General features: G+C 39.9%; 6 protein-coding genes, 1 long non-coding RNA gene and 1 other non-coding gene across 45 annotated transcripts; 4 read left to right on the forward strand and 4 right to left on the reverse strand.

The window, feature by feature from the left end:
• Positions 1–12725: 12725 nt before the first annotated feature.
• TLR6 (toll like receptor 6) lies at positions 12726–42135 on the reverse strand. Of its 9 annotated transcripts, XM_065544868.1 has the most exons (6): positions 42030–42135; positions 40840–40961; positions 40140–40596; positions 35899–36016; positions 35330–35413; positions 12726–15643 (listed from the first exon to the last, which is right to left on the reverse strand). In XM_065544868.1, exon 6 carries the CDS (start codon positions 15577–15579, stop codon positions 13189–13191), a length of 2391 nt encoding a protein of 796 aa, XP_065400940.1. In that variant the 5' UTR covers positions 15580–15643; positions 35330–35413; positions 35899–36016; positions 40140–40596; positions 40840–40961; positions 42030–42135; the 3' UTR covers positions 12726–13188. The 9 variants fall into 9 exon arrangements, 8 of the variants coding, with proteins under 8 accessions (XP_065400940.1, XP_073895654.1, XP_073895652.1 ...); XM_074039553.1 differs by lacking the exon at positions 40840–40961; XM_074039551.1 differs by lacking the exons at positions 40140–40596; positions 40840–40961.
• Positions 42136–42269: 134 nt separating this feature from the next.
• FAM114A1 (family with sequence similarity 114 member A1) lies at positions 42270–118764 on the forward strand. 2 transcript variants are annotated; one of them, XM_005554685.5, is made up of 14 exons: positions 42270–42326; positions 52488–52843; positions 65259–65346; positions 78961–79074; positions 79194–79300; positions 81985–82119; positions 88421–88573; positions 96561–96684; positions 103119–103210; positions 105497–105658; positions 106727–106866; positions 110405–110477; positions 115686–115739; positions 118163–118764. In XM_005554685.5, the coding sequence occupies exons 2-14, from the start codon at positions 52496–52498 to the stop codon at positions 118262–118264; spliced, it is 1692 nt and encodes a 563-aa protein (XP_005554742.3). In that variant the 5' UTR covers positions 42270–42326; positions 52488–52495; the 3' UTR covers positions 118265–118764. The 2 variants fall into 2 exon arrangements, with proteins under 2 accessions (XP_005554742.3, XP_045248185.2); XM_045392250.3 differs by lacking the exon at positions 52488–52843.
• A 23101-nt stretch (positions 118765–141865) lies between these two features.
• TMEM156 (transmembrane protein 156) lies at positions 141866–204255 on the reverse strand. Of its 13 annotated transcripts, XR_012434784.1 has the most exons (10): positions 204071–204255; positions 175759–175849; positions 174455–174483; positions 174214–174317; positions 169253–169513; positions 164327–164446; positions 161850–161933; positions 155113–155283; positions 146150–146255; positions 141866–142764 (listed from the first exon to the last, which is right to left on the reverse strand). XR_012434784.1 is itself a non-coding variant. In XM_074039561.1 (9 exons), exons 4-8 carry the CDS (start codon positions 174284–174286, stop codon positions 146188–146190), a joined length of 606 nt encoding a protein of 201 aa, XP_073895662.1. In that variant the 5' UTR covers positions 174287–174317; positions 174455–174483; positions 175759–175849; positions 204071–204255; the 3' UTR covers positions 141866–142764; positions 146150–146187. The 13 variants fall into 13 exon arrangements, 9 of the variants coding, with proteins under 9 accessions (XP_073895662.1, XP_073895661.1, XP_073895664.1 ...); XR_012434783.1 differs by lacking the exon at positions 175759–175849 and adding an exon at positions 180691–180836 and having other exon boundaries at positions 174214–174483; XM_074039561.1 differs by lacking the exon at positions 155113–155283.
• A 17236-nt stretch (positions 204256–221491) lies between these two features.
• Positions 221492–299676, forward strand: KLHL5 (kelch like family member 5). 11 transcript variants are annotated; one of them, XR_006698176.2, is made up of 14 exons: positions 221492–221803; positions 231363–231509; positions 239387–239863; positions 253133–253315; positions 257852–257988; positions 258721–258917; positions 263295–263507; positions 274260–274446; positions 281094–281318; positions 285372–285534; positions 290763–290975; positions 292949–293120; positions 293700–293806; positions 298479–299676. XR_006698176.2 is itself a non-coding variant. In XM_005554689.4 (13 exons), the coding sequence occupies exons 3-13, from the start codon at positions 239481–239483 to the stop codon at positions 298533–298535; spliced, it is 2130 nt and encodes a 709-aa protein (XP_005554746.1). In that variant the 5' UTR covers positions 221492–221803; positions 231363–231509; positions 239387–239480; the 3' UTR covers positions 298536–299676. The 11 variants fall into 11 exon arrangements, 7 of the variants coding, with proteins under 7 accessions (XP_005554746.1, XP_045248187.1, XP_015305732.1 ...); XR_012434788.1 differs by lacking the exon at positions 239387–239863; XR_012434786.1 differs by lacking the exon at positions 231363–231509.
• Positions 289438–353448, reverse strand: LOC102143403 (uncharacterized). Its single transcript, XR_006698177.3, has 2 exons — positions 353240–353448; positions 289438–290996 (listed from the first exon to the last, which is right to left on the reverse strand). It is a non-coding gene; the product is annotated as an uncharacterized lncRNA (long non-coding RNA).
• A 251-nt stretch (positions 353449–353699) lies between these two features.
• WDR19 (WD repeat domain 19) lies at positions 353700–447628 on the forward strand. 4 transcript variants are annotated; one of them, XM_005554696.5, is made up of 37 exons: positions 353700–353734; positions 357184–357275; positions 357978–358043; positions 360633–360758; positions 365542–365657; positions 370134–370249; positions 374284–374364; positions 375828–375940; positions 376236–376409; positions 384560–384630; positions 385796–385968; positions 386051–386165; positions 387088–387194; positions 387936–388058; positions 392564–392713; positions 395917–396064; positions 396195–396399; positions 399492–399651; positions 399863–399973; positions 402478–402587; positions 408342–408399; positions 411837–411977; positions 412059–412141; positions 412942–413025; positions 414567–414713; positions 415327–415451; positions 417259–417371; positions 418874–418942; positions 427517–427594; positions 429457–429553; positions 431744–431868; positions 434415–434496; positions 436301–436451; positions 438488–438611; positions 439597–439673; positions 439985–440109; positions 447295–447628. In XM_005554696.5, exons 1-36 carry the CDS (start codon positions 353729–353731, stop codon positions 440094–440096), a joined length of 4029 nt encoding a protein of 1342 aa, XP_005554753.1. In that variant the 5' UTR covers positions 353700–353728; the 3' UTR covers positions 440097–440109; positions 447295–447628. The 4 variants fall into 4 exon arrangements, 2 of the variants coding, with proteins under 2 accessions (XP_005554753.1, XP_005554754.1); XR_012434785.1 differs by lacking the exon at positions 431744–431868; XM_005554697.5 differs by lacking the exon at positions 427517–427594.
• A 7661-nt stretch (positions 447629–455289) lies between these two features.
• Positions 455290–533367, reverse strand: RFC1 (replication factor C subunit 1). 4 transcript variants are annotated; one of them, XM_005554695.4, is made up of 25 exons: positions 533222–533367; positions 517737–517865; positions 511216–511291; positions 508198–508320; positions 492179–492411; positions 491211–491288; positions 488058–488135; positions 485953–486040; positions 485050–485336; positions 481906–482013; positions 477766–477945; positions 476462–476566; positions 473643–474039; positions 471353–471462; positions 469576–469690; positions 467818–467909; positions 467501–467638; positions 467267–467362; positions 467045–467143; positions 465038–465192; positions 464812–464929; positions 462120–462265; positions 459499–459712; positions 457700–457891; positions 455290–456685 (listed from the first exon to the last, which is right to left on the reverse strand). In XM_005554695.4, exons 1-25 carry the CDS (start codon positions 533222–533224, stop codon positions 456602–456604), a joined length of 3444 nt encoding a protein of 1147 aa, XP_005554752.3. In that variant the 5' UTR covers positions 533225–533367; the 3' UTR covers positions 455290–456601. The 4 variants fall into 4 exon arrangements, with proteins under 4 accessions (XP_005554752.3, XP_005554751.3, XP_073895667.1 ...); XM_005554694.4 differs by having other exon boundaries at positions 471353–471465; XM_074039566.1 differs by lacking the exon at positions 491211–491288.
• Positions 533368–567363: 33996 nt separating this feature from the next.
• Positions 567364–567470, forward strand: LOC123573702 (U6 spliceosomal RNA). The gene has a single exon (XR_006698445.1). It is a non-coding gene; the product is annotated as a U6 spliceosomal RNA (small nuclear RNA).
• The last annotated feature ends 5805 nt before the right edge of the window (positions 567471–573275 follow it).

Below are 573275 nucleotides of genomic sequence, written 5' to 3' on the forward strand. Positions count from 1 at the left end.
TTAATAAATTCTCCCTTAATGACCTAAAGTTTTCCAGCCAAATGTTTAAAATTGCCACTGATATATCAGTACCTGAGTAAATCTTAGCTCATGACCAGTCATCCTCAGCTCTGTCTGAGGGGAGATTTGCCCTTTCCATTTCACAAAATGTTATAAGCACCTTTGTACACAATCTTGGTCTGAATCTTTTACTATTGCTTTAGGATAAATTTCTGGGAAAGAATAACTAGGTTGAAGAACATGAGCATTGTTATGCTACATACCACCAAATGCTCTCCATAAAGTTTGTTCCACTTTACCTGCCCTCCAAGAGTGTGCTGGGGTAGACATTCTATGCATCCTCCACAAAAATAACACTTTAGAGATCTGTTAATTTGATAGATGTAGAGTGACATCTCATTATTGTTTTATTTTTATTTTCTTCTTTTATTGGCAATATTTATCTTTTTTGTGAATTACCTGTTCATGTCATTTACCTATTTTTCTTTCAGGGTTCTGTTTTTTACTGTTTAATTGTGTAACAGTCCATTCTTGCACTGCTGAAAAAATCACCTGAGACTAGGCAATTTATAAAGGAATGAGGTTTAATTGGCTCACAGTTCTGCAGGCTGTACAGGAAACACAGTGGCTTCTGATTCTGGAGAGGTCTCAGGAAACTTACAATCATGGTGAAAAGTGAACGAGAGAGCAGGAACATGGCCAGAGCAGGAATGAGAGAGAGAGAGAGAGAGAGAGGAAGTGCTACATGCTTTTAAACAACCAGATCTCATAATATGATAACTCACTTACTCACTATCATGAGAACAGCACCAAGAAGGTAATACTAACAGATTCTTGAGAACTCTACCCCCATCCAATCACCTCCCACTTGGACCCACCTCCAACATGGGGGATTACAATTGGACATGAGATTTAGTGGGGACAGAGATCCAAAGTATATCATTCCACCCCCAGCATCTCCAAATTTCATGTCCTTATCATATTGCAAAATACAATCATCCCTTCTCAACAGTCCCCCAAAGTCTTATCTCATTCCAGCATTAACTCAAAAGAAGTCCAAAGTCTCATCTGAGACAAGGCAAGTCCCTTCCACCTATGAGCCTATAAAACCATAAGCAAGTTAGTTACTCCCAAACGGTGAGGGTACAGGCACTGGGTAAGTACAACTGTTCCAAAAGAGAGAAACCAGCCAAAGGAAGGGGCTACAGGCCCCATGCTATTCTGAAACCCAACAGGGCAGTCATTACATCTTAAAGCTCCAAAATGATCTCCCTTGACTCCATGCCTCACATCCAGGGTACACTGGTGCAAGAGGTGGGCTCCCAAAGCATTGGGCGTCTCCTCCCCCGTGGCTTTGCAGAGTTCAGTCTCCACAGTTTCTCTCACAAGCTGGTGTTGACTGCCTGGAGCTTTGCCAGGCACAAGGTGCAAGTTGCCAGTGGATCTACCATTCTGGGGTCTGGAGAACAGTGGCCTTCTTCTCACAGCTCGTCTAGGCAGTGCCCCAGTGGGGACTCTGTGTTGGGGCTCCAACCCCACATTTCCCCTCCACACTGCTCTAGTAGAGGTTCTCCATGAAGGCTCCAGCCCTACAGCAGGCTTCTGCCTGGACATCCAGGCTTTTACATACTTCTTCTGAAATCTAGGTGGAGGTTTCCAAGCCTCAACTCTTGCACTCTGCACACCTGCAGGCTTAACACCACGTGGAAGCTGCCAAGGCTTATAGCTTACATTCTCTGAAGCAGTGGCCTGACCTGTACCTGGACCACTTTGAGCCATTGTTGGAGCTAGAGTGGCTGGGATGTGAGGAGCAGTGTCCCTGGGTCTGGCCCAGGAAACCATTCTTCCCTCCTAAGCCTCCTTAGGCTTGTGATGGAAGTGGCTGCCTCTAAGGTCTCTGAAATGCCTTCGAAGCCACCTCCCCATTGTCTTGGCTATCAGCATTTGCCTTTCTTTTAGTTATGAAAATTTCTGCAACCTACTTAATTCCTCTCCTGAAAGTGGGCTTTTCTTTTCTACCATATGGCCAGGATACAAATTTTCCAAACCTTTACACTCTGCTTTCCTTTTAAATATGAGTTCAAGTTTCAGGTCATTTCTTTGCTCACACGTATGAGCATAGGTTGTTAGAAGTTGCCAGACCACATGTTGAACACTTTAAAACTTAGAAATTTATTCTGCCAGATATCCTAAATGATCTCTCTCAAGTTCCAAGTTCCACATATTCCTAGGGTAGGGACACAATGTTTCCAAGTCCTTTGCTAACACTTAACAAAAGTGATCTTTGTTCCAGTTCCTAATAAGTTCCTCATTTCTGTATGAGACCTCCTCAGCCTGGACTTCATTATCCCTATCACTATCAGCATTTTGGTCAAAACAATTTAACAAGTCTCCAGGAATTTCCAAATTTTCCCTCATCTTCCTGTCTATTTCTGAGCCCTCCACACTCTTTTAACCTCTGCCTGTTACCCAATTCCAAGGCTGCTTCCACATTTTCAGGCATTTTTATAGCAATGCCCCACTCCTCAGTACCAATTTTCTGTTTTAGTCCGTTCTTGCACTGCTATAAAGAAATACCTGAGACTAACTAATTTATAAAGAAAAGGGATTTAATTGGCTCACAGTTCCACAGGCTGTACAGAAAGCATAGTGGCTTCTGTTTCTGGGGAGGCCTCACAGAGCTTTCAATCATGGTGGAAGGCAAAGGGGGAGCATGGCGTCTTCCATAACAGGAACAGGAGCAAGAGTGAGTGTGGGGAGGTGCTACATACTTTTAAACAACCAGATCTTACAATAACTCACTCACTATCACAAGAATAGCACTAAGGCAATGATGTCAACCCATTCATGAGAACTCCTCCCCCATGATCTAATCACTTGCCACTAGGCCCCACATTTAATTTTTACATAAGCAAGTAAGTTCCCCTTTTCTTTGCTATCACTGTCATTCAGATGTGTGCTGGTAAAGCAGGTTCAAAAGAAAAGTCTGATCTGTAGCATTTGCTGATATCTGCAGTATCAATATTCCCACTATTGCTGAGGGCTAGCTACCAATTAATTTTTTGGCAAAATTCCTGAATATTTTATTTTTATTTATATATTTATTTATATTTGATTTTATTTTTTGAAACGGAGTTTCGCTCTTGTTGCCCAGGCTGGAGTGCAATGTCATGATCGCGGTTCACCACAACCTCTGCCTCCCAGGTTCAAGTGATTTTCCTGCCTCAACCTCCCTAGTAGCTGGGATTACAGGCATGTGCCCCCACGCCTGACTAATTTTGTATTTTTAGTAGAGATGGGGTTTCACCATGTTGGTCAGGCTAGTCTCAAACTCTTGACCTCAAGTGATCCACCCGCCTTAGCCTCCCAAAGTGCTGGGATTACAAGCGTAAGCCACCGTGCCTGGCCCTGAATATTGTAGAATCAGATTTAACAAATCTGTACAAGCAAGCTCCAGTACACCATGGCTACCCAGCTTTTAGATTTAGAAAGTTTTTCTCCATAACAAGATAAGATAGATATATGCGTATGTGTTCTTCTCAAATGTATTTTTTTAGTATTTTAATTTTCAATTATCCAAGTAATAAATGTTTACTGAAGAAAAATCAGGAAATATAAATAAATGTTAAAATATTTAAATAAATAGTAATCTCACCAAATAGAATCACACCAATATCATTTTTAGAGCAACCATGCAGTCATTTTTCTCTATATATTAACATTCTTTAGATTCTTGGCTCCTACTGCAAATTGTGGTTCAGAAAGTTTATAACAATTTATCTACTTACACATGCCCAAGTGCATGCACACACACATAGCATCATACTATGTATACTGTTTGTAATATGCTTGTCTTAATCTATAATCTATCATAAATATTTTTTCATGCCAGTAATTATTCATCTACAATTTCATGATTATTGGCTGGATAATATAACATTTTATTTATAATGCAATTTTTAATATTTTCATTTATAATGTATTTTACCAATCTTCTGTTGTTGGATATTTAAATTACTTCCAATTTTCACAATTAGAAATAATTCTGCAATAAGCAGCAATATTGCCTTGGGATGTGTATGAACAATTATTTTCTTTTCTTGTTTTTGAGACAGAGTTTTGCTCTTGCTGCCCAGGCTTGAGTGCAATGGCACTATCTCGGCTCACCACAACCTCCACCTCCAGGGTTCAAGCGATTCTCCTGCCTCAGCCTCCTGAATAGCTGGGATTACAGGCATGCACCACCACGCCCGGCTTATTTTGTATTTTTAGTAGAGACAGGGTTTCTCCATGTGGGTCGGGCTGGTCTCGAACTCCCAACCTCAGGTGATCCACCCACCTTGGCCTCCCAAAGTGCTGGGATTACAGGCATAAGCCACTGCACCTGGTTGAACAATTTTTTAAAATATATATTTTATAAAGTGGACTTTTTGAACCAATAGACATAAACCAATACCATTATTCTTTGCCTTTTTTTCTATTACTACACACGAAAAGTCTTTTTTATTAATTACTTAACCCAAATTTAGGATACTTTTTTTAGATTGCTCATCTGCCATATAATTCATAGCCTACCAACAATTTTGGTTTCTCTTCTCATCTGTTGGTCATACTGATTACACAATAAGGTGTTGACTGGAACTTTTCCTATGACTTGTGTCCAAAACTGAAGACAAAGAAGTATTATGTACCACATTCTATAAAAGCTGCTAACAACTGGAGCATGTCCCCCAGGGCATTCTAAGAAACAGTTGAACCAGATAGCACTGTCCACAGCATCGCCTCACCCTACCTCCCTCATTCACCTGAGAATGCTGGGGAGGGTGGCAGGAGAGTCAGCAGCACCAGGAGATGAGGGTTTATGATGTAAGCCGGCAAGCTCTTCTCCCTGTGCAAGAGATGACATCTCTTTCTCAAGCCAAGTGAAGGGGGAATAACAGTAAAATTACTCACAGACACCGAACAGGCAAATCAGGCATTTCTTTACTCAAGAGGATGCTTGTTTTGATGCAGCAATGTTCAGGATCACCCTCTGAGGTTGATCCCCCCTGCCCCTCTGAGCAGTCTTAGAGAACATGACACGTGCTCCCTGGGGGTTCAGGAGTGTAAGTTAGTAGAGGGACTGGTGTCTACTCTGTTGGAGATTTCCATTGGACCAACCCTTGCCAACTGGCAATTAGAGACTGCGGTATCAGGTACCTGGGAAAGGGGGTGTATCTCCATCTCAGCATCCCTTGGGCCACACACACACAAAAAGGCACAGGAAGGCTTCATCAGCTCCTGTGGCTCCATGCAAGGGAGAATGGAGGCCATAGGATAAGACCAGAGCTATAGGAAAGAGAGCCATCTGGTCATCCTGAGCCCTTGAATGACTTTGTGGAATAGACACAGCTTACCTATTCTAGACCTCTTAGCTATACTTTTTCTATTATATGAGAAAGAAATAAACCTCAATCTTATTTAAGCCTCTGTATTTGAGGTCTCCCTGTCCTGCAGCTTAGCCTATACCTTAATCAACACAATTACAGAAAAGGATATCCTCCTTCTTACCACTTATCCCTGGTCTCCACATCAGAAAAGCTAGATCTGGGAGAGGGAGGGGCAAGAAGAGTGTATCTCAGATAAACCATGCCTACCTCCAAAATATATGCCAAGGTTGAGCTACAGACCTAGCCTGTGATATGCAGAAAGAAGGTGAGCTTTAGATGGAGATGGAGATTTAGAATTTTAAACTAGATTGCAGTATCAATATCTCAAAAGGACTGGAGAAGTATTAAATCTGCTCAAGATATCACTAAGGAGTGACAAGGGGAGAATTTCAGAATCCAGTTGATGGAATGACTGAGAAAAATAAAAACTACTCCATATTTGGACTAGATGATGTTGAGATTCCTCATAAACTAACTGTAATTGAAACTCTCAGAAAGTCCCTGTGGTTTTAGAAATCCCCTCAGGTCTTTTACTCCCTGTAGTTTAGTCTCATTCCTTTCTAATCAAATCAGTCTCCAGAAACCTAGGCAGAAATACTTCCTCCTTTCCCCATATTTGTGGCCTCACTCTCTTTAAAACTCACACACTCTCACCATTTCTATCCCAGGTCTCTATCCACTGTCTCTTTCCTATGCTCTTACATCCATCCACCCTATTCTCTTTGCCTATTACTCCTTTCTTTGTACCTCTGACTTTCCAAGTAGCTTCTTTCAGAGTCTTCACTCTTTCCAGGATAGCATTTCTTTTCTGCTGCCACACTCAGAACTGAGTCTCCAGGGCATCAGAGATGGTCATGCCAACCCCAGAGGACTGGGTTGAATAGTGTCCTCCATCCACCCTCCGAGCATTTATGTCCATTTATTTCAGATTTATTCTGAAATCTCAGAATGTGACCTCATTGAAAAAAGAGTCTTTGTAGATCTAATTAAGTTAAGGACCAAGATGTGATGGCATCAGATTAAGATGGCCCCTAAATCCAACTAGAGTGTCCTTGTAAGAGACAGGAAAAAAAAAGACAGAGGCTTGGAGGAGAACACCATGTGAAGACACAGGCACAAATTATTGATTATTTAACCCAAATTTAGGATGCCTTTTTTTTTTTTTTTTTTTTTAGATTGCATATCTGCCATGTAATTCAATAGCCTACCAATATTTTTTGTTTCTCTTCTCATCTGTTGGTTCTACTGATTACGTAACAGGGTGTTGACTGGAACTTTTCTTATGACTTGGGTCCAAAACTAAAGACAAAGAAGTACTATGTGCCACATTCTATAGAAAGCTGCTAACAATTGGGGCATGTCCCCCAGGGCGTTCTAAGAAGCAGCTGATGCATCAGCAAACCAAGGGACGCCAAGGTTTGCCAGCAACTACCAGAAGCTAGGAGAGAGGAAAGGGATGATTTCTCCCTGTCAGCCTCTGGAAGGAACCAACCCTGCCAACCTTGATTTCTGACTTCTGCCTTCCTGAAATGGGAGAAATACATTTCTGTTGTTTTAAGCCCCCCTGTTCATGGTAATTTTTTTGGTAGCCACAGGAAACTAACACATCCAACAACACTGCCAATTTGATGTTTTCTTTGCTTATGGTGTTCTTTCACTTCCAACTTTGCACCCACTGTGCCCTCCCCTTTGAAGGGTCTTCCCAGCCACATGCCCAGGACCCTTTCCAGCCACATGCCCAGGACCCCTCTGATGAAAGACCTTTCATCAAGGCTCATCCTAGCAGCCCTCCCTGGTCACTAACCTAGGTTTGTCTTCCCTTTTGCTATGGTCTGGATGTTTGTGTTCCCCCAAAATTCATATGGTGAAATCCTAGCCCCTAAAGGGATAATGTAGTCAGCCCTTCATATCCATGGGTTTCACATCCATAGATTCAAACAACCATGGATTGAAAATATTCAATAAATGAATAAATAAATAATAACAATACAATAATACAAAATAATAAAAATAAAATACCATATAGTATAACAACTACATAACATTTGCATATATTGTATTAGGTATTGTAAGAAATCTAGAAATGACCTAAGCATATGGGAGGATGTACATAGGTTATATGTAAATAGTACACTTTTTTTTTCAGAGTCAGTGTCTTGCTCTGTTGCCCAGGCTACAGTGCAATGGCATGATCATAGCTCACTGCAGCCTGGAATTCCTGGGCTCAAGCAATCCTCCCACCTCAGCCTCTTGAGTAGTTGGGACTACAGGCATGTGCCACCATGCCCATCTAATTTTTGTATTTTTTTTTTTGAGGAGGTGGAGTCTCACTATGATGCCCAGGCTGGAAGTATGCCATTTTATATATGGACTTGAGCATTCACAGACTTTGGGATCTACAGGGCTCCTGGAACCAATCCCCTGTGGATATGGAGGAACAGCTGTATTAAGAGTTGGGGATGTTGGGAGGCAATTAGGTCATGAATGTGGAGCCTTCATGAATGGGATGAGTGCCCTCCCCCATGTGAGGATACAGTGAAAAGACAAGCCATCTATGAACCAGGAAGTGGGGCCCTCGCCAGGCACCAAATCTGTCAGCAGCTTGACCTTGGACTTTACAGCCTCCAGAACTATAAGCCATATATTTCCATTGTTTATAAGCTACTCAATTTGTGGTACAGTCATGCACTGCATAACAATATTTCACTCAGCAGCCATGGCCCTATAAGATAATAATGAAGATAAAAAATTCCTATGGCCTAGTAACATTGCAGTGCAATGTATTACTCACGTGTTTGTGGTGATGCTGCTGTAAACAAACATACTACACTGACAGTCATATAAAAGCATAGCACATACAATTACATACAGCTCATAATACTTGATAATGATAATAAGCAACTATGTTACTGGTTTCTGTATCTAGTAGACTATAATTTTAATCATTATTTTAGAGTGTACTCCTACTTGTTTTTTAAAAGCTAACTATAAAAAAGCCTCAAGCAGGTCCTTCAGGAGGTTTTCCAGAAGAAGGCATTGTTGTTATCGGAGACGATGGCTCCATGCATGTTATTGCCCCTGAAGACCTTCCAAAGGAACAAGAGGTAGAGGTAGAAGACAATGATATTGATATTGACCCTATGTAGACCTGGGCTAATGTGTGTCTGTGTGTGTGTGGGTCTCAGTTTTTAATAGAAAAGTTTAAAAAGTGAAAAATAAAAATAAAAAAATTTAAAATAGAAAAAACATAAAATAAAGATATAAAGAAGGAAAATATTTTTATATAGCTGTAGAATGTGTTTGTGTTTTGAGCTAAGTGTTATTACTAAAGAGCCAAAAAAAATTTTAAAGCAAAAAGTTGATAAAGTGAAAACATTACAATAAGCTAAGGTTAACTTCTTACTAAAGAAAGAAAAAAATTTTAATAAATTTTGTGTGGCCTATATGTACAGTGTTTATAAAGTCCACAGTGGGATATGGTAATGTCCTAGGCCTTCACATTCACTCACCACTCCCTCACTGACTCACCCAAAGCAACTTCCAGTCCTGCAAGCTCTATTCATGGTAAGTGCCTGTATTCGTTCATTTTCACGCTGCTGATAAAGACATATCTGAGACTGGGCAATTTACAAAAGAAAGAGATTTATTGGACTTACAGTTCCGTGGAGCTGAGGAAGCCTCACAATCGTGGCAGAAGGCAAGGAGGAGCAAGTCACATCTTACATGGCAGCAGGGAAGAGAGAGAACTTGTGCAGGAAAACTCCCCCTTAAAGAACCATCAGATCTCATGAGACCCATTGGCTATCACAAGAACAGCACAGGAAAAGATCGGCCCCCATGATTCAATCACCTCCCACTGGGTCCCTCCCACAACACGTGGAGATTCAAGATGAGATTTGGGTGGGGACACAGCCAACCCACATCAGTGCCCTCTACAGGTGTACCAATTTTTATCTTTTTTACCATATTTTTACCATACCCTTCCTATGTTTAGGTATGTTTGGATACACAAATACTTAGCATCGTGTTACAATCACCTAGAAGCAACAGGCTAAACAATAAGCTTAGGTGGGTAGTAAGCTATGCCATCTATGTCTGTGTGAGTGCACTCTATGATGTTCAACCAAAGGCAAAATTACCTAACAACACACATCTCAGAACACAGGTAGTAGAGCAGCCCAAACGGCCTGACACCTTTTCTCATCCAAGCCCATCTTTGCCACGCCCCATTCCTTTTAACAGGTCATCTTACTACGGGATCTACTGTTTATTTTTATCCCAGTGTTAAGAACTGAAAACGTACTGAGGCAAACTTAACAAATTGTGGCATTGGATGGGGGAATGAGAAGGAACAGCGCAAACATGGATAGAGGAGATACTTTATATGTATGGATTTTTGTTTTGTTTTGCCTCCTTTTTGCTTTTTGTTTTGTTTTGTATTTTGTTTTAGGTATTTCTGGATCAATTTTTCAACCTCCCAAAAACGATGGCAGGGAAGATGCATGACCCTCAAAACAAAAGCGCGCGTCCTACCGGGCAATGGGTCCCGTGGGACAAGCTGCAGGGCCGCTGTGGGGCGGGCAGGTGAGGAACAGGGAAGGGCTCACCCAGCCTCGGAAAGGCAGTCGTTCCCTTCTCTCAGTGTCCTGCTAAACCTGGAGCCGCGTCACCCCAGCGTCTTCCAGTGGCGGATGGGGAGGACACCGCGAAGGTGTCCATGGCCAACGTCAGGCACTCGGGCAGCCCAGGCACTGCGGCGGGGACGAGCGGCCAGGGGGCAGCTCAGGGTGGAACTGTAGCCCCGCCACCCCTGCCCCCACCTGCCTGGGATTTTTGGATAAAATCCAGGACTTCATGGACATTTCCTGCATGGGACCGTTTCAGAGTCATTTGCTCATCCCACGAGTTTTTACTGCGCATCTACAGTGGGGTGCGCAGGGTCCCCTCGGCACTGGGGAGGGGCAGGGAACAGGTGGAGAAGGCTCCCGTTCTCCTGGAGCTTATACTTTAGAGGAGAGAAAGAGAAAACGAGTAAACAATGAAGCAAACAGGATAATTTTAGACAGTTATGTGTGCTGCGAAGAAAAGAAACGGGAGGAATGTGACAGAGAAAGACTGTGAGGACCCTACTTTCCACTAGGATGAAGGGACGCCCCTCCGCTGAGGGGATGTAGGTTTAAAAAAAAGAATTAATGCTAAAATTCTGTATTTTCAATGTCAACAATATTTTGCGGGAAACATTGATACCATTTAAAAATACTTGATTATTTAGAATCTGTGGCAATTTTTGTTGTTGTTGTCGTTGTGGTTGTTTATTGTTTTTATTGTTTTTAGGCAACAGTTCAACAAATCTGTTCAACAGGGGTTGTGGAAGAATGTGCCATTTGGGATAGAGCCTACGGAGGAAAACAAATGTTGTTCTCCTGAAGAGAAAGGAAGGGCTAATGCAGACAGAAGATGACGCTAATAAAATGTCATTAAGGCTTATTTTGTTACAGCTATTATGAAAACAGCTTTTTCTTTTAACTTTTTTGAGATGGAGTCTTGCTCTGTTGCCCAGCTCACTACAGCCTCTGTCTCCCAGGTTCAAGTGATTCTTCTGCCTCAGCCTCCCGAGTAGCTGAGACTACAGGTGTGCACCACCACACCCAGCTAATTTTTGTATTTTTAATACAGACGGGGTTTCACCACGTTGGCCAGGCTGGTCTTGAACTCCTGACCTCAAGTGATCCGCCTGCCTCATCCTCCCACAGTACTGGGATTACAGATGTGAGCTACCGTGCCTGGCTGAAACCAGTTTATTGAATGAGCTAAGTCCAGAAAGCAAGGGCTTCGTTTGTCTCTAACCATTGCCTTACAACAAAGTTCTGTTGGATCTCCTTCAATCATCACTCCTGAATCTTGGGCAGATACCATAAAGTTTAGTGACAAATCTCATTTTAGTCCTTGCACCTCTATATAAGGGATTAAAATGTCCAGGCCAGTCCAATTTAACAGCAATCTCACACCTCATTCAAAATTCTGCTTGGCCTTCCTTGCAGTGAAATGAAGAACGAATACAGTCAGTTTACTCTTCCTCCATTGTCTCTGTCTTCTCTATATTCTAGATGTCCCCACGCCATTGCAAGGGAAGAGGGCATTACACAAAGAGGAGCAGATCTTCCTGTAGTTAACTATTGAATAAGACAGACAGGCCAACATGCTCCTGCCAGTTACTATGGCAGAGTCCAAATGCTGGCTTTTTCACAGGGCACATCTGTGAGTTATTGGAGGGCCTTGAGTGTACCCCACATTGCACAGTTCCATGATGCAGGGGCACATTATCTGGCTGACCTCTTGCAGCAACCTCCACCCCAAACCCCTCTTCTGCCTAACCCCATGTCCTCTTACTGCTATAGTCTCTTTGCACAACAGGCTACCCTATTGACTGATATCCCATCATGACAACGCAAGCCCAGCTACTCTTCCATAGTCAAAGCCATGTGAAGAAATTCATATCCTTTTACCATGCCAATAATGGAAGGGCAGGTTGCTATCACTGCTTCTCTTCCCTCATCCTGCCATTTTGGGTTGCTCAAGCCAACTTTCACCTTCTGAATTCCCCAGGTGGGAAGAACTCATCTATTCATTCAACTAATATTTATCAAGCACTTGTATTTGCTAAGCACTATTTACCAGTCTCTGTGTTCCCAGTGCCCACCCTCATCCCAAACTCCAGCAAACACTCATCAAGCTCTTCCAAGAGTTCTCAAGCCACACCACATTTGCTGCACTGAACCCGTGTGCTCCTGTTACTCTGCAAGCTTTCAGTCTTGGAGTGGGATGCCAGGCTACTTTCTACTGTGCTTAGAGTCCCTCACATTTGTCTGCAAGAAATTCAAAGCAACCTCCCTATGGTCTAGAACCTCCGCTTAATGACTCTTTAATCATGCTTTTGACTCTAGTCTCTAGAGATGGATAATACAGACAGGGAGTCATTGGTCTCTCTCTGCTCTTTTGATAAGTCCAGGCTGGCTGTGTCTAGTATCATGTGGGTGCAGTTACTGTCTTGTTAGCTTTGAGGCTTTAGCCAGAATTCTAAGACAACCAGAAAAGTCCCATTCAATACCCAGTTACAAATAAATTTGGCCCTGAGTTTTCTTGGAAAGCAGGTAAATCCACGTCTTTTACCTTAACAGTTTATGACTAAGTCCATATTTCCCTTTACATACATACACTATTACGTCATGAGTCCTCATTGGTTAATTACATATTTGTATAGCAGGATAAAAAAATAAATAAGTTATTACACATATGTGAAACAAAAGACTTTTTTATATGCCGTAGCTGATCTAATTTTTTCCCCAAGCCCCAAACTTGAAGAGAATGATGACGCTGACCCAGAAACCAATAGGATTCACAGAGCACTCTGAGGACCAGTGCATGTGACGCTGAGATTGACTGTTTCCTTGCTGCCATGAAGCCATATAAACTCTTGGTCACACAGAATCCATTTGGGAAAGCAGAGTGGAGAGGGGCTGAAAAACTGAGAATTCACTCAAAAGAGACTGTTTCAATTTGAGACATAATGACTAAACCAGAAGACACTGGGCTGTCTCTAACTGGAAAGTTGAGTACCACCTCACCGCCTAGCCCAATTCCCCAGATGAAACGTTGTTTTTGTTAAGTCTTTCCCAAAGGCATGAGGATAATGGAGGTTACTTAGAACTGTACTGTTCACCATCATCCAAGTAAATATGGTTTCTTAAGTTGAGTTTTTTTAAGATTTCACATCATTGTTTTCAGTGACTAGTGTTAATTTCACATTAAAAGTGGCTCTAATGTTAGCCCAAAAGAGCCCACGTTTGCTTTTCTCCTTGGGCCATTGCAAATAAGTCCTCTGAGTCATCAGAGCCCTCAGCTTGTGGTACTTGTTGGGAATGCTATTCTGTGGAATGGGTTCCAGTAAGATGAGGATTAGGTTATTAGATCCTTCATGAAAGAGATTGTGATGGGCAAAGTAGAGTTCATAATGGCACCACTCACTCTGGACAAAGTTGGGAGACAAAACAAAGATGGACTTGTAACTCTTCTCAATGCAGTTGATGATATTTTCCACAATGCTCTTACCAGGAACAAAGTTTCTCTCATGAAGGCAAACCTGCATACCTTCTTTCTCTAGGTAAGGTACCAATTCATTTTTCACCCAGGCAGAATCATGTTCACTATATGAAATAAATGCATGAAACTGGAGATTTCTTTGGAGTTCTTCTAAGGGTACATTCCTGGCCCTGCGCCGGGTCTGGGTCCACTGGCACATCATCCTGAGATACCAGGGCAGATCCAAGTAGATGCAGAGGAAGGTCACAGTCACAGCCAACACCAGCATGGTGGCACCGATGGTGACGATCAGCAGAGTTATGTTGCAGGATAATTCAGACATGTGAAAGTCCTTTAGTGGGGTTCCTCTATAACTTTCTGGGTAGTCACACTTATAAGAATCAGGCCAGCCCTCTACCACTTCACTTGAGACTTGCTCTATATTTTTGACAAATTCTCTTAGCTCACAGGTACACTGGAATGGATTGTTCCCTGCTTTTATTGACCTCATCTTCTGGCAGCTCTGGAAGAAATCAGCTGATGGGTGGGAAACTGAATTGTGATCAATGATCAATACAGAAAGGCTGCTAAAGCTGCCACATCCAGGAAGGTCAGTTAAAGAATTGAAAGCAACATTGAGTTCTTGCAAAGCTTCCAGTTTTATGACTTGTTTAGGAATGCTCTTTATTTTATTGTTGTGAAGATCAAGTACCTTGATCCTGGGAGGTAAACATCTGAAAACAGAGTCAGTAAGTATATTTGAAGACAAATTTAACACCACTATACTCTCAACCCAAGTGCAGTTTTCCTTATGTCTACCAGATTCCAAAGAATTCCAGCTAACATCCAGTATTTCCAAAGATGGCATATCCTTAGTCATGAGACCTACTTTGAAAAGGTCTTTTAATCCATTCTTTTGTAAGATAAGTGTCTCCAATTTAACTAACATGGAACATTTTTCAAAAATACTATCTGTGAAAACATTCTGGGTAAAGTTCAAAAACTTGAATGTGCTTGGTGCATGAGGACACAGCATGTGTATAAAAGGTGTATCTGAAATGGTTAACATCATAATGTTCATCTCAGAAAACACGGTGTACAATGCTGTCTGCGAAAAGATAAAAACTTGGTTTGTGATATGTTCTATTTTCAATGCTTTCAATGTCGTTTTAGAGTAAGTAAAATCTTCTTCATGAATGCTTTCAATTATTGTTAAATTGTAAATATTGAGATATTCCACAGGTTTGGGCCAAAGAAATTGAAAGACTCTCACCAGGCATTTCCAAGTTGTTTCTATGTGATTGAGGGTAAAATTCAGTAAGGTTGGACCTCTAGTGAGTTCTAATAAAAATTTAATGAAAACTTGACAGTTGTCATCATTCAATTTAATATTAGTCAGTTGTAAGCACCCTAAAGTATTAACTGATATGTTCACTTGGATAGAGAATAAACTAGTTGGGTGAAAAACAAGGTGAAGTGTTTTTGCATTCAGAATTTGTAGACGTTCTGTCTCATTTTCTTTTATATAATAATTTCTTAAATCCAGAAGGATGTAACTTAGATGCAAGTGAGCAATTGGCAGTAAATCTAATTTTTGTAACTTCATAGCACTCAACCCCAAGAAATTCAGTTGTGACAAGTTGCCAAATTGCTTACAGATGGGCAGGGCCTTGAAGTCATTGAATGAGAGATCTAAATGCCTGAAACTCATAATAGGATGGCAGGATATCTTTTGCAACTGATTATGAGATAAATCCAAATATTCCAAGTCCTGGTTGAACTTGAAAACACTTAAATCAAGTAGCTGGATTTTGTTATGGGAAAGTCTCAAAACTTTCAACTCTGACAGAAAGCTTATGTCAGAGACCTGAAGCTCAGCTATGTAGTTGTGAGACATATCTAAGACTTTGGTTTTCGGCGGTAGGTCTTTTGGAACATGAGTAAGACCTCTTTTTGACTTGTCTACTGCAAATTCACTTCCGTCGGAGAACTGGATTCTGGTTCCAACTATTATAATCATAAGGCAAACAAAATGGAAGCTTTTAACAACAGGTTCTTTGTCTTTGGTCATGATTTTGCAGTGGCTATCCTAAAGGGTTGTTGTTCTTCAGAGCATCTTGATATGAGTCCAAATTCTAGAAATATAATACACACTAAGATTAATAAAGATCGGATGGTTACTCTCAAACCTCCACTTACTAACCATAAAATCTAAACGATTTCTTCATTCACTAGTAGAGTCGTTTCTGTTCCCATAATTTAATATGATACTTTTTATAACCAGTTATATAGCTTGCTCACGCCAGAAGGGGCAATATAGGTCTTGTTATCAAAGAATTGTGGTTGTGTGTTTTGACCTGTCTGGTTGCTGCCTAAGGGATTCACACTCAGGGGCTTGCCTTTGTTTTGTACACCTTAGAACTTTCTCAGGTCTGGAGCAGCCTTCTGGGTGGTGTTTGCTGTAAACATTTAAAAAGGCAAATATACTAGCTGCAGCCACCTGAGCAAGGGCTAACAGAGGGGGCAAGCAGCAGACACATCAAAAAGCCTGGGAAATACGCAAAGATATACAGAAAAACATACGTGGGAGAAAAAAGGCTTTGGAAATCTCTGTATGTACCAAGTAGTCTAGAAGTCCACTCATGTGCCCAAGGCTGGACACATGTTCAGAGGAGACCTGAGAAAATCCTAAACTTCACCTCTGGCTCATCTTCAGCTTCCATGCATGCAGGAAGTGAAGGCTAAGGTAGAGCTGTGAATAAACTGGCTAAGCATTGAGAAAGTAATCCAACACAGCCAATCTGCAAAGATCAGGGGAGTTTTTGTTTTTGCTCCTGGTATTTTGTTTTGTTTTGTTTTTGTTTTTGCTCCAGATGTTTAAAGAAATCTCAAGTCACTGGCTGACCACTAAGCTAACTGGACAGAAAATGTAATAGCCACACATGATAAAGAATAGTCTTTATAAAAAATATTTAGCGAAGTCATTAAACAAGCAACTATAAGCCACAAAAAAGCAGCAACACACTCTGGGAAAGGGAGGCCAGCCACAGTGGCTCAAGTTCTGTAATCCCAGAACTTGGGGAGGGCAAAGCAGGGGGATCACTTGAGTCCAGGAGTTCAAAGCCAGCCTGCACAACATGGTGAAACTCCATCTTTACAAAAAATACAAGAATTAGCTGGGCATGGTGGCATGTGCCTATAGTCCCAGCTACTTGGGAGGCTGAGGTGGGAGGACTATTTGGGCCTGGGGAAGTCGAGGCTCCAATAAGCCTGCACTCCAGCCTGGATGACAGAATGAGACTCTGGCCAAAAAAAAAAAAGCTCTGGGAAAGGGGGACAGAATTTGATTTTTAGAGTTACCTCATTACAGTGTTTTAAATGTCTGATTTTAAAAAATAAAAATCAAAACAAAATAATCACTAGCCCCCAGATTTGCCAGTGGACTTGCTCCGGGTTTTGCCCTGAAATAACACAAACCTTGCAAAAAGCAAATGGAAAGAGATTGTTGTCTTTTTGATTGTGTAACTTGGCCTTAAAGGAATCTCTAATTTATTTGTTTAAAAAAATTAGCCATGCAAAGAAACAAGAAAGTATTGTTTATTCACAGGAAAAGAAATTAAAAGAACAAAGTCAGATAACTGACACCATCTAACATTGAGGCTGGCTACAAAGCTACAGCAATCAAGGCAGTGTGGTTTTGGTGAAAGAATAGACAAATAGATCAACTGGCCAGAATACAGAGCTTAGAAATAGACCCACACAAAAATAATCAACTGCTGTTTGACAAAGGAGCAAAGGCAACTCAGTGGAGAATGGATAGTCTTTTCAACAAATGGTGCTGGAACAATTAGACCTCCACATGCAAAAAAAAGAAGAAGAAGAAGAAGAAGAAGAAGAAGAAGAAGAAGAAGAAGAAGAAGAAGAAGAAGAAGAAGAAGAAGAAGAAGAAGAAGAAGAAAGAAGTTAGACACAGACCTTACAGTTTTCACAAAAATTAGCTCAAAATTAAGCATAGACCTAAATGTATAATGCAAAACTATAAAACTTCCAGAAGATAACACAGGAGAAAATAATCTAGGTGACTTTGGATTTGGTGATGATTTTTTAGATACCACATCAAAAACATAATCCAAGAAAGAAAACACTGTTAAGTTGGACCTCATTAAAATTAAAATTTTTGCTTTGCAAAAGACACTACAAGAGAGTGAAAAAGACAAACCATAGATTGAGAGAAGATATTTGCAAAACTCATATATGATAGGGACTTGTATCCAAAATATGCAAAGAACTCTTAAGCTCCACAATAAGAAAACAAGCAACCTAGTTTTTAAATGGGCACAAAAATCTAAACAGACACCTCACCAAAGAAGATCTATAAAGAGCAAATACACATATAAATAGTTATTCGACATCATATTTCATCATGGTTTTGCAGATGAATACAGCAATGAAATTACACTACACTTATGAGAATGGGTAAAATCCAAAAACAACATCAAATGTTGGTGAGGATGTGGAGCAACAAGAACTCTCTTTCACTGTTGGTGGGAATGCAAAATGGTGCAGCCACTAGGGAGGGCAGTTTCTTATAAAACTAAGCATAGTCTTATAAGATCCAGCAAATCACATTCCTGGGTATTTAACCAAAAGAACCTAAAATTTATGTCCATATAAAAGACTCCATGTGGATGTTTATAGAAGCTTTATTCGTAACTGCCAAACATTGGAAGCAACAAGATATCCCTCAACAGGTAAAAAGATTAACAAACTGGTACATTCACACAATAAAATACTATTCAACAATTTAAAAATGAGCTGGAGAAGCATTAAAATGGTTGAATAGAGGCACCTAGCACTCACCCCCTCTGCAAAGAAGGACCAGAACAGTGAGCAGATAATCACACATTGAATGAGCATCTAAGAGAGAACACTGGAATTCAGCATAGAAGTGACAGTGCACCTCTGAGGCATGGGAGAAGAGGGAAGTGAAGCAGCCAGCCCAGCTGGGACTAGCTCAGAACCAGGAGGAACTTCCCATTCCAGGGAAAGGATAACTGAGAGATCTTCAGAGGTCCACATTTCCACTATGGACTCCTGTAATTCTGGCCATGAGCTAGCTCCTTGGCCCCCACACGCCCTGAGGCTGTCTGGAACCTATGCAGTGGCATTGTTTCACAATGGGACTTCACATTGGGTCCCACATACCCCATACCCTGAGACCCAAACAGCTTCAGCATAAGGCTCTTTTAAGAGCCCAGCCCTCACCATACACATCTTGTTCTGGGGCCCAACAACCCTGAATCTCCATACCCCTGAAGCCCCACTGATATTCTCCTACATCCACCTAGAGGGCTACAGCATTGATGCCAGCTAAGATCAGCAGTGCAGCTAGGTCCTCAGCACTCTAGCCCATGCAATGCCCTACATCCCAGGAAACAGGAAGCACAGTGCACCTAATGGCTCTCCCTGGGACAAAGGGAGTCAATGTGTGCATTCCCCAGAGCCTAAGAGCTACCTGCCCAGGGCCACCACCACTTACAGCAACCCCACCTTCTCTAGCAGCAGGACTACCACACATCTACACATGCCTCCAAGCGGCCTGAGGACAGGTCCACCATGCCCTCCGCTACTAGTGCCTGCCTGCCACTGCCATGGCCAACATTCATCCACACATGCCACATGGGGTCCTGGGGACTGGCTTGCCCAGCTTGCTGCTGCCACTGCTGCTGCCTGTGCATACCACTTGGGGGCCAGAGGGTTGGCCCACTTTTGCTACCTCCATAGTTGATGCTACGCAAATTGTACAGGGGCCCAAGAACCTACCCTCCCACTTGGTCCATTACTGCCACTGCACACATCCAACTAAATCTCCTGTAGGCTCAAGGACCCATCACCACCAGTGCCCACATACATCACGTGGGGGCCTGACAACCGGCAAGCCTAGGCGACTGCTGCCACCACTGGTGCCTGAGAAGAGGCCTGCCTGGTTTCCCCATTCCCAGCAAAGCTTTGCCATAGCATCTGCTAACAACTGCAACCTAAGCCACTGAGGAACCCCAAATGCCAGCGATACTGATGACAGCTGAAGAAATCATACAGAAACTACACTGCTGTGCCCACTCAGAATCAAAGCCAAAGCACCCTATACTCAACTAACACTATAAAAACACCTAGAGGCAAAAGTCTTTCCCTGTGAAAGTCAATCCATAAAATTGGAAGCAGCAGCTATTACATCAGATGCATAGATATCAACATAAGGACACAAGAGATACAAAAGTGCAAGGAAACATGAAACCTCCAAAGGACACAATAATTGTCTAATAACAGATCCCAACAAAAAGAAAATCTATAAAATGCCTGAAAAATAATTCAAAATAATGATACTAAAGAAACTTAGTGAGTTACAAGAGAGCATAGATAAATAATACAAAGAAATCAGAAAAACAATTTATGATCTGAGTCAGAAATTCAACAAAGAAATTATATTAAAAGTAGAACCAAATAGAAATTTTGGAACTACAGAAGTCAATAAATGAAATAAAAAAATATAATCAAGAGCTTGTACAAACAATAGACTAGGCCAGTTGCAGTGGCTCACCTCTGTAACCCCAGCACTTTGGGAGGCTGAGGTGGGTGGATCACCTGAGTTCAGGAGTTCAAGACGAGCCTGGCCAAAATGGTGAAACTCTATCTCTACTAAAAAAAAAAAAAAAAAAGAAAAAATACAAAAATTAGCTGGGCATGGTGGCGGGCACCTATAATCCCAGCTACTTGGGGGGCTGAGGCACAAGAATCACTTGAACCTGGGAGGCAGAGGTTGCAGTGAGCCGAGATCGTGCCATTATGCTCCAGCCTGGGTGACAAGAGCAAAACTCCATCTCAAAAAAAAAAAAAATATATATATATATATTTAAAAAACAAGAAACAATAGACTAGATTGAGCAAAAGAAAGAATTTCTGAACTGAAAGGTCTTTTGAAATAACCCAGTGAGGCAAAAAAAAAAAAAAAAAAAAGGAATAAAAAAGAATAAGGAAAGCCTATGGGACACCATTAAGCAAACAAAATTCACATTTTGGGAGTTCCAGAAGGAGAAGAGATGAGCAAAGGGATAGAAAGCCTAATTAATGAAATAATAGCTAAAAACTTCCCAGGTCTTGAAAGAAGTATAGACATCCAGATACAAGAAGCTCAAAAATTCCCAAATAGATTTAATTCAAAAATGTTCTCTCTGAGGAAGATCACAGTCAAACTCTCAAAAGTTGAAGACAAAAAGAGAATCCTAAAAACAGCAAGGAATAAAAAAGTCAAGTCATATATAAGAGTCTCCCCATCAGACTAAGATTTTTCAGCATAAACTATAGGCCAGGAGAGAATGGGATAATATATTCAAAGTGCTGAAAGAAGAAACTGTCAGCCAAGAAGACTATACCCATCAAAGCTATCCTTCCATAATGAAGGAGAAATATTCTTTCCCAGACAAGTGACAACTAAGGGAATTCATCACCACTAGACAAGCCCTACAAGAAAAGCTTAAGAGAGTAGAACATCTGGAAGTGAAAAGATTATATCTACCACTATTAAAACATATGAAAGTATAAAACTCACTAGTAGAGCAAATACATAAATGAAAGAGAGAAAAGAGTTGAAGTTACTACTACAGAAAACCACCAAAGTTCAATGATAAACAACGAGAGGAAGAAAGGAACAAAAGATATACAAAACAACTGGAAAACAATGAGCCAACTGACAGAAATAAGTCCTTGCCTATCAGTGATAACCTTGAATGTAAAAAGATTAACTTCCTCACTTAAAAGATATAAACTAGCTGAATAGATTTTTTTTACTTATCCAACTATATGCTGCTTACAAGACACTCACTTCACCTTCAAAGACACACATAGACTGAAATTGAAGGAAAGGAAAAAGATATTCCCTGCCAATGGAAACCAAAAGCAAGCAAGAATAGCTATACTTATCAGATAAAACAGACTTTAAGTATAAAACTATTAAAAAAAGACAAAAAAGCCATTATATAATGCTAAAGGGATCAATTCAGCAAAAGGATGTAACAATTCTAAGTATATACGTGTCCCACACAGGAACACCCAGATGTATAAAGCAAATATTATTAGATCAAAAGAGAGAGATAGACTCCAATACAGTAATAGTTGGGAACTTCAACATCCCACTCTCAGCACTGAACACATCATTTAGACAGAATATCAGCAAAGAAACATTGGATTTAAACTGCACTTTAGACCAAATGGACCTAACTGATATTTATAGAACATTTCATCTGATAGCTGCAGAGTACACATTTTTCTCATCAGTGCATGGAACATTGTCCAGAATAGACCGTATCTTAGGACACAAAACAAGTTTCAACAAAGTTTTAAAAATCAAATCATATCAAGTATTTTCTCAGGTCACAATGGAATAAAACTACAAATCAATAACAAGATGAACTTTGGAAACTGTATAAATACATGGCAATTAAGCAACATGCTCCTGAACAACCATTCGGTGAATGAAAAAATTAAATAGGAGGTAAAAAAATTTCTTGAAAAAAATTAAAATGCAAACACAGCACACCAAAGCCTGGGAGATAAAGCAAAAACAGTGCTAAGATGGAAATTCATAGCAATAAATGCCTCCATCAAAAAAAGTAGAAGGATTTGAAATAAACAACCTAACAACGAACCTCAAGGAAGCAAGAACAAATAGAAAAGCAAGAACAAACACTTCCTAATATTAGTAGAAGGAAATAAATACTAAAGCTCAGAGAACTAAACAAAAGAGATATTTAAAAATAGAAAAGATCAATAAAACAAAAAATTGGTTTTTTAAAAAGATAAACAAAATCGATAAACCTTTAGCTAACCTTAATAAACCAATGTCCAATAAACCTTAGACTAACCAAGACAAGAAAAGAAAGAAGACCAAAATAAATAAAATCAGAAATGAAAAAGGAGACATTACAACTGATACCACAGAAATACAAAAGATTGTTAGAGACTATTATGAACACCTATATGTTAACGAATTGGAAACCCTACAGGAAATGTGTAAATTTCTGGGTACATACAACCTACCAAGTTTGAGCCTGGAAGAAATAGAAAAATATGAACAGACCAATAATAAGTAATAAGTTTGAATCAGTAATAAAACATTTCCCAACAAAGAAAATCTCAGGACTGGATGACTTTACTGCTGAATTATGCAAAACTTTTAACAAATAATTAATACAAAATTTTCTCAAACTATTCAAAAAAATTGAAGATGAAGGTATTCCTCCTAACTCATTCTACAAAGCCAGCATTTTCCTGATACCAAAACCAGACAAGGGTTGTGTGTCATGACTCACATCTGTAATCCCAGAACTCTGGGAGGCTGAGGCAGGCAGATCACCTGAGGTCAGGAGTTCAAGACCAGCCTGGCCAACATGGTGAAACCTTATCTCTACTAAAAATACAAAAAATTACCCAGGTGTGTTGGCGGACACCTGGCATCCTAGCTACTCAGGAGGCTGAGGCATGAGAATCACTTGAACCCGGGAGGCAGATGTTGCAGTGAGCTGAGATTGTGCCACTGCACTCCACACTGGGTGACAGAGTGAGACTCAGTCTCAAAAAAAAAAAGAAAAGAAATCAAGAAAGTAATCCTATTTGCATAGTTACAAGACAATTACAATACCTAGGAATAAACTTAATCAAGAAGGCAAAAGGCCCCTACAAAAAGACTACAAAATACTGATGACAGAAATTGAGAACACAAAAAATGGAAAGACATCCCATGTTCATGGATTGGAAGAATTAATATTGTTAAAATGACCACACTACTCAAAGCAATCTACAGATCCAATGCAATCCCTATCAAAATACCAATGATATTATTTACAGAAATATAAAAAATAATCTCAAAATTCATATGGAATGAGAAAACACCCCAAATAGCCAAATCAATACTGAGGAAAAAGGACAAAACTGAAGGGATCATACTACTTGACTTCAAAAGATACTACAAAGCAAAAGTAGCATGGTATTAGTACAAAAACAGATACATAGACCAACAGAACAGAATATAGAACCCAGAAATTAATCCACATATTTACAGTCAATCAATTTTCAACAAAAGTGCCAACAACACACATTGGGGAAAGGCCACTCTTCATATTCAGTCATATGTATAAGAATGAAACTAGACCCCTATCTCTCACCAAAGAATGAAACTAGACCCCTATCTCTCACCAAAGAATGAAACTAGACCCCTATCTCTCACCATATGCAAAAATCAATTCAAAACGGATTAAAGACTTAAATGTAAGACTTGAAAGTATAAAACTACTAAGAGAAAACAGAACAAATGCTTCAGGACATTGGTCTAGGTAAAGATTTTATGGCTAAGATTTCAAAAGTACAGGCAATGAAAACATAAATAGACAAATGGGACTATATTGAACTAAATTCTTCTACACAGCACAGGAAACAATCAACAGGGTAAAGAGATAATAGGGTTAAATGGGCAAAAATATTTGCAAACTATTCATCCAATAAAGACTAATAACCACAATATACAAAGAACTTAAACAACTCAACAGCAATAATAATAATAATCCTATGTAAAAGAAGGCAAAGGATTTGAATCGACGTTTCTCAAAAGAAGATACACAAATGGCCAACTGGTATATGAAAAAAATGCTTACCATGAATCATCAGGAAAGTGCAAATCAAAACCACAATGAGATATCATCTCATTCTAATTTAAATGGCTATCATCAAAAAGATGATAAATAGCAAATGCTGGTGAAAGTGCAGAGAAAAGGGAACTCTTATACACTGTTGGCGGGAATGTAAATTAGTACAGCCATTATGGAGAACAGTATGGAGGTGTCTCAAAAACCTAAGAATAGAACTAACATACAATCCAGCAACCCCACTTCTGGATGTTTATCTAAAAGAACAGAAATCAGTGTATCAAAGGGATACCTGCACCTCCATGCTGATTGCAGCACTATCCACAATAGCCAAAATATGGAATCAACCTAAGTGTCCATCAACAGATGAATGGATAAAGAAAATGTGATATATATACACAATGGAATACCATTCAGTCACTAAAAATAATTAAATCCTGTCATTTGCAGCAATATGGATGGACCTGGAGGTCATTATGTTAGCAAAATAAGCCAGGCACAGAAAGACAAATATTATGTGTTCTTATTCATCTGTGGGAGCTAAAATACTCATCTCAGCAAGGTAGAGAGTAGAACAATAGTTACCAGAGACTAAGAGGTGAGTTGGGGAATGAAGAGAGGTTGGTTAAAGGATAAAAACATACATTTAGATAAAAAGAACAAGTTCTAGTGTTCAGTAACATAGTAGGGTGACTATAGCTAACAATAATTTATTGTATATTTCAAAACAGCTAGAAGAGAAGATCTGAAATGTTCCCCCACCCACATACAAAATTATAAATGTTTGAGATGGTGGGTATCCTAAATACCCTGATTTGACACACTGTATGCATGTGTCAAAATATTATAGCTACCCCATAAATATGTATAATTATTTTGTGGGGAAGGAAAGAAGAAAGAAAGAGAAAAAGAGAAGGAAGGAAGGAAGGAAGGAAGGAAGGAAGGAAGGAAGGAAGGAAGGAAGGAAGGAAGGAAGGAAGGAAGGAAGGAAGGAAGGAAGGAAGGGAGGGAGGGAGGGAGGGGAGGAAGGAAAGAAGGAAGGAAGGAAGGAAGGAAGGAAGGGAGGAAGAAAGGAGAAGGAAGGAAGAAAGAAAGAGGAGGGAAGGAAGGAAAGAAAGGAGGGAGAGAGGAAGACAGAGAGAAAGAAAGTTAAAGAGAGAGAAAGTAAAAAAGAGAAAGAAACAGAGAGAAAGAGGAAGGAAGGAAGGAAGGAAGGAAGGAAGGAAGGAAGGAAGGAAGGAAGGAAGGAAGGAAGGAAGGAAGGAAGGAAGGGAGGGAGGGAGGGAGGAAGGGAGGGAGGGATGGATGATCCCTAAATCCATTTTGTTAGGTGAAAGAAGTAGAAGATGGCTTGGGCCCAGGAGGCAGAGGTGGTTGCAGTGAGCAGAGATTAAAAGGAGAGAGAGAGAGAAAAAAAAAAATGGAGACTTTTTCAATAAATGAAGAGAAGTCCTTTTTGTCCATCTGCATTCATGAAAGATAAAATTTCTCAAGCTCTCAGCTCTCTGGGCAACTATATATGTGGTGGTGACCCGTCACAGTTTTTGATCAATCACATCAAAGGACTTAGGTTGCCCATCATGGTTTGACAGTGTGGATGGCAGCAGCAGTTATATAAGCCATTTATTTGTGAGCACAGTTCATCTGTTCATGAGTGTTTATGCATGCAACTGCCCTTAGCATATCTGAGTGTTCATGCTTGCAAAAATATGTATGTCACTATTATCTATTTTATTGCGTAAAGTGACTTATAAAATATTGTAATGTTTTCATATGTTTCTCAAATAAATCTCCTTTCAAAAATGTAAATGAATGTCTTTTAAAGAATGTTTAAAAATGTTTTTCAGAATTATATTTTCAGGATTTTGATATTCCAGGATTTCAGCATTCAGGATTATGGCACTTGGGATTGTGTCTTTCAGGATTCTGACCCAAACCCAACTTTCTGATCCCCAACCCAATTTGGCCAAGGTGACATCAAAAGAAAAGGAAGGGGAGGAAGGTGGTTGGCAGGACATTGAGGGCTGGCTAGGAGGTGGATCTGCCTGCAACGTGATGGTCAAAGCCCTGTGGAGGACAAGAGGGATCAATCCTTTTGGGAGGGCAGATGAGGACTGGAATGAGGCTACATTTATATCTTAAGGGGAACTACCTACTTCCTCTACCTTCATGAACTGGACCTGACCAAAACTAGCTATAAGTGGCCTGGCAGAAATAATATCACCATTCATGGAGCCAGTGAGAAAATGCAACTAACCCAGGCCAAACTGGGCATTTGTGCCTTGCTGGGGGCTGGTAGCAGGCACACAAGCCCACAGATCCCATGTTTGTGACTGGGAAAAAGCGGTGGGACTAGAATTATTCTAAAGGGAAAGCGAGGAGCCAGTCTCAGAAACTCATATATATGCTTAGGAGTCTATTCCCCTTAGGCTCTGATCTGCACAGAAAAGCATCTGTGAGCCCCCATGGAGGGCAAAAGCCAGCATGCCTCTGTGTGCCAGCACACAAGGCCAGACAAGTCTCCACGGCCACCCAGCTCCCACAGGGGCATCCTGGCTGCCTGTCCTCATGAACTAATCACCTTCCAGAGGACCACACAACTAATACCATCATGTTGGTAATTAGGCTTCAGCATATGAATTTCGGAGAGACACAAACATTTAGGCCATAGCAAGGGCACATATACTGTGCTCTTTTTAATCCCAGGAGTGTTTTAGTTACAGAATCTCATTGTTGACACAATTCCCATTACAATGGGTATTTTTCCAACCTAGATTAGACTGCAAGCCACAAACTTAGAGAGACAGGATTCAGCACATGATAATCTGAAAACACCAAGTTCCAACAGCTAACACACTGACAAAATGAAAAAGTTTGTCAGGCTAAAGCTGCTGTAGGGAAGAGATAACTACTTTCTCAGGGCCCGGAAAGCCTCATTGCATTACAACAGATTACAGATGTTGATGTTCGTGACAATGATGCTGAGCGAACAAGAAAAGGTTACCTGGCTGAGGCACGGAGGCAGGTGCGTGAGCCCACACACCCCATGTTCATGATTGAAACAAAGGATTGGAACTGCCAGACTGGCTCAGAACCTTTTCAGGCCCTGTTCTACGTAGGAAAGCGTCTGTGAGCTTCTGGGGGACAAAAGCAGTCACCAATATTTTTAAAGTAGGGCTCTGTGTTGCAGAAATAATTAAGAGCAGATTACCAAAATGAGCACCGCTCACTGCTCAGTTTTATTTACAAAGGACCCACTTTTCACCATCAGGGGATATACTGGAACTAGTAAAGCACTCAAGAGATGAGTCCTTTATTTACAAAGGATCCACTTTTCATCATCAGGGGATATATTGGAAATAGTAAATCAGGCAAGAGATGAGTAGAGTTTCAACCAACCATTCTTTGGAAGAGTGAAAACTGAGTTGGGGAACTTTTGTTACAGAATGGCATATGGTTAAAAGCTCTTCACTGATCCATATAATTTCTCCCAACCGCCCATCAGAACACCCACAGAGACACACATATGTTTGAAAATCCACTTTGCCACTGAAAACAAGGAAGCACAGAAATGTAATGGCAGGATCCAGGAGCATCTTCATTGTGAGCAAAAGTATTTAGCATATTTCTCTGGGTCACTGTTAGATCAAGTAGCAAAAAATAAACCTATATGGACATTTGAATAAGATCATTAATAAAGGATTTAATAGACACATAAATTGTACCCTACAAAAAGAGAACATCATATGTCTAAGTCTCTAGAGTTCACGGAGCATTTACTAAAATCAATGATTTTTTAGGTCAAATACATATATCTTAAGTATCCCAAAACATAAATTATAAAAGTCATATTTCTGACTATAAAAGAAACTTTTAAAATCACATTTTAAAATGTTCTAAGAGGCCTGGCGTGGTGGCTCAGACCTGTAATCCCAGCACTTTGGGAGGCTGAGGTGGGTGGATCTCCTGAGGTGAGGAGTTTGAGACCAGCCTTGCCAACAAGGTGAAACCCTGTCTCTACTAAACAAATAAAAAAAAATTAGCCAGGTGCAGTGGTGCACACCTGTAGTCCCAGCCACTTGGGAGGCTAAAACAGGAGAACTGCTTGAACCCGGGAGGTGGAGGTTGCAGTGAACCAAGATTGTGCCACTGCACTCCAGCCTGGGTGACAAAATCACATTTTCAAATACAAACATTACAAATTATGATAGTCAAAAAGGTGGTCTGTATATGTTCCAGCTTCCTCTTCTTGCCTTTTAATTCCTGAAATGACCTAATATTTTTTAAAATATTAAGTTATATCTATATCTATCTATTAAAGTTTTATCTATATCAAGGGATCAATAGATAGATCCATAACACACTAAAAGGCAAGTAGACCCTTAGGGGACTGAAACCAAGAAGTCTCTGAAATCTGGAAAGGGACTCACCTATGATAGAATACTGGCCTCCCAAAGATGTCTACTTCTAATCCTCAGATTGGTGAACACGGTATGTCGCATGGCAAAGGAAAATTAATGTTGCCAATGAAATTATAGTTGCTAATCAGCTGATCTTAAAATAGGAAGATTATCTTGAATTATTTGGGTGGCCCCAGTGTAATCACAAGCATCCTTAAAAGTGGAAGAGGAAGGCAGAGAGGATGCCAGGGTGACGCGATATGAGAAGAACTTGGCCCAACCTTGCTGGCCCTGAAGATAAAGGAAGGGGACCATGAGTCAAGAAATGTCAGCAGCCTCTAGAAGTTTGAAAAGGCAAGTACCTGGATTCCCTCCTAGAGCCTCCAGAAAGAATGCAGCCTTGCCAGTCCCTTGATTTTAGCCCAAAAAGACCTGTATCAGACTCCTATCCTACAGAACTGTAAGATAATAAATGAATATTGTTTTAAGCCACAAAGTTTGTGGTAATTTCTTACAGCAACAGTGGAAAATTACTAGAGACGGGGGCCGGGCATGGTGGCTCACCTCTGTAATCCCAGCACTTTGGAAGGTCAAGGTGGATGGATCACCTCAGGTCAGGAGTTCAAGACCAGCCCAGCCAACATGGTGAAACCCTGTCTCCACCAAAAATACAAAAATTAGCCAGGCGTGGCGGTGGATGCCTGTAGTCCCAGCTACTCAGGAGGCTGAGGCAGGAAAATCACATGAACCCGGGAGGTGGAGGTTGCAGTGAGCTGAGATTGTGCCGCTGTACTCCAGGCTGGGCCACAGAGTGAGACGTCTCAGGAGAGAGAGAGAGAGAGAGAGAGAGAGAGAGAGAGAGAGAGAGAGAGAGAGAGAGAGAAAATTAGTAGAGACTGGTTTGATCTAGCATCCCAACAAGCAGGCTATGAAAATAGATCAACAAGCACTTTCATAAGAAGCCCTAAATACAGTTGCACAATCAAGAAGCATGACACTGCAGAAAGCAAACACCATAATAGAAAGGAGCCAAACTCAAGATATGAAAGAAGTTATTATCCAACAAAACGGAAATAAAAGAGCAGAATAGGCATTTGTAATAGATATCCTCAGAAAGAGCCAAGATTCTTTTAAAAATAGAGTAAAAATAATGGAAACTAAAGACAATTATTGAAACAAAAAACTCATTGGATGAGTTAAGTTGCAAATAGCACCTCTAATGAGAAAATCAATGATAGAGAAGACCAAGGAGAATTTTCCCAAAACTCAGCACAGGAGGCTAAAGAGATAGAAAATACACTAAAATGCTAAAAGACATGGAAGACAGATCCATATCTGAATTCACAGAGGATGGAGAGTTTAAAAAGAAATTGACTCCAAAATAATAAAATACAAGAAGGATTATTTAGCAAAGAAAAGTAGTAAAATTGAGTGCTAAGTACCAAAAAGCATTGATGACAAAAATCTTAATAAAAATCTCAAGCTAAAAACTGCCAATGATAAGAAGGGAGTTGGCTGAAGGTGGGGTAGGGAGGGAGAGAGTGCACTAAAACCATGTAAGGTACTTGTCTGATTGAAAGGAAGCTATAGATGCCAATTAACTCCTGATGTTGTTAGAAAAACATTTGTAAGTATATATATTATAAAATTAAGAGTAATTATGAGAAAACACACATGAAAGGGATAAATTTCAGTCATTTGTGGGGAAGGGATAGAGCTCAGAATGAAGAAACTCCAATCAATCTAGCTGTGTCCTGAAGAAATAACACAATGAGTAATTAGGATGTTTCTGGGATTGTAGAAATGGTCTATCATTAACAAGTCTGCAACAATAATTCACATGAGTAGGTCAAACAAGAAAAATAGGTGAGCATCTCTTAAAGGTGAAAAATTCACTTGATAAAATTCAGTTCTCATCTTTGATTAAAAATACAACTTTAAATATTTAAAAGACACTTTGAAAACTTGATAAAAAATACCTCAAAAATACAACTTTAGATATTTAAAAGATACTTTGAAAACTTGATAAAGAATACCTCAAATATCTAACTTTAATCAAAATCCCACCCCGAGGCATTCCTGTTAAAGTCAACATCAAGAGTGCACACATTGTTCTTTCTGGAAGTTTTAACCACTGTAATAAAGGAAAAAAAATGACAGGAAGAAATACTGAAATTAAGAAAGAAAATCATTATTATTTTTAGATTATAAGACTGTCAATGTGGAAAACCAAAGAGAAGTCATTGAAAAAATGTTAGCACCAATAAAAGAATACAGTGCCCGGCACAAAATAAATTATTATCATTACTATTTTCTTAAATACTTTCTTTTTAAGAGATAAGGTTTTGTTCCACTGCCCAGGCTGGAGTGTAGTGGCACAATCATAGCTTAAGATCCTGGGCTTATGCCAGCCTCTCACAGAGCTGGAGTTACAGGTACAAGCCACTCCTTCTGGCAAAAATAAATTATATTTTGAAAAAAATCCCTCAATTATCCAAAAATAGCAGGTTGTCAAATAGATTTTAGTATCTCTGTATAATTAAATAGTACTATGTACCCTTTACAAATAATAAAAATCAAATTGCATAAAAATATTTCCCTATATGTGACAAAATGCAGTTTATTTAAAAAGTACCAAAGTAAATATGTACCTATGCAAGTAGAAAAATTAATAAGATACATATCAAGATATGAACAGTGATTATCCTTGCACAGTAAGATTATAATGGAATTTTATTTTCCTCTTAGTTTTTATCTATATTTTTCAAACTTTTAACATTCAAAATTAAGTTTACTGTACTATTTACTGAATAATTTGCCAAAAATCAATTGCAAATAATATGAATAACGTCCAATCTCACAAAAAATAAAACTGCATGTTAAATCAAAAAAGCACATAACATCTAGATGAAACTCATGATCTTGAATTAGATCTCAGTTAAGACAGACTTGCTACAAAACATATTCAGTAACAAGAGAAGGGGCAGGTTCTATGATGGACCAGCTATTAGACGCTATTAAGAAATACATTTTAATTTTTTATAATGTTATTTGGCTATTTTAGGAAAATGTAATTTTTTTAGAGATAGACAATAAAGCATTTAGAAATAGGTTACCAGAAGCTTGTTATTTTTACTATAAGATATTTAAGCATAAAAAGATAAAGGGGGTCAAAGGAGGATTCTTGTTTCTTAAAAGATTTTTTAAAAGGCAAGATTTTTTTTTCACCTATCAAATAGGGAAAATTTAAAAATATAATATCTGGGTTGGTAGGTGGGAACTAAAATAAGAACCCTCATTTACCACTTAGGCAGGAATGAAAAATTAGTACAACCTTTCTAAAGGGCAATTTGGTAATTTATATACATTTCTTAAAAATATACCTCCCTTTATTTTAGCAATTCCACTACAAGGAATTTTCTAAAGAAATAGTCAAAAATAACACACAAAAGGTATGACTATAAGGATACTCATGACATAATGAAATACTGAAAAAATCAAAATGTCTAATATAGAAAATGGTTAAATCAGTTATATATAATTAAATAATATGCAGCCTCACATACTGTACTTTGAAAAAATGATAATGTTAAATGAATACAGTAATAGAAAATTATGGCCAGGCGTGGTGGCTCACGCTTATAATCCCAGCACTTTGGGAGATTGAGGTGGGTGGATCACGAGGTCAGGAGATCGAGACCATCCTGGCTAACATGGTGAAATCCTGTCTCTACTAAAAAATACAAAAAAAAATTAGCCGGGCGTGGTGACGGGTGCCTGTAGTCCCAGCTACTCGGGAGGCTGAGGCAGGAGAATGGCGTGAACCCGGGAGGCAGAGCTTGCAGTGAGCCGAGATTGCGCCACTGCATTCCAGCCTGGGTGACAGAGTGAGACCCTGTCTCAAAAAAAAAAAAAAAAAAAAAAATGTGTGTAGTAGGACTCTAATTTTGGAAAATATGATTAAAACCTGACATATACATAAAAGCTAGAGGACAAAAAATGTGATGAAATATACCAAATACTAATAATAATGGTTCTCTGAATCTCTGAATTATAGATGAATTTAATTTTCTTTCTTATACTTCCAGATATCCCTAAAATGTCTCATTTTGAGCACCCTTTATAATCCAAAAAAGTTATCATAAGACAATTTAAGAGTTGTCTTTATAGTTGTGTAAAAATATTTTATATTTAAAGAAACATGCTTGTTTTATTTGCAATACTAAAATATAAAGATGGAGAACTTTCAGATAATAGTAGATAACTGACATTCATAGATGAGGACCCACCCTACAGGTCCCTAGCAACCAGACCCATGGTGTCTGGGTTCATGAGACTGAAAATCAGCCACCAGATGGGAAAGCTGGTCAGTTGTCCTTATAGTATCCTGCCACAAAAACGCAATACTCCTCCAGAGGCATTCATACCCTGAGGCAGTTCCTAGGGTATACACTAAACGAACAAGATAGTAACTTTTATATTTATTGGGGAAAAAGGAGGGAAAAATGGGAAGATGAGAGTGGAAGATTAGAGAGTTCAGTTTTTTAAAGAAAGTAAAAATAAATAAACAGGTAAAAGCTCTTGATTTTTAAAATGCATCAAATAAGAAGGGTGAGGAAATAGATGAAATAAGCTATATTTCAGAAAAAAAGGGTAGACAAGACCTATGAAAATTAAAACTACAAGGAAGAATAGACCAGAAAAAAAAAAAAAAACAAACCATTAAGTGAGATAAGTGGAGGAAAGATCACATAATCAAGTCAACAAATAGGCAAGAAAAACATTGCTTCATTTGTCAAACTGAAGGTGGAGGGACCTGGAGGAAGGCAATTGCTAGACTGTGCCAGATTCAAGGTTGTGAAGGGCTTGGTCCCGGCCACTTCCTCCATTTAATAAATGTTTATTCAGAGTCTATTTTTCTGCCAGTGCCATGCTACACACTAGGCACCAGGGATATAAATATGAATCAGACTGACATAATTCCTGCTTTCAAAAAGCTTATGAATCAGGGACAGACACAGACTAGCAAACTATTATAGTACCAAACGACAAGGGAGATCAAACACATGTCTGCTGTAAAAACGTATAATACATAGGTGCCATATCAGTGGTATATATAAATTACTGTTAAATGTTACTGAAAACAATAAACTAGAGAAAGATGAAAAGAGAAAATTCACCAGGTCAAAGCAGAAGAAATAAATAACATTAGTTTTTTTCCTCATCACCGCAAGTGCTAGTTGTTTTCCATCTTTTCAAGACAGCTGTAAAGACACTGCTTTTTATCCTGCTTGTGAAATTCAAAGGACATTTGCAACATTTACAAAAAAAAACACTTCAAATCATTTTGCAAAAATTTTAAGGAAACGACCTATTTCCTGTATAATGAATGGTTAGCAAACTTGCTTACTTGAAGCACCTGTGCCATAATGTGAAAAAGTCACAGAAGTCTTTTTACTTACCAAGATCTCTTTTTCAGAAGAAGAGAAAATAACTTGTAAATGAACGGAAATACGATTGTAAATGCTTGACAGACACAAGTTCCTAGTTTAAAATTGAGTAAAGCGATACCTTAGAAACAGATTGGTGCCATCTGTTGGCGCATACTGGAATTACTCCTACGTATATACTTCCCTTTGAAAGGTCAGGAGGTATGTGAGTTAGCAGGCTTTTCTGGGCTACAGACTAAACCAGTAATCAAATTTTCTAATTCGTGTGAGGAAGCAACTTACAAACATTTCAATGTGAAGAAAAATATTTTTCTAAGGTAATACTTCTCTGTAAGAGTTTATAGCCTGGATATTACATTTGTCACCCAAGTGGAAAGTTATTTTAAACAGCCTGTTTTCTATTATCATCATATTTAACATTTCAAGAATAATTGCAGTTTCCCTTACAAAGTGATTTTGAGCATTATTTTAGCTGGATGAGATACTATAAAATAAAATAAGTATAGTTCCACGATTTGGGGTTTTTAAAAATCAACTTCTAAGGAAAGTTTACTGGTTGATACACATTTATGATGACATATTTAGCCACATCTAGAAGGACTCATACCCACATTCTGATCAACATTTGGTGTTATTAAATGGTTTAGATTTTAATTTAGGAATAATAAGTAACACTGAAATCCTACAGGACTCATTTACAAATCAATTTTCTAAAGACCATTTAGAAGAATTTCAGAATGACATCAACAAAGGCTGATTACCAGAAGTCTCTGGTTAAGCAGAGACTTCCGGTGGACTGTAAACCCTTTTCCCCAGACTTCTCACTTAACTGAGTTCTGAAAAGAACAGAAAGCATGAGTAAAACAATCATTCCATAATTTATCTCAATGTCTGGCACGATCTCATCTTTATTTAAAAAAAAAAAAAAGACAACAAGGTAAGACCTTACAATTCGGCTAATGACAAAGTTGGACACCTCGGTAAGAATCATTTCTGCTTTCAGGAGGAAGAGAAAGGCTGACTTCTTACCATTCATCCTTACTCATCAAACATAACAGGAAGTCTCTGGGGAGGCTCAGTAAGAAGTGGATGGATCTCTGCTCCACTGACAAAAGGAGACAGCCAGAAAGCAGCAGGTATCTGTGACCCTGGGAAACCAGATTTGTGAAACAAGCCAACAGAAAGGGCTGGCTGTGGCTTTGAGGGAATTTCAAGTAACCATGGACTAACGTCTTAAGAAAACACACAACCATCACTGCAGATCTGGGCACATTGACATGTCATTAGGAGATTGCATCACATCACCAACGTTCAGGAACAAGGAGACCATTCTTGTCGAGGCTGTCATAACTCAGAAACGTCTGCAAGGGGATGACAAAAACACAAAAATCAAGTAATAGCGAAGACAGCAATGACAGTTAAGCAAACAAAGAAACAGACAGTACTGGGCCGAACTCCCCACTTGGCCACTTACTGTGAGGCTTGGGACAAGTTCCTCAACCTCCATTTATTCATCCACAAAATGGGAGTACTTTTAGGAAAGATACTGAATTTAAAGTGGCTGGAATAGTGCCTGACCTAGAAGAGAAGTCATAATAGTAAGGAGTTTGGTGTAAATCATATGGTTTTTTGTACGCTGAGGGGTAAAGATTTCAGGATATACTATGAAGTGAAGAAAATCAAGGTGCAGGCTGGGCACAGTGGCTCATGCCTGTAATCTCAGCACTTTGGGAGGCTGAGGTGGGTAGACTGCCAGAGGCCAGGAATTCAAGACTGGCTTGGCCAACATGGTGAAACCCCGTCTCTACTAAAAACACAAAAATTAGCTGGGTATAGTGGCAGGTACCTGTACTCCCAGCTACTCGGGAAAATGAGGCAGAAGAATCACTGGAACCCGGAAGGCGCAGGTTGCAGTGAGCCGAGATTGCCCCACTGCACTCCAGCCTGGGCAGAAGAGTGAGACTCTGGTTCAAAAGAAAAAAAAAGAAAGAAAGAAAATCAAGGTGCAGAACCGTAAGAAGAGTATGACATCAATTGTATAAAATCTAGCCTATTATACATTTACACAGGTTATCTTCTTGCCAGGCATTGCTGTGACTACTTTCCAAGTATGAACGTATTAAGGTGCTGTGAGATAAGTACTGTTACATCATCTCCACTTAGCACCCGGGCAGGAGCAGCTGAGTAATGTTTCCGGCTTGCGCTGCTGGTCAGTGGTGGGACTGGGGTTCGAACCCAAGCAGTTTGGCCCCAGTGCCTATGCACTTCAGCATTACACCATGCACGCTGCTTTAAAAGACACCCTGTGTCCTCATGAAACACACAGAGAAGAGAGACACAGAGAAGCGGAGCATTTGCAAACAGAGGCAGAGACTGCGGTATTGCAGTCACAAGGCAAGGGATGCCTGGAGCCGCCAGAGGCTGGAGAGAGCATCACCCTATGAACACCTTGATTTTGAACTTCTGGCCTCCAGAACGCTGAGGGAATAAATTTTTGTTGTTTTAAGCCACACAGTCTGTGGTGATTTGTCATGGTAGCCACAGGAAACTTAATACAAGGGTCTACATACGTATGTTGATAGAGGCATATGAATCTTTTTTTCTCAAAGGATACATAAGAAATGTTCACCTTTGAGCAGAAGAACTAAGAGAAATAGATTATTGGCCTTTTTTTTTTTTTTTTTTTTTTTGAGACAGGGTTTCCCAGGGTGGAGTGCAGTGGCATGATCATAGCTCATTGCAGCCTTGACTTTCTCTGCTCAGGTAATCCTCCCACCTCAGTCTCCCAAGGATCTGAGACCACAGGCATCCACCAAAATGCACAGCTAATTTTTATATTTTTTTGCAGAGACAGGGTTTTGCCATGTTGCTCAGGCTGGTCTGGAATTCCTGGGCTCAAACAATCCACCCACCTCAGCCTCCTAAAGTGCTGGAATTACAGGCTTGAGCCACCCCACCTGGCCTCTTCACCATTTTATGCTTTTTGTCCTGTTTGGATTCTTCACTATATATATGTATATATATCTCAATTTTTTAAAAAATAGTGTCACACTGGGATAAGTATTATAAATATAATCTGAGGCCACCAAATATACTGTCCCAATACAGACACAGGCAAAACATTATTTTGATGATTTTTACTTTTTAAAAAATGTTCTTTGCCTTTCTCCAGATAATAAATAAATAAATATTAGTGTCTACCAACAGCTTTAAAGTAAGTTCTGTGACAGTTATCAATATCATAAGATACACATACGACAGAGATAAGATTGATAATTTTGGCTGGGTGCAGTGGCCCACACCTGTAATCTCAGCACTTCGGCAGACCGAGGCAGGCAGATCACCTGAGGTCAGGAGTTCAAAACCAGCCTGGTCAACCTGGTGAAACCCTGTCTCTACTAAAAATACAAAAATTAGCTGGATGTGGTGGCTGGCTCCTGTAGTTCCAGCTACTCAGGAGCCTGAGGCACGAGAATCACTTGAACCCAGGACGGGGAGGTTGCAGCGAGCTGAGATCGCACCACTGCACTCCAGCCTGGGCAACAGAACGAGACTCCATCCCCAAACACACACACAAAAATTTGATAATTTATATATTAAGTATTGGCAGTAAACCTAAACTTCTCTGCTGAATTAAAAAAAAAAAAAAAAAAAAAAAAGACAAGCCACAGTCTGGGAGAAGGTATCTGCAACACATGTAATCACAAAAGGGTTAATATACAAAATATATAAAGATTTCCTACAAATCAATTTTAAAATGACTAACGACCCCAATGGGGGGAAATGAGCAAAGGAGATCAGCAGATGGATAACAGAAAAGGAAACAGAAGTAGCTCAAACACATGGGAAGGTACGCATCCTCTTTAGAACATGGGAAAATACAAATTAAGACAACCAGGAGACACTATTGCACACCCCTAAGGTGGACAAAATTTAAAACATCTCGTAATACCAAACGGTGGCCAGAACGTGAAGAAATAGAAGCACACATACATGTCCAGAGATTCTGATGTAAGTGGTCTGGGAGGAGCCAGGCATACGTTTTATTTCGAAAGCTCTTTAGGTGAGTAGATTTCATTCTAACCCCATGAAGATCAGGGGACTGAGACCTACACACTGGCCTGAGCACAACGCCCTCTAGTGGTCTATATTTTCTCGGGCACACCCTTTACATCCCAGGGCCTGGGAGGTGGTGCAGGCCCTCACTGCTACTTCCAGATCACTTTCCTTCCTCCAAACCCACCCCTTCTCGTTGCAGTCATCTACTGAGCCCCATCGCTTCATCAAGTATTCTAGCACTACTCACTATTTCATTCCGATACCACCCTTTTCATAATTTTAGTGATTTCCATAGCTACATAGAGACTCTTCCATTCACCTGGCCTCTGAGTTCTTGGAAATTCTCTCTTCTAATAATCTTGTCCTGCACCCTACCTCAGTCATGCATTCCCTTATGATATCCTAGATATCATCATTATCAGTGGCTGCACCCCCTCCATAATCTCAGCTGCCTGAATCCCACTTTCCATCTGTCACCTCCAACTCTTCCTCTGATGCCAGTGATTCCCCAGCCCCACTGCACTGGATTGAAAGATCATGCTCCATCCTCTTCCTTATTCTTCTGTAGCTACCTACTCCTCTTTCCTCAACCCAGTTTAAATCCAACTCTCCATTAGACTACACTGAGCTTGAGTGGCTGAATACACACCCATACTGACTGGCTTACTTGAAATTTATGACTAGGTTCCAGCCTCAAGAGAGAGCAGTGATCCTCCTACCCTCCTTACTACCCTTCCCTAGCCCCTTCACTCTCCTACTCTCCTCTCTCACACCTCCTCTTGTCTCTTACACTTCCAAAATCTCCTTCTTGTGTCTACGTCCTCTTTATCTCTTTGTTATGGAATACCCAAGGCTCAGTTTTGGACCACTTCTCTTCTAAATCCATGCATTCTCATCCGGGTCCATGGCTTCAAAACCATCTGCTTACTGATGTCTCCTCAATTACCAGCTCCAACCCAGACTTCCCTGAACTCCAGACTCTCACATTCAACAGCCTACTAAATAGTTGCTAAAACATTCTTGTTGAAAACCAACATTCTCATGCAATGATGCTTCATTTTCACAATGAAAATAGATGCTACCAGAGGAGCATTTCCACATCTTCCCCTGAAATTCTACAAGTCTCCCCTGCACGAGTTCTACATGAACTCTCCCTGTCCTTTGGAATGAACTCTGTGCCAAGAGCCATCCCCTTCCCACTGAGCACTGGGTCCCCCTCCTGCTCATCTACTCAAGGAAGTCACTCTTGCAATGATCTTCTCTCTACTGCATCAACATTTTTCTGCTCTGATGTATTATTCCAATCATCTTTTTTTTCTTTTCTTTTAGATAAGGTTTCACTCCCATCACCCAGGCTGGAATGCAGTGGCACGATCTTTGGCTCACTGCAACCGTCACCTCCCAGGTTCAAGGAATTCTCATGCCTCAGCCTTCTGAGTAGCCTGGATTACAGGTGTATGCCACCACTCCCAGAGAGGGAATGGATGGGGTTTCAAACATATCTAGCATTTTTTTCTTTGCAAAGAAAATTCTAAAATACTGCAAAAAATCTGTTAAATCTAGATATTATCGTATTCCCTACATTTTTTACACAAATAAGTATTTGTCATATTATTATTTTCTTTTCTATATGTTTTAACTATTCCAGAAAAATTTTAAATGAACTTAAAATGTTTTACAATACAAATAAAATAACTGAAATAAAATCTGGTAGTCCTGGAAGCAGCTACATGAGTAAAAGGGCGAAATCTGCAGTTGGTTAAACAAAAAACAAACTTGTTGCCAGGATAGTTTGGTTTATTTTCTTCATCGAATAGGTGTGGTTTGGGTCAAAGGAGAAGATGAACTCAGCCCTCTAAAAAGAGAAGATCTGATGGGGCTGTTACAGCTCAGCAGGGCAGGGAAGGCAGGTTAGCAAAGGTGCTTGCTGTCTCTGGGCGGGAGCAGAAGTGCCAGTCACAGACGTTTGTGTATATGCTACACCAAAACACACCTGTTGCAAGTGGAACGTAATTTGATAATACTCACAAAACCAGAACTGGAAGGGATGGTGTAGAGCAATGCTATTGATTGTAGAGGTGGAAAAACTGAGTTACAGAAGCCAAGTGTTAACGTTCAAAGTCTTGCTCAATTCAAAAAGGCTATTGATCTCAATTTAAAGCAGTTTCCACCCACTCTCACATTAAGACAACTTTCTAGTTTTTCTGTGAATTTAAAAATAACAGGCTGGGCATGGTGGCTCACGGCTGTAATCCCAACACTTTGGGAGGCCGAGGTGGGCAGATCACTTGAGGTCAGGAGCTCGAGACCAGCCTTGCCAACATGGCAAAACCCAGTCTCTACTGAAAACACGAAAATTAGCCAGGCATGGTGGCAGGTGCCTGTAATCTCAGCTACTCGGGAGGCAGAAGAATCGCTTGAACCCGGGAGATGGAGATGGTGCCTCTGAAGTGCAGCCTAGGCCACAAATCAAGACTCTGTCACCCTAAAAAACATAATAAAATAAATATTCAGTAGCTTAAAAAATTATTAATATGAAAATATTTAATGAAAAATTAAAGAAAAAATATAATTGGGCGCGGTGGCTCATGCCTGTAATCCCAGCACTTTGGGAGGCTGAGGTGGGTGGATCACCTGAGGTTAGGAGTTCGAGACCAGCCTGGCCAACATGGTGAAACTCCGTTTCTACTAAAAAATACAAAAATTAGCCGGGTGTGGTGGCACGCACCTGTAATCCCAGCAACTTGGGAGGCTGAGGCAGAAGAATTGCTTGAACCCGGGAGGCAGAGGCTGCAGTGAGCTGATATCATGTCACTGCATTCCCGCCTGGATGACAGAGCAAGATTCCGTCTCAAAAAAAATAAAGTAATAAATTAATTAATGTATATGGAAGAAACTGGAATATAAGTAACAACCTAATTGTCTGTCAAAAAGAGAATGATTGAATGAAATATAGTTACAAACATATAACAATATGTAAGACAAATCTTAGAAGAGTGGTTTTGGTTGATATGTATTGACCAAGAAAGATGATTATAATATGTAATAGGGGAAAATTTACAAAATATGTCAACATCTCACCATTTTTATAAAAAAGCAAACAAAAAGCTGTTTATGCACACTTGTGTTTATATACGCTTAGAAAAGCTATGGTAGGATCCACACACTATAAGAAATGGTAGTGATATTGAAGAAGAGAGGGTGAGGCTATATTTTCTTTAACTTTGAATTTATAATTTTTTAAAAATAAGAGGGTATGGAGTGGGAGAAAGAAGAGAAAATCTGCCTTAAACACATCGCTCACAAAGAATCACTGTTTTTAAATTGTCTTTCCCCTGACTTTTATATAAAACACAAAATTGTTTACAAAACTAGTTAATACTGTAAACACTGCACTTCCTCTGCATCTGAGTTCATATTAAGCCATATTTGAGGAAGGCCTTACTATGTGGCCTTCCTTCCATGTCAACGAATTCTCATTTTTAAGGGCTACAACATATTCGATGTCTGAAGCTACTGTAGCTTACTTCACCAGTCTTACTGGGGGACATTTAGATTGTCTCCAGCTTCCCCCCACAGAAGCAACTACAATAAACATCCTTGTACATACATGTTTGCCCATTTGACTGCCTACTTAGGACAAATTAGCAAATGTGGAATTCCTAGGCCAAAGCTAATACATCGGAATTTTGACCCACAGCTCCAAACTGGCCTTCTGGAAAGTGGGTTTTCGCTGTTTGTTTGGGGTTTGTTTGTTTTAAATCTATCACACTCCCACGGACAGGGCAAGGGAGTGCTGCTTAACGCAGAATCAGGAGCTCAAACTTTATCTGAACTTGCGCGACCTCTTCCCAGTGACACGGCGGGGGTTTTCCAAGCGCTTTTAAGGAAAGGGATCTGGCGAACCCCAAGACTCACCCGCCCTCGGTTGGACAGGGGGCGCGCTCTGGTTCTCTGGGCTGGCACAGGGGTGGGACAAACCAAGTTTCCAGGAGGCTCGCCCAGCGCGGGCCCTGCCCCTCGCAGCGTGGGGGTGGCCGGGCGTCCCCGCGGCGCTCCCCGTGGGGCGGGGCGCAGGCGGGGCGGGGCCCCCTCTCCAGCCGCCCGCCCCCTGCCCGCTCCCCGCCCGCCCTCCGGCCGCGTCCCCGCCGGCCCTGCAGACGTGGCGGGGCGGGACCCACCGGGCACTCCCGCGCGTACTCGGCCGCCTGAGCGGTAAGAGCCCCGGGCAACCTGTCCCCATCCCCTTCCCCGGGGGGCGGGCGAGCGCGGGGGCGGCCGCCCCGGGGTGGTGGGAACACCATACTGTGGCGCCTCGTCTGGGACCCACGAATCCTGCCCTCTGCGTTAGTGAGAAGCCGCGGTCAGGGAGGACCTGGCTCTGGGGTGAGGGTCCGGGGTGGCGCGGCCGAGGGCCCTGCGTGGGTGCGGGCGTGTGAGTGTGTGTGTGTGAGTGTGTGTCGCTCCGGGTCCACGCTCATGCACACACCCACACGCCCACACTCAGGGTCTGCCCCCTCGGCCGGCGTGAACCTCCACGGAGCCTGCCTGGATCTCCCAAACTATCCAGTCCTGGCACCAAGCAAGTCTGGAAAAGTGCCTCAGTGGCTCAGGGCCAAGTCAGAGGCGGGCTGCAGGGCCCCCCAGCCCGGGCACGGAGGGAGCAGGTCCCTGTAAGACTGAGGCCTCTTCCCAGGGTGCGCCTGCCCTCGGCCTTGGCACAGGGAGCTCAGGCCTTGACCTCCCCGCTCCCTCGCCTTACCCCTCCTCCAGCAGCCGACCCACGCCCTGCCTGCTCTTCCAGTCCAGCCAACACTCTAAACAGGCACCGCCTCCATTCGCAGCCCCCGGGATGAGTCCCACTCCCTACCCCAGCTCCCCAGGCCCCCTCCAACCAGTCAGCTAGCCCTCGCCCCTGCCATCCGGTGAGTATTTCCAGGCACCTCAGACCAGGCGCCTCAATGTCACTGCCCTTTCCTAAGTAGGAAGACATCTATCCACGGGCTGAGAGCATTAGCTATGCCCTGCTGACCCCATCCGTTCCCGTCCTAAACATCTTGAAGGACACAAGCAGGTGGCTTTTTAAATCAGTGTCCTCTGAACTCCCTGTGACCTCAGCCAACCTGTGACAACTGAGAATGAGACAGCCTCTATCCTCGGAGCCTCTTTTGCCCTCTCTGCAGCCCAGTGGCTGCTTCTCTACCTCACTCCTATGCCTGTGTCCCCTCCCTCCGTTCTTCCATCAAGCCTGAGCTTGGGAAATAATCTGATAAACTTCTTACATTGTAACCTTTAAGTGAAGGAATGAGACTTTAGGGATGGATTTGAGGCACAAGTGAGCCAATGCAGAAGGAATTTGAGGGTGGGAGGGGGCCTTCTTGAATCTGAGCGATTCAGACCATAAAAGTAAACTTGTCTTTCTTTATTTGACCAGGCTTATCTCAAACTTGGTTTCTCTTTTATTAATATCGAACACAATATATTTCAATCCAGTAAATATCTGAGGGACAGAAACGAACCTAGATGCTGTTGGTCATAGTCTTGGAGGACAGAATGGCAGAAGTAAATACTCCATAAATACATGCAATAGAAATCTGTGCAAAGTGCCAAAAACGTAGAAGAGGGAGCAGTTATTTCACTGGAAGGAGTGGGGCAGATTAAGGAAAAATTCACAATGAAAGAGAACATTAGACATTGGGTATCTAGAGGAATAGGAGTTTGCCAGGCAGCTGGAGGAAGGGCAGCACCAGGGCAGAGGAACCAACATAAGCAAAGGCAGGGAGATGTGAAGAGTTACGGGGAATGGAGAAAAGACTGGTGAGGCAGGAGTGGAGGGCACTGAGAGTTGCAAGAGGTGGAGAGAGATTGGAGCTGGATTATGATGGGAAGTGCGAAGATATTTACACCTAATGGTTTTTAAACAGGGGAGGAAGTAGGTCCAAAAATGCCTGGCAGTCACACAGAGAATAGGCTGAAGCCTGGGTACATAGACTTGTCAAGCCTTATACAAACTCACACAAACTGTTACAACCTGATTAAGAGCCTCTCATACAGAGATTTTATTCCTGGTCCTTCGCTGACCAACACTTTTTTTTTTTTTAAACTGGGGGAGATGACCTCACACAGGATATCATGCTAACCAAATTTTTATGCTGCCAACTGAGGCCATTTTTTTAAAAAAATCCATCTACTGTCACTACTATTTCATAAAATGAAAGGCATTTCAATACCAAGAAAAAGCACAAAGGCTAAACTTGCAAGATGAAGGCAGTCTTTTACATTTAATAAATTTAGATTTATGAAAAACTTGCGATCTTGTCCTCATTTTTCTCTATCATCACAGACTTGCCCCAGTCCTGCAGGTGGGGTTTGGAAAAAAAGCATCCAAATCAGTTTGTCCATCCTAGCTTTACAGAGGAGCAGGTGTAAGCGCAGTGAGGATGAGTAAGTTCTGTGCCCACAAAAGGATGCTGGGACCACAGGCCACATCTCTTAACGCCTGCAGGGCACAACTCTTCCCACCTCTGAATACCATTGCTCTCACCTCTCATTATTCCCCACACAGCCTCGTGTCCTGGCCTCTCAGACACCTGTCCTGAATCGCTAGAGTCCATCCCTAATGCTTGGACATTTGCACATGCTCTCATCCCACCAGGCTTGAATTACCACTTCAAAGACACTTTCAAGGTTCTCCTTTGCACAGGGTCAGTCTAGTTCAGGCACATCTGTCCTTGATTTGCTGTGCTGTTTTGCATCACTTTTTAACTGTTTTGTGTTAACTCCTCAAACAGATGATTCATTTCTGAAGGATAGTGACCATACTTTTTTTATACTTATTTTTCGAGCTGGGATGTTGCTGCTTCAATACCTCGCATAGTACTGGGAGCATTTTCGGTGATGAATGAATTTACTCATGAAAAACTAACTTATTCCCAGCCCACAAAGGCTTCTTTATATGTGACCCTTCCTCTCCTTAGAGTTTCCTGAAGCAGCCTCCTTGTTGCTGTGGGTTGAGTCTCCTTAGCCTCCAGGCCACGAGACATGGCTACAGTGATCAATCTTCCTAACCATAAATCAGGAAAGGTTTCTAAGTCTGGCTTATGGAACACCCAGATGGAGATGGAAAGTGTCCCAGGAAACACAGTGCTTGTCACGACTGTAATCCTGGTGGACTCCAGCAGCCCCTGCTCAGAAACAGTTGTGTATTTCAAACACGCAGTTTCTAGTGGTTTCATACAAAAGGGTACAGACTGAAAAATGATTACATTTCCCCCATCATGATAGCATCCACAGTCGATAAAGGTCTACCAGAACAACCAAACAAAAAATGAGAAATTGAAATAGGGCTGATCTTGCATGACCCTTTCTTTTTTTTTTTTTTTTTTTACAATTAGAAATTGAATTAGGGCTTTTTTTTTTTTTTTTTTTTTTGAGTCGGGGTCTTACTGTGTCACCCAGGCTGGAGTGCAGTGGCACGATCTTGGCTCACTGCAGCTTCTGCCCCCCAGGTTCAAGCAATTCTTATGCCTCAGCCTGCAGAGTAGCTGGGATTACAGGCACATGCCACCATGCCCAGCTAATTTTTTTTGTATTTTTGGTAGAGACAGGATTTCACTCTGCTGGCCAGGCTGGTCTGGAACTCTGGCCTCAAGTGATCCGCTTACCTTGGCCTCCCAAAGTGCTGGGATGTGAGCCACTGTGCCTGACCGATGACCATTTTTAAATTTAACAGATATAAAGATCTAGAATTTCTAAAATTTATAAATTATCCATAAATATTTTAAACAATAATCCATAAATATTTTAAATAATAATCCATAAATATTTTTTAACAATGCCTGTTTAACATCTTACAGCTGAGTTTCTGGGGTATTTCTGAAGGGATGGTTTGTGTTGGTTGAATGTAGAGCAGCCACAGAGAAGAGTTTTATTGCAGCACTTTTTCTACATTTGGGATAAACTGACCTAAGGCAATTTGGCCATCAGACATAGGTAAGGGCTATAGATTTCCTCCTCTGCAACTTCCCTACCAAGAGCTAAATTCCCAGGAATCCAAGTTCACTGATGGAATTCTGCCATAAACCCACACATGTATTAGCAAACAGGCTTAGTTAACCAGTCTGTTCTTATAAGCTCAAGGAAGTCCTAGCTCACTGTCCTTTTAGGCCTGTGTTCTAGAGGCAGGACTCAGCTAAGCTTCTAGTCACCTTCAGGTTTGGAGTCCTGCATTCAGCTAGAGGCCCTAGAAGAACCCTACTCCAAAGGGTAAGTCAGCTGCTGGATTCAGTGCAATCTCATATCTTAGCTGTAGAAGCAGAGAAGGCACCTATACGCTATTTCTTGCCGATCCACATATCTGAGGCATCTTTCATGTCACCGGTGAAAAATTATTTCTCATATCCTTTATGCTAATTAGCATACCCTGAGGTGCCCATCAGAGAAGACGGTAGTTGAACCCTCTAAAAAGAGGTGGACACCTCATTACAGATTTTTAAGGGCTTACTAAAGACCCCTGGATAGTATATTCCTGAATAAGGCACTTCAGATGTCATCCATCCACCCTTAGGGCATAAATTAAAACTAAGTTAACATGCACGTGTCACATAGTATATGCTAAACTATTGTAGGACACTTCATGAACAAGATAACAACACTTGAGGACAAGGCTTGTACATTCAGGTATTCATAATGGTTTTTATTTACCCATAAGTGTTTATCCCAGCCAGATTTATTCTGATGTTCCTGCTTATAGAAAAGTGAAATAGTTTGGGACTTCTTAATAATCCAGATTAATAATAAGAATTTTCAAATCACCTTACAAAGAAATAAAAAGATCAGACAATGTCTACCATCTACTGATTTGAAAAATGAGAATAAAAGTGATGGCAAGGTATCATTTATCCATGAACCCACTCTCCTCATTCTTGTGTCACTAGGACTCATGTGAGGATAATAAAGACAGGGAAATCTTTAGGCCATGGCAATCAAGCGAAGTCCTAGGCCATGGGTAAGCAAACATTTTCGGAAACAGGCCAAATAGTACATATTTTAGGCTTTTTGACTTTGCAGGCCATATGGCCTGTGCTGCAACGACTCAACTCCGCTATTGTAGTGCCAGAGAAACCACCACGGTCCCATATGTAAACAAAGGGTGTATATCTGGTCCAATAAAACTGTTTACAAAAACAGGCAGAGGACAAAATTTGGCCAGCAGACTGTGGTTTGCCAACACCTTGTCCTAGGCTAGCCCTGATTCAGAGAGAAGTTTTCACAAAGATTTTATAAACTTCCAAATGACAACAGCCTTTTTAGCAGCCCCCATCAATTCTACTCACCTCCCATAAACCACCCACAATACTACCCCTTCTCTATGCAGTGGGTTTCTATCATTGTTTGCTATTTCAGTTAGGCTTGAACCTGGCTCCTTGACAGCCCACGGGCAACCTTGAATATCCTAAACTTTGTATACCAGCTCGAGGGAAGTTTGCATTCTTTGCCATTCTTACATGTAGACTTGTTTACAGGAATGTTATCACTGAATTCAAGGTCTGGCAGATATTTTTTGCTTATACAAATACATTGTAACTCAATTAACTGGGAGGTGAAGGGAAAAAAGAAAGACAATACGGAAATGTCAAGTCATTTGGAACCATCTGCTGTAAGAAAGCTCCTGAGTGTCTTTACACAAATATTAATATAACTCAACAGGCATATTTGTTGAGCTTCCTACTATGCACAGGAAGCTATGCCAAGTACTATGTAGAATATGAATACAAAACAAGGAAGGTCTTTGTCTTTATAGAATTTACAAATCATAGGAAAAACTGAAGCAACTCTAATCAAAGAGGACTTTAATTGTCTAAAGTAAGATAAACACAAAATACCCTCAGAAGGGTTCAGGAGGAAAATGTTCAACCTGGAGGAACAAAGAATGGAGAAGGCGGTTTTTAACTGAGCCTTCAGTGTGCAAAAGAACAACATATGGAACCAACAGCCCCCTGAGTGTCTCTTGTGGATGTGCCAGGCATTGCACAGGTATTTACACTGTCTCATTTAAGGTTTTCTAGGAAAATGTGGGAGGTAAACCTGGTGGGATCAGAGCACAGAGGTCCCTGGATACCAGCTGAAGCATGTGGCCTCATTTCAGGAGGGAGAGGAAGGGGGAGCTCCTGAGGATGTGTGAGCAGGAGAGCCATGTAATTAGAGCCGTGAGGTGAAGGATGGAAAGTAAGGGGAAGAGCTACAGTGAACAAGGGAACCCAATACTCAAATAGTCATCATGAACCATAATGAGGACCTTGCCGTGAGAATAGGAGTAAAAGAATGCAGATGGATTCTCAATAAAGAGCCTCTAGGATTTGGCCACTGACTGAATGTAAGAACAGAGGCGGATGGCATTGCTGATAGGGCTCTGATGTGGTTCAGTCTCAAAGTCAGACATGGGCTCAAATTTCAAATGTATGATTTACTAAAAGTGTGACTTCTGAGCTTCAGTGTCCTTGTCTGTAAAAGGGAGCTGATAACATTCAACTCACAGGAGATAATACATTTTAAAAGCATGGATACAGTAAGCACTCAATAAATGATAGCTGTTGATAATATATATTCTTGAGAGGGTGAAAGTGTGGTCAATGACAGCTCTGAGTTATTGGGAAAATCTGTGTGTGAGATGGTATCTCATTATGGTTTTTATTTGCATTTCTCTAATGATTAGTGGTGTTACACATTTTTTCATGTGTTTGTTGGCCACCTATGTGTTTTCTTTTGAGAAGTACCTGTTTATGTCATTTGCCCATTTTTTCATGGTTTTTATTTTGTTTTTTTTGTTTTGTTTTTTTTTTTGCTTGTTGATTTAAGTTCCTTACGGATTCTGGATATTAGACCTTTGTCACATGCATAGCTGCAAATATTTTCTGCCATTATGTAGGTCGTCCATTTACTCTGTTGATAGTTTCTTTTGCTGTGTAGAAGCTCTTTTGTTTAATTAGCTCCCACTTGTCAATTTTTGGTCTTGTTGCAATTGCTTTTGGAGTCTTTGTCATGAACTCTTTGCCAGGGCCGATATCCAGGCTATAGTATTTCCTAGGTTCCTAGGTTTTCTTCCAGAGTTTTTGTAGGTTTTGGTTTTACATTTAAGTCTTTAGTCCATCTTGAGTTGATTTTTGTATATGGTGTAAGGAAGGGGTCCAGTTTCAATCTTCTGCATACGGCTGGCCAGTTATCCCAGCACCATTTATTGAATAGGGAGTCCTTTCCCCATTGTTTGTTATTGTTGGCTTTGCCAAAGATCAGATGGTTGAGGTGTGTGGCTTTATTTCAGAGTTCTCTATTCTGTTCTATTGGCTTATGTGTTTTGTTTTTGTGCCAGTACCATGGTATTTTGGTTACTATAACCTTGTAGCGTAGTTTGAAGTTGGGTGGTGTGATGCCTCCAGCTTTGTCCTTTTTGCTTAGGAATGCGTTAGCTATTTGGGCTATTTTTTGGTTCCACATGAATTTTAGAATATTTTTTTCTAATTCTGTGAAAAGCATCATTGGTAGTTTGATAAGAATAGCATTGAATCTGTACATTGCTTTGGGTTTTAACAATAATGATTCTTCCTATCCATGAGCATGGAAAGTTTTTTCATTTGTGTCATCTCTGATTTCTTTGAGCAGCGTTTTGTAATTATCGTTGTGGAGCTCTTTCATCTCCCTGATTAGCTGTATTCCTATGTATTTTATTCTATTTGTGGCTATTGTGAATGGAATTGCATTCTTGATTTGGCCCTCAGCTTGGACGTTATTGGTGTATAGAAATGCTACTGATTTTTGTACATTGATTTTGTATCTTGAAAGTTTGCTGAAGCTGTTTATCAGATCTAGGAGCTTTTGGGCAGAGACTATGGGATTTTCTAGGTGTAGAATCATATCACCTGCAAAGATAGTTTGTCTTCCTCTCTTCCTATTTTATTTCTTTCTCTTGCCTGATTGCTCTGTCTAGGACTTCCACCGTTGTGTTGAATAGAAGTGGTGAGAGTGGGTATCCTCATCTTGTTCTGGTTCCTAAGGGGAATGCTTCCAGCTTTTGTCCCTTCAGTATGATGGTAGCTGTGGGTTTGTCATAAAAGTCTCTTATTACTTTATTACTTTGAAATATGTCCCTTCAATGCTTAGTTTGTTGAGACAGAACATTTTTATTACCACTGACAGTTCCATTGAATAGTGCTGCTCGACATGGTATCAATAATTTGTAAGCTTCAAAATGTAGCTTTAATGGCTACATTCCTTATATGGTTTCTACCTCACTTCTTACCCTTCAAGTTTATCCTTGACTATCCATTGTCTAGGCCTTCATCAGCTGGTCCCCAGTAAGGCATACTGTGTGTATACAGGTCTCTTTCTCACTGTGAATTTCTGACAAAGACGTTGCAAAACTAAATGGCAAGTCGTTTTTTGATAAGTGCTCAGGTATTTTCTAGACTTTTTTTTTTTTTTTTTTTTTTTTGGAGACAGAGTCTCACTCTGTCACCCAGGCTGGAGTGCAGTGACATGATCTCAGCTCACTACAGCCTCCCCCCACTAGGTTCAAGCCATTATTGTGCCTCAGCCTCCTAAGTAGCTGGGACTACAGGTGCGTGCCACCACGGCCAGCTTATGTTTGTATTTTTAGTAGAGACAGAGTTTCACCGTGTTGGCCTTGGCTGGTCTTGAACTCCTGGCCTCATGTGATCCACCCACCTCAGCCTATCAAAGTGCTGGGATTACAGGTGTGAGCCATTACGCCCTGCTTTCTTATGCTTATTCTCATTATTGCTACAAATATAATTAATAAAGCCAGATTCAATAATTTTAAAGATACAGGTAATACTCTTAGTTCCCATCGGCATAGTCCTTCATGCCAAGTAAGAGCTCCAGGAAAGTTTAAAGATAGCACTGTAGGTTTGTGTTAGCTTCCTATTGCTGCTGTGACAAATTACAACTAACTTTGTGGCATTTGCCAACACAGACTTATTCTCTTGGAGTTCTGGAGGTCAGAAGTCTGAAATCAGTGTCTATGGGCTAAAGTCAAGTTGCTGGCAGCCTGGTTCCTTCTAGAGTCTCTGAGGGGAGGATGGTTTCCTTTTCCTTTCTAGTTTCTGGTGGCCACCCATATTCCTTGGCTTTGGGGCCCCTTCCTTCATCTTCGAAGTGTGTCACTCCAGCTTCTGCTTCTGTCAACACATCACCTTTTCCTCTTTGTAGTCAAGTCTCCCTCTGCCTCCGTATAATAAGGACACTTGCAATTACATTTAAGGCCAACTCAGATAATCTAAAATAATCCCCTCGTCTCCAGATCCTTAACTTACTCACATCTGCAGGATCCCTTTTGTTATGTAAGGTAACACACGTTCCAGGAATTGGGATATGGTTATCTTGGGGGCCATTCATTATTCCAATAGTCCCCAACCTTTTTGGCACCAGGAACTAGTTTTGTGGAAGACAGTTTTCCCACAGATCAGTGGAAAGGGTGTGGGGGGAGATGGTTTCGGGATGATTCAAGCACTTTACATTTATCATGTACTTTATTTCTGTTATTATTACATTGTAATATATAATGAAATAATTATACAACTCACCAAAAGGTGGAATCAGTGGGAGCCCTGAGCTTGTTTCCCTGCAACTAGATGCTCACATCTGGGGGTGATGGGAGACAGATCATCAGGCATTAGATTCTCATAAGAGTGCACAGCCTAGATCCCTCAAACGTGCAGTTCACAATAGGGTTCATGCTCCTATGAGAATCTAATACCACCACTGATCTGACAGGAGGCGGAGTTCAGGTGATAATGCGAGCGATGGGGAGCAGCTGTAAATACAGAGGAAGCTGTGCTCACTCACCCGCTACTCACCCTCTGCTTGGTTCCTAACAGGCCATGGACTGATACGGGGAATAATGCAGGGTTGGGGACCCCTGCATTATTTGGTCTCCCACAAGGTTACATAGAGTATTGGTTAAAAAAAAGTTTGCCCCAGTCAGGCGCAGTGGCTCATGCCTGTAATCCTAGCACTTTGGGAAGATGAGGCAGGTGGATCACCTGAGGTCAGGAGTTTGAGACCAGCCTGACCAACATGGAAAACCCCGTTTCTACTAAAAACACAAAATAAGCCAGGTGTGGGGGCACATGCCTGTAATCCCAGCTACTTGGGAGGCTGAGGCAGGAGAATCGCTTGAACCCGGGAGGCGGAGGTTGCAGTGAGCCGAGATCGTGCCATTGCACTCCAGCCTGGGCAGCAAGAGTGAAACTCCATCTCAAAAAAAAAAAAGTTTGCCCCTACCAGATTTTTTATCCAGGGCTTTGAATTGAAGCTTAACAATCCGATGAAAGCATGAGGTGTTTGTAATTGTGTTGACAGATATTAAAATGTCTGATGATGCTGGCGACACCTTAGCCACTGGAGACAAAGCGGAAGTTACTGAGATGCCTAATAGTGATTCTTTACCTGAAGATGCAGAAGTGCATTGTGATTCAGCTGCAATTTCACATGAGCCAACACCAGCTGACCCCAGAGGGGAGGGGCATGAAAAGGCAGCTGTGCAGGGTGCAGGGGCTGCCACCATTGGGCCCCCTGTGCAGCCTCAAGATGCCAACACCATGGAGCCCCCTCTCAATGGAGAAGTGACTGAGGATACACTTGCTGAGTGTATTGATTCCGTCAGCCTTGAGGCAGAACCCAGATCCGAAATACCCCTGCAAGAACAGAATTATCCGGTAAGAATGGGTCATTCAGTTCACTTCGGCCTAAGTTCTTGCTTATATCTACCATGTGCAGAGCTAGCAGCAAGCTCTGCAGGTGGGAATTGGGAGTTCAAAATGTACTGTGACATCCCCTCTGTCATCAGAAATGTGCTGTGTAGTGAGATTAAACATATACGAAAATAATTTGTCATAATATTTGCATTTTGATAAATATATTATTAACAGTAACAGCCACCAATTATCAGACGCAAGCTGTGTGCCAGGCACTCTGCTAGGCACTTTATCTGTTATGTAATTCACTCCACCAGCAGTTCAAACCTGGGTATTACTAACTCCAGCTTATACATGTGGCAACCGGGCTTAGAGATGGTAGCTTGTCCTGGGCTACTTGGTTGTAAATAGAAGATATTGTAATATCAGACATCATGTCTCCAGATAATTAACAAGCCTGATTCCACCCTAAGCAAGTCAATGTTTCTTTAAGATCACTTAAAATCTGATGTGTACTTACAAATCCATGGTGGAGATCTTCAGCCTTCAGATCACTGTTTTATCATCACACAACACCTTCCAGGGGAACAGAGGCAGAATGCACTCATCACCCCTTCCCTTTCAGTGCCTGCACCTGTCTCTCAGGGTATGAGATAAGCCAGATCTCTCTGTTGGCACCTGGGCCACCAAGAAGACTATCCCAGCAAGGTTTTCCTGGAGTCTTCACCTCCAGCCATGTGGGGCCAGGCAGGGGTGGGAGACGCCCCACATGAAAGGAGGAGACAGGCCGCTCTCCTCATCCTGTCTGGGATGAACTGCCTTCTAGAAAGCGGGTGCAGGAGGGCAGAATTGGGGTCTTCCCTCAGCCAGGCCCAGCCCTGTTCATCCTGAAGTGTGCCACGACAGATCGCCCCCTTGAGGTGACTCTTGCGCATGACGTGAGGGACAGGAACTAAACAGGGAACCAGGGGCCCTGGGCTTTCACCCTCCCATCTATCATTAACTCCATGAGTTTGGGCCAGACACCCTAATGTCTCTGCGCTTCAGGTTCTTCCTCTACGAAGTGAAGAATTCTCACATGAAGACCTTGATGCATCCTTCTGACTGATGTTTTATGACTCGTGTATTCAAGATTGGGCTTCCCTCACACCCACTTTCCTCAAGGGGTTTGACCCTCAGAACTGTCTGCGATGGGCTTTCTCAGGGGCAAGGTATTTATTTCCCTTCACTGGAAATGTTTAACCAAAAGCCAAACAGTCATTTTGTAGAGATGTTATGGAAGCAATTTGAGGACCAGCTGGGAGTTTGGATCAGATAGGGTAAACATACACAAAATTTTGTTTATGAGTTTCAGGAGGTCACTGACCCTTTGAAGCCATCTATAGATGCCCTAAATAATTAAGAGCCCCTAGATCAGAAGTTCTCAACTTTAGCTGAATGTTACCAACCACTGGGGGAGATTTAAAATATATTGAAGCCTGGGCAACATGGTGAACCCTGTCTCTATGAAAAATACGAAAAATTAGCTGTCATGGTGGCATGTACCTGTAGTCCTTGCTACTCAGGAAGAGGCAGGAAGATCACCGGAACCCAAGTGGTCAAGGCTGCAGTGAGCTGAGATCACACCATTGCACTCCAGCCTGGGCAACAAGAGGGAGACTCCATCTCAAAAAATAAATAAATAAAATAAAGTAGAGTATAATGGAATAGAATAGAATAGAAAATATTGATGCTAGGGTCCCAACCCCAAGGATTCTGATTCAGGAATGGGGCTTGGACATCAGCAATTTTTTAAAGTACCCCAAGTGGGTCTAATGTTTGGCCAGGATTGAGAATAATTACTTTAGGATAAAGAATTTTCAAGGTCCTTTTTATGATTCTTTGAGTAGGTGATCTTCAGTATCATTCCAGCTCTAAAATGCTGTAGTGCTACAATAACACTTCAAAAGTATTTGGAGACAGGCCCTTTCATTCTTTTGGCTACTAGGACACTTTTTCATCCGTTAATCTTAGAACAACAAATAGCAATAACAGCCACAAAACGCACAGGAAGTAAAAGTGGGATATTAATAAGCTGCAGGCTTGGCAGTTTGCATGGTATTGGTGAAGAAATGGACCACTAGATTATGTCAAGAATCAGCCCAAATAGGAAATAGCCGAGTGAGGACCTGACTCCAGAGCCTGCTTTGCCTCCACACTGTCTTTCTTGTGTAGGGGGCTATGGTTCCCAATTTTTGTCCTAAGTGTTACTGTTAACAAATACCTTGGTACAGTAAGAAAAATATAACTTAGCCACAGCATTCTTACCTAAAATGACTTATACTATACAAGCTCTACTAATTCAAAATCCACATGCTGTTGATAGATTATACGTTCCAATTTCAGACATAATAATTATAACAGGATTGTTCATGAAGATAGCACAGTAAGGCCGGGCGCAGTGGCTCACTACTGTAATCCTAGCACTTTGGGAAGACAAGGCAGGTGGATCACTTGAGGTCAGGAGTTCGAGACCAGCCTGGCCAACATGGTGAAACCCCGTCTCTACTAAAAACACAAAAATTAGCCAGGTGTGGTGGCACATGCCTACCAGGAAAGGGGATTCTACTATCTCTCTTAGTAGTTTATCCTTTTATTAGAAGTCAATTTTATACCTAGTCTTTGATTATTGTTCATTTTTTTCTATTTTATTTGCCTCTTGCTGCATACTCATAAGGACTCATTTTGCATTGATGAAGACAATTCTTTCCCTGTTGCTCCAGAGCAGAGTGAATTATACAAAACAAATTCTTGAATCTAAAGTTCATTACAAGGTGGTTGTTTGGATTGAACACAGGCCGCCCCTGAGGAATGGCAGGTTCTGCAGGAAAATAACCAAGTGCAAAAGCCTATTTGACCCCACGTTCATCTACACCTGATAAATTCTCATCACCCCTTTAAAAAAGTTTCTGGCCGGGCACGGTGGCTCACACCTGTAATTCCAGCACTTTGGGAGGCCGAGGTGGCCAGATCACCTGAGGTCAGGAGTTCGAGACCAGCCTGACTAACACGGAGAAACCCCATCTCTGCTAAAAATACAAAATCAGCTGGGCGTGGTAGCATGCCTGTAATCCCAGCTACTCGGGAGGCTGAGGCAGGAGAATCACTTGAACCCGGGAGGCAGAGGTTGTGGTGAGTCGAGATTGCGCCATTGCGCTCCAGCCTGGGCAACAAGAGCGAAACTTCGTCTCAAAAAAAAAAAGTTTCTGTGAGAGAATGCTTGCTTTACTAAAAAAAGAAAACTGGCAGAATAGACTTTGAGGACGTACTTCTAGGACACATTAGATTTTGTGATACTGTGCATAAATGTGTGTGCGTGTGTGTGTGTGTGCACGCACGCATATATATTTGTAAGTACCTGAGTCTGGGTCCCCTTAAAATCCACATGGTTAGGCTCACATTTGCCTCAGGCAGCATGGCCACCATAACTTGGCAGGTAGGGTATTGCGACTAGCAGGTGGCCAGAGTCAAGGATGAGGCCATCTTTCTGGCTGGCACCTCTGCTTTGAAGGACCACACCATTTATGCACTCAGATAAACTATCTCTATCTTTAGGGCTTCTTCTCTTTCTTGGCCTTTTTGACATACAGACTCAGAAGCCACTGAATTTAGCCTTCTCCTGTAGGAACCCACTCTACAACCTCCATGAGAAATTGTCCTCAGCATTGGAGGTTGGACCAGATTCTCTAAGGCCTCTACCAGCATCATGATGCAACGCATTATGCCCAGAAACCTGGGTGGTGTAACTATCTTCAGGATGCCGACAGTCTAGTTGAGAAGGCAGTGTTGTATGAAAGCAATGATTACGTGTCCTCTAGTACTAGATAGGACAGGCACAAGGGAGCCTTTAGATGGAGCATTTAAATTCATCCGAAAGAGTCAGAGGAGTCTTCAGCCTCAATTCAAAGATGTTTGTCTTGAGTACTGGTTGGGAGTGACATTTGTTCCCAGAGCTCTTGTGGGACCTTATTATATACTAGCCAGTCAACCCTTAAAAGACCCAATCTAGATCAAATTCCTCTAAATTCTTAACGCCAAGAAAGGTTACCCAGAAGTTTTAAAATGTCATCCCTACTGCTCAACACCAACGCATAAGGCCAATTATGCAGAAGGTGATGAATCCCAATGTTAACGCTGTGAGTACTCTCACGGGAAAACATGGGCGTGTGGACCACCATGGATAGTTCTCTCCCTAAAAAAGGAAAAGCAGAATGTTTAAATGCCATAAAGTTGCGGTCAAGAGAGACAAGGAGTAGGGGACACAGGCTGAGACATGACAGCATTTAGCCTCCTAAACCAGATGAGTAGAGTTTTCTCCAGTTCTGTTTGAGTATTTCTCCTTTTAGGCCTGCTGTAAAAGGACAGTGTTCCCTACTGCCTACGTTCCCTATTCTGTGTTCCCTAAACAGTGACACCCAGTTTTGGCTTGGACAGCCAGGTGGATGAAGGTGCCATTCCGCCATAGAGAGCAGTGCTTCCCAGATCTGGTGGTGTATTGGAATCATGTGGGGAGCCTGTTAAAAATTCAGATTCCTGGTTTCCACCCTGAGAGATTCTTAGGCACAAGATCATAGTGGAAGCTGAGACTCTATTTTTAATGAATTCCCCTAGGTGACACTCTTGCAGTCAGTCTATGGACTAGAGTTTGGGAATCACTAACACTAGGACGCAGAAAGAGCTAGTTGGGGTATGGGGAAGAATGAATCGAGAAGATAGTGAGTTCAGTTGGTCTTTGGTTTTTGGTAGAGACGGGGTCTCCCTGTGTTGCCGAGGCCAGTCTGAAACTCCTAGGCTCAAAATCTTCTCTCACCTCAGCCTCCCAAAGTGCTGGGATTATAGGCATGAACCACCGCACCAGCCTGAGTTCAGTATTAAATTATGCCATAGGACATCCAAGTGAAGATTTTTTGTGGACAGTTGGTTAAAATGATCTGGAGAGACAGGTGATTCAGAGGCTATCAGCACCTATGTGGTTATTTCAGTAATGGAAGTGGGTAAGATGGACGAGGTGTTAATATATAAATAACAACAGAGGCCAAGCCCTCAGCCCTGGAAGGTTTCTGTCTCTAAGCCAATTTGGTTCGGCACAGCTCTTAGGGTTTTGTTTTGTTTTTTTAAATAGCTTATGGTAGCTAGCAAAGAAGTTGTAGTACAGTCTCAGCACTACCATATTCTATAAGTGAAATCAAGTCTCAGATCACATTGCACCACACTGACATTTTTAAATGAAATGGTGATTAACAAGCGAGTTGAAAATGGTGTATGAGAACTCTTTCTCATGTAGGCTTGAGAATATCCCATTGTTTAGGTGCTTTGATCACCATCTTGAATGAAAGGTTTACTCAAGGCAACTGCCTGGATTTCAGAGCTAAGGTTTCTTCCCTGATCGCTGGCATCAAGTCACCAGAATTCCCCAGAGTTGAAAGATGGATGGAAGACTATTTACACCGGGCAAAATCCTTTGTAACACCCTATTCATATAAAACTAGAAGGAACAGAAAATATACTTATTTACAAATCTTGCATACTTTTTAAAATTTTTATTTACATTTATTTATTTATTTGAGATAGGATCTCCCTCTATCGCCCAGGCTGGAGTGCAGGGGCGTGATCTCGTCTCACTGCAACCTCTGCCTCCCAGATTCAAGCGATTCTCCTGCCTCAGCCTCCAGAGTAGCTGGGACTACTGGCATCTGCCACCATGCCAAGCTAATTTTTGTATTTTAAGTAGAGATGGGGTTTCACTGTGTTAACCAGGCTGGTCTTGAACTCCTGACCTCAGATGATCTACCCACCACGGCCTCCCAAGGTGCTGGGATTACAGACATGAGCCACAAAGCCTGGCCCCGCACTTTTTTAAAAAAAAAATAGAGTCTCTCTCTCTCTCTGTTGCCCAGGCTGGCGTGAAGTAGCAAGATCATAGCTCACTGCAGTCTTGAACTCTTGCATTCAAGTGATCCTCTTCCCTCAACCTACCAAGTAGATAGGACTACATATGCACACCATCACGCCTGGTAAATTTTTAAATTTTTCTGTAGATACCAGGTCTTGCCATGTTGCCCAGGCTGGTCTTGAACTCCTGGCCTCAAGTGATCCTCCTGCTTTAGCCTCCCAAAGTGCTGAGATTATAGGAGTGAGCCACCGAAGCCAGTTCCTTGAATACTTTTATTTTTACCATCTAGAACCCCTTTCAGATACTGAGAATGCTAGAAATAGTCCACCATGTTTACCAATTAAAACCCATTTTTGCAATTCAGTGTGGTAATTGGCAAAGCATCAGATGTTACTAGAGATACAGATAATAGAATCTCTATAAATAGCTGCCTCAAAGTATGGCTTTCCTGATTAGAATGCTGGCTAACCACCCTGGACTCTGCATATTTTATTGGCATGCTGACAGCACTTGGATTGTAGGTTAATCTAAGAAGCACCCATAATGTCACAATATGCATGTAGAAGCATTCTAATGTAAATAACTGAAATCATAATACTAAAAGATGGTGAAAAAGAAAAAAAGTGAGAGTCAGAAGATAGGCCCTCAGAATAGAACACGCTAAGGCAGATGGAAAAGTGGATGAGGTTTGGATGCTACCGAGAGGTCAAGTGAATAATAAAAAGACTAAAATGAGTCCACGGCTTTGACAACAGGAAGCCACTTGACCTTGATGAGAATGATTTCCTGAAGTAGCGACACAGGAGTCTTGCTGTGGAGGGAGGAGAGACAAGGGAGGTGAGATAAGCACCTTTTTTTTTTTTGAGACAGAGTCTCACTCTGCCTCCCAGGCTGGAGTGCAATGGCACAATCTCGGCACGCTACAACCTCCACCTCCCGGGTTCAAGTGATTCTCCTGCCTCATCCTCCCGAGTAGCTGGGATTACAGCATGCACCACCACACCCGGCTAATTTTTGTATTTTTAGTAGAGACGGGGTTTCACCTTGTTGGCCAGGCTGGTCTTGAACTCCCAACCTCAGGTGATCCACCCGCCTTGGCCTACCAAAGTGCTGGGATTACAGGCATGAGCCACAGTGCCTGGCCACTATAAGCACCTTTTTTTAAGAGACAAAGAAGAAAGATGTGAAGCAGACACCAGATAAGTTTGAAAGAAACATTTTGTTCATGTTGTGATTTTCATTTGTTGGCTTCAAGATAGAGGAATCGTGTGCATGATTAAATGTAACCTATATAGAAAGCATGTATAGAAATGTAGCCTGGGCCAGGCACAGTGGCTCACACCTGTCATCCCAGCACTTTGGGGGGCCAAGATAGGCAGATCACCTGAGGTCAGGAGTTCCAGACCAGCCTGGCCAACAAGGTGAAACCCCGTCTCCACTAAAAATACAAAAATTAGCCGTCCATGGTGGTGGGCACCTGTAATCCCAGCTACTCAGGAGGCTGAGGCAGCAGAATCGCTTGAACCCAGGAGGCGGAGGCTGCAGTGAAACAAGATCACGCCACTGCACTCCAGCCTGGGAGACAAAGCAAGACTCCATCTCAAAAAAAAAAAAGAAATGTAGCCTGTACAGAGAAGCCGCTTGTATAGAAAAAGGCTGAAAAACCAGAAAAGCCAGGAGAGAGTAAAACCAACCTACCCAGGCCAGGAGACATTTAGGTGGAGGTGCTATGGTACCTAAGAGGAAGGTGCATTTCCATAATAATGAAAGGGAGGAGGTAATTGTGAATCGCAGGGTAGTGTACTTAGATTTGTGTTTAGATGGGGTTTTGGTGTAGGCCAGTGTATATTTTGTGCATAAGAAGAACTACTCAAACGTTTAATTGGGTTTAAACAATTAGTGTTCCATCTATGAAGATGACAAACTCAAAAACCCAATCCTTAGGCTTCACGTGAATCTCACAAATCTCACTGTTTAGAAGTCTAGCAAAATCGAACAGTCACTTTTAAGATACTTTTGGTTAATGTTTGGTTTGGTCCTTTTTACCAACTTAAACGCATTTAAATATTTTAAACTGCATTTATAATATATTCTACTTCCTTTGTGAGTACCTGAGTTATCTACTTATACAAAACCTTGCTAAGTACTTAATAATTGTTATAAAGCTACTAAAATACATTTCTAGAGTTACTTAAAGACCTCTTAATAATGTGCAGAAACTTGGCATGATTTCAGCTTAAAATCAGAAGTCTAATAATTCAATTATTCATTCTTGATTGATTTTCAAAAACTGTCACTTTAATAGGTCAGATTCCTTCAATATTAGTAGTACAGAAAAGACCAAATATGCACAAAAATATGAATAGCATATCTTCAATGCTTTCAACTTTTCTATATTTAATTTTTAAATCTTCCCAAAGTTGAATGATGCATACTTACCAAGGAAGAAAATTGGCTGGAAATAACTGAGGCCATTTTCAATCAGATATTTTGACACAGTCTCAGGCTGCAGAGCAATTTTCATCCTCCCAGCTGTCATACTGACCCCCTTTTTAGAGTAGTTATGTCATGAGTTACAAAAATTAAAAAGCGTAGATCACCCTATGAGTTATAAACCCATACGTTTCATTGCCCACATCCCTGGATGCAAGTTATACACAGCACCTGATTCTCGATCTGCTCAAGGAAATAGAACAACCACGCTGCTCCTTCATCTCTAAGATAGGTACATATGTTTTCCATCTAAATGTTAAAGGCCTTTGAATTTGATGGAGTTCTGGGATTTAATTTTTTTCTATCTAATACCTTTAAACTCGATAGCCTAAAATAAATCCTTTTCTATTTAATGATAAAGACATTTAAATGGGATACTAGATATGAAAATGTCTTTCCTATTTAAAGAACATTGAACTTGGGCCAGGTGCAGTCACCTGTAATCCTAGCACTTCGGGAGGCCAAGAGAGAAGGATCACTTGAGGCCATGAGTTCAAGACCAGCCTGGGCAACGTAGTGAGATCCTGTCTCTACAAAAAATCATTTTTAAAAATTAGTTAAGTGTGGTGGTGCACACCTGTAATCTCAGTTACTTGGAGGCTGAGACAGGAAGATCACTTGAGCCCAGGAGTTGGAGGATGCAGTGAGCTGTTATCATACTACACACTCCAGCTTGGGCAACAGAGTGAGACTCTGTCTCCTAAAAAGAAAAAAGAACTGTGAACTTGATAGAATCCTACATTCTTTCTTAGGACCACACAAAGGTTTAGATGTTTAAATGATCTCCAGTTGAGTTTCGAATATCCCTCTTGATCAAGCCAAATCTAATTTGCTGTTATAAGAGTTATGGGGAGCAGGCAGGAAGTTGAGAGAGTTCTCATCTGATGATTTTCTTTCCTCTGTGTAGTAGGATGTGAAGTTGCCTATTGAAGGAGGTGGAAGTTATGGGGGGAGGGTGAGAAAAAAGTTTTAAAATCGGTAATAAGCAATCTGAGCAGCTCCATGCTGCCTGTTGTAGCGTCTCCTAATTGTGTGACATTAAGTCCATTTGAAGTGGAGACCATATTCATGATGAGATATATTTATAATTCATGCTTAACATTTAGTCCATATGTTTTTATATTGAATATGTGTATTTAGTCATTCAAGTATTTGCCATTTGATAACAAATATTCTTTATAGCTGATCAAGAAGTCACAGCTCAATGTCAAAGGACTTTATTAATAAAGCAATTGAAGTAGTCACTTATTATACAGCAAAAAGTTCTAGACTCATTTAACATTTATTTCCATTTGCTAGTCAATTACCAGCTGTCAGAGCATAATAAATATTATAAATTTGAGTCAGAAGCTGTCACCTCTAATTGTATTAACTCTTCCTAATCATAGGTAGTGATTTGTCCTGTGAAAGAGTGATATTAATCACTGACTTCCATCTGTCTTCATAATGGTGTAAAATTGCCACTGGATTCCATTGCTGAAGTGAAGTAAATCAACGTAGACACCAAAAATGAAAGGAGGCAGTGATGAGTCATGAATATTTCCATTCATGTTAACAAGCTTCTCATTGTTTCCAGACAGAGAGAAAAAAATGACAGCTGGCTTTCAAAGCTTTTTGCTTCTTAGTCTTAAAAGTGTAGTTTCTTCTTATCATTATTTCTATATGCCAGGCACTAAGAAGAGTACTTCTTATATGCCAGGCACTAAGCTCACAACATTATATGAAGTATTTCTTTTAATCTTCACAACCACCAATGAAGTTATTGGTTCTTATACTTATGGCACTTATGCTACTGTTCTTTGCATTTTATAATGAGGAAATGAAGGCTTAAAATAACTTGAGTAATTTGTTGTCCAAAACAGCAGAGCCTGGAGTCAAACCCAAGCAATTTAACTTCCATAACTTAGTCTCAACCAGTACTCTACACTGATGGGTGATGTTTGAATCAGTTAGGAATGCTTTTGAGTTGAAGTAACTAAAATCCAACATATAGTAGTTCACAAAATAGTGATTTTTTTTTTTGCTCTCACTTAATAGAAAGAATGGAGATAGACAGCTACTTATGTTGGTTTAGTAGCTCAGCGGAGCCAGGACCAGTGACTGTGACTCCTTGGCCTTTCCCTTGTGACAGAAAAATGACTGCTTCAATTTCAAGCTTCATGTCCACATTCAGGGCAGGAAAAAAGAGAAGGGGAAAGAGTGGGCACTTGCTGTAACTATAATGTATCATGAAAGCAAAAACTATACCATTTATATATCTCATTAGTTGAAAACTGTTTCATATGGCCATCCTTATCTGCAAGGGTAGAAAACAGAAAGGGAGGCTGGGCATGGTGGCTCATGCCTATAATCCCAGCACTTTGGGAGGCCAAGGTGGGCGGATCATGAGGTCAAGAGATCGAGACCATCCTGGCCAACATGGTGAAACCTTGTCTCTACTAAAAATACAAAAAATCAGCCAGGCGTGGTGGTGCGCGACTGTAGTCCCAGCTACTGGGGAGGCTGACGCAGGGGAATCGGGAAATCGCTTGAACCCAGGAGGCGGAAATTGCAGTGAGCTGAGATCGCGCCACTGCACTCCAGCCTGGTGACAGAGCAAGACTCCGTCTCAAAAAACCAAAACGAAACAAAACAACAAAAACCAGCAAAGAAGTCGGGAGTTAGGGATGACTAATGGACCAGCTGTGAGTCAAAAGTTATGGAATCTACAAACGCTGTAGGAATTTTCCACTGCCTCCTTACTTTCTTTCTGCCCTTCCTCCCTCCCTCCCTCCCTCTCTCCCTCCTTTCCTTCCTTCCTTCTTTCCTTCCTTCTTTCCTTTTGAGTACAAAAGAGCTATGATTCTCCATATAGATAACTCATAGAATATTTATTCTTGCCTTGTTTTCTAGAGTGTGTTCCCAAATAGAAAGAGAAAGCTGTGGTTCCACTACCTGAGTCAGGACTCATTGGTTGCAAGTAACAGAAATATGCACACCTCACTGAGAAAGTGGATGCATTTCAGCCATTTATTTAACAAATATTTATTAAGCACTCATTATATTCCAAGCACTCTTCTAGGCTCTGGAAGTATATCAGTGAACAAAAAATTAAAAAAACAAAAAAAGAATGAATAAGAATATGAGAGAATCTCATAGAACCCAAAGATCAGAAAGCAGCAGGGCCTTCGGAGGGACAGAAACCAGGGACTAAGAAGCTGTCAGGAATCCAAACAGCAACTCTAAGCCAATCTCCATTCTGCTCACTCTGCCTTCTCTTAATTCTTAGTCTGTGTGGTGGGTATAACATGGTCACCCACGTAACCTGAGTTTTCAACTTCTGTTCATGCACACAGTTCACACTGAACCACAGTCTCTCAGTTCCAATTCCAAAAACCTAGGCAAACGAATTGGAATCCACTGAGGTCAGGGACAGTCTTATCCCTGTGTTATAGGAGTCACTGTGAGTGAAGCGGGGCACCTTGAATCAAAGGTTTCTACCTTGCAAGCCTTCCTGTCACTGCTGCCCATCCGTCTCCAAGCATGTTGATGCTTTTTAGACACTTTGCCCGTCATCCACACCAAAGCACCTGCCTGCTGCACCAGAGGTTTAAAAGTTAACTCTACCTTGAAGAGCACATTTTTTAAAGCCCTGTAAGAATTAACAGGGTCCAGGTCATTTTGAACTTTTTCAGATCACTCTTGTGCCCTCATGTGTATCTTTTTCCCATATAGCCTTTTCCTTGTCTTCTGGATAATACGAGAGAATCGAGGCTCAGTTAACATCAAAGTCCCTTCTCACTTCAAACCAAGCCTTCAGAAGCCAAGATCAGCACTAATCAATTTGGTTCCAAAGTACACATTGCAGTGTGGGTCGGGATATTCTTTTATGACCCTTATAAACTATACACCAATGAGATACGGTTGTTGGTGATTCTTTTCCAAACCTCCTCTTTGTTTCAAACCAATAGGTGTTTTTCCATTCAGGGATATACTGAATTGCTGACCTGCGGCTAATCTGTTTTTCTCCAGGCTGTGGATTCCCCTCCAAGTGGAGGAGGATGGGCAGGCTGGGGATCCTGGGGCAAATCTCTGCTGTCATCTGCATCTGCCACCGTAGGTAAGCATTGTATGTTGCATTGGAATAGACAAAGTCCCGAAGCCTAATAGGATAGGACGTTTTGATCGTACCGTATACTAATAAAGTTTAACATTAGTCCATGAGCAAACCATGTTTAGTGCTTACTATTCTAAGTGCTTCATTTATTCCTCCAATACATTTATTCCTCAGAATAACCCTGTATGGAGGAACTGTCGTTTGCTGCACTTTACAGATAAGAAAGCTAATCAGAGAGAGACTAAGACCTTGACCAAAGTCAGGAATGTCTGGGTTGCAATTTAAAAACCAAGTAGTATGGCTTTTAGCCACTATATTATACGGTCTTTTAAAGTATAATATATTCTTAAAGCTTTGTGTTTATCATTCCACTTGAATTTTTTGTAATGCACAACTCATCTACTCCCAAAAAAGATTTGAGATATCTTGATAAAAGGTATTTCATTAGCAGGATATTAAAATATAAGTAGAAAACAACGTGCTGGTAGGGAGGATATATATTTTATATATTCCACGGCTAATAGAGTTTTTGTAATTGAGTATTGACCTCAACTCTGAGCTGCTTGGCTGCCAGTACATTATTTATTTTTCTTTGAAAACAAAATTTTAATTTAAATAAATCTATTTTTCTGGTTTAACGTTTTTAAATACATTTCCTGTGTTTGTTCTTATACAAAGAGAAAATATGATGGACAGCGTAGTGTCTTCCTGAGTGCAAATTTTTCAGGATATTCTTCATGTTACTATTTCTTATATTCTGTCTTCATGAAAACTGAAGGTATAACATCAATATGTCTAAGATAATTTAGCAAAGGCATTTCATCTTGAAGGTGGAAGGTAAGGAGAAGACAGGGGAAGCCACAGGTAACAGTTTTCACATCATGCACTTCAGGTATTCTAAGGTGCAGTCCATGGCCATGAGGATCTTGTGATGGGCCGTGAATTGGTCCACTTCACTGTTACTCCTAAAACCAGAAGGTCTTAAAGCCTTTTGCCCCACCTCAGTGGACCATAACCACAGTGTTAAGGGCCAGATATCTAACGTTATAGAGCTTAGGCTGCCTGAAAAGAACGGATAGATTGCATTCCTCTAATTCCATCTCTGTCAAATATCAGTTTGCTCAGGAAGGCTCTGGGAAGAAGTAGCAGTGGCCAAATAAATGTTGATCTCTCTGGTAAGAGCCTGGAGAGCGGATTTTCTCTATTGCTTATTGAAGGGGACGGATATGCCTTGAGTACCACATATGCAGATGACAAAATTAACTAAATTCAAGTAGAGGCACCTGTTTTGTTTTCTGAACAGGACAGTGTCTCTTCACAAGGGTGAGGACAAGCACCTGCAGGCATCCTCTGTCCTTGGAAAAACGTTTGAACTTTTAGTGGCTATCAAAAGGATCTTGCCGCTGGTGGCACTTAGTCAGAAGTGGCATGCTTTCTAAGCCAAAAGCTAAAAAGGGGGTTCTAAAAAATTGTTTTAATTGGAATAAGTCATGAAAAAGTAAACGATATGGTCACTAAAATTAGACAGCTCTTCTCGTGGTTTATATCATAAAATAGTTATGTGTCCTGGATGTTTCCAGTTTTAACAGCATCCAAACCACTCTGGTTTATAATGAATTTGGTGCTTCGAGGGTTATAATAGATGGAGGATTTATTCTTTCATTAAACTTTTAAATATAAGTTCCTGCCACAGTAAATACAGAAATCATCTGCCCTGTGGTAGCAGCTACAGGTGCTCTTTGTGCACACTTAAAGGTGCAGCTCCCTGTAACTGCTCTAGCCCTCATTGGTCAGACCATTTACTGTTGTTTCTCATTCAGTGTCTGCACCTCATTTGACTTTGGGCTTTGTTGGACCCTCCCAGGATTTCCTGTCCATGGACTGACAGCTCACCCATTGAATTTACTATCCAGCACCTTCTTCGGTGTCTTGCTGTAATCTGACCTTTGCACACATGCAGCTTTGGTTCCAGTGGGCTATGCGCCAAGGCCTCTGGGTTTTGTTACCTGGGTCACATGTAACCAGTAGATAGTGCTGACTTTACTGCTTAAAAAGTGGAGTGTGGCCAGGCCCGGTGTCTCACGCCTGTAATCCTACTTTGGGAGGCCCAGGTGAATGGATCACTTGAGGTCAGGAGTTCGAGACCAGCCTGGCCAACTTGGTGAAAACCTGTCTCTACTAAAAATACAAAAGTTACCTGGGCGTGGTGGTGGGCGCCTTGTAGTCCCAGCTGCATGGGAAGCTGAGGCAGGAGAATTGCTTGAACCCAGGAGGTGGAGGTTGCAGTGAGCAGAGATTGCACCCCTGCACTCCAGCCTGGGCAACAGAACGAGAGTCTGTCTCAAAAAAAAAAAAAGCGAGATGTGATTTTCTATGGCAGGTCCCTTTTGACTTGATCTGACGTCATTGTCTTAATCTGCAGCCTGTGCTATGTTTGGGGTTGCTCTTAAAGTTTCTCTGTATCTGAGCCACCATGCAGATGATCAATACTGCATCTTGTTATCCTCATGACAATTTATAAATTCTAGTGGTTCTCATCTGACTCTGAGTAGTAATTGATCCAGAAGAGCCTAGAGAGGTAATTTCCTGTAGGCCATCATGATCATTGTGCCAGTCATATTTTTCATGGCACGTGATCCCTGTGCCATGAGAAATCATATCCCGCTTTTAAAGTAGTAATGTCAGAACCATCTACTGGTAATATTTGAACGAAGTAACAAAACCTAGAAACCTTGGCGCACAGTCCACTGGAACCAAAACTGCACATATGCAAAGATCAGATTATAGTAGGACACCTAAGAAGATGCTGGATAGTAAATTCAATGGGCGAGCTGTCAGTCCATGGATGGAAAAACTTGCCACTTCTCCTCTAGGGTGAGTAAACACGTGGTTTCTCTGAGAATGTATGACATTTGCACATTCCTCATGCAATATCAGAAGGAAGTTCAGTATACCCTCTTGTATTAGTTTCTGTCGCTGTGTGAGGAATTACCACAAAGTTAGAGGCTGAAAACAACATGCATTCGTTATTTTACAGTTTCTGTGGGCCAAGAGTTCAGGTAGGGGACAGCTGCTCGGCGTCTCACGAGGCTGAAATCAGGGTGGCAGCCAGCTGTATTCTCATCTAAGGCTCACGTTTGCCTGAGGCAGCATGGCCCCGGGGTTGACACTATACTTGTATATAATGGAAGTTGTGCCTTGCTTGCCTCTCTCAATCCCAAGAGAGTGGCTCAACCTAGACCACAGATCAGGAAGGCACCCATAACTGTGAAGTCTCTGGAGGATAGGGTGGTGCCGCTAGAAGGGGGCCTGGAGTCGAGGATGAGGCCAGTGGCTCTGCCAACTGCTCAACTGGCACCTCTGCTTTGAAGATGCCATCTTTTCGGGTCATTCACGTTGTTGGCAGAATTCAGTTTTTGAAGTTGTAGGACTGAGGTCCCTGTTTCCTGCTGGTTATTGACCAGGGGTCACTTTCAGCTCTTAGGGGCTGCCCTCAGGTCCTCCTTCAAAGCCAGCAGGAAAATCTCTCTCACGCTTCAAATCGCCACCTTCAGGAAGGGCCCCTTTGTTTTAAAGACGTTCCTGATTAGTGCAGGCGCGTTGAGGATGATCTCTCTTGTGAGTCACTGAAATTCAGCTGATCAAGGACCTTAATTACATCTGAAAATTCTCCTCATCTTTGCCAGATGGAGTAACCTAATCACAGGAGTGAAATCCCATCCTGTTTACACTCCGGCTCACACTCCAAAGGGAAGGGATCACATAGGGTGTATACATCTGGGGACAAGACCCTTGGGGCCATCTCTCAATATGGTCATGCTTCACTTAACAATGGGAATGCCTTCTGAGAAATGGGTCGTTAGATGATTTAATCATTGTGCAAACCTCACGGAGTATACACAAACCTACACAGCTAGGCTATGTGGTAGAGCCTATTGCTCCGAGGCTGCAAACACAGGACAGCTTATTACTGTACTGAATATTGTAGGCAATTGTAATACAATAATTAATAAGTATTTGTGTATTTCACACATCTAAACATAGAAAAGGCACAGGAAAAATACAGTTATAATCTTATGAGACCACTGTCGTAGATGTGGCCCATCGATGACCAAAAGTTTGTCATTTGGTGCATCCCGCCTACCTTAATTTTCTTCTCATCTCTGTTTGAGATCTTTATCAGTTATACCACCAATTCCAGAACCTTAGTATTTTTTATGGCTCTGGCTATGTGCTGGAATTTTGAAAAGCTAGCGAATCTTGGCATTTTTCTCTTGTTTGCATACGAAATGGCAAAGGGTACATGAGGAAGGTCATTAAAATTTTGAAATATTGATGCTCATTCTAAAAGTCCCTTTGGAGAAATTTTAGAGCTATCTTTAGAAAAGCAGGTACTAAAATTGTCTATCACCACTGATCATCACTACCCACCTCCCCCCCAAAATGAGTGCAATAGAAATATGACTGAAAACCCTGCCTAAATTGCTCTGACTGCATATTTTGGAGATTTCTGATCAGGACATGCTATGACTTTATGTAGCAATAGTAGCTAAAATAAGAGCAATATATATTTCAAAACTGGATAAGTGTCTTTGTAGACGTGTACAGAGCTGAAACATGTAGCCTAACAGGAGGCTGAAGTCATGGGTTCCCAGGCTGGAAACAAGCACTGGTGGTTGGGAGTTTGACTCCTGAAAGGTAACAGGGATCATAAGCAGCCCATACATGGTGCCAGGCTCAGAGCCTGAAACAGGTTGGAATGGAGTTCAAAGATCTCTGTGAACAGAGAATTTAAGGTTATGGGTGCCTTCCTGATCTGTGGTCTATGTTGAGCCACTATCTTGCGATTGAGAGAGGCAAGCGAGGCACACCTTCCTCTATGGACAGGCATAATGTCAACCCCACTGCTTTACAGCATTTGCAGTTTATTATCAACAGGCAAGAAACTTATTGGAAAACAGATCACTCAGAGTAGTAGACAAGCTTTGAAGATTTATAAATTGCCTGTGGAAAGTAAAGAAATAACCACATGCTCAATTGCAATTGATTTCCACTCAGAAACCTTGTGTATACCCCCAGGGTAATTCCAGCTGCAGACAGCGGTGCAAAACATATAGTCCTTCACAAAACACAGAGCTGTTAATTGAGCACTAGAAATGGAAACCATTACTTCTTACAGTTGTTGAAAAACTGCAGTTAGAATAGTTAGAACTGTTGAGAGTTGGTAGGAGAGTAATAGGAGAATAGAAACAATTGAAAAATGGTACTCTCTTGGAATGAGCACTGTACCACGAGTCATAAGACCTGGGACCCGGTCCTGGGTGCTACTAACTTGTGATCACAAGGCACTGTTACTAACTAGCTACACCATGCCCTTAACCTAAGACTCAGGTTCTTTGTATGGAAAAGTGTGCGTGGAAAAACTTGAGAAATTCTAAGGTCTCGTCCAACTTCCATAATATGATGATACCATATTCTGTGTCTATGCATAGAAGGAGAAAGATATTTGTGCCCACTGTGCTAAGTGAAAAAATACAAAAAATTAATTGAAATTATTTGTACTCTTTATTTTTATATTTTATCTTTTGCCTCATTTCTTTGACTCTGAGGTTAAGGGAAATGAGAAAAAGTGACCTTCCCAATGCATATACAAAGTCAAACGTTTTTCAGCATATAATTATTTTTGGAGAGGCCTTAACTCTTGTATTAGGCTCAACTACAGCTACACTGTTATCACATTCTTAGAAGATTTGGTCACCTGTCACCCATGCCTTTGGACAAGTTCGTAAAATGAAATAAGCATGGTTATCATTTCCAGGCAGAAATAAGAGTGGAAAACATTTTAGAAAAGAGGGTTTTTTTGGAAGCTGAGGCAGGTGAATCACTTGAGGTCAAGAGTTCAAGACCAGCCTGGCCAACGTGGCAAAACCCCGTCTCTACTAAAAAAATACAAAAATTAGCTGGGTGTGGTGACACGCCCCTGTAGTACCAGCTACTTGGAGGCTGCAACAGAAGAATCACTTGATCCTGGGAGACGGAGGTTGCGGTGAGCCAATATTGCACCACTGCACTCCAGCCTGGGCGACAGAGCAAGACTCTGTCTCCAAAAAAAAGGAAAAAAGAAAAGAGGGTTTTGATAGTAGTTCCAAATCCCACAGCATCTTATAGACCTGACTTGTTCCTAAAATGTATTACTAGGCTAAGAGTAATAGACCATTAGTCAAAATGAAAGTCAGCAATGCTAAAACATATGTAAGTATACAAAAGGAAGAGCTCTATAGTAGGATGAGTCATTTATTTCTAGATACCACCAAAGGCTTAAATGTTTATTTGAAATTCTAGTTTTGACAGTTTTATGAGTTTAAGCATCTTATGCGAGAGTACCTGAGGTTGGGGGTTGGTGTGTACGGAATGTACCTGATCTGTATATTTACTTTTGTTCCCCTTCCTCATCCTCTCCCAAGGTACATAGTTTTTTCCTTCTGCACATTTTAATGAAACTCTTCTACCAGCCCTGTCAGAAATGACAGTGTTTATTACAGAGAATGGCAAACTTGTCAAAATGGTACTAGAATGAGAAATCGTCACTGTGTAAATCACTGTCAATAGGGCATGAATTCACTTTTGAAGGTAACATTGCTGATGATATGAAATTTCTCAAAGATAATTGAGACAAAGAGAATAGGATTAATGCTTAGAGTTTATCCACCATCCTTTAGATTCTATGAATAAAACACAGGGGTTAATGAGTTTCTGTTGGACTTCTGGGCAAATATCATCAGTTCAGTAACACTTCTTTTCTATTTTGAGCCTAAAGGGAAGTAAGCATCTGATTACAAAGTGGACATCAACCATCATATGGAAAGGAAAGACTATTACAAAGGAAGGTTGATTGGCTCCCTTTTTGCTGCACTATAGTTCGCTTTGGTTGAGCATGGTAATATCAACTTGTGCTTTTCTGAACAATTACTCTTCACAACTTTTTATAATATCTTGAATTCATTGATAAAAGAGTCTGAAACACAGTCAGTGTATATATATGTATACATAGACAGATACAGATATATCTACCTCCATTCAGCGGGATACTATGCAGTCATTAAAAAGACCAAGGTAGATCAGTGTTCTAGGTTGGATGCCCAGCAGAGGGATGAGGCAGAAATTGTGTGCTGGAGTTTTACTGTGAAGGGCTTTCTGGAACAAGCTTTGCAAGACAGCAAAGGATTGGGAAGCAAAACTGAGCCAAGGGAGAAGTTGAACTGCAGTGTCGTTACAGCAGAGGTCTTAGCCTATCCCATAGGGAGCTTGGGGTTTGGGATGAGTCTTAGGAGATGTCTTCCCTTAATCCGCCGGGCTGGGCCTTTATATCAACAGCTCCCTCATTGACCAGTCACTGTAGTATAGTCTTGGTGGAACCAACTCCCTTTGGTCAAAGGCAATTCAAAGGGCGGCATTTACTTAGTTGAGCACTGTCAACAGACAACACTCCCAGAATCAAGGAGAATGAACACTGTGATTCCAGACAGCACACAGCACCCAGCACTATCTCTATGTGCTGAGACTTCAACTGTGAACTGCCAAATGGAAAAGCCAGGTCCAGAAGACTTATATGTAGGCAAATTTGCTTTTACATTCTTGAAAAGAATCACAAGAAATAATTAGAATTATTATCTTTAGAAGGAAGGGGTTGAGGGGAGAGAAAGGGCTACCTTAAGTCTTTCAAAAGCTCCAAGCATTGCTTCTTTTAGAAGTCACTCCTGTATCAGAGCAAATGCATTAGAATGTACCCACATTTCTCATTAAATTTACTACACACACACACACACACACATATATATATCTCAACTATGTAGGAGTTGAATTTATTTGAATGATATTGACCAACTGATCCAATATTACATTTTGAATACATTTAAGTAAATATTAATTACTATCTAATTTGTAATTTTATTTTTTTCTTTTAAAGCCAACAGCTTTTGCAGGCCTTAATTATTTCCACAGGCCCTTATAAGCTCATACACTCTATTGCTTATTAGTTACTGGAATCTAAGCAGAAAGAGGCTGGTCCACCTTCTGTTATCTATGTTTCCATACTCTTTGGACTTGCTAATATTATGAACATTTTTATTTTTTAAATCTGCACATGAAAACATGCTCAACACCACTAATCGTTAGGGAAATGCTAATCAGAACTACGATGAGATACTACCTCACGCCCATTAGAATGACTTTTTGAAAAATTTTTTACCACTAATATTTCAGTATAAGAATGACTATTATTTTTTAAAAAAACAGAAAATAAGTGTTGGTGAGGATGTGGAGAAATTGGAACCCTTGTGTGCTCTTGCTGGGGTTATAAAATGGTACAGCTGCTGTGGAAGACAGTATGACAGTTCCTCAAAAAACGAAAAACAGAATTACCATATGATCCACCAATTCCACTTTTGATTATATTTCCAAAAGAATTAAAGGCAGGGTCCCAAGGAGGTATTTGTATACCCACGATCATAGCAGCGTTATTCACAATAGCTAAAGCACAGAAGCAACCCAAGTGTCTGTGAACAGATGAATGGAAAAGCCAAATGTGGTCTCTACATACAAGGGAATATTATTCAGCTTTTAAAACGAAGGAAATTCTGACATATGTTACAACATGGATGAACCTTGAGGACATTATGCTAAGTGAAATGAGCCAGTCACAAAAAGATAAGTACTGTGTGATTCCACTTCTGTGAGGCAGTTAGAAATAGTCAAAATCATAGAGATTTGAGAACGTTCTGACTAGTGGAATGTAGAATGATGGTTTCCAGGGGCTGGTAAAAGAGGGGTGTGGGGAGTTATTGTTTAATGGGTATAGAGTTTCAGTTTTATACAAGAGAGTGAGTTCTGGAGATGGATAGTGGTGATGGTTGCACAATATTGTGAATGTATTTGGTACCTCTGAACTATTCAGGTCGGAAAAGTTGAGATGGTAAAATGTATGTCATGTGCATTTTACCGCAAAAAAAATTGGAGTAAAATTCAACCAGATATATCAGAGATGTGATATTATGGGATTTTTTTAAGTTTCTTTTTAATATATTCATTTTTTGAAAAAGAAGAATAAAAGGAAAGTTAAAAAAAGAAAAAGAAGGAAATATTGTATTAAAAAATAAAACAAGCTAAAAGGGAGGAACCTTCCTAATGAGTTAGCGTGTGCCCTTGTGATCCTTTAGCATATGGGACCAATAGGAAGTACCCATTGAGCTACCCAGTCATCCGAGGTGCTGCAGAGAACTGCTGCTGCTTCCCTGAGTTACCACTTGGTCAGACAGAACTTCCCAGCATATTCTTTTTTTTTTTTTTTTTTTTTTTTGAGCTGGAGTCGGAGTCTGGCTCTGTCACCCAGGCTGGAGCGCAATGGTACAAACTCAGCTCACTGCACCTCTGCCTCCTGGGTTCAAGCGATTCTCCCGCCTCAGTCTCCCAAGTAGCTGGGATTACAGGCGCCCACCACCACACCCGGCTAATTTTTGTATTTTTAGTAGAGATGGAGTTTCACCATGGTGGCCAGGATGGCTCGAACTCCTGATCTCAGGTGATCCGCCTGCCTCGGCCTCCCAAAGTGCTGGGATTACAGGCGCGAGCCACCTTGCCTGCCCAGCATATTCTTTTTGCAAATTATTTCATCTTGATTATTTCAGATAACCAGCAAATTATTTCATCTATCCAGAAAGAGGAGAGACTTCCCTTTGATGGCTTTTTGATCTTGGTGGAATTCACAAGAAGAGGTCTTCATAAGATCACAGTGCTTTTGGGGAAGAAAAAAATCAAAGTGGATCTATAAGATAGCCCTACACAGTGTCTTGAGAATGCAGCCTGCACAGCACAGGGCTGATCCTAAAAACACTAAGCTATGGCATCACTCGACACAGTTGACAGGGAGAGGGTTAGAGTCAGGTTTCACTGCGGAGGTGACCTTCACCTTGTTCTTTGGTCATGGTAAGGTAAGTCAAGTGCATTTTAGAATAAAACAATGTTTTAAAAAGTAGGAAGCTCCAAACTAAGGATCTGATTTCCAAGGAGTTATAGAAATGGGATTAAAATGACATTTATTCAACTATAAATGGCAATAAAACTTTCTTGACGTAACATAGTGATTACACATGTGGGTTCTAGAGTCAGAAGGACTGAGTTGGAATCCCGCCTTTGTCACTGATTGGCTTTAGGACCTTGGGAAAGTGATTTCACCTCACCAGGTCTCAGTTTTCTCAGTTGTGAAATGAGTATACTAATATCCTAAGGGACCTCATAAGGTCGTTGAGAAGATTAAATGAGATAATGTACTGTACTAAAAGTATTTAATACAGTGTTAGGACATAGTAAGTGCTCAATAAATGTTGGCCTTAGCAGAGGCTTCACATGTTTCTTCTCAATAATCTCGCAAAACTCTGAGAGGTAATCCTTCTGTCAGAGAATGCATAGCAACAGACATTCAGTGAGGTTAAGCAGCTCACCAGTATTACACAGCTAATACATGACAGGAGCAGAAATCCTCCACAAGGCTCCTGACTCCTAAGTTTAAGGTGTTTTCCATTCTAGTAGAGGTAGTAAATTAAATACCAGCCAATCATTCGGCATTTATTTTAAAATGATACATTATCACAGCATTTGTACGACGTTCTCATCTTCTTTGCAGCACTCACCTTGCAGTGAGCCAAAGAGTAGAGGATATTCCATCTTTAGAATCATGGAATTTAGAGGGGTTTCAGATTTTGAGGATGCTTGGGGTTTGGGATGACACATGAAGAAATTAATCCGTGTATACTGTACCCTATGGTATTATTCATATTTATTGTTTTTCTCTTATTGGTAGGTCCCAGTCAGTACCTCTGGAGATGACTCCCAATCAAAAGGCAACAGGGGCTTCATATCACTGTTTTCTTGTTCTGGACACTAGATGTCACACTAAGTAAAGTTTTAGAGGTTACTCTCTAGAGTAAGGCGTGGCACAGTGTCTAAACCTTAGCTATGAAAAATTATAGCTCATACATAAATATAAAGCTGAACTTTACATTTATTTTGTGTTTCTTTTTTTTGTAAAGCTGAACTTTATATTTCTAGTAGAATGCAGTAAAAAGGTACTTTCCCTAACAAAACATTCAGAAAAAGAATTGTTAATAAGAAAATGTAGTTGGAATAGCAGCCTATTTTCATTGTTAAACAGATAGATCCCATTTATATGCACATAAAATCGTATTTCCTTCCGGAAACAAAGTGATTTTTCTAGAGGCAGCTCATGTATACATATCTGTAATCATTTATGTTCTGAGATGGGGAGAAGCCGTTCTTCCTGCAAAAAGAACCAGACATTATCCTAACCTGCAAGGGATGGAGAAGGTGAAAGTAGAGATACTGAATATGAGATTCATTATCTCCTGAAACGGTCTCACGAAAGGGTGTGTGATCATCTTTCTTGCATGGCTTAAGCAAAGAAGATGGAGAAGATGGTGCCTCCCAGCCTCCTTGACCTCATTTTTTTCCTTGATTTTGGCTCTCAGAAATCTAGATGAAAATCATAGGTTGAGATTTGGAGACACATTATTTCCTTTTGGAAAATGCATATTATATGTATTTTTAATGGCAGGGAAGTTGGATGCAGTATGTAAAAGAGTTAGATATTCTATCCTCTAACTTAAATATGTTATTGAAACTTCAATAAGTTTCTACTAGATATATTTCTACTAGAAATATAAAGTTCAGCTTTACAAAAAAAAAGAAACAATGCTTGAAATTCATTGGAAGCTAGAGACAATTAATTCAAGCATTATCAGTCACAGTACACCTTTATTTTTTCAAGTAACTCAGCAATTAATTTGAACTGTGTCTAATCTGCACATGAATAGAAACACATATTTCTATATGTAATTACAGTTGTAAATAATGTTTAACTTTCAGGGTTTTCTAGGTAGTGTATTTCCATTGGACATAATCCCTTCTATATTTGTCAAATATCAGTGCCTTGTTTATGTTAAGATCACTAGGATAAATAAGGTTACAACTGCTAAAATGCTACTCTTTAGGTTTGGGAGTCATCCATGTCTTCCCCTTTCTTATTCAGGAAATGGACAACTGGTTATTTTAACAGTGCCTTCTAAGACTAGGTGGTTCTAGTTAGCTCTTACATTCTGTTGGGACTTGGGAAGTTTTTCCTCATGTTACTGCCTTGTGTTTTAGCAACCAGAGGTTACCCAGGTCCCGAGAGAAATCTTTCATTTTCTCTGTGAGTGCTCAGGATGATGGCAGCCTGTGCTGTTTCTCCTTCAAGAAGTCAGACAGCCACTTCGGACCATCTGTAGGCTATTCATTCCTCCAGTGGTTTGACGATTCAGAAAAGCTATAACTCATCGTGAAGGCCTCAAAGGGAGGAAAATCTCTCTAGAATAAAATGTAGACAAGACCATGTCCCTGTCAGGTCGAAGGTTGGGGTTTTTCCACATGGGTAGGAAGGTCAGCTCTGTATTTACCAAATAGTTATTGAATAACCATTGTGCCAGGCTCTAGGGAATGTGGGTATTGTCCTTGCTCAGATGGAGTAAAACCTGTGCCCTTCGCCTGCCTGACTACTGTTAAAGCTGATCTATATCATTATTGTTTAAGACAACTGTCAGGGCATTATTGTTTAAGACAGCCGTCAGGGCTGTTGGGTGGCCTTCCTGGTTTCTCCACTGACTTGCCTTTTGATTTTGGGATGTCGGCTCCAGAACCTTCAGTCTCCATGCCTAAAGGAAAGCCTAATGCTTTAAAGAAACACTCTGAGGCTCAGCTGATTTCAATCCAACCAATATTAATTGATCATCTTCCACGTGCTAAGCCTGCAAGGAATCAAAAAAATGAATGAAGAGTATCTTCCATAAGGAACTTACAAAAGAGCAAAGAGGATGAGACAGGTACACTATACAAAGACAGTGTGTTGAGCTTAGAATTCCAGGTTGATGATTGGGTGGTGTGAGAAGCAAAAGCAAACAGTGAAGCATCTGGGAGCACTTTACCTACGTGTATCTCATTTGCACGTCACAATAACTCAATGAGGAAACTGAGTCACAGAGAGGCTGGGTAACTTCTCCAAGGTCATTCAACAAGGCAGGGGTGAAACTGAGCTCCTATTGGAACCCACATCTCAGGGAGCAGGGATTCTTCTTTCTTTCAATCAGGATGTACTTTTACAGACCAGGTGCGATGGCTCACGCCTGTAATCCCAGCACTTTGGGAGGCCGAGGTGGGTCGATCTCCCGAAGTCAGGAGTTTAAGACAAGCCTGGCCAATATTTAGTGAAACCCGGTCTTCACTAAAGGCACAAAAATTAGCCGGGCGTGGTGGCGTGCATCTGTAATCCCAGCTACTCGGGAGGCTGAGACGGGAGAACCACTTGAACCCAGGAGGCGGAGCTTGCAGTGAGCTGAGATTGCACCACTGCACTCCAGTCTGGGTGACAGAGCGAGCCTCTGTCTTAAAACAAACAAACAAACAAAACACTATGTATTTCTGCAACTTAAAACAGCTTTGTAAGATTAGGTGGCAGACTTGCAGACCGTGGATTTCTAACGTATCCATGAACCATATTTTTATGTCCAACAGGTCATGGATTGACGGCAGTCAAGGAAAAAGCAGGGGCCACTCTACGGATTCATGGTGTAAATTCTGGATCTTCTGAAGGGGCCCAACCAGACACTGAAAACGGAGTCCCTGCAAGTGAGTGATACATCTCCTCTGGGTGTTCCTGGACTTTATTACACCATGTGCATAATCAGAGGGTTTCCAAGTTCAGATCAGCAACATGAACTCTTAAAGGATTTCTTTCTTCTCTTTAGTAACAGATGCAGCCACAGATCAGGGCCCTGCAGAAAGCCCACCCACCTCCCCTTCATCGGCCTCTCGGGGTATGCTGTCTGCCATCACCAACGTGGTTCAAAACACAGTGAGTCGCTGGCTGCTTCCTGTCTTTCCCCTGTATTTCCCAGGGCCTTCTTTTGATATTTCCATTTACCAGTGACCTAGATACATCAGAGAAACGATGGCCTTGCTCAGAACTTTGGATTATGGTTGTTTTTTTTTTATGTTTTCTGCTACAAAGCAGACGTAACCTTGGATTCAAAATAATAAGGGCAAAATGAAATATATTTTATGTTTAAAAGAAAGGAGCTGTTTAGAAGGAACATTTTTCAGTCTGATTTAACAGAGTCCTTTCCAGCTGCAGCAAGGACAGCCTCTGGTTGAGGGGAGAGAGAACTCTTTGTCAGAGCTGGGACAACTGTTTTTCCTAAATGCTCTGCTTATCTTATCCCTAAATTTGAAAAAGCTTTAAACCGTTTAAATAAAAAGTACCAGTTACAAGACAGGAAAAACAGCCCAAATATGTTTCTGAAGTGTTTCCGGAGACCAGCGTTCTTCCCCCATCCCTACCTCTTCATTCCCACCCTTCCTCTTCCCTACATCACCCTAAGTGTACCCCCCCAGATCCCTGCCTACCTCTTAAAAGAAGCTCAATATTAGCAGCTAAACATTGGTGAATATTGAAAAAAGGGAGGCATCTCAACTGAGGTAAGGCAGCTAGCTGGTCCTCAGGGTCGGGGAGAAAGATTTTTTTCTTTCTTTCTTTCTTTCTTTTTTTTTTTTTGAGATGGAGTCTCACTCTGTCACCCAGGCTGGAGTGCAGTGGTGCGTTCTCGGCTCACTGCAACCTCTGCATCCCTGGTTCAAGCGATTCTCCCACCTCAACTTCCCAAGTAGCTGGGATTACAGGTGCCTACCACCACACCCAGCTAATTTTGGTGTTTTTAGTAGAGACGGGGTTTCACCATGTTGGCCAGGCTTGTCTTGGACTCTAGACCTCAGGTGATCCTCCCGCCTTGGCCTCCCAAAGTGCTGGGATTACACATGTGAAGGTTTATTTCTTGCTATGTAAACTAACTAGTTTTTCTAAAAATATGGCTCGTGTCCCATTTATTCATTCATTCATTCATTAAAAGAAAAACAACAACAGAAACATGATTAGCCCTGACTATGTTCCAAGATCTGTGCTGGATCTTGGATATATGCTGGCAAACAAGAGGGCACAATATCCTGGAGGACTGAGGCGACTGAACAGATAAACACAATGTGATTCGGGAAGAGGTGAGGGCTGCAGTCAAACATGAGAGTATCTCACCCAGACCTTAGGGTCAGGATGTGCCAGAAATATAGAAAATGACCAGTCTTCTCCTTGCTATTTGAGGGCCTCTAGACTGGGGTGGGGTGAAGGAGGAGTAGCAAATCTGTCTTAGGAGTCAAATAGCAATACAAGTCAGCCGCCCCTGTGGGGGGTTTGTGGGATGGGAAATGAATGGAGCTCTGTCAATATCTCTGGTATAAGAAATGAATTCACGGCCTATCTGGGCTACCAAGAGGGCACTCTTGAGTTTGTCTTCAGCAGCCTCACATTCCTTTCTTGGTTCTCTCCAACCTTCTTGACCCCTCTTTCCCAAGTTCCAGACACTACCCCTCCAGGTCTATCCTTAACACAAATCCCTATGTCCTTTCTTCCACCATTTTATTCTCAATAAGATAATTTTTTCGTAGGATGTTAGCAGGCACTAAGTCAAATTACACAGAAGTGTGAATTGCTACTGTCCCATCATCCCCCTGAAGCGTGTGCACTGAAAAATCTGATTTATAGCAAGATTACTGGTTGGCTCCCAAATCTAAAAACAGTCTAAATGCCCAAGATGAAAATAAAGTATATTAATTCTATGAAATTCAGTATTTCTATTTAAATGATAATTATGAAGATTGGAAAATGCATATCAGTAATAATATCATAATAAAATAAAATTTATATCATTTTTATGTATGGTGGGAAAAAACAGATGTATGCATATTATAATTGCAGTTATACAGTTGGAGTGTATGTATGAAAGAGTTGCAAAGAAATGTACACAGTTCTGTTCACTTGAATAGTTTAGTGAGTAAGTCTGGGTTCTTTCAATCTTTTAAAAAAGGCAACGATGACTGACAAAGGGATTTGCAGAAGGATAACTATATAATACACCAGTTTCTAAAGCCAGAAGTACAAGGAAATCAACGTGTCTTATTTCATGGATATACTAATTATAGGCAGTTATTGCTAGTTTCTGAGAGTATGCAAGAACCGTCTAAAACGGCCTGAAGGTCTTACCCTCCAGGGCCCTAGATTAAAGAAGTCCCTAAATTAGCAGGACTACTTGACATTTTAATAGGCTGCTCCAAGCAACTCTGTTACTTGGGTTAAAATTTTTTTAAACAGAAAACAGCAATTGGGTCACCTGTTAATATTATGTCTTAGATACACATCTATTCATACACAGAGAGCCAGTAAAATTAAAAAGGGATTAATTTTATTTTATATGCTTTTTTTTTCTAAGCATCATTTTTGATAACGTTGTATATCCTACAAATTATATAACATATGTTTTTCCAAGGAAAAGAAAATAGGGTTAAATGGATGATAAATCTCCTGATGAGAAAAAATTGTGACTTTATATTAATTTTAATATTTGAAGATAGTGCCAGTTACCTAGGAGTTGCTGACCGCTGCGAAACAGCAAAACCTAAAAATCTAATCTCATGCAGTTATCTCATCTGCAGGGTAAAAGCGTCTTAACTGGAGGCCTTGATGCGTTGGAATTCATCGGCAAGAAAACCATGAATGTCCTTGCAGAAAGTGACCCGGGCTTTAAGCGGACCAAGACGCTCATGGAGAGAACTGTTTCCTTGTCTCAGGTTGGATTATATACTTTTGCAATTTTTTCTTTCAGTCAATAAAATAAATAAGTTTTTATTTATCTTTTTGAATAGCTAATTTAAAGCATGTGATTCAAATCAAATGGCGTGAAAGAGCAGAGAGAGAAAATTGAGCTTCTACTACCTCCGTTTCCTCAGTCATTTAATTCCTCAGAGGAGACAACCACTTTTAACAGTTTCTTAAGGATTCTATCAGAGAATCCTGGTATAAGAAATGAATTCACAGCCTATCTGAGCTACCAAGAGGGCACAGCATGTAGATATGGATATAGATCTATAGATGCAGCTATATATAAATATACAGATGTATAAGTATATGTGTATGCACGTGGATAGACATGTACATAAATACACACATACTTTTTCAACCCAATGATAGCATACTAAACACACTCTTGTTCCTTGCTTAATTCACTTGATATTATTTCTTGAAGATGATCCATTTATGTCATGGTGTGCATCCCATCTCTACCACTTAGTAGCTGTGTGACCTTGGGCAAGTTACTTAGCCCCTCTGTGCCTCAGCTTACACATCTGTACACCGGGGATAATTTACATACCTACCAATAACTTTGCTCTGAGGCTAAGCTGAGTTGGAACAGAACCCAGCTCTTAGTAAGCACTCAGAAATGTTAGTTGTCGTCATTGTCGTTATTACATGTCAGTATAATAGGTGGAAATGGTATCTCACTGGAATTTTATATTCTATTTCTCTTGATATGTGCAAGGATGGTCTTCTGTCACACTTGCAGCACTAAAGTTTTCCAGCCCTTCTTGCAAAACATAATACAAAGAATTCAATCTATCTTTGCTTACTTACAATAGTTAAGAAAATTGGAAATAATATTTGTCTTATTTTCCAAATAATGACTCACTCTTCCAGCTGAAACATGCCTAACTTACCGCACAGTCCAGGCATGCCCCAGTCCACCTCCTCCATGAGAGACTGATACACCAGGTCTCTGTGCTTTCCTGAAATCAGAGGCAGCTGATGCAGCAGTGGATTTTGTAAACGTCACAGGCAGGACTTAGTACTAGGAACCCATGAAGGTTGCCTTCATGAACAGCTATCACTGAGAATATGTTCATGGCAACCCCTAGAAGCTTTTGTTTGAGGCTATTTCTTCTTGCCTCTTCTGGAATAACCCAAGTATGAGCACTCTCATGTTATAGTCCAGGGAGGGACTTTGCAGGATCATCTAGACCATCACCCTCCTGCTCCTTGAAAAATAAAATAGATGACTGGGCACGGTGGCTCACATCCATAATCCGAGCACTTTGGGAGGCCGAGGCAGGCAGATCACCTGAGGTCAGGAGTTCAAGACCAGTCTGGCCAAGATGATGAAACCCTGTCTTTACTTAAAAAAAAAAAAAAATTAGCTGGATGTGGTGGCGAGCACCTGTAATCCCAGGTACTCAGGAGGCTGAGGCAGGGGAATTGCTTGAACCAGGGAGGTGGCAGTTGCAGTGAGCTGAGATTGTGCCACTGCACTCCAGCCTGGGCAACAGAGTGGGACTGCATCTCAAAAAAAAAAGAAGAAGAGGAAGAGGAAGGAAGAAGAAGGAGAAGGAGAAGGAGGAGAAGGAGAAGGAGGAGAAGGAGAAGAAGAAGGAGTAGGAGGAGGAGGAGGAGGAGAATAGATTAGTATTAGTTAGGTAATTCGCACTAGATGTCATAAAAGAACAACCACCCCCAAGTATCAGTATGACTTAGAACAAAAAGGTTTGCCTTTCGTTCTCACAAAGTGCAGCATGAACATTCTGCTCACACAGGAGACTCATCCCAGGGGGCTCTCATGGGTAGCACACTTCTGAGCCCACATCTTCTGGCCCCATCATCTTGAAATGCCTTACTTCCAGCCTCATGGAGAGGGGATGTGGAAGGCAATATCTGGTATTTCAGAAAGTGACAAGTGCCATGGGGAAAAAGACAAAGTAGAACAGGAAGAGGTGATCAGGAATCAGGAGTATGGGTGTGAGGGGCAGGCTGAGTGTTAAGTAGGATAGTGATTGGGCAGATGATGACATGTGAGCAAATCCTTGAAGGAGATGAGAGCATTGACCATGCAGGAACCTGAGTAAAGCTCATTCCAGGCCAAAGGAGAACGCATGCAAAGGCCCTGAAGCAGGAGTGTCTGGTATGAACGCAGAACAGCAGGATGCCCGTGATGGAGAGGAGTGAGCTCCGGGTGAGGGTTGTTGAAGAGGACACCAGAGTGGTGATGGGGAGTGACAGACGTTCGTAAGGACCTTGGGTCTGACTGTTAGTGAAATGGGGAAACCATTGCAGCATTTTGAGAAAAGAAGTGACAGAATCTGATCTGTGCTTTAATAGGACCCCTCTAGTTCCTGGGTAGAAAATTGGCTGGGAGGACCAAGGGCAGGGAGACTGGTTAGAATGAGCATCAGTCTGTGCCCTCCCAGAAACAGACACCAAGATGGGCTTACATAGGCTTAAATGTGCAAGGATTTCATTAGGGGAAGTGTGTGTGAGAGAGAAAATGGTGAGGGAGCCCAGGAAGGCTGGGAGAACCATTAGACCAAGATGCCGGTCCCATCCCAGTGAAGGAAAGAGGGAGAGAAAAATGAGTGGAAGTGTCCTAGACTGCAGTGTGGCCTGGGAAAGGCTGGGCGAAGCCATGGGAAAGCCCTTCAGCCAAAGGCTGCTGACAAAGGAGACCTCATCTTCCAGGAACAGGTCTGCCTTAGTGCCCTGCTGCACCAGTGATTGGCAGGGAGGAGCTGTGGGAGGCTGAAGGCTGGATTTCAAAATCTGGCATGTATGCTCCCAGGAGTAGGAGGGAGGTCTGCAGGTTGCACTGCCACATCCTCCGCTGCAGGCAATTGCACTGTCTAAACAAGAGATAACCGTGGCCCCGTGCAGCATGGAGGCCTTGTAGGTAGTGAGGAATGGCTGATTCTGGGTGTAATTTGAAGATAGATCCAGATCACTTGTTGGAATGAATGTGAGCTGTGAGATAGAAGGAGTTGTCAGGGATGGCTCCAAGGTCTTTTGGACAACTGGAAAGATGAAGCTCACATCAGCTGACACAGGGGAGTCTGTTATATTTTTCCTTTATACACTTAAAGAAATATATAACTATAGAAACTAGAAGCATGCATGCATGCACTAACTACATTTCTCCCGTATTTTTATCCCAGTGGCACAGGGAATACTCTTTCTTTTTCTTTCTTTCTTTCTTTTTTTTTTTTGAGACAGAGCCTCACTCTGTCACCCAGGATGGAGTGCAGTCTCAGGTCACTGCAACCTCCACCTCCTGGGTTCAAGCAATTCTCCTGCCTCAGCCTCCTGAGTAGCTGGAATTACAGGTGTGCACCACCACACCCGGCTAATTTTTGTATTTTTAGCAGAGACGGGGTTTCACCATGTTGGCCAGGCTGGTCCCGAACTCCTGACCTCAGATGATCCACCCAGTTCAGCCTCCCAAAGTGCTGGGATTACAGGCGTGAGCCACCGCGCCCAGCCAAGCACGGGGAATACTCTTTAAATAACATGGGGACGGGGGGTCCTTGGATTCCACACATGTAAGTCTCCATAGCTTCTCTGTGTCAGAAATTCTTCCAGGCCAGGATCATTCCCTGCTATTGAAACCAACTTCCCTTTCTTTTCCAGTGGGAAAATAGAACCAGCATCCCTTGTCAAGCTGGTTATCCCTTAGGCAGCTTTAATTTCACTCCCCAGTTTGTTTGTTTGTTTGTTTGTTTGTTTGTTTGTGATGGAGTCTCACTCTGTCACCCAGGCTGGAGTGCAATGGCGCAATCTCGGCTCACGGCAACCTCTCTCTCCCAGGTTCAAATGATTCTCCTGCCTCCCTCTTGAATAGCTGGGATTACAGGTGCCCACCATCACGCCCGGCTAATATTTTGAATTTTTAGTAGAGACAGGGTTTCACCATATTGACCAGGCTGGTCTTGAACTCCTGACCTAGTGATCAGCCCACCTCAGCCTCCCAAAGTGCTGGGATTACAGGCATGAGCCACCATAATCCTACTGGCCTACTCCCCAGTTTTGAGTGAGTCCACATCATTCCAGAGTGACCCTTTCCCTTTCTCTTCAATTTCAACCCTTCTTTCTTCTATCCCAAAGCCCAGATTCACAGGTGGAAGCTGGTGTAGAGAAGGGAAGTGATTTCAGTGTCACTTTGTTATTTTATTTTACCACCACCAACCCCCGAGATCAGTGGGGGTAGTTAGTTTTTATTGCCAGTGTTAAAATTTTCCAGTGATGGTTTCATTGGGTTGATTGAAAAACTTTAAAATTCAGAGTCTGTGCTAATTTAGTCTTAAAGACAGACAGGAGAGAGAATTCTCTTTGCGGCCCTGTGGGTTCTTGGCAGACAACCTCAAGAACCCGAAAGGAAATGAGGCTGATTGTTTCACTGGCACACAATAAAAACCAAAGTCTCTTCTTTAGTTCTCTTCCCCTGTGACCTTCTGGTGGTGGCCAGTGTCTTTACAGAGCTCTCCACAGAAATTAAAGAACCCCATAAATGTAATGCCTCAGTAAACTTAATGAGGAATCACATAAAAGATGCTTAGAATCAAAGAACGCAAGTGCAGAAAATCGAGAGTGACTGATGGGCTTGTGTTTATTTGTTGTCTTTTTGTTTAACCAACAAATAACAGGAGAAAAGTTATTAATGGGGGGAGGAAACTTGGTTCACAGTCATATTTCTGGAAACCAGCCTTAAGAATCTACAAGCTAATATTCTTTTTTGTTTTTTTCGTTTTGAGACCAAGTCTCGCTCTGTTGCCCAGGCTGGAGTGCAGTGGTGCAATCTCGGCTCACTGCGCCTCCGGGTTCAACCTCTGCCTCTCCTGCCTCAGCCTCCTGAGTAGCTGGAATTACAGGCATGCACCACCATGCCCAGCTAATTTTTGTATTTTTGGTAGATACGTGGTTTCACCATGTTGGCCAAGCTAGTCTCGAACTCCTGACCTGAAGTGATCTGCCCACCTAGGCCTCCCAAAGTACTGGAATTACAGGTGTAAGCCACTGCACCTGGCCCTAAGTTAATATTCTTAATTGCATTAAGTATATGATGACAAATACATTATGAGTTTATATTTATTTATTTTTAAATTGAGGAAATTTAATAACCACACACAAAAAATTTAAAATATTTTAAAACTCAGCCAGGTGTGGTGGCTCACACCTGTAATCCTGGCACTTTGGGAGGCCGAGCCAGGCGGATCACCTGGGGTTAGGAGTTCGAGACCAGCCTGGCCAACATGGTGAAACCCCATCTCTACTAAAAATACAAAAACATTAGCTGGGTGTGGTGGTGGGTGCCTATAATCCCAGCTACTCGAGAGGCTGAGGCAGGAGAATCACTTAAACCCGGGAGGCGGAGGTTGCAATGAGCTGAGATAGCGCCATTGCACTCCAGCCTGGGCAACAGGAGCTAAACTCCATCTCAAAACAAAGATAAATAAATAAAAAATTATAACTTAGAAAAAATCAGACCAGCTTATTTCTGCTTTGACATCTGTGTAGGTGCAGGACTTAAAGTTAATCCTGTCATAAGAGATTCAACTTTTCAAGCATACATAAAACTCGCTCATTATAGAAAATATGGGGACTTTAGAAAATAAGAAAATTGGCTGGGTGCGGTGGCTCGCACCTGTAATCCCAGCACGTTGAGAGGCTGAGGGAGGGGGATCACTTGAGGTCAGGAGTTTGAGACCAGTCTGGCCAACACAGTGAAACCCTGTCTCTACCAAAAAATACAAAAATCAGCCGGGCATAGTGGCAAGGGTCTTTAGTCGCAGCTCCTCAGGAGGCTGAGGCAGGAGAATCGCTTGAACCCGTGAGGCAGAGGTTGCAGTGAGCCGAGATTGTGCCACTGTACTCCAGCCTGAGCAACAGAGTGAGACTCCATCTCAAACTAAATAAAATAAACTAAAATAAAATAAAATAAGAATAAGAAAATAAGAAAGTTAATCACACATGTGGGAAACACCTTAATGGAAAGCGCTGTTAAAGCTTTTGGTGTGTTTCTTACCAGTTTATTCCCAGACATGGAATTTTTGCTTTGTTTTGCCTTTCACATAATGAAAGTGTAAAATGCGAAGTAGGATATGATGCAAAAGTTATCAATAGCATCAATCAAAAAAATCATTTTTTAGAAATTCTAAAGTGACCAGAATCTCCCCCTCTCCAATACAAAGTCAGTCCTCCCCACCTCCCCCATGTCTTACACAGGAAATGATGCTTTTAAATATACATCCAGAGTACAAACATTGTGTATTTCTGCAGATGTTAAGGGAAGCTAAGGAGAAGGAGAAGCAGAGACTGGCACAGCAGCTCACAATGGAGAGAACTGCACACTATGGGATGCTGTTTGATGAATATCAAGGCTTGTCACACCTGGAAGCCCTGGAAATTCTGTCCAATGAAAGCGAGAGCAAGGTACTTCTGCACTACTCATTTGAAATGGCATGCTTAGTCATGTGTTACTTGAACATGAAAGAAACTGGAAAATCTGCCTTTAAAAGATCTCATTTTTAGAGCCTCATTATTATTGTGCTAAGGTCACAAATACTGTACAATGTGAGCTTCATATCATCTCTTCTCTGTCTGTGCCAAGCTCTTACCCCACCCCAGCTCCAAGAAGGCTGGCACAGTAAGAGCCACCACTATCCACCCATCTCAGGGTGCAAAAGGCTGCTCAGAAATGTGGTTGTCCGGCTTCTGGCCCTCTGCCTCCCTTTGGTAACGAAGTGCCCAGGTCAGAGATGCCCTGCCAGCCCACATCTTCATTCCTACCCAATGAAAACAAAGCACTTGATGTTTCTTTTAGACTGCAGGGTTTTAATATATTTTTCTTCTGGGTTATATAGTTATTTATTCAGCCATCTTGTTAGGACTCCTGGGCCACAGAGGGCAGGATTATCCCACTGAAAATTAAGGTTCTGTTAGGGAATACTCCCGTACAGACACCTGGGAAACCCAGCCTACCCAATGACCCTGCACATTCATGCTCCCCACTTGGTCCCAGGAAAACAAAAGATGAATAGCAAAAAATCAGCAGGATTTGGCGAGTTTTTTTTTCCCTTAAAGTATCTATAGTGGGGTGTGTGTATGTGTGTTTATTTAGCAAGCACTTGCATGGCACTTATATAGCCACCATTCCAAATGCCATGAAACTGTTAACTTATTTAACTGTATATATATGGCTGTGTTGTGGATGTCAAGCTGACTGTGCTCCGGAGTGGTTTCCTAGTGGAGGCCACCAGGCAGTACCCTCCGGGCCTCAGGAGAGGGAGGGGCCATGGTGACATTCACTGAGGACAGGCAGGTGCCCAGACAAGAAGCTCAATTTGGCAGTGAGCCTTAGAATGGAGAAGTAGTTTTTGACTCCCCCTAGACCTTATCCTCTTATGTTTGGACTTTGAGCCATCCTTGATGCCTGTCTAATCAGAGAAAGACAACATCTGCCACATAACAGGCAACCAAGAACCAAATAGGACGGAGACACTGTCCCCTGCCCCAGATGATGGAGCTACACGTTACTCTGTTCACTTCCTTCTTTGTTATCCGTGAGCCTTCAGGGAAAGTCTTGTGGTTAAAACTGTTCAAGAATAATTTTCAAAAAAAAGCACAATTGGGACTCTCATACAGATACAAAATGACCCATGTCAAAGAACTTATTTAGCTCATTAATTAATTCAGGGAACCAGGCAGATGTTATAAATGATTCAAAGAAAAAGCCAAAGAAGCACAAATGTGTATGGAGTAGTATGTATGTGGCTATACACCATGGAATACTATGCAGCCATAAAAAAGAATGAGTTCATGTCCTTTGCAGGGACATGGATGAAGCTGGAAACCATCATTCTCAGCAAACTAACACAGGAACAGAAAACCAAACACCACCTGTTCTCATTCATAAGTGAAGTTGAACAATGAGAACACACGGACACAGGGAGGGGAACATCACACACCAGGGCCTGTCGGGGGTTGGAGGGATAGGGGAGGGATAGCATTAGGAGAAATACCTAATGTAGATGATGGGTTGATGGGTGCAGCAAGCCACCATGGCACATGTATACCTATGTAACAAACCTGCACATTCTACACATGTATCCCAGAACTTAAGTATAATAATTTAAAAATATATGAATGTGCCAATAGACACAAACCTGCTTTTCCACATTGGGGAGGTTGTCCTCCCACTGCACAGAATTCATTCACATGACTATTGACAAGAATGACTTTGCATTGTTATCAGCCCTTTACAATTTACAGAGTCATAAAATTGCTCCCATAAATTCAGAATCCAATAGCCCAATAAGATGTGCTCTAGAAAATGCAGTTCTTAGCCAGGCGCAGTGACTCATGCCTTAATCTCAGCACTTTGGGAGGCCGAGGTGGGCAGATCACCTGACGTCAGTTCAAGACCAGCCTGGCCAATATGGTGAAACGCCATCTCTACTAAAAATACAAAAAAAAAAAGCTGGGCATGGTGGTGGGTGCCTGTAATACCAGCTACTCAGGAGGCTAAGGCAGGAGAATCGCCTGAACCTGGGAGACAGATGTTGCAGTGAGCCGAGATCATGCCATTGCACTCCAGCCTGGGTGACAGAGCAAGACACTATCTCAAAAAAAAAAAAAAAAAAAAAAAAAAAGCAAGGTCTGGAGTCAGGCATTATTTAATTACACACCACGCAGAAGCTGTATGATTTTGGACCCCTCTTACCTCAATCTCCTTATCTATGAAATGGGCATAATAAAACCTACCTCACAGAATTATTAACAGAATTAAATGAGATAATCCACGGAAAGGAATTAGGCACTCAATAATGTACACATGTTGATGACAATTGATTTTTATATGCATTTTTATGTCATAGACATTTGTTGTTATTGTTAAAAATATCACAGGGGAGCATGGCCCTGCTGTAAAAAACACATTACAAGATATCATGGTGGTGGAGAATGATTCCATTGTGGTGACTTCCATCACAGCTCTCAGCTGTGAAACAGCCCCAGGCCCCTGCAAAAGAGCCCCAAAGGACTTAGTTTCTAGGAAGAAGTTTTGGCCTTTGGAGGGGCACAGTTTGCCCATTGCCTCCACAAGCTCTGCTTTCTTTCCCTAGCCTGGAGATTTTTGTGATATTCATAGTAAGGAAAATAAATTTTTGTCTTGACTTAGTAATGATAGTTACTGGGTACTATAATAAACAGTCGTACAGGCCGGGCGCAGTGGCTCACACCTGTAATCCCAGCACTTTGGGAAGCCGAGGCAGGCAGATCACCTAAGGTCGGGAGTTCGAGACCAGCCTGGCCAACATGATGAAACTCCGTCTCTACTGAAAAAAAATACAAAATTAGCTGGACATGGTGACGCATGCCTGTAATCCCAGCTACTCGGGAGGCTGAGGCAGGAGAATCACTTGAACCCGGGAGGCAGAGGTTGTGGTGAGCCGAGATTGCACCATTGCACTCCAGCCTGGGCAACAAGAGCGAAACCCTGTCTCAAAATAATAATAATAAATAAATAAATAAACAGTCCTATTAATGTATGGGTCAAAACCAGTAAGAGTTATTCTTCACTCCTGTAATAGTCCAAGATAGGAGTGCCTGGTCAGCAGGCAGCATTCCTGCCTTTAGGGTTTTAAGAACAGGCCGTGTCCATCTTGTGGCTCCGCCAGACCTGGTTCAAGGTGCACAGGCCTCCAGCAAGAAGACAAATGGGGCCTTAGACTGAGGTTGACAGACGTAGCGAATAAAAATACAGGATGACTAGTTAAATTTTAACTTTAGATGAACAATGAATACTTTTTCAGTACAAATAAGTCCCATGTAATATTTGGGACACACAATTATATGAAGAAAATATTCACTGTTTATCTGAAATTCAAGCTTAGCTAGGCATCCTGTATTTTATCTGGCAACCCTACACATACCACGTATTTAAAAGTTAAATAATTTTTGGGCCAGGCACGGTGGCTCACACCCGTAATCCCAGCACTTTGGGAGGCTGAGGCGGATGGATCACTTGAGGCCAGGAGTTCGAGACCAGCCTGACCAACATGGCAAAACCCTGTCTCAACTAAAAATACAAAAATTAGAGCCAAGCATGGTGGTGCTGCCTGTGGTCTAAGGTAGATGTAAAACTGGGTGAGCTGGCTGGGCACAGCGGCTCACGGCTGTAATCCCAGCACTTTGGAAGGCTGAGGCAGGTGGATCACCTGAGGGCCGGGAGTTTAAGACCAGCCAGGCCAACATGGCAAAACCCCATCTCTACTAAAAATCCAAAAATTAGTGGGGTGTGATGGCACATCCCTGTAGTCTCAGCTACTCGGGAGGCTGAGGCAGGAGAATCGCTTGAACCTGGGAGGCGGAGGTTGTAGTGAGCTGAGATCGCACCACTGCACTGCAGCCTAGGCGACAGAGTAAGACTCTGTCTCCAAAATAATAAAAATTTAAAAGTTAAAGAACTTTAGAAACAAACTGTTAAAGAAAATGTATTATGTCCTCCTACCTTGACAAACACTGGCACAATGACCTGGAAGGCCTAGTTCCCATTTGAATTCCCAGACTCCTCAAATTTCTACACTCCGCTTCAGCCTACCTGCCTCCTATCTGCAGCTCTGTATCTCACCCCAGGAAACGTCATGTAGCTGTGGAAGGAGGCCCTAGTTCAAGCTCCACCCACACCCCCTGTAAGCAGCCACCTCTTAGCCGTCCCTTGGGCCGAGGGATACACAGCCAGTGGCACCGTCCCACTGTCAGGAGCACAGCCTAGGGAAGAGTTCCATGCAGGCTGTGAGAGGGAACCTTTGGTGACCTGGAGAGTGTTCTAGAACGGAGATGTGGGCTCTGATGGGACCATTTCTTGGGCCTGCGGACTCCCCTGTGTTGAAGCCTAAAGGCAGTGTCGGATTTCCCTGCCCTCTGAGGCCTTATTGTCTTCTGAGTCGCACCAGCGTAAGGACAGAGTGTAGAGAGGACACTCCCATGTTTTAAAAGCCTTGCCCAGAAATGATGCACATCATCTCTGCTGACAGTCCTCGACTGAAACTCAGACCCCACCATGGAAATATAAGGAATTATTATTGTTACTATTTTACTAGATTGATTCTAGGATGGCAACAGGCATGGCGATGTGGTGTTTGATAAAGGTTAAAGAAAAACTAATCATTTTCGGCTGAGTGCAATGGCTCACGCCTGTAATCCCAGCACTTTGGGAGGCCAAGGTAGGTGGATCACTTGAGGTCAGGAGTTTGAGACCAGCCTGGCCAACACGGCGAAACCCCATCTCTACAAAAAATACAAAAATTAGCCGGGTGTGGTGGCGTGTACCTGTAATCCCAGCTACTCAGGAGACTGAGGCAGGAGAATTGCTTGAACCCGGGAGGCGGAGGTTCCAGTGAGCCAAGATTGTACCACTGCACTCCAGCCTGAGTGGCTGAATGAGACCCGTCTCAAAAAAAAAAAAAAAAAAAAAACAAAAAAAAAAAAAACAAAACAGGAACACTAATCATTTTCATCACCATTATACTCCATAGTTAGAAATAGCAAACAAATATCTTTACAATGGCAGCACACACCTTCTTTCAAGGAAAAGATTTATGAGACAGCCTCTCTACCCTGTGTCCTGAACAACCCTCAGCACGGTGCCAAGCATATAGTCAGCGTTCCACAAATATTTATGGACGAGTGTGCGATTATGTCTTATTTATTATTGGATTGGACTAAAGACTCAATGCACATAGCCTTGGCATAATGCAGTGAGCTGGGAGAAAGCAGGAGCGATGCTGTAGTGGAAAGATGCTGACGAAAGAGTGTTCGCTAAACAGAACCTTTCCCAGGGGTGCCCCAAACGGAAAACCCCAATGCTTCCCCTTTCGGATGATTGCCATCCGCCAGAAGACATGGACAAATGCAGATGTTCCACAGGTCTGCATACATTTTCACTAAGCATGGTGTTCAAACACATTTATTCAATAGTTAATGTTAGAAAACTGCTGTTTAGAAAGTAGATCCGAAGCCCAAGAATACGCTGATGCGCATCTGGGGCCCTGACCCCTACACATGAGTGTGTGAGCTGAAATGAAGAGTCTGAGAAGGTCAGGGCGGAACGGAGTGGCGTGCAGCCATCAGGCTGGGCATGTTTACTTCCACCAGCTGAACTCCACGCTAATGGGTTTTGTGTCGATGACTTCCTGCAGAGCTTCCTCCCAGAGCCTCGGCGCTGGCTACATGATGCCCTGGCAATGTGCTGTAGCAACTTTTAGGAAAATGGTGTCCTGGTATTCCAGATGCCCTCTCTCCCTCTCTCACTTATCCTGATGTGCTCATCTATTAACATAGTGAATATTAAAACCTATTCCAAAGAGGACTGCGGCTCCACTGCTATCTCTCTCTCCAGAGCAAGAGTTTGACCTGCAGAATGAAAAAAGTAAAACTTTACTACTTTATACTTATATTTAATACTTTATAAGGTACCTTCCCTGCACCCTTTTACCATTTTGGAAATTCAAATCAATCTTGAGAGAATGAGTGGCCATCTGTACAAATAATTCTTTATTATTATTTTTTTTGAGACAGGATCTTGCTGGAGTGCAGTGGCACAATCATGGTTCACTGCAGCCTCAAACTCCTGGGCTCAAGCAATCCTCTTACCTCAGCCTCTTGAGCAACTGAGACCACAGGTGTGCACCAGCATGCCTGGCTGATTTTCTTAAATTTTTCTTTTTTTTTTTTTTGAGACGGAGTCTCGCTCTGTCACCCAGGCTGGAGTGCAGTGGCGCGATCTCAGCTCACTGCAAGCTCCGCCTCCAGGGTTCACACCATTCTCCTGTCTCAGCCTCCCGAGTAGCTGGGACTACAGGCACCCGCCACCATGCCCAGCTAATTTTTTGTATTTTTAGTAGAGACGGGGTTTCACTGTATTAGCCAGGATGGTCTCGATCTCCTGACCTGATCTACGTGCCTCGGCCTCCCAAAGTGCTGGGATTACAGGTGTGAGCCACCGTGCCCAGGCTTAAAATTTTTTATAGAGATGGGGTCTCACTGTGTTGATCACCTGAGCCCTCAAACTCCTAGGCTCAAGTGATCCTCCCGCCTCAGCCTCCGAAAGTGCTGGGATTGCAGGGGTGAGCCACCGCGCCTGGCCTGTGCAAATAATGTTTAACTGTGTACGGAGGATAGTTTCAAAAGAGGGGCTCTAAAGACAGGGAGCAGGGATGACGTCAGTCCCAGCATCACCTCCTCTGTGAAGTCCTCCCTGTGTGTACCCTCTCAGTTCCCCAAGGGGGAAGGACAGCGCCCTTCCTAGTGCCTCCCTCCACTGTACCCTCCTCTCATGCCTGTCATGATCGTTCTTAATTGATACAGCCTCACTCCTTTAGACTGCAAGATGTTGGAGAAGAAAAATGTGTCTTGTGCATTTTTGTAACCCCAGTGTGATAACCGACATCTAGCAAGTATATATGTGCATCGATAGAATGCTTATTTATTTAAGTTTACATGTGGATGCATGTTTGTTTATTTATTTATTCATTCATTCATTTATTTTTTGAGACGGAGTGTCGCTCTTGCTAGGCTGGAGTACAGTGGTGCGATCTCGGTTCACTGCAAACTCTGGCTCCCTGGTTCAAGGGATTCTCCTGCCTCAGCCTCCTGAGTAGCTGGGATTACAGGCACGTGCCACCACACCCAGCTGATTTTTGTATTTTTAATAGAGATGGGGTTTCACCATGTCGGCCAGGATGGTCTTGATGTCCTGACCTCGTGATCTGCCTGCCTTGGCCTCCCAAAGTGCTGGGATTACAGGCATGAGCCACCGCACCCGGCCGTATACATGTGTATTTATAAGTATTGAGCATCACTCAATACTTATAAAAGTATTTTATAAGTATTAAGTACTTTATAAGTATTTTATAAGTACTTAAAAGTATTTTAAGTAGTTTACTTCATTTAATCCTCAGAACAACCTTATAAGGTAGGTGCAATTAGTTTCCATTTTACAGATAAGGAAGCTGAGGCATTAAAAGGTTAAGTAAGTGACCGAAGGTCATAGTAAGTGAGGAGCTGATATTCGACTGCAGGGTTGATGTCGAACTGCATTTTTAACCACTGTGATAGAAGAGCTACCACCACCATTTACGTAGCACCTACTGTGTACAGTTGTGCAATGTATTTCACATTTTTTATCTCATTTGCTCCACAAGGAATCTCCCTTTAAAAATGAGAAAACTGAGACCCAGAGGGTTTATCTAACTTGCCCAAAGTTGCACAGTTAATATGCATCAAGCCAACATTCAACCCAACGATACCTCCCATGCCATGAAGCACTTTGGTCCTGGGAAAACTGGGGACTGCTGTATGTAAACGTTATTAATGAGAATAAAAGATGACAGTTGTGCTGACCTATTTCTTTTTTCAGGTTCAGTCATTTTTAGCATCACTTGATGGAGAGAAGCTGGAACTCTTAAAAAATGACCTAATTTCCATTAAAGACATCTTTGCAGCCAAAGAATTAGAGAATGAAGAAAGTCAAGAAGAACAAGGTAAAGGAAAATAAATAGCAAGACAAACTGTTTGGTATAATCCTTATGAAACTGCTGTTAATGAACACAGCCCTTTGAATTATTTAATTCAAGTGCTTCTCCTCCATGCTTTCAAAATACACTGTGCATCTCTTGTTACAGGAGCGAGTCACATTGATTTATATGACTTTCTTTCACTGGGTGGGAACTCCTGTTGTTCCTCTGGTGTTCGGCACAATCCCTGGCACTTTACGGGCGTACAATAAATGCAAATGCATATGGTCAGATGAAGGAAGACTGCAATGTGCTAAACAGAGCTCTGATGACTAGAGTTTATGCTGCCACTTTTTGTTGTTGTTGTTGTTGTTGTTGTTGTTTAGACGGAGTCTCACTCTGTCGCCCAGGCTGGAGTGCAGTGGCGCGATCTCGACTCACTGCAACCTCCGCCTCCCAGGTTCAAGTGATTCTTCTGCCTCAGCCTCCCGAGTAGCTGGGACTACAGGTGCCTGCCACCATGTCCAGCTAATTTTTGTATTTTTAGTAGAGGCGGGGATTCACTATGTTGGTCAGGATGGTCTTGATCTCTCAACCTCATGATCCGCCCGCCTCAGCCTCCCAAAGTGCTGGGATTACAGGCATGAGCCACCGCGCCCAGCCTATGCTGCCACTTATAATTTTTATCTGCATGTGAAAGTTATTTAGTGTGATTAATGTTAATGGTGGGCACATCTTTCCCTGAATTTTTTTGTATATTTTTCTTATTCCTTTTAATTTATAGGTGTAAGAGTTCGGGTATATTTGCAGGTGTCCTATCCTCTACCTAAAAAGTTCAGTTCTGACAAAGGCTGTACCGTTTTCTGACCGTGCACCAGAGCGTGCTACGTCAGGTTGGCAATCACACTTCCCAGTAATCTTCCACCCAGATAATAACTTGACCCCAAGGAGGTTAGAACTTATTTTATGAGAAGCAAGGCTTCCTTAAGAGGGCAAAACTTATTCTCAGGGTTGGGCATGGTTAATGATTCCTTTAGGTTTGTCCATTTGGGAGCAGAAGAGAGTAAAACATTTGCTGTGTACATGAAGAGTGATTTCTTAGGACGTAATAACCACCACTCCACAACTGTTTTGTGTAGGTTACGCTGAAAGGTCAGACAACCTCAGAGACAGGTCTGGCTTCTCCTAGGACCTTTGGAAGGGTCCCATTTGAAACATTTTCACCACTTTCTTGCTATATGGCCTTAAACAAGTTATATAACCTTTCTGAAATGCAGTATCTTCACTTATAAAATGGACACAATGATATGTGTGTATATATGTGTGTGTGTGTGTGTGTGTGTGTGTGTGTGTAGATATCAGGTTCAAGAGCTGTTGTAAGGGTCATATTAGATAATATATGTAAAAACATATATTAGAGTGCCTGGCACACAGAACTGCTCAAAAATGTTAGCTGTGCTTATTACTTAAAGTGCTAACGCAATGCCAGGAAAAAGTAAAGGTGCAATAAAGTATAACTTTCATGTATTATGCTTGCTGTTATTACCCGGCATGCAAAGTAATGAGAATGTGCATTCTCAAATCGCTGGCAGTGTTTTGTGCCCAGACGTGTTTTGATTCCTTTAATCAAAACTCTGACACGAGAGCTCAAATGCTTGAGCCTTGACGTTCAGTGCAAAATTATTCTAAGCATTCAGAAACTGTCATTTAGACACCCTTTCCCTCTTTAGCCCCACACACTGACCTTACATGCCTTCAGCTTAATGAGATTTATGCTCATTGCATCAAAATAAAAGAATCAATTATACTGAAGCATAGAAAGAGGCCGTATCAGAGACAGTTGGGAATCATGTTTTTGAGCATTAGTATGTTCCTCCCAGAGTCACAAAGGATGACAGCCTTGTCTTTGTTTTTCTAATGAAGAAACTAAAACACTAGCTGTTAAAGGTCATGTAGCTCCCCTTGTGGACCCAAGGTGAACTAACAGATGCCCCTTTCTAGCAATCACCAAAAAGAATCAAGCTATTTCTCTTCAAGAGTCATGATGTCTGAGGTAGACCTTGGCCCTATTAAGGGTGTCATTTAGAAAGGACAAAAAGAGAATCCCAGATTCCCCCTAACATCAAGGAGACATTGTTGCCAGTGTAATTAAAGAAGTATTACATCCCCAATTGGTGCTATTTCTTGGAGGGGAAACCTAATTTCAACTTAAATAGAAAATGTTGCTATAAGTGATGTGTTCTAGTCTAGTGTAGACCTTCAATAAATTTGGTTTCTTTAGATACCACACATGCACACATACACACAGAAAAACCCTGAAGTGCTGAACAGCATGCTTTAGCAATGGGAGGTTTGCCTCGCCTTAATTGACAAAACCCTGTTATCTCCCATAATATATCAATTTTCCCAAGAGGGCATCTCCAGATTATCAAAACACTATTAATGTTAATTAACTTAATTTAATAAATAAATGTCATTCAGAAACTTAATGAAGAACTGGGAGAGAAGAATAGAGACGTTGTCATTAAATCAATCCAATTATCAAGTGTCACAACTCCAGAAAGGTTCTGGGATTATGCAAAAGCTATAGAAAGGAATCTTTGCAGTGGGGGAAATCCAGGAGCAATCCAGCAGAAAATCCAGGAGCAAAATTCTGAAGGAAAACCGAGCATTTTCATCCATTTTTTTCCTTGTAAGCATTACATTCCTAAAAGCCTCCTAACAACTAAATAATTTATTTGGTACTCTCAGAAAATGTAATAAACCATCATTTTTAAATGAATTTAATATCGGTCTCCTCTGCATGTAATAATGTTAGCTAATGATTTGCATGTTTGTTTTTCCAGCAGAGTGTAATTTTATCACACTGCCATAGATCCCTTAATTTGATTTATCATGGCTGAGAAGAGATTTTAAAAGGCCATTTTCTATTTTTATTGCTCTGGTGAAGATTTTCTCAGTCATGTATACAGACCAAGAATTGTAGTAATAGGTATTGTTTGTTGCAACATTTATTATCATCTGTTTTTATCAACCTCCATTTTTCTCTATGATTTTTTTTTTCTAAAATCGCTTCTAAAAGTTGTTGGTGTATGTTTTACAGAATTAATACACCTTTAAAAGCTGGAGCTCTGCAAAGTGCTTGTATCTTAATTTAGTGTTGATTCCTCCCAAATATTTTTAATCTCCCTATGTTTGTATCAGCGTAGCACATAATTATTTGTTTACATAAAACTTCGTGTTTACGAAACACTTTCACGTTTGTTGTAGTATTTGGTCCTTATAACAGCTGTAAAGAGGAGATGGGTGGGTTTTATTGTCCTCAGTTTTCAGAGGAGGCAGTGGAAGCTGAGGAAGCTCTGTGACTGGCCCCAGGCCACAGAACCAGCAGATGCAGGAGCTGGGTAGGACCTATGCCTTCCAAATCCCAGCCCAGGACTCTCTGTGCTCTGCAGCACTGCCTCATACAGGGTGGGGGGCAGGCAGTTTGGGAAGGAGACCTTGTCGATGCTGCCCAGGTGTGCCCAGCCCCTCTCACTGTCCCTCCCTGGGGAAGACTAGACCAAGACCTCTGCCCAGCAGAGAGAATATCAGCTTCTGATGGAATCAATCTAGCTCTCTAGCTCTGTCTCTCTCTCCCCCTCCTTTTTTTTTCAAGATAGAGTCTCATTCTGTTGCCCAGGCTGGAGTACAGTGGTGCAATCTCAGCTCACTGCAACCTCCACCCTCCTGGGTTCAAGCGATTATCCTGCCTCAGCCTCCCAAGTAGCTGGGATTACAGGCACGTGCCAACATGCCTGGCAAATTTTTGTACTTTTAGTAGAGATGGGGTTTCACCATGTTGGCCAGGCTGGTCTCCATCTCCTGACCTCAAGTGATCCAACTACATCGGCCTCCTAACATGCTGGGATTACAGGTGTGAGCCACTGTGCCTGGCCCTCTCTATCTCTATCTCTGTCTCTGTCTCTCTGTCTCTGAGACTGTCTAGCCCTCCAACTCTCCCTTTGTGTGATTAATGCATTCTCATTCTTGAAAGCTCTGTTCAGGCATCACCTCCTCCAGGAACCCTGCTTCACACCCCTCTGAAAACTGGATTATATGCTGCAAAAGTCCCCTTAGAGCACTTACCTCTTTGGGTTAAAATGGTTTGCTTGTTGTGGCTTCATCATGAGCAAAGACAGCCGTCTCTTCCTCCTGCCTGCACACACCCCCCTCACTTAGCTGCAGCCACGCTGACACCCTTGCCGCTCCTGTGGACGAACCAGGCACACACCCTCTTGGACTCTACTCTTGCTGCACTGCTGCTGGAAGACTCTTCCCCTGACATCTTGTGGCTGGCTCATTGCTCTCCTCCTCTAGCACATTACTCAAATGTCACCTTTGTTAGCTTCCCTCCTGTCTTAGTTCCTCCAGGCTGCTATATCAAAATACCATAGACTGTGTGGCTTATAAACAACAGAAATCTATTTCTCACAGTTTTGGAGACTGTAAAATCGAAGCTCAAATTGCTGGCAGATTCTGTGTCTAATGAGGGCTCCTGATCTCTGGTTCACAGATGGTGCCTTCTAGCTTGTCCTTACATGGTGGAAGGGATCAGCTAGCTCCCTGGGGCCTCTTTTGTTAGGGCACTAATCCCGTTCATGGGGGCTCCCCATTTCATGATCTAATCACACCCCTGAAGCCTCACCTCTTATTATCATCACATTGGTATTAGGTTTCAAAATATGAATTTGGAGGGGACAGGGACATTCAGACCACAGCACCTCCTATTTAAAACTCCTAAACCCCAGCTAGCCCTGTTTATACTTCTCCATAAAACTTATCCCTTGACATCAATGTTTTACTTATCTGTTTTTTTTGTTCTGTTTTTTGGGACGGAGTCTTGCTCTTTCACCCGACTAGAGTGCAGTGGCGCGATCTCAGCTCACTGCAACCTCCACCTCCCGGCAGTTCTCCTGCTTCAGCATCCTGAGTAGCTGGGATTAGAGGCACCCGCCACTGTGCCCAGCTAATTTTTGTATTTTGAGTAGAGATGGGGTTTCACCATCTTGGCCTGGCTGGTCTCAAACTCCTGACCTCATGATCCACCCACCTCGGCCTCCCAAAGTGCTGGGATTACAGGTGTGAACCACGGTGCCTGGTCTGCTTATCTGTTTTGATTATCTGTTTCCCTCATGAGAATATATGAGTTATATGTGTGAGTTACATGAGTTCCCGTATCTGATTATCTGTTTCCCTCATGAGAATGTATGAGTTATAGGTAATAATAAACAAATCTAAGCCAAATGTTTTGAATAAATACCTACAAGCTACGCCAGGCTATCTTCATGGGCTGCAGATTAACGATTTTGTCCATAAAACAGAAAATAGCATCTCCAGACGAGGGCTGGATGCAGTGTTTCTCAAATGGCTTAGTCTCCCCTCAAGGCTCTGCCTTCCCACACTGGCATACGCCACAGTATTTTCTTCTTAGAGAGGTCTGAGAGCATGTAGTCAGGTGAGATAAATGATTCTTTTATTCTCCCCCAAAGTGGTAATAAACCCATGTGGAATCAATTCTTTGGCACCTTTCAGAAACGTTAAAAATGGCATGGCCTTGCAGATACTTCAAAAGAGAAAAGTAAGATTGTAACCTTTAACAATCTCTTTATTGCCCACAATGATCCTAATTGTTTTATTTTATGATATATGATATTTTAATATGTATACTATCTGTTATATATAGTAATATATCATATTATATATTAGGCACTGTATTAATAAATTATTCTGTAAATACTCATTTTAGCGCCTGTTGTACGTGAGGTATTGTGTTAGATGCTCTGGATTCAAGAGTGAGTGGAAGAAATACTGTCTCTGTCCCTCAGTAGCTTCCAGGGTGAAAGGAAGACAGATCGTTAAGAAATATTGTAGGACCAGCCAGGTATCCTAGGGAACCTTGGGAAATTTCTCCGGAGAAATGGTTGAGACTAATTCAGCTTGTTTAGTACTGTGGCTCTGTGAACATAAAAGGGCACCTGGATATCATTAGGGTCGCAGTGCTAAGCATAACAATATCAAAGTCATAAATATGGTGTTGTCCCAGGTCCCTTAGGCCTGAGAAAGGTCATGCCTTTGTTCATCCAGTCCTTCTTTCAGCAAATAGCTGCTGACCACCTGTAGCTGTGAACAAGACAGGGGAGGTCCCTCCTTGCCCTCTTGTTGCCTTTGGGTTGGCCTGGGGGTGTCCCTGCAGTAGCTGCCAAGCAACAAGACTTCAGCGGCCCTGCACCTGGATGCATCTGCTGCCTCACTGCCGTGCTCATGAATGGAAGACATTCATCTTTGCCCGGCGGCTGGCGGGCAGGCTGCTACAACCTCCACTTAGTCTACCCCAACTGCAGATTGTAACTTTGGGGGAGCTGCCACATCCTGAAGGATGAAAAATAAATCACGCTTCTTCCGTCGTGTTCTATTTCTAGGCTTAGAAGAAAAGGGAGAAGAATTTGCTCGCATGCTTACAGAACTTCTCTTTGAATTACATGTGGCGGCCACACCTGACAAACTCAATAAGGTCAGCACTGTCTGATTTATAGTTTCTGGTTAAAAAAAAAAAAAAATGCAGGGAAGAGTCTCTGTTGTAAAGTTCCAGAGATGCATCTGAAATGGAAAACCCCCAAATCTTATAAGGCATAGTGCCGGGAGAGGAGTTTGAGGTCTGTAACTCAGATTTGAGGAGGGGATGGGCGCGGTGGCTCATGCCTGTAATCCCAGCACTTTGGGAGGCCGAGGTGGGTGGATCACCTGAGGTCAGGAGTTTGAGACCAGCCTGGTCAACGTGGTGAAACCCCGTCTCTACTAAAATACAAAAATTAGCTGGGTGTGGTGACACACACCTGTAATCCCAGCTACTCGGAAGACTGAGGCAAGAGAATTGCATGAACCCAGGAGGCCGAGGTTGCGGTGAGCTGAGATTGTGCCACAGCACTCCAGCCTAGATGATAGAGTGAGACTCCATCTCAAATTTTAAAAAAGGGGAAAAGCCTGTAATCCCAGCACTTTGGGAGGCCGAGACGGGCGATCACGAGGTCAGGAGATCGAGACCATCCTGGCTAACATGGTGAAACCCCGTCTCTACTAAAAATACAAAACACTAGCTGGGCGAGGTGGCGGGCTCCTGTAGTCCCAGCTACTCGGGAGGCTGAGGCAGGAGAATGGCGTAGACCCGGGAGGCGAAGCTTGCAGTGAGCTGAGATCCGGCCACTACACTCCAGCCTGGGCGACAGAGCAAGACTCTGTCTCAAAAAAAAAAAAAAAGGGGGGGGGGGAAATGAAAATATTTGAGGAGGCAACATAATGGAATGTGGTGGTGGAGAACATGCTAGACTGTGTCATGAGATCTGCATTTTAGTTGTAATTTTACTAGTAACTACCTTGTGACCTTGAAGAAGTCACTTACCTTTTCATGGCAAAATAGAATGTTATATCGGAGCAGTAGTTATCATCCGATTAGGGGAGGGGGAAAGGGTACAGAATCACCAAGAGGCTTTTTCAAATTTCACCCCTGACCCCTGTAAAGAAACATGCCAGAATTCGGTAGAGAGAGGCACCTCAGCCAGGTGAACCCCATAGTTCCTCCACCTGGAGCACAGGGGCTTCGTCATGTCTAAGACCATTCCAGCTTTAACAATCTGGGTTCCTCTAACAATACCACGGTGTGTTTTGCAAGTCAGTACAAGGTCTTGCTGTGAAGTTTCTTTAGAGGCCATGATCATTAATTACTTAAAACCACGTGATGTTTTTCCATTCTCTCTCTCTCTTTCTTTCTTCTTTTTAGCAAGCAGTGGTTTACATAGGTACTCACTTATCCGGGTGGGTGAGGAAAAGGGCAGAATGAGGAGGTGAGATGAGTAATTTCTTTATCTCTGATGGGGTCACTGATTCTGACAGGTCAGTGACTTGAACACAGTGGGAAATTGCCTCATTCATCTCCGTGCAGCACCTGCCACCGCTCAGAGGGGGCATGTGGTGGCTCTGAGATTCCACTGGCTTATTTGCTTAGGTTTAAGTCTTTGTCTCTAATAGGGGACACACTAAGGCCAGTTTTGTTGGGTTTTCTCTCCCCAGATCTTCTTGCTGTTAACTTACCATTCAACACTCTGATATTTTTAACTTTGGCGTGTAAGATTTAAGGTGGGAAGTAGGTTTAGTCTAAGCCCCAAAACAACTTTTACTTAAGCAAACAGCTTAAACTATAATGATAAAATTGGAGTGAGTCTGCCCTTTCGTTCTAAATTCAGGGAATAACAGGTAGGGGAGGAGGTTTCTGATTAATTGAACCATGATTTTGTAGGGCACAGAGTGCGTAAACTGCACTCGTGTGAAATTAGACACAGAGCAGCACCAGACCTTTCCAGCAGCCCTTCTCTTCTCCCCCTTGAGGGTGGAAGACCTGTCATGAATCAAGAAACGCAGAGCCTTTCTAACATATATTTTTAAAAGTACTATTATTCTTTTATAGATGGTCATGAAAAGTGAAAAATATACTATAGATTTTTCAATGTGACTGTCATTTTTATTCTTATCTGAATATCATTTTTAAATGCTTTTTAAAGAGTCCTCAGGCCTGCATTGTTCTTTCCATACTTTCTGTTCTGTCCCTTTTTTCTACTTTATATTTGCCAGAAAGCAACAACAAGGTTATCTTTTTAGGGGGTTGAGAAATTGCCCCGTCATCCTCCAAACATACGGAGATCCATTCCTGAAGGCTTAGAGACACTTGATTCTTGTCTTGGGGTTGGAATGACTTAGGTTCCATATTTGCACCATAAAAGGGTTGTTTGGTTGGGGACCTTTGCAGGCCATGAAGAAGGCTCATGACTGGGTGGAAGAGGATCAGACCGTGGTGTCAGTAGATGTGGCAAAAGAGTCCGAGGAGGAAACAAAGAAGAAAGAAAAGGAAGAGAAACCTCAAGACCCTCAAGAAGACAAAAAGGAGGAAAAGAGAACTAAGACCATAGAGGTAAATTTATTCTAGAGTGTCCACCTACAAGGTAATAAGAGTGTGTTCATTTTATTAGCAGCTTAATTTTAATTGAAGAGAGGCCATTTGTTTTTCATTTGTTCCATATTGTAGAAATATAAGTAGGAATGCAATAAACACTGAAATTTCTCTATGCCAAGATAATTCATGGTTTAACACAGATTTTGTCACTTTTCTCCATAGCTTTACAATTATAATTTAAAGGGACAAAAATCTTTAGGAACATAGTTGATTTATCTTTAGAGTAGAATTTCATCTTATATGCAAATGTGTTACTATAAAATGTCTTTATGCCCTGTAACTAATGAGGTAATTGAAGCCTTTAAAAAAATTCATTGCCATAGCTTTTATTCTGTAATTTAATAAATTTATGTGTGCATAATTTATTTCCTGCCTATGTTCAATAAAGGAGTTTGTAGTAACTTCATCTTACATTGAGTTTTAATTTTGAAGAAAGTAACTTTTTGGCTGAGTGCGGTCACTCGAGCCTGTAATCCCAGCACTTTGGGAGGCCAAGGCAGGTGGATCACCTGAGGTCAGGAGTTCAAGACCAGCCTGGACAACATGGTGAAACCCCGTCTGTACTAAATATACAAAATACTAAAAATAATTAGCAGGACATGGTGGTGTGTGCCTCTACTCTCAGCTACTTGGGAGAGTGAGTTATCAGAATCACTTAAACCCGGGAGGTAGAGGTTGCAGTGATTAGATCACTGTAAAGAAAAATATCCATTGAGCTCTGTTCATTCAGCCAGCCTTCCACACACCGTCTTTAGCACCTGCCTGTTTTGTACCCAGCATTGCTGTAAGCCCTGGGGATGCAGCTGTGAACAGACTTGCCACATCCCTGGGGGCCCTGACGGCACCTCCATTTTCTGGCAGCATTACACTTAAAGTCTTAGATATGCTCGTAGTCTTCAGGTTAACAATTTCATGTTATGTTTGTGGTATTTTTGAAAGAATTATATCACTTCTAATGTCACAGCATTTTTTAAAAAAAAACATCTGCTCAGTAAAAAATTTCTTCCTTGTGTTTATCTATTTCAGGAAGTATACATGTTGTCCATTGAAAGTCTGGCAGAGGTAACAGCGCGCTGTATTGAGCAGCTTCATAAAGTAGCAGAATTAATTCTTCATGGACAAGAAGAGGAAAAACCAGCTCAGGACCAAGCAAAAGTTCTAATAAAGTAAATAAATGTTACTTTAAATTATTATTTTCCCAGTTCTATATATAGGTACCGTTCAGAAACACACATACACACCCACACCCTCTAAGCCACTAAAAGGTTCAGATTTCTTTTTGTTTGCTTTTGTTTTTTGTTTTGTTGAGATGGGATCTTGCTCTATCACCCAGGCTGGAGTGCAATGGCATGATCATGATTCACTGCAGCCCCAAACTCTTGGGCTCACGCCACCCTCCCGCCTCAGCCTTCCCAGGAATTGGGACCACAGGTGCACACCACCACATCCAGCTAATTTTTTAATTAATTACAGAGACAAAGCCTAGCCGTGTTGCCCAGGCTGGTCTCGAACTCCTGAGCTCAAGCAATCTTCCTGGCTCAGCCTCCTAAAGTTCTATGATTACAGGCATGAGCAACCATACCTGACCAAATATTCAAATTTCAAGTGAACCAATTCCATTGTTCTATGGTCATCTTAAGAAATAAGGATTTCTTTTTTTTTTTTTTTTTTTTTTTTTTTTTGAGACAGAGTCTTGCTCTGTCACCAGGTTGGAGTGCAGTGCCACAATCTCAACTCTCTGCAACCTCAGCATCCCAGGTTCAAGCGATCTTCTGCCTCAGCCTCCTGAGTAGCTGGGATTCCAGGCGCACACCACCACACCCAGCTCATTTTTGTATTTTTAGTAGAGATGGGTTTTCACCATGTTGGCCAGGATGGTCTCCATCTCTTGACCTCATGATCTGCCCGCCTCAGCTTCCCAAAGTGCTGGGATTACAGGCATGAGCCACCATGCCCAGCCGGAAATAAGGATTTATTTAACAAATGCATTATGTTAGCAAGAAGAAGAAGACTTAACTAGCCATCCTAGGAATTATTTATGAAGAGATTTAAGGGAAAACACACTAAATCATTCAGAGGCATGAAAGTGCTTATTTAATAGATCAGAGTCTTAGAAGTAAAACCTTTTGAGGGTAATTACTTTTCCAACATATATATGAATAGAGAAAGGACACTTTAATGTAACTTCTAGCTAGAGTCACAAAATAGGCAAATATACTCCACTGATCCTGGGGACTTATACCAGCTCTCCATGTTCCGAACTCTGGTGATGATGGTCGCTAATATTAACCAGTTCACTTTTGGGTGGTATGTGTGCACATATGTGTTGTCCTGTATCATGTTCTTCAATAAATAATAGCTATTGTCATTAGTTTATTAAGTAAAATGCAAATATATATATATACGTAACACATGTGAATATGCAATCTAGTGAATATACATGAAAATAGTTGATATGGAGTATTCATGAAAATAGTTGGTATGGAGCTGAAAAATAAGCCTTTACCTTTTATGCACATGACTGTATACTGTGATATGGAAAATTAACGTAGGCCTAAGTACCCTCATGTTATTAGACAGACACAGGAGCCAAAATAGAGCCCCTGAAAATACTCAGGGATGGACACACACAGGTCTCAGCACACTCAGTTTGCTAGCTAACTAGTCTTTGCTTATTACCGCTTTGGTATTGTAGGTTGGGGAGTAAGTTTATAGTGGAAAGATCTTCCAAAAAGTCAGCATGAGTGTCTTTGTACTGGCGGCATTTTTCCTCACTTGTAAAGATCTGTCATCTAGTCTAGATTTCCATATCTAAGAATATAAAAATCGAAGTTATTATGAGAACCACATAATCCGCACCTTAATATTCCTAGAAAGAATATGCACTTGCCTAAACATTTAGAAGGAAGAGGAAAGAACAAAGTCAGAGAAGTTGAAAATGCTGAGGACAATCTGTAGGTACTGGTTTATCTTTGCAGTACTAATTGGAAAGAAGAGGGCCAAAGTTCAGAAGCCCCTAGGTATGGAAAATGACCTTACTCTTCACTCCTTTCTGATTCCCAACCCTGATTGTCCTGACCTTACCAAGCTGCACCCAGTCTCTGACTTGTCTGTACAATAAGTGCCTCCCCACCCACCTGCCCAAGAACATAGACTGAATGGCTCTGGGATATCTCCTGGCTTTACTCTTGACCCTTTCTGCAGACAAGTTTTGGATAGATGGGTGGGTAGGTGGATGGATGGATGGATGGATGGATGGATGGATGGATGGGTGGGTGGATATAGCTCATAAAAATCTGTATATATTAGATAAGGCCTCTTTTATCAAAGCAAAACTTACCTCTACTGACTTTACTAGATCTTTTAACATGTAAGATTCTTAACTTGGGGTTATTTTTCTTCCCATAGCATTTTAATCACTATTCAAGAGAGCTGTATGCACTAACTGATAGAAAACTATCAGACATTACCTACATTATTACGTAATTAGATTGTTGTCCATTTTTGTCGTCATCCATAGTGTTAGGATAAATGTTGTTTTCATTAAATATTTGTGTGTATCTTGCGTTATTTTCTTGGGATAAAGTTCTAGAAGTGGAGTGCCTAGCATAAATTCAGAATTTTGGTATCAGTATTAAAAACATATTCTACGGGATCTTTATTCTGAATCATATAATCAAAACATAATCAAAGTATCCAGAGTCACCTGAGTTTGAATCCCTCCTCTCCTGCATGTCCTAAGCAGGTTACCTAACTTTCTTTCTTTCCTTCCTTCCTTCCTTCCTTCCTTCCTTCCTTCCTTCCTTCCCTCCGTCCCTCCCTCCCTCCCTTCTTTCTTTTTCTTTTCTTTCTTTCTTTCTTTCTTTCTTTCTTTCTTTCTTTCTTTCTTTCTTTCTTTCTTTCTCTTTCTTTCCTTCTTTCACAGAGTTTTGCTCTTGTTGCCCAGTCTGGAGTGCAATGGTGCGATCTTGGCTCACTGCAACCTCTACCTCCTGGCTTCAAGTGATTCTCCTGCCTCAGCCTCCCAAGTAGCTGAGATTACAGGCACCTGCCACCATGCCCAGCTAACTTTTTTGTATTTTTAGTACAGACAGGGTTTCACCATGTTGGTCAGACTGGTCTTGAACTCCTGACCTCCAGTGATCCACCCACCTCGGCCTCCCAAAGCGCTGAGATTACAGGCATGAGCCACTGTGTCTAACCACCTATTTCTTAAATGTCCAATTTTCCATCTATATAAAATGGAAATAATAATATAAGCCATAAGGTCACTCTGAGGATTAAATATGATCAGGCACACAAAAGTGTTTAACATAGTGCCTCAGTGAATGTTCCTGATTATTTTGAAATGACCAAAAAGCTGGAAACCAGCCATCTGGCAAGCGTGTGTACCTCTACACATGTGGAGCTCAAGCCTGGTATTTTCCTGCACATGGTTTTCATTCTAAAAGAGGTCAAATGAGTTGGATGATTATTCTTTAATTAAGCATGGAAAGAAAACCGGGATTAGATTAAACTGTGATTGCGAATCATGGAAGATGATTAAGGAAAACCGTCTGACTGCACATTTCTGTAGAACATCTTGAAGCGTGTGTGGCATTCTTTTAAATGTCATGATGAATTAGTATCAGAAATGGTCATGACAGTTAAATTATTTTACCTTATTGAAAACATCCAAGCCTCATTTTTTTTTTCTTCTTTCAGATTAACTACTGCAATGTGCAATGAAGTGGCCTCCTTATCAAAGAAGTTTACCACTTCTTTAACCACTGCTGGGGTAAGATTACAGTCTTGATTTTTTTTTCACCTTTTTTAAGGGAAGTCTGTCTGTGAGGGGCTGTGAGGAAATGTGGAGTTGCAGCGCCTTCTTTAGTAGCTCCATAAAACCGAAGCTGTGCCATGATGTAAGCTAAAGTCAGGCCAAGAGCAGCTTCTCTAAGGACAGGCAGCTTAGGACTCTCCTGACTGGGTTCCAGTCTTGAATCTGCCATTTCAGACATACAAGATGTTGGGTGAGTAAGTTTTCAAACCTCTATGAACCTCATTTTCTTTGTTTGTTTGTTTGTTTGTTTGTTTGTTTGTTTTGGTGTGTGTGTGTATGTGTGTGTGTGTTTGGAGACGGAGTTTCGCTGTTGCCCAGGCTGGCATACACTGGTGTGATCTCCCCTCGCTGCAAGCTCCGCCTCCCGTGCTCATGCCATTCTCCTGCCTCAGCCTCCCAAGTAGCTGGGACTACAGGCGCCCAGCTAATTCTTTTGTATTTTTAGTAGAGACGGGGTTTCACCGTGTTAGCCAGGATGGTCTCGATCTCCTGACCTCATGATCCACCTGCCTCGGCCCGGCAAAGTGCTGGGATTATAGGCATGAGCCACCACGCCCAGCCTGTTTGTTTTTTTTTTAAAGTGTCAGATGAAAGGTTCCTTTTATTACTTAATATCTGTGATATATGTAATTCAGAATCTCTGTTAAAATGATTAATTTTGAATATTCTCATTCACTGTTGGCCTCAGAGCCTACTTTATAAACCATGCAAGATAAGAGTATTCTTTTTTTCTATTTCTGTCTCATCCTGTTGCCCAGGCTGGAGTGCAGTGACACAATCTTGGCTTGCTGCAGCCTCCACCTCCTGGGCTGAAGCGATTCTCCTGCCTCAGCCTTCTGAGTAGCTGGGATTACAGGCACATGCCACCACACCCAGCTAATTTTTGTATTTTTAGTAGAGATGGGGTTTCACCATGTTGGCCAGGCTGGTCTTAAACTCCTGACCTAGTGATTCACCTGCCTCGGCCTCCCAAAGTGCGGGATTACAGACATGAGCCACCACACCCAGCCGAGATAAGAGTTTTCTTTGCTTCATTGTAGCACTTGACTTTGACCAAAAGAAAAAAAATGTTACTGATTGGCTCAAGTGTTTCTATTCTCAGGGTAACAAGTCTGAAAGGCTCAGCATTCACTTGGGGGTGTGGCCTCTGGTTGTTTTCTTTGGCAATCAGTCATGTTATATAGCTTCACCTTAGTGAGCCTAGAGAAAAGTGGAAAATATTCCCTTTCACCTTCCTGTTTTTCCCCTTTAAAACTGTGGATGCAAAGTCTAATGATGTTCTCCATGAGAAACAGCAGTTTTACTTCCTATTCTAATTAGGTTGTTTTTTTTTTTTGTTTCAAGTATATTAGTTTCCTAGGGCTGCTATGACAAAGTACCATAAACTGGGTTATTTTCTCATAGTTCTGAAAGCAAGGTGGTTTCGGGGTCTTGATCTCTCCAGAGCCTCTAGGATTCTTCCTTGCTTATTCCAGCTTCTGGTAGCCCCAGGTGTTCCTTGACTTGTGGTTGCAAAACTCCAGTCTCTCTCTGTGTGTCTTGACATGGCTGCTTTCTCCCTGTGTCTCCACATCACCTTCCCTCCATGCGTGTCTGTGTCCAGATTTAACTCTGCTTATAAGGACACCAGGCCTATTGGGTTAGAGCATAACCAGTATGACCTCATCCTAACTTATCACACCAGCAACAACCCTATCTCCAAACAAGGTCACAGTCTGAGGTGCTGGGGGTTAGGACTTCAATATGTCTTTTTGCAGGGGATACAATTCAAACCATACCAGAAAGCAACAGAAACATGTTCCAAAAAATTTAGACAGAAAGGAGGCTTTATGAAAGGCAGTGGGGGAAATGAACCGCTGTGGGGACCCAGCCCCAGAGCTCATGCACACTCTTTTTTTGTTTTTTGAAACTGTGTCTCGCTCTGTCATCCAGGCTGGAGTGCAGTGGCGCAATCTCAGCTCACTGCAGCCTCTGCCTCCGAAGTACAAGCGATTCTCATGCCTCAGCGTCCTGAGTAGCTGGGATTACAGGCGTGGGCCACCACTCTCAGTTAATTTTTGTATTTTTAGTAGAGATGGGGTTTCACCATGTTGGCCAGGCTGGTCTCAAACTCCTGACCTCAAGTGCTCCACCTGCCTCGGCCTCCCAAAGTGCTGGGATTACAGGTGTGAGCCACTGTGCCCGGCCTACACATACTCTTTCTAAAGTGCTGCTATGAATGTGACTCAGTGACAGCAGCAGTTCCTAACCCTGTGTCGTTCCATTCAAAATCCTGGTTCCTGGGTAAAAAGGTTTGAATAGCTCATCAGCATGGGTCACAGGTCCACCTTGGCTTCACTCAGCAGCAACTGGGGTCAGTGTCTCATTGTGCAGACCTACCTGGCTTCTGGGGCACGCCCCCTCCTCCTCCTCAGGCCGAGAGCATTTCTCAAAAGAAATGAGAGATGACCATGGACCTGGCTGTCACCCAAAAAGACACCTGTCCCCCATACTTCTGTCAATGACCCTGTGAAGAAGGGGTGAGCTACGCACTGCCTATTCATTCTGCTGTCAAGAAATCTGACCTGCTTCTCCTGTTTTGTAAAACAGCACCTTTTATGTTGGTCTGATTTCAGGCCTTCAGCCTTGTATACAAGCAGAATGACAAGGGAGGTGGAAGCTCATTGATATGATAGGCTGGATAAAATGCATTTGCACCCTCGGTGTGGTCCAAGTTACCTGATGTCCATGGACTTTGATATAAACACTAGGCTTGCAGAGTGGTGTGAGGTCTTAAACCTCCATAAACATGGACTTTGATATAAACACTAGGTTTGCAGAGAGGTGTGAGGTCTTAATCAAGATGGAATAGCTTGGTGACTCCAGTTCCTAAGGTTCTATTGTACCTCTTGTCCCCCTTTTCACAGTTTACTAGGTGAGGAAACTGAGGCACGGAGGGGTGAATTGATTCTCCCAAGCATCTCAGTAGATCTCCTAATTCCCAGTTGGTTATCCACCAGATACATCAAACAGAGACCAACTCTTTGGTTCTCCATGTTCGTTTAGGCTTGAGAGTATGAATGTCTGTGTGCATGTTTGTATTATTCTATTTTGCATAATATGTGTTAAACATTAATTTATCTACACGAGTGGGTAGTATTCATGATATTGCTTTTCATTCCTTTTCACATATTGTATCCCAGCACAGTGCTTCTCAAAGCTTAAGGTGCACATGAGTCACCTGGAGATGTTGTTAAAATGAAGATTGTTGTTCAGTAGGTCTGGGATGAGGATGAGATTCTGTACTTCTAGTAAGCAGTCAGGTGATGACAATGTTCCTGATCCATGGTCCATATTTTATGTAGCAAGGCTGTAGCAGATGGCTGTGCACTTGAACTTACATATATTTATATATACACACACATGTACAAGTGTTTGCATGAACAAAATTGGGACTACACAGTTTATCATTATGGGGAAGAAAAACCTGAATCTAAAATAGAATTTAGAAAGGCCGTCTCACCACAACAGTACCTCCGATCTTGTGCTGTGATGAATCATTTACATCAAGTCAGTGTTTCTGTTCTCTAAAGCAGTCATTATTCATAACTTGAAGTTAATGAGTGTATATTGCTCTCTAGACTCTATTTAAATTGCTTGCACACCTCATTGATTCTGAAAACCATTGTCATCTTATTGCCCTCATTTGATTATATTTTAGAGGTTTATTGATAATCAAATAAACATGAAAGCAAATACCATAATGGATTTTCTGGTTACTTACTAAAATGACTAGGTTTTTAAACCTAGTCATTTTAAAGAGGTTTCTCCCAAGACTCCATTATGATTTCCCCAGGAAGACATTACTTCACCGTCAGTAGAGTAACATCAATGAAAGTGGGCTGCTCTGGGAAGATATATTTAATTTATGTATTTTTGTTTACTCTGAACTCTTCCAGGTACTGTAAGAGAAGCTAACTTATAAGATTGCCCTCTCTCTCTCCAATCCCTTTAATGGTTTATGGTCTAAGAATAGATTGAACTCTTAGATAGAGAAGACTATTGATTGATAGACCAATAGCATAAGCAAAGATAATGATATCAACTCTGCCTTTCACTTTCATTTTTTCTTTTTAGACGGAGTCTCGCTCTGTCACCCAGGCTGGAGTGCAGTGGCGCGATCTCGGCTCACTGGAACCTCCACCTCCCGGGTTCAAGCAATTCTCCTGCCTCAGCCTCCCGAGTAGCTGGGATTACAGGCGCCCACCACCACGCTCAGCTAATTTTTTTGTATTTTTAGTAGAGACAGGGTTTCACCATGTTGGCCAGGCTGGTCTCAAACTCCTGACCTCAGGTGATCCACCCACCTCGGCCTCTCAAAGTGCTGGGATTGCAGGCTTGAGCCACCGCACATGGCCTGCCTTTCACTTTTTGAGCCCCTGCTTTATACCAGGCACTGCACTCTGTGCTTTACATATATTTGCGTTTTTCAAATGTAGAGCTGCAGACCTGTTTTCAAGTTGCATTTAAGAATGTCTTAATTTTGCTGCTCTTCGGGGAGATGCCCTATAACCAAGTTTCTATGTTTATATTTAAAAGAAGAAAGAAAGAAAAAGAAGAGTAAACCAGGGCTTAGACTAGGTTAGGTGAGTGGGGGACTTAGCTGCAAAATGGAAGGGAGCCCAAAAAAGAAACAGAAAAAAACCTCAGGAATCTAGATAGATATTTTAATGAAATATATTTTAAAATAACAATGCCAAAATATTATGATCATCAAAATATCAAAATTTTAAGTAAAGACAGCATCCAACCCTCTGCCTACACAACTCAGCCTCCCTCGCTTCACTCTTATCCCAGACCTGCTATAGAATTTACATCGTGAAAAAGGTCTCGGTTTCAATTTCTAGCTATGTGACCTTAAACAAGTTACTCAGCCTTTCTGATCCCTATTTTCTCCTCTTTAAATTGGGGTTATCATGATACCTGCCTACTTCCTAGGATTTCTATTGCAACTAAATAATACTAAAAGGGTGCAGCAGCAGGTATGAAGCCTGGTCTGTAGGAAACATTCTACTTCCTCTCCTCTTCCTCCGTAGAGGATCCCTCAACAAAGCCAGTGTATTACATTTTACGTGCCTGTGGTACGAGCACTAATCTGTCAATTTCATACTTCTGATTCCACAGAGCAACAAGAAGGCCGAGGTCCTCAACCCCATGCTCAGTAGCGTATTGTTAGAGGTAAGTGGTCTCTGGAGAGAAAGTGCTCCTGAATCAAAGTAAATGTTAGAACTGCTGCTTCTTTTTTTTTTTTTTCTTTTGTCTTTCTCCCCCACAGCAAATGTTATTGCAATTCTGAATCTCATCATCAAGTCTTTTTTGAGTATATTTGTGTAGCTCAACCAGCTGTAAACCCTCTGATGAAGCAACAATACCTAATTTTCAAGAATTCCTGATTATAAAAAGAAATGCTAAGCTTGCACGTTATTTCCATCACTGTTTGCTCCAGCAGAAGCAGATTTCTGCTGCCAAATTTGACACTAGATTTAACACTGTGATTATTGGCTGCAATGAGGGGTTATTGCTCATCGGTGATTTTCATAAAAATGGGCACTTCCTTCGATTTAGAATAACCTTTGGTTTAGCTGGGTCTAATCTCCAAGCTGGCAACAATGACCAGGAGAATGTTTAGCCTATGCCCTGTCAGTGACAAGGGCACCATCCTCTGTGCCTTCTCACTCTGCGGACTGCCCGCTCACTAGGACTTTGCAGCATCAGCTGTGTTGATGTAAAGCTGCCCCAACCAACACTGCTGTGTCTTTGCCAGAAACAGTCGCCTAAGAGAGAAGAAAAGAGGTCCAGGAAGAATCCTCATTCTTGAATCATAGGCACTGTGTTCTACTTGTAGAGGAAAGGTAGAAGATTGGTAGAGGAAAATCTTCTGTTAGGGGCTAAACTATAAGTGCCCAGGGCACCTAGCTGAAGGCACAAGGTGTTAACAAGCTAAGTTTGAACATGGGCGATGCATATATCATAGGATTTTGCTCCCTGAGGTGGCTGTCCATTGCAGAATTTGGAAATTACAAAAGTTCAGGAGGGCTATTGTATTAGTCCATTTTCACACTGCTGATAAAGACATACCCGAGACTGGGCAATTTACAAAAGAAAGAAATTTAATGAACTCACAATTCCACGTGGCTGGGGAGGCCTCATAGTCATGGCGGTAGGTGAAAGGCACGTCTCACGTGGCTGCAGACAAGAGAGCTTGTGCAGAGAAACTCCCCTTTATAAAACCATCAGATCTCATGAGACTTACTATCACAAGAATAGCATGGGAAAGACCTGCCCCCATGAATCAATTTCCTCCCACCAGGTCCCTCCCACAACATGTGGAAATTGTGGGAAATTCAAGATGAGATTTGGGTGGTGATACAGCCAAACCATATCAGCTACCTATATATTTATAGCATTGTTTGGGGGACTTGCACCTTACTGTTAAGGAAAACGACAAAGGTACAGAAATAACTAAGTGATGGCACTGAATATTATTGTTTAGGATGCAGCTGCGCAGTAGGATGGCATCAGCCAGAAGGAATAGGGCTGTAGGGGCAGGTCTTGGAGGGACAGACACAGCTAAGAGAAAACCCTGGCAGTCAGAGGCAGAGTGTGGTACAAGAAAAATCTCTCCCTTGGCCACCCAGAAGGCATAAAATTAACTTACCATGTCAGGTATGAGGAATATGAGGTCAAATGTATTTTCTGTTTCCCCAGTAGATGTTTTCACATGTTTTAGTTACCCTAGCCTTTAAAAGGCCTCTCCATCCAATACTGTGTGTTAGTGCACCACAAAACAGGAATAATAATGTCAGCTATGCCAACCAAGCAGGAAGTACCATGCATAGGAGGATAACAGTGTTCAAGTTTGCTGTGAATAACTGCCCAATAATATCTCCAGTTAGCTTTATGTTGACGATTCTTATTTATCGATCTGTAGGGTAGGACAAACTGACCACCTTCATACTGTGTTTTTGTGTTATTTCAGGGCAGTAGGGTTGATCTGGGAAAGGGATAGATAAGACAGGAAATACCCTGGGCCAAAAATGTACACACACTGATGGATCTTAAAAGTCCACAGAAGTGGCTCACGCCTGTAATCCAGGACTTTGGGAGGCCAAGGCAGGCGGATGACGAATTCAGGAGATCAAGACCATCCTGGCCAACATGGTGAAACCCTGTCTCTACTAAAATACAAAGAAATTAGCTGGGCGTGGTGGCACGCGCCTGTAGTCCTAGCTACTCGGGAGGCTGAAGCAGGGGAATCGCTTGAACCTGGGAGGCGGAAGTTGCAGTGAACCAAGATCGTGCCTCTACACTCCAGCCTGGTGACAGAGCAAGACTCCATCTCAAAAAAAAAAAAAAAATCCATGAAAATGATTTGCCTTATCTCGAGTGAATTATTCTCTCTGTTAGTATAGATAATTGAGAGCTGGACATGCCCCATCCAAAAGCATGTGTTTACGCTTGCTTTAAGCACCAACATTGCAAGATAAATACAATCCAGTATTGGGGAGTGGGTTGAAGAGTGGGGACATTATCCAGTTGGAAGAATTGTCAAGGTTAAACTATGAAAATAACCCTTTAATCTCATTTTTCTCCTCTCACAGGGCTGCAACAGCACGACGTACATACAGGATGCCTTCCAGCTGCTGCTGCCTGTTCTGCAGGTCTCACATATCCAGACCAGTTGTTTGAAAGCACAGCCATGACCTGGCCAGACTCCATCCAGTTAAAGGAGACAGCTGGCCGCCTTGCCTCAATATGTACCATTTAAGGGGATGTTCTCTGTGCACCTGGCCACAGACACCCATTTGAGGACACTACAAGCAATTTTGCACAGACAATATTGAGAATGCAAATTTAGAGAGAGTTATCATTTCTCTCAGTGTGTATAATTATTTTTACAAAGAATTGTGTTTTCTTTAAGTTAATTTAAACTTACACGGCTTATATTGAATATTTCCTTTATCTGAAATTTTTTTACAAATATTCATGTTGATTTTCCTGGTTAAGCATGCTGTATTTAGAAATTCATGGGCAGACCTTAGACGTTTTTTTTTAATCCTTTAAATTTCAACCTTTAAATGTTCCATTCTTATAGTATTACTTTAAATCAATTCTAAAACTGAACTTTGTTTTGTTACATAAATGTCGCAGGCAAAAATAACACTACTTATAGATTTTACCTATTATGGTAAAAAAAGGAAAATATGGTCATTCTTTTTTTTTTTTTTTTTTTTTTTTTTGAGATGGAGTCTCGCTCTATCACCAGGCTGGAGTGCGTTGGCACAATCTCGGCTCACTGCAGCCTCCTCCTCCTGGGTTCAAGTGATTCTCCTGCCTCAGCCTCCTGAGTAGCTGGGACTACAGGCTTGCGGCCACCACGCCCAGCCAATTTTTTTGTGTATTTTTAGTAGAGACGGGGTTTCACTATGTTGGCCAGGATGGTCTCGATTTCCTGACCTCATGGTCCCCCGCCTCGGCCTCCCAAAGTGCTGGGATTACAGGCATGAGCCACTGCGCCCAGCCAGTCATTCATTCTTGCAACAAGCGTTTATTGAGCACCTACTGTGTGCTCACAGTAAAGAAACCTGATCTTATCCCAGTAGAGGTAGATATTCTGAAAGAGAATAATTCTTAAACTGCTTAAAGAAGTCCCTACCCCTGGCCGGGCGCGGTGGCTCACGCCTGTAATCCCAGCACTTTGGGAGGCCGAGGCGGGCGGATCACAAGGTCAGGAGATCGAGACCACAGTGAAACCCCGTCTCTACTAAAAATACAAAAAAATTAGCCGGGCGCGGTGGCGGGCGCCTGTAGTCCCAGCTACTCAGGAGGCTGAGGCAGGAGAATGGCGTGAACCCAGGAGGCGGAGCTTGCAGTGAGCCGAGATCGCGCCACCGCACTCCAGCCTGGGCAACAGCGTGAGACTCCGTCTCAAAAAAAAAAAAAAAAAAAAAAAAAAGAAGTCCCTACCCCTAGGCCACAGACCAGTACCAGTCCATGGTCTGTTAGGAACCAGGCCGCACAGCAGGGGGTGAGCGGTGGGTGAGTGAGCACAGCTTCATCTGTATTTACAGCTGCTCCCCATAGCTTGCATTACCACCTGAGCTCCGCCTCCTGTCAGATCAGCAGCAGCGACATTAGAGTCTCATAGGAGTGTGAACCCTGTTGTGAACTGCACATGCGAGCGATCTAGGTTGTGTGCTCCTTGTGAGAATCTAATGCCTGATGAATCTGAACCTAATACCTGATGATCTGAGGTTTGAACAGTTTCATGCCGAAACCATCCCCCACCCCCATCCTGCTACCCCCAGTCCGTGAAAAAATTGTCTTCCATGAAACTGGTCCCTGGTACCAAAAAGGTTGGGGACCACTGGCTTAAAATACCAATAAATTTTTAAACCCTAAAAACTTTGAAGAACAAGGTAAATTCGTGGGGTTTTTTTAATGTCCTACCCTTTAATTTGTTGTATTTTCCTATACTCTTTACACTATTTTATCCCGAACTATATATATGAGGTGAAAATATATATGAAAAGGGATACTGAAGAGTATTTAGTTTAAAATTAATTTCTTATGATCACAAGCACATGATGGCATAATTACAAAGCTTGGAAGTATTCAGATAGAAAATCAAAGGTGTTTCAATACAGTAGAATCCCAGGACTGCATTTTAAAATCGCTTCACAGATCACACTCGCTGGTGGCAAACATCGTCATTGTTGCCAAAGGACAGAAGATACTGATGTGTGTTTTCACTAACCGGTATATTGATCCATGAGAGGCTGCACAGAAGACCATGCAGCCAGGAGGTGCACTGTCAGTGGCTGCTTCTCCTGAACTCCACACCTTCGTTGCAGCTGCGTGTTCTATAGAACACACCTGCTTCACAGTCCCATGGACATCCCTACAGGCACTGTCATGTGAAGCCTTGCCTAGTAGCTCCCTCCAGGGCAAATGAAGCTGATAGTTTTGCAAGGGGGAAACCTCTTGTTCACATTTGCTTTGATTCCCCTGATGGAATAGACTGCCTTTGTTCCATACAGGCAAAGTAGGGATATTTTAATATCATCCTACTTCTTATTAGCATTTCATTTGTCTATGTACTGTATTTCATTTGTATGTCTCCTGAAACATCCAAATGGAAAACATAAGAACATTTTATGTACAATCTGGAAAAAAATTACCTGAGAAATGAATTAAAGATTTTTCCCCTTTTCTGATTGCCAGAAATGCTTTTGTTACTAAGTCTAGAGAATGATTAACTGATGAAAATGTTGCATTTACCTCTTCATCAATTTTAGACTTTTTATGTGTAGAGCAGAGGAAAGATTTAGCTTTACAATTTCTTCACGTTGGTTTTTTGTTGTCGTTTTGTTTTTTGCATCAGATGGGTTTAGACATTAACTGGAAATGTAAAAGAGAAACAAGTGGTGGGGCACAGTGGCTCACACCTATAATCCCAGCACTTTGGGAGGCTGAGGTGTGCGGATTACCTGAGGTCAGGAGTTCGAGACCAGCCTGGCCGACATGGTAAAACCCTGTCTCTGCTAAAAATACAAAAAAAAAAAAAAAAAAATAGCCGGATGTGGTGGTTCGCGCCTGTAATCCCATCTACTCAGGAGGCTGAGGCACGAGAATCGTTTGAGCCCGGGTGGCAGAGGTTGCAGTGAGCCATGATGCACCACTGCACTCCAGTCTGGACGGCAGAGGGAGATGCAGTCTCAATTAAAAAAATAAAAAGAGAGAAAAAAAGGGAAACAAGTATTTTTGAAGGAGCTAGAATCCCAGACTTAGACTTTAAGCCTAATGGCACCTGTGTAGTGCATCCATAGCAAAAACTTTAATGATAAAATGAAATATAAATGTTTAAAAGAATAAGAGATAATTATTGAAAAAGAAGTAGTTGGTGTCATTGGCATTGCACTTACCTTCTAATGCTGGAATGTCTAAGGTTGCCAGGTGAACACAGGCTGAGAGAGGATTCCCTGGGCCTAGTTACATAGTCTGCGAATTACATTATATAAGAGAGAATAATCACTTAAAATAGATCCACCCTCCAGAATTTCTTTCAATACTGTTTTTCACCATCACTTTTAAATAATTGCTTCTTTGCTTTGCTTTAAAACCTGGCAAAGCGCAGGATCCAGATCTGTGCAAATGTCAGTTAGTTACTAAATGAATGATTTAACAGGCTTACCTTGGAAGTTTTTTATTCCTTCAATAATCCTTTACATAAATTGGGTTCATTTCATTCTATGCAATTACCCTGAACAAGCAAGCCAGCTTTTTCTTCACATCAAGTGCAAAATAAGTTCTAGTCTAAATAATGAATGTAGGCCTGTGCCTGTGTCTTATTAAATAAGAAGCATCAAAAGCGGGTCTCAAATTCAAAGTAAAATGAGTTCGAGAAAAACTGCTTTCAGGTATTGATACAGACAGATCGAAAGGGCAAAATGGAGTCCCAAATCTTAAAGCCTAGGCCTTAGCTTAAATATTGTACCCCACCGAGAAGAGAAGGCTCTGTTTTCTCCGTGTGTCACCCTGGGCTGCACATCAAACTCATAGCTAAATGAGCAGTGCAATGAGCTGAGGCCCTGGCAGGGGTGAGTGAGGATGTGCTACAGCCTCAGCAGTACCAGCTAAGGAACTATGGAGCTCAGCTGAGGGCTCAGAGGGGATGAAGGAAGTTCCAGCCTTGGGCAGGCTGAAGGAAAGTGCTGAATACAAGGAAGAGGCCTGAATAGGGAAATAAGAGCGTTCCTCAGTGGTTTGTAGAGATCAGCTTCCCCAAGGTGCTCAGATACCTGGAAAGTCACCTTCTGCACAGGCAGGCCATGCTGTTTTCATGTTAGAAATAAAGGCAGACAGATTCCAATCACAGCCATCCCGGAGGTCCAGGATATAACATCTCAGGGAAGCAATTCAGCAAAAATTTGAAATGAACATTAATTTCTCATCTTTCCTAAAAACGTGTGTGTGTGTTCGCGCGCGCGCGTGTGTGTGTGTGTTGAACAGATGGGGTTGATCATAACGCATGACTTCAAATGATATTTAATGTTTTATAAAAGCAATTATTTTTCAGGGTCAAGCTGGTTTTTCTATAATGTAAAAATTGCCCTCTGATCTTCCTCCTAAGTAAGCGTGCCCTACATTTTGATATGCAGATCCAGGCTTCAACTTGGTGTCTTAAATTACTGTGTTTGTAAAGGCTCATCAGAAGAGATCATACTGGAAATCCATTTTAGAGCTTCAATTTCGCTCTGGTTTTGTAGTTGATTAGAATTCATAATAACATAGGAGTGTATTCAGACCAGCCATTCTTCCCATAAAAAAAAAATACAGTTAACCATGTGTTTTATCTAGATTATCTCATCACTTATGCAAGTTTATGTTCATTTGCTGTATGTCCATCCATACTGGATGCTGCACTAGAATGTCTACTGCTATCCAATTCTGAGGAAAGACACCATTCTCTCTCTCTCTTTTTCTTTCTTCCTTCCTTCTTTCTTTCTTTCTTTCTCTTTCTTTCTCTCTCTCTCTTTCTTTCTCTTCTTTCTTTCTTCTTTCTTTTCTTTTTTCTTTCTTTTTTTTTTGAGACACACTGTCACTCTGTCCCTCAGGCTGGAGTGTAGTAGTGCAATCTCAGCTCGCTGCAACCTCCGCCTCCCGGGTTCAAGCCATTCTGCCTCAGCCTCCCGAGTAGCTGGGATTACAGGTGCCCACCACCACACCCAGCTTATTTTTGTATTTGTTTAGTAGAGACAGGGTTTCACCATGTTGGCCAGGCTGGTCTCGAACTCCTGAGCTCATGTGATCCATCCGCTTCAGCCTCCCAAAGTCCTGGGATTACAGGCGTGAGCCACTGCACCCGGCCTTTTTTTTTTCTTAGACCCTGAAAATAATCTGAATTATTCTACCCTTTGAGCATTTTACCTTTAGCAATGATTAAATCATTACACCCCAAACAGTAGGAAATGTATTAATGGTATTTCTGCTATTTCTAGTGTCTGGGGTCATCATAGACCAGGAATAGAAGCTGATTATGAATTTTGTGTTGGGATTTAAACTACATTTGCCTTTGGATCAGAGTGAATTTTTCTCCGCCTGAGCTGTCAGCCAAAAAGCAATTGGATTATATCAGCCTGTGGTCACTGCTGACTCACTTGACAGGATTGTCTCTTGTATTAGTCTCAAAGGAATTCTATATTGCAAAAGAAGAATATGTTTATTTCTTAAATGCCTTCACTGAGTGCAGAAGTTTAGGGTGATCCAGAGATGTTCTATCTCCCTGCCCTGGGTTTCACCACGAAGCTTGGAAGCTGCCACTTGGAAGGAAAAGCAAGCGTAGAAGCCAAGGCCAGATGGATGAAACCTGGGCAAAAAACAAGGCTGAGCTTCTGCCTCTGAGTCTCTGCCATCTTTATCCTTTTTCTCTCTTAGGATTTTTTTTTTTTTTTGACAGTCACCAAGTACCTGTCTTCCAGGATCAGCTTTTAACATCCTGCCCCTCTTTTCCATATCTCTTATTTCCTTTCTCTTCCTCTACATTTTTTTTTTGGTCTTATTTCCCCATTAACCAGAAAACAATTGGTACAAAAGATTCAGTCATAATCACTAACATGCATTTACTGTGTCCTGGGCATTGTGCTGAGGATTTTATTTGCATTATCCCACTTCATCTCCATAATCACCCCATTAGGTAGATATTATTATCATCTCCCTGCACAAATGAGAACATTGAGACCCAGAGACATTATCTACCTCATCCAGAATTACACAACTAGCAAAAAAAAAGAGCCAGGATTCAAACCCAGCTCCGTTCAGCCTGACTAGCTAGTGTTTTTAAACTATTAGAGCCTCCCAACAAAACAGAAATGTAACATGGTTATTTTTAGAGACACCTGAATGCTTAGATTAGTTCTAAGGTAGATTTGAGTTGTGAGGTAGATTTGTAGCTGAAAGGTTTGGTTGTCGGCTTTGGTTGTTTCCATGCAACTGAGAACAAACTGAGACTAAAGAGACACAGAATGAAGCCACGCGAGGTTATTTGGCCCCTGGGTGGTCCTCACCACAGGCCTCTTCATCATTTCACAGACACTTACATCAAGCAGTTTCCCGGTCATCATCAACACAGCATCCTGTCTCACAGGTGACTTTGATATCACAAAAACATCTCCATTTCCTTCTCGCTTCCCCTTTTCCGGTGCCAAGGAAGCCCATTTGTACATTACCACCTTCCTGAAAATCCTTAACCCTCTACTACCTTCCCGAAGCGTGTAGTTTTTTACTTATCTAGACAGACTTTAAGCTGAATCTTCGGTACCAAGCCCTGTGAGATACTGATGGATGTTTAAAGAAGTACTGAATAATGCCTTTCTACCCCTGAACTTGTTTCCTGCTAAGCCCAGGAACGCATGATTGCGGTGGTGGTGATAGTGATGTGATGATGGTGGCATACTTACTGATTATTTGCTGTGTTTCAGACACGAAGTATAGCACCTCTACCTCTACAATCTCATTTAATCCTCCATATCAACCTTCGGAGATAGCTACTATTATTATCATTTCCATTTTACAGACGGCAAATGAAGCTCAGAGAGATTGAGTGATCTGCCTATGTTTATCTGACTAAGAATTAGAAAAGCTGGGATTTATATCCAAGCAGTATATAGTATTCTAGACATAGCCATGGAGAAGCAGACACCTGGTCATAAAGAAGAAAATTTACTCATTTTTTCCTGGGGCTGAGTTCCCCTCTTTCAGCTAATATCTGGGCTCCCCCTCCCCACTCTCTATCCTGTGGCTTCAGGCGGAGACAGATTACTCCACACATCTCTCTGTCAGAGAGCCAGCCACGTTTCTCCTGCCAGCACCCCTGATCCCAGGAGAAAATGAGTGCCCTATATCCCCTGGTATCCCTCGTGTTATAAACTTTGTATGTTGAGGGATTCATTTCTCCTTGAAAAATATGATCGCCTTTTGACATTTCTGCAGGAGAGTTCTAGTCAACTCTCCTTGGGAAAAAAAAATTCCACTGGTGGGAAGCGATAAAGGACAAGAACCCAAATGATGAACTGCAGGACAGAAAGACTCCGGTCTTTTCTCTGTCAGAAAAAATCATTTGTACCCACAGGGTATCTTAGTTAGGAAGGCTTTTCCTCCAGACATCCGATCGGCTTCTTCCCTCGCTTCTTGAAGGTGTTTATTCAAAAACCACCTTTTGAATAAAGCACCTGTCCCGCCTTCGTGTTTTTTCTCTTTGGGACATACCACTGTCTAACATCCTTTATATCCCACTGATTTGTCTGTTACGTGCCTTGCACAAGGATGTAGATTCCAGGAGAGGAGGGATTTTTCTGTGTTTTGTTCTTTACCATATTCCCAGCACCCACAGCCGTGCTTGGCAAATAGTCGGTGCTTGATAATTATTTGTTGAATTAACCAAATAGGTCAAAGTCTTCTGTGTGTGATTTGTAAATGCTGAATGAGAGAATGGAAGTAGCTGTAGTATAGGGTAATTCATGGGAAAATATCTGGTTGGGTTACATTAGGAAATGTTAACTATGAAGTAATGGTGCTCATTTTAATGGTATTTGGTGGTAGAGCATAAATGGGTATGATTGGGGAGCTTAGAAACGAGTAAGATTTTTCCCAATAAAATTAATACAATGTACTCTTTTTTACTTTGAAGAATTCGCTGTTTGAGGGGTCTTTCAAGATTCTTCAGGGTTAGGTAGACTGCAGTGAAAATTCAGAAGCCCTAAAGAAGTTAACGGTGGTGCACCAATACTCTGGAATATTATGCAACAGTAAAAACAAATAAAAAGAATGGAATAGATCCCTGTAGTGACAGCTCCAAGATGTGTAACTGAGTGAAAAAAAAAGAAGCTGTAGTATATTTGTCTACAATAACATATTTTTACACACATGAATACTACATACACACACACACACACACGCACCCCGCTAAAAGATCTGGAAGGATACACATGAAACTGTTAACATGGCTTATAACCAGAAGTGAAAGGGGGTTCCATATGTGGTGGAAAACATCAGAATTTCACAATAATCAAAAGGGACTGCAATGTTATTTGCAATACTTATGTTTGTATAATGAAACGTATTAATGGATGACTTACATAACTAAATTTTTAAAAATTAAAACAGGAAGCAAAAGATATTGCTTCTGATCAGGGAGGTAAAAGGATAGGGCCCTGCCCTGCCAGAGGCAGAAAGTGTAAAAATACACAGATTGTTTTTCACTAGAAGAGCCAGAAGTGTCCATGAGAGTGTCTAAATGATTTGAATTTATTTGTCATCAACGTGCCTGTAAATCTCTAACATAAAGTTGATGACTCTACAAATCTCTCCTTGCTTTCCTCAGAAAAGCCCAAACCATGTATTTCAAATGCATAATTTGTAAAGATTGTGATGATGTGCACAGAAAAATTTGTCATTTCCATCTCATTGAAAAAGGCTTCTCACTTCCTTAGCCAGATCGTCTCTCTAATCCTCAGACTAAACCTGAACAGCTCTGGGATACATAATGACTACAGAAGCAATTTCAGAAACTTCTGGAGGGAAGTATCACACGAATGATTCTGTGGTTCGAATTATTAGCTTGATGCCCAGATGCATATCATATTTGCAAGAGGCAGTTTACAATCTGCTCATCTTGACAAATGCAGCACAAGGGGATCTAACTCCCTGCATTTGCAATTTCTGTCTCTCCCTCTCCAAATTTATAGTGAAATTGTAGACACCAGTAATGTGTCAGGGTTGAGTGAACTGAGGTCTCTGCTGTGCTCTCACAGCTCCATTTCACTCAAAGGAGAGTAATAAATGGAAAGCAACAAAAAAGTCTCAGCAGATAATGAATCTGCGTCCTAATGACCTTCCCAAACTACAAAATGGATTTGTGATTTACTTGCTATTGCCCAAACCATTTGGTGCCTGTAGTGAGGTGTTAAAAGATTTTGGACATTTTAGACCACAAATGTGCATTTTAAGCAGTTCCTCAAAGATTCAAGAAGGCTCCGAAATACCTTTTCCTGTCAAGGTAAAATTCTCCATCAATGACAGTGGAAGACATGTTTCCACTTCCCTGTTTACTGCCTTGATAATGATGTGATTGATTACTAAGGAGTCTTGGTCTGTTCTGCAGACCCTGGGACTACAGTGTGGCCAATTATATAAGATATGGATGTTACAAGCCAATGTGTGGTATCACACATCTGTCTTTATCTTAAAACCACTTGGTCTCTGGCAAGGATTGTAGAGTGGAGGCTCACATTTATTCAAGGGAAGTCATGTGCAAAATAACATGTTTGTTTGCTGAACAGGTCTGTCACTTGCTGGTCATCTCCATCTGGGTTTGCTGCAAAGGAAGCAGTTGATCGGTCGCTACTAGGGCATCAATACCAAATAGGAATAATACATATGAAATGGTCTGAAATTAGTAGGCTTTAGAAATGAAAAGCAGCTAGGCATGGTGGCTCATGCCTGTAACCCCAACACTGTGGGAGGCTGAGGTGAGAGGATTGCTTGAGCCCAGCAGTTCGAGGCTACAGTAAGCTACAATTGTACCACTGAACTCCAGCCTGGAACACAGAGGGAAACCCTGTTTCTAAAATTAAAAAAAAAAAAAAAAAAAGGCTCATTGATTTTTAAAGATCTCTACGTATTACAACCAAATGTTGCCTTTTTTTCATGCCAGAGCTAAAATGGAAATAAGTCATGAGATAAAGTAAAAGAGAACATCTATTGATTTTCATGAACTCATACTTTTTATTCATTTAATCACCTCTCTATCCATATGTTCATCCAGTCAGTCCACAAACATTTATTACAACTGTTGTACACTTTCCTAAGTAAAATAAAGTTCAGTTTGAAATTCACTTTGCACTTCTTTCATCCAAAATTATATATTAGCTTGAGCAAAGCAATCCACTGGCTATATCTAGGGCTTCTGCAACCACCCACTGTGTGCTGATGACATTCAAATTTCTACATGGAGCCCAGATATCACTCTTGAATTCCAGCTTTATCGTCAACTTCCTACCAGACCCTGGTTCATCAGTGTTTAAGTGTCCCACTAAACTTAATCGAAACCCATCCAAATGGAATTCACCCTCTTTCCCTCTCCTCTTATTCTCTATCTGAGCTGGATGGATAGTGTGGCCTCTGCCAGAAGCTCAGCTATAGCCATAGATAGTTGCTTTTCCTCACCCTCAACACACAGTCAGTTTCCAAGTGCTATTAACTACTCCTTTGTGTATCTTCCTACGTCCCATTGCCTCGGTCTTGCTTCACTTTCTTCTCACCCTTCCCACAAACTAGCATGATAGATACCAGCCTGGTCTCAGCACAGGTCTCAGTTCCCTTCCGAACCATCCATGACAGCAGTGTCAGCAGAGTCTCTCAGCAACTGCAGATCTGGTTATTCCTCTGTTTCAGACCTTCACTGGCTCACCCCAGCATTCAGGAAGATGCCCAAACCAGGCCCTTTACGGCCCGGCCCCTGGTTATCTTTTCAGGCACCTCCCACAAGACTCCAGTGTAAAATCCTCAGAAATCCTTGTGAGTTATCCCTTGCACCATGAGCCCTCTCACCTCGATAGAGTGGCAATTTAACTCATGCAGCTACAACTATGCATTGATTAGAGACCCTGAGGGACTCAGATGAATTGAAAGATTCAATAGTATTGATGTCATAGACCAATGCATTCATAAAATCAGCATAGCATCATTAGCACAAATGAAACTGGCTTTAATGGAATTTATCCTGGACTGGATTGTTTTTTAATTTGGCTGGGGTACCACCCCAAAAGAGTAAATGAAATTCCACATGTCAGCCAGGCGTGGTGGCTCACGCCTATAATCCCAGCATTTTGGGAGGCCGAGGCAGGCGGATCACAAGGTCAGGAGTTCAAGAGCAGCCTGGCCATATGATGAAACCCCCATCTCTACCAAAAATGTAAAAAATTAGCCGGGTGTGCTGGCGCGCACCTGTAATCCCAGCTACTCGGAGGCTGAGGCAGGAGAATTGCTCAAACTTGGTTGGTGGAGGTTGCAGTGAGCCGCACCACTGCACTCCAGCCTGGGCAACAGAGCAAGACTCCGTCTCAAAAAAAAAAAAAAAAAAAAAAAAGAAATTCCACGTGTCCTCCTCTGTCTCAGTATTCTTACAGTGGTGATTCAAGAACTGCTTTTTAGGGAAAACTGGAAAGAAAACACAATGGATTTTTCTAGAAAATGTGTTTGCTTAGCCATTAATAAACTTGTTGTTCCTTAACCATCAGGACTTAGTTTGTTATTATGCATTGGAACTCTCCAAGAGAGGGATTTAAGGAGCAGCTTTTCTCCAGGTTGAACAGGGAAGCCGGGTTTCAGAGCACTGATTAATAGCTCCCCATAGTGATTTTCTTTGAATGCAATCTGGCTTCCCTGTATTCCAAAGTAATAAATCATTCTTTCAGCTGTGCAGTAGCAGTTAAGGACTACCTGCTTAATCTTTAATTGGTTAAGTAGTTACAAGCTCAAATTATATGGTATAAAAATATTGCAATAGATCACAGTATTGTCGGTTTTCTCCTACAGAACTCTGACATTCTCAAACGTAACAAAGCTCACCTCTCTCACATTAATGACTGAAATGTCCTTGGAATAGAGAATGGCATAGTTATTATTTGCAAAGAAAGTATACTTCTGTCTCCTGAATGTCAGGAACCCACACGTCATGTGCACGTGAGTGTGTGTGTGTGAGTGTGTGTGAAGACATGTAGACCTTGAATTGGGGCTTCATTTTCTGTACATCACTGATGAAGTAGCTTTATATGTGTTCCCTTCACCCCAGTCAACTTATCTTTTAACTAATCCTGTAAGGATCATTTAACTTATCCTTATCAGATGTGTCTCCTCCTCCAGGAAGTCTTCCCTCACTTCCGTCTTCTACCTAGATTCAGGTGTCCCTTGTCTGGGCTGCCACAGTGCTCCATTCATTGAGTCAACACTTATTGAGTAATTTTCATGTCAGGTACATGGCTTGGTACTAGTAATTTAGAGATGGATAAAACTAGTCCCTCAAGGAGTTAAGACCCAGCCTACCCCTGTCCAAACTACATTGTAATTGTTTGGGTTATCTGTCTCTGGTATCGGACTGTGCCTGGTATATGCTCGATGTCGTATTAACAAATGGATGGATAAATAAAAGACCTTTGCTCCAGCAATATGTTAATATCAAAAGGGAGACCATCCAGGGCTTTAATATGTAATAAATTTCCATTAAATTTCACTGGAAAAACTGTTAATAAACGAGGTCTGGGTGCTAAGATGATGGAGGAGTCTCCACGCTGCTCAACTATTGTGTTGGGGTTAAACAGGCAAGAAACTAGCTTGTTTGGGGTACAGGTGGGCCAACCTGGGTCCCCAGGGAAGACAGGCCTACATATTCAGGGCTCATACAACTGGGTCCCAAGAGAAGTCACATAATCTACTGTTAATTATACTAGGGATGCCATTAAATCACATTCCTTTCCTTATTTAAGAAGAAAGCTAGCTCTCTAGCTCACCGCAGACGACCCCTTCCCCCTTTCCCTTCTCTCCCTTACATACCCACCTTATCTAAGAAAAAGTTCAAATGTTTAGCCAATCAAGTCTAGCTTAGATTGTGCAATCTGACCCCAGCCAATAAAAAAAGAGCACAAGGGCAAAATTTACGTCAAGAACAAAAACTTTCACTCTCCTTTGCTCTGTGTGCTCTCGTAGTGACCAGCCAAACAAGAAGCACCCCTCTGCACAGAAGTAACTTTGCTTTGTTAAGAAATCTTTTGTCTAAGTACTCATTTTCCTTACGACTCCGAGCTTTATTTCCAACATCTACTCTTCTCTTCTTCTCTCACCTCCTGATATGGTTTGTACCTGTGTCCCTACCCAAATCTCATGTTGAATTGTAATCCCCAATGTTGGAGGTGAGGCCTGGTGGGAGGTGATTGGATCATGCAGCAGAGTTCCCATGAATGGTTTAGCACCCTCCCCTTGGTGTTGTTCTCATGATAGTGAGTGAGTTCTCCCGAGATCTGGTTGTTTAAAAGTGTGTGGCACCTCCCCACATCTCTTTTTCCTGCTTTTACAGTGTAAAACACCCACTTCCCCTTCACCTTCTGTCACGATTGTATGTTTCCTGAGGCCTCCTCAGAAGCAGAAGCCATTGTACTTCCCAAACAGCCTGCAGAGCCATGAGCTAATTAAATCGCTTTTCTTTATAAATTACCCAGTCTCAGATACATCTTTATAGTAATACGATAATAGACTAACACACCTTCCTACTGCGCCTCCACCCCCATCCATCCCATCCCATCCCAACCAGCAAAGTCTCTAGAATACACCCTGTGTGATTTCTGTCTCCGATGAAATTGCCAGCACTAAAACGTGTCATTGAAAAAGTCATTACATTTATCTAATTCTTCTATAAAGAAGCAACAATTAGTAAATCCTGGAGAACTTTCCTTCTAGTATGAGTCTAAATGTCAGAATAAACTTAGTAGAAATAAAGTAGACAATTTTTGTTGGGTTTTGTTTTATTTTGTTTTGTTCTGTTTTGAGATGGAGTCTTGCTCTGTCATCCAGGCTGGAGTATGGTGGCACAATCTCAGCTCACTGCAACCTCTGCTTCCTGGGTTCAAACGATTCTCCTGCCTAAGCCTCCTGAGTAGCTAGGATTACAGGCACCTGCCACCACACCCGGCTGATTTTTGTATTTTTAGTAGAGACAGGTTTTCGCCATGTTGGCCAGGCGGGTCTCGAACTCCTGACCTCAGGTAATCACCCGCCTCAGCCTCTCAAAGAGCTGGGATTACAGATGTGAGCCACTGCACCTGGCCAACAATTTTTTAAATATACTTTTTTTTCTACTAAATTTTCTACCCTGAATAAAGACTAACACAAGAAAAATATCTCACTGTGATGTAATCATTAAACACTGTTGTTTTGTTTGACATAGTGGAACTTTGTAATGCTAAATTGCTTAAAAAGAAATCCTACATTGTTTGCCAAAATGAAAATGGAGTAGAGATGATTTCCTGTCTCTCTGTAGACAGGAAATTTCAAGTAGAAAAATGTGTTTTGAACCCAGCAAGGAGAAAGGGGACTTTCCAGATACTCAGTCCATGACTTTTTCTCAGCATTGCTTGGGTGTTTTTGTATTGTAATTAATTTTTTTTTTTTTAACCACAGAGGATCTCAACATAGCTTCAAAGAATTTTTCTTAAAAAATCAATTAGCACATTGCTTATTGATCCTATTTTACGAGCATCCAAAGCAAAAGGCTTAATTCTGTGCAATTCTTCTCACAACTACCAAATAATTGAGTACTTTGAGGTACTTTGTTACATGGGTAGAGATGAGAGAACGTTTGCTGTGTAGGGAACTTGTGGTAGAGTACGGTTTGTAAGTAGGCCTTCCAAGCATTGTTGGGATCAAGAGATTCGCAATATAGAGCTCTCTACTAGAAATGTTTATGAAAAGTTTTGTCTGTATTGAACAATCTTTTTTTCCTAAGAAAAAGATCCTAACCAGGCATGGTGGGATAATCTCAGCACTTTGAGAGGCTGAGGGATCACTTGAGGTCAGGAGTTCAACAAAAAGGATTCACTTTTGCCTCCATGATTCAGTGATTAAGATGCAACAGAGCAGTGGGTTCAGAGCACAGACTTTAAAACCAGACTGCCTGGGTTTGAATTTCAACCCTGCCACTTAAAAGCTGTGTGACCTTGAACAAGTTTCTTAACCTCTCTTTGACTTAATTTCTTCACTTATAAAAAGGGGTAATAATAATAGTACTTACCTCCTAACCTTGTGAGGAGAATATGAATTCATTAATTAATACATGCTAGGTGCTTCATATGGTACCTGGCACATAGTCAATACTGTTCTAAATTCCCTTCCCAACTCCTATCCCAACCTTGGGCTATTTTTTACAGTGGTTGCACGAACTATGGCTACCCTAAAGCAACTAAAAAAATAGAGCAGCTATATATCCTTTAGTGTGAGTGAAGGAAGGTCCTTTCCCAATACACACAGCTACAAGGGACAGACTTAGAAATGGTAGGTAATCACTTTCAGAACTCTAGCCCATATGTTTCCCTAGGGCAAACCACTTCCTTTCCAAATATGAATTTCACGTAAGAGAATAAACATTTACACATAGCTGGAAAGAAGCAAGGCTCCATATAGGGACATAAACTAATGCCTGTCTTTGCCAGATACCAAGTCCCTGAGAGATCTATCTCTGAAAAGCCTTTAAACTACATGAAGCAAACTGTCAGTTTAAGGGGAAAAAGGGGGATTTTAAAGTCACTGTCTCCTATTAAATATTGCAGATACACAGAGAGAGAGAAAAAAAAAGAAAAGAAGTTGTGCTTTATACTAAAAAGGGACTTAGAAAAAAAAAGCAGCCTGCACTACCCTGGGGAAAGGAGACCTTGTCTTCTTTCCAAGTTCCATCACTGACAACCTCTGTGATGTGATCTTGGGTGAAACGCTCAACCGCTGGGGGCATCAGCTTCCTCAGCTGTAAAATGAGGGAGTTAAACTAGATCTATAAGATTTCTTATAGCTCCGACATCCTATGACTTTATAAAATAAAAGAGATGTTAAATGTATCCAGCAGGCAGCAGAAACTAACTCTGGAAACGTAAGCAGGAAAACGATATTTTTGCAAGGATATCACTGGTAGCCCACAGAATCAAAGGGAAGGCTGGAGAACCAGGTTCAGAACTGATGTGGTTTGGCTGTGTCCCCAGCCAACTCTCATCTTGAATTGTAGCTCCCATAATTCCTACATGTCATGGGAGGGACCCAGTGGGAGGTAATTGAATCATGGGGCGGGTCTTTCCCTTGCTGTTCTTGTGATAGTGAATAAGTCTCACAAAATCTGATGGTTTTATTAAGGGGAGTTCCCCTGCTCACAATTTCTTGCCTGCCGCCATGTAAGACGTGACTTTGCTCCTCCTTCACCTTCTGCCATGATTGTGAGGCTTCCCCAGCCAGGGAAAACTGTGAGTCCATTAAATTTCTTTCCTTTATAAATTGCCCAGTCTCGGATATGTCTTCATTAACAGCATAACAGACTAGTACTAGAACCAAGGCAGTTTGGTGAGGATAGGGGATGTGTTTGGGGTTTAGAGGCAGGAATAACTGAACTATGCTACTGAAGTGAATGAGCTTCATTTCTTCCACCCTTACCTCACTGAATCCAAAACTCAAAGTCCTAAGATAGAGGGGTCAAATTAGTCTAGCTCAAATCACATGCCACTCATTGGCTGGTGGGCAAGAACCCTTGATTAATAGTCCCACCAAGACATTGTTCAATGTGTGAGAGGGATTCCCTAAGAGGACATTGGGGTATGATTATGAGAAGTGCAATGACTACTGGGCAGCTCTTTACTACAAATGTTGTGTCTGTCTTTGTGATACCACACACTAATAGAACTTTTCTAAGTCAAAATTGATGGACTATTTTCACAGCCCATCTTAAATGGATGTCACTTTGGATGGAGATAATGGCCCCATGACAACACTGTCCACACACGGATGTTACCACCCATCTCAAAATGTTAGACAGTGACACATGCTTGCAGAACAGCCTTCACGTGCCTCAAGAGATTGTTCTGGGGGAAAAAACACAAGTCTGTGTTTTGTTTTAAATGTTTATCTTGGCTGGGCATGGTGGCTCACACCTGTAATCCCAGCACTTTGGGAGGCCAAGGCAGGCAGAGCACAAGGGCAGGAGTTTGAGACCAGCCTGCCCAACACGGTGAAATCCCATCTCTACCAAAAATACAAAATTTAGCTGGGTGTGGTGGCGCTCACCTGTAATCCCAGCTACTTGGGAGGCTTAGGCAGGAGAATCTCTTGAACCCTGGAAGCGGAGGTTGTAGTGAGTCGAGATCACACCACTGCACTCCAACTCTGGGCGACAGAGCATGACTCCATCTCAGAAAAAAAAATTTTTTTTAAAGTTTCTCTCTTTGCACATCTCCTTGGATGTGAGAAAGAACATTCATAGAGGCACCCAAGAGTCACTTTCTTCTTCTTCATGTTTGCAGAGCCCTGGTTTTATTCTGATAGTCAATTCTCCTCCCCAACTTGAGAATCAGGTTAATCTTGATTGGTTGGAATTAGTCATGATGATCCCATACCCCCTGCCATTGGGTGGTTTAAGGGTGGCTCGGTGACCTTGTTCTAGATGCTCTGACATGAGAATAAATCTGCTGGTGGTGGAGGAGACTTCTCGTAAAGGTTTATTCACTTGTATAAAGGACATTGTGGCTATAGGTGTGGTGGTTCATGCTTGTAATCCCAGCTACTCAGGAGGCTGAGGCAGGAGTATGTTTGAGCCCAAGAGTCCGAGACCAGCCTAGGTAACTAAAAAAGAAAAATCATGGTGTAAAATATGATGATTGGGCTGGGTGTGGTGGCTCACGCCTATAATCCCAGCACTTCGGGAGGCCAAGGCAGGTGGATCACGAGGTCAGGAGTTCAAGACCAGCCTGGCCAACATGGCGAAACCAAATCTCTACTAAAAATACAAAAATTAGCCAGATGTGGTGGTGGGTAATCCCAACTACTTGAGAGGCTGAGGCAGGAGAATTGCTTGAACTCAAGAGGCAGAGGTTGCAGTGAGCTGAGATCGTGCCCCTGCACTCCAGCCTGGGCAACAGAGTGAGACTCCGTCTCAAAAAAAAAAAAAAAAAGACAAAAAGGATATGATGATTGTTGGTGCTATGGCCCCACCATTTAACATAACCTTTCCTTGAAACCATGAGAGGGGAAGCCTCAACACAAACACCAACAATCTGAAGATGGCAGAGAGGAAAGAGAAGAGAGAACTTGAGTGCTTGATGATATGAGTCTTGAATTAACCAACCCTGGAAGCACCCCATTAGAATTTCCCATTAGATAACATAATAAATCTTCTCATCATTTAAATTACTTTCACTTGGACCTTCTACTATTCGCAGATGAAGTATCTTTTCTTTAGTTGACATGTAATAATTGCACATATTTGTGGGATATAGAGTAATATTTTGATACATATGTAATGATCAAATCAGGGTAATCAGCATGTCCATCACCTCAAACATTTATCATTTATTTGTGTTGGGCACCCTCACAATCCTCTTTTCTACCTATTTTGAGATATTCAATACCATTTTGTTAACTATAGCCACCATGTAGTGACTATACAGTGACTTCCTATCTGGAATTTTTTAACCATTAACCAATCTCTCCCTATCCTTCCATCTCTCTACCCTTCCCAGCTTCTAATAACAACAATTCTACTTTCTACTTCTATGAGTTCAACTTTTTTTTCTAACTTTTGCATGAGTGAGAACATTTGGTATTTATCTTCCTCTATCTGGCTTATTTCCCTTAACACGATGGCTTCTGGGCTCATCTACGTTGCTGTGAATGACAGAATTTTATTTGTGTGTGTGTGTGTGTGTGTGTGTGTGTGTGTGTGTGTGTGTCTGAATTGTATTCCATTGTGTATATTGATATGGTTTGGCTGTGTCCCCACCCAAATCTCATCTTGAATTGTAGCTTCCATCCTGGGGAGGGACCCAGTGGAAGATAATTGAATCAGGAGGGCAATTTCCCCCATACTGTTGTCGTGGTAGTAAGTCAGTCTCATGAGATCTGATGGTTTTATATGGGGAAACCCATTTTACTCGGCTCTTATTCTCTCTTGCCTGCTGCCATGTAAGACATGCCTTTCACCTTCTGCCACGATTATGAGGCCTCCCCAGCCATGTGAAACTATGAGTACTTTAAGCTTCTTTTTCTTTATAAACTACCCAGTCTTGGGTATGCCTTTATTAGCAGTGTGAAAATGGACTAATGCATATATGTACCACATTCTCTTTATTCGTTCATCCATTGATGGATCTGTATGTTGGTTTCATATTTGGGCTACTTTGAATAGTGCTGTAATAAACACTGGAGTGCAGGTAGTTCTTTGATATATTGATTTCCTTTCCTTTGGATAAATACCCAGTAGTAGCATTGCTGGATCATGTGGTAGTTCTATTTTTAGTTTGTTAAGAAACCTTCATGCTATTTTTCATAAGGGCTGTACTAATTTACATTCTCACCAACAGTGTACAGGAATTTCCTCTTCTCTGCATCCTCTCCAGCATTTATGTTATTTTTTGTCTTTTTGAGCATGGCCATTTGACTTGGAGTGAGATGATACCCCAGTATGGTTTTGATTTGTATTTCCCTGATGATTAGTGATGTTGAACATTTTTTCATTACTTTTCTGTTTTTATGTCTTCTTTTCAAAAAAAAAGTCTATTCAGAACCTTTACCAAAGTATATAATTTCCAGTTCACAGAAGATTTTTTAAATGTATGTTTTAGTTTTCATGACTCTAGGTTAATCTGGTAATATGCCTTACTTAAATTTTCAAGATTTAAGAACTCTTTTCCACTCATTATCCTAAGATTGCCATCCATCAGAATAGTAAAAATAGTCGGAGATGGTAAAGAAATACGTAGACAGAAAAAGAAGTAAAATAGACAAGGAGACAGAAAAGGAAGTAAGCAGAGTCAAATTATGAGAATAAACTGTGTCAGAAAATTGAGTTCAAGTCTTTATTCCACAATGTCTGACAGAAAGGGAAAGGAAGATAGTTCAGAGAGAGATAAACAGACAGAAGTTATCTACTGACAGAGGCAGAAGGTAAGGATGGATGCAATTCAGTACAATGTTTGTCTATTTTTAAATTTTATTTTACTAAATATTAAGTAGGTGCTAAAGTTCATTTTAAAATTTATGTAAGCTATATAGAATCATGACCCAACGAACTCTCATACACCTGCCACCAAGTTTATAAAAGGACATTATCATTGTGCTAGAAGGCCCTGATGTGTGGGCCTCCAATTCCATCCCCTTACAGATAACCTGAATCTACAGCCAACATCTGGTTAACTCCATTAACCCAGATGATTATTGCTTGGGAGAAGCAGGTTGGAGGGAAGTGAGTACCTATCATCAGAGACTCAGAAGCTGGAGATGATATGGTTCCCGCTCTCACTTACAGTCTGGTAGGGAAAGAGAAATGAAAACAACTAGCTGTGGTACAAGGCAAGATGTGAGAAGTACCATGATAAGAGGACTAAATCCTAGAAAAACACCGAAAAAGAACCAGACATTGTGCCATCTGGGGTGAGCAGGGGAAACTTCATGGACAAGGTGGCCTATCTGCCTTTGATGAAAAGGATTTACAAAGATGAAAGGAAAGGGCAAATGTAACAATCATTAAAAAGGCAGGGAAGAGAACGTGGTCTGAATGACTGTTCCATCCAGGGATGACTGAGTATAGATAAGGGAAGAGTACAACTTCAGGCTAGGATGAAAGTACAGAGTTCAGTAGAAATCCTCTGGAAAATAAAAATTCTTCTAGAAACTAAAAACTAGTAGTTATAAGTTAGGGCAATATTTATTTTCTGCACACAGGAGTCTGGAAGATTTTCACGTGTGTCTCATCTCTCCTTTCTCTGCCTACCCTGACTATCACCCCTGCATCAAATCAGTTATCAAACACCACCAATTCTCCATCCATACCCTCTCTTCTTTCTCTTCTTCTTTCTGTCACTCGAATTCCACTGTGTGCTTAATGACTAAAAGACTCCTGCATGGTGCCATGTTTCCTCTCTCCCTCTTCAATCTACACCTGAATTCTTTGAATGGAAGGCTAGGGACCTGGCTGCTCAACAGGATGCAGAGGTCAAGGAGATGACTGTGGCTTACAGCTGGGGAGGAAAGCCTGCAGTGAACACAGGACTAAGCCACAAGTCATAGGGAGGGGGTGTGGGTGGGTCAAGGTCAAGTTTGGAACCAACTGGAAAGCAGGGTACACAAAAAGCTAGTGATGTCAATGGGAAGCCATCAATCATACGAGGCACCAAGGACCCCAGGTTGGTTGTTACTGGGGCCAGTTGTATGGAGAGGGGGACGGAACTGCCAGGCTAGGGGAGACACACAGGACCAGTGACCACATAGCAACTCCAGTGAGATGTCTTCTTCCAGGGCCCAGTTCACCCAGCCTCCTTGCGCTCCTTGAAGAGATCTTTGACAGTACTCTCAGCCATAGCCACTTCTCTCAGGCACGCCCCCCCATCCATTTTGCTCTCTTTGCCCTGTCTCTACCCTACAGGGCAGACTATAGAAGCTGCACAGGCTTTGCAGCCTGACCAACCTAAGATTGAAGCATATCAATCAATAGGATTGGTGATTCCCTTAGCCTCAGCTTCCTCAGAGAGAATGACACCTGTTTCAAGGCATCATTGTGAGGAAGAAATGAAAGTACACAAGGCCCATGCCAGATGTAGAGTAAAGGCTTGATAAATAGGTCTTTATTTTTCAGAGACAGGGTCTCACTCTGTTGCCTAGGTTGGAGTGCAGTGGTACAACCATAGCTCACTGCAGCCTCACACTCCTGGCCTCACGCGATCCTCCTGCCTTTGCCTCTCAAAGTGCTGGGATTACAGGTGTGAGCCACTGCACCCGGCCTAGTTCTTTACCCAGCAAATATTTACAAAGGACCTACTGTGAGCCAAACACCCTACCAGCTGCTGGGGATACTATGGTGAGCAGAACCAGACATGTTCCCTGTCCTCATGCAGCTTCCAGTCTAGAAAGGAAGCCAGACATTAATTCGTAACCACAAAAATAATGGCAAAGTAATAGGTATGAAAACAGTTATGGGGGCTGAGAACGTGTGTATTTAAGAGGTTTGGTGATTCTGAGAAATCAGGAAAAGCCATCTTCAAAACCCTGCTCAAAAGCCTGCCCTAATTCCTCCCAACTGGAATTGATCCTATTGGCTTGTAAATTCTCAGCAGGAAGCCTGCATCCTGCAATTGACACTTAGCTTACTGTATTGTGTCTAGTATTTTCACCAGAGGCGTACACATCCTGTCTCCTCTGCCAGAGTGTAAATTCTCTGTAGGCAGTGTAGGCCATCTACATCTTTGTGTGTTTCACAGTATCTGTTAAAAGTCAATTATTTTAATGAATAGGTGAAATTAGCTTCCTGAAAGCTGCCACAATTTAAGTGGACTCAAAGCTTAATATATGCTTTTTGCAAGCCAAGTGCTCATTGATTTCTAAGTCATTTGTCAGAACATAAGAGGTAGTGTGTAGGGAAACAATAATTTGGCTTCTGAGAAGTTGCATAGTATCCATATCTCATAGGGTGTAATAGCCCTACACGCCTGCTGAAAAATCCCAGACCTGAGTTTGACTCACCTATTATTTAGGGATACACAGACAAGAAAAAGCGAGACTACTATAATTCCGTTTGCCAAATCTTCAATCTCTAAATTTTACAATTAGAATCTCAATTTGTGATCTATAGAAAAAAATAATCAAATACCAGAAAAAAAAAAAAAAAACCTCTGGAATATTCATGCCTGTTAGATTGGTTATGTAGGAAGGGAAAAATATCTTTTCCTTCTACCCTTTTAAATTCAGAGCTGAATCCGCTATAACAAAAGATTAACCAGAGAAAAACATAGTGATTTATTTAAATAAATTCTACATAACACAAGGGCCATCTCTAGGAAATGAAGATCAGAGGAAACAGTTACACTTGAGTGTTTTTAGTAGTAGGTTTGATGAAGAATGGAGAAAGACTTGGAGAAATATAATCAGGCAAAAGGAGTACTAGATCTAATAGGAATAAATGGAGGGAAACTTAGCAGGGCCCGTTTGTTCAGATTCTCCTCTGTGTGCCTGTGTCTTGGGAGATAGGGAACTGCCTTTCCTCTGTGGATATAGGAAGAGCACCTCTCACATGAGGTCCTATGATGTGTTTTCGAGGAAGGTCAGCAAAGGTTTTATTACCTGCTTCCAGAGAGAAAGGTGGCAAAGGAAGGTCAGAGTAATATTTCCACTTAAAATTTGCCATTTTCTCAAATCCTTCAGCTTAAAACATTCAGTTTGCCAAGGTGCCATATTTTGGGGTAGCATGTCCTCAACCCCATCACTGATTATTAAATCTGACCCTGCAGTTAACTCTGTAAATCAACTCAGATAAGCAATTTTAACCATATAATGATGGCCAGGAGATTAAGTTCCACCTTAACTCTGGAAAAGCATTTTTATATTTTAATGTTAAGAGCTGCCCTCTTGTCTATATGTGCTTTTTTTATTGTCATTAATAACTATAATTATGCTTGACATTAATAATGGCTATAACAAATATGAAAGCCAAAAGAATCAAAGGAAACGTTTTGCTGTTAGATTTAAGTACTTAAGTATTTTATTTAAATTTGTTTTATTTTGGTATCTTTGAATTTTTTTCTTTTTTTCTTTTTTTTTTTTTTTGAGACAGAGTCTCGCTCTGTCACCAGGCTGGAATGCAGTGGCATGATCTTGGTTCACTGCAACCTCCACCTCCTGGTTTACGCGATTCTTCTGCCTCAGTCTTCTAAGTAGCTGGGACTACAGGCACGCGCTGCCACACCCAGCTAATTTTTGTATTTTTAATAGAGGCGGGGTTTCACCATGTTGGCCAAGATCATCTCGATATCTTGACTTCATGGTCCTCCCGTCTCGGCCTCCCAAAGTGCTGGGATTACAGGCGTTAGCCACCTTGCCCGGCCTCTTTGAATTTTTTTAAAAACATCCTGGTGCTAAAAGGCAGCAAAATTCATAAATGCAAACAAACGTATAAACAAACAACCAGACCCTCTTAAATAATCTACAAAATAGAAATAATCTATCTGCATAGGAAAAAATTATCGAATCAGCACCTACAATGTGGCCCAATAAAAGAAAGGGTTTTCATATTTGATCCTTTTTTTGGTTCCTCAAAATTAAAATCTTGACTCCATTCTGTGCTGTATGTGATAGATTTTTTTAAGAAGAGAAAGAGTAGGAATTCTCTTGCTCTTTCCATGGGTTTCATCATCTTGTTTTCCATGACTCATAATGGCTTCTTGCAAATACTCTTGTTCCCTTGATCTCATGGGTCAAATGAATGCTCTTAAGCTAGTTTTCATCAACCAGTCAGCATTCCTCCTGCTTTCCAACTGTGCATCCTCAGCTGGACCCAAACATTTTCCAGTCTACTCATTCACAAAATAAAATTATGAGTATTCTTCAAAGGGCTCAGTCCAAGGTGCCCAGGGATATTCTGAAGATTTAAACAAAAGCAAGAAAATATTATTCACACAAAAATTTTGTTAAGTGTTACTTGAATTAGAACTGGTAGAAAACAATTTTAAAACCATTTGTTAAAACTATGCCTTATAAGACCACCAAAAAATGTCCTCAAGTCTCTGATTCAGGGCTCTTTCAGGACAACCTGACTGCCTCAGCCTCCCAAAGTGCTGGGATTACAGGCATGAGCCACCGCACCCTTCCATGACTTCTTTTCCTTTGGGTAGATACCCAGTAGTGGGATTGCTAAATGGAGCAGTAGTTCTATTTTTAGTTTTTTGAGAAATCTCCATACTGTTTTCTGTAGTGGCTATACTAGTTTACATTCCTACCAGCAGTGTATAAGAGTTCCCGAAGTTGGGATAGTTATTCTCTCTTTTCAGGGTGACCCCAGGGCTGATTCTGTGTGATGCGATGGCATCCCCCATTATATCCCTAAGAAGACAATGTGCTCAGTGATAACAAACTTCTCAGCCTAGGACCAAGGAAACCTAGAGTCTCCTCTAACATCTGCTGCTAGAGTATGTTTGGTTTATTTTCTATATTTATCAAATGAAAGTGTAAGTGTTCATGCCAGTTTCTTTCACTTATAACATTCCATGATTCTAGCACAGAGACATAGAAATTGGGATTTATTCATTCACTCAACAAATCCTTATTGAACATCTAAACACTAGGCATCATGTCCTCTGAAGGAGGAGTCTCTCTATTGTGCTCCCCAAGGCCCTCCCTTCCCATGTGAATCCCTCTGTCATGTTCCTTGAGTCTTTATTGGAATTAGGGGTTCTCTAATCTGACTCCTCCATTGACTACATTGTTGTTTTTGTCAATGAGTAGAATTCTCAACATACAGTAGGTGGTCAAAAATCATTTGGTGAATGAACAAAGAAAGAGGAACCCTTCAGATGCAAAGATAAACATCCCAGAATGAAGAACCAGAATCAGAGGTCTCAAGCATAATAATATCCAGTAATATATCATTGACACAATCATATGACTACACTATATGCTACTTAGGAATTTCTGAGCCAACAGCAGACCCCGGTTGCATTGAGACACAAAGTAGTAAGACCCGCCTCTCTTTAATCTTGAACACAGATAGATCCTTGGCACTTAGTTTCAGTTTGGCGTATTGAGCCATCTACGCTGGATCCCTTTGGCTATCTCTCCCGATCTGCCCTCTACTTGTTTCCACCCTGCTCGGTGCCCTGGGAGGTCAACTTACATAACTGCCTCCACTGGGCTCTAGTGCCCTCTGGCTCTGACTGGGTTTGGTCAATGGGGGAGTACCAGCACATTAGAGGAAGAAAGGATGGTAAAGTTGGGGTTGTTTGTACATATTTATGGGGTACCTGCTAACTTTTGTTCTATGTATATAATGCACAGTGATTAGTGATCAAGTCAGAATATTTAGGCCCAAGTACAATACATTTTTGTGTAATTATAGTCACCCTACTGTGCTTTCAGATGTTCAATTTATTCCTTCTACCTGACTGTACGTTTGTACCCTTTAATCCATTTCCCTTCATCTTCTCCCCACAACTTACCTTTCTCAGTCTCTGTTCTCTATCTTTCCACTCTACCTCCATGTGATCAATTTTTTTAGCTCTCATCTACAAGTGGAGAACATGTGATATTTGCCTTTTCGTCCGTGGCTTACTTCACTTGAGATAATGACCTCCAGTCCCATCCATGTTGCTGCATATGGCATGATTTCATTTTTTACAGCAAATGTTTCATTGTGTATATGGACCACATTTGTTTATCCATTCACCTGTTGATGGGCACTTAGGTCCATTCCATATCTTTGCTATTGTCAATAGTGCTACAGTAAACATGTGAGTATAGGTATCCCTTTGCTATAGTGATTTATTTTATTTTTCTCTTTCTTTCTTTCTTTTTTTTTTTTTTTTTTTAAGACATGGTCTCACTTTGTCTCCCAAGCTAGAGTGCAGTGGCATGAACACCGTTCACTACAGCCTCAACTCCCCAGGCTCAAGTGATCCTCCTGCCTCAGCCTCCCCAGTGGCTGGGATTTCAGGCACATGTCACCATGCCTGGCTAATTTTTGTACTTTTTGTAGAGACAGGGTTTCACCATGTTGCTCAGGCTGGTCTCGAACCCCTAAGCTCAAGCAACCTGCCCGCCTCAGTCTCCCAAAGTGCTGGGATTACAGGCGTGAGTCACTGCACCCTGCCGTGATTTCTTTTCCTTTGGGTAGATGCCCGGTAGTAGGATCGCTGAATGGAACAGTAGTTCTAGTTTAAGTTTTTTGAGAAATCTCCTACTGTTTTGCATAGTGGCTACACTAGCTTACATTCCTACCAACAGTGTATAAGAGTTCCCAAAGTTTGGATAGTTATTCTCTCTTTTCAGGGTGACCCCAGGCTAGAGTGTCCCTTGAGCAAATGTCACAGCTCCTGTCAAACAGCCCTCCTCACACTTTTTTTGTGTGTGTCTGTGTGTGTGTGTGTCTGTGTGTGTGTACATGCGTGCATATCTGCCTCTGTCTCTGTCTCTCTGGGTTTCTTTCCCCTTTAGTCTTAAATACAGTAGCAGGGTCCCACTATTTCTTGTCTCAGGGTGCTGCATTCTCCCTTTTCATTTTTCCCACATCCTGGCTTAATATGCCCTTCATTAAACTCTTCTCAAAGTATTCAATTTGAGTACAATATCAATTTCCTGATAGTACTTTGACTGATAACCACCAACGTATTCTGAAGAGTAAACGATATAACCAATTACCACAAAGCACAATAAGAGGGGTACTAATAAATGCTAGTTTCCCTCCCCTTCCCTGTTATAATTTTTATACTCCCTACAATGGCTATTCCTAGTGCCTTTAACATAATTGCTACTTAAGGAAGATTTGATGAATGAATGAAAAAAATTTCAAGGAAGATTTGATGAATGAATGAAAAAAATTTCAATACTTTTGACCATACTTTTAGACTTAAATACATGGAAATCAATAGGCATTAATTTAGATTATCAGATGTCACATTTAGAGAAGTTTTTATTTCAATATCGGGGAGTAGGCAGTTTGCTTTACACATCTCATTCTCTGTTTTCTCATAGTCTAACTAAATTATGGCTCAACTCCAGGAAAAACAGGGTCAAGGGATAAGCTAACATCTCAGGAGCAGTTCAAAAAACTAAGAGATCCATCTACTGATCCTCCCTAGATCTTGGAGAAAATAGTCATTTTATTTCATGTCATCTAATTCATATGAACTGACTGCAAATTCATCATTTTCTACCTCCTACCAGACAGAAATGGAGTTGGGGTTCAACTGTGCCCCCTTGAATCTATCTGTGTTTATAACGAATAAAGTCGATAAAGCCAAATAATCACTCACCGTGTATATTGATCTCACGGATACACTGCGGAAGTAACTTATAGTTCTGGTATTGGGGGAAGCACTTCCTGGACTTCATCCAAAGGCAGCCTCTGTGTGGTCTCTGCTGTTTAAGAAGGAGAACTGTTTTAGTCTATATTTAGTAAATAGCAAAAAGAGACATGCTTATTCTAATGTAGTAAGTGTAGCAAGAGAACCATGCTCGACCTCTAGAAAGGATTTTGGGACTTTCCACCCTCTCTAATTTTCCTGCCTACCTCTCTAACACCTTTCACCCAGTTCTCTCAACTGCTTGCCCCACGTCCTGGGCACAAAGACCTGAAGCATAGTTAAGGAAGACAACGTAGAGAACAAATTTAAAGTCCAATGTCAAGTAGCAAGCAAAGAATCTTTGTTTGGAAACTGCAAACATTTTATTCTATCACATTTTGTTGAAATATGTCCCTAAGGAGAATATTAATGATGTCTTTGATCTCAGGGACAGTTTTACCAAGAAGCAAAGTTACAAATTAGATGAATTCTAATCTGTCTTCCTGCTCATGACTGTGTGACTTTATAAAATTCCTCTAATATTATCCTCAGCTGACTTCAAGGTGGAAGATGAAACTTTATTTCCTACATCATGGCTTCTCGTTCATTCTCCTGAGATCCACGGTCTTGTTTTTCTAGCTTTAATATTAAGAATTGAGTTTTCGGCCGGGCGCGGTGGCTCAAGCCTGTAATCCCAGCACTTTGGGAGGCCGAGGCGGGCGGATCACAAGGTCAGGAGATCGAGACCACGGTGAAACCCCGTCTCTACTAAAAATACAAAAAATTAGCCGGGCGCGGTTGTGGGCGCCTGTAGTCCCAGCTACTCGGGAGGCTGAGGCAGGAGAATGGCGTGAACCCGGGAGGCGGAGCTTGCAGTGAGCCGAGATCGCGCCACTGCACTCCAGCCTGGGCGACAGAGCGAGACTCCGTCTCAAAAAAAAAAAAAAAGAATTGAGTTTTCGTTTCATAGACATCTCTACTTTTGATACAAAACCCTGAATTGAGGTGACCTACAATTTTTTTTTTTTTTTTTTTTTTTTTTTTTTTTTTTTTTGGTGACAGAGTTTCGCTCTTGCTGCCCAGGCTGGAGTGCAATAGTGCTATCTTGGCTCACCACAACCTCCACCTCCCGAGCTCAAGTGATTCTCCTGCCTCAGCCTCCTGAGTAGCTGGGATTACAGGCATGTACCACCATGCCCAGCTAATTTTGTACTTTTACTAGAGACAGGGTTTCTCCCATGTTGATCAGGCTGGTCTGGAACTACTGACCTCAGGTGATCCACCCGCCTCAGCCTCCCAAATTGCTGGGATTACAGGTGTGAGCCACCATGCCCAGCCAAGGTGACCTACAATTTAAAGAGAAATTTGGGTGATTGCTTAAGAAGATAAATCAGAAAGGGAGATTTAGTATATTCAAGAAAATGATGCTTCTTGTCCATGAAGATGATCAAACACTGGTACAGAAATACCGTAGAACCTTCTCTGAGGTTTGTTTTTTTTGTTTGTTTTTTTTTTTTTTTTTGAGACAGAGTCTCGCTCTGTCACCCAGGCTGGAGTGCAATGGTGCGCTCTCAGCTCACCGCAACCTCCGCCTCCTGGGTTCAAATGAGTCTCCTGCCTCAGCCTCCTGAGTAGTTGGGATACAGACATATGCCACCATTCCCAGCTAATTTTTGTATTTTTAGTAGAGTCTGGATTTTGCCATGTTGGCCAGGCTGGTCTTGAGCTCCTGACCTCAGGTGATCTGCCCACCTCGGCCTCCCAAAATGCTGGAATTACAGGCGAGAGCCACCATGCCCGGCCTGGTACATTTTTTTTAATTAGAAAATTTCCTTCAATAATATTTTTGAAATTTAATTTTCTGAATAAGGAATACACTTTCATGATTAAAATTTTTAAAACTATGAAGGAACAGTTAGGAAAATGGCTGCCTCTTCCCCAGTCTCCTAGAAAATCACTTCCCACCACATCACATAGTTTCTTACTTTCTTTTCTTCTTCTGCCATAGGTAAGTAAGGTTATTAGTTTTATGTGGGGTTTTTTGTTTTTGTTTTTGTTTCTTATTGAGAAAGAGTCTCGCTCTGTCACCAGGCTGGAGTGCAGTGGCACAATCTCTGCACACTGTAACCTCCACCTTCCGGGTTGAAGCAGTTCTCCTGCCTCAGCCTCCAGAGTAGCTGGGATTACAGGTGTGCGCCACTATGCCCAGCTAATTTTTTTTTTTCTATTTTTAGTAGAGACAGGGTTTCAACATGTTGGCCAGCATGGTCTCGATCTCTTGACCTTGTGATCCACCTTCCTCAGCCTCCCAAAGTGCTGGGATTACAGGCATAAGCCACTTGTGCCGGTCCAGGTTGTTTTCTGTATATCAGTTTGTGTGTATATACGTGCTACATATATACACTCTATATGTGTATATATATGTAATATATGCACTGTATATGTATAACACACTATATATGTATATGCTATATATACTGAGTATGTATATATAATATATACATTGTGTATATAATTTATACTTTTATTATGTATATGCTATTTTGGTCCTTTTTTACATAATTGGTAAAAAATATATGTCTACTATATACATATACATTTCACACCATACCCAATTGGTATGAAAATATATGTATACTATATGCATATGAATACTTAACAATATATCTCAGACATCTTCCCACATAGCACTTTCTCATTTCTTTTTACAACTCCCCGGTATTCCATTGCATGGATGTATCATCAAGTAAACAGCCTCCTTTTTGTATTGTGTCTAATCTTTGGATATTGCAAACCCTCTAGCAATAAACATTGTACATACATCATTTCTCTCCTGTATAAGTAAATCTATAAATTTCTAGGAATAATTTTGCTGGATCAAATGGCTTATGTATTTGTAACTTTGATAGTTACTACCAAATTATCTATCCCAGAAGTTGTACCAATTTACCCTCTGACACATAAGGATGAGAGTTCCTATTGTGCTTTGTATTAAGTGTGGTGTCAAACTTCTGATTTTTGCCAATCTGATAGATTAAAAATAGCATTTCAGTGTAGCTTTAATTTGCATTTCCACTAGAATGTAAGCTCCATGAAGCAAAAATCTTTTTGTTTTGTTTTGTTTGTTGGTTTGCTTTTGAGATGGGGTGTCGCTCTGTCACTGGAGTGCAGTGCACTCTAGCCTCACTGCAGTCTCAGCTCACTGCAACCTCCGCCTCCTGGGTTCAAACAATTCTGCCTCAGCCTCCTGAGTAGCTTGGATCACAGGTGTGTGCCACCACACCTGGCTAATTTTTGTATTTTCAGTAGAGACGGAGTTTCACCATGTTGGCCAGGCTGGTCTCAAACTCCCGACCTCAAGTGATCCACCCGCCTCAGCCTCCCAAAGTGCTGGGATTACAGGCATGAGCCACCATGCCCTGCCTCTTTTTTTTTTTTTTTTTTTTCTGGGGAGTAGTGGGTAGGGATTCACTGCCTTCTATATCCAGAAGGTCAATATTATTAATATTATTGGCACATAGTAGGCTCACACACAAAAAAACTGTTTCTGGAAGAATTTATTCTGAGTGACCCTGAGCAGCCTTTCATGTGTGTAAGTGCCAGCCATTTGTATTTCCTTTTCTGTATGCAGTCCAGTCTTATCCTTCACCATTTGCCTACTGGATTGTGGTCTTTTCTTCAATTATTAGAAGCTCCTTATTTACTAGAGATTTAGTTGCTTACTCAATAAACTGCAAATAATTTTGCCTATTACTTGTTGGTCTTTTATCTTAGCTTGTGATAGTTTTTTTGCTGTGCACATTTTTTTCCACATAGTCAATTTAATGAGTCTCTTCTCTGAGTTACCGTCATGATTAGAAAGACCAATTTTGCAATTATAAATGAGTCATAACATTGATTCTTCTATTACTTTTATAATGTTTAAGATCATTGATCCATTTAAAAGTCACCCTAATGTGAGTGTGAGATCTTGATTGAGTTAACTTGTTGTCCTAAATGATTACTCAGTCGTCCCAATACCAGTCAGTTGGTAATCCAGTACCTTGATGGACTGAATACCTCTCCTGTATTCTTCCATTTCAATTTTTTCCTGGCTACTACTCACAGTTTACTTTTCATAGGGATATTGAAATGAACCTGTTTGTTTCAAAAGATATTATTTTTATTTATTTAGGAAGAATTAGCATCTTTATGTATTCGTCTTCCTCTTGAAGAACATGATACACTTTTCCTTTACTCAAGTCATTTTTATGTCACTCAGCAGCATTTTACTGAAGTTTTCTTCAGAAAGATCCTGCAAATTTCTCATTAAGTTTATTCCTAGTTACTTTATCTATTTATAATTGTTTTATATGCAGTGTATCCTCTAACTGGTTATTGTTTAAATAGGTGGATCCTATTGATTTTAAAAATATTTTTATACCCTGTCCCTTACTGAATTTTTCTTTTTTATGATTTTTTTAGGGAATTATCTTAGATTTTCCAGGTACACAATGGTATCATCTGCAAAATAAGTGATCATTTTACCTATTCTTTCCAATTTTGAAACTTGGTATTTCTGATCGCTTAACTAACTGCATTGACTAGTACTTCCAATACAATGGTAGATAAAATGGCAGTAGTAGACATCCTAGAAAATTTCTGGCTGGGCAGGGCACGCTTTTAGTGTTTCCCTATTAAACATATTTCTGGGTTTTTTTTGTTTGTTTGAGCCAAATATATTTTATCATTTTATCACATTAAGGAAGTATATATTTATCTCATTTTTATTAGAAGTTACAATGAAAAATGCATTGTATTTTGTCAGACGTGTTTTTAGTATAACCAACCATTTATCTCTATAAATATGATGATGAGTAACAGGTTTTCTAATGCTAAACTGTCCTGTAATTCCTGGAATAAGCTCCCTTGATCAGGCAGGATTGCGTGTGTGTGTGTGTGTGTGTGTGTGTGTGTGTGTTATTTTTAAACTGTGCTACTGGATTGCTAATGTTTTATTTAGGATTTTTGCATGGATATACACAAGTAAGATTTCTCAATGATTTATTTATTTTTTCTTTCTTTCTTTTTTTTTTTTTTTTTTTTTGAGACGGAGTCTCGCTCTGCCGCGCAGGCTGGAGTGCAGTGGCCGGATCTCAGCTCACTGCAAGCTCCGCCTTCCGGGTTCACGCCATTCTCCTGCCTCAGCCTCCCGAGTACCTGGGACTACAGGCGCCCGCCACTGCGCCCGGCTAGTTTTTTGTATTTTTTTAGTAGAGACGGGGTTTCACCGTGTTAGCCAGGATGGTCTCGATCTCCTGACCTCGTGATCCGCCCGTCTCGGCCTCCCAAAGTGCTGGGATTACAGGCTTGAGCCACCGCGCCCGGCCTTTTTTTTTTTTTTTTTTTTTTTGAGACAAGCTCTTGCACTGTCACCCAGGCTGAAGTATAGTGGTGCTATCATAGCTCACTGCATTCTCAAACTCCTGGGCTCAAGCAATCCTCCTGCTTCAGCCTTGCAAAGTCCTGAGATTACAGGCATGAGCCACTGCATCCGAGCTGATTTCATTTTAGACTCAGTCTTTCTTGGATTTGAATATTATTAATAATGTTTATTTCAAAAATAGAATTAGGAAATATCTTTGGTCTTTCAACAGTTTAAATACCATAGGAAACACCTGTGTCTTAGAGATTGGTAACATTCTCCTGTGAACTGCTCTTCCTGTTACTTTTTGAAGGACAACGAACACATTTTCTATTTCTTCCATGACAATTATTTACATATTCTATATCTTCTGTTGTTGGGTTTTATACATTTTTTTCCCAGAAAATTATACATTTTAACTGAAGTTCTTTTTTTAATTAAAAGTAATTTTTTTTTTTTTTTTTGAGATAGAGTTTTACTCTTGTCTCCCAGGCTAGAGTGCAATGGCATGATCTTGGCTCATGACTCCGTCTCAAAAAACAAACAAACAGCGCTAGACTCTGTCTCAAAAAACAAACAAACAAAAAGAAACAAACTGCCATGCTGTGAAATGCCTATGGAGGGGGACTCCTAGCGGTGACTGCCAAGTGGCCTCTGGGACCTGAGGACGGCCTCCAGTGGGCAGCCAGGAAGACGCCAAGGCCCTCAGGACACAGCCGTAAATGAATTCTTTCCATAACCTGAGTGAGCATAGATGCATAGCATTCAGATGGGAATGCAGTCCCGCTGACATCTTGATTTCAGCCTGTGAGACCCTCAGCAGAAGATCCAGTTAAGCCATACACAGACATCTGACCAACAGAAACTGTGAGATAATCAGTGTGTGCTGTTTTAAGCCACTATATGTGTGGTAATTGGTTACACAACAACAGAAAGCTAGTAAGTACAGTGACCGACAGACCCTTGTCCTGAAAATCAACAGAGGTAGTTATTTAAAATGCATGTTGCAGATCTATTGAATTAAGAATCTCTCTTCATAGAGGCCTAGAAGCCTGGAGTTTTATAGACATCCAAGTTGATTCTGACGCACATTAAAGCTTCAGAATGAATTTACCATGCAAATAACAAAGCATCTTATAACCCACAATTTGACATTTGAGATTGTTCTTTTGTTGTTGTTGGGTTGTTTGTTTGTTTGTTTGTTTGTTTGTTTTTTGAGACGGCGTCTCGCTCTGTCGCCCAGGCTGGAGTGCAGTGGCACAATCTCGGCTCACTGCAGCCTCCACCTCCCAAGTTCAAGCAATTCTCCTGCCTCAGCCTTTTGAGAAGCTGGGACTACAAGCATGCACCACCACACCTGGCTAATTTTTGTATTTTTAGTAGAGACAGGGTTTCACCATGTTGGCCAGGCTGGTCTCAAACTCCTGGCCTCAAGTGATTCTCCCACCTTGGCCTTCCAAAATACTAGGATTTCAGGCTTGAACCACCGTGCCCAGATGAGATTGTTCTTTATAAAGGTTAAGATATCAAAAGAGCCTATTCATGAAACTAAATAATTATCCAAGGAAATTAACAGAGTTCTTTTGGTTGAAAAGCCAAACCGCTGATTATTTGCTTATTCATTTGGTTTGCTGGTGTTTATAGCATAAAATATAACTGTAATTTACAACAGAAAGCGATTGCCTGTCAAAATGATGGCTAAAGTAATTCTCTAGTGGGGCATTATCTTCAGTTTCTTCCAGTATCCAAAGTCATGTAACTTATATGGTAATAGCAAAACTTCTAAAAATTGATTAAAAGGCAAAAAGGTAGGATATATGTCATTTTAATGCCTTCTTCAGCATAGCTAAAAGGGGTAGAAATGTTTTCTAGTTCTACATAGGAAATACAATTTCTTTCAAGTAGTATTAATTCACCAACACTAGTTAAGGCAGTAGGAACAGTCAGAAATATTTTAAAGCTTCACAGCAGTCTTTTCATGAATTTGTCAAATCTCTGAAACAAACATTTCTATGACTTCTTTTCAGAAACTTCGAAGAGCCTTAAAAAAAATTTTTTAAAGCCCAATCTGAATTTTGACCTGGCTGAATCTAGTGAACAAAATGGATTTTCAGCAGTAGAAACTTTGATTAAAAATAAAACTCCATGCCTTATGCTCTCAAATAAAGCCCTTATCACACTATCCCTGACCATGCCCAGGCAGCCCTCGGATGCTTCTTCTTTTTCTTCTTTTAGAAAAAGATTTCTGTCGTTTTTCAAAGGTGCTTTATATCCATGACATCTGGTATCTAACCTCAACTCATCTTTCCCAAGTAACTTTTGATTCCCACTGAGCAATGGAAACTTGCAAGGTGTTTTCGTTACTTTGGTCCTGATGATTTTCATGTCAAAGACAAGGTCCATCTCCCACCATGAAGGCACATCTAAAACTTCCTCATCCTAGTCAGCCTCTCTTGGCTACTAAGGGAATTTGCCTCATCCTTTTTTTTAATGCTCTTATCTCCAAAACTACTTGTTCAGCTATATTTTACTTGGTTATTATATTGGAAAGCCAAAAGTAACTTTTAAAAAAATACCAAGAAAGAGTAAATAGGGTTATGTGATCACACAGTATATGTCCCTCTGTGCCCTCCACTTCCAAATGAGAATTTACCCAACTTTGTTGTAATTATTCATTTGTCTGCCTCCTTGAGCACAAAGATTATATTCTGGGCACTGTTTTATTCCCCAGAACCTACCTTAGACACATAATAGGTACTCAACAAATATGGGCTGAATGATCAAAAGAATATCATTTAACACCTCTATGCCTCATTTTTCTCAGTAACAGGGCATGGGTTCAGGCAGTTCAAGGAGCAATTCTAGAGGGCCACCCACGATTTAGGGGTAAGAAATATAAAATGTTCCCCTGATTTTAATCTATAAAATCAGCACACGATCTGCACACAGACACACAAATTCATCCTCAAAAAATTATTCCCAAACCGAAGCTTGTTAAACGTTAAAACCTCTCTGTTAAATGAGCTTGTCAGGCTAACCCTAAAATGGGGAGAAAGGTCTCAAGCTATCTGCCAAAGGAATGCATTTTTTTTTCTTTTGAGACAGGGTCTCGCTCTGTCACCTAGGCTGGAGTGCAGAGGCACAATCACATCTCGTTACAGCCTTGACCTCCCAGGCTCAAGGGATCCTCCCACCTCAGGCTCCTGAAATGTTGGATTACAGGTGTGAGCCACGGCACCTGGTCTGGCAAGGGAATGCGTTTTAAGACCTAACCAACAACGCTTTGCTGTGATTTGACTTCCCACATGGATCTGTCTTGGGAGAGAAAATACGTTTGCTGTCAGAAGCGTCTGGTCTGCATTTCTCTCAATTGTATCATCCTTTATGGATGAATGCACTGGCCTTGAGGTTTAATAAACCTGTTGGTGTGAACTGCATCATACAATGGATCCTTCTTGGTGTGCTGCCATTGCAGGAGGCTAAGTCCCCAGGCCTAAAGGGAAGCACTGGACCAGATAGATTCACTGACCTGAGGCCCCTGTGCAGCCTTGTGGGCAGCAGTGGCCAAGCGGCCAATCCTGGCAGGGTCCTGGCCTTGCCCCACACGTTCCGTTCAAAGTTTTGGCAGTGGGGACTGACACCTGCGCAACCAAGATCACTTCCCTGTGGCTTTTGCAAAGCTAGTGTGGCTGCCTTGAGGCTAAAAGGAGGAAAATAAAGGTAAGGATAAAATGAGATGAGAATGGTGAATTTTTATATATTACACTTGGAAAAATAGAAAGCACTATCAAGCACAAAAAATATTTTCACCAGCATCTTTTAAGCCCTCCCAGGGGGCATGCACAGAATTTAGTAGGAGCCATATATATGTTCAGCAGGGGAGGCCTATGGGTAGCTGACCTTGGAAATGATGTCCCTAGCTCCTTCCTTTCGCCGTCACACTTTGGGAGATGCAGCCATCATGACTCTTTGTGGAAACTATGGCAATAAATATCTAAACTGTTATCCACGAAGTACTTGGGTTTCCTCACAAGAGCTTTGCCAAAAATGAAGGAATTCAGGTTAATCTCCATAGATTACTTAGGCCAAGACAGCTGTGCAAATTTTCTGACGGCTTAGTGATTTTTATTCAGTTCTGTGATCTGGCTTCAAAAAACCTTCCAGTCTTAATTATGTCTCCTTATTACCATAGAAATGCAGAACTTCAATATTGCTATACATCATTCTGACCTTTTCATCACATAAAAACATTGGCAGTTTTCTGTAAGCCCAAGATAGCGAGTAGCCTTTTAGGGCTAACAGAACCAATTATGGCTGCTTAAAACAGATTTCTGTTATTCCAGGTGCCAACTTCATCCCATGTTCAAAGTTCCATCTGTTATTAACAATGATCCTAAAACTAGTCATCTGCTCCAAATCTAGTCAATGTGAAGATAAAATGAGGGTGGAAAATAAATGACTGCAAAATTTTCCAGAATTAACTAAAAAGAAAAAAACATCTTGAACTGACAGCTGCCAATATTCTGAGCCACTGATTCAGTTTCTGGTTAATTCACACTGCAGATATCTTTAATGCTCCATAAGGATAAAACTGATGAAGTGTTTAACCATTTTCTTTTTATTATTTTGGATAAGCATAATCAAAAGTTGTAAGTTAGAGGTAAAAGTATGTGAAAGGCTTTTGTAAGACAGCAGCAGTCATTCTTTCAACACAGTCAATGTAGAATTGTATTTATTTGGCAAATATTTATTGGGTACCTACGATGTGCCCATATATATGCATTACGCTATGAGCTGGGGATGCAGTGATGAGTATCATCAGATAGTGTCCTTGACCTCAAGGAGCCAACTCGCTCGTGGAAGAAACACTAACCAAATAATAACACAAACCACAATAACACAAAAATGTAAAATAGCAACAGTGATTGTCGCTGCAAAGAAAGATGTCTGGCGTTATGAGGGTGTGTCATAAGGAGAATCAACCTAGTCTAGGAGGCCTGAAACAACTTTGTTAGTTAAGCCAAGATCAGATGGGAAGGATGGGAGCTAACGAGCCAATGTCAGGGTGGGAGGGGAGCAGGTTTGTAGGGGGTGGCAGGAGAGGCGGGATGGTTCAGGCAGGGACAATCTATATTAAGATGAAGGAGATGTTTATGTGCACATGTTTTACCATCAATTCTTCCAGACCTGGCATAAATGCCTGTCACGTAAAGGCATTCAATGAATGACTAGAATAAATCATCCTAGTCCGCCTATAGATTCTTCACATTTGTGAATTTCTTCCTGCAAAAAGAATCATCCTCTTCACTTTGATCCATTCTGCAACTAAGCAGATGGCTGTAACCTTTCCTGTTTTATGAACCCAAATCTGTATTTTAAGAGTCATAAACAAGATAGTTAAGCAAGTAAAAATTAAATTTTCATGTTATCTTGCTTGGTTCCAGGACATCTGGCACCAGTAATTTATCTTCTCATCTGCAGGAAGTTGAAACCTGCTTAATCTTTATTATACCGGCCATAAACATGTTGCAAATTATAATTTTACATTGCCATTAGTTTTATTTTGGTGTAATATAAATTACGGGGTCATCCACTTCCTTTTGACATTTAGTAATTCTCTTTCACAATAAAACTCCGTTTTCTTTTGCTTCATGTTCCCTCAGAACCCACCCACATTAATTGCAAGAAAATTTCAGCCAATGCCACAATGAGGATGACTCACATTGTCACACACAAGCTCTTACGGCCTTATATAGAGAAAATGTTTCGTCTCAGTTTCCGGTGTTAAATGCAAAAGAGCAGGAAGACTTTTGATCTGTGGCTTGAACCCCCAGTCTCCCAGCTCACTACTGACATTACGTGGCATGCTAGAAAGTGCATCAGTTGGACAGAACTGAGTTTGAATCCTGGCTCTGTTAGAAACCAGCTATCAACCAGTTACTTAAACTCTCTTATCTTCAGTTTTCTCATTAGGAAGAAAATGGAGTTCTTTTGAAATCAAATGAAATGATGTGCATGAAAGTACAGAACACATGGAAGGTGCTTAATGAGATATTAGTTTCCCTTCTCCTACGTCACCCACAGGTAGAATCTCCTTAACTATGCTGGAAGCTCTATAAAGGCAGGGACCGTGCATATGGTATGTGCCACTATAACACCAATGCTTAGTATAATGGCTGGCCCATAGTCGGTATTCAATAAATATTGGTTAAATACTGAATGGTTATAATGGTTAATATCGAGTGTCAACTTGATTGAATTGAAGGATGCAAAGTATTGTTCCTGGGTGTGTCTGTGAGGGTGTAGCCAAAGGAGATTAACATTTGAGTCAGTGGACTGGGAAAGGCAGACCCACCCTCAATCTGAGTGGGCACATCTAATCAGCAGCCATGAAGCCAGAATGAAAGCAGGCAGAAGAACGTGGAAAGATTAGACTGACTACATCTTCTGGACTTCATCTTTCTCCGTGCTGTATGCTTCCCGCCTTCAAACATCAGATTCCAACGTTCTTCAGCTTTGGGACCCGCACTGGCTTCCTTACTCCTCAGCTTGCCGATGGCCTATTGTGGGACCCCACTTTGTGATCATGTGAGTCAATGCTCCTTAATAAACTTCCCTTTACAAAGACATCTGTCCTATTAGTTCTACCCCTCGAGAGAACCCTGACTAATACAACGGTGAAGAATTTCAAGTTTCAAGGATTTCACTCTTTTTAATGGACATGTAGGAGAGATATGAAATGAACTTTTCACTGACCCACGCAGCACGAGTGGATGGAAACTCTGATCCCGGAAACCTGATATTGTCGATATTTGTTTGACAGTCCAGCATGTGTACATGTCAGGGGTGATGACAAGTGTGCAGAAAGCCAGAAGGGCAGATATTGTCCCCTCTCCCTGCTTCCCGACACCCAGAGTACCACTGTATGGCCTCCCCTAACACCCCTCCTTGGAGCTTGCAATCCTGAGGCAAGATGCAAAGCTGCAAGGCAGTCAGAGGGGTGGCCCCAGCAGTTCAGAGTGGGGGGACATCAGCAGAGGCTTTCTCACAAGACCATTCCTGACATGCAACTTGGGCTGTATTTTTGGTTTCCTGCCCTCCCCCACCTTAATGCCTGTTTATTTTCCACGCTCAGATTCCCTAGCCTGCCTGTCGTTTCCGTGGGCTACCTACTGGTTTTCCAATAAATGTCCTCGCTGCAGTCAGTCAAGTGGGCTTCTATCATTTGCACCCAGCGATTCAGATTCTAATCCACTCCTCCTGCCCCTGGCTTTGGTTTCCCAACATGGACAACCCATTAGGCACTGATTCTAGGGGTAAGTTTTAAAGTTACTTTTTTTTTTTTTTTGAGACACAGTCTTGCTCTGTTATCCAGTCTAGAGTGCAGTGGCGTGACCTCAGCTCACTGTGGCCTCAACTTCCCAGGCTTAACCAATCCTCCCACCTCAGCCTCCTGAGTAGCACGACTATAAGCATGTGCCACCATGCCTGGCTAATTTTGTTTATTTTTTTGTAGAGATAGGGTTTCACTATGTTGCCCAGGCTGGTCTTGAACTCCTGGCCTCAAGTGATCCTCCCACCTCGGCTTCCTAAAGTGCTGGGATTACAGGCATGGGCCACGACACTCGGCCTAGAGTTACTTTTGCATAGCTTTCAAAATCCCTTCTTCAAGGCAGTCAATGTTTTTTATGACTCTTTGATATCCTCAGCCCTTCTACAAAGCATGCTACGCCTTCTTTAATAAAGTGGAATTCTATGCCCTGTAATTACTCTGTCTCTTTATTTGTTGTCGTATTTCCCAATCCCTCAGACTCGTTTCTTGCTCATCCTCTCTTTTTACTCTATACTCATTTCCCTTTAGGGCTTATGAGATTTAATAAGCTTTTATAGTGCCAGATATTATGCTAGCAACAACAATCCACAGATAAATAAGACAGAGATCACCTGTGTGAAGATGATAGCTAAATGAATAATATGGAAAATAGATTAATGCCCAGCCAGAAGACATAAGCTCTCACACTTCTCAAAGCAAGGAGGGAAATATTAGAGACATATAAAAGATGGGGATTTGATTCGGTTTGACATCTCTTTCCGCAGCAGCAGGATGCATTTATTCCATCAGTGTCCACCATGCCCCTAGAACGTGCCAGGCACAATGTGGTGCCTGCGTCCTGGTAACCTCTCCTTATTTCTCTCTTGTAGGATGAATAAGCTTCTTTTAGAAGTACGAGCCCATTTATCTCTCTCTCTCTCTCTCTCTCTCTCTCTCTCTCTCTGTGTGTGTGTGTGTGTGTGTGTGTGTGTGTGTGTAACAATACTCACTCTTAAATGCATGAACAAGTGGAGAGACATCCTGGAATGTGTGGCGAGGGTCGACAACAAGCTGCTTCTGCTGAATGTGACACACAGTCACCAGTGCTTTGAACTACATTTTTTTTTCTACCCATGTTACTGCATCTCCAGAGAACCACGCTGACACATTTTTCCTGTACATTCTCACTGCTGCCTATAATCCATCACTACAAAGAGAGGCCTTAAAAACGGCACTCGAGGGAGACGTGATTTCCTTTCCATTTCTCTCTCAGAAAAGCAACTTATAATAGGGAAGGAAAAGACTGCATTTAGGTTAAAAGAATATAAATAAGAAAGAGTCTGCCTCTTTCTCTCTTTAAGATGCTAAGCCTCAAAAGAGTTCTTGGATTTAAAAAAGGCCATCACCCCTTGGCCTACACTAAACATTAATATTATATGCCTGGTAATAAAGCCAGAGGATTTTTAGTGAGAGCTATTAAAGGTAAAGGATGGCTAAGACAGGTTTCTTTGGTGGATGAAAGTCACAGGCTCATAAATACAACTTTGTGAGGTTAGTCTTGTGGTTAGCTAGTACTTAAAATTTGTGATTCCCTTGACTATATGGGTTGACAGGGGAACTATGGACTTTTTCTTAGACAAGACTGCAGTGCTCAAAATTACGACTTGAAAACAGAAACCACCAGAATTCCTAAGGTGACCAAAAAGCCCCGCAGAACTGTGTTAAAACATTCCTCCTATTTGGACACATGTACTGAGTAAGAGGGGAGCACAGGGAAAAATGCATTTTCTCCTTTTAAAAATTAATTTTGCCATTTAAAACAACGTTGTGGCTTTTAATGTATTAATTAAACAAAATTTTCATTGACTAGACAAAATTTCCATCAACTTACCCCACATTTAACTGGTGTCAAATGATTATTCAGTTAATGCTTATTATCAGTCGTAGCTCAATAATTTCACTGCTAATGCCAGGTAGAATGTCTACATTTTTAAAATATTTGAGCTCCTTAGGTGCACTCAAGCTAGGGTTCTGTGTATCTGCTAATTTAAATGGCTAACAAAAGCCCAGGGTGAACAAAGTCCCCAGTGAAATGTGGTGCAAATCTCTATGTCGCTACCGATGCAGCTGTAGGGTGGGGGACTGGAGGTTTGTTTGACATCCTCCCATTTTTGAAAACTGTTTACACACCAGACTTGAAGCTTGCTTTTTTTTCTAACTTCGCACAAAGTACAAAGACGCCTGCTCGCTTTCTATGTACAAGGAGCTTTGGTAACAGCACTCGTAATTCTGTGGTTTTTCATGGTCAAGGATATTATTTCTCTCTGCTGAAGAAGAGGCCTTTGTCCATGTCACACTCTCCCTCTTTCTCTTTTTAATGTGATTTGACAGCTTGAATCCAAAAGGAGGCTTCACAATTAGAAGAAAGAGATTGAACCACAACATCTGCGCTAACAGCCCCCTTCCCTGCTCTAATTAGAATTCCCTTATTCCATTTCTGTTTCTCAGGAGAGGACAGGGGGCTTTTTAATTGGGGCTATTAGAAGTTCTCTTTACACAGTGACACCCTCTGCTAAGTGAAGGCTCCAGCGAAAGTCATGCCCACTCTGCAATTACTTCTTGCAATTCTGGGGAATAATGGTATCTTGTCTCATTTAAAAATAAATCTAAGGCTTATCCCTATTGCTTTCTCTCCTCTGCCTACTCACATGAATTTCTTCTTGCCAATTAAGCAAACTTTCCATTATTTAAGGAGATAGTTTAGATTGTCACTGTCCCCTGATAATAAGACATATTAAACTAGATTTCATTTGCCCACAGCTCTGTGATTCCAGATACAAGGCTAATTTACATAAGCTCAGATCTCAGATCTTGAGTTTACTCTGTGGTGAAACCATGAAGCTTTGGAATTTCCTGAGTGCTGTTTTGTTTTGTTTACATGCTACAGAACTTACCTGAAATAACCTGCACATTCAATGCTCTCAGTTTCTCCGAATCACTTCCTCTTAAGAGAACAGATGTAGATTTGTCTCTATGACCTATTCCCAGAAAAGAAATGAAGTATTTAGGTGGTAAAAAAGCACATTGTTAACATATATTCCCCATGTTGGTTCAAAGGATTACGAAAAAGAATGGAGCCATTCACGGCCAGGTGTGGTGGCTCACGCCTGTAATCCCGGCACTTTGGGAGGCCGAGCCAGGCGGATCATGAGGTCAGGAGTTTGAAGCCAGCCTGGCCAATATGGTAAAACCCCATCTCTACTAAAAAATACAAAACTTAGCCAGGCATGGTGGTGCACGCCTGTAGTCCCAGTTACTTGGGAGGCCAAGGCAAAAGAATCGCTTGAACCCAGGAGGTGGAGGTTGCAGTGAGCCGAGATCGTGCCACTGCACTCCAACCTGGGTGAAGGAGCGAGACTCCATCTCAAAAAAAAAAAAAAAAAAAAAGCGACAGTGCTTATACATAGAAAAGTATATTATCTTATTATATACATAGATATGATGTGAAGAATATTTAATGTATATTTAATATTCAATAACATTTAATGTCCTAAATAGTGTGACATTTTTTATTACTTTGTATGCTTGGATTTGCAAGCCTTTGAAAATCACTAAGTCTGTCATTTGGGCAGATATTTGTAAGAATTTAATTTGACTCCCCACTACTGGTCTCCTTCTAGGTATTTTTTCTAGCTCACTTCTATCTCTCTTTGCTTATAGCTTTTCATATGGAAAAATGGGTCAAGAAACTCAGAACTATACACTATTTATAAATAACACAGATTTACTTTAAATAATAGATTTTTCAAAACTAAATACCCTACGTCTTAGTTCTGACATTTTACTAGCTGCACAGCTTTGGATAAACACTTCACCTCTCTGAGTCTCAGGGGATTTTTATCTATAAAATAAAAATAGCATATATCCTGTTTACATACTTTAAGAATCTAGTGAAAATGCTCTGAAAATGGTTATTCTACAAATAAACAGTATTGATTATGTTATTAACCACAGCACAAAAGGCTTTATTACTAAAGTATCAATGATAACACTTGATATGAAACTGCACTCAAAAATATCTGCAACAAATACTTAGTCAATAGAATTAATCGCAACTTTACTGAAACCTAGAGGCAACCACTTGTTCCGCCTACTGAATTGGCTAACACAGCCTTGCCTGGTAAAGAAGGAACGAGCCTTGGGAAATCATACAACCACCACAATACTGCTGTCCTTTAATGACAACTAATTATGCACTAGACACTGTGGTAAACTTTGGAAGTAATTTCTCTTTATTTCCTTACCTCAACCCTGTGTGGTAGTGGTGATTATCCTTGTTTTACAGAGGAGGTAAGGGATGCTCACATAATTTAAATAACGTGCTTAATGTCACATAGCTAGTAAGTGGTAGTACCAGGACTCTAACATAAATCCATTTATTTTTAGTGCCTATTCTCATAGTGACACATTTTGCACTGTCTTTAAGAGACTAGCTATTCATATTATGAACTGTCCATTGGGCCTGATAGTCATCCATTTTATGCATGGGGGCATGCCAGTAGAGCCAGTATCTGCATGAGTACACACCAGTAGCATCATACCAGTAATTTACAATCAATGTCCATCCTGATAGGTGGGTGCCTAGGTCATATGAGTTATTAAATATTTTTAACATCGCTCCTACTGTCCCGATTCCTAATTTCTAATTTTTTTTAGATCTGCCCTACCAAAAATCTGGTACCCCCATGCTTATTAAGGTTGACTTGCCTCACACTCACCACCTACAGCCACTCTGTTCAGGATCTCCAACTCTGAAATTCTTGTTTGAGACTGAGACTTGTTCTGTTGTCCAGGCTGGAGCGCAGTGGCGCGACCTCAGCTCACTGCAAGCTCCACCTCCTGGGTTCAAGTGATTCTCCTGCCTCAGCCTCCCGAGTAGCTGAGATTATAGGCTTGCACCACCACGCCCGGCTAATTTTTGTATTTTTAGTAGAGACGGGGTTTCACCGTGTTGGCCAGGTTGGTCTCGAACTCCTGACCTCAGGTGATCTGCCTGCCTCGGCCTCCCAAAGTGCTGGGATTGCAGGCGTGAGCCACCATGCCCGGCCTGAAATTCTTTATCCCCACTACCTGTTCTTCTCTCTCTCTCCGCCCTCACTTCCACTAAGCCCTGCTCAACGTCCAGCCCATCAGCTTCTTCCTATTCACCCAGTCTTTCTTCCTCTCCTACTCACTTGCCCGAGTAGAAGAAAGATGAATGAAGCTCCTTGCATGCTGGAACTGTGTCTTATCTATGTTTTTATTCCTTGGGTTACCTAGAATCGCCACTTATACACAGTAGGTGCACAAGAAATGCTAAATTGAACTAAAAAGGAAATTAAATCCAAAGAAGAGATCAGGAGTTCCTTGGCACTACAGGGATTATACTTACTCTGCCACTTCTGCACTCTTCTGTGGCCTTCAAGTATTTTGCGGATAGTGAGGATGATCAAAAACATAAAAACTAATAGAACTAAAATATACCAAGTGATCTTCATGGAACAAGTGATATCTGTAAAGAAAAAAAAATACTGTAAAAACCCAGTAAAATTATTCAACAGACAAAAGGCAATGTGGCAGGGTAGCCGAGTTCTACAACATATTCTGCCCTGAACTGAAAAGCTGAAATTATGACCATCACTGGTACAGGGTCACTAGCTCTCCTGAATTCTTTCTTGATATATTAAATGAAGGTATTAAATGGGAAAACTTGAGCAGGTAGCTTCCGGGTATGCATTTGGTTCCAAAATTCTAGGATTCATTTCACTTACAGGTTATGCTGATATTAGTTTCACTATCCTGGTTATGCTGATATTAGTTTCACTATCCTCGTTAGTTGTAATGTTGTTGTAACTAGGGTAAGACCACAACATAGCAGTCCCAGAATCAGAGCCACTTACAATTCATGATTCTGACCCTGAGCCAGGCAGCCCAAAATTATGTCCTCAAATCAACAAAGATGCAGTGAGTACAAGGAAGATGGGGAAGAAAGAGAAAGGCAGGCGGTCAAAGGACTGGTCTGAGGCACATAAGTGGTGAGGACAATGAATAATCAGACCCTCTTTCCACAGGGTAATATGTGGTAAATACAGTGCTTTGCAGGCCAATGATCAGATCAAGTGCATACGTTAATTAAACGTAGTTGTCCTGGCCTAAACTTAATAAGGATTCAGGTATAAACTCATCCATTCAGATGACAATGAGGCAACATGGGAAGGACGGTCACCATGCAGCAATAACTTAGCATGGTCTTCCATGGTCTCATAAAGACACACTGGCCAGGAGAATCAGGAATCGGTGACTCATGCAAGTGTGGCCTCATCATAGCTAACATACAACTGTCTACTGACTCATTTTTTATTTTATTTTGTTTTAGATGGAGTTTTCCTTTTGTTGCCCAGGCTGGAGTGCAATGGCGCGATCTCGGCTCACGGCAACCCCCACCTCCTGGGTTCAAGCAATTCTCCTGCCTTAGCCTCCCAAGTAGCGGGATTACAGGTGCCTGCCACCACGCCCAGCTAATTTTTTGTATTTTTAGTAGAGACAGGGTTTCACCATGTTGGCCAGGCTGGTCTTGAGCTCCTGGTCTCAGGCCATCCACCCACCTCGGCCTCCCAAAGTGCTGGGATTACAGGCGTGAGCCACTGCGCCCGGCCTGTCTACTGACTTTCTAAGCCCACCCTGCGTACACTCTTCTTTGCATACAAAACACAGCTAGTACTTATTCACCTTAGCAGAATGTATACCACGTTTATACTCTTGGCATAAACTGCCTTTGTGGGGTTCATAACCTGGGTGTCCCCTTTACAGGAACCCGGATGTACACTAAATAGGCATTAAGCATTCACTTAGAGGGGCAGCTAAGTAGAAAAAGGGCAGAGGTGGATTGGGATGGCAGCGCTCAGCCTCCCCAAGACTCTGCCATGCTCTTCAGCTGCCAGGCTTGCATTCCTCATGCAGCAACATAAAAGCATGAAGTTAAATGGCAGAGAACATTGGCAGTGCCAGCAACGGTCAGGATGGGTCCAAAGACCAAGGTGTCATTGGGCACTGATAAAGCTATGGAAACAGAACCAACTTCATATTACAATAGCACAGGACGCACAATGGGGACCAGACCAGCCAGTGCAGCCACCAGCATGATCTCAGAAGAGTGTATCTCCTAGGGTCCTGCGCTGCCCACCCATCCCTGCAGCCTTCTTGGAGAGGAGCAAGGGGAAACAGACTGAAATCTGGGGGGAACATAAAGGAACAGTTTAAATTATTGTCTTAGAGTAAATTTACCAGAGTGGATTAAATTTAGTTTCACCCCCTGATAGAGAAGGCTTTTACTCCCACAAAAGTACAAAGTTTGTTGTTGTTGTTGCTTTCTTTTGTTTTTTGTTTTTTGTTTTTTTTTGAGACAGAGTCTCACTCTGTTGCCCAGGCTGGAGTGCAGTGGTGCAACCTCAGCTTACTTCAACCTCCGCCTCCCAGGTTCAAGGGATTCTCCTGCCCCACCCTCCCGAATAGCTAGGATTACAGGAATGCACCACCACACCTGGCTAATTTTGTATTTTTAGTGGAGATGGGGTTTCTTCCTGTTTGTCAGGCTGGTCTCGAACCCCTGACCTCAGGTGATCCACCCACCTTGGCCTCCCAAAGTGCTAGGATTAGAGGCGTGACCCACCGTGCCCAGCTGAGAAGGCTTTTAAGCAAGATCAAATTAGTTTTTGCACAGAAGAGTAAACTATGAAAAAAGTTTTAACTTTCTTTTCTTTTTTTTTTTTTTTTTTTTTTTTTTTTTGAGACAGTGTCTCACTCTGTTACCCAGGCTGGAGTGCAGTGGCCTAATCACAGCTCATTGCAGCCTTGTCTTCCCTATCTCAAGCAATCCTCCTGCCTCAGTCTCCGAAATCGCTGGGACTAAAAGTGTGCACCCAGCTTATTTTCATCCTTTTTGTAGAGTCAGAGTTTCACTATGTTGTCCAGGCTGGTCTCGAACTCCTGTGCTCAAGCAATACAATCGCCTCAGCCTCCAAAAGTGCTAGGATTACAGGCATGAGCCACCACCGTGCCCAGCCACCTTTAACTTTCTACACATGGCAAAATGAATATGCTTTTTGCAGAATACAAGAGTACATATTTGTGCACCACTGCTATCTTTCTGAGTTGTGGACACCAAAAAGCTGCTAACTATAATTAACTGTTATTAGAATTTATGGATTTTTTTCCATGAACACACACACAAAATCTTAAAATTATTATTATGGAAGTGCTTATTTTTTCTTTATTTTAGAAAAAATGTAAAATACAGTTAGATGGATATACAAATGTACATTGAAAAAAATATGTTTTTGATGTCTATAATCTAAACTTCTTTACCCTTCAGATTTCACTACAGTCACCTTCTCTAGGCAATCTTTCCAGAGTCCATCTTCCAACTCATTCACTCCTCAGTCAGAGGGCACTGATCCTTCTGTTCAGATCTACTCAGATCCTCCAGCCCCCACACACGCACACACCTTGAAATGACCCCTAATTGCAGAGGTTATAGGGCTGTGGGAAAACTTAGTCACAGGAGAAATTTCTTTGAAGTCTCACGATTTATCTTAAAAAATGCATGCACATTATATGTTTCTGTTTGCTTTAAAGTGAATGTAATTTTTTTTTTTTTTTTTTTTTTTTTTTTGAGACGGAGTCTCGCTCTGTCGCCCAGGCTGGAGTGCAGTGGCCGGATCTCAGCTCACTGCAAGCTCCGCCTCCCGGGTTCGGGCCATTCTCCTGTCTCAGCCTCCTGAGTAAAGTGAATGTAATATTTTGAAAATCATTACCTTTACAATAATTAAAGCTCTAGGAAAGCATTCTAAAGCAATCTGAAAGGCTTCCGTATGTCTGGAATATCAAAAAGGACAGCAAATTACTCTCCCATAGCACCTGTAGCCCTGGAAGGCACTTGCTGGTGTAGGTGAGGGGTCGCCCTCTTTTAGATTGTTTCACGTCATCTAACTTCACCATCCCAATACCTGACACACTGCCTAGCATACAGCAGGCACCCTTAAATGAATGTATCAAAAGATACTCTTCAGGAATAGATTTTTGGGGTGAAGTAGGGCATACTGCTTAGTAGAAAGGAATAATTGTGGTATTTTGGAATAGGGTAACTAGAAAGTTAACCAACCTTAAACAGAATTAAGATATGCAAGTATGTAAGATTTGCCTTTTAATCTTCTATTTTTTCCTCTAGGTGCCTAATCTGTACCTCACCCTATCTTCACAGCATTACATCAAACTCCCATTTCATCCAGGCCTGGTTCTCAGCTCAAGGACAAGACATGTTAAATCAACTCAAAACAAAACTTTAATAGCATATCACAATGTGTGTATATATATTCACTCTGTTGCCCAGGCTGGAGTACAGTGGCGCGATCCCGGCTCACTGCAACCACCGCCTCCCGAGTTCAAGCAATTCTCCTGCCTCAGTCTCCCAAGTAGCTGGGACTACAGGCACAAACCACCATGCCCAGCTAATTTTTTGTATTTTTGGTAGCAATGGGGTTTCACTGTGTTAGCCAGGATGGTCTCGAACTCCTGACCTCATGATCCTCCCACCTTGGCCTCCCAAAGCGCTGGGATTACAGGTGTGAGCCACTGCACCCAGCCGATATTTATATTTTAAAAGAAATACCTCCCTTTAGTACACAAATATGGTGGTATTACTTCATGCACAGAAAATAGGCATGTTTCAAAGTTATTCTGTGGTGGCTCATACCTGTAATCCCAGCACTTTGGTAGGCCAAGGCAGGTGGATTGCTTAAGCCTAGGAGTTCAAGACCAGCCCGGGCAACATGACAAGACCCCGTCTCTACTAAAAATACAAAAAATTAACCAGGTGTGGTGGTGCACACCTGTAGTCCCAGCTACTCAGGAGGCTGAGGTGGGAGGATCACCTGAGCCCGGGAAGTCAAGGCTGCAGTGAGCTGTGATCGTGCCACTGCACTCCAGCCTGGGTGACAGAGTGAGACTGTGTCTCAAACCACCACCACCACCCCACTGCAACAACAAGAAAAACATTTTCTGGGGCAGAAGGTCTTTCCAGTGCTCCTCAAATTGTGACACATAAATGCCTCTTCTTTCTCAGGTTACAGGTAGGCCCCATGAAAGGCACACTTTGAAGGAAAAGTAAACAGATAAATAGACTAACATTATTTCAGGCTATATTATTTCATCAGTAAAATTCTTCAGCTATTTGGCTTTCAGTTAATGTGATAGCCCTTACTTAACTTTATATATCTATATCAGATAACGCCTTTTCCCTTTAGTTTCCTTAAAAACTTACTTTTTACATCCATCTCTAGGTGCAAAGAAATGTGTATACAATCGTTCGGGTATTCCATGATTCTACAAGTATGGTTTATAGATTTCCCCTTGCTTGGCTCATCCTCCATGATTGCTGATCTTCCAGTGTGGTTTTTTAGATGACAGGTAGTGCTATATTCCTCCAAGTGGTCAACCAGAGGAGCTACAGTGAAGTTAAAGTGCTGACAAGGTGAATGAAAATCATTTGCTTTCACTTCCATTGATCCTCTCCTGATAAGAACTAGAAAGTGATTAAGAAACTGTTATTTGCAAAATATTAATACATAGCAAGAAAACACATACAATTCAAAATAAATCTCTTCCTTTCTATACAAGAAAGTAGAAACAAGAAGTTAGCTACACTAAAAATATATACATATTTTTGAGACAGGGTCCACTCCGTCGCCCAGGCTTGAATGCAGTGGCGTAATCACGGCTCACTGCAGCCTCACGCTCCCAGGCTCAAGCAATCCTCCCACCTTAGCCTCCTGAGTAGCTGGGACTACAGGCGAGTGCCACTATGCTCAGCTAATTTTTTAAATTTTTTGGTAGAGATTGGGTCTTGCTATGTTATCCAGGCTGGTCTCCAACTTTTGGACTCAAGGGATCCTCCCTCCTCAGCCTCCCAAAGTGCTGGGATTACAGGCATGAGCCACTGCAGCCAACCTAAAAATAATTAATAAGGTGATTATATTTTTTAATATCATGGAGACCAGGTAGTGGTAGTGTTGGAATAGGATTGGAGCATCTCAAAGAAAATACACACATTTCCCCAGTGACCCGTGGGACAGACTGTATTGTGTGACCGATATGGTCACAACAATATTTCCCGTTCCACACTGTACTAGTTTTCTAGGGCTGCTGTAACAAAGTACCATAAACTGGGGGATTTAAAGAACAGAAGTTTGGGCAAGACACGGTGATCATGCCTGTAATCCTAGCACTTTAGGAGGCCAAGGCAGGCAGATCACCTGAGGTCAGGAGTTCGAGACCAGCCTGGCCAACATGGCAAAATCCCATCTCTACTAAAAATACAAAAACTAGCCGGGCATGGTGGCGCATGCCTGTAGGTGTAGCTACTTGGCAGAAGAATCACTTGAACCTGGGAGGCGGAAGTTGCAGTGAGTCAAGATCACACCACTGCACTCCAGCCTGGGTAACAGTGAGACTGTCTCAAAACAAAACAAAACAAAATAAAACACAGCAAAACAAAAAAGAACAGAAGTTTGTCTCACAGTTGTAAAGTCTGGAAGTGTGAGATCAAGGTGTTGGCAGGGTTGATTTGTTCTGAGGGCTGTGTTCTGGGCCCCTCTCCTAGCTAATGGTGATTTGCTGATAACCTTTGGCATTCATTGACTTGGAGATGCATCATCCTGCTCTCTGCCTCCATCTTCACATGTCATTCTCCCTGTGTGCATGTCTCTGTGTCCAAACTTCTCCTTTTTTGTAAGAAGATCAGTCATATTGGATTAGGGCCTATCCTAATGACCTCATCTTAACTACATCTACAATGACCCTATTTCCAAATAATGTCATATTCTGAGGTATTGAGGGTTAGGACTTCAACATGTGAATTTGAGAGGACACAGTTCAATCCATAACACACATGTTACCCTAAAACTTCACCATTTGCTCATTAAGGAATCTAATTTCTTTCCCCTTGAATCTGGTAGCATTTGTAATTTGCTTATAATTCCTTTTCCCAGCCAGGCTCAGTGGCTCATGCCTGTAATCCCAGCACTTTGGGAGGCCAAGGCAGGTGGATCACGAGGTCAAGAGATTGAGATCATCCTGACCAACATGATGAAACCCCATCTCTACTAAAATACAAAAAATTAGCTGGGTGTGGTGGCACGTGCCTGTAATCCCAGCTATTCGGGAGGCTGAAGCAGGAGAATCACTTGAATCTGGGAGGGGGAGGCTGCAGTGAGCCAAGATCGTGCCACTGCACTCCAGCCTGGTGAGAGAGCAAGACTCCGTCTCGAAAAAATAAATACATAAATAAATAGTTTCTTTTCCCTTGAATCTGGGAGGGTTTGTGATTTGCTTATAACCAATCAAGAGCAGAGGAAGTGACACTGCATGACTAAGTCAGAAAAGGCAAAGAAATTCCCATCTTGCTTTTCAGAACACTCATACTGGAGCCTTGAACCACTATGTATAAGTTCAAAACCTTAAGGCCACCATGATGTGAAGACACCCAAACTAGCCCAGGTAGGAAGACCATATAAAGGAAACAATCAACAGAGTGAAAAGACAACCGACAGAATAAGATAAAATATTTTCAAACCGTTTATCTGATAAAAGGTTAATATCCAAAATACATCAGGAATTCCTATAACTCAAGTGCAAAATAAATACATATCAAATATTTTTAAGTGGGCGAAAGACTTTCATATACATTTCTCCAACAAAGACATATGGCCTATTGATATATGTGAAAAGGTGCTCAATATTACTAATCATTAGGAAAATGCAAGTCAAAACTACAATCAGAAACACCTCACACCTGTCAGGATGGCCATCATTAAGAAAAAAAAAAAAAAAAAAAAGACAGGGTGCAGTGGCTCACACCTGTAATCCCAACACTTTGGGAGACCGAGACAGGTGGATCACATGAGGTCAGGAGTTTGAGACCAGCCTGGCCAACACATGGTGAAACACCATCTCTACTAAAAATACAAAAAAAAAAAAAAAATTAAAAAATTAGCCTGGCATGGTGGCAGGCGTCTGTAATCCCAGCTACTCAGGAGGCTGAGGCAGGAGAATTGCTTGAAACCAGGAGGCAGAGGTTGCAGTGAGCTGAGACTGTGCCATTTCACTCCAGCTTTGACGACAGAGTGAAACTCCATCTCAAAAAAAAAAAAAGAAAGAAAAGAAAAGAAAGGTAAGTGTTGGCAAAAAATGTGGAGAAATTGAAGCTCTTGCACAGTGTTGGTGGGATTGTAAAATGGTCCAGCCACTATGGAAAACTGTATGGCAGTTCCTCAAAAAATTAAAAACAGAACCACCATATGATCCAGCAATTCTACTTCTTGGTATATAGTCAAAAGAATTGAAATCAGCATCTTGAAGACACAGCCTGCATTCTCATGTTCATTGCAGCATCATTCACAACAGCCAAGAACAGAAACAACATCAATGTCCATTGATAGATGAGTAGACAAAGAAAATGTAATCTAGCTAGATAGGTATCTAGAGAGAGAGGGAGAGAGAAAGAGAGAGAGAGAGAGAACAATGTCCATTGATAGATGAGTGGATAAAGAAAATGTAATAGAGATATCTAGGACCCACACAAAAAAAGAAAATAAATAATACAATTATTGCTGTTTAAAACCATTGAGTTTTTGGGGTACTTTGTTACAGAGCCACAGCAACTGGGTCAACGTGTCAATGTGCTGTTTTCACCTTTAAAGGAAGCAGAGAAGTGAGATCTGTGAGCTACCAACCCTTAAAACACTTCCTAGTTCTCTATCATCTTAGAGGTATTTTCACAATTTGCTTTCTGTTGGATTCAGCCCAGAACCTGGAGGAGTTACAGCACTACTTGAGTAAGAACGTCATCCAAAGTCAATGCCAAGGGGCAGGGGGGTGAGGGTTGAAACATTACCTATTGGGTACAATGGTCACTATTTTGGTGATGGGTGCACTAGAAGCCCAAGTCTCACAATTACACAAAATATATTCATGTAACAAACTTGCACATGGACCCTCTGAATCTATAATGACAAAATATTTTTAAAAGAAGAGATACATAAATGCCCAATAAGTACATGAAAACAACATCAGAAAAACAAGGTAAATGCCAAGAAATAATGTTCCCATTCTCAAAGAATGCCAAAAACATAAATTCCAGTATCTAGTGATACAGGAGGCAACCTCTCTCACTGAATAAATACAAATAATAAATTTGATGTTTGGGCTTGAGGCCATCAGCATATTTTATGATTGTAAAGGAATTATTTAATTTCTTAATGATCCATTTTTATTTGATTTAATTAAATAATATAGATGATCTCATGATAACTGCAAGGTTCAGTTAGGCACTGCAGATAATAAGCAGTTATTCTTTATTTATTCATTCATTCATTCAACAGAAATTTACTGAGTGTCTACTAGGTATTATGTCAGGCATTGTGCACAAAGCTTGAGATTTAGTAGTAAGCAAAAACAAAGGCCCTGCCTTCAAGAGGCACACTGTAAAGTCAGAGAAGTAAAAAGACTTCACATACAATGACTAAATGTTAAGCAGGAGTAGGTACAAATGCAAGGGCTCAATGATTCCTTAGAGAATCAAAGTTTGATTTTACTATGAGAAACTACAGATTTACTTAAAATTGTTTTTTAAAGATTTACTACTTTTGAAGAGAGTACATGCCAAATAATCCTCCACCCATCACATGTATGTGAATTACAGTGGCATTTTGATGCATTTTAAGAATCCTTTGTTTTCAATAAGTCAAAGTAAACCAAAACCAAGTAACATCCCAAAGCCCAACAAGTCACTCATCAAGAGCCACATCATTGAATGTTCCAATGCCACTGGATTTAAAAATGGAATATATTGGCCGGGTGCGGTGGCTCACGCCTGTAATCCCAGCACTTTGGGAGGCCGAGGCGGGTGGATCACAAGGTCAGGAGTTCGAGACCAGCCTGGCCAAGATGGTGAAACCCCGTCTCTACTAAAACTAAAAAATTAGCCGGGCATGGTGGCATGTGCCTGTAGTCCCAGCTACTTGGGAGGCTGAGGCAATAGAATCCCTTGAACCTGGGAGGCAGAGGTTGCAGTGAGCCGAGATCGCACCACTGCACTCTAGCCTGGGTAACAGAGCGAGACTCCATCTCAAAAAAAAAAAAAGAATATATTATTAATATGTTTTTATCAGAATACATTAATTTATACCTGATACCATTTTATTATCACCTTCACTTTGTGTTTACCTTTTGATGTTTGTTCCTGAGAAATAAAATCCATGTTTCCTTGAGACTCACAAACCAAACACAAGGAGCACATTTTAAATTCACCTGTGATGTCTTGGCAAGTCCTGGTGAAGTTATGAAAATGAGAGGGATTTAGAAAGATTCTCATGATAATTTGAGTTTCCCTTACTGATTGCAGAAAAGTCACAAAAGAAAAGTTTAAGGAGGAGAGTGAATAGGTAAAATTAGATTGTAAACACACTTCCAGACATGATAGCTCCAATGTTCTTTCTGTAAAGAAAAAAGAAAAACACTTGCTTTACTCTAAAGTTTTGAGTGTTCGGCATTCAAATAAATACACAGTATGCTCCCAGTTTTTCTTAGGTAGATTCAGTACATTTTAGCTTATCAGAGATAAGACTTTTTTTTTTTTTTTTGACATGAATTAACAATAACTATTCCATTTAAATATTTCTATTTTATTATTTTTATTTATTTATTTTGAGTCAGGATCTTGCTCTGTCGCCCAGGCTAGAATGCAGTGGTGTAATTATAGCTCACTGCAGCCTTGGCCTCCCAGGCTCAGGCAATTCTCCCAACTCAGCCTCCAGAGTAACTGTGACTGTAGGGGCATGCCACCATGCCCAGCCAATTTTTAAAAAATTATTTGTAGAGACAGGGAACCACAGTGCCCAGCAACATTTCTCTTTTAAACTTGTGAACATTCCCTATTAACTCTCAGAGAACAGGTGTCTTTATAAAGAAGTGCTTGGAATCTCAGCATTTTAACCATTCTCTATTCTGGGGAATTTTTTATGGACAAGCCTTAGATTCTTTTGAATCCATCTGTTCCAAAATAGAGACTCAAGTCAATTGCATGGAGTTGAACAGGTTATGAAAACTTTGAACAGTATCTCTGTATCAGTTTCCTAGGGATGTTGTAACAAATTACCACAACCTTGGTAATTTAAAACAAGAGAAATTCATTCTCTCACAGTTTTGAAGGCCAGAAGTCCAACACCAGTTTCCATAGTCAGAAATTGAGAGGTCTACATGATTGTACTACCTCTGGAGGTTCTAGGGAAGAATCTGTTCCTTGGTCCTCTGGTGGATGCTGGCATTCCTTGGCTTGTGGCCACATCACTCTAATCTCTGTCTCCATAGTCATATTGCTTTCTCCTCTGTGTCTCTGTTTTCTACTTTTCTGTTGTGTGAAATCGCCCTCTGCCTCTCTTATATAAAGACATTCGTGATTGGATTTAGGGCCCACAAGGCTAATCCAGGATAATCTTCACATCTCAAGACCTTTAATTTAGTCACACCTGTAAAGACCCTTTTTCCTTATAAGGTAACATTGACAGGTTTCCAGAATTAGCACCTGATATCTTTAGACGGCCATTATTCAGCCTACCACAACCCCTAAAGATGAAATTTAACAAGATGACATCATAATTTTTACTTTCGTCTGAAGACATACATCAGATACGGAAATTATGGTATAATAGAAATAATACTGAGTTCAGAAACAAAAGACAAACACTCTAGGCTGGATGCGATGGCTCACACCTGTAATCCCAGTCCTTTTGGAGGCAGAGGTGGGCAGCTTGCTTGAGCTCAGGAGTTTGAGATCAGCCTGGGCAACATGGCCACCCCATCTCTACAAAAAATACAAAAATTAGATTAGCATCGTGTTGTACTCCTGTAGTCCTTACTACTCAGGAGGCTGAGGTAGAAGGATAACTTGAGCCTGAGGGTTGAGGCTGCAGTGAGCCATGATCACACTACTGCATTTCAGCTCGGGCAACAAAGGGAGACCGTGTCTGAAAATGAGAAAAAAGATTCCAGTGCTATATCTGTCATTAGTCAAGATACTTAGATAATTTACTTAATCTCCACGAGTCTAGTTTTCTTACTAGCAAAACAGAGATAAGCCTGCTAATCTCATGGGGTTATAGCAACATCAAATTGTATAGTACATATGAAAACACTTTTGAAATTTGTACAAATATATGTCATTTAAAATGCAAATCCAGGCCAGGCGCCATGGCTCATGCCTATAATCCCAGTGCTTTGGGAGGCCGAGGCAGTTGGATCACTTGAGGTCAGGAGTTCGAGACCAGCCTGGTCAACATGGTGAAACCTCATCTCTACTAAAAATACAAAACTTAGCCAGGCATGGCGGTGGGCACCCATAGTCCCAGCAACTCAGGAGGCCGAGGCGGGAGAATTGCTTGAGCCTGGGAGGCAGAGGTTGCAGTGAGTGGAGATCGCGCCACTGCACTCCAACCTGGGCGGCAGAGTGAGACTCCATCTCAAATAAATAAATAAGATGCCAACCTATATTCCACAGTAAAAATTTTAAATTAATCTTACCTTTAGGACAGAATTATCTATTATTTAATTCATAAAAATAATCAAAGCTTACTGTGTAAACATTGGGAATTCCTATTTAGCAGTAATGATCAACTAAGGAATAAGCAACCTATCTTTCAGAAATTGCCCAGTCTGATAGTCCTTTGTTAGCATGAGAAAACAACTGACCACTTTGAGAGGCCAAGGCGGGCTGATCACGAGGTTAGGAGATCGCGACCATCCTGGCTAACACGGTGAAACCCCGTCTCCACAAAAAATACACACATAAAAAATTAGCTGGGCATGGTGGCGGGTGCCTGTAGTCCCAGCTACTCGCGAGGCTGAGGCAGGAGAAAGGCGTGAACCCGGGAGGCGGAGCTTGCAGTGAACTAAGATCGCGCCAATGTACTCCAGCCTGGCGACAGAGCGAGACTCCGTCTTAAAAAAGAAAAGAAAAGAAAAGAAAAGAAACACAACTGACATGGTTAATTCCACCTTTATGTAGCATCTTCACCATTTCTCATATAATCATATGGGGCAAAATATATTTTTAAGATTTCTAAATAATATGGAGCACAATGAAAGAACTACTTCATTTTTTTGAATAATTTCCCCTACTCATATGCCTTGCTTCAAACTTGAAAAAAGTCAAGCTCATAATTGATATTAAAGCATTTGTCAAATGTGTATAATTTGTATTTTGATAGTAATCCCATAAGTGTTTAATTACTGGTGATTTTTGTTATTATTTAATAAATTAATGGCTCATTTACTAGGCTTCTATATTTGAAATTGCTTCTGTAATAATTCACATTTAATTTCCAGCTATACAAAATTTACTCAAATACACAATTTCATTATGTCTTAATATATTTATTTATTTTATTTTAAGATGGAGTTTTGCTCTTGCTACCCAGGCTGGAGTGCAATGGCATGATCTCGGCTCACTGCAACCTCTGCCTCCTGGGTTCAAGCAATTCTCCTGCCTCACCCTGCTGAACAGCTAGGATTACAGGCATGCACCACCACGTCTGGCTAATTTTGTATTTTTAGTGGAGACAGGGTTTCTTCATGTTTGTCAGGCTGGTCTCGAACTCCTGACCTCAGGTGATCCGCCCACCTCCACCTCCCAAAGTGCTGGGATCTTAATATATTTATAATCAAAGTTGTAATCAGATTGTAACTATAATTTAAAAAATTGCCTTCACTAATAATGCCCCAGGAAGGATATGGAAATGCACCATCTGATGGAACTCTATAATCTTTATCTTTTCTAACATCACTAAAATACATGAAAAACTGATTTCTTGCCATTTTTCCATTTTCCTCACTGGCACTTTTCATTTTATGAAACTTTCAACTTCAATTTATATTGCTATGATATGACCTAGAAGAGAGATAGAGAAATTTTTACTGTCAATATTGCAGTCTTCTTATTCAATAAGTGACCAACTGAGCTTTCTAGAATTGATGACAGATCCTTTATATTCAGCTATGGGGTAATTTCATGATGATTTTTAAACCTCAGCTTTAAATAATTCAATTGGAAAAGAAATAAATAGAAGACACATCCTTCCCCAGTATAATTTTAAGAAATAAATAAATTCTACTCAATCATTTTTGCTATCAGGTGGACTATATTCTCATCTCCATAAACAAGGATTTATGAATTTAACTCCTGCCATTAATACTGCTGAGAGTCAACATCTAAATGCTCACTCTCAGAGATGGAAATGCATTCCAGAATTACTCCAGTACTAAGACTGCAACCTCTCAGAGGAAGTACATAGAATACTAAACAGAATTGGAAAAATACATGGCACTATAGGACAAATGCTCAAGTCAATTATTTTCTCTTTTTAAAGAAAAAGCAACAGTAAGATTAAAGAAACATCTACTACCTTTTTTTAAACTTTTATTATAAAAATATATTATACACACATATATAAAATGTATTGTGCCAGTTAAATAATAATAACTAATACCCATGTACCTATCACCCAGATTAAGAAACAGATTACCAATTTATTTGAAGCACCCCATCTCTTCTCACCCCTACACTATAGCATAGTTTAGAAATATATACATATATATAGAATATACTGTATATATTCTGTGATTTGCTTTTACTTTGCTTAATATGTTTTAGTCATGTTGATACATAGAGCTGTAGTTAATTATATATGGTATTCTTATGAATGAATATACTATAATTTATTCATTCTTCTGTCAGTGAACATTTGTGTTGTTCCATTTTTTGCTTTATGAATAATGTTGCTGTGAACTGAAACTCTCATACATTGCTGGTAGAAATGTAAAAGAGTATAATCATTCTGGAAAACAGATTTTCTTATGAGTTAAAGATATACTTACCATATGACCCAAAAATTCCACCCCTAGAAATTTACACAAGAGAAATAAAAACATATGTCCACACAAAGACCTTTACATGAATTTTTGTAGCAGCTTTTCTACTTATAATAGCCAAGGACTGGAAACAATTCAAATGTCTAAAAACTAGTGAATATATAAACAACTCTTGCTATATTCATGTAATGGGATACCACTCAGCAACAAAAAGGAACAAACTACAAGCAACAACATGGATGAATCTCAAAGGCATTATAAAGAGGCCAAAATCAAGTGGCTATATATTGTATGATTCCACTTACATGAAATTCAAGAAAATGGAAAACTGCATTGGCAGTAGGAAAAGGGCTCTTCTGTAATGGAGCTTTGTAATGTATGATTTGGCTTTGTGTCCCCGCTTAAATCTCCTCTTGAATTGTAATCCCCAGATGCTGAGGGAGGGACCTGGTGGGAGATGACCGGATTGTGGGGTAGTTTCCCCCAGGCTATTCTTGGGATAATGAGTGAGTTCTCACAAGATCTGATGGTTTTATAACAGCCTCTTCCCCCTTCACTCTCCCTTCTGTCTCCTGCTGCCTTGTGAAGAGGTGACTTCTTCCTCTTCAGCTTTCACCATGATTGTAAATTTCCTGAGGCCTCCCCAGCCATGCAGAACTGGGAGTCAATTAAACTTCTTTCCTTTATAAATTACCCAGTCTCAGATAGTATCTTTATAGCAGTGTGAAAACGGACTAATACAAGCAATAAGAAACTTTTAGGAGTGAAAGAAAGTGTTATATCCTAATTGTGGTGCTAGGTACACTGGTATGTATATTTGTCAAAACTCATCAAACTATACACTTAAAATGGGAGCATTTTACTGTATGTAAATTGTATGGCAGTAAGGTTGATGTTAAAATAATGCTACTCTGAATATTGATGAACATGTCTTTAGTGTACACTAAGGGTTTAATTACTGGATGTTTAGTGTTTCTTCAGTTTTACTAGAAAATGCCATATCATTATACAAAAAATGGTTTGTATCAATTTATATTCCCACCTGCAGTGTATAAAAAAATTTTTTTTTTCTTTTTTTTTTTTTTTTGAGTCAGACTCTCACTCTGTTGCCAGGCTAGAGTGCAGTGGCACAATCTCGTCTCACTGCAACCTCCGCCTCCCAGGTTCAAGCGATTCTCTTGCCTTGGCCTCCTGAGTAGCTGGGATTACAGGCATCTGCCGCCATGCCTAGCTAATTTTTGTATTTTTAGTAGAGATGAAGTTTCACCATATTGGCCAGGCTGGTATCTCCTGACTGCAAGTTATCCGCCCACCTTGACCTCCAAAAGTGTTGGGATTACAGACATGAACCACTGCCTGGCAGTTCTTTCTTTTTGACACATATTCTGACCAATGCTTTTCAGGTTTTTCCAATTTGGTGAGTGTTAAATAGAATCTCATCATGGTTTTAATGTATATTTTCCAAATTTTCTCTATTTTTTCTAATTTTTGATTTTTTGTTAGGTTGTCTTTTTATTTAATTAATGTTTAGAAGTTCTTTATGTTTTCTGCTTAAAATTTCAATACATTATCTAAATTTTTTATCAGGATATCTTCTCACAGTCAGTACCTTATCTATTTATTTTCTTTATGATCTTTTAGTTAAGGGGAGCTCTTAATGTAGTGAATTTATCAACCACTTTCTTTATAATTTGAGCTTTGTGTCTGAAGTCCTTCTTCCTTAAAGTTAAAAAGATCTTTACCTATATTTTCTTCTAAAAGTTGTTTTTAAAGTTTTACCTTTCACATTTCATTTCTTAATGTATGGAATGGCTGGGCACAGTGGCTCATGGCTGTAATCCTAGTCCTTTGGGAGGCCAAGGTGGGTGAGTCACTTGAGTCCAGGAGCTTGAAACCAGCCTGGCCAACATGGCAAAACCCCATCTCTACAAAAAATACAAAATAATAATAATAATAATAATTAGCCAGGCGTTGTAGTGCATGCCTGTAGTCCCAACTACTACAGAGCCTGAAGTAGGAGGATTGCTTGAGCCCAGGAGGTTGAGGCTGTGGTGAGCCATGATCATATCACTGCACTCCAGACTGGGTGACAGAGCAAGACCCTGTCTCAAAAAAAAAAAAAATAACAACATAGAATTGTATATAGTATGATGTGTGGATCCAAATTTGTTTTTTCTTTATGTATAACCAATTATACTAGCATTTATTGAGTAGTCTATCTTTTCTTATCTGTAATGACACTTCTGTTATATAAAGCTTCCAGGTACATATAAGCACGTTTCTGAGTTCTCAATTTTGTTCCATTAGTCCACTTTTCCATCTTTGCAAAGATACGATGCTGACAAACTACTTTTCCTTTATAAAAGCTCTTATATCTGAGAGGAAAAAGTCCCCTTGCTTTGTTATTTTTCTTCAGAAGTATCTTAGCAATTTTTGGCCCTTCGCTCATTTCAATAAATTTTAAAAGCAGCTTGTTAAGTTCGGTAAAGAACCCAGTTGTACTTTTGACTTGCTTCTAGAAATCAGCTGGAGAAGAAAGATATGAAACTGAATCCCTCCTATCATTCATTTCTTCTTTTCTTTTTATTTACTTATTTATCTTTTTTATTTTTTTATTTTCATTTTTTGAAATGGAGTCTTGCTCTGTCAACAGGCTGGAGTGCAGTGGTGCGGTCTTGTCTAACTGCATAACTGCAACCTCTGCCTCCCGAGTTCAAACGATTCTCCTGCCTTAGCCTCCCTGCGCACCACCACATCCAGCTAATTTTTTTGCTATTTTTTAGTAGAGACGGGGTTTCACCATGTTGGCCAGGATGGTCTCAATCTCCTGACCTCGTGATCCGTCTGCCTCGGCCTCCCAAAGTGCTGAAATTACAGGCGTGAACCACTGCACCCAGCCCTTTCTCTCTATTTATATAGAGTTCTTTGGTTTCTTTGATATCTTTCCATAAAGTTTCTAAATTTTCTCCATTATGACCTTATATATTATTAGATTAATATCAGTTAGATTTCCTCCTAGGTGCCTTGCTTTTTGTTGCTGTTGCCAATAGTATCTTTTAGGAAATGTGTTTTCTGTCTGTTGGTGGTATATGGAAATACAACTGACTTTTAAATATCAGTCTTATTTTTTGCCATTTTATTAAACTTTTTTATTAACTTTAATTTTTGTAGCTTTTGGGCTTTCTATGCAAATATGCATATTGACTGCAAATAATGTAACTTTACTTCTTACTTTCCAATCTTCAAACTTTTTATTTCTTATACTTGTCTTACTGCAATGTCAAGGATGTCCAGTACCATGTTGATTAGAAATTATGAGAGTGGGCATTCTTGCCTGCTCCTGATTTTAAGAATACTTACAATGTGTCATCATTGAGAATATTTCTTATAACTATTTTAGATGCCCTTTATCAATTTAAGCAAATTCTCTTTTAGTCCTAGTTTGCTGGGAATTTTTAGTTATAAGGACTATTGAATATAATTGAATCCTCTTTCAACAATTAAGATGATTATTTAGTATTTCTTCTTTGATCTGTTAATGTAGTGAATTACATTATTAGATTTTTTTAATGCTAACTTCATCTTGTACTCCAGTAATAAATCTAATTTGATCATTTTTCTACATTGCTGCTTGTGCATTCTTAATGTTTTGTTTCAAAGTTCTATATCTATATTTATAAGTGAGATTGGCTTGTAAATTTTTCTTTTTGTCTCATTTTTGTTGAGTTTGAGTAACGAGATATACTAGCCTTAAAAAATAAGTTGAATACCAAGAGGCACTCTTAAAACCAGACAAATACATGGAAACTCAACAACTTGCTCCTGAATGAAATCAAAAAATTCTTTCAAACAAATGAAAATAGAGAAACAATCTACTAAAACATCCAGGTTACAACAAAAGCAATGTTAAGAGAAAAGTTTATAGTGCTAATTCCTATATCAAGAAGATAAATCTTAAATTAACAAGCTAACCATACACCTAGAGGAACTAAAACATAAGAACAAACTAAACCCAAAGCTATCAGAAACAAAGAAATAACTAAAATCAGTGTAGACAAAATGAAATTGAGGCCCCAAAAAACTATACAGAGGTTCAATGAAACAAAAGTTGTTTTTTGAAAGGATAAACAAGATTAATAGACTGCTAGCTAGATTAATAAAGAAAAAGAGAAGATCCAAATAACCATGATCAGAAATGACAAAGGTAACATTACAACTAATCACACAGAAATACAAAAGACCCTCAGAGACTGCTATCTCTATGCATACAAACCAGAAAATCTAGAGGAAAATGGATAAATTCCTGGAAACACACAACCTCCCAAGACTGAACCAGGAAGGAACAAAAATTTCAAACAGACCAATAATTGAATAAGGAAATTGAATCAGTAATAAAAAACCTACCAGCCCAGAACAGCCCTGGACCAAATGAATTCACAGCCAATTTCCACCAGACATAAAAGAAACAGCTGCTACCAATCCTACTGAAATTATTCCAAAAAATTAAAGAGAAAGGATTCTTCCCTAATTTATTTTATGAAACCAGTATCATCCTGATACCAAAATCTAGCAAAGACACAACAAAAAAAGAAAACTATAGGCTAATATCCTTGATGAACATAGATGCAAAAATCCTCAGCAAAATATTAGCAAACCAAATCCAACAGCACATCAAAAAATTAATTCACCACAGTCAAGTGGGCTTTATTCCTGGGATGCAAGGATATTTCAACATATTCAACTCAATATATGTGATTTACCCCATAAACAGAAATAAAAACAAAATCCATATGATCATCCCAATAGATGCAGAAAAAGCATTCAATAAAATCCAACATTTTTTCATGATAAAAACCCTCAACAAACTAGACATTGAAGGAACACACCTCAAAATAATAAGAGCCGTCTATCACAAGCCTACAACCAACATTGTACTGACTGGGCAAAAGTTGGAAGTTCTGCCCCCAAGAACAGGAACAAGACAAAGATATCAGCTCTCACCACTCCTGTTCAACATAGTACTGGAAGTCCTAGCCAGGGCAAACAAGCAAGAGAGAAATAAAAGGAATCCAAATAGGAAAAGAGGAAGTCAAGTTATCTCTCTTCATTGACGATATGATTATATACCCAGAAAACCCTAAAATTCCGTGAAAAGACTCCTAGACCTAATGATTTGAGCAAAGTCTCAGGATACAAAATCAACATACAAAAATCAGCAGCATTTCTATACACCAATAACATTCAAGCTGAGAATCAAATGAAGAATGCAATTCCATTTAAAATAACCATAAAAAAACATGAAATAAAACACTTAGGAATACATCTAACCAAGGAAATGAAAGATCTCTACAAGGAGAACTACAAAACACTGCTGAAAGAAATCATAGATAACACAAACAAATAGAAAAGCATTTCATGCTCATGGATTGGAATAATCAATATCATTAAAGCATCCATACTGCCCAAAGCAATCTACAGATTCAACACTATTCTTATCAAATTACCAATGTCACTTTTCAGAATTAGAGAAAACTATTCTAAAATTCATATGAACCACCCCCCCAACACAAAACACACAAAATAGCCCAAATAGCCAAAGCAATCCTAAGCAAAAAGAACAAAGCCAGAAGCATCACGTCTTCCAACTTCAAACTATACTACAAGGCTAGAGGAACAAAAACAGCATGGCAATGGTACAAAAACATTAATAGACACATAGACTAGTGCAACAGCATAGAGATCCCTGAAATAAAGCTGCACACCTACAACCAACTGATCTTTGATGAAGCTGACAAAAATAAACACTGGGGAAAGGTTACTCTATTCAACAAATGCTGTGGAGAAAACTGGCTAACCATAGGCAAAGAATGAAACTGAACCGTTTTCACTATATACAAAAATTAACTAAAGATAGATTAAAGATCTAAATGTAAGACTACAAACTATAAAAATCCTAAAAGAAAACCTAGGAAATACTTTTCTAGATACGAACTTAGGCAAATAAATTATGAATAAGTCCTCAAAAGCAAATGCAACAAAAACAAAAATTGACAATTGGAACCTTATTAAACTAAAGGATTTCTTCACTGCAAAATAAACTATCAACAGGGTAAACAACCAACCTACAGAATGGAAGAAAATATTTGTAAACTATGGATCTTACAAAGGGCTAATACACAAAATCTATAAGGAACTGAAACAAACCAACAAGAAAAAACCAACCCCATTAAAAAGTGGGCAAAGTACATGAACAGACACTTCTCAAAAGAAGACATCCAAGCAGCCAACAAATATATTAAAAAATACTCAACATCACTAATTATTACAGACATACAAATCAAAACCACAATGAGATACCATTTCACACTAGTCAGAATGACATTATTTAAAAAATCAAAAAATCACAGACATTCACAAGGTTGCAAAGAAAAGGGAAGTTTATATGCTGTTAGTGGAAATACGAATTAGTTCAGGTCCTGTGGAAAGCAGTTTGGAGATTTCTGAAAAAACTGAAAATGGAAATTATCATTTGACCCAGTAATTTTATTACTGGGAATATATCTAAAAGAAGATAAACTGTTCTACCAAAAAGACACCTTCACTCATACGTTTATCACAGCACTACTCACAGTAGCAAAGACATGGAATCAATCCATCAGTGGTAGGTTGAATCAAGAAAATATGGGCCGGGCATGGTGGCTCATGCCTCTAATCCCAGCACTTTGGGAGGCCAAGGCAGGTGGATCACAAGGTCAGGAGTTCAAGACCAGTCTGGCCAAGACGGTGAAATCCCATCTCTACCAAAAATACAAAAATTAGCCAGGTGTGGTGGCATGCACCTGTAATCCCAGCTACTCGGGAGGCTGAGGCAGAGAATTGCTTAAACCCACGAGGCGGAAGTTGCAGTGAGCCGAGATCACACCACTGCACTCCAGCCTGGACAACAAAGCGAGACTCCATCTCAAAAATAATAACAATAAAAGAAAATATGGTACATATACACCATGGAATACTATTCAGTCATAAAAAAGACTGAAATCATGTCCTTTGCAGCAACATGGTTGCAGCTGAAGGCCATTATCCTGAGCAAATTAATGCAGAAACAGAAAAACAAATACCACATGTTCTCATTTATAAGTGGTAGCTAAACATTGGGTACACACAGACACAAAGATGGGCTCAACAGACACTGGGTATTCCCAAAGTGGGGAGGCAGGGAAGGAGGCAAGGGCTTAAAAACTACCTATTGGGTAATATGTTCACCACTTGGGCAATGGGATCATTAGAAACCCAAATCTCAGCATCACGCAATATACCCAATAACAAACCTGCACATGTACCCTCTGAATCTAAAATTTAAAAATTATACAGTACTTAAAAAGATATTAATGAAATACATTACATCAGTGGGTCTAAAACAATATGAACTACATCTAGATGCTTAAAAAGCACTTAATAAATATCCAATTTATTTGCAAATTATTATAAATCCTCTTTGCAAAAGAGAAATAGTCTTACATTATAAAATCTGTCTCAGACCAAATTATCAATATATTATAGCACTAAGGATACGGATGTAAATATATTTTAGTGGTGAAACACTATAAATATTTATGTCAAAGTTATGAAAAAGCAAGAAATTTTCCCTATAAATATTTGCCAGGAAAATCTGCCAATGCAATTAGGAGGAAACATTGATTAGAAATAGGTGGAGAAGGCCAGGCATGGTGGCTCACACCTGTAATCCTAGCACTTTGGGAGGCCGAGGCAGGCGGATCACCTGAGGTCAGGAGTTTGAGACCAGCCTGGCCAACATGGTGAAACCTGGTCTCTAGTAAAAATACAAAAATAGGCCAGGAGTGGTGGCTCACGCCTGTAATCCTAGCACTTTGGGAGGCTGAGGCGGGTGGATCACTTGAGTTCAGGAGTTTGAGATCAGCCTGGCTAACATGGTGAAACCCCATCTCTACTAAAAATACAAAAATTAGCCAGGTGTGGGGCAGGTGCCTGTAATCCCAGCAACTCAGGAGACTGAGGCAGGAGGATGGCGTGAACCTGGGAGGTGGAGGTTGCAGTGAGCCAAGATCACGCCACTGCACTCCAGCCTGGGTGACAGAGCAAGACTCTGTCTCAAAGAAAAAAAAAAAAAACTAGCCAGGCGTGGTGGTAAGTGCCTGTAATCCCAGCTGCTTGGGAGGCTGAGTCAGGAGAATTGCTTGAACCGGGAGGCAGACATTGCAGTGAGCCGAGATCACGCCACTGTACTCCAGCCTGGGCAACAGATTGAGACTGTGTCTCAAAAAAAAAAAAAAAAGAAAGGAAAAAAGAAAGAAAGAAGTGAAGGAAACAATGCTTGGAAGTGTTGGAAAAGAGTAGTATGAGGCTGGGCATGGTGGCTTACGCCTGTAATCCTAGCACTCTGGAAGGCTACTGTGGGTGGGTCTCTTGAGCTCAGGAGTTCAAGACCAGTCTGGGCAACAAAGTGAGACCTCGTCTCTACAAAGAAATACAAAAATCAGCTGGGCGTGGTGGCACATGCCTGTGGTCCCAGCTATTCAGGAAGCTGAGGTGGGAGGATGGTTTAAGCCTACAAGGCAGAGGTTGCAGTGAGCAGAGATCTGACCACTGCACTCCAGCCTAGGCGACAGAGCCAGAATCTGTCTCAAAAAAAAAAAAAAAAAAAAAAAAAAGAGTAGTATGACATAATTGGTTTATTTATTTATTGAGACAGAGTCTTGCTCTGTCGCTAGGCTGGAGTGCAGTGGCATGATTTCAGCTCACTGCAACCTCCACCTTCTGGATTCAAGCGATTTCCCCTGCCTCAGCCTCCCGAGTAGCTGGGACTATAGGCACGTCCCACCATGCCCGGCTGATTTTTTGTATTTTAATAGAGACAGGGGTTTCACCATGTTGGCCAGGATGGTCTCGATCTCCTGACCTCATGATCAGCCCACCTCAGCCTCCCAAAGTGCTGGGATTACAGTCGTGAGCCACTGCGCCAGTTCAATTGTTATAATTATTTACAGACAAAATTATGTATTTAGAAAAGCTAAAACAGCCAACTGAAAAATGGTAAAAATTAAGAGGATATATCTGTAATATAGATATACCTATACATTTCACTATGTAAGGTTATTCATCCAAAGGTTTAAATACTGTCAAACACCTATATTTTATAATTGTAGTGTAATGTAAATATATAGGCCATGGTCTGCAACTTAGTTTCTATAAAGGGTCATTTAGTAAATGTTTTAGGCTTTGTGGGTCATATGATCTATGTTGCACCTACACAGTTCTCACCTTATAGAATGAAAACAGCCACAAAAAATTTATGTAAAAATGAATACAGCTGCATTACAATAAAACTTTATTTATGAATACTAAACTTCAAGTTTAATATAATTTTTATGTCATAAAATATTCTTTATTTCCCAACCATTTTAAACAAAAGAGGCTGTAAAAGACCATAGTTTACTGACCCCTGAATAAACTATAAGTGATATTATCACAAGTCATTCTGCCATGTATTATGACATCAAAAACAGCACTGTCAAAATCCATATCACGTCATGAAGAATTTCATAAACTTAATGGAAGAAAGATTATTGACTAACAGATATATAGGCAGGAAGATAATTTTGAATGTAAAGGTTAGGAAAGGCAGGTAGAAGACATTGAGGGGTTTAATGAACAAATGAAATCATCTTCTCCAGCTTCTGTAGATAGAATCACAATAAATTCTGATGTTGCTTTTGTCACACCCCTATGAAAAAATCAGCAAGAGACAGGTGTGGTAGCTTATGTCTGTAATCCCAGAGCTTTGGGAGGCTGAGGCGGGCAGATCACTTGAGGTCAAGAGCTCGAGGCCAGCCTGGCCAACATGGTGAAACCCTGTCTCTACTAAAAATACAAAAATTAGCCAGGCATGGTGGTGCGTGCCTATAATCCAGTTACTCAGGAGGCTGAGGCAGGAGAATCACTTGAATCCAGGAGGCTAAGGTTGCAGTGAGCCGAGATTGTACCATTGCACTACAGCCTGGGCAACAAACCGAGACTCCATCTCAACAACAACAACCACAAAAAATCAGCAAGAATTTCCCAGTAAATAAAATTTTCATCTTTTTGTTTAAAAAGAAATAAATGTCTCCTCTTTTTTATGTTTTGAAAAAATTTACATAAAATTGCATTTATTTGTTTGGTCTGTTTCTTGAAAGTCTGGCAGAGCTTGCCTGAAAAATCATCTGAAACTAGTGTGAAAATCATCTGAAACAGAGAAGATTAAACCATGGAATGAGTTTCTTTAATTGTTGTAAAACTCTTGGGCTTTCCGTTGCTTCCTAAGTTTCCTAGATATGTGTCTTTGTGTTTCAAATTTATTGACATAAATTATTCACAATATCCTCTTATTATATATTTAATTTTGCTATGTCTATAGTTATACCCCTTTTTCATTTCTAACATTAGTTACTTGTACCTTGTCTCGTTTTTTTTATTATTCAGTTTTGGCAGGCAGAATAAATGTCCCTATCTTAATTCCTGGAACCTGTCAATATAGTATATAACATGGCAAAGTAGAATTAAGGCAGAAGATAGAATTCAGGTTGTTAATCAGCTGATCTTAAAATAAGAAAATTGTCCTGGATTATCTGGGTGGACCCAATGTAATCATGAATGTGGAATTGGGTAGCAGAAGAGTCAATGTCAGAGTGATACAATATGAGAAAGACTCAACAGGCCATTGCTGACTTTGAAGATGGAAGGAGGCCATGAGCCAAGGAATTCAGACAGCTTCCAGAAGCTGGAAACAGCCAGAAAATGGATTGCCTTCTAGAGCCTCACAAAGGAACACAATCTTACTTATACCTTGATTTTAGCCCGGGGATACCTCTGTTGAATGTCTAACCTACACTGTGAGACAATACATTTGTGTTGTTTTAAGCCACTAAGTTTATGATCATTTGTTATAGCAGCCCTAAGAAACTAACTGATATGGTTTGGCAGTGTCCCCACCTAAATCTCGTCTTGATTTGTAGCTCTCATAATTCCCTCTAGTGGAAGATAACTGAATCATGGGGCGGTTTCTCCCACACTGTTCTCATGGTAATGAATAAGTCTCGTGAGATCTGATGGTTTTATAAGGGGAAATCCCCTTTTGCTTGGCACTCATTCCTTCTTTGCCTGCCACCAAGTAAGATGTCCTTCCGCCTTCCACCATGATTGTGAGGCCTCCCCAGCTACGTGGAACTATGAGTCCATTAAACCTCTTTTTTTTTCTTATAAATGATATATGTCTTCATCAGCAGCATGAAAATGGACTAATACACTAACATATGAATCTTTCCAGTGGTTTGTGCATACAATTAGTCCTTTAAAATAACCAACTTGGCCAGGTGCAGTGGCTCACGCCTGTAATCCCAGCACTCTGGGAGGCCAAGGCAGGTGGATCACGAGGTCAGGAGATCAAGACTAGCCTGGCCAACATGGTGAAACCACGTCTCTACTAAAATACAAAAAATTAGCCTGGCATGGTGGTGTAAGCCTGTAGTCCCAGCTACTTGGGAGGCTGAGGCAGGAGAATTGCTTGAACCTAGAAGGCAGAGGTTGCCGTGAGCTGAGATCGAGTCACTGTACTCCAGCCTGGGCAGCAGAGTGAGACTGCATCTAAAGAAAAAAAAAAGAAAGAACCAACTTGTGATTTTATTGATCCTTTCTATATCTATTCTTTTAAGTTCATTGACTTTTGCTCCTGTGTTTATTATTTCCTGCCTTTACTTTCTGGGTTTATCTTATTATTCTTTTTCTGATGTTTTATGTATAAGCATTTAAAGTTATATGTTTTGGTAATATTGCATAAGTTTAAACAGATAGTATTTTTTAATCATTCAGTTACTAGTATTTTCTAATTTCCATTATAACTTGTTCTCAACTATAGGTTATTTAGAAGTGAATTTTTTAAATTTCCAAATATGTTACCTATTTTAACTTTCTTTTTGTTCCTAGAATCTAATTTAATTTCATTTAGTCAGAGATGTATATTAAAAATTGCTTGAAATGTATTGAGGCTTGTTTTTATCGTCTGGTATTGTATTAGTCTATTCTCACACTGCTAATAAAGACATACCCAAGACTGGGTAAATTATAAAGGAAAAAAGTTTAATGGACTTAAGTTCCACATGGCTGGGGAGGTCTCACAATCATGGCAAAAGGTGAAGGAAGAGTAAAGAGATGTCTTACATGGTGGCAGGGAAGTGAGCTTGTGCAGGGGAACTCCCATTTATAAAACCATCAGATCTCACGAGACTTATTCACTATCACAAGACACAGTATGGGGGAACCACTCCTATGATTCAATAACCTCCACCTGGTCCCACCCTTGACAAGTGAGGATTATTACAATTCAAGGTGAGATTTGGGTGGGGACACTGCCAAACCATATCAAGTATGTATTTTTATTCCCTGAAAAGAATATGTGTTCCAGAGGTTGAGTTCAATATTCTAAATATATCCATTAGATAAAACTAGCTATTTGAATTGTTTGAACTGTCTATATTCTTATTCTTCACCTGGTTGTATTTTATAACTGGGAAGTATGTTTAAAATCTCCCACTAAATATTGGATTTATAACTGTCTTTAAAGCTATCGTGGTTGGGACATATAAATTTAGAATTGATGCATATTCTTGTGAATTGAAACTTCTATCCATATATCCTGGCCTTCTTTATTGCTGGTAATGATGTTAATCTCAAAATCTTACATTAATACAATGGCATGTGCTTTCTTCAGTTACTATTTGTTCCATATATTTTTCTCATCTTTTCACTTTTATCTTAACGCTTTAGATAGGTCTCTTTTAAATGGCATATTTCTGGAAATTGCTTTTTAAATCTAGTTTGATAATTTTTTCATCTTTTTACCTGGATGGATTTGCCCACTTACATTTACTGGGATCATTGGTATATTTAGATTTAATTATACCATATTATTAATGCTTCCTATTTGTACCACGCTTTCTATTGTTTCTTGCCTTTCTGGCTGATAAATTGATTCAGTGATTTTTTTTTCTCATTCCATTATTTTTCACTTTAGTTATGTGAGGTTAGATACTATATTTCTATTATTTTAGTAGTTACCATCGTAATTTTTAACATGCATTCTTAAAGCCTAAAGTCAATCAACAGTAACGCCTTCTCAAACAATACAAGGGTCTTAGAATACTTTAACTCAGATCATCTGCTTCCTGACTTAAATGCTACTTTTACACAGCATTTTAGTTCTATCTTGTTTTTTCACTGACATACAAATTAGTTGAGTTTTTAAATTTTATGCAACTAATATTTTCAGGATTTGTTTAGATTTAGTCACACGTTTATAATTGTTGTTGAGGTTTTCTTCCTTGCCATTTCTTCTTGCATCTCTGCCCTTCCTTCTGGGATTACATTCCTTCTCCTAAAGCTAATTCTTTAGAAGTTCTTTCACTGAGGGTCCGATGATTGTAAATTCTGTGTTGTTTATCTGAAAATATACATCTCACCAACTCTAGATCAACAATAATTTTGCTTCAGCACTTTGCAGGCATTTTTCACTGCCTTCTGATTTTCATTGTTGTTTTCAAGAGGTGAGCTATCAGACTATTGTTCCTTTAAACTTTTTAAAGACAATCTGCATTCGTCCCTGGTTATTTTAAGATATCTTGGCCGGGCGCAGTGGCTCACGCCTGTAATCCCAAGATATTCTAATTTGGAATTCTTTTTTTTTTTTTTTTTGAGACAGAGTCTCACTCTGTCACCAGGCTGGAATGCAGTGGCACAATCTCGGCTCACTGCAACCTCTACCTCCCAGGTTCGAGCGATTCTCCTGCCTTAGCCTCCCAAGTAGCTGGGACTACAGGCTGATGCCACCACGCCCAGCTAAATTTTGTATTTTTAGTAGAGATGGGGCTTCACCATGTTGGCCAGGATGTTCTCAATCTCTTGACCTCATGATCTGCCCACCTTGGCCTCCCCAAAGTGCTGAGATTACAGGTGTTAGCCACCGCACCCAGCCTAATTTTGAATTTTTTGAGGAGGATCACTTGAGCCCAGGAGTTTGGGACCAGCCTGGGCAACATAGTGAGACCTCATCTCTACGAAAAAAAATTTAAAAATTAGCCAGTGTGGTGACCCACACTTGTAGTCTTAGATATTCAAGGGGCTGAGGTGGGAGGATCGCTTGAGCCTAGGAGGTCAAAAATGCAGTGAGCCATACTGCACTTCAGCCTGGGCAACATAGTGAGACCCTGTCTCAAAAAAAAAGGGAAAAAAGAAATGTCTTTTCAGTGTCCTTTGCCCATTTTTTAATCAGGTTATTTTCTTGCTGTTGAGTTGTCTGAGTTCCTTATATATTTTGGATATTAAATCCTTATCATATATATGGTTTGCAAATGTTTTCTCTCATTCTATAGACTTCTTTTCACTCAGTTGTTTCCTTTGCTATGCAGAAGATTTTTAGTTTAATACAATCTCATTTATGTATTTCTGCTTTTATTGCCTGTTTTATGGATCATAACCGAAAAAATAATTGCCCAGACCAATGTCATAGATCTTTTTCCCTATGTTTTCTTCTAGTAGTTTTATAGTTTAGGTCTTCAAGTCTTTAATCCATTTTGAGTTGGGTTTTGTACATGGTGTGAAATGAGTCTGATTACATTCTCCTGTGCTTACTTATACTTTTTGATTTTATGTATTGAAACAAACTATTTTCTATTTTATATTTCATAATTCCAATATCTGAATTCCTTGAAGATCCAATTCTGCTGTTTGTTGTTTCTGTTGATTCTTGTCCATTGAGTTTGTCCAATAGCTATTGTTCCTTGGAATTTCACTTTGGGAGATTATTTGAGGAATGGTGTAAAGATGTTTTCCTCCAGAGAGGATTGGTGTTTTCCTCTGATGGGTGTCTAATGGCACCATTAACCCAAAGTGACTTTAACTATGTTCCTGGATTGGACTTTTCACACCTCACAGGTAATGATCCTCAACATCCTACTTATGGCCAGCTGTGTTTACAAACTCTCAAAGGACTCTTCTTCCTTTCTCCACCCATAGCCAAAGTGAAGACAGACAAGTTTCCTCAAAACCAGACATAATTTGTCCTAGGTTACTGTTTTATGGAGCATATCACTTTATAGTATCTCAGTCATATCTCAGTCTTAGACTTTGCCTTCTGTCTCCTGACATATGACCCAGTGAAACTGAAATTCCAGGCCACCAGAGATTTGCAGATGCTCCCGAGGCACTAATTTGTTCACTCTTGCTTACCCATATGTATTTATAATTCCTACTCATTTTCTGCCTCCAAGGAGTCTTATTTTCTCAACAGTTCAACTCTACATTTCTAAAGTTTTAAATACATTGTATTACACATTTTTAGATATTTTGTGCCAGGAGTATTTTTCAGGGTATGACTGCAAGAAAAGAAATCTCAACCATCCATTGACCTCTACAAATAAGTGAAAACTTACATTAAAATCTTCATTATTTGACAGATAATAGGTGCACCAGAGGCTACTCTAGGTCAACTCATATTTTCCCAAGGCCTCATTAACTAGTTGTCAGGGAACTTTGAAAGAAATGTAGATTATTTCTTTGACTATACATATTCTAAATGTTATTGATTCAGTATATTAAATATAAACTAGAAAAAATGAGAATTTTTTTGCTACTAGACATATTGCTAGTACAACCAATTTGGAGAAACATTTGGCAGCTTCTTGTAAAATTAAATATACCCAGTGAAATGGAGTGAACATTTGTGTCCCCCTAAAATTCCAATATGATGGTATTTGAAGGTGGGGTCTGTGGGAGATAATTAGGTCATGAGAGTGAAGAGCTAATGGATAGGATCAGTGCCCTTATAAGAAGAGACCAGAAAGGTAACTAGTTCTCTTTCCATCCTGTAAGAATACAAAGAAAAGTCAGGTCAGCATTCTGCAACCCAGAAGAGGACCCTCATCAGAATCAGCCATGCTGGCATACTGATCTTGGACTTCCAACCTCCAGAACTGTGAAGGCTGTTGTTTACAAGCTACTCAGTCTACAGCACTTTGTTATAGCAGCCCAAGCTGACTAAGACACCCAGGTATTCCACGACTAGAGCGTTACTGAATAGAAATGAAAACATACACTGACACAAACATTTGTACAATAATATTCATAGCAGCATATTTATAATAGCCCAAACTGGAAATAACCCAATAGATAAAGGGACAAATGCTGTGTATGTATGTAATGGAGTACTTTGCAACAAAAAGATAGGAGCTACTGAATCACTCAATAGCATGGATGAATCTCAGAAACATGTTAAGTAGAGAACCCAGACCAGGCCGGGCACGGGGGCTCATGCCTGTAATCCCAGCACTGTGGGAGGCCAAGGTGGACGAATCACTTGAGGTCAGGAGTTCGAGACTAGCCTGGCCAACTTGGTGAAACTCCATCTCTACTAAAAATACAAAAAAAAAAAAAAATCCAGGCATGGTGGTGGGCACCTGTAGGCCCAGTTACTCAGGAGGCTGAGGCAGGAGAATCGCTTGAACCAGGAGGCAGAGGTTGCAGTGAGCTGAGATGGCACCACTGCACTCCAGCCTGGGTGACAGAGCAAGACTCCATCTCAAAAACAAACAAACAAAAAGCAGACCAAAAATATTTAAATATTTACTGTGTGATAAGTCCATTTACACGAAATAGAAGAAGAGACAAAACTAACTTATGGTGACACAGGTCAGATGTTACCTTGGGGATGTGGGAGGAGATTTGAAAGGAAACAGCCAGAGGAATCTTTTGTTTGTTTGTTTGTTTGTTTGTTTGTTTGTTTTTTGAGATGGAGTCTTGCTCTTTTGCCCAGGCTGCGGTGACATGGTACCATCTCAGCTCACTGCAGCCATCACCCTCCCAGGTTCAAGTGATTCTCCTGCCTCAGCCTCCCGAGTAGCTGGAAATATAGGCACGTGCCACCACGCCCAGCTAATTTTTGTGTTTTTAGTAGAGACAGAGTTTCACCTGACCTCCGGCGATCTGCCCATCTCAGCCTCCCAAAGTCCTGGGATTATAGGCATGAGCCACCATGCCCGGCCGAGTCAGAGGAATCTTTATTGGGGTGATGTAAATCTGTATCTGGTATGTGATAGTAGTTACATAGGTGCACACAAATGTCAAAATTCATGAAACTGAACACTTAAGATCTTTCCATAAAGAAAATGTGGTATTATATACACCATTTATAATACTATGCAGCCATAAAAAAGAAAGAGATCATGTCCTTTGCAGAAACATAGATGGAGCTGGAAGCCATTATCCTTAGCAAACTAATACAGGAACAGAAAACCAAGTATCACATGTTCTCATTTATAAGTGGGAGCTAAATGATGAGAACACATAGAGGGGAACAACAGACACTGGGGCCTACCAGAGGGTAGGAGGAGAGAGAAGATCAGGAAAAATAACTAATGGGTACTAGGCTCAATACCTAGATGATGAAATAATCTGTACAATAAACCCTCGTGACATGGATCTACCTATATAACAAACCTGCACATGTAGCCATGAGCTTAAAATAAAAGTTTTTTTTAAAAAGATCTTTCCATTTTATTGTATGTAAATTATGCCCGTTAAAAAAGTAGTCGATTATTTCTAAAACTCTTTCACATGATTAGTTATTCTATAGCATAATTCAGCAATTTAAAAATATTAGCTGCCAGGATAGGAGAGACCTTATGGTTTAGCTGACTAATTTACAGAGACATTCATTAACGTATGATATTTTCCTTTGGTCACAGGTCTGCCCTTTTTAACAATCGAATAGGCCAGGGGTGGTGGCTCATGCCTATAGCACTTTGGGAGGCCGAGGCGGACAGATTGCCTAAGCTCAGGAATTTGAAACCAGCCTGGATAACATGGCAAAACCGCGTCTCTACCAAGAATACAAAAAATTAGCCGGGCGTGGTGGGGGCGCCTGTAATCCCAGCTACTCGGCACGTTGAGGCAAGAGAATTGCTTGAACCCAGGAGGCGGAAGTTGCAGTGAGCTGAGATCGCACCACTGCACTCCAGCCTGGGTGACACAGCAAAACTCTGTCTAAAAAAAAAAAAAAAAAGATTGGAATAAACTCAAAAAGAGTATCCACTTCAATAGCAAAAACTAGATTATATTTCAATTTGGGGGCCAATCATTGAAGGCTCTCTGGTAATACTGAGCAGGAAATGGGGAAAAACATATCATATTGTGTATGGGTGATATATCTGTAGTGTCAGCCAAATCAGGAGCAAGGGACTATGGATTTATTCATAGGATATTTGGGAAAGACCATTTAAAATGTTTGCTGGAGGCAGGGAGCAAAGTTTGGGATAACTTTTAACATACCGTAGCAATATTCGAAAGGCAGGTTTGAGACACAGGAGACTGCTCATTTTACTTGTCAAAATAAGAGCAGTAAATGAATATTATGAAATTCCCTGTAGATAAAGACAATGGCAGGAAAATGACTCCGGGTAAAAAGACACATATCTTTCTTTACAAGTAAAATATTCTGCAAAATAAATTTCACACGCTAGCACAACCTAAAATCTCTAGGTTTGTGATGAAGCTTAATCTTTCAAAAATATGAGGATAACACTCGGCCTGCCTAAATCACAAGATGTTGGGGAACGTCAGATCAGAAATGCCTCCTTCAAGGTTTTCTTTTGATTTCCTCAGCAGTATGATTCAGCAAGTTTGCTCCCTCAACATACTCACTGAGTGCCCCAAATATGAATGACACTCTCTTAACTGCTTGAAACACATCAGTGAACAAAGCAGACAAAACCTCGGTTTCATGGAGCTACATTCTATTTGGAGAAATCAGATAATTTTTTAAAATGCATAATAAATAAATCATATAGGTAATAAAATATAAGTGATAAGAGAAAAGAAACAGAACAGAGTAAGTGGAAGATATATCACCATATGAATGTTTTAAAGAAAGTCTTTTTTTTTTCTATTAAAGCAAAAATGATATGCTACTCAGGAGGCTGAGGTGGGAGGATCACTTGAACCCACGAATTGGAGTCCAGCCTGGGCCATAAAGCAAGACCCTGTCTCTCTTAAAAAATTTTTTTAAAAAATTAAAAAGCAAAACAGATACACTAAGAGAGCATTTATCCACCATAACAATGAGACAAGCAGTTAGAAAGCACCCTAAGCTAGGGTTGTTGGTAGGTATTGCAACCTAACAGATTAGAGAATAAAGCCAGTTCTGTCAAAGTGATGAAAAGCATTTTATTTAACACATTTTTTATTTTCTTTTTTTTGCCAACACATAGTTGCCTAAAATACATACATGAAAATGTCTCACGCCTGTAATCCCAGCACTTTGGGAGGCCGAGGCGGGCAGATCACAAGGTCAGGAAATCGAGACCACGGTAAAACCCCGTCTCTACTAAAAATACAAAAAATTAGCCGGGCGCGGTGGCAGGCGCCTGTAGTCCCTGCTACTCAGGAGGCTGAGGCAGGAGAATGGCTTGAACCCGGGAGGCGGAGCTTGCAGTGAGCCGAGATTGCGCCACTGCACTCCAGCCTGGGCTACAGAGCAAGACTCCGTCTCAAAAAAAAAAAAAAAGAAAAAAGAAAAAAAGAAAATATCATGTCCATTAGTGGCCATTTTAAAACTGTAATGATTCAGAAAATTCAATAAGAAAATCTGGCTGGATGTGGTGGCTCCAACCTGTAATCCCAACACTCTGGGAGGCTGAGGCGGGTGGATCACTTGAGATCAGGAGTTCAAGACCAGACTGGCAACATAGCAAAGCCCCATCTCTAGTAAAAATACAAAAATTAGCTGGGCATGGTGGTGGGTACCTGTAGTCTCCGCTACTCGGGAGGCTGAGGCAGGAAAATGGCTTGAACCAGGGGGTTGGAGGTTGCAGTGAGCCAAGATCATGCCACTGCACTCCAGCCTGGGTGACAAAGTGAGATGCTGTCTCAAAAATAAATAAATAAAAAATTTTAAAAAGAAGCAAAATCTTACCACAAAGTATATTTATCCATCTAGTGTTATTCCTTCTTTCTAAAGATTTTCAGAACATTCTCTCTTGAGAATGATGCTGCATCATGAGTAGAAATATTTAATACATTAAAATGAATTATTGTTTTGTAAAATATATGTCAAAGTACTTGGCATATTACGGGCACATGTAAATGTATTTGTTAAAATTAAAAAAGAATTGTTTGAATAGTCATAAGGCCTTACTGGGGATTGCTTATTAAATATTTATGAATAAAAAAAAGGTCGTTCATTTTTGAGAACTAGAATAACACTTTCAGGAAATTAATTGCAATTACCCTTGATGTGGTGGTCTTTATAACATAGACTTAAACACTGTGAACATATGCTCATATTATGTCAGTTTATCCTATAGTTCCTTTATTCTTTGTTTTCTTCAATTTCACTGTTCATTATACCACCATTTCCATCACAAAGTGTGAAATAGAAGGGGAAATGAAAGCTGGTAAACAGAGTTTATGTCAGTTTGGCTCTTAAAAGAAAGTGAGGAAGTCAAAACAGCTAGATAAAATTAGGTCTGAGGTGTTTTCATTTGTGCTATTCCTTTATTCTTTTTCTTTTCTTTTCTTTTCTTTAGACAGAGTCTTGCTCCATCACCCAGGCTGGAGTGCAATGGGGTGATCTCAGCTCACTGCAACCTCTGCCTCCCAGGCTCAAGCGATTCTCCTGCCTCAGCCTCCAGAGTAGCTGGGATTACAGGCACACGCCACCACCATGCCCAGCTAATTTTCTTTTTCTTTCTTTCTTTCTTTCTTTCTTTCTTTCTTTCTTTCTTTCTTTCTTTCTTTCTTTCTTTCTTTCTTTCTTTCCTTCTTTCTTTCTTTCTTTCTTTCTTTCTTTCTTTCCTTCCTTCTTTCTTTCTCTCTCTCTCTCTCTCTTTCTCTCTCTCTCTCTTTCTTTCTTTCCTTTTTTTTCTTTTTTTTTTTGTGAAGGCGTCTCCCTTTGTCCACCAGGCTGGAGTGCAGTGGCATAATCTCGGCTCACTGCAACCTCCGCCTCCCGGGTTCAAGTGATTCTCCTGTCTCAGCCTCCAGAGTAGCTGGGATGACAGGTGCATGCTGCCATGCCCGGCTAATTTTTAGTTTTTTAGTAGAGACAGGGTTTCACCATTTTGGCCAGGCTGGTCTTGAACTCCTGACTTCAAACGATCCACCCATCTCGGCCTCCCAAAGTACTGGGATTACACCGCCCCCTAGCCCCAGCTAATTTTTTTGTATTTTTAATAGAGACAGGGTTTCACCATGTCGGTCAGGCTGGTCTCAAACTCCTGACCTCAGGTGATCCACCTGCCTGAGCCTCCCAAAGTGCTAGGATTACAGGCGTGAGCCACCGCACCCGGACTCATCTGTGCTGTTCCTAGCCTGTATCACCACAAATCATTGGGAGTACACTTGTGTGACTCACTGCAATTTCCTCTTTCAGGAACTATTGATATACCGATATGAGAATATTTTATTTAATAATCATCATTTCTTCTCTTGAAAAGTGCTTTTGCAAACAGATAAGAAGGCATATTAGCTGATCATTCAAACTCTGACAATTATTTCTCTTTGCAAATGGAAATACAAAGAATGTCCTCCCAGAGACTGATGTGGAAGCAATGTGTATGTTCCCATCGCATCTTGTTTACATCCCTGTTTTAGTTAATTCCTGTATTTTATTTAGTTGTTTGCCAGTCAGTCATTCCCCCCGACTGAAAATTCCTTGATGGAAGAGTTGCCTTTCATTTTTGTAGCCCCAGGTTTCTATCACAGGTGAAAGAATAAATAAATAAAAGATGACTGGGATTTACACGAGAGTTAGCCAAGTCTCTCTCTCTTAAACACTGTAAGTCCAACAAAAACAGCTTGGAAAGTCTCTTATTTGGGAGTAAGCCAGCTCCCCTAATTGCAAGAAGCTCTGAATCAAAATATATCCACCACTCCCTTTTGTATCTCCATTATCTACATGTAATACAAATGCATCAAACCATTATATTAACTACTATATATTAGCTGCCTTTCAAATAAATGGAAAGGTTAAAAAACACTGCTGTAAAATAGGTTATCTTGCTAGTAGTGCATAGCCAATGCAAACCCATTATAAGTCTCAAACAGTGTTGAAGTAGCTCCCTTTTTTGGTAAAGTTAAAACTAAATAGCTTATACTGTGTAATTGTGATAATGGAATATTCCTACTAATAATTACTCAGAGACTCAGATACATTCTTGATGAAAAATGATCAAACAAGGTGCTTTATTTTTAACTTAGGACTTCAGAGGGTTTATTATTTTGAAATCAAATCTATTAAACCTCATGAGTATATTATTCCTCATTAAGATTCCTTTTGAATTCATTTGACATGTTAAAGACAGGGTATCAGTGAATAATTTATAAGTAAAATTATTTTATAATATTTATCTTAGAAATTAAAGTGAATAGAACATGAGAAAAAAATGAAGAAAAAAAGACAAACTAACAAAGTAAGACTAGACAGGGGAATTTCACAAGGTTAATTGTAGCACTTCTAGAACACTCTTGCTTATCATCAAGTCATTTTACTAGCTATTTTTTTTAATATTAGTTGTCAATTTAACTCATTTCATAGGTCAACTATTATTGTGATTAAGAACTAATTTTTAAAAACCAAGACAATTATGTCCAAGTTTTCTTCATTTAATCAATATGGGATATATTAAATGAGGCTACAAAAAGATGTTCCTGGTGATCCATAAACCATTATAAAAATATAATCGTTTTTATTATTATTATTATTTTATTATTATTACACAATTGCATGTGTATAACATTTTGCCTAGTAATCAACTTTTTGTTTATGGCAGCTCTGTGCAAAATTCCTTCTACCACTAAATAATGTAAAAGAAGACAGTGGTTTTTGAACATTTTTGTTTGTTGGCCCCCCAAGTAGGGTTCCTTTGAAACAAAATTCCCCAATAAATCCACCTGAGTGTGGTGGTATGTGCCTGTAGTCCCAGCTGCTTGGGGACTGAGGCAGGATTGCCTGAGCCCCGGAGTCAGCCTAGGCAACATAGCAAGACCCTGTCTCTTAAAAAAAAAAAAAATCCATCAACCCAGAAAGAATTTGGAGTAATATCTATGCTATTCTTGGACCAGGAGAAGAGAAACAGCTGTTTTAAGTTTGGGAAGGCAGTAAAGGTATTGGGAGCTGATGTAACCAGTTTTGAAAGCAAGAGAACAAACATCATCATAAATGATGGTTGATTATTGACAAGGTGAAGAAGAACACTGACACATTACTATTAGGCCAAGGAAGTTTGGCTAACATGGATTTTATAAGAGCTCTTTCTTCTACCCACCAATAGAAGGGGCTCCCATCTGTCCCCCACTAATAATTTCTCTGTGCTTCATCTGTCTTCTTTCTACTTACCACTGCCCCAGAAGGCCATGCTTCTTACTTTGAGAAACAAAAACTAAAAGAACTATGTATCTGCCCCAAAATGAAAATCTTTAACGTGCTCCTGTAGCCATCAGTTCTCATAAAGTACTAACCAATAGTTAATTAAGTCATTTTGGGGATGATTACCTGGTTTTTATTAGATCCAACCTGATTTTTAAGAGGTGCTAGATGTAGATAGCTAGTTAGATAGCTAGATAGATATATAGATAGAACCTACTCTGGAAAACTATTAAATGAGCTTACTCTCAGCCCACAATATCTTAAAATTAGATTATCTTTATTCTAACTATTCTCTTTATAACCCAGTGGAATCAAGCATTGAAAATATGTGCTATGATTGCTTCATCTAAGTAACATAATGCCAGAAAACCAAATTGTAGTCATAGTGTTTATTTAGCAAAAATATTTTTAACTCACGACTTAGCATCATGTAAATGCAACATCAAATAATCACTGAAATATGTCATCAAATATAATTAGCAAAAATATTTTTATCTGGCTACTTAGCATTACGTATATGCAACAATAAATATTCATTGCAGCAAATCATCAAATATGAGTTTTTCTCTGATTTTAATCCAATTCATATAAAGACTATTTAATGATAGAATACAGCCTTTTCTTTTCACCCTTCCTTCTTTTTAAGTGCTAGGGAGCACAATTACCATCTGAACACTCACATTAATACATTTGCAAGTCCTTTGCTAGCATATCAAAATAGTTTAAATTTATACCTATTTATTTTCCTAATCTAGGTTTCAGCGATTCTTTTACAATTTTCTGAAATGTTCACAAAGTTAACTTTGTTCCATTTTTCTCCAGTTACAAATACATAAACACACATCTGTTTAAATTTGCACCCATCTTATTTTAATTGTATTTTCAAAATACATAAATGCTTTTTCTTGTCAAAAGGTGACAGTAAGTTATCTGTGTGAAATAGTTGTAGTAGAGGGAATTCTAGAATTTTTAACACAATAAATATCACTTTCTTCATTAAAGAATTCCAGAAAGTAAACGCATACTTAAAGCTGCTTTGGGCCAGGCTCGGTGGCACAAGCCTGTAATCTCAGCACTTTCAGAGGCCAAGGCGGGTGGATTACGAGGTCAGGAGTTCAAGACCAGCCTGGTCTGAACATGGTGAAACCCCGTCTCTACTAAAAATACAAAAATTAGCCAGATGTGGTGGTGGGCGCCTATAATCCCAGCTACTCGGGAGGCTGAGGCAGGAGAATTGCTTGAATCCAGCAGGCAGAGGTTGCAGTGAGCCAAGATTGGGCCGTTGCACTCCAGCCTGAGCGACAGAGAGAGACTCCATCCCACAAAACAACAACAACAACAACAACAACAAAAAAGCTGCTTTGAAGAAAGTGTTTCAAAGAGCAAAATCATGATGAGATTGTTGTAATCTCAATGTCTGAAATCTTGACTACAGATTTTAAATATTTTCATTTTTAGGTATGCTACGATAATTAAGTACTATGAATTAGGTTACTGTACTATATAACAGTCAACTACAATTGCAATCTTGTTTTATTTTATTAGTTTTTCAGATCTAGAATTTCAGCCTATGCAGCATGTATCCAAAAAGAGGATCTTTTCTGTAACCACTAGCTGACACTAATTTTTTAAAATTAAGAAGGCAAAGCTAGATTACAATTACAAACTCACCTTTCGGTATCTTGAAATATTCCGGCAAAATTAAAATGAATGTGATCACTATTGCCACAAATAATTTAAGAAGGGCTGTTTTTGTCATGTCTCTTCACATGACACAAATGTGTTCCCTTCCAGTACACTCATGGTATGTTGCTTCCTGCTTTAAGTTTCATCTCTGCAGTACTTTAGATTAATGCAATTCACCTCATACTCACTTCCTTTTGAGTAAGACTTAAAAAAAAAAAAAAAAGAGGTCTTCAACTGAGACTTCACTTTTGAGTCACTTTCCATTTAAAAAAAAAAAAACTACCCTCCAATAAGCACTTTCAAATCATTTATTTACCTTTCTAAGCAAGAAAGGTAAATAATTATTTACCTTTATTATTTATTATTATTATTATTTACCTATACTTTATTATTATTTACCTTTCTTTCTAAGCAAGAAAGGTAAAATGATCTCAAGAAGCAAGGGGATCTTCTCCCCACCCAATTTATACATATAAACCCACAATATACTCACAAAAATAAAACAGTGGGCTGGCGAAGTGGCTCACATCTGTAATCCCAGCACTTTGGGAGGCCAAGACAGAAGGATCACTTGAGGTCAGGAGTTTGAGTCCAGACTGGTCAACAGAGCAAGACCTCCTCTCTACAAAAATAATTTTAATATAGCTAGGTGTGGTGGTGCACCCCTGTAGTCCCAGCTACTCAGGAAGCTGAGGATCACTTGAACCCAGGAATTTGAGACTGCTGTGAGCCATGACAGGTCACTGCACTCCAGCCTGGGTGACAGAGTGAGACCCCTTCTCAAGAAAGAAAGAAAGAAAAGGGTGAATGTCAGTCATGTCTAGGTTGTATGGACATCACTCATTCATTTACTTATTGAATGATTGTCGAGGCCGGGCGCGGTGGCTCAAGCCTGTAATCCCAGCACTTTGGGAGGCCGAGACGGGCGGATCACAAGGTCAGGAGATCGAGACCATCCTGGCTAACACGGTGAAACCCCGTCTCTACTAAAAATACAAAAAATTAGCCGGGCGCGGTTGTGGGCGCCTGTAGTCCCAGCTACTCGGGAGGCTGAGGCAGGAGAACGGCGTGAACCCGGGAGGCGGAGCTTGCAGTGAGCCGAGATCGCGCCACTGCACTCCAGCCTGGGCGACAGAGCGAGACTCCGTCTCAAAAAAAAAAAAAAAAAAGAAACAGTACAAAAAGTAAGGATACACTGAGGACTCATGTAAAATTTTGGTTTTACTTTACTATACTGTAGTCTAGCAGTAGAATGGAACTGATTAACATTACGGCTATAAACAGAGTCATTATTGTTACAGAATCCACATTTCCAGTTTCCATGTCAAAAAATATATATATTTCATGATGATAATCCCAGTGAAATAAAATATTTTGTCTTAAAGTGAAGGGTAGCGAGAACTTAAGGTGAATAAAGCGTATGTGCAAACAAATATTATTATTTAGAAAATCCAGATATCCAGTGTTTTCACTGTTACTGTTTTCTGATTTTAAAAAATGGTACCACAGCCGGGCGCCATGGCTCACACCTGTAATTCCGGCACTTTGGTAGGTCAAGGTGGGTGAATCACAAGGTCAGGAGATCGAGATCAGCCTGGCCAACATGGTGAAACCCCGTCTCTACTAAAAAATACAAAAAAATCAGCCAGGCGTGGTGGCACAGGCCTGTACTCCCAGCTACTCAGGAGGCTGAGGCAGAGGAATCGCTTGAACCTGGAAGGCAGTGAGCCAAGATCGCACCACCGCATTCCAACCTGGTGACAGAGCAAGACTCTGTCTCAAAAAAAAAAAAAAAAAAAAAAGGTACTACGTGTCTCCAATCTTTTTCTTCCTGCTCACTCTCTCCTATACCCCCACCACCCACCCATTTCCGTTTATCTATTTTCTTGTTATCACTCACCCAAACCTGAGCTCTGTGAAACAATGGGTGGGTAAACAGTAAGAAGCAGGAGGTAAAGGCTGTTCTGTGAATACATTGTGAGCATGAATTAACTGTCTTTTCTTCTGACTGGATGATTTGATGAATAGATGGGAACCATGGGTTGGGAAACATTGGCACCCGAGTCTAAGATCAGTCAGAATGGGTGAAGGACATCAAATATGACTTAAGAACAGCATCAAGGCTCATTCTAAGGAAGGGAAGAATTGATGAGAGTCATGGCTTGTTTCATAGGCTGGACTAAGTGGTATTGGAATACAGGTCAGTTCGTGGGCTCAGTAGAGATGCTGGTGGGGAGTGGTAGGAAGCCCTGTCCGGGCCGAGTGTGGTGGCTCACACCTGTAATCCCAGCACTCTGGGAGGCCAAGATAGGAGGATTGCTTGAGCCTAGGAGTTTGAGATCAGCCTGAGCAACAAGGCAAGACCCTGTTTCTACAAAAAAACCTTAAAAATTAGCTGGGTGTATTGGCTTGTGCCTGTAGTCCCAGGTACTTGGGAGGTTGAGACTGGAGGATAACTTGAGCCAGGGAGGTTGAGTCTGTAGTGAGTTGTGCTTGTGCCACTGCACTCCAGCCTGGGCAACAGAGGGAGGCTGTAGGACAGGACAAGACAAGACAAGACAAAGCAGAAAGAAAGAGAAGGAAGGAAGGAAGGAAGGAAGGAAGGAAGGAAGGAAGGAAGGAAGGAAGGAAGGAAGGAAGGAAGGAAGGAAGGAAGGAAAGAAAGAAAAAGGAGGCCCTCTCTCTTAATTCTTCTCCATCTTACAGGTTTCGCAAAGTCGTCGGTGAACAATGCAACTCCTTTTTTTTTTTTTTTTTTTTTTGATACAGAGTCTCGCTCTGTCACCCAGGCTGGAGTGCAATGATGTGATATCAGCTCACTGTAACCTCCATCTCCTGGGTTCAAGCAATTCTCCTGCCTCAGCCTCTGGAGTAGCTGGGATTACAGGCTCCCACCACCACACCTGGCTAATTTTTGTATTTTTAGTAGAGATGGGGTTTCACCATGTTGGCCAGGCTGGTCTTGAACTCCTGACCTCAGGTGATCCGCCCACCTCGGCCTCCCAAAGTGCTGGGATTATAGGCGTGATACTTCCCATTTTGATCCTGTTATGATTCCCCAGATGTTCTCTTATTTTCGAATACAAGGATTCTAGCCATAATTGTAACCAATGGAAATGAAATTTACCATGGAAGTACTGACTTGATGTAACATGGCTAACTCATTTTAATTCCTGATAAATTTTCTAAAAAGGGTAGTTAAGCCACTCCAATTTTTTGCACCTTAATTTTGATTATGTTTTAGTTTTTAGTTTTAATTAATTTTGAAATTTGTTAGTATGTATTCTTTTCTATGTAAAGTTTCCAACAACTTGTTGGTTCATTTATTAATTATTTTGTCTATTTCAAAGTTGATTGCTTTGGGAGAGTTTTTTTTTTTTTTTGGTAGCACTTTGTTAGTGGTGGCAGAGATTGGAATTACCCTAAGTTACCAGCAGCGAATCCATAGGTGTCTGCAGCAACCTCAATTCTTGCCTCCTCAGAAGAAAGAATTCAACTGAGGGGCATAAAGCAGAAGGAGAGACAGAGGTAAGTTTCCGAGCAGGAGTGAAAGTTTATTAAAAAGCTTTTTAACAATAAGGAAAGGAAGGAAAGAAAAGAAGGAAAGTACAACTTGGAAGAGGGCCAAGCGGGCAACTTGAGAAACCCAGTGCCCAGCTTGACCTCTTGACTTGGAATTTTATACGTTGGCATACTTCCGGGATCTTGCATTACTTCTCCGTACTCCTGAGATCTTATCGGGAAGCTGCTGATCAGTTTCAGGTGTTTTCTATCTATTAGGAGCCTGCCTTTCCCTTGCACCAGCTGTGACCAATTACTGCTTTAACGAACCAGTTAACAACAGCCTGACCATCATCTGATGGTTGCCCAACACTCCTGGATTTTGTTGGGGTGGGGTCTTCTCTTGCCCTGCTCATACCTGACTAGCTCCTACTGTAACATTATTTCTTTTTCCTTTCTTTTCTTTTTTTTTTTTTTTTTTTGAGACAGAGTCTTGCTCTGCCCCCCAGGCTGGCTGGAATGCAGTGGCGTGATCTCAACTCACTGCAACCTCCGCCTCCCAGGTTCAAGCAATTCTTCTGTCTCAGCCTCCCGAGTAGCTGGGATTACAGGTGCCCACCACCACGCCTGGCTAATTTTTGTATTTTTAGTAGAGACAGGGTTTCACCATGTTGGCCAGGCTGGTCTCAAACTCCTGACCTCGGGTGATCCATGTACCTCAGCCTTCCAAAGTGCTGGGATTACAGGCGTGAGCCACCACGCCTGGCCCAGTACCAATATTTCTTCCAGACCTGCACTGCCCGCACACCTCCTGCCAGTCTGATCTCAGACTTGTTATCCTATTCTTGGACACCTAAAAGGCAAAATTATCTAGCAGTTCTATGGATCCTTTGTTTTTGATAGGCTGACCCATGTGCTCTGCAACTGGTTTCTCTGGAGATGGCCAGATGGTGAATATTAGGAGAACAGTCCAGGGACCCGAAGTCCGAGACCATAGCCTGGCTGCTCTGAGGATACAGGAATCAGTGTCTCAAAGTCAGCCTGCGGTTCACTTGCTGGACATCAGTGTGTCATCTCTGACTTAGCAAATAATGAGTAAATTAAGATATGCACCCAGATATTTCAGGAATCTCTTACTGTCTATGATTTTTCTATATATTAATAATCCAATTCCATAAATACTTTTAATCATTCTACCAACAGTTATTAACTGCTTAAAGTGATAGCAGAGCAAAAGCCAGTGACAAGTTCTAAATATCTTATGGGTCAAATCTTCCAAGATTCAATAGCATAGGTTCAAATTGAAGGTTCAAAATGTTTTGCTTTTTTTTTTTTTTTACTGTCATAATTCATCCACTAAATGTTTTATAACTGAAATTGCTAAATACATAAAATACGTTAAATCTTTGCATTTTAAACACTAGCAATCACTTAAATTTAAGAATTAAGCTGCAGGTAATCTAACTTAAAATGACAGTGCCTCAGAAATAAATAAATCAAGATTGTGCTAACCCTTGATTTCATTTAACTTTTCATTTTATTTTGAAGATAGAACTGAAGCAACAGAAAAGTCAGAAATAAAAAGGGAGTAGACAAGCATTGAGTGCTGTGTAAGAAACTTTAACAATGCTTTTGTGGCTTGGATTTATATACCACAGATTTGTAGCAAATGCTAAACCTTTAAGTGTATGACTCTGGGATATTGTTAGAATTTAATGTATGTATTTACCTTGAAGAGTTGTGAGAAGTCAGGGGGTTCCCAGAATTTGATAAATCAATAAAGGTTCTCCTTGCTGCCCGACACTCCCCTTTTGGTAATACTCATGGCGTCTGTGCTGTCTTCTCTTATAACCTCTGTTACCATCATCCAAACTTAAAAATGCTGCAGAAGTTAGTTTTAAAGGCAGCATTCAATTTTTAATGGTCCACAGATGGATCATAATTCCATATTCTAATTATGTCATTAAAAAATTTCATATATAACACTACAATGTGAACATTCACATATATAAATATTTGTGGGAGTCTGATTATAAAGTGGAACTACTGAGACAAAGAGTATAAAGGTTTTTGAAGATCTTAATTCATATAGCCAACTGTCTTCCATGTAAGTTGTATCTACATACATTCTTATCAACTATGTACGGGAGTGCCCATATACCACAAAACTTCAACACAAGCCATTATAGTCCTTTAACCATTGCCAATTTAAAAGAAAAAAAAAAGTATTGTTTAATTTGCATTTCTTTGGTTGATAGTAATTCTGAACATTTTTAATATTTGCTGGCAATTTGAATTTCTTTTGTTAATTGCATGTTCATGTCTTTTATTGCAGCATTTATATCCTTCCTGTTGATCTATAAGACTTTTTTCTCTATTGGGAATATGGAATCTTTGCATATGTTTTGCAAGCATTTTTCCCAGGCTGTCATTTGCCTTTTCATTTTGTATATGGTGGGAGTTTTTCCACCCAACTATTTTGTAACAGATTATAAAATACGTACCTAAAAGTTTTATGCAGAGAAACACAGTTCTTCACTGTATTCATAATATTACATGAAATAATGCATAGTTTATCAATTAATCATTTATTCTTTTGTTTTTGTTTTTTGAAATGGAGTCTCAATCTGTCTCCAGGCTGGAGTGCAGTGGCGCAATCTTGGCTCACTGCAACCTCTGCATCCCAGGTCCAAGCGATCCTCTTGCCTCAGCCTCCTGAGTAGCTGAGACTACAAGTGCGCGCCACCACACCCAGCTAATTTTTCGTATTTTTAGTAGGGACAGGGTTTCACCATGTTGGCCAGGATGGTCTCGATCTATTGACCTCGTGATCCGACCGCCTTGGCCTCCCAAAGTGCTGGGATTACAGGCGTGAGCCACCAAGCCCGGTCTCATTTATTCTTAAACACGAAGTTTACTTGCAGCCTGATTTTGGCTTCCTGAAATGCATCAAAACTTGGTCATCTCCCTTAAAGTGACAACATCTGACCCTCTAACATCCTGTTAGGGTTGATGATAATACTAATGGCCCACATCACCATAGTTTTGTTTTACAACTTCCAAAGCACTTTTACAAATATTAGGTTATTTTTTAAAAAACACAAATATTAGATTATAAAGGGGAATCTAGGAACTGCTACAAATGGCTACAAATCTGCAATTACTTACCCACTGCGAGCTTCTCCTTCCTGTTTCAATGAAGGAATAAGAGATTAACGAATCTAAAACACAAGAGGTTGTTCCTACTACACTAGTGTTTAACTTTCCTAAGTCTTATATTTCATATCTGAGATCCGGGTTCTCAAAAATACTTTAATGTATTTATATTTCTAATCAAGACCAAATGTCTTAATTAAATAATTATTCATTCTGTGTTAGATACAAATGTTTAAACTTGAGAGGATCTTTTACATCGAGGTGCTCTACCCTAGGAAAGCAAAAGCAATATACTTTTTAGAAAATTATAAATAGCAGCCTTAAAAAGGATAGTTTAAATTTAACTTCTACATAGTTATTTATTAATATATGAAATATATACTTGTGTATACTTTATATAAGTAATTTTTTTTCTAGTTGAAACTATCCTCCATCCCTTCACTATATTCTGTGGAAAGGTCTTTATTGGATCAACAACAGCACCAACAATCGATGGCATTTATTGAACATTTACCATGTGCTACTGCACAGTGTTGAATGTTTTGTATGAATTATTTTATCCAATTTCCCAGCAACTCTCTGAGGGAGCTGCTGTTATTCCAATTGGATAGACAAAGAATATGCAGTATAGCGAGTCAAGTAAGGGCTCAAAAGTCACATAGTTAATAAAGGGTAAAGCTAAGTGTCAAACCCAGAGGTCTGACTGCAGACGTAATACTCTCAACTCAACACTCCATTATACCTCCACTGTCAGGCTGTGTGGGAACACTGGTCAAGAAGGGTCACTTATAAAATAATAATCATAGCAAACACCAATGCAGTTTTTACTATGTGCCTGATGCTGCACTAACCCAGGATTTCTCACTGGTGGCACTATCGATATTTGGGGACAGATCATTCTGTGTTGTGGGAGATATCCTGTACATTGTACGATGTTCAACAGCTGGTTCCAGTAGCAGGCCTCTCCACCCCAGTTTTTTTTTTTAATTAAAAAAAAATTAAGAGACAGGGTCTCTATCACTCATGCTGGAGTGCACGGCATGATCATGGCTCACTGTAGCCTAGAACTCCCAGACCCAAGCAGTCCTCCACCTCAGCCTCCTGAATAGCTGCGACGACAAGCATGTGCCACTGGGCTTGGCTAGTTTGAAAATTTTGTAGAGATGGTGCCTCACTATATTACCCAGGCTAGTCTCAAACCCCTGGCCTCAAGCAATCATCCCACCTCAACCTCCTAAAGCGCTGAGATTATAGGCATGAACACAACACCTGGCCTCCCCACCCCAGTTTTGACAAACAAAAGAAAACAAAAATGTTTCCAGATATTGCCACATGCCCCTGGGGTGACAAAATAGTTCCCAGCTGAGAACCACTGCATGAAACGCTTCACTTATATGAGGCCATTAAAATTTTTTTTTTATTTCCATAGATTTTTGGGGAACAGGTTATATGAGTAAGTTCTTTAGTGGTGATTTGTGAAATTTTGGTGCACCCATCACCTGAACAGTAAACACTGAACTCAATTTGTAGCATTTAATTTTTGTAACCACCTTATGAAATAGTTACTATCATTATTTCCATTTTAGTCACTTTAGGCCAGTTCTATTCTAGGTAACCTAATGAGCCAGAAAGTAAATTTAAAAGACAATCCATAACCTGGATTAGCCTAATTACTTGTTTTTCTTTTCCTTTTTTTTTTTTTTTTTTTGAGACAGGGTCTTGCTCTTATGCCCAGGCTGGAGTGCAGTGGCACAATCAAGGCTCATTGCAGCCTTGACCTCCTGGGCTCAAGCAATCCTCCCAACCCGGCTTCCTGAGTAGCTGGGACTACAGGCACACATCATCAGGCCCAGCTAACTTTTGTATTTTTTGTCGAGAAGGGGTTTCGCCATGTTGGCCAGGCTGGTCTCAAACTTCTAGGCTCAAGCGATCCACTCACCTCAGCCTCCCGAAATGCTGGGATTACGGGCGTGAGCCACCGCACCCCTAATTACTCCTAATTGTGTTACTGGTAGATAATCATCTACTTCGAAAACACAGCAATTCTTAGATTAACATATTTTTGTCGGGAAAATTAATCTCTTTTTAACAAGGTCTACCTGAGTATGGAGAGGGTCCTCAGAAGTTCTAGTATCCTCATTCATTCTGTGGTTCATTCAACAAATATTTACTGAACATTTACAACACATCAGGCAGCATCCTGAACCCTGGAGATCAAGCAGCAGGCAGGCAAGGTTCTCACGCTCACATTCTAGTGACAGTGTACATTCCAATGAGAGAGAGTAGTTAAGTAAATAATAATTTATTTTCAGTTAATGTGGGTGTTCTGAAAAAAAATCAGGCAAAGTATGAGGGTGAGATGTGCCAGCAGAAAGTTGGGCAGGGCACATGTTGGTTTAAATAAGGTCATTAATGAAGGCCTTGTCATTAATACAACACTTGGGAAAAGGCAAAGCCACAGAGACAGAAAATAGATCAGTGGTTGCCAGAGGCTGGAGACAGAGGAGGGGTTAATGACAAAGGGACACAAGGGAATTTTTAGGGTGATGGAAATGTTTTATATCCCGATTATGGTGGTGATTATACAACTGTGTGTTAGTCAAAATTCTAGAACTGTACCCTAAAAAACGATGTACATCATTTACTGTATATAAATTATAATTGAATAAACATAATTCTTTCTGTCTCCACTCACATAGCCTCTTTGCTATTTTAGAAACAGATAATTAAGAAAGGGGCTGTGGTGTCTCTGAGGCTGGCGGCTCTCCCCTGGGCTGGAGCTTGAACTTAATAGAGCAGAAATCCAGAGAGAACCTCTGAGCAGGCCAACAGGAGACAGCAGTGGTACCTTCAATGGCTGTGGCAAGGTTGCTGCAAAGAACTCCACAACATGAGTGCACACAGGAGGTCACCCCTTCAGCCAGGTTGAGTCAGTCAGCCTGACCTGGAAGTACAGTCAGCCCCTCAGAGAACCGGAAAAGGTGCTCAGCACTGCTCCGACCCCAGGCTGTGGGGCACTGAGCTGCTTTATCTTTGTTCACTCAGTGCATTTCTTTTTTATCATTATTATTTTATTTTTTTGAGATGGAGTTTCACTCTTGTTGCAGTGAGCGTGATCTCGACTCCCTGCAACCCCCGTCTTGCAGGTTCAGGCGATTCTCCTGCCTCAGCCTCCAGAGCAGCTGGGATTACAGGCATGCGCCACCACGACTGGCTAATTTTTGTATTTTTAGTAGAGATGGGGTTTAATCATGTGGGCCAGGCTTGTCTTAAACTCCTGACCTCAGGTGATCCACCTGCCTCGGCCTCCCAAAGTGCTGGGATTACAGGCATGAGCCACTGCACCTGGCCCACTCAGTGCATTTCTCCTCTAAGTGGGGAAATATGGTTTGGCCTGCCACCACTAGGTTTAGAATCCTCAATGGGCAGAGTTTGCCCCAGGCCCTCACACTCAGGCCTCCTGAGATGTGGCTGGGCTTCTCATGCCCAGCCCACACAGGGCTGCTTGGCCCATAGTGTCCTGACCCCAATCACCTGTGGCTGGAAAGGCAGTTTGTTTTCCCTCCCAAAACCCTCTACCCTGAGACTGCAGCCTAGACAGGAAAGAACCTGTTGGAGCCTCTTTCCTCAAAAGAACTGAGTCAAGCTTGTCTGCCCAGCTGTATACTCACAGAGAGTAGGAGCAAGGAGGGAAAACCACCCCGGAATGGATTCTGGGACCACTGTGGTATATTTCAGCCTCTGGGAACAAAGTCTGGCAACTGAACAACCGAATTCATTATCTTGTTAATTACATGCATAAAGAGACAGAAAAGCATAACCAAAACATTCTTCATGACGGTAAATATAACAACCATTGAATATGTACGAGATAAAGTAAAATAAATTTCTCAGAGTCTGAAAGTATCAGGCCTAATAGATCCAGTCTCAGATAAAAAGAACTGGCTGCAACAAGAGAGCTCGTCTGACTCTAAGTAATATCATTTCTTGGTTTTCTTGGGGATAGAGCAGAGGAGAATGAAATGCTTGGTTTTGTTGTTTTGTTGTTGTTGTTGTTGTTGTTGTTGTTGTTTTTTCTTCCTTCTTTGTATTGCTTAGCCCATTGACTCTGAATGTCTTCAAATGTGTACAGAGCGTGCCACCTTCTATTCACTCACTGTTTTTGTATTTCAGGTCAGCTGCTTGTTACTTAACTAGAATCTTTCCCCAAGAATTCTGTGCTAAGTATAGTCACTGACTATAGAATGCAAGTGTGAATACAGGGATATGTGCTTTTACAAAGATGAACAAGATGGAGGTAGAAGAAGCTTAATAATTGATAAGAACTTTTCAGTTTACATATCTGTTTGATTCATCTTTATTCATTCTCTCCCTCATAACAAGTAGCAGTGTTTTCTATGCTGTAGCCCTCTTTATAATATTTGGTAAATATTTTGTGATTTCTGTACACAAACTGTCAGCACAGTAACAATGTTTAAACTTCTATAGTGGTTATGAACTTGTTCTCTCAGAACATGAAAACAGAAGTCAGATTGAGTAGTTCCCCTCTGTTAGTGAATCAGGAAGTAATATATCAAATACAAAGATACATCCTGGAACTTTTTTTTTTTTTTTTGAGACGGAGTCTTGCTCTGTTGCCCAGGCTGGAGTACAGTGGCAGGATCTTGGCTCACTGCAAGCTCCGCCTCCCGGGTTCATGCCATTCTCCTGCCTCAGCCTTCTGTGTAGCTGGGACTACAGGCGCCCGCCACCACACCTGGCTAATTTTTTTTTTTTTTTTTTTTTTTGTATTTTTAGTAGAGACAGGGTTTCACTGTGTTAGTCAGGATGGTCTCAATCTCCTGACCTCATGATCCACCCACCTCGGCCTCCAGAAGTGCTGGGATTACAGGCCTGAGCCACCGCGCCCATCCCATCCTGGAACATTTTTAACTCATGAGACATCAACATCAATTAGTAGTCTTTCAAGTGTTATTTTCAAAATGCAAAGTAATTATATAGAGATGCTGAAATAATTTTTTAATACATGAAAGTATGGAATAATTTTTTCAGTGCATGGAAATAAATACAAGTACTTTGTGTTCATAACCTTGTCCTTGTAAGTTTCTGAAATCCTAAGTTAATAACCTTCTAAAGTTTAAGGAAACTCATAGTAAACACTATAAATTAGAGGAAAGGTCCTGTCTGTATATATTATAACACTCAGGGGAAAAATGGCCATACTCAAATAAGTTGTTGTTTGTAAAGACTTCATAGGCAGAGGGGAGGGTGGATTTCATTCATTCATTCAGAAAGTATTTCTGAGGGCCTGCCATCAAAGACCTCTCAGCTAGTCAAGCAGACAGACAAGTAAGCCAATGTTCACAACCCACTGAGTAACTGCTACAATCAAAGGGGCATCCAGTATACTTTGGGGGCACAAAGAAGGAACTCGCTCAGCTTGGAAAGTTCAGGATAAAGATAGCAGAGGAGGTGACCCTGGAGCTGAGTCTTGAGGGCTAGCAGATATTAGAAAGAAGGGTATTTCGGAAGGAGGAAACTTATTTAAAAGCACAGCTGTGGGAAAAATGATACGTTCTCAATGCTGCAAATAGTTCAGAATGGACATAGGGCTAAATAGGTAGATAGGGGTTAGATTATAAAGGACCTTACAACAATGCTAAGGTGTTTGAACTTTACCTTGAAAGCAATAGAGTCACGAAAGCATGTTAAACACGGTCCTGGGGGATGAACAGAATTAAATTTGTGTTTTAGAAAGGTTAAGGAGACTGGCAGGAAGTATGGAAAGTCCTTTTGCAAAGACATTTTTATTCAGTCAGTAACTGTGGCCTGGTTATAGGACACCTACTTATGAATGGGTGAATGGAAATACATGCATGAGAGAATGCACATTCCTTCCCCATGTCCCCAACACTGTGTTGGGCAGTTCTTTCGGGAATGCTCTAGGGACTGCAAGGAGTGGCCTGACAGTGGGCCAGTAATGACCTTCCTAACACGTGTAAAGAGTGAGTCTCACCCGAAGAAGTAGCTCATATATTATGACAGTCACCATAGTCCCGCAGTTTGACCTGGACTATGCCATATCCCTCTCAGCAGAAGAATGGGGACAGAGGACAAGTGGGGCTTTTAGTCTTGGCTGTGATTGGGACAGGCTTGTGGTGGCCATGTGAAAGAGAAAAGTGGTCCAGGCGTGATGGCCCATGCCTGTAATCTCAACAGTTTGTGAGGCTGAGGAGGAGGATCACTTGAGCCTGGGAGTTTGAGACCAGACTAGGCAACATAGTAAGACTCCATCTCTACAAAATAAATAAATAAAATTAGCCGGCATTGTGGCTTGTAGTCCCAGCTACTGAGGAGGCTGAGGTGGGAGGATCGCGCCAATGCACCCCAGCCTGGGCGACACAGCAGGACCCCGTCTAAAAAGAAAAAAAAAAATAAGACAGAAAAATGACCTTACTGTGCAGAGAAAAAGAGAGCCTAGAGGGAAGGAAACTAGGCAGGTTGCCTGCAAATTTATATCTCCCCTTGGGGATAGAAGTTTGTTCTTGGAAGAATGGAAACTGAGAAGAGAAGCTGGACAAATGAATAAAATTATTGGTGTTGCTTATATTTTCCATAATATAGTAATAATTTCATTTTTATTCTCTTTTAGATTTTAGCAAAGTTCACTTAGAAATTCTAGATTGGTTTAGCTGTGGTTAAGAGAGCTGAGGCTGGGCGTGGTGGCTCATGCCTGTAATCCCAACACTTTGGGAGGCCGAGGCGGGCAGATCACGAGGTCAGGAGATCGAGACCAACATGGTGAAACCCCATCTCTACTAAAATACAAAAAGTTAACTGGACATGGTGGTGCGGGCCTGTAGTCCCAGCAGCTACTCAGGAGGCTGAGGCAGGGGAATTGCTTGAACCTGGCAGGCCGAGGTTGCAGTGAGCCGAGATCATGCCATTGCACTCCTGTCTAGCAACAGAGCAAGACTCAGTCTCAAAAAAAAAAAAAAAAAAGAGCTAAGGAAATTCTCTTTCTTGTCTTTTCTTTTTTCTTTTTTTTGTATTTGGACCGAATTGACAGGTGAACCAAGAGAAACCAGAGTGAGAATATAAGGTAAACTTCAAGGGACACACTTTTAGTTGGGTTTACTTGGCCACCTGTCTCTCCTGATTTGGAGATTTGCTTCCCAGGGGTATGATCTGGTCATATTTATATAGCTCTCTATTTTAATGAGACTGATTCCACAGGAGACTGTTCATGTCAGAACTTGGAGAGCAGAAATACTACTAAAAGAAATCCTAAGTCCTCTAAAAAAGATCACATTCCTGGGATCCAGATTTTGAACACATATACTGTATATAATCATAGTTTAATCTTTTAATCCTCCCCACCCACACACCCAGTAGGCAGAGCACAAAATGAAAAATCAAACCATTTCTTTATTAAGCGCATTTACATACTAGGGTTAAGTTCTCTTTACTATCTATTGGTATTACACTTTAACCAGACTAAAACATTGTTAACCTCATCATCATAATTATCAATTAAAATTAAGCATTCACAAAAGACGTCCTACTGACATCATGTATCAAATTATCAGTAGAGTTTTCAAATTTTCTGATTATGGCTGTGTTTCCTCTCATGGGAAATTATTAAGACTTTCACAGCATGTATTGATCCATCATTCCCTCTGATTCTACGGATCCATTTATGGGCGAAGTTGTAAGATCTCAGCATAAATTCTTAGCTGCAAATGCTTCTTCAAATTCTGTTCCTTAGTATTGCCAGAATGAGAGATAAAACGCCTTTTCATATTCTACGTTTTTTTTCTTTTGAGATGGAATCTCGCTCTGTCTCCCAGGCTGGAGTACAGTGGCGTAATCTCAATTCACTGCAACCTTCCCCACCCAGGTTCAAGCAATCCTCCTGCCTCAGCCTCCCAAGTAGCTGAGATTACAGGCACCCATCACCACACCCAGCAAATTTTTGTATTTTTGGTAGAGGTGGGGTTTCAACGTGTTGCCCAGTCTGGTCTCAAGTTCCTGACCTCAAGTGATCCGCCCACCTGGGCCTCCCAAAATGCTGGGATTACCCGCATGAGCCACCACTTCCAGCCAAATTCTACTTTTAAATAAGGTAAATGTGGGCTGTGTTTTAGACCTTATTAATACATCTAAGTCACATGATTCAGTTATAAGATAAATTTCATGAAAGCTGTTTGGCCATTACAAAAGGAATACAAGCTATCTCTCCTATTTGGATTCATTCATTCATTCAAAAAATATTTGTTGAGTATCTACTGTATGACAGACATGGGAAATAATAGGTACTGGAGATTTAAAAGTAACAAAACAAAGCTCTGCTCTCATGAAGTTTACATTCCAGTGGGAGTACAGAGATAAACAGATGTATATGTCAGGTGGTGCTCAGTGCTGAGAAGAGAGGAGTTGGGGGGTGGGTTACAGGTTTACATGGATAGTCAGGAAAAGTGACATGATGGAGGAGGGAGTAGCTAAGGGCTTGCTAGACAGAGGAACATGTGAAGGCTGCATGGGCAAGCACTTGGCCTGTTGGCAGAAGAGGAAGGAATCCAGTGTCTGGGAGTAGCGTGAGAGCCCGTGGAGGGAGCCAGATCACAGGGGATGTTTTATTTCATCATTTTTACTGGGCTGATGGAGCAAATGAGCTGAAAATACAGATCAGTAAATAAAATAGGTTTCAGGATAGAACAAACAATATATTTCACCAGGAAAAAAAAAAGATTAAGTATGGGAATGCCTCTTTCTTTTCTTTTCTTTTCTTTCTCTTTCTCTCTCTCTCTCTTTTATTTTTTTTAGATGGAGTCTCGCTCTGTTACCAGGCTGGAGTGCAATGGCACAATCTTGGCTCACAGCAATCTCCACCTCCCTGGTTCAAGTGATTCCCCTGCCTCAGCCTCCCCAAGTAGCTGGGATTACAGGCACATGCCACCACACCCAGCTAATTTTTATATTTTTAGTAGAGTCGGGGTTTCACCATGTTGGCCAGGATGGTCTCGAATCTCCTGACTTCGCCATCCGCCCGCCTTGGCCTCCCAAAGTGCTGGGATTAAGGCGTGAGTCACCGCACCTGGCTGGGAATGCCTATTTCTTAAATAAGGAATTTTTACTGCAATTGTAATCTGATTTGATTGCAATGCTTTTCTAGTCTTTCTCATTAAAAACTGAAAGAAAAATGCTGAACTAAAAATCCAAAACTGAACAAGTAACTATGAGCAGGGAAAAAAAAAAAAAAAAACTATGAGAAGAATGTCATTTGCTGTTAATGTACACAAAGGTAAACATTGAAAAATCCAATAAGGGCTGAAACGTAGTACCAAATTCCAAAAATTCAAGCAGTGGGTTTGTTTACACAATTGTCTTTTGTATTTAAAAACAAAGTTACTGAGGCCATTTTTATCTATGGGCATAGGTGTCATTGCATAGGAGGTGGAGGGTGTCTCTTCCACATAGCTCCGATAAAAAACGTATCCTGTACTTTGTGGTTGGAACCCTCGTTGGGAGAGTTTGTGATGTATCTTCTTCCTGACTGTAACAATCTTCAATTGTCCCATCCACTTCCCTTTGAACTAGCAGTCCATGTCAGTACTTCATTCTTTTACATCATATTGTTTTTTCCTAACCACTTCCCCAAGTGGAAGTGCACAAAACATCCCTAAATAGATCTCCCAGCCACCCCAGGCTGCTACCACAATTTGGTTATGTTATTTGATTATCAGTCTTCTGGACCACTTGCTTTGCTTGCATTGGGTTTTTTTATTATGGAGACAAACTGAAAATCTCCTGAACAAATGTCATTTGCGGGGAATGACCACATTCAACCATCACGGACGGAGAGCATACAGCTAACTCAGAGTAGCAAACACTAATCTACGAATAATGAACACAGGCATTACTTTAAGAACCAAAAGCAGATGGGCATTTGGTTTACCCATCACTCAGAGACAAAGTACGGAAATCCCTCCCTTCCTAATGCATCATGAGCTACTGGGGGCAGGGACCATAGCTGTTTTGCTCAAACCTGATGGTGAATTAACATGTAAAGTACTTTAGTGTTTTCATAAGGTGCCAAATAAATTAGTTGTTATTCTCACAGCCTAGCATATAGGAGTTCAATGTTGGGTAGAGGACTGAATAAAGAACCTACTTTTTCAGATTCTTATTATTCCACCACTGGAAAACAATGATTATGGTCATAGTGCTGAGGATCATATTTGCGATGCCACAAACCCACCACCTAGAGCACAATAATTATCAGATTATTGCAAGGGGAATGGTTACTGAGGCTGGAGAACGGAGACGAGTCTTGGTGAGTTCCCTCTAAACTCTGAGATGACAGAGGCCGCCTCTCTCACGGCCTTCCAGCCCTGCAGAGGGACCTCTTCCTAACTTCCACCCCCAGGAATTCTCCTAACCCCAGTTTCAAGGGGCGGGGAACAACCAGAATCTTTGTCAGGTCCGCTACGCCATGCCCCCTCCTCGCCATAGCCCCGCCCAGTCTGACGTCCCCTTCCCCCACTAGCTCGTCTCGCCACAGACGCTCCCCTTCCCCCAACCCCTTCCCCCAACCCCTTCCCCGGCTCGGGCCGTCCCCACGCAGCGCAGGAGAGCAAAGAAACCCCCGGTGGGGAAATGACTGCAGCGGTCTCTCTGGGCGCGCGTCCCGGCGAGGGGGCGGGGCCTGGCGGGAGGGGGGCGGGGCGGGGCCTGGCGGGAGGGGGCGGGACGGGCAGCAGCCTGCGCCGCGCCGGGACTGACTGGCTAACCGGTCTCCGACCCCCACCTACTCGCCCGCCCCCTCGGGGCCGCGGGGGTACTCTGACCCCCTGGCCTGGCGCCGCCTGACTGAGCGGGAGTGGCTCGCACCGGGCCGGTCGGCGCCGGGGGTGAGGCTGCCCGGACGGGGCCAGGGGCGCGCGAGGGGCCGAGCATCCCACACCTCAGCTCGCCGGCCCCGGCCCCCGCCTCCCCCGCTCCTCCCGCCTGGCCGGCCTGGCCCGCGGTGACCCCCGGCCGCCTCCGGAGCCCGACGCGGTAAGTGCGACTTCCTCCTCGGCGTCGGGGAGGGGGCCGCTCCGGGCAGGGCCCGCTCCCCGCCCCCACGCGACTCTCACGCCCAGCCGCGGCCGCCCCGAGCGCGCTGGGCGCGAAGACGCTGCCCCCGCCAGGAGGCGGCTGCGAGGCCCTCCGATTCGGAGGGGCTGGACCGAGGGGGGGCCTCCCCACACGGCACCCGGGGTTCGAACCCCGGCCCGGCCTCCCCGCTGCACATCCCCGAGCGCTGGAGCCGGCGCCCGGGCCGCCCTGGAGTTGTGGAAAGTTGTGGACGCGGCGCTGGTGGCCGGTGGTCAGGAGCGGACTGCGGTGCACACGTTGCTGCTTTCCCGGACTGTTTCTGCCAATAAAACAAACTGGAAACCATTTCGGATTTTTTTTTCCTCTCCTGATTACTTGCAGGCAATTTTGACCTAAGTTTTTAAGCTTTTCTTTTAAATAATAGCCTCGCCCCCGGAGTGTGGAGAATAAGACGAGGACTTCATTTTCCGGCGTGTCTGGTGAAACTTTTCCATTTAGGCATTTATTTCAGTGCATGCTCTGGGATCAGAAGCTGGCGGAAAAAGTTTGCTGTGTCAAAGAGTAAAGCATTACTTTACTGGTTTTTTATCTCTTCATTTCATTTTTTAAATTATTCTTTAGTAGTCGACAAGTTCACAGAATTCAAAAGGTGCAAAAGGGACAGACAGGCTCCCCACCCACCCCTGCACCCCCGCCAATATTCTGTTTCTGGTGTCTTCTTCCAGAGGTTAGATGTGCAGATGCCCCTCCTGCTTGCTTTGAAAAATGGAGCTGCTGTTATGTACCTGGCATCTGCTGGTGCTAAATAAATGTTGATTCTCCTTCCTGTTAGGAAATAGTTTAATAACTCTTTTTGGTTATTAGACCTCTGGCGGCAAAAAAACAATCATGACCTTTTTTTTTTTCCTTTTTTCTTTTTTTTTTTTTTCTTCTGGTTTTCAGCATTTACAGATTTGACTGCATTGTGAATGTGTATGTCCTATTGGCTTGTTATGACTTATGTGAATACTTTTACACAAAGATGAATACGCTGACATTGTTGGGTAGTTGGGCGGGGAGGGCGGAATCAACATGAAATTGTAAGAAGATGCAATATGTACAATAGGTAGTTCCAGAAACTATATATTTGAAGCAATCTGGGGACCATGTAGTACCATAGGATAAAACAAACTAAATGGAAAAATTGAGGTAGAGCAGGAAAAGAAGAATACAAAGTCAAGAAAAAAGATAATACCAAGTTCCTGTTTAAAAGATCCTGTGCTAGAGATGAGTCACAGTTTGGGCCTTGGGCTTCCTGGGAGCTAGGTAAAAAGAGAAAAAGGAACAACATAAGTTTCAGCCTGTTTTGGTTGGGCGCGGTGACTCACGCCTCTGATTCCAGCACTTTGGGAGGCCATGGCGAGCAGATCACTTGAGCTCAGGAGTTCAAGACCAGCCTGGGCAACATAGTGAGACCCCTGCTCAAAAAGATAAATAAAAATAAAATAAAATAACAAAGTTTCATTTGTTTCTAATTCCAAGATTAGAAACAAACCAGTTCTGCCCTAAGCAAGGCGTTTTCCAGTAATGAGGCCTGAGAGGCATATTTTCCTCATGGGCCCTAATAAAAAAAGGAGATATGGGATGCAGTTGACAATATCTTTAAAATACCCCTAAGGAAAATAGTGAATTTTGCACAACAGTGTTTTTCAATACAGGAGAGTAATAAAACTGTTCATAAGTTTTCTGAAGGAGTGGAGTTACTTGATCCATTTATAACTTTTAGAATGATCTAGAACAGTATTTCCCAAACTGTTCTAAGGAATGAGAAAATATTTTCTTTCTTGCAACAAGATTCTGAGCTCAAGTAAGTTTGAGATAACTAGATTAGAAAATTGGTTTTACTACAGAATTTCTTAGAGATTTATTATACTAATGTTCAGGTTGCTATTTTAAAGAGGGATGTATTTTGTAATCTTTTCCAAATCTATTTGACTATATAACACAAACTGAGGACCACTGAACCTATAAAAATGGATGAATTAGCTGGGCACAGTGGCTCACGCCTGTAATCCCAGCACTTTGGGAGGCCAAGGCAGGTGGATCACTTGAGGTCAGGATCAAGACCACCCTGGCCAACACGGTTAAATCCTGTCTCTACTAAAAATACAAAAATTAGCCAGGTGTGGTGGCATATACCTGTCGTTCCAGCTACTCAGGAGGCTGAAGGAGGAGAATCGCTTGAACCCAAGAGGTGGAGGTTGTAGTGAGCTGAGTTGGTGCCACTGCACTCCAGCCTGGGCAACAGAGTAAGACTCCATCTCAAAAAATAAAAATAAAAAAAGATGAATTATCTATTCTTCAGGCAGTTCTTCGTTAGTATTTCTTACGACTGAGGTTCAATGAGAATTGGAAAGCAAAGAGTTGAGGTTAGCCAATTTGGTAAGGTCCAAAGTGAAGATAATTTAAAAGTCAGGATTTTAACATACTGTATAGCAAAGGAGAACGCTACTTTCCCCCAATTCTTTCACATTCCTTCATTGTTCTGCAAGTTGCCTGTTGAAGGACCTCTAGGGCACCTTCTTGTTCTGTACTTAGTGTCTATGACTTAGACTAGGTATAGGCAAGTTGAAGTCCTTGAGGAATGACTTTATTCTTGGATGTAAATATGTGATTGACTTTTTTTTTTTATCACAAACACTATTTGTACTGTTAATTTACTATCAAATCATAAGCATTCCATAGCTATGAGAAACCTAAGAAAGCACAGTACAGCGTGGAAAGAGCGAAGATTTGAAGCCAGAAACTCTGGGATTGTGTCACTACTGAATGTGCAGGATTGTTTCCAGCAAGTCGATGAACCTCCCTGAATCTATTGCCTTATTTGTAAAATTAGAATGATGACAGTACATAAATTCATTTATGGAATAAACGAGAATCTACTGGGTACTGGGTAGTAGAAAAACAGCAGAGTGCAAATGAAATAATATATCAAGAATTCTTCACTGTCTAAATTTATTCCATTCCTGAGTGCAGGTGGCAAGAGTATGGAAGGCAAGGAATGGCACCTATCCAAATGTATTTGGTTCCAGAGTTTGAGATGGCAGGTACAGAGAGTTGAGAGAATGAGGTGTTGATCCAAAAATTTATCAGAATCCGTTCAGTTCCTGTGTTCGGATGATGAGTTTGGATAATGAGGGGCACTTCCATTCAAAAGTATTCTCTAAATGATAGTGCTATACAAAATGATACCATTCTGAAACTAGAGGGCCAGAGCTATTCATTGCCTCATTCCATTTATGAGAAAGGGGTTTGTTGAGTATACCAGGCAGGATAGATTATGCTGTGGTAACAAAAGAACTCTCACATCCTATTGATTTTAAACAGCGAAGATTTTTTTTCTGTTATACTACATGCTGAAGCAGGTCAGCAAGGGAACTCCATTACAAATGGTCAGTCTCAGGCTATCGGAGGCTATATTTCAGCACGTGCTTCCACAGTTGTTAGGACAGGGAAAAGGATGTGGTGATTTTACATTGGCTCTTTTCTTTCTTTTTTTTTTTTTTTTTTTTTTTTTGTGAGACGGAGTTTCACTCTTATTGCCCAGGCTGGAGTTCAATGGCATGATCTCAGCTCACTGCAACCTCTGCCTTCTAGTTTCAAGCGATTCTCCTGCCTCAGCCTCCTGAGTAGCTGGGATTACAGGTGCCCGCCACTGTGCCTGGCTAATTTTTGTATTTGTTGTAGAGATGGGGTTTCACCATGTTGTCCAGCCTGATCTCCAACTCCTGACCTCGTGATCCACCTGCCTCAGCCTCCCAAAATGCTGGGATTACAGGCATGAGCCACTGCACCCGGTGTACATTGGCTCTTCGGGGCTTCTGTCTGGAAGTGACACAGGTAACTTCCACTGCTATTTCATTGGCCAAAAGTCACTTGACTACCCCCAACTTCAAAGAGATGGGGAAATGCATTTCTACCATGTGCCCAGAAAGAGGAGAACTGGAATAGTCTGTGAACGGTCTTAATGACTACTAAAAAGGCTTCAGAGTCCCATGAGCTAACACAGAATCTAAATAAATCAAAACCCAAATTATGTCAGTACAGTATTCTATTTAGAAAATAGAAAACAGCATTTCTTTGTGTATGTGAGTGTGTTTAATCAGAATTATGCTAATGAGAATTATAAAGAACATCTTTTATTAGTTTGAAATGAAATGCTTTTGAAAACTCCACGATTAGGTTTGTTATTTTGGCCAAATGAATTTCATTCTTTTTAAATTGTATGTCCATTCAATAAACATTTGTTAAATGTGTATAAGGGGCCAGGTGTAGTGGCTCAAGACTGTGCAATCCCAGCACTTTGGGAGGCCAAGGCGGGAGGATTCTTCAGTCCAGGAATTTTGAGACCCGTCTGGACAACATAGCGAGACCCTGTGTCTACAAAAAATAAATAAAATTAGCTAGGTGTAGTGGCATGTGCCTCCAGTCCCAGCTTCCACGGGGGCGGGGTAGGGAGGTGGGATGATTGATCATTTGAGCCTGGGAGGTTGACACTGCAGTGAGCCATGGTCAGGCCACTGCAATCCAGCCTACGGAACAGCAAGACCTTGTCTCAAAAATAAATAAATAAATAAATAGTATAAGGCACTGTGTTAGGCCTGTGAGGATAAAAAGATAAATGAGGGTCGGGCGTGGTGGCTCATGCTTTTAATCCCAGCACTTTGGTAGGCTGAGGTGGGCGGATCACCTGAGGTCAGAAGTTTGATAGCAGCCTGACCAAAATGGTGAAACCACATCTCTACAAAAAATGCAAAAGAAACTAGCTGGGCATCATGGTGCACGCCTGTAATCCCAGCTACTCTGGAGGCTGAGGCAGGAGAATCGCTTGAACCTGGGAAGCAGAGGTTGCGGTAAGCGGACATCACGCCACTGCACTTCATCCTAGGCGACAGAGTGAGACTCCATCTCGAAAATAAATAAATAAATAAATGGGGAGTTTACAATCGCAATAGAAAATAACTATACTTGAGTTCTCTCTCCCTTTCTCTTTAAGGCGTCATTTACAGTGTGTAAATGATGTGTATACACACATATATAAAATAGTGAAAAATACTAAATATATAAACTGTTATACTTTGTTCCTCTCTGCCTTTTTGGACTTAAGGAGTATTTCATGACAAATTAAACAATATTACTTAAATTAGCATAAGCAAAAAGAATGTCGTGTTAGAAAAGGAATATAGTTTATATCAGAGGCCAAGGGCGAGAAGTGCAGCTGGGCCTCAAAAGCAACTGGCACCAATAACAGAAAGCTAGGAGCTAGGGCTACTTTCTCTCTCTCCAGGTCTATATGATTTCTTGCTAGTGTCTCTTTCTGCACTTGTATTTCTTTCTTCTTCTCTGTTGACTGATTTTTCTCTATTTTGCTGTTACTGGGTGTTTTAATCTAAGAGTTTATGAACTTGAAACTAGAGGCTTTAGCAATTTTAGGCGATCTAAAAATTTTTAAGTGCATTGTCTTCGTAAGCTCTTAACCACTAAGGAAATAATGCAGTTGACTCTTAAAGTATAACAAATTAGCGTAATTGACAACTTTATAGTAGAGAAAGAGGCAGTTATAATAGCTTTCAATCAAAGAAACAAGGTGCCATGAAAAGTTCTACACAATTAACATCAGCTTGCAAATTCTAGTGGAACAGGCTGATTATGATAATCAGGATAAGAAGGTATAACTGGATCTGACTTAAGTAACTACGATATTCCCTCCCTGAACACTGGCAAATGCCATCTCCGTTGTAATCCTTTCATCCATCCCTTCTTCCTCTCCGAGGGTAAGGATTGACTGAATTGTCTCTTACAAGTCATCTGCTTTGATCCTGATACAGGGCTCCCTGGCCTCTCCTCATGGGTAATAATGTAGGAAGAAGGGCATATGTAATATACTACCTAGCTCTGCTCTTTTCTTCCATCCAAACTGGTCTCGTAGACACTCTTTATCTGGACATTTTACATTTTAATGTGCTATTACCATATCTCTTCACCAATTTAATCTAACTTTATTCTCAATACATTTCTATCATTTTCTGTTAGACTTGTTTACTTAGCTTCACTAGCATAGTTCCCTTGCATTTTCACACTATGCGATATCTCCTTCATGGTTGAAAAATATCTATAGCTTCACCTCAGCAGTGGCTGAAGAGATTAACTATGGGGAGGTGGTATATGTTACCTGAAGAGGATTTCCCAGGAAAAAAACAAAAGATGAGTAAAAGCTGTATATGAGATTAGGTTTAGACTGAAGAATGTCTGGAATGTCATATTAAGACTCTTAGACACTTGTTGCTGTGCAAATGAAGGGGTTTTCTTGGATTTAACTAAACTTCAAGTTCAGAAAGCTTGTTTACTCAGAAGGCTATCAGACAGGAATCATAGCTTGCCAGCAGGGCAGCATCAAATGTTCCTCAGTGGGAGTGATTTTCACAGCAGTCCACGAAGGCAGCTCATAGCCATCTGGGCAGCACCTCAGAGGAAGCTCACGCTAGGTGGTGCAGGAGCTGCCTTAGCTTAAAAACAAAACAAAACAAAACAAAACAAAACAAAACACATCCCACAGGAGCCAGTAACTCTAACACAAACTCCATAGACTGAGTTTCCAGGGTTCTTCTGTAAAAGCTATGCTAATTAAAAGAGCCATCACAGGGAAGTCAAAGCTATAGCTTCCTTATGAGGTATTTATGGTTCATTTATGGTTCCTGAGTCTTGATGCAAATTTAATCACAGGGATCATTTTTACTATAAGTAGTGTTATCTAGTAACATAGTTGAGGTACCTAGTTTTACAGATGCCAGGAAACAGAGCCAAAAGGGTTAACTGAAGCTTAACTCTACTCATACTTGTATTATCTGCAGTGCCTTTCATTAAGAAGTATTCCATAATATTTCTTTTGCTTATTTTGATGTACTGTGTTTCTACTCTTTTTAAATTTATTATTATTATTATTATTACTGAGATGGAGACTCGCTCTATCACCTGGGCTGGAGTGTGGTAATGCAATCTTGGCTCACTACAACCTCTGCCTCTCAGGTTCAAGTGATACTCCTGCCTCAGCCTCCTAGGTAGCTGGGATTACAGACACCCACTACCACACCCAGCTAATTTTTTGTATTTTTACTAGAGATGGGGTTTCACTATTGGCCAGCCTGGTCTTGAACTCCTGACCTCGTGATCCGCCCCCCCCCCTCAGCCTCCGAAAGTGCTGGGATCACAGGCGTGAGCCACCACACCCGGCCCATTTACTCCTTTTTATGATGAAGGAAGTGAAATAAGTTGAGAGGAAGGTGAGCCTGGAAAGGCAGGCAAGACTACTAGATCATTAAAAATCCTGAATTCCATGCTAAAGATCTTAGCTTTTATTTATCTTGTAGCTGATCGAAAACAAACAAAGATAAACATTTTAAGTAGAGTGATGTAGTCAAGAATTGCACTTTAGAAGGCTACTTTGGCGATAGCGTGGAGAATAGCAGAGGATTTAGACTTGAGGTTGGTTGGTTCATTTCTACTTAATATTTGCCTTTCTTTGGGGAGCTATTTCTTTGATAAGCAGGAAACAGGAATACTCAAGTCTCTGCTCCACAGGAGTTTAGAATTGCTCGCCTGGTTTCCGCATGGTTCTTTGGAGCGGCCTGAATCAGTTTGTCCTAAATTTATTTGTCATCTCCTTCCCCCCATTGGAGTTTGGGAGGACTACTCTGAAGTGCCTCCTAAGAACATTGGATTTAATCTAATGCATGATTAACACCAAGAAATTCTAGCCTCGACTGATCTCCACTAATCTCCATTTGACCACTAACATCCTCCTTTTGCTTTTTGCTGAAGTTAAATTATTGAACAGGTTATTGGTGGCTTTTCTTTGGGTCTAGTTTTAGGGCAAGCTAGGCAGTTTAATGCTTAACTGGTTTAATTAACATTTGTAGTGATTAACCATTTCTAATTATGAGCAATTGAGAAACAGTGCTTCACATTTTCTCCTCTTTATTGCTCATGCTGCCCATTACTACCCTTTCCCTACCTGACTTATGCTGTTCTAACAAAAATATATAATTTATAAAATCTGGATTGGTCCTACAGCAGAATCAAGTTGATCTGTGATTGGCTTATTATGTGTTCAGAGAGCACAGGCAACTTTAATTGGTGATACTTGTGACTGGAGAGTACTGATTGATTAAAATTTTTTTTAACCTCCATCACCATAAAGCTATGTGGTGAAACACATATCTTTGGATTTGGTTGAAGCACTTCTGGATTTGGTTGAAGTCAGTAAAAGACAAATTTGTGGTTATCCAGATCGTTACTTTTTATGGCACATAAGATAATTGGGTGTCTCAGCACATGCCAACCATAATGGATCAGGCAAGAATTTAGCAGTGGTTTTCCATCATTTTTTAAATGATATTACAGTTTTCATCCTTGTGCACAGCAAATATATACTTACATTGACAAAAATCTAAGGAGTGGATAGCAAGGGAACCTTGTTTTTTACCAGTCATCAAGCCAAAGGACTATTTTCAAAAGTAATGATTTTGTTATACCATAGTAGTATCAACCGTAATAACTTTTACAGGTGAGCTTAAATAAAGGCTACATAATGTTAATTTAGCTGAGTTTTAAAATGTCCCTTGCTTTACTACCAGGTGTCAGTACTGATAGGTAGTTGTGGAATAAAACGATTCTTTTGATGTTACTATAGGCCAATACTTTGTAAGAAACAGCAGCAGAAATTGGGAGGGTGCTAAGTAGGGAGAAATCTGTGAGGCACTTGTACTTGGTGAATAAATGTCATTTGGCGTTTAACTGCAGTTATGATGAACTGAATATTTTGTTATATAAGAAATCATGTGTTCCTTAAGTACTCTGTTTTTCCCCCACTTCTGTGTCTTACTTGCTTTTAGTTTGGTCAGATATTATCAGCAAAGAATTTGTCTGCTCTGCTACTCTCTACTAGACATCTATCCTTGTCCAAGTCAACTATGCTCTCAATCTACTTCCTCATTTTCACAACTACTCTACCTGCCCCACAAGGTGTTTGTGAGTAGTGAATGAGAATACTTCTTGTTTTGAAAGGAAGAAGCAGTGTGGTGTATTCGAAAGTATATGGTTTTTAGAGTCCATCCTGGACCCTGCCACTCACCAGATACAGGTATTAAGTCAGGTTAATTAATCTTACTTCAATATCTTCATCTATAAGGAGTGGCAGGCTGGGGGCAGGAATGACCCCTGTTTGACGGAGTGTTTCTGACAGCAAAATGCCCCACTCAGTCTAAAGTATTTTATATATTATTGTGCTCATTTGGGCACTTAAGAGATAGTAGCTGCTGCTACAAATCCTGACCATTACTCAATACTTAGATGTGCCACTTAATGCTATTACTGAAGAGAAAACTGAAGACAAAAGAGGTGAAATGGTTTGCCCAAATTATACAGCTAGCTGGTGAGTGGCTTAGCTATTGACTCAGACTCTTTCTGCTGTGTCACTTAGGCTACCATTAATAAGTGATAATGTGGGAAAATAACAGCAGAAGGACTCTCCACCAACTACTTCTGAACTGACTTGTAGCTCTAACCTGATGCACACTCTTCTGTAAAGTGTACTTACTGATACCACAGGCCAACTGAACACTCATGGGTAAGTAGGCAGCTCCGTAGCTGACCTGTACATCTCTGCTTACTTGTTGAATTGAGTACTTACCAGAAGTTGGTTCTGTTTATTCACAAACCTGTTTTTAACAATTATACTTGTTATAGTAATTATAAAACATTAGTAAACATATAAATTGATGAAAATGTAAAGAAAAGATCATTCTTCCTGTGAAAATTAAGTTGAATGCTTTGCGATGCCTCTCTGTAAATGAGTTATTTAAAAATTTCTATCAAGTTGGATAAAGGCTGGATAATTGTAAGAGACTAGGGAAGAAGTCATCAAAGTCTAAAGCAGTGCCTGTCAAGGGCCATCAACCAGCTACCTGGTCTTCAGACTATTAGGGGTCCTCAAGGATATAAGGAGCGCACATTAGAATATTAATTAACTACATTAGGCAAACTAATGCACACTGGTTCAGCAGATATTTTGTTTTCATGGTGAGACTTTCTCGTTGAAGAAAGCAATGCATTAATTTACAGTCTGGCACAAGTTTTCCTATGGTGGACAGACCACTGGTCTAATGGATTCTGTATTCATATTCTTTCAGAAGTGCTTTTAAGTTCTGTTTCCATTTATAGAAACTGTAAGTGGAAATCATAGATGATGGATCATTATGGGTATGACTTATGCAAGAAAAAGGACCCAAACTCAGTAGGAGACCCCTATCAAATATGTGGTATTAACCCTATATAAAAAGATTTACAAATGAATGTGCATGTATATGTTCAAGTTAAAAGAACATATTTAAGGGAATGTATATATTATTTTTATGATTATTGACTTTTTTCTTTAGTGGACCAACTGTAGGTTTCATCTGAAAAGGGGGCTTTCACTGTACTCGGAGTTCCAGGTTGACTGGAAATCAATCTTTGACCTCTGCAGCTGTCTAAGCTTGCCTTGCTATCTTAGCTTATCCTATGCATTCTGTGTGTAGCTTCATCATGCTGTATTATAATTTTTAAATTTAATGTCAGTTCCTGCATTGTAAGTGATATGGTAAAGGGGCATAGTTTAGTTTAAAGCTTAAAGTTTACTTCATTTACTTTTCTTGCCTTGATCTTTTTCATCTTGATCTTCTCTCATAAATGTATACTTATAGATATATATTACAGTGATTTATTTAGGATACACAAAGAAATAAAATCTCTATATTATATGGCTTTTACCATGAAGTCATCTTCAGTTTTGAGCATATATCAAAGTTCTTGACTGCTTAGTTTTCAGTCTACCATGTGATTTGTAGAGCCAGATCTCTTGGTATAATGCAACTGAATTTAAATTTTATGTGTGTGTGTGTGTGTGTGTGTGTGTGTGTGTGTGTGTCAGTCTTGCCCTGTTGCCCGGGCGACCGTGTGATGGCACAGTCTTGGTTCACTGCAACCTCCACCTCCCAGGTTCAAGTGATCCTCCTGGCTCAGCCTCCTGAGTAGCTGGAACTACAGACATACGTCACTGTATCCAGCTAATTTTTGTATTTTTGTAGAGACAGAGTTTCACCATGTTGGCCCGGCTGGTCTCGAATTCCTGACCTCAAGCGATCCACCCTCAGGGGTGCTGGGATTTTTTTTAATCTTCTTGATTTGTAGTTCTTATATTTCTGATATTTTCTTCATAAAAAATAAGAAGTAAGCTTAAACATTAATGCCTTTATGCCATGAAATTTAGCATTTACTTAAATTTAACACTTTTAAGGCATGAGCCACTGCACCCAGCCTAAATTTAAATTTGACATTTTAAAATTTTCATTTACTGATTAAATTAGAAGTATTTCCCAGTTGTTTTTAACAAAGTGAAAGATTTAACACTGTGCTAGAAATCTTAGTTTTGTATTTCAAACTGTAAGTTTTTTATTACAGAAGACATTTTGGTGCCATGTGTTTGTGGTATTGAGTGAATAGAATACAAAGATAACCAGTGTTAACCCAGGGCTCACTTGTTCACACTTTAAATTTCCGGTTTCTTAAATAGATTCATTTTTGGCTCTAGATCCTATCCTAGCTGTTTGATTGCTTGATACATAGTTAAAACCAAACATGTCTAAAGCCGCACTCAATCCTCCTGAAACAATATTCTTACCTCCTTTTTTGTATTAATTTTAGTATTCTTCTTCCAGTCACTCAAACTTGAAAATGCTGTCATCTTTGACTTTTTCCTCTCTGTTTGCCACAGCCATCCTATAAGGCCTCTGTAATATCCTCAACTTCCACCACCCTTTCAGATCTTGTTGCTTTGAGTCAAGTTTGAACTGTGCCTCTCACATGGTAGAGTTTTCTGACTGGTTTCCTTACGAGGTATCTTCCCTCGCAAATCCATTTTTCACCATTGCCAAATTAATCTTGAGGTATATTTCTAAACCCTCACCTCAAAAACCTCAACCTCACCCAAATAAAGGACATACTTACCTCTTAATTCAGTAGGAGTTTCATTCCAGACGCTCTGTTGCTGGATTTTAAAATCTTTCAAGTCAAGGTCTATGCCATTAGTTTATTCATTTTTTTAAATTTAAATTCAAAAATGATGTAAATACCATGTTCTGTACAGGTTATTAGGGATATAGTGGTCCCTGTCCTGATTGATTTTTGTGGTCTATTTCCTCATCTTTGCATTTTGTTCTGCTTACAGAACAAAAGATTTGTTGCATTTATAGAAATACAGTATATTTTTTACATTTATAATGTTTGCTTTTTATGAGAATGGAGAAGCAGTACAGAATATCTGGTGTTATTTCTAGAATTAAAATCAAGTTTAGTAAAAGTAGATCTCAAATCATTTAGGGTAAATAATTAACTGAAATTTTCCACCATCATACATTTTTAAGTGTTAGGGAATTTACATGCTGGCAGAATTATATTAATATTCAAATATTTTAAATCAAATTCTGATAGACCTAATTTGACAAAGTTTAAAAAGTATCCCAGAATTATTAAACTTTGGAGGGCTCTTCAAAATCATGCAATGCAACTTACTCTTTTTATAACTGAGGAAAAACAGAGAGGTGAGAGCTGCTGGGTTAGTATGGTAAAATTCTTGATGTTTTTTAATGCAGTGTATATCACACACTTAAAACTTTAGAAATAGATTTATTAAAATTGGTGAGCCATAAATACTGTTACCTAAAAAACTCTATGTGAAGAGAGATTGATGTAATGATGATTAGTAATATAAACTAGCTACCAAATAGCCATGATTTAAATTGAGTAAAGACATAGCTTTAAAAGCCACGCTGTTAAAGTTAGCTCACCTTCAGTCTATCTTAATGACATTTCAGTGTTTCTATTGTAATACTGAATAGTGTCATCTTTTAAATTCACAGACTAAGATTTGAGCAGTTTTGAAACAAATTGCACATGGGTCCTTTAATTACATTTTGAAAAATGTATTCATAATTGATACATATTATCTATTTTAAATAATACTTGAGCTTTTGTATCTCAAGTTTAACCTGAAATAAAGCAAAGTTATAAAATCAGAGGTACAGAATATAATTTTGTAATTAGTTTGAAGAAAGTGTGTCCACTTGAAAAGACATCTGCTGTTTAGCCATTGGATTTCAAGTGATAGAATTTTATGCCTTAAGAATGAATAGAAAAAAGAAATTCTTAGAATAACATCGTGATTTTTCTCCTAAGTTGAAAAAATACTGTATGATTTTGCCAGCCAGGCACCGTGGCTCAGGCCTGTAATCTTAGGACTTTGGTGGGCTGTGGTGGGTGGATCACTTGAGCTCAGAAATTCAAGACTAGCCTGGGCAACATGGCAAAACCCTGGCTCTACAAAAACTCACCAGGTGTGGTGGCGGGTGCCTGTAGTCCTAGTTACCTGGGAGCTGAGATGGAAGGATCACCTGAGCTCAGGAGGTTGTGGATGCAGTGAGCTGAGATCGAGCCACTGCACTCTAGCTTGTGTGACACAGTGATACCCTGTCTCAAAAAAAAAAAAAAAAGATTTTATCACCAAGGTAAATGTGTCTGTAATTTTAAAATTAGATTCTTAATTTATTTTATAATTTTAAAAATAGACAGTATAAGTATCTACTTTTATTATTGCTCTTACAATTGTTGGATTTTATTATTGCTCTTATAATTGTTGAATAATTTATGTATTCATTAGAGAAATATTTATTGAGCACTTACTGTCTCCTAAGTACTATTCTAAGTGCTGGGATTACAGTCATAACCAAAACAAAGCTCCACTTGAGCTTACTTTGTAGTGAGGATAAAGACAATAAGCAAATAAACATCTAATATGCCAGGTGGTGGTAAGCGCTATGAAAAAAATTAGGAGGGTCAGCGGGCTTGTGAATGATGAAGGGTCTAGTTTACAGAGAGTAGTCAGTGAAGAGCATTTTGATAATTTAACAATGTAATGGTTTTTAATACATATTGATCTTTTATAAATAATTTTCCTGGGAAATACTTGTCATCAGAGCTGGATAAATTTGGGGGCAAAATAATTTTATATTGGTGAAAGTTGTTGGAACAGAAGAAAAGGTGTTTTTTAAGTAAATGCTGAATTTCATTCCATAAAGACATTAATGTTTAAGCTTACTTCATATTTTTTATAAAGAAATATCAGAAATATAAGAACTACAAATCAAGAAGATAAAGATTGATAATAGAAAAAAAAAAATAGAGGCCTAAATAGCCACTTCATGGGGGATATCCAAATGACCAATAAACATGAAGAGTTACTCAGCCACATTAATAATGAAGAAAATGTTAAGGAAAACCAAATGGGATACCATTACACACCTGTCAGAATGACTAAAATTAAAAAGACATTATGGCCAGGCACGGTGGTTCACGCCTATAATCCCAGCATTTTGGGAGGCCGAGGCGGGTGGATCAGTTGAGGTCAGGAGTTTAAGACTAGCCTGGTCAATATGGTAAAACCCCATTTCTACTGAAAAAATACAAAACTTAGCCAGGCATGGTGGCACACGCATGTAATCCCAGCTACTCAGGAGGCTCAGGCAGGAGAATTGCTTGAACCTGGGAGACGGGGGTTGCAGTGAACTGAGATCACGCCACTGCACTCCAGAAACCCCATGTCTAGTAAAAACCTAAAAAATTAGCTGGACATGGTGGTGCGTGCCTGTAGTCCCGGCTACTCAGGAGGCTGAGGCATAAGAATTGCGTGAACCCGGAAGATGGAGCCTATAGTGAGCCAAGATTGTACCACTGTACTCCTGCCTGGGTGACAGAATTAGATTCTGTCTTAAAATAAAATAAAATAAAATACACATACCTTCAACCCAGCAAGTCCACTCCTGGGAATAAATTCTGTAGATATAAAAGCCTCACAAGGATGTTTCTTTCAACATTATTTTAATGGCAAAAACCCCCAAAACCTGAAATCAACCTAAATGCCCATTAGCAAGGAGATAGTTTAATAAATTGTTTTTTTACAGCAGTGAAATATCATGTAACTCTTAAAAAGATTATTAATATTTCCATGTATATATAAAATTAGATGAGAAGAGCAAAATGCTAAAAGATGAATACAATATGATCTGTCTTATAGCAATAGCAAAAACTCCTATATATGTGTATATAAGTTTGTCCATGATTTTTAAACATGGAGAGAGGTGTGAAAGGCTGTATGTACCAAGCTTGGCGTCAACAATGATTACCATGGGAATGAGTGGAGGAGGATTGACAAAATAAAGGTATCTTTCATTGCCAGATGTTTGCTGTCTCTGGCCCCTGCCCACTCAATGCCTATAGCACTCTCTGGTCATTCCAACAACTAAAATTCTACCACCACCACTACCCATTTTCCAGAAGCGTTTAGGAGCAGGTTGGTGCTTCCCTTGTTGAGAAACACCTACTTAGAGTAACTGAAGTGTTTACAAAGATGGTAGTGCCTGAGCTAAACCTTGAAGGATGAAGTGTGTTTTTTAAACCAGAGTTTCTCTGGAAGGCAAACAGTGTTATAAACGAGGGAACACCATAATGTAGACTGCCTTGACCGATGAAGTGGTGTGTCTATGTTGGAAAATAGTTAGAAATAAAGTTGGATAGGCAGAGTGAAGTTAGAAAGGTGTTGATCAGAAGGAGTCTGACAAAGGTGAGAGGAGAGGGAAAAGTGTCATTTCACAGTCTAATGCGTCCTGCACAGTACCGCCAAGTTAATTTTCTAAAACATTGTCCTGTTCAACAGTCCATTCAATAATGCCTTTGCTGCATGCTCAAGGCATTTTATCTCATTGTATTCATCTAACTTCATCTGTTACTACACCTTAAAATTAATTAGGTATCGCTGGCTGATCAAACTGATTATTTCCCACTTCTTCCTTGTAGATATGCCCACCTCATGCTTTTATTAGAATCTTTTTCTATAGAAATCTGTCATTCTACCTAAACAACATTTTACTATTCTTAGCAGCCTTCTCCCTAATGAAACTGGCCCATACCATCCATTGCCATCCTGATATCTCCTTTCTTTCATACAGTTTTTATGTTTCCCCATATTATTTAGCATGAAATTGTACTTGGCTTTTTATGCTTCTCATTCTTGTTTCTCTGAATAATTTGTATTCTCCTAAAGAGTTGTGTGAGGTTAAGATACATGCCTCACAATATTTTTGTAAACCTCCAAAGTAGTTTTTGTTTTTTGGTCAGCTTACACAGGCATCGCCTTTTGTATAGAATTAATTGATAAAGGAGTAAATTCGGAGCACCCTGAAAACTCAAATTCTGCATTGATAGATCACACTTTAACATTGCAGCATTTTAATGTTTCTTATTTTACCTTATCAAATATTTTGTATTTGGTTCAATAGCTAGATTTAATTATTTTGGGGATTAGGAACCAAGATGTATATATCTCTGTGTCCCTGACAATGCCTAGTAGATTGCATTGTTCACAATAACTACTCAGTAGTTTTTAGTTTGATTTATTTTTATTTGCTTTATTAATTTGCCTTAACTGTAACCATGTTCAAACCATTGTTTGTTTTGCTAACAACAGAGGGCACCATTAGGGCACTTGTACACCCAATAGTCCCATCCCAGTCCCTGGTAGCTTTTTTGAGCTGCACTTTCCTTTTCCTAAGTAATGTCATAGACATTTGGATATTATACTAACTGGCAGTGGCCCATTTCTACTTATAGAGAATTCCTGGCCTCAGTTTATTTGAAAAATACTATTTGTTACTTTTTGATCCTTTGTAGTTTTCAGACTTATTATTCTTTATCCAAGTGAAATCTTACCCAGGATCTTACTATATTAATTAGATCCATTTGTTTTATGAAGGGAGAAGATAGAGGTGAAGGCAACAATCTGGAGCCCCACCTTTGTACTCCCCTTTCCTCCTCATTCCCCACCCAAAGAGCACAGCTTGAAAAATCACCGTAACTCATCTAATTTTACAAATGCTTTTTAAAAAACTTGTTTTGTGGTATTTCACTTAGGGACTTGGTTTAGAAATAGAAACATTTTAGTTTTAAAGTGATTATTTTTAAGTACAAAGGGAAATGCTATAGAGTTTCAGCAATAAAAGAGTTAATATAGTAAGCAGCGGAGACTGAGATACTGCAACTGGGATAGTGTTTTCTGTCTCTGTCATTTGCGGTTTAAGAAAAAGGGGGTGGTGTTCTGCATTTGAAAGGACTTTAATGAATGCTGTCAGTGTTTGTGAGACCTAATGGTCAGTATGGGAAAGGAGAGCCAGGAAAGTGGTCTAGCTGCTTCAGGATAGGTGGATGAGAGTTTGCTCTGATTGAACGGAATGTTCCACCGTGTTTCATCTTTATTCATTATCCTTTGTTCTTTAAAATCTGATATATTGGCATAAAAGTAATTGTAGATATATATAAAAATGTGATTTATTTTCCTTTACATCTTTTTGTTGTATACAGCAGGGCATATACTTCTCTTGTCTTGGTTGGATGCACAAATCTGTGTGCAGTGCTTTTTGCCCGTTGCCTAGACGATCACTTGGTTTCTCTGAGGATGTCTGGTTCTCGTAAAGAGTTTGATGTGAAACAGATTTTGAAAATCAGATGGAGGTGGTTTGGCCATCAAGCATCATCTCCTAATTCTACAGTTGACAGCCAGCAGGGAGAATTTTGGAACCGAGGACAGACTGGCGCAAACGGTGGGAGAAAGTTTTTAGATCCATGTAGCCTACAATTGCCTTTGGCTTCAATTGGTTACCGAAGGTCCAGCCAACTGGATTTTCAGAATTCACCTTCTTGGCCAATGGCATCCACCTCTGAAGTCCCTGCATTTGAGTTTACAGCAGAAGATTGTGGCGGTGCACATTGGCTGGATAGACCAGAAGTGGATGATGGCACTAGTGAAGAAGAAAATGAATCTGATTCCAGTTCATGCAGGTTGATTATTTTCTTACTGTTAGAATAAGGGGTGTGGGGGTATAGCTCTATAATGTTTTTAAATAATTTAATATTTGTTATTTAAAATCTGATTGTATATGTACATCTGCATACACATATATCTTGGTATGAACATGTGATACTTCTAGGATTTTTTTAATGTTCTAATATTCTGTAAAATTACAAAGACAACAAATAGCATTCATTTTGAAATATCTTGTGTTCTATATATAGATCTGGCTCAGCTTTGAAAATAATATACAGTAGCAATTTCCTGTATCATTGCCTGTGGTTTGCTTCATTCATTAACCTTCTATATTCATATCAAAACTACAGAAAACATTTCTATAGTATGAAATTTTATGTGACATTTTAGTTTATAACAGATTATAGAGTCATTTTTTAATTTAATGAAAAGGAAAGGTTCTACAAAGAGATGCACATTGTAGTTACCAATTTTTTGACACAATCGTAGTTGTCAATAATATTTTTCTTATGGTTATTTCTCTTTGTCCTGTCTGTGTTACAGCTCTCCAGACTAATATAGAGAATACTGAGTAACATGTCTCTAAGATGACAGCTACTAATTCCTGTTACCTTCACTTTCACTGAAATGTGTGCTATTTAAGGAAATGAAGGACATTCCTTCAGGAGAGTTTAAGGAAATGTAGAGGGGCTAGATGTGATTATCTGGTGAAAAGGGGACAGGAAGAAGGGGAAATCAGTTAGAAGAAAAAATAAAGGAAAAAATTGGTAATTTCATAGTGACTTTATCTACCTTTTTCTTGGAATCTGGCTTTATCTTTGAAATGGATTTTCTTATTGATCAGTTTAAACTACAATAAGATTATGTAACAAGTTAGAACATGAAAGTCATCTTTCTCATCCATCTTCATTCAAAAATATTTCTAAATATTTAAAGGCACAAATAACATCATTTGTCTAATTTGATTATTATATTTTTCTTTTAAAATTTCTGTGCAGCTTTTGATAACACTTGTAATTTGTAAGTTGGTTATTAATGATGTAGGCATCATATGGATTGAGACAAAATGAATTTATATATTTAAGTATAGCTTACTTGAGGATATTTACCACCTTTTCCTCTTCTAACCTTAAGAATGTGGAATTGGAAGGATAAAAAATGTATACTCTAGTCATCTGTCATCATTTGTGTAATGGAGAGGGGAATATCTGTATGTAGGTAAATAGTGTATTTAATTTAAATTTTTTTGAATTAGTTCATGACTTGGCATTATCTTAAGGGAATAGAAGCCACTAATAATTTAATTTAGAAATCAATTGAGCTAATGTGGTTTCATTGTTTGTATTTTCTTTGGAGACTTGTTGCCATAAAGAGAACAATTTATATAGTAAAAGATTCATTATTTTTGTGGAGAACCAAACAGTAAATGTTTCATTTGAAAATCAAAATATCAAGAATATTTTAACAAAATTAAAAAAATAAAACATTTATTTACCAACATAAGTAAAATCACATAAGAAACTCTTAACATAAGAAACTCTACTGGAGAAATTATAATGTGAATATAAAATTTTTAGACATGTGTAATCTTGGAAAAATTTTACACACATTGGTTGCTATAATTCCTTACAACAAAGGTAGTTTGCATGGCTAATGATTACTGAAATAAAATTAAGCTATTCTTTAGTATGCATACAGAAATATCTTGGTGGGCTATTCATTATGAAATAAAAAGATTATCCTTTTTTGACTGAGAGATTGCTATGTGCATTCTTCAATAATTTTAAATTGACATTTTTAATTTATAGGAGATATAAAAATAAAATGACATTTTAAAAAATCTAAAATAAATGAAGTTGTTTAAAAAATGCTACTCAAGAAGACTCATCAAAGTAAAACGGGTGTAGACAGTTTACATCTTCAGTGACCAAACTATTCCAAAAATAAAATTTCAAAAATAAAATGTACTGTGACAAAATGTTTTTAATTTTTAGATATGAGGGGAAATATTTCAAAGCAATTTAATATTTTGGATGGTTTGAAATTTCAATCTTCTTATTGCAAATAAGGAAAAAAACAAACTTTGAAGATTTTAGAAAAGTCCTTTGTGTGTACATTCTTTTTCTCTATTTTTTTCTAGATTAAATAGATCTGATTTTTATATTTTCCTTCAGCGCCCTGGCTGAGTCTTTGACCTTGTCATAAAGATACATTTATTTGCACTCAGCTTTTTGATTAAGTGAGCAGTCAGACTTCTCTAAGTAGTTGTTCATCTACTGTAAACAAATCAAAGCCTGTCACTGTTAATGTCACACTGACATTCATCAATTTTTTTTTTTTCTTTTTTGAGACGGAGTCTTGCTCTGTCACCCAGACTGGAGTACGATGGCGCGATCTCTTCTCACTGCAACCTCCGCCTCCCGGGTTCAAGCCATTCGCCTGCCTCAGCCTCCCAAGTAGCTGGGACTACAGACATGTTCCCGGCTAAATTTTGTATTTTTAGTAGAGACACTGTTTCACCATGTTGGCCAGGCTGGTCTTGAACTCCTGACCTCAAGTGATCCGCCCACCTCAGCCTCCCAAAGTGCTGGGATTACAGGTGTGAGTCACCACATCTGGCCTCATCAATTTTTTTTTTGTATAACTTTGGAACAATTCTTTTTCTTATATAATATTTTGCAAATAATATATAGTAAATATGTAGTAAACATTCTGAGCATACTACAGATTGATATCTTAAAATGTTAAAGACATAATGAAGAAATACATATGATATACTAATTACTTGTTTTAACCGTCATAATATTTACATGAATTTCAGAACTTAAACTGAAATTTTGAGTTATTAGAAAAAGGGGAAGACAGCTAAGTGGTTTTACATACTCAGAATCTCATTAACCACGGTGGATCTGGACAGTTTAAAGCAGGAATTAAGAGGCAGCATATATTGGTCATGTTTTATCAGTTGTATTCCAACAAGGAAAGATGTCTGTCTGAGTCTTAGAGTTCTGGTAATTTCTACTACCATCCACCTAAGTGATTTAAAAGTTTCTTGCCTTTTAACTTTGACCTTGCCTCTGTAGCCTAGCTACCTTTTCTCCATGAGAGTCATCTAAGTCATTACTTTGGTATTAAAATACAGACTTAGTCTTCTTATAACATGAGGAATTTTAGACCTTCAGTAACAGAGCTGTCACCTTTTATGTGAGCAATAGGATCCTAGATCCTTAATTGAGGATGAATTCATACCAGGGCTAGCAAAATCTGTATGGTGGCCCAACATGTAACCATAGTATAAACGTGGTTTATACTTCCCTTGATTTACTGACCTTGAAATTATGTAATTTTTGACATATTTTCAATTGGAGGAATTTTTATTTCAATTTCATTTATAAAGTTAGAGTTTAATATCATCAGGCTATTTTTACTCCTTTTGCATACAATTTTACTGCACTTTACAAGTACAGATGCTTCCTGACATAAAATTTTTCAACTTTACAATGATGGAAAAGCCTCATGCATTCAGTACATTCTGCGACTTACAATGGGGTACATCCCAATAAACGCACAATATGTTGAAAAAATATCCTAAATTGAAAGTGCATTTTCGATTTTTGTTGGGTTTATCCAGACATAACCCCATCATAAGTTAAGGAGCGTCTGTGTTAACAAATAATCATTGCTGATACTAAACAGGTGCTTCCTAACTGTGAGGCACTATTCTAAGCACTTTACTATGTTAACTCATTTGGTCTTCACAGCACATTCTTGAGTTAGGTTGCTGCCGTTACCAACCTAATTTTAATTTTATAGATGAGTCAAGTGAGGCACAGAAAGGCTAAGTAACTTGCTCAAGGTTAGTAAGTGAAATGACTGCATTTTTTTAAAAGAAACTTTATTTTTTTAGGACCATTTTACATTTACAGGAAAATTACAAATATGTTACAGTAAGTTCCTATCTACCCCATATCCAGGTTCCCCTGTTATTTATATCTTACGTTAATATGGTGCATGGGTTACTAGTAATGAACCAGTGTTGATACATTATTGTTAACTAAAGTCCATACTATATTCACATTTCTTTAGTTTCTTACCTAATGCTCTTTTGAGTTCCAGGATCCTATCCAAGATATCACATTACATTAAATCATTATGTCTCCTTAGCCTCCTCTTGGCTATGACAGTTTCTTAGATTTTACTTGCTTTTGATGGCCTTGGCAGTTTTGGGAGTACTAATCATACTAATCAGATGTTTTGTAGAATGTCTTACTCAATTGAGGTTTGTTTTCCCATAATTAGACTGAGGTTATGGGCTTTGGGGAGGAATACCACAGAGATAAAATGCCATTTTTATCACATCATATCAAAGATGCACACCGTTAATCTGACTTACCACTGTTGGTATTGACCTTGATCACTTGGAAATAGTTGCATTTTTGAACTCAAACAATTAAGTTGTAGATGTCATGCTCTTAACAAACACTGTACTATTAATATATTGCCTACATACCTGTGACTATTCATTTAATCACAGAGTTTAGCTATAGCATGTAGCTAATTATTCATTCTAACCAGTTTCACCTTTCTTCAGTTAATTCTCTTTTAGTTCTTGAGAATGGCAAGCTTGGCTAGGTTACAGGTATAATCTCTTGACTCACCCATATGACTCACCCATAAGTCTTTTTTTTTTTTTTTTTTTCTTTTTTGGTGAGACAGAGTCTTGCTCTGTCACCCAGGCTAGACTGGAATGCAGTGGTGGGATCTTGGCTCACTACAATCTCTGCCTCCTGGGTTCAAACAATTCTCCTGCCTTAGCCTCCAGAGTAGCTGGGATTACAGGCGTGTACCACCTTATCCAGCTAATTTTTTTATATTTTTAGTAGAGATGGAGTTTCACTGCATTGGCCAGGCTGGTCTTGAACTCTTGAGCTCAAGTGGTCTGTCCACCTTGGCCTCCCAAAGTGCTAGGATTACAAGCGTGAGCCACCACACCTTGCCCCATAACTCTTTATCCACGGTCTTCTAACCCATCTTACTGATTGCTTGCCTCTCTCTCTTTCCACTGCAGATATCTCAAACTCTTTTATTTTTTGGTCAATTGATTTGCTACTCCTCAACTCATCCTGAAGGCATAGGTCCTCCTCCCCTCCCAGCAAGAGGTTATCTGCATAATATCACCACTCCTCATGGGCATTCTCCTTTTTCTGGACCCTCTTTATGTTGTCTCTGCATCTTATTGTTTGATCCGGTCTATTAATTCTGGTTCAATTTTAAGTTAAAATCCTATAATGGAAAAAAAATGTGTTTCCAGCGGTAGCAGAGAAGTTTATAATGAACTTGTATCTGGAAAGGACAATATTGCATTGTCTCCCCTCTCACATATATGCCCACATCTTATCATGGACTCCTTTGAGAATGTGACTTAAGCTATGTAACCTCTCCCCAGAAAACACTATGTGTGTGTGTGTGTGTGTGTGTGTGTGTGTGTGTGTGTGTGAAATATTTCATATAGGGTTCAAGGAGTTCATGAACCCTCAGAAGGCTATCTGTATGCTGTATCCATCAGAGTTCTTAGTTTTAAGCAACTGAAGTTGACCGGATGATTTAACCAGAAATAGGAATTTACTGAATCATAATAGTTCCCAGAACTCCTGGGAAAGCTGAAGAATCGGCATATGAAAAGGATAGGTCCTACAGTTACACAGTTGACCTTTTAAACTCCAAATTGTTTAAGCAGAAAATCTGTCTTTAATGCCATTTATCACTCACATTTTATTTTACCTGTGTTTCACTTGGAACTAGAGAGTGAGGGTTTAAGTGTTTAGAATCAGATATATTGGGCATGAAAATGATGGTGTGTAGACACACACACCTCGTAGATAACTACATAACTACATAATTTGCTCATTTAACTTTAGGAAGTATATTAGTAAGGCATAGGCTAAAATGATATAACAAAGACATTCATAAACACAGTGGCTGAAATTAGATTGAAGTTTATTTCTCACCTCACAGGTGGGCAAGTCGCCCAGGGCGGGTAGGTAGCTCTGCTTCATGAGTTCATTCAGAGACCCAGGTTCCTGTTATATTGTTTCTCCTTACTGTATGATGTTGTCTTTTCTGCATGATTGAAGCTTACTCAGCTGTCCCTCAGCATGCCAACCTGTAGGAAGGACCAAAGAGAGGAAAGGGAAGACATTAAGCAAGCGACACAGGTTGCACATATCAGTTCTGCATATATTCATTGGTCACATGGCCACAACTAGTTACAAAGAAGGCTCAGAAATACAGTCTCACCCTGGGTAGCCATGTCTCCAGCTAAAAGTCATTTACTGTGGTAGATATAAAGAATGGATCTGGGATTATAATCAACAGAGTGCAGGAAGTGAAGATGGCTGAATAGAATGCTTCAGAGTTCTTTAGATCTAATTTTTAAGTGAATTTTTCCCTATTACCTTATATATATATTTTACCATATTTATATTATTTTTATATTTTTTATCTCATATATATATATATATATATATATATTTTACCATAGAGCCATTAGAAAAGACAGATAAGTAAAAATGGAAAAAGTAAAAATCATCAACTACCCAGCCACCTCAAAATGCCAACTGTTAATTTGAGGAAGTGTCCTGTTATATTTTCTATACATGTATAGTATGTGTTTTTAAAATAAAAATCTCAATCTTATTGTACCTTTTGTTTTGTAGCCTGCTTTTTTTGCCCTAATGTAAGTTTGTAAATTAGAACTCATGGTTGAAAATGACAGAAGCCCAAATCAAACTGACTTAAACAAAAACTAGAAATTTTTGGTTCACATAAATAAAAAGTCCAAGGATAGAGTCTAGCTTTAGACATGGCTGGATCCAAATGATCAAATAACACCAATAATCTATTTTTCTCTATTTCTAAATTCTGTTTTCCTTTGTGATGCCATCATCTCAGGTAGTCTCTCAGTGTGGTAGCAGAAAGGCCATTAACAGCTCCAAGTTTACTTTTTGTCAGCTTAGCAAGCTCAATGGAAAGAAAGTGACACTTTTCCAAGAGGGTGATCAAACATCATGAAGTTGACTCTGATTGGTCTTGTTTGGGTCCTGTGCCCACCTGAACCAATTGTTATTGCCAGGAGATACAATACTCTTATTGGCCAGGCCTCATTGGCTTCTACACCTCTGACCATTCCCTGTAGACTGAGGCAGGGAATGTGTGGTTTCTGAAAAAGTAAAGATGGGTTTTATTACCGTAAGAAGGAATGCTGGATAGGCAAAAACAATGTCCACTAAATAGCTCTCTAGGCCATTAAATATTCTGTATCTTTTCAAATGGCTCCATCATTCTTCCGTGTTTGGATTGTCCTTTTGTTTATTTAACCAGTATTCTATTTTTTTTTGAATGTAGATTGTTTCTAGTATTTCTCTATTAGAAACAACCTGTGAGAAACCCTCCCTGTAGCTAGATCTCTGTACATATTGATGATTCTTTCTTTTGGACAAAATCCTAAGGATGTTCACATTTGAGGGGTTTTGATTTGTATTTTCAAAGTCATTTCAGGAACATTTCTATTTTAATTCTCATCAGCATTGTATAAAAATGTCCATTTCCCTTCCCCTTCATACTGGTTATTATTTAAGAAAATTGGATTCTTATAAACAGCATTTAACTCTCTTCACCACAGATATTCTGGCACTATCCCAGGAGAAGAATGCCCTATAAATTTCCAAATCAAAATATATTTCTCTTGAGGAGGGAAAGGGTGAAGACGTCCATTTTCCTTAGCTCTTACTATTTCTCTTTACACAACTGCCTTGTCTCCTCTTCTTCCTCACCCATCTAAATGTCAAGACATATTTCAATTCGCACCTACTACTTGTTGACTTTCTAAACACTAGCCCATACTGATCTTCGCCTTTTCTGTATTCTAATAGCAATTATACTCCAATTAAAGATGCACAAGATGATCAATTGGAGTAATGGTTAAAAATATATATAAAAACTTCTGTTTACATTTTGTCTTTTAAATTTCTATTTTTGTCTGTATATTATATAAAAATTGTACAATGGCATCTATATCTTTTATAAATTAGTAAATATATATTTGGGCACATGCTTAAAAGTATACTGAAAAGGATATGTATCAAATGTAGAGACTGCTAGCCTATACCTTGCACCTTGTAGTTTTCAATATTTGTAAAAGATGACAAAAGATTCGTAATATAGTAAGCACACTTCTGCAAAAACATGAGTTCCGAATGCCACAAACTAGGAGTAAATCACTTCCCTAGAGAGTGAGCCAAACAGACTCTTTACAGTTTCAAAAGAGCTTTTTTTCCTACTCATAATCATAGACAGTATAACTTTTATAAATTAATTTGTAAAACTTCTTTTGAAAAATTACTCCGTTAAGAAATTCTAGTGTAAATTCTGGCGATAAAAGTAAAAGGATCTAAATAGTTTATAATAAAAAGGTGTATTGGTCATGGTGAATATTGTGTGAGCACATGTACATGTAAGCACATGTAAAATCTGGGGAATTACAAGGGTTAGAGTTGCTAATTCACTTTTTCCAGATATGGAGCTTGACTCTTCAAATTCCAAGTCCCTTCACTAGGGAATAATATCTTTCTTAGCATTCCCCCAGTTTCTAACTGGTGCAATGCAGAGTAGTTGCTCTGTGAATAGTTAGTGACTTGTTTCTATTTGATACTTGCCTCTTTTCTATGTTTAGGCATTTTTCTGACTTTAAAATTCATTGCCTACTGCAGAGAAAGACATAAGCTACAAATTAAATGTTTCCGTGTAGACTAGAAATATTCAGCAATGTATTCATCACAGTGAAAGTCTAATATAAAAGATTTGAATGATCTTATGTAATTTTTTGAAATGTGATTTACTATCTTAGTGGTATCATATAAGTAAAACTAAGCAGAGATGTTAGATGTATTTCCTCTGTTGTTATGTAAAAGATCAAGTAGAAATCAGAGAGAAATATATTTTAAATGCTTCAGGAATGGCCTATTCCTGGATATTTGTGTTGTGGGTTAGGATGTTTACTAAAAGCCATTTTAAATAAGAAGTATGAAATTTAGTTATGAAAAATGATAATACCAGGGATCATTTTTTTAAAAAAGACAACCATCCAAACAACATTATATAAAGACAAAAGACTATAATTACAGGCCTTCCCATTGGCCACTGAAAAGTAGGGTTCTACTAACAGTAGCTTTCCTTGATTGTGTACTAATCTGCCCTAGGGCTGTGCATGCATTATATCATTTAATAATCCTCTCTTGAGGGATCCCCTAAAAGACAGCACTATGTATTATTTCTGTTGTGCTGTTAAAGAAAGTAAGCCTTAGAGAAGTTAAATAACTTGTCCAGAATTATACCTAGTGAGTGACAGAGTGAGAGTTGAACCCAGGTCTATAGGACTCTAGACCAGCACTGCACAATGGAACTTTCAGCATTGATGGAAATGTTCCGTATCTGTACCATCCTATTTGGTAGCCACCAGCCCCGAGAGACTGTTGAACACTTGAAATACGACTAGTCCAACTAAAGAACTGAATTAAAAATTTTTATTTAAATTAAAAGAGCCGGCCGGGCGCGGTGGCTCACGCCTGTAATCCCAGCACTTTGGGAGGCCGAGGCGGGCGGATCACAAGGTCAGGAGATCGAGACCACGGTGAAACCCCGTCTCTACTAAAAATACAAAAAATTAGCCGGGCGCGGTTGTGGGCGCCTGTAGTCCCAGCTACTCGGGAGGCTGAGGCAGGAGAATGGCGTGAACCCGGGAGGCGGAGCTTGCAGTGAGCCGAGATCGCGCCACTGCACTCCAGCCTGGGCGACAGAGCGAGACTCCGTCTCAAAAAAAAAAAAAAAAATTAAAAGAGCCTCATGGGGCTAGTGGCTACTGTATTGGACAGCACAGCTCTAGAACTTCCTAAAATGGGCTTAATCGCTCACCAATACCTCCTTAATTCTCTTTTCCTATTACATGCTAAACAAAAGATGTAATAGGAGAAAAAAGAGTAAGGAAGTCTTACCAGAGGTGCTTACCAGAGGCTGAGGGTGGGGAGTGCGAAAGAGAGACTTGGGTCAGTGTGCACAAAGTTACAATTAGGAGGAACAAGTTCTCATGTGCTAGAACACAGGAAGGTGACTATGGTTAATAGCTAAAAGAGAGGGCTTTAAATAGCTAAAAGAGAGGGCTCTACATGTTTTTCACCATAAAGAATGGATAAATATTAAAGGTAATGAATTTGTTAATTACCCTGATTTTAGCAGTTCACCACATATACACGTATCAAAACTTCACATTATACCCTATAAATATATACAATTGTTATTTGTCAATAATATTGAAAATAAAATTATTTTTAAAATATGATGTTCAAATCTCACCTCAGACCTATTGAATCAGTCTCAGGGTATGAGGCCTTGAACACTGAGACTGAAATGCTCCCCGGTTATCCTGACTTGTTTCAGCATGTGAACCAAAATACTCTGAAAGTTCTTGACGAGAAAATTATTAACTGGGCATATGCCAACATCAGAAGTAGCCTATAATAACAATGATGATAGTATTACAAAGTTCCATTGTTCTTTCAGAACTTTAACATTGATTAGCATCTGTGTTAGTTGATGGCAGTTCATCACTCAAGAAACATTCAACTAATTTATTTGTTTAATCATTACTTATAATTTGATATGAAGTACAAGAAATGTGATACAAAATATAGGAGCCTTAAGAAAGAAGTACTTGATTTATTTACTTGTTCTTGAATTTATGGCTTATAAAAATTAGATACTATAATTTTTTCCCCTCCTCAGGTCACTAATGCTCTTATAATCATTTGTCAGTATTTTAACAGTATAAAACTTTATCAAAAAATATTTTAAATATTCTTTTTTTTTTTTTTTTTTTGAGATGGAGTCTCGCTCTGTCGCCGAGGCTGGAGTACAGTGGCGTGATCTCAGTTCACTGTAACCTCCACCTCCTGGGTTCAAACGATTCTCCTGCCTCAGTCCCCCAAGTAGCGGGACTACAGGCGTGTACCACCATGCCCAGCTAAATTTTTTTTTTTTTTTGTATTTTTAGTAGAGACAGGATTTCACCATATTAGCCAGGATGGCCTCAATCTCCTGACTTTGTGATCCACCCACCTCAGCCTCCCAGAGTGCTGGGATTACAGGCGTGAGCCACTGCAAAATCTTCAAATTATTATTCATCAAAACCACTATTATTTTTTTGCTTATGTTATGCTGTCTCCTAAATTTTAAAATAGTTTCTAATTCTCATTTATTTGTATAAACAATATGTAATTACATACTATTCAACCCATTTTTATAATAACGATCTTAAATGTGAAGTCGAGTATTACTTGACTTGAATTTTCCAAGTCATTACACCAGTAATATTCATAGTGTACAACACATCCTTTCTAGACAATATACGTTTGACTTCTGTTGTCATTACTGACAATTATCTTCCAAGGGCATTTATCTGATGCCCATGTTTGTATGGTACTGAAAATACATCAGACTCGGAGGATTTAGGAAAGAATATTTATCAGTTAAGGCATTGTTAACTTCTAAAACAGATAAATCTTAGTTCAATGTGAATGTTCTTGCTTTAGTGATCTTTTGTGTATTTTACTTCTTCCTTTTTCTAAGTCTTCAGTCCTCTCCCTTCAACCTATGGATAGAGAAAGAAAATACGGAAAAGCCATACCTGTTCTTAGCCACTTTAAGGTGAACTGTGTGATGTAATAGTTCATTTCCATAAGAACACACCTATTTGCAAGAGGGGCTGGGAAATGTAGTTTAGCTATATTCTCAGGGGGAAAAAGGGATGTTTTGGTGAACACATAGCAGTTTCTGTGATAGCCCTATCTCTGCCATGAATGAACTCTGACTCTTGGCAAGGCACTTAATCTCCTTGGCTTCAGTTCCCTTTACTTTAAAAGTAAGAAATATGATGACTTTTTCTTTTTTGATAAGGTTATTAGTTATATTAACAAGATTATCTTAAGATATAGTGGGACTTGATTCAACAAAGCATATATCACAACCATAATATCCTTAAAAGAAGATCTGATGAGAAATGAGAACTAAGTTATGGCACAGTCAGTGGTTTTACAGTTAATTGCATAACCAACCGACTTTAATTACTTGATTTAAGTGATCCTGGAGAGGAGAACTGGGGGTAAGAGTGAGGAGGAATGTGTGCTCAGGACTTCATTCTTAGTCCTAACCTTTTCGCTTTTTCACAGTTTTTATCAGTAAATCATATGAAAATGGAACATAAGGCCGGGTGCAGTGGCTCATGCCTGTAATCCCAGCACTTTGGGAGGCTGAGGCAGGCAGATCTCCTGAGGTCAGGAGTTCAAGACCAGCCTGACCAACATGGAGAAACCCCATCTCTACTAAAAATACAAAAGTAGCCGGGCATGGTGGTGCATGCTTGTAATCTCAGCTACTTAGGAGGCTGAGGCAGGAGAATTGCTTGAACCCAGGAAGTGGAGGTTGCGGTGAGCCGAGATCACACCATTGCACTCCATTCTGGGCAACAAGAGTGAAATTCCATTAAAAAAAAAGAAGGAAGGAAGGAAGGAAGGAAGGAAGGAAGGAAGGAAGGAAGGAAGGAAGGAAGGAAGGAAAGAAAGAAAACAGAACATAGAACTCAGAACTCATACTCTTCAAATTATAATTTAGAAATTTCAAATGATTTTTTAGACAGCTGTATTAGGCTATCAAATTCTTTCAACCTGTAATATAAGTTATAGATTACCTGGGCTTTTGAGGACTGGACAGAGAACCAAAAGAATTATTTATAACACTGTTTTTATGACAATATATTTTTTAATGAACTTGACTTGAATTTGTATCTCCAAAATAATTTAATTGCCTTTCTGCCTTCAAAGATGAGTTATCGCTTATATCCTTAAATACAAGGTTAGGAGATACGGTTATCAATATGAATATAGCTCGCTCTTTTTCAGCAGAGACATTGGCTTTAGCAGACAAAAGACCTTACAAAAAGATACTACAAAGAATATGTGTAGCAATTAATAGTTTAAATTCACTTACAGTGTTTACAGGAATCATAACTTAAGGCATCATTGATTTTTAAGAGACTAAAATGAATGATTATACATTAATATTGATAGGTAGCATGATTTCTTCTATTACATTTGAAGGCTTTCAAAGGACTTAATAGCAAAGATCTTTTTAATGTGACAGTGATATTTCAAAATGTGTATTTTTTTTCTTTTCAGGACTTCCAATAGTAGTCAGACATTATCATCCTGTCATACTATGGAGCCATGTTCATCAGATGAATTTTTCCAAGCCCTTAATCATGCTGAACAAACATTTAAAAAAATGGAAAACTATTTGAGACATAAACAGTTGTGCGATGTAATTTTGGTCGCTGGTGATCGCAGAATTCCAGCTCACAGGTAGTTGTTTTCTATATTTCTGTATGTGTTAAGTATTTCCTCGGTAATTTAGATATGTGTATTTTGGTAACCTACTTCAATTGACTATTATGTTTTGGGGAAGGGGAATTTCCATCTTCATGGAATTTCCATCAAGAAAACAGTGCATATGAAATTATTACATGTTTGGTGATCCTAAAAGGGTCATTGTCCTGCCGCAGAAGCACAATAACAAAACATACTAGTTTCAGATAAGTTGGTACTGTTTGGTATAGACTTCAGCTACTATAAGAAGCTTTTGTGTGATATTCTACCTATTAAATACTTTAAGTAAACTCAATGGCAGTTAAAGCCTGTGGATTTAGAAGAAAAGCTGGTGAAGTGGAGTAGCACAAAGTCTTAAGAGTTTTTAAAATAGACATATCTATCCCAATTTCTGTTTGCTGATTTCCAAGAAGTATGAAAAGCAGTGCTAGGGAAAAAAAGCCTTTACTACAAATTACATATTATTTCTTGAAGTAAGAAAAGGAAAAGAACTGTTTAATAAAAAATAATTCATTTTCTTATAATTCTGTATTCAGTTGTTCATTGTTAATCACCACTATGATTCTCAAAGTGAGATAACATTGGGAAAAGCCTTCTAGACATTGGCTTAGGCAAAGACTTCATGACCAAGAACCCAAAAGCAAATGCAACAAAAACAAAGATAAATAGATGGGACTTAATTAAACTAAAAAACTTCTGCACAGCAAAAGAAAGTCTGTGAGTTAACAGACAACCCACAGAGAGTGAGAAAATCTTCACAATCTATACATCCAACAAAGGACTAATATCCAGAATCTACCAAAAAGCTCAAATCAGAAAAGAAACAAAAACAAAAACAGTCCCATCAAAAAGTGGGCTAAGGACATGAATAGATAGTTCTCAAAAGAAGATACACAAATGGCCAACAAACATATGAAAACGTGGTTAACGTCACTAATGATCGGGGAGTGCAAATCAGAACCACAATGCAATACCACCTTACTCTTGCAAGAATGGCCACGGTCATAAAATCAAAAAATAATCAATGTGGCATAGATATTGCTGAAAAGGGAACACTTTTACACTGTTGGCAGGAATGCACACTAGTACAAACACTACAGAAAACAGTGGAGATTCCTTAAAGAACTAAAAGTAAAAAAAAAAAAAAACAAAAAAAAAACAACTAAAAGTAGATCTACCAATTGATCCAGCAATACCAGCTATCAATTGAGAGGAAAAGAAGTTATCAAAAAGATATTTGCACACAGGTTTATAGCAGCACAGTTTTCAATTGCAAAAATATAGAACCAGCCCAAATGCCTATCAATCAACGAGTGGATAAAGAGTGGACATATATCATGGAATACTACTCACCCATAAAAAGGAATGAAATAATGGGATTCTCAGCAACCTGGATGGAACTGGGGACTTAAGTGAAGTAACTCAAGAATGGAAAACCAAACATCATATGTTCTCACTCATAAGTGGGGGCTAAGCTATGAGGATGCAAAGGCATAAGAATGATACAGTGAGGCCAGGCGTGATGGCTCACATCTGTAATCCCAGCACTTTGGGAGGCTGAGGCAGGTGGATCACGAGGTCAGAAGTTCAAGACCAGCCTGATCAAGATGGTGAAACACCATCTTTACTAAAAATACAAAAATTAGCCAGGCGTGGTGGCAGGTGCCTGTAATCCCAACTACTCAGGAGGCCGAGGCAGGAGAATTGCTTGAACCCAGACGATGGAGGTTGCAGTGAACTGAGATCATGCCACTGCACTCTAGCCTGGGCGACAGAGTGAGACTTTGTCTCAAAAAAAAAAAAAAAAAAAAAAGAATGATACAATGGGCCAAGCATGGTGGCTCAGGACCTGTAATCCTAGCACTTTGGAAGGCTGAGGTGGATCACTTGAGGCCAGGAGTTCCAGACCAGCCTGGCCAACATGGCAAAGCCCCATCTCTACTAAAAATACAAAAACTAGACAGGCGTAGTGGCGTGAACCTGTAGTCCCAGCCACTTGGGAGGCTGAGTTATGAGTATTGCTTGATTCTGGGAGGCAGAGGATGCAGTGAGCCAAGATCATGCCACTGCACTCCAGCCTGGGCGACAGAGTGAGACTCTGTCTCCCCCGCCCCCCCAAAAAAAAGAATGATACAATGGACTTTGGGGACTTAGGGGATAGGGTGGGAGGGGAGTAAGGGATAAAAGACTACACATTGGGTACAGTGTACTCTGCTTGGGGGATGGGTGCACCAAAATCTCAGAAATTACCACTAAAGAACTATTCATGTAACAAAACACCACCCATTGCCCAAAAACCTATTGAAATAAAAAAAAAATAAAAAACTTTCCGAAGTGGAAATAAAATCATTAGGAAGAATTGGCTTGGTATTACAGTTTTCAGTGACTCAATTAGCATTCATTTATTGAGATACTACTATACACTGTGACAGAAAGTCCAGGTTATGAACATGGGTTTGTTAGAAAAGCTGTTTCAACCTGAATTTCATAGAAGCACCTCAAATTCTGTATTTCCAAAACTGAACTCATTACCTTACCTGCCATGCTTGTGTGAGCCATCAACATCTCACTTAGATGACTGATGCAAAAGCCTCCCAACTGGTCTCCCTGCCTCCACTCTTTGCCCCTACATTCTGTTTTAACATAGCTACCTGGGTGATCCTTTAAAGTGGAACACAGATTCAGTCATTTATTTGATTGAATCTTTCATTGACTCCTCATGTCACTGGGTGTGAAAGATGAAGTACATGCAATGGCGTATGCGATCCAGCCTGCCGTATCGCTCTAGTATTGTCCTATTGGTCTCTGTCTTGCTCAGTCAGCATCAGCCACTCAACCTCTTGTAGTTCCTTGCATGTGCCTGGCATGCTGCTCCTGCCTTTGGATTTTTGCACTATTTCTTCTGCCTGAAGGCTATTCCCAGTTACCTGCATGACCAAATCCTAAACCTCCTTCAGATCTTTTCCTATGTCACTTTCCAGTGAGACCACCTATTTAAACTCACCACCCTTTCCCCATTTGCCTTTGCCCTACTTTTTTTCCCCTTAGCACTTATCACCTCTTAATATACTATAGAATTTACTTCTGCTGATCATTGTCTCCCTACCCTCTAAATGTAAGACTCCACAAGGGAAGGGATCTTTTGTCTTATTTTGTACCCTGATGTATCTCAAGTATCTAGAACAGTACCCAGTACTTATTGGACACACATCAGTATTTGTTCATTGAATGAATGAATGAATGAATGAATAGGCAATTTTCTGAAGAAGCAACTGGTGGCCAATAAGCATTTGGAAAACCTCACTAGCGATCAGATAAATGAAAATTGAAACAACAATGAGATGGCATTTAACACTACATAGATAGCCAAAAATTTTAACATCTGATAATATTATGGGGAAAATGTTAGTCTTATACAGTGCTGGTGGGGTCTAAATTGGTACCTTACTTTGGCAAATCTTATGACTCAGCAATGCCACTCCTGGGGAGGTAAGAAAATGGAATTAGAGAGGGACCCAATGATTATCTGTATCATAATCCTTATTACTTTTAAAAATGAAAATATTTATTTAAAATCTATTTAAGTGTGCTGACATGGAAATGTCTTCAAGACATTATCCAGTGAAAAAATGCCTGTTTCAAAAATAAGGCCGGGTGCCTTGACTCATGCCTATAATCCCAGCTCTTTGGGAGGCCCAGGCGGGCTGATCACTTAAGGCCAGGAGTTCAAGACCAACCTGGCCATCATGGCAAAACTCCGTCTCTACTAAAAATAAAAAACTTAGCTGGACGTGGTGGCCATCTCTGTAATCCCAGCTACTGGAGAGGCCAAGGCAGGAGAATTGCTTGAACCTGGGAAACAGAGGTTGCAGTGAGCTGAGATCACAGCACTCCAGCCTAGGAGACAGAATGAGACTCTGTCTCAAAAAAAAAAAAAAATTATAATTTAAATGTATTATATATGACCATCAAAAACTTAGAGACATAGCTAATATATTTTATAATTGTATTATAAAAAATATAGTTGTATAGTGTTATTACAACATAATTTTTAACAAAATGCAGACTAAGATAATAATAGACTATTATAAAAGTTTAAAACTTGCTAGCAAAAACCATTTTCAAATGTCTCCTATATATTCACTACTCTATAATTAAATTTTTTTAAAATGGCTTACTTTATTTTCAAAAGTGATAAGCAAACAATAACTTTTACATTTTTTCCTTTATATAGTTGATTTGATGCTATGGGCTTGTAGCTTGTTTTCTGGATGTTATAAAGCATGATTTGAGTAGTGAGCTGGTAAAGCATTCACCTCAGCAGAAAATTTGGTAATGGTAATTTATTATTCAAAGGAAGGAACTAGAGCATAAAGCAATTTGTCAAGCTTAAAACGCATTTCCTAGTACCATGCACTATGAGTAACAAATAAAAAAAGAAGCAGCAGCATTTATTAATGAACATCAACTTGAATGTGGTCATTGATTTTTTTTTTCCTAATGTGTTCTCAGATTGGTGCTCTCCTCTGTCTCAGACTATTTTGCTGCCATGTTTACTAATGATGTCAGAGAAGCAAGACAAGAAGAAATAAAAATGGAAGGTGTAGAACCAAATTCATTGTGGTCCTTGATCCAGTATGCTTATACAGGTAACAAGTCTGAAAATGTAAATTAAAACCTCTTAGATTTATGTTGTATTATTAGATTTCGGATTTCTGTTTTTAGAAAGCATGCCATAGCTAACAGTTAAGTCTGCCATTGTCATCACTACCCTTTTGTATTTAACCTGGTGATAAATTAAAATCTCCATATTAAAACCTTTAAAATTGTTATCATAATTAAGTTTTTGAATGGCCCTTTAAAATGTTAATATAAAAATTAAATTAATTATGTAGTGTCAGATTTTTACATTTAAAATTTGAGAGTTGGCCAGATGCAGTGGCTTACACCTGTAAACCCCAGCACTTCGGGAAGCTGAGGCGGGACAGATGATCGCTTGAGCCCAGGATTTCAATGCTGCAGTGAGCCATTGGTTACACCACTGCACTCCAGCCTGGGCAATAGAAAAGACCCTGTCTCAAAAAAAAAAAAAAAAAAAAATTGAGAGTTACACAGGTATATAGTAGATGTAAGTTACTAACTAATGTATCATTTAAAAATTCTGAAAATAAGCCATTAGTTTTTATTTTAGTAGATGTCTCAAGGAGCTAATAATTTTTCTCCATTTAGTCCTTTTTTTCATTTTGGGATGTCTTAAACCATGTAGGTCTGTAATGCATGTAATGAGCTCTTACATGGAACCACCACAGTTAACATCAGTTATTTTATAAAATAAGGTTAATGTAGTTCCATAGCTAATGGAATTTCTTTTTATCATTAAGGCCGCCTTGAATTAAAAGAAGATAATATTGAGTGCCTGTTATCTACAGCTTGCCTTCTTCAGCTTTCACAGGTTGTAGAAGCATGCTGTAAGTTTTTAATGAAACAGCTTCATCCATCCAACTGTCTTGGAATTCGTTCTTTTGCTGATGCCCAAGGTTGTACAGATTTGCATAAAGTGGCTCACAATTATACTATGGTATGTATTTTTTGAAAGTATACTCCAAATGCATATTTCTTATTGTTGCAGGCTTATCTACATGTTACTGTTTTCCCATGGCTCTGCCACATGTCTTGAGATTGAGTTTCATTGCCTAGTGTGTCATATTTTCATTGAGTTATAATGGGAAAGCACTGAGTAATACTTCTCCTGGGTGTATGAATCAAGCCCTAAAGCAGTCCCTGGGAAACAGAACAGTGGCCTAGGCCTGTTCCATTAAGATTTTTAGATTTGCTGCTTTTAAAAATAGGACTCTCCCCAAACATTTTACTTTGCTGCACATGGATGAATTTCAGGATTGTATTCACTGATAGAAATTTCACTGATAGAAATTGGTGACAGAGGTTGCAGCATATTGGTAGAGGATGAATGGGAGGCTTTTTGTTAAGGATAAATCTGACTATGTATAAAGTATTTACAGCCATGTATAATGATGTTTTTATTCATTATAGCAAATTATGTGCTCAATAAATCATAGAGGAGGTTCTGATTCAGTAGCCTGAAGGATAATAAAACGAAATAATCTGTACAAACCCCCATGATAGAAGTGTACCTGTATAGCAAATCTTCACATGTACCCCTGAACTTAAAAGTTAAAAAATGGGTTGACCTAGGAGAGTAAGAAAATAAGGTCATGTTGAGAGCATAGTGTTAGGACCACCCTGTATGGTCTTAACAGTAGAGGGGTGCAGGCAAGGGAGGGTGCATGGGTTTTTGAGGAATGTTCATGTTGCCACACTGTAACAGTTAGTTCTTCACACCTGAGCAATGACTAAAAACTGTTGCTTTAAATGCTTCAGTTTAGGACAATACAGTTTCTAAGAGAAGAAAAAATGTGAACATTCACATACATGTGTACAGTTGTGGATATTACTGATTTTATCAGCATTTAGGAAATGTTATTTTGCCTACCCTCTCCTTCATCGTTCCATTGAGTTGGGTTATGCAAAGATTGAGAGTGCTTTAGGAATCTTTAATTAGAGAAATAGAGATTTGGAAAAATTTTAAGAATAGGTATTTACAAACTATTGGGAAGATCAGTTCTGTCTACTTCTTGAGCTTGGTGTGAGGATTAGATGAGTTAATAGAAGTTTAGCCGTCAGAACATTGATTGGCATGTCATATATCCAGTCAGTGAGTCTCATTCCATTGTTGTCATCATCATTATATAGATTTCCTATCCAACACAATAGAAATTTATGAGAGGGAACAAAAGCACTCACAAAACCACAGCCTTTATGATTGGTTTTCCTCCCTGTGGTGTAATCATTTTCTCAGGAATGTTTCTTGTTTATGATAGTCACAGAGCCTCAACTGGAAAAATAAGAGATTGTACAACAGGACAATAATATATAGCCCTAGTGTGCTATTATGTTGACGTTTTAAAAATTAAGTCCATTGAAATGTTTTTTTCCCTCAGTCTTTATCTTTCTTTGTAGATTCTCATTTTAACCATACACCTGCGATTTCAACTACTTTTTTGAATGAGATGAATATAAAGTTGGATTTTTTTCTTCATAATCAGTTTATAATTTGAATAATCATCTTTTTTCTAGGAAGGAGTTTTATTCAGGTGAAAACATTTGTATGCATTTAGGTCACTCCTGTTGTTTACAGTAGAGGCACGCTTGCTGCTTTAAGGCTTACACAGAAATTAAATTTAAATTAGCTGGATGTTTTTAAAGCTATTTTCATAGCCAATTAGTTGTGGTAGATTTTTTTTCTCAAGGCCATTATTTAACATTATTCAGTTTTAACAGAGACATGAAATTGAATTCTAATAACAATAAGTAATTTAGAGGCAGATTGTCTGATTTGAATTGTTGCTATGGGAACCAAATGAAAATGTATTGCAAAATTCAATCTTCAATTTAAATAAATCCCTCCATAATTTCATTTGCTTAAAAACTATTCCAAAGGGGGAAAGGGCACAGTGCTAGCAAGTGTTTGGTAGCATGATAGTTGTGTGTATTTTAATATGGATTTAAAATATACAGCATAATACCACGCCAGTGAGTCCAATCAGTGAATGGTGCATGGACTGGGGATGTTCACTGATCCTGCACGAATACAAGTGGTAAAGGATGAGGAGTCCTCCCCAGGATCCATGAATCTGGAAACCTGTTTTCTCATTCTCCCTGCCACTGAACATGACCTGGAGCAAGTCATATAACCTCTAAAAAAGTCTTAAGACTGGTTTTATCATTACAACTATTTTTTGTCATTTCAAATTTATGACACAAATAAAAACATTTAATTTTAAAACTTAAAATTGTCTTTCTCAATCTAGAAGACTTATAAAAAACGTTGAGATCTGCTAAAGTAGCTGCTTCAAAACCAAATTAATACCTTTGAAAAATACTTTGTATTCAACCTTGATTGAGTTCAGTAGTATTTCATAAGTTGTTGAAAAACTCAATTTTCACTTAATGTAAATTATACTACAATGGAATGGGCATTATTCTGAAATAGATATATCAACAAATAATTTGTCAAGTGAATATTTACATGATAGTCCTTTTGTTACTGATGAAATCCAGTTAATGCCATTTGAAAGTATGGCATAGTCATACCAATGTATATATCTGTCGATTATACTTTATATGTTTAAGGAATTGGAAATACATGTTATTATTTCAGTTTCTTCACAGTCTCACCTAACATTTTATCATAAGTATCTTTCCATGTAGCTACATGATCTTTGTCTTTGAAATTTTTAATGCTTATTTAATATACAGCTCCCCATAACTGAACATGTAGGCTATTTTCCATTTTTTACCACTGTAAATAATAATACAGAGAAGTATTGTTAGGTATTCAGCTTTGTTTTTTGCTTACAAATTATTTATTAAGGTTTAAATTACAAATGGGATAACTGGGTTGAGAGTTTCAACATTTTTGTAGCTCTTGCTATGTGTTACTAAAAGAATGTCAGTATGCAATTCAATAGAACCTTTTGCTTGGAGCCATTCTAGCATTGAAGTTTTATTAAAATATGTTTCTGAAATGATGATCCATCATTTAAAATAGACTCATTTAGACATCCTTGAAGAAATCGTGATAAATTGAAGCAATTGAACTTCATTAATTATTCATGAATGGTTTTCCCCTTTAGAACTTCTACTGATAAGAATGCCAAGCTAATATATATTTTAGATCAGTACCTCACTCGGGTTACCACAGGCTATATGGAAAATATAATTCTCATTTTAATATAGAAGATAGTTATTGATAGTCCTTATCTCTAGCTCTAATTTAAACAGCCTTAGCTTCTTTAGTGAACCTCTGCATGCTGAGACAGCGATAATACATCAGGAAATATGAGAAAAACATTAAGGGACAATATGTGTCTAGCATTTGCATTTATATTATAACTATGTCAACTATCCATTCATTAAGACTTACAACCTTTCAAATCAGATTGTATGGTTTCCTTCTCTCCTGATTATTTAGCATAATAGCCTATCAAGGTCATCTCACACCTAACGGCATTTTTATTTCCCATTTCCAATTATAGAGGATTTGATTCTAACGTGAGGCCAGGACTGAGTCATCTAATGTCCTGATCCCAGGGCATTGTAGGTCACTACTTTTTTCCCCCCCTTTGGTCCTTTTTCCTATGAGACCAAAAGAGCTTTGTAAATTATATTAGAAGAGATTAAAAATTTTAAAACAGACACTTAGAACATATAACAAATTAAAAAACAGACCCTTAAAAGAGATTAAAAATTTGAAAACAGACCCAAAATCCTAGATGGTCTTATAAATATCATTAAAACGACTTTGAAGACCAATATGGTTGTAGTATAACCCTAAGGACAATACTTATTCCAGGGAGGATCTGAGAAGACATCTGTGGTCTAGAAAGGTTCTGGAAAATCTAGCCACCCTGGAGGCCATTTCCTAGTTAGAGAAGTAACCAAGCTCTCTAGGTGTTTGGCTCCACTGCTGGCCAAATTCTTCAGCACCTACAAATCCAAACCACAAATCCAACCACTTCTCGTGTTAGAGTATCATACATCTCAGTGTCTAATTCATTTTTTCTCTCTTCCTTCAAAAGAATTGCCAAAAGTATTTCCTAACTTGAGTGAAGCAATACTTAAATGTCCCAGGTCCATTTTTTAAATGTAATAAGTGATATAACACTTTAATTCTACTTATATATGTTTAACAACATAATTGCAGTTTAATTTTTTTTTCTCTGCTGTGTTTCTTTCCTAACAAGTAGTAGTACATTGTAAGGTCTAAAATATAAATTGTGTTTGGTAGCTAACACAAAAAGCTTTTACTTTCTTCTAAGTAAATTGTGATGGTCAGAAGGGACAATATTGTTTATCTGCTATTTCTTCCCTCTAGGAACATTTCATGGAAGTAATCAGAAACCAGGAATTTGTATTATTACCAGCCAGCGAAATTGCAAAGCTCTTGGCAAGTGATGACATGAACATTCCTAATGAGGAGACAATATTGAATGCACTTCTTACTTGGGTCCGTCATGATTTGGAACAGAGACGGAAAGATCTAAGTAAACTTTTGGCTTATATTAGGCTACCTCTTCTTGCACCACAGGTAATTAATAGGTACTTGTTTATAGGAATTTTTCTTTGCCTATTCTATCAAAGAAAGTAATTTTACATGTATTCCTATGAAACGTGTAGGTGAAAAGATAGTAGCTAACAAAATTCTGCTTATGTTTTCAGTCCAGAAGATCTGGCTACCTAAATTGCTTCAATTAAGTAACATTGGTTTTTTTTGTTTATTTTATTTTGAGATGGAGTCTTGCTTTGTTGCTCAGGCTGGAGTGCAGTGGCCCGATCTCAGGTCACTGCAACCTCTGCCTCCCCAGTTCAAGTTATTCTCCTGCCTCAGCCTCCCAGGTAGCTGGGATTACAGGTGCGTGACACCATGCCCAGCTAATTTTTATATTTTTTAGTAGAGATAGGGTTTCACCATATTGGCCAGACTGGTCTCAAACTCCTGACCTCAGGTGATCTGCCTGCCTTGGCCTCCCAAAGTGCTGGGATTACAGGCGTGAGCCACCATGCCCATCCTCAGTTAAGTAACATTCTTGATTTGGGGTTAGTAATTTAATTGACTCAGCTACAAACCTATCCTACCAATTGGAGGAGAATTACTAAAACCGCTAATAAAAGGAGCACTGGACTCTAGAAACCAGAAAATTTAGCTTAATTTCTTTGCCACATGTTTAATAAAGTGTCCACAAAATATTGGATTCTGGTGATATATAGATTAATAAGGTATATTAGCAGTCAAAGCTCTGACATTTTAAAACTCTGTGACTTGGCATATTCACACAGCTCAGTTTCTTCATCTGTCAAGTAGAGATAATGTCTTCCCTGACAATCTCACAGGATTATTATAAGGATCAGAAACATGCTCTATTACATAAAATGTGCTATGAATAAAAATATTATTTCAGAATTCAGAGCTATCTAGTTGGTGCATTCAAGGGAATCAGTCATAACATTTACATGCATAGTTTTCCCCTTTTTACAATTTTCACTGGAGTATATAAAAATTTTCCCTGCATACTTTGCTGCCTATCTCAAGGCCTTGAATGGTGAAAGAGGTTTTGAAAGCAGAAAAAGAATGAGCTGTTACTGTTCAAGTTCAGACTTTCTTTTTCTTTTTTTAAAGTGTCATAAATGTTCTCTTATTTGCAGTTATCTTGAGCATAATGCATTATTTCCTGCTGCTGTGAGCAAAAGTTACTGTTCTTTACGTTACAGAGACAGTAATCAATGTGGATGCTTTGTAAGACCTTCCTCTTCAGAAATAGAATATTGTATAAATACATAGGACTGAAACTGCATGAGTTGATAATTCAGGAAAAGTAACATGATAAAATGTTTCTCTTGAAATCAGATTTTTAAAAGGGAGTTACATTTTTACTGCTACTTAGCAGATTTTAAAAAATTCTTTCTAGATGAAATCAAACCAAATCTGAAAAATCCTATTTGACTTTGAAAAGAATCTGTGCAATTAAGTAACCTGACAATTTAGTTCACTTCTGTAGTTTCAAATATTCATGATACTATATTTGCACGACACTCATAGACCTTTAAAATATCTCTTATCCGGGATACTACTGGTAATCCTAGCCATAAGTTCTTAGGGTTGAAAGGCATTTTGGAGATCATTTGTTCCAACACCTGTTGTGCAAATGAAGTGACAGACCAAAAAAGTAAATCCATATGTTCAAAATCACAGTGTGATTGCATAAATTCCTCTCTTTGTGCATTGTGGTTTTAACTGGTTTTTGCTATTTGGCTAACATCATAGGGCTAATAAGAGGCAGAGGTGGGACTTGAACCCAATAACAGTTCTGTACCTTATCCACTAAACCAACCATTCTGCCTCTTGAATGTACTGTGTGTAAAATTGCTGGAGGTAGCAGGGAGATGGTGTCAGATGGAGGAAGAAATAGATTAAAAAATAAATCAGTGATTATAATGAGATGAAGACTGTGACAGATACGTGAATGTGGCATTCTGAAAATAATGGAAGTAACCCACCCAAAAGGGGGGGTTGACGAGAAAGCAGGGAGAACTTCTTACAGTGTTATTTGATCCACATTATGAATTAGCCACCCAAAAGAGGGGGCATGATAACCAGGAGAAATAGGAGCTGTACTTCATCATGAAGTCACGAGCAAATATATTGTATTTTGGAATGTGAAGGTAGAGTGCAGGAATAAAAGGGGATAAAGTCAAGAGATGAGGCTGAAGAGAGGAATGGACCAGAACATGGAGAACCTCTAGTTATGCCAAGGAGTTTGAATTTTATCCTGAAAGCAAGGAGGAAGCACTAAAGGATTTTTTAATAGGAATGGAATAATTATAATTTTATTTCAGAAAGGTTACTGTAACTGCATTGTGGAGAATGGATCTGAGGGGTCAAAGCCAAAAACCCATTAGGAAGGCTTTTGGAATTCAGACAAGTGAATGAGGCACACTCTGGCAATGGATATAGACAGAAATTACCAGGCTCAAGAGCTATTTATGAGGTCAGTTTGACAAAACTTAATGATTGAATGGTGAGATTATACGAAAAGAGGAATTGAGACTGACTCTGATTTGTGCAATTAGGCTGATTAAAAGGTGCTCTCGATTGAAACAAGGAATATAGAATGAAGAGTTAATTCAGGGAATGGGGAAGGAAGTTGAAGAATCATGTTCCCAAAGCTTCTTGGCACCTTTAATTCTTTTAGAGTCTAAGGACTCTGAAGTCCTTAGACTTTTTTGAAAACTACTTCCTTAGATTGTTGAATCCAAAGGCAAGAGAATGACACTGGCCAAGGAGTACACAAGAGTGCTTGGGATGGAACCCTAGGAGACACAGTATATAGAGGTTGTTCCCAAACCTGGCTAAATAACTGGAGTGTTATTAAAAATTGATATCATACTTCAAAAAGGACGAAGTTTTATCATCATCCTTTGCTACAGAGAAGACAAGGAAGGGAAATCCAGTGGATTAGCCCAGTGGTTCTCAAAGTGTCATCCCTAACAGGAAGATCAGCACTACTTGGAACTTCTTGGAAATACAGATTAGGCCTCACCCCACACCTACTGAATATGAAACTCTGGGGCTGGGGCCTAGCAAATGGTGTTTTAATAAGTCTTCCAGTGGCTTTGATGCATCCTCAAGTGTGAGAACCATTGTCCACCATAAGTAGTGGTGATGGAAGCCACATTGCCTTGTATAATTTAAACAAGTTACTTTACCTCTCAGAACGTTTTTCTTTCCTACAGTGATAATACTGTGCTGCAGTACTGTGACATTTAGAGATACTGGCGGGGTTGTTTTTTTTCATTGCCAAAAGTGAATGGCAAGATTGCAGAATTAGAGTTATCAGATAATAAAGTTTTGAAGTAGACACTAAAATAATGAAGAAAGTGTTGGATTGTATCCTGTATGTTTTATTTTAAAAGGTAGGAAAATATAACAATTATTAAATTGCCATATGCCAATCAAATAATAAATGACTAATATTTTTAAAATTCAGATTAGGTCTGATTACCAAGAGAATTTATTTTTATGAAATAGCTCCTTTTCCAGTGATACCAACTAAATGAGATTTTATCCTACTCTGTTAATATGAAACATTCCACTTACCCTGGCTAGAAGGGATTCAACTTACATGCAGTAATTTTATCATAGTGTCTCCAACAGTAGATTCTTAAAATAATATAGGAAATAATGCCTGATGATCATTTTTGTATGGCTTTTTTTTTTTTTTTTTTTTTTTTTTTTTTTTTTTTTTTGATGGAGTTTTGCTCTTTTTGCCCAGGCTGGAGTGCAGTGATACAATCTTATCTCACTGCAACCTCTGCCTCCTGGGTTCAAGAGATTCTCCTGCCTCAGCCTCCCGAGTAGCTGGGATTAACAGACACAAGCCACCATGCCCAACTAATTTTGTATTTTTAGTAGAGATAGGGTTTCACCATGTTGGCCAGGCTAGTCTCAAACTCCTGACCTCAGGTGATCCACCTACCTCAGCCTCCCAAAATGCTGGGATTACAGGCGTGAGCCACCGTGCCAGACCTTTGTATGACTTTTTTTAAAACTCTGAATAATCCAGAAGAGAAGTATTTATGGTCATTTTATTTTATTATTTTGAGGCAGGGTCTCACTCTATTGCACAGGCTGGAGTGCTGTGGTATGATCATGGCTCACTGCAGCCTCAATCCCCTGGGCCCAAGAGTTCCTCCCACCTCAGCCTCCTGAGTAGCTGGAACTACAGACACACACCACCAACAGCACCATGCCCAGCCAGTTTTTAAAATTTTTGTTTGTTTGTTTCTTTTTGATACAGAGTCTTGCTGTGTCGCACAGGCTGGAGTGCAGTGACGCGATCTCTGCTCACTGCAACCTCCATCTCCTGGGTTCAAGCGATTCTCGTACCTCAGCCTCCTGAGTAGCTGGGATTACAGGCACATGCCACTATGCCTGGCTAATTTTTGTATTTTTAGTAGAAACAGGGTTTACCATGTTGGCCAGGCTAGTCTCGAACTCCTGACCTCAAGAGATCCACCCACCTCGGTCTCCCAAAGTGCTGGGATTACAGGTGTGAGCCACAGTGCCCAGCCAGTTTTTAAAATTTTTTTGTGGAAATAGGGTCTCACCATGTTGCCCTGAGTGGTCTTCGACTACTGGACTCAAGTGATCCTCCCACCTCAGCTTCTCAAAGTACTGTGATTGATTTTATCTTACTTTTGAAAGCATTCCAAACATTTCAATTTGATCAAATTGTAAACCATGTGACTAGAAATACTAGAACATATATACATTATTTAAAAGATTTTGACACCTAAATTGTAAATGTTTTCAATATTTAGCCTGAATTTATAAGTATCTGAGTCTCTGCTATTCTACTCTCAGTTTAGTATTGTTTTCTAAAGAAAGTCGGAAATATAAAATGAGTCAGTATTTACCTTTAGCATTCTTCTGGTTTACAAGGTCTTGATACTAAAACAACTTTTTTTTTTTTGTACAGGGTCTCACTCTGTCACCCAGGCTTGAGTGTAGTGGCACAATCATAGCTCACTGCAGCCTCAAACTCCTGGGTTCAAGTGATCTTCCCACCTCCGCCTCTCGAGTAGCTGAGACTACAGTCGCTGTGCCCCATCACACATCTGACTAGTGTTTTTTTTTTTAATTTTTTGTAGAGACAGGGTCTCACTTTGTTGCTCAAGCTGCTCTCAAACTCCTGGCCTCAAGTGATCCTCCTGCCTAAGCCTCCCAATATGCTGGGATTATAGACATAAGCCACCTTGCCCAGCCTCCAAAACATTTTTTTAACATGTATAGAGTTCATAAATTATTCACATTCTATTTGTGTTTGAGGGGACAGTTTTAGAGCAGTAGTCATAAGGTGAACAAATATGAATGAGGATAAAAATTTACAAAATGAAACTTTGTTCCTGTATTATGAATGCTTTCATTTTAATAATTTGCTCTTCTTTTATAGCAGAGGAGGCATTTAGTATTCACCAAAAATGCAGAGTACATGAGAATATATATTTTGTAGTTTTCTCTCAGTGTCTTCTGAATAATTTTCTAAATGATATCTGGTTCCTCCCATTTGATTAATCTGATACTTAGATTAATGATTTTTTAATTCAAATGTAATTAATCCTACTTATTCATAATTTATATATACTATCTGTATATTAGGAAATATACTTTGCTTCAAATTGCAGTTACTATTGAGTCTCCCAAGAGTTTACTTTCTACATTTTTTTCACATATTTTTATTTAGAAACGACTAAAGTAATTGTATATAATAGAATTAACATAAACATTAAAATTAACCTTAATGAGCCAACTTTATGCATATTCACTAATGGTTTCTGTGACAAGTATAACTATGTTTTGTATGCATAGAAAAAAATGTGGAGTAATTAATACCAAAATGTAAATTCTGGTGTAGGTCAGGGGACTTATGTCTTATTTTGGCTTTTTTGCCTTTGGTATGCAGTGCTAGTTTCCAAATGCCACCAACTTTTTTTTTTTTTTTTTTTTTTTTTTTTTTGAGACGGAGTCTCGCTCTGTCACCCAGGCTGGAGTGCGGTGGCCGGATCTCAGCTCACTGCAAGCTCCGCCTCCCGGGTTCACGCCATTCTCCTGCCTCAGCCTCCCGAGTAGCTGGGACTACAGGCGCCCGCCACCTCGCCCGGCTAGTTTTTTGTATTTTTTAGTAGAGACGGGGTTTCACCGTGTTAGCCAGGATGGTCTCGATCTCCTGACCTCGTGATCCGCCCGTCTCGGCCTCCCAAAGTGCTGGGATTACAGGCGTGAGCCACCGCGCCCGGCCTGCCACCAACTTTTTTATAGTGACTCTTTTTAGAGACTGTTTCCCTCTTCCTCTATAAAAACATGAACATATCATCAACATCATTAGTCATTAGGAAAATGCAAAATAAAACCACATTTTCCACCTTCCTGAATGGCTAAAATAGAGACAAACTAACAATTGGTGAGGATGTGCAAAAACAGGAACCCTCATACAATGCTGGTGGGAATGTAAGGTGGTGCTGCCACTTTAGAAAACAAGTTTGGTTGTTTCTTAAAAAGTTAAACATAAATTTGCCATATGCCCCAGCAATTCTACTCCTAGGTAATAATTACCCAAGAGAAATATATCCACACAAAGACTTGTACATAAACGTTCTTGGCAGCTTTATCCATAATAGCTTGAAACTGGAAGCAACCTAAGAAGCATCTATCAACTGATGAATGGATGGATAAAATGAGGAATAGACCGACAGTGGAATATTATTCAACGATAAAAAGAAATGAAGCACTGATACGAGTAGCTACAGCAGGGACAAGTCTCAAAAGTATGCTAAGGGAAAGAAGCAAGACACCAGAGTCTCCACATTGTGATTCTCTGTATATGAAATGTCCAGCAAAAGCAAATCTGTAGAGACAGATTAGTGCTTGGGACAGAAGACGGGAATGAGGATCAACAGTAAATGGACATGTGGGATGTAATTGAGGTGAAGAAAATGTTTCAGAACGGTTTTATGGTAATGGTTCCACAACTTGGTAATTTACTACAAATCACTGAATTGTGTACTTGGAATGGATAAATTAGGACATGTAAAATATGCCCCAATAAAATTGTAAAGAAATATAACAAATACAACCCGCAGTGTATCGAAAGTATACACTCTGACCAGAAAGGTCTTTTTCCAGGAATAATGAAATGATCATTAAGAAACCTATGAAGGGGCAAGGCATGGTGGCTCATGCCTGTGATCCCAGCACTGTGGGAGGCCAAGGTAGGAGGATCACTTGAGTTCAGGAGCTCAAGACCAGCCTAGCCAATATGGTGAAGCCCTTCTTTACTAAAAATACAAAAATTAGCTGGATGTGGTGGTGCAGGCCTGTAATCCCAGCTACTCAGGAGGCTGAGGCAGGAGAATTGCCTGAACCTGGGAGGCAGAGGTTGCAGTGAGCTGAGATTGCACCACCACACTCCAGCCTGGGCGACAGTGAGACATCCCGTCTCAAAAAAAAAAAACCAAACAAACAAACAATGAAAATCTATATTATCTTTATTGAATATAATAAAAATAGATGGCTAAATGTTACAGCAACTATTGTCCTAAATAATGAAACACTAAAACCATATCAATTCAAACCAGAAACAAGATACTCTATCATCCTAATTATTTAACATTCTTTAGAAGGCTTTAGCAATTGCAATAATAAAATAATTGGCATACACATTAGAAAAAGATATTCAACTATCCCTATTTGGTGACAGTTATGATTATTTGCATAACACATAGAGCTTAATAAGGGAATTTGATAAAGTAATAGGTTAATACAAGTGTAATCAGTAGATTTTCTCTCCTGCAAAACATATATGAAATAAACTTTTAAAACCCATTCCCAATAGCAATGAAAATAATAAAACATATAGGAAATGTATAATCAAGAAAGGTATAATATGTAGAAAGCTATACAACAAATGGAAAGGCTTCTTGAACAGAAAGACTTAATATAAAAACATCAGTTCTTCAAAAATTAATAAAATTAATAAATTTAATTAATAAATAAATTTAAGTTCTTATTAGAATTCCAAGAGAATCAGGATAAAAAAAACTGGATAAATTTGTCTTAAGTTTACATGAAAAATAAAGGCACAATAATAGCCAAGAAAGCTATGAAAGTTAACAGCGAGGGACAACCTAAAAATATCGGGTATCAGAATATGCTATAAAGACACTGTAGTAAAATATGCTATTTAGAAATAGGAGTAGACAAATAGATCGATAGAACAGAATAAAGAATTAAAAGAAAAACCTCATATACCTTGAGATCTATTTATGGAATGTAATATATGACCAAGATTCAGTTCAGTTGGAAATGAAGGGGGTTATTTATTAAGTGGTACAGAACTGGCTCTTGATCTTAAAGAAAATAAAAATGCTCCTCCACTCTTACTCTTTTTAAACATTAATTCCAAAACAAATGAATTTCACATGGATCCTTGGCCTAAATGAAAGAAAACAATAAAATCTTGCCAGATAATCTAGGAGACTACATCTACAAACTGAAGCAAAAAGACTTTCTAAGCAGGACTATGAAAAGAAAGACACATATTTGATGACCTAAAAATGAAAAATTATTTGAATAGCAAAAGTATTATGAAACAACCTTAATAGACAAATGATTAAAAATCTAGAAAAATACAGTTGAAAAATAAAGGATTAGTGTGTGTATTATAAGGAACTCTTACAAATTTTTAATCAAAAGATAGTAGACAAAAGGAGGCAGATAAAGGAAGAAAAAAGTACAAATGGTCAAAATATTTTTAAATGCTTATATTCACTTATCAGAAAAATTCAAATTAAAGGGAAAATGTGATATCATTAACAAAAAGAGCTAAAACACTTATTCCTGGCAGGAATGTTGTGGTCTTGTGCTCTTATATATGGCTATAATGGAATGTGAGCTACTTTGCTATACATGGCTGTCTCTATATATAGACACACATATATATGGCCGTATATACATATATATGGCTATATACGTGGCTATATGTATAGGGCGCTCTCTCTCTCTATATATATATATGTATACATGGTTCTCTCTATATATATAAAATGGAATGTGAGCCACTTTATTATACATGACTATAATGGAATGTGAGCCACTCTGGAAAATAATCTGACAACATTGATCATACACATAGACACACACAGATACACATATATGTGCACACACATGCATACATACATACATATATACTTTGACCCACCTGGAATCAATTCAATTCTTAGAAATCTATCCTATAAAGGTAAAAATTAATCATAAGGACTTTTGTACTGGACTTGTTTTTAGTAGCAGAAAAAAGTATATTTACATATGCATGTATGTATATATACATATGAATATATGTATGTACATACTGCAACAAAGTTAATGTCTGTAATAAGGAAATGGCTAAAAAATTAGCATATCTATATACTATAGAGTATTATTCAGTTATTAAAAAGAATAGATCAGGCCGGGCGCGGTGGCTCACGCCTGTAATCCCAGCACTTTGGGAGGCCGAGGTGGGCAGATCACGAGGTCAGGAGATCGAGACCATCCCAGGTAACACAGTGAAACCCCATCTCTACTAAAAATACAAAAAATTAGCCGGATGTGGTGGCGGGCGCCTGTAGTCCCAGCTACTTGGGAGGCTGAGGTAGGAGAATGGCGTGAACCTGGGAGGCAGAGCTTGCAGTGAGCCAAGATCGTGCCACTGCATTCCAGCCTGGGCGACAGAGCAAGACTCCGTCTCAAAAAAAAAAAAAAAAAAGAATAGATCAGAACTATACCTTTTCAGAAGACCTGGAGGAATTTTCGTGAGATAATGTTGAGTAAAGATGGTAAGATGCAGCAAAGCATATAATAAAACAATTACTAAAAGAAAAAACTGTAAAAATTACTACATGTATTTATATATGTTATACATATAAATGTATGAGAATTATGTCAGCAGAGGATTGCATAAATATGAAGAAAATATGAAAGGCTGCACATCAGGTTGTTTTTATAAGGCAGGGAAGAATTGCAGGATGGGGAGGGGGGATGGAGAACCAAGCACAAAAGGAAAAGATTTTAAATTTTTTTTGTTTTATTTAATTTCCAATGTGATCGTATTTTCATTTTATTTTTTAAAAGACTATCATTTTTTAAAAGACAAGGTGTAATCGTATGTGTGCTATATAAACATATAAAAATTGTATTTGTGTTATATAAATATATAAAGTTGGATTCAGTGACACAAAAGGGATTTTAATGTTTTTAGACCAATCACTGTTTGGAGTTCTTTGTCCCTTGAGAAATTGGTAACTTTTGCTTTTGCAGTTGTTAGTTGGACATTGTTTAGCAAAGTTAACGCAGCATAATTAGTCAACTCCCACTTATAATTATTCTTCCATTAGAATTAGTTCTGATTTTAATAGTAAAATTATTTATTTTAGAAAATCTGGAAATTATAGAAAAGTAATAAAAAAAACTTTATTTAAAAAGCGCCAGTATTCCTACTACCCAGAGATAAGCACTACAGTACTAAGATTTTAGAGTATACCATTTATGCTACTCATGTTTTGTTTTTCAATGAAATTTAAAATGTAAATCTTGTAAATGTTGCATATTTTAGTTAAAAATATGTGCCTATGCTTGAATTTTTTAAAAATATGTAAAAATCCTTTTGATAATTATGTCATTTTTTTCTGTAAACCCTACCATTTTCTTAGTCATTCAGTATACATACCCACCGCTATTCTTTTCTAGTTCCTGGCAGACATGGAAAATAATGCACTTTTTCGGGATGATATAGAATGTCAGAAACTCATTATGGAAGCAATGAAGTACCATTTATTACCAGAGAGACGACCCATGTTACAGAGTCCTCGTACAAAACCTAGGAAGTCAACTGTTGGTACATTATTTGCAGTTGGGGGAATCGATTCAACGAAAGGTATCAAATAATCTTTTATTTGGGGGAGGGAGGAACAAAGAAAAAGATATTTTAATAAGTACATATATGGCCAAAGAACTCTTTGGAGAAATGGCTGGTTGCAGGACAGGGGCAGAAAAAGTACCAGAGAATTATGTAACATCCTCTAGACCGGAAAAAAGGAAGTGGTCAAAGAATGATGGAGACAGGTCAAAAGACACAGGAAACAGCTTGTAAGGGCTACTACTGTCCAAATCTGGGATAATCTGAGCATCAAAATAAATAATAGTAAAGGATTATAACCTATGAAATCAATAAGTATTCATGGTTCCACACCTATACAAATAAGGGAGAAAGGAAAGCTCTTCCTTACAGAAGAATGCCAATGAATGAATATAGAAGGAAAGATGAGATTACAAAAGTTACCATTTAGTAACCACCAATAACCAATTCAGTCGAGAATTATCAGTGGATGCTGAGACTAGTGGGAAAAGTTTGACAACAGGATACTTAGTCTAAAAGTGTCTCTCAGCCACACGTTTACTAGTTACAAATATACAAATAGTATATTTACAGTAGAAAAACCTGGCACACAGCACTTAAGCAAATGATCAAAGATAATGTTGACAGAAATCAGACTAAGCAGCAGCATTGTGCAGGACAGGATGCATGGAGAACTCAGCCACCCATCTATGCCGTCCTTGCCAAGAGTGTATAACCTGAATCTAATCATGAGGAGGAAACAAATCTAAGTTGAGAGATAGTCTACAAAATAACTTATCTGTCTGTAGTATTCAAAAATGTCAGTGTCATGAAATAAAAAAAAGATTCAGAAATTGTTCCAGATTATAGGAGACTAAAGAGATGTGACAGCTATTATAATGTATCATCTTGGATTTTCTTTTCCTGTAAAGGACATAACTGAGACAAATGACAAAATCCAAATAAGGTCTGTAGATTAGATAATAACGTGGCATAAATGTTAATTTCAGGCGGGTACTGTGGCTCACGCCTGTAATCTCAGCACTTTGGGAGGATGAGGTGGGTGGATCGCTTAAGGTCAGGAGTTCAAGACCAGCATGGGCAATATGGTGAAACCCCGTCTCTACCAAAAATACAAAAAAATTAGCCAGGCACGGTGGCACACGCCTATAGTCCCAGCTACACTCGGGAAGCTGAGGCAGGAGGATCACCTGAGTCCAGGAAACAGAGGTTGCAGTGAGCCGAGATGGCGCCACTGCACTCCAGCCTGGGTGACAGAGCAAGACTCCATCTCAAAAAAAAAGAAAAAAAAAAAAGTTAATTTCCAGATTTTGATTATTGTATTTTGGTCTTATAAGATAATTTCTCATTTTGAGGAAGATACACTGAGTATTAGGGGTATAATGCCATAATTTCTGCAAGTTACTGTTTTTTTGTTTTTTGCTTTTTTGAGACAGAGTCTTGTTCAGTCACCCATGCTAAAGTGCAGTGATGCTATCTCAGCTCACTGCATCCTCTGCCTTCTGGGTTCAAACAATTCTCCTGCCTCAGCCTCCTGAGTAGCTGGAACTACAGGCACATGCCACCACACATGCCTGACTAATTTTTGTATTTTTAGTAGAGATGGGGTTTCACCATATTGACCAGCTGTTCTCAAACTCCGGACCTCAAGTGATCTGCCTGCCTCAACCTCCCAAAACGATGGGATTACAGCTGTGAACCAGTGCACCAGGCCACAACTTACTCTTTAAACAGTTCAGGAAAAAAAAAAATACCTACATAGCAAATACAGTAAAAAGTAAACATTTGGGAAATCTGGGTCAAAGGTATCTTAAGAATTCTTTGTACCACTCTCACAAGTTATTATTAATATTAAAAATAGGCTGGGATCATGCCTGTAATCCCAGCACTTTGAGAGGCCGTGGCAGGTGGATCACTTGAGGTCGGGAGGTCGAGACCAGCCTGGCCAACATGGTGAAACCTCATCTCTACTAAAAAATACCAAAAAAATTTAGCCAGGCGTGGTGGCAGTTGCCTGTAATCCCAGCTACTTGGGTGGCTGAGGCAGGAGAATTGCTTGAACCTGGGAGGCAGAGATTGCAGTGAGCAGAAATCATACCACTGTACCCCAGCCTGGGCAACAGAGCAAGAGTCTGTCTCAAAAAAAAATAATAATTAAAAATAATAGCAATAAACACTATGCACAGTGCCTGCTGGTCGCCAGTGTTATGCTAGTAGCTTTCTGTGTATTATCCCTCAATATGCATTGATCTCCCCTTTGAACTCCTGGCATTAGCAGTCTGCAATCTCCTGACAATCTCTCTTTGACTTCTGGCTACCTCTCTGATCTGATGTCAGCTCATTCTGTTAATACTTCTTCCCTTACTGATGCTTTTATTTCAACCCCATTGGTCTTTTCATTCATCTAACAGGCCAAACATTTTATCCATATCCAGGATATTACTTTAGCTGATGCTATCACTGGCATGCTCTGCCCCCAGATATTGAAGTGCCTAGCAGAAATTATTCACTCAAATCTCTCAAATGACAACTTACCAAGGAGGCCTTCCATGACCATTCAATAGCAACCCCCTGACTACCACTTTCTAACCCAAATACATATAACATAGTGCTATTTATTTGTAGATGCTTAAGTTTTAGATATAGGCCTGATGACTGCATGGTACAGAAATAAATAACTGATTAGGGTTACAGTATAAATATTTCAACATTGGAAAAGATTTTCCGTTGTTCAGATAATCTGCAAATACTTATTGTCATCTGTGTACCTGGAACTGGTGCTAACTTTTGTAGAGTCATTACTAGCACTCTCCTCCCTCTATCTTTTTCTCTCCTTTTCAAGGCTTTAACTGTTATCTCTATATTTATGTATAATACCCTCACTTTGATTTTATTCTCATATTTCCAACTTGTATGAAATATCTATTTGATGCTCAGCTTTTTAAATTATTATTATACCTTAAGTTCTAGGGTACATGTGCACAACGTGCAGGTTTGTTACATATGTATACATGTGCCATGTTGGTGTGCTGCACACATTAACTCGTCACTTACATTAGGTATATCTCCTAATGCTATCCCTCCCCCCTCCTTCCCACAAGGATTATAAGTCATGCTGCTCAGCTTTTAACTCAAACTTGGTACATGGAAAGGCAAGGAAACTTGCCTTGGTACATGGCAAGGAAAATGTGTATCTGTCTTTTCAGCTTTCTAGGAGATGAGTTCCTGCTTCCCATAAAGGCTCATACATACAGTGGAAAATTCCCCAAGCTTGGGAAGGGGACTAGATACTAAGCACCCAAAGTAAACAATTCTCATTCTCTCTCTCTCTCTCTGAAATCTTACATTCTGACAGTCGTCAGGTCTTTTTTCAAATGGGTCTTATATCTAATTCTTCCAAATTTCTGCTGCCATCCTTCTAATTCCAGTTAGCCTTTCGTCAGCCTACATATTTTGGTCATGTTAATTTAGAGGGAATAGCATTCATTACGTTGTTAATATGTGGCAGGCATTATGCTAAGACTTAGCCTATATTATTTCATTTCATCTTCATAACAGTTCTCTTTTTATAGATAGGGAAACTAAGACTTGGGAGAACTTAAGTAACTTTCCAAAGATTACACAACTAATTCGTGATAAGATCAAGATTCAAAAAGGCATTTTGGCTTTGGAGATGATATTCTACTCCACTGCCTCTTCAGTGAACATGCCATTATTCTGCTCAAAAACTCCAGCAGTCTTTATTTCTTAGCACATAAGATGCAAATGCCTCATTTAAGACTTTCTCTAATCTGACCCTTCTGTTTGACCAACTTTATTTCTGAGTATTTTTTAATAATTAAATACTCTGACCTATCCTGTTCAAGCTATCTGCCTGGCCCTAATTTATTTCCCATCTTTATAATGAAGAGCAGTTTGCCTTAGTCGGATGGTAGTCTGACCATTGGACTCTTGGTTCCTTCATATATCTGTTTAGTATAGGGCCAAACAAATAAGTGAATACTGGCTCCAAATAGCCACTCAGAAAATGTTAGAGTATATTTGTGCTTACTTTTATAAAAGGTTAATTCTTTGGTATAAATTAGGGAAGCCCCAAGGTTTTACATAAAATTTTACAATTATTAGGCTTTTGTTAGTTTTGGATATTTGGATTTAAATATGTATATATTTAATATATATTATATTTAACATTATATTTATATATTATACATTATAATACATATTATATAATATATAATATACATATGATCGATATAATATATAATACATATAATATATAATATAATTTATATTATATAATATAATTTATAATACATAATTATATAATTATATATTAATATATAATTATTATAATATATTATATAATTTATAATATAATTTTAATATATAATTTATATTATATATCATATGTATTATATATTATATTATATATTACATAATATATGATACATATGATATAACATATATATTATATATTACATATGATATAACATATACTATATAAATATATAATTTATATATTATATTTAATATTATATATTAAATATATCATAATATATAATAAATGTATTATAATAGATATTAAATATATATTAAATATAACATAATATATATTAAATATATATACCTGAGACTATGTTTTAATATTTTATGTTTCAAATTAGCAAAATAACTTTTAGTTACCAATTCATATGAATATGATACTGCTTAGTAAACTAGATCTAAAAGAAATAACTTAAAATTCAAAAGAAAAGTATTCCCTAAATATATTTGTGAAGAGAGATGATTAGCTTTTTATTTGTTGGAGGGAATTTTCTAATTTGATTTGATTTATTTGATGGCAGGAATGATATTTTAAGATCAAATTTAGAGTAATTAAATATACTATTACTATGTATGTTACTATTATAATGTAAGCATATGAGTAAAAAAACCTCACTATAGCTAGAAACTATAAAGAAAAAGTACTCAAACATATTTTTGAATAGCTATACTATGTATAAGGGACTCTTATTTGGTGCTGTGAAAAATACAGAGGTGAAGGCCGGGCAAAGTGGATCATGCCTATAATCCCAGCACTTTGGGAGGCCGAGGTGGGAGGATCACTTGAGGCCAGGAGTTTGAGACCAGCCTGGCCAATATAGTGAAACCCTGTCTCTACTAAAAATACAAAATATTAGTTGGGAGTGATTGGTACATATCTGTAATCCCAGTTTGGGAGGCTGAGGTACAAGAATTACTTGAACCTTGGAGGTGGAGGTTGTGGTGAGCCAAGATCATGCCATTGCACTCCAGCCTGGGTGATAAAGCAAGACTCTGTCTCAAAAAATAAAAATAAAAATAAATAAAAAAATATTTAAAAAAAAAAATATATATATATATGCATGCATGCAGAGGTAGAAAAAGACTTGCTGTCTATCCCAAATAATTTAGAATTCTGTAGGGTAAATAAAAACTTTAACATGAGAAAATCCATATGTATAACAAAACTATTTCTAAATTTTAGGAAATTATCAATAATACTAGTGCTCTGATGACCAAATTATAACAAATACTTTAGAATAAGTGTTAGTCATGATTATAATTCTGTAAGGTTAGCACTGCTTACTTGATGTGTTAGAAGCTTAGAAGAGAGAGGAGGGTTCTAGTTGAACTCTTCACAATTGGGGGTTAGGTTTATTTTAGAGGGTTTTTTTTTTTTAAACATCCGCTCATCTTAACTCATAAAGAGAACAAAGGAGTCCTGGAATCTTCCAATTCTTAAAAAAAAAAGAAAGAAAAACATAGATGCCTTCAGGCAGCAACTTCCTGAATTCCTTACCCTCATAGTTTCCAAAGTACCTGATCTGTACCCTATCCTTGCTTATTGCAATAGAAGATGTTCCCCTCCTCCTGTGAAAGCCAGCTCTTCTGCCTGTGCCCTGGGTACTGTGCTTTCCTGCCTCCCCACGAACCATAATGAACATGGTTCATTATGTTCATTCTGATCTCTTTCATCTCCTGTATTTTTAGCTGCTTTCCTCTCAACCAGATCCTTTTCATTCACATTTAAGCAACTCTTGAGTTTTCAAATTTTAAAAGCAAAACAAAACAAAACTTTCCTCAACTCTTCTAGTAATTTCTACCTCTCCTTACTTTGATAGCCAGACTTCTCAGAAGAATCTTCTACGCTCACTGTCTGTGTTTCCTCACGTCCCAGTCACATCTCAACCACTCAATAAGGAACCTCCCACTGAAGTCATCAATGACCTCCATGTAGCTAAATCCAATAATACTTCTTAGTCTTCATCTTATTTGATCCTTTCAGTGGGATACTGTTAGCAGACCTACTGCTATAAACTTTCTTCCTTTGGCTTCCATGACACTTAACTAAGCCTCTGCTTTTTTTCCCCCCACTTCTGGGTGTTTGTTTCTCACCCTCCTTTGACAGATAATCCTTGTCCATTTGACACCTTTTCTTACTAGGGCCCGTGTGTACCCTGGAGAATAGTAAGAGTCGAGGACACAGAGTTAGGCAGAGGCTAGATCATGCAGGACCTTCATGAAATATAATAAAATTATTATTCTCAATGCTAATAAGATTATGTTTTTGTATCTGTAATTTCATAAAATTACCAATTATGGTATAATTTTTATTTATATAACTTCTGTATATTACTATGAAGGAGCAACAAGCATTGAAAAATATGATCTCCGTACAAATATGTGGACTCCAGTAGCAAATATGAATGGGAGGAGGCTACAGTTCGGTGTTGCAGTGCTAGATGACAAACTGTATGTGGTTGGAGGAAGAGATGGACTGAAGACTTTGAATACTGTAGAGTGCTACAACCCCAAAACAAAAACTTGGAGTGTGATGCCACCTATGTCCACACATAGACATGGCCTTGGTAAGTATAACTGTGCAGATTCACTCAAAATATCACGTAGCTCCCACAGCACGTTTACATTCTGTACCAGGCAGAAGACCGGTGTGGCAGCCACTGCATCAGCAGCAGTCACCAAGCATTCCTCACATGCTGCAATAAAGAACTTGACAGGTCATCATAAAAGATGAGGCCGGATGCAGTGGCTCACGCCTGTAATCCCGGCAATTTGGGAGGCCAAAGCAGGAGGATTGCTTGAGCCTAGGAGTTCAAGACCATCCTGGGCAACTTAGGAAAAAACAGTCTCTACAAAAAATTTAAAAATTAGCTGGGAAAAAAAAATTTTTAATTAAAAAATTAGGTGGCTTGGGCCTGTAGTCCCAGCTACTCAGGAGGCTGAGGAGAGAGAATCATTTAAGCCTGGGAGGTCAAGCCTTCAGTGAGCTGTGATCTTGCCACTGCACTCCAGCCTGGGCAACAGATCTATCTCAAAAAAACAAAAACAAAAACAAACAAAACAAAACAAAAAAAAAGATCAATACCAGTGAAGGTATGGTTGAGTTTAGATAGTATGGTTTATATAATACTCAGTTTATTAATACTGACCACCAGAGTAGAGGCTTCCGCTAAATAACAGTAGACAGTAATGAAAACTCTCTAGGGATGAAGATTGAAATGGGTATGGTGGTGGGTACAGTAAAAGTTCAAAGAGACATAGATTTCCACTAGTTGTAATTAGTTCTCAATGCAAGATCATCTTAAGTTTGAAGTTTGATAAGGAAATAAAACCAGAGGGTTAAGGCAAAGACAGAGAGAAGGAGCTTAAAATTAACTGTATGAAATGTAACAAAGTAAACTTGTAAAACATGACTCTTGAGTCCATAAAATCAACTATTATATAGGCACAGACTGGGAAAATGTGAGTTGAGCATGAATGAGACTTAGAAATTTGGGTTGACCATAAAATCCAGGGTAGAGTGAGTCAACTGCGTGCTTCCCCTCCCCTACAATGGGGAAGAAAATGTAATTCTAACACAGGCTAAATCCTTATGGATATAGTGCATAGAATGTGATTGCTCATAGTGCAGTTATTCTGTGCAAATGACACTGTGCATTGAATACTGTCAGTAGTTCTAGGTGCCATACAGAAGACTTTACTGAACTGCAGCAAGTTGAAAGGAAAATGATCACATGGCTCAAAACTGTCTTCTTTAAGCCCTAATTTAAAAGTTTTGTGTCATTCAACACAACAATGTTCTTACTAAATTACCTTGTAATTAAATAACTGTTACAAATTTGAACTTATAAAATAAACTTTTTTTTTTTTTGAGACAGAGACTCGTTCTGTTGCCAGGCTGAAGTGCAGTGGCGCAATTTCGGCTCACTGCAACTTCCGCCTCCCGGGTTCAAGTGATTCCCCTGCCTCAGCCTCCCTAGTAGTTAGGACTACAGGCGCGCGCCACCATGCCCAGCTCATTTTTGTGTTTCCACCAGTAGAGACGGGTTTCACCATGTTGGCCAGGATCGTCTCAATCTCTTGACCTCTTAATCCACCCACCTCGGCCTACCAAAGTGCTGGGATTACAGGCATGAGCCACCACACCTGGCCTAAAATAATCTTTTATTTAAGAAACATTCCTTTTATCTCTTCATATGTGGGAATTTTATGGACATTTCATTCAAAAAAGGAGTTCTGCTAAATTTTTTTTTTTTTTTTTTTTTGGAGACAGGTTCTTGCTCTGTAACCTAGACTGGAATGCAGTGGTACATTTTTGGCTCACTGCAACCTCTTCCTCCTGGGCTTAAGCAGTCCTCCCACCTCAGCGTGTCTAGTAGCTGGAACTACAGGCATGCACCATCACACCTGGCTAATTTTTGTATTTTTGGTGGAGACAGGGTTTCACCATGTTGCCCAGGCTGGTCTGGAACTCCTGGGCTCAAGCAGTCTGCCTGCCTCAGCCTCTGAAAGTGCTAGAATTACACTTGTGAGCTACCACACCAGGCTTAAAATTTCTTTTCAAAGCCATTTTTTAATGGGTTGAATTAGGTGAACCCCTTAAGTTTTCTGCCCCCTTTGACATATTACGCATTACATATACATGTATATATGTAAAATTAGATATACATATATCATAAACAAGTATATACAGTATGTGTATATATTATACATGTATATTTTGATATGTGTATATTTTTGTTTATACATAAATATGTACACATATAAAATGTGTATATGCATGTATAAGCATATAAATAACATGTATGCATATTTATATACACATATATGTGTGTATATATGTGTACACACACACACATATAAAATCTCCAAAAGCTAGTACTGGTGGGGTACAATATGTAATAAATGAGTGGAATAATACGTTGATTTGGGTCATGCATGAATGATGAGTATTTTTCTTATCTGGCTGTGATTTCACAAATTATATCTGTAATACAGGGGTTCTTTTGGCCCCCAAGTGAGACATTTTATCTCACCTGGCCATGATCATGTCGCACCTCTTCTCAAATCCCCCTACCTTAAAGCCATCTCAAAGCCATCACGGAGACCGTTCTCCATCTCATTCAGAATAAAATCCAAAGTCCTTACAAGAGATAAGATCAGAGTCCTTATCTGCAGTCTCTGCCCTGCATGCTCTGGCTGTACACTCTCCCTCGTCTCTTATATTTTCCCCCTCACTCACCCTGCCTAGCCAGACTGGCCACCTTGTTGTCCCTCAGACACAGTGAGCATACCTCAGGACCTTTGCACTGCCATTTCCTCTACCTCACCTTCTCTTCCCCCAGCTATCTCCAAATCTGGTTTCCCAACTTCATTCACATTCCTGCTTAAATGTTACCTTACCAGAAAGGTCTCCCCTGACCCTCTCTATCCTTTTACTCTGCACCACTTTTTAAATTAGCAATTGTTATTAACTAAAATATATTTTATGTCTGTTTCCTGACTATAAGATTTATGAGGGCACAGCCCTTACCTGTTATATTCTGTTGAGTGCCCGGTACTTAGTAGACATGCAGAAGATATTTGGTGAATAAATTAACAAATGAATCTAGCTCAGCTCCCTGCTGATGAATCATACCAATAGATTATGGTATCGAATCTAACTATAGTAAAATCTCATGAATTTGAATTAATAGGGGAGAAGGTATAAAAATACTTTTCCAAATATATCTTAAATCCAAATTATTGAAAAATGTTTTAAATAGTAGCAGTTTATGCATCTGGTGCAATTTTAAAATAATTTTCCACCGTTGTACCTAAAAATATTGCCTGTAAAATTTTTAATTTTTTTTAGAGACAGGGTCTCACTCTGTCATCCAGGCTGGAGGTGTGATCATAGCTCAGTGCGTCCTGAAACTCCTGAGTTCAGGGGATCCTTCACCTTAGCTAGGACTATAGGTAATGCCCCCATGCCTGGCTAATTTTAACAAAAAAATTTCATAGAGATGGCAGCCTTCCTGTGTTGCCCAGGCTAATCTCACAGAGATCCTTCTACTTTGGCCTCTCAGAGCTCTGGGATTACAGGCTTGAGCCACCTCGCCCAGCCTCTAGAACTTTTTTTTTTTGAGACAGAGTCTCACTCTGTTGTCCAGGCTGGAGTGCAGTGGCGTGATCTTGGCTCACTGCAACCTCCGCCCCCAGGGCTCAATCGATCCTCCTGCCCCAGCCTCCCAAGTAGCTGGGATTACAGGCACCTGCCACCATGCCCAGCTAATATTTGTATATTTAGTAGAAGAGGGATTTCGCCATATTGGCCAGGCCTGTCTCGAACTTCCCGACCTCAAGTGATCCTCCCACCTTGGACTCCCAAACCACTGAGATTACAGGCATGAGTCACCACGCCTGGCCAGTCTCTAGAACGTTTAAGACCAGAACTCCCATGCTATTTCAACTCCCCACCCACCCACCCACCGACCTACTAAGAACACTGAGGACACATGTCTACATTATAAATGTTTACTCAGTTCCATTTGTATGTTTAAGGCTTATTGTACTTCAATTAAAATGTGATTTTTAAGACGGCAGCCAATCTGAAGTCGTTGTTTCCTGTCTCTTCATAGGTGTGGCTGTACTAGAAGGTCCCATGTATGCTGTAGGAGGACATGATGGCTGGAGCTATCTGAACACGGTGGAAAGATGGGACCCTCAGGCTCGCCAGTGGAATTTTGTTGCCACTATGTCTACCCCCAGGAGTACAGTAGGTGTGGCAGTACTAAGTGGAAAGTAAGGAAGTACCTAAAGTTCTATTTAAAATGCAGTACACCAAATTTATTAAGCTATATCATTTCTAATTTAAAGATATACATAAATACAGTGATTTGAAGAGACTTTTAAGACAATGTCTTCTATAATAGTTGTAAATATAAACAGTTGATTGTTAAGCTAGGCTTTCATTTTAATATGCAGATACTGTACATTTCTAGTTATTTTGAGTGAAGACATTTTATATTAATGTTCAATATTAATAAGTTGTACTGTAAAAATTGTATATCTATATTAAAATATTTTATTTAATATACTTTAAAAGTATATTATCTGTATTATGTTTAAAAGCATGTATGGTCTTTTAAAAGTAGTGTAGTCTCTCTCAGTGTTTCTCTAAAAATTCCTTCCATCTTTTCTACTGATTTATCTTGACTTTCACCTCTTTCTTATCTTGACTTTCACCTCTTTCTTATCTTGACTTTCACCTCTTTCTTATCTTGGAAAACTGGTGAAAACTAGAATGGATTTATAAAGAGGTGCTCTCTTGCTTCTTGTCTGCTCTGAATAAATAAATATAGGTAGAGCCATCACTACTAGCTCTGTTACTCGGAAAGTAAATGTGTGTCTTTTTTCAGTCCTTTCTTCTTCCATAAAATGAAGCCGTCTGTGGTTGTTAAAGAAAAGTTATTTGTGGGGTACCTTTTGCTCATTTAGAATGCTTTATCATTGTTTCCAGAAAAATAAATGAATCAAGGTTAAAATAGAATTAAAATTATTTATAGAATTTTGTTATTGATTATAAGGAAAATGAAAAATTAGTGAAATGTTTTATATTTTAGGACCTAAGATCTTGTTTCTTCAGGACCCATCAGTTATGTTCTACTTTTTGGTACTTTTTTTTAAGCACTATTACATGTGATAAGATGGATAAATGGAAATCACTTTTTAGATGTTTTTGATCTCCATGCCCCTGCCCTCATTTATTTTAGCTAAAGAAATCACTTCAAAATTCATCACTACATATCTTTCTAAACTCTTTGATAAGAGTCAGCCATTAAATAAGCTAGTAAATAGAAAAAGAAAATGAAACAGTATCTTCTCGGCTTTGACCCTTTGGTTTAAACCTTTGGGATTGATTCATTGGATTAATTTTTGTTCAACAGCATATTTCTTAACCCTTATTTCTAAGAGGACAAAACAATAATTGCCTTCTCTGAAACCTGATTTCCGGACCTACAGTAGCTTAGCTTTCTAGGCATAGAAACATCTTACTTTCTTACCTTTTCTTGCCCTCTAATGAGAAATATTTCAATCCTTAACCCACCTAAAGTACAGTTAATTGAATGTAATTCAGAGACAACCTAATTAATCATATCAGAAGCTAAGGATCTCTAATCTACTATTAAGAAATTTGATTTTGAAAGTATAGTAGATCTAAAGAATCTGGAATAAGTAGAAAGTATGTGGTTGGTTGAAAAAAACTAATGATGCATCTTTTATCATTGCTTTGTGGTTTAGAACAAATCATTTCTCTGTGCCTCAATTTTTTTATTCTGTAAAATGAAGAGCTTTGATTTTTGTGGGTTTTGTTATTTTAACTTATTTATTTATTTATTTTGAGAGAGAGTCTCACTTTGTCGCCCAGGCTGGAGTACAGTGACACGATCTCAGCATACTACAGCCTCCTCCACCTCCCAGGTTCAAGCGATTCTCCTGCCTCAGCCTCCCAAGTAGCTAGGACCACAGGTGTGCACCACCACATCCAGCTAATTTTTGTATTTTTGGTAGAGACAGGGTTTCGCCATGTTGACCAGGCTGGTCTCGAACTCCTGACCTCAGGTGATCCACCCACCTTGGCCTCCCAAAGTGCTGGGATTACAGGCATGAGCCACTGCACCTGGCCTATTTTAACTTATTTATAATTTCTTTTTCTTTTCTTTTTTTTTTTTGGTGGGGGGTGGTGGGGTAGTAGACAGAGTCTCGCTCTATCTCCCAGGCTAGAGGGCAGTGGGCAATCTCAGCTCCTCCTGGGTTCCAGTGATTCTCCTGCCTCAGCCTCCCAAGTATCTGGGATTATAGGCACCCGCCACCATGCCCAGCTAATTTTTGTATTCTTGACAGGGTTTCACTGTGTCAGCCAGGCTGGTCTCGAACTCCTGACCTGAAGTGATCAGCCTACCTTGGCCTCCCAAATCATAAAATTTTCCTACCATGTTTGACAGAAAGAAACCTTATTTAGACTTCCAGTTGCTCAGGCTACCTTTAAGGCACTGGCTGACAAATATTTTTAGCAGTTAAATCTCTCTTTCAAATGAAATCTTAAAAATACCTCAATATTTAAAAGGCAAATGGAAGTTCAAGTTTATTTTAAGCTTACTTAAAATGTATCACAAGTTCAAGCTTATATTTACTTATTATAAAAATTTGTGAAGAAGAGTAAGTGCTGAAGAACAGAAGAATAAATTTTAAAGAGCACTCAGCTTATTTCTGTGTCTTGTCTTGATTGTCTAATATGAGGAAAATCTTGATTCACAGATAAGAGGCTGAAATGGTAACAGTTATTTTAACTACTAGAGTAATTTAATTGGAATTTCAGGAAATTCTTCAGTTCAATTGCCCAAACAGTTTGAAAGTAGTAATAAATCTTTTTTCTAAGTTGAATCTCAAACAGTATCTGCCAACTACTTGCATTCCTTTTACTTTTGAGACAGGGTCTAGCTCTGTTGCCCAGGCTGGAGTGCAGTGACACCATCACAGCTCACTGCAGCCTCAACCTCCCTCCCAGGCTCAAGCTATCCTCACACCTCAGCCTCCTGAGTAGCTGGGACTACAGGCATGCACCACCATGCCTGGCTAATTTTTAAAAAATGATTTTTTGTAGAGATGGGATCTCACTGTGCTGCCCGGGTTGGTCTCAAATACCTGGGCCAAAGTAATTCTTCCCATCTTGGCCTCCCAATGTGCTGGGATTACAGGTGTGAGCCACCGTGCCCAGCCTACTTGCATTCTTGATCATAATTTTAAAAGTCAGGCAAGACCTAAATCTTATTATTAAGTATATATAGGTAGTACAATACTTTCACAAGTTGACATAATATTTCTCTTTTTAGTATAATAGACACTATCATGGGGAAGAGAGATGAGTTCTGAGTCTTACATGACATTTAATTGAGCAAGGTGATATTTTTGAAAATTAAAAATAATTTTTAAAATTTGAAATTCAAATGAACCATTTTTTAGACTCCCTCAATTTCTTCATAGAATCCTATTCTTAGAACACAGTTTGAAAATCATTGCTTGAGATAATGATTATTTAGGAAGTGTTACCAATCGATTTTAACCCTTAATATTAGCTGAATATAAACATTGTTTGTACACTTAAGATCTCCTGTAAGTGCTATTTTCTACAAGAACACAGAGACAATTAATTTTTCTCTGTAAATGTTTACACCATGATTATCATGTACTAGGCAGTGTTCAAAGTACTTTAAATTTAATTATCAAGAATCCTATGAGGCAGGGTTTATAGATGATGAAATTTAGATGGAGGTTAAATAACTTGTCCATAGTCACAACTAGTAAGTGGTAGAACCAGAATTGTCTGGTTCCAGAGTTCATGCTCTTAATCATTGTACTGTACCATTCTTTACAATTAAGACCCACGAGTCCACTGTTCAAGAGCGTAAGAGGCTTTAAAGCCTATTGTGTGTGGGTATGTGTGGGTGTGCACACATGTGCACACACATATGCATGTGTGAATTATTTTAAATTACTGATCCTCCCTAATTGTTGAAGGCTTCTTATGTTCTGTGATCCATATTTAGATAACTCTTCTACCAAGTATTAGTTGAAGATAAGAATAATATTAAGAACTAGAACATAAACAAGTTACTAATAGATAAAAGTTTTTAACAGATAAAAGAAGTTTTAAGATACATTTTAATAGATGTTTCAAATAAATTTCAATTTCCATACTATTAATATAGTTTAAGTTTAGAACAAGATATTGCTACAACCATATGTTGCTGTTTAAGATATGGTCATCTTATTATTTAAGAAACAGTTTCAGTGACATAGTGGCATACCTTAATTAGGAAATCTGTGGTTAAATATGTAGATTTACCTAAATATAAATACCTAGAGTTTTAATTGGCAGAAATTTGGGATAATTAAAATATTATTTCTTGAGAAATGATAAAAACAGTTAAGTATTAACTAACATTTGTAAATTCAAAATGTATAATGTTTTTGATGAGCAACAAAGTAAGTTTACTCTTTTAAAAAACTCGTAGAAAAAATATTTATAGAGAGCTTCCCAAATGAATAGTAAATACAAGAAGATTTTTGCTTAACAAGAAATACTATGTTCAGATATTTAAAATATTTTACAAACGTTTTAGGTTCAGAGTAAAAGACTATTTCAAATTAGTGCAGTGTATTGATAATGAATTTAAATTGATCTACTAGGTAACATTTAGGTCGTTCACGTGATAACCTATATCCTTTTCTGCAGTAATTTAAATTAATGAAGGATCATTGTTCATATGTAACAAATGTTACTTTTTATGCCATTGTTTCAAGCTATATTTTTATTCTCCTATTTCACTATTACAAGTACATTCTACATGACTGTGTTGACTGTCCAACTGTTTGTTCATTAATAAAACTACGTGTCCCGATTCTGCTTCTTACTGGGTGACCCTGTGCAAGTCTCTTACTCTCTGTGAACCCTTGTTTCTTTACCTGTGAAACAGGGATTCAAACAGTTTCTTATATCACTGTGACGATTAAATTAGTACATATAAAGTCCCTAACCTATGGTAGGTGCTCAGAGAAGGTTAGTTTCCTTCCTTGATAATAAAGTCTGAACTATTAAAAAAAAAAAATAAGCCATGGTATATTTATACACCATATTTTGTCTATTCTAAGACACACATTTTAACACCTCTAGAATTTCAGTGCATATTACAATCAATGGTGACTTGTCAAAGAGATGGCAGTGGTGAAATAGTTGTCAGTGCCTTCATGTGCAGTTTGTTTTCCTTTTCATGTTTATACAGAGTGATATAAGATACTTACATGTGTCATTTCAAACATAGCATATCTTCTTTAATGACACACACATTGACAGTGTGTTTTATAACTGATGGCACCTTAAATTCAATGAAATAACATAAGAAGAGCCACTTTGTTCTAAGCATAATGGCACAATGTCTTATTTATCATTTCATTTATTCTTTTTACAGACTTTATGCAGTTGGTGGTCGTGATGGAAGCTCTTGTCTCAAATCAGTAGAATGTTTTGATCCTCATACTAATAAGTGGACACTGTGTGCACAGATGTCAAAAAGGAGAGGTGGCGTAGGAGTGACGACCTGGAACGGACTGCTGTATGCTATAGGGGGGCACGACGCTCCCGCATCCAACTTGACTTCCAGACTCTCAGACTGTGTGGAGAGGTAATTTCCTGCAAAGAAAAACTAGGAACAAGAAAAACATATATATAAGTCTCTGATACTTATGTCTATTTGGAGAACATGTTGGAGAACTGGAAGGGAAAGTCAGCATTCAAAAATGCAAAGCAGCTTCACTTTATAACAGCCTGCTCTCACAGGAACTGATACTTCCAGAAAAATAAGTTTGTGTTGAGCATGCACTACACGCAAGGCAATTTTACTTTATATGGGATATTGGACCTAATAAGAAGAGGAGCTTGATGAATTTTATGCAGAATGACTTAAGGGCTGTAGGCTAAATAAAAAGCGAAAAGGATAGGGACATTTCTGTGTGTTTTGATATAAAATAAAAAACTAATAATAAGGCTTACAAACTTAAGTCATCTCAACTGGCCTGGCAAAACTCAAGTGTGGTGCCAGGTAGAGAGCCGAAGAGCAGTGGGAGATTTGGATGGTAGGTCAGGTTCCCATTTCTTATGTTTAGTTTAGTACAAGGAATAGCGAGAATTGAATGGATTTAGGCGGTACAATCAATAGGAGTTTGTCTGAACACTCCAAAGCAGAAAGAAATACTGTTCATACAGGAAACTGAAAGGTAGCCATTGTGGCTGGAGAGCAAAGAGTGATGGGGAGGGAATGGCAGGAAAGGAGGTGGAGTGGGCAGGGTGGGTGCAGATCATCTAGACTCCTTGAGGCATTGTTAAGGGTTTTGGATTATAAAGAAAAATAGGAAGTTAATGAGCACCCATGTGTGACAGAGTGTGTGTGTGTGTGTGTGTGTGTGTGTGTGTGTGTGTGTATGTGTATGTCTGTTGGACGTGATCAGATTTTTTTTAAAGATTAGTTTGATTTATTTAAGTTGTACATGACCAAGTGACCATAAGAAGGATAAAAAATAAAATCAAAGTTTGTTGATGATAATGAGCACTCTCTTAGTCTGTTTCCTATTGCTATAACAGAATACCCAGGACTGAGTAATTTATAAAGAAAAGAGGTTTCTTTAGCCCACAGTTCTTCAGGCTGGGAAGTTCAAGATTGGGAGGCTGCATCTGATAGGTTCTGGCGAGGGCCTTGTGCTGTGTGATAACATGTTGGAGAATTGGAAGAGAAAGTCGGCATTCAAAAATGCAAAGCAACTTCACTTTATAACAACCTGCTCTTACAGGAACTAATGCATTCACACAAGAACTAACCAAGGAGAAAAACATTAATCCATCTTATCAACCTAATCACCTCTTAAAGGCCCCACCTCCCAACACTATTACATTGGCAATTAAATTTCAACATGAGTTTTGGGGAGGATGAACCACATCCAAACCATAACAAGTGCTTTCTGTATTGGTGTTGTTTGAGAAAGCGGGAAAGTTACAACTGCATTTCACTTATATTGGGGGGAAAACAATTCAGACCTATGCTCTTTCATGTTGTAATCCAGGAAAGGAATGTGGAAGTGTTTATATACTTTGCCCCATGAATTATGGGCTTGCTGTTGTACTACACTCAGTGGAAAGCTGTTCATTGATACAACAGATTTAGGAGCAATATCAGTCATCCTAGCATGATGTATCTGCTCTTAGCTATACAACTGTGGGCAATTCTAGTTAAGATACCTCATGAAAGGAGCAAGAAAGCCCAAAACTGGACAGCTACAATGATTGAGGCTGTGAGCCATCTTACATAGAGCTTAATGCATTGATTTCCCCAAATTTTCAGTAGGTAATCTAAGGTCTGAAAGCAGTTTTCAGTACTGACCCTAGCTCCTTTTAAGTGTTATACATCTGTTAAGTGGATCTGTTAATATAATACTGTAAGTTAAAGTTGTCAGAAAAATATTGGTATTTTTCTCAAAAATATGTTCAAATGTATTTGATTTACATAGTAGATAATAAGTCAGAAGATAGACTTGAAGAACAAAACTGTTTTTACATAAATACTTTAAGAATAATGTCAGCTCTGGTTCTGAAATTTTCTTTCAGATATGATCCCAAAACAGACATGTGGACTGCAGTAGCATCCATGAGCATCAGCAGAGATGCAGTGGGGGTCTGTTTACTTGGCGATAAGTTATATGCTGTTGGGGGGTATGATGGACAAGCATACCTTAATACCGTGGAGGCTTATGATCCCCAGACAAATGAGTGGACCCAGGTACGGCACTTCATGTTTCATTATTACACTGACTCTCTTTATTAAAACAATTCTTATGGTAAAACAGATCCCCTCAATCTTGTCCAATACTGAAATATATGGCATAAATATGACAATCACCTCTTGATTAAAGATGAGAAAAAGAGGCAATGTTTAATTTTATCACATAATTAAAATCCAGAATTACCTTTGAGATGTAAGTTAATACTCAGAGAAATTATAATTATCTGCTACCACTTGCATGATGAGGTGTTCTAACCTGATTAAAGCCGATAGGACTACAGGCAGGCTGTAATGATGGGAGGGGAGACTGGAAAATAAAAACAAGGATAGTAGTCAGAAAACTATGAACAACTTGCCCCTGCATGAGCAGTGATTTTTAAATACTCAACCCATTGATATTTGGGAGCAGATTAAAGTCCTGATAACCTAATGAAGATGGCAACCCTAAATTACACTAAGTAAGAAACCTGATCTGGCAATCTTACTAACAGAAAGAATTTCACCCTTGTGTATTTCTGGGAGGGTCTAGCACTTCTAAGAATGATCTTTTGAGATCTTTGCTTCCATCATCACCAGGAACAGAATCAGGAATTTGTGCTTATGACACCGAATTCAGTACTTGGTACATAAAAGACAATAAATGTTTACCTGAGCCAAGATTGTATTGTATACAAGGAGCAATGGTAAGTATTGTCAAGAAAACAAAGCTTCTGTGAAGCCCCACGGTCATGTAACCTAAGGTCTTGGGTAGGTAAGATCTACATGTGCAAGGGGAGAATGCACCACACAAGGCAGTGGGTATTTAGTGTCCCGTGGTACAGGCGCCAAGTGATACAGGAGATAAGAGAAAAAAGAAAGTGGTTATGGGGAAAGCTTTAGTGAGAAAGAAGTGGGATTTAAACTAAGCCTTTGTGAATTGATCCAATTCAAAAAGATTGGAAAGAAGAAACTGTGAGAAAATGTGAAAGAAATGTCACCAAAGCAGAATTACGTAAGACATATTGAAGTATGACTGGTTATAAGGATCTATGCTTGAGAGGAGGAGGAGTGCTTACTGGAGAGGAAGATTGGGGTCAGAATGGAGATCTGTGAGACCAAGGTGGGAGGATCACTTGAGGCTAGGAATTCCAAACCAGCATGGGTGACAAAGTGAGATGCTATCTCTACAAAAATTTGTGGGTTTTTTGTCTTGTTTTGTTTGGTTTTTCACATGGAGTCTTGCTCTTGTCGCCCAGGCTGGAGTGTAATGGCACGATCTCAGCTCACTATAACTTCCACCTCCCGTGTTCAAGTGATTCTCCTGCCTCAGCCTCCCGAGTAGCTGGGATTATAGGTGCCCACCACCACACCCGGCTAATTTTTGTATTTTTAGTAGAGACAGGGTTTTGTCATGTTGGCCAGGCTGATCTCAAACTCCTGACCTCGTGATCCACCTGCTTCGGCCTCTCAAAGTGCTGGGATTACAGGCATGAGCCACCATGCCCAGCCCAAAAATTTTTGAAAAATTAGCAAGGTGTGGTGGCACGTACCTGTAGTCCCATCTACCTTGGGAGGCTGAGGCGGAGGATCGCATGAGCCCAGGAGTTGAGGCTGAAGTGAACCATGATCATGACATTGCACTCCAGCCTGGACAACAGAGCAAGACTCTGTCTCTTAAAAATAAATAATCATTTAATAAGAATTTTTTTTAAAGAATGGGGATGTGTGAAGGCCAAGCTAAAGAGTTTGGTAACAAGAAGCCAGCAGAAACTTTCAACCAAGTGAATGATGCAGTTGGGGTCACGTAGGTTGGGTTAGGGGCAGGGGAAGTGAGGGCTGGATAAAAGGAAAAATATTTAGGGGATTGCTTCAGTTGCAAGGCTTGAAGCATTCAATGTAGATGGATTCAAGAGATATTGCCAAGTCTTGTTGATCTTTCTTTATATACACACACTTGCTGGGTTGAATTGGGAGGTGTGGTCTCTAAAGGAAACAGAAAAGGAATGAGGAGAGAAGTTCTCAGAAGACAATGGAATAGAGCATCTAAAGGGAGGAGTAGGAGTTTCAACAGTATAAGAAAGAATGAAGATTTGTCATTTGTAAAGTTATGGGATTCTCTGAGAATCTGATAGAAGCAGAAGCCAGTACACAGTTTCAAAAGTAAACAGAAGAGGCCAGGCACACAGTGGCTCACACCTGTAATCCCAACACCTTGGGAGGCCGAGGTGGGCAGATCTTTTGAGGCCAGAGTTCAAGACCAGCCTGGCCGACATGGTGAAACCCCGTCTCTACTAAAAATACAAAAATTAGTGCTCCTGTAGTCCCAGCTGAGGCACAAGGCTGAGGCACAAGAATCAGTTGAACTCAGGAGGTGGAGGTTGCAGTGAGCCAAGATCGTGCCACTGTACTCCAGCCTGGGTGACAGAGCGAGACTCTGTCCAAAAAAAAAGTAAACAGAAGAATAGGGTGTAGGAGCTAGAGAGGCATGCAGTTTTTAAATGATGATGATAGAAAGTGAATATTCATTCAGCACATCTTACAGACCAGGCTCTGTTCTAAGCACTGTAAAGAATTTAATCTTCAACAAACCTATAAGGTTGGGTTCTGGTATTTTCCCACTGTACAGGATGAGGAATATGACACAAAGGTTAAACAGCTAACCCAAGGCCACATAGCAAATAAATGGTAGAGTTAGAATTTGAGCCAAGGATTTTTTTTTCCACAATAGAGATGACAAGAGGGTAGAGAAAGATTCTAGAAGGGCACCTTTCTGAGAAAAGGGCAGGAAACAGAACTAGGAGCAAAGACTGGGGGGCAGGCGCAGTGGCTCATGCCTGTAATCCCAGGACTTTAGGAGACCAAGGCGGGTGGGTCACCTGAGGTCAGGAGTTCAAGACCAGCTTGGCCAACATAGTGAAACCCCATCTCTACTAAAAATACACAAATTAGCTGGGTGTGGTGATGTGCACCTGTAATCCCAGCTTCTTGGGAGGCTGAGGCAGGAGAATCGCTTGAACCTGGGAGGTGGAAGTTGCAGTAAGCCAAGATCACACCATTGCACTCCAGCCTGGGCGACAAGAGCAAAAACTCCCTCGCAAAAAAAAAAAGCAGACTGGTCACCCTCAGACTAGAAGAAAGATCTTACCCTCCAAGCTTGGGAAAAGATAAGAATTTGAGTGTAGTGTGAAGAAAAAGATAGAAAAAAAGGACTTAGATTGTGTGGGCTTTATTCTGTTTCTTAAGTGAGATCACTTGATGGAGGGAGGAAGGGATAAGATTGAGAGCTACAAGATTTCATTGGAAATTAGATGATTACCTAGTATCAGCTTCCCACTATGGCAAAAACAGTTGTGAATGACACCCAAGGAGCTCAGAAAGATAAGAATCTTTTTCTGACATGTATTTAAGCCCTAAGTCCAGTTATATATATGATTTCAGCCCTATCAGCCAGTTATTTGAGACTTGTTATTATTTATAATTAATACTTTATGCTAAATAATCCCATATCAAAATTTATCATCAGTGTCCACATAGCTATTTTTCTTGTAAGCCACCTCTATTACTATGTTAAAGCACCTAAAAATGTGAACTCATTTTCATAGTATCTGAAAAATGTAAGTTTTCCTGGGCCAGGCATGGTGGCTCACCCCTGTAATCCCAGCACTTTGGGAGGCCGAAGCGGATGGTTTGCCTGAGCTCAGGAGTTTGAGACCAGCCTGGGCAACATGGTAAAACCCTGTCTCTACTAAAATACAAAAAATTAGCCAGGTATGGTGGCGTGTGCCAATAGTCTCAGCTACTCAGGAGGCTGCGGGACGAGAATTGCTTGAACCCGGGAGGTGGAGGTTGCAGTGAGCTGAAATGGCAACATTGCACTCCAGCCTGGATGACAGAGCAAGACTCCGTCTCAAAAACAAGCCAAATAAACAAAAAAATTTTGAAGTTTTCCTTTCAGTGTTCTGACAGATGGACATTTGTATAGGCACTAAAACAAGATAACAAAGTCCTAAGCCACTACCCCCTCACTACCAGCCTTACCTCAAAGCAAGAGGTGATTGTATTGTATTGATTGATTGTATTGATTGATTGATTGATTGTGATTGTATTGTATACAAATTCTCTAAGCTACACTTTCTAGCTGGTTGTCATGACAGTGTCAACTATTCACAGTGTAGAGACTAAATGTCTTGGGTGATTTGAGAAGAGCTACTAATTATAAACTGACATTTTGATATAAATGATTTTTGAGGTCAGTTTGATAATGCTATAAATAGATATGGTTTTAAAATAGGTTATTTGATTGTTCCAAGAGACTTACAGTGATCAAAACAACTGATTCAGATGGAGAACTGCTAAGTATTCTCTTATAACTGAAATTTGACCTGTTCTTAAAATCTACTCATTGGTCTATGGGGTCAAACTGATTAGGAAGTCATTTTGGCATTTGACAAAAATACTTTAGTATATACCCTAACATATATAAGTACAAAGCAAACCTTCCTAGTACTTTTCATTACTTACCCCCCCAATCCATGTTAACATTTTAACTCTCCTGGGTCAAATGCATAGATTCTTACTGCGTTCAGAGTAATTCTTCAAAAACTATTTTTGTTCACACTTTTATTTCCACTATAAATTACCCAGTGTCTAGAGTTCCTATTGTTTAAAAAAGAGGTGAAAGATTTAAGAATTGTTCTTTATCCATAAATTTAGATTGTATTCCTTCCTAGCAACCCTCCCCCGACTTCTCTCTCACTGTAACAGAGCTCATTCACTGAGTTTGTTTCCACTCCTAGGGGAGTTGGATGGGTAGTATTTATTATTTATTTAGTCTGCTAAAAAGTAGTAGAATGGGTTTAGACTTTTCAACCGTGCACATAGAAGGTAGTCAAAAAATGTGAGGTTACGAGTTCTTCTAGAATAAGCAGATCCCCAGGCATTCAGAGTATTTTGTGTGCTATCTCTGAGACAGCATGGCTGTTAGACCTCTCTAGATAAAACTTGATCTTTCCTCCATATTGGTCACAGTGTTACTGTAAGTGTTCAGCATTTCTTCATATCCATACTGTGCATCATTTTGGCTAAAATAGAGTGTTTCATGTAGATTAATTCTTGAGCTGTTTTTAAAAATCACCTTTAAAGAAGAGTGAATGCTACACAATCATGATATACCCAGAACAACTTAGTCTGTGAAGCTTTGCCACGGAGGGTGGTTCTTGGGAAGAGGACCAGGCCAGAAACAGCACTGATACAGCAGGGGCCAGGGCGGCAACCCTTTGCCAACAAGTACAGGCTGCTTCAATATTTCACCAACTGGTATAGTAGTGTCGACATTTTAACCTACAGATCCAATACATATCTCTTTTTCTTTTTCAGGTTGCTCCACTGTGCCTAGGAAGAGCTGGAGCTTGTGTTGTGACTGTAAAATTATAATTTAGTGCTCTGTTTTCTACATGAAGACACCGTCTTCCCTTATTAATTTAGTATAATTATTCTATCAATGGATACATTTTTAGTAAACGTGCATTGTCACAATCCTGGGCACAAAGTGCCTGATCTCAAAGTGAAGATAGTAAAACAAAGGAGGAAGCAGTGGATGGACCAGGATTAATTCCTTTCATTTCTTAGTAAATTAAAACATGGAGCTGGTGGATTGTGAACACACATTCCTGATGTAATATGTGAGGACAAATGCACTGCCCTGGAACATAACCCAGTGCTAACTGGGGGTTTCACTTAATTCAGTCAAGCACATCTTACTCACATCCAGATTTATTTTCCTACAGTGCAGACACACCAGATGAAACTTTAAAATGCTACTTTTTGTAAGCTTATCATACATGAGTTGCAGTAATTTGTTTGCTTGTTTAACCACAACCACTATTTTAATGATACACTAAAGATAACACTATTTAGTTTTTTCAGAAACATCTGCATTATATGTGTGTTGGTTGTGGATTTTGTTTCTAAAATTGGCTTAGTCCAATAAATAAAGAAAAGCATTAAGGACTTAAAGCAACAATAACCAAATAAAAACTTGATAGGATCTTTGAAGTCTATTTAAATATTCATTCCATTACATCTAGACTCACCAAGAACTACATGTTATGATGTTAAGTTGAAGTTGAAACATGATGTTTTGCATTAAATTTAAGATATGCAAATTTATGTAGAGAAAATAAATGTTATATACCCTATAATGTTCTTTCACCTAATTAGTATTTAATTATATGGATTTGTTTTATATTATAAAAGATGCTTTGATTTTGTCTTTTGATATTGACAAAATTTTTTGGATATCCTTATGTTCTCAAGTCTGTATCTGCCTCCCCTGCCTTATTTCTTATGTTTTGCCACAGTTAACCCATTGTGCTTCTTTGTAATCAAAGTTTGTGGGGGAATGGGCTTATTGAATGTCTAAAAACTAAGTTTAAAGTGTTTGTTACCCTAAGTTTTTTACATTTGTAAACTCTAATTATATATGTGAATGTTATTACTCTCAGTGAATTGTTATTGTTTGCAAAAATGCACTGGGCAGTAGCATTTTGTGATAAATCCTACAAGATATAAGTCATTGAGATGTCTAAGATGCTTTTTATTTTAACCCCAATTAGTAACCACCTTATGGAAAATAATATTTGCTAATATTGTTTATTGTGAACTAAGAATCAAAGTTTTTGTATGCATCAATGCACTTAATCCTCACAACAACCTTATGAGGTAGTTCTATTACCTTTTTATAGCTAAGGAGATTGGGGTACAGAGAAGTTAGCCCCAAGGTTATATACCGCAAGTAAGTGGCAGAGCAGGGATTCATACAAAGGCCATCTCACTCAGCAGTCTTCACTCTTACTATTCCTACCACTAGGGAGAAAAAGAAAGATTTCGGCTGGGCGCAGTGGCTAACGCCTGGGGAGGCCGAGGCAGGTGGATCATGAAGTCAGGAGATCGAGACCGTCCTGGCCAACACGGTGAAACCCCGTCTCTACTAAAAAAAAAAAAAAAAAAAAAAAAAAATCATGAACCCGGGAGGCGGAGCTTGTGATGAGCCGAGACCGCGCCACTGCACTCCATCCAGCCTGGGTGACAGAGCAAGACTCTGTCTCAAAAAAAAAAAAAATTTCATTTTATGTGAGGAATTATTTATTTTAATTGTTTAAATCTCTTATGGAATTTTACAGATTTTGCTTTAGAAAAGTAGATGCAATATAATATATTTCAAGTTTTATACCTATTAGATGAATTGCATGGTATTTTAGGCAACTTAACTATAAACAAATTTATTCATAAAAACAAGCATTGTTGCCAACAATTTAGATGACCTAGATTAAAAAACACACCAATTGACAAAACAGGCTCAAAAGGAAATAAAAATTCCGAACAGCCCTATAACAAGTAAAGAGATTGAACCACTACTCAAAAATCTCCCAGCAAAGAAAGTCCAGGACTAAATGAGTTTACTGGCAAACTATGCCAAACATATGAAGAAGAATTAACACTAATCCTTCTCGAACTCTTCCAAACAATGGAATAGAAAGGAGCACCCTGTGACCCATTCTCCAAGGCCAGCATTACCTTAACACCAAAGCCAAAGACCTCACAGGGAAACTACAGACCAATATCCCTCATGAATATAGATGCAAAAAAACTTCAAAATACTAGCAGGCCAAATCTAGTAGCTTATTAAAATGATCATACAGCATGACCAAGCAAGATTTATCAAAGAAGTGCAGGGAACATGGTTCTACACACAAATGTCAATCGATGTAATATACCATATTAATAGAATGAAGGGAAAAAACAGCATAATCACCTCAGTTGATAAGAAAAAGCATCTGACAAAATCCAACACTCTTTCATGGTAAAAACACTGCAAACTAGGAAGAAAAGAGAACTTTCTTAATCTGATAAAGACATTCATAAAAACCCACAGCTAACAACATAATACCAAAACATTGAAAATTTTTCCCCTAATATCATGAAAATTCCTGGTTTCCCCACTGCTATTCAGCATTATACTAGAAGGTCTAGCCAGAGCAATTAGGCAAGAAAAAGAAATAAAATGAATCCCAAATAGGAAGAAGTAAAACTACATTTGCAGAAAATATGGTCCTATGTACTAAAAATCCTAAAGAATCCACACAATGATTCCAGCTGATTTTAAAAATTCAGCAATGTTGCAGGTTGCAAGATCAACACCCAAAAATCTAAGAAAAACCTGAGAGAAAATTAAAACCATTTATAATAACATGAAAAAGAATAAAATACGAATAAATTCGACCAAGAAAGTGCAAGACTTGGACACTGAAAAGTACAAAACGTTGCTGAAAGAAATTAAAGAAGACCTAAATAAATGGAAGATATCCTGTGCTGGCAGGTTGGAAGACCTAACATTGTTAAGATGGCATTACTCCCAAAATTAGTCTATAGATTTAATAAAATCCCCATTAAAATTCCAGTGACCCTTTTACAGAAACAGAAAAGCTGACCCTAAAATTTTTACAGGATTGCAAGTTACTGAAGGCACTCAAGTTTGTTCAAAACAATCTTGAACAAGAATAAAGGCGAAGGACTCGCATTTTCCAGTTTCAAAATTTACTGCAAAGCTACTTCAATCAAAACAGTGTTGTGTTGGTATAAAAATATATAAAGCAATAGAGTAGAATGGAAAGTCCGGAAATAAATTACGTCAATACACTATGGTCAATTGATTTTTTTGACAAGGGTTCCAAGACCACTCAATGAAGAAAGAACAGTGTCTTCAACTAATAGTGCTAAGACAAGTGAATATTCACATGCAAAAGAATGAAGTTGTACCCGTACTTCATACCATATATAAAAATTAATTCAAAATAGATCAAAGACCTAAATGTAAGAGCTAAAACCATAAAACTTTGAGAAGAAAATATAGGAATAAGTCTTCATGACCTTGGATTTGGCCATGATTTCTTAGATATGGCACCAAAAGCACAAGCAACAACAGCAAAAAAAAAAAAAAAAAAAAATTGGGCTTCGTCAAAATTAAAAGCTTCTATATATCAAGGGACACTATGAAGAAAGTGAAAAGACAACCCACAGAATGGGAAAAAATCTTTGTAAATCTTAAATATCTGCTAAGGAACTAGTATCTAGAATATATAAGGAACTCCTATGCTCAACAAAAAGACAACCCAATTTTAAAGGGGCAAAGAACTTAAATAGACATTTCTCTAATGAAGATATACAAATTGCCGACAAGCACATGGAAAGATGCTTAATGTCATCAGTCATTATGCAGATCAACACCACAGGAAGATACCACTTCACACCTATTAGAATGACGATAACTTTTAAAAAAGAAAATAGACCTAGGATCTAAACCTATAGGTAAAAAATAAATAATAGAGAAAATAAGGGTTAGAGAGGATGTGGAGAAATTGAAAACCTTCATTCATTATTGGTGGGAATGTTAAATGGTGTAGCCACTGTGGAAAACAGTTTGGCAGTTCCTCAATAAGTTAAAGAATTACCATATGACCCAGCAAGTCCAGTCCTGGACATATACTGAAAAGAACTGAAACAGGTGTTCAAGCAAAAACTTTCACACAAACATGCTTCGCAGCACTAGTCACAGTAGCCAAAAAAGTGGAAACAACTCAAATGGCCATCAGCTGATGAATGAATAAACAAACTGTGGTATCTACACATGGCAAAATGGAATATTGAGCCATAAAGAGAAATGAGGTACTGATACATGCTAAAACATGGATGAGCCGTGAGCACATTTTGCCAAGTGAAAGAAGGCAGACACAAAAGGCAATGTATCACATGAGTGCATTTATATGAAATATCCAAAATAGGCAAATCCATGGAGACAGAAAGCAGATAAATGGTTGTAAGAGGCTGAGAGAAAGGAGGAGTGGGGAGTGATTGCTAAAAAGGAGTTTCCTTCTAGGGTGATGAAAACGTTCTGGAATTACTTATTGGGGATGATTGCACAACATGGTGAAGGTACTCAATGTCACTAATGGTAAATTTCACATACGCTGTACCATAATGTTTTAAAAGCTTTATTAGCTACATTATGTTATGATACTTAAATGTCATAATAATAGCATTCTGTACGCTTCACTAGGATCAAAACACTGGATTTACATACATCCGGAAGAGAATTTTTTCAATGTAATTTGCTAATAAATTAATTTCTAAAAATCTGACAGAAAGACTCTTAAATCTTAATTTCAACCTAAGAAGGGAGTGAGAAACACTGAGAGCCATGAGGGGAGAGTTAACAGGAACTCCCCTCCATCTGGTACATGGCAGGCATTCCACAAATGTTTTCTAAAAGTTGAAATAGATATCTTTTCATGAACTCTGTAATATTTGGAATTGTTGATAAGTCTTACTCAAAAACAAATATTCAATAAAATGGTATTTAATTTTACTGTGACTAGATAATAAATTCTCATGTAATTTTTTTATTTTTTAACTGGAGTAAAACAAAATCAAATGCCATGAAAAATTATAGGCTACTTACAGCATTTTCATCATTCTGAGTCTTAAAGAACTTGTAAGAACACACCACCTCTCCCATCACAGCCTTTGTCCTCATTCCTAAGGCATAGGAGAGTATCATGTTTATTTTGTATCTTCTCTTGGGGCTGAACAACGCGCAAGCCTCTTGAAGAAATGCCATATTGACTGATGTGGGTATTGGCATCATTGCTACACTTCACTGCCACCCTCATTTCCCTCTAGTCCTGGGTAATTATTTGGGCTAACGAGGTACAATTTAGAGAGCAAACCCAGGGAAGCTCGGGAAGCAAATCTAGTGCCCTGGATCTTTGCCCAGGCTCAAGCTGGTTCCATTTCACCATGTTTCTTTGTGGATAATAAACAATTAGGTTTAATTGAGGTATTTTCACATAGTTTTGAGGACAGCAAAAATCACCTGGTGGCCATCAAGCAGACCATCCAGAGGCAAAACTCCTTATCTGAGGAAGTCAGAAGTCATTAGACTGCCCTGTTATCTAAAGCCAGCATCTGGTACTAGGCTTTGTTACCAAAAAATGTATTTAATATAAGTAATTACACCTTTTTATACATCTCCAGAATGAATGTGTGTGAAAAGTTACTGTGCAACCCTTGCTAACATCAAGGCACCAAAATGTCTACAAATGTAATCATTTACCGTGGCCTGTGTAACAAATGTGGTCAAAATTACCCTTAAGGTCCATAAATACCTTGTTATTAGTCCATTTTCACACTGCTGTAAAGAACTCACACCTGCAATCCCGGCACTTTGGGAGGTTGAGGCGGGGGGATTGCTTGAGCTCAGGAGTTCGAGACCAGCCTGAGCAACATCTTGATACCCCTGTCTGTACTAAAAATACTAAAATTAGCTGGGAATAGTCCCAGCCACTTGGGAGGCTGAAGTGGGAGGATCATTTCAGCCCAGGAGACGGAGGTTGCAGTGAGCTGACACTGCACCACTGCACTCCAGCCTCGGTGACAGACACCTTGTGTCAAAAAAAAAAAAAAAGTTCAACTTAAATGAGTACTGATTTTCAGGGAGACGTTCACCTTCAGGGAAAAAAAGGAGAAACAAAAAGGATGTAGAGTAAATCTGGGGGTTGATTGGTTGATTGGTTGATTTTGTTTTGAGACTGGAGTGTAATGGCCGGATCATAGCTCACTACGTCCACAACTTCCTGGGCTTAAGCAGCCACCCCAGCCTCAGCCTCAGCCTGTCAGCAGCTGGGACTAGAGGCATGCACCACCACGTTTGGCTAATTTTTTTTTTCTGTTTTTATTTTTTGTAGAGACAGGATCTCACATTGTTGCCCAGGCTGGTTTCAGACTCCTGGGGCCAAGCAATCTTCCCTCCTCCTCTTTCCAAAGTGCTGGGATTGTAGGCCTGAGTCACCACACTGACCTGGCGCAAATTTTGTGGAAGGAAAGAGGTCCCAGCTTAGTGGTAGCTGGAGTGATGAGGTTAGGGAGAAGCTGTCACTCAGAGCCATCTCTGCAGTGACAAGAATAACTGTGTTGTGTGAGAACTTCAGAGAAGAAAAATGTTGGGTAATAAGTTTGGCAAAAGCTGACCTACTTACTTCTGATTCCGTATCAGAAACTCAGTAGCAAAGCAGCAGAGAAGGACTGGGAGAGTGAGTTAATCCAATAGAGAATCCCTTTACCTCAGAAACTTTCTGATCTAACGCACTGAGCAAAACAGTAGGGAGACTGAGATCCTATACAGTAATAGATGATAAAACAAAGGAGGGGAGAGAATGGTAGTTCCTTAAGGCCACATACGGGGGTATATTGAAGCACTTACCTTTTTATCTATTGTTACACCTTCACATAATTCACTTCCACTAATTATTCATTGAATATAAATAGGAAATATATGTGGTCTTTGAGGTAAACCATCTCCAAGGTATTGGAGTGTGCATTTATAGTATCACAGATTCTGAAACACAGAACAGAAAGAATCCTTGCGGCTTCCTTGTTCACATGTTGGTGGGGTGGCCTAGGAGAGTGGACTAGGGTGGAAAACCTGGGCATGGAAGAGGGAAAGCCGGGATACCTTCAGAAAGTAGTGAGCGGCCCAGGCTGACTGCAGCATGGAACATGTGCAGAGGGATGGAGGGAACTGTCCGCCAATTTACTGTTTTTAAAATTAATTTTATCGTTAAAGTTTGTAATTCATTGTTTCAAATTTAAAATGCCAGCCATTCAGTGCTGGGATAAAGACTGCTAGCAGAATAAATAAAATAATAATAAAACTAATTTTTAAAATGCCAGTCATGCCTTCTGTCTGTACCTGACTAATATTATGGATGCTAGATGCAGTGGCTCACGCCTGTAATCCCAGCACTTTGGGAGGCCACGGCAGGAGGATCACTTGAGGCCAGGAGTTCGAGACCAGCCTGGAAACACAGGGAGACCCCCCCCGTCTCTACAAATAATTTTTTAAAAATTAGCCAGGCGTGATGGTGTGCACCTGTGGTCCCAGCTACTCAGGAGGCAGAGACAGGAGGACTGCCTGAGCCTGAGAAGTCAAGGCTGCAGTGAGCTGTGATCAGCCTGGGTGACACGAGTGAGACCTTGCCTCAAAAAATAAAAAGTAAAATAAAATATATGGAGTCATAGCAGCTGGTCATAAAACTGCAAGAGATGCAATCAGCAAGCAGGCCCCCATTCACTCAGTCTACCTGCTCCTCCCTCCCGACCTTGTTTAAGTAGCCATACGGACTGCTTCCAGCTAAAATACATTAATACATTAACTAAGCAGTCTATTTTCTCTTCTCCCAGCAATATTACAACATATTTTCTTAAAAAAAAAATTACAACTTTTTTTTTTTTTTGGAGACGGAGTCTCGCACTGTCGTCCAGGCTGGAGTGCAATGGCGCGATCTGGGCTCACTGCAAGCTCCGCCTCCTGGGTTCAAGTGATTCTCCTGCCTCAGCCTCCTGAGTAGCTGGGATTACAGGTATGCGCCACTACATCCGGCTAATTTTTTTGCATTTTCAGTAAAGACAGGGTTTCACCATTGTTGGTCAGGCTGGTCTCAAACTCCTGACCTTGTGATCTGCCCGCCTTGGCCTCCCAAAGTGCTGGGATTACAGGTGTAAGCCACTGTGCCTGGCCTCAATTTTTATTTTAGAGTTAGGGGGATACAAGTGTAGGTTTATTACATGGGTATATTGTGTGATGCTGAGGTTTGGGGTATGGATGATCCTGTCACTTAGGTGGTGAGCACAGTACCCAATAGGTAGTTTTTCACCCCACAGCCCCTACCTACCTCCCTTCCCTCTCTGGGAGTCCCCAGTGTCTATTGTTCCATCTTTATGTCCTTTCTAACAGATTTTCAAATGCTATTGATATTTTACTCAATATTTGGGTTGTGGAGGAATTTTATAATTTATTTACATTACATAAATCCAATGATAAGAAAGTAATTGAAAGAAGAGACCACGAGGTGAAAGACTGAGGAATGTGGGCCTGAACTCCACATGTCAGGGTCACCCTAAGAAAGTCTCTAAGAGTCTCTGAGAAAGTTTTCTCTGGGTCTGAAAACAATTAGGGAATATCTTAGCTGTTGGAGGCACTGAAGTGAAATTGAGTTAAAAATTCAAGTTTTATTAAATTGCTTTAGACTTGTTCATTTGATTATTTTAACATAGGGAGGATGAGTCAGCTTGATTATATGACACTGTGCTAAGCATTTCATATGTATGTTAACTCATTTAATTTTTACAACAGCTGTATGAAGTAGATATGACTATTCCCAGTTAATGATAGGGAAACTAGCTAGTAAATGTCAGAGTCAAATTTCAAAACCAACCAGATCTGTATGACCTTAGAGCCTTTTAAAAACTCTTTGCCAGATTGCTACATGGAGGTGAGTTTAAGCTGTCTACATTACACAGGATGATACATACTTAATGCCAAGATACGTCCTCACCACATCTGTGTTACATTTTAAGTTTTTACTTTTAGTGAGTAGAAACAGGCTATATAATTCTGCCTATTGTGTGCATGAATGGATACACACACAGATAGCTTTCATAAGTGCCTTTCTATTTTCTTTTTAAATATGTTCTGTGAAAGGACAAAAGAAGGGCATTTTAGAAAGCATGGCATAGTTAATGACTTGGGTGCAGAGGGCTGTTGCTGTCAATAGAGCAGAGAGCAGGGATGCTGAGTTGAGCAGTCATGAATGGAAATGAGAGGATGAGCCATTAGCAGGAAGTCATAAACCCATTATTAGAAGTTTCATGTCATTGAAGGCAGCCAAATGCTTCGCAATTCTAAGGACTATGCATGGCCACCTAAGGAGGATGCGTCTGCTGCTGTGATGTATCAGACAGGGTCCAGTCGGGAGACAGAAACCACATGGTCATCTGAACAGGGAAGATTTTAAATAAATAATCATGCCCCATAACAGAGGATTGGACTCAGAAAGGATTGGCTAGTTATCAGGATCTGAGATTTGCTTTTGCCCTACTGGAGCTAATAAGCTGACCTGTTATGGTTTCATGGATGCTGGCAGAAGACATCCAGGGGTTGAAGAAAAAGGATTTTATTACTGAAGGCACAGAAAGCAGTAGGAATATCGTGTTGGGTTCACTTCCCTGTGCCCTTCAATTTCCCCAGGAACAAGACAGAGGATTCCAGGTGGGAATCCACGGAGCTTGGGAACTTCATTGCTTTTATAGTAAGTGGTAGGCTCTCCTGCTGTTTGTCCTCGAGATTTCTCGCTGCAAACACAACTCTGAGAAATGGCCCAGGTAAATAGTAGTGGGCGGGGATGCTCAGAACCCGCAGCAGATTGCCTCTCCCCTTCCTTCTGCAATGTCTCCAGCACCCTCTACCGACAAAATTTAGCACCGCGCAGGCTGGGGAAGGAGAAAAGGGCTCGTGTCCACTGAACCCAGGAGGTAGAGGTGGCAGTGAGCAGAGATCATGTCATTGCACTCCAGCCTGGGTGACAGAGAAAGACTTAGTAAAAAAAATATATATATATATATATATATTTTATATATATATATATATATTTTTATATATATATATAAATTTTATATATATATTTATATATATATAAAATTAAGGAAGGGAAACGATTTTTTTAAATAAACTTTAAATTACTTAAATACTATCTATGTTTTGAGTAGATTTTTTTTCATGTCTTTTAGCTACCTTAGCTCTGAGAACATAGTGGCGATCACACACACACACACACACACACACGCACACACACACACACATGCGCGCACACACACGTTAGAATGAATTGAATCACTGTCCCTTTTCTTCCCTGTTTTTGGACCATATCATAATTCAGCGGTGTCTGGTTCTGCTGATAAACATATATGCCAGTTTGTTTTTTGAGACGGAATTTTGCTCTTGTAGCCCAGGCTGGAGTGCAATGGCGTGATCTCGGCTCACTGTAACCTCCGCCCCCAAGGTTCAAGCGATTCTCCTGCCTCAGCCTCCCAAGTAGCTGGGATTACAGGCGCCCACCACCACGTACAGCTAATTTTTGTATTTTTAGTAGAGACAGGGTTTCACCACCTTGGCCAGGCTGGTCTCGAACTCCTGACCTCAGGTGATCTGCCTTCCTCGGCCTCCTAAAGTGCTGAGATTACAGGCGTGAGCCACCATACCCGGCCCCTTCCTTCATAATTCAATTGTAAAGCTATTAGGTAGATTATAGGAAGGATGGCATTCACAGTGGTGTCGAGAAGACTCACAGTGACCCAATGTGGGATACTGGAGTACAAGTGGGGTGAGGAGCGTGGGCTACAGGGGGGTGGCCTGGCACAGGGTCTCAGACCCCCATCAGAGTAAGGACAGCATCCACACAGCACGGCAGCCTGGCCCGGACTGTCAGAGCCTGAGCAGGATGAGGGAGATATCCACACCTGAGAACAGCCCAGCACCTGGGGGATTAGAGCCTGGGCATGATGGGGAAGGTGCCTGTCCAGGGGATAGCCTGCGGTGGCGAGTGAGCCAGGGTCCAAGAGAGAGAGGACAGCACCCCTGTGCATGGTGTGGGCTTTCAGAGCCCAAGCGGTGCGAGGAGGCCATCCGTGAGGGAGAACAGCCTGGAAAGGGGAGTGAGAGCCCAAGCAGGAAAACATGGGCCTGTGGGCCGGGGTGGGTGTGGCAGCAGAAATTGGAGGTTGTTTCCATAGAAGATTGATCAAACTAGTAATTACCTTAAGGAAAATGAAAGCCAAGGTTTTCACTGTTGGAGAAGGAAGTGACAAATACAGAAGAGGAAAAAACAAGGATGATCCCTATGGCATTGAACTGGAATTCGGCATATTGTTGTAAACTCGTGGTTTTCAAGAGAGAGACAGATAATAGATAAATACACATGCAAATGTGTGTGTGTGTGTGTGTGTGTGTGTGTGTAGAAAGATAGGTATATAGACCAGCAGATATTCCCTAACTCTGAACTGAGCCAGTCTGAGAATAGCAATAAATACACCTTATGTCCAGGTCTTAGCTTCTAAATGCCACTTTTTACCAAAAAAAAAAAAAAAAAATCTTCACTTTGGGAGGCCAAAGTGGGGAGGATCACTTGAGCCCAGGAATTTGAGAGCATCCTGGGCAATATAGTGAGTCCCTGTCTCTACAAAAAAATAAATAAAAAATTATGTGGGCATGGTGGTGCACCCCTGCAGTCCCAGCTACTTGGGAGGCTGAGGTGGGAGGATTGAGCCCAGGTGGTCAAGGCTGCAGTGAGCCATGATCATGTTGCTGCACTCCAGCCTGGGTGATGGAATGAGACCCTGTCTCAAACAAAAACAAACAAACAAAGAATAAAACATCTTGGAGAAATGGCTGATTCCAGAGCTGAGGCATCAAAAATACAAGGTGAACTGGGAACATCTTACCATCTAACCAAAAAACAAGGTTATGCACAAAGACTGATGAAGATGTGTGAAAGACATTGTGGCCCAGTTGGATGGGCTTCCACTGGCCAAACAGGAGACAATTTAAGCATAAAAATAAATAAGATCTAATATCCAGCATCTATATGGAACTTAAGCAAATTTACAAGAAAAAAACAACTCCATTAAAAAGTGGGCAAAGGACAAGAACAGACACTTTTCAAAAGAAGACATACATGCAGCCAAGAATCACATGAAAAAAAAAACTCAGCATCACTGATCATTACAGAAAAGCAAATCAAAACCACAATGAGATACCATCTCACCAAGAATAACAGATGCTGGCAAGGTTGTGGAGAAAAAGGAACACTTACACACTGTTGGTGGGAGTGTAAATTACTTCAACCATTGTGGAAGACGGTGAGAGACCTAAAGACAGAAATACCATTCAACCCAGCAATCCCATTACTGGGTATATACTCGAAGGAATAGAAATCATTCTGTTATAAAGACACACGCACGTGTATGTTCATCACAGCACTATTCACAATAGCAAAGACATGAAATCACCCTAAATGCCCATCAATGATAGACTGAATAAAGAAAATGTAGTACATGCACACCATGGAATACTATATAGCCATAAAAAAGAATGAGATCATGTCCTTTGCAGGGACATGGGTAGAGCTGGTGGTCATTATTCTCAGCAAACCAGCACAGGAACAGAAAAACAAATCTTGCATGTTCTCACTTATAAGTAGGAGCTAAATGATGAGAACTCATGGACACATAGAAGGGAACAACACACACTGGGGCCTAATGGAGGGTAGAGGGTGGGAGGAGGGAGAGGATCAGGGAAAATAACCAATGGGTACCAGGCTTAATACCTGGGTGATGAATTAATACATACAAGAAACCTCCATGACACAAGTTTACCTATATCACAAACCCGCACATGTACCCCTGAACTTAAAATAAGTTTAAAAAATTAAAGTAAAAAATGAGTCATGAACTATAACCATTTGAATAAAATAGGAACACACACATATATATAAATAAAATAAATACATAGATTGGAAGTTTGATGAGGAACAAGATGTTTACATCATTTTAAAGTAGCTCCCCCCGAATATTTACTTTTTTCAAAGGTCAGAGAGTAACTTTCAGTTGAGAAGCCTTGCAGACATCACCTTAATTAAGTGATCAAACTGTACACATCGGCCGGCACGGTGGCTCATGCCTATAATCCCAGCACTTTGGGAGGCCGAGGCAGGTGGATCACCTGAGGTCAGGAGTTCGAGACCAGCCTGCCCAACATGGTGAAACCCCCTCTCTACTAAAAATACAAAAATTAGCCAAGCATGGTGGCAGGTGCCTGTAATCCCAGCTACTTGGGAGGCTGAGGCAGGAGAATCACTTGTTTGGTTGCAGTGAGCTGAGATCATGCGACTGCACTCCAGCCTGGGCAATAAGAGTGAAACTCCATCTCAAAAAAAAAAAAAAAAGTTCATCATCAATAATGGGGCAAATGAAAATCTTGCCTAAACTATGGAGACAGTAAAAAGATCGGTGGACACTAGAGGTTAGGGGAGAGGGAAGGATGAACAGACAGAGCATAGGGCTTTTTCAGGGCAGTGAAACTATTCTGTACGACACTATAATTATGGGTACATGTCATTATGCATTTGTCCAAACTCGTAGAATGCATCACACCAAGACTGGACCCTAATGTAAACTGTGGACTTTAGGTGATGATATGTCAATGTGGGCCTCAATTGTAATGAATGTAGCACTCTGGTGGGGGATGTTGACAATGGGGAAGGCTATGCATGTGTAAGGCAGCGGATATATGTGAACCCTGTACCTTCTGCTCAATTTTGCTGTGAACCTAAAAAACACAATCTATTTCTTTAAAAAATCTTACCCCACGTGATAGGATGCAATGAGAACACAGTATCACTTCCGTGATGTTCCTGCCAAAGATGCATAATCTGGATCTAATCATAATAAAACATCAGACAAACTAAAATGGCGGGTTATCCTACAGAATAGCTAGCTTGGAACTTTCAAATGTGCTAAGGGATGAGATTTGAGGAAAGACTAACTGTACTGGATTGAAGAAAAAAGAGACACGAGGCCGGGCGTGGTGGCTCACACCTGCAATCACAGCATTTTGGGAGGACGAAGCAGGTGGATCACTTGAGCTCAGGAGTTCGAGACCAGCCTGGCCAACACGGCAAAACTCCATCTCTAAAAAATATACAAAAATTAGCAAGGTGTGGTGGTACATGCCTGTATTCCCAGCTACTTAGGGGGGCTGAGGCAGGAGGATTGCTTGAACCCAGGAGGTCGAGGCTGCAATGAGCCAAGATCACCCCACTGAACTCCAGCCTCAGTGACAAAGTGAGACCCTGTCTCAAACAAAACAAAACAAAAAAGAAGCATGACAGCTAAAAGCAGTGCAAAATCCTGGATTGAATCCTTTTGCTATAAAGGACATTATTGAAACAACTGTCAACTTGAATGGCTCTGTGAATTAGACGATAGTAATGTATCAGTGTTTACTGCCTAACTTTTATGATTGTATTGTGGTTTTATAGATGAGTGTCTTTGTAGGAAATACAAACTATTCCAGGGTGATGGACCAGCATGCTGGCAACTTATTCTCAAACAGTTCAGGGGTAAAGGTTTATTTAAACTATACTCTCAGTTTTTCTGTAATTTTCTGATTGGTTCAAATTTTGGTTAAATAGTAAAAAAACAAAAATAGGCCCATTTTCAGCTTGATACATGTTCTCCACGTCCTAGGCTTCCTCCTTCCAGCTTCCACACAGCAAATATTTTTGTCTTCCTCAGATGCATAAGAAACATTAGTAGAGTTGAAAATAATCTACAAATAACTGATTATTGAAAACTGTACATCTGATATCAGAACTGCCAGTGAAGGTTCTCTGCACATTACCTCATCAACTCTTTCACCCCAGGAGTATGGGATGAATTTTATGAAAATGATCCATATTTGTGACATTGCAAATGAAGCAGATAAAATTCTATTTTCCATTTGTTCCTTTTGGGGAATTCTTAGAAGTAAATTGATACCCTTCCCTGTGGAAGAGATAAGAGAAAGTGAATGAAGGTTTGAAAAGAAGCACCGAGACCTTCAAAATTATCATTTTTATGAGTTTAAGGTGATGTTTACATTAAAATAGCTTGCCAGTGATAAGCCAATGAAGGGAAAAGCTTACTTTTCAGTCAGTTATGATTTCCAGGGCAGAGGAAAAGTAACAAGGAGACAGGGTCAAAGGAAGTGAGAAGATGAACAGAACTTTTAAAGTTTAAACTTAAAGAATAAAAATACAAGATAACCAGAAACAGGTTCATTTATGCTGAATACTCTATTTCCCAAACTTATCTTCTACCTGTCTCATTAATGTCTGTATTTCTGAGCTGTATTAAACATTCCACCTCCTTCATTCCCGCCTTCATTATTTTTTAGTCTTAAGAGAGGGTTGAAGGTGGTGTGGTGGCTCACACTTATAATCCCAGCAATTTGAGAGGCTGAGGCAGGAGGACACTTGAGCCCAGGAGTTCCAGTCTGGGCAACATAGCAAGACACTGTATCTATTTTAAAAAAAGAAAGAAAAAAGAAAAAGAGGGTGTTGAGGCTAGCAGTAGCCACAGTTCGACTATATGAAGGTGGGGTTGTGCTACTGAATCATGAGAGAACATGAGCAACTCATTTAGAATTTAGTGGGCAAAAAGAGACAATTATATTTTCTTCTTAGTCTTTCTTTGAAAATATTATTTTCATGATTCTTTTAACCAAAGTACCCCATAAACAATTATTTTTATCTCTGAGCCATTATCACTCACAACCAACCCCACCATTCTGCTATATTTAGCATGCCGTGAAATCACAAACTACACAGGATCAGCTGCTTTTTGACATCTGAATCATGACAGAGAAATTAGAAAAATTAAATGTCTGAGTTCCAAATAAAATTTAAAATACAGTATATTAAAACTCAATATTTTAAGAAAATAATTGTATTTCCCTTTTCTTTTAAAAATTGATTTATTTATGCATAAATTAGCTGGGCATGGGGGCAGGCGCCTGTAATCCTAGCTACTCCGGAGGCTGAGGCACAAGAATCGCTTGAACCCGGGAGGCGGAGGTTGCAGTAAGCTGAGATTGTGCCATTGCACTCCAGCTGAGCGACAAGAGCAAAACTCCATCTCAAAAAAAAAAAAAAAAAAGATTTATTTAGAGAAAAGTGGGAGGCTTCTTCGGCAAGGTTAGTATTTCTGAAAGAGAGTACTTTCTCTCTTAAAAGACTGTATCCACTCTGGAGAAGCACCCAGCTGTTCCTTTTGAAACTAAGCATGGACTCATCCTATGATCCAGCAAGGGCACTCTTGGTGTTACTCATGGTGCCCCAGAGGAAACGAAGACTGACTCCCAGCAGCTTCATTCATAACAGTCCAACACTGGGAGCTACCCAAGTGTCCTGCAATGGTGAATGGTTAAAGAACCTATGGGACATCCATACCATTGAATACGATCCAGTCATAAAATGGAACAAACCCTTCACACAAGCAACAACTTGGAGGAACCTCAAGGAAATTATGCTGAGTGAAAAAAAAAAAAAAAAGCCAGTCCCAAAAGGGTACATACAACATGGTTCTATTTTTGTAACATCCAAAAAATAACCTAATTATAGAGATGAAGAACAGATTAGGAACTGTCAGAGGTTAGAGATATGGGGAGAGGATGAATGTGGCTGTAGAGGAATAGCTCTAGGGAGTCTTGTGATGGTAGTATAGTCTCTTGATTGTGGTTGTGGTTATGCAAGGCTATGGATGTGGCAAAATCGTATAAAGTTACACACACACACACACACGTGCATATGTAACTGGTGAAATCTGATTAAACTGTATGTTTTGGACCAATGTCAATTTCTTGGTTTTGATATTATATTACAGTTGTGTAAGATGTTTATATTTAGGAGGCTGAGAAAAAGGTACGTGAGAATTTCCTGGACATTTCTTTGCAACCTCCTATAAATCTATCATTATTTCAAAAGAAAAATTAAAAAAAGCCCATGTACACACATTAAATCTTTGTATTTAAGGTGACTTTTTTGAAGATACAAAGACGAGCAGTGGAGCAGGGGAGGGAATTGCTAGCTGTTTGGTATGGCCATAGCAATATGGCAGCATTTCCTATGAACAGCATATTTTTAATATCTTAACCAGGAAGATAAAAATGTGTTCTGTATTCAGGGATAGTCACAGGGTTTCAAAGACCTGATGTAACCAGAGTGTGTTAAGGCCTCAGCTCTGTGTTATACCTGCCAACCTTCTAAGGGTATGGGTATCACATAGAAGAAGTCTAAGGACAGCTTTCAGGGTCTTTGATTATTCCTCCTCTGTAAGTCTGATCCTGAGTGTTTATTAAAGAATGTTTCAGTAAATCAGTTACATTACTTGCCCATCATTTTCACTCCTCCAGAAGATTATTTCTCAAACAATAACAAGTTTTTTCTAGGTTCCAAATATATCCATTGTTTGGCATTTTTAAATACCACTAGAGTATTCTTATATCTTTTTATTAAGAAAAATTCAGATTTCTGGTATGTTTTCAAAACCTGAAGTCTCTAGCTACTTGTGACATTTTCACATCTCTTATGCTGATTTTTCCTATTCTCTTATTTCCCTAATTTTTAAAAAACTTTTTTATTTCACTAGCTTTAGGGGTACAAATGGTTATTGGTTCCATGGATGAAGAGTGGTAAAGTCTGGGCTTTTAGTGTACCAGTCATCCCAATAGTGTACATTGTACCCAACAGGTAGTTTTTCACCCCTCATCCCCCTTTCACCCTCCCCCTTTCTTATTTACAGAGTCTCGCTCTGTCACCCAGGCTGGAGTGCTGTGGCGTGATCCTGGCTCACTGCAACCTCCATCTACTAGGTTCAAGCGATTCTCCTGCCTCAGCCTCCCGAGTAGCTGAGATTACAGGTGCATGCCACCATGCCCAGCTAAATTTTTTTGTATTTTTAGTAGAGATGGGATTTCACCATGTTGGCCAGGCTGGTTTTGAACTCCTGATCTCAAGTGATCCACTCAAAGTGTTAGGATTACAAGCATGAGCCACTGCGCCCAGCCCATCCTCCCCCTTTCTGAGTCTCCAGTGTCCTTTATACCACTCTGTATACTTTTGCATACCCATAGCTTAGTTCCCACTTGTGAAAACATGTGGTATTTGGTTTTTTGTTCCTGTGTTACTTCACTTCAGATAATGGCCTCCAGTTCCATCCAAACTGCTGAAAATACATTATTTGGTTCTTGTTTATGGCTGAGTAGTATTCCATGGTATATATACGTCACTTTTTTAAAAATAGAGACAGGGTTTCACTTTGTTGCCCAGGTTGGTCTCAAACTTCTGGCTTCAAGGGATCCTTCTGCCTCAGCCTCCCAAAGTGCTGGATTACAGGCATGAGCCACTATGCTTGACCTGTATACGCCACACTTTCCTTCATCCACACGCTGATGGTCACCTTGGTTGATTCCATATCCGCAATTGTGAATTGTGCTGCAATACATATACGTGCGCAGGTATCTTTTTGATATAATAATTTCCTTTCCTCCTTTTGGCATGCTTCTCCTCTGTCCTTTTGGGGAAGGTAGTATCTTCAATTTTTTATTTATTTATTTTTAAGACAGAGTCTCACTCTGTCGCCTCAGAGACATGGCCAGAAGTTTTGAAACCAAGGGCATGAATTTTTGAGACAAGGGATACCCTTTGGTCCATGAGAGCTCCCCAATGAAGACCTAAACACAGAGTTTTAAAGAAATTCAGATTTCCAGATAACAGTATCTTCTTAGATGTATTCAGAATGTAGGCAAGTCACAGCTTCTTCCTAAGGCTATTTATGAGACAAACGAAAAGCCTGGATCACAGAATTAAGTCAATTCAACTGGTGTTTTATGACAAGCTTTAATCTGATTTCCTAAAAAGCTAGTTTTGTTTGTTTTGTTTTTGTATTTGTTTTTTTGTTTGTTTGTTTTGAGATGGAGTCTTGCTCTGTCACCCAGGCTAGAGTGCAGTGGCATGATCTCAGCTCACTGCAACCTCTGCCTCCCTGGTTCAAGCAATCCTCCACCTCAGCCTCCCAAGTGGCTGGGATTACAGGCGCCCGCCACCATGCCCTGCTAATTTTTTTTGTATTTTTAGTAGAGACAGGGTTTCACCATCTTGGCCAGACTGGTCTCGAACTCCTGACCTCATGATCCACCCGCCTCGGCCTCCCAAAGTGCTGGGATTACAGGTGGGAGCCACCGTGCCTGGCTGAAAAGCTAGTTTTCTTTAATCAAGAAAATCACATTAAAAGTAAAGATTTAATGTTTGTAGATGATAGGGTTTTTTTTAATTGAGGCAAAATTCACATCTCATAAAATTAACCATTTTAAAGTGAACAATTCAGTAGCATCTATTACATTCATATTGTTGTGCAACCACTACATCTAGTTCCAAAAGATTTTCACCGTCCCAAAAGAAATACCCATACCCATTTAGCAGTTACTCCCCATTCTTCCCTCTTCTCAGCCCCCACGACCACCAATATGGTTTCTATTTATAGAAATCTACCTATTCTGAATATTTCATATAAATGGAATCATACAGCGGGACCCTTTGTGTCAGGCTTTTTTCATTTAGCATGTTTTCAAGATTCATCTATGATGTAGCATGAATCATTACTTCATTTCTTCTTGTGGCTGAACAATATTCCATTGTATATACCACAGTGTGTTATTCAAGGACATTTGGATGGTTTCCTCCTTTTAGTTATTGTGAATAGTGCTGCTATGAACATACATGTACAAGTATTTGTTTAAGCATCTGTTTTCAATGCTTTGAAGGTATATCACCTATGAATGGAATTGATAGGTTATATGGTAATTTTATGGTGTTTAATTTTTTGAGAAACTGCCAAACCAGTTTCCACAGCAACAGAGCCATTTTACATTCCTGTGCATTGAATTTTAAAAAAAGAAGCTATGAATCTTCAGAAATGAAGTAGGCTTTCCATCTGCTTCCTTGGATTTGGCATACTCTAGAATAAATTGGTGGTTCTCAACTCTGGCTCGACAACATAGGGAGCTCAAAAAGAAGAAGGTAACAGGCTCCATCTCTAGAAATTCTGTTTATTTCTAATAAATCTGGGTTGAGACCATGCCACTCCAAGTAACCCTGAAGTAATTCTAATGGCTGCCAGGATCGAGAACTACTACTCTACATGAACTCAGGGGAAGTAGTGCAAGAATGTTTTCCCCACAGAATAAGAATCATTAAATTGTCATGGAAACAGAACTCATTTCCATTTCTTAATTCCCTTGGCTGTTTGATTCATAGCCGTGTATCTGCACCTAGAATCATTCTTGGCACAGAATTGAACAAAAATATTGGCTTAGTGTTGAATATCCAGTTTCATTTTAAGCTTAAATGGATCATATAAAACAGCAATTAATAATTTTAAATGACATCAGCATTTTTAGCTACCAATAGTTAGAAAACCAGAAGGAAACCTGAAATTCTCTGGTTAGATATTATTTTTAAATACACTATCTTTCTCTAGTTATTAATTATGTTTTTTAGACTTTCTATGTAATATTGGTAGAAAATGATTTATTTCCTCAAAAAAACTTTATTTTATTTTATTTTTTATTTATTTATTTTTTATTTTTTTTTTTTGAGATGGAGTCTCACTCTGTTGCCCAGGCTGGAGTGTAGTGGTGCAACCTCGGCTCACTGTAGCCTGCACCTCCCAGGTTCAAGCGATTCTCCTGCCTCAGCCTCCCAAGTAGCTGGGATTACAGGCATGCACCACCACACCTGGCTAATTTTGGATTTTTAGTAGACATGAGTTTTCACCATGTTGGCCAAGCTGGTCTTGAACTCCTGACCTCAAGTGATCTGCCCACCTTGGCCTCCCAAAGTGCTGGGATTACAGGCATGAGCCACCATGCCCAGCCTAAAATAGCCTTTATTTTAAAGTCTGTAAGGCTAAATGATAAATTGGAAGCAAAAATATAAGATGACCAAACAATCTTGACATTTTCTAGAATTGTAGTATGCAATAAAAAACCCTATATTTATATTTTTTTTTTTTTTTTTTTTTTTTTTTTTTTTTGAGACGGAGTCTCACGCTGTTGCCCAGGCTGGAGTGCAGTGGCGCGATCTCGGCTCACTGCAAGCTCCGCCTCCCGGGTTCCCGCCATTCTCCTGCCTCAGCCTCCTGAGTAGCTGGGACTACAGGCGCCCGCCACCACGCCCGGCTAATTTTTGTATTTTTAGTAGAGACGGGGTTTCACTGTGGTCTCGATCTCCTGACCTTGTGATCCGCCCGCCTCGGCCTCCCAAAGTGCTGGGATTACAGGCTTGAGCCACTGCGCCCGGCCTATATTTATTTATTTTTATAATGTGAATTCTATCTAAATTTCCCAGTTCTGTACTTAGTATTAAATGTTATTTTTCTCCATCCCCAATCTCACAGCTATCCCCCTTTCCCTTACCTTGGAAACTCTTCCTCCTCCACTTCAATCCCTGTGAATACATTTTTCTGATTTGCAGCAAACCATGCTATTAATTTTTTCAGTATCTTTCTGTTGAGTTTCACATAATCTTTACCAGTTTTTATAACAGATTCTGACAAATATTACTTTTTATAATGCCATCCTTTCCCAAATAAATTAGAGGTTTCTGAAAATTACTATAACAGGTATTTATTCATACTTAAATAATCAATTTTAAATAGCATAGCTATTAAAAGCTCTGTGCTCTTTAGAATTACCCTTCCTGCCCCACCCCCCTCCACACACACACACACACACACACACACACACACACACACGTTGTATAATGGCTTCACTAACTCTTCAATGAGTATCTCCCAAACAAGTGGATGCCAGATTCCTTCCCAGAGGCCAGGTTGCATCATGTTCCTAGTTCTTACATTTTAGAATAGGAAGCTGAATTTCCCTTTTTTTCCAGAAATTATATTTACAAAAGATTATTCAGATAAGGATATGACCATTTGCAAAGGACACAAGTATTTTCAAAAGACTAGCACAAAGAAAAATATCTTTAAGTTTCAAATAAATTATATTTCAAATGACTTAAAAATAAGTGTTTTGTAAGTTGGCCAAATCTGAAGCTATTTCTCCAATTAAAAACAGAAACTAGGCCTGGCACAGTGGCTCACTTCTGTAATCCCAGCACTTTGGGAGGCCAAGGCAGGAGGATCACTTGAGCCCAGGAGTTCGAGACCAGCTTAGGCAACATGGCAAAACCCTATCTCTACAAAAACATACAAAAATTAGCCAGGTATGGCGGTGCGTGCCTGTGGTCTGAGCTACTTGGGAGGCTGAGGTGGGAGGATCACCCAAACCTGGAAGGGCAAGGCTGCAATGAGCTGTGATCGCACCACTACACTCCAGCCTATGTGATAGAGTGAGACCCTGTCTCAAAAAAATAAATAAAATTTAAAAAAAAAGAAAGAAAAACAAAAACTATATACTTATTTGTTGGAGAACCTAAAACACATACATCAACAAGGACATCTTCCTCCAATGGATCATCATCATCCAGAAGGTACTGACTTCGAATATCTTACTACAAAGAGAGTGTGAGAGAAACACGGAAAGAGATAATGTCAGACCCAGATAAACACAATCTTTAGCAAATCTGGCCACATTTGCTGAAATAAGAATTCTGTCCATTGAACTTCAGTGACCTCCTGCCATTTCTTCCTCCTGATAAAAGGTTAACATATCTAAAGTATTCTAGCAAATAGATCTTGATGACTTCATCAAGGGTAACTGTATCTTGATGCCTTGGCTATATTAAATAGGAGGTACTAACCACAGAAGGAATGAGAAAATGAATGAATGAACAAATAGACCCAATTGTTTTGTCCTAGGACTGCCCAGAGAAGGTGAAACAAGTAGAATCCCTGGCAACGTGTAAACATAAGTAGCAGATCCTAACCAGATTTCTCAAATTAAGCCTTGGTGATCAGATGGAAGACCCCAAGGGGAATGACAATGACAGATACAGGGAATCCCCAGACCAGGGGTTGGGGTACACACAAGTGCGGGTTACAAGTAGGCTGACCTTGACAATGTGGTCACTGGATACAGAGGCATCAGGTGTCGTGCTCTGAGGTACATGGATGAGGCTGCAAACCATCATTCTCAGCAAACTAACACAGGAACAGAAAACCAAACACTGCATATTCTTATTCATAAATGGGAGTTGAACAATGAGAACACATGGACACAGGGAGGGGAACATCACACACCGGGGTCTGTTAAGGGGTGGGGAGCAAAGGGAGGAAGAGAGAGCATTAGGACAAATACCTAATGCATGCAGGTCTTAAAACCTAGATGACGAGTTGATACGTGCAGCAAACCATATGGCACATGTATACCTATGTAACAAATCTGCACGTATATCCCAGAACTTAAAGTAAAATTCAAAAAAAAAAAAAAGAAGTATAGACTCTCTGAATGTCAGGCTGGACTTCACAACTAGGATACTGAGGTTAGAAACTAAGTTATTTCATGCTGTTAGCAAAAATGGGCAGGACCAAGACACTGATCATCACAGCCCACTGACTGTCAGAAGGTAGGGAGAAAATCCAGCCACTCGAGCTGCATCACCCAGTCTCTGAATGCTAACCAACTCAGGGCTTCAAGCATGTAGTTCAAAGAAGCTCACTTTGAAGGATATGTGGACAGACAGGAGGGAAATGTGGACAGTTAGCATAGCACCAGGCATAGAACTGGCCCTCAAAAAATATTTAAGCTCGTGTCAGAACTAGAAAGGAACCAAAAGTCATTTAATCCAGTTCCACCAGTATCAGTTAGAATTCGTGTAGGCTGCTTGTAATTGAAAGCAGCATGGCTTAAACAAGAAAATGGTTAACTTGATCTGTGTAAAGTAAGCCCATATGAGCGGCTTTTCAAAATTGATATAACAACAATGAATGTATATAATTACAAAAAGATAGGTGCAGCACCAGACAGGATCAAATTCTTAGCACTGAAACCACCAAGGGAAACTCTCTACCTAGTCAGTGACAAACCAGTTCAAACTTCTGAGATCTTAATTTCTTTCTATCCTAATCCTAAGGAGTCTTGCTCTGAAGATTAGGGTTCAGTCCAAGTGGGGGTGGGGGATGGGGAGGGAGGAAGGGAACAACAGCTCCCATCTCCAATCCCTCCTATTCAGTTACTATGTCAGATCTACCCAGAGGAACTCTACTGTCAATCTTCAAGTACAGATATCTTGGACAGAAATCAACTTTCAAAAATTTTCACTTTAGATACAAGAACCATAGATAAAGTCCAGGCACCATGGCTCACTCCTACAATCCCAGCACTTTGGGAGGCCGAGGAGGGTGGATCACTTGAGGTCAGGAGTTTGAGACCAGCCTGGCCAACATGGTGAAACCCCGTCTCTACTCAAAATCCAAAATTAGCTGGGCGTGGTGGTGCTCGCCTATAATCCCAGCTACTCGGGAGGCTGAGGCAGGAGAATCGCTTGAACCCGGGAGGCAGAGGTTGCAGTGAGCCAAGATCGCACCACTACACTCCAGCCTGGGTGACAGAGCAAGACTCTGTCTCATTTAAAAAAAAAAAAAAAAAGGCCGGGCGCGATGGCTCACGCCTGTAATCCCAGCACTTTGGGAGGCCGAGGCGGGCGGATCACAAGGTCAGGAGATCGAGACCACGGTGAAACCCCGTCTCTACTAAAATTACAAAAAATTAGCCGGGCGCGGTTGTGGGCGCCTGTAGTCCCAGCTACTCGGGAGGCTGAGGCAGGAGAATGGCGTGAACCCGGGAGGCGGAGCTTGCAGTGAGCAGAGATCGCGCCACTGCACTCCAGCCTGGGCTGGGGGACACAGCGAGACTCCGTCTCAAAAAAAAAAAAAAAAATGGCTATTTCTAATAAGAGAGACAACTTTGGCCACTGGAGAATGTAAAGGAGGGGAAAAACACCTCAGTTTACCAAATTATGCTTTAAAACGACAAATTAAACATCAAAGAAGTTTCCAATAATGGTTGTTCCTCTTCTCAAATGTGCTATTAGAATTGATTTTTTTTTTTTACCAGCCTAGGGCAAAGAAGAGCTCTGCTTAAATGGGCCAAGCACATACAAACATGCCAAATGGACACTCTACCCCACCAAACTGTGAATTTAAAACAGCACTAGGTCCCAGGGACAGTAAATAAAATCACAATTATATACACCTATTAACTTCTCCCTTTTCAAACATTAGATAGGCTGCTCCAAAAGACAGAGGAATCCAGGAACATCAAATATAAATTACAGGAAATAAAATGGGGATCTGGCAACTGTAGTTACTGTTGTATCAGACATAGTTTCTGTATTAGATCTTTGTAAAATGCTCCTTGAGTAGTATGCCATGATTGGACTTACTTAGCAAGTTACTTACTAACTTTAATTTATTGGTATTAAAATACCAATAAATTTCAGCTTCAAACAATAGTCAGAATAGAGACTGCACTTTACTTTCATTGTCCTGCCATAAAGATATTTAAATTCTCTAATGTGTGTTATAATCTGATAAATAGTGTTTAAATAGGTTGCAGTTTCTCATTTTATTGATGACAGGCTCATTAAGGATGATTCAGAAACCATAATATTAGAAATTCTGTCTTCCTTCATTGCTTTCATGACTGAAGGGAACAGGGCACTAAAGAGAAGAACAGAGAAGTAATTTGCCCATAGAGACACAGCTCAAATCCAGAGAAGTAATTTACCCATCGAGACACAGTTCAAATACAGGTAATGTGGCTCTAGCACCCTGGCTCCTAACCACTCCTCTATGCCACATTAGAAATAAGAATGTTGACCAGGCACGGTGGCTCACGCCTTTAATCCCAGCACTTTGGGAGGCCAAGGTAGTTGGATCATGAGGTCAGGAGATCGAGACCATCCTGGCCAACACGGTGAAACCCCGTCTCTACTAAAAATACAAAAATTAGCCAGTGTGGTGGCACGTGCCTGTAATCCCAGCTACTTGGGAGGCTGAGGCAGGAGAATCGCTTGAATCCGGGAGTCGGAAGTTGCAGTGAGCCAAGATCACCATTGCACTCCAGCCTGGCAACAGAACACCACCCCATTTCAAAAAAAAAAAAAAAAGAAAAAAGAATGTTTGTTTGGGAGCAGTGGCTCACACCTGTAATCCTAGCACTTTGGGAGGCCAACGCAGGTGGATTGCCTGATTTCAGGAGTTTGAAACCAGCCTGGGCAACACGGTGAGACCCTGTCTCTACTAAAATACAAAAAAAATTAGCCGGGCATTGTGGTGTGCACCTGTAATCCCAGCTACTTGGGAGGCTGAGGCAGGAGAATCACTTGAACCTGGGAGGCGGAGGTTGCAGTGAGCCAAGATAGCGCTACTGCAGTCCAGCCTGGATGACAGAGTGAGGCTCTGTTTCAAAAAAAAAAAAAAAAAAAAGAATGTTCATTGTTGCATTTTCTAATTTAAATAACCTTGCTGGAAACTAAATGTCCATCAAAAAAAGAATGTATAAGTATACTGTGATATAGCCATACAATTGAATACTGTTTAGCTGTTACAAAGGTATGTGTCAACATGAGTCCCAGAAACATAATGTTGCATTTTTTTTTTAAAGGTATGTGGCCAGGCACAGTTTCTCATGCCTGTAATCCCAGCACTTTGGGAGGCTCAGGCAGGAAGATCACTTGAGCCTAGGAGTTCCAGGCTCCAGTGAGCTATGATCATGCCACTGCCCTCCAGCATGGGCAACAGAGTGGGACTCTGTGTCTAAAGAATAAGTAAATAAATAAGTAATTTAAAAGCATGTAAAACATGATTCAATATAAAACCATGTATATATAAAAATGTATCAAACAATTCTATATAGTCTATATATTCCTTCCATATATTCCACATAGTGTTTCCAGATACACACATATGTAGCAAAAGTATGAAAATATTCACAGCAACAATAAATACCAAATTTGGGATAGTGGCTGCCTTTGAGAAATAGAATCAGGAAAAATAGGCATGGGGCCTTAAACTTATCTATAAGGTTTTATTTTTAAAAATGTATTAGGCCGGGCACGGTGGCTCATGCCTGTAATCCCAGCACTTTGGGAGGCCGAGGCAGGCGGATCACCTGTGGTCAGGAATTCGAGACCAGCCAGACCAACATGGTGAAACGCCGTCTCTACTAAAAAAGATACAAAATTATCCAGGCATTGTGGCGCATGCCTGTAATACCAGCTACTTGGGAGGCTGAGGCAGGAGAATCGGTTGAACCTGGCAGGTGGAGGTTGTAGTGAGTAGAGATTGTGTCATTGCACTCCAGCCTGGGCAACAAGAGCAAAATTCCATCTCAAAAAAAAAAGTATTAAAAGTCCTCATCGAATAAGGCACAATGCTAAGACTATTCCAAATCTGGGTGATAGGCGTAGGAGTATTTATGATATTTATTTTTTTATTGTTCTGTGTCCCTGAAATTTTACATGATAAAAGTCCAGCATTTGTTCACATTAAAATGGTTAATTTTATGTTATATGAATTTTACCTCAATAAATATTTTCTTTCTTTCTTTTTTTTTTTTTTTTTTTTTTGACATGGAGTCTTACTCTGTTGCCCAGGCTGGAGTGCAGTGGCGTGATCTCAGTTCACTGCAGCCTCTGCCTCCCAGGTTCAGGCGATTCTCTGCCTCAGCCTTCTGATTAGCTGGGATTACAGGCATGTGCCACCACACCCAGCTAATCTTTGTATTTTCGGTAGAGATGAGGTTTCACCATGTTGGCCAGGCTGGTCTTGAACTCCTAGCCTCAAGTGATCTGCCCACCTCCCAAAGTATGGGGATTACAGATGTGAGCCACTGCACCTGGCCTCAATAAATATTTTCTTAATATTTAAAAATTCAGTTCAGGTGGAACTTAAAGCTCTCACAAACATCAATGACATTTTCTTTGACCATATCTACATAATGAAAAAAAAAACTTGATAAAAAGAAGTAAGTTTATTTTGTATTAATTATACCAATGTGGGCCAGACAAGGTGGCTCACACCTGTTAATATAGTTTGGATTTGTGTTCCCACCCAAATCTCATGTGCAATTAGAGAAGGGACCTGACTGGAGGTGACTGGATCACGGGGTGGATTTCCCTCTTACTCTTCTCATGATAGTGAGTGAGTTCTCAAGAGATCAAAAAAAAGTGTGTGGCACTTCCCCCTTCACTCTCTTTCCCTCTTTTGCCACCATCTGAAGAAGATGCTTGCTTCCCCTTTGCTTCCACTATGATTGTAAGTTTCCTGAGTCCTCCCAGTCTTGTAGAACTGTGAGTCAATTAAACCTCTTCTTCATAAATTACCCATTCTCAGGTAGTTCTTTATGGTAGTGTGAAACAGACTAACACACCTGTAATCCCAACGCTTTCGGACACCAAGGCAGGAGGATCTCTTGAGCTCAGGAGTTCAAGACTAGCCTGGGCAATACAGTGAGACCTCATCTCCACAAAAAATTTAAAAATTGATCAGGCATGGTGGTGCATGCCTGTAGTCCCAGCTACTTGGGGGCTGAGATGGGAGGATCGCTTGAGCCCAGCACTGCACCATCACATTCCAGCCTAGGCAACAAAGTGAGACCTTGTCTCAAAAACAAACAAAAATTATATCAGTGTGGTCCCCATAAGTGTGATTTTTAATAGGTGTACAGTTCCATATTCAAATCATTCTGGAAAAAGAATAATTAGGACCCTTTAAGTAAAATATCCTTCATTCAGTGTACTACAAATAATAACTTGTCATTATCTACCTTCCTTACTCACTGGGTGACTTCATGTCATCTCAACCTTGTCTGAGACAATTAACTAGATTTAAGGGATTAACACAAATTGTTCACAATTTTTCTAAGCAGTCAAATATCCTCCAACTGAAAAAATGTTCCTAATAAGAATGTTTTTAATTTAGCTATTGACTAATTTTCCCACCAATGTAGTATCACATTTATAATTTAGACATTATTATTCTAAATGGCTATTTGAGGGCATATTAAGAAAGGAGCTACAATATAAAGAACAAGTATTAGAGTTAAAAAATAATAATAATAATTACATAGTCAGCCTCTTTAAACCTTTAAGGCCCTCATTTACAAAATGTACAACAATGCTTAGCAAAAATGATAAATGAGATAATTATTCAAGAAGCATAAATAAAAGCTTTTTATAAATTCCAAATCACCCCACAAAAGTGGGTAAATTAATTTAAATTTAAAAACCAAACGATTGAATCAAAATATCAGTTGGCTTCTTTGTGGAAATCAATAAGCTGAATCCAAAAATTAGTATGAAAATTTAAGGGACCCAGAATAGCCAAAACAATGCTGAAGAAAAAGAAAAAAGTTGGAGGATTCACACGTTTTCATTTCAAAATTTACCGCAAAGCTATAGATATTGAGACAGTGCTGTACTGTCATAAGGATAGACATGTTGATCAATGGAATGGAATTGAGAGTCCAGAAATAATCCTTAACATTTATTATCATTTCTGACAAGAGTGCTAAGATAATTTGATGGGGAAAGAATAGTCTTTGCAACAAATGATGCTATATACATACAAAAGAATGGATTTGGACCCTACTAAACACCATATACAAAAATTAACTCCAAATGGATCAAAGATCTAAATGTAAGACTTTTAGGAAAAAAACACAGGCATAATTCTGAATGAACTTGGATCAGGCAATCATTTCCTTTTTTTTTTTTTTTTTTTTTGAGTTTCACTCTTGTTGCCTAGGCTGGAGTGCAATGGCGTGATCTTGGCTCACTGCAGCCTCTGCCTCTTGGGTTCAAGCAATTCTCCTGCCTCAGCCTCCAGAGTAGCTGGGACTACAGGCACACGCCACCACACTCAGCTAATTTTTTTGTATTTTTAGTAGATACGGGGGGTTTCACCACATTGGTCCGGCTGATCTCAAACTCCTGATCTCAGGTGATCCGCCCACCTCGGCTTCCCAAACTGCTGGGATTACAGACGTGAGTCACCGCACCCAGCCAAAAATTTAAAAACTTCTGTGCTGCAAAACACATCAAAAAGTTGAAAAGGGCCGGGCGCGGTGGCTCAAGCCTGTAATCCCAGCACTTTGGGAGGCCGAGACGGGCGGATCACGAGGTCAGGAGATCGAGACCATCCTGGCTAACACGGTGAAACCCCGTCTCTACTAAAAATACAAGAAAATTAGCCGGGTGAGGTGGCGGGCGCCTGTAGTCCCAGCTACTTGGGAGGCTGAGGCAGGAGAATGGCATAAACCCGGGGAGGCGGAGCTTGCAGTGAGCCGAGATCGCGCCACTGCACTCCAGCCTGGGGCACAGAGCAAGACTCCGTCTCAAAAAAAAAAAAGTTGAAAAGATAACTCACATATTGGGATAAAATATCTTCAAATCATCTATCTGATAAAGGAAGGATTTGTATCCAGAATATATAAAGAACACGTACAACTCAACGATAAAAACTTAACCCAATTTTGAAAATGGACAAAGGATCTGAAAAGCCAATTCTCTGGAGAAAATATACAAATGGTCAATAAGCACATGAAAACATACTCGACATCATTAGTCATAAGAAAATGCAAGTTAAAACCACAATGAAAAAATCACTTCACACTCACTAAGATGGCTATAATAAAAGGAACAGATAAGTGTTAGCGAAGATGGGGAGAACTGGACCCCTCATAGAGTGCTGATGTGATTGTACAATGGTGCAGCTGCTTTGGAAAACAGTATGGCATTTCCTTAAAAGACTAAACATAGAGTTAACACCTGACCCAGCAATTTCACTCCTAGGTATCTACCCAAGAGAAATAACACACAAAAATTGTGTACACCAGTGTTAACTGCAGTAATATTCAAAATAGCCCCAAAATGGAAACAACCCAAATAGCCATCAACTGATAAATGGAAAAAGAAAATGTGGTATATCAATTCAATAAGGTATCATTTGGCAATTAAAAGGACTGCAGTACTGATACATGCTATGACATGGATGAGCCTAGAAGACATTACACTAGGGGAAAGGGGCCAGGCATGGTGGTGCACACCTGTAGTCCCAGCTACTCAGGAGGCTGAGGTAAGAACCTGGGAGCTAGAGGCTGCAATAAGCTGAGATCATGCCACTGCACTCCAGCCTGGGCAACAGAGAATGACTGCCTCAAAAAGAAAAAAAAAAAAAAAAAAGGATATGCAATCCGAATATTATCTCCAAGAACCAAGTGTTTTTCGGGAAAACATGGAGCATCTTTCTTTCATTCAGTTGCCAACAACTGTCCATCATTTACCATCCACATGGTAAAATATTAATGTTTACAAAAGAAAATACTTACTTTTATTGTACCATAGAACTTGATTTTTAAAATACAGGGCCATAAATTCCTTACTACAAAATGATCTTAGCCAGGTAGTTATAAACCTTCTATTTTTAAGCCAAAAGAAAATCAAATCGCACTTACATATTGGTAGAAATATATGTCTGTGAGTGACCTATTACATATTGATTTGTATTATACATCATGTTAGACATTGTCAATGTCTTGTGGTCAGGAACACACTTGTAGTTGAACAAGTTGTGTTTATTATTCACACACACACCATGAGACTGTGATCCTAGCTACGTGGGAATCTGAGGCACAAGAATCACTTGAACCTGAGAGGCACACCATGAGGCTTGGGGCACCTCAGTAAGAGGGTGTTAGAATCTGTCATGGATTTGGACTCTGGTTGTGATTTGGGGGAGAGTTCAAGGAAGCAGGGGTTCACTGTATACTGAGTGCTGGCAGAATATGAGGACAATTCTGTGACTAGCTACCTCAATAAATCTTATCTATAGGGAGGGCACTAGAGCATAGCTCAAGCTATAATTGGTAGAGAAGCAACTGTCACTAGTATTAACTGGGAAGGGGGATGTTTGGTATTTTGTAGATGACACAGTAACCTTATTTTTGTGTGCATTTAGAAAAAAATGTGTGTTTATCTTGTACTGCATCAAGATACCTTGTATTTATTATCTTGTATTTAGCATGGTCTCAGATTGGCCTTGCCTAATGCTGATGTTTTGTGAAACTATGTCCAACAGGAGAGCGCCAAGGCCTACCAGTGAGTGCCAGGCTGGCCCCACAGGTCAAGGGCTGCCCTTCTCTTTCTCAGCATCCCTAATATGTTACATATGATTTTAATTGCCAGCACTTGCAATGAACTTGTGATAAAATAGCTGTTTGGAAGGTAATTGTGAATAACTGTCATCAGAAAACATTTAATAATAAATAATATGTTTAATACACAAGTCTTATTATTAAGAAATTTATATAATTCAACACACCAATTTGAAATAAAAACTTATGACAATAATAAAATATTCTCAAAAATAATGATTTTTTTCTAAGATATTTTCGTGGAGGTTACTTTCTGATAAAATATCAAGAATAGCACAAAAAATTCACATCTACCTTTTACTTGGATTTACCAACTGTTTACATAAAGTGTCTCTTTGGCCCTAAACACTTCAATATGCATTTTCCTAAGAACTAGGACATTTTTTTATATAACCACAGCACAGTCACTGAAATAAAGAAATGTAATGCTGATACAAAATGATTTTAAGACAGTCTCCCTCTGTTGATCATGCTGGAGTGCAGTGGTGCCGTCTCAGCTCACTGAAACCTCCGCCTCTCAGGTTCAAGTGATTCTTGTGCCTCAGCTTCCCACGTGGCTGGGATCACAGGCGTGTGCCACCATGTCCACCAAATTTTTGTATTTTTAGTAGAGACAGGATTTCGCCATGTGGACCAGGCTGGTCTCCAACTCCTGGCCTCAAGTGATCCACCTGCCTCAGCCTCCCAAAGTGCTGGGATTACAGGTGTGAGCCACCACGCCAGGCCCTATTTTCTAATCTATGGTCCGTATCCAAATTTCATCACTTGTCCTAATAATCTTTTTTTTTCTTTTTTTTTCTTTTTTTGAGATGGAGTCTTGCTCTGTGGCCCAGGCTGGAGTGCAGTGGCACGATCTCGGCTCACTGCAACCTCTGCCTCCCAGGTTCAAGCAATTCTCCTGCCACAGCCTCCCAAGTAGCTGGGATTACAGGTGCCCATCACCATGGCTAATTTTTCTATTTTTAATAAAGACGGGGTTTCACCATGTTGGCCAGGCTGGTCTCGAACTCCTGACCTCATGATCCACCTGCCTCAGGCTCCCAAAGTGCTGGGATTACAGGCATGAGTCACCGCGCCTGGTCCCAATAATGTTCTTATAGATGTCATCTTCACCTGGAGCACGATCCAATCCAGGTTTATGCACTGCATTTAGTTATCACATCTTCATTTTTAAAAAACGTGCAAGTCTCTCAGCCTTTGTGTTGCTTAGCCTTGACATGTTTAAGGAATCCAAGCCGGTTATTTTGTAGAATGTCCCTCACTTTGGGGCTGTCTTATGTTTCCTTATGATTTGATACAGGTTACACACTTGTGGCAGGAATGCATTTTTATGTTATATCTGATTCTTGCCAACAAAGACAACTCAAATATAGTTGTATAAATATAGAGAGAAAATACAGTCCCGAGAGTCATTTATTTGTTACTTCTTTCAACTGCTAACTGTTTATAACTTAAAACTCTAGATCTAGAATATGATATGGTGTATTTCTGTGGTAGCAAATAGAATAAGAAATCTTTCTTCATTACATGATTATTTCGATGCAGTATTTCCTTACACAATAAACACTCGCATCAAGTTGATTTAGCAGTGTTGAGAGAGAGGAACTTTTACTAATTTCTAACGTAGGCCTACGGTTTACTTTGTGGCAAAGCTGCACTCCAGGTAAACTCCAACTAGGAAGCCCAACAAAGGTACCTGATGTGAAACAAGACTGGGTTTAAGGGATCTAAGTCAATTCAACATATTATTCATGATTTCTGCCACGTAGCAGCTTCTCTAGGTCCTTTTGTTAATAGAGGCCTCCTGAAATCAATGTCTTGGTTATTCTAATTGTGCTGGTATTTCTACCCATTTATTTTCTCCTTATAGACATATTCTAGTTGTAATATACCAAGAAGATCTAGAAATGTGGTATGTTCTTTTTTCTAAAACAAAGCATAACTTATGGCCTTCTAGTGTTGTGGGGGGTGGGAAGAGAGAGAGAAAAAAAAAAAAAAACAGAGAAACTCCACCTAAAAAAACACTACCTACACAGATTCTATGATTAAAAAAAAAAAAAGTTTCTGGGCGCAGTGGCTCATGCCTGTAATCCCAGCACTTTGGGAGGTCAGGGTAGGCAGATCATCTGAGATCAGGAGTTCAAGACCAGCATGGCCAACATGGTGAAACCCCATCTCTATTAAAAATACAAAAATTAGCTGGGTACGGTGGCACGCGCCTGTAATACCAGCTACTTGGGAGGCTTAGGTGGGAGAATTGCTTGAACCCGGGAGACAGAGGCTGCCATGAGCCAAGATTATGCCACAGCACTCCAGCCTGGGTGACTCCGTCTCAAAAGAAAAAAAAAAAAAAAAAAGTTTCTACATGTCAACAATATATACTTCCCCCAAACATCTAATAATGCAAAATATTTTGGGAAATAGGTTTTAAGCTTCACATTTATGAAATTGTCTTAAATGTTAAGCCCAAAAGCTAATGATGATTTTATATCCACAAGTCATAAGAAAGTAAATTATTTTTTGTTTAAAAGAAAGGAGTGTGTGTAGATGGACACACACAAAAGGAAGAAAGGAGAAAGGTGAGGGGGAATAAATGGATCAATAAAAGAAAACAGCCCCAGAAAGCACAATACTAGTCTTTATAAAAGCTGAACCATGAACTTGAAGAAAAGATGCTCAGGTGAGAAAAATCATTCTTCAAATGCTTTCAGCAGAAGCGGAAAAAAAATTCTAGTTATTGCTATTTTATATGACTCACAGCAACTTAGTTTACACTGTGGAGGACAGTATAGCTCCCTACTTCAATCCTAGATCAAATTCCCACCCAGAAAATGTCTTGAACTTGTCTTCACCCTTCCATTTCTACTGCCAATACTCATAAAGTTCTTAAATTAGTTCTTATTTCAATAGGTTCTAAGAGTATCCTAACTAGTCTGTCTCTAGTGTCTTATCCTTCCAATCTTTTCTCAGACTCGTAATCAAAGTTATCTTTCTTATGTCTATTACCTTGATTGTGTTGATAGTTTTACAGGTACGTGCATATGTCCAAAGTCAGCAATTGTATGTGTAGTTTATTGTATATCAATTATACCTCAATAAAGTTGTTTTCTCAAAAAGCAAAGTTATCCTTCTACAACACATATCCAATCACATCCCTCTCCTACTCAAAAACCTTCAGTTGAAGAAATGTAGTCCCGACTTCTCAGCATGACATACAAGGTCCTTCCAGCCTCAGCTACCACAGGCCTGCATATTAGAAAAGGCATCGATCATGGAAAATGCCAAGATTTGCATATCGCTGTGCCTTTGTTTAGATTGTTGTCTCTCTGGAATGCCCATTCTAATCTCTTTTCCATCCAACCAAACCCTACTCGTTCTTCAAAGCCCATATCTTCAATATTGTAAAGCTTTTCCCAATTCTTTCCACATACCCTCTATCCATTGATATTAAACCCTTCCTCCTATGCTCCACACTTCCTTCACACCTCAGTAACAGCAATAGGACTGAAGGACAGTTCAATGTAGAGCAAGGCACTTGATAAATGCTCAAAAAATGTTTGTTAAATGAGAGCACTGATTTTAAAATAACTTTTTTGGGGTTGTTTTGTTTTTATGAGACAAGGTCTCACTGCAGTCACCCAGGCTGGAGTGCAGTAGCATGATCTTGGCTCACTGCAACCTCCACCTCCTGGGTTCAAATGATTCTCCCACCTTAGCTTCCCAAGTAGTTGGGACTACAGGCATGACCAACCACATCCAGTTAATTTTTTCTTTTCCTTCCTTCCTTCCTTTCTTTTTTTTTTTTTTTTTTTTGGTATTTGTTGTAGAAATGGGGTTTCGTCATGTTGCCTAGGCTGGTCTCAAATTCGTGAGCTCAAGCAATCCACCAGCCTCGGTCTTCCAATGTGCTGGGACTACAGGCATGAGCCACCATACCCAACCCACAGCTAATTTTTAAATTTTTTTGTAGAGGCAGGGTCTCACTATGCTGCCCAGGCTGGTTTTAAATTCCTGGGCTCAAGCAATGCTCCTGCCTTGGACTCTCAAAGGGTTGGAATTACAGGCATGAGCCACTGCGTCCAGCCTGAAACTTTTTATTATGAAAACATTCAGGCATACATAAGAATAGGCACAATAGTATAATAAATTCCCATGTGATTATCCCCCAGCTTTAACAATTATGAACATTTTACTCTGATCTTGTGTAATCTCCATTGTTTCCCGTCATCACTGTCTGAATATTCTCCTCCATACATTTTCTTTTTTGAACAAATTGCATCTGTCATTTTTCAACCTAGAAAACATATTTTATTAGTTTGATGGGTATTATACCTTTATTTTTATCAAGATTTATTGCGATATATACAAATTATAATGTTGAAATAAAAAACAAGTTCAAACTTGAACTTCTCATTGCTTAATAACAGTAACAACATTACCTCACCTATTACTTATTGAGTGTGTACTATAAATGAGGCATGGCTAGCAACCATCATATATGTTATCTCATCTTTTTAACAACCCTCTAAGGTGGATATCATTAGCTGTATTATAGATTAAAAAAAAAAAAAGTGAGGCTGAGAAAGTTTATTATCCAAGTTATTAAAGGATTACTGAGTTCAAATCAGCTTGTCTGTGTTTTCCACTCTACCCAATTACCTCTAAATATCCCTTCCCTCCTATCTACCTACTGAAATCCTCTTATCTATTCTGTCAGCCTAATAAGAAAAACAGAATACATAATAAAAATCAGAAAATGAGGCATCAGGGTCCCTAATTTTAAAATTATAAAATTATATAAAATAACATCAAATGCATCTTGCAGCTTGAAAATAATAAACTGAAAAGTGACTTTCAAAAGGCATATAATAGGAAAAGATTTGTTGCTTCGTAAACAATCAACATTTAAAAATACATGCTGTTTTTCATATAACTTATATGACAAAAAGTGAAGGGGATTTGAGAAACAATTATCTAGGGATCAGTGACCTAAAAGTGTGCTCCCTGGACCAGCAAAATCAGCATCAGCCAGGAACTGCAATTTGAAATGCAAGTAAGTTGACTTATTTGTTATGAGAAAACTAAAAATCTATTTTATTAAGATTATATGCTTTTTTTAATTGCTCAATACTGAACAGCCTAATAAAAGTGTTACATTTTTTATTTGACCTAAATAAACGTGTTAAACATACACATATACCATACTCATAAATACACAGTAAAATAGATATACATAGGAGCAAAAACCAGAAGGAAATATGCAAAAAAGTAATATATATTGATAGTGGGATTTTGTTTTCTTTTCTCTTTTTAACTAATTAAATTGTCTCTAAAACCAAATTCCGTGAACATTTTTATTCCTATTTATACATGGGAGCACAGATTCAGAGATAATTTTCCCAAGGTCAAAGAATGAGTAAGTGCAATGACCAGGGTTTAAAGTAGGAGTTCATGACCAAGTTCAATTTGCTATTACACCATGTGGTCCTTCAGCAAGTCTTATTTTACAATAGAAACACTTAAAATATAAATACGTATTGTGAGGCAATGCAAAAAAACAAATTTTTTAAGAACCCAAATGTGATGTTTAATATCATGTTTAAAGATTACATGTGCAATGGTCATTATATACCAGCTTAGTTAGTTACCAGGTTTTTGGAATGTTGAAAAAATTATGTTCACAAGCTTGAAAAATGTCTCAGCCAATTTCTTGAAAATATGTTACATTGACCATATTATTATATAATTTTTATCAAACTGGAGGTAAAAGTGAATATTAAAAATGAAAAACTAAGATAGTAGAATTTTATGATATAATAAAAAAGATAACAATGGTTATAGTACATCAGTAAGTTCTAGCACTCCTAAAAGACTTCCAAAAAAAGTCCTTGGTAGGACTAAGGATTGTTGAGTGGGCAATGTTAATCATAAAGAAAATGACTTAGAAGATGGAGAGATGTAAGTTTAGTTAATAAAAATAGAATAAAGTCAGTGAAAGCAGGGGAATTATGTAAGTTACTAAGACCTTATTGAAAACCAAAAACAAAATTCAACCAAAAAAAAAAAAAAAGACAAAATAAAGAGGAGACTAATGTGGAATGTTTACATTCTTGCTTCTACCAGAATTCTAGCCCAAACGTAGAGCATCAGTTTAACATTCTGGAAGGAATAATCTGAGACTGAACTGAGTGATATAGTTTGGCTATGTCCTCACCCAAGTCTCATCTTGAATTGTTACTCCCACAATTCCCACGTGTCGTGTGAGGGACCCAGTGGAAGGTAATTGAATCATGGGGGCGGGTCTTTCTCATGCTGTTTTCATGATAGTGAGTAAGTCTCACGCATTCTGATCGTTTTATAAAGAGGAGTTCCCCTGCACAAGCTCTCTCTCTACCTGCCACCATCCACTGAAGATGTGACTTGCTCCTCCTTGCCTTCTGCCATGATTGTGAGGCCTCCCCAGACATGTGGGACTGTAAGTCCATTAAACCTCTTCTTCCCAGTCTCAGGTATGTCTGTATCAGCAGCATGAAAACGGACTAATACACTAAGTAAATATAAGGTGTCCTGGCTATAGGACCTCCTCATGAGTATAATAAAAATATATGTGTTATTTTAACACAGTTAGGAGGTAGCAAGCTCTCTACCCTGGGTGAAGGTCTGAAGAGGAGTTTGGGCTGAGTTTAGTATAAAAGAAGATCTGCATCTTATACCATATGTAAAAACTACTTCTCTCTATATTAAAGACTTAAGTGTAAAAAAAATTAAAATCATTCAATAAAGTCTTCTATAAGCAGATAAAAACTTCAAAGCCAAGCCTAGAAACCAAGTAGCTATTTTTTAAATAGACATGTTTAACTATACAAGAATATGAAAAAGAGCTCTTACAAATTGACAATAAAAAAAGAAAAACCACTCCATAAAGTTAGATAGCAGAAGAACAAATTTAAATAGCCAACAAATATATGAAAAGTGTTTAAATTCATTAGCACTCAGGGAAATGCAAGTTAAAGTAAGAATGAAACCTTATTCCTATCAGATCAGCAAAAATTAAGAGAACCTATGAAAATTGTTGCTTGTTTCTGGTGAGAAAGTGAAGGAAAAGTACTTTCATAAGTTGCTAGTGGGAGCATTAAGCATTGTAATCTTTTTGAAAATCACTCTGATAAATCTATTAAAATTTAAAATACCTATAGTCCTCAGCCCAACAATTCTACTCATGGGAATTTATTCCAAAGAAATAAAAGTATGATTATGTTAAAAAAAATATCTAAAACGACCTCAATGTTCTAGTAGCAAAACCCTGAGCATAAAGTGGATGCCACAGGGGAAAGATAAAATGGGATTTGGAGAAATATCCAGAAGATATTGTTGAATGAGAAAGGTAAGATCCAAAAAAAAAAAAAAAAAATGCGTATACATTACCATTTTTCAACAGTGCCAGAAAACACATGTATATGTGTTTATGTGTGTGTATTACATATATGGATACACATACATAAACACATATACATGTGTGTGCCACATTAATGATTTATGACCATGGAGGAAAAGTATGACAGAATTCATATTAAGTTGCTAATATGTATTGTCTTCTTGTGGGGAGGGGGAAAGGGTTTATGAGGAGGAAGAAGGGAGGGGAAGAAATGGTGGAAAAAAAGGAAGGAAAAAAGCTACACTAAAAATCATTACACTCTTTCTAGTAAATCTTACTGCTACCCCTATTTTCTCTTCTGCTGACCAAGGTGGTCCACCACATTGCATAAAAAACATGAAACATACTACACTAAAAATAAGTGCTGCAAAAGGACTAAGCAACTGGAAAAAATATATACAGGTTAAAGAATAGTTAATTCTTATATGAAAAGAACAAAATTATATGCATTCTTTCCTTTTTTAGCTAGCTAATATAAGAAGTTTCTTATGTCAATAAGTATCTTATTGATGGCCAATTCCTAGGTAATAAATGCCATCAATTCATATTAAGACATAAACTGAGTGTTTATTCTGTGTAAGGCACTACTCAAGGTACTGTAGAAAACACAAATCAAGGTCCCCCACTTTCCTTTCTGTTTTAACATGTGGAAGACTGGAAGACTTCCATCCTCACATCTTCCAGTCTGCTCAAAGCACTATAGAAAATTCTAAATGCAAAAAACAGCACCCTCTTTTTCACAAGAATGGGAAATGTCATTCAGTGTAGAGCTCCCATTAGTTACGACTAGTTCTGAAGGTATTCAGCATCTTTCATGTTGTAGCACTGCCTGTGTTCTTCCAGTCAAGCTAAATTGTCCTCAGCTCCTTTGGTGTCTCTCCTTGAAAAGATTTTTCCTGTGTGCTCCTTGAAGCTACCCCATGAAACTTAACCACCCACCTTCCCCTGGCTAAGGGTCTTTTTCTCATTCAAAAATCTCCTATACTCTATCCGAGCTTCAGTGAATTCAGTTTCACTTCCTAATGCTATTCAGTTCTGTTACAAGCCTTCCATCAAACATTTAAGAAGAGGAAAAAATAAAGACAAAAACCAACCCCCCAACCCCCAAATCAAACCAAGTGAAACACACTTTTCTTCTTTTTATTGCCCTCTGGGGAGAAACATTACTCACCCTCATGGCTTTAACTGCCAATGACTATATGCCAATGACAACATGTCTAGCTGTGACCCCTCGTAAGGCCCACTTCCAAGTTAGATATCTCCAACTTGATAACCCATGAGTCCCTCATGATTTAATATACTCCAAACCAAACTGATAGTCCCCAAATCTCATCTATCTGTATATCTTAGCTACTTATTTGGCTGCAGAAGTCAGAACCCTGAGTCCTGCTTGATTTATAGTTTTGTTTTGTATTATTGTTTATTATCTGTACAACTCTATAGCTTCTTGAAGACTGATTGAGTCTTTGATCTCTGTAACTGGCATGATACTGTATCTGGCGCATAAAAGTTGAACAAGTCAGGCATGGTGGCTCACACCTGCAACCTCAGCACAAGGGCAACAAAGCGAGACCTCCACCTCTATAAATAAATACATAAGTCAGCCAGATGCAGTGGCATGTGCCTGTAGTCCTAGTTACTCAGGAGGCGGAGGCAGGACGATTACTTGAACCCAGGAGTTTGAGACCAGCCTGGGCAACATAGCGAGGCCTTGTCTCTGCTAAAAATCAAATAAACTAGCCAGGCATAGTGGTGCATATTTGTCCCAGCTACTCGGGAGGCTGAAGCTGGAGGATTGCTCGAGCCCAGGAGATCAGGGCTGCAGGGAGCTGTGATTGTACCAGTGCACTCCAGCCTGGGCAACAGAGCAAAGGCCCTGTTTCAAAAACAAAAAAAGTGCATTATGAAAAATGCATATATGGATTTCAAGATTATTTTGCACCAAAATAAACTTGTACTAGCTTGTTATAACATGTCTGAACAAGATCTAGTTTGAGGCAGTAAAAAGAAGAAGACATCAGTTTTAAAAAGATCCCTATCAGAGCAACATGCTACTGAAATTGAAGCAGAAACAAACATCAACTTTATGGTGAGGCACGGGTGGGAGAATGGTGAAATCACTGATGCTTTACAGGAAGTTTATGAGGACAATGCCCCAAGGAAATCAGCAGTTTACAAATGGATCAATCCTTTTAGGAAGGAACAAGACAAGTTGAAGATGAAACCCACAGCAGCAGACCACTCACATCAATTTTTTAGAAAAAAATTATAAAAATTTTTGCAGTGGTTCACACCTATAATCCCAGTACTTTGGGAGGCCAAGGCGGGTAGATCACAAGGTCAGGAGATCAAGATCAGCCTGGACAACATGGTGAAACCCCATCTCTACCAAAAATACAAAAATCAGCCAGGCATGGTGGCGTATGCTTATAGTCCCAGCTACCCAGGAGGCTGAGGCAGGAGAATTGCTTGAACCCGGGAAGCGGAGGTTGCAGTGAGCCAAGATTGTGCTGCTGCACTTCAGTTTGGGCAACAGAGTGAGACTCTGTCTAAAAAAAAAATAAATAAATAAATAAATAAATAAATAAAAAATGTATGTGGATCAAGATCCTGAAGTATTGCTTTGAAGAACTGCAATAGGAAATAAAATATGGCTTTACCAGTACAATCCAAAAGGCAAAGCACAATCAAAGCAATGGCTACTAAGAGATGGAAGTAGTCCAGCCAAAGCAAAAGAAGACCAGTCAAGAGCAAAGGTCATGGCAAAAATGTTCAGGGATGCTCAAGGCATATTGCTTGTTGACTGTCTGAAGGGCCAAAGAACAATTAGATCTGCTTATTATGAATGTTTTAAGAAAGTGAGCCAAAGCTTTAGTTTAAAAAGAAAATGCCTGGAAAAGCTTCACCAGAGTCCTTCTCTACCATGACAATGTTATTGCTCATTCCTCTCATCAAACAGGGGCAATTTTGCAGACGTTTCAATGGGAAATCATTAGGTTTTTGCCGTACAGTCCTGATTTTGCCCCTTCTGACTTACTTTTGTTTTCTAATCCTAAAAAATCTTGAAAAGGCACCTATTTTTCTTCAGTTAATAATGTAAAAAAGACTGCATTGACTTGGTTAAATTTACAGGATTCTCAGTTCTTTAGGGGTGGACTAAGTGGCTATCATGGCTTACAAAACTGTCTTGAGCATGATGGAGTTATTTTGAGAAATACATTTACATTTTTAATTTTTAATCTTTTAATTCCATCTTTCAAAAACTTTTTGAAGTCCCCTTGCATAGTACACTGGATTCTTGATATTAGTGACCTCAGATAACTTTTTTTTTTTCCTGAGACAGAGTCTTGCTCTGTCACCCAGGCTGGAGCGCAGTAGTGTGATCTCACCTCACTGCATCCTCTACCTCCCAGATTCAAGCGATTCTCCTGCCTCAGCCTCCCAAGTAGCTGGGATAACAGGTGCATGCCACCACGCCCAACTAATTTCTGTATTTTTAGTAGAGACAGGGTTTCACCATGTTGAACCACTCATATTCATGAGTATGTCAACATTTGTACAGGCTTCTGGCTTTCTACTGTCACAGTTTGGCTCTATATTTTTTTACTCTTGAGAATTATTTACCACAAAGAAACAAATGTATTAATACTTATTAATACAAATGATAACATGTAGAATAAAGCAAATTCCAAAAAGTTGCAAATGCCAGATAGAAAACTAAGCTCACTCACTAGATAAGTGATCTGATGGCACTACACATCAGCCTCAAAGCTTGTAATTCAAATACTCCATGATTTTCACAGCCATTTGCAAGCAGCTGAAACTCCAAATGTTAGATCTGTAATTGTTAATGGAGTCTGTTTTTACATGTTAAAAGAAAACAAATGTACTATGCACAATAATGTCATTGATTTTTAAAAATTCTTTGTTGAAAGAAAATCAATATTTTATACTGTTTATGTTTAAATATAATACTTCTCAGGTCTTTCTACATAGTAATTTTACTATTTGTTTTTAATGAAGCTTTCAAAGAAAAATTTTGGTCTCAAACTTTAAAATGGGTGAATTGCATAGTTTTGAATCTTTGCAGTTTGAGAAAAATTACTGGTAATTATTTGTTTAAAATTAGAACTGGTTGCATTGTGCTTTGCTTCTGATTTCTGTTGGCGCTTGTGATCGTTTTTAAATGACCATAAATTCTTTGTGATCATGTGCATTGAGAGGTGGAATATTTTTCCCTTCCTCTTATCTCTGGGCTCAATCTGTGAATTGGTTACCCAAAAGAATGTGGCAGATGTGGGCATCATGCCAGTTGACAGCTTCCAATTTTACCTCTTCAAGTTTATTCTTAGGATGCTTTCTCTCAGAATCCAGCCACCACGTTCTGAGAAGCCCAAGCCACATGGAGAGGCCACATATTAAGTAGCCACATGTAAGTAAGCTTTGGCTAATAGCTCCAGGTGGGCTCCCAGCCAATAGCCAGCAGCCAGTAGCAAATATCAAATGTCAGCCATCTGAGCGAGCCATCTTGGACGTTCCAAACTAATCAAGCCCACAAATGACAGGAGCCTATGCCAACATCACACAGAGGAGGAAAAAACCATTGTGAAGAGCCCAGTCAACCATAGAATTGTGAAATAATAAAGTGGTTATTAGACTATTAAATTTTGCTGTTGTGCAACAACAGATTTATTTATTTATTTATTTACTTATTTATCTGAGACAGAGTCTCACACTGTCACCCAGGCTGGAGTGCAGTGATGCAATCTCAGCTCACTGCCTCCTCTGCCTCCCGGGTTCAAGCGATCCTCCTGCCTCAGCCTCCCAAGTAGCAAGGATTACAGGCGCCCACCACCATGCCCAGCTAATTTTTTGTATTTTTAGTAGAGACAGAGTTTCACTGTGTTGGCCAGGCTGGTCTCAAGCTCCTGACCTCGTGATCTGCCCACCTCGGCCTTCCAAAGTGCTGGGATTACAAGTGTGAACCACCACGCCCGGCCAGATTTTTAAAAAATGCTATTGCATGCTTTCATATCAGTTGGCCCTATTGAACACTACCATTGGTGGATGACAGTTTGTTGTTCCTGTGGTCCACAAATATAGGCTTAAAACTTGCTTCTTAAATGTGTTATTTTAATTCTTCTGATAGCACACACATCATCTCAGACTGTACTGCTACCAACTTCTTTCATAACAACTGATGTGGATATATTTGCATGACCTTGTGAAATGAAACCACATTCTTTCATACTTAAAAAAAAAAAAAAAAACTTGCTTGTTACGTAAGCACTCAGTTTCCCTACTCTAGAACCTCTCTGATCATACGCACTTCTCATACCCTCTCTGATCATAGGTGTATCTCATACTCTGTCTGATCATACGTGCTTCTCATACCCTCTCTGATCATACATGCTTCTCTACTCTCTCCGATTGCAGGCGCTTCTCATACCCTCTCTGACCATAGGTGTATCTCATACTCTGTTTGATCATATGCGCTTCTCATACCCTCTCTGATCATATACTTTTCATACCCTCTGATCTTCCTTGGAGAAATGGCTATTCAAATCATTTTCCCATTTTCAATGGGTTATTTGTCTTTGTTTTAGGGTTGTAAGATTTCTTTATCTATTTTGGATATAAATATTTTATCAGGTATATGATTTGCAATTATTTTCTTTCAATTTATGGGTTATCTTTTTACTTTCACGATGTTGTCTTTTGAAGCATAAAACTTTTTAATTTTGATGAAGTACAAATTGCCTATTTTTTTCTTTTGTCACTTGCGATTTTGGTGTCAGATCCAACAAATAATTGTCTAAACCAAGGTCAGGAATTCTTTGGCTTTTTCTAAAAATTTTATAGTTTTAGCTCTTACATTTAGGACTTTGATCCATTTGAGTTAATTTTTGTATATTCTGGGATATAGGGGTGCAATTTCATTTTTTGCATGTCCCAACACCAATTGTTGAAAAAATCTATTCTTTCACCCACTGAATTGTCTTGACAATCATTGAAAATCAATTGGCCTCAGATGTATGGTTTTATTTCTGGACTCTCAATTCTGTTCCATTGATCTATATATAGTATCCTATACCAATACTACACTATTTTAGTTGCTTCAGCTTTATAGTAAGTTTTGAAAATGTGAGTTCTCCAACTTTATTCTTTCGTTTTGGGTATTCTGGTCCCTTAAAATTCCATTTTAACCATAGTGATACATTGGTTGAACTAAGTACGGTTGATGAATTATTTTTGTCATCCGAATTCCATAGTTTACATTGGGGTTCACTCTTGAGGTTGTGCAGTCTATGGGTTTTGACAAATGTATAATGATATGTATTCACCATAGTAATACAGTATTGTATAGAACAGTGACACTGCCCTAAAAATCCTCTGTGCTCTGCCTATTTTTCCCACCCTCCCTCCTGGCAACCACTGACAGTTATATCCATAGTTTTGCCTTTTCCAAAATGTCATATAGTTAGAATCATACGGTATGTGGCCTTTTCAGAATGGCTTCTTTCACTCAGCAATTTGCTGCTAAGGTTCCTATATATATTTTCATGGCTTGATAGTTCACTTCTTTTTAGTGTTGAATAATATTCCATAGTCTGGATATACCATAGCTTATTTATCCATTCACTTACTAACAAACAGCTTGATAATCTTGATTGCCTCCAACTTTTAGCAATTATGAATAAAGCTGCTATAAACATTTTTATACAGATTTTTGTGTGGATATAGTTTTCAATTCATTTAAATAAATTCTAAGGAACATGACTGCTGGACTGTATGTTAACAGTATGTTTAGTTTTGTAAGAAACTGCCAAACAATCTTCCAAAGTAGCTGAACCATTTTTCATTCTCACCAGCAATGAGTGAGAGTTCCTGTTGTGCCACACCCTCACTTGCATTTGGTGTTGTCAGTGTTCTGGATTTTGGTCATTCTAATGGGTGTGTAATAGTTGTTGTTTTAATTTGCAATTCCCTAATGACACATGATTTTGAACATTTATTTATCTTTACTTGCCATCGGTATACTGGCTTTGGTGAGGTGTCTGTTCGGATCTTTTACATATTTTAAAATCATGTTGTTCATTTTCTATTGCTGGGTTTTAAGAATTCTTTGTATATTCTAGGTAACAATCCTTTATCAAATGTGTTTTTTGCAAATATTTTCTCCTAGTTTGTGGCTTGTCTTCTCTTTACAGTTGTCTTTTGCAAAGCAGAAATTTCAAATTTTAATGAAGTCCAGCTTATCAATTATTTCTTTCAGGGACCATGCTCTTAGGTGGTATCTAAAAAGTCATCATCATACCCACATTCGTCTTAGATTTTCTCCTATATTCTAGAAGCTTTATAGTTCCACATTTTCCATTTAGGTTTATGATCCACTTTGAGTTAATTTTTGAAAAGGCTCTGTGTCTACATTCATTTCTTGCTTGTGGATGTCCAGTTGTTCCACCACAACTTGTTGAAAAGACTACTTTTGCTCCATTGTATTGCCATTACTCGTCTGTCAAAGATCAGGCAGGGCACAGTGGCTCACACCTGTAATCCCAGCACTTTGGGAGGCTGAGATGGGTGGATCACCTGAGGTCAGGAGTTTGAGACCAGCCTGACCAACATGGTGAAACTCCATCTCTACTAAAAATACAAAAATTGGCTGGCTGTTGTGGTGTGCGACTGTAGTCCCAGCTACTCGGGAGACTGAGACAGGAGAATCACTTGAACCCGGGAGACGGAGGTTGCAGCGAGCCGAGATTATGCCACTGTACTCCAGTCTGGGCGACACAGTGAGACTCCATCTCAAAAAAACAAACAAAAAAAATCAGTTGACTAAATTTATGTGGGTCTTTTCTATGCTTTCTATTCTGTTTTATTGATCTATTCATCTTTTCTTTCATCAGTATCATGTTCTCTGATTACTGTGGCATAAGTCTTAAAGTCAGGTAGTGTCAGTCTTCCAATTTTGTTCTTCTCCTTCAAAACTGAGTTGCGTCTTTTGCCTCTCCATATAAGCTTTAGAATCAGTTTGTCAATAGCCACAAAATAATTTGCTGGGATTTGTATTGCATTCAATCTGTAGATTAAGTTGGGAAAAACTGACATCTTAACAATTCTGAGTTTTCCCATCCATGAACATGGACTATCTCTCCAACAAAGTTTTGTAGTTTTCTTCACATAGATCTTGTATATATTTCATTAGATTTATAGCTATGTATTTCATTTTGGGGATGCTGATGTAAATGGTATTGTGTTTTTAAATTCATGTTCTACTTGTTTGTTACTGGTATAGGGGAAAGAGATTGACTTTTGTGCATTAACATTGTATCTTGCAAACTTACTATAATCACTTGTTAGTTCCAAGAGGGCTTTTTTGTCCATTCCTTCAGATTTTCTACATAGACAATCACATCATGTGCAAACAAAGATGGTTTTTCCCCCTCCCTTCCCAATTAGTATACCCTTCATTTTCTTTCTGGTCTAATTGCTTAGCTACAACTCTCAGTATGATGCTCAAAAGGAGTGGTAAGAAGGGGACATCCTTGCCTTGTTCTTGATCTTAGTGGGAAAATCCTCAAGTTTCTCACCAGCAAGTATGATGTTAGCTGTAGGATTTTTGTAGACATTCTTTATCAAGTTGGGAAGTTTTTCTCTATTCCTAGTTTATTGAGAGTTTTTATCATGAATCAGTGTTAGATTTTGTCACATGCTTTTTTCTCATCCATTGGTCTACAAACATACCTTTTCTTCTTTAGCCTGCTGATGTGATGGATTATATTAATTGTTTTTCCAATGTGGAATCAGCATTGTACGCCTAGAATAAATCCCACTTGGTTACGGTGTATAATTCTTTCTATATTTTGCTGGATTTGATTTGCTAACATTTTGTTGAGAATTTTTGCATCTATGGTCGTGAGAGATATTGGTCTGTAGTTTTCTTTTCTTGTAATGTATTTGTCTTGGTTTGGTATTAGTGTAATGCTGGCCTTAAAGAATGAGTGATGAAGTATTCCCTCAGGTTCTATTTTCTGAAAGAGACCATAGAGAATTGGTATAATTTCCTCCTTAAATGTTTGGCAGAATTCACCAGTGAACCTGTCAGAACCTGGTGCTTTCTCTTTCAGAAAGTTATTATTATTTTATTTACTTATTTGAGACCAAATCTCGCTCTTGTCGCCCAGGCTAGAGTGCAGTGGCATGATCTTGGCTCACTGAAACCTCCACCTCACAAGTTCAAGCAATTCTCCTGTCTCAGCCTCCCGAGTAGCTATGATTACAGGCACCTACCACCACGCGCAGCTAATTTTTGTATTTTTAGTAGAGACAGGGTTTCACCATGTTAGCCAGATGGTCTCTAACTCCTGACCTCAGGTGATCGACCCGCCTCAGCCTCCCAAAGTGCTGGGATTACAAGCATTAGCCACTGCATCCGGCCTAGAAAATTATTAATTGCTGGTCTGATTTTTTAAATAGATACAGGCTATTCATTAGTAATTCATTAGAACAGCTGACATTAATAATTTTTGAGTCTTCTCTCTTTTCTTCTTAGTCTAGCTAGAGGCTAGTCAATTGTATTGCTCTTTTCAAATAACCAACTTTTGGTCTTCTTTCTCTATTGATTTCCTATTTTCAATTTTATTGATTTCTGCTCTAATTCTTATTATATCTTTTATTTTTTTTACTTTTAATTTAAATTTTTTTCTAGTTTCCTAAAGTGGAAGCTTAGATTATTTATTTTTAGAGCTTTCTTCTTTTCTAAAATATGCATTCGATGCTATAAGTTTCTATCTTTGCTAGGCATGGTGGCTCATGCCTGTAATCCCAGCATGTTAGGAGGCCAAGGTGGGAGCATAGCATGAAGCCAGCAGTCTGAGGCTGCCGTGAGGTATAATTATGCCACTGCATCCCCACTCCAGCCCGGGATTCAGAGTAAGACCACAACTCAAAAAAAAAAAAAAAAAACTAAGCAAAAACAAACAAAACAATCAGTGCTTTTACCGCATCCTACAAATTTTACCAAGTGTATTTTCACTTTATTTAGTTCAAACTATTTTAAATTTCTCTTGAGATTTCTTCTTTGATCCGTGTGTTATCTAGAAGTGTGTTGTTTAATCTCCAAGTATTTGGGGATTTTCCAGCAATTTTTCTGTTATTGATTTCTAGTTTAAGTGCCTAAGGCTTGAGATCAGACATTGTATGGTTTCATTTCCATTTGTTCTTCGTTCTTATTTTTGTCTTCTACATTTTTTTACCTGACTTTTGTGGTTTTAATTGAGCATTTTATATTATTCCATTTTCTCTCCTTTCTTAGCATATCAATTTCACTTTTCTAAAACCTTTTTTTAGTAGTTGCCCTATATTTAGCAATATACATTTACCAAGTCCACTGTCAAATAACACTTTACCATTTCACAGGTAACATAAGTACCCTATAATAAATTATTTCTATTTCTTCCCTCCCATTCCTTAAATCATTATCATTAATTCCCTTATATATAAGCATATATTTATATATAAGCATATATTTATATATAAGCATATGTCATTGAATACATTGTTGCTATTCTTATTCAGAACAAACTGTTACCTGTTAAATCAATTAAGTATTAGAAAAAATATTTAATTATACCTTCATTTATTCTTTTCCCAATGCTCTTTCTTTCTTTATGGATATCTCAGTTTCTGACATATCATTTTCTTTCTCTCTTAAAAAAAAAAAAAAAAAAAAACTTCTTTTAACATTTCTTGTTCAAGGCGGGTCTACTGGCAACAAATTCCCTCAATTTTTTTTTTTTTTTTTTTTTTTTTTGGTCTAAGAAAGTCTTTACTTCTTCACTTTTTTAAATCTTTGATTTTAATTTAAAAATTAGCTTAATGATAAGGATATGTTATACCATGTGTACATTTACATGAACACTGTATATTTACCTTGGTTTTATATCAAAGTTTTTACTTAAATCTTTCCCAAGAGAAGAATCACCATCTGTTAGTGACATATTGCAATTAAACTATGAAATGATTCTGAAATTTTTTTTCTATTTTGAAGATACTTTTATTTTTAAGGAGGAATTAGTTTCTCTTCAGATGTTCATTTTTGACTCTGAAAATTTTAATTTTTTTTTTTTTTTTGGTCTAGACTGGTTTGAAACAGTGACATTATTTTGTGTACTAGAATGTCCTCTTGTTTAGACAGATTTATAGTACTAATTAGAAAGCTGCTAACACCCTTACTTCAACTCATCGAGATAATTTAGATTCTTAAAACATAAGGAGAGATAACTTGTTGGAAACATTTTTATAACTTTAGTTAAAAACAGTATAAAAAACATAAAACACTTTTTTTTTTTTTTTTTTGAAACAGGGTTTCACTCTGTCGCCCAGGCTGGAGTGCAGTGGGGTGATCATAGCTTACTGCAGCCTTGAACTCATGCTCAAAGGATTCTCCTGCCTTAGCCTCCCAAGTAGCTGGCACTGCAGGCACATGCCACCATGCCTGGCTAATTTTTATTTTTTAATTTTTTTGTAGCAAAGGGGTCTTACTTTGTTGCCCAGGCTATTCTCAAATTCCTGGGCTCAAGTGAACCTCCCACCTGTGGCCTCCCAAAGTGCTGGGATTATGGGCTTGAGCTGCTACTCCTGGCCATGAAACACAATAAAAAAAATTTTAAGTCTACATGAAAAAATTGTACCTCCTTCACAGTACAGAATCAACTTCCTTATCATTCTTACACAAAAATATTTCTCAATTCCATTTACTGGTATTCAGGGATTTGAATCCTCATATAGTGCTTCTGCAAAAATGTGTGTGTGTGTTTTACATTAAAGCATAAATTAGTGGTATTGTTTGAGTAACCCCCAAATAATGTTTACATGAAATACTCTTTTATTTTTTCCAAGTCTTGATCTGATTACTGACCACTACATCCTTGTAGTATCAAAACACTTAGAACTAAAGCAGCTTTACTGTTGAGTCAGGAGGAAAATGCATGGCAAGAAGTAGTTTCAGTTTGAAAAAGGCAGGTCAAGATCCTTTCACCAAAGTTAGCCACTTTGTGTTTGGCATCTAATCAATGAGGAGTGGACTCCTTCACTGGTGAAGGATAATTTTACAGGATACAGAATTCTAGGTTTGTGGGTTTTAAAAAAATTCTCAACACTTTAAATATTTTATTCCACTCTCTTCTTCATGGTTTCTGAGAATTCAATGTAATTCTTATCTTAGCTCCCCTATACGTAATGTCTCCCCTCCCTTCAGCTTCTTTCACGATTTTTAAAAAATATTTTATTTTTCAGAGTTTAAATATGATATGCCTAGGTGTGATTTCTTGAGCATTTATTTTGTTTGGAGTTCTCTGAGCTTCTAGGACGTGTGATTTGTTGTCAGACATGAACTTGGGGGAAATTAATCATGAGCATTCTTCATTTCTGTTAGTGTTTTTTATCTCTAGCATTTCTTTTTGAGTCTTTATTAGAATTTCTATCTCTCTGTTTATATTTTCCGTGTGCTCTTGCATGTTGTCTACTTTTCCATTACCTCCAGTAGCACATTCATCTTAGTTTTTTTGTTGTTGTTTTTTTGTTTTTTTTTTAGTAGAGATGGGGTTTCACCATGTTAGCCAGGATGGTCTCAATCTCCTGACCTCGTGATCTGCCCGTAAAGTCCTGGTCTCATAATTCCAACACTCCTGCTCTATATGATTCTAGTTCTCCTGCTTGTTCAGTCTCTTCAAACAGTGTTTTTTGCCTTTTAGTATGCCTTGTAATTTTTTGGTGAAATCTGGAATGGTGTGAACGTCCCCTCCAAAGCTCATGTTGAAACTTAATCACCAATGTGGCCATATTGAAAGGTGGGCCCTTTAAGAGGCAAACAGATCCTGTGTGCCCTACTTTCATGAATGGATTCATTCATTCACAGATCCACAGATTCATGGATTAATGGGTTAATGAAGTAGTGGCTCATGATGGGAGTGAAACTGGTGGCTTTATAAGGAGACCTTAGCTAGAACGTTAGCACACTCAGCCTCCTTACCATGTGATATCCTGTGCTGCCTCAGGACTCTTCAGAGAGTCTGCACCAGCAAGAAGGATCTCACCAGATGCACTCCCTTGACCTTGGACTTCTCAGCCTCCATAACTATAAGAAATGAGTTCCTTTTCTTTATAAATTACCCAGTTTTATGTATTCTGTCATAAACAATAGAAAACAACACCAGACAGGATGTACTAGATAAAAGGAGTGCTGGTAAGTAGGCTTTTAGTGGTGTGTGGTAAGGTACAGGATAGGGCAAGTGTTCTGCAGTCCTATGATTAGGCCTCAGCCTTTAGTGAGCCTGGGTGGATGGTGAATCTGTGTGGATGGTGAATGTCACCAGTACTGCCTTATTTTTATTTTTTGAGATGGAGTCTAGCCCTGTCACCAGGCTGGAGTGCACGGGCACAATCTCGGCTCATTGCAACCTTCGCCTCCTAGGTTCAAGCAATTCTCATGCCTCAGCCTCCTGAGCAGCTGGGATTATAGGCATGTGCCACCACACCAGGATAATTTTTTTTTTTTTTTTTTTGAGACGGAGTCTTGCTCTGTTGCCAGGCTGGAGGGCAGTGGTGCGATCTCGGCTCACTGCAATCTCCCCCTCCCGGGTTCAAGCGATTCCCCTGCCTCAGCCTCCCGAGCAGCTGGGACTACAGGCATGCACCACCGCGCCGGGCTAATTTTTTGTATTTTAGTAGAAACGGGTTTTCACCATGTTAGCCAAGGTTTCACCATGTTGGCCAAGCTGGTCTTGAACTCCTGACCTCAAGTGATCCCCCCACCTCGACCTCCCCAAGTGCTGGGATTACAGGTGTGAGCCACTGAGCCTAGCCACCAATACTTCTTAATCTCCCACACTTAAGTGGAACAGGATGGTTTATGGAGGCTGGAGTTGTGTATTTCCCTTCTCCCAAGTAGTTTAGGCTCTGATAAAACCCCAGCAGACTAGGCTTTGGTAGAATACTTTCTCCTGAGGGCAGGTCTTGTTAAGAACTGATTGCTCTGGCATATTTTTAAATGCTTACCTTTTCAGCAGAGGAATCTTTCAGTAAAAATTTAAGTAATTAACCTAACTGTCAGAGGCATTTGAACCAGAGCGACTCCATTTTGAGTGAGGGCTAGGAAAATGAGGCTAAGACTTGCTGGGCTGCATTTTCAGAAGTTAGGCATCCCTCGCCTGTAGATGTTTACAATTAAGGGAACAAATTAATAATGTTTACTAAAACAGACCCAACTTGGCATTCCTAATTTTGCTTTAAAGATATCTATTCTTGCAAAATAATCAAGAAAATTAATCCTTGATCAAAACTCTTGTAGCAGAGCACGTCTCCCCATATATACAAGCATTGTAACGAGGGTGGATGCGTCCCTCCTCTTACTTTCAGGAATGTCCTGCCCTGTCTATGGAGTAGCTGTCCTTTCACCACTTTATTTTCTTAATAAACTTGCTTTTATTCTGCACTGAGAACTCGCCCTGAATTCTTTCCTGCGTGCGATCCAAGAACCCTCTCTTGGGGTCTGGATCCGGACCCCTGTCTTGTAACATAACTGAAAACCCCAGTGCAAAGGCATAGCACCCTACTTAAGAATTTGCAAACATTCATCATTAATTATTTCAAACCATTGATTAACTTTCTCTAAGCCAGATTCCTACCTGATGTCGAAAAGAAAAGCAAAAGGTAGACTGTTTCAACACTTTCAGACGCTTGGGCAAAAAATGCACTTTCATGCTATAAATAACGCAGCACAAATACTATACGACAGGGCTTTATACTTGGGGGAAAGCTGCCAGGTCCAAACTATAAAGGAAAATTATTGGAGCTCATTTTTCCTGCCCACGTTAGCTAGCACATTTTGTTGAAACTGAAAATATATATATATATATTTTGGTGAAACTGAAAAAAAAAAAAAGCAACAACAACCCTATCTTGAAATAAACTACTGTACCTCTTACGCCTCATCCCTTCTACCCCAGAATCCTGGAAGAAAAAAAGATATACCCGAGCTCGTCCAACCCCTCTTTGCGCGGACTGTGTAGGAGTATTTGGCCCATCCTGCCTCCTTTAATCCAACATTCTGCGTCTTTCCTTCAGCTTCCCGGCGCCCCCTTTGGCCACCACTGACATCTTAGTCATCGCGGTCCAAAATATACGCACGCCCCTTTGAGGGCTCGCCGAGCCCGTCTCTCCCGGACAAATCTCATCCAATCAGAGCCAGCCAGGAAGCCGAGGCCCAGCAAGGCCTTGCAACGCCCAACTTCCTGGGGTCAGCTTCTCTGATGTCACGTGATTCCACCCTCCGCCTTTCGCCCACCCTCGCAGAGGGCGGTGCGCTTGACCCGGCCCCGCGAGGCACCGCCTTTCAGTTAGCGCTCGCTGATTGGTCGCTGCTCGCGCGGTCTCCTGGGTGACGGGAACGCGGTAGCCTGCTTGGTGGAGACCGGGTGCGCCTGCGTACTTCATAGTTCGCGTAGCTGCTCGAGCCTGGAGATGAAGGTAAATAACTTACAAATCCCCGGGCCGGGGGCGGGAAAACGCGACTACTGACCCTCGCTCGCTTTTAAAGGAGGGTATCTGTCCCTCTCCCTCCTTCCGAGTTCGTTGGAAATGAGAGAGAGAGGTGACCAGAGAGGGCGGGGGCGAAGTTGGACGGACGAGGGAAAGGAAAGAAAATATGAGAGGAGAGGGCGGAGAGAGAGGCCTCTCATTTTTGGGACTGCAGACGCTGTGGAAGCGGTGCAGAAAGTAGGAACCCCTCCCTGGCCGAAATGAGCGGACTGAATCTAAAGATACCCCAGCTTCGCACGCGGAAAGAACGGGTCGAGTAAACGCGTTTGGAGAGTCGCGGTGAAATTGACTGGGTCGGATATCACGAGCTACCTCATTTCTTGGGGCTACACCTCTGGCAAGACGCGCAGCTGCCCAGCGTCTTAAAAAGAATGAAAAGCCTCCTAAAGAATAACCTCAAGTTGTATTACCTGTGACCAGTTCAATCACCTGCTAGCGAGTGTACATTATTGACAGGAAATCTGCACCCGAACACTCAGGTCTCACGCTCATGTGCCTCATCCTCTGCACGCACAGTTTCTAGGCTTGGGCTTCTTGCCCACCCCACTTTCTGATTTATCCGAGCAGTCTCCCCCTTGCTCTGCTCTGGCAAAGAAATGGAAGGCTCTTTTTTTTTTCTTTTGAGATAGAGTCTCGCTCTGTTGCCCAGGCTGGAGTGCAGTGGCTCAATCTATGCTCCCTGCAACCTCCACCTTCAGGGTTCAATCGATTCTCCTGCCTCAGCCTCCCGAGTAGCTGGGACTACAGGCGCGTGCCACAACGCCCAGCTGATTTTTTGTATTTTTAGTAGAGTTGGGGTTTCACCGTGTTAGCCAGGATGGTGTCACTCTCCTGACCTCGTGATCCGCCGACCTCGGGCTCCCAAAGTGCTGGGATTACAGGCGTGAGCCACCGCACCCGGCCGGAAGGCTCAATTTTAAAATTATTTTAGGTGTCCTCATGCTTCTTCGTGGCTATTAGTGTGGTAATTGGAATTGACGGACCAGTAATCATAACTCCCATTTTTATTTCTAAAGCTCTTTACAATTTATGAAATATTAGAAGTGAAGAGATATTATTCATGATTTACAGTTGAGAATTTTTTGCTGGAGGCAATTTAAGCGACTTACTTAAAGCCCTACAGCTAATAAGCGACAAACAAAATTTAAATCTTGGTTTTTTGGTTGTGAAACTAGCACTTTTTCCTCTGCACGGTATATGGGGCATCTATAGAGCTCCACTGAAGAAAAATAATATGAGATCACAGCTAGAGGCAAGTCAGCCATAGAAGGTAATGAAATTCCTGTTTAAGGACTTGTCACTTGCATGAAGGAGTTCCAGGGTGAAATGGTCACAAAATTGCAAAAGTAAGATGCTTTTAAGTATCCTTTCTTCATGAATTTCTTTATGCTCTACAAAACTTTTATGTCCCATAATCATAGCCCACTTCTACTTTCAATAGAGGTTAATTTCTTCTTTAAGATGTAAAATGAGGCCGGGCGCGGTGGCTCAAGCCTGTAATCCCAGCACTTTGGGAGGCCGAGACGGGCGGATCACAAGGTCAGGAGATCGAGACCAGCCTGGCTAAATACGGTGAAACCCCGTCTCTACTAAAAAATACAAAAAACTAGCCGGGTGAGGTGGCGGGCGCCTGTAGTCCCAGCTACCCGGGAGGCTGAGGCAGGAGAATGGCATAGACCCGGGAGGCGGAGCTTGCAGTGAGCTGAGATGCGGCCACTGCACTCCAGCCTGGGCGACAGAGCGAGACTCCGTCTCAAAAAAAAAAAAAAAAAAAAAAAAAAAGATGTAAAATGCTCATTGGGACAGGGCGTGGTGGGTCACGCCTGTAATCCCAGCACTTTGGGACGCCGAGGCAGGTAGATCACTTGAGGTCAGGAGTTCTACATCAGCCTGGCCAACATGGTGAAACCCCGTCTCTACCAAAAATATTTAAAAAATTAGCCGGGCATGGTGGCATGTGCTTGTAATCCCAGCTATTCAGGAGGCTGAGGCAGGAGAATCGTTTGAACCCAGGAGGTGGAGGTTGCAGTGAGCCAAGATCGCCCCACTGCACTCCAGAGCCTCAACAGAGCAAGACACCGTCTAAAATAAAAATAAAAATAAAAAACCTCATTGCTTTGTGTTTGGTTGGTTATTTATTTATTTTGAGATGGAGTCTCGCTCTGTCACCCAGGCTGGAGTACAGTGGCGCCATCTCGGCTCACTGCAACCTCTGCCTCCTGGTTTCAAGGGATTCTCGTGCCTCAGCCTCCCAAGTAGCTAGGATTACAGGCGCACGCCACCATGCCCAGCTAATTTTTTGTATTTTTAGTAGAGACGAAGTTTCGCCATGTTGGCCAGGCTGTGTTTAATTTTGAGGATTGTAAGAGTTTTGTGTTGCTGCACAGACTAAGTCCCCTGTAATAATATCTAAACTTCATATGCCTAGATATGGGCATCATTGTTTTAATCTATAATTTAACCTAATATTGAAATCCAAATTTTTTCACCCAAACTCATATTCCTAAATGTTCTAGATCAACACTGTCTAATATAAATGTAATGTGAGCCAATGTAATTTCATATTTTTATTGACCATTAAAAATTCTTTAAGAAAACAGGTAAAATTTATTTTAATAATGTATTTTATCTTACCCAGTATATCAAAAAATGTTATTTCAACATGTAATCAATATAAAAATTAACAATGAGATAGTTTATATTCTTGTTTCAGTCGTTGAAATCTGATATACGCTTTATATTTACAGCACGGCTAGGTGGGGATTACTTATATTCCAAGTCCTCAATAGCTACATGTGGTTTGTAGCCTCCATCTTGGACATCACGTTTCTAAATTGTTTCAAGGAAAAGAAAGACTTTTCAGTTGATAACACTATTCACCCAGTAGCCAAGTTAAACACTTAATGATGATGTAAATATACCAATGAAACTAATAGAAGAAAATAATGTTGAAAGGAGTAAAGACATTGTGTATTTTTATCATGTTTAAGATAGCAGTTTTTGTGTTTAATCACCAGGAATCCGTGCCACAGATAATTAACTGAATTCAGGCTTCAATTATTTTAATCTTTAACATCTACAAAACACTAAAATGACACATTTTTATAAAATTAACATTCAGAAGCATTAAAAAGCCAAAAAAATTTATAATAAAAGCTCTCCTATATCTTAAGATCTGTAATTTACCACGTAGTTGCGTATGTTTGGTTGGTTGGTTGATTTTGGTTTGTTTGTTTTGTTGTTAACTTCTAGATAAGCTCTAAAATAATCCTCACCATCCTGAATCCTATTGTTTTCATGACCATGTTTTGATATCTTTTCTGATCAACACTGGATTGTATGTTTTGAAAATATTAAAAATTGTGTTTCATTTTTAGCGTATTTTCTCACTGCTAGAAAAGACTTGGCTTGGCGCACCAATACAGTTTGCCTGGCAAAAAACATCCGGAAACTACCTTGCAGTAACAGGGTAAGAAACCGATGAATGTTTTAAGCAGTGGTTGTATGCCCATGTAACCACACCATCTACTCAGTAAAAGTTTTTTTTGTTTTTTAGACGGAGTCTAGCTTTGTTGCCCAGGATGGATTGCAGCAGCACGATCTCAGCTTGCTGCAACCTCCACCTCCCAGGTTCAAGTGAACCTGGCCTCAGTAAAAATTTTTGTGTAACAATTGTATGGTAGGAAAAGGAATATATTTATCTCCGTTAACATCAAAGTTCATAGAACCTTTTCCCTGGTAATAACTTTTTATATACAAATTATGAAACTTTCAGGAGAAAACACTGAAATCACTTGGATGGCAGCTTTACATATATATAGATAAATAAAAGAAACATTTAGGCCGGGTGCAGTGGCTCATGCCTATAATCCCAACAATTTGGGAGGCCAAGGTAGGCGGATTACTTGAGACCAGAAGTTTGAGACCAGCCTGGCCAACACGGTGAAATGCCATCTCTACAAAAATACAAAAATTAGCCAGGTGTGGTGGCAGGCATCTGTAATCCCAGCTACTTGGGAGGCCGAGGCAGGAGAATTGCTTGAACCTGGAAGGTGGAGGTTGCAGTGAGCCGAGATCGCACAACTGCACTCCAGCCTGGGCAACAGAGGGAGACTCTGTCTCAAAAAAAAAAAAAAAGTATATCATACCTTTATATTCTGATTGCTTTCAGAGCTGATTATATTGTGAAAATCTTTGATCGCCATGGTCAAAAAAGAAGTGAAATTAACTTACCTGGGTAAGTACAGAAGTAGATTTTTAAAAACCTGTCAAGCTTTGTTACCTAAAACATTAAAAAAAATACTGCCTTAAAATTATAATCAAATAGAATCTTTCGCTTCTTCTGTTTGCAAAGGGATTTGTTTTTTTAGCCATAAGTAGTTATGAAATATGTAGAGATATATGAATTAGAGTTTCTATATATAAACACCCATATACTCACAGAGAAGCCTTAAGACAGGATCATAAATCAGACCATGTGAAACAATTGAGTCCACACGAAAGAATTCTTTTAAATTATAAACAAGTCTTAGTGTATGTATAGGCAGATAAGATAAACCTGTGTCTACTTTAGTTTTCCATCTCTAATAAATTGTTGGAAAATACTTACTTTCCACATAACTTTGTAAAGGATAAAGGCTTTATCCATTTTCAGGAAATCATTCTACATTATATTAAGCATAATTGAAGCATTTTTAATGATTCAGTGTAATCACTACCTGTATTAGTTATTTTGCTGATGGTCTCAGTGGTTATTAAGATGTATAAAGGCTCTGTGTGGTGGCTCATGCCTGTAATCCCAGCACTTTGGGAGGCCGAGGCAGGTGGATCATGAGGTCAGGAAATCGAGACCATCCTGGCTAACACGGTGAAACCCCGCCTCTACTGAAAGTACAAAAAAGTAGCTGGGTGTGGTGGCATGCGCCTGTAGTCCCGGCTACTTTGGAGGCTAAGGCAGGAGAATTGCTTGAACCCGGGAGGTGGAGGTTGCAGTGAGCCAAGATTGCACTACTGCACTTCAGCCTGGGTGACAGAATGAGACTCTGTCTCAAAAAAAATATATATATATATATGTGTAGAGTCCCTCACCTAAACTGACTTATGGTGCTGTGCTTTTAAAATTCATGTTTCTTTCTGTAGTTTATTGACCATTTTTGAAAATCAGGTTTTATTTCTCTCGGTCTCTAACAGCCTTTCCTACCTCTTGCCCTGCCCCACCCACCTAATGCCATCATTTTGGCATTTTCCATTAACTCTCTTAATTGTAGCTTCTGGTTTCTATATTCCTGGAAGCAGGTCAAAGAAGCTGTAATTATATGTGAAATGAAAGAAGGCTCAGTAAAAGTTGTCTTTGAGTAAATTGCGTGAGCTTTATTGTGTGATCTCTGTGACATCTATTTCTGTTACATGATGACCTCATTTCTTCTGGATTGTTTTGCTGTATTCATAATAGTGGAATTTGACTGACAGAGGATCCCCAGATAAGGAAAATGCTGTTAAATATATAATCTTTAATTAGCAGATGATTTTGTCAATAATTGGAATAATAGACCATTTCCTATTTATAACTATGTTGTTACCTTAATCAAATTACTCTCCTTATTTTCCATCAAGATATAAAATGAAAATAATGACCAGGCACAGGGGCTCACACCTGTAATCCCAGTACTTTAGGAGACTGAGGCAGAGGATCACTTAAGCTCTGGAATTTGAGGTTATCGTGAACTATAATCACTTGAGCCCAGGAGTGCGAGGTTATAGCCAAGTATAATCGCACCACTGCACTCCAGCCTGGGCAACAGAGCCAGACCTTGTCTCAAAAAAAAAAAAAAAGGGAAAATAATATTTCTTATTCACCACTTTAGAATCAATCTTTCCCTTTTTTACAATCCTATATCTACCCAATCACTCAATTTAGCTATAATTTTGCTTCTTTTCTTTTTTTGAAACAGGGTCTCACTGTATCTCCCAAGCTGGAGTGCAGTGGCACAAACATGGCTCACTGCAGCCTTGACCTCCCGGGCTCAAGTAATCCTCCCACTTCAGCCTCCTGAGTAGCTGAGTAGCATGTGCATGCCACCATGCCCAGCCCCCCTTTTTTTTTCTTTTTTTTGGTAGAGATGGGATCTTGCCATGGTACTCAGGCTGCAGTTCAGTGGCACGATCTTGGTCCACTGCAACCTCTGCCTCCTGGGTTCAAGCGATTCTCCTGCCTCAGCCTCCCAAGTAGCTGGGATTACAGGCATGCACCACCATGCCCAGCTAATTTTTGTATTTTTTAATAGAGATGGGGTTTCTCCATGTTGGTCAGGCTGGTCTCAAACTCCTGACCTCAGATGATCCGCCTGCCTCAGCCTCCCAAAGTGCTGGGATTACAAGCATGAGCCACTGTGCCCAGCCACTTTGTTTCTTATGAATACCTTCTTTTCCTCTCTGTCAATCTAAAATGATCTTTTAAAAGTTGATCATACAAATTATGTCTCGATTCCAGATGTGATTCATTTGTAAAAGTGCTTGATGAGTTTGTTTTATCAAAAGGCAGGGTTCTTTATAGGATTTAAGAAAATCTGCTAACTTAAGTATGATTATATTTAATGTAGTATATGAAAATGCTATTAAAAGTAAAATTTTTAATTTTACCATCCCCTCAACCACAGCAAAAAATTGAAGTTAATATCACCCATGCAGTGAATAGTGAGTTGTATTTCTCACTTTAGAGAGTTTATTATCTGTTCAAAATAGATTGAATAATCTTGTTATAGACAAAAATCACAGTGATTTTACTTTTAAAAAATGTATAGTGATATTTTGCTCTCTTTTTAAAAAGTAACTGTGTTGCCATGGATTGGGATAAAGATGGAGATGTCCTAGCAGTGATTGCTGAGAAATCTAGCTGCATTTATCTTTGGGATGCCAACACAAATAAGACTAGCCAGTTAGATAATGGCATGAGGTAAGATAACTTTTTTATTTTTTAAAGCTTCACTTAGAAACATGAATATTTGTAGGTTTGGTGCTAACAATTCTTTTCTACTTTCATTTTAAGATTCCTCAATGAGTTATTTTCTTAGAAAATGATTATTTTATTATTGTTACCCAATTAGAATGAAATTGTTATAACTGTGAAATATAAAGAGCTTCTTAAAAAGTTGCTTTCAGTGGAACAGACTAAGAAGTGCAGAGATGAGACAAAATATATATGGGAAAATCCAGAGATGGGCTTGACCATAGGCATGGCTGGATCTAGGAGTTATAATGGTGCAATCAAGACTTTTTCTCCACCTCTCAGCTCCTCTTTTCTCTATATTGACTTCATTCTAAATCAGATTCTCATCCACGACTACTGGTAGCTACCAGTGTGTATCATTCTTCACAGCAAGCCATGCCAGAGAAAAGAGCATGTGCCTTGACATCACCAGAGCCCATTCAGTTCCTCAAAAGGTCTCTGAATGGAGTAGGCAGGGCCATGGATTGGTACTCCCACCAAGTGAAAGGAAGGGTGAAGGGCAGGGCAGTTCCCAAATGGAAAAACACCTTGGGCAGATAGAATAAATGACAGATATCTGCTAAAATAGAAACCAGTTTCCGATATGGACAAGAAAAACTTGTCAGCATTTCCAGCTAAAACTTTGCCATTTTGACCTTGGACAAGTTGCTTAACCCCTCTCCAAGCCTCAGTTTCTTCATCTCTATGACATGGGTATCGCATGTTTCATGGCTTCATGTACCCCTCAGGTGGGGAGGAAGAGATCATATACATGCTATTAGACCAGACTATAAGTTTTCAAGTTATTTACTAAGGAATAACTGAACCCAGAGGAAGCAAGGCAGTCATGTAGAGCAGCATCAGCTATAACCTAGGGAGTGCAGTGCCGTTGACCCTCCAGAGTGACTGTTGAGGCAAGTAGCTGCAGAAGATACTGTCTACCAATGTAAAGTCTTTCTGAGTCTAAGAACCTTCAGTTCTTGCTCTGTCCTCTTACACTCTGGGTTTACATCACTTTTCAGAAAGATTTTATATACAGTCTCTGTGCTTCCATTCAAGGGAGTGTTTAATAAACTTCAAGTACTGGTTCTTGAGCCAAATTCAGCAACAGTAAGGCCATGTTCTCACTCAGAGAAAAGTGCATAATTAATCCCCTGGTGTTTCTAACTGGTCTATCTCTGCCTTCAGCTCTCTATCTTCCCAGAGTGTCTGTTTCTCCACTTCATCTTAGGATTGTTGTGATGTTTAAATGTATGTCATGGCAAGGCATAAAATTAAGACCCAAGTAAATGGTAGATGTTATCGTAATTGTCATTAAAATAAAATTAAGGTTGCTTTACTGTTGATGTTTATAATTAAAGTCTAAAGAACTTTTGTATATACAAAAGCATACCCACTATTGTTTGTTCTCTATTCAAAGGCCAATCTGTTATACTAGCTAGTTATTAAACAAAACTTTGAATATCAATTTTTCTTAAGCATTTTTATTTAAGAAGGTCCTGTCGTACATGGCCACCTTGCTTCCTCTAGGTTCAGTTATTCCTTAGTAGATAAAAGCTTTTAATCAATTTAGGTTCCATTTATAAAATTTATCTGAAGTGAATCTTTTGAGCACTTCAGACACCTTAAATAGTACCCAAAACCTATCCAAATGTAATTATCACAAAACTTACTGTGGTGCCACTTAACTAAAAATATTACATTAATTCAATGAGCTGAATTCATTTATTTTTGCTATATATGCTTTTATACTCTTTTAGGATTATAGCAGTATTTACCCTGCTCCTGCCTAGACCTAACAGAAGTAGTCATTTAATTATGTGACTGGGATATAGCCATTTCTTTCCACAGAAAACCCTATATGTAACATCTGCTTCATCAACCAATTCATTCTTAGATGGATCACAGAACATGGTTGCTTCTCCCAAGGCAATTTGGACCTGAGTACTAGGTATCCTACTCAGTGTCTTTTTAAATTGACCTTCAGTTGTCATGTTAGTAAAATTCTTTTAAGCCCATGCCTTATACATAGGTTGCAATTTTTTGTAACCTGTACATTTCCCTAGGATGATATATTCTTTAAATTTTGCTTGGCCAGAGATACATGTGATTGTTATATGTTGTCCTGATCCAATGGCATTATTGGAAATTTACATATGCTTTAGTATCATATTGTAATTTGCAAGACTTTCTACAGACCTTATCTCCTAAGAGGGATGGAGTCTGTTCAGTTAGCTCTTCTTTTGAGGACATTTGATTACTTGATCTTCTTAGAACACATTATTTAACACTTTCTTTCTAGTTGGTTGTTGTGTAACTGTCAGTGCTGATAAACTATTGAATAGACTAATGTTATATTTATCTTATTATATATGATCACTTTTGCTGATCAGATCTTGTTCTTGTTATACAGTTCTTTTCTCTGATACTATTTTTAGCTCATGCAGAATTATTTTTATTCATATTTTCTTTGAAGGAGTCTCTCTAAGACAGGATTAAATGTGTAAGAGATTTCTTACAGGAAATGCCTGTGAGGGAACTTAGAGAGGTTAGGAGAAGAGATTGGAAGAACTGTCAGACCTCAGTGCGTGTCTGACCCTTATAAATGAGAGAGGGAAAGAAGTAAGGTTGGGAAGAAGCATCTTAAATTGTAGCACAGTTTTGGTTTTTTGGGGTTTTTTTTGTTTTGGATCGGAGTCTCCTTCTGTCACCCAGGCTGAAGTACAGTGGCACGATCTCGGCTCACTGCAACCTCCACCTCCTGGGTCAAAGCAATTCTCCTGCCTCAGCCTCCCAAGTAGCTGGGACTATAGGTGCCCATGACCATGCCCAGCTAATTTTTGTATTTTTAGTAGAGATGGGGTTTCACCATGTTGGCCAGGCTGGTCTCAAACTCCTGACCTCGGATGATCTGCCCACCTCAGCCTCCCAAAGTGCTGGGATTACATGCGTGAGCCGCCGTGCCCAGCCCATTAAATTGTAGTAGAGTTCTAATTAAGAAAGTTCAGCTAGGTCTGTGGGGAGTCTTTGGGCAAAAGTTACCTGTCAAAGGAGTTCTGCCCGGGAATGGGCCCAGCAGTTATCCCTCCCTCACTCAGTCATTGTCTGGGAGCAGCCCATGAGAAAGCACAGCCCAGTTCATTGAGGTGATGGATTCCAAAGCCTAGCAGTTGGGGCTTGTGGCCAGTTACACTTTCTGCAGACAAAGGGAAATCTGAGAGGCACATTATTGTAGCTATGGCACCTACTTAAAACGAGGAAAGAAAGATTAAAATGCATATTTATCTTTTGTAAAATAGCTACTTAATAGAAGAACCTAGCAGCCTGGTATGTTACTACTCCCTTACTTGCTAAAATTAATTTTTTTTTTCTTTTTTTTTGAGACAGAGTCTCGCTCTGTTGCCCAGGCTAGAGTGCAGTGGCACAATCTCGGCTCACTGCAGCCTCTGCCTCCCGAGTTCAAGCGATTCTTCTGCCTAAGCCTACCTAGTAGCTGGAACTACAGGTGCATGCCACCACACCCAGCTAATTTTTGTATTTTCAGTAGATACAGGTTTTACCACATTGGCCAGGCTGGTCTCAAACTCCTGACCTTATGATCTGTCCACCTTGGCCTCCCAAAGTGCTGGGATTACAGGCGTGAATCACTGTGCCCGGCCTAAAATTAATTTTTTAACTAAACATTTTATTATATGCTTCTATTATTACAACTAATTTTTCCACATACTTTATTTTTTTCTCTTCCAAGTGACATCATGATTTTACGATGTTTCACAAACTCAACTTGTATTAAATAAGTATGTAATGTTTAATCCTCAAGTTCTCCTAATTTTGCCAGAGGAAACCTCTTTAAACTTACTATTTTGTCCTTTTATCACTGCCCTCAACATTCTTGGAAGCAGTGCTGCTTTCTGAAAACCATACCATGGTCTGTCAGCGGTGCTCAAAATTTAGCTGCATCAGAATCCCCTGGAGGGCTTATGAAAACACAGGGAGCTGGGTGCCACTTTCAGAATTCCTCCATTAGTATGTCTGGGCTGGGATCTGAGAACTGACATTTCTCACAAGTTCCTAAATGATGCTGCTGGTTCTGATTTCAAATCTTGAGAACCACTGTTCTTGACCCATTGTAATTTCTTTTCTCAATATATGGAAAGAGGTACACTCCAAGAAGTTCTGCATCCCCTTAGTAGGGAACTGTATAACACTTCAACCTCGTGAATCCTAGAATGCATGTCAGAACTGGTGGTGGGCAAAAGTGTTTACTGCCTGCTTTTGAGCTACTCTTAATAGTGATGGAGCTAGAAAAAATATATCCTTTTTAAAGTTACGAATTCCCAATGATTTTTACCATTTAATATATTATGTTATTGGATGCCACTTTTTTAAAGCATGAGGTTTCACCATCCATTAATATTTTTGTAATTACATTTAGAGGTAAAACTATCTTTAATAGACAAATTAATAAATATCTCATCATAGGTCATCTCATGAATTTTGAGGTTTATCATAACAGAATTAAAGTCTACATTCATTATACTTTTGTATTTTGAGTCTAACTGACCCTAAGATCATCCTATAGCATCTCCAAAATGTCTTTAGCGTTTAGTCTTTGTCCTGAAGCATTAAGTTGTATTTTGTACTTTGGCTTCTAAGTAGATGTTAAAGTTATCCATGGAGTACTTTTTTAAAGGACTGTTTAGAGGTTATGATTGTGAATTGTTTAGTAATTTGTGTCTTAATGTTACAGGGATCAAATGTCTTTCCTTCTTTGGTCAAAAGTTGGAAGTTTCCTGGCTGTTGGAACTGTTAAAGGAAATTTGCTTATTTATAATCGTCAGACATCTCGAAAGATTCCTGTCCTTGGTAGGTGATAGCTGGAAACACTGCTAAATATTTGAGATGCTTTACCTAAATGTAAATTCTGCTGCCTTGGGTTTCCCTGATCTTGCAAGGGAAATTTTGCAGTACGAACCCCCTCCCCATGTCCCCCCAAAGTCTTACATTTAGCTAAACATGAAGATCCCTCTTCACTGCTTACTGATAACTTCCCAGGGTACATAGAATAGATTGAGTTAAAGTCAGGCTGTGCCTTTGGCATCAGGACATTAACAGCATGGCTTCCATTTGTCCTTTCTCACCCAGACTCTACCTCTGGACAAGGAATAGCTCATATACATATGAACACATATTGATAATATGTGCTATTTTTGTTAATTTTAGTTAATTTAGTTGCATTATAATATGTGGTAATTTTACTCCACACAGTACGCAGATTAAAACATTTACTGCTTGGGTCTGGGCATGGTGGCTCACGCCTGTAATCCCAGCACTTTGGGAGGCCAAGGTAGGTGGATCACAAGGTCAGGAGTTCAAGACCAGCCTGGCCAAGATGGTGAAACCCCGTCTCTACTAAAAATACAAAAAAATTAGCCAGGCGCAGTGGCAGGCACCTGTAGTCCCAGCTACTCAAGAGGTTGAGGCAGGAGAATCGCTTGAACTCGGAGAGCGGAGGTTGGAGTGAGTCAAGATCACGCCACTGCACTCCAGCCTAGGTGACAGAGTGAGATTTCATCTCAAAAAAAAAAAAATTTACTGCTTGGATAGAATATATCAAGATTTCTAATTCTGACCCCCTCACCCTCTCCAAAGCCTAGTTAAATCTCGATGTGGACTATGAGTTCCATTTGCCTCAGGCTATGCAGCCGGAGGGTGTTTTTATGTGTTCCTTGTTTGACCTTCTTGTTTCAGCTCTTTGATTCCCCCAACCTCTGGCCACTTGGCATCTGCCCTCTGAATACCCAAGAAGAACCATCTATTCTTGTCAATTATTGTAATATCATTGTAATGAATGGTAGAACCTAGTGGGCTTAAGTGCATCCAGGTGGCCAGGAAAAGTATAACTTACTGCTAATAAAGGAATTACACTCTGGAGATAGTGGCACCCCCAGATACTTCAGAAAGTGCTCTTCCATTCAAGACAATCATTTCGAATTATTTTTACATATATGTATCTCTTTAATGTTAACATTAATTTTTGGTGCTACAGCTAAACAGTAATGTCATTGAACTATTTGAAAAGTTAAACTAAAATTTTTTAAGTTACAAATATCAACTTTAAATTAGTTTGTCTATTAACTGTTATTATTGGTGTTAAGACTAACTTGATACCTGAGCACTGAAAGCAAAAGGGCTTTGAGGTATATAAGGAGAAGGAGGAAGAAGATATTTTCTTCTCCCTTTCTTGGGTATAGAAAGATATCTTTAGCATCTTCCTACTTGTCTTTGTATAGTCTTTTCCCCTTCCTAATACCTATTTCTTTGGACACCCAGTTCCTTTATAACACCCAAGTCCCTTAATCTATGATCCGCAAAATCTCTGTAGCCCCAATCTCTTCTCTGAATATTTCCTTCACTTTTGTGCTCTGGTCTCCTGATATGAAATACTGTCTATATCCTGAAAACTCCCAAATTTATATCTTTTCCACACTGTAGACTCATACCTCCAACTGCTTACTCAACATTTTCAATGAGGTGTCTAAATATACACTTCAAATTTAGTATCTCCAAAACCTTCTTGACTCACAGCTTTTCCTTCCACTATTGTTGACATTTCATTCTTCCAAATCTTTAGGCTAAGGTTTAGGGCCACCCTTGACTCTTTTCTTTCTCGTACTCTCCATATCTAATTTGTCAGAAAATCTTATAGACTCAACCTCCAAATATCTCCAGAATCCAGCCTGTCTCACCATCTCTACTGCTGCCACCATGGTGTGGTCTCAAACATTTTCTACCTTAATTTCTGCAGTCCCCTCTTTACTGGCCTCTCCACTTCAACTCTTGCCCCACTCTAGAATCTTCTCAACCCAGAGGCCAGAATGAGCCCTGTGCTCAGAACTCTTCAGTGGTTTCCGTCTCACCCAGAATCAAAGCGAAAGGCCTTAAAATGGCCACAACAAATTTTCCATAATCTGGCCTTTGCAGCCCCTCTGACCTCATCTCATGTTCTTCCCTCCTCATTTGTCTGCTCCAACCACACTGTCCTTCCTGAGCCTCTTAACACACCAGGCAAACTGCTGCCTCAGGGTCTACTCACTTAACCATTCATTTAATACCTGCTTTCTGCATAGGTACTGTATTAGGTTCTATGAGGGTACGAAGAATGAAATGAATGTGGTCTCTGCTTTTAGTAACAGCTAAAATAGCTGACACTTTGATAGCATTTCATTTCATATGTGCCTTGCACTTTGGTCAGTGCTTTAATTCAATTGAATCTCAACCCTATTAGAGGTCATACTATTTCCCAATTTATGGATGAAGTGAGTAAGGAATAGAAAGGTTGGCTAGGCATGGTGGCTCATCCCTGTAATTCCAGCATTTTGGAAGGCCGAGGCAGGCGGGTCACTTGAGGTCAGGAGTTCGAAACCTGCCTGGCCAACATGGTGAAACGCCATCTCTACAAAAAATACAAAAAAATTAACCAGGAGTGGTAGTGGGCTCCTGTAATCCCAGCTACTTGGGAGGCTAAGGCAGGAGAATTGCTTGAACCCAGGAGGCAGAAGTTGCAGTGAGCTGAGAAGATTATACCACTACACTCCAGCCTGGGAAACACAGCAAGACTCCATCTCAAAAAAAAAAAAAAAAAGGTTAAGTAACTTACCCAAGGTTTTTTCAGTAGGTAGTGGAGCTAAGACTCAAAGCTAGGCAGTCTGGCTCCAGAATCTATACACTTAACTGTTCTTCTCATTAGTAGAATTATCCTTGGGACTCTTGAGGATTTATCTATCCCAAGACCTTCAGAAATGCCCATAGTGTCAAGTGTGTGATTCCCCCCCCACCAAAAATGTAATTTTTGCACTGACTGGAAAGCTCAATGAAAAACTTCCTGATAGTTAGTGGCTATTTGATATTACTCATTAGCTTAGTTACACAGTTCTTAACAGGTACATCAGTGTTATCATATATTATTATATATCTTTTAGTTGTTACTGTTTTTGTTTTTTTGAGAGGTAAGGTCTTGCTGTGTCACCCAGGCCAGAGGGCAGTGGTGGGATTACGGCTCACTGCAGCCTCAATCTCCTAGGCTCAAGTGATCCTCCCACCTCAGCTTCCCGAGTAGCTGGAACTACAGGCGTGTGCCGGCAGTCCTGGCTAATTTTTTTTCTTTAATTTTTGTAGAGATGAAGTCTCACTGTGTTGCCTAGGCTGGTCTTGAACTCCTGGGCTCATACAATCCTCCCACCTCAACTTCCCAAAGCTCTGGGATTATAGGCATGAGCCACTGTGCCTGGCCTCTTTTAGTTATATATGAACAGTTAAACTGAATGTTAAATCTGCTTACGTCAAAGGTATACCACACCATGAAGCTAAGTATGAGTAAAGTTAACTTCACTGCTTTGGAATTTACGTCTCTTAAGACATTAACTTTGGAGCCAGGCATGGTGGCTCGCACCTGTAATCCCAGCACTCTGGGAGGCCAAGGTGGGTGGATCACTTGAGCTCAGGAGTTGGAGACCAACTTGGGCAACAAAATGAAACCACGTCTCTACAAAAAATACAAAAATGGCCAGGTGTGGTGGCTCATGCCTGTAGTCCCAGCACTTTGGGAGGCCAAGGCAGGCAGATCACCTGAGATCAGGAGTTCAAGACCAGCTTGGCCAACATGGTGAAACCGTGTCCCTACTAAAAATATAAAAATTAGTCAGGTTTGGTGGCACACCTGTAGTCCCAGCTACTTGACAGGCTGAGGCAGAAGAATTGCTTGAACCTGGGAGCCGAAGGTTTCAATGAGCCAAGATCGCACCACTGTACTCCAGCCTGGGCAAGACAGCAAGACTCCATCTTAAAAAAGAAAAAAAAGAAAAAGAATTAGCTGGGTGTGGTGGCATGTGCCTATAGTCCCAGCTACTTGGGAGTCTGAGTTGGGAGGATGACTTGAGCCTGGGAAGCAGAGGTTGCAGTGAGCTGAGATCACACTGCTGCACTCTAGCCTGGATGACAGAGCCAGAACCTGTCTCAAAAAAGAAAAAAAGACTCTATCTTTGCAGGTTTGGTTATATGATAGGCAAATAAATCTTGTCAAGGAGCAGAATATCTTTTTACATTAGGGCCCGTGTGCTTATATCCAGATAAAAATTTGGAAAACAGTAATGCCTTTATATACCATTATTTTGATTGATACCTTGGTAATAAACTGTTTTAAATAAGTTTGCTTAGACACTAACTGCTTTGATGAAATTCTAAATTCTTGTCTGTTTAATCTCTTGGTATATTCAGATTGGCATCAGAGATTTTTTTCTTTGAGAAATCCACATGTCTGTACAAAAATCATCTCTTTTTCAGGAAAACATACTAAGAGAATCACTTGTGGATGTTGGAATACAGAAAATCTGCTTGCTTTAGGTGGTGAAGATAAAATGATTACAGTTAGTAATCAGGAAGGTGACACGATAAGACAGGTAATACAGTAACATCTCTTTGGTCTGATATATTCAAGCTTTCACCCCAAATAAATAGTTTGTCTATCAAACTAATCTTTACAATTTTTAAAAATCTATATGTGAGGTATATATATGTGTGTGTGTATACACAATAACTTCAAAAACCTTTCTATTTATGTGTCAGAACGCTTTTCTTTGATATGAATATGTTATCCAAATATCCTCCTTTGTATATTTCCCTTTGTTATTAGCGTGGATTATCAGCTCTGTGGTTCTAGTCAGTGTATTTGTGAAGTAACTCTTTTTTATATGTGTATATTTATAATACAAATGTTAACAACTGGTAGATCTTGAACTCAGAGTCAAATCTGCCTGATTATAAAGCCCATACCTTTAACTGATAAATTGCTTCTAAACTAATCCTAATGAAATTTAATTTTAAGATTAAATTTTTCTACTATTCACATTTCTCAAGATTGATTAGCTCTTTCAGAGGCTCCCTCTTTATGGGAATTTGTATCGCCAGTAGCTACATAATGTGACCAATGGGAAATTTTCACTTTGGACTACTGCTTATGATTTAGTATTGCTAGAGTAATATTGACTAACATATTCTTTGAATACCTGTTAGGCACATGGTACTGTGCTATATACTATAGGAAGAATATGAAATATGGCTCTGTATTAGCCAATCTATTGCTGCATAACAAATTAACCTCAAAATATAGAAGCTTAAAACAACAGTTACTATTTCATGGTTTTGTGGATGAGGAATTTAGATGCAGCTTATCTGGGTGTCTCTGCCTCAAAGTCTCTACAAGGCTGCAATCGTGTTGTTAGACAGGGCTGCAGTTTCATGTGAAGGCTTGATAGGGAGAAAATCTGCCTCCAAGCTCACTCACGTGGGTGTTGACAGGGTTCAGTTCCTTATAGGTTGTTAGACTCAGTTTCTCTCTAGCTATTCACTGGGAGCCTCCCTCACTTCCTTGCCACATGGATCTCTCCATAGAGTGCCTCACAACACAGCAGCTGGCGAGAGAGTGAGAGAAGCCATTCAAGACTGAAGCTACATCTCTTTATAACCTAATCACAGAATCACTTTTGTGATATTTTGTTCTTTAGAAGTGAATTACAAGGTATAGCCCACACTCAGTAGGGCAGGGATGGGGATGACACAGGCATAAAACCAGAAAGTGGGGATCATTGTGGGCCACCTTAGAGGTTGCCGATCATAGGCCCCCACTCTTAAGAAGACATTACTAATATTATAAAACACACATGGCCTTGCTGTTAATTGTCACATTTTGTGGTGCAGCTTACCTGTCCTACAACATTTGGGAGATAGAGAAGATCAATGAAAGTTTGATTGTGACACTCTCAAAGATAGAAGGCTATCTGAATCAGTCAGGGTATAGACTATAAACTGTTGGGACAGAGAGACCTAAAACTCCAGGGCTGTAAGAATATGATAGTATGGGTCGGGGCAGGGGGTTTCCTCTCTTTCTTTCTCATGTAACAGAGAGACAAGTCACCTACGTACCTCTGCTTCACTAAATTGTACAGAGCCTCAGGTTCCTTCTATCTTATTGCTCTGCCATTTTCTAGAGTATTGTACCCTCATCTGCATGATTGAAGCTAGTGTAACAGGATCACATCTGCATTTCAGCTCCAGGGAAAGGACAAAGAGAAGAAATAGAACGTAAGAAATTTGTAAAGGACTTGATCTGGAAGATGCATTTATTATTTCCCTTCATATCATATGACTAGAACCTAGTCATGTGGCCAAATCTACCTGCTCCCAGGAAAGCTGCAATTTTAGTCCAGCTAGATGACTATGTACCTTGCTAAAACTTGCTTTAGTAGATAGTGCAAAACATTTACTCATTCAGTACAAGCAGAACAGCAAGGAAAAACTTACTACAGCTTGTTCATGTGTTGTTCAAGCCTGGACTAACTGAAGATACAGGTTTTGATTGGGAATTTTTAGAAAATAGGGCTGAAGAAAGTCGATTCCTATGTCTGTTTTAATCATCCTATTTTCAATGCCCTTTAGAAATAGAATGTTAGGTATAGTACAAATGCTACAACTCCCCTCTCTTGTGTCCATATCAGACATCACCAATAGACAGTGGATTTTTTCCCTCCACTGAATCAAAATATGGCCTTAGAATATTTTTTCCGTATAGCATTCCAGGAAGTCACTACAATTCAGCTGTTACTTACATACAAGATAACTATTTTTCATTTCTAATCCTTAAGAAGTCTGCTTCCAAACTTAGACATCCTACTTAAGCTGTCATGTAGTAAGCAAAATAGGCATTGTTAAGTGTTGCTTTGTTTGGTGTTTTTTCTTAATTGTTTTAACTTTGGTGTTCTGAAGATCACTATGGTGTTACTTGTATGGATTTATTTTTATTTATCCTGCTCAGGATTTGTCTTGCTTCCTGAATCTGAAGATTGCTATCTTTTGTCAATTCAGGAAAATTCATAGTCATTATCTCTTTGAATATTACTTCTTGCCCTTTCTATTCTGTTTTTCGGGAGCATCTGTTAGATAGCTGTTGGACCTTCTTATGTCTCTTAATCTCTCCTTTTCATAGTTTCTATCTTTTTATCACTCTGCAACCTTTTGGATGATTTCCTCATATTAGTTCACATATTCTTTCTTCAAATTTGTCTAATCATCTGTCTATACCATTGAGTTTTTTTATTTTAATGACTCCTCATTTTTAGAAAGTACTTTGTAGTTCTTTTAAAAATCTGCTTGAAATACATGAATAGACAGTTCACACAAAAATATATAAAAAATGGCTCTCATACATATGAAAAAATTTCAAACTTACTCATAATTAAATAACTACAAATTAAAGCCACACTGAAATACCAGTTTTCACCTATCAGGGTGGCAAAATTATGTAAAATATGACAACATATTCTGTTGGTGAAACTGTAGATAAAATAAGTATGTCCTGTCTGGAGGAAAATTTGGAAATAGCTAACAAAACTACATCTGTACTTACTTTTTGACCTAACAATACCATTTCTAGGACTCTACCCTTCAGATACACCTGCTATAATACAAAAGTACATATGCACTTAAAAAAAACTGCCTGAAATTAAAAACTTCTTTTCTGATATTTATGAGTCCTCTTACAGCTTTAGTCATTTTTAAAATATTTATTTTATAATTTATGTCTCCGATAATTCTATTATTTTTATATCTGCTAGCTCCTTCTCTTGATGCATTGTTTCTTTACGAGTTTTGTAATTTTGAATTATGAGCTCATCTTTAGCAAGGTTTATGTGTGGAAATTTTTTAAAACCTTGGTAGAGGTTCTGGGTTAGTTTTTTCCAAAACTGCAGGGGTAATATAAGCCTGGATGCTTCCATATTTTATGTTAATTTCTCATCTTGGGAGCTCCCAAACAACCCAACATATAAATTTGAACCTCAGACTATAGTGAGGATAGGAAGGGAGGAAGGGAGATCTTTAAATCCTTTTTCCTTTTTCTTTTTCTTTCTTTTTTTTTTTTTTTTTTTGTGACAGGGTCTTGCTCTGGAGTGCAGTGGCATGCTCATAGCTCACTGCAGACTCAAACTCCTGGGCTCAAGCTATCCTCCCACCTCAGCCTCCCAAAGCGCTGGGATTACAGATATGAGCCACCGCGCCCATCCTTTAATTAAGTTATTGAAATGAACTTTGTTTCGTCTGACTCAACACTCAGGCCAAGATAATTGGGTTTCGTTATTGTCTCCCGTAACTAGCTGCTCTGGATAGCTGCAGCATCAATTTCTGCACACACTCTGCTTTTAGTTTGATCTTTGCTGATTGTCCCTGTAAATTTCCCTTTTCTTCTTTCAGGCTTATTTATCTATTTAATAAGATATATTTTCTGTTTCATGTAGAATTTCTAGATATTTGTGACAGTAGGATTTTCAGGTTCTTAGTCCAACATTAGTCAGGAATGAAAACAAGTTACCTGTTCTATTAATATTCAGAATGAATTTAAATATTGGGTTTGTTCATAGTGATGATGTTTTTACTCCGTTAGACACAAGTGAGATCAGAGCCTAGTAACATGCAGTTTTCCTTGATGAAGACAGATGACCGAACCTCTGCTGCTGAAAGCATGGTAAGAATTCTAATCAAATCCATGTGCAAATCATTTGGGTAATTTTGTGGAATATATAATTTCCTTTTCTTGGATGACAAAATAGTGATAAATAAATTACGTCCATTGACTATATTTTAAGCCAAAGTAGAGCTAGGTCTTTTAGTCCCTAAAAGTTGTTGTAATTGCTACTGACTACCTGGCATTACAGCAAATGAGGACAGCTTTCTGTTACAATTGGTATTGCTCTTTTCATTCTTGTGGCAGCAAAAACATTAGGGGTACCTTGCAGAACAGAAGTATTAATTTGTATATTATTTTTAAAATTTTTACTCTATGAGATGTGGTTAGCAAAGCTCTTGAAGTTGTAGGTTTGGGGTTTTTTTGTTTTGTTTTTCTGGTTTTTTTTTTTTTTTTTTGAGACAGAGTTTTGCTCTTGTTGTCCAGGCTGGAGTTCAGTGGTGTGATCTTGGCTCACTGCAACCTCTGCCTCCTAGGTTCAAGCGATTCTCCTGCCTCAGCCTCCCAAATAGCTGGGATTACAAGGATGTGCCACCACACCCAGCTAATGTTGTATTTTTAGTAGAGATGGGGTTTCTCCATGTTGTTCAGGCTGGTCTCGAACCCCTAACCTCAGGTGATCCGCCCGCCTCGGCCTCCCAAAGTGCTGGAATTACAGGCATGAGCAACTGCGTCTGGCCAAAGTTGTAGCTTTTGGTTAATACTTAGATGCATTTTCCCTGCCACATCTTAACATTCTGAAATCTAGATGAGTTTCACAATCAATATGAATATATTTAATGAAGTAGTAGTTCTTTATTTCCTAAAACTCTATTATTAAATTGATAGTGACTTACAATTGAGAGCATCTTATAATCAAGGAAATATATCAATAATAAGCCCAAATAAGTAATGTACTATTTTTTCTTCCAACATAATTACATCCTCCACTGGGAATTGCACTGAAGAATTTACTTGCATGAGTAGCAGAGAGACACGAGTTTAGCCAACACTGACCTGCAGGTGATGGAACCAGTGATGATATAAAAGCCAAGCTGGATTATCCACAGGAGTATGGACCTGTAATCCCAAATGGCTCAAAAACAGAACAGCCTCTTAGAGTAGAAGAGTCTTTATAATCAGAATATGAATTCATTTGCAGTGGAACTGTCAGACTTACAATCCTGTATTGTGCATTACTCTAATGAAACATATAGAAAGTTTAAATGGTCACTCCACAAAGGAATTTTAGTGTATTTCAAAGGGTATATTGAAGATGTGTAAAACGAAGGACCCTTACCAGACTATATATTAGTAAATGCATTTTTTTAGTCAGTCATATTATTGTGCTACTTACAACATGTAGCACATCTAAATTGGGCTTATTATTTTCACAAATTAGGTTCAGCTTTTGGATTTGCTTATTGGTCTTTTCATGAAGTACTAAATAACTCATTTCACAATCTCCTAATCTTTTCTGGCAGATAAGTGTGGTGCTTGGCAAGAAAGCTTTGTTTCTTTTTAATCTGAATGAACCAGATAACCCAGCTGATCTTGAATTTCAGCAGGACTTTGGCAACATTGTCTGCTATAATTGGTATGTCTGCTATAACTGGTATGTACAAAAAGCTCATTACAGAAGGACATCTATAGGTTTTTCCTTACTAATTGTATTCAATTTTTGTTTGTCACATTCAATTCTATACATAACATTTTCTGATTCATGGTCTGTGATTTAGTATGCAGAACTATTTAGCATATTATCTGACACAAAGTAGGCCCTTGATAAATTATATTCTATAATTCCTTAATTTTAAGGTACTTGCTAATTTACCATGTTGCCACTGATAGCTAATCTCCTTGTTTACCATATTTTGCCTTCGTTGCTATAGGTATGGTGATGGCCGCATCATGATTGGTTTTTCACGTGGACATTTTGTGGTCGTTTCTACTCATACTGGAGAGCTTGGTCAAGAGATATTTCAGGCTCGTAACCATAAAGATAATCTAACTAGCATTGCAGTGTCACAGACTCTTAACAAAGTTGCTACATGTGGAGATAACTGGTAAGTTATTTTCACATATTTTTAGTAAAGTTTATATAGTAAATACTCAAGTGAATCAGCCAAACTTTGGTAGCTAATATGAATCTGGCAATCATGTTTACAATTTAAGACATCTAAGACTACTTTACTCCTGATTTTAATATTCAGGGCAAAAATATAAAACAAAGTATAGTTGAAAATCAGTCTTAAAAATAAAATAGGTAGTTCTGGGTAACATGGAGTAAGCACACTCCACCCCAAGTCTCCCACTGAATATAGCTGTAAAATGTGAGCAGAATGCATGGAGCAGATATTTAAGGACTCTGAAAAGTAAATAGTAGCAGGCAGATTGGAAAAGAAGATGGAATTTGAAGTGCCAGCTAACCAGCAGTGAGTCTCCCATTTGTCCTCTGCTCTCTCACAGCCAGGACTCAAGGAAGTCTAAAACCTACAACTAGGCACCAGAGCACAGAGAGAGCTTTAAGGAAGCTCTCTGGTTCTGGCTTAAGTTGTGGGAAAGAGAACTTGTAATGCTCAAAGGCAGTTGGGGAAATCCCCTGGTTTTCTTTTTCTTTTTTTGTTCTTTGTTCTCTAATGCTCCAGCCACCAAGCAATCTCCTCATGATAGTGGCAGCAGGAACAATGGCACCAAGGACCCACAGTCACCTAAAACTCTGATGGAGGATGATCTCTCTCCAATTAGAGGCTGTGGTTTCAAGAAGATAGGGCAAACCACTGTTGCCTATTTTTCTCTTTGTCCTCCCTTGGTCACAAGTGCTCATATAGTTGTGGGAATTATGTGGTAGAACAGAGGAACCAGAGATCAAGCATTAATAGAGGACCAAAATTAGGAGCCCTAGGGAACTAGAAAGTACCAGATTGATCACAGAGAGGAAGGAACTCAGGAAAGCAACCCTGTAAACATATTTATGAACTCCTGGGTTCATCCTTAAGCTCATATGTATAGACTTATCCTAAACATATACCAAAGACCCTGTGAACTGAACTAAGACATAGATCATAGCCAAGGTCTTATACTAGCCACTGAGTGGGCCATAGAGGGACATATCTGAATACCACTGCAAAGGTGTTGAAAATAGAACTGACATTGAAACCATAAGCCACAGAAGTCTCCTTGAAACTTGTAACCTGAACCCAGCGAAGTTGATGGCCTACTGAAACAAAAATATTAACCTTCTCCATGGGATTTAGATTAGACACAGTCTCATAATTTCACAATGTCCAGAATATAACCCCCAATTACTTGATATATGAAGAATTAGGAAAATTTTAACTCGCTCAGGAAATAACAATAAAAAAACACCAATGCCAAGAAGATGCAGATAGCAGATATAGAAATGCTCCAAGAGGTAAGGGCTAATACTCTTGAAACAAATGGAAAGCTAGAAAGTCTCAGAAAAGAAATAGAACCAATAAAGAAGAACCAAATGGAAATTTTAGAACTATAAAATGCAATAAATGTGGTGGACTTAATAGCAAATGGAGATAATAAGGAGTCAGTGAACTTGAAGAGAGATCATTAGAAAATATCCAATCTGAACATGGAAGAAAAAAATGAAACAAAATTATTTGTCCCAGAGACCTGTTAAACAATAACAAAAGGTCTAGTATTTGTGTCTTCGGAATCCCAAAAATAATGGCTGGAAACTTATGGCAAAAGACATAAACCTCCATATTATAGAAGCTCAGCAAGTCCCCAAACGGATAAACCAGAAGAAATCTAGAGCTATTCACATCATAATCAAACTGTTGAAAAATAAAGACAAAGAAAAAATCTTGAAAGCAGCCAGAGAGCAACATTTTGAATGTCAGTGGATTTTCTCACCATAAAGCATTGAGGCTAGAAGGAAATGCCACAATATTCTTAAAGTGCTAAAATAAAAGCGTTGTCAACTGAAATTCTTTATCCAGTGAAAATGTATATCAGTAAATGAAAATGAAATAAAAGCATTTTTAGATGAAGGAAAATGAAGAGACCATCTTGCTCTCTGAAAGAATTGCTGAAGGAAGTTCTTCAGATGGAAGAGAACTGAGAACAGAAGGAAATTTGGGACATTAAGAATGAAGGAAGAGCAATAGAAATGGTAAATATCCGGGTAAATATAATGGACTTTTTTTCTTTTGAGATTTTTAATGTATATGTGATGGTTTAAAACAAAAATTATAATATTGCTCAGTAAGGGGTTTAATGCATGAAAATGCAATATATGAGACAACTATACCATAAAGGGGAGAGAGGGTAAAAGGTTTTGTATGTGATAAGACTTCTACATTCCACTTGAAATGGTAAAATATTGATTCTAAGTAGACTATGAAAACTTAAATATGTATATTATAATCTAGAGCAACCTCTGAGAAAACTATTCAAAGAAATATACAAAAGCAAAATAGAGAAATTAAAATGGGATGCTAAAAAATGTTCAAATGGAAAATGAGAAAATTTAAAAAATCAGTGTGACCAACATGGAGCAACCCTGTCTCTACTAAAAATACAAAACTAGCCGGGTATGGTGGTGCATGCCTGTAATCCCAGCTACTCGGGAGGCTGAGGCAGGAGAATCACTTGAACCCAGGAGAAAGAGGTTGCGGTGAGCTGAGTTCGCACCATTGCACTCCAGCCTGGGTGACAGAGTGAGACTCCGTTTCAAAAAAAAAAATCAATTAAACAGGCAGCTGGTTCTTTGAAGAAAATAAAATTGATAAGCCTCTAACAAGCCTGACAAAAATAAAAAGAGAATAGACAAAACAAATCACCAATATCAAGAATTAAACAGGATTATCCCTACAGATCTGAAAGCCATTATGAGAATAATAAAGGAATACTACAAGCAATTTTACACTCAAAATTTGACAACCTAGAAGAAATGGAACAATTCTTTGAAAACCATAAACTACCAAAACTCAACCCAAATGAAACAGATCATCTGGATTAGCCCTATAACTACAATAAAATGGAATTAGTGGTTTAAATGCTCCCAAAAAAATAAATCTCCAGGCCTGTATGCTTTCATTGAAGAATTCTGCCAAACACTTGATAAAGGATTAATACCAATTTTTTAAAAATCTCTTCCAGAAAATAAAAGAGTAGAGAACTCTTCAACTTGTTTTATAAGGCTAGTATTACCTTTATATCAAGACCAAACAAAGACAGTGTATTAAAAAAGAAAAATACGGGTCAGTATCTCTCATAAACTTGAGCATGAAAATTCTCAAGAAAATTTAGCAAACAATGTAACAGTGTATAAAAGGAATTATACTTCATGACCAAGTGTGATTTATTTCAGATACTGAAAATATCAAATGGTTCAATATTTAAAAATCAGTGTAATCTAGGTCAGGTGCAGTGGTACATGGCTGTAATCCCAGCGCTTTGGGAGGCTGAGCCAGGAGGATCACCTGAGGCTGGGGTTGGAGACCAGCCTGGGCAATATAGCAAGACCCCATCTCTAAAACAAAATAGCGAGGCATGGTGGCATGTGCCTGTATTCCTAGCTACTCAGGAAGCTGAGGTGGGAGGATTGCTGAGCCCAGGAGTTTGAGGTTGCAGTGAGCTGCAGTTGCATCACTGCACTCTAGCCTGAGCAACAGAGCAAGACCCTGTCTCAAAAAGAAAACAAAAAAAAATGTAATCACTATATCAGAAGCTAAAAAAGACAAGCCATATAATCACATCAATTGACACAGAAAAAGCATTGCACAAAGTCCAGCACACCTTCATGATAAAAACTCTCAGCAAGTTAGGAATAGCAGGTAATTACCTCAGTTTGACAAGGAACAATATAGGCCAGGCACAGTGGCTCACTCCTGTAATCCCAGCACCTTGGGAGGCCAAGGCAGGAGAGTCACTTGAGCCCAAGAGTTCAAGACCAGACTGGGCAATATGGCGAGACCCCATCTCTACAAGTTGCCTGTAGTCCCAGCAACTTGGGAGGTTGAGGTGGGAGGATCACTTGAGCCTGGGAGGTTGAGGCTGCAGTGAGCTGTGATCATGCCACTGCACTCCAGCCTGGGCAAAAGAGTGAAACCCTATCTCAAAAAAAAAAGAACTACAAAAAGCCTACACTTAATATCATGCTTAATGGTGAAAGACGGAATGCTTGTCCCTTAAGATTAGGAACAAGACAAGAATATCTGCTCTCATTACTCTTATTCAACCTAGCGTTAGAAGTTCTGGCCACTGCAATAGGCAAGAAAAAGAAATACACAGCACTCAGATTAGAAAGGAAGAAGGAAAACTCTCTCTATTTGCAGATGTCATGATCATCTTGGGATTTTCTACATAAAAAATCTTGGAATTTTCTACATAAAAGCAACTCCTAGAACTAAAACAAATAAATGAGTTGAGCAAGATTGTAGGATATAAGATCAACACACAAAAATTAATCACATTTCAATATACTAACAATGAACATTAACAATGAAAACAAAAATGAAAACCAATACCATTTTCAGTCACTCCAAAGAAATTGAACTGCTTAAGTATACCTCTAACAAAACCTGTACAGTGTCTGTGCTGAAAATTATAAAATGCTGACGAAAGAGATCAAATTAGACTCAAATAAATGGAGAGTTATACTGTGTTCATAGATTGAAAAGCTCAACAAAGTGAAGATGTCAGTTCCCCCAAGTTGATCTATTGTTTAATGAAATTTATATCAAAATCCCAGCATGCTTCTTTGTAGGCATAGACATGCTTATTCTAATATAGATAGATAGAGACAGAGAGATAGATACAGATCCTAAAATAGCCAACAGCAATCTTAAAAAAGAACAATAAAATGGGAGAAATCATTATTCCCAATATAAAAACTTGTGTAGCTACAATCATCAAGACTATGTATCATTGGCAGAGGAAAAGATACATCAATCAATGGAATAGAATAGAGAAGACAGAAATAAACCCACACAAATATGCACAGTTGGTTTTTGACAAAGGTGAAAATAATTCAATAAAAGCAAGATGCCCTTTTCAACAAATGGTACTGGAGCAATTAGACATCCACAAGTGGAAAAAAAAAAAAAAAAGCTTCAACACAAACCTTACACCTTAATAAAAAAATTCACTCATAGACTTAAATATAAAATGTAAAATATAGGAGGATATCTTTTGGATCTAGGGTTAGGCAAAGAGTTCTTAGACTTGAAACCAAAACTATGATCTATAAAAGGAAAAATTGATAAAGTAGATTTCATCAAAATTTTAAACTTTTGCTTTGTGAAATACTCTGTTAAAGATGAAAAGATGGCCGGATGCGGTGCCTCATATCTGTAATTCCAGCGCTTTGGGAGGCCAAGCTAGGCACAACACCTGAGGTCAGGAGTTTGAGACCAGCCTGGCCAACGTGGTGAAACCTTGACTCTGAAAATAAATAAACAAATAAGATGAAAAGATAAGCTACAAAATGAGAAAATATTTGTAAACCACATATCCAACAAAGGACTAGTATCTAGTATCTAGAATATGTAAAGGACTCTCAAGACCCAACAATATGTCATATGTTTAATATCTGTATATGTTATCAACCCAACACTATGTTGATACTATTTTTGTTTAAATGTCAATTATCTATTTACATATCAATTTATCTATGCAACACAAAAATAATAAACTTACTTATATAGTTGCCATTCAACAAAAACCGAACAGTAAAAAAAGCAAACAACCCTGTTAGAAAATAGGCAAAAGACATAGATTTCACCAAATAATAACAAATACATGAAAATTAGCCATTAGGGAAATGCAAATTAAAACCACAATTAACTCTTGCTACCCATCTATTAGAATGGCTAAAATGAAAAATAGTGATAACACCAAATGTGGGTAAGTATGAAGAGAAACTGGATTCCTCATACATTGCTGGTGGGAATGCATCATGGTACAGCTACTCTGGGAAGCAGTTTAGCAGTTTCTTAAAAAACTAAACATGCAATTACCGTATGATCTAGCAGTTTCACATCTGGCCATTTATTCCAGAGAAATGAACACCTACATTCAGATAAAAACCTGTATATGCAGCAACAGACACGTGAAAAAATGCTCATCATCACTGGCCATCAGAGAAATGCAAATCAAAACCACAATGAGATACTATCTCACCCCAGTTAGAATGGCAGTCATTAAAAAATCAGGAAACAACAGGTGCTGGAGAGGATGTGGAGAAATAGGAACACTTTTACACTGTTGGTGGGACTGTAAACTACTTCATCCATTGTGGAAAACAGTGTGGCAATTCCTCAAGGATCTAGAACTAGAAATACCATTTGACCCAGCCATCCCATTACTGGGGATATACCCAAAGGATTATAAGTCATGCTGCTATAAAGACACATGCACACGTGTGTTTATTGCGGCACTATTCACAATAGCAAAGACTTGGAATCAACGCAAATGTCCATCAGTGACAGACTGGATTAAGAACATGTGACACATATACACCATGGAATACTATGCAGCTATAAAAAAGGATGAGTTCATGTCCTTTGTAAGGGACATGGATGCAGCTGGAAACCATCATTCTCAGCAAACTTATCGCAAGAACAGAAAACCAAATACCACATGTTCTCACTTATAGGTGGGAATTGAACAGTGAGATCACTTGGACACAGGAAGGGGAACATCACACACCGGGTCCTATTGTGGGGAGGGGGTAGGGGGGAGGGATAGCATTAGGAGATATACCTAATGTAAATGACAAGTTAATGGGTACAGCACACCAACATGGCACATGTATACATATGTAACAAACCTGCACATTGTGCACATGTACCCTAGAACTTAAAGTATAATTAAAAAATAAAAAATAAAATAAAAAAATAAAAAACCAAAAACTGGAAACAATCCAGATGTCCTTCAGTGGGTGAATGGTTCATCTATGTCATAGAACACTACTCAACAATAAAAAGGAACAACCTATTGATACACCCAGCAACTTGAATGAATTTCCAAAGGATTGCGCTGAATGGAAAAAAGCCAGTCTCAACAGGTTGCATACTGTATGATTTCATTTATATAATGTTCTTGAAAAGATAGAATTATAAAAACAAAGAACAGATTAGTGATTGCCAGAGGTTAGGATGGGGCTGGGGTTAGAAGGAAAGAGGTGAGTGTTTATGAAAAGGCAACATGAGAGATCCTCGTGGTCATGGAACTATCTGTATGTATCCTGACTGTGGTGGTGGATCTCATGAATCTCTTGTGTGAGAAAGTTACTAAACACACACACTGAGTACAAGTAAACACACACACCAAGTACAAGTAAACACACACATTGAGTACAAGTAAAACTAGGGGCATCGGAATAAGATTTGTAGTTTCTATCAATGTCAGTATCCCAATTGTGATATTATACTATAGTATTTCAAGATGTTATTGGGAGAAAAGGGGACATGGAATCTATCTATCTATATTGCCTCTTACAACTACCTGTGAATCTAAAATTATCTTAAAAGTTCAATTAAATGAAAATAATGAGGGAAACAATGTAAGAGGAAAATACTGGAAGGGAAGAGAAAGGAGAAAAGGAGATTAGGAGGAAAGAAATGTTACAACTGTTGGGTCTCAACATTGTACTACACAACTTTCATTTACATCAACTTACTTATTCTTATTACAACACTATGAAATAATATTATGCCCGCATTTTTCAGAGCTTTCAACCTGATCCTTCTGATCCAAATTTAATATTCTTTCTGTACTATAATTCACTTCCTTTTGTATGAAAGAACTCTGGGCACGGGAGAAAGGGAACACATTGTAAAGAGAAACCTGTATCATCTTACAATAACTAATACTACTCAGGAGAATATTTTCATACTCAAATTTCTTCAGGACCATTTTAACCTCCTTATTCCTGATGCCATAGATCAGAAACTAAGCCAGGTACAACCCACCCCCCCATCTCTTCACACAGTAAACAAACAACACCCCCCCATCTCTTCACACAGTAAACAAACAACAACAAACCCCAAAATTTAAAGATGTAATGAAGTACAGAAATTCTAATACTTTCTTTCTTTAACCGGGTAGATCGTTCTGTACATCACATTTTGGAGACCAGTAACCTATTCCATGGTTTATAATTTTTGGTGAACTAAAACAGTTTTATATAAAGATCATATATATTTTTTTTAAATACATTTTTGTTTTTCAGCATTAAAATCCAAGACTTGGTTGACTTAAAAGACATGTATGCTATACTCAGCCTGGATGAGGAAAATAAAGGTATTGATTTTTCTGAAGCAGATCGACATTTTATCATTCCAGTTACAGAGAATAAGGTTGTGTTCATTATTGTGTGATTTGCATTCGTTGTAGGAGGATTTTTTTTTTTTTTTTTTTTTTTGAGATGGAGTCTCATTTTGTAGCCCAGGATGGAATGCAATGGCATGATCTCTGCTCACTGCAACCTCTACCTCCAAAGTTCAAGCTATTCTCCTGCCTCAGCCTCCCAAGTAGCTGGTATTACAGGCATGCGCCACCACACCCAGCTAATTTTTGTATTTTTAGTAGAGACAGGGTTTCACCATGTTGGCCAGGCTAGTCTTGAACTCCTGACCTCGGGTGATCTGCCCACCTTGGCCTCCCAAAGTGCTGGGATTACAGGCGTGAGCCACTGTGCCTGGCCAGAAATAAATTTTAATATTCTTTACTAGAGTTCCCTAAAATAGTCTCCTTATTTTAGTAATTATGTTGTCATACTGCTTGACTAGAAAGATATGTCTACTTTGATCCAGAGATTTATAGTGAATTTTATCCTAATTCTAATGTAAAGTATAAATTCTTATAGATAGTCATGACCCACATAATGACGTTTCAGTCAACAGTGGTCCACATACATGGTCCATATTTACCACTTTTTCTTTTTCTTTTTTTTTTTTTTTTTTTTTTGAGACAGGGTCTTGTTTTGTTATTCAGGCTTACTCTACATTTTCTATGTTTAGATATGTTTCAATGTGCAAATACTGCTGTGTTACAGTTGCACAGTGTTCAGTACAGTAGCATGCCATACAGGCTTATAGCCTAGGAGCAATAGGCTCTACAATATAGCCTAGGTATGTAGTAGGCTGTTTCATCTAGGTTTGTGTAAGTACACTCTATGATGTTCACACAACAACAAAGTCACCTAATGACAGATTTCTCAGAACATGGTCCTGTTGTTAAGTGACACATAACTGTACTTTCTCTTTGAACCACAGGGAATGAGCCAATGCTCATATTCTTATGCCAATCCATGGCACATTTCCTACTCTAAATAAAAACTACTTAAACTGGTAAGGAAGATATTTGAAAATTGTTATGTCTCTGGTAGCTCAAATGAAAATATGTGTTTGCTGCCTGCAACTATATATTGTTTTTGGATGATCATTTATTTTGTCGATTATTTCAGGATTGGGTACCTTGTCCTGGACTGATGATGGCCAGTTGCTAGCACTCTCTACCCAAAGGGGCTCACTTCATGTTTTCCTGACCAAGCTTCCTATACTTGGGGATGCCTGCAGCACAAGGATTGCCTATCTCACCTCCCTCCTTGAAGTCACCGTAGCCAACCCTATTGAAGGAGTATGAAAATGGTGTTATTTTTCTCTTATTTCTTAATAAAATAAGTCTAGCAGTTGATTTATTACTATTTTTCTCTATATAGGAGCTACCAATCACAGTTTCTGTTGATGTGGAACCCAACTTTGTGGCAGTAGGTCTTTATCATCTGGCTGTAGGAATGAATAATCGAGCTTGGTTTTATGTCCTTGGAGAGAATGGCAAGTCTAAGTCTAGTTGTTTATTCTTATCTAGCATATAGTTTCTGTTCTTATTTGGTAAGCACTGGAAGTTTCTTTTAGGACCAAGTCTTTCACTCTTTTGTTCATATATCTCATTCTTAGCTTAAATGGTTTTGTAAGTCTTCTAAAAATTCACATAATTTTTAGAAAGCTTTTATTCTTTACCTGTGTAGTGAAGGCAGCATAGCATAGTGGGTAGAGTATGAGCTTCAGAATTAGAGAGGCCCTGGATTTAATTTCCCTTTCTGCCTCGGTTAGTTAAGTGACTATAGACAAATCACTTTGCGCTTGTGAGCCTTACTCATCTAGAAAATGAGGTACTTCTACTTTAATGGATCATGAGGAAGATTAAATAAAATAAAATGCGCGATCTCACTTGGCACAGTGACTGTTTTAAGCACTCCTAAACCTAGTGGGTACTTAATAAATGTTAGTTCTGTCTCCCCTTTTATGCTTTAAATAATAGCTACTAGCATGTGAGGAAAACCTTGTTTTGTTTTTTCTTCTCCTTCTTCCTCCCCATCACCTTTCCCCAATTCTAGGTCAGGTAACCCTCAGGAATAGAACAAACCTGAAAATTAACTGGTTAAACAGGAAACACCATTAAGTTTATTGCCACTTAAGGTTTAATTCTTAATTGTTTTGCATGTGATTTTATTTTCTATTACTTTGTTTCATGTAAACCATAATGGAATGCCTGAAGGCAAATTTATATGGCAACTAAGATTAAAATGAAATTTAATCTTTAAGAGTCAATTTAATCATTTAATCATTTAAGATTAAAATGAAATTTTAAGTTCAGAATATTTTTGCAAAAGCACACCTTTTAAAATTATTTGCAAGTATGTATGAGATAGTTTTACCAATATTTTAATGTGTTGATTTTTAAAAATTGCTACAGCTGTGAAAAAATTGAAAGATATGGAGTATCTGGGAACAGTAGCCAGTATTTGCCTTCATTCTGACTATGCTGCTGCACTTTTTGAAGGCAAAGTCCAGTTACATTTGGTAAGTATAATTTTGATGTCCTGGAGACATGCTAAGTTAAGTTATGATGAACAGCCTAATGTCTGATTATCAAGAATATTGGTTAGGAAGCAAGGATGTACAGACTAACTAGAAAGCCAGGTGTGAGTAAAGGATTAACAAAACCCTTCCCCTTCTATATGAGAAGTTCTATTGACTTTCTAACCCTGTTCCCCAAAAACCTGATAAATATCAACAGTGCTACTCACAACATAGCCTTTAGCAAAAATAATAGTAATAATAATTACCCTGTTGGTAAACTGCAACTAGAAGGAACTATACACAAAACCATAAAAACCTGATGGGAATGCCATACCTTCGGGCTTCCTGGAAGGTGCTGACTCATATTTGGGCATTATGTGTGTGGGGGTCTTTGAAACCATGCCTGCTGAGTTGTTCAAGAGATGTTGGCACCTGTGAAGAGGGGGCTTCTAAGTCAGGGTATTTCTCACATCTGTTTCATGGCTCTTCATGGAAGACAAAGAGATTAGCAATTAGATAGCTGCAGAGCCTGCAGTAAAGACTGTTCACACTAAGAGGGACGTCTGTGCTACCTTGCTGGCAAGCTGTGGTTCCTGTCTGATAGCTTTCTGACTAAACTGACCTCTGGTAGTCTTGGGAGTCTGAATGTTTAGTTGAACTTGAGAAAAAGACACCCCTAGATGTTGTATAGCAGGTTTACTCAAATGAATCTGTGAGCCATTATTATTCTTTACATTTTAGATAGAAAGTGAAATATTGGATGCTCAAGAAGAACGTGAGACTCGGCTTTTCCCAGCAGTGGATGATAAGTGCCGTATCTTATGCCATGCCTTAACTAGTGATTTCCTCATCTATGGTACAGATGTATGTGTCACCTTCTTTATTAGAGAACATTGGGAATTTCTAATTTTTACTTTGTGATCTCAGTCATTTCCTTCTCCTACCAGCCTTTTTTCTGTATTGAATCCAATACAATTACTGAAGTTATCTGTGATTAATTATATACATTCATGTGTCTCTTAGCAATGGAGATTCATTCTGAGAAACATGTCGTTGGGCAAGTTCGTCATCGTGTGGATGTCATGGAGTGTGCTTACAGGAACCTAGATGGTACAGCCCACTACACACCTAGCCTGTGTGGTAGAGCCTATTGCTTCTAGGCTACAAACCAGTACAGTATGTGACTGTACTGAACGCTGTAGGCAATTGTAACACAATTGTATCTAAACATAGAAAAGGTACTGTAAACATGTGATATAAAATATTTAAAACAGCATGCCTGTATAGGGCACTTAGCATGACAGGAGCTTGCAGGACTGGAAATGCCTCTGGGTGAGTGAGTGAGTGAGTGAGTGGTGAGTGACTATGAAGGCCTGCGGCATTACTGTACACTACCATGGATTTTATCAACATTGTGTACTTAGGGACACTAAATTTATTTAAAATTTTTTTCTTCAATAATAAATTAACCTTATCTCACTATAACTTTTTTACTTTATAAGCTTTTAAATTTTTAAAAACTTTTTGACTCTTTTATAGTAACACTTAGCTTAAAGTGTTACTAAGCTAATAACACTTAGCTTAGTAACACTTAAACACTTGACTCTTTTGTAGTAACACTTAGTTTGTTAACAAACACATTGTATAGTTACACAAAATATTTTCTGAAAAAATATATCCTATTCTGTAAGCCTTTCTCTATTTTTCACTTTTTTTAACTTTTAAACTTTTTATAAAAACTAAGACACAAACACACACATTAGTGCAGGCCAGCATAGCATCAAGATCATCAGTATCACTGTCTCCCACCTCTGCATCTTGTCCCACTGGAAGGTCTTCAGCGGGAATAACATAGATGGAACTCTCATCTCCTATGATAACAATGCCTTCAGGATACCTCCTGAAGGACCTGGTTGAGCCTGTTTTATAGTTAACTTTTTTTTAAATAAATAGGAGTACACTCTAAAATAACAATAAAAAGTATAGTATAATAAATATATAAACCAGTAACAGTCATTTATTATCATTATCAAGTATTATGTGCTACACATAATTATATGCGCTATATTTTTATATAACTGGCAGCACACGAGGTTTGTTTACACCAGCATCACCACAAACTTATGAGTAATGGCTTATGCTTTGACATTATAACATTCACGATATCACTAGGCAATAAGAATTTTTCACCTCCATCCTGATCTTATGGGACTATCATCATATACACAGTCCATCGCTGACCGAAACCTTATGTGGTGAATGACTGTACATGTATAGAACACGTAGGTGGCATGATTTGTTAATGTCAGTGCTTTTGTGATTTTAAGCAATTTTGATGGCCTAGTGAAAAGCTCAGACTTTGGAGCCTAGCAAATCTGGGCTCAAACACCAGTTCTATTACTTGCTAGCTGGTGTTTAACCCCTCCAAGCATCATTTTCCCTATCTGGGTGCCTTAAGGATTTAATTTGGTGATGAACGTAGACAATTCAACTTCAAATCTCTAATGCCTGCATTTAGTAGGCATTCAGCAAATATTAAGATTAATTGAATATTGAGAATCTGACTTCAATTTATTCATCCTTTGAACCATAGGTACTCTATATCTCCAAATATTACATTAGCCACATGCACATAAAACAGTTATAGCATCTTATATTTGTAAAACAGTTTTCACAGATTTTTCAAAGTATGCCATACCTGTTACTTTGATCAGTCTGTAAAAGAATTAAGTAAGGTTGGTAGAAAATGCATTATTTTCCACTTCAGCAAAATATTGGCCGGGTGCAGTGGCTCCCACCTAAAATCCCAGCATTTTGGGAGGCCGAGGCGGGTGGATCGCTTGAGCTCAGGAGTTCGAGACCAACCTGAGCAACATGGCGAGACCCCCATCTCTAATAAAAATACAAAAAAACAGCCAGACGTGGTGGTGTGTGCCTGTGCTCCCAGCTACTCAGGAGGCTGAGATGGGAAGATCACTTGAGCCCCGGGGGTGGAGGTTGCCAGTGAGCTGAGATCGTGCCACTACACTCCAGCCTGGGTAACAGAGCAAGACCCCGTCTGAAAAACAAAAAACAACAACAGCAAAGAAAAAGTTATTTACTATTTTAAAAGTTTCCACTTTTTCACATGAAATTATCATTACCATTATTATTTTTTAGAGACAGGGTCTCACTCTGTCACCCAGGCTGGAGTGCAGCAGCACGATCATAGCTTACTACAATCTCGACCTCCTGGGCTCAAGCAATCCTCCTGCCTCATCCTTCTGAGTAACTGGGACTACAGGTGCATGCCACCATGCCCTGCTAATTTTTAGTTTTTAATTTTTTTCTTTTTTCTTTTTTTTTTTTTTTAAGAAATGGACCTCGAAAATTTTTTGTTTGTTTGTTTTGAGACGGAGTCTCACTCTGTAACCCAGGCTGGAGTGCAGTGGCGCGATCTTGGCTCACTCCAACCTCCACCTCCTAGGTTCAAGCAGTACTCTGCCTCAGCCTCCCTAGTAGCTGGGATTATGGGCACCCACCACCACACTCAGCTAATTTTTGTATTTTTAGTAGGTACGGAGTTTCACCATCTTGGCCAGGCTGGTCTTGAACTCCTGACCTCGTGATCCACCTGCCTCAGCCTCCCAAAGTGCTGGGATTACAGGTGTGAGCCACTGTGCCCAGCTGAAATATTTTTTTTATATTTTCTTTTTATTTATTTATTTTAGAAACCTGCTAATTAATTTTTTTTTTTTTTAATTTTTTTTTGGTAGAGACTGGATCTCACTGTGTTGCTCAGGCTGGTCTTGAACTCCTAGCCTCAAATGATCCTCCTACCTTGGCCTCCCAAAGTGCGGGAATTACAGGAATGGGCCACAGGTGCCCGACCTAAATTATTTTTTTGAAAGAACATGTTTTAAACCATGCTTGTTGCCATATGAGAGACTTTTTAAAATTTAAGTTTGACCGAAACTAGTAAGTCTTTGAGATAATATACATCAGTAAGGTAGGTCTCATATATCAGGTAATTTGGTGATATGGAAAAATACAGAACAGGAAATTTGTATGACGCTAATAGTTTATAGAGCCTTGATCTCACTTATTTTATCTCATCTATAAAATACACAGGGAAATTTTCAGGAGGAAGATACTGAAGATTGAGAGGCTAGCAAGTCTGTAGCAAACTGGAACTTAAACTAAAATTTCCTGATGGAAAATCTACTCTTTCCACTATGCCACAGTACTTTTGGAATAAATGTAGTAGTCTGTTCATTAAGCAGCAACTATTCCAGTTTCATTCTTGAGTAATTCAGAAAATATCATGGTTTTTGGCAGCTTTATTGAAGTTTCATTGACATGCAAGAAAAATGCACTATTAAAGTGTACAATTTGGATGGGCACGGTGGCTCATGCCTGTAATCCCAGCACTTTGGGAGGCTAAGACAGGCTGATTGCCTGAGCTCAGGAGTTTGAGGCCAGCTTGGACGACATGGTAAAATCCCGTTTATACTGAAAATACAAAAATTAGCTGGGCTTAATGGCGTACGCCTGTAGTCCCAGCTACTCGGGAGGCTGAGGCAGGAGAATCACTTGAGCCTGAGAGGTGGAGGTTGCAGTGAGCTGAGATCGCACCACTGCACACAGCCTAGGTGACAGAGCAAGACTCTGTCTCCAAAAAAACAAATAAATTAAAATTTAAAAGTGTACAATTTGATAGGTTTTGACATATGTATACACCCATGACACACCATCACTTCAGTGACGATAGTGAACATGGCCAGGTGCTGTGGCTCATGGCTGTAATCCCAACACTTTGGGAGGCCGAGGTGGGCAGATCACTTGAGGTCAGGAGTTCGAGGCCAGGATCACTTGAGGTCAGGAGTTCGAGACCAGCCTGACCAACATGGTGAAACCCCGTCTCTATTAAAAATACAAAAATTAACTGGGCATGGTGGCGCATGCCTGTAATCCCAGCTACTCGGGAGGCTGAGGCAGGAGAATCACTTGAACCCGGGAGGCAGATCCGCCCGCCCATTAAAGAGTGGGCTGGGCCGGGTGCAGTGGCTCGCACCTGTAATCCCAGCACTTTGGGAGGCTGAGGCAGGCAGATCACGAGGTCAGCAGATTGAGACCATCCTGGCTAACATGGTGAAATCCCTCTCAAAGTGCTGGGATTACAGGCGAGAGCCACTGCGCCCAGCTTTTCCCATTGTATTTATTTTCTTGAGTCTGTACCTTTCACATATACTAAATATTATTCTTAGTCACTTCATCAAAAACATGACATTTTTCTCTTAAAATTAGGATGTATGTTTAATTTAAATGTTGAAAGTTAGTATTTCCTTGACTACCTTTTATATTTTCATGACTGAATTTTTTTTTTTTAGACTGGTGTCGTTCAGTATTTCTACATTGAAGACTGGCAATTCGTTAATGATTATCGACATCCTGTCAGTGTGAAAAAGATTTTTCCCGACCCAAATGGTACCAGATTAGTTTTCATTGATGAAAAAAGTGATGGATTTGTTTACTGTCCAGTAAGTCTAGAACATTTTTAAATGTTTATTTTTTGAAATGCAATATAGGGGGAAAAAAGTATGTTTAAAGCATATCTCATGTAAAATTTTCTATTAATTAGTGCCAAGGATTGTAGTTCTTCGCTATCATCTTCATATCATGTTTATGATAGATTTCTTATGACTATATCAAGACAACTTTTTCCATTATTCTGTAATTTTTCACAGTGGCCATCCCAGAAAGATTTTTAATGGGAAAAAATAGTTATTATGTCCTATACCACTTTCAACCTTATCGTATACTTACTGCACAATACAATAATTATAGTGTATCTTCCTGTACATGACTTTTCTCTCCCGATAGGCAGTGAGCTTATCTGTCCTTTCTGCACACCTCAGTTGATTTTCCTCTTTCCTTAAAGATCCTGAGCACAAGGAACAGGTATTTCTGTATTAGATGAATAAAAATAGATGAGCCCATTTTAAAAATCAGCCACTCATATTTTTAAACATCTTTAACTTTTTTGAAAATAGATTTAGAAAAAAGGAGATGTGCCTTTACATTAGTTACTATAATTGGATTTTTCATTTACTTTTTATATCCTGTTAATAGTTTACTATGTTCTTGGTCAAATCACATAAACTACAGCTGCTTGTAGACCCATCCTTAATACTGTTTCCAGGTCCCTAGGTCTCACTGTGGTGTTCCCTCAATGTAAACAGCCTGCTCCTCACTGCTACACTTCGCTTGATACAAAGACTTACTTCCTCCCCATGCCCACCCCTTCTTCCTTTCCTTTCCCTTTCCTTCTTTTCCCTTTCCCTTCCCTTCCTTTCCTTCTCTTCTTTTTCTTTTCTTTTCTTTCTTTATTTGACAAATATAATGAATTTCCACAAATGTACCTGGATTATCTATGCCAAATTCCTAATTTGCTAGTTCTTACTCAATGCACTCCTCCCCCAATTGCAAAGCAAATAAGGAAGGATGAATGACATAAATGAAGATAAAGCTCGAGTTCCCTCTACTTAATATGGAAATTCCACCTTGTATAGGTTTCCTTTCTATAACAGGGAACTAATTAGAGCTGCCTTGAATTTCCCCCGTGTGGGTTCACCACAGTTAGAAACTGTGGCTTAGACAGAATAGACAAGAGAGTAGGAGGGTAAATCAGGTGTCTGTCAGGAGTTAAAGTCAAAAATAGGGTGTGGCTGCTAGGAAAGGGTAAGGAGTAAGGTCAGCCTTTAACAAGGTGATTTCATTCATTTTTACTTTCTCCATTTACAGTTCTCTTTTTCTTGATAATTTCTGTCAAGGAGCTCTCACTTTGATTGGATTTCCAGTTTTCCTGTCTGTCTAAGATGGAGACAGTTCTAGTACCTACTTTGTAGGGTTGTTAAATGAAAAGTTAATAGGATGATGCATGTAAGCTTTTAGTACAGTGTTAGCCACATAATAAGCACTCAACAAATGGTTACCTTTTTTTAAAAAAAGTTCAACCACTAGTCCAGTGGCACTGATGTGTTCATCTATACAAAGTGAGCATCAGTATAACATAGACTAACATGGATTAGAAGCAGAGACTCAGGATCCAGACTGCCTGGGTTCCAATACTGGCCGTCAACCTACTAGCTGTGTGACTTTGGGCAGATTTCCCTGTACTTCAGTTTCTTCATCTGTAAAATGGGAATAATAATAGTACCTGTCTTTTAGAGTATAAGGTTAGCATGAAATGAAGTAATTAGTACAATATCTTGTAAGTAGCACTGTCCAATGGAAATATAATGTGAACCACATATATAATTAAAAATTTTATATTAGCTACATTTTTTAAAAGATAAAAAACAAACAGGTGAAATTAATTTTAATATATTTAACTAAACCCTTGAGGAATTGCCATACTGTCTTCCACAATGGTTGAACGAATTTACATTCCCACTAACAGTGTAAAAGCATTCCTCTTTCTCCTCAGCCTTGCCAGCATCTATTGTTTCTTGACTTAATAATCGCCATTCTGACTGGTATGCAATGGTATCTCAATATTATCATTTCAATGTGTAATTGAATATAAAAAAAGTAATGAGATATTTTACAATCTTTTTTTCATGCGAACTCTCTGTGTAGTTTACACTTAAACATATCTGAATTCGGACTTGGCATATTTCAGTGCTTAATAGGTACATCTGGCTACATGTAGATATTATAATAGCAACTACTATATTAAATAACACAGCTTTGTAATATTACTTATTATTTGCAGGGATTTTATATTTCATTTTTATTTTGAGAGTAGGAGGAGGCAGATATTTTTCAGTTCCCTATTCAGGATATATATAAGCCTATCTGCCTGCGTTCACAGGATTTATATGGACTGATTTTTATAAATAGCTTATTTAGTATGATATTACAGTCAGCCCACCCTATCTGGGTTCCTCATCTACGGATTCAACCAACTGTGGATCAAAAATATTCAGAGGAAAAATGGATGGCTTTGTCTACGCTAAACCTGTGCAGAAAATTTTTCTTATCTATATTCCCAATACAGTATGACAACAATTTACATGGCGTTTATGTTGTATTAGGTATTATAAGTAATCTAGAGATGATTTAAAGTATAAGGAAGGGTGTACACAGGTTATACACATATTACACCATTTTATGGGTCAGGGATTTGGGCATCTGTGGGTTTTGCTATCCGTAGTAGATCCTGGAACCCATCCCTCAATAGATATTGAGGGATGATTGTATATTTATATTTGTTGATATGCATTTTAGAGAAGTCTTTTGAAATAAAGCATCCCTAGTGTAATTTACTTCAATCATGTGAATTAATTTGTTTCTTAATACCCAGTATTATCAAATACTCAGTATTATGAAAAATTTCTAAACACAAGTACAAGTGTGTTCATAGTTTAAATTTCTGTCATGTTGAGCAGCTTTAATTTTTTTTCCTTAAGCTGAAGCTTTGTGTCTAGACTCGTGCGTTCTTCTACAAATTTGCCAGATTTTAGATCAAACCTTGGATTTTCCAAATAACTATAGTTTTTTCAAGCCAGACCTAGGATAAGAATGGAAAAAGAAACTTTCTTTCCTGTTGTTGTTGGAGTGATGTTAAGTTGAATATGACTTAGCTAAGCCAGCTAAGGCTGCAAACAGGCCTCCTCCACGGCAAATGATAATGATTTAAGTACAGACTTGGGGCAAATCTGTAAATCTTATTTTGTAGGTTAATGACACTACCTATGAGATTCCAGATTTTTCACCAACCATTAAAGGTGTTCTTTGGGAAAACTGGCCAATGGATAAAGGTGTATTTATTGCTTATGATGATGATAAGGTGTACACTTATGTCTTTCACAAGGACACTATACAAGGTACTAAACCCCTTTTGTGTATATTTGCTGACAAATGAATTTCCCCATTGCAGTAAAATTAAAACATGCCTTTCTGATTTTTGTGCTGAGTATTAGCTTTCAGCATTGAGATTTCTGTTTTATAATGTAGGAGCCAAGGTTATTTTGGCTGGTAGCACCAAAGTTCCTTTTGCTCATAAACCTTTGCTGCTATATAATGGAGAGTTGACCTGCCAAACACAGAGTGGAAAAGTAAACAACATCTACCTTAGCACCTATGGCTTTCTCAGCAACTTCAGAGATACGGGGCCTGACGAACTGAGACCAATGCTGGCACAGAATTTAATGCTAAAAAGGTAGGCTTTCAAACACTTCTTCTTTTGGAACTTCTCGTTTGCTTTTGTGATTTTAAAGGTCAAATCCTATAATTATTTTATCTTATTTTATTGCTTTATTCTTTCTCCTTGCAAGAATATTTTTTATTTTTTGTAAATGTGGAAATATAAGTGCAGTTGTGCTACATGGATATAGTGCATATGGTGAAGTCTGAGCTTTTAATGTACCCATCACCAGAATAGTGAACACTGCACCCAGTAGGTAGTATTTTATCCCTCAACCCCGTCTCACCGTCCCACCTTTTGGAGTTTCCAGTGTCTCTTATTCCACCTGTATGTCCATGTGTACCCATTGTTTATCTCCCACTTCTAAGTGAGAACGTGCAGTTTTTGACTTTGGGGTATTTCACTTAGGATAATGACCTCGAATTCCATCCATATTGCTGCAAAAGACATGATTTCATTTTTAACAGCTGAGTAGTATTCCGTGTTGTGTATGTCTGTATATACACACCACGTTTTAAAATCCAGTCATCTGTTGATGGACACTTAGTTGATTCCATGACTTTGCTATTGTGAATAGTGCTGCAGCAAACATATGAGTGCAGGTGTCTTTTTGATAAAATGTCAAATCCTATTCAATAGATGGAGATAACAGCACTTCCCTTGTTCATTTCACAGGGGTATTGTGAGGCTCAGATAAGATAGTAAGCTGTTTTTATTATGAGTACTTTATTGTAAGAAAGCCCGTAAGAACAAAACAGTTTCTAAGCTTCCAAAGAGCCCAGTTATTGTGAAATCCTAATAAACCTAATTATGTCAACAATATCTTGATTTCATCATAATGAAGTTTGATTTTTGCTTTGCTTGTAATTTCCTTTTCCTGTTTTTTTCTCTTATCTCCTAGAGCCACTGTGAATTTCCTTTGACGTTCTAATTCTTCTGAGCCTCTCTTAAATGTGCTGTTTATTGGGGTCTCATGAGTTTCCTTCTCTTCTTACTCTAATTATTCTTCCTGAGTAAATCTCCTCTGCTTAACATGGCTCAACATACCACCCATATGAAGTTGACTTTAAAATCTGTGTCTTTATCTTAAACCTGTACTTACAACTACCTTCCAGTCATATGTACTTGGAAGTCCATGAGCTCTTCAAACTTGCCCTTTCTAAAACTGAACTCATCAATTTCCACAGACCCCTATTTTCCCTCACTCTAATCACACATGCACATGCCTTAACACACACATACACCAGCTCCTTTCCTCCTCCTGTGTTCCCTTGTCTTTACCCAGGCCCTCACTTGGAATAACGTGTAATGTAACTCTCCACTTCCTAACTGCTGTGTCTGCCAGTAGCCTTATAACGATCTCATCTGTTCTCCACACACTTTTGAAAATGTGATTTGATCCCCTCATTTCCCTGCTCAAGATACTTTAGCGACTTCCTATTGCTTTTACAAACAAATCCAAATTCCTGGGGGACCTCCATGACCTACTAGGCACTTCATGATTTAAGACCAGCTCAGCTGTTTCCACTCAACTCCCTCTCTGTTCCACTGGCTGCTGAAATTGCATATATTTCATGATTCTTCCTGGAGTGCCCTTTCGCTATCTCTGAATGTAGTAACCCCTCTTTCTTTACCCATCAGAAATTAGTGGAGCCATCTGCTGCTCCAGGAAGCCTTCCCCGACTTCCCCACCACCACAAGCAGTCCTGCTTGGGGTCTTTCTGATGTGTTGCCTCAGAGCCAGGATGCAGTATACACAGTGGTTACGAGCATGACACCACTTATCTCTGTGTGCCTTGGGCTAGTCTTTTAACATCTGTAAGCCTCACTTTCCTAATCTTTAAAGGAGAAATAATAATAATACTTAGTAGGTAGTGTTATTAGGGTAAGGGAATTTATGCAAAAGACTTAGCACCAAGAGTTATCTATTGTAAGTACTCAGTTACTTCCGTCAAACTGTGTTATAGTCATTTGTTTCCTTATCTGTCTCTTCCACCTTCCCCAATTGTGACTGCCTTAAGGACAGCAACTGTGGTTGATTTTTGTGTCATGTTTCCAAGCACATAAGAGGAGCTCAGTAAATGTGTGTTGGATGGAAAAATGAATAGGTGAATAGATAAATGGATAAATGAATAGATAGATGAATGTAATATATTCACTCATGTAGAGGTTCCACCAAAAGTTTAATTGGCATTTATGTTCATGTTTTAAACCAGAGGTCTGAAAACCTTTTCTGTTATGGTCCAAATGGTAAATATTTCAAGCTTTAAGGGCCATAGGGTCTCTATCACAGCTACTCAGGCTGGCTGTTGTAGCCGGAAAGTGGCCACAGACAATCCATTAAAGAGTGGGCTGGGCCGGGTGCGGTGGCACACACCTGTAATCCCAGCACTTTGGGAGGCCAAGGCGGGTGGATCACAAGGTCAGCAGGTCAAGACCATCCCGCCTAACATGGTGAAACCCCATCTCTACTAAAAATACAAAAAATTAGCTGGCGTGGTAGTGCGCAACCTGTAGTCCCAGCTACTCAGGAGGCTGAGGCAGGAGAATAACAAACTGGGGAGGCCGAGGTTGCAGTTAAGTGAGATTGCGCCACTGCACTCCACCCTGAGCGACAGAGCAAGACTCTGTCTTCAAAAAAAAAAAAAAAGAGTGGGCTGATGAGTGACTTTGTTCCACTCAAGCTGTATTTTCAAAACAGCATCTGACTAGATTTGGCCCATGAGCCATAGTTTGCTGACCCCTGTTTTAAACTTCTAAATTTATAGGAATAGAATACTAATTTTATTAGACTTATGGAGAACAAAAATAATATTCATCTATGTGTGAAATAAAAAGAAATAAATGAATAGCATTAGTTTAGTTGTTAATTGAGTAGGCTGATTACAGAGTAGATTCAGATTGATAAAAGAAATTCAGGGAAAAACATTTATCTGCACAAAGGAAGAAAGCTTAAGTGTCTTTTCATTACTTGCAAATGACGATTACAGGTTAAGAAATGTTTTAGACAGTTTATCTGGGGCACACTGTTAGATAACATATAGTCTGAAAATTGCCTAACGTGGCAAGTGGAGCGTTCTGATTAAGCTTATGTACTTACATCCCAGGTTCTCTGATGCTTGGGAAATGTGCAGGATTCTGAATGATGAGGCTGCCTGGAATGAGTTGGCCAGAGCTTGTCTACATCACATGGAAGTGGAGTTTGCAATCCGTGTTTATCGGAGAATTGGAAATGTTGGCATGGTGATGTCCTTGGAACAAATAAAGGTAAACAGCATGTTATAGAATTATCAAGTAAGTTAAGATTTAAATGCTATTTTAAGTTAAATGCAGTCTAAACTTTTTCCGTTTAATCTTACCTAACTCTTAAACAAGTGAATCGATAGAATATTACCACTTCTAATGATCAAAGTCCTTTAAAAAAAAAAAAAGTTAAACTCTTACATTTTTTTCTCATCAAAATTGCTTTTATTTGTAGGGAATAGAGGACTACAATCTTTTGGCAGGACACCTTGCCATGTTTACCAACGATTATAACCTGGCTCAGGACCTGTACCTTGCATCCAGCTGTCCTATTGCTGCCCTGGAGGTATGGCAGCAAATAAGAATGGAAATTGTGTAAGAGGTATCCAGTGGGGAAATGGGGGGAAAAAAAATGGGGCCTGGCGCAGTGGCTCACGCCTCTAATCCCAGCACTTTGGGAGGCCAAGGTGGGTGGATCACCTGAGGTCAGAAGTTTGAGACCAGCTGACCAATATGATGAAACCTCATCTCAACTAAAAATACAAAAATTAGCCGGACGTGGTGGCATGTGCATGTAATCCCAGCTACTCAGGAGGGTGAGACAGGAGAACTGCTTGAACCTGGGAGGTAGAGGTTGCAGTGAGCCTGTAATCGCAGCTACTTGGAGGCTGGGGAAGGAGAATCGCTTGAACCTGTGAGGCAGAGGTTGCAGTGAGCCAAGATTGCACCACTGCACTCCAGCCTGGGTGACAGAGGGAGACTGTCTCAAAAAAAAAAAAAAAAAAAAAAAAAAAAGGAAAGAACATAAGAATATGCAAAGGAGGATCACCCCTTCTATATAATTAAAATTTCTCAGCACAGACACTATATGCCTTCCCCCTCCTAGAATTCAAACATGTCAGTTTAAGAACCCCTGAGTACTCATTAATTATATTATTTTTTATTAAAATCATAATTCAAAAATATGTTTATTCTGCATTTTGTGGAGGCATAAAATGCATGGTATTACAACATTACTAATTGAAATCTAAGTGTGTCCGAAGAGAACAGATTGTGTAAATTACAAAAACGTATACAAGGAAAAATATCATCATATATTGAGTGCTTACGTGGGCCAGGCACTTTTCTAAGCACTTGACAGGTATTAACTCATTAAACCCTCACAACAATCCTATGAGATAGGATTGGTTTTTTCTCTGTTTTCCAGATGGGAAAACCGAGGCACATTTATCCTTATTGTGTGAAATTCTGTTGTGTATTAAGAGGTGAGCTAAGGACTAGTGTACCATCACTGGTTTCCCAGAGGTGAGCATTGCAGGAGAGGGCCTAGAGCAGGATGAAGGGCCTAGTTAGTTCAAGGGCAGGGAAGAAGGGAAGCGTGGCCATATCGCCTTGCAGTGAGGAGCGCAGACTTCACAGTCAGACATGTCTGGGTTCAAATTCCAGCTCTGTGTAAGCTTGGACATGTTATTTAACCTTTTTGAGCCCTAGATCCTATTTCTTTAAAGTAGGAAGAATAATATCTAGCTCACGGGATATTTGTAAAGATTTACAAATGAGAACGAGATCTTTTAGCACAGTGCATGATCAATAGTAAAGACATATCATTAGCTGTTGTAATCATTAATATTATTTCACCTAAAACTTTCATTTCTAAACTATGTAAAAGAGGTTGTTTTGGAAGCATTTTTTATTAATTTTACAGCTTTCCTTTTACAAATCATTCTATAGCAAATTTTCATTTTTAAATTTTAAGTGAACTAAATTAACTTTAAGAAAAATGTAGGTGATTTTACAGTGTTATTTAAGATAATTGGGACACCCTGAGAAGTTTTCAAAACTTGGATTAGTACTCACTGAAATGGGAATATGGCTGCGATGACTGAGGGGAAAGATGTCATCTCAACTCTTCTGCATTTAACTGTGGGCACTGGTCATGTGCTGCTAGACTTGGAAAGAATTTGAGGTAATGGATTGATAATGGAGAGGGGTGATTACTCTTTAACCTCAGTTTGAAAGCTGATGAGTTAACCAGGTGAAAAGTTCAGAGGCAGAGCCCTGCTGCCCAGCTCCGTGGTGTACCAGTTGTGTAACCTTATGTACAGAGGAGCCTCTCTGCCTCAGTTTCTGGATCTCTAAAATGGATACAAGAAAGTGTTAATACGTTGCAAAAGGGTAGTCATGAAAGATAAATAAGCTAATCCCCTAGAACAGTATCTGGCAGATAATGACACTTGAAAAATGTTAGCTATTATTGTTTGGAAAGTATGAATAAAGTGAGGAATGAACTTTGAAAGATTCTTTAATGATTAGTTTATATTTACAATTATGTACCAGGCAGAGATAAAAGACCACAGGAACTAGGAAGAAAATATATTTACATTTTAGTTACATTTGCTATTACTCGTGTTGTGATATAGCTTCAGATTTTCTGAGAAAAACACACCAATTCCTATAGCAAAGTGTTCTCAACTTTTTAAAATCACTACCTTCTAAAAATAAAAATTAACTTTAATTGATTACATTAATTTAATTTGATTACTCCCTACTGAGAAAAATTAAATACTAAGGACTAAGATTTTGTTAGATAAGATTGAGTTTTGGAGGGCCACAAACCATTGTAATAGCTAAGATTCTTTTGCCCCTCCAAGAATCAGTTTTTGCCTTCTTCAGGGCTCTGTCAACCCTATTGAGAATGCATGCTATAGTAATATATTATCATTGTAAAGATCAAGTTTCATTATTTAAACAAAAAGGTTCTGTAATTCGTTTTATTAAAACTAGCTCTTGGTGGTAACTTTGCAAAATAATTTTGCTCATTTAAAGTTAAGGTCTTTCTCTTCTTAACAGATGAGAAGGGATTTACAGCATTGGGACAGTGCTCTACAACTGGCAAAGCGTTTGGCCCCAGACCAGATTCCTTTTATATCAAAAGAATATGCTATTCAGCTTGAATTCGCGTAAGTCTGTTTTTATACATTTCAGTCAGTAGCCAATGACTGCAAATATCTTTAGTTCAAAACTTCCATTAATGATAAGGCCCTCCATTGATTTAATAATTTTTTTAGAGAAAAAATACTATATTAATTATATATCTGAAAAATGTTTTTTCTAATGTCTTATCCATGCATTATCCACTTTAAGTTTTCAGCATCAAAATCTAAGTCTGGATCTAAGCTGTTTCTGCATTTAGAATCTAAATGTTATTATTATCATTTTATTTATTTTATTTTATTTTATTTTTTTTTTTTTTTTTTTTTTTTGAGACGGAGTCTCACGCTGTTGCCCAGGCTGGAGTGCAGTGGCGCGATCTCGGCTTACTGCAAGCTCCGCCTCCCGGGTTCCCGCCATTCTCCTGCCTCAGCCTCCTGAGTAGCTGGGACTACAGGCGCCCGCCACCGCGCCCGGCTAATTTTTTGTATTTTTAGTAGAGACGGGGTTTCACTGTGGTCTCGATCTCCTGACCTTGTGATCCGCCCGCCTCGGCCTCCCAAAGTGCTGGGATTACAGGCTTGAGCCACCGCGCCCGGCCGTTTTATTATTATTTTTAATAGAGACAGGATCTCTCTGTGTTACCCAGGCTGGAGTGCTGTGGTATGATCATAGCTCACCGCAGCCTCGAACTCCTGTGCTCAAGTGATCCTCCCATCTCAGCCTCCTCAGTAGCTGGGACTATAGGCATGCATCACAATGCCTGGCTAATTTTTAAATTTTTTTTAATTTTTAGAGAGATAGGGTCTCACCATCTTGACCAGGCTGGTCTCCTGAGCTCAAGTGATCCTCCCAACTCAGCCTCCCAAAGTGCTAGGATTATAAGCGTGAGCCACTGTGCCCAGCCTAAATATTATTTTTAATCACATGTGGCCATCAACAACTATGCATAGCATCACACTGCTTTTCCTAACTTATGTTCATGGTTCTGACCTCCTTTAACACTTTGAGGATTTGCTCTGTAATTTCAAACCATAGTGAAAAACACCAAGGTTTGGTCTACATTTTCTATTTGCTTAGAATTCTAGTTTTTTCTGACAAAAGTAGACAAATGGGACTTAAACTAAAAAGCTTCTGCACAGCAAAAGAAACAATCAGCAGAGCAAATAGACAACCAACAGAATGGGAAAAAGTATTTGCAAACTATGCATCCAATAGCAAGGGAATATCCAGAATCTGCAAGGAACTCAAACAACTCAACAAGAAGAAAACAAATAACCTCATTAAAAAGTGGGCAAAGGACATAAATAGACATTTTTCAAAAGAAGACATATAAGCAACCAATAAAAATATGAAAAAATGTTCAATATCATTAATCATCAGAGAAATGCAAATTAAAACCACAATGAAATACCATCTTACACCAGTCAGAATAGCTATTATTAAAAAATCTAAAAATAATAGATGTTGGTAAGGATGTGGAGAAAAGGGAATGCTTATATACTGTTGATAGGAATGTAAATTAATAGAACCTTTATGGTAAACAGTATGGAGATTTCTCAAAGAACTAAAACTAGAACTACCATTCAACCCAGCAATCCCACTACTGAGTGTATACCCAAAGGGAAAGAAATCGTTACATCAAAAAGATACCTGCACTCATATGTTTATTGCAACGCTATTCATAATAGCAAAGGTAAGGAATCAACCTAAGTGTCCATCAGTAGAGCACTGGAGAAAGGAAATGTGGTGTACACACACACACAGACACACACACACACCGACACACACACACACCACAGAATACTACTCAGCCATAAAAAAAGAATGAATTGTGTCTTTTGCAGCAACATGGATGGAACTGGAGGCCAAAGGGATGTAACTCAGAAAATCAAATACTGCATGTTTTCCTTCATAAGTGGGAGCTCAACCATGGGTACACAAGGACATACAGAGAGGAATAATAGACACTGAAGACTCCAAAAGGTGGGAGGGTGGATGAGGGTTGAAAAATTACCCACTGGGTGCATTTTTCACTATTCAGGTATGAGTACACTAACAGTCCAGACTTCACCAGTACCCAATATATGCACACAAAGACCTACACTTGTACTTCACAGATACATACATTTTTTTAACTAAATGATTTTTTTAATTATAGTTTTTTGAGTTTCATGTGTATGAAAATTAGACAATTGGTATTGCAATTCAAGCCAAAAGCTCTTCCCAGGAGGATATTGAGGGCTTGAGTAATAGTCCTTCATGATGCATGAATAGGAGTCACAAATCTCTCTTGCCTTTGGAAATTCCATAATCTATTCTGAGAAATTTAGAATTTTCTAGTGCTCTTAATTGCTAGACCCTCTTAATTGTCAATAGTCTCAATTGACAGACTATACATTTTTATTGCAGCGTTGCATCGAAGTGTAATTTTAGAGGCATTTAGGATCCAGTTTTAAGTTAACATTCAGCCATGGTTGGTGCTACCAATGTAAATATCTGCAGAGAAAATAAATGAATAATTCATTTGCAAATATAAGTTTGTACATGTATGTGTAATGACAACCAGACATTTTGACATTTATTATGATACATTCCAACATTCAAAAATATTAAAATATGGAAAAAGATTTGTCTTTAAACAAAGAAAATATAGTTATAACATTTGATTTTTTTCTAAAAACATTTCACATAGTTCTACTTTACTGTCATAGAGACTTTGGATTCATTGAGAATACTGACACATAAATTCATGTTGTAGGAGTTACTCTATCAAAAAGTACTCTGTACCACGCATGGTGGCTCATGCCTATAATCCTAGCTCTTTGAGAGGCCAAGGAAGGAAGACTGCTTGAGCTCAGGAGTGTGAGACCAGCCTTGGCAACATAATGAGAACTTGTCTCTACAAAGAAAAAAAAAAAAAGCCAAGCCTGGGCTCATGTGACTGCAGTCCCAGCTGCTGGAGAAGCTAAGGTGGGAGGATCACTTGAGCCCAGAACGTTGAGGCTGCTGTGAGCTGTGATCACGCCACTATACACCAGCCTAGGCAGTGGAGCAAGACCCTGTTTCAAAAAAAGAAAAGTACTCTTTCATTTCTAAACATGGTATCTTCTTTCAAGTTTTCTGTTCTACAGATTAAAAACATTTTAGAGATTTTATTTCTTCTTAATCAATCTGATGAAGTTTGCCACATTTCTGTTCCTTATAAATGCATATACCAAAAAGTGCACGTTGGAATCTTTGTACGTAACACAAGAGACAGGGCCCCGGTCCCCTGGCCCTCCACCTGCATCCTGAGGATGACTGAGTCTTAGAATATAAAACTTCTGTGCTAAGGAGAAAAGATGATCCACCATGCCCTGTCGGAGTACAGACACCCCAGTAAGCCGTTGGACCATCCAGAACACTTCGATTTTTCACTTCCTTCAGGAAAATTTGAAGTGTTGTAACAAATTCTCAAACATGTCTCATGGTCAGATGAACTGAAGTCAGTTGAAAGCCTGCGTGTCGTCGTTTCTAACCCTTTCTGCTCACCACTTGACTGTGAAGCCACCGATTCTCAAAGCTTTCACTGATATTTGTATGCAGATCTTCAGACCCTAGTGTACACACACTCTAGCCCCCAACAGTCTGAAGGAATTTCCTTGTGATAATGGGAACTAACTTAAGTATAGTTCATTGTCATCAAATACCTGAATAGCCACCAGCTACTGACTTTGACACCTAAGACCCTAGGCCTGTGTTCAATTTCAACCGTCTGTTTCATTATGCATCCAAGACCTTGATTAGGTCAAAGCAGGGCCAGTCTATCAGGTCTAGGTGAGATTTAACTTACTAAAGTCTGGGATTAAACTAATGAGCTAGTTCCATATGAGAGCTTTAAAATAAAATAATAAATAATCCAGTGAGCTAAAATAACAAAAAATAAAGTGAGAGTTCCAAAGTATTAATTTAGCTTGCCCAAGGAAAACCTCAGGCTCCTGTGGGAGGAACTGTCTACTCAATGGATTACATCAGCTGAGCTAGGGATATCTCCGGAGGATGTCTCTTCCCTATTCTCAGGAAAAATCCCTAGCTTGGTTGATGTAATCAGGTCTGTATTGGAAATTTCCATTTAGGAATATTGCTGACTATGGAGTCCTAGGCTGAACAAAAGAAAGTTCTCAACCGCAGAACAGCTCCTTTTCCAAAAATGTCCTTCTACATTAATAGATGAGGAAAGTGAATGAGGCTTAGAGAGGTTTAGTAACTTGTCTAAGCTGATAAAGTAGTGATAAGGTAGATCTCAAATCATGCCATTTCAGAGCTGATTAATTTATTCTGGAGAAGATGGTTTCTTAGAGGAAGATAGATCCCAAAAAGTATCTTAGGCAAATCACTGATTCATTCTATCCCAAACAATGAAAATAAGTTGAAATAATAAAAGTCTTCTGTATATGCAGATCCATGTTAGCATCAGTCACAGGAAGGGATTATTATTATTATTATTATTATTATTATTATTATTATTTGAGATGGAGTCTTGCTCTGTCACCCAGGCTGGAGTACAGTGGTGCAATCTCAGCTCACTACAACCTCCGCCTCCTGCGTTCAAGCAATTCTCCTGCCTCAGCCTCGCGAGTAGCTGGGATTACAGGCACATGCCACCACACGCAGCTAATTTTTGTATTTTTAGTAGAGACAGGGTTTCACCACGTTGGTCAGGCTGGTCTTGAACTCCTGACCTCATGATCCGTGTGCCTCAGCCTCCCAAAGTGCTGGGATTACAGGCGTAAGCCACCATGCCTGGCCCAGGAATATTATTTATATCATGTATATTAATACTTTTTCTCGGTATAAGAACCAGGGCCCTCAGCACTATAATCCCCAATGTATTCCTCCACTTCTACCCTTTAATAAATTGATGGCCCTCTAGATTCCCTCAATATATATTCTTGTAAATACTGGGCTTTTGGTTAAAAAAAAAAAAAAAAGTGTTTTATCGTCACGTGATTGTCATTTAGTGCCCCAAAGGAGATAATTAACCAAAAGTAGCCAATAAAAGTAATGTAGCTTCTTATCAGAAAAAAAAGCTAATACATGCTAGGCTTAACACTTAGGTGATGGGTTGATAGGTACAGCAAACCACCATGGCACATGTTTACCTATGTAACAAACCTGCACATCCTGCACATGTACCCTGGAATTTAAAAAGAAAATTAATGTAGCTCCTCAAAATGCCTAGCATACCACACAGTAAGTACCTTACAGTATAGCATAACCCAGCTTAATAATTACTTTTTAAGTAGTAGGATAATGACATACTGCACTTTGAAAGAATGCATCTGTAGTGTTCCACATCTTTTGTGAGCTTAAGCAACTCAATGACAAAGATTATCCTTTAAATGCTGTATTTGTAAATTGATCTACTACTCCCCAGTGGTGGCTCATGCCTGTAATCCTAGCACTTTGGGAGGCCGAGGTGGTGGATCATTTGAGCCCAGGAGTTCAAGACCAGCCTTGGCAACATGGTGAGACCTTGTCCCTACAAATTTTTTTTTTTTTAATTTGCCAGGCATGGTGGCACATGCCTGTAGTCTCAACTACTCAGGAAGCTGAGGCTGGAAGATCACTTGAGCCAGTGAGGTGTCGGGGCTACAGTGAGCTGTGATTGTGCCACTGCACTCCAGCCTGGGCAACAGAGTAAGACCCTGTCTCTAAAAAAAAGAAAAAAAAAAAAAGGAAAAAGTGTATGTAAATAAAATTCTAAAATAAATATTAAAAGTCACTCTTTTTTTTTTCAGGGGTGATTATGTAAATGCTTTGGCTCATTATGAGAAAGGAATAACAGGTGACAATAAGGTAACCTTGGATAAAGATAAGATATGCCTAATTATCTTTGGGTTCATTTTCAGTTTCATTTTTAAAAATCATGGTCTTATTTGTATTATATTTCATATCTAGCAGGTGAGCCTTTTCTTTGGTTTACTAACAACCTTGCAAGGAAATAGTTAAATCATTTTAAAACACTTCAAGCTCTTAAAATCTGATGAAGACAATATTTTTATCAGTCTGATAAGTTTTACATTCTTAATATAAGTCTAAGTAAAGTTGGAAATAAGATTTTTATCCTTTCTTACCTACAGGCTATGATTTTCATAAGCTTTTTCCTTTTGCTCTTTTTAAAAGTTTCAGTAGGCCGGGCGCGGTGGCTCGCACCTGTAATCCCAGCACTTTGGGAGGCCAAGGTGGGCAGATCACGAGGTCAGGAGTTCAAGACCAGCCTGGCCAATATGGGGAAACCCCGTCTGTACTAAAAAAAATACAAAACTTAGCCAGGCATGGTGGCACACGCGTGTAGTCCCAGCTACTCGGGAGGCTGAGGCAGAAGAATTGCTTGAACCCAGAAAGTGGAGGTTGCAGTGAGCCAAGATCGTGCCACTGCACTACAGCCTGGGTGACAGAGTAAGACTCCATCTCAAAGAAAGAAAAAAAAAAGTTTCAGTAACCATTTTGAAAGTGAATTCCCAATCCATAAAACGTTGTTCTGCCATTTCTGTCTCATACTGTATCTTTCAAGATGACCCTGGAAAGCATGACCCACTATGCTACCTCTTTTTCCCATCCCAGAATTCTAGCTTAAAAAGCTAAGATTTATAATAATAATTACTGTTTTTAAGTTAGGTGATGTCTTGTGAAGGTTGAAAATCTTTTGACTTTCCGTTTTATATATAGCATTTTTATTACAAAAGTAATGCAACCTCATGATAGCTAATTTGAAAAATCACCAAAATATGTTAACATGAAAAGTCAGTCCAGGCCAGTCTGGCCAATGTGGCAAAACCCCATCTCTACTAAAAATACAAAAATTAGCAGCCATGGTGATGGGCGCCTGTAATCCCAGCTACTCGAGAGGCTGAGGCAGAGAGAATCGCTTGAACCCAGGAGGCGGAGGTTGCAGTCAGCCGAGATCGTGCCATTGCACCCCAACCTGGACAACACAGTGAGACTGTGTCTCAAAAAAAAAAAAAAAGTGGGTCCAGGACTGGGCACAGTGGCTCATGCTGGTAATCCCAGCACTTTGGGAGGCCGAGGCCAGTGGATCACTTTAGATCAGGAGACCAGCCTGGCCAACATGGTTAAACCCTATGTCTACTAAAAATACAAAATTAGTCAGGTGTGGTGGCACACACCTGTAATCCCAACTACTCGGGTAACTGAGGCAGGAGAATCACTTGAATCGGGAAGCAGAAGTTGCAGTGAGCTGAGATCGCACCATTGCACTCCAGCCTGGGCAACAAGAGGGAAACTCCGTCTCAAAAAGAAAAGTGAGTCTAACTAATGCTTGACACCAGGAGTTCAAGACCAGCCTGGACAACAAAACAAGACCCCCATATCTACAAATTCATTTGTTTATTTTTCTTTTGGAGACGGTCTTTCACTGTGTCACCCAGGCTGGAGTGCAGTGGTGCCATCCTGGCTAACTGCAACCTTTACCTCCTGGGTTCAAGTGATTCTCGTACCTCAGCCTCCTGAATAGCTGGGATTACAGGCATGTGCCACCATAATTGACTAATTTTTGTATTTTTGATAGAGACAGAGTTTTGCCATGTTAGCCGGGCTGGTCTTGAACTCCTGGCCTCAAGTGATCTGCCCACCTCAGCCTCCCAAAGTGCTGGGATAACAGGCTTGAGCCACCGCGCCTGGCCCATCTCTACAAATTTAAAAATAAAAAATTAGCTGGGTATGGTAGCATTGCATCACTGCACTCCAGCCTAGGCAGTAGAATGAGACCCAGTCTCTTTAAAAAAACAACTTTTTTAAATTAAAAAATTAAATTCATTTTTAAAAATCACTACAATGAATATTCTACTTAGTACATGTATCTTTAGCTACCTATGATAGTATTTCTGAAGAATATTTTCCTATAAGTTAGATTTCTAGGTTACAAAGTGTACTTTTCATTTTTGACATGGCTAAATTGCTGTTCAAAAGAAATTGTAGTGATTCACACACACTCCATGTATGATAGTGCCCCCTTCATTCTCAGTGAAGCTGAATGTTATCAGTTGTTTTATCTCTACCAATTCTGTAAGCAAATAAAGATATTTTATTTTATGTATATTTGATTATTGGTGAAGTTGAGCATGTTTTTATTTATTGGCCAATTGTATTTTGTTTCCACTTGTATTTTTTAATGAATTGTCTGATCATCTCCTTTGCTCATTTATCTCTTAGGTTTTTGACATTTTCTTTGTCTGGCTACATCAATTTTAGTTCATTCTTTATCTGCACCATCAAATACAGTAACCACTAGCCACATGTGTCTACTTAAATTATTTAAAGTTAAATAAAATTTAAAATTCAATTCCTCTGTTACACTAGCCGTATTTCAAATGCCCAGTAGCTACCATATTGGACAGGGCAGATATAGAACATTTCTCTCATCACAGAAAATTTTACTAGACATGCTGCTTTAGATAAAATATAATCTGACATTATATCTTACTAGTAGAGATTAGTTATTTGGTGAGTTCTTTAGCTGTCTTTGGTATCTTTAATGAATTTAACAATTACTAAAGAAATAAAGTTTTTATGTTTAATCATGCCTCATAGAGAAATCTGCAATTTGATAAATGGTTTTCTTCTTAATTTTATTCATAGCATTTATGCTATATAGCCAGTATATTACTTCTTGTATAAAATTTTATACCAAAAAGACATATGAGGGTGGCCGGGCACGGTGGCTTATGCCTGTAATCCCAGCATTTTGGAAGGCCAAGGCAGGCGGATCACGAGGTCAGGAGATCGAGACCATCTGGCTAGCACGGTGAAACCCCGTCTCTACTAAAAAATACAAAAAATTAGCCGGGCGTGGTCGTGGGCACATGTAGTCCCAGCTACTCGGGAGGCTGAGGCAGGAGAATGGCTTGAACCCAGGAGGCGGAGCTTGCAGTGAGCAGAGATCACGCCACTGCACTCCAGCCTGGGCAACAGAGCGAGACTCCGTCTCAAAAAAAAAAGAAAAAGAAAAGGTCAAGATATATGAGGGATAGTAAAAATTTGGTCTTAAGCATGAAGTTGATCTAGGCTTTCACAGAACAAAATATAATTTTGTAATAGCTGGTTTTTTTTTAAAAAAAGACCCAAGTGTTATTTTAAAATCATGAGACTTCCCTGAAAAGATAAAAGTAAACCATAACCTTTGGACTCATTTTAGAGTTAAATTCATTGTTCTTTCTTAAACACATGGTGTTAAGTTAGAATCTGATTTGTTAGTATTTGCCTTGTGATTGCAGGAACATGATGAAGCTTGTCTGGCTGGAGTGGCCCAGATGTCCATAAGAATGGGAGACATACGTCGAGGGGTTAACCAAGCCCTCAAGCATCCCAGCAGGGTCCTTAAAAGAGACTGTGGAGCCATATTGGAGAATATGAAGGTCCTCTTTGGTCTGCATCAATATTCATATGGTCTTTTGTACATAATAACTTAGTATTTTAATAATCCTGTCTTATTTTAGCAATTTTCAGAAGCAGCCCAGCTGTATGAAAAAGGTCTCTACTATGACAAAGCAGCATCTGTTTACATCCGCTCTAAGAATTGGTAAGAGCTGCCTGCGGTTTGTTTCTGAACAGGATTGGAAATGAATGTGCCTCTGGGGTCTCCCCACTTGCCTCCTTGCAATGCTTTCTCCCTGTCCATTCTGTTCCCCTATCTAGACCTGCCCTTCATCTCTTTTGTTCTCCTTAGATAAGTTCATATTAATAGTTCTTTTTCCAAAGAATAGCACATTCTCCTGGTTTGGTGTGGAGAAATCCTTAGTAGGAAAAAACAAAAACCCCCTTGTCCTAACAGAGTTAATGGACTAACCATTTTCCTACCCTTGGGGGTGGGAGTGGAGTGGGTGTTAGGAGAAACAGCAATTAAATCAGCTTTTACCCATAGGAGCCAAGATTTTCTTTTCTTTTTTTTTTTCTTTTTTTTTTTTCTTTGAGACAGAGTCTCACTCTGTTGCTCAGGCTGGAGCGCAGTGGCACGATCTCAGCTCACTGCAACCTCCACCTCCTGGGTTCTAGCAATTCTCTGCCTCAGCCTCCTGAGTAGCTGGGATTACAGACATGCCGCCACTATGCTTGGCTAATTTTTGTACTTTATTTTTCTAGTAGAGACAGGATTTCACCATGTTGTCCAGGCTGGTCTTGAACCCCTGAACTCAGGTGATCTGCCCGCCTCACCCTTCCAAAGTGCTGGGATTACAGGCTACTGCATCCTGCCAGGAACCAAGATTTTTGAAAGATAGTAATAACTGTTTTTTGCATCCTAAAACCTAACATTTGGTTATAGCAGGCTACTTTTGGAGTAAACATGGTACTCATATTGTTCTCCTGGACCTACTTTTCCAGGGCAAAAGTTGGTGATCTTCTGCCCCACGTTTCTTCTCCTAAGATCCATTTGCAGTATGCCAAAGCCAAGGAAGCAGATGGAAGGTTTGTACACTTTCTCAAATTTATACCGATTTAAAGTAATATAAGCCTTACAAATTAACCATTGATATTTGCAACCCTGTAAGAAAGGCAAAGTAGAGAAAGACAGAAAACACCTTTATTTAATCCTTTGTTGGCCTGAAGTGCCAGACTATTAAAATCCTCCTGTACCTCATATATCTCAGTGTTTCCTTTATATACTCAAATATAGATTAATATCTCTTTTTATTTGAGGGTTTTATAGTGGAAGTTGAAATTTTGATATAATATGGCATGAAAATAAAGTGATTGTTATTTTATTAAGGAGGATTATTATTGTCTAAATCACAGATGCAGGGGGAAAAAAAAGTGAAGAAACATGAATTCCACACATACAGCTGCTTGCTGAAGCCACATAGGGCTGCTTGTTTAAGCTTGTTTAAGCTGCTTAACTATCCATTGCTATATTTTAACTGTATTTAAAAATTTATAACTCTATTGTAGTACAGTTAAAATATAGCAATGGATAGTTAATATCCTAAACATACAAAGATCTCCCACTACTTAATACAAGAAACTCAAAGACACTAATAGGAAAATGGGCTAAAGACAAGAACACAAGTGCCAGAGGAGGAAATACAATTATGAAATTGCATTTGATGTAAACATGAAAAGGTTCTACCTCACTAATAGTAATTAAATTAAGGCAACCTGCCATATTTGGAAATACTTATTTTAAACTAATAACCATGTTGTCAAAATATGCTTATATGTACACAACCAATAGAAATGTAACTTTTGGGCTGGGCATGGTGGCTTACACCTGGAATCCCTGCACTTTGGGAGGCCAAGGCAGGAGGATCACTTGAGGCCAGGAGTTTGAGGACAGCCTGGGCAACAGAGAGAGAGCCCATCTCTACAACAAGTTTAAAAATAAAAAAAAAAAATTTTAAAGAAGTGTAACTTTCTATAGCCTCTGGAAATTAACTTGGAAATATCTACTAAGAAACTTTTAAAGGAGATTTAATACCCTGCACTTTTAGAAAAGTAGCTTTAGGAAATAGAGATATACACCGAATGTCTTGTTGAAATGGAGGGAGCTGAGAGCCGGTCAGGAACTGAAGAGGGGTCCTGAGCTCTATCTGGAGGTCAACACAAAGGTACGAGCTTTGTGACTGAGGATATGTAAAGGTTTTATATATCACCATGAAGCTGTATCTATAATTGTGAAAAAAAATCTACACTTTCTATGTTTTCTATATTACTATTATAATCTTCCTACTTAAAAGGAAAAAAAAAAGCAGTAAAATGTAAAAAAATATATGGCTTTGATTCAGATGGGAAAATACACTTTAATATTGATATTTTACTGCTCATTTATCAAATTCCTAAAAAGAACATTTTAGTGGGATGGTTCCTGGTATTTTTCTGTTAAAGGAAAAAGAAGTTCAGGAAAAATAAGCAGTCACCATCAATAACATGAAAAAGTGTCCTAAACACTTATCAACATTTTCTCCCCAGATTGACAGTGTTAAAAAAAGTTTATCTGAGCTATGTTTTTACAGATACAAAGAAGCTGTTGTGGCTTATGAGAATGCAAAACAATGGCAAAGTGTAATCCGCATCTATCTGGATCACCTCAATAATCCTGAAAAAGCTGTCAGTATTGTTAGAGAGACCCAGTCTCCGGATGGAGCCAAAATGGTAGCCAGGTAACATAATACATTAATATTTTTGGACTTTCAAAAACTAACCATAAAAGTAAGCCTCCACCTTCTATCATCAAATATATTAATTCAAAAGGAATATTTAGTCTTTAATTTTTTTATCAGGTCTAAGTATTTAAATTCAAAGGCTGTTGTGGTCAGCAGACAAGAGTATGTCTTTCAAGTGTAAGCATATAATATAGAACTGCATGCTGGGTGTGGTGGCTCACACTTGTAATCCCAGCACTTTGGGAGACCAAGATGGATGGATCACCTGAGATCAGGAGTTCAAGACCAGCCTGGCCAACATGGTGAACCCCATCTCTACTGAAAATACAAAAAATTAGCTGGGTGTCGTGGTGCATGCCTGTAGTTCCAGCTACTTGGGAGGCTGAGGAAGGAAAATTGCTTGAACCCAGGAGGCGGAGGCTGCAGTGAGCCGAGATTGCGCCACTGCATTCCAGCCTGGGTGACAGAGTGAGACTCCATTTCAAAAAAAAAAGAACTGCAATTTATCTAATAAATTTTGATTTTTAAATGGTTTCCCCTGGTTGAAAAATTTTATAAATCACAAACTCATATAAGAGTCTAGCTAATTAAAGAAAGTACTTTGCTTCAGGTTTTTTCTACAGCTTGGTGACTATGGGTCTGCCATCCAGTTTCTTGTCATGTCCAAATGTAACAATGAAGCTTTCACACTGGCTCAGCAACACAACAAAATGGAAATCTATGCAGATATTATTGGTAAATATCATTTTTTCCCTAGTTCTCTTCAAGATGTTTATCATAAAAACACTTTGTCGCTTATGATCTAATTATCAGATTGGTATACATACAAGAATGCACTTGGTGTAAATGTTTATCATTTATACATAGACACACATGTATCTATGTTATGTGTTGGATTTGAAGATCCCTGCTACTTCAAGGTGAGATGGTATTGTTAAAAAGGACTATTTTAAAAAATTAAGGGTCTTTCTGTGTGAATTCCAAGAGAGGCTAGATTTCCCAAATCCTGCTATTTATCAGCCAGTAGTAAATCAAAGATTTCAAAATGAAGGTGATAGAAAATGCAGGATGATTTTTGAAAATGTAAATATTTTCATTTAAAAATCGAGTTACAAATGATGAAGAGTGATATACCCAAGATGTGTTTTTCAAAGATTTGGACAGTCCAAAGGAGAATTTGATATTCTGGGAATGCCTGCTTAGAGGTTTTCTTCTCATGTTTGCAATTATTTTTAGAAACTACTGAAATAATTTTCAAATTTTCATTTCATGGACCATACGTAATGTTGTTTGTGTTTTGTTTTGTTTTATTGTGCTAAAATATATATAACATAAAATTTCCATTTAAAAGTGTACAATTTAGTACATTCATTCACGTTGTTATGTGGCCATCACCACTGTCCATCTCTAAAACTTTTTCATCATCCCAGACTTTCTCTGTACCCATTAAATAATAATTCCCCATTGCCCTCTTTTCTCTAGACCCTGGTAAGCACGATTTTACTTTCTGTATCTATGAATTTGACTATTCATGGTACCTCATATAAGTGGAATCATAAAATATTTGTTCTTTTGTGTTATTTTGTTTTTTATAATTCACAAAATGACCATAAGAATTGATGTTAGGATTCACAAGAAAATATTTATTTCAGTCTTCAAGGAAACAAATTAGGTAAAAGCTTCTTGGGATGATTTGGCTTCCCAAATGACTTCTTGTGAAGTCATTAAGATAATTAGAGAAAATAGAGTTAAAAAAAAAAAAAAAGGAAGTACAGATAGGCAACTTTAGAATTGCCAATGCTTAACTTGACAGATGACATTTCTGTCCTAATGTTACCACCACCATTTCACTAAAGCAATTTTTCTAAGTTTATAAGAACATGATTTGTCGTATATCAGGTATGTATATTAAGGGTGTGTGTGTGTGCCTCCTCCCACCTTCAAAACACACACATACTTTTGCCCACTTTGCTTTATGCCTTTCTCTTATAAACCCCCTTTTCCCCCAGCTGGAGGCACAGGGTGGTTGTTATACTTTAGTATTCTATTGGGCCCCAACTCCCATAGGTAAATGTAAACAATGAATTGGAATTCCAGCAGCTTTGGGGGTCCTTCTTCCTCTATGCTTAATGTATTTAAGCCCCAAGCCAAAGGAAAAACAGTCATATCTTTAACCAGCATCTACTGGCTACTCGAATGTCATCTTCCCTACTTGTCTGACAAATATACAGACTATTGTTTAAACCAGGCATTGCTGAGAGGGATGGATTCCATTTGTATTGCTAACAAAAACCTTATAATTTCCTCTCCTGGATCATATTTAGAGTTAAAAAAAAAGATGGAACAGAGTCAATATTTGGGGTAATTGTGATAGGTATGTTTTGTGACGAAAACAGACATTAATAATTACATTGATGTTTGCTGTTAGGAGTTTTTAATCACCTATTTTTAGATCACTCATTCTTAGATTTTATTTTCAGGTTAGCAATAAAGGGTAAACAAATTTTGCTCAGATATTTTACTCAGTAAACTTCTGTTACAGGTTCTGAAGACACTACTAATGAAGACTATCAAAGCATTGCCTTATACTTTGAAGGAGAAAAGAGATATCTTCAGGCTGGAAAATTCTTCTTGCTGTGTGGCCAATATTCACGAGTTAGTATTTGCCAAGAAAATATACACTGACTACGCAGGAATAATTGTAGGAAATATATGTAAATGCCAGTAACTCCCACTCAGATTTGAAATCTCAGAGCTAACTCTGAAATCTTCCTCTCCCTCCCACACCCAGTCACAGCCTTCCTTTGTAATACCTCTCACATCTGTCACTTTCATTCTAACTACCATCAACTCAGTCCAGGCCCACATGACCTTGCTTCTGATTATTGCAGTAGTTTCTTATTTTTCCTGTTTTTAGTTTATCCACCTTTAGAGTTTGTCATCCTTCACTTTGTTCCCCAAATAATAGTTGCTTTCATTGTTACAGAGTCCCTTGGCCTAAGGCAGGGGTTACAGTGTCCAAAGAAGGGACATGATAAGTGAAGCTATGGGGTAATGCTGTGCATTGTTCATGTGACAGGGTAGGGACTACTGAACGGCACATATCTTAAGAAGCCAGCTGTTGCTCACCTCCATAGAATTGTTGTTTTTTAGGAATCCAGGCCCTGTAGTGCCAGATCATATGATTTTTTCAAGAGAAACGGAAGCTTGGGGCTGCCAGTTTTGAAATATGTGCCCCAATATTTATAGAATACCTCACTGGCCAAAAAAAACATGTCTGTGTGTGAATTCAGCCTACAGGCCACCACCAATTTGTTGTTGCTGGCTCTTAGATAAAGTCCAAACTCCTTTGCTGGCACTTAAGAGAATTTCCATAGTTTGACCAACCAGCCAGAACTCCCTAATCTGGCACCCAGCTGTTTCCATAGAAGAGTCCCACACTCTTCTGACAGCCAGGACTTCATCCATCCTGTTCTCCATGTGGGTGCCTCTCTGCTCCCTACGCCACCTACCACAAACCTATTCGTCCTTCAAGTGACACCTTCAGGATCATCTCCATGCCAAACCATCTTTTCTTCCTCAGAGCACCTATAAAAGAAAGAAAAAAAAAACACTGACAATCCAGTCCATTTGTCTTTTTATAGTTGTAAATTTCTTCCTAAGTGTGGTGTTATGCTGTGCAGGAATTAGACAATTATGACTTAAAATATTTGGTCTCTTATATTATCATCGTATCACACAGATCTTCCTGGTAAGATTGTACATAACACAGAAAAGAGGGGCCGTGCCATACCATTCCTGGTATTCTCCACGGGATCTAGCGAAGTCCCACATTCATAGTAGCAGGTTGTCAGTAACTATTTGTTGAAAGAATAAATGAATGAAAATAATTAAATCTTCCTACTGAAAAGGGCACATTTTGCCTTTTCATTTCATCAGGACTAGATTCTTCAGAGGGTTAACTGGGTCCTTCCATTTTTTAAACTATACCCAGCTTTTAAGGATATATTTAAGATCCAACACTGTGCGAGCCCCTGGTTGAGATGAAGATACTTTCACAGACTGTAATTACTTTGTGTAAAAGCTGTGTGAAAGCTTTGTTTTCCCTAATGTGAAAATATTCTGAAAATGTTTAATTGCTATAATTCTCTTTTCAGGCACTTAAACACTTCCTGAAATGCCCAAGCTCAGAAGACAATGTGGCAATAGAAATGGCAATTGAAACTGTAAGTACACTTTGACTGAAACTTTCAAGAATGCCAATTTTTAAAAAAACTTCTTGAAGAAAATTTTAAATATATGCAGAAGTAGACCAAACAGTATAACAAACCCCTACATACCCATCATGTAGCTTCAACAGCTGTCAGTGCATAGACAGCCTCATTGTATTCATACCCTCACCCTCTTTCCTGGGTGTTTTTTTTTTTTAAGTAAATCGCAGTCACCGTATCATTTCACTTGTGAATACAATATCACTGTCTAAAAGATAAGAAACTTTGGATTTTCTTTTAGGTGTAACTTGAGTACAGTAAAGTTCACAAATCCTAAGTGTACAACTGGATTAGTTTTTTCCTCTGTGCATACCTGTGTAACCCCCACCCAGATCAAGATATAGAACATTTCCAGCTACCGAAAGTCTCCCTCATGTCATCCCCCAGTCAATATCCCCCACCAAAGGTAACCACAATCACGCATGTGTACGCTTGTGTCCAGTTTCAGTCAGCATTATGTATGCAAATGTGTCCGTTTATGTTACAGCACATAGCAATAGGTCATTCTTTTTTTTTTTTTTTTTTTTTTTTGAGACAGAGTTTCGCTCTTTTGCCCAGGCAAGAGAGCTGTGGCGTGATCTCGGCTCACTGCAACGTCCAACTTCCAGTTTCAAGCGATTCTCCTGTCTCAGCCGCCCGAGTAGCTGGGATTACAGGTGCCTGCCACCATGCCCAGCTAGTTTTTGTATTTTTAGTAGAGATGGGGTTTCACCATGTTGGCCAGGCTGGTCTCGAACTCCTGACCTCGTGATCTGCCCACCTCAGCCTCCCAAAGTGCTGGGATTACAGGCATGAGCCACTGCGTCCAGCTCAGCAATAGGTCATTCTTCATTGCTGTGTAGTATTCTACTATATGACTGTACCACAGTTTATTTACCCCTTACTCTGTTAATGGACTTTTGAGTTGTCTCCAGTTTGGCCATATTATGAATAAAGCTGCCATAAAGCTGTTCATGTCTTTTGGTGAACAAAAGCCCTCAGTTTTACTGGGTATATATCCAGGAGTAGAATCATTAGGTCATAGTATTCTAAATACAGGTCTTTTTGTCAGATATATGTTGCAAAAATCTTCAAAGGCATGGCTTGCCTTTCTGTTCTCTTGATGAGCAGAAATTCTTAACTTTTAATAAAGTTCAACTCATGAGTCTTTTATAGTTAGTGCTTTTTGGTCCAATTAAGAAATTTTAAGCTGGGTGCAGTGGATCACTTGAGGTCAGGAGTTCAAGACCAGCCTGGCCAACATAGTGAAACCCCATCTCTACTAAAAATACAAAAATTAGCTGGGCATAGTGGCGGGCACCTGTAATCCCAGCTACTTTGGAGGCTGAAGCAGGAGAATCACTTGAACCTGGGAGGCAGAGATTGTAGTGGGCCGAGACTGTGCCATTGCCCTCCAGCCTGGGCAACAAGAACGAAACTTCATCTCAAAAAAAAAAAAAAAGAAAAGAAATCTCTGCCTATCCCATGGTCATGAAAATATTTCCCTTATGTTTTCTTCTAGTAGTTTGTTCTATCTGTCTCATTTAGGCTTATGCCCATCCCGAATTAATTAGGTATATGGTATAAGGTAGGGGTCAAGGATATTTCTTTTCAATGTGGATATCCTGTTGACCCAGCACCATTTATCAAAATACCATCTTTTCCACCACTGAATTGCCACAGAGCATTTGTCATAAATGAAATGACATGAAATTACCATGTAGTGTGAATCTGGTTTGGGATCTTCTAGTCTTTTCCTTTAGTCTGTCCTTGTACCAATACTCCATTGTCCTGATTACTGTATGTATTGTATATTATAATCTTTCTGTTTCTGTGGATTTGCCTATTCTAGACATTTCATATAAATGGAACCATATAATATGTGGCCTTTTGTGCCTGCTTCTCTCATTTAGCACCATGTTTTCAAGGCTCTTCCATGTTGTAGCACGTGACAAGAATTCATGCCTTCTTATGGCTGAATAATATTCCATTGTATGAATATACCACACATTGTTTATTCATCAGTTATTGGGCATTTGTTGCTTCTTCTTTTTGGCTATTATGAGTAATACTGCTATTAACATTTGTGTGCAAGTTTTCATGTGGACATGTGTTTTCATTTCTCTTAAGTGTATTACTCTTAAGTGTATTAGGAGTGGAATTGCTAGGCCATATGTAAACCCTATGTTTAACATTTTGAGAAACCATCCAACTGTTTCCCAAAGCGGCTGACCACTTATATTCCAACAGGCACTGTGTGAGGGTTCCAGTTTTTCTAATAGCAATTCCTTGATATTGTCAACTATCTAGTTAGGGTTCGAATTTCTTCAACTCTTGCATAAATGCTTTCATACAGTTGGGTTAGTTCACCTCAGTATCAAGACAAGGCTCATGTATTACATTTAGTTTATATGGGCCTTAAGTCTCTTTTAATCTCCCTTCCCCTCCCTTCTCTCCTTTTCTCTCTCTCTCTCTTCAACTCTATCTATATCTCCTAAACACCGCCCGCACACGCATACTTGCTATTTATTTGTTAAGAAAATGGGTCATTTATCCTGAGGAATTTCTGATATTTTGATTTAGCTAATTACATCCTTGTGGTATAATTACCCTGTATTTCCCACTCACTAGTAGTTAAATCTAGATACTTGATCAGATATAGATGACATTTCTGTAAAAGCAACTTCATAGATGGTACCGTGTACTTCCTATTATCATCACAGCAGTAGGGCCATATCTTTTTTTTTTTTTTCTGTTTTGTTTTGTTTTTTTTTTTTTTTGAGACAGAGTCTCACTTTGTCACCCAAGCTGGAGTTCAGTGGTGCAATCTTAGCTCACCGCAACCTCTGCCTCCTGGGTTCAAGTGATTCTCCTGCCTCAGCCTCCCCAATAGCTGAGATTACAGATGTGTGCTACCATACCCAACTAATTTTTTTGTATTTTTAGTAGAGACAGTGTTTTACCATGTTGGGCAGGCTGGTCTCAAAATCCTAACCTCAAATGCTCTGCCCACCTTGGCCTCCCAAAGTGCTGGGATTAAAGGCATGAGCCACCACACCCAGCCTAGTAGGGCCATATCTTAAATCATACTTGGGCTGCCATAACAAAATACCATAGTCTGGGTGACTTCGGGAGTTTGAGAAGTCAAGATCAAGATGCTGGTAATTTGGTTCCTGATGAGGGCTCTCTTCCTGACTTGCAGACAGCAGCCTTCTCACTGTGTCCTCACGTGGCCTTTCCTATACATGTATGCAAGGAGAGAGATTTCTCTCCCTTCCTCTTAAGGCTACAATCTAATCTTAATTACCTCCCAGAGGCTCCATTACCCAATACCATTACATAAAGGTTGGGGCTTTAACAGATGAATTTGGGGTATGTGGGGGACACAAACACTCAGTTCATAGTAGCCCATATTTTTGTGGTCTTTTTTTGTTGTTGTTGTTGCCCTGGCTGGAGTGCAGTGGCATGATCTTGGTTCACTGCAAACCCCACCTCCTGGGTTCAAGTGATTCTCCTGCCTCAACCTCCTGAGTAGTTGGGACTACAGGTGCCCACCCAGCTCCTATGGTTAAAAAAATGAACCACACCGGGCTATTTTTTTTTTTTTCTATTTTTTAGTAGAGACGGATGTTATACCATGTTGGCCAGGCTGTTCTCAAACTCCTGACCTCCAGTGATCCACGCACCTTGGCCTCCGAAAGTGTTGGGATTACAGGGGAGAGCCACCGCACCCAGCCTGGTCTCTCTTTTTATGGTGTTAAGATTGATTATTGGGTGTAGGTGTGGTCAACCTGATCAATCTGTGATAAGCTTTTCCATCAACTTGTCACCTAATGATTTCAGCAACCATTGATGATTATTACTTAGATCGGGGTATCCAATCTTTTGACTTCCCTGAGCCACATTGGAAGAAGAAGAAGACTTGCCTTTAATTAATAAGTCCAGAAGGACTCTGATTTGGGTAGTTCAAGTGTCCATTGCAAGATTAATCAACTGGTGGCCACAGGGATGGAATATCATGCCTGGGCAAATTGGGTCAAATTCCCACCACTAGACAAAGTTCAGTAGCCATGGAGATGGGGTCTCTTAAGACACGGAATTTCCACTGAAACTCCATGGTTGAAGTGAAGCAGAAGCATCTCTCAGAAGAGTTGAAGGAATGAGTATTAGACAAAATTACGGATGTCCCTTGCAGCTGTCAAATTTCTCTCCTTTCATTAGTATTCTGTAATCCCACAATACTTCCTCAATGTTGTATTTCTAATGGATTTTGTTAAATTTTATTAAGGTCAAGGACATGTAGTCAGTAAAACCAACATATTTGTACTTATTGCTGGGATTACTTCATTCAGACAAGTCCATTCTGAATTTTACTACTGGATTTTTTTTCAGGTGCAGCTGCAAATCATTTTATTCTTAAGCTGCAAAACCTCTCGTGGTTCCCCATTGCCTCCACAATTTATTCCCAAATTATCCTTCATGGATCATAAAATCTTAGAAATACCTGGAAGTGAACCAGTCTAACCTCCTTCATTTTACTGATGGGGAAACCGAGGTACCAGAAGATGATATGACTAACCTACAGACACCCAAATAGAAAGTAATCGATATGGGACTAAAACCAACGCTTTCTTTCCTTCCCACTTACCTCTTACACTCCTCTAGGTCAGCAGCCTGTGCTACAACTAAATTGGCCACTTTTTTTTTTTTTACCCCCTTTTGAGACATGGTCTCTGTCTGTTGCCCAGGTGGCATGATCACAGCTCACTGCAGCCTCGACCTCCTGGGTTCAAGCAATTCTCCCACCTTAGCCACCCAAGTAGCTGGGACTACAGACATGCCACCACACCTGGCTAATTTTATATTTTTTGTAGAGATGGGTTTTTGCTGTGTTGTCCTGGCTGGTCTTGAACTCCTAGGCTCAAGTGATCCTCCCACCTTGGCCTCCCAAAGTGCTGTGATTACATGTGTGAGCACAGTGGCCAGCCTTAAACTGCCCTCTTTTATTTGAATAGTTCAGGGTTCCCCTTCCTTCGTTCCTTCACTCTTGCGCCTTACACCTAAAACACCCCTACCCCTGCACCTCTGCCTCTCATACTCCTACCCAATAAGCCTTTCCTAAACTGTCCTCGAGATGACATTTCACCCTCCCTAGAATGGTCTAAGTACTTTGAACGTCACTTACCGCTATAGTAACTCCCTTCAGATTTACAAGTTCCTCAAGGTCCAGAACCCATCTCTTCATAGAGTGTTCAGCACGTGGCAGTCACTCAATTAATATTTGTTGAATCGAGCACATGTTGGTCCCTAGCTCAGTGAAAACAGGTGATAACAAGTTTCCTTCCCAGTCTTCCATTTCTTTCTTTCTTTCTTTCTCGGGGACCTTCCCCTGGGAGAAAAAAAAATCACTTTTACTCATGACTTGCATTTTCTCACAATGTGCGCGCTCTTTCACCTGCTGATTCGCAGCCAGAAGCCACACCCCTGAATTATCGGGTTCACCGTCAAAATGCTTGTGCTTCACCCACCCCCACCCCTCCCCATCCTCGACACCTCAAGGCTTTGAAACACCTCCTTGGTTTATGGAGGGGGAAGGGAAGTATGAGACCCCTCACTGGGAGATGATGGGGAAGGTGGGGCTCACTGGTGTCCCTCAGGTGAGTTGGGAGAGTCCTCCTTACCTCCTTGCACTCAGCTTCTGCCTTCCCCACTCCATGAACTTGCTTGAAAAGGTCCCCACAGATCTCTCACTTGCTAAATATAGAAGTCTCGTGTCAGTCTTCACCCTACTCCATGTTACAGTAACATTTTACCCTATTATACTACATCTTTCTGGACGTTTTTCCCCTCAGAACACTGCATCTTCTGTTCTCCACTTCCTTCTCAGATGGTCCCTTCTCAGCCTCCTTCCCTGGCCCCTCTGCCCCTTCAATGCAAGCGCCCCTCAGCATTCCATCCACACCCTGCCATGAGTTGCCTTTGCCTGGCCGCATCTATTCCCTGCTGGCTCTCCTGTCTGCCTGTCTGTCCTGACACTTCGAGTATGCTCCACTCTCCCTGGGGACAGCTGCCATTATTGCTGGTGACAAAAACAATAGGGACAGCCGGGCATGGTGGCTCACAGCTGTAATCCCAGCACTTTGGGAGGGCGAGTTGGGCGGATCACCTGAGGTCGGGAGTTCGAGACCAGCCTGACCAATGTGGAGAAACCCCATCTCTACTAAAAATATAAAATTAGCCGGGAGTAGTGGCATATGCCTGTAATCCCAGCTACTCAGGAGGCTGAGCAGGAGAATCACTTGAACCTGGGATGCGGAGGTTGTGGTGAGCAGAGATCACGCCATTGCACTCCAGCCTAGGCAACAAGAATGAAACTCCCGTCTAAAAAAAAAAAAAAAAATAGGGACACCTATCGAGTGCTGACCCTGCCAGTGGGGTGGCCACATTTTGCATACGTAATAGTGAAAATTACTCAGTGCTTCTCTGAAATTTAACATTAACTGGGAATGCTGTATTTTTGTTGTCTGTATTTGACAATCCTGTCTACTTGGCACCTGTTCAAGCCGCATACGTGTATTGACTTATTTAATCCTCACAGCAGTTCTGTGAGTTAGGTGCTATTACTGCCCACGTTGAGGCCCCAAGAGTAACCTGCCCAAGATCACACAGGTCTCAAGTAGTGTCACTCAATTGACCCCCAGCAGGCTGGCTCCAGAGCCTTTGCTTTAACCATTTCTCTGTCCTGGCTTATTCACCCAAAGCCATCCACAGAAGCCATCAAGAGAACAAGCTCTATCATTTATGTCCCAACATCCCTGTTTTACCGAAGTGGCAAGAGCAGAGGTGACACAGATTGGTGAAAGCCTAGCTTTTGCCCTGACAGTGACCACAGGCAGGGCAGTGTGCAGAAATCCTGCAGCCTGAGAGCCTCTGCACCTGCAGGTTCAGGGCCATCTCTCTCTTACTCAAGTCTGCTGATTGCACCCTTCCTGTACCGGACAGATAACTTGCAGACTTGTCCTCATACCTCCCCTGAGGTGTAGCAAGCAAGGCCATGTGTTGCTGAGTCCCTAGTGATCATTTCCTCCATTGTCTGGTGGTTTTCTCATGGTAATGTCATTACCATGACAAGACTGTTCAGTGTTCCTTCCCCTAAGTTGAGCTCCAGGTGTGTTTTTGGCTCACTCCTTTTTAATAGACACAGAAGTCTGAAGCCTCCTAATTTTGTCAGTAATTCCCTAGTGCTCCCCCTAAATTCCTGACCTCACACATTCTGTTCCTATTAAACTCATACATGCCCATCCTACAATGTGGTACATAATTTTTCCGGTTCAACACCACCCAATACTTCAATGATTTCACTCACCTTTATGGAGATGAATTTTTTTTCTTCTTTTTTTTTGAGACAAAGTCTCACGCCATCACCCAGGCTGGAGTGCAAGGGCACGATCTCGGCTCACTGCAACCTTCGCCTCCCAGGCTCAAGCCGATTCTCATGCCTCAGCCTCCCAAGTAGCTGAGATTACAAGCATGCACTACCACACCCAGCTAATTTTTGTATTTTTAGGAGAGACAGGGTCTCATCATGTTGGCCAGACTGGTCTTGAACTCCTGGCCTCAAGTGATCCACCCGCCTCAGCCTCCCACAGTGCTGGGATTATAGGCGTGAGCCACCGTGCCGGGCCTGGAGATGACTTTTAAGTAAAGATTTCTAAGCCAGCCTTCTCTCCAGAGCCGCACCCACATTTCAGCTGCTTGCCTTTATCCAGGCTTCTCTGGCTGGGACCCTCACTTCTTTACACTTTTGATGACGTGTAGTTGTGCTCAAGACCTTTTCCTCAGGGAGCCGCTGCAGAGGAGGGCACCTGGAATGATATCGTTGTGTCAGCGCTTGTGCTTAAGATGCTGTCCTCAAGGTGTCATAGTCATTTATCTTAAAGTTTTTATTAAAACATCCAAGGGCCGAGCACGGTGGCTCACGCCTGTAATCTCAGCACTTTGGGAGGCTGAGGTGAGCAGATCATGAGGTCAGGAGATCAAGACCATCCTGGCCAACATGGTGAAACCCCCGTCTCTGCTAAAAATACAAAAATTAGCTGGGTGTGGTGGCGCATGCTTGTAGTCCCAGCTACACAAGAGGCTGAGGCAGGAGAATCGCTTGAACCCAAGAGGAGGAGATCGCAGTGAGCCGAGATCGTGCCACTGCACTCCAGCCTGGCAACAGAGCGAGACTCCATCTCAAAAAATAGTAATAACAAATAAATAAATAAATAAATCCAAGAAGTACATTCTCTGTGCATGTGAAAGAAAATATGGTATTTTGATACAGCAGCTAAGAAAAGCTATAGCGTCTAAGGATAGATTTTTAGTAATGGAGAATCTAGCAACAAATGAAGAAAGGCCCTGATCCTATGTCATATTTCAGGCACTTTACTATAGATACTATTAATGTTTTTTATTCCATCTCCCTAAGCAGAAGATTGTCTTTTTCTCCAGTGTTGCTCGATTTAAGATGGTGAATTTGCTGGGTCTTCCTTTCTTATTAAACAGGTTGGTCAGGCCAAAGATGAACTGCTGACCAATCAGCTGATAGACCACCTCTTGGGGGAAAACGATGGCATGCCTAAGGTACTGAACACGTGGGATTCGTGTGCGTCCTCAGATCCCAGTTACAGTTTGATTCTGCCTGTTTTTACCCATCATGCTTTTACAACATAGACGTGAAAAACTTTCTCCCTGCCAGTAGTGTAGATAATCTAGACCAGGAGTGTCCAATCTTTTTGCTTCCCTGGGTCACATTGGAAGAAGAAGAATTGTCTTGGGCCACACATAAAATACACTAACAATAGCTGATGAACTAAAAAAAAAAAAAAATCACAAAAAAAAGTCGTACTGTTTTTAAAAAGTTTACAAATTTGTGTTGGACTGCATTCAAAGCTGTCCAGGGCCACATGTGGCCTGCAGGCCATGGCTAGAGCAAGCTTGATCTAGACAGACCCTGCGTTTTGGAGGATAATGTATATTTACTCTTTAAAATTGGCTTTGTCACCTGTGAGATAGCCATGCCCCTCTAGATAACAATCCTCACCACATGCAATTTTTCTCAAATGTTATAATTTTGTTTACTAGAATAAACTATGAAAAAAGATCACTGACATTGAAACGATGACCTAGCACTCATCTCTAAAACTCAGAGTGTGCTTTGTTTACATTCCCAAAATTATGGAAATTAACAAAAATCAGATTAAGCATAAAGGTAGTTCTCTATAACATAAAATAGAAATAAATTGGCCAGGTGCGGTGGCTCATGCCTGTAATCCCAGCACTTTGGGAGGCAAAGGCGGGTGGATCACTTGAGGTCAGGAGTTGGAGACTAGCCTGGCCAACATGGCGAAACCCCGTCTCTACAAAAAATACAAAAATTAGCCAGGCGTGGTGGCACGCGCCTGTAGTCCTAGCTACTCAGGAGGCTGAGGCAAGAGAATTGCTTGAACCCAGGAGGCAGAGGTTGCAGTGAACTGAGAGATTGTGCCACTGCACTCCAGCCTGGGCAACAGAGTGAGACTCCATCTCAAAAAGAAAAAGTAAGAAAGAAATCATTACAAGCATATTTTCAAAATATGTGACTCACTGTGGCTTCCTACAGAATGTCCATCTTCTCCCAGTCCTGGTGAGGAGAGACTCACATACCTTTGAGAATGCCCCAGACCTCCTTCTTCCCCTTTGCTTTATGTTCAAGGACATTTGCTGGTGAAGAACTCAAGTCACTGATTGGAAGCAAGGGCAATAGCATGTCACCGCTGGAGAGGACTGTAGTGGTCCCTGAGTCCATTTTCTGCATCTTACAGATAAAGCCACAGAGACCCAGAGCAGCTCAGTTAACTCATCAAAGGATACAGGCCCTTCAGCTGCTTCAGCCACCTCCCGTGGTGTCCACTTACTCTAATAATCTGAAAACCAGCATCAGATGCTCGCAGCTGTCTAAAGTTGGAATAGGAATGGAAAATGGCCAAAGGCCAAAGAAAATTTTATAGGTCAGAGAAAATTGATATGCATATAAAAATTATTGAAAGTTTGCAAAATTCATGTGTCATGTAAGAATATCGTTTGTTTCCAAGCACATGAGAAATGGTCTGTGGACTAGGGTCAGGAATACAGACTCAGATTCTGTGGTTCAAATCCTGGCTGGCCCCCTCCTGTTGTTTCAGCTTCTCATCGGTGAAATCAGGATAACAATAGTGCCTTCTTCTCAGGGTGGGTATGAGGATTTAAATGCATTAGTATTTCTCAAGTACTTAGAATACCACCTGGCCATATTGAGCTCTGAATAAATGTTTAATAAATAAACTAATTCTTTATTCATTGAGTTTTTTAAAGCAGTATCAATTCTCAGTTACTGGCAGATGAATGTGATTCTAACTGAAATACAAAATTTAATCTCCCCTTAGCTAACGAAGAAACTAATGTTTCTATAATGGTTTATATGTCAGGATGCCAAGTACCTGTTCCGCTTGTACATGGCTCTGAAGCAATACCGAGAAGCTGCCCAGACTGCCATCATCATTGCCAGAGAAGAGCAGTCTGCAGGTGGGTCCATGATACATACGTGTTACTCCCCAAACAGGCAGCAGAATCAAGCCCCAGCCCCTTTTCTGTGTAGGAAAGAGTAGCCCCTACATTCCTAACATGGGCTTGCTTTGAACCCAAAAGACTAAAGAGATGACCATTTCTAGGTTTCAGAGGGGTTAAACAACGTACTGTCCCAGGAGACTGTATAAATGTAAGAGACTAAGACCGTCTCTTATCAAGTGCTATTTCCTCTCCTCCCCCACAGCCTCAGAGTTTCTGCCTCATGAATGATGTCTCCTGTCACCCCTCCAGCCCACAACCCCCTTCCTACAGACTCATGGCATTTTCTTCCATTCCCTGTGTTTGGCCTTAACAATATGAGACATTAGGCAATGGAGGGTAATGATGCGGTGCTGTTATGGACCTAGTTCTTTTTTTTTTTTTTTTTTTTTTTTGAGACGGAGTCTCGCTCTGTCACCCGGGCTAGAGTGCAGTGGCGCGATCTCAGCTCACTGCAAGCTCCACCTCCCGGGTTCACGCCATTCTCCTGCCTCAGCCTCCCGAGTAGCTGGGACTACAGGCGCCTGCCACCACGCCCGGCTAATTTTTTTTTGTATTTTTTAGTAGAGACAGGGTTTCACCATGTTAGCCAGGATGGTCTCGATCTCCTGACCTCGTGATCCACCCGTCTCGGCCTCCCAAAGTGCTGGGATTACAGGCTTGAGCCACCGCGCCCAGCAGACCTAGTTCTTGATAATATGCAGAGACTGTTGATAGACTCTTCAGGATGGTCCTGCTCACATGTGCTGTCTGTGCTTATTGAGTGACAGAATTAGTCTGATATCTTCATTAATTTTTGTGAGCTGATCTTAAATCTTTATAGATGTGGACACAGTTTTGGAAAATATGCAGTCAAATAAATAATTACTTTTTTCAGCTTACATTGATCTAACAACACCTTCTTCCTGTCAGATGCGTACTGGAAGCTCAGGATACAGAGAGAACTGAGCCACAGTTCAGCCCTCAAGGTCATAATTTGATGGGAGAGACAGAAAGTAAATTCAGAGTTGTTGGACAGGGTGACAAGTGCCAGACTAGAAAGAGAAATAGGCTGAAAAGGCACAATTAAAATAAGAGCGACTGCTGGGTTACCCACAGCATCCTGAAGGTTGGAGTAGGGAGAGTTGGAGGATGGAGATGAGAGAAGGCAATGAAAGCTTTGGCTGAGTTTTAAAAGGATGGGGGAGCAGGAGACAGGGGGACTGGGAGGTGCTGGGAGCCAAAGTGCTGGGATGTGGGGAAATGGGGGTGTGGGGAAGTGCTGGGATGAGGAAAACTGCTGGCAAGGCTGGAGAAGGAAGGGAGGGAAAATCAGGCCAGAAAGGAGCGCGGAGGCCAATCCTGAAGGGCACGAGTCCTCTGCTCAGGAATTTTTGCACTTACAGGCGTGAGTGGCGCCATTGGAGGGTTTTATGCAGGGGTGTGACCTTGAGGTGTCTGAGTGTGGATGAAGGCTTGAGGGTTTTCAAAGCATACTCTGACATCAGATGTGGGCCCAGAGCAATCCTGATGAGCACTACTGCAGAAGGAGATGGTGAGAAGCTTTCACAGTGGGCATGGGAAGCGAGGCTGGAATTGGGAGAATGAGAGACTCAGAACTCCATGGCCTGGTGGACTTCAGGGCCAGGGGGGTGCCCTGAGGAAGAGTAAGACATCAAGGAGGACACCACCATTTTTCACCAGAGGGACTGGCTAGGTGTTCATAACATCAATTAAAATAGGAACTATGGCTGGGTGCATTGGCTCACGCCTGTAATCCCACCACTTTGGGAGGCTGAGGAGGGTGGATTTCTTGAGCCTAGGAGTTTGAGACCAGCCTGGGCAGCATGGTGAAAACCTTGTCTCTACAAAAAACACAACAATTAGCCAGGCATGGGAGGATCACTTCAGCTCAGGAGGCAGAGGTTGCAGTGAACAGAGATTGTGCCCCTGCACTCCAGCCTTGGTGACAGAGCGAGACACTGTCTCTGATAGACAGACAGACAGACAGACAGATAGATAGGAAATCTGCTGAGTTGCTTTGAATAAGACATTATTAAGCGATTACGAATAACAAGATTAACAAAATCCACTTGTAAGATGGGAGTCCATAGAACGTCCTCAAATTTCACCCTTTGCAGTAATGTAGTTTTACCACCTTTTTTCAAGGCAACTACCGGAATGCACACGATGTTCTTTTCAGTATGTACGCAGAACTGAAATCCCAGAAGATCAAAATTCCCTCCGAGATGGCCACCAACCTCATGATTCTGCACAGCTATATACTAGTGAAGGTGAGGCCCATGGAGTGACTTGGGACATAACCTGCCAGGTGTTTGTCCCCCATTGAGATTTTCTCCAGGCATTTTCCATTGGATTAGAGTGATTGCCTAGATCTCTGTATTGTTAAGTAACAAAACAAGATACAGAACCCTTCTACAATACGCTGCCTTGTGTGGAATGAGGCACGGGGCAGGAGGCACAGCACCAACTCCAGTGTGGGGACAGGGAGACGAGGGGGACCAGGCTTCCCCATGTGCATCTTCTTATAGTGTGGTGTGTTGTTTTGTTTTGTTTTTGAGATGGAGTCTTGCTCTGTCGCCCAGGCAGTGGCACGGTCTTGGCTCACTGCAACGTCTGCCTCCCAGGTTCAAGCAATTCTCCTGCCTCAGCCTCCCGAGTAGCTGGGATTACAGGCGCCCGCCACCACACCCGGCTAATTTTTTTGTATTTTTAGTAGAGATGGAGTTTCACTATGTTGGCCAAGCCGGTTTCAAACTCCTGACCTCCCAAAGTGCTGGGATTACAGATGTGAACCACCATGCCCTGCTTTCTTATATTGTTTTGATTTTGAAACACATAAATGTATTACCTGTGCCAGAAAAATAGATTTACTTAAAACATCTTTGTTTATCCGAAACTTGTTAATTTATTTATTTTGTGAGTGGATTTCATAAAATTCCACTGCTTTTTAAATATTGTTTAGTTTTCATCCAAATGTAAAAATAATACATGTTCACTAAGGAAGTGTAAAGAACATCAAAAATAATTTTTTAAAAATTCATCCTTTAAGTCCACCGTCCAGATATAACAATTGTTAACACTGTGTTGTATATATTCTTTGTACTTCTATAAATGCATGTTTTTTACCAAATTGGGATTATGTTTAGTTGTGTATATTGTTTTTGAAATCAGTAATTATCAATACAAACAAAAATAGATCCTGCAAACATCAAGTACTTGTATGTATAATTTACATAAATGAGGCTGGGCATGGTGGCTCACACATGTAATCCTAGTACTTTGGGAGGACGAGGGAGGAGAATCATTTAAGCCCAGGAGTTTGAGGCTGCACTGAGCTACAGTCACACCATGGCACTCCAGCCTGGGCAACAGAGCGAGACCTCAACTCTAGAAAAAGACACAATACAACTTACATAAATGTCACATATATTCATGTGTACATTTATATATATACATATCTCTGTAAAGATACAGGCAGATCCAACTGACATATTTTTTCAAATGTTCATTGATGTCACAGTACATCTTTTCATATTAATGCTAAATTGGTTCTCTGACCTGTCCACAAGAGCAGTCATGTTATGAATTATTTACATCCTAATTATTGTCTATATCAGCACTGGCCAGTAGAACTTTCTACAGTGATAGAACTATTCTATATCTGTACTTCTCAATATGGTAGCCACTAACCTGGCTGTGGAGCACTTAAAATACAGCTAGTACAGCTGATAAACTACATTTTTAATTGTATATGATTTTAATTTTTAAATGTAAGTAGCCATACATGACTAATGACTACTACATGAGACTGTACAGGTCTATAATGCTGATTCTAAGGGAAATGCATCTGGAGTTATAACTTGCAACCTCCAAGAGTACATTTCCCTTCAGAGAGTCAGGAGGACCCTTCTTCCATAAAGATGGGGGTTGGAAGGAGGAGAGTCTTTCTCAGCTGCAGACATGAGTGGTGACATCAATGTCCTGGGAGCACAGAATCTGGCAAAATGGAGCCTTTAGGAGTGCAGTGGGGGAGGGGAAACACATTGGTGGAAGATGTGGGGCAAAAATAGGAATTCCTGACAGAGGCTCTCCTGCAACAGAGCTTTCTAGCACCATAAGCCACAGGGGTGCTTCTCTCATCCTTTTCTTTTTCTCTGGCCCCAAGCGTTAGCGTCATTCCACACTCACCCTGCACATTCTCACCAAGTATCAGCAGCCCTGACCCCTCATCTGCCTGCTTCTCTCCTCCCCACTGCCTCACTTTTTAGCCTCCTTATCTCACCCCTGGATGACTGCAGTGGCTTCATGGCCTTGCCCCTGCTGACTCTCGAGGCTCACCCCATCCTAAATGCACCCCTCAATGTGTCACTGACCCTGCTGGTCCTTGCCTAGTCTGAGGCCTTCCGCCCATCATTGCCCTCTTAGCACAGACAGGGCCCCTTTCCTTTAGCAGATCATTCTCTTTCTTTCTGCCTGATTCCTGACTCACTCAGCTTTCAGGTCTTACCACAACTTGGTGAAGTTGGTCCCCCAAGAATGGCCAGTAAGAGATAGACTGGGGATTTGAACCATATCAAGTGGTCTAGGGCAAAGTCAAAAGCAGAGCATAGAGTAGGTGAGGCAGGTGAGGCCATGGAGCCAGGCAGCAGCTGTTGAAGAGAAAAAAGAGAGGGATCTCCAGTGGCATCAGCCAGGAAAGTCTACAAGGATCCCACAGTGATCCTGGGCCATAATCAAGGAGTTATTTGGGGGAACAAACCATGAATTGGGGCTAATCAATGACTATGAGAAGAGTAAAATATGTCATTTGTTTCAGATTCATGTTAAAAATGGAGATCACATGAAAGGGGCTCGCATGCTTATTCGGGTGGCCAACAACATCAGCAAATTTCCATCACGTAAGTACCACTTACCACGCCGCATGCCCCATGCCCCACGCTGGCACAGCACCCCTTGTGCAGGCTCCCCAGGCCGCATGCCCCATGCCCCACGCTGGCATGGCACCCCTTGTGCATGGCACCCCTTGTGCAGGCCCTTGTCACTAACTCGTTTAATTATCACAGCAGCTCCGTGAAGTGGCATGTCAGGGCCCCAAGACCACTCCCAGGTTTGATGATTCTTCACTGGGAGGATTTACAAGAGTCAACACACGGTAGTACCAAAGCTGAGATTTACCACAGCAAAAGCATCTGAGGCAAAATGAGCAGAAGGATTCGCCCAAAGGCGAGCAGGTGCAGGCACGGACCTCCAAGAGTCCCTTCACAGTGGAGCACACAGGACGCAAGTTCAGTAACTCCTCCAAGACTGACTTGTACAACATGGTGAAACGTAGAGTGCCAAGAAGCTCATTAGAGACTTAGCAGCCAGGAGTTTTATTGGGGTGTGGTCGCATAGGCACCCCCTGCCTGGCATGTACCCAGTTTTCCAGGCTCCCAAAGAGCAGGTGTTCAGCATAAACCACATTGTTTGTACAAAGATTTTAGGCACGGTGAGCCACTCATCAGTTCTGGAAATGGTGGGAACCGTCTCCAAATCTATGTTCCAGATGCGAGCCAAGGGTTAGCTGTTCAAGCCTTTCCAAGGATGACAGTCTCAGGCCTGCACACACAAGTACTTTTCTGCACAAACTGGGACAAAAGAAAAGAAATAACATTTGCCCGAGATCACATTGTCAGCTAATAATAGTCTGACTCTGTGTTCACAAGCACAGTAGGGTGTTGCCTCTGAAAAGGCCCCACTATTCTTAAAGCCATGTCATGATAGCATTCTTAAATAATTAAATCCTGTCACATTGTGACAGGGATCAGCAAACTTTTTCTGTAAAGGGCCAGATGTAAAATATTTTAGACTTCGTGAGACATATGGTCTGTGTCACAACTGCTCAACTCTGCCATCTTCTCATGAATAATACATAAACCAATGGGCATGACTGTGTTTCAGTAGAGCTTTATTTTTGGACACGAATGTTAACCACATACACTTTTAACATGTCACAAAAATACTTTTGATGTTTTTTCAACCATTTAAAAATGTAAAAATCATACTTTGCTCATGGGCCATATAAAAAGTCAGAGGGCTAGATTTGGTCCATGGGTCATAATTGGCCAACCCATATTCTCTTAAGTGTATTTTTGTCGTCATCGTTACATGAAAGTCTACCATGCGGGCAAAGTGTTGGATAGGACAAGCACTCTCATGACTGCTGGTGGGAATGGAGATTGGTATGGCCTTTCCAGAAAGCAGTTTGGCAATTTGTGGTAAGAGTATTTTTTAAAAGGTCCTGTTTTTGAGCCAGTAATTCTGGGTGTCTGTCCTGAAGAAAGAATTTGATGCCTGCAGAGAGATTAGTGCATAAAGTCATTAATCCCCCTTATGCTTTTATCAGCAGTCCTGTCAGATGCAAAAAAATGTATCTAAGAGGTGTGAAAGGAAACTCACCAAAGTGTTGCCTCAAAGGATGCAGGTCCCAGCGTTACAAGGCAGAACATGGTGTAATCAAAGGAAAAGCAATTGATGGGCAGTTAGCCTGACCCCACGGCTACGTACTTTCCTCATTAAACAGATCATATCTGGTTCTTTGCAGAAAAAGCAAAGTTCAGAGGCTATGACCCTGTTTTCCTACAGAACCAGGGTGGAGTCCCGCCTGTATCACTGAGGACAGGAGACACTGTGCCCTTACTGCTCTCCCATTTTCTCTTGCAGACATTGTACCAATCCTGACGTCAACTGTGATTGAGTGCCACAGGGCAGGCCTGAAGAACTCTGCTTTCAGCTTCGCAGCTATGTTGATGAGGCCTGAATACCGCAGCAAAATAGATGCCAAATACAAAAAGAAGATCGAGGGAATGGTCAGGTAGGCAGAGACAGCTATTTCGCTATCTAATCACATTTCTCAAAGGCATTTCCCAAAATGTAGCTGCCAATGTGCGGGTTCAATAAGAAAACAGCAGGGGGCCAGGTATAGTGGCTCACGCCTATAATCCCAACACTTTGGGAGGCTGAGGTGGACGAGTCACTTGAGGTCAGGAGTTCAAGACCAGCCTGGCCAATATGATGAAACCCCATCTCTACTAAAAATACAAAAATTGGCTGGGCCTAGTAGCGCACACCTGTAGTCCCAGCTACTCAGGAGGCTGGGGCAGGAGAATCACTTGAACCTTGGAGGCGGAGGTTGCAGTGAGCCGAGATTGTGCTGTTGCACTCCAGCCTGGGCAACAGAGTGAGACTCCATGTCAAAAAAAAAAAAAAGGCGGGCATAGCAATTAGGATTGTATTCAGCTCCAAGCAGCAGAAAACCTAACAGCAGCTTGACCAAGTCAGTATTTATTTGACTCATATGCAAGGCATCACAGTCCAGGGCTGGTGTCACTGTGCCTTGATGCCACCAGACCCAGATGCCCCTGTCTTCCAGCTTTGCCATCCATAGCATAGAGGTTTCCTCCTCATGGTGGCAAGACATCTGCCACACCCCCAGACATCACGTCTTCGTTCCAGGCAGGAAGAAGTAGGGAAATGAGAAGTCAGGGGGATCTTCTCCTTTTTGCTCAGGAAGGTACCATCCTCAGGACCTTCAATTTTCACCTCCGTGGCCAGTACTCTGCCTCACAGGACTTAAGGCTGCTAAGTGGAAACAAAGTTCTGCTGGCAAGGAGATGGAGAGAAGCAGCGAACTACGTCTGCCAAAGAGGGATAGAAAATCGTGGGCATTCTCAGTGTGAGGAACTTCCTGCTCACCAGGCCCACTGCCAGTGGAGACCCCATTTCCAAATCCTGTGCAGCCCCAAAGCCCTTAGGCACGTCCTCGCTTCAGAAAGCGTCAGTAGCCTGGTTTTTCTAAAGGAAAACTAGGAAAAAGTAGCCCTTGCATTTGGAAAAGAAAAAAGTCATTGCAGTCATGGAGTAATTCTAAACAACCACTTATTCAGAGGAGTGATGACATTTGGGGTTCCTGTTCATTACATTATGATGAGACCCAGGTCCCTGAGTCTTGACCCAGACCTTAGGCCCAGGGAGATGACTGGATTGGTAATGACAAATGGAAGCAAATGACACTTCACTGGTAGCTGGACTTGGGAGCCACCCTCATGGCAGAGAGCTCTAAGGTGGATAGGAGTACGTGGAATACTCCTTTTTTTAAGCCTAAGTAGCTTCAGACCAAATCACTCTGACCCAGAATACCTGCTAGCATGGAGAATGGGGTGGGGAGAAGGTAACTAGAAAATGCAAGATCATATTTACCCCCACAGCATAGAATCACACTAGCTGAGGCTCTGGCTGGGAGGAGATGCTAGTCATTCTCTCCCCATGCACAAATGGTTTATAGCTGTGTGGTCCAATATGGTATCTGCTAGCCATGTGTGGCTATTTAAATTTAGTTAAAATGGAATAAAAGTTAAAACTTAGTTTTTCACACTACCCGTATTTCAAGTGTTCAAATGTGGCTTATGGCTACCATATTAGACAGCACAGAATCTGAACATTTCCATTGTCACAGACAGTTCTATTGGACAGTGCTGGTATAGCTTTTACCACTTCTGTTACACAAAAGAGAGAGACAGAGGACAAACACCAAGCTCACCACTCCAGTAGCACAGGAAGAGAGAAGACCACAAGACCTACCCGTGCTTTCTGCCATTGAATGTGCTATGAACTCCGGTTCCCAAAGGTGGCCCATGTAACACCCTAGAACCTAACCAATCCTAAGTACTCTTCCTCCTCCCTGGAGTGAATCAAGAGCTGGTGTGAGCTTGTAAGTATCTCTCTAAGCCCAGAGTCTGACTATGAAGTAGGTGTGTCATGTGTCCCTGGTTTTCCAAATATGCTTTCTCTTTGCCATCCCCGGTACGTGAATAAAACGGTATTTTTAATTGACATGATTCTTCCTCACAGGAGACCTGATACATCTGAGATAGAAGAGGCCACGACTCCATGTCCATTCTGCAAATTTCTTCTCCCAGAGTGTGAACTCCTCTGTCCTGGATGTAAAAACAGTATCCCATATTGCATTGCAACAGTGAGTTCCTTTATAGTAATTTCCCTTTCTTTGCATATATATTTGTAACCCATTTGAATACTTGATGTATGTCAATATTTTCTTCACTTTTAAAATAATCTTATCCCTCAAATTTCCTGCAACATCTAGCATTTTATTTCGTGGTCAATACAGTTAAAGGTGATGTTCAAAGCAAATAATAATAGTGGAGGCACTATCACTGCAGGGCTGAATAGCGCAGACTCGGGGATCAGACTGTCCCAGGCTCAATCCTCTGCAGCAACACCAACCACAGACTGATGAGCTAACATGTGAAGCGTTGGTGGCATCCTGGCAGGCTGCAGCACTTAATAAGCAGTAGTTTTTATTATTGTAATATTGAGACTTAGTGTCAGAGAACTTTAACATATCAGTTTATTTGTAATTCACTGGACTAATTTAAGCTTTATTTTAAAGAAAAATTCAGGTAATGATATCACAAAATTGAAGATTATTCTTCCTTTAAACATGAATCTGATAAGCAAAAACCTAACTTTAGTCCTTTTAATGTCATCTGTTACCCACCTGTGTGAAATAGCAATGATTTTATAATTTAGAGGTCTGACTTATAACTGGAGTTCAATTATTATAATTGAATAACAGGCAGGGCGCAGTGGCTCACACTTGTAATCCTAACACTTTGGGAGGCCGAGGCGGGTGGATCACTTGAGGTCAAGGGTTCAAGACCAGCCTGGCCAACATGGTAAAACCCCGTCTCTACTAAAAACACGAAAATTAGCCGGGCGTGGTGGCATGCGCCTGTAGTCCCAGCTGCTTGGGAGTCTGAGGCAGAAGAATCGCTTGAATCCAGGAGGTGGAGGTTGCAGTGAGCTGAGATCACACCACTGCACTCCAGCCTGGTCAACAAAGCAAGGTTCTGTCTCAAAAAAAAAAAAAAAAAAAAATGAATAACGGTGGGAGTTTTTAAAGCAAAGATGAATTTAACTCTTAAACATACCGTTTCCAGGGTCGACACATGTTGAAAGATGACTGGACAGTGTGTCCACATTGTGACTTCCCTGCTCTGTACTCAGAATTGAAGATGTAAGTGTGCATTATGTCACCCCGTCTCACAGATTTGTCCAGACACAGGCCTTTCATTCTACTTCTTTTGTTCTGAAGCATCCTTCTGTTTATTTGTGTTCCTAAGGATCTCTAAAGACTCAAATTGTCTTTGAGAATATTATCCTTAAAGAGGATCTTGCATGAGACTGAATAGTTCTGATTCTCAAATTGCATGGTGGACATGTATTAGGAGGTGTAGACAGAAAGTAGTTGTCTATCTCATTAGAGTAACCCAAAGCTAAAGGAATGTTACATATTTAATTTACTCTGTCTTTCCCTCCCCTAATCAGCATGCTAAACACTGAAAGCACATGTCCTATGTGTTCAGAAAGATTAAACGCTGCTCAACTGAAAAAGATTTCAGACTGTACCCAGTACCTGCGAACGGAGGAGGAACTGTGAGCGGCATGTGCAGGTGAGTGGCAGAGCACCCACGTGCCTTCTGGGCGCGAGGGTCTACAGCGTGCATGCAGCTTTTTTTTTTTTTTTTTTTTTTTTTTTGAGACAGAGTCTCGCTCTGTCTCCCAGGCTGGAGTGTAGTGGCCGGATCTCAGCTCACTGCAAGCTCTGCCTCCCGGGTTTACGCCATTCTCCTGCCTCAGCCTCCCAAGTAGCTGGGACTACAGGCACCCGCCAGCTCGCCTGGCTAGTTTTTTAATATTTTTTAGTAGAGACGGGGTTTCACCATGTTAGCCAGGATGGTCTCGATCTCCTGACCTTGTGATCCACCCGTCTCGGCCTCCCAAAGTGCTGGGATTACAGGCTTGAGCCACCGCGCCCGGTCGCATGCAGCTTTTTACTGTGTATCGGTATCAACTCCTTTTAGTGCATCATGGAACTTGCCAGATTTGAACAATCTGACAACCACATTTGATGTGTTTTTTTTAATGCTAAAACGCAGGCATTATCATCTCCATACAAAGGTGGTTTGGCCAAGCAGCATCATTCGGACTAGAGAGATTTTTTCAAATCTCACAGGGGTCTTTTTAATCACACCATTAAAACTAGAGTCAGCTAATAAGTTTTTTTGTTTGTTTGTTTTGTTTTTGTTTTTGTTTTTTAGGGTCTGTGATATAATTCAGGAAAATACATTGTAAAAATGTTGGCTTCCAGAGATTTGGAAATAATCTCCATTTCTTTTTCTTTCCAAGTCCCATTTTTGTCACATGGAAGCTGCACATATTCCTTCTACTTCATTCCATTGGAAGCACTTACTCGTGGCCACACATACTGCAGAGGAAGACAGGGAAATGTAGTCTTTAACTGAGAAGCCAAAAGCCCTGCCGAAGCTCAGGATATTCTTTTACCAAAGGGAGAAGTGAAAGTAATTCACCTCTGACATGGCATCTCACACTTAGCCTGGTTAAACAGGAGTCGAGGCTCCCCCAACAACCTCTCTGTTTTCCCTTCCTCAGGAAGCGGCAGCTCCATCCAACCAGTTGGACAGGACAGAAACCCTACATGTTATCTAGATTCCTCTCACCCTTAGCCCCCATGAGCAAGGGCTTTCAGGCTATCTCCAGTATATCTGGTTCATGGTTCTCTTGGCTTTTTATTGCACCTACAAGAACCTCCAAGGCTGTCCATGAACAGGCCCAACCTCCTCCTCCTGCCTCCGGTCTGATTACTCACCATGTTGCAGCCCCACTGGCCTTCTTGCCCTTCCCTGACCACTCCAAAATGTTTTCCACAGCAGTTGCACCCTCTTACATTCCCACCAGCTGCACACAAGCGTTCGTCCCTCCACTCCACATCCCTGCCAACAGCTGTTGTCTGCCTTTTTTTTTTTTTTTAGACAGAGTCTTGCTGTGTTGCCCAGGCTAGAGTGCAGTGGCATGATCTCAGCTCACTGCAACCTCTGCCTCCCAGATTCTGGTGATTCTCATGCCTCAGCCCCTGAGTAGCTAGGACTACAGGCATGTGCCACCACGCTTGGCTAACTTTTGTATTTTTAGTAGAGACGGGTGGGTTTCACCATGTTGGCCAGGCTGGTCTCGAACTCCTGACTTCATGTGATTCGCCAGCCTCAGCCTCCCAAAGTGCTGGGATTACAGGCATGAGCCACCGCACCCAGCTGGGTGTTTGTCTTTTTATTGTTCAGTTCTAAGAGTTCTTTATATGTTCTAGATACAAGTTCTGTATCATATATATGATTTGGAAGTATTTTCTTGTGGGTTTTTTTTTCCCCTTAATAGAGGCAGGGTCTTGCCACATTGTGCAGGTTGGTCTCGAACTCCTGGGCTCAAACAATCCTCCTACCTCGGCCTCCCAAAGTGCTGGGACTACAGGCATGAGCCACCGTGCTCGACCTTGATAGCATTGTTTCATGCACAAGTATTTTATTTTGATGAAGTCCAATTTATCTGTTTGGTTCCCCCGCCCCTTTGGTTGCTTATGCTTTTGGTATTGTATCAAAAACCATTGCCAGGCTGGGCACAGTGGCTCATGCTTATAATCCCAGTGCTTTGGAAGGCCAAAGTGGTAGGATCACTTGAGCTCAGAAGTTCGAGACCACCCTGGGCAACATAGTAAGACAGTGTCCCTACAAAAATAAAATAAAATAATTAGCCAGGTATGGTAGCATACACCTGTAGTCCCCGTTGCTTGGGAGGCTGAGGCAGGAGATCACTTGAGCCCAGGAGGCTGAGGCTGAAGTGAGCTGTGATCAAGCCACTGTACTCCAGCCTGGGCAACAGACTGAGCGAGCCCCTTTGTCTCGAAAAACCAACCAGCCAATCAACTATTGTGTAAACTGGGCACAGTGGCATGCACCTGTTATCCCAGCTACTCAGGAGGCTGAGTCAGGATTGCTTGAGTCCAGGAGTTCAAGACCAGCCTAGGCAACATAGCAAGACCCCCATCTCTAAATGAAAACAGTGCCTACTCCAAGGTCATGAAGATTTGCACCTGTTTCCTTCTAGGAGTTTTGTAGTTATTACTCTTACATTTAGGTCTTTGATCCACTTAGTTTTTGTGTCTGGTGTGAGATAGGGATCCAGCTTCCTTCTTTTGCATGTAGATATCCAGGTGACCTGGCAGAATTTGCTGAAAAGACAAATTTTCCTCATTGACACTGGATTATTGTCTATTTGAGTTGTAAGTTTTTTGTGTATGTATTCTAGATACAAGTTCTTTGTCACATATATTTTGCAAATATTACACGCTGTGGCTTCCCATTTATTTTTCTGAATGGTGTCTTTTGATGAGCAGGTTTTGATTTTGATGAATTATAATTCATTAATTTTTAAATTTAAAATTTTATGGTTATTGCCTTCTTTGTCCTAAATATATGTGTGTGTTTATATATATATATTGCCTACTAACAAGTCAGAAACATTTTCCTGTTTTCTTCTAGAAGCTCTAGATCTGCAATTTATCTTGAAATAATTTTTGTTTCCAGTGTGAGGAAGGGCTGGATTTTCTTCCCCTCAAATGGATATAAAATGTGGGCCTATTTCTGGACCCTCTCTTCTTTGGCATTGATGTGCTTCTCCCTTATTTTAATACTACGCTATTTTGATTACTGTGGCTTTATAGAATCTCTTAAAGTCAGGTATTATGGACCCTCCTTTGTCATGTTTTTTTCCAAGATTGTTTTGGCTGTTATTCTTTTTATCTTTGTAGACAATTTTAGAATCAGTTTCTCAAATTCTGTTTTATAAACCTGCTCAAATTGTGATTGGGACTTGTATTAATTTTGTTGCTATATAACAAATTATCACAAATTTAGCATCTTAAAATAACACACATTTATTATCTCACAATTTCTATGGTTATGGGTCAGTAGTCTAGGTATGGCTTAGCTGGGTCTTCTCTTCAGGGTCTCACAAGGCTGTAATCATAGTGTTGGTTGGAGCTGCAATCTTATCTGAAGTCTTTTTCTAGTCTGTTGGGTTTTGTTTTCTTTGGGGACGGTCGGGGAAGATTCTGATCATTATGGTCAGAGGACTGAAGCCCTTAGCTCCTACAGGCAGTTTCCTGACATGTGACCCTCCCCACAACATGAAACTGCTTCAAGTCCAGTGTAAGATCATATCTCATATTTACAATCTCTCCCTTCAGGGAAAGTCTGGACCCTATTATAAAGGGTTCACCTGATCAGTGAAGCCCAACACAAACTCTCTTTTGATTAATTCAGAGTCCATTGATTGGGACCTTAACTACATCTGCAAAATTCCTTCATCTCTATCATATAATTAAACCTAATATGGTTATTATCACATCATATCACAAGCCCTGCCCACACTCAAGAGGAAGGTATTACACAGGATAAGTATCACTGGGTGTGGGAAATTTAGGGACAATCCTAGAATTCTGCCTATCACAACAGTTACATTGATTCTGTAGATCATTTTGAGAACTGACATCTTTAACAACAGTCTGCCAGTCTATGAATATGGTATATCTCTACATTTATTTAGATCTTTTTCAATTACTCATCACTATTTTGCAGGGTTTTTTGTTTTTGAGATGGAGTTTCAATTCATCACCCAGGCCATAGTGCAATGGTGCAATCTTGGCTCACTGCAACCTCTGCCTCCCGCGTTCAAGCCATTCTCCTGCCTCAGCCCCTTGAGTAGCTAGGATTACAGGTGCCCATCACCACGTCCAGCTAATTTTTGTATTTTTAGTAGAGACGGGGTTTCACCACGTTGGCCAGGCTAGTCTGGAACTCCTGACCTCAGGTGATCCACCCGCCTCAGCCTCCCAAAGTGCTGGGATTACAGGTGTGAGCCACCGTGCCCGGCCTATTTTGCAGTTTTGAATAAAGAAGTCTTTTGTGTCTTTTGTTAAATTTATTTCTAAATAATTTGGGGAGATTTTAATACTAAATGAAATTTAATTTTTTTCATTTCCTAATTGTTTACATAGGAAAGTGCAATTAATTTTTATATATTGACCTTGCATCCTGTAACCTTTCTAAATTGACTTATGTCTAGTAGTTGTACTGTAGAATCCTTCAGATTTTCTGTGTAGTCATTTACAAATAAACAAAAAATTTACTTATCTTTCCAATCTTTATAACTTTTATTTTTCTTCTCATATGCACTGGCTAGGACCTCCTCTACAATGTTGTATAATAGTAGAGTCAACATCCTTGTCTTGTTCTCAGTGTTGGGGGAAGGCATTTAGTATTTCACTATCATGATGTAAGGTTTTTCAGAGAGTCTCCTAACAAATTGTGGAAGTTTCCTTCTAGTTTACTAGGTGACAGATTTTTGTCAAATGCTTTTTTTCTATCAATTGAGATTATATTGCTTTCCCCCTTTAATGGTAAGTTATATTTATTTTATATGGTAAGTTATATTTAACTTTTATATATGTTATATATATAACATATATATAACATTTATATGGTATATGTAAGTTATATTTATGTGGTAAGTTATATTTATATGGTAAGTTATATTGATTTTCAAGTGTGAAAGCCAACTTTTATTCTGGAGATAAACTCACTTGATCATGATGTATTATCCTAATGCTGGATTATTTTGCTAATATATTGAGAATATTGTGTCTGTGTTCATGAGGGATACTGGTCTGCAGTTTTCCTCTGTTGTGATTTTTTTTTTTTCCGAGTGTTATAAGGCTGAATTTAGGTCTACAATTTTGTTACTTGTTTTTTATTTGTCCTATCCACTTTTTGTTCAGTTCCTCTTGTCTTGCCTTCTATTTGACTAAATATATTTTCATATTTCATTTGATTCTTCTATTGACTTTTTACCTATGTCTTTGCAAAATTTTGTACTTGATTAATATCCTATTTTATATATATACACACACACACAAATATACATATGTACACATTCTAAATCCTGTAATACAATGGTATAATTTTTCTTTAGTTGTGTCTTTTTAAAGGAAATTATAAAGAAAAAACTACAGTGTAGCTTTACATTTACCCACATTTATAATTTCCATGTTATTCTTGCCTGAATCCAAGTTTCCATATGGTATTATTTCCTTTCAGCCTGAAGTACTTCCTTTGACATTTCTTACATGTACAGGTTTGCTGGTGACTTCTTCTCTGTTTTTATTTTCCTTCATTTTTGAGGGTATTTTAGCTTGATATGCAATTCTGAGGTTTTCTTAAAGCACTTTCACGATTGTCTCCAATATCAAACTTCATTGTTCCCTTGAGTTTACTGGTTTCTTTCTGGCTATATTCAAGGCATTCTTTATTTTTGGTTTCCAGAATTTTGACTATACTTGCCTGGGTGTGGTTTTTAAATTTTTTTAACTTAGGATTTCCTAGAATTCTTGAATCTGTATGTTTATATTTTTCCCTCAATTGGGACATTTTTGAGCCATTATTTCTTCCAATACTTTTTCTATCCCTTTCTATCTTCTCATTCTGGAACTCCAGTAATATCTGTGACTACTTGATATCTAAAGTCACTAAAGTTCTTTCCTCTTTTTTCTCTGTTCATATTGGATAGTTTTGATCTCTATTCTAGCTCACTGACCTTCTAATTTTTTTGTTTTGTTTTGTTTTGTTTTGAGATGGGGTCTCCCTCTGTTGCCTGGGCTGGGGTGCAGGGCCACAATAATTGTTCACTGCAGCCTCAAACTCCTGGGCTCAAATGACCTTCCTGCCTCAGCCTTCCAGGTAGCTAGGACTACAGGCACGTGCCACCTTTTTTTTTTTTTTTTTTAAGAGATGGGGTCTCACTATGTTGCCCAGGCTGGTCTTGAACTCCTGGACTCAAGTGATCCTCTCACCTCAGCCTCCCAAAGTGTTGGGATTACAGGTGTGAGCGACCATTCCTGGCCTTCTAAAGACAAAAAAAAATTCAGATTTTGTCGCAAGTTTCTGTTACCTATGGGAAGATTAAACTGCAAGTGGAACCTTGTATTTTTAAAAAACGTCCACAGAACCTCTCCACACACTATCACAGCATTAGATAATGCTTTACAGAAAACTTCAAGGAACCAGACCATGGTACATCATAGCTCCTTGCAGATATGTCTTCACTGAGTTATGATTGTGCACTGTCCTTCAAATACGTCACTATAGCCAGGCGCAGAGCCTGTGCCCCAGTCCCAGCTACTCAGGAGGCTGAGGCGTGAGGATCACTTGAGCCCAGGAGTTCAGGGCTCTAGGAGACTATGATCATGCCTATGAAGAGCCACAGTAATCCAGCCTGGGCAATGCAACAAGACCCCATCTCCTAGGGGAAAAAAAAAAAAACACACACACACACACACAGTCACTGTAAGCATCCTTATACAGTGAATAGTGGTTGAAGCTGTTGTTCACTGGCTTTTAAACAAATATAACTTTAATTTCAGGAAAATTTTTCCTACAAATTAATTTCTGAGCACTTTGCATTCGTTCTTCCCAGTGAGGTGGCTGTTATCAGCATCCTTCCTTCATTACAAAGGCTCAAGAGCTTGCCCACACAATTTGAGTCAGTTGGCAAGGCTAGTACCGAAACTTGATGCAGATTACAGGCTGGAGATTTCCAACTTGAATGTTTCCTGTTCCACATTCTAGAAACGGGCAAAAAATTCTTTTTAGTATGTTTGGCTTTATTACTAAATGCTAGCCATTATTTGAAACCCTTCTAGAAGCATGTGTTCTCTTTGTCCCTTCTAGATACAATGCTCCTGAGAAGACAGCATTTTCCACAGGAGGCTGTTTCCTTCCCTGGTGCATTTATTTAAGAGACGGTCCTTTCTGGATACAGAGAAATGAACCAACAGTGACCTCTCCAGGTTGGCACTTCCCACTTCTGTACAGTGGCAAAACGATGATGTGTAAGCTTGCTGTTTATTGTACTTTGTATATTTCCTCTTCAAAGTCTTACACACTCTATCCTCTGCACTGTTAATAGTAACCTATGACATAATTGTAAATATTCAGCTTTTTGATAACTTTTGTATTTTGAAATACTTTAAAATAAAATTGTTGACTAGATATTTTATCTAGATAATCAAATATCTAATCATTTGTGACGTTTTCCTGGATTTGGAGACAGAAAAAGAGATAAAGGTAGCTCTGAAGCACATTGTCAAGTTTGGGCAACACAGATGTGAACAGTGTAAAAAGCTTGAAATGAGAAGTTTATACAAATCACAGCAAGCAGAATCAGCCCAGAAGCAATTAATTAGGAAATCAAAATTTAGGAAATTAGGAAAACCAGTCTTGTAAAGAATGAATGAAACTATCAGCTTATATCTGCCAAATCATTCTACTGCATACTATAGAATTCCCATCACAAAATTAAGTCATTTGACTACCCCTGAAAACATACATTATTTGGAATCTTCTCTGAGACTGCGTAAAGGTTCTTTCCCCATATCACACATACAGCACACACCATCAGTACACACACACTCTCTCTCTCCAAGGGAGTCCATACTTTTCCCACATCAGTACATGCTTCCTAGGCCATCCAAGGCCAGTCACCAAAGTGAGCAGCTGACAGAAATGAGTCAGGGGGTCAACTGTGAATGAATCCGATGATATTTTACAGTATGGCCCCAGCAACCTGAGCATTACAGTGGTACCCAGGGGCCTAAGCTAGGGCCCAAGGTGCCAGTAATGTTGTATAGCATCCAAGTATCCCACCTGCATGATGCCTCCAGCTTTAGGACCTGTCCTTCCCTCCCAATGACCAGCCAGAGAACAGGCCAGAGGCCTTGGCTTTACTAAGTGGTACAAAGTTATTATCATAAAACCTACCCACAGTCCCCTGCTTCCTCTAATATGCCTGGAGGTATATTGTAAGGCTGTAGAAATAAGAACCACAGGCACCTAGGACTGTGAGGGTGGGTAGATTCTACTTTGGGAGTTACAGGCCTTAGACTTTCACCCATGAGCATACTCATACTGGAGCTTGTTTAGGAAGCCACTCAACCTAGTACAAATAATCTACCCCGTCAATAACATTAAGAGATCAAACCATGGTGCTACATAACTGCCAACATTTAACAAGAAGAAGGATAAAGCTGAATGATTTGTAAGTAACAAAATGGTTGTGCATTTGTTACATATGTATACATGTGCCATATTGATGTGCTGCACCCATTCACTCGTCATTTGCATTAGGTATTTCTCCTAATGCTATCCCTCTCCCCTCCCCACTCCCCACAATAGGACCCGGTGTGTGATGTTCCCCTTCCTGTGTCCAAGTGATCTCATTGTTCAATTCCCACCTATGAGTGAGAGCATGCAGTATTTGGTTTTCTGTTCTTGCGATGGTTTGCTGAGAATGATGGTTTCTAGCTGCATCCATATCCCTACAAAGGACATGAACTCATCCTTTTTAATGGCTGCATAGTATTCCATGGTGTATATGTGCCACGTTTTCTTAATCCAGTCTGTCACTGATGGACGTCTGGGTTGATTCCAAGTGTTTGCTATTGTGAGTAGTGCCGCAATAAACATATGCGTGCATGTGTCTTTATAGCAGCATGACTTACAATCCTTTGGGTATATCCCCAGTAATGGGATGGCTGGGTCAAATGGTATTTCTAGTTCTAGATCCTTGAGGAATCGCCACACTGTTTTCCACAATGGTTGAACTAGTTTACAGTCCCACCAACAGTGTAAAAGTGTTCCTATTTCTCCACATCCTCTCCAGCACCTGTTGTTTCCTGATTTTTTAATGATTGCCATTCTAACTGGTGTGAGATGGTATCTCATTGTGGTTTTGATTTGCATTTCTCTGATGGCGAGTGATGATGAGCATTTTTTCATGTGTCTGTTGGCTGTATGAACATCTTCTTTTGAGAAGTGTCTGTTGATATCCTTTGCCCACTTTTTGATGGGCTTTTTTCTTGTAAATTTGATTCAGTTCTTTGTAGGTTCTGGATATTAGCCCTTTGTCAGATGAGTAGATTGCAAACATTTTCTCCCATTCTGTAGGTTGCCTGTTCACTCTGATGGTAGTTTCTTTTGCTGTGCAGAAGCTCTTTAGTTTAATTAGATCCCATTTGTCAATTTTGGCTTTTGTTGCTGTTGCTTTTGGTGTTTTAGACATGAAGTCCTTGCCCATACCTATGTCCTGAATGGTATTACCTAGGTTTTCTTCTAGGGTTTTTATGGTTTTAGGTCTAACATATAAGTCTCTAATCCATCTTGAATTAATTTTCGTACAAGCAGTAAGGAAAGGATCCAGTTTCAGCTTTCTACTTATGGCTAACCAATTTTCCCAGCACCATTTATTAAATAGGGAATCCTTTCCCCATTTCTTGTTTTTATCAGGTTTGTCAAAGATCAGATGGCTGTAGATGTGTGGTGTTCTTTCTGAGGGCTCTGTTCTGTTCCATTGGTCTATATCTCTGTTTTGGTACCAGCACCATGCTGTTTTGGATGCTGTAGCCTTGTAGTATAGTTTGAAGTCAGGTAGCGTGATGCTTCCAGCTTTGTTCTTTTGGCTTAGGATTATCTTGGCAATGCGGGCTCTTTTTTGGTTCCATATGAACTTTAAAGCAGTTTTTTCCAATTCTGTAAAGAAAGTCATTGGTGGCTTAATGGGGATGGCATTGAATCTATAAATTACCTTGGGCAGTATGGCCACTTTCACAATATTGATTCTTCCTATCCATGAGCATGGTATGTTCTTCCATTTGTTTGTGTCCTCTTTTATTTCACTGAGCAGTGGTTTGCAGTTCTCCTTGAAGAGGTCCTTTACATCCCTTGTAAGTTGGATTCCTAGGTATTTTATTCTCTTTCAAGCTATTGTGAATGGGAGTTCATTCATGATTTGGCTGTTTATCTGTTACTGGTGTATAAGAATGCTTGTGATTTTTGCACATTGATTTTGTATCCTGAGACTTTGCTTAAGTTCCTTATCAGCTTAAGGAGATTTTGGGCTGAGATGATGGGGTTTTCTAAATATACAATCATGCCATCTGCAAACAGGGACAATTTGACTTCTTCTTTTCCTAACTGAATACCCTTTATTTCTTTCTCTTGCCCGATTGCCCTAGCCAGAACTTCCAATACTATGTTGGAGTGGTAAGAGAGAGCATCCCTGTCTTGTGCCAGTTTTCAAAGGGAATGCTTCCAGTTTCTGCCCATTCAGTATGATATTGGCTGTGGGTCTGTCATAAATAGCTCTTATTATTTTGAGATATGTTCCATCAATACTGAATTTATTTTTTCAGAGTTTTTAGCATGAAGGGCTGTTGAATTTTGTCAAAGGCCTTTTCTGCATCTATTGAGATAATCATGTGGTTTTTGTCTTTGGTTCTGTTTATATGCTGGATTATGTTTATTGATTTGCGTATGTTGAACCAGCCTTGCATCCCAGGGATGAAGCCCACTTGATCATGGTGGATAAGCTTTTTGATGTGCTGCTGGATTTGGTTTGCCAGTATTTTATTGAGGATTTTTGCATCGATGTTCATCAGGGATATTGGTCTAAAATTCTCTTTTTATTATATCTCTGTCACGCTTTGGTATCAGGATGATGTTGGCCTCCTAAAAGGAGTTAGAGAGGATTCCCTCTTTTTCTATTGATTGTAATAGTTTCAGAAGGAATGGTACCAATTCCTCCTTGTACCTCTGGTAGAATTCAGCTGTGAATCCGTCTGGTCCTGGACTTTTTTTGGTTGGTAGGCTATTAATTATTGCCTGAATTTCAGAGCCTGCTATTGGTCTATTCGGGGATTCAACTTCTTCCTAGTTTAGTCTTGGGAGAGTGTAAGTGTCCAGGAAATTATCCATTTCTTCTAGGTTTTCTAGTTTATTTGCATAGAGGTGTTTATAGTATTCTCTGATGGTAGATTGTATTTCTGTGGGGTCAGTGGTGATATCCCCTTTATCATTTTTTATTGCGTCCATTTGATTCTTCTCTCTTTTCTTCTTTATTAGTCTTGCTAGCGGTCTATCAATTTTGTTGATCTTTTCAAAAAACCATCTCCTGGATTCATTGTTTTTTTGGAGGGTTTTTTGTGTGTCTATCTCCTTCAGTTCTGCTCTGATCTTAGTTATTTCTTGCCTTCTGCTAGCTTTTCAATGTGTTTGCTCTTGCTTCTCTAGTTCCTTTAATTGTGATGTTAGGGTGTCAAATAGATCTTTCCTGCTTTCTCTTGTGGGCATAAATTTCCCTCTACACACTGCTTTAAATGTGTCCCAGAGATTCTGGTATGTTGTATCTTTGTTCTCATTGGCTTCAAAGAATATCTTTATTTCTGCCTTCATTTCATTATGTACCCAGTAGTCATTCAGGAGCAGGTTGTTCAGTTTCCATGTAGTTGAGCAGTTTTGATTGAGTTTCTTAGTCCTGAGTTCTAGTTTGATTGCACTGTGGTCTGAGAGACAGTTTGTTATAATTTCTGTTCTTTTACATTTGCTGAGGAGTGCTTTACTTCCAACTATGTGGTCAATTTTGGAATAAGTGCGATGTGGTGCTGAGAAGAATGTATATTCTGTTGATTTGAGGTGGAGAGTTCTGTAGATGTCTATTAGGTCTGCTTGGTGCAGAGTTGAGTTCAATACCTGGATATCCTTGTTAACTTTCTGTCTCATTGATCTGTCTAATGTTGACAGTGGGGTGTTGAAGTCTCCCATTATTATTATATGGGAGTTTAAGTCTCTTTGTAAGTCTCTAAGGACTTGCTTTATGAATCTGGGTGCTCTTGTATTGAGTGCATATATATTTAGGATAGTTAGCTCTTCCTGATGAACTGATCCCTTTACCATTATGTGATGGCCTTCTTTGTCTCTTTTGATCTTTGATGGTTTAAAGTCTGTTTTATCAGAGACTAGGATTGCAACCCCTGCTTTTTTTTGTTTTCCATTTGCTTGGTAGATCTTCCTTCATCCCTTTATTTTGAGCCTATGTGTGTCTCTGCATGTGAGGTGGGTCTCCTGAATACAGCAAACTGATGGGTCTTGACTCTTTATCCAATTTGCCAGTCTGTGTCTTTTAATTGGACCATTGAGTCCATTTACATTTAAGGTTAATATTGTTATGTGTGAACTTGATCCTATCATTATAATTTAGTAGCTGGTTATTTTGCTTGCTAGTTGATGCAGTTTCTTCCTAGCATTGATGGACTTTACATTTTGACATGTTTTTGCAATGGCTGGTACTGGTTGTTCCTTTCCATGTTTAGTGCTTCCTTCAGGATCTCTTGTAGGGCAGGCCTGGTGGTGACAAAATCTCTCAGCATTTGCTTGTCTGTAAAGGATTTTATTTCTCCTTCACTTATGAAACTTAGTTTGGCTGGATACGAAATTCTGGGTTGAAAATTCTTTTCTTTAAGAATGTTGAATATTGGCCCCCACTCTCTTCTGGCTTGGAGACTTTCTGCCGAGAGATCTGCTGTTAGTCTGATGGGTTTCCCTTTGTGTGTAACCCGACCTTTCTCTCTGGCTGCCCTTAACATTTTTTCCTTCATTTCAACTTTGGTGAATCTGACAATTATGTGTCTTGGAGTTGCTCTTCTCGAGGAGTATCTTTGTGGCATTCTCTGTATTTCCTGAATTTGAATGTTGGCCTGCCCTACTAGGTTGGGGAAGTTCTCCTGGATGATATGCTGAAGAGTGTTTTCCAACTTGGTTCCATTTTCCCCGTCACTTTCAGGCACACCAATCAGACGTAGATTTGGTCTTTTCACATAATCCCGCATTTCTTGAAGGCTTTGTTCATTTCTTTTTACTCTCTTTTCTCTACACTTCTCACTTGATTTCATTCATTTGATCTTCAATTGCTGATACTCTTTCTTCCAGTTGATTGAGTCGGTTACTGAAGCTTGTGCATTTGTCACATAGTTCTCGTGTTATGGTTTTCATCTCTATCAGTTCTTTTAAGGTCTTCTCTGCATTGATAATTCTAGTTATCCATTCATCCATTCTTTTTTCAAGGTTTTTAGTTTCTTTGCGCTGGTTATGTAGTTCCTCCTTTAGCTCTGAGAAGTTTGATCGACTGAAGCCTTCTTCTCTTGTCAGTCATTCTCCGTCCAGCTTTGTTCCGTTGCTGGCGATGAGCTGCGTTCCTTTGGAGGGGGAGATGCGCTCTGACTTTTGTATTTCCAGCTTTTCTGCACTGCTTTTTCCCCATCTTTGTGGTTTTATCTGCCTTTGGTCTTTGATGATGGTGACGTACTGATGGGGTTTTGGTGTGGGTGTCCCGTTTGTTAGTTTTCCTTCTAACAGTCAGGACCCTCAGCTGTAGGTCTGCTGGAGTTTGCTTGAGGCCCACTGCAGACCCTGTTTGCCTGGGTATCAGCAGCGGAGGCTGCAGAAGATAGAATATTGCTGAACAGCAAGTGTTGCTGTATGATTCTTGCTCTGGACTCTTCGTCTCAGGGGTGTACCCCGCCATGTGAGGTGTGAGGTGTCAGTCTGCACCTAGTAGGGGATGTCTCCCAGTTAGGCTACTCAGGGGTCAGGGACCCACTTGAGCAGGCAGTCTATCCGTTCTCAGATCTCAACCTCCCTGCTGGGAGATCCACTGCTCTATTCAAAGCTGTCAGACAGGGGCATTTACCTCTGTCGAGGTTTCTGCTGCTTTTTGTTTAGCTATGCCCTGTCCCCAGAGGAGGAGTCTACCGAGGCAGGTCGGCCTCCTTGAGCTGTGGTGGGCTCCACCCAATTCGAGCTTCCCAGCAGCTTTGTTTACCTACTTAAGCCTCAGCAATAGCGGGCGCCCCTCCCCCAGCCTCACTGACATCTTGCAGTTAGATCTCAGACTGCTGTGCTAGCAATGAGGGAGGCTCCTTGGGCATGGGACCCTCTGGGCCAGGTGTGGGATATAATCTCCTGGTGTGCCGTTTGCTAAGACCCTTGGTAAAGCACAGTATTAGGGTGGGAGTTACCCGATTTTCCAGGTGTTGTGTGTCTCAATTTCCTTTGGCTAGGAAAAGGAATTCCCTTCCCCCCTGCGCTTCCCAGGTGAGGCGATGCCTCGCCCTGCTTCAGCTCTCGCTGGTCGGGATGCACCCGCGGACCAGCGCCAACTGTCTGACACACCTCGGTGAGATGAACCCGGTACCTCAGTTGAAAATGCAGGAATCACCCATCTTTGCTGCTCACACTGGGAGCTGGAGGCTGGAGCTGCTCCTATTCGGCCATCCAAGTATACAGTTTTATGCTGCAAAGATACCATGTGGCATCAAGTGGCTCCAAAAGACCACATCACTGGTGGCTCCAATGAAGACTCAACCCCAATGCACACCATTCCGATTCACATCCAAACTGCTGCAGAACCACCAATTGCCTCCTTCCATGAATCTCAGTCATTCACCTCATGGTCACGAGGGCTTCAAAGAGGAATCAAACAGACCTATGCCATCCTCATAAAGGGCATATTTACAATTTCTAATTCTAAAAGAAATGCTATTTATTTTACACACATATTATCCCAATCTTGTGTTTAAAACATTTAAAATTATAAACAAAATCATAATGAACAAGTGAAGGACACTATGCCGCATCCTGGCTGCATGCAGATTCAAGTCCCTCTCCTGGGGGCTGCAGAAGAAGTAGGGAGACGTGACTTACATATCCAAAAGGCATAGAAATGGAAGAACATGAATAGGAAAGCCAGCCTCACCCTACTGGTGAGAAAACCTTTCCCGAACCAGAAGAGTTTCAAGACAGACTTTAACAAAGACAGGGTCGTGACTCAGCAGGCAAGGGCTTAGGCAATGTTTTATTTCCATAATGAATTAATCTCCACAAAGGACATTTTTCACACTGGTAAATACAGTTTAAATGTCTCAAGAACTTTGTCTCATCACCCAAACAAGACTACCAGTTCCTTAAAGCATGGAATATGATCCTTATTTTACATTCATTTTAGTATATACCTCACAGAGGTAGCACAGACCTCTGAGCATTTACCAACAAGATTAAAAAATAGCTAGACATCTAAATTCTAGGCTAGGTCCACAGCCTCAGGGCCACTCAATATATTCGGTTATAGGAATAACCCAAACTTCCAACAGGGTTTGTGGAAGCCATCACAGGACGGGACTAGATCTCCCAGGGGCAAAGTGAACGAAAGCCAATGTTCATTTTGTCCCCCACCCTAGTGAACTGAAGAGCCTGACCCAGCCTGGTTCCTACTGGTTTGAACCTGATGGGTTGAGACTCCAGAAGGATAAGAATGTCTGAGAATCTTCTGCAGCCCCCCACACTGCAAAGTCCCATAACAGACCTCTCCTTGAAATCCTATTCACAGCAGAGATGTGGTCAGCAAACACAGAAGGAGTGAGGCTGGGAATCCCAAGTTCTGACTCCTCGACTGCCAATGTTATGTTTCACACAACAGGTGAGTAAGGAATACAGCGAGCTTTTTAATCCAATCATTTGCAAATTAATAAGTAAGTAATATACCAACATAATATTTTGCTGTACAAGATGACAATCTTAAAAAGAATTTATACATGTATCATGTGGAACATTTTTATTCCTAATTTATACTTTGAAAGATATCTGACAATGTACAAAGAATACCCAGTTCTAGGTGATGACTGTTTTGTATAATCATTTATTTACAAAATTTCACCACATAATAGGAACTATCTTTAAAAAAAAATCAGCATTGGTCCTATAAAGGCCATTGGGATAAACTCTTAAGCCTACAAAAGACGCCTTAGTACTACTTAGTACTGCTCCCAGGCTCAATATCGTTAACTAAAATCTGGCTCCAAGGCCAGGCGTAGTTTCTAGTTCCAATTCTACAGTCATTCAAAAGCACATCTAACTAGATTGACAAGGGACAGTGGAGGACCCAAGCAGTCCTATCAACCTCTATAAGAGGTGTACATAAGCCTACTGCTCATACCCTTCTAGCCATACCACCCTTTATTTATAATGGGACACCAGGTCATCCCATTATGCTAAAACATGGTTGCTCTGGGAAAAAACAAGGCTTTCTCTAGACCAGCTGGACTGGTCAGGAGGGAGAGTAAAAAGTGGCTGTCGCTAGTGAAAAATGGTTTCATTTCTTCGAACTTTTTCCTTTTCCTTTTCTGGGCTCCTTATCTTTTTCTGGTTTTGAAGGCTTTGAAGGTTTTGTCTTTTTCTGTTAGGGGGAGGGAGAAGATAACAAAATAGTTAATAGCTGTGTTTATGAGTAAATGAAATAAGTTCATCTCTACAACAAATCTAATCTTTACCTGCAACTTAATTAAAGAAGGGAGGCTGCAAACATCGAGATCTTGAACTACTGCGACCCACGAAGCGCTTACTTTCAAGCAACAACTGCCCTACTTACAGCCTTTAAAAGCTGGCAGTAAAAACTGAGAGGGTATTTAGAATTTAGAACTAAGATCTGTTCCCCATGTAAGGCAGTTTCTTGGATTTAGGACAGAGGTATACTTAGAAAAGACAAAATAAGCAAGAGATAATTGACAAATAGGGTAATGTTTAAATGAAGAATTTCCTCTTCTTTTAGTTTCAGATTAGAGGTGTAAACACAGTCATTTTGTGAAAGCAGAAGAGAGGGAGAGAGGGAGACCACCCCTTAGGGTCTACATGAGCCACAGTGAAGAAGGCCACTATTCCTACTCCTGCATATAGAAAACAAATGAAAGGCAAGCAGCACCCACACCCAGCAAAGGACAGAGGAGGATCGGACGAGGTTCCTTGGCTCAACCAGCTGTAAACAGCAGGCTGATACCACAGTTGGCTTTCATCTTTCCCATCAAAAGACAAGAATATTTTGCTCTGAGAAACTTCTACAAAGCAGTTTAGTGGCTATAGCAAAACATACACAACAGAAGAAACTGTTTTGTTAACAACATTTTTCTTGAAAGCATATACCAATGGCCAGATAAATAAAAATGGTACTTTTTCTAACAGAACATATGGCCATCAAAATCATGTCCTGTTTTCTTGCCGTTTGGCTCTTCGACTACTATAAGAAACTGTTTATAAAAATGAAATCTCTACCTTCTCCACCCTCAACCATGATGAACAAAAAAACTTAGAAGTATTTTCAATTTATTCTGCCATGTGCTGAAAAGGCCCTATTATTCACCAGGCAAGGAAAGATCATCTATTTTGAGGTTCTCCTGTCGGTGGCTTAAAGTACTACCTTGATCATGGCATCAGTTTCTATAGCATCTTGGTCTTTCTCATCAGATTGAGAGTCATCTTCATTTAACTCTTCATTGTATTCCGAATCCAGGGATGGGCTTGTGCTGTGTCTAGATGCCTTTATAGCTTGAAGTGAATATGGAGTAAGGTGGGCTTCCTTATTGTAAGCTCTTGTGAAGGCTGCTTTCACCTACATGAAAGGAGTAGACGGATTTTTTAAAAATATAAGTCCCAAACAATTATTTTAAACTCTGGAAGCCTAAAGAGACCCTGAGGCCCCCTTGCAACTGTTTGCAAAGTATTTATGTATATACATGTAAATCTAAGTATGTGCATTTTTCTATGGATAAGTTCCGTATTTTTCATAACATTCTTAACAGAGCCCATGACAAAAAAGACTCAAGGCCGGGCGGGCTCACACCTCTCCATGAGATTCTTGAACCCAGGAGGTGGAGGTTGCAGTGAGCTGAGATCGCGCCATTGCACTCCAAGTTGGGTGACAGAGTGAGATTCTGTCTAATAAAAAAAGGATTTGGGAACTTTAGGCAAACAAACAAACAAAAGGTCACTTCAAGTCAACATGTTTACCTATTCAGCATTCTCCACATTTCTACAAAGTAGTAAGCAAAGTTAGTCAGTGAATCAGTAAATCAAAAAGGGGCTTGGCTGGGTGCGGTGGCTCATGCCTGTAATCCCAGCACTTCGCAAGGCCAAAGCAGGCAGATCACATAAGGCCAGGAGTTCGAGACCAGCCTGGCCAACACGGGGAAACCCTGTCTCTACTAAAAATACAAAACTTAGCCAGGCGTGATGGAGCACACCTGTAATCCCAGCTACTTGGGAGGCTGAGGCAGGAGAATCGCTTGAACCTGAGAGGTGGAGGTTGCAGTGAGCCGAGATCGTACCACTGCCCTTCAGCTTGGGCAAACGAGTGAGACTGCCTCCAAAAAAAAAAAAAAAGAAGAAAAAGAAAAAGAAAAAAAAGTGAGGGGAGCTCATCAAAAATATAAGTTGGCCTTTAATTTCCACAAAACACGAGATACCTTTTCCATAATAATAGTAGTTACTTCAAAATACTACGAAACTTGAAAGTCTTACCTTCAAGCTTCTAATCATAATTCCTGAATTAGTCCATGAATTCTAACAATGGATGTCTGCTGTGAGAATTTACTGATAACCATAAAGTCGGGTCAAAATTCTGGAGAGGGCAAACTAGAGAGACTGAGTCTTCTAAATGCATTCATTACACAGGTGCAAGAATTGGGTACTGGATGTTACATATTCATGATGTATCACTTTAGTTTTTTTGTGCTCATTATAAGAAAAGCGGGGATATATTATTACAGGGAAGATTATCCAACTGGAATAAATGCTGAATCCACAGATTAGGTAGACTAAGAAAAAGAAAATTTATACAAATCCTCAGCCAATAAACACATTTTATTTTTACGACCCATTACCACCAGAGCTCACAGCTCAACTTTTAATTCCCTAGGCTCATCCTCTCACCCTTTATAAAGAATATATTTATATTTGCTCCTCAAATTTCACTTCTTGTTTTTCCACTGAGCATAAAGCAAATATAAAAATACAAATTGTAAAGTCAAGTCCAGAAGTCTACTCTTAATACTGCATTCAAATAGTATCTATGGAAAATATAGGTCATAATAAGCAACAAGCATTTAAGGGGAAAAAGAAGTAAATCTTTTTATAAAGCATCTAAAACACCTCTGAAGTACTGTCAGTACAAACCTGGTATTAGAAAGTGATGGAGAACCAGTGAGTGACATGATTTACCTTGGGATCCAGCTTTGAAAAGGGACTAGGTTTGCCACCCCAGCTGCTAATTTCCATGATATTCTCAAAGTCTTCTTTCATCAAATAATATGTGTCCATAAGTGCAACAACATCCTGTACCCCGTCGACTCCTTGTAAGGTCAAGGGCTGTACAAGTGCATCCCTTAGATGTGACAGATAATCCATGTTTACAGTCCTTTTGCTGGAGTAAGTTCTGAAACCACAACAAAAAAGACATAGTCAACAGCAAAGTATCAACTTAAGTCATACTGTGCATACCAGCACTGAGTTAATCAGGCAGAGTTCAATCCGATTTCAATAATGCTGAATGGAACGCGTACTATATGACAGCCAGCTGGTGTAGTTTGGAAAGGCCAGCACCACAGCATGAGGGTAATGGGTACACATCACATGCCCAAAGGAAGTTTTCTACTTACCCACATCAGTGACTGAAAAACAAATGTGGACTCTACCCTACTCTTAAGGCCCAGGCAACAGAATGTTTCTTTGTGTTCATAAATATGACTCGTTCCAAGTTCCAAAATATTAAAAGCATCAGTAGAAGGCAATGAAATTCCCTATCTCAAGTGTGTGAATGTGTGTAACACCTTTTGGTCTCTGATTATAACATACAAAATCATATATGAATGTTTCCCTCACATTTCCTAATACTGCTACTCTGAAATCTTCAGTTCTAGAACTGGGTTTTCCCCAAATCTAAGAAAATTGCAGAGTGTTCCCACAAAATCAAAAAGTGATCCACACGGGCCAGAGGAAGGTTTAGGGAAACAGTCTCTGGTCTGCTAAGAACTAGAATGTTATCATAAAATGACTTTCTTTCTCTCTTAAATGTTGTCACTTCTTAAAGACAGAAAGCTACTGAACAAAACAATATTTCAAATGCCACCATCCTAAATCTTTCCAACCCAGCTGCCTCTATCTTCAAACCAGGCAATTATATGCATACATATTTTTATTTATTTATTTATTTATTTATTTATTTATTTATTTATTTTCAGACAAAGTCTTGCTCTTGTTGCCCAGGCTGGAGTGCAGTGGCACAATTTCAGCTCACTGCAACCTCCGCCTTCTAGGTTCAGGAGGCTCTCCTGCCTTTAGCCTCCCGAGTAGCTGGGATTACAGGCGCCCGCTACCACAACCAGCTACTTTTTTTTGTATTTTTAGTAGAGACAGGGTTTCACCATGTTACCCAGGCTGGTCTCAAACTCCTGACAGGCGATCCGCCCGCCTTGGCCTCCCAAAGTGCTGGGATTACAGACGTAAGCCACTGCGCCCAGTCTGTATACATATTTTAAACAAGCAACCTCAAAAGCTGTTGGTATCAGAACCAGCATCAGAAGCAGAAAGAAATGATTCTTTACAAATTATCTATGGGTCCTGCTCCTGCCTTCAAGGAACTGAATGTGTGAACCACAAGAAGCCACAGCTTTTCTCCTGATCAGAAATCTAGACTCACCCTCGCAACTATTACCTAGACAAAGAGTTTTTAACACTCTCCTATTTCAATTTCATCCATTTCCTCTACATTGTCTTCCATAATTAAGCACGCTAGTACTTAAAGGAAGTAGTGTGGGTCCCTGAACCACAGTACCCCCAAAAATCATGAAACCATTTCCAAAATTGTTCTCCTACAATGTTTACAGTATCATCATTTTCTAGTAGACTCATAGAAAAGTCAAAGATACCATTTAGGGTACCTAAAGCAAGGGTTCTTAACCTCAGGAATCTGTAATTCCCCAAAAGTGTTTTCTTTGTGGATCTATGCATTGTCGGGGGAATAAAAATCTCAAAAGCACCTATGACCCCCAAAAAGGTTACGAACCAATAATAAGATCACACTTGCATTTTTTAAAGAAGAGAAACAGACCTACAAAAAAGTTCAGTGACTTGATCAGGGTTAAAAAGTAGGGAGGTCTTAATTTACTTTACAAATTGTGAATTCACTATAATGCAGAGATCACACTACTGCATTCCAGCCTGGGTGACAGAGTGTGACCCTGTCTCAAAAAAGAAGAAGAATCCATAATATTTATGTGTACGCACATTTTCCAAGTTTCTAAAGTTCAACAAAATTGTACCAAATGCAAGTATTTTTTAACTTCCTTAAACTTTTTCAAGCACGTTCGTTTTCAGTGATGTGAGCAGCCTCCTCCTGTTGCATGCTAAACTGTTATTTCCAATCCCACATGACTAGGTCAGTTTACTACTAGAGAAAATTGGTAAAAAACAGTTTGTTTCTTTAAATAGTTCAATTATTTTCCAATTAATTATTCTGAAGCTGGGAAGCTATTCCCACTAGTAATAGACATAATAACAATAACAGTGCCATCTCAGACTTCTGTAGTCTTTAAAATTTTAAATTATGACATCTACCATTTTATTCTCCAAAGTATCCTTTTAAGTGGTAAAACAAGAGTTATACTGATTATACATGATAAAACTCAGCCCATAAAATATAAGGAACTTATCCAGGATCATTCATCTAGTTAGCAATAAAATAAAAACTAAAACACAAATCTTTTGACTCACATGATTGTTACTGGATAAAGGCCAAATACATCAAATCGATAAAATACCCGAAACAGAGTAATCCCACCTACCTGAGACTCATATGCAAGGCCAGGTCCTGAACAATACGATCGTGTTTGCCTGTAGACGAGTGCTTCCCCAGCCAGCTCGGGAAGGTGGGAAACTGGGTCATGAACCCTCTCATCAACTCTCCAGGAAGAACACTGGCATAAATGGCCTGAAAAAAATCAATTGCAGTCCAGAATTTATGTTTGGTACAAAGTTACTTCCTTAACAGTCATTGGCTTCCGAACAGTCTATGGAAGATAAAGCAACACTGTCCCAAATACCTACCTACGGGCCAGTCAGATGCTTTCTCTAACTCTGATCTGTTGGTACGGGAAACTTCTCCCAAAGAAAACAACAGACTGTGGTACACACCTTGATCCTAGGTGTTATGGCTCACAGGGAGATCATCTCGCCAACTCAGCCTCCTCAAGCAACTAATCTCAACAGACCAGTTACCTCACAACGTCACAGCAAATAATTACTTAAGAGGGATATGATGGTCTTTAACATAAATGATTGACAGCATAGGCAGATTAAAGCATAGAAAGACGAATGATTAGAGTCCATTAAACTGGCACTTGAGAAAAGTTTTTTAAAAATGTATCCTTAGATGTCTTCTATGTCTAGTGTGTTCACTTTCTTAAAGACTGGAATTATAGTCTACATAAATTTTGTATACTACTTATTCTAGTAATTCCCTCACAAGCATTTTTTCCTATTAGACAATCTTTGCAAATAGTTTTAAAGGCTATAAATACTTCCTCAAGAGAATTCATCATCATCATTCTCCTGCTGCTAGACCTGGAGATTTTCTCTTTTTGTTATCAGAACACTTTTGGAAGTATTTTTGTACATTAAGGTTTTCCTGTGTTAAAACATTATGCCTTTGAGGTACAATTATTAAGTAAACAAAACTAAACACATAAAATATAAAAGAAAATATTTTGGGCCAGGTGCAGTGGCTCATGCCAGTAACCCCAGCACTTTGGGAGATGGGCAGACAACTTGCGCCCAGGAGTTCAAGACCAGTCCGGCCAACATGGTGAAACCCCGCCTCAACAAAAATAACAAAAATTAGCTGGCATGGTGGCGCACACCTATAGTCCCAGCTACTTGCAGGGCTGAGGCGGGAGGATTGCTTGAGCCCAGGAGGTCAGGGCTGCAGTGAGCCGTGATCACACCACTGCACTGCAGTCTAGGTGACAGAGTGAGACCTTGTCTCAAAAATAAAAATAAAAAGTTCTGTGTCTCCAGAATGAAATTTTGTTTCTTGTTTTCAAGCAATGTGTGGGTAGAATCAAGAAAAGCATTAGGCCTTCTGGAAGTGTCTTGCTTATTTTATTACTCAGGCCAATAATCCTGTATAACTATACAAAAGTCAAAAAGAACAAATAACTCTCTTAATTACAAATGTCTACCAAATTCTGTTTTGAGTTAAAGATCTCAACCTAAATACAGTACCCAATATAAAACTGCTTTTTTAGCAAGGAAGACGAAAATCTGAATGAATGCCTCAGAGATGCGGCTGCTGGCCTGCCCTAGCTGCACTGCTTCTAGGAGCCGCTACTCAGTGACCACCTGGGAGAGCCAAGAGTGACCAAAAATAAAAAAACAAGGATTCTTAAGTTAAAACGCAGCAAATAAAACTTCTGATTCACATCTTACAACCAAAATCTAACATTCCTATTTCTATGTATCCATTTACATTAAAATTTTTTGAAATATAGATAAATAAGGCCAGATTGGGCTGAGCGCAGTGGCTCATGCCTGTAATCCCAGCACTTTGGGAGGTCGAGGCAGGCAGATCACAAGGTCAGGAGATCGAGACCATCCTGGCTAACACGGTGAAACCCCGTCGATACCAAAAATACAAAAAATTAGCTGAGCATTGCGGCAGGCGCCTGTAGTCTCAGCTCCTCAGGAGGCTGAAGCACAAGAATGGCATGAACCCAGGAGGTGGAGCTTGTAGTGAACTGAGATCGCACCCCTGCACTCCAGCCTGGGCAACAGAGCGAGACTCTGTCTCAAAAAAAAAAAAAGAAAAGAAAGAAGAGAAAGAAGAGAAAGAAGAGAAAGAAAAAGAAAGAAAGGAAGAAAGGAAGAAAGGAAGAAAGGAAGAAAGGAAGAAAGGAAGAAAGAAAGAAAGAAAGAAAGAAAGAAAGAAAGAAAGAAAGAAAGAAAGAAAGAAAGAAAGAAAGAAAGAAAGAAAAAGAAAGAAGGGAGGGAGGGAGGGAGGGAGGGAGGGAGGAAGAGAAGAGAAGAGAAGAGAAGAGAAGAAAAGAAAAGAAAAGAAAAGAAAAGAAAAGAAAAGAAAAGAAAAGAAAAGAAAAGAAAAGAAAAGAAAAGAAAAGAGGCCAGATTAAGAAACAGACAATAGTTACCACAGAGTATTATAATCTGTAACAGACTGTATTTTTGCCACAAGAGCCATAACATTTATCTGGTATTTAAAATAACTACAGGATTAGCTGGGTATGGTGGCGGGCACCTGTAGTCCCAGCTACTCAGGAGGCTGAGGCAGGAGAATCTCTTGAACCCGGGAGGCAGAGCTTGCAGTGAGCCAGGATCGCACCACTGTACTCCAGCCTGGCGACAGAGCAAGACTCGATCTCAAAAATAAAGTAAACAAAATAAAATAAGTACAGGAGCTAAAAGCTATTTAGTTCTCTTTTCAGTAAAGCAGAGTCTGCACTTTAGGGAGAGCTCTCTGCTCACCTGCGTAGGCAGAAGACTCCAGTTTTGCTTACTCCGGATCTGGCTGTCCACTAAGTCACCATCACATATGCTGTCTGCTGCTCTGCTTAAAAGCATCAAGTGCTTTTTCATGTCGCCCCTGCAGGAAAGAATCAGTCTGGATTATCTCACTCTCCACACCTCAGGTCCCTCCTTCACGGTGCTGGGAGGATATTAACCATGCCTCTCACCAGCTCTGGACACTCACCCTGCTGCTACAGGCTTCACATGTATGTAATTTTCCTGGACAAAGAGGGGTGCTATTGAATAATCATGAAAAAAGAGATCTGACTTGTCCATAAGTGACATGTGAGCAGTCTCCTCTCCAGCTGCAAACACCTTCCGGGCAACATCAAATGGGCCCTGAAAAAAAAGAGGGACACACCTATTAGAATGGCCAAAATTCAAAACATTAACATCACCAAATGCTAACGAGGATACGGAACAAGAGGAACTCCATTCATTGCTGGTGGGAATGCAAAACTGTACCGTTTGGTAGTTTCTTACAAAATTAAACATACTCTTACCATACGATCCAGCAACCACGCTTCTTGGTATTCACCCAAGTAAATTAAAAACTACGTTCACGCAAAAACCTGCACATGGATGTTTATGAGCAGTTTTATTTATAATTACCAAAAGCTGGGAGCAACCAAGATGTCCTTTTAGTAAGTGAATAAACAATTTAACTGTGGTACATTCACACAATGTAATATTATTCAACAATAAAAAGAAGTGAGCTATCAAGCCATGAGAAGACATGGGGGGGCTGGGCATGGTGGCTCACCCCTGTAATCCCAGCACTTTGGGAGGCTGAGGTGGGCAGATCACTTGAGGTCAGGAGTTCGAGACCAGCCTGGCCAACATAGTAAAACCTCGTCTCTACTAAAAATAAAAAATTGGCCAGGTGTGGTGGCAGGTGCCTGTAATCCCAGCTACTCAGGAGCCTGAGACAAGAGAATCACATGAACCCGGGAGGCGGAGGCTACAGTGAGCCAAGATCACACCATTGTACTCCAGCCTGGGTGACAAAGAGAGACTCCGACTCAAAAAAAAAAAAAAAAGTCATGGAAGAACCTTCTATGCTACTACTAAGTGGAAGAAGCCAATTGGAAAAGTCCACCTACTACATGATTCCAACTATACCACATTCTGGAAAAGGCAAAACTATAGACACAGTAAAAGGATCAGTGGTTGCCAGGGGTTGTAGGGAGGAGAGAGGAAAGGAAGAATGAACAGGTAGAGCCCAGAGGATTTTCAGGACAGTGAAACTATTCTGTATGATACTATAATGGTGAATACATGTCATTATACATTTGTCAAAACCATACAATGTACACCACCAAGAGGGAATGCTAATGTAAACTATGGACTCTGGGTGATAATGAGGTATCACTGTAGGTTCATCGATTATAACAGATATACCACTGTGGTAGAGGACGCTGGCAGTGGGAGAGGCTGTGCGTGTGAGGGGGACACGAAGTATATGAGAACTCTCTGTACCTTCCACTCAATTTTGAATCCATAGGCCGGGTGTGGATCACCATGTTGGCCAGGCTGGTCTCAAACTCCTGAGCCTAAACTGCTCTAAAAAATAAAGCATATAGGCCAGACGTGGTGGGTCACACCTGTAATCCCAGCACCTTGGGGGCCACAGCAGGAGGATCGCTTGAGGCCAGGAATTCAAGACCAGTCGGGGAAACATAGCAAGACCTTGTCTCTACCAAAAATTTTGAAAATTTAAATAAATAAGAAAGTGTATTAACTTTTTTAGAACCTGCTTAATCATTGCTCTAACTATAAATTCTGATTAGCAACTAGGTAAAATACAACACAGAGGTAACTGACACATACCTCTAGTTAGAGGTCATTAAACTAAACCATTTGACATGGATTATTCTGAACAGTGCAAAACCACTCCAAACATGAAAGTCAAACATAAGGAACTCTGGAAAAGCCATTTTATAATTGCTGAAGCATGAGTATAATTTAAAATTTATCCCTTTCTCAAAATTTATAATAGACACTGACAATCTTTGAGAAAAAATTCATTTGAATTAGAAACACTTTTAGCAGCTGTCTGTACTTCTTACTATATATCCCTGGATTCCACAGGCATATCAAGGAACTATAATAACTATTTCTATCAAGCTACCTACAGAACAAGAAGTGTTTTGGCTTAAGAAAGTAACTAAGACATGGAAATTTATTTTACCATTTTGATATCCTTTTTGGCTCTGTGAGAATCAGCTTTGGCCTGGTCATAGGTTAATGCTTTACTTCGTGCACACCACATACTCAGATTATGTAAAACCTAAAAGAATCACAAATAAGACAACGTCAAGATAGGAAAATCCTGTTGCTCCCCATCCCTACAAGATTGAAAGCATTACCTAAAAATAATCAACAACTGTTACATAATATATATTTAATTTACCTGTCTGATATCTTGATTGGCTCCCAAAATTATTTCATTCATTGCTGGAGGGGGAATCTTTAAACCTTCTTTAAATGCAATAGACATCATAGCACCCTGAAATTGACAAGGGAGGAGTCCTCAATGATTTTAACTCATATAATCAGATATTTTAAAAATATTTATCAGGTTTTTAAAAATTGACCCTTAAATAAATAGGCTAGTGTGATGGGAAACAAATTTCAATCATCATACCTTAATCTGTTCAACCCGAGGTCTTTGAAAACGAAGATCAAAACAATAATGAACCAGAGAGCGAATCTTGGGATGATTTCTATCATTGCACATACAAATAATGGGAATTTTAGTATGTTTTATCAGGCCAATTAATTCCTGAAAGGCAAGTTAGCAACACAAAAATAATTATTTTTAAAATGACAAATATCACACAAGGTAATTTTGGTTCTAAAAATCTCCTCAGCAACATGCCTTGACTGCCATGAGAGAATGACAATGTTTTAAAAATCTAAATTATCAATAGTGAAACTGCAAAAATACAGCACTTGAATTACCTGAATTCCTCCCCTATCCTCATTGCCTGCCATGCCATCTACTTCATCCATGATGAGAGCATGTTTCGTGCTTACTGAAGAGGCTGCTCCATCTGACCCAGGTTGAGGAGCAATGGGATGAGACAAAAACAAAATAACAATTGCTCAAAAACTGCTGCTCTGTAGAAAATTATGTAACAGATATTAAACTTCAAAAGCTACAAGAATATGCAGCACTGGGCTACAGAGTGTTGCTAAAGAAAAAAAAAGAATATGCAGCAAAGAGAAACTCTCCCTGCCACCCCTTCCCCTGAAGACCCCAATTCCCTTCCTAGAGACAAACAATAGTCTCTTACACGTCCTTTAAGAGATATTCTACACATATGTGCATAAAAATATACAACTGAGGATTTTTTTTTCTTTTTTTGAGATGGAGTTCCGCTCATTGCCCAAGCTGGAGTGCAATAACGCGATATTGGCTCACTGCAACCTCTGCCTCCCGGGTTCAAGCGATTATCTTGCCTCAGCCTCCCGAGTAGCTGAGATTACAGGTGCACACCAACACACCCGGCTAATTTCTGTATTTTTAGTAGAGATGGGTTTTCACCATGTTGACCAGGCTGGTCTCGAACTCCTGACCTCAGGTGATCCATCCGCCTCGGCCTCCTAAAGTGCTGGTATTACAGGCGTGAGCCAACATGCCCGGCCAGTTTTGTCATTTTATGTATTTTGGTGATTCATTCTTTATCTATAGATATAGAACACTTCATTTTTTAAGGCAATTTAATATTCCATCCTACACTTGTACCGCACTTTACTTAATCACCATTAATGAAATATACAGGATGCTTCCAAGCTTTTTTCTATTATGTCATACTAAATGACTATCCTTATCTATATGGCATATATATGCCAGTTTGCACATATATAAGTAAAGTAATAGCTAAATTCTAGCAACTGGAATTTCTGGGCTAACGGGTATGTGTAATTTGAGAAATACTGCCGGACTGCTCTCCAGAGTAGTACCAATCTACCCTCCCAACAGCCATGTCTAAGAGTGACATTTCCTGAGCAAATTCTTTTGAACAATGTGAAGGCACCAAGAATTCAGGTGACAAAACAACACACCATAGATGATTCTAAACAGGCACTGTGCGGTCCTTAACTTGAGCATCTTATTTTCCATGAACTTTGGCCATAGAGGACCACTAGCTACAACCTGAAACACAGTGGGCATTTGCACACTGTCTTCTCTTCTACTACCTTTGCCTGCAATGACCTCTTCCACCTCCAAATGGTTTTATTTCTCATTCTTTGAGGTCTTTCAAAACAATTATCACCCCTTTACTCAATGCCCCAAGCATAATTACTTCTTCATCTGCTGGCCTTATTACCTCACTGTGTATTACATACCTTATTACATACATACACAGAGTGAGGTTAATAAGGTAATGAAGTAGTAAGTCACACTGTATTACATACAGTTTTTTTATTTTCTCTCTCTACAGGATTCACCTGTGAATCCTCTAAAATCATATGAAAAATGCATTAAAATGTGCATGTACACATTTTTATCACATTCTCAGAAACCTCTAAGACCTACGAAAGGGTAAGTACTACCCCATAAGAATGATGTCAGAGGACTTCCTTATTCTCTTGTTAGCCCCAGAATTTAGTAGGGTGTTTGGCACACAACCTGTGTTCAATACTGGTTACTGAACATTGAAATGAACATATTTTTCTTATATCACAACAACAGCAGTTCAAAAAGCCACATACTTGAATAAAAGCCTTTGATGCTGGTATTGCTCAGTGACTCAGCAACAATCGCCTTCAAACTGCTCTTACTCCGGGTGTCACTTGCATTCAGTTCCACGTAGCTGTATCCCAATTCCTAATCAAAATATTGGAAACCACTGATGGCACAATACCAATTACCTCCACCACCCCCGCCAAGAAAGGCCAGTTAAGAAAGACAGAAGGTACAAACATCACATGAAAAACCATAGGTAAAAATATAAAGTATGATACTAACAGACAATGAGATTAACTATAGTATGCCTTACAATATTAGACATTTTTAGAATATCATATACATATATATAACATACACATATAAATACTAATAAATTTGGTCTTAGAACTTCAGCTGACAAATCACTAATCTGGAAGAGTATATTCAAACAAGCAATTTTACTAAATTTGCTTCTTAGAGTCCTAAAAAAAGAATTAAATATAATAATCCCAACAATTCAGTATCAGACACAGAATTAATCTATTATAAGATACCAGCCAGGTGTATTGGCTCACACCTGCAATTCCAGCACTTTTGGGAGGCCAAAGCAGATGGATCACTTGTTGTTAGGAGTTTGAGACCAGCTTGGCCAACATGGTGAAACCCCATCTGGACTACAAATACAAAAAATTAGCTGGGTGTGGTGGCGCGTGCCTGTAGTCTCAGCTACTCGGGAGGCTGAGGCACGAGAATCACTTGAACCTGGGAGGCAGAAGTTACACTGAACCGAGATCGTGCCACTGCACTCCAGCCTGGACGGCAGAGTAAAACTGTGTCCCAAAACAAAAAAATAAAATAAGATACCAAAAAGTAATTCTAAGATAATTGATAAAGTTAAATCATTCTTTGTCACGACACTATCCCACTAAACAATTTTCCTCTGAAATCAGGAAAATTCAAGTTATTCTGATTCATTTCCCAAAACTGATCAGTTTATGCCTTAATTTGTAAAAAATATAATGATAATAATAAAGGGAGAAAAAGAGTTGTGTTCACAATTGTAGGGACTAGGGAAAAAATATTGTTTTGCTTTTTCATTAATGTTTATAAATACAGTGAAAACAGATAAAATTTTATTTAAATTTTATGCAGATGCATACAACAAATACCAAAAGAAACCACAAGCTTATGCAGCAGAGGATTGAGAAATCCAGCAATAAATTTCTAATCTGGTATTTCATCATTCTGATACCAACACGTGAACTCTGATCTGCTCTAGCGCCTAAGCAAGTCAAGCTCTCCCGTTGTCTACAGGGATTCAGCAGCAACAGAGACAACAGGAACAAAGGCAGGACCACACAGTGCTGAAGAGTAGAACCCTGAGTCGTGCTACATGGGTGAAACCTGGGCCTCCACCCTCCTCCCTAAGCCTATTTCATTTCACACGTGTGGATGATGACAGTACAGATAATTATTCAGTACACAGAATTATTCAAGGGCATTAAGATATTTGCATCTTTCAGAGTCTAGAATACATGTTTTTGTTATCTATAACACACCCACGTGCTGAGCACGCTGCCTCGCTCATAGGTAAGTATTGCCTAGTACTTTAATTACCAATATTTTAAAAGGATTAAAATTACAAACATCACCAGAACCAAAACAGGTTCTAAAGGTTTTATTTTAGACAAATAAACACAGTTTATATATAGACACCACACACACACACACACACAGGCACACATGTGGGTACACGCTTTTATCTCCTAGCCATGACCACTTGAGGTTATCTGTCCAACCACACTGCGACAAAGTACCCACCTGACACACCAGGGAAGCTGTGGTGGTTTTGCCAACACCAGGAGGGCCTGACAGCAACGCTGCTTTAAAACTAGAGCCATCATCTTTGCCGGAAAATTTACCAAACTTTGCTGCTAGGAAAAAAGAAGTTCCAGAGTGTTAACCTATATCACCTAACAGAAATTCAGGCATGGCAGGGATAGTTGTGCCTAAACTTCGCATAGACAGCCATCCTCCAGTTTAGTTCTAAATTTGCAGAATATTTTCTACAAAACATAAACAAGTTTCCAGAGCATTCAGTGAAATTCTACTTCCTAGCTCACCTCCACCCAAAATAAAAAACTAAAACTAACTCACTTTAAAACTCTTGATTTGAAATAATAATTGTATGAGTTTCCTTCCCTGTGAATGCACAGGCCATGGAGCACGCTGCCGGGGCTCGATCCCGACTCCATCCATCCTCATGCCACCTCTCACCAGCCACGGTGAGTTAAAAGTAACTTAGCCCCTGTGACTGCCTCCTCCTTTGTTAGACAAGGAGAACAACAGTAAAGTTGCTACTAAGGATGTTGTGAGGACCGAATGGCTGAGCACAGAGCCATGCATGCTTCACTAAATGTTAACAAGCATAGTAGCTACATGGTCACAAGAAAAAAAACTGACTTGAAGATGCTGTGTCTGCAACTATCTTGTGCCCCTCAACACTAGACCAGCACTCTTCCTCCCCTCACCACGTGAGCACCTGGCACATACATCAGGCTCAACTCATACTCAATAACTGACAGAGACAATGGTTTTAAACCTACTGCCAGCAGGCATGCAGACAGGGACTACAGTTCACCTGAAGCTTTAAAACAGTCTTCTCGGCCAGGCACGGTGGCTCATGCCTATAATCTCAGCGTTTGGGGAGGCAGAGGCGGGTGGATCACATGGTCAGGGGTTCGAGACCAGCCTGGCCAGCATGGTGAAACCCCATCTCTACTAAAAATACAAAAAATTAGCCGGGCATGGTGGTGTGTACCTGTAGCCCCAGGTACTCAGCCTCCTGAACCCAAGCGGCAGAGGTTGCAGTGAGCCTAGATCACGCCACTGCACTCCAGCCTGGGCAATAGAGCGAGACTGTCTCAAAAAAAAAAAGTCGGCCGGGCGCGGTGGCTCACGCCTGTAATCCCAGCACTTTGGGAGGCCGAGGCGGGCGGATCACAAGGTCAGGAGATCGAGACCACGGTGAAACTCTGTCTCTACTAAAAATACAAAAAATTAGCCGGGCGCGGTTGTGGGCGCCTGTAGTCCCAGCTACTCGGGAGGCTGAGGCAGGAGAATGGCGTGAACCCAGGAGGCGGACCTTGCAGTGAGCCGAGATCGCGCCACTGCACTCCAGCCTGGGCGACAGAGCGAGACTCCGTCTCAAAAAAAAAAAAAAAAAAAAGTCTTCTCTGGGCACATGAAATGCCTGTCTCTCTTTTAGGGGAGATTTTATTAAGTTTCAGAATGAAAAAATGATTTAACTTAAATTGAGTCCTATACCATTACAATATATTATCTGTTTAAATAAACAGGCATCATCAGCAACGGTGATCGGCATCTAGTCATCACTGGTCTATGTTGACAACACTACTAAAACATTTGTGATCTCAAACCTCCGTTAAGAAATACTGTGGACATTAAATACATACTGGAGCTTTTCACTCTCCCCAATAAATACATCACAAACAAGGACAGAAACTACAGAAGCACAGGCCTATCAGGCCTGCCAGAGCAAATCGTGCTTGCTACCGGGAGTTGAGGCTGACTGCCCTGCACGCATGCCTCCGTTATTTATTCACACCTTTCCTCCTAGTGCCCTTGCCACTCAGGGGTCTTACTGTCACATGGCTTCAGACCTTGGGACACATACTCTTTCCTACCCAACACTCACCCCTCCCTCCCTTCGCCTAGCTACCTCCTACTTTGTTTCCAAGTCTTAGCTTAGCCATCCCTTCCTCCAGGACGGGAGGACACACACCCAGGCCCTGACCACACATCTTCATCCTCACAGCACCCTGGACTTACCCCTCTAGCAGTACTTGGCACAATACATTTTAATTGCTGGTTCAGATAAGCCTCCCCCACTGCCTGTGAACTCCTGAGAGGGACTGTTTTGTTCACAACACCACCAGCAGGGTCTAGTACTGCACCTGGGTTCAGATCAAGCTCTTAGTAAATGCTTGCTGACAGATGAATGAACCGTTAGATTTTCTTATATATGTGCCACTGAGCAATCACATGTTGATATACACACACACAAAAATGAGTGAGGCTGTAAAATCACCGTGTTTTTTATCTTCAGAAGAACTCTTGTGCCAGTTTCGGAGCCAGCGTAGGAGTTTGTTGGCACAGCTCTGGTCACCTTGCTGTCCAATTATGGTCTTGAGTGAGGTTGGCTTATATTTATCCACCCAGAGCAAATTTTCCACTTTGTTTTCACTGCTGTCATCAGCCAAATTCCTAGCCTTGCTGTCACCACTTGTTTCCTCGGCCACCTGCTCCTTGAAATCCAGGCCTCTCCAAAACACATCTGTTTCCTTTTTTATTGTCTTTGCCAAACTGTCCCTTTTGGAAGTCGGCTTGCTCTTTTTAGATTCCGATTCCTTTTTAGATGGACTAATTTTTCTTTTGCCTTGAACATTTTTTTGGGGTGTTCTCTCCAGTTTGGACTCTTTCTTCATCTTAAAGAGCAGAAAAGTGAGGAAAGAAGAAACCTGATGAAACATACAGAATTTCTATCCTGCTAAACGTACTACAGAGAGCAATCAGAGATATCCAGGTGGGCTATTCAGCCTGGGATGGTCTTGTCATGACAGACTTTCCTGTTTGTGGAAGTCACCACCTTCTAAACTATAAAAATTAACAAACACACCAGAAACCACCAAACGCAATTTCTAAAAGTGAGAACATGTTGGATTTTAGAAGTAATAAGTACTCCAATTTTAGTTTGGAAAAAACAAGGTATAGTGTTGAGATTTTTGTTTCAAAGTTTCCTAATTAAAAGTTAATGCCTCTACAAAAACTTGTACACAAATGTTGTTCACAACCATATTATAGCTAAAAGATGGAAACAATCCAAATGTCCATCAACTGAAAAAGAAACAAAATAGGGTGTCTCCATACCATGAAATATTATTTACCCATAACAAGGAGTGAAGTACTGACACATGCTACAACCCAGGTCAACCTTTAAACCGCTATGCTAATTGAAAGAAGCCAGACACAAAATGCCACATATTCTAATGTCTCCATTTACACATGAAATGTCCGGAACAGGAAAATCCATAGAGACAAAGCAGAGCTGTGATTGCCGGGGGTGGATAGAATGAGTGGCTGCTAATGGGTACAGGGTTTCTTTTTGGTGTGATGAAAATGTTCTGGAATTACACAGTGCTGATGGTTGCATACTCTGTTAAAATACTAAAAACCACTGATGTGTATGCTTTGTAAGGGTGGATTTTATAGTATGTAATATCTCAATTTTAAAAAAAAATTATTGCCTCTTTAGCAGCAGATGCTAAAATTAGTGGATGAATGTTTAAGGACAAGCAGTATATAAGCATAGTTTTAAAGTACCTCCCTCTCCTGCCAAGATAGTTATCAATTACAAAGGAAAAAATAGTCACTTTACTAGTGAAGAAACCCAGCACTAGTTTCAGTGGGATGCTGAATCATCTTAACCAAATAATCAAGGTTATCCTCACTAATAATAAGACATATTGACATCCTGTACCTATGAAAGGATGCACTGAGGACACAAGATCACATCTATGGTGTTCTTAGAAACAAAGGCATAACCTCAATCTAATCATGAGAAAACATCACAGATCCAAACTGAGAGACATTCCACAAAACTGACCAGTACTCATTTTAAAAGTGTCAAGGTTGTAAGAAGACAAGGAAAGACTGAAGAAATGTCATCGACTGGAGAAGACTAAGAAGACACAACTAAATGCAGTGTGGGGCCTGGAACAGAAGAACTACTACAGGGGAAAATGTAAGGTTCGAATAATATGTAGAGAGTAGTTAACAATAGGGCATCGATGTTAATTTCCTGGTTTTTATAACTATGCTATGGTTATGCAATCGAAATCATTCCCTAGATTTCTCTAACCAGAATAACCTGGGTGGACTATCTTGCCATTTAGGTGACAGAGCTGGGGACATTAAAATCTTGGAATGCTGGAAATCCTGTGTCCTGTGTGTACAATTGGATGGTCTACAGTGGGAATGAATGAGGCTAACTAGGAGAAACTGAGAGACAGAAACTGAAGGGGTCCTCAAAGCTTTGTAGTCTGTGGATCCAGTAGTTCCTAGACCAGATCCTCCCCGCCCATAGTTTAGTTATGTGAGCCAACATTTTTCCTTTTGCAAAAGCTAATACAGGCTAGGTGTCTGCACAACTTAAAAAATCCTAATACAGTTCTAATTGAAAACAAATTTATCATGCTGATACCTATTAACATATCCTTTAAGGAACTCCTAAACAATAACCTTTGCATAAAGTCAACGTGAGAATAGGGCTGGGCACAATGGCTCACACCTATAATCCCAGCACTTTGGGAGGCTGAGGTGGGAGAATCACTTGAGGTCAGGAGTTCAAGACCAGCCTGGCCAATATAGTGAAACTCCGTTGCTATTAAAAATATAAAAATAAGTGGGCGTGGTGGCAGGTCCCAGCTACTCAGGAGGCCGAGGCAGGAGAATCATTTGAACCCAGGAGACAGAAGTTGCGGTGAGCCGAGATCGCACCACTGCACTCCAACCTGAGGGACAGAGCTAGACTCTGTCTCAAAAAATTAAAAACTAGTAATAATAATAAGAAGAAGAAGAAAATTAGGAAAGTTTGATAAGTAGATAGGTTATACGCAATATACTGTCCTTTCTCTACTCATATTCCCTGACAAAGATAAGGAAAAACAACAAACTAGACATCTTAAAGCAGAGTCCTCCAGCTCAAAAGGAACTAAGGTGGTTCATTTGTGGTAGACAGGAATGTTAACCTTTCAGCCAACAAGCCTGTATCTACCCAAGACATAAGTCTATGAAATTAAAAAATTACTATACACCAACTTAAATAAATCACATTCATTTTATACAAACCTCAGTTTCAACTGCTATTTCGTACTTGGATTTCTTGCCTGGCATAGTTCGAATCAGATTCAACAGGCCATCTTCATCAATAATTTTTGTCCCCAAGGCTGCGGCCTGTTGATTAAAAATGCAGATCATCAAAACTGCATCCTACCATTCCTTTCTGTTAAAAAAAAAAAAAAAAAAAAAAATTCTAGGGCCTATTAGTAGGTGAAGAACCACATTTGTAAATTAGATAACACTGGAATTAAAAAAGAAAAACAAAAAATAGCACATTCATTGAAAAGGTAACATTGAAAAGAAAGAAAATAACAGATACATTCCCTAAGCGTAGCAGGTTGGCACAGGAAGTGGTCCATTACACTTTTGTGGACTGCTTTACCTTTCCTCCCCTAGGAAGGGGCAATGCCACTAGGGCCTAAGACCAGCTCTTCATACCTTCTCCCATATTGAATACATATGGCAGACATTTCCCCCACCTTCTTCCCTGCTGATGGAACTCCAATGTGTCCTTCTCCAAGTGATGAATTATGACTGGTCTAAGGCAACCAGAAACGTCTTGGTTCTTCCCAACCTCCCATACAGCTCTGAGTGACCAGGTGACAGCTCTGGCCAATGAGACTTACGTGAAATTCTATAAGAGGTGTTTCTGAGAGAACTCTTGTCAGGCCAGTCACAGCTCTTATGACATCCTGCCACTGTTCCCTTTTCCTACCTTGAATAAGAACTTAAATGCCTCGAGCTGCAGCTACCTTGCAACCACAAGGCAACATTCATGAGGACAAAAGCTAACACAATAAGGACAAAGGGAGAAACCACATCACTAGATGCTGAACTATCCCAGCAATACCTCCAGAATTCTTGGGGGAAAAATAAGCAGATGATTGTTTAAGCCACGGTTAATCAGGTATTCTGTTGTTTGTAGCTAAACACAATCCTACCCAGGAGGCCGCTGATTCTTTTTCTAAAAGCACCAATTTTAAAAAAACCTAAGATGTTGTATGCGGTGGCATACATAGGAATACTTCGGACTGGAAGAAAAAGAAAACTGCATTTGTTTCTATCTTCAAAAATAAAAAAAGACTTAAATACACTAAAAAAAAATCAAGTAAACAGGAACTATGCCTTCCATTGGAAAACCAAAATCCTGGTGTCAGAGCCAATAACACTTCTGTGGAGAAGAAATAATGTAGGCAAGAAATTATTTTTCTATTTCTTTCCTTCATTTAACTCTGAGTAAAGGGCAAATCACATCAAGAGTGTGCCAAGGCAGGCAGGAGGTGTCATGGTGTTGAGAACACAGCAGTACCCACCTTATCACTCTTGGACTGTCCACTATCACGACCCATGACAAGGTAATTTGTTTTCTTGCTGACATTTCCTGTTACTTTTCCCCCATAACGTTCAATTAGAGATTTGGCCTCATCTCGTTCAATAGACTCCAGCACGCCTGTGATTACAAATATAAGGCCTTCCAAGCAATTTTCAGCTCCCTAAAAACCAAAATGTTCAAGCAGAGAGGAAATTACATGGTAGCTTTCCAAAGAAACATTTGTCATCAAAACTGCAGGAAGTTGATTTTTCTCATTTCACATCATAAATAACCTTGGCATGGAAAGTTTGCTGGAAATTTACAGCAAAGAAGCACCACCTGAAATTAGATCCTAAGAAATTTTGATATGGCTAACATTTAATAAACTTACAAAACAAGCAGTGAAAAACATACATCCAACACTGTTAGCAAAGCTATTAAAATTACCCATTCATACTATTTTCCATTATGCCCTCTTCATATCTAAACCACTAGTTAACTTGCATAACTGTAAATAAACAACCAAATGCAATCCATCTATAGAAACTCTTGCTATTCAGGAAACTGCTTGTTCTTAAGAACTTTCCCAACAAGAATTAATAGAAGCAGGCATACTCCTATCATTTTGATGTTTCTGTCAATGTTTCCAAACAATGCACTTTAAAATCAGAATCACTTATCATTTTCATACACTTCTGATGCTTTTCATCACATTAGTGATCAGAAATGAGGTATAATTCCCCAATCCCTGCGTGCAAGAGCTAAGAAGGATCTTAACTGTCAGTTGAAGGGAGTTCTGCCCGAACTCATGGATTGTACAAGAACAAACTGCTGTTGGGTTTGATGGTCTGCCAATGGATTGTGGTGTGGCATATCTGAAGGCCACTGAATGCAACTTATAATGCTTAACAAAAATATTTACTGTTTCAGAGGAAAAAAGGAAGAAAACAGGCAACTCTTGCTATTGTTAAAAAGGGAAAGTTTTGATTCTAAAAAGCTAAGCGAGTGTGAGCTCGTGCCCTCCTCTCTGCTCATTACTCTATGATAGTAAATCTAGCAACCTGCTAGTAACTTAAAGGCAAGATCATATTATCTCTGGATTGGAAAGATAACTCTCATAATGTGTAATATAAAATAAGAGATACTTGCCAAAGAGAGCTGGATGGAAAAGACATTAAATCTTAATTGGAACTATGTATAGTTATATATTTTTGCAATGGTTCAATAAAATTATACAACGAAACAAAATGAAAGAAAAATTACACATGACATTCCAAGTTACTTATTACTCTTTTAACAGAGAATTGAGATTAACAAACTTAAAACAGGCTTGAAAAGCAGCAGCCAACCAAAATTCAAAGACTACCCCCATGTAAGTTCAATCCTTCACCATTCAGGTGAAGAATCTTTCTCGGAAGACAAAAAGAAACAGCTATGAATATGTTTGGAAAGAAAAGGTTTGACTAACATCTCAGGGTCCCTTGAAGGGGTTCTTGGATTGAAATGATCTACTGTAACACTACAGGAAGTTAACTACTTCTGAACAAACTCAAAACAACCCTGGAAAAATTGTACATGCAAGCCCCTATATCCCATATCCCAGATATCTATTATCTCCCAAATTATCCCCACTATGGCTCTGATTATCTTTTTACTTATCCAATCTTAGCACTTCTAGCCTCCCTACCAAAACTCTTCTATTCTAGAACTTGTCTAAGCTCTTACTCCAGGAGCAGCCAACCACCCTCAATATTCCCAACCTCTTCTCCAACATTCCCTCCATAGCCTTGCCTTCACTGAAACCTGGCTGTCCCCTCAGGGCACCACTTTGCCTGAAGTCCTCTCAAGCAGAACTTGTTTGGTCTCTCATACCCATGTACAGGAAGCAAGACTGGCATCTTCCTGCAGGCTCCCATAAAACCCATTAGCCCCTTAAGACTGACCTTCCCACTCCCCACTCCAGGTAGGGCTACACCATCTCTCCCTCTCTTTATGAGGGGAACTATTAATCTCTATATGCACTTACACATACCAAGCAAACTGAAAATTAAATTTATACATACATTGTATATGTTTCCACTCCCCTCCTGCCTTCTCAGAAATCTCATACTACAATTGATTCTCCTTCTCCTGCTGGTATAACTTCAATCTCTCCCTTTCTGGTAGGACCTATCCCATTAGCAAAATGCAAGCTTTAAATATCTCCTACCATAAAAATATCTCCTCCCCCTAAATCCCACTTTCCATTCTAGCTAGAAGTCATTTCCCCTTCTAGTCCTTCTAGCTAGAAGTCCTCCCACTTCTTTCTTCTTCACAGCCAAACTTATCAAAAATATCTACTTTTGCTGTCTCCATTTTGTCTCCTCACACTCACTCTTCCACCCACTTCCATCAGGCTCTGCCTCCACCGTCCTTAGCTCTTGCTAAGGCCACTAAGGATCATTAATTCATGTTACTAAATGCAACAATTTCTGGTCTTCCCTTACCTGGAATCTTAACAGCATGACAGACTTAATCACTCAATCATTTTTAAAACACTCTCTCTTCCCTTTGCTTCTGTGATCCCATGCTTATCAAACTTCTCTCCCACATTTGTAGCTGCTGCTTCTCAGTTTCCTTTTGGTTTCCACCCTCTTCTACTTCACAAAGAAGCAGGGGCCAAGGCCCTCTTCTCTTCTTGGTCTGTACTAGTTTACCAGATGATATTCCTCACTTCATGCCAAGAATGCCCAAGTTTTTCCATCAAGTTCTGACTTCTGTTCTAAGCTCCAGTCCCACATATCTGCTTATCTACTCAGCATCTCCATGTGGACATCTCACATAACCCTAATGCACAGTGTGGCCGACAACAAACTCATTATCATCTCCCAAACCAGCCCTGCCACCAATCGCATCAGCATCCACCAAGCTGCTTATGCCAATAACAAGATCATTCCCAATACTCTTTCTTCTCACCTTCCACTTCCAATTATCACCAAGTCCCATGGATTTTGCCTCTTCCAGTGAAACCTCTCCACTTTTCGACATTTCCACTGCTTCCCCAGACAAGTCCCTATCACTTCTCACCATCTCTCCTGATGATCTATTTATCTATTCCTGCCCCATCCACTGCACTTGGTACATCAGCAGCCAGAGCGATCTTTCAGAAATTCAAATCTGGTCATGTTATTCCTCCACTTTAAAATTCCTTCTCGGCTGCGCCCAGTGGCTCACGTATGTAATCCCAGCACTTTGGAAGGCCGAGGTGGGCAGATCACCTAAGGTCGAGAGTTCAAGACCAGCCTGACCAACACTGAGAAACCCCATCTCTACTAAAAATAAAAAATTAGCCGGGCATGGGGGCGCATGCCTATAATCCCAGCAACTCCAGAGGCTGAGGCAGGAGAATCGCTTGAACCCGGGAGGCGGAGGCTGCAGTGAGCCAAGATTGTGCCACTGCACTCCAGCCTGGGCAACAGGAGCAAAACTCCGTTTTCAAAAAAACAAAATAAAAATTCCTTCTCTTAGACAAAAGTAAACATTAGGCCCTGCAAGATGTGACCCTATTAACTTCTTTGGCCATTCTCATCCCTTGGTCACTATGCTCCAACTACCATAATTTTTCTTTCAGTTCCTCAAACATACCATGCAAGAACCTTCCCCCTGCGGGAACATCACACATTCTGGCCCCTCTGCCCAGACCACCACGCCATCACAACCCCTTCACACCTGTTGAATCCCTTTCATTCTTCAAGTCTCCATATAAATGTCACATTCTATATGCCCCACCGAGGACCAGGTTCCTCTGTTATACTCCCTAAGGGCATCTTAGATTTTTCCCTCATAGCACATATCCCAATTATAATTAAATTATTTATTTAATGTCTCTTTCTTTAGGCTGTAAGTGCCATGCAAGCAAAAACATTAGTTTTGTCACTGGTATAGTCTCAAAGCCCAGCCTTTCTAGGGCTACTTGTTATTTAAAGGGAAATTTTTCTTAGTATCAAGCAGTGATTCATAACGTGAATAAACATCCCTAATTCTTGAAGATGGTAACTGAAGTTTTTCTGTCGCTAATTTTTAATTATTAATCCTCTGCTGCTGTAATCATAGTGAATACATACAGGGCTCACAGAATGGCATGGCCTCTCAGTACTCTTACCTTTGGTATTTCTTTGGAGCCCAGAGCCTTGGGACCTTCTCGATTTAAGTAGCTTCGATAAGCTTGATAATTAGTGCGTTTCTTTTCAGAATCTTCAGGACTTATAGACTATGGGAAGAGGGAAAGGAAAATGAACAAAGTCATACAAAATTCATGCAAAATTAAAAATACATATCTAGAAATACATGTTATCTTTATTATGTCACTTCTGTGTCTGGCCGTGAAATTAACAGTTTTAGCTACACAAGTACTTCCTAACTTACAGATAACTCACTTACGAACATCCCTGCATCAGCGCTTCTCAAAACTTTCCACTCTCTAAAGCCACACACCTCAGGGCAGATTATGGGACTAAGCCAAGTTGCCAGCTCCAAGCAAAGAAATGCAAAAGTGTTTTACTTTAGAAATTCATCTGAATTTTAAATTCTATTCCACGATATATCCATATATCCATGTTTAACAGGAAAATACATTTTTTCCCCAAGTAAACCTGATCACCCAAGAAGATATTCTGTGTTAACCTTCCATGCCCCTAAAGCACCAGCCTGCATCCCTAAGGATGTAAGCATTCCAGCTGGAGAATCTAAACAGTCAGTTCAAAGAAGGGACAAGCTTTACTCCAAAGAGAAGACACGTTCTCTATGCTATTTCATCTCTCCCTTTCTACTTCTCTCAGGAGATTTACCATGGGTATATCTCAGAAAATCCTGGGGAACTTTTTCAAACTATCCATCCCTAGATCCATCTCCAAGTTTCTCTTTCGGAGATATGGGGTACAGCTAGAATGTGTTTATGTGGGGGAAAAATATCCTAGATAGTTCTCATTTAAGAACCACTATCAGGTGTTTGTTATTTTTCCACTTTCTATTTTACATTATTTTTAACTTGTAAGCAATCCCAAATCCTTTTGAGAGTAGACAAAATAATAACTTCTATATAAAGAAATGGCTTAACCAATAAAATAGTTTAGCTGGTTTGGCTAAGAGGTTGATAAGCCATTAACAGGCTGGTCCTAGAATCTAACCCTACTTTCTAACAATGGTTTTCAAATGTTGGTGTGTGTTCATATCATATGAGGAGCTTATTAAAATACAGCTGCCCACACCACATTCCCTGGGAAACTCCGTATTTTTAACAAGTTTTGTAAGAGAGTCCAGTGCATACCAACATGGGAAAACGATTAATTTATGACACTCATTCTATGAAAATAATTCTGAATGATAAACAGCTTATAAAATAACTTTGAAGGACACCCATTTTATGAAGTCAGAATTATTTGACCAAGACCAACTAAATGTATTAAATAGACTTTATTTGATGTTTCCAACCAAAACTGCTTAAGTAAAAGTTTTAAGTTATTTCTATTCTAACTTCAAAAAGTACAGTGAAGAGTATCATTTAAAGATTTCCTCTTTCTTCATAAAAACAGACCGCCTCTGTAAATGGAACATGTTTTAGTGTGCCTGAAGAAAACCATTTATCTACCAGATAAGCATTTAGTGAAGAAAAAATCTGAGACCAAAAAGTTAATTGCTCCTTTAAGCGTATTTATAAGAATTGTCCACAAACAAAAGCATTCTGAAATCATCACCATTTCACTGTTCTGCACTAAAAAATAATGGTGATGACCAGTTAAAATAGGTGATATTCTACTTTTAATCCTAAGTGCCTAAGAGGCATGAATGAATAGTGGTTTCTCATTATGAATCTAAAGTAGTTCCAAATTGGAGATTCAGAGACCGTTCGCTTCTCAAATATATTTCCTAACAAAACTTTTCAAAGATATTCATTATCTCATCATTTTTTCCTTTAAAAATAATTTCAGCATCTCAACACTGTTATATAAGAATAAAAAAGAGTAAATTCAGAACTAATCCAAATAACAATCATTTTAATAATAATAGCTAAGATGGTACTTATTAGGTCCCAGGCACTGCTCTAAGTGCTTTTACATATGAAGTCATTAGGTACTATTAATATTATTCCTATTTTACAAACAGCACCAAAGCACAGACAGGAGAAGTGACCAAACCTGCTCAGGGGCCCAGCTATAATTTGAAACTGGTTCCAGAGCCTGTGTGTGGAACCACTATGTTATACTGCTTCAGAGGACCTGAGTTCAAGGCTGGCCCTGCCCCTTACCAGGTGGATGATCTTGGAATAAATTCTTTCAGCCTATTTCCTCATCTTTAAAAGTTGAATAATAAAAATAAATATCTCAGAGGGTTGTTGGGAAAATTATGAGCTACCACATGTAAAGTACTAGCACAGTATCTGACACACAATAACAATAAATATGGGCTTATTTAGCTATATTAATACTCCATATCCTACAACAGCTTCTAAATAAGGTATCTTAAAAATACTATGATGACTTATGGTCGTTAGAAATAAAACTTGAAAACAAACCCAGACTAACACATAGCCCCAAAATATATACAGCAGTCCCCCTTTATCCGAGGAGGGTATGTTCCAAGACCCACCAGTAGGTTCCTAAAACCACAGACAGTACCAAACTCTATATATACTTACATGTACTGTTTTTTCTATCTAATAACCAAGTCGGCTACCAAGTGACTAACCGGTGGGTAGTGTATCCAGCATGGATATGCTGGACAAAGAGATGATTCACATCCTGGGTGAAATGAAGCAGGCTGGCCAGAGATTTCATCACGTTACTCAGAAGAGTACATAATTTAAACCTTATTGTTTATTCCTGGAATTTTCCATTTAATACTTTCAGACCATGATTAACCACAGGTAACTGAAACTTCAGAAGGTAAAATGATGGATAAGGGAAAATACCGTACTCCCTAGAAAGTTCCTACCAAGGCCGGGCGCGGTGGCTCACGCCTGTAATCCCAGCACTTTGGGACGCCAAGGCGGATGGATCACCTGAGGTTGGGAGTTCAAGACCAGCCTGACCAACATGGAAAAACCCCGTCGCTACTAAAAATACAAAATTAGCCGGGCCTGGTGGCACATGCCTGTAATCCCAGCTACTTGGGAGGCTGAGGCAGGAAAGTCACTTGAACCCGGGAGGCGGAGGTTGCAGTGAGCCGAGATTATGCCACTGCACTCCAACCTCAGCAACAAGAGCAAAACTCCATCTCAAAACAAACAAACAACCAAAAATGTTCTTACCTCTTTTTTAGCTGGAGAACTTTTGGTTTTCTTAGGAGTTTTTGTCTCTCCTTTCAATTCAACGGCATTTTCTTTTCTTTTTGAGGCCACGGACTCTGTTTCTTTATAAGCGCTCTCTTCTTTTCTTTTCATAATTGCCAGCTTAGAACTGGCCTTGGGAGAAGAGACTTCTCCTATTTTGTCAGCTGATGACTTGGAATGTTGCTGAGGTTCTTTTGAACTTTCATATTTAGTTTGCTTCCTAGGACTGTAGCTCTTTCTTTCATCTGAAAATTGTTCTGTTTTTACTAGGAAGAAAGAAAAGATTACGATTGTTGTTTTTGGAAAATGGTAACCTATATCAACTTTTCTTTCGTTTTTCAACTGAGTAATCTTAGCACAGAATATACCCTGAAGGCCCAAAGTCCTAAAGTGTCAAGACCATCTGTTTATAGTAAATTTATAAATACATGTACTTATAGGACTAAGATCATCTAGACTAGCAGACGATTTGCTATCAGGACCACGGAAGAATAAAACCTACAGGCAGTAAGCAAGAGAGCTGAAGATGACCTGGCCAACTATGAGTCAACTCTGAGACTACCTCTGACATGAAAAGCTCAAAACATCTAGTTCTTCATCTTTATATGCTGAAGTCCACATATCGCACTATACTTGGAAATTAACAAGAAACCTGGAGTTGTAATACATTTCTCACAGTAATCATAGAGCAGATGGGCATTCTGTACCAGCTAGCATCCAAAGAGCTTTCAAAGTATCTAAGCTGAATGTGCTCTAATAGTCCTACGAAATAATGTCTACCTAACAATACATAATTATTCAATAGAATATTTAAACAAGATTATCATGAATTTACTTCCATGAAGAGAAGTGCTCCATCTTACTTTTTTCTGCTAGTATTACCTTTATGAGGATATTTACGTTTTTCTGCTTTATTTAAATTGGCTTGGACAGATGAAAATGTTTCTCCCTCTTCTGTGTCCTTTCGAGCCTAAACAAATTTTAAAAGTGTCAAATGTAACAAGTAATAGAAAAACTATTACCATAAAATCTGTTGTTAAAATCCTTAAAATTTTAAGTTTAAGGGTCACCTTTCAACTAGCAGGACACTACAATAAACTGTCATTCATTCATCCACAAAATTTCCAAGGCAAATGAGGCATGTTTTATTACTTCATGTTACAAATGAGGAAACAGATGAAAGGGTATAAAAATCCATCTATAAAAATTATCCCTCTTCATTCCAACCTGTAAATCTGGAAGTAGAAGCCTTATTTCTGCTTCCTTTATCTCAACTCTCAAACTGTTAGTATTAAGCAGTTAAAAACTAAAATCTAAACTTAAAAGACTGAAATAAAAATAAACAAAAGCTTGAAAGCAAAATGAGAGCACTTTCTGAAAGAGAAAAAAATATATCCATTCTTTTCACTGCTCCTTCAAAACTCCATTTTATAAAAAGTTCACAAATCGAGGTGTGTGATACAGTCTTTTAAAGTAATTACAATTTGACTGTCTTCAGATGAAGTAAGACTTTTCAAATGAGAAAGTCTCTGCCACTCCCTGCTGTCTTAATACCTGCCCGCTTAGTCTCAGCTCCTGATGTATCTAGGTTACAACTCCCTGCTTTAAAAAAAAGAAGTAAAATCTTTTGAAGTAGTCACATATTGACACTGACAATTATATTAATAGAATGTGATTCATCAGAAATAAAGTTAATCTACTGGAGATAAATAAAAAATAAAAACAAAATAAAGTCTTGACGTTTTAAAGATTCCCCAAAATAAGGCTGAGGCAGGCAGATCACTTGAGCTCAGGAGTTCCAAACCAGCTTGGGCAACATGGCAAAACTCCATCTCTACAAAAAACAAAAATATTAGCTGGGTGTGGTGACACACGCCTGTAGTCTCAGCTACTTGGAGGGCTGTGGTGAGGGGATCAATTGAGCCCAAGAAGTCAAGGTTGCAGTGAGCTGAGATAGCACCACTGCACTCCAGCGTGAGTGACAAAGTGAGACCTTGCCAAAAAAAAAAAAAAGAAAGAAAGAAAAAGATTCCTCAACCTCAAAATATACTCTTTATTATATGAGACTGCCATAATACAGATTTTAGAGTTAACTGATTAGAACTGACAAAACTGTGCTTCCTGAAAAGACAGTGATTAATATTAAAATTATTAAACTGGTGTTCCAAAGAAATTTTTATGAGCATTATTTTCTGAACAAGTACATACAAACTCCTATGATAAAGAGTAAGGAAAAGGTAAACTGGGCGCAGAGGCTTATGCCTGTAATCCCAACACTTTGGGAGACTGAGGTAGGAAGATTGCTTGAGCTCATGAGTTCGAGGCTTCAGTGTGCTATGAACGTGCCAGTGTAATCCAGCCTGGGCAACAGAGACCTTGTCTCTTAAAAAAAAAAAAAAAAAAAAAAAAAAAAAAAAAGAACTAAAAGGCCAGGCACGGTAGCTCACATCTATAATCTTAGCACTTTGAGAGGCTGAGGCAAGAGAATCGCTTGAACTCTGGAGTTCAAGACCAGCCTGGCCAACGTAACAAAGCCCATCTCTAAAAAACATACAAAAATTAGATGGGTGTGGTGGCACATGCCTATAGTCTCAGCTACTCAAGAGGCTGAGGCAGGAGGATCACTTGAGCTCTGGAGGCAAAAGTTGCACTGAGCCCAGATCACACCCGGCTGCACTCCAGCAGAGACCCTGTCTCTAAAATAAATAAAATAAAATAAAATAAAGTAAAATATAAAAAAAGAAAAAGGAAAAGATCTAATTCTTTGTTTTGTGATAAAAGGTTCTGGTTTGCTTTGACGCTGTCACCCTTCTTTTAGGAAGAATAAGTTTCTCAATGAGCTTCCCCAAAAACATTTTTATAAATCAAAATAATTTAACTTCTTTCTGGAAAAGTTATTCACGTTTTGGCTAGAGCCTAGAACACGCAAGTATGAACACTGATCCGTACGGTATATTCAGAATGCAAACAGCCCAACATTATGCCACCTTTTTGGTCTTGGGTTCTTCATCCAACATGGCTAATGTTCTGGCAAACTCTTCATCTTCATGCAACTGCCTCTCCAGCTGTAAAATGTGTCAGCAAAGTGAGTTGAGTTGCTCTTTTTCTTTTTGTAAATAAAAGTTTTCAATGTCAGATTCATATATTTAGAAGAAACTAGAAAAACATTTTCCAGAAAATAATTACGACATTTTCCCACCCAACATTAACAGTCAAGTATCACGGGTTTGTTTCACTATAGCTGAATCAGATTTTGGAACACACAGTTCTGGTTTTGCAGGGATGACAGATAAAGTGAGCATATTTTTAAAGTCATATTTCTTACTTATAAAACATTAGGTCTATACTTTTCTCTTAATGGTCCTTATGGAACACAGCTTTCTTGTTTCTATTTATTGTCTAAAAAAACCTCTGAAAGGACTCTCAACCTAATAGGAAAACACAATCATCTGGGGAGCACAAAAATAGTGAATCTAACAATTTAAGAAAATTATACAGTTTTTTTTTGCACATATAGTAAGCTATATATAAATGTAAAATCACTTTTACTATCAAACTCCTATTTTCAATTACTAATTCAAATGCATCTGTTCTCTTTTGAAAATTTAAGTCATCATGTCAGGAGTTCTAACATGCTAATATAACACACGACATTCTAGTTATCTCAGTTATTTCGAAATACTTTCACTTCCAGCAACATGGAGCTCTTCCAAAAGAGACTATGTAGCAGTGGAATATCTTTCTCATTATAAACCAAATGGCTGTATACCCCCTGGTAAAATGGCCTTATGTGATATTCAATAAAAAACACCATACATTATTCAAACAAAGAAAAGGACTTCAAAATCCACTCAATCTTTTAAAAGAGAAAAAAGAAGGGAGGAAAAACTCTTAGAGGGATAATTAGGAAAGACATCTTTTCAGGCATTAACACCTAAAAGTCCTTAATCAGATTAATAAATTACCCAAACAAGATTCTGGAAGAATGTGATAAAAATGGAAAAATAGGGGATTATGATACAAAGTACCACACCTGGTTTGGAAAGGATTAGGTAACCCTCTAGTATTTGGATCAGATAAGGAGAAATCAGGTTCCTAAAAATTACTTCCTAGTTTGACCTAGGCTACTTGTACTACCTTGAGTCATGTGGATACTTGTTTGTAGTTTGTGTGATTCAGTGTGATCAAATAAGATAGAAAAATATTTTGAAAACACAAACTATAAACTGCCGAAGTAATAAAAAGTGAACAATCACAAACAATATTGTTCTCTCACAATAATACTTATGAAGAGCCCATTGTATGCCAGACACTAAGATAAGCACTGATGTAACAATGGTTGAGTGAGAGACATAAACAGTCCTGGCGAGGGGACCTCAGAGCCTATACTTTAATAGTAGCTATGACAGCGTGATAGAGTATTATCGGAGGGGTTTCTAATATAGTTAAGGTAGTTTGGAAAGTGACACTTAAGCTAAACCAGAGGAAGGGAGTTCAAACAGCCGGCAGCTAAGCCTGGAACCTCTGACAGAGATGGGCGCTCCTCCCTGAAATACTTCTGTAAGATATCAACCCCTCCTGTTGTTCCTACTTCACTAGCCACTCTCTCCTCTCCTTTGCTGGATCATCCTCCTTTTCCTGACCTCTAAATGTTAACAGTGGCCCAGGGCTCAATCCTGAGACCTTTTTTTTTTTTCTATTTGCATTATCTCCCCAAGATCTCACCCAGTTACACAGGTTTAAATATTACTCAACTGGTAATGATTTCCAAATGTCCATCTTCAGTTTAGACTTCTCCCCTGAGTTCCTGACTCTTCTACCCAACCGCCTACTCTGCATTTCCATTTGGAAGTCTATTAGACATCTCAAACTTAACTTGTCCAAAAGATTTATCTGTACCAAACCTATTCTGCTTCCCGTGTTCCAGCCTTAGCAAATCATATCACCATTCACCCAGTTGTTAAGGCCATAACTGAATATTTTTTTCCCAGAGACAAGGTATTGCTCTGTCACCCAGGCTAGAGTACATTGGCACAATCACAGCTCATTGCAGCCTGAACCTCCCAGGTTTAAGCAATCCTCCCACCTCTGCCTCCCAAGTATCTGGGACCACAGGTGTGTACCACCGTGCCCAGCTAATTTTTGTATTTTTGGTAGAGATGGGATTTCCCTGTGTTACCCAGACTGGTCTTGAACTCCCAGGCTCAAGTGGTCCTCCCACCTCGGCCGCCCGAAGTGCTGGGATTACAGGTGTGAGCCACCACGCCCAGCCTCATCTGTGAATCTTCTTCCCTCACACCTTACATCCCATCTGTCAAAAACAACTTGTACCTTTCAAGGTACATTCAGATTACGACCACTTCTCACTGCCTCTTCCTATTACAAGCTGACATCTCTCGCCTACCATTCAGTCTGCAAACTGATCTGCTTTCAATCTTGCCCCCACCATGAACTATTAACATCATTGAGCCAAAATAATTTTCTTTTAAGATCCATCAAGTCATGTCACTTCTCTATTCAAAACTCCAATGGGGCTGGGCGTGGTGGCTCACACCTGTAATCCAACACTTTGGGAGACTGAGGAGGGCACATCACTTGAGGTTAGGAGTTTGAGACCAGCCTGGCCAACATGGTGAAACCCCATCTCTACTAAAACTACATAAATTAGCCAGGCGTAGTGGTGGGCACCTGTAGCCTCAGTTACTGGGGCAGGTGAGGCAGGAGAATCACTTGATCCCGGGAGGCGGAGGTTGCAATTAGCCAGATCGTGCCACTGCACTCCAGCCTGGGCAACAAAGTGAGACTATCTTCAAAAAAAAAAAAAAAACTCCAATGGGTTCCATTAACATCCTTTTTGTAGGTATCAAAGTCCTATCATGACCTACAGGATTTGCTGCTAGCCATTTCTCCAAAATCATCTCATAGCACCTGATCAATCTTCTCTAAAAATAAATCTTTCAGTAGTAAATAATTCTCCCCTGGTCTCATTATTTATCTTGTATAGAAATTTAGATTTTCATTTATTAGATTTTAACTTATTTTACATGTAACTTCCAATGAGGTTCAATTCAAAGTCTGGTTGGACTAAATAGCTAGTCACAATATCAAGTTACTAATGATTCTAAGCAAAATGCCAATACCTCCGCATCTTCATCAAGCTGTAATTGCTTGGCGATGGCTTCATCATTTAATCCAGACTCATTTGTATTTTGTGAAAGCTATATTTCAAAGAAAATCAAGCAAAATCAGCATAAACCTTAAGTGAAAAATAAGGCACTTTTTCTTTACTGCTGCTGATTAAACACACCAATGAGCGTTAAGTGTATCAGTAATAGCTGCAATGTACACCAGCCAGAAAGCCACATCTACGACTACTCCCTGACCATATCCAATTCCCTAATAAATAAACAGCCTATAGACAGACCTGTCTCACTTAGTTCTATTGATATGTTCAAGAGAAGTACCAAAAATAAAAATAAAAATAAACCAATCCTGTAGATTAATGTCTTGGCTTGACAAGTAGTCCAGAACATTGGCAAACCAACATGTGAGAATGATTACATTGTACTATGGAGGAAGTGATCGAATCAACAAACACCCACGATGGGGCAGGCTTTCTTTAACTCAGGGGACTACTTTCACCATAATTTATGTGGTATGTCTGTTTCCTAAATGGCCAGAAACAGATGAATCCAATATCTGTCAAAGTAGCGAAGGTCAAAAGTGTAGCATTGGTATGCTGTATTTGTAAAGACTCTATTTATTATCTCATGTGGAAACAAATTTATTTCTAATATTGACTGGCTGAGGTCAACAGTAAAATGAGTTTGCATTCTGAGAACTCAATTTAAATTCGAATAATTACAATTTTTTCTTACAGCTTAAAAGATCTTTTCCTGCTTTCACGAATTAAAAAAACTAAATATGTAACATTCTAACTTCCTCATCCTTTAAAATGAGGGCAATATATTTTATCCATAATCATAGGAAAATTATTTTAATTATTAAAACATGTTGACCTATTTACTACATCCTAATTTCTCCTGTTATTAATATTAGTGAATGGGTATAAATCCTGAGCATACTTGCTTATATGTAGAACACTCACCTCTTTTCTTTTGCTTGCCACCATCTTCTTTTTAGATCTTTGGACACTTCCAGTTCCAAAATAATCAAGCACTGATGTGGGTGTAAGTTTTATTGGTGATAAAGGCTTATTCTTGGTCTTAGTGTTTTCTTCATTCTTTTTCATGTTTGATGTTCCAAGATGACTATTTGTAGATCTTCCATTCTCTTTTGATTTAGAGGCCGCCTTCTTACACATAAAGTCATCTTCTTCATCTTAAATGAAATGTAACCAAATATTTTTTATAAAACATCAATTCAGTTATACAAAGCAAACACTTCTACCAGCTTTATAAAAAGTATGTAAGAGGCTACACATGGTGGCTCATGCTTGTAATCCCAGCACTTTGGGAGACCAAGATAGGAGGATCATTTGCGCTCAGGAGTCCGAGACCAGCCTGGGCAACATCATGAAATTCCGTCTCTACAAAAAAACTATCAAAAAATTAGCCAGGCATGGTGGTGCACACCTCTAGTCCCAGCTACTAGGGAGGCTGAGGGAAGAGGATATAAACCCAGGAGGTTGAGGCTACAGTTAGCTGTGATTGCACCACTGCACTTCAGCCTGAACAACAAAGACCCTGTCTCAAAAACAAAATAAGTATACAAGAACTTTGAGATGCTAGTAACTTTTTTACCTTCTATCTCCTAAATTCAACCATCATCCCCACATTTACCAGTGCCAGGCCTGTAATACACTGTCTCCCCCAATTACTACCGAGAATACACAAATATTTACTGAGCACCCATTATGTACCAGGCACTTAAGATACAGCAGTGAATAAAAAAGACAAAATTCCCGCCCTCATGGAACTTGAAGTCTAGAAGAGGAAACAGATATACAAATAAACAAATACACATTGTCAAGTTAAATGTTCTATGAATAAAAAGTAAAACAGGGTGAAACAGGGTGAAAGAATTGAGTGATGAAGGATACTCTTTGAGATAAGGTAGTCAGGGAATGCCTCTTTGATAAACAACACTTTGACAGAGGCCTGAAATGAAGATACCTCAGGCAAGAATATTCGGGCAGTTAAAACTACAAAGGGAAAAGCCGAGATGGGAGTGTGCCTGGAGTTCAATGTGGCTGCAGCACAATGCGGAGGCGTGCCAGAAGAGTTCGAGTGAAAGAGGTAGGGGCCAAATCCTGGAGGACTTTCTAGGCAGTAGGAATAATTTTAGTCTTTATTATAGAATGGGAATCCACTGGAGAATTGTGAGCATAGTTTGTGACCCAACTTAAGGCCTGTCCTTTGAAGAACACACAGAAGAGGGGGGAAAGTAAATGCAGGGAGACCATTTAGAAAGCTACTGCAGTTCCAGATGAGATGCGGGAGGCTTGGACTATGGTGGTATTTGCAGAGGTGGTAAGTTGTCAAGTTCTAGCTATATATTGCAGGTGAACCATCTACTGATATCTAACCATTCATTTAAGACCATAAACTCTTTGTTACATTTTCTTTTTCTAAAAAGTTTCCACAAAACATCTTTTAAAAAGTTTCCCTACACATCTTTTTAAGCATTCATGACAATGTTTAGATAATTAGAAGCTCCAAAAATGTACCTCAAAAGGGTGTCAATAAATTTGTTTGCTTCAGTGATTCACAAAAAATAAAAATAAAATAAAGCTTTTCAATTTGGCCTATTAACAAAAGAAATCCAATAAAAATGAAAATCTAAGAGACAAACATGAAGTCAGGGACGGTAGCATAAACCTGTCATTCCAGTACCTTGGGAGGCTGAGGCGGAGGACTGCTTGAGCCCAGGAATTCAAGATCAGCCTGGGCAACATAATGAGACTATCTCTACCAAAAAAAATTAGCTGGGGATCACTTGAGGTCAGGAGTTTGACACCACCAGCCTGGTCAACATCGTGAAACCCCATCTCTACTAAAATTACAAAACTTAGCCGGGCAGAGTGGTGCACGCCTGTAGTCCCAGCTACTCCGGAGGCAGAGGCAGAGGGTGCAGTGAGCTGAAATAGTGCCTCTGCACTCCAGCCTGGGAGACAGAGCAAGACTCTATCTCAAAAAAAAAAAATTAAGCTGGGCATGGTGGTGCACGCCTGTAGCCCCAGCTACTCAGAAGGCTAAGGTAGGATGAGGATCGCTTGAGCCCAAGAGATGGAGGCTGCAGTAAGCCTCAATTGTACCACTGCACTCCAACCTATCTCTAAAAAAAATTTTTTTAATAAAATTGAAAACAGGCTAGGTGCAGTGGCTCACACCTGTAATGCCAGCATTCTGAGAGGCCCAGATGGGCGGATCATTTGAGGTCAGGAGTTCAAGACCAGCTTGGCCAACATGGTGAGACCCCGTCTCTACCAAAAACACAAAAATTAGCCGAGCATGGTGGAATGTGCCTGTAATCCCAGCTACTTGGGCGTTTTGAGGCAGGAGAATCACTTGAACTGGGAGGCGGAGGTTACAGTGAACTGAGATTGCACCACTGCACTCCAGCCTGGGCGAGAGTGAGACTCCCTCTCAAAAAAGAAGAAAAAAAAACCTTTTTTTTTTAAATAAAAGACAACCATGAAGACTAGGTCATGGTGGGGATGGGGAACGGTTCACTTTATAAATTTGGTATGCAAAGCCACATATGAGTGGCTCTTATGTCCTCTCAACTGCTCCCTCATTCAACTATGAACATTTGCTCAAGGCCTTATGTCCCAGGCCCTGTGTTATCCTTAGGTGGCTGCCATTTCAAACATGAAAGTATCTAATGATACGTAAAAATTAAAAGGATTTAGCCTTACCTTCTAATTACTATATTTATATTAAAATGAAACTATAAATTTTGCAACACATAACTCTTACAGGTTTCTGATTACTAAAAATAACCCACTATTTAAAACAAGCACGTAGTAGCCAGTGCCCTTCACTACAAGCACATTTTCTCTAATAATTTACAGCTCACCCCACCCTCCCAAGGGCCTCCAAAAACCACAGATATATCCATCAGATGGCTCCACACTCTTGACCACAATCAACTAGACCAGGAGTGAGCACTTGAGCAAGGTGTGGCCGACTTTATCCTTGATTTGTTGAACCAGTATGTACAAACCAAGGTGCAAAATGTTTATTTCTACATTCAGTGAGAAAAGTTAGCAGGCTCCGAATAAATTCCCCCATTTTGCTTACACTAAAGTGTTTGCAACTGAAAGACTTAAATTAAAACATATTTGTTTCATTTGTCTTCAACTATAGTCAATCCACCATCAAGTCTTAATTAAAAATTTATCCATAACTCTTTCTAAAGCACATCCAAGGTCTGATACAATTAACAGATTTCAGTTCAACCATACATTACAAAGAGTCAACAGACTAGGTTCAGTCATTCAAATATCTGTTCTCCCTACCTAACTACCGGTTTTTCTCTGCCTCTTTGTCAGACAGGAAAAAGGCTTCGCAAAAGGCTAGGTAACATCACCATTCCATTTATAATAGCCATGTGGATCACCCATAATAGTCCTAGTAACTAACCATTGAGAATATAATCTGAAAGTCCTTTCCTTTTCTCTAAAATAATAACACAACGATCATGGTATTATAGAAACTCAAAGTTTTTATACTTGACAGCTGGCCAGTTATACCCAAATATGTCAAATTTCTTATCTTATTAAATTTTATAATCTTTATTTGCTTTAAGTTCAACAATTGTACTTCTGGGCAAGAGCGAGTCCCTTAATGGAGAAAGAACAAACTTAAATTATCTCTGAAATGATGGTGCTCTACTAGTTTCCCACCACCGTAAAAATGCCAAAAATACTAACATTCCATTTCCACTACACCTAGCCATGCTTATAAGCAGTATGACAGAAAACCCCATAGCTGAGTGGGTGAGATCAACTACTATGGAGAGCAGATTGCAATAGGGCAAGAAAAGGGGAAGTCAGAAAGTAAGTGACCATGTAGGCAAAGATGGCCTCAACTATAATAATGACAGTATGAACAGAGAGATGTGAGTATTGTTTATAATATGGGAAAACAAATAACCTAAATATCTATTAATATGTATATTCAACCATGTAACAAAATCTCTACAGCAATAAAAATTATAACAAATATCGATATTTACTCACAGAAATATATTCATGTTTATTAGGTGGCAAAAGCAGATGATGTAACAGTATGTTTAATGACACTGTTTATCTCTAGATATATACATAATTTTTAAATTCACATTCTAAAATCTGAAAAGAATCAATAAAACATTAACAATGTTTATCTCTGATTAGGGAAATATGGGTAATTTTCATGTTTTCTTCACACCCTTTGATATGGTTTGGCTGTGTCCCTAACCCAAATCTCATCCTGAATTCCCACATGTTATGGGAGGGATCCTGAGAAAGGTGAATGAATCATGGGGACAGGTCTTTCCTGTGCTGTTCTCGTGATAGTGAATAAGTCTCATGAGATCTGATGTCTTGCCTGCTGACACTTGAGACGTGTCTTTCCCCTTCCACCATGATTGTGAGGTCCCCAGCCACGTGGAACTGTAAGTCCAATAAACCTTTCTTTCATAAATTGCCCAGTCTCAGGTATGTCTTCATTAGCAGCGTGAAAACGGACTAATACACCCTTTTCTCCATCTAATGTTTTACAACAAATTGACTACATCCTAGAACTCTCTGACCCCTTAGCTTTCAGAGTCAGTGCTTTAGTTTCTATCTCCTCTCCACTCTTCTTTGCTTACTTCTGTTCATTATTTATCAGCATCTCTGCTATTCTGTTGCTGGCTTCACAGACTTCATGGTATCTTTTAATTTACTATTAATAAGTTTTTATTGAGCATTAAACTACATGCCAAGAACTGTAAAATAAATTATCTTTAGTCAACTAGTCCTACCTCCTTATTCAATACATAGACCCCATTTTCCACATTTCTAACAAAAAAAATAGACTAGACTTAAATACTTTCAAAATTGAGCAACATTAATTCACCTTCTTTCTTTAGTGAATAGCAAAATACTATACTCCTTAAGAAAGTTTTTCCTTATATTAAGTCAAAATACTTCCCTGTGAATTCCACCTCTTTCCTTAATCTATCCGCTGACCAGGGAGAAAAAGTTTATCTACTTTTTCCACATCCAGCATCTGAAGACTGCCCTTATTTCTTCCTTACGTCCCCTTCTCTATAAATAGTAAAACAGTTTCAAGCCACTCAACATTTAGGTTACTGGGAAGATTAAATTTTTCTTAAAGGGCCGGACATGGTAGCCCATGCCTATAATCCCAGCACTTTGAGAAACCAAGACAGAAGGATCACTTGAGCCCAGGAGTTCAAGACCAGCCTGGGCAAAAGAGCAAGACCCCATCTCTACAAATAAACTAAACTAAACTAAACTAAAATGAAATAAGACAAAATTTTAAACGCTAAGTGCCCAGTGTAGCACCTAGCCATGTTACAGCCATTCAATAAATAAAAGTAGTGTTCTCTGGGAAAAACAATACTGAACCAGAAGTCTAGAAAACTAAAATTCTAACCTAAGTTTGACTTACCATTTTTATTTTAATTAGTCATCAGGGTTTCACTGTGGTCTTCCGTAAAATGTTGGACCAAACTTTTTTTTTTTTTTTTTTTTTTTGAGACGGAGTCTCACTCTGTCGCCCAGGCTGGAGTGCAGTGGCGCGATCTGGGCTCACTGCAAGCTCCGCCTCCTGGGTTCACGCCATTCTCCTGCCTCAGCCTCCCGAGTAGCTGGGACTACAGGTGCCCGCCACCTCGCCCGGCTAGTTTTTCGTATTTTTTTTTTAGTAGAGACGGGGTTTCACCGTGTTAGCCAGGATGGTCTCGATCTCCTGACCTCGTGATCCGCCCGTCTCGGCCTCCCAAAGTGCTGGGATTACAGGCTTGAGCCACCGCGCCTGGCCCAAACAAACTCTTAAGATTTTCCCCTCTACAATTTTATGACTCTGTGGGTAGCCATATAGATTTTTTAATATTATACATAATATTGATGAAAATATGAGTTTGTACTAATAAAAACACTAATTATAAAAGTGTAAATTAGTGTGACTTTTCTAGAAAGTAATTTGGTAGATAGAACACACCCAGAACCTTAAAGAAGTTCATTCATCTTCTTTAGCATAGTAACTCTTGGAGATACTCAGAGGTAATGACAAATATTTACATATAAATTTAGTCTAGTCATCACACTATTAGGAGCATAAGAAGTGTAAGCAACTGACATGCTTGAAATCGGGAAAATATTTATATAAATTATGCTCTAACTATACAATGGACTCATGAAGCCATGAAAAATTAAGCCCAAATTTCAAGACTCAAAAAAAAAAAAAAAAAAAAACTCATGAAAAGAGCAAAATTAAGCTGTCAAAAAAACAAAATGCATCACTCTGTTCTTTTATGTGCATCCTAATGTTATAGGTATAAACATCACCCCTAAAAAGGGAGGTTCTTGTCATGAGCCTCCTCTACCAGAGATCTCTGTACAATAGTGGAGGGTAACAGAGCCGTTCTCTGAATACATGAATTTGAATTGAACAATGTCTTTAAGCTATAGATCAAAAAATTGTGCTATAGCTAAACACGGGCATAAGTTTATAAACATTTTTATAATTTCTGAGAAAATTTAATTACACATGGATCTCCAAAGAAAAAATATGGGAGTGTTCTACAAGATACTTTAAGTATGTTTTCATTGGGATAAACAAAAATTGCAAATAAGGCTCCTTTTCTCTGTTAACTACAAAATAAATAGCTCTCTAAGCCCCTCGGAAAGTACGAGTAACTCTAGTAAAACACAGTTATAAAAAGAAAAAGGGAGGCTAATTTTCAAGGACTGGCTCCCTTGCTTTAATACCTATTTAGTACCCCCTGATTTGTCAATTTCCCCATACTCCTTACAGTTATGAGAATAACATTTAAAAAAAAAAAAGCAAATTCATGATCCTAAGCATTGAGATATTTCTCACAAATATAAAGGATTTCATATTTATTTTATAAATAAATATGGTATCCTATAAGCCACAGGCATATCTGAAAACACTGTCATCTTGCCTTGATGAAACCAGAAAACTTGAAGAACAAGCAGTCCTACTGTTTCTCTACTATGACTTCTCAACTTGTTGTCTTAAAGTTCCTTTGCCTTTAACATTTTAAAGGCTATACCAACATATTATGGAAAGAAGACAACACAGGCCAAGGTTACAACTAGCTGCTTCCAACAGACAGTGACTTAACAGGTGTTGCTGTGAGGATCCTCATGTAAAATAAATATTTTACAATCCTACACAGTGTGTAGAGATGAAACATTCCAAATAAAGTTGTAGTTATTCTTTTTTAACATTTGTTCTTGTTTTCTAATAAGCTTAAATTGGATTCCGCCTCATCGGAAGCCAAAGGCAAACCATGTTCTCTTCTCCCCAGAAACTTACAATAAAATAATGATAAACAGATCTAAGTCAAATTGAGGAGAACTGGTTGAAAATCACGAACAATTGAACACTTAGATTTTCCCTCTAGGATATCTGTCTTCTTGTAAAAACACCATTTATTTGTATTTATAGGCAACATAACCTCAAATGCGGTACCAACAACCAAGCAAACTAGCATTATCATATTATCCTACACACAGCAGAGGAACTGCGTGGGAGAGAAGATTGCTTTGACATTCTGAGTTAGATACATTCATTTATTTAGAAGAATAACAAAAGAGAAATAAAAAATGTGGGGGTCCATATAAAAATCTATTTATAAGGCAAGAAGGAAAAAAATCTAATTCTGGAATTCATACTGCTGAGAATCTGGCCTTTCCAAACAGATCTCTGAATTCCAATTCTGTGATTTTCTTTTCTTTGGTCTAGAATACACAAAAAGCAAATTAATGAAGAGATCCAGTTACAGGGACTAAAAATAATTTATTTAGCAACAAGTCAAAAACTAAAAAACGAATCAAACTGTTCAAACTCTTTTTCTATAAAGCTTCTTTTCAATATTTCCATGAGTCAAAAATCTAAACCATCATTTTGGTTTTAGAGACAGAAAAAGGTTCACGTATGAGCCAAGCCTTCCATAAATATTGGTTAAATTAAGTGGATGGAAGAGAAACTAAACATACCACTTTTGCCCATTTATATGGTAAATCAGACATTCTATACATATCGGCATAAAATAAAACTTCTAAGATTGCTCATCTTCAATCAAGAAACCAGAGATCTCATGATTCACTACAAATGAATCCTCTTAGAATCAAATAGAGTCAGTTATATTTTTAAAATAAACCTTATTTTATAATTCATGGAGTCTAGTGAGGTAGCTGAGTAATAATAAACAAGAGAAAAAAGTACTGGCTTGCAATGTGATGTTATCCACCACACGGGTACCGAGTCCACTGAAATGCCTGAATAAGAAAAAGTAGGGGAAAGGCCTGGGTAGTTGCCACAGATACACTACCCAAAGCTTCTTACAATTCTAAGGCATAAAACGGACAATAGAAGGAAACCTGCCTGGCCACAGAGCTAAGGGAGTGATTCTGCAATGCAATTTCCCCAATGCCATTCACATACATCTTCCCCACACAAGAGGAGAGAACAGTGCTGGTCTTAGTATCAAAGCCAAATATAAGTCACTTTGTATATTATTTTATTATTATATATTGTATTGTATATTATTAGTACTTAATGATATTTTCATAACATAATCCTACTTCCTTGGCATTCTGGAATACAGTTCTATGTCCCTCATAATTTCACAAGTGCCTGACAGCAAAGTACGTGTCACCAGAACAGTCTGTTCATTTTCTTTTTTTTTTTTTTTTTTTTTTTTTTTTTTTGAGACGGAGTCTCGCTCTGTCGCCCAGGCTGGAGTGCAGTGACTGGATCTCAGCTCACTGCAAGCTCCGCCTCCCGGGTTCACGCCATTCTCCTGCCTCAGCCTCCGGAGTAGCTGGGACTACAGGCGCCCGCCACCTCGCCCGGCTAGTTTTTTGTATTTTTAGTAGAGACGGGGTTTCACCATGTTAGCCAGGATGGTCTCGATCTCCTGACCTTGTGATCCGCCCGTCTCGGCCTCCCAAAGTGCTGGGATTACAGGCTTGAGCCACCGCGCCCGGCCTTCAGTCTGTTCATTTTCAAAGATGCTTCAGAACCTCAATATTTTAGTGTCTCATTATTTACTGTGCCCTTTTCAAATCTCCTTCCTCTCCATATGCCACTTAATTTTTTTCAGGTCTCGTAATACACACTAATAAAAGAGAATTGAAGAACAAATTAGCAAAGAAGATTATAAGAAAGCATCTAGCTCTCATAAATATGTGCATTTGCAGATAAAATTGCTAAAGCACTATCAGTGACCTTTGAATCATCACATAAAATAGAAATCCCTGAAGATTAATGAAGTCCTAATTGTCAAAAAAATAGAAAGGCAGATCCGCAACCACAGAACTACAGAAGATTACAGATTTAGTGACAATGCTATGCAGTAACATCATGAACAGGTCAGGAGCAACATAATGGCACTCAACTGAAGTAGACAAGGTCTCACTGAGCATAAACTAAGCCCTAAGCCTTCATTTCCTCTGTGAGTTATCAGACTAGTAGGTGAAATGAATACTAAAAACAATATCTGGACTTAAACAAAGTATCTACCAAATTCTCTTCTGATAAGAGGCAGGGTTTCTAACCTCCACGTTATTGACATTTTAAGCCAAGTAACTCTCTGTCCTGTGCATTGTGGGATGCTTAGTGGCATACCTGGCCTCTGCCAATTACATGCCGTAGCATCCCCCGGTTGTGACAACCAAAACTGTCTCCAGATATTGCCAAAGGTCCCTCAGAAGGCAATATCACCCTTGGTTGAGAAACACTGATTTATGGCAAGATAGAGAAATACAAAATAATAGTCATTACTAAGATTCATAAGTAATTAGACAGCTATACATAAGAAACTAAACAGCTATATCCAGGGTGCTGATGATTCAAAGCAAATTTTGAAAAAAACTTTGTCCCTTAATGCTAAACAATTTTAATAATGATTCAGGAAGAAACACAAAGATAAATATATCAAATTTGTAGAAGATATAAAACTAGATGACATTAAAAAATTAAGTGTACGAGAGACATCCAAAGATCTACTCAATTCTTCTACTGGGAGGGAAGGGAGAAGGGAGGGTTAAGGCATTAAGTTATGAAAAAGCAAGCTGTAGACCAGGCACAGTGGCTCACGCCTGTAATCCCAGCACTTTGGGAGGCTGAGGCAGGTGGATCACCTGAGGTCGGGAGTTCGAGACCAGCCTGACCAACATGGAGAAAGCGCGTCTCTACTAAAAATACAACATTAGCCGGGCATGGCGGTGCATGCCTGTGATCTCAGCTACTCAGGAGGTTGAGGTAGGAGATGCACTTGAACCTGGGAGGCAGAGGTTGCGGTGAGCCAAGATCCTAACAAGAGCGAAACTCCATCTCAAAAAAAAAAAAAAAGAAAAAGCAAGCTGTAGAAATTTTACAGTAAGATGCTACTCAAATGTGTGTGTGTGTGTGTGTGTGTGTGTGAATGGAACATTTACTTAGGTAATTTAAAATAATATTAATTTAAATACCTCATCTTCAAAAATTCTAAATTTAGTTTCCTTTATACAGAATTTTAATGTACAAAGTATTATTAATTTTTGAACAAGTATAATCAAAAAAATATAATACTCACTTGAAGGAAATTTTCTACCCTTATCACTCTAGGTTTCCCTGAAAACATCTAAGAGAAGCTCTCTATCATATACAGAATCTATACCTATTTGTCCCATGCACAAAACTATGTCTCTAAAAGTTAGCAAAGAGAATGTTACACACATCGCCAAGAATATTTTCTGCTACTATTTTCCAAAGTCACAAGTCACTGTTATTACATGGTAACCTGTAACCTAGAGAACACAACATCACCAATTTTTTTCCCATTTAACACTCCTCAAATAATTATAACTTCAGGAGTACTAACTGCCTCCGGAATTATGTGCACAATTAAAATCACCAGTCAAACAATTCAAGGCAGGAAAAACCCCCACCATTTTCGATCAAACAGCAGGCCCTGATGAAACCATAATAAAAGGTCAATCTTCGCCAAACAAGACTCAAGGTCTCTCACTTCATTAAACAGCTAAAAGTAAATATATTTACCCAGTACAACAAGTATTTGGGTTTTTACTAACCTTGAAGAACATTTTACTAGAGTCAATAGTTGGCTATAAAGATATTTATAAGCAGTTCTTTCCTTTTCCTGTAACTTGGGAAATTAATGTGGTTAAATTAGTTTTTAAAAATCAATAAATCCTAGTAGAAGACAGAGCTAATCAAAGTGATGATGAAAAATATTTCTCATGGAGCAAAATGGAAAGCCTAAAAATCTGTATAACAATAATCTAAAAAGCTAGCTGTATAATAATATACGCAAAAATACTTGAAACCTACATTTTTCCTAAATCTGTTTTTCATTGCTTATAAAGCACTATGCAACAGAAGTAAAATACAAGCCACATATAAAATTTCAAATTTTCTCATAGCCACATGTTTAAAAGTAGAAAGAAAGAAGTGAAATTAATTTTAACCATATATTTTATCTAACCCAATACATCCAAATTATTAGCATTTCAAAATGGGATCAATAACAAAAAATTAACAAGGTAGTTTACCTTTTTTGTGTAGGAAGTCTTTGAAATCTGTGTTTTTAAAATAAATTTTATTGTATATATCTAAAGTATACAACATGATATTAGGGCATATATAGATAGTAAAATAAATACTAGAGTGAAGGAAATTAACATATCCATCATCTCACATAGTTACTCATTTTATTTTTGTGGCAAGAGCAACTAAAATGTACTAATTTAGCAGGAATCCCAAATACAGTACAACTTTATTAATTATAGTCCTCATGTTATACATTAGATCTCTGGACTTGTTCATCCCATGTATCTGCTACTTTGTAACCTCTAATCAATATCTCCCCATGTCCTCCTCAACCCTCGCAACCACTGTTGCATTCTCTATTGACTTTTTTTTAAGAGTTTGCATTATAGGCCGGGCGCGGTGGCTCAAGCCTGTAATCCCAGCACTTTGGGAGGCCGAGACGGGCGGATCACGAGGTCAGGAGATCGAGACCATCCTGGCTAACACAATGAAACCCCGTCTCCACTAAAAAAATACAAAAAAATTAGCCGGGCGTGGTGGCGGCGCCTGTAGTCCCAGCTACTCGGGAGGCTGAGGCAGGAGAATGGCGGGAACCCGGGAGGCGGAGCTTGCAGTGAGCCGAGATCGCGCCACTGCACTCCAGCCTGGGCGACAGAGCGAGACTCCGCCTCAAAAAAAAAAAAAAAAAAAAAGAGTTTGCATTATAAGTGAGATCACACAATATTCTTCCTTCTGTGCCTGACATTTCACTTAACATAATGTCCGCCGGGTTCATACATGCTGTGGCAAATGACAGAACCTCCTTTTTTTTTAAGCCAAATAATATTCCATGATTACATATACCACAATGCCTTCATCCATCCACCGTCTGACACTTAGGTTGTTTCCGTATCTTGGCTTTGTGCATAATGCTGCAATGAATATGGGAGTGCAGATAACTTTCTGAGGTGGTGATTTCATTTCCTTTAGGTATATGCCCAGAAGAGAGATTGCTGGGTCATATGGCGGTTTTATTTTTAATTCCACTGGGCTCCTCCATGCTGTTTTCCATAATGGCTGCACCAATCTACATTACCACCAATGGTGTACAGGTTCCCTTTTCTGCACACTGTGAATAACATTTGTTATCCCTTTATTCTTTAATGATAGCCATCCTAACGAGTGAGGTGTTATTGCATACTGGTTTTGATTTGCATTTCCCTAAGGATTAATGATATTAAACACTTTTTCATATACCTGTTGGCCACTTTTATGCATTCTTTGGAGAAATGTCTCTTTAGGTCCTTTACCCATTTTTAAATTTGACTGTTTTTCTATTGAATTGTATGAATTATTCACACATTTTAGATATCAACCCCTTATCAGATATATGATTTGCAAATTTTGTCCCAATCTGTAGGTTGTCATTTCATTTTGTTGACTGTTTCCTTTGCTGTGTGAAATCTGTGTGTATTTCACATTTACAGCATTCTCAATTCAGACTAGGCACATTTCAAGTGCTCCACTGCCACAAATAACTAGTAGTTCCCATAATGGATGACACAAATCCATAACATAAGTGAGCCAAATATCATTCCCAAATTTCTAAAGCTCAATTACAAAATCAACAGAAAGCCCTAAGTAAGTAAACAAATACAAAATATCTTTAAAGGCAGATGTAGGCTTATAATAAGAGTCAAAACATAAGAATAACAATTAATACTTATTGAGCATTTACTATTTTAGATCCTAAGTCAGACCCTATTTTAAATGCTTTTCAAGAATTACCTCATTTGACTATCACAAAAGGCTGCTGATGCAGGTACTAGTGATGTCTCCGTTTTACATAGAAGTAAACTAAAACACAAGGAAAGTTAAGTAAAGATTTAACCAAGGCCATGCTTTTAAACAGTACACATGCTATGCCACAAGAAAAATGCCAATAGAACCAAAGGTTGTTTTTAAAATCAGAATACAGAACATAAGAAAAGATAAAGTGGCCGGGCGCGGTGGCTCAAGCCTGTAATCCCAGCACTTTGAGAGGCCAAGACGGGCGGATCACGAGGTCAGGAGATCGAGACCATCCTGGCTAACATGGTGAAACGCCGTCTCTACTAAAACATACAAAAAACTAGCCGGGCGAGGTGGCGGGCGCCTGTAGTCCCAGCTACGCGGGAGGCTGAGCCAGGAGAATGGCGTGAACCCGGGAGGCGGAGCTTGCAGTGAGCTGAGATCCGGCCACTGCACTCCAGCCTGGGTGACAAAGCAAGACTCCGTCTCAAAAAAAAAAGAAAAGAAAAGATAAAGTATGCAATAATGAAAAAAAAATCCTATCTTTTGGAATTAACAGGTTTTTTTAAACTGAATCATGTCATATGATACTTTTCCACAAGAAGCTCCAATCTCTAGATAAACAATACAGTTTTAGATTAGAATTTTTACTTTTAAACTATTACAAAAATATTGGGAATACTCATTCTATTTTATGGAATGAGGTAATGCCCAATTCTATTACACACACACACACATTTTATTTAACCTTATACTGGTAATATAAAACAAAAATATTTATGACCCAATATTGAAAAGTATGGTTCTAGCCTAAAGTAAAGAGTAACGAAAGTATTACTTTAAGGTCAAGGATTTTCCAGTAGAATACTAATTTGAAAAAGCTGCACTTTTCTTTTTTGAAACTCATATATTTGTGATTTTATTATGCCAATCTTATTATGGACTTTTTTTAATAGTCTCATTCTCTTGTATGAAGGAAAAGGCTTATCTTCCTCCCATTCACCTATCATTTCAAACAATAAAGCATGAAAAGATAAAACAGGCAATAATAAAGCAAGCTTCTTCCCTACATCTCAATTCTAAGAAAAAAATAGAATAATGCACAATACTGAACACCACCTTAGATAGGTACATCATACCCCAAGATTTTTAGCTAAAACAAGAGGACAATGTTTACTTTCACATGTATATGCTACCAGCAAACGACACGAACACTGCCTAATGTTCATAAAAAGTTTTCAGATAAAAAGCTGGACATCTCTTCAGAAAGTAACATTCAAATATTGCTCATCTTAATGGATGACTAGATACAGAAAGAAAAAAATTGCTTGTCTGAAATAAACAGTCCAATGTGAAAGAAACTGTGATCAGAACTTAAATTATCTGACCTTTTTGTTTACTTAAAATCACCAGATAACAACAGCCTTGATCCACAGTTGAAGGCCATGGCTGGCTGCACACTAACTTTGACGTTTATCAGGGTGTCACTGGAAAGCCTAATCACACCACCTTCAGTTACATAATAAACCTATCACCATACTGTTCTTACTCTCCCCTCCCACATGTTCAAAACTTCACAAAGGTAGCCAGAGCTAAGAGGAGAGCCTCTCAATTTAAGGGTTCGTTTACACAATGTGCCTGAGCAGATATTTAGCAACAGCACGAGAAAGTTAAGAGTCAGTCACCTGCCCATAACAAAGAAACGTCTCAGTTTAGGAAAAATTTCCCAAAAAATATGCTCACATCACTTACACTTTGTCTTTAATATTTTGAACAATTTCATCAGCAAATGTTTCACATAACTTACAAAGTTCACCTATGGACTTGGTTTTTCTTTTTATTTTTTCCTTTGGACTGCCTACTCAATGTGTCAGGCACTGGGTCTGGCCCTTTCATGTACATCATCCCGTATTATTCTGGTTATGGTCTCCTCCAAGGGTTAACAATGTTACAATCGAAATGACTTCACCCCTAACTTATCTGAGCTTTTCTTCTAGGATGACAATATAACTCTGGGATCCTTACATAAAAGAACAGTATTCATGAAACAATTATTTACACAACAAAATATTTCAGATTAGCACATAATTATTTATAAATGTCCTTTGCACTTTGATTACTCTTAAAACAGATCTAACAGAATTAAATTTAAGTACAAAACAATCTTCTTTAAAAAACCCAATACTTTAATTTTCAGTGTCACCAGAGAATACAAGGAATTCAACATCAGTGCTAAATAATAAATCACAAATGTGAGTAATCACTCTACACTTAGATTATTGACTTTGGCCTGCCGGATAAAAAGCTTACATTAAAAAAGTAGTTCTAAAACAACCCAATACTATTTTAATATGTGATTCAAGATTAAGCTTCAATTTATATGATTCAGTACGAGCACTTAAAAAAAATTCCAAGAGCCAATTTCCCTGTAATTGGTCCTTAATCCACAGGAAATGCCAAAGATGATCCCAGCCTTCCCTGATAAATATAACTCAACAAAGCAAAAAGGCAGTAGAAATTCCATTCAAAGTGAAGGAGGTACATTTAGACACCAACAAAAAACTCAAGAACATAACACACAATGCAACCTTACCTGTTTCTGAAATGTATGTAACAGGATCCTGCCGTGAAATTTTACCAGGTTTAGAAGATACTGGCGGTTTTTCTGGTTGCTTTTTGGCATTTTTTACCTGCAACGTCTCCTCTGACTCTGAATCTGTATGTGAGAGAAAAATAAAATGAAACTTGGAAAAGAACTATTATAATACAGTGCACTTTTTAAAGTAGTCATGGTGAACCAATTCCTCAAGGTCTTTTTCAAGGCACATGTCTTCTGTGAATTCTCACAGGTTACTTTTACTCAGTGTTAAGACTATGTATTAGTTTCCTATTCCAGCTATAATAAATGGCCACAAACTTAGTGGCTTAAAACAACTAAGCCACTAAATTTATTATCTTCCAGTTTTGGAGGTTAGACAGACGGTAAACATGGGTCTCATTGGCCCAGTCAAGGTACCAGTAGGGCTATGTTCCTTTCTGGATACTCTAAGAAAGAATTTTATTTGCCTTTTCCAATCTCTAGTGGATGCCAGCATTTCCTGGCTCAAGGACCCTTCCTCCATATTCAAAGCCAGCAGCATCAAGCGAAAGTCCTCATGTTGCCATCTCCTGGATCCTCTAACCTTCCTCCACAGTTAATCTCACTCTCGAAACCCTTTTTCTGCCTCCCTATTCCTTGTGACTACACTGAGCCCACCCAGATAATCCAGCATAATGTCCCTATTTTATTTTTCTTTTTTGAGACAGAGTCTCACTCTGTTACCCAAGCTGGAGTGCAGTGGAGTGATCTCAGCTCACTGCAACCTCTGCCTTCTGGGTTCAAGTGATTCTCCTGCCTCAGACTCCTCAGCAGCTGGGACTACAGGCACGTGCCACCACGCCAGTTAATTTTTGTATTTTTAGTAGAGACGGCGTTTTACTATGTTGGCCAGGCTGGTCTGGAACTCCTGACTGACCTCAAGTGATCCACCCGCCTCAGCCTCCAAAAGTGCTGGGACTACAGGCAAGAGCCACCACGCCTGACCTAATCTCCCTACTTTTAAGGTCATCTGATTAGCCATCTTAACACCATCAGTAACTTTTACTTACCTTTCCCATATAACCTAATATAGTCACAGGTTCTAAGAATTAGGCTGTGGATATCTTTTGGGGCCATTATTCTGTTTACCACAGCCTAATCTCCCAGGGCACTTAAATAAAAGTCAGGAAAAAAGTATGAGTACCTGGCATAGTGCCTGGTACAAAATAGATGTTTCATAAACTTTAGTGTCCTTCCTCTTCCCTTGCACCACGCATTTATAAATCCTGTCACACTGTAGTAAACTATATCAAACACATTTCCAGTTTCCCAACAAACAAAACTCCTGGGGAAGAAGAACACGTACTTCTTTCAAATTCTTTACAATACAGAGCAATAAAAGGCACACAGTAAACACTTAAGTACTTTCAGAATTCAGAACCTTTGATAGTACTGTGAAAATCTTGACAATCCATAAATGCTTCTTTAGGCACATTTTTTATTTTAAGAATTCACACCAGAAGGCCGGGTGCAGTGGCTCACGCCTGTAATCCCAACACTTTGGAAGGCCGAGGCAGGCAAAATCACCTGAGGTCAGGAGTTCAAGACCAGCCTGGCCAACATAGTGAAATCCCTTTTCTACTAAAAGCTACAAAAATTAGCCAGGAATGGTGGTGGGCACCTGTAATCCCAGCTACTTGGGAGGCTGAAGCAGGAGAATCACTTGAACTCAGGAGGCAGAGGTTGCAGTGAGCAGAGAGCGTGCCACGGCACTCCAGCCTTGCTGAGAGAGCAAAACTCCATCTCAAAAAAAAAATTCACACCACATAAAAATAAAACAGAAGAGACAGATCTTCTCCACAAAAGCAAAAACTGAAACTTTCTGAATTCTATCATCATTTTACCATCATTTTGTGCATCATAAAAGGCATGCAAAAAAATTTGTTCCCTATTTTAAAATTACATTCAAAGAAAAGCCTTTAAATTGTGTTTATTCCTTTTTAAATGCAACCCAAAAAAGCCAGATCTTTCAATAAGGCACAAAAATTAAATCTTAGATTTTTTGCTTTAAAAACAGTATTCTAAGGCACTATTTTTCAAATTTAACTTCCAACAACCTCAACTGGAAAAGAAATTAATACAAGTATTTTTAAAAATAACAGGGCCAGATGCAGAGGCTTATGCCTGCAATCCCAACACTTTGAAAGGCCGAGGAAGGTGAATTGCTTGAGGCCAGGAGTTCGAGACCAGCCTGGGATACATGGTAAAACCCCATCTCTACTAAAATTACACAAATTAGCTAGACATGGTGCTGCACGCCTGTAGTTCCAGCTACTGCGGTGTCCGAAGCGCAAGAATCGCTCGAACCTGGGAGGCAGAGGTTGCAGTGAGCCAAGATCACACCACTGCATTCCAACCTGGGCAACAGGGCAAGACTGTCTCTAAATAAATTAATTAAATTAAATAAAAACACATATATCACATCCAAATTAAGTTTGACAAATGCTGCATACTCTATCACTTTCTAAAGGAATCTTTAATACAAACAGATTTTGGTTCTGATAAGTTCTATAATAAAATTATTTGAAATTTCACTTGAGCATACAGCACCCTTCTCACAGCACTTATTAATACCTCAGAGAGCTATGTGTTTCAGAACATAGTTTATTTACTTTTTTTTTTTTTTTTTTTTGGAGACAAAGTCTCACTCTTGTCAGCCTGACTGGAGTACAGTGGCAATCTTGGCTCACTGCCACTTCTGCCTCCGGGGTTCAATCAATTCTCATACCTCAGCCTCCCAAGTAGCTGGGATTGCAGGCGCATGCCACCACACCCAGCTAATTTTTGTATTTCTAATAGAGACGGGGTTTCACCATGTTGGCCAGGCTGGTCTCAAACTCCCGACCTCAAGTCATCTGCCTGCCTTGGCCTCCCAAAGTGCTGGGATTACAGGCGTGAGCCACCACACCCATCGCTGTGCTAAGGGATATACAATAACCTTAAAACTTTAAAGCTCCACAGAAGAAATATTACCTGAATCATAGATGATCCTCTTTTTCTTGCTTGGTTGTTTCTGTTTGAAGTCATCCTCTTTACGGGAGCTATTTACCTATAAACATCACAGTATAATTAGAACATAAATAAGCCTATATAACTATCCTTTTTTTCTCGTTAGATTTGGGCTCAGTCATTTTAAATAGGAGGAATTTTGCATACCCGCCCCCCACCAGAAGACATTTTTCAATGTCTAGAAACATTTTTACTTGTCACAAATAGGGGTAGGGAGGTTTACTGTCACCTAACAAGTAGATCAGGAATGCTATTAAACATCCTACAATGCATAGGACTAGTCCTCCACAACAAAGAATTCTCCAGCCTAAACTGTCAGTAATATACCCTTATTGGCTAAAAGTAGGCCAGACAGTAACTGTACCACAATGGGAAAAAAAGAATTACAGAAAACACTATAACATTATTCAGCTCCACTTTCAACACTAACCTATGTATACAACAAAGAATAAAAGGATATCAGATATTACAAGGCAAGTGCTTCCTGAAAATGAAAAGACAGAAACAGGAATAAATGCTAAGCTAGTGGCCTACCACTGCCAATGCCCCTTAGGAAACTAAATAAAACCAGCCATGCGTAGTGAGTGGCTCATGCCTGTAATCCCAACACTTTGGGAGGCCAAGGCAGGTGGATCACCTGAGGTTGGGAGTTCAAGACCAGCCTGACCAACATGGTCAGGTCACCTGTCCAACAAAATTAGACAGGTGTGGTGGTGCATGCCTGTAATCCCAGCTACTCGGGAGGCTGAGGAAGGAGAATCGCTTGAACCTGGGGGGCAGAGGTTGCAGTGAGCCAAGATCACACCATTGCACACCAGTCTGGGGAACAAGAGCGAAACTCCATCTCAAAAAAAAAAAAAAATACTAAATAAAACCAATGCAAAAGGTATTATTTATATTTTATAGTTAAACATCACATTTCTAACATATTCAAATTTTCTCAGAAAGCATCAAGAAGTCAGTGAAAAAACTGATTATAATCAATTATAAGGTAGAAATAGAAACTATTCCTATCCATTACAATAAAACTTCAAAAACATAAGAACAATCAACTAGCTTGCAAGAAAATGGATCAAATGAGCAATTATAATTTACATATACCACTGGATCAAGGACAGAGTTAGAATCAACTACAACTCAAAAGTAAGAGAAGAAGGTATCAAGGAAAGGAGAAAGCCACAGAAAGAAATCCCAAATTCTGCCTGTAAACTTTACCCAAATCTCTGGCTATCTCCTGAATTATACATATGTGGAACAACTCCTAGTGCTTAGCTAAGGTTAAAAGAATTGAATAAAGATTTCAGCTGCTGCCCATTACAGGGTAGGCAAGAGTTTAGAGCTTAAGTACACCAAGATCAATGCCTGATAAACCAAAATAATCAACACTCTTTGAAGGAATATAACAGGATCCAAAGTCCCTACACTGTATCATTCACAATGTCCAAAATAATCCAAAACAACTAGAACATACAAATAAAGAGGAAATGTGACCTGCTGAGGTTAATTTTATGTGTGAACCTGACTGAACCACAAGATGTCTACATATTTGGTCAAACATCATATTGGGTGTTTCTGCAAGGATGTTTTCGAATGAGCTTAATATTTAAATCAATAGACTAAGTAAAGCATATTGCCCTTCCTGATGGCATTAAGTCTCATCCAATCAGCTGAAAGTCTGAAAAGAACAAAGGCTAATCCTCTCCTGAATGAGAGGGAATTCCTCCTGCCTGACTGCCTTAGAGCTGGGACATCTCTGGGATACTTTCTTCCTGCCTTTGGACTCCCAGTTAAAACATCAGGGTACCAATTCTTGGTAATAAATCTCTCTATGTATACACACATGCATCCTATTGCTTCTGATTCTCTACAGAACTCTGATTGTATAATACAGATTTTGGTACCAAGAAATGGAGTACTACTGTAAAAAAAAAAAACAAACAAACAAAAACAAAACCTAAAATACAGAAGTGACTTTGGAATTGGGTAGAGGCTAGATGTCTTCTAGCATGTAGAAAAAGCCTAGACTGCCATGAAGGAACTGCTGGTAGAAATATGAACTTTAGATGTAATAACAATGAGAGCTGGTGAAGAAAAGAGAAGAGCTAGAGAAGAAGCGTCTTTCATCTCAGAGCATATATCATCATGAACAGGATGCTGGTATAAATATGAATGTTAAAGGCCAGCCTGGTGAGGTTTTACATGGAAATGAGAGAGAGATTATTGGAAATTGGAAGAAAGGCAATTCTTACTATAAAGTGGCACAGAACTTGGCCAAGTTGGGTCCTAGTGCTCTGTAAAAGATGGAACTTGTGAACGATGAAATCACATATTTAGCTGAGGAGATCTCAAAGCAAAATCTTGAAGATGCAGCCTGAGTCCTTCTGACTGCTTGTAGTCAAATGCAAAAGGGAAGAGATGAACTACAGAAGAAACTGTTCAGCAGAAAGAGACCAGAGCTTGAAGGTTTGTAAAATTCTCAGCCTGTCCATATTTCAAAAAATGATAAAGCATGTTCTAGGCCGGACGTGGTGACTCACACCTGTAATCTCTGCACTTTGGGAGGTCGAGGCAGGTGGAGCACTTGAGGTCAGGAGTTTGAGACCAGCCTGGCCAACATGGTGAAACCCCAACTCTAGCAAAAATACAAAAAATTAGCTGGACAGTGGCACGCGACCACAGTCCCAGCCACTCAGCAGGCTGAGGCAGGAGATTAACTTCAATCTGGGAGACGGAGGTTGCAGTGAGCTGAGATCGCGCCACTGCACTCCAGTCTGGGCAACAGAGCAAGACTGTTTCAAAAAAAAAAGAAAAGAAAAAGCATGTTCTAAAGAGAATACCAAGGATGTAGCTGGAGTATCACTTGATAAAGAGATTACGGGATTATACAAGCAAAAACACTGTCAGTTTGAATTGAAGAGGATGGAGAAAGGACAAAATGAAAGAAGGCTGTCAGACTTCTGAGATTCCAGTGACAGGACAACAGGGCTATTTTTCAAGAAAAGGGAAGAATGGTCCCAAAAGCAATTCAGAGATCAACCATCAGAACTGCCTCTTCAAAAGATGGAGCTTGGTTTCAACAGATGAGACAGCCACCACCCAAAGCCTTGTGGGCAGGACGGCCCAGCAGAGCTGCAGAAGCAGGACAGCTGCCTATGGTTGTGGGGGTAGAGCCACTAACCCAGTGGGTCTAGAGGGCAGGGCATCAAGCCAAAGAGTATTATTTTCAAGGCTTAAGTTCTGATGGAATTTGCCGTGCTAGGTTTTGGACTTGTTTGGGATCCATCACCCCTCCCTGCCTTCTGATTTCTCCTCTTTGGAATGGCAATGTCTACCCTATATGTCTGTTCTACTATCATATTTTAGAAGCACATTCCTTATCTGGTTTCACAGGTTCACACCTAGAGAGAAATTTTGCCTCAGGATGATTCATACCTCAAGTATCACCCATATCTGATTTGGATGATATTTACATGAGACAGTGGACTTCAGACTTGATGCTGAAATAAGACTTTGGGGGCTGTTATGATGGAATGAATGTATTTTGCATGCAAGAAGGACATAAATTTTGAGTGGCCATGGATGGAATGTTATGTCCTGAATGTCTGTGTCCCCAAAATTCACATGTTGAAGCCATAACCTTCGGGGTGGCTATATTTGGAGGTGGAATCTCTAAACAAGTAATTAAGGATAAATAAGGTCATAAGGGTGGGGCTCTGATCTGACAGGATTCGCATTCTTTAAGAACAGACACCAGAGTGCTCATTCAATTTCTCTCTCTCTCTCTTTCTCCACCAGAGTGTTCAATCTCTCTCTTCACCCAAATGCACTAAGAAGAGACTATGTGAGAACACAGCAAGAAGGGAGCCATGTACCAACCAGGAAAAAGGCCCTCACCAGACACCTAATCAGCCAGTACCATCTACTTTACAATTTTGTTATGGTGGCCTGAACTAACACATGACCCAAAGAATCAGGACAAAAAGCACTTAATGAAGACCAATCTTGATATAACCCAGATGTCAGCATTAGCAGACAAGAATTTTCAAGCAGCTACTAGGCCGGGCGTGGTGGCTCATGCCTGTAATTCCAGCACTTTGGGAGGCCGAGGCAGGTAGATCACCTGAAGTCGGGAGTTTGAGACCAGCCTGGCCAATATGGAGAAACCTCAACTCTCCTAAAAATACAAAATTAGTCGGGCATGGGGGCGCATGCCTGAAATCCCAGCTACTCAGGAGGCTGAGGCAGAAGAATCGCTTGAATCCAGGAGGCAAAGGTTGTGGTGAGCCAAGATCATGCCATTGCACTCCAACCTGGGCAACAAGAGCAAAACTCCGTCTCAAAATAAAAAATAAAAAATAAAGCAGCTATTATAATTACACTCAAGGACATAAAAGAGAGAAATTAAAGTTATGAAAAAGAAACAAATGAAAATTCTAGAATTGAAAAATACAATATATAAAATAAAAATTCACTAGATAGCCTTAACAGCAAATTGGAGATAAAAGAATCAATGAACCTAAAGACGGAAAAAGAGAAAGTACTCAATCTGAAAAAAAGACTGATAAAAATGAACAAGGCTCAATGATCCGTGAGATAATATCAAAACTCTTAATGTTTATGTAATTGTAGTTCAAGAAGAGGAGAGAGAATGAGGCAGAAAAAATATTTAAAGAAATTATAGCAAAAAGTTCCCAATTTTGATAAAAGATGTAAATTTACAGATTAAAGAAGCTCAGAAACCCAAAACAGGATAAACACAAGAAAACCACACTCAGGTATGCCATAGTCAAACTGCTGAAAACCAAAAATTTAAAAATTCTTTAATGAACCATGAGAAAAACAACACACATGAGAAAACAATATGAATGACTGGAGGCATCTCATCAGACAAACTGGAAGCCAAAAAACAGTGGAACATCTTTAAAAGGCTTAAATTTTTTAAAACACAGTCAACCCAAAATTCCATACCCAGCAAAAATAACCTTCAAGAATGAAGGCAAAATACAGGCATTTTCAGATTAACAGAAACTTAGCAGAGGTTTATCACGAACAGACCTACACTACAAAAAAATGCTAAAGAAAATTCTTCAAATTGAAAGAAAATGATGTTAGATGAAAACTCAGATCTTCAGTGAGAAATGAACAGCATCAGAAATAGCAAATACGTGCGTAAAATAAAAAGAGCAATTTTTGCCTTAATTTTTTTTAAAAATGCACATCTTTTTAAAGCAAAATTACCTTGAATTGTGCAGTATTAACGTATGTAGGTGTAATATATATGACAACTAGGGCGTGAAGAATGGAGTGATGGTGGCAGATGGACTTGCAGAGTTGCAAAATGGTTACACTTTACATAAAGTGAAATAATATTAATTCAAATATACTACTGCAGCCATGGCCTACTTTCCATATTGACATTATATCTTAGTTTCTCTCAGGCCCATAGAGAACAGGGGAAAGAATAAAGCTTTCCTCCAAAGCCTTCCATCACCAGAAATCTCACACCATCCACCTGAGCATAGGGGTTCATGTCTCTGTGAGCAAACTTTGGTCTTAAAATGCAAAGTGTTAACAACTAAAAGGGGTTATATCTCTACATCAGGAAAACATCAAGCTATGAATGTAGTAAGTTACATTAATTAGAATTAGTGGCCAGGCATGGTGGCTCACACCTGTAATCACAACACCTTGGGAGACAAGGGCAGGAGGATTACTTGAGGCCAGGAGTTCAAGACCAGCCTGTCTAACATAATTGAGACCCCATCTCTATCAAAAAATAATTTTTTTTAATTAGCCAGGCACAATGGCAAGCACCTGTAGTTCTGGCTACATGGAAGGCAAAGCCAGGAGGATCATTTGAGGCCAGGAGTTCGAGGCTGCAGTGGGCTGTGATCACGATACTGCACTCCAGCCTGGGCAACAGGGCAAGATCCTGTCGAAAGAAGAGAAGAGAAGAGAAGAGGAAAAGAAAAAAGGAAAGAGAAAAGAAAAGAGAAAAGAGAAAAGGAGAGAGAGAGAGAGAAAGAACAAACGAACGAACAGCCTTATTACTCTTTTTCTTCCTCTGAGTTGAAACCTGCTTCCTCTGAGTTGATATCAAGCTTCCCAAGATATGAAGTATAAGAACTGAGGCTGGGCACAGTGGCTCATGCCTGTACTCCCAGCACTTTGGGAGGCCGAGGGGGGAGGATTGCAAGGCCAGGAGATCGAGACCATTGTGGCTAACACGGTGAAACCCCATCTCTACTAAATATGCAAAAAATTAGCCAGGCGTGGTGGCGGGTGTCTATAGTCCCAGCTACTCAGGAGGCTGAGGCAGGAGAATGGCGTGAACCTGAGAGGCAGAGCTTGCAGTGAGCCGAGATCACGTCACTGCACTCCAGCCCGGGCAACAGAGCAAGACTACGTCTCAAAGAAAAAAAAAGTATAAGAACTGAGCTTATTTTACATTCCATACAATGCAAAATTATATCCAGAAAACTAACCTTGATTTCCTTTATTCCTTTCTTTGCTTTTAAAGTTTCTTCATCAGACTTTGTTTTCTCATTCTGCTTTACTGTTTCAGTTACAAGTTTCTTTCCACTTGGTATTACTCCAAAGAATTTCCGAATGTCCTAAAAGCAAAAAAAAACAGGAGATTCATGAATAAACATTAACTAGATAAAATTATAATTTCAATTGTAAGATGGGACAGCTTTATATACACACTGGGTTACCCTGAGTAATTTCTCCCTATCAAGATAGTTCCGGCCGGGCGCGGTGGCTCAAGCCTGTAATCCCAGCACTTTGGGAGGCTGAGGCGGGTGGATCAGGAGGTCAGGAGATCGAGACTATCCTGGCTAACATGGTGAAACCCCGTCTCTACTAAAAATACAAAAAACTAGCCGGGCGTGGTGGCGGGCGCCTGTAGTCTCAGCTACTTGGGAGGCTGAGGCGGGAGAATGGCGTGAACCCGGGAGGCGGAGCTTGCAGTGAGCCGAGATCACGCCACTGCACTCCAGCCTGGGAGACACAGCGAGACTCCGTCTCAAAAAAAAAAAAAAAAAAAAGATAGTTCCATGAATACACTAGCTTTCTTTTCATGTGCACAAGTTAACTGATAACTTTACCTGAGTTAAGAATAATTTGTCAGCCGGGCACAACGGCTCACGCCTGTAATCCCTCCACTTTGGGAGGCCAAGGCAAGTGGGTCACTTGAGGTCAGGAGTTTGAGACCAGCCTGGCCAACATGGTGAAACTCCATCTCTACTAAAAACACAAAAAATTAGCTGGGCATGGTGGTGACAGGTGCCTGTAATTCCAACTACTTGGGAGTCTGAGGGAGCAGAATTGCTTGAACCCAGGAGGCAGAGGTTACAGTGAGCCCAGGTCACACCACTGCACTCCAGCCTGCCTGGGAGACATAGCGAGACTCCGTCTCCAAAAAAAAAAAAGAATAATTGGTCTAATGAAAAGTAATATAAATTCTCAGAATCAGGCCAAAAACAGACCAAAATAAGCAAGTGATATTTTTGCTAATGACAGCAGAGTTACTAAAGAGGCAAGTAGCAGTTACTTATTATTGATCATGCATGCACATCCACATCCACATCCCATCATCCCAGGCACAACTGGGGAGAAGACAAAGTTGGAGAATATGATCCTTGTCGGTGGAACGTATACTCCAGTCTGAAAGAAGAATAACTCTCACAACCCTAATCATTCCTGGCAACTAAAAACCTCCTAATTGTTTTCCTTTATATGATTGTTCAACATTCTGAAGAAAAAAAAACCTTTGATGCTTATTACAATACGCTCTTTAATCACCCCCTTGTTAAACCACAGAATTCAAATTAATCATACTGAAACATTTACAATGTAATTGTATTTAATTACAATTAAAATCAATCACTTTTCCTAACCTTTGCATAGTCTTCCCCACCTCTCTAAAATTTAGTTTAAGAAATTGCGGTATAGAGGAAAGGGAACAGACCTTAGAATCAGAAGCCTTAATTCAAATCTGTGCTCTAGTGTTTTCTACCTGTGTGATTTTGGGCAAGCTACTGTGTATTATCTGTTTTCTCCTCAGTAAAGTGGGACTAATATTGACCCTTTATGTGGATTAATTATGCATCTACCACAATTCTGGCTCAGTAAAAATCTTCCCCTCATCTCATTTCTGAACTATCATCCCTTTATATTACTGAAACACTCTGTTTATCATTATCTCTGCTTATAGAAAAGGGTATAAGGAAGAAAAAATAATGAGAACATAGGATCTGAATTCCAAAGAACTGGGTTTAAGAACCACCTGTATCATTTTCCCTCTTCCTATTCTTGATAGTTGTAATCACCAGTTTTTATCACTTTTTATCCCTATAGCCTACCTCTCTTTATTGCATGAGAGAAATGCCTACAAAAGTACTTTGTAAAGTTTAAGAAAAGTTAGCAATTATTTCCTAGATCCTGACAATAATTGTTATACTCTTACAATGTCAAAAATCCCAAATAAGTGTGAAACACACACACACACACACACGTAACTTTGTGGCTAAGCCAATAAACAAAGCAGATAATTGAGGTACATGGCATGTTAAATAATTTTTTTAAAAGGTCAGGCAAGGTAGCTCTTGCCTGTAATCCCAGCACTTTGGGAGGTCGATGCAAAACAATCACTTGAGGCCAGTTCAAGACCAGCCTGGTCAACATGGTGAAAACCCATTTCTACTAAAAATCTGAAAACTAGCCAGGCATGGTGGCACACGCCTATAATCCAACTACTCAGAAGACTGGAGCACGAGAATCGCTTGAACCTGGGAGGCAGAAGTTGCAGTGTGGTGAGATTGCATCACTGCACTCCAGCCTAGGTGACAGAATGAGACTTTGTCTCAAAAATAAGTAAATAAATAATTTTTTTTTTTTTTGAGACGGAGTCTCGCTCTATCGCCCAAACTGGAGTGCAGTGACTGGATCTCAGCTCACTGCAAGCTCCGCCTCCTGGGTTCACGCCATTCTCCTGCCTCAGCCTCCCAAGTAGCTGGGACTACAGGCGCCCGCCACCTCGCCCGGCTAGTTTTTTGTATTTTTTAGTGGAGACGGGGTTTCACCGTGTTAGCCAGGATGGTCTCGATCTCCTGACCTTGTGATCTGCCCGTCTCGGCCTCCCAAAGTGCTGGGATTACAGGCTTGAGCCACCGCGCCCAGTCAAAATAAACAAATATTTAAAAAAAGGATTAAAGACTTCTCTGGCTTTACATATATCCTCTTTTGTAAATCTCCTAGTTACAAATCCATCCTAATTAAATCTAAGTTTAAAAGATACTGCTTACAGAATGGGTGTCTCAGCTATGAAACTGAGACATCTGTGTCAGATGCTAAAGAGGAGAAGAACAATAAAGAAAACCACCCTCTTTCCTATAATTACAGAGAATCAAGTCTGAGGCTGACAACTACTTTATTGCTTCTGGAGCAAATGAGTTTCACATCAGTTTCACTTTTTTGAAATTACACAGTGATTCTTCACTCAAACAATCCTGACTGTTCTAAGTGAGCTCATAGATAGAAACATTTTAAAAATAAAAATAAAAAGTAGTGATTGTTTAAACACATACACACAGAGAAAGACAGAATGATAGTGCATGTGTGCCATGGAAATAACCAAACTGTAAATTAATAACCTGGTTAAAGCAAGTGGTGGTTTTCAACCTGTTTTCAGACCAAAAATGCTTAAAACTGAGAAGAGAAAGAAAACAAAATGTAATTCAGAACATCCAGCTACTGGTAACATTGAGTTGTCTGGGTTTTGTCTGCACAAAAATCTGCACTGCCACTCCTTAGCACTGTTACACCATTTCCTCCCTACGTAATTATTTCCACTCACATCCTCCTTTCTTTCCTTTTGCATTACTTTACCCTATTCCCCTAAACTACCCCATACTCTGATGGCAACGTAAGAGTTAAAGAAATTGCAGCATCCTAACCTAACTCAGTATACACCAAAAATCAAAGTTTTTAGAAAATAATTTTCATCAGAATGGAAGCCATTTTACTCATACTTTTTTAGAACTATCTCCAGTGTAAGCAGTCATCTGGGGTGTAAACATCTAAGAGGCAAAGGTCAGCAATTTGTCCTTAATTTATAGTGTGTGACTTCACCTGACTCTTCCAATTAACATTTGCTGTCCAGTGTTCTAGACCTTCAAAGACTTCATGAAATGCAGAAAAACAAGTCTAACTCCCAAATAATGGATCTAAACATTTCTCTTGCCTGCATAGAATAATTCTTGTTGAGCATATGAGTGGAGAAAGGAACAAATGTTTATATTTATTTTTCAATCTTGGCAAGTGGAAGGCCCTCAAATCAGAACATCAAGGCCAGAAACCATCCCTAAAGAAAGGTAGATTTTACTACACAAAAATAAAAGTGTCATAAACAAAGTTAAAATGCAAGCAACAGAGCTGGGCACTGTGGTGCACACCTATAGTCCCAGCTACCAGAGAGGCTGAGACAAGAGGATTGCTTGAACCCAGGAGTTCAAGTTCAACCTGGACAACATAGTGAAACTATCTCAAAAAAAAAAAAAAAAAAAAAAAAAAGCAACTAACTTAAAAATATCTACAACAGGCTGGACGCAGTGGCTCACGCCTGTATTTCCAGCACTTTCGAGGCCGAGGCAGGTGGACTGCTTGAGACAGCAGTTTGAGACCAGCCTGGCCAACATAGCAAAACCCTGTCTCTACTAAAAATACAAAAATTGGTCAGGTGTGGTGGTGCACACCTGTAATCCTAGCTACTCAGGGGGCTGAGGCACAAGAATCCCTTGAACCTTGGAGGCAGAGGTTGCAGTGAGCCGAGAATGCCCCTCTGCACTCCAGTCTGGGCGACAGAGCGACACTCGTCTCAAAAAAAAAAAAAAAAAAATTATATATATATATATATCTATATATATATATATATATATATATATCTGTACAACAAGCCAGGTGTGGTGGCCCACGCCTGTAATCCCAACACTTTGAGAGGCCAAGGCGGGAGGATCATTTGAGCCCAAGAGTTCAATACCAGCCAGGGCAACACAGGGAGACCCCCATCTCTACAAATTTAAAAAAAAAAAAATCAGCTTGGTGTGGTGACACATGCCTGCATGCCTGTAGTCCCAGCTACTCAGAAGGCTGAGGTGGGAGGATCACTTGTGCACCAAGAGTTTGAGGCTGCAGTGAGCCATGACCATCAAACCACTGTACTCTAACCCGGGCAACAGAGCAATACCCTATCTTAAAACACACACACACATACACACACACACACACAACATGTAAAAAAGGGTTCCTACAAATCAATAAAAGATAACCCAATCAATAGAAAAATAAATAAAAGCTCCTAATAGGCAAAGTATAAAATAAATGCAAATAACCAACAAACACAAAAAATACTAGACGTCACAAATAAGCAGATACATTAAAACTTGATCATTTTCCCCTAAGTTTTAAAAGACTGATAATGCCCATATCTGTCAAGGATGTGAGGAAACAGATGCTCACGCACTCTTACTGCTGACAGAAGTAAAAACTGGTATAACCTCGGCCGGGTACGATGGCTCATGCCTGTAATCCCAGCACTTTGGGAGGCTGAGGCGGGTGGATCACGAGGTCAAGGGATCGAGACCATCCTGGCCAACATGGTGAAACCCCATCTCTACTAAAAATACAAAAATTAGCTGGGCATGGTGGCACACACCTGTAGTCCCAGCGACTTGGGAAGCTGAGGCAGGAGAATCGCTTGAACCCAGGAGGTAGAGGTTGCAGTGAGCAGAGATCATGCCACTGCACTCTGGCCTGGTGACAGAGCAAGACTTCACCTTAAAAAAAAAACTGGTATAACCTTTATGGAAGGCAATCTAGCCACACTTATCAAAATTTTAAAGGTACATACCCTTTGCCCAGTAATTTCATTTCTAAAAGAAATAGTCAGCAGGGCGTGATGGCTCACGCCTGTAAACCAGCACTTTGGGAGGCCGAGGCAGGTAGATCACAAGGTCAGGAGTTCCAGACCGTCCTGACCAACGTGGCAAAACCCCATCTCTACTAAAAATACAAAAATTAGCTGGGCGTGGTAGTGCGTGCCTGTAATCCCAGCTACTCAGGAGACTGAGGCAGGAGAATCTCTTGAACCCGGGAGGCGGAGGTTGCAGTGGGCCAAGATCATACCACTGCACTCCAGCCTGGGGAAATAGTGCAAAACTCCGTTTTAAAAAAAAAAAAAAAAAATTCATTGAACACATGAACTGTTATTTCTCAGGCCACTGACCTTCACAACTGCACTCAGAAAGAGAGGTTCTTGATTATGTAAAACAAAATTAATGGTAGATTTGTTTTTAAAGATTATGTATTAAAAGAATCTTTAATTGGGATTAACTTTGTGCTATGACTTTACCTAAGAAATTTTAAGAAAGTATTAAATTAATGCTGATTATATAGTATTTCTGAGTTAATAAAATTGAGTTTCTATAACTGATTTTCTGTTACTCTCATATTACAATATTGTGGCTACAAAAAACAAAAATATACTTTCACTTTTATTAGGACATTTCCTCTTCTTTAAAATTTGTTTTAAGCCAGACAAATAAGTTTTTTTAAAGAAATCAGAAATATCTCTAGATTTATAATTGATGTTACTAATTTAACAGTCTAGAATGGGTCTCAAAAACTTCTCTGAGGAAAACACTGGTGAGTGAAATGTAAGTGTGGTCTGAAAAACCTTTGAACAGTAACAAGTTCTAGCTAGGAAGAATTTTAAGAGCCCGCATCAACTCTTTTCATTCAATCATTCATTTATCCATTCAAGAAATATTTACTCAGAGCCTTTTATGGACCAGGAACTATTCTTGATGCTTGGGATAAACAAAAGACGCTAGGTCTCTGTTCTTGTGAAGCTTTCATTCTACTTTCTGTTCCTAATCTTTCTTTAATCTGTCTTTAGAAAACAAAGCAGAGCACAGAAAAGAAAGAACAGATGAAATAAAGCACACTGAGTGAACAGAAATAGAGAATAGAAATTACTTCCCCTATTCACCCCAGTATCTGTTAAGTCTACCTGCGAGGCCACTCCCATGAGAGCAAAAAGACCCATTTCTACTGCTGTTGTGACAAGGGGGAAGTATAAGATTCTGAAGTCATAATATTTACTATCACTGAACTTTACGCATTCAATGAAACACTCTATCACAGAAGTTTCCAAGTACCTGATCCAAAAATACAAACCGACACAGGCATATTAAATAGCAAATTGAAACAATTACCTAAATTAGGTTTAAAAAAATAAGTTATGTTTTCATACCTGCATAACTAAAGCATTTGAGACTGTTTATGCCTGATCTAATGGTTTATTTCAGAATTTTGACATTTTCACCAGGGCTAATGTACTCTGATTATGGTTTTTATTCATCCAGGAGCTAACTTTTTTTTTTTCTTGATACAGAGTCTCCCACTGTCGCCCAGACTGGAGTGCAGTGGGGTGATTTCAGCTCACTGCAAGCTCCACCTCCCAGGTTCACGCAGTTGTCCTGCCTCAGTCTCCCGAGTAGCTGGGATTACAGGCGCCCACCACCATACCCAGCTAATTTTTCTGTATTTTTAGTAGAGACAGGGTTTCACTATGCTGGCCAGGCTGGTCTCGAACTCCTGACCTCACAATCCGCCTCCCAAAGTGCCAGGATTACAGGCGTGAGCCACAAAGCCCAGCCCAGAAGCTAGCTTTTTACAACTGACTTCTGAGGCAAAAAAAATCAAATTTAAACTACTTATATGAACACAGAAATTAAGTCCAACCGGGCCGGGTGCGGCGGCTCACACCTGTAATCCCAGCACTTTGGGAGGCCGAGATGTGTGGACCACCTGAGGTCAGGAGTTCAAGACCAGCCTGACCTACATGGAGAAGCCCTGTCTCTACTAAAAATGCAAAATTAGCCGGGCATGGTGGTGCACACCTGTAATCCCAGCTACTCGGGAGGCTGAGACAGGAGAATCGCTTGCACCCAGGAGGCGGAGGTTGCGGTGAGCCGAGATCACGCCATTGCACTCCAGCCTGGGCAAGAGTGAAATTCCGTTTCAAAAAAAAAGAAATTAAGTCCAAAGTGAAAAGAGACCTACAACATCATAAAATAACTGTATTTCTCTAGGCTATATTATTCGTCACTAAGTGTTTTAATAGCTTAGATATAAAGTCATGCAACAGTGCTAGAGATGTTTTTATACCAGGAAGTTTTACCTTCTAGTTTATTTATATTTTTAGTGGAAATATAAAGTTTACTTGTACTTATTCATTCCTCTAATATTTGTGGAAAACGCACCGTGAGCCACACGTTATACAGCAGTTCCCTCTCCTTGTGGCCCCTGCCGTTACAGAGCTTATATGCTAGTGAAGGAAGTTGTCAATACCTGCAACAAGTTGCTCATTTATTAAAATAAGCCAAAATGTGTGCCAAGGAAACAAAGCAGGTGCTCTCCCACTCATCATGCCAATTGTTTTTATGCTTTTGTGGATGAAAGTACATATATTTTCCACAGATACATGAAAAAACAAACATTTACACAAAACTTTGTATCCAATGTTAGGGGTTTTCCCCTAAAGCCTATTGGGAATCCCAAGTCAAAACTCCGGAACCACACACTCACACTGTGCGAACTAACTCACACCTACTTAACCCCAGTACCACTTATGTACATACTGATACTTCCTAAATCTCATGTCTGTTTCTCAAGACCAGCTCTGAACTCCATATTCATGCAGCCAACATGCAGCCAAATCCATCTCTGTGCAAATCCCCCAAAGGTACCTCCAACTAATAATGTCCTCAACTAAATTCATCTTCAGCTGGGACTTGCTTCTCTCCCTTTATTCCCCATCTCCATGCACAGCACCACCATTCACCCAAAACAGAAACATGGCCACGGCTTTTCCTTCTCACTCTGACCTTCCACCTAATCATCCAACCTAAACTATCTCCCAAATACTGCTGTCTTCTCCCCTCTATTCCCACTGCCACTGCCCTGATTCAGGAGTTCATTTGTTTACTTAACACACCTTTCTAGAGGCCTCACCCTGTGCCATGCAATGATTTGAGCTCTTTTAAAATATTAAGTCATTCAGCCCATCAATCAACAAGTAGATAAAAAAACTGTGGGATATATATATACATATATATACATACACACACACAATGGAATACTACTGAACCATAAAAAGGAATAAATTAATGGCATTCGCAGCAACCCAGATGGAACTGGAGACTATTATTCTAAGTGAAGTAACTCAGGAATGAAAAACCAAACATTGTATGTTCTCACTCACTTATAAGTGGGAGCTAAGCTATGAGGATGCAAAGGCATAAGAACAATACAATGGGCTGGGCGCAGCATTTTGGGAGGCCGAGGCGGATGGATCACAAGGTCAGGAGATTGAGACCATCCTGGCTAACACGGTGAAACCCCGTCTCTACCAAAAATACAAAAAATTAGCTGGGCATGGTGGCAGGAGCCTGTAGTCCCAGCTACTCGGGAGGCTGAGGCAGGAGAATGGGGTGAACCTGGGAGGTGGAGCTTGCAGTGAGCCGAGATCACCACTGCACTCCAGCCTGGGGGACAGAGCAAGACCCCCTCAGAAACAAAAAAATAATGATAATAATAGAATGGACTCTAGGGAGTCAGGGAACCGATGGGAAGGAAGTGAGGGATAAAAGACTACAAACTGGATTCATACATACTACTCAGGTGATGGATGCACCAAAATCTCACCTGTTCCCCAAAAACCCATGGAAATAAAAAATTTAAAAATAATAGTTAATAAATAAAAACGAAGGCAACACAAAAATATTTTCTTTTTTTGGCCGGGTGCGGTGGCTCACACCTTAATCCCAGCACTTTGGGAGGCCAAGGCAGGTGGATGGCTTGAGGTCAGGAGTTCGAGACCAGCCTGGCCAACATAGTGAAACCTCATCACTACTGAAAATACAGAAATTGGCCAGGTGTGGTGGCTCACCTCTATAATCCCAGCACTTTGGGAGGCAGAGGCAGGCAGATCACCAGAGGTCAGGAGTTCGAGAACAGACTGGCCAACATGGGGAAACCCCGTCTTACTAAAAACACAAAAAAGTTAGCCAGATGTGGTGGCACATGCCTGTAGTCCCAGTTACTCGGGAGGCTGAGGCAAGAGAATCGCTTGAACCAGGGCAGCAGAGGTTGGCAGTGAGCCAAGATCACGCCACTGCACTGCAGCCTGGGTGACAAGGCGAGACTCCATCTCTATAAAAAAAATAAATAAAACAAAACAAAATACAAAAATCGGCTGGTGATTTTTGTATTTCAAAATACAGGCGAGCACCTGCAGTCCCAGCTACTTGGAGGCTGAGGCAAGAGAATTGCTTGAACCTGGGAAGCGGAGGTTGCAGTGAGCTGAGATTGTACCACTACGCTCTAGCCTGGGCAACAGAGCGAGACTCCACCTCAAAAAAAAAAAAGAAGAGAAAGCAAATTATGTGTTCATTTTATCTGAAGAGTACACAGTTTTATGCAAAATAAGTACCGCAGTACACTGCAGAGTGGTTGACAAAATACTGTATTTTGGTTTTACTTCTCTATTTTGAAAGTAATAAAGAAATACAAGTATTTCTGGTTAATATTTTTTAAAAGCCCATCAAATCCATGAGCAGAAACTGATTATCATCAACATACTTCACAAGTCTATCCAAGTATAAAAATATTTTATCCTAAAAATCACTAAAATGCAAAATCATATATCTGAATAAATTATAAAATGATTTAACTAGTGGGAGGACAGAAAAGAAAATCATGAAATAATTTTAAAGTATTTAAGCCAGGCACAGTGGTTCACACCTATAATCTCAGCACTTTGGGAGGCTGAGGCGGACAGATTACCTGAGGCCAGGAGCTTGAGACCAGCCTGGCCAACAGGACAAAACCCCGTCTGCTAAAAACAGAAAAAACAGTCAGTTGTGGTGGCACATGCCTGTAGTCCCAGCTACTTGGGAGGCTGAGGCAGGAGAATCGCTTGAACCTGGGAGGTGGAGGTTGCAGTGAGCTGGTATCATGCCACTGCACTCCAGCCTGGGTAACAGCGAGACTCCGTTTCAATCAATCAATCAATAAACAAATAAAGAAAATATTTAAAATTATATTAAGGCCTCATACTTTGGAAGCAAAAAGTAAGTGGTTGGAGGGCTTTCCCCCTAAAAACAGGAAAAAATATGTCTCCTCTTGCCACTTGTACTCAATGTTGTCGAGTTTCTAGCAAAAGAATTAGGCAATAAAATGAAATAAAAGCCACCTACATTGAACAAGAAGTAAACCCATGTGTTTTCAGATGAAACAATCTTACAGAAAAACATAAGAAATCCACTAAACACTTTGAATAATGAGTTCAGCAAGGATACAAGATCAATATACAAAAATCAATTGTATTTCTGTATACTTTTGCAATAAACAATCCAAAAATGAAATTAGGAAAGCAGTTCTGGCCGGGCGCGGTGGCTCACATCTGTAATCCTGTACTTTGGAAGGCCGAGGCGGGCGGATCACGAGGTCAGGAGATCGAGACCATCCTGGCTAACACGGTGAAACCCTGTCTCTACTAAAAATACAAAAAATTAGCCGGGCATGGTGGCGGGTGCCTGTACGCCCAGCTACTCAGGAGGCTGAGGCAGGAGAATGGCATGAACCTGGGAGGCAGAGCTTGGAGTAAGCCGAGATTGTGCCACTGCACTCCAGTGTGGGGGACAGAGTGAGACTCTGTCTCAAAAGAAAAAAAAAAAGAAAGCAGTTCCACTTAAAAAATCACCAAAAAGAATAAAATACTTAGGAATATATTTAACAAATGAAGTGTAAAACTCATACAATGAAAAACTACAAAATACTGTTTAAACAAACTGAAGACCTAACAAATGAAGGCATCCCACATTAATGGATGGGAAGATTTAATATTGTTAAGATGGCAATATTCCCTAAATTGGCCTACAGATTCAATAAATTTTCTATCAAAATTCCATGTGGTATCTTTGCTGATTCTAAAATTCATATGGAAATTCAAGGAAATGGAATAGCCTAAACAATCTTGAAAAAGAACAAAGGTGGAGTACATACTTCCTGACTTCAAAAATTATTACAAAGCCACAGTAACGCAGTGTGTTGCTGGCATTCAGATAGATGTACAGATCAATGGAATAGAACTGGGAGTTTAGAAAACAACTCTCACATTTACAGTCAACTGATTTTTGACGAGGGTGCCAAAATAATTCAATGGAGAAAGAAGAGTCTTTTCAAAAAATGATGCTGGGACAACTAGATGTCCACATACAAAAGAATAAAGTTGGACCTCTATACTTCACACAATATATAAAAATTAACTCAAAAATGGATAAAAGTCCTAAATGTAAGAGCTAAAACTACAAAGCTCTTAAGCATAAATCTTCATGACCTTGGATCAGGCAAGAGAAACTTAAATGATGAAAAAAAAGCAGACACTCAAGGATGTGGAGGGAGAGTATTTCGAAGAGAGAAAATAGCAACAACAAAAGCTCTAAAAGAGAAACAGAACCAACCTAACACACTCAAAAGACAGAGAGAGAAAATCAGAGAGGTAGGTAGGGGCCTTAGAGGCCAAGTTCAGATACGTACGCATGGCAAAAGCATATTATTTGGCAAAAACGATATTATAACAAAGTCAAGCACTGCTCCAGGGAGAGCATTCCACATAGTACACCATGATGTGAAAGCTGCCTCTAGGAGTGGAGCAATGAAACAGTTCAGACCACAACTTATTTAAACTGACCTCACAGCTCTTCAAAAGGCTGTTCCTGAAGTCTCATGTGTGTTTAGTTCAATCTTATGCATATTTTCAATAATTATACCAACCAATTAATTATATATGCTGACTTCTTAAAAATGGCATCTGTCAGGTTTTACTCAAGTTTTGTGCAAACAATTAAATCTCAGTGAAATTCAAATGTCCACATGGCTTCTTTACTTTTAATTTTCTTTCTATTCCTTTAGTAGATAATATATTCACGTGGTTCAAATTTCAAAAGGGTAAAAAGTCTCCCTCTTATCCTGCCTCTCAGATACATACTTCCCATCTCTGGAGGCAACAAATATTATCAGTTGGTTCCTTCTGTATCTTTCCAGAGAGATTTTTATTTTGGCAATTGTTTCGTATCAGAGTATAAAGTTTTCTCAATTTTATAAAGGTTGCACAGTATTCCACTGTGTGAATACATACACTTTATTTCTTTATTGATAACTTTTAATTAGAATTTTTGTTTTCAATGCAGCTTCCAAGGCAAGAGCTGTCTATGGATGGGCTTCAGAAGACAAGTGAATAGGCCAGGAATAGTGGCTCATACCTGTAATCCCGGCACTGTAAGAGGCCGAGGCAGGTGGATCAATTTGAAGCCAGGAGTTCCAGACCAGCCTGGCCAACATGGTGAAACTTCATCTCTACTAAATATAAAAAAATAAAATAGCTGGGCATGGTGGCAGACACCTGTAATCCCAGCTACTGGGGAGGCTGAGGCATGAGAATCGCTTAAACCTGGGAGGCAGAGGTTGCAGTAAGCCAAGACTACACCACTGCACTCCAGCCTGGGCAACACAGCAAGACTCTCAAAAAAAAAAAAAAAAGAAAAAGAAGAAGAGAAGTGAATATGCCAGGCACAGTGGCTCATGCCTGTAATCCCAAAGCTTTGAGAGGCCAGGGTGGAAGGATCCCTTGTACCCGGGAATTAGAGGTGGCAGTGAGCTATCATTACACCACTGCACTCCAGCCTGGGCAACAGAGCAAGACCTTGTCTTTAAAAAAAAAAAAGAAAAGAAAAAAAAAGAAGATAGGTCAATCCCTTAAAATAGTTTGTATGTGCCTATATGCATTTCTCTGGGCAGAAAATTTGCATATCATTCACTATATTTATCAAAGGAAACTGTAACTAAAACAAAGATTGAGAACTACTGTCCTTCATACCCAATGACACAGTTTGAGGGAAAGGAAAAAAAAAAAGAACTACTGTCTTATAACTTTGCACAGGTGTTCAATAAGCATTTGTTGAATCAATTTTAGTCTAGGGTTTTGCTAATTGTTGCACTAGAGACTGAAGGGCTAAATTAAATATCAATATAATACAAAATTCTCATCTACCTCATAGAACGTTTTCCCATTAACAACAAAGCTGACTAATTTGACCTATTTCTTTTCTGAGAAGAGGCCTATTTTTTATCTGCACCATGAACGGGAGTATTAAAGGAAGAAAAGAACCAAAAGTAAAAGGACCTGAATGATCAAAAATTGACCACACAAGCTATGTTCACCATAAATGACACAGGAATCTACCATGCCTCTTAACATCTATGTAACTTTCCATAGAGTCCTTTCTGAGAAAATAGATCATTGGTAGTTGCCTAACATGCCAGGCACCAGAATGGAAGCTTTACCTATATATCTTGCTTAATTCCCAAAACAATCTCTATAGCAGCTATTATTTTCCCCTCTTACAGATAAGGAAATAGAAGCTTAAAGAGATTAGACGTAAGCTATTTACTTGCCCAAGACCACATAACTATTAAACTAGACCATACTAACATAGTAATATAACTATAAATTAATCTATAAACCATTAAACTAAAACATAACCACGTTCTTCATCTTCAAGACTCCAAATCTCATCAAGTTTCCAAAATACCACAGTACCTTGACCTCCAAACTGTAATGATGATCATTATAGCGAGGTAGTATAGCATAGTGGTCAGAAACACCAAGATTCTAATTCTAGTTCAACCACCTGCTAGTTGTATGACACACTGTTTAAATTCCAGAAAGATGCTTGTACTGTCTGTAAAACTGCATCGATGTGGGTTGAAATGAAAAAAAAAAAAAATGAAAAACCAACAGTTCACATATTGACCTAAAGAAGATGGTTGGTACAAGGTAGCTACTATCATTACTGTTGCCCTTTTTTGAGAAGAAACACAAAGGACTGCAACGTTTCCCAATGTGGCATAAAATTTCCACCCCCTAGAATGTTGTCTCTGTGACAAGTTGACCAATGATTGAAAAAAATTATATCGGATTGTTAAGTATCTTCTAGTTTAATGGAACATTTTAAATTGTCCTTTAAAAATATTTCAAACACAGAGCCATATCCATTGCCACACCATCAGGAATGTCTGCTTTGCTGGCTGCATAATTATTTCACTTTCAATTTGTCTGAATGTTTTATCCAGAATTATGCAGTGAGGTTTGGGTTTTTTTAAGATTATTTTTAACACCAGGTGATAAGAGGACGACAGCTGTCAAATGTCTTGCATCTGTTTCTATTCGCTGCACTTCTTTTTCCTAGTAAGCCGTGTTATCCTTTTGACTCCTATGAACTCATCTAAACAAAATAAAATATCCTCTCCATGCCCTCGGTCTCAGCACCGCTCAGGTGATCGTTAATGACAAGTGGAGATGAAACAAGCTGAGCTGTTAATGATAAAAGTTTAAGGCCCTACACAACATATTCCCTAAGAAAAGTTTGTTACATTCTTCTCCCTCGTGACCCAAAGCTTGAAATCCACGCCCTAGGCAGTACTCAAACTGTGGTTCGAGAAAGGCCGAACAAGAAAATAACTTTACCAACGCGTCCCAAAACCACCATCCATCCTTCTTCCTCTCTTCCTTTCTCCCTTCCCCCAGGAGTGGGGGGGGAAAGTGCAAGTACACGTAGCAACAAAATCCCTGCGCGCTGGCTGCCGCCCAGAGCTTCAGCCCGCGGTGCAAGGAAAGTTTTGCGTCCAGTACCCAGTGTGCGGCCCCTTCTCTGCCTTTGCTCGCCTCCGGAACCACCCACCGCCATCCTCCCCCACCCTGCATACCAGGAGTGCCCCGTCCACACCAGGCCTGCAAAGCCTCCCCAGACCCCGAGCCCCACGGCCTCCCCCAGCGGCTCACCATCGCAGCCCCAGGATGAAGGCGCTGGCTGGCTGGCGGGCCGGCCGGTTGAGGAATCCGTTATCGGGGCTCAGGATCCATTCGCGCCAACAACTTCTCCCGCGAAGTGGAAGAAGGCGAAGATAGCGGCGCGCGGTGATGACGTCAGGAGGCGCGAGCTTTCCTTCCGTCCCACCCAGAGGCGGGAGGTGCGACGCCTGCCCAGGTGCCGCCCGGAGGGCAGGCGGGCCGCTGCCATCGCGAGGAACCACGGTGCTGTGGTGTGAGCTCGGTTTTTGGCACGGGCACTAAAGTAGGTGGATCCTATATTGGTTTCCTTGGAAGGCGGGATACCCAAGTACCTCCCGATTACACGTCTGGATAGTGCACTTCCCTACAGTAACTTTCAAAAGTTTTTACTACTAACTGCAGTAAGATAAACGTTTTAGCTGCGCATTTTACATATTATGTATAAATATCTATTCTGTAATAGGTTTCATCAAGCGGCCGGACGCGGTGGCTCACCCCTGTAATCCCAGCACTTTGGGAGGCCGAAGCGGGTGGGTCACCTGAGGTCAGGAGTTCGAGACCAGCCTGACCAATATGGTGAAACCCCGTCTCTACTAAAAATACAAAAATTAGCCAGGGGTGGTGACGTGTGCCTGTAGTCCCAGCTGCTCGGAGACTAAGACAGGAGAATTGCTTGAACCCAGGAGCAGAGATTGCAGTGAGCCGAGATAGAGCTACTGCCCTCCAGCCTGGGCACAGAGGGAAAGTCTGTCTCAAAAAAAAAAAAAAAGATACCGAAAGCTTTGGAGTATACCAGTTTTATATGAATAGATAAGCAATTGAATCGTGGAATAGAATGAAACATTTGCATACGATTTCAAGAGAAAAACGAGACCATAAAGAGTTCAATGGAGAAAGCAGTATCTCCAGCTTTGGCTCTAGCTACACTTTTGAAATTCTCACCCATCCACCCCCTGTTGGGTCTTGCACTTTATGATACCAACATCTTTAGGACGAAAGATATCAGAGCCTGAACATCAACAGCCTGTATTTATTATACATTTATTGTTATATGTGCAGCTCTGGACTAGCCTAGCTCATTTTATCCCCATGATGACACTGAGTACTCTTATTCCCAATTTACAAACAGACTGTTACTTATTAACAGGGCCTCACTGCACTGGTCCCTCCGAAGCCAGGATGCTGGGTCTCCAGCCCCACCACGTGCTATTTATCTGACCAAGGGCAAGTTACTGTGCCTCGGTTTTGTCTTAGCAGACACATCACACAAATTTTTGCCCATAATTTTAGAGGACCTACGCCAATTTATAATGTTCATTGTGTTATAAATCAATAAATGAGTAAATAAGACACGTAAAAAGTTGTATGTATCTTTTATATTACATTCCTCTTAACTTTTGCTTTTTTTTTTTTTTTTTGGCATTTGAAGCCTTCCTTGAGTTTAAATGAGACTTAAGTCAGGAGCCTGTAACTTCTTTGTGAGAGTGTTTTCCTTAGGAATATTTATTTACTTGAAAATACTCTATCTCAGAAATATACCAGATTTAAAATGACTGCATGTGCTTTGAAACTCCTGCCTTGAACCTGGACTGGCCTGTGACTGATTTGACCAAAGAACACAATGGAAGTGATACTATGCCAATTCCAGACCTAAGCTTTAAGAAGACTGGCAGCTCCTGTCATGCTCTCTTGGAGCACCATGTAAAGCCAGGGAGGTGGTCATCTGAGACCAGCCTTATAGCCATCTCCACCAGGCACCATGCATGTAAATGAAGCCATCTCAGACCCAACATCCCAGCAACCGATGGAATTTCACTAGCTTTGTTGACTCCAGTCAACACCTGGGAGAGCAGAAAAATCACGTAGTCAAGGCCTGTCCAAATTTCCTGACCCACAGTAGTGTGAACATAATTAAATGATTGCTCTGTTAAGGTAATAGGTATTGGAATGGTTTCTTGTAAAGTAATAGGTATCCAGAATGGAAATATTTTTGAAAACTCCAGAATAGGACTCTGAGCATGGTGGCACATGCCTATAATCCTAGCACTTTGAGATGCCTTGTCTCAGGAAAAAAAAAAAAAGTGAAACCAATCAGAAAAGAAAAGATATTCCTGCTGATTCATGCCTTTTTGTTAGCACAATAATGGAATGGAAACAAATTCACTCCTTGAAAACAGTACGGGTATAAGCTTTTGCCTATCACAGCAAGTTTACATTTATGGATGCCTGCTGCACTAGCACATGTCAGCACTGTTATTCCATCCTTCCCATCCTTAATTCCTTTATGGGCTAGCTCATCAGCTGTAGTTAGTATCTATCTGGGGCAATAACACCAAAACAGTGATGTTTCAGCAATATTATAGACTTGGTCTAGTGTTGGATTTTCATGAGTGATAATATTAGCAAATTCATCAACAGATTTCTCCACTGCTTTGTGATCAGCAGATGCTTTATTGCTGCAGATTTTTTAAAAATGTAACAGCCTGTCTTTTCTTAAATGTATGCAACCAGCCTGTTGAATATTCACAGTTCCCTTCCATTTTTAGTTCATTGTAATAGATCTTTGTTTCATGATCAGCATACCATTACATGGCATGTGTTCACTATGGTGCTTATGAATTTATGCTTTCAATACATGATTGAGATTTTTTTTTTTAGTTTTATGTAGTTTTGGGGTTTTGTTGTTGTTTTTGAGACAGAGTCTTGCTCTGTCGCCCACACTGGAGTGCAGTGGCACGGTCTCAGCTCACTGCAACCTCCCCCTCCCAGGTTCAAGCAATTCTTCTGCCTCAGCCTCCCAAGTAGATGGGATTACAGGCATGCACCACCACAGCTGGCTAATTTTTGTATTTTTAATAGAGACGGGGTTTTACCATCTTGGCCAGGCTGGTCTTGAACTCCTGATCTTATGATCTACCCATCTCAGCCCCCCAAAGTGCTGGGAGGGTTTTTTTGTTTTTGTTTTTTCACTTTCATTAACTTCTGTTCATCACTTTCAGCATAAACCTTCAACAGTTTTTCCTTCTGTTTCTTCAGGTCATATATGGTGGTTATTCCAATCCCATACTCTTTTGTAAGATTTTGACACTTATACTGCTGTCCAACTTCTCTAATAGCTTGACTTTCTTTGCCACAGATAAACATAAATGCTTCCTCTTTTTCTTATCACTATTAGCCAGAGGGGTATCTGCAGGGCTTTTCGACATTTTCAGCAATATCTTTATACCACAAAGCAGAGAATAATCAAAAAACCACAGATGGCCAGGCACAGTGGCTCATGCCTGTAATCCCAACACTTTGGGAGGCCAAGGAAGGAGTATTGCTTGAGGCCAGGAGTTCGAGGCCAGGAGTTCAAGACCAGCCTGGATGACAAAGCAAAACCCTGTCTCAAAAACAGAACAAAACAAAAACCACTGTGAACAATCTGAATGTTAACTATAAAGAAAATTGATAAATTGAAATATATTCATACAAAAATAAAAATCAATGAAATACAGATCATACATCATACAACGCTACAGATCAGTCTTATATACCTTTTTTTTTTCTTTTCTTTTTTTTTTTTTTTGAGATGGAGCCTTGCTCTGTCACCCAGGCTGGGATGCAGTGGTGCAATCTTGGCTCACTGCAACCTCCGCCTCCCAGGTCCAAGCAATTCTCCTGCTTCAGCCTTCCAAGTAGCTGGGATTACAGGCACCCGACACAATGCCTGGCTAATTTTTGTATTTTTAGTAAAGACAGGGTTTCATCATGTTGGTCAAGCTGGTCTCTAACTCCTGACCTCAAATGATCCAACCACCTTGCTCTCCCAAAGTGGTGGGATTATAGGTATGAGCCGCTGCACCTGGCCCAGTCTTATATACTGATACAGTTTAGCTCTGCGTCCCCACCCAAAACTCATCTTCTAGCTCCCATAATTCCCATGTGTTGTGGGAGGGACCCAGTAGGATGGCAGATGATTGAATCGTGAGGGCAAGTCTTTCCTATGCTGTTCTCATGATAGTGAATGGGTCTCATGAGATCTGATGGTTTTAAAAACAGGAGTTTCTCTGCACAAGCTCTCTCTTTGCCTGCTACCATCCATGTAAGATGTGACTTGCTCCTCCTTGCCTTCTGCTATGATTGTGAGGCCTCCCCAGCCATGTGGAACTGTAAGTCCAATAAATGTCTTTTTTTTTTGTAAATTGTCTGCTCTCGGGTATGTCTTTATCAGCAGCATGAAAATGGACTAATACAGTAAATTAATACAGTAGAGTAGGGTGTTGCTAAAAAGATACCCAAAAATGTGGAAGCAATTTTGGAACTGGGTAACAGGCGGAGGTCTGAACAGTTTGGAGGGCTCAGAAGATAGGAAAATGTAGGAAAGTTTGGAACTTCCTAGAGACTTGTTGAATGGCTTTGACAAAAATGCTGATAGTGATATGAACAATAAGGTCCAGGCTGAAGTGGTCTCAGATGGAGATGAGGAACTTGTTGGGAACTGGAGCAAAGATGACTCTTGTTATGTTTTAGCAAAGAGACCTGCAGTACTTTGCCCCTGCCCTAGAGATTTGTGGAACCTTGAACTTGAGAAAGATGATTTAGGGTGTATGGTGGAAGAAATTTCTAAACAGCAAAGCATTCAAGAGTTGACTTTGGTGCTGTTAAAGGCATTCAGCTTCAAAAGGGAAGCAGAGCATAAAAGTTTGGAAAATTTGCAGCCTGACAATGCAATAGAAAACAAAATCCCATTTTTAAGGAGAAATTCAAGCCGGCTGCAGAAATTTGCATAAGCAACCAAGAGTCCAATGTTAATCACTAAGACAATGGAGAAAATGTCTCCAGGGCATGTCAGAGACCTTTGCAGCAACCCCTCCCATCACAGGCCTAGGGAGGAAAAAGTGGTTTCATGAGCCAGGCCCAGGGTCCCAGTGCTGTGTGCAGCCTAGGGACTTGGTGTCCTGTGTCCCAGCCACTCCAGCCGTGGCTGAAAGGGGCCAATTTAGAGCTTGGGCTGTGGCTTCAGAGGGTGCAAGCCTCAAGCCTTGGCAGCTTCCACATGGTGTTGAGCCTGCAAGTGCACAGAAGTCAAGAACTGAGGTTTGGGAAACTCTGCCTAGATTTCTGAAGATATATGGAAATGCCTGGATACCCAGGCAGAAGTTTGCTGTAGCGGTGGGGCCCTCATGGAGAACCTCTGCTAGGGCAGTGCAGAAGGGAAATGTGGGATCAGGGCCTCCACACAGAGTCCCCACTGGGGCACCACCTAGTGGAGCTGTGAGAAGAGGGCCACCGTCCTTGAGACCCCAGAATGGTAGATCCACTGACAGATTGCACCATGAACCTGGAAAAGCTGCAGACACTCAATGTCAGTCCATGAAAGCAACTGGGAGGGAATCTGTACCCTGCAAAGCCACAGGCAGAGCTGCCCAAGACCATGGGAACCCACCTCTTGCATCAGCATACCTGGATGTGAGACATGCAGTCAAAGGAGATCTTTTGGAGCTTTAAGATTTGACTGCCCTGCTGGATTTCAGACTTGCATGGGGTGTGTAACCCCTTTGTTTTGGCCAATTTATCCCATTTGGAATGGCTGTATCTACCCAATGACTGTACCCCCATTGTATCTAGGAAGTCACTAACTTGCTCTTGATTTTACAGGCTCATAGGCGGAAGGGACTTGTCTTGTCTTGGATGAGACTTTAGATGGTGGACTTTTGAGTTAATTCTGAAATGAGTCAAGACTTTGGGGGACTATTGGAAAGGCAGGATTGGTTTTGAAATGTGAAGATATGAGATTTGGGAGGGGCCAGGGTTGGAATGATATGGTTTGGCTCTGCGTTCCCACCCAAATCTCATCTTGTAGCTCCCATAATTCCCACATGTTGTGGGAGGGACCCAGTGGGAGATGATTGAATCATGGGGGTGGGTCTTTCCCATTCTGTTCTCATAATAATGAATGGGTCTCATGACATCTGATGAGTTTTAAAATGAGAGTTTCTCTACACATACTCTCTCTCTTTGCCTGCTGCCATCCATGTAAGTTGTGACTTACTCCTCTTTGCCTTCCACCATGATTGTGAGGCCTCCCCAACCATGTGGAACTGTAAGTCCAACAAATTTCTTTCTTTTGTAAATTGCCAAGTCTTGGATATGTCTTTATGAACAGCATGAAAACGGACTAATCCATAAACCATTGAGCAAAAGAAGCATCTATTCCACATGCAATATATTTTGCTGACTTCATGCTGAATGGAAAGATCAGTAAAAATTTTCCCTACCTCAGTGAACTTTATGAATGAAATGAGGATAAAATATTTACACAGCACACACACAAAAAATAACATCTGTATCTCTGTGAAGTAGGTAACAGTGGCATAGGTTGCATTTAGCAGATAGAGAAATAATTTTAGTATGTCATAAAGTTATCAGTAGTTGCCAATAATACGAAATTTCTTTTAGTTTAAGTCTATTACTTATTCAATTATTTTTAATTACCTATTCACCTATAATTTTCAGAACTTTTGACTCTAGTGGAATTTTATTTTATTTTTTGTTTTATTTCAGTTTTGTAGAGACAGGATCTTGCTTTGCTGCCCAGGCTGGGCTCAAACTCCCGGCCTCAAGCAGTTCTCCCACCTTGGCCTCCCAAAGTGCTGGGATTACAGGCAGGAGCCACTGTGCTTGGCCTCCAGTGGAAATATTAATAGCAGTATTTAAATGCTTCACAAACTTATAATGCAGGGCATGCGAATGAGGAAACTATGACAACTTCTAAATAGGAGATATCCTATTATACATCTATATATATCTATTTCTTAGAGAAATCTCTAAGAAAAATATTTCTTTAATGTGTAGAGATTTGCTGACAACTGAACTACTCTTTGTCTTCATATTATGCAATTTTAATAATCATTCTTGGTACTTAAAGTCAATCAGTGGGAGAAGGGAAAAGAGGTGAAATTCAACATTAGTAGTGAGTTTCAATTTATAGTTTTGCAAATCACACTTTTTTTTTTTTGAGATGGAGTCTCACTCTGTCGCCTAGGTTGGAGTGCAGCGGCACAACTTCGGCTCACTACAACCTCTATCTCCCAGGTTCAAGCAATTCTCCTACCTCAGCCTCTGGAGTAGCTGGGATTACAGGCACCTGCCACCATGCCCTGCTAATTTTTGTATATTTATTAGAGTCAGGGTTTCACCATGTCGGCCAGGCTGGTCTCAAACTCCTGACCTCAAGTGATGCACCCGCCTCGGCCTCCCAAACTGTTGGGATTGCAGGCGTGAGCCACCATTCCTGGCACACACTCTTAAACTAAAATATTTTCTTTTTTTTTTTTTTTTTTTTTTGAGACGGAGTCTCGCTCTGTCACCCAGGCTGGAGTGCAGTGGCCGGATCTCACCTCACTGCAAGCTCCGCCTCCCGGGTTTACACCATTCTCCTGCCTCAGCCTCCCGAGTAACTGGGACTACAGGCGCCCGCCACCTCGCCCTGCTAGTTTTTTGTATTTTTTAGTAGAGACGGGGTTTCACCGGGTTAGCCAGGATGGTCTCGATCTCCTGACCTCGTGATCCGCCCGTCTCGGCCTCCCAAAGTGCTGGGATTACAGGCTTGAGCCACCGTGCCCGGCCCTAAAACATTATCTTACAAATGTCTAGAGAATCGGCCGGGTGCGGAGGCTCACACCTGTAATCCCAGCACTTTGAGAGGCCAAGGCGGGCGGATCACCTGAGGTTAGGAGTTCAAGACCAGCGTGACTGGCATGGAGAAATCCTGTCTCTACTAAAAATACAAAATTAGCAGGGCGTGGTGGCACAAACCTGTAATCCCAGCTACTCGGGAGGCTGAGGCAGGAGAATTGCTTGAACCCGGGAGGTGGAGTTTGCAGTGAGCCAAGATCGCACCACTGCACTCCAACCTGGACAACAAAAGTGAAACTGTCTAAAAAAAAACGTCTAGAGAATCTCAGGTATTAGTGATATTTACTTTATCAAGTGCTTACCACCATCCAAAGCTAATGATAATATTTATATGAAGTCATCAAACCAGGTGTAATATTTTAAAATGTAGAGTCCAAAGCACTTACCTTATTTATACTAAAACAAATTAGCTCTCTTCATAGCAACTAGCAATTTAAATGGATATGTTAAAAGTATTGCTGGCCGGGCGCGGTGGCTCAAGCCTGTAATCCCAGCACTTTGGGAGGCCGAGACGGGCGGATCACGAGGTCAGGAGATGGAGACCATCCTGGCTAACACGGTGAAACCCCGTCTCTACTAAAAATACAAAAACTTAGCCGGGCAAGGTGGCAGGCGCCTGTAGTCCCAGCTACTCGGGAGGCTGAGGCAGGAGAATGGCGTAACCCGGAAGTAAACCCGGGAGGCGGAGCTTGCAGTGAGGTGAGATCCGGCCACTGCACTCCAGCCTGGGTGACAGAGCGAGACTCCGTCTCAAAAAAAAAAAAAAAAAAAAAGTATTGCTTATATCCTCTTGTTGGTCATGAACCAGATTTTATCTGAGTATGATTTTTGCCATATACTTTATAGAAGATGTGAATGTATTGGTATTCCTTTTTTATGCCTTTCCTACTTTAATCTGTGTTTATTTGTAACATTTTATTTATTTATTTATTTATTTATTTATTTATTTGAGACAGTCTCTCTCTGTCGCCCAGGCTGGAGTGCAAATCTCGGCTCACTGCAATCTCCACCTCTCAGGTTCAAGTGATTCAAGTGATTCTTGTGCCTCAGCCTCCCAAATAGCCCAGACTACAGGTGCACGCCCCCAGTCCCGGTTAACTTTTGTAAGTTTTGAAGAGATGGGGTTTCACCATGTTGGCCAGGCTAGTCTGGAACTCCTGACCTCAAACAATCCGCCCACCTCGGCCCTCCAAAGTGCTGGGATTACAGGCGTAGGCCACCATACCGGATGTATTTGTAAAATTTTAAAACGTCTAATATACACTACTCTGTATAAACCGATGATCATATTTAATTCTATTTAAACGTCATGTCAAGAAAGACAACATGTGAGATTTCCACAAAAGTTCAATTTTTTTTTTTTTTTTTTTTTTTGAGACGGAATCTCGCTCTGTCACCCAGGCTGGAGTGCGGTGGCACGATCGGCTCACTGCAAGCTCCGCCTCCCTGGTTCCCGCCATTGTCCTGTCTCAGCCTCCCCAGTAGCTGAAACTACAGGCTCCCGCCATCACACCCAGCTAATTTTTTGTATTTTCCGTAGAGACGGGGCAAAATGTATTTTTATCACAAACATTGCTGAAATATGAATGAGAATTCCGGGCATACCTTCTCACAGCATTTCAGGTTTTCAAAGGTCCTAAGGGTCTGGAACATCCAGATATGTGATCATCCTTAATATAGCAGCAGTTCTCAAGTAACTGAGGGTAGTTTTTTATTTGCTATGCCTCACATTATTTCTACAAAACAACAACAAAAACAACAAAAATCCTGGAATTACTTTGACTTGTAGGACTAAAAAAAGATTAATCATAAAATCTACTATCACTACAAAGTGCTGATGGAATTCCTGTCACTCTGTTCATACATACCCATAATGAAATTGCCAATGAATATTTTAGGAATTAATCCATGACTTGAGATACATTATATATGTAATCAAATGTATATGTCAACAGTAAAGTTATATGGTTTTTGTTAAATTTACTATTTTAAATGTAAATGCTGCCTCTCACCTAAGTGAAGATACTGATTTACTTGGCAAAAACTTTCTGTTCTTTCGGGCTATAAAAATTGTTAGGCAAGTTTAAATAAACTTAGCTTAGTCAAGCATAATCATATTAAGAAGGTTAAAGGGATATCACCCAAGAATTAAGATAAATGACATAGTGCCCAGTTTCCTAAATTATAATATGTGCACTTTAATAGTGACAAATTATGATTTAATGATTATGTTCATAAATGGATTATAAGGTCAACATCACCAGCCGAGACCTGCAGTCATCACGAACACAGAAAAGAGTAAGCTGCTTAACAGACTGTTGTCTATAAGGAAAATGTTCCAATAAACTCTGACAAAGCAGGACATGCTAATATTTATCCAGAGGGCAGAAAGTCACATTTGTTGTTGCACGGTGAAAATTCTATTGATTTCTGTTGACTTTCAAAGGTCTAGTGAAAGACAATGTGATTATTGTGCTTCTGAAAAAGATTTCAAAAGTGACTTTGAGAGTTATGTCTATCACACAAGTAACAGTTTGCTTATCAGGCACATCAACTAAGGCACCTTCCCATGCTAAGTTTCTCCTGGATATATGGAAGTTCGTTGTTTCCCAGTTTTAAAACTTAAACTAATATTACCTAAGAAAACCTGAGCCCATATTGTTTTTGTTTTACTTAGCTAGAATCTCATAGCATGGGTCATATCCTTATCCTCACTAAAAATAACTATGTCTATGTGAGAGGAATATTGTATGTGGGAGTTATATTAAATATTATTATAGGTGTTACAGAATATTTAAATAAATGGACATGGACCAACCTTCCATCTAGTAGTGTACAATCTATATAGTGCATGTCAGTAGCACAAAATGCAGTCTTAGTTAGCATTAGCCTGTGTAATCTGAATAGTTTACTCAAAAGTACTTCTTTGTGTTAATTATTCAGCCATTGTTTTTAGATCTAGTTAATACGTTCTATTTAATTTGCTGCAACATTTACTGAATGGTGGAGTGAAAGAACTGACTCATATTGGGAAATATCTTACCATATTTTAAAGACAATGTTACATTCGGAAAAGAACACTTTTAAGGAATTTATAGCAGTGATGAAATGAATTCAGTCTATATCAGATACACCAAACTGTTGATGGTATTTAAATGTGACTTCAAGTTAGTATTTCTGTATATATTATTGATTACTGGTTTGTTTTTAGATATGTAAGTCTGTTCTAATCTACAGTTCGCATATCAGTTGTTCGCAATCTACAGTTGCTCTGGCAATAATAGAATGTTTGTAATGATCACTTGGTGGTGGTACCTGTGTTTTGTTTTGTTTCCTACTCTGGATACCAAATAGGTGTATGCTACTTTTTTGGTGAACTTATTTCTTGGAAGATTTGGCTATGCTATTCAGGGTTTTCATTCTTACATTTTTCTTCTAAATTTAAGTAGCATCCTACTGCTATCATATTAAAGCCAAACTTTAACTGTTGTTGGAGAAGCAGCTAATTCAGGTAATCCAAACATTTGTGGAAAAACATCTGGATAATTTATTGAACACATTAGTATTGTATAGACAGCTTTGATCATTCCCATTGCATAGGTTTTTATTGTGGAATTGTCAACTTAATATAGATTCACTTTTAATTTGCATGAATAAAGTGATACGCAATAAAAATTTTTTCATTTATTTTTCAAAAAAAAAGAGTTACGTCTATCACATAGATAAGTTAACTAAGCCAGATATATTAACACTGAGCATTTACTTTGACCATTTCAGTTGTTTTTCACTTACATACAGTAGGAGTTAGACTGTAAGGAAGGACCAAAATTCAGATCATGCACTTTCTGAATAATACACAACTTTTAGTCATTTCAGGAGGGCTATGATTTATCTCTCTGTATATGCTATGGAAAGAGCCAATTACTATAAGCATAATTTAGTTATTCTCATGTTTAGAAACATACTAATAAAGATGTGAATGTAAATACGCTAAATTTGGGGGTAGAGTTTTCAAGGAATGTAAACTATTCTTCCACCAGTGGTATATTTTTAAGGGTGGAGGGGCATGAAATAGATCCTACTTTCACAAAATTGGCTTTGTTGATAAAGTTTTCCCTGACAACCTCTCTCTTTTTTTGCCCATTTTTTTGCATGTCCTCAAGCATTTGACCTTTGTATTACAAACAATCTAATTACACTATTTTAGTTATTTTAAATGTACAGTTATTATTGACTATAGTCACCCTGTTGTGCTATCAAATACTAGGTCTTATTCGTTCTATTTTTTTGTATCAATTAACCAACCTCACCTCTCCACCACCACCAACTACCCTTCCCAGCCTCTGCTAACCAGTTTTCTACTCTCTATATTCAGGAGTTCAATTGTTTTGATTTTTAGATCCCACAAATAAGTGAGAACATGTGATGTTAGTTTTTTCTTTTTGTTTTTTTTTTTTTTTGAGACAGAGTCTCACACTGTTGCCCTGGCTGGCATGCAATGGCGTGACCTCGGCTCACTGCAACCTCTGCCTTCTAGGTGCAAGTGATTCTCCTGCCTCAGTCTCCCAAGTAGCTGAAATTACAGACGCCTGCCACCGTGCCTGGCTGATTTTTGTATTTTTAGTAGAGACGGGGTTTCACCATGTTGGTCAGGCTGGTCTCGAACTCCTGACCTCGTGATCTGCCTGCCTCAGCCTCCCAAAGTGCTGGGATTACAGGCGTGAGCCACCACACTGGACCATTATGTTGGGTATTCCTGTGCCTGGCTTATTTCACTTAGCATAGTGACTTCCAGTTCCAACCATGTTGTTGCAAATGACAGAATCTCATTCTTTATCATGGCTAAATAGTACTCCATTGTGTATAAGTACCACATTTTTTTTTTATCCATTCATCTGTTGATGGATACTTAGGTTGTTTCCAAATCTTAGCTATTGTAAACAGTGCTACAACAAACTTGGGAGTGTGGATATCTCTTCGATATACTGATTTCATTTCTTTTGGGTATACACTCAGCAGTGGGATTGCTGGATCATATAGTAGTTCTATTTTTACTTTTTTGAGGAACCTCCAAATGGTTCTCTATGGTGGCTGTATTAATTTACATTCCCATCAACAGTGTTTGAGGGTTCCCTTTTCTGCAGATCCTCACCATTATTGCCTGTCTTTTGGATATAAGCCATTTTAACTGGGGTGAGATAGTATCTCATTGTAGTTTTGATTTGCATTTCTCTGATGATCAGTGATGTTGAGCACCTTTTCATATGCCTGTTTGCCATTCGTATGTCTTTTTTTGAGAAATATCTATTCAAATCTTTGGCCCATTTTTAAATCAGATTATTAGATTATTTTCCTACAGAGTTATTTAAGCTTCTTATATATTATGGTTATTAATCCCTTGTCAGATGGATAGTTTGCAAATATTTTCTCCCATTCTGTGGGTTTTCTCTTCACTTTGTTGTTTTCTTTACTGTGCAGAAGGTTTTTAACTTGATGTGATCCCATTTGTCCATTTTGACTTTTTGTCCAGGTTGCCTGTGCTAGTGGGGTATTACTCAAGAAATATTGGCCAATGTCTTGGAAAGTGTCCCTAATGTTTTCTTGTGGTAGTTCCATATTATGAAGTCTTAGATTTAAGTCTTTAATCCATTTTGATTTGATTTTTGTGTATGGCAAGGGATAGGAGTCTAGTTTCATTCTTCTGCATATGGATATCCAATTTTCCCAGCACCAGTAATTGAAGAGACTGTCTTTTCCTCAGTGTATGTTCTTGGGACCTTTGTCGACAATGAGTTCATTATAGGTGTGTGGATTTGTTTCTGTTTCTCTTTTCTGTTCCATTCATCTATGTGTCAGTTTTTATGCCAGTGCCATGGTGTTTTGGTTACTATAGCTCTGTAGCATAATTTGAAGTCAGGTAATGTGATTACTCCAGGTTTTATCTTTTTTGCTTGGGATAGCTTTGGCTATTCTGGGTCTTTGTGGCTCCATATAAATTTTAGGATTGTGTTTATTTCTGTTAAGAATGTCGTTGGTATTTTGATAGGGATTGCATTGCATCTGTAGATTGCTTTGGGTAGTATGGACACTTTAACAGTATTAATTATTCCAATCTATGAACCTGGACTATCTTTCCATTTTTTTGTGTCCTCTTCCATTTCTTTCATCAGTGTTTTATGTTTTTCATTGTAGATGTCTCTTACTTCTTTGGTTAAGTTAATTTCTAGGTACTTAATTTTATTCGTGGCTATTGTAAATAGGATTCCTTTTTTGTTTTTTTGTTTTGAGACGGAGTCTCGCTCTGTCACCCGGGCTGGAGTGCAGTGGTGCAATCTCGGCTCACAGAAACCTCCACTTCCTGGGTTCAAGTGATTCTCCTGCCCCAGCCTCCAGGGTAGCTGGGATTACAGGCACCTGCCACCATGCCCAGCTAATTTTTTGTAATTTTAGTAGAGACAGGGTTTCACCATGTTGGCCAGGCTGGTCTCAGACTCCTGACCTCAGGTGATCTGCCCACCTTGGCCTTCCAATGTGCCCAGTGAGCTACTATACCTGGCCTGTAAATAGGGTTACTTTTTTATTTTTCAGATTGTTCACTGTGGTATATAGAAATGCTACTGATTTTTGTATGTTGATTCTGTATTCTGCAACTTTACTGAATTTGTTTTATCAGTTCTAACAATTTTTTGGTAGAGTCTTTAGGTTTTTCTGAATATAAGACTACATTGTCTACAAATAAGGATAATTTGACTTCTTCCTTTCCAAATTGTATGCCTTTTATTTGTTTCTCTTATCTGATTCCTCTAGCTAGGACTTCCAGTATTACGTTGAATAACAGTGGTGAAAGTGGGTATCCTTGTTGTGTTCCAGAACTTAAAAGGAAAGGCTTTCAGCTTTTCCCCATTCAATATGATACTAGTTGTGAGTCTGTCATTTATGACTTTTATTATGTTGAAGTGTTTTCCTTATATACTGAGTTTCTTGAGGGTTTTTAACATGAAGAGATGTTGAATTTTATCAAATGCTTTTTCAGGACTGAGATGATCAAATGGTTTTATCCTACATTCTGTTGATATGATGTAGCACATTGATTGATTTGCATATGTTGAACCATCCTTGCATTCCAGTAATAAATCCAACTTGGTCATGATGATCTTTTAATGTATTGTTAAATTTCATTTGCTCGTATTTTGTTGAGGATTTTTGCATCAATATTCATCAGAAATATTGGCCTGTCATTTACTTTTTTTTTTTTTTTTTAAATGCATCTTTGGCTTTTAGTATCAGGGTAATACTAGCCTTGTAGAATGAGTTTGGAAGTATTCCCTCCTCCCCTATTTTTTGGAATACTATGAGTAGGATTAGTAATAGTTCTTCTTTAAATTTTTGGTACAATTCAGCAGTGAAGCCATTAGGTCTCAGGTTTTTCTTTACTGAGAGACTTTTTATTATGGCTTCGATCTTGTTGCTTGTTATTGATCTGTTTGGGATTTGGATTTCTTCCTGGTTGAATCTTGGTTGGTTGTATGTGTCTAGACATTTGTCCATCTCTTCCAGAGGTCCAATTTATTGGCATATAGTTGCTCATAACAGCCACTAATCCTTTGCATTTCTGTGGTATCAGTTACAATATCTTCTTTTTCATCTCTGATATTATTTATTTGAGTCTTCTCTTTTTTTTTTTTTCTTTTCTTCACTAGTCTGGTTAATTTGTAAATTTTGTTTAACAAAAAAAAAATTTGTTTTATTGATCTTTTGTATTGTTTTCTTCATTTCAATGTCATTTATTTCTGCTCTAACCTTTGTTATTTCTTTTCTTCTATTAATGGGTTTGGTTTGCTCTTGTTCTTCTAGGTCTTTAAGATGCATCATTAGCTTGTTTATTTGAAATTTTTCTTCTTTTTTGATGTAGGCACTTATAGCTATAATCTTTCCTGATAGTACTGCTTTTTCTGTATCCCATATATTTTGGAGTGTTGTGTTTCCATTATCATTTGTTCCAAGAATTTTTTTCAGTTTTCTTTTTAATTTCTTCATCTACCCATTCAGGAACATACCGTTTAATTTCCATGTATTTGTATAGTTTCCAAAATTCCTCTTGTTATTGTTTTCTATTTTTATTTCATTGGGGTCAGAGAAGATGCTTGGTATTATTTCCATTTTTTAATGTTTAAGACTTGTTTTGTGACCTAGTATATGGTCTGTCCTTGAGAATGATCCATGTGCTGAGGAAAAGAATGTGTATTCTATAACCATTAGATGAAATGTTCTGTAAATATCTATTAGGTCCATTTGGTCTGTAGTGCAGATAAGTGTGATTTTTTTGTTGTTGATTTTCTGTCTGGAAGATCTATCCATTGCTACAAGTGGGGTGTTGAAGTCTCCAGCTATTATTGAATTGGAGCCTGTCTTTCTCTTTAGCTCTCATAATTTGTTTTATATATCTGGGTGCTCCAGTAGTGGGTGCATATATATTTTAAATTGTTATATCCTTTTGCTGAATTGACCCTTTATCGTTATATGATGACCTTCTCTGTCTCTTCTTATATTTTTTGTCTTGAAATCTATTTTATCTGATATAAATATAGCTACTCCTGCTATATTCCTGTCATCCAGGTTTTAAGCCCTGCATGCATTAGGTATTTGTCCTAATGCTCTCCCTCCCCTTACCCCCCAACCCCCGACAAGCCCCGGTGTGTGATATTCCCCTCCCTGTGTCCATGTGTTCTCATTGTTCAACTTCCACTTATATGTTTCTCTTTAATCTTATGTATTGTCTATGTCTTGAAAAGCTGTTGTAGTTATTTTTGATTGTTTCATAATTTAGTCTTTCTACTTAAAAGTTTATACACCACAGTTACAGTGTTATAGTACTCTGTTTTTCTGCATACTTACTATTACTCGTGAGTTTTGAACCTTTAGATGATTTTTTATTGCTCATTAACATCCTTGTCTTTCTAAATGAAGTATTCCTAGTATTCCCTTTAGCACCTTTTTTTTTTTTTTTTTGAGACGGTGTCTCACTCTGTCACCTAGGCTGGAGTGCAATGGCGTGATCTCGGCTTACTGCAACTTCCAGCTCCTGAGTTCAAGCGATTCTCCTGACTCAGCCTCCTAAGTTGCTGGGATAACAGGCATTCACCACCGTGCCAGCTAATTTTTTATATTTTTAGTAGAGACGGGATTTCACCATGTTTGGCCAGGCTGGTCTCAAACTCCTCACCTCAAGAGACCCACCTGCCTCAGCCTCCCAAAGTGCTGGGATCACAGGCATGAGCCACCACCCCTAGCCTCCCTTTAGCATTTCTTGTAGAACAGGTATGATGAAAGCTGAGGGTGAAATCCTTCAGTTTTTGTTGTCTGGGAAAGCCTTTATTTCTCCTTCATGTTTGAAGAATATTTTCTTTCTACATACTATTTTAGGGTAAAAGTTTTTTCCTTTAGCACTTAAAATACATCATGAAACTCTCTCCTAGCCTGTAAGGTTTCCACTACAAAGTCTGCTGCCAGACATACTGGAGCTCCATTTTATGTTATTTGTTTCTTTTTCCTTGCTGCTTTTAGGATCCCTTCTTTATCCTTGCCCTTTGGGAGTTTGAGTATTAATTGCCTTGAGGTAGTCTTCTTTGAATTAAATCTGCTTGGTGTTCTAGAACCTTCTCGTACTTGGATATTGATATCTTTCTCTAGGTTGGGGAAGTTCTCTGTTATTGTCCCTTTGAATAAACTTTCTACCCCTATCTCTTTCTCTACCTCCTCTTTAAGGCCAATAACTCTTAGATTTGCCATTTGGAGGCTATTTTCTAGATTCCGTAAGCATGCTTCATTGTTTTATATTCTTTTTTTCTTTTGTCTTCTATAATTGTGTATTTTCAAATAGCCTGTCTTCAAGCTCACTAATTCCCTCTTCTACTTGATCAATTCTGCTATTAAAAGACTGATGCGGCCAGACACAGTGGCTCACCCCTGTAATCCCAGCACTTTGGGAGGCCGAGGCAGGCAGATCACCTGAGGTCAGGAATAGAAGACCAGCCTGACCAACATGGTGAAACGCCGTCTCTACTAAAAAAATACAAAATTAGCCAGTGTGGTGGCATATGCCTGTAATCCCAGCTACTTGGAAGGCTGAGGCAGGAGAATTGCTTGAACCTGGGCGGCGAGGGTGCAGTGAGCTGAGATCATGCCGTTGCACTCCAGCCTGGGCAACAAGAGTGAAACTCCATCTCAAAAAAAAAGAAAAGAAAAGAAAAGAAAAGAAAAAGAAAAAGACTGTCCATTCTTCAGCATACCAATTGCATTTTTCAACTCCAGAATTTCTGCTTGGCAACCTCAGCCTCCTGGGTTCAAGCGATTCTCCTGCCTCAGCCTTCCTGAGTAGCTGGGATTACAGGCATGTGCCACCACGCCCAGCTAATTTTGTATTTTTAGTAGAGACAGGGTTTCTCCTTGTTGGTCAGGCTGGTCTTGAACTCCCGACCTCAGATGATCCACCCGCCTCCGCCTCCCAAAGTGCTGGGATTACGGTGTGAGCCATCACGCCCAGCCCCTATTCTTTTTAATTATTTCAATCTTTTTGTTAAATTTATCCAATAGAATTCTGAGTTCCTTCTGTGTTCTATTGAATTTTGTTGAGTTTCCTCAAAACAGCTATTTTGGATTCTCTGTCTGAAAAGTCACATATCTCTGTTTCTCCAGGATTGGTCCTTGTGCCTTATTTAGTTCATTTGGTGAGGTCATGTTTTCCTGGATAGTCTTGATGCTTGCAGATATTCATGTGTGTTTGGGCATTGAAAAGTTAGGTATTTATTTGTAGTGTTCTCAGTCTGGGCTTGTTCGTACCTGTCTTCTTGGGAAGGCTTCCCAGACATTCAAAAAGACTTCAGTGTTGTCATCTAAACTGTATCTGCTTTAGGGGGCACGTCAAGTTCAGTAATGCTATTGTTCTTGCAGACCCACACGGGTACTGCCTTGATGGTCTTGGACAAGATCCACAAGAATTCTCTGAATCGCCACACAGAAACTGTTGTTCTCTTCCCTTACTTTATTCCAAACAAATGGAGTCTGTCTCTCCCTTTCTCTCTCTCTCTCTCTCTCTCTCTTTCTTTCTCTCTCTCTGTCTGCATCCCTGTGGCCATTATCACTAAGACTGTGCTGGGTCAGATCTGAAGCCAGCACAGCACTGGGTCTCACTCAAGGCTCCTTGTAGTCACCACTTGGTTACAGCCTATGTTCACCCAAGGCCCTGTGGCTCTACAATCAGCAGGTTGCAAAGCCAGTTGGGCCTGTGTCTTTCCTTTCAGGGTGGTGAGTTCCCCCAGGCAGGTCCAGAGGTGCCATCTAGGAGCCAGGGACTAGACCTAAAACCCTTAGAAGTCTACCTGGTATTTTATTATACTGTGGCTGAACTGACATTCAAGCCACAAGACACAGCCCTTCCCACTCTTCTTCTCTTCTTCAAAGGTAGAGGAGCCTTTGGCCACCACCACCACAGGCCCACAGGGAGTACTGCCAGACTACCACCCTTAAGGCCCAAGCGTTCTTCAATCAGCTCGTGGTGAATGTTGCCTGGCCTGGGACTCACCCTTCAGGATAGTGAACTCCCCTCTTGCCCAGAGCAGGTCCAGAAATGCTATCTAAGAGCTAAGTCCTAGAATCAGGGACCCCGAGAGTCTGATTGGTGTTCTTCCCCACTGTGGCTGAGCTGGTACCTAAGGTGCAAGACAAAGTCCCCTTTACTTTTACCTCTGCTTTTCCTAAGTGGAAGAAGTCTCACCCAGTAGCCACCACAGCTTGGAATGTGCTGGGTCTCACCTAAAGCCAGCATGTCTCAGAGTCTCACCTGTGGCCCTTGACCTAGTACCTGGGTATCACTGCTGGTTTTTGAGGGCCCAAGGGCTCTTCAGTTAGCAGGTAATGAATACTGCCAGCACTGGGTCCTTCCCCTCAAGGCAGTGGGTTCTCTTCTGGCACAGAGTGTGTCAAGAAATGTCCAGAAGCTAGGGCCTGGAAAGGAAAGCCCATGACTCTGACCAGTGCCCTATGCTGCTGTGGCTGAGCTAGTATGGAAGATGCAAGACAAAGTCCTCCCGACTCTTCCCTCTCCTCTCCTCAAGTAGAGAGAGGGGGTCTCTTTCCGGGCCACGAGCTGTGCAGCCCGGGGCTCGGGGAGGGGCAATGTCAACACTTTCTTAGCCACCCTGCCTGGTATCTCAGTAGGTTGCATGCCTGCCAGTCCACTGCCTCGGGGCCCAGTTCAGCACTAGGACTCACCCAGCAGCTGTAGTCCTTGTGACCTAGCCGATCTTTCAAGTTTATTCAAGGCTGCAGAGTACTTCAGCTCGAGATGGCGGGGCTTGCGGGAACTCACATTTAGACTGTGAGATCGGCGACTCCCCTCTGGCTAGGGCTGGTTTAAATGCTCCCTCAGTGGTCAGGCATCAGCTGAGTTTGGTCTGGTTTTGTCTGTTATGATAGGACAGTACTGAGGTCAATGCCTCACAATTGCTGAACTCTCACTCTCCTCCACACACGGAAATGCTCTCTGCACCACATTACCGCTGCTGGGGGGTGGGGGAGGGGTGATGTTGGTAATTCAAGACTGTTTTTCTTACCTTCGACCTGTTTAGTGCCTCTTTCAGCGATATGAAGTTAAAAGCTGGTAGTGTGAATGCTCACCTGAGTTTTCATTCTTTAAAAGGTGCTTTTTGATGTGTGGATAGTTATTAAACTGGTGTCCCTGCTGGGAAAATGATTAGTAGGGCATTCTATTCTGCCATCTTGCTTTCTCACCCCCCCTTTTTTTTCCCCCTGTAAGAGACAGGGATTTTGCTCAGCTCTGTCACCCAAGCTGAAGTGCAGTGTCATGATTATAGCTCAAGGTGACCTCAAGCACCTAGGCTCAAGTGATCCTCCCATCTCAGCCCAAGTAGCTGAGACTGCACACGTGTGCCACGATGCCAGCCAAGTTTTTTTTTTTTTTGGAAACAGAATCTCACTCTATTGCCCAGGCTGGAATACAGTGGCGTGATCTTGGCTCACTGCAACCTCCACCTCCTGGATTCAAGCGATTCTTGTGCCTCAGCCTCCCAAGTAACTGGGATTACAGGTGCATGCCACCACACCCAGCTAATTTTTTGTATTTTTAGTAAAGACAGGATTTCGATCTCCTGACCTCGTGATCTGCCGATCCCAGCCTCCCAAAGTGCTGGGATTACAGGCGTGAGCCACTGTGCCAGCCCAGCCAAATTTTTAATTGCATTTTTGTAGAGATGAGGTCTTGCTGTGTTACCCAGGCTGGTCTTCAATTCCCGGGCTCAAGCAGTTCTCCTTCCTGGGCCTCCCAAAGTGCAGCATTACAGGTGTGAGCCACCGTGCCCAGCCCTGTTTTTTAACTTTTTGTTTGATTGTTTGTTTGTTTGTTTTAAGAGACAGGACCTCACTCCATCACCCAGGCTGGAGAGCAGTGGCACTAGCATAGTCACTGTAGCCTCACACTTTTGGGCTCAAGCAATCCTCCTGCCTCAGCCTCTCTGGTAGCTGGGAATACTGCACATGCCACCATGCCAGACTTGCTTATTTATTTATTTATTATTTATTTATTTATTTTTGTACAGACAGGGTCTTGCCCAGGTTGGTTTTAAACTCCTGGCTTCAACGGATCCTCCTGCCTCAGCCTTCCAAAGTACTGGGGTTACAGGCATGAGCCATCATGTAGGGCCTGTTGTGTTTTGTTTTAACTTTTGTTGAAGTGTAATACATATGCAGAATAATAGTTAAGTCTTAAGTGATTTCCATTCTTATTTACCTCTCTGGGTTTTCATATTCACTTAAGTTTTGGACTTATAATTCCCTTCTGTGTCATATTTTTATTACTTTCAATAAAATTTTAAATAGTTTATGAAAGATTAACTCCAATGTTGAATTGAAATTGGAGGATATGAATTTTTTTTTTTTTGAGATGGAGTTTTGCTCTGTCTCCCAGGCTGGAGTGCAGTGGCGCAATCTCAGCGCACTGCAAGCCCCACCTCTGGGGTTCACGCCATTCTCCTGCCTCAGCCTCCTGAGTAGCTGGGATTACAGGCATGCACCACCACACCCGGCTAATTTTTGTATTTTTAGTAGAAACAGTGCTTCACCATGTTGCTCAGGCTGGTCTCTTTAACTCCTGACCTCAGGTGATCCGTCCACCTCAGCCTCCCAAAGTGCTGGGATCACAGACGTGAGCCACCGCACCCGGCCAAGGATATGATTTTTAATAGATATACAGATCAATTGATTGATAGACATAGAAATAAATATGAATGTGTGTGTATGTGTGGGTTAAGATACATACTTATATTCCTTAGCTCTTAGCTCTGTCCACTACAAGGTCCTAGGAGCAATGACATCCCAGTAGCAGCAATGAGCATACCTAAAACCCAGATATTTTTTTCTAAGTACTATTCTCCTATAAAAGGAACTTGGACAAGCAGTTGATTTCATAACTGGGAAAGAAAAAATACAGAAGAGGCTGAAACACCTTATGGTGCCAAAAAACAAGAAAGTGATCAAGGATGGGAGTATGTGAAAAAGACATAGTATCCAAACTAAAGGAGCTCCTGATGACCAAAATTAGAACAATTTGAACAACAAAATAGCTAATAATACTTATTATATGAACATGTGTGTATATATATAAAGATAATACACATATTTGTGCTAAACCCATATAATAAAATATCTATAAATTCATAGTGAAATAAGTAATTGAATAAATAAACAAAGGACAGCTCTTTCTTACAGAAAAATTTTAACTAATATATATAGAAAGAATGAGGGAAATACAAAATCACCACTAGGAAAACACCACAATAATAATTATTGCAGGCAAGAGCTACCAATTGATGTTAAAATCAATGGATGAAAGTTTGAGGAGAGGCCGGGCACAGTGGCTCATACCTGTAATCCCAGCAATTTGAGAGGCCGAGGTGGGTGGATCACGAGGTCAAGAGATTGAGACCATCCTGGCCAACATGGTGAAATCCCACCTCTACTAAAAATACAAAAATTAGCTGGGCATGGTGGCGTGCGCCTGTAGTCCCAGCTACTCAGGAGGCGGAGGTTGCAGTGAGCTGAGATTGCACCACTACAATACAGCAGCCTGGGGAGAGAGTGAGACTCTGTCTCAAAAAAAAAAAAAGAAGAAAGTTTGAGGAGAAAGAGGATTATTAGCATGGTCTAAAAGTATTGCCTCCAAGGGCCAGGCGAGGTGGCTCACGCCTGAAATCCCAGTACTTTGGGAAGCCGAGGGGGCGGATCACAAGGTCAGGAGTTTGAGACCAGCCTGGCCAACATAGTGAAATCCCGTCTCTACTAAAAACACAAAATATTTGCTGGACATGGTGGTGGGTACCTATAATCCCAGCTACTTGGGAGGCTGAGGCAGGAGAATCTGTTGAACCCAGGAGGTGGAGGTTGCAGTGAGTGGAGATCACACCACTGCACTCCAGCCCAGGCTACAGTGCAAGACTTTGTCTCAAAAGACAAAAAAAAAGTATTGCCTACAAGATATTTATCTATTACAAAGGGGAAAACAGTCATTTTCTGTCACTTTAACAGTGACTATTATGAAGAAAGCAGGCAGATATCATCAAGGTTGACATCACCAGTAGTTACATATGTTAACATCATGTATCCCCTGGTATAATGTATAAAGAGGTACACCACATCACTTCTATGGTATTCTTGCCAAAAAAAAATGCATAATCTAAATCTAATAATGAGAAAACAACAGATAAACCAAAACTGAAAGGCATGCTACTAAATAACTGACCAGGATTCATCAACGTCAAGATTATGAAAGACAAGGAAAGATTGCCTTTCCCTGACTTTCATTGTCTTTGCTTGTCCAATCTGTCACAGATTCAAAGCATGACAATTAAATGCAATGTGTGATCCCGGAACAGAAAAAAGACACAGGTGGGAAGAGGGTAAAATTTGAATAAGGCCCATACTCTAGTAAATAGTATCATATTGATGTTTATTTTCTGTCTTTCATAATTGTATATGATTATGGAAATTGTTAACATGAAGCAAAACTATGTAAAAGATATAACATTAACTCTCTGCACTATTTTTGCAACTTTTCTATAACTTTTTTTAAATAAAAACAATAGGTAATCCAAAGATGGATGATGTACTTTTGACCAAACAGGATTAGGATTGGAGGTAAGAGATAAGAGTTTGTGTTTTGGAGCCAGATGTGGTGGCTCAGCCTCTGATCCCAGAACTTTGGGAGGCCAAAGCAGGAGGATCACTTGAGGCTAGGAGCTTGAGACCAACCTGGGCAACATAACGAGACTCCATCTCTACTTACACATATACAAAGAAAAAAAAGAGGCCAGGTGTGGTGGCTTAAGCCTGTAATCCCAGCACTTTGGGAGGCCAAGGTGAGAGGATCGCTTAAATCCAGGAGTTTGAGACCAGTCTGATCAACATGGTGAAACCCCATCTCTACCAAAAATACAAAAAATTAGCCGGGTGTGGTAGTGCATGCCTATAGTCCCAGCTACTAGGGAGGCTGAGGCAGGAGGATCGCTTGAGCCTGAGAAGTCGAAGCTGCAGTGAGCCATGATCATCTTGACACTGCATTCCAGCCTGGGCAAGAGAGTGAGACTCTCTCTCAAAAAAAGAGAAAATTGCTAATAATCTGGAATTTAAGTCTCTATGATTTAAACAAAACACTTCTCCATGTGAACTGAAGATTTTCTCTTCTTTTTTCAGAGACAGGGTCTCACTCTGCCACCCAGGCTAGAGTGGTGCAGTGGCATGATCCTAGCTCACTATAGCCTCTAACTCCTGGCCTCAAGCAATCCTTCCATCTCAGCCTCCCAAAGTGCTAGTATTATAAGCATGGGCCACCACACCCGGCCTAAGAAGTATCTCTTGATGAAATACCTTTTCACTAAGTTTCGAGGACGTCAATGGGTTGGTTTTCTTCTTTGATAACAACTCCTTCTCAGATGGTCATGTTCATTGTTCCTGATTTTCCTGTCTTCTTAATACTTAATTGCCCTAGAACTCATTTCTACACTCACTACCTAGTGATCTCATCCAATCTCATAGCATTATATACCATCTGAATACTGACATTTCCAAATTCCTATCAACTGCTGATTTTTTCCGTTAAGTTCAGACTTACGTATCCATTTTCCAACTTCACATTTCCATTTGGCTGCCTAATAGATATATCAAAGTTATATGCCCAAAACTAAACTCCTGATCTTCTTTCACAAGCCTGCATCTCAACTCAACTGATAACACCTCCATCAATTTTCTCAGGCTGAAAACTTTGAAGTAATCCTCTTCTCCTCTCCTCTCCTCTCCTTTCCTCTCCTCTCCTCTCCTCTCCTCTCTGTCTCTCTCTCTCTCTCTCTCTCTCTCTCACACACACACACAGATATATGCACACATTCATATTTGAACCATCAGCAAATTCTGTTGGCTGAATCTCCAAGACACAGCCAGAATCCAACAATTTTCACTGCCTCCAATATTACCTACAGGTCCAAGCTGCCATCCTCTGCATCTCGTTTTTATCTCTTTACTGATCTCCCTGATTCTGCTTTTGTTCCCCTTACAGTACACTCTAAACATGGCATCCAGAATGATTTTTATAAAACGTAAGTTAGTGGCCAGGCACGGTGGCTCATGCCCGTAATCCCAGCACTTTGGGAGGCCAAGGCGGGTGGATCACGAGGTCAGGAGATTGAGACCATCCTGGCTAACACGGTGAAACCCGTCTCCACTGAAAAAATATTTTAAAAATTAGCCGGGCGTGGTGGCGGGCGCCTGTAGTCCCAGCTACTTAGGAGGCTGAGGCAGGAGAATGGCGTGAACCCAGGAGGTGGAGCTTGCAGTGAGCTGAGATCGTGCCACTGCCCTCCAGCCTGGGTGACAGAGCGAGACTCCGTCTCAAAAAATATGTATAAATAAATAAAATACAAGTTAGATCATATCGCTCTTTCGGCTGAAGACTCTCCAGTGCTCTTCTTCTCACTAAGAGTCTAAGACAAATTCCTTCCCTTATCCCTGTACCATCCAGCCTGTTACCTCTCCGAACTTACTGCCTGCCATTTGCTCATGCCACTGCAGCCACACTGACCTCTTACTTCCTGAAGGTGCCCGACGTGCTTCTACTTCAAGGCTTTTCACTCACTCCTCATTATTTCTCTACTGTGATCTGTACATATCACCACCACCCCCACCACTGCAAAATCTACTCACAATAAATACGACCAAGCACCAGCACCATGAGACTCAGCAGAAACAGACAGACAAAACAGATTTAGAGTCCAAATGATTAACAATTCAGAATATGGAATAGCCACATGTGACATATTTATGGATGTAATCACAAACGGAACATTATCTGTTGGCCTTCAGCACAGGAAACAGAAATCACTCCAGGTATTTCATTCAAAAAAGTGTTTTGTTTTTGTTTTGTTTTGTTTTTGGGAAATTTGGTACTTAATATGGTGGAGTGGGGGGCAGGAACGGAAGGAACAAAGCCAGACACCATCACTAGACTTTTGGCTTTAAGGTCACACTTAGAAGGTACAACTGCTGTTGCTACTGTCACGGCCACTGCCACAGCCTCTGCGCACTCGTGAATCTGGAGACATTCCATGGGATGTGGAACTGGCTCCTGAAAACTCTCAGGCATACCAGAGAGAACCCTTCAGCCTCCACCACCCAGGAAGCATCTCTGTTTCCCTCAAAAGTTTATATGAAAATGATCCACAATCTAGAACCCTAAACCCAGCCAAACAAACAAACATACGTGTGGGAAGAAAAATCCTTTTTTTTTTTTTTTTTGAGACAGAGTCTGACTCTGTTGCCCAGGCTGCAATGCAGTGGCGTGATCTCGGCTCACTGCAACCTCCGCCTCCCGGGTTCAAGCGATTCTCCTGCCTCGGCCCCCTGGGTAGCTGGGATTACAGTGCGCACCACCACACCCAGCTAATTTTTGTATTTTTAGTAGAGACAGGGTTTCAGCATGTTGGTCAGGCTGGTCTTGAACTCCTGACCTCGTGATTCGTCCACCTTGGCCTCCCAAAGTGGTGGGATTACAGGCATAAGCCACCGTGCCTGGCCAAAAAATACATTTTTTTAAATGTGTTTCCTCTGCAATTTTTCTCAGGAAGCTACTGGAAAATATGCTTTATCAAAATGTGGGGTAAACAAAGAAGAGGCAGATATGGAAAACAGAAAACAGGCAAGCCAGCACAGGAGAAAAAGGAAGGGAATCCCCAAATCACAGCTGTGCATTAGGGGGAGAGGGCAAACTGTCTGGACTACAACAGTGTCACTCAAGGGACAGGCACAGTAATACTTGTCGCCACTATACCCTCTGGACAAAGCTACTGGGACATACGCTTCGTGAAAATGACACAGTAAACCAAGAAAAATGAAATCATTCAAAGAACAGAATTCAGATTAGGAGGATGGTAAAAGGTATTCCTAAGATGCCAGCAAAGGGAAGTCTCAAGAGGACGAACAGGCAACTGAGAGCAGGCATAGGACATTACTAGATAGAGGGGAACAAAGATCTCCAGGAGATAATTAAAATGAGTATATGTATTGAGGAGATGGACCTTGTGGGAAATTGTCCCAAGAGCTATTGGCAGGTATGGGAAGATTTAGCAATAGATGCAAATATGACTAAGCAAATCAAAAAACAAGGCAATCGGCCGTGTGCAGTGGCTCACACCTGTAATCCCAGCACTTTGGGAGCCTGAGGCAAGTGGATCACTTGAGGTCAGGAGTTCGAGACCAGCCTGGCCAACATGGCAAAACCCCGTGTCTACTAAAAATACAAAAATTAGCCAGGCATGGTGGTGCACACCTGTAATCCTAGCTACTCAGGAAGCTGAAGCAGGAGAATCACTTGAACCCGGGAGGTGAAGGTTACGGTGAGTCAAGATCGCACCACTGCACTCCAGCCTGGAAGACAGAGTGAGACTCTGTCTCAATTAAAAAACAAAACCAACAAACAGGGCAATTATTAAACTATCTATAGGACAAACAAAAAGTAAAAAATGAGACAAAGTACATTATAATACTTAGCATTGAATAATGCTTATATAAACATAATTTAGAGTCTAAATATTGATTTAACTACAAAGGTAGATTTTTTTTTTGTACCAATATGAAATGGTTGTATAAGAAAGCCAAATCTTTATCTACAATAATAGAAAATCGATTGACAAAATATAAAATTGATGAGTTGAGGCTGAGCGTGGTGGGTCACGCCTACAATCCCAGTACTCTGGGAGGCCAAGGCAGGTGGATCACTTGAGGTCAAGAGTTCAAGACCAGCCTGGCCAACATGGTGAAACCCTTTCTCTACTAAAACTGCAAAACTAGCCTGGCATGGTAGCACATGCCAGTAATCCCAGATACTCGGGAGGCTGAGGCACAAGAATCTCTTGAACCCAGGAGGCGGAGGTTGCAGTGAGCTGAGATGGCGCTGCTGCACTCCGGCCTGGGTGACAGAGCAAGACTTCATCTCAAAAAAAAATTAAAAAATAAAAATAAAATTGATGAGATGAAAGATGGTATCTGCATATTACATAAAGTATAAATATGGAGATACTTGATTGCACAAAACTAAAAAAAACTTTTGCACATGTAAAATATTAAAACAGGCCGGGCGCGGTGGCTCAAGCCTGTAATCCCAGCACTTTGGGAGGCCGAGACGGGCGGATCACGAGGTCAGGAGATCGAGACCATCCTGGCTAACACAGTGAAACCCCGTCTCTACTAAAAAATACAAAAAACTAGCAGGGCGAGGTGGCGGGCGCCTGTAGTCCCAGCTACTCGGGAGGCTGAGGCAGGAGAATGGCGTGAACCCGGGAGACGGAGCTTGCAGTGAGCCGAGATCCGGCCACTGCACTCCAGCCTGGGCGACAGAGCGAGACTCTGTCTCCAGAAAAAAAAAAAAAAAATTAAAACAGTTAATGTTCTAAAATTGGTGATGGTAGTGCAACTCTGTGAATATAGTAAAAAACATTCAATTTAACACTGTCAGTGGATGAACTGTTTGGTTTGGGGATTATAGCTCAATAAAGCTGTTAAAAAACCAATTATTGGGAGAAAATATTTGCAACGTGTATGTCAAACAACAGATTTAATCATATATATATATAAAACTCCTTCTCAGATACAGAATCAACCTAGGTGTCCATCAAAAGATGAGTAGATAAATAAAATGTGGTATATGTAACAAATGAAATACTATGCAACCATAAAAAGAATTAAATTCTGTCATTCTCAGCAACATGGATGAGTCTGGAGGTCATTATGTTAAGTGAAATAAGTCAGGCACCAAAAGACAAATGCCACATGTTCTCACTCATATGTGGGAGCTAAAAAGTTTTTTTTTGGTCTCATAGTAGCAGAAAGTAGAATAGTGGTTACCAGAGACTAGGAAGGGTAGTGGGCAGAGGAGATAGGGAGAGATTGGTTAAAGTATACAGAACTATAGCTAGGTAGGAGGAATAAGTTCTAGTGTTCTATAGAAATGGAGGGTGACTATAGCTAAAATAATTTATTGTCTATTTTCAAATAGCTAGAAAGGAGGATTTTGAAGGTTCCCAGCATAAAGAAATGATAAATATTTGAGGTTATGGGTATGCTAATTACCCTGATTTGATTATAACACATTATATACATATATTGAACTATTCTGTACCCCATAAGTATGTACAACTATTGTGTATCAACTGAAATTTTTAAAAAAGAAAATCAAGCCAGCACAGTGGCATGTGCCTGTAGTCCAAGATATTCAGGAGGCTGAAGCAGGAGGATCACTTGAGCTCAGGAGTTCAAGTCCAGCATGGGCGACATAGCAAGACCTCATTTCTGAAGATAAAATGGTTTTTAATTTTAAAAAGTTAAGAAAAATAAAAGAAAAGAACTAGATGATCTCCGAGATCCCTTCCAGCTGCAAAATTCTGTCATTGTACAAAGCACTATGAAGTAGTGCTTTGAATATAGAATTCCTAGAGTATGTATGTCTGCCCCACTCATTTAATACTTGGGAGATACTATTTTGTATTCTTAGACTTTTATAATTTTAATCATGTTTTCTTCTTAAAATGTAAATTCTGGCTGGGTGTGGTGGCTCACGCCTGTAATCCCAGCACTTTGGCAGGACAACGCAGGCGGATCACTTGAGGTCAGGAGTTTGAGACCAGCCTGGCCAACAAAAATTAGCCTGGCGTGGTGGCTGGCACATATAATCCCAGCTACTCCAGAGGCTAAGGCAGGAGAATCACTTGAACCCAGGAGGTGGAGTTTGCCCTGAGCTGAGATCGTGCCACTGCACTCCAGCCTGAGCGACAGAGTGAGACCCTGTCTCAAAAAAAAAAAAAGAGCAAAGAAAAAGAAGTGAGAGAACTCTCTCTGGAGTCCTTTTTTTTTTTTTTTTTTTTTTTTTTTTGAGATGGAATCTTGCTCTGTAGCCCAGGCTGGAGTACAGTGGCACGATCTCAGCTCACTGCAACCTCTGCCTCCTGGGTTCAACCTCCTGCCTCAGCCTCCCAAGTAGCTGGGATTACAGGTGCCCACCAGTTAATTTTTGTATTTTTAGTAGAGATGGGGTTTCACCATGTTGGCCAGGCTGGTCTTGAACTCCTGACCTTGTGATCCACCTGCCTTGGCCTCCCAAAGTGCTAGGATTACAGGCGTGAGCCACCTCGCCCGGCCTGGGTCCCTTTTATAAGGGCGCTAATCCATTCATGAAGGCTCCATGCTGATGACCTAATTACCCGCCCAAAGACCCATCTCCTAATACCATCACATTGAGGGTTAGGATTTCAGTATATGAGTTTGCCAGGAACACAAGCACTCAGTCCATTGTAGCCCTCAATATAGTAAAATATTCAATAAATATTTGATAATCATTTAGAAAAGATGAAGTCCCTATCCTGATTCACTAAATTGTAGTAAATATTTCATAAATTCATCATCTGTTTTCATAAATATTTGAGAATTCTATAAGCCAGAGTAATTTTTTCTTTTTCCTTCTTTATTTCTTTTTTTTTTTTTTTTTTTTGAGACACAGTCTCAGAAACAGTTACCCAGGCTGGAGTTCAGTGGTGTGATCATGGCTCATTGCAGCCTTGACCTCCGGGGCTCCAGCGATCCTCCCACCTCAGCCTCTCAAGTAGCTGGGATTACAGGTATGTGCCACCACACCCAATAATTTTTGTATTTTCAGTAGAGACAGGGTTTCACCATGTTGGCCAGGCTGGTCTCGAGCTCCTGGACTCAAGTGATCCACCCGCCTTGGCCTCACAATATGCTGCAATTACAGGCGTGAGCCAACATACCTGGCCTCCAGGTAATTTTTGTATTTTTTGTAGATGGGATTTCACCATGTTGCCCAGGCTGGTCTCAAACTCCTGAGCTCAAGTGATCCACCCACATGGCCTCCCAAAGTGCTGGGATTACAGGTGTGAGCCACCACGCCCAGACTAAGACACAGTATTAGGTCATCACCATCATAAATATTTCTTCATATGCAGGTTTTTCTTATTGATTGATTGATTGATTGATTGATTGATTGAGGCAGGGTCTCACTCTGTCACCCAGGCTGGAGTGCAATGGTGCAATCTCGGCTCACTGCAACCTCCACCTCCTGGGTTCAAGCGATTCTCCTGCCTCAGCCTCCTGAGTAGTTGGGATTACAGGCATGAGCCACTGCCTCCCAAAGTGCTGGGATTACAGGCATGAGCCACCCCACCTGGCCTCATTTATTTTTTAAAAAAGAAATGTTTTATTATGGTAAAATATTCATAACACAGACCGGGTGTGGTGGCTCACAGCAGTAATTCCAGCACTTTGGGAGGCCAAGGTGGGTGGATAACGAGGTCGGGAGTTCAAGACCAGCCTGGCTGACACAGTGAAACTTCGTCTCTACTAAAAATACAAAAAATTAACTGGGCATGGTGGCACATGCCTGTAATCCCAGCTACTTAGGAGGCTGAGGCAGGAGAATTGCATGAACCTGGGAGGTGGAGGTTGAGCCAAGATCACGCCACTGCACTCCAGCCTGGGCAACAGAGCAAGACTCCATCTCAAAAAAAAAAATTCATAACACAAAAGTTATTATTTAGCTATTTTTAGGTATACAGGTCAGTGGCATTAAGTACATTCATATTGTTGTGCAATCATCACTACTATTTATCAGTAAAATTTTTTTATTCTTTCAAACTGAAACTCTACCCATTCAACACTAACTCTACTGCCCATTCCCTCCTCCCTCCAGCGCCTGGCAACAAGCATCCTAATTTCTGTCTTTATGAATTTGACCTCTCTAGGTACGTCACATAAGCAGAATCATACAGTATTTGTCCTTTCGTGTCTGTTTCATTTCACTTAGCATAATGTCTTCAAGGTTAATCCATGTTGTAGAATGGGTCAGAATTTCATTCCTTTTTAAGGCTAAAAAATATTTATTTTATATGTATATCATGTTTTGTCTATCTAATCATCAGTCATTGGATATTTTAGGTTGTTTCCACCTTTTGGCTACTATGAATAATACTGCTATGAACATGAGTACAAAGATTTCTGTTTGAATCCCTTTCTTTTTATTTTATTTATTTATTTATTTATTTATTTATTTATTTATTTTTGAGACAGAGTCTCGTTCTGTCACCCAGACTGGAGTGCAGTGGAACGATCTCAGCTCAATGCAACCTCCACCTCCTGGGTTCAAACAATTCTCGTGCCTCAGCCTCCCGAATAGGGATTACAGGTGTGCACCACCATGCCCAGCTAATTTTTGTATTTTTGATAGAGACAGGGTTTTGTCATGTTGTCCAGGCTGGTCTCAAGTGATCTGCCCACCTCAGCCTCCCAAAGTGTTGGGATTACAGGTGTGAACCACCACGCCTGGACGTTTTTTAAATTTTTGATAGAGACAGGGTCTTACTATGTTGAGCAAGCTGGTCTCCAATTCCTGGGCTAAAGCGATCCTCCCACCTCACCTCTCAAAGTGCTGAGATTACAGACATGAGACATGCTCCTGGCAAAGTCCCTGCTTTCCATTCTTTGGAGTACTTACCCAGAAGGAGAACTACTGGATCATATGGTAATTCTATTTAATTTTTTTAGGAACTACCATACCCTCTTCCACAATGGCTGCACCATTTTATATTCCCACCAGCACGGCACAAACATTCTAATTTCTCCTCATCTTTTCCAACACTTATTATTTTCTGGGTTTTCTAAAAAAATAGTCATCATAATGGATATGAAATTATGTTATTGTTATCTACATATGTTCTCATTTAATCAGCTTAATGAACTTGCTCTGACAAATAGTCATTTCTTGTATTTTCTCATATGAAATCTGAAATCATTTAGTGATACATTATTGTTCACTAGCAAATAAATATTCAGTACACATTTACTTTTTTTTTTTTTTTTTTTTGAGACGGAGTCTCGCTCTGTAGCCCAGGCTGGAGTGCAGTGGCCGGATCTCAGCTCACTGCAAGCTCCACCTCCCGGGTTCACCCCATTCTCCGGCCTCAGCCTCCAGAGTAGCTGGGACTACAGGCGCCCGCCACCTCGCCCGGCTAGTTTTTTGTATTTCTTTAGTAGAGACGGGGTTTCACCGTGTTCGCCAGGATGGTCTCGATCTCCTGACCTCGTGATCCGCCCGTCTCGGCCTCCCAAAGTGCTGGGATTACAGGCTTGAGCCACCGCGCCCGGCTACTTTATTTTTATTCCTTTTATTTTTTAAGGAAAAGGTACTTCAATCCTAGAGTACACTTTTTTTTTTTTTTGAGATGGGGTCTTGCTGTGCTGCCCAGGCTGGAGTGCAGTGGCACGATCTCTGCTCACTGCAACCTCTGCCTTCCTGGTTCAAGCGATTCTTCTGCCTCAGCCTCCCGAGTAGCTAGGACTACAGGTGCACACCACCACGCCTGGCTAATTTTTGTATTTTTAGTAGAGATGGGGTTTCACCATATTGGTCTTGAACTCCTGACCTCATGATCCGCTCGCCTTGGCCTCCCAAAGTGCTGGGATTACAGGCGTGAGCCACCCTGCCCAGCTAGAGTACACATTTTAAAACTTAGCCTTTGTTGAGAAACTTCTTTTTTTCCCTTTTCTGAGACAGTCTCACTCTGTCACCCAGGCTGGAGTGTAGTGGCGCAGTCATGGCTCACTGCAGCCTCAACTTCCCAGGCTCAAGTGATCCTCCCACTTTAGCCTCCCTGGTAGATGGGACCACAAGTGTGCACCACCACATCCAGCTAATTTTTTATTTTTCTTTTTTGTACAGATGGGGTCTCACCATGTTATCCAGGCTGGATTTTGTCTTTTTAATTTCAAATTTCAATTGTTCATTGCTGGCATGTAAGAAAACAATTGACTCTTGTGTATTAATCCTGCATCTTGTGCTCACTTTGGAAACACATTTACTAAAATTGGAATGATACAGAGAAGATTAGCATAGCCTCTGTGCAAGGATGGCACACAGATTTGTGAAGCGTTCTTTATTTGTCTTCAACTTGGGCAAGAGTGATACGCTGTCTCCGAAAAAAGAAAAAACAAGAAGAAGAGGAAAGGACACAAAGGAGGCTATGTGAGCCACGGTGGCTCACGCCTGTAATCCCAGCACTTTGGAAGGCCAAGGCAGGCAGATCACTTGGGTCAGGAGTTGGAGACCAGCCTGGCCAACATGGTGAAGCCCTATCTCTACTAAAAATACAAAAATTAGCCAGGCGTGGTGGCTCATGCCTGAGTCCCAACTACTCGGGAGGCTGCGGCAGGAGAATCGCTTGCACTCCAGGCTGGGCAACAGAGCAAGACTTCATCTAAAAAAAAAAAAAAAGGGCCAGACGTGATGGCTCACACCTATAATCCCAGCACTTTGGGAGGCCGAGGCAGGCAGATCAGGAGGTCAGGAGTTCGAGACCATCCTGGTTAACACAGTAAAACCCCGTCTCTACTAAAAATTCAAAAAGTTAGCCAGGTGTGGTGGCATGCACCCGTAGTCCCAGCTACTCAGGAGGCTGAGGCAGGAGAATGGCGTAAACCTGGAAGGTGGAGGTTGCAGTGAGCCAAGATCATGCCACTGCACTCCAGCCTGGGCGACAGAGCCACGTGAAACAAGCAGAAATTAAAATCATGTTGCCACAAGTCAAAGAATGTCAACAGCCACCAGAAGAGTTAAGGAAGGGTTCTCCCTCAGAGCCTTCAGAGGGAGCATAGCTCAGCTGACACTGATTTTGGATAACTGTAGAAGCTGAAATCCAAGAGAATTTGCCGCCTGCCCATTTGGAAACCACCACAAAGTAATCAACTGCAACACATTCTTTGACACAAGAAGGGGATTAGAAAAAAGGGTTGCTTCAAGAGTTTGGTGGCAGACTTCATATTTTTTAATTTAAAAAAACACATTTTGTTTTTACCAAAAAAAAAAAAAAAATATATATATATATATACACACATATATATATATATATATATATATATAAAAATAATATCTTGCATCCTTGTTATAATCACTTATTAGTGCCAGGATTCTTTGGTTGGTTCTTTAGAAGTTTTTACATAGACAATCATTATCATCTGTGAACAAACATAGTTTTCTTCGTTGCTTCCCTATGTTTTATTTCTTTTTTTGTTGTTGTTTTACTGCATTAGCTACAACTTCCAGTGTAATGTTGAATAGAGGTGATGAGAACAGACATCCTTGCCTTATTCCTAATCTTAGTGGGAAACTATCTAGCTTCTCAAATAGACTTTTTTTTTTTAAGACGCAAGGTCTTACTATGTTGTCCAGGCTGGAGTGCCGTGGCGAGTCACAGGCGCAATTATACTGCACTAAAGCCTCGAACTCCTGGCTCATGCTCATGCAATCCTCTTGCCTAAGCCTCCCAAGTAGCTAGGACTATAAGTGTACACCACCACGCCTGGGTTTCAAGAAACTTTTACATCTAATATCAACTATCTGTATTCTTTTAATGTTCATTTTTGGGTTTTGTTGTTGTTGTTGCTGTTTTGAGACACAGTCTCGCTCTGTCATCTAGGCTAGAGTGCAGTGGCGCGATCTCAGCTCACTGCAACCTCTGCCTCTAGTGTTCAAGCGATTCTCCTGCCTCAGCTTCCCAAGTAGCTGGGACTACAGGTGCACACCACCATGCCTGGCTAATTTTTGTGTTTTTAGTAGAGATGGGGTCTCACCATGTTGGCCAGGCTCGTCTCAAACTCCCAACCTCAGGTGATCCGTCTGCCTCAGCTTCTCAAAGTGCTGGGATTACAGGCATGAGCCACCGCACAGGCCCATTTTTGTTATTAAAAGTTAAAAAATCAAATTAAATATACAAAAGAAAAATAACTATAACCCTTAGTTCACTGTCCAAACACAATATGGCAAAATGTGGGTATTTTCTTATAATTTCTATATGTGATTATTGTCCTGATGGTTTTTTATTTTAAGAATTTTAATGCTACTATATATTCTCTGAAAATGTTAATGAATGAAATGAAAATGTTAACATTTCATGAATATTCAAATGAATATTCCATGCCTTAGGTAATTATTCCCCTATGGATGGATCTTTAAGTTATTTATAATTTTCCTCTGTTATAAATAATATTGCTATAAAAATATTTTTGCATGGAGGACTTTATATATTTAGAAATGATTCATTACAATGTATTTCAGAAATTCTTGTATCAAAAACTTTAGATTCATGGTATATTGGAAAGTTACTTTCCATGTGGTCGGGTTCAGTGGCTCAGGCCTGTAATCCCAGTACTTTGGGGGGCTGAAGCAGGTGGATCACTTGAGGTCAGGTGTTCGAAACCAGCCTGGCCAACGTGGTGAAACCCTATCTCTACTAAAAATATAACAATTAGCTGGGCGTGGTGACAGGCACCTGTAATCCCAGCTACTCGGGAGTCTGAGACATGAGAATCGCTTGAACCTGGGGGCAGAGGTTGCAGTGAGCTGAGATCATACCACTGCACTCCAGCCTGGGTGACAGAGCCAGACTCCGTCTAGGAAAAAAAAAAAAAAAAAAAGGCCTGGTGCAATGACTCAAGCCTGTAATCCCAGCACCCAGCACTTTGGGAGGCCGAGGTGGTTGGATCGACTTGAGGCCAGGAGTTCAAGACCAGCCTAGCCAACATGGTGAGACCCCATCTCTACTAAAAATACAAAAATTAGCTGGGCATGGTGGTAGGCACTTGTAATCCCAGCTACTCGGGAGGCTGAGGCAGCAGAATCACTTGAACCTGGGAGGCAGAGGTTGCAGTGAGCCACGATCACACCACTGCATTCCAGCTTGGGTGACAGAGCAAGACTGTCTCAAAAACAAACAAAAATAGCCAGCTGTGATGGTGTGTGTTTAAATAATCCCAGCTACTCGAGAGGCTGAGGCAGGAGAATCGGTTGAACCCAGGAGCCAGAGGTTGCAGTGAGCTGAGATCACACCCCTGCATTCCAGCCTGGGTGACAGAGCAAGACTCTATCTTTAAAATAAAAAAAAAAAAAAAGAAGGCCAGGTGTGGTGGCTCACGCCTATAATTCCAGCACTTTGGGAGGCCGAGAGCGGGCGGATCACAAGGTCAGGAAATCGAGACCATCCTGGCTAATACAGTGAAACCCCGTCTCTACTGAAAATACAAAAGAAAGTTAGCCGGGCGTGGTGGTGGGCACCTGTAGTTCCAGCTACTCGGGAGACTGAGGCAGGAGAATGGCGTGAACCCGGGAGGCGGAGCTTGCAGTGAGCCGAGGTCGCGCCACTGCACTCCAGCCTGGGCAACAAAGCAAGACTCCGTCTCAAAAATAAATAAATAAATTATATATATATATATATATATATATATATATATATATATATATATACACACACACAGACACACACACTTTTCATGAGTATTGTACAAACTTATATTGCAATCAACAATCTACATTGGTTTTCATCACTTATTTTTATTTTTGCTAATTTTATAAGATAAAATATTGGCCAGGCACGGTGGTTCATGCCTGTAATCCCAACACTTTGGGAGGCCAAGGCAGGAGAATCACTTGAACCCAGGTGGTAGAGGTTGCAGTGAGCTGAGATCACGCCACTGCACACCAGCCTGGGCAACAGATCGAGACTCTGTCTCAAAAAAAAAAAAAAGATTAAATATTATATGCCTCTTTTCATGTATATTTCTAATTACTTATGGTTTAATTTTTTGTTAGCCATATTTTTCATTAGTTGCATTTCCTCTTTTGTGTATTTTTTTATTCACGCTTTTTGGCCATTTATCTGTTAGAGATTTAGTGGCTTTTTCATTGATTTGCATGAATTACTTATGGCCATTTGCTTTACTTTGGCCATTTGCCTTCTAGATTTGCTCTGACATTTTCTAAGTTTGTTATTTGCCTTTAAATTTTATTTTTTTATATTTTAATTATAAATTATTTCTATATCATCATATATAAATAGAATAACATATATAGTCTACACATTTACATAATTTAATATTTACTTTTGTTTTCTTTTAGTTTTCTGTGGCTATATTTTTCAAATTGTGGTAAAATCAAGTAATATGAAATTTACCATCTTAACCATTTCTTTGGTTATACATTTTTGAATTAAATATATTTGTGAGGGTCTAAGTTATTACATTTAAAATTTTATTTTCATAAATAGTATTGTACCAACTCCATTCATTCAATAGATAATTATTAATCATTTACTCTGATAAGCAATGATAAAAATTTAGATAGGAGATATTCTTACAGTGTGGTGGAAGAGACAAACAACTCCAGGATTATGTGATAAATGTGATAAATGCAGTGATAGAGGTATACATAGTCTACTATAGGTACTTTTTTTTCCTTAGTAGAGATGAGTTGCCCAGGCTAGTCTTGAACACCTGAACTCAAGTGATCCTCCTGCCTCAGCCTCCCAAAGTGCGGGGATTACAGGTGTGGGCCCTCATGCCCAGCCTACTATAGACACTCTCATTCATTCAATATATACTTCAGTAACTACTATATGTCAAGTACCGTACTGGGCCACAATCAACAGGGAACCAGTCATGGTCCCTGTTTTGGTTTTCAAAAAAGAGAAAGAGAAAGAAAACTTACACTCAAACAGAGGATACAGATACATTTATTGTGTGATTTGCTGATTTATTGTGTGTCATAGTAGAGAAAACATGGGCTGCCATGGGAAAACAGAGAAGATCCATCTAAATCCAATCAGGCTAGGAGTCACAGGGAGTCAGAAAGGCCTTACTAGCACAGGAACAGAAAACCAAATCCCGCCGGGCGCAGTGGCTCACGCCTGTAATCCCAGCACTTTGGGAGGCCGAGGCGGGTGGATCACCTGAGGTCAAGAGTTCGAGACCAGCCTGACCAACATGGAGAAACCTCGTCTCTACTAAAAATACAAAAAATTAGCTGGGCATGGTGGCGCATGCCTATAATCCCAGCTACTGGGGAGGCTGAGGCAGGAGAATTGCTTGAGCCTGGGAGGCGGAGGTTGTGGTGAGCCGAGATCGTGCCATTGCACTCCAGCCTGGGCAACAAGAGTGAAACTCCGCCTCAAAAAAAAAAAAAAAAAGAAAAAAAAAGAAAACTAAATCCCTCAGGTTCTTACTTATAAGTGGGAGCTAAATGATGAGAACACCTGGACACATAGAGGGGAACAACACATTGGGGCCTCTCAGAGAGTGGAGGGTCAGAAGAAGGAGAGGATCTTGAAAAATAACTAGTGAATACTAGGCTTAATACCTGCCTGATAAAATAATCCGCACAGCAGACACCCATAACACAAGTTTACCTATGTAACAAACTTGCACATGTGCCCCTGAACTTAAAAAAAAAAAAAAAAAAAGACGCCTGGGTGCGGTGGCTCACGCCTGTAATCCCAGCGCTTTGGGAGGCCGAGATGGGCGGATCATGAGGTTAGGAAATCGAAACCATCCTGGCTAACACGGTGAAACTCCGTCTCTACTAAAAATACATTAGCCGGGTGTGGTGGCGGGCTAAGTCCCAGCTACTCAGGAGGCTGAAGCAGGAGAATGGTGTGAACCCGGGAGGCGGAGCTTGCATTACAGAGTGTGGAGATTGCGCCACTGTACTCCAGCCTGGGCGAAAGAGCCAGACTCAGTCTCAAAAAAAAAAAAAAAAGAAAGACATGAGCTAGATGAAGGGAGAAACATACTCTGTATAGAGAGCACATATACCACATACCAAGGTACAGTGGTGCAAGTGAGCAGGCTGTGTACCACTTAGTCAATTGAGAGAAGTGAAGCTAAAAATGTGGCAGGAGCCAGAACAAATTGTCTTTTATGC

This window comes from Macaca fascicularis, chromosome 5 (genome assembly GCF_037993035.2).
Source record: "Macaca fascicularis isolate 582-1 chromosome 5, T2T-MFA8v1.1".
NCBI classification, from domain to species: domain Eukaryota; kingdom Metazoa; phylum Chordata; class Mammalia; order Primates; family Cercopithecidae; genus Macaca; species Macaca fascicularis.

Coding starts and splice junctions, on each gene's coding strand:
- TLR6 (XM_005554681.4), bottom strand. CDS start 15,579: ATGACCAAAGACAAAGAACCTGTTGTTAAAAGCTTCCATTTTGTTTGC.
- FAM114A1 (XM_005554685.5), top strand. CDS start 52,496: ATGTCTGATGATGCTGGCGACACCTTAGCCACTGGAGACAAAGCGGAA. Junction 52,844..65,258: donor TGCAAGAACAGAATTATCCG/GTAAGAATGGGT, acceptor GTTTTTCTCCAG/GCTGTGGATTCCCCTCCAAG. Junction 106,867..110,404: donor CAAGCAAAAGTTCTAATAAA/GTAAATAAATGT, acceptor TTCTTCTTTCAG/ATTAACTACTGCAATGTGCA.
- TMEM156 (XM_005554686.5), bottom strand. CDS start 204,158: ATGACAAAAACAGCCCTTCTTAAATTATTTGTGGCAATAGTGATCACA. Junction 174,484..204,070: donor ATATTTCAAGATACCGAAAG/GTGAGTTTGTAA, acceptor TTTTCTTTACAG/AAAGAACATTGGAGCTATCA. Junction 161,934..164,326: donor AAGAGTGCAGAAGTGGCAGA/GTAAGTATAATC, acceptor TTCTGGGAATAG/GTCATAGAGACAAATCTACA.
- KLHL5 (XM_005554689.4), top strand. CDS start 239,481: ATGTCTGGTTCTCGTAAAGAGTTTGATGTGAAACAGATTTTGAAAATC. Junction 263,508..274,259: donor TACCTCTTCTTGCACCACAG/GTAATTAATAGG, acceptor ATTCTTTTCTAG/TTCCTGGCAGACATGGAAAA. Junction 281,319..285,371: donor CACACATAGACATGGCCTTG/GTAAGTATAACT, acceptor GTCTCTTCATAG/GTGTGGCTGTACTAGAAGGT.
- WDR19 (XM_005554696.5), top strand. Junction 386,166..387,087: donor TTATGTCCTTGGAGAGAATG/GCAAGTCTAAGT, acceptor AAATTGCTACAG/CTGTGAAAAAATTGAAAGAT. Junction 413,026..414,566: donor GCCAAGGAAGCAGATGGAAG/GTTTGTACACTT, acceptor ATGTTTTTACAG/ATACAAAGAAGCTGTTGTGG.
- RFC1 (XM_005554694.4), bottom strand. Junction 488,136..491,210: donor AGCTTGATGAAGATGCGGAG/GTATTGGCATTT, acceptor CACATTTTACAG/CTGGAGAGGCAGTTGCATGA. Junction 486,041..488,057: donor AAGAACCCAAGACCAAAAAG/GTGGCATAATGT, acceptor AAATTTGTTTAG/GCTCGAAAGGACACAGAAGA.